This window comes from Delphinapterus leucas, chromosome 19 (assembly GCF_059928025.1).
Source record: "Delphinapterus leucas isolate spDelLeu-1000000601 "Yukka" chromosome 19, BTC_Dleu_Yukka2, whole genome shotgun sequence".
In the NCBI taxonomy this organism is placed as follows: domain Eukaryota; kingdom Metazoa; phylum Chordata; class Mammalia; order Artiodactyla; family Monodontidae; genus Delphinapterus; species Delphinapterus leucas.
In genome coordinates, this window is record NC_143147.1 from 40,013,702 (window position 1) to 40,576,928 (window position 563,227).

The following is a 563,227-nucleotide window of genomic DNA, read 5'->3' on the forward strand; positions in this document are numbered from 1 at the left end:
CAGTAGTTGTGGTGCATGAGCCCAGTTGCTCCATGGCATGTGGTATCTTCCCAGATCAGGGATCAAACCCATGTCCCCTGCATTGGCAGGCAGACTCTTAACCACTGCAACACGATGGAAGTCCCAGCCTGTATACTTTTAATTGCTTTAATTTACTGGCTGGGATTTCCAGTATGATGTTGAATAGAAGCAGTGAGAGTAGGCATCCTTGCTTTTTTCAATTCTCACAGCTTCTTACACATGAGTACTATAGATTGAGTGCTTATAAACAACAGAAATTTATTTCTTACAGTTCTTGGACTCCTGGGAGTCCAAGATTATGGTGCCAGCAGATTCAGTGTCTGGTGAAGTCCACTTCCTGGTTCGTAGATGACCATCTTCTCACTGTGTCCTTACATGGTGGAAGTAGGGTAGAGAACTCTCCAGGGTCCCTTTTATAAGGGCACTAATCCCATTCATGAGTGCTCCACTCTCATGACCTAATTACTTTCCAAAAGTCCTACCTTTTAATACCATCACATTGGGTTTAGAATTTCAACATAATAATTTTGGGGAAGTCAAAGTCCATTGCAGAGTGCTTTCCTCAGTCCCTTAATTGATGTTTTGGCTGAGATTGGAATAGTAGATTGTAAATAATTTCCCCCAAATGTTAAAGGCATTTCTTGATTTTCCTCTAGCATTCAGTTTGCTCTTGAGAAGTCTGAAGCTGTTCTGCTTCTTGTTCTTTTGTGGGTGGCCTGTTCCTTACCTCTGGAGGCTTTTAGGACTTCCTTTTTGTCCTTAGTGTTTTGAAATTTTACAATGAAGTGTTTGATATTGGTTTTATTTCTTCTGCTATATTTGGTGGACTGTTTTAATATTTGGAAATTTCTTGTATTATTGCTTTGACATTTTTCACTTCTGTAATTGCCATTCTTTTGGGAATTCCTAGTGAATTAATTTCTAAGCCTCTTATGTTTTCTCTCCAGTTGTTTACCACTTCTTAATTTTTTATTCTACAGTGAAAAGTAATTTAAACTTTATCATCTAATCCCTCTTTTGAAGTTTTTACATTTGTAAATACATTTGAATTTCTGAGAGTTATTTCTTGCTTTCTATTTTTTCCTATTCTCATTTTATAGATATTATATCTCCTTGCCTCTCTCCAAAGATACTAATTATATGAACTAGAGACTTTTTTTAAAGGTTTCTTATGTTCCCTGCATCATTTTTGTTTTTGTCCCATTAATTTTTCTATTTATTTTGTTTTCACTCTTTCATGAAGAGACTTCCCATTAATTTTTCCACTCTTTTATCGAAGACTTTCTTAAATGCCAGTTGATCCTTGATTGTCTATATCCATTTAAGAGTAAGGCACTAAAATGTTGATTGGAACCTCTGTGTATAGGCAGGGCTTTTATACTTATATATTTTACTTTAGGGAATCAGGTGGCCAAATCAATACTTCACAGGAGGACTTCCAAGTGCCAGAATGTTAAGGCCAATTTTTCTGAGGTTGTTGTTTCTCCAAAGAAAAATGTTGGTTTCTTGCCTTTACATTAGATGCTAAAATTTTACACTGGGTTAAGGAAAGAGATGAAACTAAGTCCTCTTTTAGTCAGGGAAGTTCCCACCTACATCCTCTCATTTATATTGCCTACATTTGAGTTTGTGACCCCTGATATTATAAGAATTCTTTTGTACAAGATGGACTTCGTGTCATTCTCAAGATTCTCTTGCTTTTGGCCCGTCATGTTCATTCTTGTTGTGAGGTACTTTACAACAACATGACAGACACTACAAATTGCCTACCCAGCACTTCCATTCCAAATCCCTCTCTCTTGCCTGCCTCCTACCAAAGCAGCTAAAAAAGCCAGGTATTTATGTCCCCAAACCACTTGGTAGCTAGGAGTAGTCATGTGATCAATTTAGTATTGGCCAATAAGACATAGGGGTGTTCACTGGGGATTTCTGGGGAAAGATTTATCTTCCATGATTAAAGGCAAGAGATTCAGAGAGAGAAAGATCTTGTCCCACTCCCCTTTCCTCACCTCCAGCTTTTGAATGAGATTGTTTGGAAACATGTATGATGATTGAAGCTATGAAGTCCACTAGATTCATGAGGGAGAGGACAAAGGCACCACAGACTCACTGAATTAGGGTCTTGATATCACTGAGCCATGGGTCCCTGTTGGCTCGTCGGCTTTCACACTCTGATTTTTCTTAATTACCTATTTATCCTCCTCCTTCTTTCCTTAGCTCCCATCTCCTTTTCCCTTTCTCCTTTAGCTCTTCACCCTTCTCACATCTTTAAGAGTTTTGAAGCTGGGATGGGCTGAGTCACAGACACAGGAAAAGTTATAGGCCCTCAACTGCTTTCACCAAGTCTTTTCTGAAACAGGATGGGGTATGAATAAACAAAGGAGCTGCACCCACTATGTCCATCCTCTCAACTCTCCCCTCTCTCCTCCTCCCTGCTGCCAGAGAGACCCTCGTCTGTAGGTCATTCTTCTGTATGACGTCCTCCACTGGCTTCTCATGTCCCACAGGATAAAATCTAAACTCATTAACCTGGTCCCTCAAAGCTCTCCAGAGTCTGGCCCCTGCCTCCTTTCTACACACATCTTCTACCACGTCTCACGTGCTCCAGCCTTGCTGAGACTCAGGGGGTTCCTGGAGTGTATGCTGTGCCATTACGTCTCTGGACCTCTGTTCTCCCTGCCAGAGACACACTTCTGCCTACATGGATAAACTTCCCCTATATTTAAATGTCTCCTCCTCTGGGAAGGCTTCCTCTCTCTCCCAGGCATGGTTAGCTGCTCAGCCATTTAGCCTGTGAGCATTCCCCTAGTAGAACTATTTCCTCTCTGAGGTGCATTTATATATTTCTGGATCTGTTTTCCCCATCAGCCTGTGAGTTCCTTGAGAGCAGAATGTATGTCTTATTTTTGTATCCTCAGCATCGAGCATAGAGGTTTACCCAGAGCTACCTCACACTGCTTTTCAACTCTTCAAGAAATTTAATTTCAAATTATTAATACCTAACTTAACAAAAGTTTGCTGAGTGTCTATAATAGACCAGGCATGATTATGCCAAAACAATAAATCACATGGTAATCAATTTGTAAAATAGAAAAAGGAAGAGGATAAACCATCCATAACCCCACATCCCTTAACACATTTGTTGTTAAGATCTGGGTATTTACTACAAATATTTTAGAACAAAACTTTTAAAGTGGTTCCAGTGAGCCTTATTAGCTGCAGTGGCCGTGGCTCTCTGCCCGCTGTTTCCATTAAAATTTTACGGGCCCCAGGAGAGGTGGACAAGCCAGCTTAGACCTCCCTTGGGTTCTGACCTTCCTCTGGGGTACAGTAGTGAGTCAGTTTCCAGTGGGGATTGTCAATGAAGTTAATAACCTCTCATCTGAATGCTATTTTCTGTCTTCCATGTTCTAACAGCAGCATCAGCTCATTTGTTCTCATCTGTAATCCTAATCTAGCCTGTTGTGCAGCTGAGGAATGGAGACACTCAGTAAGGGGTGATGGAAAGAGTATTGATGTGACAGTCCTGTGTGTAAGACCCAGCTATGCCATTAGCCAATCATGTGACTTGGAGTAGGTTATATCATGTTTCTAGGCCTCAGTTTCTGCATATGTGAAAGTAGAAAGTTGAATTAGATGACCTCTTAAGGCTTTATAGAACTTCAAAATTCCATGACTTTATGTCCTGTTCAAGGTTACATGGCTTGTTTGTGGAAGAACCATGGCAAGAATCCAGGTTTTTTGGCTCCTGGTCCAACGCTTATTTGATCACACCACAAAAAATCTGAGTTCTTCCATGAGAATTTCCTCCAGAATGACTGGATGCTGTGGCTTTTACCTCTTTCTTCCCTGTCCATCACTGGGATAGAAGGACTTGGCTGGAGGGGAGGAAAAGGGAGGGGCTGGGTGGGATGGGAGGGTGGGTTAAAAAAAAGAACAGAGCTGTAACACTTTGCACTTAAATCTGGGCTGTAAGGAAGCATGATCCAGGGTGTAAGTGGTGGAAATCTTGGGAAGAAAGTGGTCAAATCATTTTGGGGGGAAAGGAATGAAACTCGGTCATTGAGTAAGGCAGATTTTAAAGAGTGAGATAAGAATAAGTCTGATTTCATGAACAGAGACAATCTCTGAAAGATAATGTATGGCGAGGAGACAGGAGAGGCACCTGTCCAAGGGCAGATGGAAAAGTTTTGTGAATCTGTAAAATAGCCTCAAGGTTAAAGCAGGAATGAGCTAAGCCTTTGGATAAAGAAAACGAATCCAGGGCAATTGCCCAGGGAAGCTGAGAAACCTCAGAGCTCTTTAGCTCCTGTTAACTTCCATTTTTTCCAGCAATGGGTGACATTTAAAGCAGAAAAGGGAAGGGAACACACACACACACACACACACACACACACACACAAGGAAATGAGACCCTGGAGTGGTGGGAAGGTGGTGAGTCTAGATCATCAGGTCCAGATACATCATCTCCAAGGTGAACTCTGACCACGTGTGAACTCAACCATGACTGATCTTTTGTCTCTCTGTTGTCAGACTGGATAATTTGTATTGCTCTATCTTCAAGTTCACTGACTCTTCTCTCTGTCATCTCCATTAAGTGCTTTCAGAGAATTTTTTTTCCATTGTTGTATTTTTTCAGTTCTAATATTTCCATTTGATTCTTTTTACAACTTTCATTTGTTTGCTGAGAGCTGCTATCTTTCCATGTATTTCAAGGGTTCAGTTTTATTGCAGGAAGCATGGTAACAATAGCTACTTTAAAGTCTTTGATAATTTCAACATTGGCTTCATGTTAGAGTTGATGTTTGTTCGTTGTCTTTTCCTTGTAAGTTATTGAAGTTGTCCTTTTTTTTCTTTTAAAGTTGAAAATTTTGGATTGCATCCTGGAAATATTATTTTGTAAGACTTTGAGTCCTGCCAGCATCCTCTGGAGAACGTTTATTTTGTTTTTTGTCTGTTTTAGCTGTCAGTTAACCCTGTAAGTCTTGACCTGTCAGCTGTGAGGTGTGGTTCCAAGGTCAGTGGCTTTTCAAAGCCTTTGCAGTGCTATTCAGTCGACGCCAGGTGGGTGCCACCTAGTGGCCAGTCTGGGACTTGGCTAGTGGTCTACACTCTACTTCAGTTCTCAAAGCCTTTGCTGTGCTGCTTCAAGTCAGTTCCACCCATGCACAGACTTAAGGATTTCTTTCTCTCTGTGATTTATGCCTCCTAGGACCTAGGGGCCCTTTTTCCCAGTGTTCTGACTACAAAGTCAGGGTTTTAGCCTCCCTGTGTTGTCATCAACTTCCCATGACTGTGTTTGCCTTGGGGCAAAGTGGTGAAACTAAAGAGAGAAAAAATACGAGGATTCCCCTCACTGTATTTGGACTCCAGGAGCCTGTTTAGCCAGGTCCTCTGGCAAAAGAGGATTTTTGTTCAGAATTTTAAGTGCTTGTGCAGCAGGTGCAGGATTGTCACTCCATGACCGGGCTTTAGTTGGGATAGGACCAGGAGAAGAGAAAGAAAGGGAAAAAATGGGTATTTCCCCACATATTCTCAGCCCTGCAGGGACCCCCTTTCACAGTCTTCTGGCCACAAAGAGAAGGCTTTTCTTGGACTTTTTTGTCCATGTCGATGTTTATACTTCTGGGGCTCTAGAGTCTAAGCAATAGCTATGGAAGGAAAAAATAATCAGGGAGCCAACAACTACGTTGGTTATTCTTCAAGGTTTGACGTCCCTCCCCAGACTGCCTGCTGCTGTTCTCTTCTCAGAGCCCTCAGATTTCAGTTTTTATTTGCAATGAATGGGAAAATTTGGATAAGCCTTAGAATTCCTAGGTTATAGTTTTGACTCATGTGATGGAAATGTCTTTCTGCTGTGATCTCATTGTTCTTGAGCTATTATTGTACTCTGCAGTCTTTCATTTCTTATAACAACTTTGTATTGGATTTTCCCCTGATATTTTTCTGTGGCTCATTTTTGTGTGAAAGTAGTTTTGCTGAACTTTTAGAAGGGAACACGATTCATGCATTCCCCTCTTCTGTTCTTTTCATGTAGTATTCAAAAAAAATGTGGTTTCTTGCTTTTCTGGGTTTAGTAATTCTGTTAGAGCTAGCTCTATCCCCCTCCCCCCTCCCCCAGTTCTGTCTGTACTTTCTATTTTCTTTGTCTCTGTTGTTCCATCTGGATCGGCTTTGATCCCACTCCCAACAGCTTCTCTTCCATGTGGGATGTGTGCTGGAAGGAGGCTCTGGCTTGTCGGTTCTGACAGTTTCTGTGACTGAGACCATTCTATCCCTTGGCTTGTGACTCTAGGCTTTTGCATTCACTACCCACTGATCTTAGTTTCAGCTGCTATTTTCGAATTGGTCTGCCGTACTTTCCAGAGAATACCTCTTGGCTATTTTTCATTTTCATTCTTTTCAGGTCCATTAGGTACCTCATTGCTTTCCTCTGCTTCCTCCTTCACAGATGCTGATACCGTGCGTGGAGTTTCTTCATTCACTTATTGGAGTCCATGGGATACTTCGTTATCTAGTTTTACTGTAAATGTTGCCTGTGGATGTTTACTTTGCTATCTAATGCTCTGCTGTGTTTTTTTCCTAACTCTTTTATTTTAGAGATTTTGGAATAGAAGTTGAGAAAACTTAAATGACATTCCAAAGAACATACAGTTGATTTGTAGTCGAGCTGACGGTAGTGCACATGCCCTCTGAATCCTGGTCCAGTGTTGTTTTTGTTTTGTTTTGCTTTTTTGTTAATTGAAATTAATGTAGATTGACATGCAGTTGTTGTAAAAAATAATAAAGAGAAATCTCTTTTACATTTTGTACAATTTCCTCCAATGGTAATCTTTTGTAAAATTATAGTGTAAGATCACCCCCATGATATTGCTGCTCTGCTGTTTTAGTATGGGGATTCTGGGAAAATTAAAAACAGTGCTGCTGCTACCACTGCTTCTTCCTCAAAATCATCCCACAGAAATGTGATGCAGATGGATCAACAATGAAACAAATCCTAATAAAGTTATAGACGTTCAAAGGTAATGACAGACTTTTATGATACATAGGAGAAAGAATCAAGCCATCTGTAAGCAAAAAAATCAGGCTGGCTTAGGCTTTTCCAGAGCAATACTTAATTTTATGAGACAATGAGGCAATGTCTATGTGGTCCTAAGGAAAAGAGAGTCTGATGCTACACTCATATCCAGATACACCATCATTCAAATATAAAGGAAACAAATGTTTTTATTTTATTGATTGATTGATGGATTTCAGGTATTTTCTTTTTAAAAATTATTTATTTATTTATTTATTGAGGTATAGTTGATGTACAACGTCATATAAGTTTCAGGTGTACAACATAGTGATGTTATAGACCACAAAGAAGTGGAAGTAGAAGTGGAAGAGAATAATAGGAAGTAATCTTAGCATACTAGTTTCTTTTTCATTGTTTAAAGCTGATAAATCAAGTAATGGACATATGAGTTTAATTTACATTTGATAAAGAATGAATAGTAACACTACACCAACTAAGAAAGATAGTATATACAACTAAAATTGAGAAATAAAACAGAAGGGGGAAAGGGACCTGGGAGAGGGGGATATATCAATTTCCTTATATTTTAATATGAATAGTCAATAGATATTGTCTAAAGTTGGTAAGAATTTTATATGTGTGTGTATTTATTTGTATATAAATAGATAACAAATAAAAAGAAAAACATATCATAAAAATAAAATACAAAAGAGTCATTAAAAATAGAGAATTTATCATTAAATAAAATGATATAAGCAAATATGGAGGAGTGGCCAAGATGGCAGATTAGGAAGACCCTGAGCTCACCTCCTCCCATGGGCACACCAAAATTACAACTATTTACAGAGCAACTACCAATGAGAAAGACTGGAAGACTAGCAGAAAAGATCTGCAACTAAAGATATAAAGAAGGAACCACAATGAGATGGATAGGAGGGTCGGAGATGCAGTATTGTCAAGACTCATACCCCCAGGTGGGTGAGGATAGTTTCAATTGTAGAAATTCTCCCCAAGGAGTGAGGGGTCCAAGCCCCACACTGGGATCCCCAGCCCAGGGCTCCTGCACTGGAAAGACAAACCCCCAGAGCTGGAATCCCCTAGACCCCAGCCCTCAGCCCCAATACGCTGGCAAGCACCAGCTCCAGGACCACTACAGCCCCACGGCCTGTATGTCAGGACACAGCCCATGCACCATCAGGCCAGCACCAGCCCTGGGACCCCCTGGGCCCTGACCCTTCCCACCAGTAGGCCGACATACCAATTCCAGAATCCTCAGTGTCCTGCAGCTAGAGACCTCAGGACCCAGCACCACCCACCACTGAGTCTGCTAGTCCTGGGACCCCCTGGGCCTTGAATCCCCCACCAGTGGGCTAACACTAGCCCTGGGACCCCACCCAACTAGCCCTGCCTACCAGCAGTCTGACACCAGCTCTGAGAAACTTTGGACCCCTCAGCCAGCCACCCTGGGATCCAGCCCCACTCACCATCAGGCTGACACCAGCTTTGGGACACCCTGGACCCTGCAGCCAGACATGTCAGGAACTGGCCCCACTCACCAGGTTGACACTAAATCTGGTACCCCTGGCCCTGCAACCACCCACTCTGGAATTTGACTCTGCCCACCAGTCAGCCAGCTCTAGCCCAGGGACCCCCCACACATACCACCACCAAAGCTCCACAGCCAGCTCCTTTGTGATACAGTCCCACCCATCAGGGGCTGTCAGCCTCCACACAAAGCATGGCCTGGCAACCAACTGGATGGGGGTCAACCATTCCTACTAGACCACCCACAATAGTCAGCCCACCATAACAGAAAGACCCACACAGCACACAGAGCATATAGTTCTGGTGACCAGAGAGGAATGAGCTGCTGAGACACATAGGACTTCTCTTGCAAAAGCCCACCTCTCCAAGACTGGGAAATTTAACGAACTTACCAAATACATAGAAATAAAAACAGTGAATAGGGCAAAATGAGGCAACAGAGGAATATGTTTCAAACAAAAGAACAAGATAAAACCCCAGAAGAACTAAGGGAAGTGGAGATAACCAGTCTACCTGATGAAGAGTTCAAGGTAATGATCATAAACATGCTCAAAGAACTCAGGAGAAGAATAGACAAACACAGTGAGAGGTCCAACAAAGAGTTAGAAAATATAAAGAAGAACCTAATAGAGATGAAGAATACAATAACTGATATAAAAAATACACCAGAAGGAATAAACAGTAGATTAGATGATACATAATAATGGATCAGCAAGCTGGAAGACAGAGTACTGGAAATCACTGAAGCTGAACAGCAAAAAGAAAAAAAGAATGAAAAGAAATTAGGACAGTTTAAGAGACCTCAGGGACAACATCAAACATACTAACGTTTGCATTGTAGGGGTTCCAGAGGGAGAAGAAAGGGGCAGAGAACATATTTGAAGACATAATAACTGAAAACTTCCTTTCCATAATAGTTGAAACCTTCCCTAAGACATCTAGGTCCAGGAAGCACAGAGAGTCCCAAACAGGATCAACCCCAAAAGGGCCACACTAAGACACATTGTAATTAAAATGGCAAAAATTAAACATAAAGAGAGAATATTAAAAGCAGCAACAAGTTATATACAAGGGAACTCTCATAAGGCTATCAGCTGACTTTTCAGCAGAAACTTTGCAGGCCAGAAGTGGGTGGCCCAATATATTTAAAGTGATAAAAGGGGGGGGGGAATCTATGACCAAGAATATGCTAACCAGTAAGAATTTCATTCAGATTTGATGGAGATATCAAAAGTTTTACAGACAAGTAAAAGCTAAAAGAGCTCAGCACCACTGCCAGCTTAATAAGAAATGTAAAGTTCAACATCCATTTGTTATTGAAAACTCTCAACACAGTGAGTATAGAGGGAACATACCTTGACACAGTAAAGACCATATATGACAAGCCCACAGCTAACATCATTCTCAACAGTGAAAAGCTGAAAGCATTTTCTCTAAGATCAAGAACAAGACAAGGATGCCCACTTTCACCACTTTTATTCAACATAGTAGTGGAAGTCCTAGCCATAGCTATCAGACAAGAAAGAGAAATAAAAGGAATCCAAACTGGATAAGAAAAAGTAAACCTGTCACTGTTTGCAGATGACATATGCAGAAAATCCTAAACATACCATTAAAAACTACTAGAATTCATCAATGAATTCAGTAAAGTTACAGGATACAAAATTAATATACAGAAATCTGTTGCATTTCTATACAATAACAAAAACTATCAATAGAGAAATTAAGAAAACAATCCCACTTATAATTACATCGAAAAGAATAAAATACCCAGGAATGAATCTAACCAAAGAGGTAAAAGACTTGAACTCAGAAAACTATGAGACATTGATGAAAGAAATTGAAGACAACACAAACAAGGTGAAAGATATACCATGCTCACGGATTGGAAAAATTAATATTGTTAAAGCAACCCTACTACCCAAGGCAATCCACAGATTCAATGCAAGCCCTATCAAAATACCAATGGCATTTTTCACAGAACTAAAACAAACAAATCTAAAATTTGTATGGAAACACAAAAGACCCCAAATAGCCAAAACAATCTTGAGAAAGAAGAACAAAGCTGGAGGTATCATGCTTCCTGATTTCAAACTATATTACAAAGCTATAATAATCAAAATGTATGGTACTGGCTCAAAAACAGACAGAGCAATGGAATAGAATAGACAGCCCAGATTTAAACCCACACTTATATGGTCAATCAGTCTACAATGAAGTAGGCAAGAATATATCGTGGGGAAATTACAGCCTCTTCAATAAACGGGGTTGGGAAAACAGTACAGCTATGTACAAAAGAATCAAACTGGACTACTCTTCCATACCATGAACAAAAAAAAACTACAAATGGATTAAAGACTTAAATATAAGACATGAAACCATAAAACTCCTCAAATAAAACATAGGCAGTATGCTATTTAAAGTGTTGAAAGAAAAAAACTTATCAACCAAGAATTTTATTTCTCAAAAATGAAGAAATAATTAAGACATTATCAGGTCAGCAAAGCTGAGGGAGTTCATTGCTCATAGACCTGCCCTACAAGAAATGCTAAATGGAGCTGAAACAAAAGGTCACCAGGTAACTTAAAGCCATATGAAGAAATAAAGATCACTGGAAAAGGTAACTACATAGGTAAATGTAAAATTAGTATCATTATATTTTGGTGTGTAAATTCTCTTTTTGTTTCCTATATGGTTTAGAAGACACATACATAAAGTAATAATTATGAATCCATGTTAACAGGCACACATGCATAAAGAAGTAATTTGTGGGACTTCCCTGGTGGCCCAGTGGTTAAGAATCTGCCTTCCAATGCAGGGGACATGGGTTCAATCCCTGGTCAGGAAACTAAGATCCCACATGCTGCAGGGCAACTAAGCCCACGTGCCACAACGACACAGCCCGCACACTCTGGAGCCCGTGCATCACAATCAGAGAGCCTGTACTCGGCAACTACTGAGCCCATGCGCCCTGGAGCCCATGAACCACAACAAGAGAGAAGCCCGCACACTGCAACGAAAGATCCCACATGCTGCAGTGAAGATCCCATGTGCCACAACTAAGACCCGACGCAGCCAAATAAATTAATTAATTAAAAATAAATAAAATAAAATACAACCAGAATAGAAGACTACTGTTAAAAAAAAAGTAATTTGTGAAAATAACAACATAAATGTGGGGAGGAAGGAGTGGGATAGGAGCAGTCTTAATGTATGCTATTCAACTAGATTCAAACTTGATTGCTATAAATTTAGGATGTTAACTGTAATCCTCAAGGTAACCATTAAGAAAAATCTTAAGTATATACAGAAAAGGAAATAAAGAGGGAATTAAAATGGTACACTTGAAAAAAATTCAATCAAACATAAAAGATGGCAGTATTGGAGGAAGTGAGGAACAGAAACAATGTAAGACATGTAGAAAACAAAAGCAGAAATAAGTATTTCATTATCAGTAATCACTTTAAATATAAAAGGATTGTACTCACCAATTAAAAGAGATTGGAAATTTTTTGAAAATCGGGCAGCTAGTGATCGTTGGTCCTGGCACCCCTAAAAAAAAAAAAAAAAAAGAAAGAGATTGGAAGAATGGAAAAACAATATGATCAAACTATGTGCTGTGCATTAGTCTGTTTGGGCTGCTATAACAAAATACCATAAACTGGGTAGCCTAATAGCCACAAATATTTATTTGTCATAGTTCTCGAGGCTGGGAAGTCTAAGATCAACATGCTGGCATATTAGGTGTCTGGTCCTACTTCCTGATTTGTAGACAGCAGCTTTTCACTGTGTCCTTACATGGAGGAAGGGGTGAGAGAGCTCCCTTGAGCTTTTTTCATAGGGGCAGAGCCCTCATGACTTAATCACCTCCAAAGGCCTCACATCCTAATACCATCACATTAGGGGTTAGGTTTCAACATATGAATGGGGGAACACAAACATTCAGACCATAGCATCCTGCTTACAATAGGCTCACTTTAGAACCAAAGACAAAAACAGATTGAAAGTGAAAGGATGGGAAAAGATATTCCATGCAAATAGTAACCAAAAGAGAGCTATTTACTATTCCATGCAAATAGTAACCAATAAGGAAATAAGGGGCTAATAATATTATAAACCAACTAGACTTAAAACACATACAGAACACCCAAGAATGGCAAAGTATACATTTTTTCTCTAATGCACATGGAGAATTTCTTTGGATAGACTATATGTTAGGCCACAAAACAATTACCAATAAATTTAAAAAGCTTGATCTTCTCTGACTACAATAGAATGAAGCTAGAAATCTATAACAAAAGGAAAACTGGAAAATTTGCAAATATGTGGAAACTAAACCACACATTCTTTTTTTTTTTTTTAAACATCTTTATTGGGGTATAATTGCTTTACAATGGTGTGTTAGTTTCTGCTTTATAACAAAGTGAATCAGTTATACATATACATATGTTCCCATATGTCTTCCCTCTTGCGTCTCCCTCCCTCCCACCCTCCCTATCCCACCCCTGCAGGCTGTCACAAAGCACCGAGCCAATATCCCTGTGCCATGTGGCTGCTTCCCACTAGCTATTTACCTTACGTTTGTTAGTGTGTATATGTCCATGACTCTCTCTCGCCCTGTCAAAGCTCACCCTTCCCCCTCCCCATATCCTCAAGTCCATTCTCCAGTAGGTCTGCGTCTTTATTCCTGTCTTACCCCTAGGTTCTTCATGACATTTTTTTTCCTTAAATTCCATATATATGTGTTAGCATACGGTATTTATCTTTTTCTTTCTGACTTACTTCACTCTGTATGACAGACTCTAGGTCTATCCACCTCATTACAAATAGCTCAATTTTGTTTCTTTTTATGGCTGAGTAATATTCCATTGTATATATGTGCCACATCTTCTTTATCCATTCATCCGATGATGGGCACTTAGGTTGTTTCCATCTCCGTGCTATTGTAAATAGAGCTGCAATGAACATTTTGGTACATGACTCTTTTTGAATTTTGGTTTTCTCAGGGTATATGCCCAGTAGTGGGATTGCTGGGTCATATGGTAGTTCTATTTGTAGTTTTTTAAGGAACCTCCATACTGTTCTCCATAGTGGCGGAACCAATTCACATTCCCACCAGCAGTGCAAGAGTGTTCCCTTTTCTCCACACCCTCTCCAGCATTTATTGTTTCTAGATTTTTTGATGATGGCCATTCTGACTGGTGTGAGATGATATCTCATTGTAGTGTTGATTTGCATTTCTCTAATGATTAATGATGTTGAGCATTCTTTCATGTGTTTGTTGGCAGTCTGTATATCTTCTTTGGAGAAATGTCTATTTAGGTCTTCTGCCCATTTTTGGATTGGGTTGTTTGTTTTTTTGTTATTGAGCTGCATGAGCTGCTTGTAAATTTTGGAGATTAATCCTTTGTCAGTTGCTTCATTTGCAAATATTTTCTCCCATTCTGAGGGTTGTCTTTTGGTCTTGTTTATGGTTTCCTTTGCTGTGCAAAAGCTTTGAAGATTCATTAGGTCCCATTTGTTTATTTTTTAAACCACACATTCTTAAACAACAAATGAATCAAAGAGGAAATCACTTGGGAAATTAGAAAATACTTTGAGATAAGTGAAAGCAAAAGCATAACAACCAAAACTTATGGGGTGCATTGAAAGCAGTAATTATAGGGAAGTTTATTGCTCTAAATATCTACATTAAAAAAGAAGAAAGGTCTCAAATCAACAATCTAACTTTACCCTGTAAGGAACTACAAAAAGAAGAAAAACTAAGTCCAAAGCCAGCAGAAAAAAGGAAATAATATAGATTAGAGCAGAAATAAATGAAATAGAGAGTAGAAAAACAATAGAAAGAATCAACAAAACCAAAAATTGATTCTTTGAAAAATGAACAGGGACTTAATGGTGGTACAGTGGTTAAGAATCTGCCTGCTAATGCAGGGGACACAGGTTCAAGCCCTGGTCTGGGAAGATCCCACATGCTGTGGAGCAACTAAGCCTGTATGCCACAACTACTGAGCCTGCGCTCTAGAGCCTGCGAGGCACAACTACTGAAGCCTGCACACCTAGAGTCTGTGCTCCGCAGCAAAGACAAGCCATCGCAATGGAAGCCCGTGCACCACAACGAAGAGTAGCCCCAGCTCACTGCAACTAGAGAAATCCCGCTTGCAGCAACAAAGACCCAACACAAACAAAAATAAATAAATAAATTTATTAAAAAAATATATTTAGAATGTTTTCAAGATAATAGAGATTTAAAGCTTCAGCAGACTGAGGAATTTGTACAAATTCAACATAGTACCTTCTTTAAAAAAAAAAAGAAAAGAAAAATGAGCAAAATTTACAAGGCTTTAACAAAACTGACTAAGAAAAAAAGAAGACACAAAATCAGAAACGAAAGTGGGAAGGTTACAACCACCGTATAGAAATGAAAAGGGTTATAATGGAATAATGCAAGCAATTACATACCAACAAATTAGATAATCTAGATTAAATGGACAAATTCCTAGGAAAACACAAATTACCAAAGAAATTACTCAAGAAGTAATAGAAAATCTCAACAGACCTATAGCAAGTAAAAATTGTATTTAGAAGCCTCCCAACAAAGAAAAGTCAGGACCAAATGGCTTTGCTGGTGAGTTCTATCATTTAAAGGAGAAGTAATGCAATACTACTCAAATGTTCCCAAGAAATAGAAGCAAAGGGAACACTTTCTAACACATTCTACAAGGTCGACATTACCCTGATACCGAAGTCAAACAAAGATACCACAAGGAAAGAAAACTATAGACCAATATTCCTTATAAATATAGATGCAAAAATCAATAAAATACTAGCAAACCAAATCCAAAGGCACATTAAAAGGATTATACACCATGACCAAGTAGGATTTATCCCATAAATGCAAATATGATTCAACATAAGAAAAAAATCATCAATATAATACAACATATTAATAAAACAAAGGTACAACTCACATAATCATCTCAATAGATGCAGAAGGAGCATTTGAAAAAATTCAACAGTTTCATGATAAATACACTCAGCAAATTAGGAAAACAAGGGGGAAATTTATGAAAAACCCACAGCTGGCGTCATACTCAATGGTGAAAAACTGAAAATGTTCCCCCACTAAGACCAAGAAAAAGAAGACCACTTTCCCCACTGCTATTCAATATTATATTGGAAGTTCTGGCCATAGCATTTAGGTAAGAAAAAAAATAACAGGCATCTACATCAGACAGGAAGAAGTAAAAGAAGTAGTATTTCTATCTTCAGATGACATGATTGTATATATACAGAAAATCCCATAGAATCCACAAAACATTGTTAGAGCTAATGAACAAATTTGGCAAAGCAGGGTCCAAGATCAACATACAAATGTAGGTTGTGCTTCTATAAACTGGTAAACAATCAAAAAAAGAAGTTAAGAAAACAATTCCATTTACAATAGCATCCAAAAGAATAAAATACCTAGGAAAAAGTTAACCAAAAAGATGAAAGACTTAAGTACTGAAAACTACAAAACATTGCTGAAAGAAATTAATGAAGACCTGGGCTTCTCTGGCGGCTCAGTGGTTAAGGATCCACCAGCCAATGCAGGGGACATGGGTTTGAGCCCTGGTCCAGGAAGATCTCACATGCCGCGAAGTAACTAAGCCCATGCACCACAACTACTGAGCCTGTGCCCTAGAGCCTGCGAGGCACAACTGCTGAGCCCATGCCCCACAGCTATTGAAGCCCACGCACCTAGAGCCCATGCTCTGAAACAAAGAGAAGCCACCACAATGAGAAGCCCACGCACCACAACGAAGAGTAGCCCTCGCTCACCGCAACTAGAGAAAGCCCACGTTCAGCAACGAAGACCCAAAGCAGCCAAAAATAAAATAAATAAATTTTTTTTAAAAAGAAATTAATGAAGACCTAAATAAATGAAAGGACATCCTGTGTTCATAGATTGGAAGGCTTTAATGTTGTTAAGATGGCAATACTCCCCAAAGTGATCTATAGATTCAGTACAATCCCTATCAAAATTTCAAATATCTTTTTTGCAGAAGTGGAATTGTCAATCCTCAAATTCATATGCAATTACAAGGGGTCCCAAACAGCCAAAACAACTTTGAAAAGGAAAAACAAAGTTGGAGGACTCACACTTCCTAATTCCAAAACTTACTATAAAGCTACAGTTAATCGAAACAGTGTTGTGTCAGAATAAGGATAAACTTATAGACCAGTGGAATAGAATTGAGTGTCCAGAAGTTAACCAAAGGCATCTATGGTCAATTGATTTGTTTCATAATGGTGCCAAAACCATTCAATGGAGAAAGAATAGCCTCTTCAAAAAATGGGACAACTGGATAACCACATGCAAAACAATAAAGTTGGGCCCCTACTTCACTCTCTATATAAAAATGAATTCCACATGAATCAACTACCTAAATATAAGAGCTAAAAAACTGTATAACTCTTAAAAGAAGTAAATCTTCCTGACCTCAAATTTGGCAACAGAGTTTTAAAAGTTGACACCAAAAGCATGAGCAAAAAATGAAAAAATAAATATATTAGACTTCATAAAAATAAAAAACTTTTGTGCATCAAAGCACTTATCAAGAATGCGAAGAGACAACCTACAGAGTGGGAGACAATATCTGTAAATCACACATCTTATAAGAGTTTAATATCCAGAATTTGAAAAGAACTCAAAAACAAAAAGACATCTCAATTTAAAAATGGACAAAGGACTTGAATAGACTTTTCTCCCAAGAAGATATACAAATGGCCAACAATGAAAAGATGTTCAGTACCACTGATCATTAAGGAAATGCAAATCAAAACCACAATGAGACACCATTTTACTCCCACAAAGGTGGCTAAAGTAAAAAGACAGATTATAAGTGTTGACAATGATATGGAGAAATCATCACTGCTCATACAGTACCGGTGGGAATATAAAATGGTGCAACCACTGGAAAACAAACTGGCAGTTCTTTAAAAGGTTAAACATAGAGTTACCGTGAGCCAGTACTTCTACTCCTGGGTATATACCCAAGATAAGTGAAAACATATGTCCGTACAAAAACTTGTGTACAGATGTTATAGCAGCATTATTCATAATAGCCCAAAAGGAGAAACAACCCAAATGTCCAAGGACTGATTACTGGATAAACAAAAGTGGTATCCATGCAATAGAATATTATTTGGTCATAAAAAGGAATGAAGTACATGCTACAATATGGATGAAACTTGAAATCATTATGCTAAGTGAAAGAAGCAAGACATAAAAGACAACATATCATATGATTCCATTTATATGAAATGTCCAGAGTAGGTAAATCCATAGGAACAAAAAGTAGATTAGTGGTTGCCCAGGACCGAGGAGAGAACAGAATGGGTAGTGACTGCTAAAGCGTACGAAGTTTCTTTTTGGAGTGATGAAAATATTTTGGAGTCAATGGTGATGGTTACACAAGTTTGTGAATATACTAAATGATGAATTTTATGGTATGTGAATTCTATCTTGAGAGTAAACTTAGTTGATTTATATTGAGAAATTCACTCTGGCTGAAAGGACAGCAGATCAGAGGCTGGGGTGAGAGATACCTAAACCGTTGTACATGTGAAAAATGCTTCAGAGTTTACTCTCTAGAGGGTGTGACCTGGACCAGGTCCTAGGACCTAGCTCACTTTTTCACTGACTGGTGGTAGGAGAGGGTGGAGGCCTTGCACTGCCCATGGTGCTGACCTCAGGGAATTTGGCTCTTGTAAAACTCCCTGGGACTTTATTTCCTTTAAGCACTCTTATCCTTCTTCGTCTTGGTCCTATGATCAGAGCCCCTGAAGTATTTTGTCCCAAGACAGTTTCTCAATGATAATGTACATCTGATGTAATAGTTCACATACTTTTTAATAACTCCCATTGCTCTCGCCCTCAGCAGCCTGAGCCCAGCTATATTTCATGAATTAAGCTTGAGTTTTGTCCCCCGAGGAATGTCCCTCCGCTTAAGACCAATCCTATATGTGTTCCTGGTCTGAGAGAGGCCAAGAGAAAAATGGAGCTGCAGGAGAAGGCTGGCCTGGATGATGGGAAGCTCTAAGTCCCCTTGGCCTCTTTGGGCTGGAGGTTGGTGATGGCTCCGGGGTCCTTCCCATGGACAAATCAGCCTTGAGAAGGTTCTTGCCAAAGCCCATTGTAACACAAGCGTGGGGTGGAGGGAAGCTATGGGGAAGTCTTTGGGCAGAATGCTGGGGAATGGGATTTGAGGAACAGTTGATTTTATGTGGAGCTAAGACTTTTGTCTGTACTGGTGTATGTGTTGGGTGGAATTTAGGACAGAGTGGGAGGGAGAGCAGTATATAGATGTGAACGGTTTCTCCTTCACCTCCCACACATGTACTACAGCTTCTTCCCACACCTAAGAGAAAACAAACCAGGGCTTTCTCTCTCCCTTCCCGCCCTCTAATGTTTCCCTTTTAATCCTCTTTTCTCCCTCTTCCTCCTGCTTGCTGCCTCTCCCACTCACTTCAGGTTTTTATTCCTTCTCTGTTGCTATTCCTCCATGTTTTCCTTCCTCTTAAATCTTGTGTTTAATAAAAACTCTTAATGTTTGCAAGATGACCACAGAGTAGATTCACCCCCATTTTTGGAACCACTTATATCTCCTCTCCTCCTCTCTCTTTGTCCTGTGTAAACTAATTTCCTGAGAGCAAGACAGATGGGAGACAGGACTGAGTAATAACAGAAAAGGGTCTGGAATCCTTGCCTTACCCCACACATGTCCATGCCCCTCCTTCATGTTTCTTTATTTTCTTTCCCATCTAGAATCCCTCTAAATCTATTCTCTAGACATGTAGGTGAAACAATCATTTCCAAAGATTATTTATGAGTCTGTAGAAAGAATTCTGGCCATGCTAAGATGATGCTTCTAGGATTGTAAACCTGGTGTTGCTGGGAACTAGGATGCCTGGATGCCCTTCCAGGTCCCTTAAACTGAACCCCTCTGTTCAGTGGCTACTCTCTCTCCTCACCTCTCACAGAGGTCTGCCCATCTCTCCACCCACTATCAAGCAATCAAGCATTCTTTTTTTTTTTCGGTACGCGGACCTCTCACTGCCGCGGCCTCTCATGTTGCGGAGCACAGGCTCCGGACGTGCAGGTTCAGCGGCCATGGCTCACGGGCCCAGCCGCTCCGCGGCATGTGGCATCTTCCCGGACCGGGGCACGAACCCGTGTCCCCTGCATCGGCAGGCGGACTCTCAACCACTGCGCCACCAGGGAAACCCTATTTAACCCTTTTAAGTCTCAGTTTACTTATCTGTAAAATGGGGATAATTAATAGTACTTAAGCATGAGAATAATATATGAGAATTAAACAGGATAATGCTCAGCACAGTGCCTAGCACATAATAAACACACAGTAAATGTTAACAATCATTACCACTACTGCTACAATGAATGTTTACTACTTCTACTACTATTAAGTGGCAGGTGGGTCTGGAAAGAAAGGTAGGAGCCGGTTTGTGTGGAAGCCCCTGAAAATCCATCTGAAAACCCTGAATATTTTCCTGTAGACAATGAAGAACCATGGGAATTTTTTGAAAAAACTTTGAAGGAGAGGGAAAATATCTTTTAGGAAGTTGACTTATGTATAACGTTGCACAGGGTGCATCTCTGACTGATAAAAGCATATAAAAGCGTGTAATTGTCAACGTAATAGGGGTAAAGAAAAAAAATAGAGATAATCAAGCTATGCTGTTGGCATTTTAGGAATCAATGATCAGGTGGGAGAGTTGAGAATGAAGGGTTAGTCGTCAGGGGCTTTCTCAGAGAGGCCAAACCATGCTACTGAAGCTGCTGCCTACCCAGTCTGACCTTGACACCATGTGGAGGAGCGAAGACACAAAGCCAGACTGAAGCGTATTACCCTTTGTAGGGGTTGCCCTGACAACGCCCCAGAAGTGCTGTCCCGCTCTTGCCTGTCTCAGGGCTTCCTGCCCTACTGTGCTAGGATAAACCCATTTTAACCCTGTTTCATCACATCACTTCCCTCCAAAAGTCTTGCGGGGGTCTCAAAGGCCCATGGGGATGCTTTTCCAATGGTACTATTCAGAGAGTAGATGCAGCCTGAATAAACAATAAAGGGCATCTTCCCGCAACATCATTTTTACACAAATATTTGAGGATAAATGTGAGTTTTAGATGAGATAAACGTGGTAATATTTTGAGTACTGTAATAGCTCACAGATAATTTTAGAGAGAATTGTTTTATATTTGTCTACAGAAGTTGATAGAAATCTTTTTACATATATTCATTCAGTTCCCTTGGAAAAAGAACTTCAGTGCCTTTGCTGCCGCCCTTCCCATACTTCAGGTGGGGACCTTTCTATGTTCTATTATCTTCGCAGGGTGGGGCCTCAGGGCAAAATTTCCCGAACAATTAGAGAAAACAATTCTGGAAAAGTGTAATCTGAGGCAATAGCTTTTAACACCAAAGAACTCAGCTTAAGTGGATGTCTTCTAGAACTTTCACTTACTGAACTAAAGAAACATGTTTCTTCCTTGTCATATATATTTTCCATATCAATGACCAAACTTTAATGAAATAACATTTACACTTCACCAGCATTATTTCTAGGTCAATTCAGTGATGATTCAACAAAATGAACAGCTCATTTAAAAGGATGCATAGTATTACTATAAAGAAGTACGTAATATTGAAGAACATTCACTTTTTAATCACGTGAATATAAACCTTACCACGTGTGAGTTTGGTAATGCCCACTATGTCCCTACTCTCTCTGATAGAAATCTCTCAAATATAAAATGTGAAGAGTCCCTACTTCCCTGTGTCATTATAAAGACAAAATAAGATCACATCTGCAAAGCCCTTGACAAAATTGGACATGTTATGAAAACTCAATAAATGGAAACTCTTAATTATTGTAGACTCTTCTATTTCTTCTATTGTTAGATTTTAGATTATTTCCTATTTTTTCTAGAAATAACAGTGAACTATACAGCTATTTTCATAAGTGTTTGTTTACATTTTATAGTATATTTACAGGCTCAAGTTCCTGAAGTCACAATACATATTTTTAAAACTCAGACATAGGCTAATAAGTTGCATTCTAGATAAAGTATATTAATTTATACTTTTGCCGCCAGGGTGTGAGAAGGCCTATCTCAATAATCCTTTACAAGTGGATTTTTTAAAGCTGATTTGAATTTAAATTTCTTTGATTACTAGAGAATATGCATCATTTATTTTTAATGTATCAGTCAATGATACTTCACCTTTTGTTTTTGTCCTTTTTCTCATAGAGTGTTATTTACAAATACATATTTTTAAATGTTCTTGACAATTGTGATTTCCAGTTTGTATTTATTAATTGAATATCATTTACTGGTTACATGGGGGTTTTCTTGTCTTTTCGGATGTCTGAGGTCTTCTGTCAGCGTTCAATAGCTGTTGTGTGTGAATCGTTCCACTTGTAGATGTATTTTCAATGTTTTTGTGGGAGAAGGTGAACTCCACATTCTACTCCTCTGCCATATTGATCCCCCTCCCTCCCCTATCCTATATTCTCTTTAACACCTTGGTCTTACAAAGTTTTATAAGCCACAATACTTAAATTTTAAGCCTCCCAAAGATTGTCTAGAGATATGTGTTTAATAGAAAATTCACATAAGTTTTAAAATATAAACCATGAAGTGCCCATCATCGGATGAATGGATAAAGAAGATGTGGCACATATATACAATGGAATATTACTCAGCCATAAAAAGAAACGAAATTGAGCTATTTGTAATGAGGTGGATGGACCTAGAGTCTGTCATACAGAGTGAAGTGAGTCAGAAAGAAAAAGACAAATACCGTATGCTAACACATATATATGGAATTTAAGAAGAAGAAAAAATGTCATGAAGAACCCAGGGGTAAGACAGGAATAAAGACACAGACCTACTGGAGAACGGACTTGAGGATATGGGGAGGGGGAAGGGTGAGGTGTGACAGGGCGAGAGAGAGTCATGGACATATACACACTAACAAACGTAAGGTAGGTAGCTAGTGGGAAGCAGCCGCATGGCACAGGGATATCGGCTTGGTGCTTTGTGACCGCCTGGAGGGGTGGGATAGGGAGGGTGGGAGGGAGGGAGATGCAAGAGGGAAGAGATATGGGAACATATGTATATGTATAACTGATTCACTTTGTTATAAAGCAGAAACTAACACACCATGGTAAAGCAATTATACCCCAATAAAGATGTTAAAAAACAAAACAAAACAAAACATGAGAGTTCAAGGAGATTTTGCGTTTGTCCTGGGCTGCTTTGAGTTACCCCTGCAGATGGTCCCATGGCAACAAATGCCATTCAAGAAGTATTTATGTGGAAAAGTTTCAGAAGCGCTAACCATCCCAGCTTCGCTACAGCCGAAATCCTCTGCTTGGTTTCCTTCGCATTTGCCTCTGAATTTGTACATGACAGTTTCTTCCAATACACATCTCTCTTTCTTCAGCAATGAACCATAGGCAGCCCCTCAAACGTTCGCTGAAAAGAAGTCTCTATTTGTTTATGTAAAATCATTAACCTCTATACCCTCTCAAGATTGATGCACCTAGGTTGATGATGTTTGTGGTCATAGGTACTTGGTGACATGTGTATTCATCCATTGATGGGTTCATCTCTATCTGTAGAGCCTGTGGTTCACAGGCACAGCAAGTGTGAGTCAGACATGAAGCCCATGGACAAGGACGGCATGGTACAAAGGGAAAAAGACCCATAAATGCCTGTAATACGATGTAGGGTATGGTTAGGGAGATAAGTCTGTGAAAGCCTTGAAAATGTATTTATCTCCATGGAAGGCTCTTCTAAGCTCCATTTGGGAATGGTACTCAACCAAGACTTTGATTAACTCAATCCTGACTCTCCAAAGGAGAACGATTAAATTTTTATGGTTTTTGTTTTGAATGGTTTCTCTTCTAGGCATGTGGGGAAGATCCCATGGAACGACAGAACATCACACAGGTGTCAGAGTTTGTCCTCTTGGGGTTCTCACAGACCAAGGAGTTCCAGAAATTCCTGTTTGTGGTATTCCCATTTGTCTATGTCACCACCATTGTGGGAACCCTCCTTATCATGGTCACAGTGACTTTTGAGTCTTGGCTCCACACACCCATGTATTTTCTGCTCTGAAATCAGTCTGTCATAGACATCTGCTCTTCTACAGTCACTTCCCCAGAGATGCTGGTGGACTTCTTACATGAGACCAAGATCATCTCCTACCAGGGCTGCATGGCCCAGATCTTCTTCTTCCACTTTCTGGGGGGTGGGACTGTCTTCTTCCTCGCAGTATTGGCCTATGACCGCTACATAGCCATCTCCCGGCCCCTCCACTATGTCTCCATCATGAACACTCAAATGTGTGTAGGGCTGGTGGTGACTGCTTGGGTAGGGGGCTTTCTCCACTCCATTTTCCAGCTGGTTCTGATGCTCCCATTGCCTTTTTGTGGCCCCAACATCCTGGATAACTTCTACTGTGACGTTCCACAAGTGCTAAGACTTGCCTGCACGGACACCTCCCTCCTGGAGGTCTGTATGATCTCCAACAGTGGGATGTTGGTCCTCATCTGGTTCCTTTCCTTCTGCTCTCTTACACTGTCATCCTGATGATGCTGAGGTCCACTCAGGGCAGGCGAGAAGGAAGGCAGCTTCCACCTGCACCACCCACATCATCGTCATGTCTATGGTCTTCATTCCCTGTATCTATATCTATGCCTGGCCCTTCACCTCCTTCCCCATGGACAAGGCTGTGCCCATCAGCCAAGCTGTCATGATCCCCATGCTCAACCCCATCATCTAAACCCTGAGGAACCAGGAGATGCAGGCGGCTGTGAAGAGATTAGGCAAGTGCCTAGTGATTTTCAGCAGGGAGTGAACTTAAAATAGGTTGACTTTAAACGACAAATCTTCTCTCTGAACTTTTGTTTTCCCATGTGAGAAGTGGAGGAAAGTCTTTATGGAGTGTAGCCATTGAGATTAAACTAATATTTCTATGAACCTACTCCTGTGGCAGGTATTGTGTTAGGCACTTTCGCACTTTTATCTCATTCTCACAAAACTGACAGTGGATATGTTCTTATTATATTAAACAGTTTTACAAACGAGAAAACTCAGAGAGAAGTGACCTGCTCAATGATGAACAGCAAAGGAGGGGCAGAGCTTGGCCATGAGATTGTTCCTCTGACTCCAAGTTTTGAGGCAGGAGATATGGGTGGGGTTTGAAACTCCGGCTCTCCCACAATCACAAGGGGAAACTTAGAGAGTTCCTTATCTATGGATGAATATCTGTGATGAATGCTCAACACTTTCATCTTTTTTTTTTTTGTAGCCTCCATTAGGATTTTATTAAGAGATTTTGGCTTTACAATACTAGATAAAGATCAAGGAGTTCCAGAAATTCCTGTTTGTGGTATTCCTACAGCCAAACATAATATCCATTGCCATAAAATACTCAGTTAAAAAGACACAACTTCTTTATAGAAAACCTGTTCAAGTGTTCCAACTTTAATAATCCTATCAACTCTTGCATTTTAATGTTCTGTCAATTGAATTGCAGCCTAACACTTTCATCTCAGCTTTGGAGCAATCACATTCTTTCCTGCTCCCCGCCTCTCTGCCTCCTTCACTGCGGTATTTGGGAAGTGTTCTCACTTTTAACATTTTTCTAAATATTTCCCATGAAAGTATTTTCCCTTTGGATTTATTCCTTTTCTAGAAAAATTCCTTGGATAATCTGAAAAGTATCCTACTTTCCCAGCCTAATCTTTACATCATTTGGATGATATGGCTGAGAAGAAGATGCTATTAGTATGGTTGGGGAACCAAGGTCAGAGGGCAGGGCCATGTCTATTAGTGGTCCAGATTTGAGGCATGGGTTCAGTCCAAAGCTGTCACCTCATGGGTTTTTGCCTTTCTCTTTGACTTTCTGCCCTGGGATGAGGGCTTCTTGAGGGCAAGGGTGTGTTTTATTCATCTTTATATCCTCCCAGCACCTTGAACAGTATTTTATACAGAGAGGCATTTCTGCTTTTTCTTGCACCGTATTCTTTCCCTGTCAAGTTCAGATCTACTTTTTATTTCTCTCTCTGTAACTTATATTTCTTTACTCCATCTCCTTTGAGGTATGCTTCCTTTATAAAAGTCTTGGGCAATGTATAATGTTGGTCCAAAGTTAAGAAGATAATACAGAAGCTTTTTTGTTCCCGCTTCCCTCCCAACAACCATCCCATCCAGGAAAGCCATCGTGGCAGCTCTGATTTTATCCTTTCTCCACCTCTACCTCCCTGCCCCATTTCGCACATTCCTCCCCATTCACAGTGGGTGGGTCTTTGGAGATGAGGGGAGAGAAAATGGATTTAGTGTCATGTTAGATCTGAGTGGTCCCTCAGAACAGTGTTTTCCCCTTTCACACTAGAGTTCTTTAAATATCTGATGAAAATTTTCTCATACTCTAATTTATCTCTTCTCCAGATGCAGCACCTGCATTCCTTCAATTGTTCCCATTGTGACAAGTTTCCTGATTCCACCGTCCTGGCCATCTCCTCTGTATTTACTGTCATATGACAACATCCCTCTTAAAATGTGATGCTCACCATATGACACACAGCTGCACGGGGGATGTGAGCTCTTTTGAAAACTGTGATGGTCCTCTTTGAAATATATATCCATAAGGATGCTTTTGGTTGCAAGTAGCAGCATAACCAAATCACAGTGGCTTAAAGAATGAGGAAATCACCTCACTTAAAAAGACTAGAGGATAGGCAATTCCAGAGTTGGTTAATTCAGCAGCTCCAACAATTTAGGGCTCTGGGTTGGCTGCTCTGTAACTCCCTGTCTTTCCCCTCATGATGGCAATATGGCTGCCAACACTCCAGTCATCATATCTTTTTTTTTTGCGGTACGTGGGCCTCTCACTGCTGTGGCCTCTCCCGTTGCGGAGTACAGGCTCCAGACACGCAGGCTTAGTGGCCATGGCTCACGGGCCCAGCCGCTCCACGGCATGTGGGATCTTCCCAGACCGGGGCACGAACCTGTGTCCCCTGCATTGGCAGGCGGACTCTCAACCACTGCGCCACCAGGGAAGCCCCATCATATCTTTATATCCAAATAATTCAGCAAGAAGGAAGAGGAGACGTATTCATGTGCCTTTTTTTTTTCCTGGGGAGAAAATTTTCATAGAATCATTCCAGCAGAATTCTCCTATGACCCATTGGCCAGAAACTGGGTCATATATTCACCCCAGTCTACAAAGGGGAATGGAAAATGCATGCCTGGCTGTTTCAGCCAGAAAGAAGGGGATTGGAAATGGCAATCAACAGTGTCTGCCACATAGGTATAAGCCCCTGGTAGCAGAATGGTAGAGACATGATTGGCCTGAGTCGGAAATCTTGACAATGAGCAAAGTTTGTCATAGACAGGTACATAAAATCAAATGCCTAGAGAAGCTGACAGGTAACATGAATAAGTTAGGTGGGCCCAGTGAAGACTAAGGTGAACTAGAGAGTACATATCCAGGCCAGAGGGGAAACAGCACTCCACTGCTCTTCCCCACCCTCATGCAGAGCTCCAATACCTAAGTCCTTACAGAATAATCAGAAGGATTTTATTTAGAGATACTAAACAGCCCTAGATGAACAGTCCAGGTCATTTTCCCAAATTGGCATTTAGGGATCTTCTGACAAAACAACTGACCTGATCGTCCTAAACAGAAGCCTCAATGAATACAGCTATATCCATGAGACTTTATACATTTAAGACATCTCTCATGGAAGCTATGCTGTGTTTATGACATGAATTTGACTCAACCCCAAATTTATTAACCCTATAAAGGTTTTACAGGAAAAATTAAAAATAAATTGTTCATATGTGGCTTAAATTAAGAACGTTCCCTAGGGGGCTTCCCTTCCCTGGTGGCGCAGTGGTTGAGAGTCCGCCTGCCGATGCAGGGGACACGGGTTCGTGCCCCGGTCTGGGAAGATCCCAGATGCCGCGGAGCGGCTAGGCCCGTGAGCCATGGCCGCTGAGTCTACGCGTCCGGAGCCTGTGCTCCGCAACGGGAGAGGCCACAACAGTGAGAGGCCCACGTACCACAAAAAAAAAAAGAATGTTCCCTATGCTTTGATGCTGTCTTGAAGAGTATAGTGGGACAATAGCAGTCTTTGAAGCCATGGGACTCATATCCCAGCTCTTCCTCCTCTTGGTTGTGTTCTTTTTGGAGTTCATTGAACCTCAACCTTTTTAGCTGTAAAATTTACATAATATTCACCTCACAGTGTGGTGTGGATCAATGAGGTAAATGTAAAACACCCAGCACAGCACTTAGCACATAGTAGGTGTTCAATTAATGTTAGTTTCTTCACATTTTACCATTTTTTAAAATTCCATCAATATTTTAAAATTAAGCATCTGTTAATTAGGATCTGAACAATCAGGTCAAGTAATGCTCTTCAGTTATTTTGTTGATATGATTAGTGAAAGCAGCTCTCTTAAAAGTTGTTGAAGGGGGACTTCCCTGGTGGTCCAGTGGTTAAGACTCCTGCTCCCAATGCAGGGGGCCGGGGTTCAATCCCTGGTCAGGGAACTAGATCCCTCATGCTGCAACTAAAAGAGCCCGCATGCTGCAACTAAAAAGATCCCACATGCTGCAGTGAAGATCTCGCATGTGGCAACGAAGTTTCCGCGTGCTGCAACTAAGACCTGGCGCAGCCAAATGAATAAAAATAAATAGATATTTTTTAAAAAGTTGTTGAGGGAAGGCTGTAAGTCATTCCAGTAATAGTAGATTAATTATGGTCCAGAGAATACTTCAATTCTTCTCAGGCTCATTAATCTCTTGATCTTGCCATTCCACCTGTACTTATAATCAAGCTTGGGGATGATTTAAGTGTAAGGAGAGAAAGACCTCAATAAGCCTTGCCTATGAAACTTACGGCACATATGATCCATTAAAAGTGGTGTATCAGTTAGGGTTTCACCAGAGAAACAGGACCAGTATGATATGGAAATGTTGGGGAGAAGAAGTTTTCCTCTACCCTTGCAGGTTCTTCTCACTGGTCTAAGAATGAAATTGACATGAGACAGATTAACAAGAGAAAATCAGAGTTTAAGAACATGTATACATGGGAAAGACCCAGGCAAACTGAGTAACTCACCACAATGGCTGGAACTTTCACCTTAAATACCATCTTCAGCTAAAGACAAAGGTATTTGAGGTAGGTGTGTGGAACTGCAAAAGAGGAAGAAAATTGGCATGGAGATGGAAAAGCAAATGTTTGGTAAATTAATGCCTGCTGGGCCATGTAGAGACAATAGAACACAGAGTGGACACCATCTAGGCCCTGTCCCCCTACACATACACACCTAGCCCACATTCTTTGCAGGTGTCTCTGGTGATAGCTCCATTCTGGGAACAGTTTATCTATCTAAATTCTTTTTACAGCTAGAGGGGAAGGTCAAAGTTTCTTCCTGAGTCTTTTGGGCCTTGATTGTTTTCACCTCAAAATAATCCACATGTCAAGAAGACAGAGAGATAGAGAGAGAGAGATTTTTTGTAAGGAGTTCTTTTTCGGATTGTGAGACTGGCTAGGTAAGTGTGAAATCTGTAGGGCAGGCCAACAGGAAGGGCAGGCTAGAACTCTTAGGCATGAAACTGCAGTCCAGAATTTCGCCTTCTTCAAGGAAACTTCAGTTCTGCTCTTAAGCCCTTTTAACTTATTGAGTAGGGGCACATTCAGATTAGCTAGGATAATCTCCTTTACTTAAAATTTTTACTTATAAAAAAAAAAAATAGGACTTCCCTGGTGGTGCAGTGGTTGAGAATCCACCTGCCAATGCAGGGGACACATGTTTGATCCCTGGTCTGGGAAGATCCCACATGCCATGGAGCACCTAAGCCCGTGCGCCACAACTACTGAGTTTGCACTCTAGAGCCCATGAGCCACAACTACTGAGCCTGCATGCCACAACCACTGAAGCCTGCACGCCTAGAGCCCATGCAACAAGAGAAGCCACCGCGATGAGAAGCCTGCACACCACAATGAAGAGTACCCCCCACCCACCGCAACTAGAGAAAGCCCATGCACAGCAATGAAGACCCAACACAGCCAAAAATAAATAAATAAAATTTAAAAATAAATAAATAAAAAATAAAACTAACTGATTATAGAATCAATTGCATCTACAAAATACCTTCTCAGCAACACCTAGATTAATGTTTGCATAACTGAGAACTATAGACTAGTCAAGTTATCACATAAAACCGACCATCACAAGGGGGGAATTATTAATCATCAGTGATGCTGAGCTCCCTCAATGAGGATGTAAACGAAGTTCATTTTATACGTATCCTGCATCCATTTAACAACTTGAAGCTAAGTCTGAAACATATGTATTTTCTTAGATGTATGGTACATAGAGAAATCGTTTTCTCAGCTCAGTGTCCATGACTGGGTCTTTAGAATAATTCCTCCATTCTGGCCATTCTGGGCTTTTGAAATCATTATGTTGATTAGTGGATGCAGTGAGCAAATGAGGTCTGGTGGACAGTTTACAGACTCAAATGTGCCCTGACAGGGGAATATATAAACTGGAACATATCAGGTTTCTTTTATTGAAAGGTAAATCAAAAAAAAATCACCCATATTATAGTCAGTGAGATGGACAAGTCCTGTCCCCTTACCCAGAATCAATCCAGGGTACTTTTTCAAGTGATTCAATTCTAAAGTATTCTAAAGCTCTAAATAAGTAGTTTTCCCCCCATAGCTAACATACTCAATAGTGAAAAGCTGAAAGCATGTCCTCTAAGATCAGGAACAAGACAAGGATATCCACTCTCACCTCTTTCATTCAGCATAATTTTGCAAGTCCTAGCCACAGCAGTCAGACAAGAAAAAGAAATAAAAGGAATCCAAATTGGAAAGGAAGGAGTGAAAGTGTCACTCTTTGCAGATGACGTGATGCTGTACATAGAAAATCCTAAAGACACCACCAGAAAACCCTCAGAGCTCATCGATGAATTTGGTAAAATTGAAGCATACAAAATTAATATACAGAAATCTCTTGCATTTCTTTAAACTAACAACAAACTATCAGAAAGAGAAATTAAGAAAACAATCCCATTTAACTATCACATGTACCTGGAAAACTGTAAGACACTGATGAAAGAAATTGAAGATGACAGAAACAGATGGAAAGATATTCCATGTTCTTAGACTGGAAGAATCAATATTGTTAAAATGACCATACTACCTAAGGCAATCTATAGACTCTGACAATGCCTATCAAAATACCAATGGCATATTTCACTGAACTAGAACAAATAATTTAAAAATTTGCATGGAAACACAAAAAACCCCAAATAGCCAAAACAATTTTGAGGAAGAAGAATGGAACTGGAAGAATCATGCTCCCTGACTTCAGACTACACTATGAAACTACAGTAATCAAAACAGTATGGCACTGGCATGAAAACAAACACATAAATCGATGGAACAGAATAGAGAGCCCAGAAATAAACTCATGCACTTACGGTCAATTAATCTACAACAAAGGAAGCAAGAATATACAATGGAGAAAAGACAGTCTCTTCAATAAGTGGTGCTGGGAAAACTGGACAGCTATATGAAATTAGAACATTCTCTAACACCACATTCAAAAGTAAACTCAAAATGGCTTATAGACTTAAATGTACAACTAAATATTATAAAACTCCTAGAGGAAACATAGAACACTCTTTGACATAAATTGCCACAATATATATATTTTTGGATCTGTTTCCTAAAGTAAAGGAAACAAAAGCAAAAATAAACAAATGGGCCCTAATTAAATTTAACAATTTTTGCATAGCAAAGGAAACCATCAACAAAATGAAGACAATCTAGTGAATGAGAGGAAATATTTGCAAATTATAGGACCAATAAGGGATTTAGATCCAACATATGTAAACAGTTCATACAACTAAACATCAAAAAAACAAAACACCCAATTTAAAAAATGGGCAGAAGAATTGAATAGACATTTTTCCAGAAGAAACACAGATAGTCAACAGGCACATGAAAAGATGCCCTGCACTGCTAATCATCAGGGAAATTCAAATGAAAACCACAATGAGATATCACCTCACACCTGTCAGAATGGCTATCATCAAAAAGAACACAAATAACTAATGTTGGCGAGGATGTGGAGAAAAGGGAACTTGTACACTCTTGGTGGGAATGTAGACTGGTGCAGCCACTGTGAAAAACAGTATAGACGTTTCTGAAAAAATTAAAAATAGAACTACCATATGACCCAGCAATTCCACTTCTCAGTGTATACCCCCCAAAACCAAAAATACTAATGTGAAAGATACATGCACCCCAATGTTCATAGCAGCATTATGTACAATTGCAAAGATATGGAAACAACCAAAGTGTCCATCAACAGATGAATGGATAAAGAAGATGATGTGGGATATATATATATATATATGTACCAATGTATACATATATACAGTGGAATACTACTCAGCCATAAAAAAGAATGAAAATCTGCCATTTGCAGCAACATGAATGGACTTGGAGAGCATCCTGCTAAATGAGATAACTCAAACAGAGAAAGACAAATATCATATGATATCAGTTATATGTGGAATCTAAAAAATACAACAAACTTGTGAAAAAACAAAAAAGAAGCAGACTCACAGTTATAGAGTACAAATTAGCAGTTACCAATGGGAAGAGGCAAGGGAGAGGGGTAATATAAGGATAGGGTATTTAAGAGGTACAAACTATTAGGTATAATAGTTATACCTAATATAAATATATATTTTTTAGATATAAAATAAGGTACAAGGGGGGCAGAGTCAAGGTGGCAGAGTAGGAGTATGTGGAGTTTGTGTATCCTCACAAGTAGGGAACCTAACATATGCTAGTGGGGGCCCTCAACACCAAGGGGACAGGAGGAACCCCTGAGCTACTGAGTAGGACATGGGGTGGGGAACAAGAGGGGAAGAGAAGTGAAGGCAGGATGGGACTGGTGCCCCTGAGGGGCAGCTGGGGGAGGGGAGGAGTTCCCACATCTGGAGAGGCCCACTCACCACGAGGGGATCAACGGGGATGGGGAGAGACCCTCGGGAGTTTGGAGGATTGGAGGGGAATGCAGCTAGTGTTTTCCCTGCCCACTCGGGCCCTGGGGAGCCTGCTGGGGTTTTGGGTCTGGCCCTTCACCCTCTGAGGCCCCCTCTAGCCGTGTGGGTCCTGGTGGTGTGGGAGTAGAGGCGAATGGGGAGGGAACCCCAGGGATTGGAGGATGGGGGTGGGGAAGTGTGGCTACTGTTTTCCTCACCGACTCAGGCTCTGGTGAGCCTGCTGAGGTCCCAGGCCTGATCCTCCGCATTCCTAGGCTGGAGGCACTCTGGGGCCCTCTCTGGCCGGTTAAGCCTAAGCCTCACTCTGCCAGCTCTCCAGGGCCTTTTCCAGTCCTGTGGGTCCTGAGCCTAGACCCCATCACTGCCTAAACCATGCCCCCCCACAGCCAAGGCCTTTTTCTGGCCCTTTTTTTTTTTTTTTTTTTTTTTGCTATTGTAGCTCTGTTTTACCTTCCAGTTGTTGTTTCATTTATATTTTTATTTTTTCTAATATATTTTTTAGTTTTCTAATATTATTTTTAATTTTTGTTATTGTCTCCTCCTTTTATTTTTTTTGCCATGCATTGTGGCTTGCAGGATCTTGGTTCACAAGCAGGGGGTTGGGCCTGAGCTCCTGTGGTGGGAACACCAAGTCCAAATCACTGGACTAACAGAGAACCTCAGACCCCAGGGAATATTAATTGGAGTGAGGTCTCCCAGAGGTCCTCATCTTGTCACCAAGACCCGGCTCTACCCAACTGCCTGAAAGCTCCAGTGCTGGAAGCCTCAGGCCAAACAACCAGTAAGACAGGAACACAGTTCCAACCATCAAAAAAAATGAGGTGACAAAAAATATGTTACAGATGAAGGAACAGGGTAAAAACCTACAAGACTAAATAAATGAAGATGAAATAGGCAACCTACCTGAAAAAGAATTCAGAGTAATGAAAGTAAAGATGATTCAAAATCTCAGAACTAGATTAGAGGCACAGATTGAGAAAATACAAGAAATGTTAACAAAGATCTAGAAGAACTAAAGAACAAACAACAGAGATGAACAACACAATAACTAAAATGACAAATACAGTAGAAGGAATCAATAGCAGAATAACTGAGGCAGAAGAATGAATAAGTGAGCTGGAAGATAGAAAGGTGGAAATAACTGCCAAGGAGCAGAATAAAAAAAAAGAATGAAAAGAATTGAGGACAGTCTCAGGGACATCTGGGACACACTAAATGCAACAACATTAGAATTATAGGAAGAAGAAGAGGAAGAGAAAAAGAAAGGGTCTGAGAAAATATTTGAAGAGATTATAGTTGAAAACTTCCCTAACATGGGAAAGGAAATAGCCACCCAAGTCCAGGAAGCACAGAGTCCCATACAGGATAAACTCTAGGAGAAACACACCAAGACACATATTAATCAAACTAACAAAAATTAAATTCAAAGAAAACATATTAAAAGCAGCAAGGAAAAAGCAACAAATAACATACAAAGGAATCTCCACAAGGTTATCAGCTGTTTTATCAGTAGAAATTCTGCAGGCCAGAAGGGAGTGGCAGGTTGTATTTAAAGTGATGAATGGGAAAAAACTTCAACCAAGATTACTCTACCCAGCAAGGATCTCATTCAGATTCAATGGAGAAATCAAAAGTTTTACAGACAAGCAAAAGCTAAGAGAACTCAGCACCACCAAACCAGCTCTCAAACAAATGCTAAAGGAACATCTCTAGGCAGGAAACAAAAGGGAAGAAAAAGACCCACAAAAACAAATCCAGAGCAATTAAGAAAATGGTAATAGGAACATACATATCTATAATTACCTTAAATGTAAATGGATTAAATGCTCCAACCAAAAGACACAGACTGGCTGAATGGATACAAAAACAAGACCTGTATATATGCTGTCTACAAGAAACCCACTTCAGACCTAGGGAAACATACAGACTGAAAGTGAGGGGATGGAAAAAGATATTCCATGCAAATGGAAATCAAAAGGAAGCTGGAGCAGCAATACTCAAATCAGATAAAATAGACTTTAAAATAAAGACTGTTGGACTTCCCTGGTTGTGCAGAGGTTGAGAATCTGCCTGCCAATGCAGGAGACATGGGTTTGATCCCTGGTCTGGGAAGATCTAACATGCTGTGGAGCAACTAAGCCCATGTGCCACAACTACTGAGCCTGCGCTGTAGAGCCCATGAGCCACAACTACTGAGCCCATGTGCCATAACTACTGAAGCCCACACACCTAGAGCCCATGCTCCACAACAAAAGAAGCCACCACAATGAGAAGCCTGCCCGCTGCAACGAAGAGTAGCCCCCACTCACCACAACTAGAGAAAGACGGCGTGCAGCAACAAAGACCCAACACAGCCAAAAATAAATAAATAAATAAAATATAAATAAATAAAGACTGTTACAGAGATAAGGAAGGACACTACATAATGATCACGGGATCCATCCAAGAAGAGATTGAACAATTGTAAACATTTATGCACCCAACATAGGAGCACCTCAATCTATAAGGCAAATGCTAACACCCATAAAAGGGGAAATCAACCATAACACAATAATAGTGGGGGACTAACTCCCCACTTACTTACACCAATGGACAGATCATCCAGACAGAAATAAATAAGGAAACACAAGCTTTTTAATTAATTAATTTACTTTTGGCTACTTTGGGTCTTCGTTGCTGCACACGGGCTTTCTCTAGTTGCAGCAAGCAGGGGCTACTCTTTGTTGCAGTGCGTGGGCATCTCATTGCTGTGGCTTCTCTTATTGCAGAGCATGGGCTGTAGGCCTGCGGGCTTCAGTAGTTGTGACAAGTGGGCTCAGTGATTGTGGCTCACAGGCTTTAGAGCACAGGCTCATTAGCTGTGGCACATGGGTTTAGTTGCTCCATAGCTTGTAGGATCTTCCCAGACCAGGGCTCAAACCCGTGTCCCCTGCATTGGCAGGTGGATGCTTAACCACTGCACCACCAGGGAAGTCCCAGGAAACACAAGCTTTACGTGACACAATAGACCAGATAGATTTACTGGATACTTATAAGACATTTCACTGGAAAGCATCTGAATACACTTCCTTCTCAAGTGCACATGAAACATTCTCCAGGATAGATCACACTTTGGGTCACAAATCAACCCTCGGAAAATTTAAGAAAATTGAAATCATATCAAGCATCTTTTCTGACCACAACACTATGAGATTAGAAATCAATTACAGGAAAAAGAACTGTAAAAACACAAACACGGGAACCTAAACAGTGCACTGCTAAATAACCAGGAGATCACTGAAGATATCAGAAAGGAAATAAAAAAATACCTAGAAACAAATGACAACAAAAACACGATGACCCAAAACCTATGGGATGCAGCAAAATCAGTTCTAAAAGGGAAGTTCATAGCAATTCAATATCACCTCAAGAAACAAGAAAAATCTCAAATAAAACATCTAAACTTACACCTAAAGCAACTAGAGAAAGAAGAACAAAGAAAACCCAAAGTCAGTAGAAGGAAAGAAATCATTAAGGTCAGAGCAGAAATAAATGAAATAGAAACAAAGAAAACAATAGCAAAGATCAGTAAAACTAAAGTTGGTTATTTGAGAAGATAAACAAAATTGATAAGCCTTTAGCCAGATTCCAAGAAAAGAAGGGAGAGAACTCAAATCAATAAAATTGGAAATGAAAAAGGAGAAATTACAACTGACGCTGCAGAAATATAAAAGATCATAAGAGACTACCAAAAGCAACTATATGCCAATAAAATGGACAACCTCAGAGAAATGGACAAATTCTTGGAAAGGTACAATTTTCCAAACTGAACCAGGAAGAATTAGAAAATATAAACAGACCAATCACAAGTAATGAAATTGAAACTGTAATTAAAAATCTTCCAACAAACAAGAGCCCAGGACCAGATGGCTTCACAGGTGAGTTCTATCAAACATTTAGAGAAGAGCTAACAGCTATCCTTCTCAAACTCTTCCAAAAAATTTCAGAGGGAGGATCACTGCTAAATTTATTCTACAAGGCCACCATCACCCCGATACCAAAACCGGACAAAGATATCACAAAAAAAGAAAATTACAGACCAATATCACTGATGAACATGGATGCAAAAATCCTCAACAAAATACTAGCAAACAGAATCCAACAACACATTAAAAGGATCATACACCATGATCAAGTGGGATTTATCCCAGGAATGCAAGGATTTTTCAACATATGCAAAACAATCAATGTGATACACCCTATTAACATATTAAAGAATAAAAACCATATGATCATCTCAAAAGACGCAGAAAAAGCTTTTGACAAAAGTTAACACCAATTTGTGATAAAAGCTCTCCAGAAAATGGGCATAGAGGGAACCTACCTCAACATAATAAAGGCCATATACAACAAACCCACAGCAATGGTGAAATGGTGAAAAACTGAAAGCATTTCCTCTAATATCAGGAAAAATACAGGGATGTCCACTCTCGCCACTCTCATTCGACATAGTTTTGGAAGTCCTAGCCATCTCTAAGACTTCTTTTCAGAGAAGAGAAAGAAATAAAAGGAATACAAATTGGAAAAGAAGAAGTAAAACTGTCACTGTTCACACATGACATGATACTATACATACAAAATCCTAAAGATGCCACCAGAAAACTACTAGAGCTTATCAATGAATTTGGTAAAGTTGCAGGATACAAAATTAATGCACAGAAATCTCTTGTGTTACTATACACTAACAACAAAGATCAGAAAGCAAAATTAAGGAAACAATCCCATTTACCATTGCAACAAAAACAATAAAATACCTAGGAATAAACCTACCTAAGGAGACAAAAGACCTGTGTGCAGAAAACTATAAGACACTGATGAAAGAAATTAAAGATGATACAAACAGATGGAGAGATATACCATGTTCTTGGATTGGAAGAATCAATGTTGTGAAAATGGTTATACTACCCAAAGCAACCTACAGATTCAATGCAATCCCTATCAAACTACCAATGGCATTTCTTACAGAACTAGAACAAAAAATCTTAAAATTTGTATGGAGACACAAAAGACCCCGAATAGCCAAAGCAGTCTTGAGGGAAAAAAACCGAGCTGGAGGAATCAGACTCCCCAACTTCAAACTCTACTACAGTGCTACAGTAAACAAGACAGTATGGTACTGGTGCAAAAACAGAAATATAGATCAATGGAACAGGATAGAAAGCCCAGAGGTAAACCCACGAACCTATGGTCAACTAATCTATGACAAAGGAGGCAAGGATATACAATGGAGAAAAGACAGTTAATTCAATAAGTGGTGCTGGGAAAGCTGGACAGCTACATGTAAAAGAATGAAATTAGAACACTCCCTAACAACATACACAATAATAATCTCAAAATGGATTATACATTGGTACAGATGAACCTATTTCCAGGGCAGGAATAGAGTCACAGACGTAGAGAATGGACTTGTGGACACAGTGGGGGAAGGGGAATGTGGGACGAATTGGGAGATTAGGATTGACATATATACACTACCATGTGTAAAATAGATAGCTAGTGAGAAACTGTTACAAAGCATAAGAAGCTCAGCTCGGGGCTCTGTGATGACCTACATGGGTGGGATGAGGGATTGGGTGGGAGGGAGGTCCAACAGGGAAGGGATATATGTATACATATAGCTGATTCATTTCATTGTACAGCAGAAACTAATACAACATTGTAAAGCAATTGTACTCCAATAAAAAAATGAAATAAAATAAGCTACAAGGATATACCGTACAACACAGGGAATATAGCCAATATTTTATAATAACTATAAATGGAGTACAACCTTTAAAAATTGTACACCTGTAACTTATATAATATAGTACAGCAACTATACGTCAATTTTTTAAAAATAACTTTAAAAAATCTGTATCTCTTGTATGTGGAAGAGCTTCACATTATATTCTTATCTGCCGCAGGAAGATACTTTATTTTGCCAAGTATAAACATTTGCAATGAAAGAATTCAGACCAATCTGGAAATCCTATGCAGATCAGACAGCTCCGTGTAAGAAGGCAGACAGTTTTTACAGCACATCAAGGTTACAATGCCAATTAATTCCAGTCTTGCGCAATTCCTCATAATAGGATATACATGGGTTTCCTGTACCAATCCTTGTGTTAGAGGTGGTAAGAATTCACATGTAAAGAATGTTGGCATTTTACAGATGATGTAGTAGACTTAGGACAGGTGGTTAATCAATATTGGGACTTTGGTTGGCAAAATAAAGGACAAGGTTTACAGGGCAGTAAGTTTCCACTGTAGTCTACAAATATTTTCTCACTTATGAATTTCCCTAAGTGAAGATCAATTAGGCTTAAAAGTAGACGAAAGGACAAGAGAAGAAGGAGGAGAAGAAGAAGGAAAGAAATCAAGCCAGTTATCTGGACGATTCCAGGAGAGAGAGAATAGTCCCTGTGCTGATGAGCAAGACTGTGATGCTCAGAGTGTGGTCCCCAGGACAGGGGCATCAGTATCATCTGAGAACTTGTTACAAATGAAAATTCTTGGCCTTACCATTGACCAAATGAATGAGAAGGGCTGGGGCTGGGGCACACTAATTTGTCTTTTAACAAGTTCTCCAGGTGATTGTCTCAAGGGTAAGAATCACTGGTCTAAGAAATGGGTTCTTCCCAAACTCCCAGAGAGTCTGTTTCTTTAGAAGAGACTCTTGTCCTATTAGATCTTGGTCTGAGAATTCTACATTCTACAATCTATAAAATTGTATTGTCCTTGGTCCTTTTGGCCCCCAAGGAATAACTCTTAATAATTATGTGTTTTTGAGACATTTTGAAACTTTTTTAACAACTTCCATTGCTCCCTTGCCCCCAGTGGTAATCAACCCAGCCCTACTTCCTGAGCTGAGTCCAGTAAGTTCTCCCCAGAGATATATCCTATTCCCCAAGGGTCACACCCATTGTTGTATAGGTGATGTATGGGCAGTGGCTGGGAAGCTAAAGCTGCAGAAAAGGATTTCCAAGAAGATGGAAGACCTGAAGGCTCTCTCCCATTCTGGGCTGAAGAAAGGTGAGAGACCAGGGTTTCCTCACCTATAGATAGAGCAGCTGTAAGAAGCATCCAGAAACACTTACTGGAGGTGGAGAGAATAAACAAGTGACATAGGCTTGACAGTAGTAATTCTTACATGTGAGGAGAGCCTCAGAAAGTAATGCATGGAAAACAAGGTGTTGAAAACAGATTCCTCAAGTTGCATGTGCAAAACCAGGTTTTTTACAACCAAGTGAAAGCTTGGTTCTGTGATTTAGAGGGAGGACGCTAAGAGTAAAGGATAAGGGAATACAACACAAAATTCTCCACATGGACCACATAATTACCTATTAATACATTATGTTAGCAAACATTTTTTGAGCAACTGCTAAATCAGACTTAGTATAGGTGCTGGGGTTACTGAGTTGTTGAATTAAAAATCTAGTTAAAAGGGACAATAGAAAAAATGATAAATACTATAACAGAGGTACTTATAAAACATTATTGGAACCCAGAGAAATGAGGGATTAATTCTGCATGAGAGAAATGGAGAAGGAGTCACAGAGAAGGTGGTATCTGAGGACTTCTAGGTTGAGAAGGTAGTAGAAGGTACTTCAGGAAACAGAATTCATTCCCAAAGCTAGAGAAATAACCAAGCATATGGCAAATGTGAGAGGCTATGAATTCCTTGAACAGAAATCAGTTCCTGGATAACAGGGATACTGATTAGAAAGGTAGATGGAGTCTACATTTTAAAGTTTGGTATGACATACTGAGAGGGAGTTGCACATATGTAAGTATGTTTTTCAACCCTGAATTAATCTACAAAGCATGTTAGGCAGCTTCTAAGAGTTTGAGTTTTAAGCTGTGGGCCCTTGATAGTCATTAAAAGATTATAATGAGGGAGGAAGACGATCAGATATGTTTAGAAAGGTCTCTCTGACAGTGATATAGAAGATGGACTGGCGTGAAAGCAGATGGAAGAAGAAGGATGCTATTAAAATGACCTCCGCTGGACAATAAATTGCAGGAGGGAGGTGGGGGGGGAGTGAGACAAAGCAGGGGAGTGTGGGGGCCACTTAACCCTCACCTGTCACTTCTGTCTCTCACCCTCCGTGTCCTTCACCTTTGTTTCCATTCCCCTCCCCACCCCTCCACCTCTCCCTTCCCCTTCCTCCCTTTCTCTTAATCTGCCCTCCTTATTCCTTTGTCTATTTTATTTCTCTTATTTCAACATCTTCCTTTCTCTTCTGTCCTTCTATTCAGTAACATCTTCTAAAATTCTTGTTCCGTTCAGAAGAGCTCTTCCAGTCCCCTTCATACAATAGCCATCACCCATTTCTTAATCCAGAGAATCTCTCTCCCCCTTCTTTTGTCTCAGCACTCACACCATATATCCCATGACCTCATCCAGTAAGGGGCCACCTACATCAATGAGGGAGGCACTTCCTATAGCTGTTCACCCACCCAGCAGTCAACACCACATGTTTTTGAGTATTGACTGTCAGCAAAGATGGGCACTGCAGGGCAGAAATAAATTATAAGATGCATAATTATACCTCTGGGAGCTTAGAGTTGAATTATGGAGGGAAAACCTAGAAATGTTAATGAACCATGAAAAGTTCATTAACATTATGATATGTTCATTGTTGCATGAAAAATGATTGGTACAAAAAAGTATTAGAGACTGGAAAAGGGAGTGTATCTTTAGAGCAGGAGACTACACAGAGGACAGTGATTACCATTTATTATTCCAGACACTGTTCTAGGATCCTTATGTGTTATTTAATTCCCTAGGTAATTTCTATAAAGGAAACATTCTTCTTAGAGATGTGGAAACTGAGACCCAGATTAAGTAACTTACTCAAGGTCAAATTTCAAGGAAATGGAAGCTCTGAAATTTGACTCTCGTTTGTTGGATTCTAAGTTGTCTCCCCCATCACTATATTACACTGAATCATCGAAAGGCAGGCTGTATGTGTCTCTGGATGGCTTTAAGATATCGCTTGAATGTGTATTCCAGCACTGACTAGTGAAATCTCCAAAGACAAGGCCATTTAATCAGCACCTGGTATTATGATTTTCACATGAAGATGTCCATCATCTGGACTTGGACAATTGCTTTGAGCCACTGAGCACTAGAAGGGCACATAGTAACTTCATGCCTCTCTGTCTATGGTGTGTTTTCTTTAGGTGTATGGAGAAGACATCATGAAATCAGGGAGCCTCACATGGGTATCAGAATTTGTCCTCCTGCGGCTCTCCCAGACTCAGGAGCTCCAGTTCTTCTTGTTTCTGATGTTCCTATTTGTCTATACCACCACTCTCATGGGAAACCTCCTCATCATGGTCACGGTGACCTCTGATTCCTGGCTCCAGACTCCCATGTATATTCTGTTCCAAAACCTGGCTATCTTAGACCTCTGTTTCTCCTCAGTCACTGCCCCAAAGATGCTTGTGGACTTCCTCACTGAGAAGAAGACCATCTCCTACCAGGGCTGCATGGCCCAGGTCTTCTTGTTCCACTTTCTGGGAGGTGCCATGATCTTCTTCCTCTCAGTGACAGCCTATGACTACCTTGCTGCCATCTCCCGGCCCCTCTACTATGTCACCATCATGAACACTCAGCTCTGTGTGGGGCTGGTGGTGACAGCCTGGATGGTAGGTTTTGTTCATTCCACTTCCCAACTGGCTCTGATGCTTCCACTGCCTTTCTGTAGCCCCAACATCTTAGGTAACTTCTACTGTGATGTTCCACAAGTACTGAGACTTGCCTGCACAGACACTTCTGTCTTAGAGTTCCTCATGATCAGCAGCAGTGAGATGCTTGACGTCATCTTGTTCCTCCTCCTCCCGATCTCCTACTCAGTCTTCCTGGTGATGCTGAGGTCCCACTCAGGGAAGGTAAGGAGGAAGGCAGCTTCTACCTGCACCACCCACATCATCGTCGTGCCTATGGTCTTCATTCAAAGCATTTACCTCTATGCCTGGCCCTTCACCTCCTTCTCCATGGACAAGGCTGTATCCTTCAGCCACAGGGTCATGACCCCCACGGTAAACCGCATGATCTACACCCTGAGGAACCAGGAGATGCAGGCAGCTGTGAAGAGATTAAGGAGGCACTGGGTGGTTTGTAAAAGGGAGTGACAGTGGGTCACTTTTCTTTGGCTTCGTTTTCCATTTATAAGGTGGATATACCCGTGGATGTGTTGTGAGGGTCATCATAGAAGTGAGTAAATATTGAAACTAAACAACTTACTCAGATTTTTAGAAAAAAGGAAAATATCCTTTTTTTGTGGTGGATGAATTGAACACTCCTAGGACAAGATGTGTTGTCATGGAAACATTCTGGAAAGCCACACTCTCCTTTCTGCCTTCTTGGTGGACAGTTTCCTCTTAAAATGTCAACATTTTCCCAGAAGAGCAGTTCTGTTTTCTGTATTTTGACCTGTTTTCCCAGTACCCCATTTTGGTGTGAATCTGGATTGTTGGAAACTGCACAGAATTCAGAGTATTAATCCTTAAATTAGAGACCCTAACCCAACACTTACCAAACAGATGATCTTGAATGAGACACCTGGCCTCTCTTGAACTCGTAACTTCTTCCTCAACAAACTTGCTGAACTTAGTATCTGACCCCAAGCCTCCCAGGCTTATTATAAAAGTCAAACCCCCAAAATTGTAAGAAAACATCGAGTGAACCATATAATTATATTTTATTTTCAAATTGGAAATTATCATGAATATTCAGATTTTTTTGCTGTACATTTTAATACAGTATAATAATTATTACAAGCAAAAGATTACGTGTAAAATGCATGTAAGCTATAAAACACTATATTGTATGGACACTCATGTACAGACTACTCAGTTCAAGAACCATATGGCACCAATAGCTTATACCTGCCTGTAGGTACTCTCCATCACATCACTGCTCCCCGGATGAAACTATATTGTTGAATTTTGTGTTTATCATTTCATTGCTTAAAGAAATAATTTCATCACATTTTTACATAATCAGTGTATTGTTTTGTTTTGCTTTTTTTGAACTTGATAAACATATCAGACTGTACTTAATATTCTGAGGGTGTTTTTCACTCAACATTATGTTTCTAAACACCCATATTGCTCTGTTTGACTGTGGTTCATTCATTTGCGCTGCTATATTATATTCCGTTGTGAGAATAAGTTATTGGGCTTGTTCCCAGATTTTGCTCTAGCAAACAGTGCTCTTTTGAATATTTTTCTGCTTGTCTCCAGTTGTTATATTGAGGAGCTATGGGTCATTACCTTGAAGTGGAATTGCTGAGTCATGAGATCTTCAAAGACTTACCTTTACGAAATCGTGCCAAATTGTTTTCCAAAGTTGTAACACATTACATGTTCATCAGCAGAGTTGAAGTGTTCCTATTGATTCACATCCTCCTAACAGTTGATATTGTCAGACGTCTTCATTTTTGCCAGTGTATGGGTAAACAATGATATTTCACTGTAGCCAATTTGCATTCCTCTAACATTTCTTTCCATATTTTTTACTGCATTCAGGTTTCCCATGAATGCCTTTTGTTCACTTTTCTACTGACTTTTTCTAGTTAATGTAGGAGTTCTTATATAATTTGCTGATCTATTGTCAGCTATATTTATTACAATACCTTCTCCTAGTTTGTGGTTTGTCTTCTTTATTTTTGGTGTTAGTGTTCATGTAGTCAGGTATACCAATCTTTTATTTTGGTATTACCTCTTATTGAGATCTAATTTTTAAAAATTGCTTCTTATCCAGAGGACAAAAAGATATTCTGCTACATATAATGGTTCTTTTTTTAAATATAAAGTTTGTTTATTTATTTATTTTTATTTGGGCTGCGTGGGGTCTTCGTTGCTGTGTGTGGGCTTTCTCTGGTTGCGGCGAGAGGGGGCTACTCTTCGTTGCGGTTCACGGGCTTCTCAGTTCAGTGGCTTCTCTTATTGCAGAGCACGGGCTCTAGGCACGCGGGCTTCAGTAGTTGTGGCATGTGGGCTCAGTAGTTGTGGCACGCGGGCTCTAGAGCGCAGGCTCAGTAGTTGTGGCGCACGGGCTTAGTTGCTCTGCGGCACGTGGGATCTTCCTGGGCCAGGGCTCGAACCCGTGTCCCCTGCGTTGGTAGGCAGATTCTTAACCACTGCGCCACCAGGGAAGCCACATATAATAGTTCTTCTATTTTAACTTTTTTAAAAATTTAACTTTAAACACCTTTTTAACTTTTTGAAAAATCTCAAACTTACACTAAAGTTGCAAGTATAGTATAAAGGACTTCTTTTTCCCCTGACGGTTTGAGGAAACCGGGTAAGTTGCCAACCTGATGCCCACCTTAATATTTGTGTGTATTTTCTACAAAGACATTCCCTCCAATACTGCCATACAGTCACTAAAATTGATACACATCAATACATTGTTAGAATCAAATCTTTAGCCTCTACTCAAGTTTTGCCATATGTCCCAAGAAAGTCTCATAGAAAGAGAATCTGCTTCAAAAACATGTGTTGTGGGTCTTCCCTGGTGGTCCAGTGGTTAAGACTTCGCCTTCCAATGCAGGGGGTGCCAGTTTGATCCCTGGATGGGGAGCTAAGATCCCACATGCCTCGTGGCCGAAAAAAAAAACAAACACCCAAACATAAAACAGAAGCAATATTGTAACAAATTCAATGATGATCCACATCAAAAAAATCTTAAACAAACAAAAAGACCATGTGCTGCATTTAGTTGTCATGTGTCTTTAGGCTCTTTTGATCTGGAAGAGTTCCTCCTTGATTTTGATTATCTTGGAACTTTAAAAAATTATTGGCCAATTATTTTGTAGAATGTCCTTCAGTTTGGATTTGTCAGATGTTTCATGATGATTAGACTCAGGTGATGCATCTTTGTCAGTTTGCCAGGAATATCGCAGAAGTCATGCTGTGTTCTTATTACAACCTATGAGGGATGAGTGATTTTGCTTTGTCTCTTTACTAGTGTCCCATCACTCTTTTTTTTTGTTGTCCCATCACTTTGATTACTTGACTAAGAATTGTTCATTAGGCTTCTCACCTAAGTTATTCATTTTCCCTTGGAAATTAGTAAATAGTTTGTGGAAAGGTACTTTGAGACTATGTCAATATCTGGTTTCTTATCAAACTTCCAATTTATTTATTTATTTATTATCTGTGTGAACTTGTATTTTCCTTTTTTTATTCATTAAGTTATAATCCATTATTATCATTATTTACTTTGATGCTCAATTTACCCCAGATTTGGCCAGTCATAGTCTCTTCAGGCTGGCTTCTATGTTCTTTTTTTTTTTTTTTAATATTTATTTGGCTGCATCATTGTGGCACGTGGGCTCTAGAGCACGCAGGCTTAGCTGCGGCACGCATATGGGATCTTAGTTCCCCGACCAGGGATTGAACCTGTATCCCCTCGAAGGCGGATTCCTAACCACTGGACCACCAGGGAAGTCCCATATGTTCTTTCTATTCTTTGAGCACTTCCTTTCTTACTGGCCCAATGAAACGCCCCATGCTTATCTTGTACTTTCTGTGCTCCAGCTCTGGAATCAACTATTTCAGTAAACAGTCCTGCTTCCTTTGAGTGGAGAATGGCATTTAGAAGGCAAATTTGGGTGCTGGGTGTGCTCATTGTTTCATATATATATATTTCTCCTTTTCCAATCCAGCATCACAGAACTTAGAACTTATTCTGTTTTTCCCTTTCCACACTTATAACTATTTTCTCTGCTGAGGAATCTGGCTCTCATAATCCTTTATATAAATATACGAAATTCGCTTCACATGAAATTAACTTTTTCAAGCGTACAATTTAGTGGCATTTAGTATTTTCACAGTGCTGTGCAGCCATCACCTCTGTCTTGTTCCAAAACATTTCATCCCCCCGAAAGGATTTCCCATACCAGCTAAGCAGTCATTCCCCATTCTCTCCCCTCTCCTCAGCTCCTGGAAACCACTAATCCGCTTTATGGACTTACCTATTATGGACAGTTCATAAAGTAGAATGATAAAATGTTTGTGTCTGGCCTCTTGCACTTAGCACAATGTTAATAAGGTTAGTTTACACTGTAGTAGGTATTAATACTTCATTCTTCTTTGGCCATGACGCATGGCTTGAGGGATCTTAGTTCCCCCATCAAGGATTGAATCTGCGCCCTCAGCAGTGAAAGCATGGAGTCCCAACCACTGGACCGCAAGGGAATTCCCTGTACTCCGTTCTTTTTTATGGCTGAATACTATTCCATTGTCTGGATACAGCACATTTTGTTTACCCATTCATCTGTTGAATGACATTTTAGTTGTTTACATCTTTTGCCTATTGTGTGTAGTGCTGCTGTTAACCTTTGTTTGTAAGTATTTGTTTGAGTACCTGTTTTCAGGACTTTCAAGTATATACCTAGGAGTAGAATTGCTAGGTCATATGGTTAATTCTATGTGTAACTTGTTGAAGAACTGCCAAAGTGTTTTCCACAACAGCAGTACCCTTTTTTGTTCCCACTAGCAATTATGAGGCTTCTAAATTCCTCACATCTTCTCTAACACTTGTAATTTTCTACTGTTACTATTATTATTACCATCCTATCATGTATGAAGTGGTATCTCATTATGATTTTGATTTTCATTTCCCTAATTACTAATGGTGCTTAGCATCTTTTCATGTTGAGTATTTTTTCTTATTGGACATTTGTATATCTTCTTTGCAGAAATGTATATTCAAATCCATTGCCTATTTTTTTTAAATTGGGTTGTCTTTTTTGTTGTCAAGTTGTAGAAGTTCATTACATATTCTGGGTAATAGATCCTTGTCAAATTTTGATTTGCAAATATTTTCTCCCATTCTTTGGAAGAAATCTTTTACTTTTTTCATAAGGGTCTTTGATGCACAAATTTTTAAATTAGGATGAAGTCCAATTTATCATTATTTCTTTTGTTGCTTGTGTTCTTGTTATCATACCTAAGTATGCCTTGCCAAATCCAAGTTCATAAAGATTTACCTCTATGTTTGCTTCTAAGATTCTTATAGTTTTGTCTCTTACATTTAGGACTTTGATCCATTTTGAGTTAATTTTTTGTAGATGGTATGAGGTAGCGGTCCAACTTTATTCTTTTGCATGTGGATATCCAGTTGTCCCAGCAGAATTAATGAAGAGACAATTCTTTCCCCATTGAATAATCTTAGCACTCTCCGTGAAAATCAATTGACCATAAAAATATGGTTTATTTCTGGACTCTCAATTCTATTCTCAATACTATTCTGTGTAGGGATGGGCCCTTGGAGTTCCCTACTCTGCCATTTTCTCTGACATCACTCTATCCTTAATTTATTAACTTGCTTCATTCATCCCCCTGTATACAACCATCTCCCATAGCAGTTCTGTCCATGTTTCCACTCTCTCCCCTGATGCTTTCCTCACTCCAGTTGGGCTTTGGTATCACACAGCAGACCAGTCCCCTGCTCAGACACTTTCCTTACCCTACTCATGCTCCAACACCCCCATCAGAACATCCCCCACGTGGAAACCCTCCTCACCCTGCTTGGGCTCTGACGCCTGACATCAGGGTGCACCTCTGCATAGATACCCTTCTCACCCATTTGCAGTTTTGCTCCCCACACTGAGTCATCCCACTATGGGAATATTCTTCTCACTGTGCTTTAACGTTCACAGTTAGTGGCTCCCAAAAGGGATATCCAGGCTCTGACAACCCATGCTGGGCCCCATCCTGTGAAAACTCTATTCAAACTATGTTTTTATTCTACACTAGGAGGATTTTCTCAACTCTACCTTCCAATCTCTCTATTAAAGTTTTCATTTCTGTCAACATATTTTAATATCCAAGAACACTTTTTTGTTCTATGATTTTTAATATCATCTTGTTCTTATTTATGGATTCTATGTCTTCTTGTTTCTCTGAAAGGATGTTAATTATATAAACTTTTCTTCTAGTTCCTCTGTCATCTCTGTTTGCGTCTCATTTATTTTTCTATTTATTTTTTTTCCCTTTTGTATTAGTGGTCTTCCTGTTGATCCTTGGCTATCTACATTTAAGAGTAAGGGAGGAGGGTGGGAGGGAGGGAGACGCAAGAGGGAAGAGATATGGGAACATATGTATATGTATAACTGATTCACTTTGTTATAAAGCAGAAACTAACACAGCATTGTAAAGCAATTATACCCCAATAAAGATGTTAAAAAAAAAAGAAATACAACTATTGAAACGAAGAAGAACAGAATTAAACATAAAAAAAAGGGCAAGGGAATAAAATATGAATTCGTACCTCTATGTATTAAACTTTACCTTAGGGGTTCTGGTGGAAATCAGCTCTTTACTGGAGGACACCCAAGTACCAATACATGGAGATCTATTTTTCAGGAGTTGTTGTTTCTGCAAAGAAAAATCTTGATTTCCTGTCTTTGGCTAAGATGCTCAAGTTTTGTCCTGGGGTGAGGAGCGCGATGATCCTCAGTACCTCTTAGACAGAAAATTACCGCTGACCTCCTTTTCTTATTTGAGTTTGTGACCTCACATTTGAGTTCATGACCTCACATTTGAGTTCATGACCTCTGCTGTTAGAAGAGATATCCTACATACAACAGAATTTGCATCCCTGTCAGTATTCTCTTGCCTCTGGTCCATCATGTTCATCCCCGTTTCCAGGTGCTTTATAAGAAGCTAGCCTTGTTCTTGGGTGTCTACCCAAAGCCATTGCCAACCACCTCCCCCTTGCTTTTCCCCTATCATAAGTGTTCACCTTCCCAGAACACTTAGAAGCCAGGAGCGCTCATGTGTTCATGTGATCCGGTTCATGTGATCACAACAAACAGTGTGTTAGCCTAGGAGATTCTGGGGAAGATTTCTCCTCCAGGAGTAGAGGCAAGAGATGCAGGAGGAGAAAGAAAATGCCCTCCACCCGTTTCCTCCCCACCAACCTTTGAATGGGATGTGTGAGGACTTACACCATAAGGAAGCATGGAGGCCATCTCGGCTCATGAGGGCACCACAAGGGCACCACAGACTCACTGAATCAGGGTCTTGATATCACTGAGCCATGGGTCCTTGTTGGCTCGTCGGCTTTCACACTCTGAATTTTCTTAATTACCTATTTATCCTCCTCCTTCTGTTCTTAGCTCCCATCTCCTTTTCCCTTTCTCCTCTAGCTCTTCACCCTCCTCACATCTTTAATGATTTTGAAGCTGGGATGGGCTGGGTAACGAACACAGAACACTTATAAGCCCCTAACTGCCCTCATGAAGTCTCTTCTGAAACAGGATGGGGTATGAATAAACAGAGGAGCTGCACCGCTATGTTCATCCTCTCAACTCTCCCATCTCTCCTCCTCCCTGCTGCCAGAGAGGCCCGCATCTGTAAGGTCATTCTTCTGCATAACGTCCTCCACCGGCTTCTCACCTCCCTCAAGGTAAAACTTAAGTGTATGAGCCTGGTCTCTTAACACTATTCACAGTGATTCCTGCCTCCTCTCTACCCTAATGTCCCTTCACTTCCCCTGTGCTCCAACCTTGTCAAGGCCCTGAGGGTTCTTGGAGTGTATGCTGTGCCAGTTCATCCCTGGACCTCTGGTCTTCCTGTCAGAAACACACTTTCCCTCCTTTGTCTGCCTAACACATTTGAACTTTACCTCTGTTTAAATGTCATGTCCTCTCCAAAGTCTTCCTTCTCTTCCAACCATGGTTAGCTGCTCAGCCTTTTAACCCTTGGCCATTCTGCTAGTAGAGGTATCTTCTCTCTGAAGTGCCTTTATGTGTTCCTGGGTCTGTTTTTCGCATCAACCTGTGAGTTCCTTGAGAGGAGAATGGATTTCTTATTTTTGTGTCCGCAACATTGTGCATTGAGGTGTACCCAACCTGCCTTTTACTGCTCTCCTATTCTTAAAAAAGGATAACTTTCAGTTATGCTAACAAATAGACTGCCAAATATTTCCCAGCAAAGATGGGTTTATTCAGGATCAGCAGAAAATTGCAATTCAGGGTCTGCACCCATAGTGAGCCACGTGCAAGTCCCCAGTGGGAAGGGAACTTCTTTCTTTAGAGAGAAAAAAGAAGGTGGCAGGCTGTAGTAAAAAAAGAGCCCATGGCTTTTCTTTGGCTGAGTCCTTGCCAGGAAAGAAGTAGAGTCTTTCATTTTCCTGTCGGGCTCTGCTATTGTCACAAGGTTTGAGAGCTCCCCCTTCTGGTCTCTCAACTCTATTTAATTGAAGCTTCTGTTTATTAATTTGTACACATTTATTGAATGTTCACAACGGCCCAAGTACAATAACTCCAAAACAATAAGCCACTTTGCAATCAATTTCTAAAACAGATAACTCGTCCACAATCATGCTCTGAGGAATCAACTTTGGGGTTGAAATGTGTTTACAAACATTTATGTGACTTGAGAGGAGAAATATATAAAGTAGAAGATATAATGGCTTTCTTATTGAAAACCAAGTCAGAATTATAATTAATTAGTCCAGGTAATTTAATTAGTTATTGTTAATAATGTTACAGTTAGTGACATCTGACAGTCAAGGAGATTGATAAGACCTAGTCCCTTCCCCAGCCTCAACCCAGGCTATTTTAACGAGTGGTTGGTTTTTAAGTGGAATAAAGCTCTAAATATTGGGAAGAATTCATGTTTTTTCAATCTATATCTCTTGTATTTGGACAAAACCAGAGCTTCAGATAGTGTTTTTCTATGTTCTTGCTAAGTATAAATATTTGTACCAAAACAACTCAGATCATCCTGGAAATCTCATGTAGAAAGGAAAGCTACTGTACACCAAGATTAGAAATTCCAATTCTGGTTCATCATAATAAGAAAATATATGCACTTCCTGTACTAGTCCTTGTATGAAAGGAAGGATCTTACTGAGTAATAATTCATATATAAAGGGTACTAGAATGTTATAGATGGTGCAATAGAATTGGATATGGATGGGGAATCAACCTTGGGATCCAGCTGACAAAATAAAAGACAGATTTATAGGTTTTGTTTCCAATGTAGTATACAAATATTTTCCCACCTATAATGTTGTCCAAGTCAAGGTCAATTAATTCTTTTTAAAAAAGTAAACTATTAAGCCAGTTGCCTTGATGATGCTGTGAGAAAGAACTGTTCATTCTGCTGACAAGAGCAGTGAAACTCAAAGTCAGTGGTTCTCAAACTGTGGCCCTAGATAAGCAGCATCAGCATCACCTGAAAACTTGTTAGAAATGTGAATTCTCAGGCTGCACCCAAACCTACTAAATGAAAAATTCTGCGTGGGAGTGTCTGAGTTTTAACATTCCCTCCAGGTGATTCTAATGCATGTTTAAGTGTGTGAACCACTGGTCTATGAAATGGGTCCTTCCAAAAATCCCAGAAATTTTGAGAGTTTCTGGCCTTTCTAATCTTGATTTCCTAATCTTACATGTCATGAATCTCTACAATTTTCATTGTCATTGGTGGGTTTTTGTTTTGTTGTTTTTTGTGGGTTTTTAAAAAAAATTTTGTTTGTTTGCTTGCTTTTTGCCCTCAAGGCAGACCTTTCAAATAGTAAGTGTTATTTTTTGTTGCTGTGTTGTTTTGTTTTTGGAGTTTTCATATAGAATTATTTTATTTGCACTTAAGCAGATGCATTAACAGAAGGTAGTTTGGTTATAGTCTCCATGTGTTAAATTATTTGCTCATGCGTTAATTCAGTTAATATTCATTAAGCTTCCAATATGTTCCAGGTATTCTTTTTTTGGGGGGAAGGGAGTTTGCAATTTTTTTAATTTTATTTTTTATACAATTTTTAAAGGTTACACTCCCTTTACAATTATTACAAAATATTGGCTATATTCCTCGTGTTGTACAATACATCCCTGTATCCTATCTTACATCCAATAGTTTGTACCTCCCACTCCCCATCTCTATACCACCCCTCACCCCCCTTCTCACTGATAACCACTAGTTTGTTCTCTATGTCTGTGAGTCTGCTTCTTTTTTTGCTTTATTCACTAATTTGTTATACTTTTTTAGATTGCAGATATAAGTGATATCATATAGCATTTGTCTTTCTCTGTCTGACTTATTTCACTCAGCGTAATGCCCTCGAAGTCCATCCATGTTACTGCAAATGGTAAAATTTCATCCTTTTTTATGGCTGATATCTATATACTGCATCTTTATCCATTCATCTGTTGATGGGCACTTAGGTTGCTTTCATGCTTTGACAATTGTAAATAATGCTGCTAGGAACATTGGGGTGCATGTATTTTTTTCAAATTAGTGCTTTTGTTTTTTCCGGATATACACCTAAGGGTGGAATTTCTTGGTCACATGGTAGTTCTGTTCTTAGTTTTTTGAGAAACCCACATACTGTTTTCCACGTGGCTGCACCAATTTACACAAATATATAGACATTATGTTTATATACTTAACAACTTATTATTTTTATTACATATATTTTCTGTTTTATATATGTATATTATCACATGCATATGCAAACATTGTAGTTCATTAATTCTCTTCATCTAATGTCTAATCCACCTGTTTAATTTTTAATCATATTTTTAATTGAATAGGTCATATTTGGTTATTCTGCAAATCTAATATTTTCTGAAATTATGTTGGTCTTCCTGTATTTTTCAATACCACTTTAAGTCTGTAAACATTTTACACATTAAAAACGTTTTATATAGTGGAAAAAAAAAGAAAGAAAAGGAATCCAAATTGGAAAAGAAGAAGTAAAGCTGTCACTGTTTGCAGATGACATGATACTATGCATAGAGAATCCTAAAGATGCTACCAGAAAACTACTAGAGCTAATCAATGAATTTGGTAAAGTAGCAGGATACAAAATTAATACACAGAAATCACTTGCAGTCCTATACACTAATGATGAAAAATCTGAAAGTGAAATTAAGAAAACACTCCCATTTACCACTGCAACAAAAAAAATAAAATATCTAGGAATAAACCTACCAAAGGAGACAAAAGACCTATATGCAGAAAATTATAAGACACTGATGAAAGAAATTAAAGATGATACAAATAGATGGAGAGATATACCATGTTCTTGGATTTGAAGAACCAACATTGTGAAAATGACTATACTACCCAAAGCAATCTACAGATTCAGTGCAACCCCTATCAAACTACCAATGGCATTTTTCACAAAACTAGAACAAAAAATTTCACAATTTGTATGGAAACACAAAAGACCCGAATAGCCAAAGCAATCTTGAGAAACAAAAACGGAGCTGGAGGAATCAGGCTCCCTGACTTCAGGCTATACTACAAAGCTACAGTAATCAAGACAGTATGGTACTGGCACAAAAACAGAAGTATAGATCAGTGGAACAGGATAGAAAGCCCAGAGATAAACCCACGCAATATGGTCACCTTATCTTTGATAAAGGAGGCAAGAATATACAGTGGAGAAAAGACAACCTCTTCAATAAGTGGTACTTGGAAAACTGGCCAGCTACATGTAAAAGAATGAAATTAAAACACTCCCTAACACCATACACAAAAATAAACTCAAAATGGATTAAAGACCTATATGTAAGGCCAGACACCATCAAACTCTTAGAGGAAAACATAGGCAGAACACTCTATGACATAAATCACAGCAAAATCCTTTTTGATCCACCTCCTAGAGAAATGGAAATAAAAACAAAAATAAACAAATGGGACCTAATGAAACTTAAAAGCTTTTGCACAACAAAGGAAACCATAAAAAAGACAAAAAGACAACCCTCAGAATGGAAGAAAATATTTGAAAATGAAGCAACAGACAAAGGATTAATCTCCAAAACGTACAACCAACTCATGCAAGTCAATATCAAAAACACAAACAACCCAATCCAAAAATAGGTAGAAGACCTAAATAGACATTTCTCCAAAGAAGATATACAGATTGCCAACAAACAAATGAAAGAATGCTCAACATCTTTAATCATTAGAGAAATGCAAATCAAAACTACAATGAGATAACATCTCACACCAGTCAGAAGGGCCATCATCAAAAAATCTAGAAACAATAAATGCTGGAGAGGGTGTGGAGAAAAGGGAACTCTCTTGCACTGTTGGTGGGAATGTAAATTGATACAGCCACTATGGAGAACAGTATGGAGGTTCCTTATAAAACTAAAAATAGAACTACCATACGACCCAGCAATCCCACTACGGGGCATATACCCTGAGAAAACCATAATTCAAAAAGAGTCATGTACCACAATGTTCATTGCAGCTCTATTTACAATAACCAGAACATTGAAGCAACCTAAGTGTCCATCGACAGATGAATGGGTAAAGAAGATGTGACACATATATACAACGGAATATTACTCAGCCATGAAAATAAACGAAACTGAGTAATTTGTAGTGAGGTGGATGGACCTAGAGTCTGTCATACAGAGTGAAGTAAGTCAAAAAGAGAAAAACAAATACCGTATGCTAACACATATATATGGAATCTAAAAAAAAAAATGGTCATGAAGAACCTAGGGGAAGACGGGAATAAAGACACAGACCTACTAGAGAATGGACTTGAGGACCCAGGGAGCGGGAAGGGTAAGCTGAGACAAAGTGAGAGCGTGGCATGGACATATATACACTACCAAATGTAAAATAGCTAGTGGGAAGCAGCTGTATAGCACAGGGAGATTAGCTCGGTGCTTTGTGACCACCTAGAGGGGTGGGATAGGGAGGGTGGCAGGGAGGGAGACGTAAGAGGGAAGAGATATGGGGATATGTGTATATGTAGAGCTGATTCACTTTGTTATAAAGCAGAAACTAACACACCATTGTAAAGCAATTATACTCCAATAAAGACGTTAAAAAAAAAATTCAGGGCCATGTCTGCAAGACTGACTACTTACTGCTATCCCCCCACCCACCCCCATTTTCAGACTCAACACTTCTTGCAAACAGGAATGGGAATATCCACTCATTTCCTCATTCATTTATTCATATTTGTAAATATTCCAGCATTCATTTGGGGCTTAATGCATTACTTATCCATAGAAAGTGCTCTATAATGGTTTGTTGATTATCTATCTCTATATATACCCCCGCATTCCCCTTCCTCTTTCCCTCTCTCCCTCCCGACATTGATTTCTGCCAGTTTAGTCTTCCTTACATCCATCTGGGAATTTCCCCCCCAATTCACTGATGTGCCTTGCTTGCTCTTTGCCTGGACTTCCATGCCACACACCCATCATTTCTCTCCTCCACTATCACACTGGGGCTTTGGGGTTAAGCAGAGTTGAAGAGAAGAAATAGGCTATGGTTAGAGTTGCAAGGGGCTGCAAACCCAACAAGTTTAAATAAAAAGAGGGTGTTTATTTTAAGGATATAAAGCTCTTCTTGAAATAAAGTGAAGTTGGGTATTACGGGAATAAGCAACTGTCAGGTCTGACACAGCAGCTGATCCCTCCGTCTCCCCTCCTCCATTCATCAGTCCCTGCCTATGCAGTTGCCTTGTACATGGCTCACATGGGAGCCTCTGCCCCCAAACCTGACCTTTTCATGCTCCTTCCGCAGTCAGCTAGGTCAGTGTCTCTGGATTCAAATTCCAAAGTTCTATGAGAATAATCTGATTGGCCGAGGTTGGACCACATATCCCATGTGGCTGAGGGATGTGCAGGTCGTGTGACGTAAGTGTGGCCATCCAAGCCCACCCCTTCAGCAGGGATTGTGGGTGAGGGTTGTCCCCAGAGAAGGAGCGTGTGGGTGGACAGACTCCCCCCAAACATGTCTGGCATGAAAGGAACAAGTAACACACCTCTTAATTGGCACTATCCAGGAAACTTGTCATTAGTTATGTCTAGACATTCATGTTTTTATTCATTCATTAAGTATTTATTGTGTCTACAATTTACTCCTTCTGTCCTACTTTGTTCTTTTTACCCCTAGGTTCTTGGAAAAGTTCCTGAATTTGTTTTGTCTGAACCAAAGAAAGAAAGGACAGGAGCCTGAGGAAGCAGGGCATTCTGAGAGGACACAGGAGGCTGTGGCAGTGGCTGACCCAGGAGGAGCCATCAGCTATTTCTGAGGGAGCTGGAATAGAGCGAGAGCTAAAAGCAGGAGAAGAGGCAGCTGGGGCACCCAAGGGCAATGATGCCTGCCTGGATCTCCACCTATGGCCGTGTCTCCTACACTGCATTGGCACAGGGACATACCAAGGACAGGGCAGAGGGTGCCTGTACAGGCCATAAGGGTTTTATTTTTCTCTGTTGAGTTTTAAAACAACAGGAGGTGCTTTTATAATTGCTATGCTCACTAAATAATGTCAGTGCTAAAATATTCCTCCCTGCCAGGTGGGTTGCTCCCTACTCTTCATAAACCTGGTACATGTGTGTGTGTGTGTGAGAGAGAGAGAGAAAGAGAGACAGACAGACAGACAGACAGACAGGATTCCGAGAAAGTAGGAGAATTAGAATTAGAGAGGGAAGAGCAGAGGCCTTATGAGGGAGGAGTGTGAGCGGTTGAAAGAGGGGATGACGTGCTCCCTTAGATTCTGCACAGGTGTCAATAAAGCAGCAAGGCTGTGGGGTGGCCGCTGAGGTGAAGGCTTGGGGGAGGGAGGAGGGTAAGCTGCAGCCTGTCTTCCATGACAGAGAATGTGCCCCAGGAGTCCCTGTATAGCTCTCTCAAGAACCTGGACACGGGGCCATGGGCCTTGGGCTAACCCCGCTGTGCGAACAGACAGAGAAGCCACGATGGCCAGGAGGCCTGCTGCTTTGCACTGGGAACTCTCATGGGGAAAGGACATATTGTCTCCCCTTCTCATCCTCCCCACCTCAATACCAGACGGGAGGGGCTGGAAAGAGGAAGGAAGAAGTGTGAGGAGATACACAAGTAACAAATGGACAAATAAATAACTAAGATAATTTCATAGAATGAAAGCTATGAAGGAAATGCAGGGGGTTGTGTGACTGATAGGATGGACAGCGTTGTAAAATGTGGCTGGAGAAGCAATCTCTGAGGAGGGGCTAATTCAGCAAAGACCTGGGCAATGAGAAGGAGACAGTCAGACAAAGATCCAGGTGACGGGCAAGCATTCCAGAAAGAAGAAACAGCATGTGCAGAGGTCCTGGAGGCTAGAATGAACTTTTTGCCCAGAGGAAAAAGAAAAGGGGACAGTGTAATTGGAGTGTTATGAACAAAAGTGATCTTGGTAGGAGGTGAGGTCTGAGGTGTTATGTTAGTTATCTACTACTGCCTAACAAATCAACCTCAAACCTAACAGCTTAAAACAAAGCAATCATGTGTTATCTGTCACAAGTTCTGTGGACCAGGAATTCTGGCAGGGCATGGGGGAGACAGCTCATCCCTGCTTCCAGATGTCTGGAGCCTCAGCTGGAAGACTCAAAGGCCAGGGATGGAATCGTTTGCACTTTCATTCACTTACATCTGGCTGTTGTTGGTATCAACTGGATGCCTAGGTGAGGCTATTGACTAGTTTCTCCATGTGGCCTGGGGTTCCTCACAACATGGTAGTTTCCAAGAACAAGTGCCCTTAGAGAGAGAAGGAGGTGGGAGCTGAATTCTTTCTACATCTAGCCTCAGAAGTCCCATAGCATCACTTCTACCACATTCTATTAGACAGAAGTGAGCATTCAAGGGAGGGGAATTAGACTCCATCTTTTAGATGAGGAGACTCAAAGAACCTGTGGGCATACCTTTAAATTACCACCGATGTTGATAGGAGCCAGATCATGAAAGCGTTTGAATTTTATTCTAACTGCAGTGAAAGTCTTTGGAGGGTTTGGGTGTAGAAGGGAGTAGTGGCATGATATAACTTATAATTTAAAAAGGTCGTGTTGGTTGCTAGGCAGAGAATGGCTACAGAGGTCAAACCTGGTGGAGTGGGTTAAGAACTCGACTTGGATTCAAGTTCAAGTTCCTGCATTAATGAGCTGTTACCTTGGGCAAGTCTCCTAACAGTGGAGGGTAGGAGTACGCTTTTACATTTATATGGATTTACGTAGAGGTTTTTCCTCCCTCAGACCTACAGGGGCATGTCTGTTTCATGCCTCGCCTCTGTTAGATGCCTGTTTTTGTTCACCACCGTAGCCCTAGCACCCAGAGCAGGCCCTGGATTGTAAAGGCTCTCCATAAATTTTTGTTGAAAGTATAACCAAACAAATAATATTGTAAAACCCCGCATTAGTCCTTGAAGACAGTATCCACCAACCCAATAAGCCTTTAGTAACTGGGAGAAGTATCGGGGGAGCACCTGACTCCATCTCTTCTGGGATAATCCTGTACCCATTCTGGATGTGAGGCCTGATTCCATTCAGAACCATTATCACTGCCTAGATAGACACAAAGAGAGCCAAGACCTGCCCTGGCCCCAGAGCCCAGCACAAGTGGCAGACCCGGGATCGCCCACTCTGGCATCCAGTTGTCTTGCATTCATGGGACGACGTGCCTTCCAGGGACGAGGGGGGAGGAGCAGGGCAGAGCCTTATTCCCTCCCGTGAGCATCTCAGAAGACTACTGGGGGCGTAGGACAGCAAGAGGGGCGCGAGAGAGGAACCCTCACTTAGCACAAAGGGCTCTGGCTAGTGGACTTTCTGTCCCTGACACTGGATGCTGGCTCCAGCCACCTCTGGTGCTGCCAAGGGGCTGTGACCACAGACCCGCAGACTCATCACCTCACCAGTGAGAAGCTGAAGAGGCTGTGGCTGGCGGGACGGGGATAAAACCCGCACGATCGTTCAAGTCATTGTTTGCATTTTTGAACCTTCTAAATTGTAAGCGCCCCACGCAAGAGACTATTGCATTCAACAGGGTGTCTAAATTCCTACCGCTTTCAGGCATTCATTCCTTCTGGATGCATTGAGATGCCAGGAGGCAAAAATGGATGCGTGTGGGCTCTTTCTGGTGGAGAAACTGCGCAGCCATCCCTCTCAGGCTCTGGGACCCCGCCCACCCCCCTTGCTCCAGACTGGCTCCCATCCCCGTGCTGCAGCGGCCACCCTAGAGGTGAGGAGCTGAGGAGAGACAATCGGAGCAGCCAGGGTGGCCTGTCAGCCTCTCCTCCAGTCCCACCCGTGGGGCAACCTTCTCAGGCCTGAGGCACCTTCCAGCCTGTGTGTGGAGGCTTCTCTCATCAGGTCACACCCATGCCCTTGGGAGCCTGGGGGAGAAGGAAGCAGCTTGTAGAGTCAGACCCAGGTTGAGATCCCTTCCTGGCTCCAAGATGGTGACACCTTCTTTCCTCTGTACCCCAACAATAAAACTGAGGTCCCGGGCGGCAGCAGCTGCCTTGTAGGGGTGTTGTGAGAACTCAGATGAGTGTAGTAAAGCACAGAGCACAGGCTGGCGAGCAGCAAGGGCTACGGATCCCGCCGAGCCAGCCGCAGTGCCCCCCGCCCCTGCTGGAACCCACACCACCTGGCCTGTTACCCTACAAGCAGCAGTGCCCGGCGGCTCATATGTCCCACTGAGTCCTCTCACTCATGACGTCGCTCAGGCAAAACACAGTCTGCCTGGTGTGCAAGCTCATGGTCCTCCTGCCCTAGCCCCGTGCCTGCCCCTGGGAGTCCCCAGTCTGACGGAGGAGGTGAGGTACAGCTCTCAGGTAAGGCCAAGGCAGGCGGGAGGGGAAGGGATGGCCCTCAGCTGCCCCCACCCCCAGCCTGGACCTGCACATCTCAAGTGCTCACCAGGGACCACCCCTGCCTCCTGAACATCCCTGCCCTTCGCTGATTTTACCAGCTGATCAGAGAGGTCAAGCAGCCGGGGTGGCACTGGGCTCCCAGGCCAGCTGGCCAAAGCCCCATGGTGTTTTTCCTGGCTTCGCAAAAAACAGAACGCTCTGAGCAGCCTCCCTCTGGGAGCCCTCAGCTCCGGTGCACACCCATACACACAGGACTACACGTTCACACACCCTTGGCCTGCCCCGGCCTCTGGCACGGGGTGCAGCCACTGTTGTTTGAGCCAAGCCCCTTAGTCTCCCTGCAGACCTCAGTGTTCTTGTTATGAGAACAGAGCCAAGCGCCCCATTCACAGGCACCCCTGGGAACGGGAGCAGGCCCTGAGCCCTGCTCCACTGCAGCTGTCCCCACGGGGGCCGTTGGAGCTGAGCAGATAAAGAGATCCAATCGGGCCTGTGGCCAGCAGCTCCACCGTGGCTGGCAGACCGTTCTTGTGAAAGCAGTTGCAGAATCTTGAGGTTTCAAGACGGCCAGAGGAGGGCAGGAAGGAAGTTTCTTTGGTATTGGCAGCCAAAAGATGCCAGGGTTGGAAGGCTCCCTCGTGGTCCAGGGTCTGGGCGTCAGCCTGGTAGGGCCAGGCCTGCAACAGTATCCACTGACCCAGGGCTTGCCTGGCCCAGGGACAGCAACACCCCTGACCAGAGGCACAGGTTCTAATAGATGTAGAGGCACAAATCCACCCCGACCCGAGAGCTGTGACAGGCGAGGCCGTAGATGTGTCCATTCCACACATATGTATTAAAGCCCTGCCAGGCAGTGGGTTAGATGCTGAGGCTACAGTGAGCAACAGAGCAGGTGCGTATCTTCTCTGTGTGGCTCTCACAGACCTGCAGGGAGCTGGGGCTTAATAAAATTCAAGCACAGAAATACATGTATAATCACAGCTCTGCTAAAGCTCTAGGAACGCAGCTGCAAGAGTAAGGAACAGGAAGACCTGGCCACCCGAGTCATGGCCAATGGGGCCGGGACAGTAAAAGCTCCGTGTGGATGGGGCCTGGAGGGTCAGCAGGAGTCACCAGGCACAAAGGAGAGGGGCCTTTGTGGTTGAGACCCATCGCACGTGGCGGGAGGCCTGTCTCAGGAGTTGAAGCCAGCGGGGTTAGAGGTCAGAGGAACAGAGAGAGGAGACAGAGCTCTGGAGAAAGGGGGTGGCTCACCCAGTCTGGCTCCTTAGGAGACGCTGCTTGGAGGGCCAAGATGAGTCCCAGAGGGGACGGCATGCTGGGACCAGTGTGCCAAGTCCCCCAGGGAGAGAGCTGGTGGAACACAGTTGAGGAGCTGGTTGGTCAGGGCCCCAGTCCCCAGGTGTTCCCAACCCTTCTTATGGCCCCCTTATTCCTAGTAGCCTCATCTCCTGTCACCCCAGATAGTCTTTTTTTTTTTTTTTTCCAAGTGGTCTTTTTGATGGGTCTCACTACAAAGCTTTTCCTCCTGTGTGGCTCCATCTTGGACTCTTATTTTGCCCATTTCTCTTTCAGAGGAAGAGCTCTCCCACACAACTCCCCAGCTGCTGAGGTCCAGCCAGGCCCCCAGCCTGTAAGGAGCCTGGTTCATCCCCAGCAGTGGGTTCTTGACTCCACCTATAGAGGCAGGAGCTCACGCAGGCCTTGCAGGGAGCTGAGCTTCTCAGACACCCAACCCAGGGGGGCATCCCACCCTGGCCTCCATGCTCAGTGGGCTGCCCGTTCTCACACCCTTCCTGCAGCACCCGCTTCAACCGCCTGCAGCTCCAGCTCCTGGCCTCCTGGCCTTGCACCGGGAATAGTCATGGGGCCCACCTAGTGCCCACCCGAAGGCTCCAAGTCTCCACCATGGTGGCGCTCAACCCCCTGCCCCACTCCACCTACCTGGCCTACTGGGGTCAGGACCCTGGGAGCTCCAAACCATCATCTGGGAAAGGAAGAGGAAATCGCATCTGGTGGGGGAAGGGACGTGTCCTCCTTTGCAGGGTGAAAGAGGGCGCGTGGACTCATGGAGCTAAATCAGGACATGACACGGTTCACTCATGTTCCGCCAACATTTCTGAGCACTGGCCAGGCCCCGTGTGTTGGGTCCACAGGTGCAAACAAGATCGGGTCGGGGGTCCCCGTGGTCAGTCCAGGAGGGGGACATGGTGATAACATGCCTTCAGTACAGCCCATTTTGTGCTGACAGAGCATCAGCATAGGTTGCTCTGCAGACAGAACACAGACCATGTTGAGGGGTGAATGGGAAAGGGATGAGGGAAGGCTTCCTGGACAAAGTGGTGTCTCAGCTGGGCTGTGAAGATGAGTAGACGTGAGTCAGGCAAAGGGAAAGTGTAGGAGGACCCAGAGGCGAGGGAGAACATGGTGCATTCAGAAAGCTTCTGGGAAGTCAAGGCTGGAGTGTGGTGGGCAGTGGGGAGGTGTGCGTGGAGGCTGGAGAGGTCCTATGGGGCCTGGGAGCGTGGAAGGATTGGGGGGTTCCTGGGCTGCTGCTGAAGGGACATTGTGCATAGGCCCTGCGGACCATGGCTGTGCACACTAGGATCCTGGAAGGGCCTGGGCTCATCCCCGGTTCAGCACATGAGCAGCCCCTCCCCCACCACCAGGCACTCAGAGCCCGATGCTCCCCCTCGACCCCCTCCCCAGGGACCCAAACTTGGGATGTGTGTGGAAGGATTTGAAAGCTTCCTGACTTGTCATTTAGTGAGGGCAAGAGGAAGGGGCAAAATGCCAGTACCAAGGCCAGGGCAGAGGACGAGCAGAAGATGGGGCGCATTGTCTGTAGGGAATTTAAAAGTACCAACAGCACGGATGAAGTGTTGGACTGCTTCCTGTGCTCGTCACGTGTCAGCAATTCTGAACAATGTCAGTGATGAAACGCTTCTCCCCAAAGACATCTTTCGTTGGTCTAGATTCTAAACAATTGCTGCAATTACCGTTGCTTTAACAATTCTATATGTAAGCTTCAAATGAATGCATTTTTATTGCTTATCCTTTTTTTTTTTCTTTTTCTGCTGTACGCGGGCCTCTCACTGTTGTGGCCTCTCCCGTTGCAGAGCGGCCATGGCTCACGGGCCCAGCCGTTCCGCGGCATGTGGGATCTTCCCGGACCGGGGCATGAACCTGCGTCCTCTGCATCGGCATGCGGACTCCCAACCACTGCGCCAGCAGGGAAGCCCTATTGCTTATCCTTTAATATGTACTGTGTTCCACGTGGAAGTCAATTTGCAGAATTTCCAGTTATACGGTGGCTCCCTCAGTTACCTGCATTTGCTTCGAGGGTAAGTTCTAAGGGTTCAGAATCATCCGAGCTGGCTCTTGCTATGCTTTGTGCCCCTCATCCCCTGTAGCATCACATATTCTTGCTTTTAAACGGTTGGCTTAACATAAACAGTGTTAACTACTGTGATTGCAAAGAAAGAAGAGACAGAACTTGACTTTCTTCCATTCTGTCACTCTTTGTGACCATTTGGAATGAGAATTTGTGTTTAAGATTTAAAACAGTGAAACAGAGTGCAAATTGTGAAGTATAATATTTTTAAAGTGAAAATTTTAATTATATGTGAATATTTTACTGAATTTGAATATTGTTAACGTTGAGATTTGTTCTTTAAAATTTTTTTGTTTATTTTAAAACTAAAAAAACGCATCAAGAAAACAGAAACTGTAATGATACATTAAGTATTAAACCACCAATATGTAGGTAGTTTTTTCCCTTTATTTAAACACATTCATGTAATTAAAAAGTATTAATCCACTACTCTTTTCCTTTTTATCTTGTAGTATTTTATTTTTATTTCATTACTGGGATGATTATGTCCAAATTTAATAAGTGAGAATTTCCACACATTTCCTTTCTAGCCATTATTATTGCTTTTTTTCATTTAATGAGTGTTACTGAAAATAATTTTGTGGTGGAGAGGAGGAGGTATCAAAAACGAATCTGCTCCCATATCAGATACTCCAGGTCGCCACTGGGCAACACTTAGCCCCGAGGAAAATCTCTCCAGTGAGGTCCCAGTGGGCATTATGAAAAGCCCATGGGGGCTTCTGAGGGACCTGTGGCCCTTGCCCACACTCCTCTCCTGTTGTCTCTGTGTGGTTGACCCTGACCACAGAAAAAAAGCAGATGACACAGCTGACCACTGTGAGACCTGGCGAGGGCCACGCATGTCCAGGCCTGCCCCCCAGGGAAGGTCAAAGCGGGAGAGGGGGTGGATCCTCAAACTGGAGACCCCCAGGAGGGCTTCTCCCTCCATCACTGTCGCTCAACTCAGTTTCCAGTGGCCTGGCTTGGGCAGCCGGCACGCCCACTCCGACGGGAGGGTGCTCGGAGGCCAGGATCTGAACAACCCTGACTTTGGAGGCCTCCCTTCCTTTCTTCCTGCCCTCCTTCTTCCCAGGCACCGGGCCTGGATGCTCTGCAAAGCTCATGCACTCACTGCCCCCCACCCTTCCACCTCATGGTAACTGCTGGAGTAGGCTCAGCAAAGGAAGCAGCAATAGGGCGGAACGACAAGGCTTGTCAGACAAACACCGTCCAGCACCTGCTGCATGCCTGGCCCTGGTAGCGTTTCACCTTTATTCCATAACAGCTCTGCAAGGTAAACAGAGAAAGGCCTTCTGTTAGACAGTGAGGAGGCAGGCTCTGAAGCTGAGCAGCTGAGCCCGGTGAATGACGGTGCTGGGATCTGGACCCAGGCCAGGTCTGTATCACCTCTCTGTACTGCTCTCAACAAGCTCCTGGGTGCTAAGTGCTGTGGCTCCCAGAGGGAGCCTTCCTGCAGCATCAGCAGAAGCCTGGGAGCAGACAAGAAGGTCAAGGTGGTTGCAGAAGAGGGGCAGGGTCCCTTGCCTGAACACTGCCTGCCTGTCCAGCCCTGCAGCCCCGGGAACCCGCCCTCCATAGACTGGTTGTGCAGGGTTTCTTGGCGGGTCCTTCCTATCTGCTTTCCTCCATCACCACCTGGAGCGGTCAGCACGCCAAAACCCCCCAGAGATGGGCCAACATGGCAGGGATGGGCCTAGAGCCAGGGTTCTGTCTCAAGCTTGTCCCAGGGACCATCGCAGCCCGCAGCTGCGGCAAAACCCGTGCACACCTCACTACTGCTGAAGAATGAGAGTCCTCTCGGGGGGAGAGCAGAGCTCAGTCTGAGTCCTCTCCGGGGGGGGGGGCCCTGGAAGGAGAGCGACCTCGGTTCCATACGCCCTGCCCCAGCTTCCAATCTCCTGGGCGCATATGGGATCCTGAGGGCAGGGGAGGCGAGCACATTTGGGGAGCACTCCACATCTTTTGCAATCTCTCTCCTTCCTGAGGGTCACTGTCCCACTCTCACAGGCCTGGAAGCTGAGGTCCAGGGAGCGGTGCGGTCTACCCCGGTCACATGGCGGGTCAGCAGCAAGGAACTCGGTAGGCTTGCTGCAACTGCACGGTGACGGTCCGTCCTGACCCTATGCAGGAGAGGGGCCCCCGCTGAAGACAAGGAGATAAGATCAGCTGGCCCAGGCCCTCAACTGGGGCTTGTGAAAGGGGTTGCTGAAGGGGCTGTTTCGAGAGCAACCGGCGGGCCGGTGCTGCTGCTGTGGGAAGAGGCTGCGGAGGGCGCGGCGACTGCGTTAAGCGGGGCGGGGCTCGGAGGGCAGGAGGCGGGGACACCCAGCAGGCACAGCGACTGCTCCGAGGAAGGGATGGACACGTCCACCTGAAGAAGGGGCGAGCGCAGGCAGGCTGCAGGGTGCAGCGAGGGTGACTCTGGGGCTGAGCGCTGTCCAGGCAGACCAGGATGGGGTCGGAGCAAAGGATGAGCTTGGCTCATCCAGTGGCAGAAACCAGGAGGAAAGGCCAAGGGGTGTGAAGGCCTGGGCCCTGGAGGGAGCGCCGACTGGGGGCGTTCTACCCTTCAGATGCAGAAATGGAGGTCCAGCCAAGGTGGTGCAGGCCGAGTGGGGTCCAAACCCAGGTGGGTCGGAGCCCACCGCCTCCCCTAAGGAAGCCACTGCTGACCAAGGCCATAGAAAGTCAGAATTTACACCCAGCATGTGGTGCAGACCTGCTACTGACATGCACTGAAGAAGCACGCAGAGAAGCGCTAAGCCCGAGGCAGGTCCTCAGCTTGCACGGAATCCTGCTGCCATCGCTCCGTGGGGTGCTTCCCGGTGACTTCGCACTGTGTCCCCCAGATGGCCCATAAGGCAGCACCTTAATTTTCACTGCTAGGCCCTGCTTCCACCATCACCTCACCTTCCCCTGCATCTTGGAGACAGCTGGAGCAAGGGGGAGGGACCGAATCATTGACCCCACATCATTCATCCCCTCAATCAACTTACTGAGCACCTACTGAATACTAGGCCTTGTGCTGGGGGCTGGGGAGATATGACAGTAAGGCAGACCCGGCTTCTGCCCTGTTGGAGGAGGAGAGGGACCTTTCCTATTATTTAGCCCAAGTCCCATTTTAGGAATGTGGAGACTGAGGCTCAGAGAGGGGAAGTGACTTGCCCAAGACCATACAAATAGTTAGGGGCAGGACCAGACGCAGCGCTCTTCTGAGGCACACCCAGCAAATATTCACTGAGTGACATCTGTGTTCTAGGCACTGCTCTGGGCCCTGGGAGAAATATATCAGTGAACTCGATAACAAAGAGGCTGGGGATGGAGTGAGCAGATGAAAGAACATCTCCATGTTGGTGAGGGGTAAAGTGGGGTGTTTCAGTGTCACAACTGCCCCCAAAACGAGAGGGAAGTCCCAGAGCTCCACCTCAAGAGGCTGGGCTTCTGAGGCCCAGAGCTCCCCTCCCTCCCCCAGGACAGGCTATAAAAGTCCCTTCCCAGCTACTTCCACAGAAGAGCAGGAGGAGGTGAGAGGTGTGATCGCTTACCCCCCTGTGGCTGGGGTCTCACTGCAGAGATGAAGTTGCTCCTGGCGCTGGTTGGGCTCCTAGACACCCTCATCCTGGCCCGGCTCTCTGAGGGCACCACTCCAGGTAATAGCCCCTTGGACAGCCAAGGAGGAGGGCAATGGAGGGGGAAGCACTTGGGTCTGAGGGACCTGTGGCTGCCCTGGACCCTAAGCCTCCTTCCCTCCGAACAGCCTCCCCTAGGGTAGTGGAGACCTCAGTCCTCCAGAGCTGCATAACAGAGGCCAGGTTGCTAGTGGATGCTGCCTACAATCAGACTGAGAGGAGGTGGGCCTGGGCCTGGGTCTGGGGACTGCATGGGCCTGGAAGGGTTGACGATGGGGGATGGATGGACTCCAGCCAAGGTCATCTCACCCATCACCTGCCCCTGGGCACCTTGGGACAGTGCCATGTCGGTAGAGAGTCTCCCTTCTATCCATCCTTCTGTCTGTTTACACCGTGCTGACTGTCCCCTGCCCAGGTTAGGGCTCTGCTGGGTGTGTCTGCTTCCTCTCTCCAGCCCTCCCTTCTCCTCTTCTGGGCAGCATCAAGCAGCGCCTTCACAGTGGCTTGGCCAGCCCCATGGACCTCCTGTCCTACTTCAAACAACCAACAGCGGCCACCAGGAGAGTCATTCAGGCCGCTGATTATATGCATGTGGCCTTGGGACTGCTGGAAGAGAAGTTACAACTCCAGGGGTCCAGATCCTTCAATGTCACTGGTACTGCAGAGTGGAAGGAAGCCAGGAGGGGGTTGCAGGGTGCACGCCTTGGGGTGTTGGGAGGGGAGAGGGGAAAGGGATGGGAGGTACAGAACAGACCAGCTCTAGAAGAAGCTAGAGCCCTGCCCACTGTCCCACCCGCAGATGTGCTAACGAAATCCCAAATGTGGCTGCTGTCCCAGGCCAGTGGCTGTGCACCCCAGGATGAAGCCGAGAAGTGCAGTAACAAGTACCGAACCATCACTGGGAGATGCAACAACAAGTGGGTGCTGGGGCAGCACCTAACCTGGTGGGGCCCAGTTCCCTCCTCTCCTCCCCAACCCTGCTAACCCCAGCCCACCCACCACTGCAGGAGGAGACCACAGCTGGGGGCCTCCAACCAGCCCCTGGCGCGCTGGCTGCCAGCCGAGTATGAGGACAGGCTGTCGCTCCCCTTCGGCTGGACCCGCGGCAAGAGGCGCAATGGCTTCCTCCTCCCCCTTGTGAGTCAGGGCTGAGGGGCTGGAGGACGTTCCATCTCTTCTTTTTTTTTTTTTTTTTTTATATTCAATGTCTTTTTTTTTTAAACATCTTTATTGGAGTATAATTGCTTTACAATGGTGTGTTAGTTTCTGCTTTATAACAAAGTGAATCAGTTATACATATACATATGTTCCCATATGTCTTCCCTCTTGAGTCTCCCTCCCTCCCACTCTCCCTATCCCACCCCTCCAGGCTGTCACAAAGCACCGAGCTAATATCCCTGTGCCTTGCGGCTGCTTCCCCCTAGCTATCTACCTTACTACGTTTGTTCGTGTGTATATGTCCATGACTCTCTCTCGCTCTCTCACAGCTCACCCTTCCCCCTCCCCATATCCTCAAGTCCGTTCTCCAGTAGGTCTGCGTCTTTATTCCTGTCTACCCCTAGGTTCTTCATGACATTTTTTTTCCCTTAAATTCCATATATATGTGTTAGCATACGGTATTTGTCTTTTTCTTTCTGACTTACTTCACTCTGTATGACAGACTCTAGGTCTATCCATCTCATTACAAATAGCTCAATTTCATTTCTTTTTAAGGCTGAGTAATATTCCATTGTATATATGTGCCACATCTTCTTTATCCATTCATCCGATGATGGGCCGTTCCATCTCTTCTAAACGTGGGGAGTAAAAGCACAGCCCGGAGTCGGACAGGGCTCGAACCAGGCTGTCCCACAGGTTGGCTGATGACTCTGGGCAAGGACTCCAGCTGAATCAGTTTCCTTGGCCGTAAAACCCACTTAATATCGCTGTTGTGACTATTAAATAAAGTCCTTGATATAAACATCCCTGTAGGATGTGATCTATTAATGCTAGCCATTACACTATTGTTTTTTTCTGAAAGAATTCATGTCAAAGTGCCTTGCTAAATATAAGAAGCAATACAACTTAATGTAGTTCTAGCTATTGACCTAAACTATTTCACATTTAACAATTTATCAATCTTCCATTCATATGCCAAAATAACAATCTGTCATCTACCCATCTATCAACATCTATTTATCAATTTTTCTTCCGTTGATCTTTCCATCTATCCAATTCTCTATTTATTATCCATAGCCTAGCAACCGATCCTTGCATCTATCAATCAGTTCTACCATCTAATTATCCATTAGTCTATAAATTGATCTATCAGTTTCATCTATTTATCTCTCTGGAGAAGCTGGTGGGGTCTGAGCCAGCCAACCTGGCCCGTCCCCTTCCTGGAATTACTCCTGGAGTCCTCAGGAGCTGGGCTGGAGAGCATCCTTGTAGGAATGACAGCCACATAGGAAGTGGGACAAAGCAGGAGAGGGGAGGGGAGGGCAGGGGAGGAGGAGGAACTGTGTTAACTCCAGCAGGGGCAACCTGCCACCCCCTGAGTCCTGGGTTGGCTCGGACACCCTGCAGAGTCAGCGCCCCACGCTGATCTATCTCCCCACCAGGTCCGAGCCGTCTCCAACCAGATCGTGCGCTTCCCCAGCAGGAGGCTAACCACCGACCGGGGCCGGTCCCTCATGTTCATGCAGTGGGGCCAGTTCATTGACCACGACTTGGACTTCGTCCCTGAGTCCGCAGCCAGAGTGGCCTTCACTGTGGGCATCGACTGTGAGAGGACCTGTGCCCAGCTGCCCCCCTGCTTCCCCATCAAGGTACTTAACCCCGACTCCCAGGCTCCTGATGTGGCCTCCACCTCTGGCCGAGAGCTGGGGCTGGGCATCTGGTACCTAGTGCACCTGCCTTAAGGAGCTGCCTGTGACTCTGGAGTATCAGACAGAGACAAGATGCACAGTCCGGCACAGACGCCTGGTTCTGTGTGTGTTTGGGGTGGGGGTGGGGGGCAACCTGCCAGGAAGTCCCGGTGCTGGCCTCACAGAAGGGGAAGAAGTTGAGACTAGCCTTGACCCCTGGGTCCCTTTCCAACAAGGGAAGCCTTTAGGGTCTCTTAGCTCTTGCCCTTCTCTCCCTCCTGGGGTGGTCTGAGGGCCCTGCAGTTCTCACCATTTCCTGGGATCGGGCTGTGAGCACGGTGCTATCCTTCAGCTGAGAGGCAAGGATGGTGAGGGACACTAGGGAAGAAAAGACGGGCTCCAGGGAGCACAGCCTCTTCTGGGGACAGAGGGGACCCTCTGTGCGCGCGCGCGCACACACACACACACACACACACACACACACACACACACACATACATATTCACTCGCCCCTACTGGGTAGGGCAATGTTCTCGCGACATGACATGTGAGGGCCCCTGGCTGGCTCCTTCCTCAAGCTCCTCTGGGGAACTGTCCCTTATCTTCCTATTATACCTTTAGCTCTTGACTTTTTTTTATTTATTTAATTTTTAACATCTTTATTGGCGTATAATTGCTTTACAATGGTGTGCTAGCTTCTGCTGTATAACAAAGTGAATCAGCTATACGTATACATATATCCCCATATCTCCTCCCTCTTGCGTCTCCCTCCCACCCTCCCTATCTCACCCCTCTAGGTGGCCACAAAGCACCGAGCTGATCTCCCTGTGCTATGTAGCTGCTTCCCACTAGCTATCTATTTTACATTTGGTAGTGTATGTATGTCCATGCCACTCTCTCACTTCGTCCCAGCTTACCCTTCCCCCTCCCCGTGTCCTCAAGTCCATTCTCTACATCTGCTTCTTTATTCCTGCCCTGCCGTTAAGTTCCTCAGAGCCTTTTTTTTTTTTTAGATTCCATATATATGTGTTAGCATAGGTATTTGTTTCTCTCTTTCTGACTTACTTCACTCTGTATGACAGACTCTAGGTCCATCCACCTCACTACAAATAACTCAATTTCGTTTCCTTTTATGGCTGAATAATATTCCATTGTACATATGTGTCACATCTTCTTTATCCATTCATCTGTCGATGGACACTTAGGTTGCTTCCCTGTCCCGGCTATTGTAAATAGAGCTGCAATGAACATTGTGGTACATGACTCCTTTTGAATTATGGTTTTCTCAGGGTATATGCCTGTAGGGGCATTGTTGGGTTATACGGTAGTGCTGTTTTTAGTTTTTTAAGGAACCTCCATACCGTTCTCCATAGTGGCTGTATCAGTTTACATTCCCACCAACAGTGCAAGAGGGTTCCCTTTTCTCCACACCCTCTCCAGCATTTATTGTTTGTAGATTCTTTTGATGATGGCCATTTTGACTATTTCCTTACCCATATTAGGGAAGTTTTCAACTATAATCTCTTCAAATACTTTCTCAGTCCCTTTTTTTCCCTCTTCTTCTTCTGGGACCCCTATAATTCGAATGTTGGCGTGTTTAATGTTGTCCCAGAGGTCTCTGAGATTGTCCTCAATTCTTCATTCTTTTTTCTTTATTCTGCTCTGTGGTAGTTATTTCCATTATCTTATCTTCCAGGTCACTTATCCATTCTTCTCCCTCAGTTATTCTGCTATTGATCCCTTCTAGAGAATTTTTAATTTCATTTATCATGTTGTTCATCATTGTTTGGTTGCGCTTTAGTTCTTCTAGGTCCTTGTTAAACGTTTCTTGTATTTTCTCCATTCTATTTCCAAGCTTTTGCATCATCTTTACTATCATTACTCTGAATTCTTTTTCAGGTAGACTGCCTATTTCCTCTTCATTGTTTGGTCTGGTGGGTTTTTGCCCTGCTCCTTCATCTGCTGTGTGTTTCTCTGTCTTCTCATTTTGCTTCACTTACAGTGTTTGGGGCCTTCTTTTTGCAGGCTGTGGGTTCGTAGTTCCCGTTGTTTATGGTGTCTGTCCCCAGTGGCTAAGGTTGGTTCAGTGGGTTGTGTAGGCTTCCTGGTGGAGGGGACTAGTGCCTGTGTTCTGGTAGATGAGGCTGGATCTTGTCTTTCTGGTGGGCAGGACCACATCCAGTGGTGTGTTTTGGAGTGTCTGTGACCTAATTAAGATTTTAGGCAGCCTCTCTGCTAATGGGTGGGGTTGTGTTCCTGTCTTGCTACTTGTTTGGCATAGGGTGTCCAGCACTGTAGCTTGCCTGTCGTTGAGTGGAGCTGGGTCTTAGCGTTGAGATGAGATCTCTGGGAGAGGTTTCGCCGTTTGATATTACATGGAGCTGGGAGGTCTCTGGTGGACCAGTGTCCTGAACTCGGCTCTCCCACCTCAGAGGCACAGGCCTGACACCCAGCCAGAGCACCAAGACCCTGTCAGCCACACGGCTCAGAGCTAAAGGGAGAAAAAAAGAAAGAAAGAGAGAGAGAAAGAAAATAAAGTTGTTAAAATAAAAAATTTATTAAAAATTAAAAAGATTCTTAAGCAATAGAAAAAAAGAAAGAAAGAAGAGAACAACAAACCAAAAAACAAATCCACCAATGATAACAAGCACTTAAAACTATAGTAGAAACAACAACAGGGCTTCCCTGGTGGCGCAGTGGTTGAAAGTCCGCCTGCCGATGCAGGGGATACGGGTTCGTGCCCCAGTCCGGGAAGATCCCACGTGCCGCGGAGCGGCTGGGCCCGTGAGCCATGGCCACTGAGCCTGCGCATCCGGAGCCTGTGCTCCGCAGCGGGAGAGGCCACAGCAGTGAGAGTCCCGCGTACCGCAAAACAACAACCACAACAACAAAAACAGACAGAACCCTAGGACAAATGGTAAAAGCAAAGCTATACAGACAAACTCACACAAAGAAGCATACACATACACACTCACAAATAGAGAAAAAGGAAAAAAATATATATATCTATATATAAAAAAAGGAAGAGAGCAACTAAATCAATAAACAAATCTACCAATGATAATAAACTCTAAATACTAAAGTAAGATAAACATAAAACCAGAAATAAATTAGATGCAAATAGCAAACCCCAAGTCTACAGTTGCTCCCAAAGCCCACCTCCTCAATTTGGGATGATTCGTTGTCTATTCAGGTGTTCCACAGAGGCAAGGTACATCAAGTTGATTGTGGAGATTTAATCCGCTGCTCCCGAGGCTGCTGGGAGAAATTTCCCTTTCTCTTCTTTGGTCGAACAGCTCCCGGGGTTCAGGTTTGGATTTGGCCCCGCCTCTGCGTGTAGGTCGCCTGAGGGCATCTGTTCCCGCTCAGACAGGACGGGGTTAAAGGAGCCGCTGATTGGGGGCTCTGGCTCACTCAGGGGTAGGGAGGGGCACGAAGTGCGGGGCGAGCCTGCGGCGGCAGAGGCCGGTGTGACATTGCACCCGCCTGAGGCGCGCCGTGCGTTCTCCCGGGGAAGTTGTCCCTGGATCCCGGGACCCTGGCAGTGGCGGGCTGCACAGGCTCCCCGGAAGGAGGGTGTGGATAGTGACCTGTGCTCGCACACAGGCTTCTTGGTGGCGGCAGCAGGAGCCTTAGCGTCTCATGCCCGTCTCTGGGGTCCTTGCCGATAGCCACGGCTCGCGCCCTTCTCTGGAGCTCCTTTAAGCAGCGCTCTTAATCCCCTCTCCTCGCGCACCAGGAAACAGAGGCAAGAAAAAGTCTCTTGCCTCTTCGGCAGGTCCAGACTTTTTCCTGGACTCCCTCCCGGCTAGCCGTGGTGCACTACCCCCCTGCAGGCTGTGTTCACGCCACCAACCCCAGTCCTCTCCCGGCGCTCCGACCGAAGCCCGAGCCTCAGCTCCCAGCCCCGCCCGCCCCGTCGGGTGAGCCGACAAGCCTCTCGGGCTGGTGAGTGCTGGTCGGCACTGATCCTCCGTGCGGGAATCTCTCCGCTTTGCCCTCCGCACCCCTTTTGCTGTGCTCTCCTCCGTGGCTCCAAAGCTTCCCCCTCCGCCACCCGCAGTCTCTGCCCTCAAAGGGACTTCCTAGTGTGTGGAAACCTTTCCTCCTTCACGGCTCCCTCCCACTGGTGCGGGTCCCGTCCCTATTCTTTTGTCTGTTTTTTCTTTTTTCTTTTGCCCTACCTAGGTACGTAGGGAGTTTCTTGCCTTTTGGGAGGTCTGAGGTCTTCTGCTAGCATTCAGTAGGTGTTCTATAGGAGTTGTTCCATGCGTAGATGTATTTCTGATGTATTTGTGGGAAGGTGATCTCCATGTCTTACTCCTCCACCATCTTGAAGGTCTCCCTAGCTCTTGACTTTTAAGCCAAGCATAGCAAATGCCACCTCAATTTAGAGTTACATTACTCGATGAGCAGGTCTGTTTTCACGGAATTGCCAGCTTCCTGCAACCTGTCCTGGGTTTCCTCGACCTTCACCGTCTCCAAGGCACCAGCACAGAAAGGGGCTTAGGAAATGTCTGTTGAATTGAATGGAATGAAAGGAGCACAAGCCTCATGTCAGGAGAACTAGGTTCTAATCCCTCCTCCCCCGCTAACGAGTTGTCACTTCCCCTCTCTGAGCCTCAGTTTCCCCACCTGTAAAATGAGGATCTAAGGCCTCGTCCTTTTTTTTTTTTTTTGCGGTACCCGGGCCTCTCACTGTTGTGGCCTCTCCCGTTGCGGAGCACAGGCTCCGGACGCGTAGACTCAGCGGCCATGGCTCACGGGCCCAGCAGCTCCGCGGCATGTGGGATCCTCCCAGACTGGGGCACGAACCCGTGTCCCCTGCATCGGCAGGCGGACTCTCAACCACTGCGCCACCAGGGAAGCCCCAGACCTTGTCCATTTCTAACCTTTCATGCCTCTATGACACAACGTGCTAAGGGTGCTCAGATGACCTGGTGAGCAGCGTGAGTCTGGATGAGTCAAGGAGGGCTTCCTGGAAAAAGGGAGTTTTGAGCAAGGTTTTGAAGCAGGTGGGGGATGACCAGGAGGAGTGAGCTTGCTCGGGAGGGGCCCCAGTGTCACTGGCTCCTCTTCCACCTCAGATCCCGCCCAATGACCCCCGCATCATGAACCAGCGTGACTGCATCCCCTTCTTCCGCTCGGCACCCTCGTGCCCCCAAAACAAGGACAAAGTCCGCAACCAGATCAACGCGCTCACCTCCTTCTTGGACGCCAGCATGGTGTACGGCAGCGACGACACCTTGGCCATGAAGCTGCGCAACCTGACCAACCAGCTGGGGCTGATGGCCGTCAACACCCGCTTCCATGACAACGGCCGGGCCCTGCTGCCCTTTGACAACAAGCACGATGACCCCTGCCTCCTCACCAACCGCACCGCGAACATCCCCTGCTTCCTGGCAGGTCAGACTGGGGGGACGGAAGGACGAAACAGCCAGTCCCTGGGTTCCGGGCTGGGAAAGCCTCGTGGGACTCGATGGGGGTGCATGGCTTCAGACCTCAATATTAGGCACACAGATCTGTGCATAGTCATCCCAGAATCAGTAAGTTGGAAGGAGTCCCTTTGTGAACCCGGTGTGTGGCCGGAGATCACCACTTGACTCTCTTCGGTGATAAGGGGCTCACCCCCTCTGCTGTTCATCTGGTGCGGCGCTGACTGCAGAAAGCCCCTCCCCCCCCATTTTGATCCAATGCCCATCTGTTGCTCTTCATCATGCTTCTAGAACCTCGGAGAAAAAGCTCTATCTTTCACACAGTAATAGCCTCTTTAATAACCTGAAAGTAGCTTTCACTTTCGCCTTTTTTTTCTCCTCTGGGCTAAATTCCCTTAGAATCTTCAGTTTCCCCCCTGCTCTTGCCAGACACTGTCACCTGGTACCTTCTTCTGGAGGCATAATCTGAACTCTCCTAGGGGTCTTTGCCCCTGCCCCCCTTGCTGGTTATCATAATGATGGTCATTGCTTCTGGTTACTTAATATATTTAAATGTGCCATGTCTAATCCTTACAGCAGCCCTGAAAGGAGAGCATTATTAGCACCCTCGTTTTGCAGATGAGACACTCATCAGGGAAGATAACTAACGTGCTCCAGAGCAGAGTGTCAGACGGCAGAGTCCACAGTGAGGACTTAAGTCAGTGTAGTGGCCAGGTCTGGGCTCTTTCCACTCTGCTCCACCACCTCCTTTGCAGGGAGTCAGCTCCAGCCCCTTTTCTAAGGATTGTATGTTTCTTTGCTCCTGGCAAGAGCGGCATGCGCCTTCACCAGAGGTTTACTTAAGAGTAGATTGAATAAGACCACATTACAAGGGCTTAGTTCAAAGCCAGCAAATGACTGTGTGTAAGGCCACCTTCAGGAACGTACTTTCCTTCCCGGCCTCTAGGAGAAGGTTGGCTACAGAAACAGGCTCTGCCCAACCTTCCTTCTTTCTCCTTCCATGGGGCTCCCTGGGGAGAGCAGCATGACACCAAGCCCAAGCTGGGGAGAGGTCCATCCCCCGGGAAAGAACGTGCAGAAGGATACAACCCACAGGACAGGTTCCTAGAGTCACCCAGGACCCTCCACCAGCTGTGGATCTGGTAATCCTGCAGAGCAGAATCATTAGGCAAAAGGGTTCTGCCCAAGACCAGCAGCTGCCCTGTTCCACCTCACGCAAACTCATTCCAGTAACTTAGGGACTCGAGACTCCACTGTCCTCCCACTCCTGGCCCATTGTGTTTGTCAGTGGAGCCTCACAGCACAGCTGAGGAGATGGAGGTCCAGTGAGGGCCAGGAGTTTGGCCCAGGTCACAAAATCCCACCACCTCTTTCTAGTCCCCAGAGCCCTGTCTGCCTTAGCAGAAAGACATTGCTCTGGGAAGGACTATGGTGACTCTGAACTTGGGGTTTTCAAGGTGACAGCCGATCAACTGAAACCCCGAAACTGGCAGCCATGCACACCCTCTTTGTGCGAGAGCACAACCGGCTGGCAACTGAGCTGAGACACCTGAATCCTCGGTGGACCAGTGACAAGCTGTACCAGGAGGCTCGGAAGATCGTGGGGGCCATGGTCCAGGTAGGGGGCCCTAGGTCTCAGCATCCCTTAGAAGGCAATCTGGCGTGAGAAGCCATCCTGGGGGATGTGCCTCAAGTCAGCTAGGTCTGGGTGATTGGGAGTGTTCCTGAGATCTGACCTGTATCCCCAATACTGCCGCTAGCTCTCTCTGTGGCCCCGTTCATGTCACCCAGCCTCTCTGGGCCTCAGTATCTCCATCAGACAATGGGAGATTAACATCACCACATTTGACATACTGCCAATAAAGAATCAATATGTCTGAGCAGCCCTTCGAAAAGCAAAAGGTCTGTCCAAAGGCAGGGGAGTGGGGTGGGTGGCCACAAAGGTAACGTTCCTCCTCCATCTTTTCTTCCAGATCATCACCTACCGGGACTTTCTGCCCTTGGTTCTGGGCAAGGCCAGGGCCAGGAAAACCCTGGGGCCCTACCAGGGGTACTACCCCAATGTAGACCCCCGTGTGGCCAACGTCTTCACGCTGGCCTTCCGCTTCGGCCACACCATGATCCAGCCCTTCATGTTCCGCCTGGACAGCCAGTACCAGGCCTCAGGACCCCACTCGCGGGTCCCACTCAGCTCCGCCTTCTTCGCCAGCTGGCGAATCGTGCAGGAAGGTGACCAGGTTTTCCAGAGGCAGACAGGGCGAGGGGGTGGGGCCCAGTTTAGTGCCAGAGGCCAGGCTACTGCTAATCATCTCCCCAAGCGAGTGAAAACAAGGCAGGTGCCACCAAGACCCTCAGTCACGGGCCTCCCATCCCCTCCGGGATTAGAGGATTTCTAAAAGGGGAGGAGACTGGTGGTTGTGGTCCTGAAAGGAGCTTGCCTTCCACTCCTTCTCAGAGAAGTGGGGGTGATTGCTTTTCTTGCCGGCTCCAGCTCCCTTCATGTCCACCCAGGCCACCGTTTCTGGATACAAACATTATAGAATGTAAGTGACTGGCTTGTCCAGCTCTGAGCTAGCTTGGCATCATGTGATGACCCTAGGGGCTTCCAAAAGGCTGGTCCAATCTGTGTTGCTCATATTCCCCGCCACCAGGTGGCATCGACCCCATCCTCCGAGGCCTCATGGCCACCCCTGCCAAGCTGAACCGTCAAAATTCCATGTTAGTGGATGAGCTCCGAGACCGGCTGTTTCAGCAAGTGAGAAGGATCGGGCTGGACCTGGCAGCTCTCAACATGCAACGCAGCCGGGACCACGGCCTCCCAGGTGAGGGGGCTGCCCGCCCCTTCCCAGGCTTCCCCAGAGCAGGGTTGCTGGTGATGGTTGGTTGGGGAGAGGGTTCAGAGAAGACCCTTGGCGCCTCCTTTCTGACTGGGACTGTCTACAGGATGCGCTGAGGCTGATGCAACAAAGCATCCCTGAGACCTCCTTGTTGCTGTTCTGCCATGTCTTCTCCATCCTCCATAGGGTCTCTAGCTTCAGGGTCACAACAGGACCAGGACTTGGACGCAGGAGCTGAACAAAGGAGATCAGGACTTTCCAAGTAGAGAAAAACAGTGGCTTTAAAAAGCAAGGAAGGGCTTCCCTGGTGGCGCAGTGGTTGAGAGTCCGCCTGCCGATGCAGGGGACACGGGTTTGTGCCCCGGTCCAGGAAGATCCCACGTGCCGCGGAGCGGCTGGGCCCGTGAGCCATGGCCGCTGAGCCTGTGCGTCGGAGCCTGTGCTCCGCAACGGGAGAGGCCACAGCAGTGAGAGGCCCTCGTACCGCAAAAAAAAAAAAAAAGGGAGAGAAGAGCTGCTCCATGCCCCACCACCCTGGCAAGATCCAGGGAGGCAGTTCCAGGGATATAGAAACTGGCTCTTGGCTCTAATTGGGCAAAGAGCCTGAGAGGCAGGGAACAGGTGGAGTAAAAGTAAGACTGCCTTGGTTGTTTGGTGAGGCCACAGAAAGACTTCATCTCAGGAAATAAGAAAAATTAGGCACTTTGCTAGGATGTTTAATGGATATTAACTCTTTTAGTCCTCCCAATGACCTTGAAAAGCAGCTGTGACAGACATTTTTATAAATGAGAAAATAAACTCAGAGACATCTAGTAATTGGCCCAAGCCCACATAACTAGGAAGTAGTAAAATTCGAATCAGTTCCAAAATTTCTCCTTTCATCCCCCTGTTCAATCCCTGATGTTAGGGGAAGGCTTTGGCCACAGCCTCACTCATCTCTCCCTCTCCCCATCTCCTACTTCCCTGTCTAAACACAACCCGAAGCCCCATCTGCCTCTGCTAATTTCTGGCCGTGAATAATAAAGAGTGGGCAGTTTCTACTGCACCTAACAGCCCCCGGCTAGCACACAGCAGGCGCTCAAGGACCTGAGTATCTTTCCTTCACTACGCTTGGGTGCTCCTGACAGCTAGTGTTGTGGGCGCCCCCTGCTGGAGGTCTGATATTGCTAGCTGCCCAAGCTGCCACACAGTGAGTTTCTGTACCCTCTAAACTGTCCCAGAAATAGTGTACTGATCGCAGCTCTTGCAGTCTCCTCCAATCCCTTCCCAAATTTGGAATTGGAAGGCCTGGTCTGAACTCCACTTAATGGTGGGGTGACCTTGGAAAAGTCACAGTTGCTCAAGCTCAGCGAATATCCATTGATAACATTGGGATTACAAAGTACCTCACAAAAACGTGAGGATCCTGAGAGATAGCCACACAGCAGTGCTCAGTAATGGTGAAACATTATATGGTTTTCCTTTGTTCAGCTTGGGGGACGGTGTTTGGGAGTTGTAGTTCAATGGACAACATTGGGCTGGTGTTTCTTTGAGTCATGGCAAAGCTATCTTCCTCCTATCTTAATGGTCCCCATCATATCATGTGACTTGTCCTGGTGTGGGATCCTGATGGCTGAGAAATCAGTATGGTCTTTGTTAGTTTATGAGGCGAAAAAAAATTTTTAATTCTAGTTAAAATTTTTAAATTATATTGAGATATAATTAACATATCACAAAATTCACCAATGTAAAGCATATAATTCAATGATTTTAGTATATTTAGAGTTCTGCATCATATCTAATATCAGAACATTTTCATTACTCACAAAAGAAACCTAGTAATAATAGTCACTCCCTACCCCCATTCCAGCCCCTGACCATTACCAATCTTCTATCTCTACATATTTGCCTATTCTAGACCTTTCATATAAATGGAATCATATAGCATGTGGTCCTCTTCTGAGTAGATAAATTTTATCCATGTTCTTCATTTCTTGGTTCATTCACTCATTTATTCATTCGGGCATTCTACAAACCTGAGAGTCTTTTCTGTTCTAGGTAATGTCTTACTTGTGCCCGATTAATGCCAAGATAATATCATTGTGATTGTGAGTGTTGGGTTACGACAGCTTCTTACATTAGGACACACTCCTCAGCGTGTGCACAAAGCATGGTTGTCTGCTCGCACTGCAAATTAAGAGGGCAGTGGTTTGGTCTTTGGAAGGTTCAAGGCCTCTTCTGCCAGCAGGGATTCCCTTCTGCCCAATATTGCCTGACCACAGAGCTCCCTCAGGAGAAATCGCAGCGAGCAGAAGCTAATGGGAATCCGCAGGGGTAAGACTAAACTGCTCCTGTCCTCTTTCCCTACAGGGTACAATGCTTGGAGGCGCTTCTGCGGGCTCTCCCAGCCCCGGAATCTGGCACAGCTTAGCCAGGTTCTGAAAAACCAGGGTTTGGCAAGGAAGTTCCTGAATCTCTATGGAACACCTGACAACATTGACATCTGGGTTGGGGCCATCGCAGAGCCTCTTTTGCCAGGGGCCCGAGTGGGGCCTCTTCTGGCTTGTCTTTTTGAGAACCAGTTCAGAAGAGCCCGAAATGGAGACAGGTAAGTGCCCCTACCCTAAAGGGACCAGCCCCAGGGGCAGGGCAGAAAAGCACTAGAATTTCAAGACTCAGCAATGAGAGAAAGTACTCTTTTTAGCTTCATCTCTTCCAAGTACACAGGATCTGAGACCAGGAGCTCCTCCCTGGAGAGCTTGGTAAGAGGCAGAGAGAGCACTTGCCTGAGTTGGAGGCACCTTTAACTCAGGAGAGAGACTTCTCAGCCTCACTGTTCCAGGCTTAAGGATCCCAGAAAACATGGGCACAAAAGCTAAATCTGGTTTCCCTCCAATAAGCTTGTGGTTTAAGACTTGACTTCTTATTTGGATTTGGCATTTACCTGGGTTCAAATCCAGTCCTGGCTACGTAAATTACTGTGCAATTAATACTGGGCAACTTACTAGACTTCTGAACTTGTTTCTTCCTTTATAAAATGGGAATCATACCTATTTTCCAGGGATTTTGGAGAATTGAATGAAATAACGTATGTAAAGTACCTCACACACAGCAGGTGCTCATTCCTGTTCATCCCTGCCAAACTTCACCCACATCTCTCCGCTGTCTTGGTAGGTTCTGGTGGCAGAAACAGGGTGTTTTCACCAAGAGACAGCGCAGGGCCCTGAGCCACATTTCCTTGTCTCGAATTGTGTGTGACAACACTGGTATCACCACCGTTCCGAGGGACATCTTCAGGGCCAGCATCGATCCCTGGGGCTTTGTGCCCTGCACCTGCATCCCCAGCCTGAACCTGTCAGCCTGGAGGGGCAGATGAGGCTTCTGCAGGTAAGGGGGGCCTCCTCCAACAGCCCTGGGCTGGGTCAGGCCCTCACACCCTTCCCTGGACAGGACAGCTGAGTCCTCGCAGGCCCCTAAGCAGAAACAACAGAACTTGTCTCTAGCAACAGATCACACTTTCACAGTGGCTTCCCAGTGTGCTAGCCTCTGGGTTGATAGTTAACCCCAGGGCCCAGGACTTTGAGGGGCAATTAGGAAGTATCCAACTAGCCTCAGCTTGGTCATCAACACCCTAAGAACAGCTCAATCTCTGGACATCCAGCAAGTTCCTCACTTGCCCACTTGTGCTGCTTCCGCAGGAGTCCATCCCAAGCCTCTGACCTTGGAGACCTTGGAGACAAGGAAACCTGGGGAAGACCACAAGGCTACCTCCTCCCCTGGAGCAACTGCTTCCTGCTGATGCTTTTGCTGGCTATAGCTCAGAGCTGGTTCTCTGGCTGGGAGTGACGGCCAGGGTTCCCAGCAGCAGTGAACCCTCCTGCCATGCGAGCCTCTTATGTAATAGGTCACACGTCAGCTCCAGGTGCAAGGGCTCGTGAGCCAAGCAAGGGGGTCCTGAGGCCCAGGCAAGAAGAGTCATCTTCATCTCCAGCCACTCTCATCTATTTCCCACCCTGTCCCTGACCCCTGCCTATGACTGGGAGGCCACAGAGTCCCAGCCTCCAGCCACCCCATGGTCTTTCTCTGGAGCCTGCAGGCTGCACAGCACCCTCTGCTTCTACCAATAAAGCACCCCTGAGGGCAGAAGCTGGTTTCTGCATTGGGCTCAGGGGGGGCAGGGGCTGGACCTCAGTCCCATGCTTTGCTCCAGATGTTTAAGAGGAGTGCTGCTAAGACACAGCTGGCACTAACCTTAAAGCCTCCCCTGGGGGCTGAGTTTAGAGCATCGAAAGAAACACTGTGGAGTAGGAAAAGCCAGGAAAGGGCAGCAGCGTTAGGGGCCCCAACATTAAGGAGAATAGCTTGGCCGTGAAAGCGACCCAAGCAGAAAACCAGCCGACAGAACGTCAGTCAGTATAAAAAGTTTTTATGTACAAAAAACACAATAAAAGATGACAGCTAGCTAGCAGAAAGGACTGGGCATTGCCTTCAGCCTTCATTTACTATAGAAACAAGCCCCCAGCAGGAAGGGTAGGCTACCCTGGGAAGAGGAGGCTGGGTTCCCGGGCCAGGAGTGTAAGATCTCTCTCGCCTTCTTTCTCGGGCCTCCATGTGTAAAGCAGGTGTGGAGCAGGTGGTACTGCTGCCCTCTGCCACTGAGACCATGAGACAGGCCAGAAAGGAGGCTGTGTCGAGGACAGAACTAACTTTGGGCTTCCCCCCAAAACTGGTCTCAAACCAAAAAGCCTGTCTTGTTGCGAAGGTCACTTGCAGTGGCTGACATATGAAGACAGGGACCGTATGGGGGCCACAGGGTCTTTGGCTTTGTTGCCACCCAGCAGCTGAAGACCAGGCAGGGGTCCAGCCCAGGATTCTCAGCTCTTCCGGTTCTCAGCAGGTCAGTGGGGTCTCTAATCAGAAAGACGAAGAGGGCCCAGGCCTTGGATATCACCCGTCTTGCCCTCGTGCACGGCGGGCCAGGACTGCAGTGAGCTAGGAGACTGTGGTTCCCGAGGGGCTCGCGAGGTCCTGGGGAAGGCTTTCTCGGGCCTCCTGCATGCGGCGCCGGGCTCGACGGAAGGCTTCTGTGAGGGAAGCAGACACAGGAGTCAGCTGCCACGGTGTGGGGGAAATGGGGCACACGGGGATGCTGGAGGGGGGTGTAGCTGGAATTGGGTGGGGGGAAGCCTACCTAGCACGTTGTGAATGGAACTTTGCTGGCTGAATCCCTCCAGACGGTCCAACACGCTCCTCATCCTCTTCCGGAGAGAACTTGACTCCATGAAGGCCCTGCAGGGGAGCCCGCCACATGGCCATGGCTGCTCCTGCAGCCCTCAGGGTCAGAAGCCCCGAGGCGGAGGGCGATGGCCACTCACCTGGACTGCTGCAGGCAATGCAGGCGGAAGGTGACACTGCCTGTGGTCTCTGTGCGGAGTCCAAAGCGGCTCAGGCGCTCCCCCTGCGGCACCCGGTTAGCGTCAGGTTTCTGTTGGCTCCTAGAGCCCAGGCCCCACAGTGGCCTTACTCCCATTCTTATTCCCATTCTTGGGGAGAACAGTTCTGCTGGGGAAACCTCATGCCAACACCCAGATTCCACCGCCTCCCAGCTGCAAATCAAGGAACACTCCAACCTCGTTGGAGAATCAGCGGTCTTATAAGCTGCGTGCCAATCCTCTGATTCCTGAGGACTCAGGGATGGGCTGGGAGGAGGGGCCAGTTATTCCGACAGGGACCAGGGGAAACCTCTAAGTGTACTATTTTCCAGAGCTCTCCTAGGATAGCAGTGATGTTTGTACCTGGTGCAAGATGTGGCCGAGACAGGAGGGAAGGGACTAAGCAATAATGAAGCAATGAACAATTAAGAGTCCTTAACCCAGATTCCACCTTACTCCAGAAGAGATAGGGACATAAGTTCCCAGCATGAAGTCTCCCCAAAGACAAAAGTCACCTTGAAGGTTCCCGGTATCCGCACGTAGGAGAGGTCCTCCAGTTCCAGAGAGCCACCAATGAAAAACCTCCTGAGCTCAGCCACCGGGCCCAGCTCCAGGGGCCTCCATGTAGGGACTGTCAGGGTGTGTGAGCCTGTGCAGGAAGAGGAGAACGGGGCCGGAAATGGCACGTGGTCCCTTGCTGCCTTCCCGGCAATGACACGGGCCTCGCCACCACCAAAACACCTGGTCTGGTAATGGCCTGACCTCTGGTGAAGGTCATCAGAGTGGTTTAGGGTACCCACTTGAAAATCAATCAGATGGAAATTCAGATCTCAGCTCTGCCAGTTATTACCTGGGCACCAGGACAAGTTTCTCAACCTCTCTGAACCCCATTCTCCTCATCTAATAACAACACCTATGCCTCACAGAGTGGTGGGGAGAATTAAATGAGAAGCACTTAGCACACTGCCTGGCGCACAATAGAAGACAGCGGCTATTATTTCAAAAGGAACGCTGATCCACTCAATACACATCCACCGAGAGCCCATCTTGCCACGTGGCTGCTCCCTCAAGGCCACGAGTCAGATCAGAGGAGCCGGATGCAGAGCCCAGAGCTGCTCAGCTTCCCAGTTAGCTGTCATTTCACCCAGTTGTCTCTAACAGAGGGGAAAAATTTCCTCAAAAGGAGCAAGGAAATCTTGCAAGTTAAGTGCTTCTAATTCCCAATCATCCCTACTCCTCACAGGAAGTGGTCGAATCTTCTGAAGTGTTAGCCTTGTTTCTAGGAGCTAGGGCACATGGGCCACATGAAGGGCAGGGATGAGCGGTCACCTGGGGTGGCAGGCAGCACCACAGCCCCGTAGCCTTCCACGCGATACCTCTGCCAGAAGTCCAGCGAGAGGACCTCGCAGTAGAGCACAGGCCATGCCGGGAGAGCACCTGCAGCAAGGGGGAGAAGCGACCAGGTCATGGGAGGCCTCCACCAGGAGAGGGCCTGTCTGAGGGGCCCCAAGGCCGAGCACCTGCCAGGCCACTCACCGGCAGATTCATCCTCGTGGAGGAAGGAGACCTCAAACGTGAACGGGTAGGAGAAGTAAGCCACATTATCCTAAAAAAGAGGAATGTTATTTTATACTCAGTGTCATGGGGTGGACGAGGGCTCACTTGGAATTTGTTTTCCCTGTAGCCAATGACAAGGTCACCATCCCAAGGGAAAAAGAAAAACTATCACCCCAGGTAGGAAATAAAAGGCTGAGAGGTGAAGGGACACCCAAACCCGAGCTGCTACCACTCTCAAAAAGGCAGAGAGAACCCTTGGACCAGGCATCCCTGCAGAGCCCACAGCGAAGGGCCGGACCCAGCTCTGGAATCTTCCCCAGGCCGCGAGCGTGATAATCTTCAGATGCCTTCCCCCGAGCAGTACTGTTCCCTTCTAGGTGCCCCCTCTCGCTGCCCTACCATTCCCAGGGACTTGGTGGCACAGGTCTGTGTTATTCCTGAGAGCTGCTGGAATGCTGGGCTTGACCAGCCTGAAAACCAAAGACCACATATAGTAAGTCAACAGGGAGGAAGGCAAGCAGTTGAGAAAAAGACAAAGTTCCCTTCTCCATTCACTCACTCATTCATGAAATCAATCATTCATTTCACATTCACTGTGTGTCTGCTATGTGCTATGACCGATCACTGGGGACATCTTGGTGACCAGATAAAAAAGCTTCCTGTCTCTCATGGGACTACCATTCCAGTTGGGGTTGGAGGGGGGAACAGACAACAAACCAACCAACAAAAAGACTATCAAGTAGTAATAAATGCTAAAGTAAAAATAAAACAGGGTGAAGGGACTGAGTGGCTTGAGGCTCATTTAGACGGGGTGGTGAGGGAACACCACTCAGAGGTGACACTTAGGCTGAGACCTAAACTAAAGCAGAACCAGTCGTGCAAAGATTGGACACAAAAGCTTTCAGACAAAGGAAATGGCCCTGAAAAGGCCCTAAGGTGGGAATGAACTTGGCCTGCTCAAGAACAGAAATTACAACTGCAATGCTGTAAGGGAGGGATAGGCAGGGGCCAGCTCGTTCAGAGAATGGAGTTTGGATTTGGCTCTAAGTGGGAAGGGAAGCTGTTGGGGCTTTAAGTTCAAAAGAGACACAACTGGTTTACATTTTAAAGGCTCAGTTAGGCTGTGGTGTACGTGGCAAATGAAACATAAGAGGGAGCAAGACAGGAAGTGAGAGGATAAATTAGAAACCTAATGCTTTGGCCTAAGCAAGAGATGATGGTGGCTTGGCCCAGGGTCCTCGAGAGAATAGAGGATTCAAGGCATCTTCTGGAGGCAGAACTGCCAAGGACTCCTGATAGAATGAATGGCGGTAGGGAGCTAGAGAAAGTGAGGAGTCAAGGATGTCTCTTAGGTTTCTGGTATCAGAAACTAAGTAGATGACATTGCCATTCAGCTAAGATGGGCAAGACCATGAGGGCAGGTGTGAGGCAAGAGGGGGAATCAAGAAGCTTTTGGTCATGTTAAACAGGAACGACAAAGAGGTAAGTGGACATGACTCTGGAGTTCAGGGGAGAGGCTAAGGCTAGAGAGGGACATCTGGGAGTCTGAGACATACAAACAGTACTGAAGCCACAGGATGTATGAGGCCACCTAGAAAGACCGTGGAGAGAGAGTAACAGAAGGCCAGGCCCAGCCTTGGATACTCTAACAGTTTTAGATCAACAGAAGATGAGGGAACGGCCAAGAAGGCCGCTGAGCCCCCAATGAGAGAGACGAGAGGAGCACAGAGCCAGAAGCCAAGAGGAGAGTCTCAGTGAGGAAAGTGAGCTGTGGTGAATGCTTCTGAGAGGCCAAATAGGGTGAAGGCAGAGATGTCACCACAGGATTTCACATCTTGGAAGTGATCTATGACCTTGAAAAGAATAGTACCAATTTCAGTGGAGGAGTGGGGAAGGAAGTCTGACCGAATGCCTCTGGAAAACTGTCAGAATGGGTAAAAAGAGAGACTTATGAATATTACTTACTAGTAGTTGGCAATTCCACGAAGAAGTGGACGTAAAGATTGTCAAACTCATAGCCTTGGGCTGAAACTAAGAAAACAGGAAACTGTTTCAGCTTATCCTCCTATCACCCTTAACACCCGCCCCAGTCCTAAAGGGCCTACCCACGTGTGGAAGCGAGTCCCTCAAGGGCCAGGAACTCCCTGTGCTTCCAGGAAAGACACATGCCTGAGCCTCCCCGAGTGCTGCGGACAGCCCAAGGGCTCTACTAGGGCGGGGAGGATTACTCCACAGCTAAATCTGGCACTTGCCAAGCATCAAGGGACTTCTGTCTGGTAAGACACTTACCTACCTCTCCATTTACAAAGAGCCGGAGGGCACCTGGTACCGTCTGAGGTAGAGAGAAGTGGGGACAGATCAGGAGGTCTGAGGGAAGCGACACCTCTCCTCCAGCCTGCCCGTAAATCCCCAGAGGACCTGACGCTGGACGCCAGATCCAGGTGTGTGACTAATCCCGCTTCCTCCCCACCCGCCACTTCTCCATAAATCTGTTTCCTTCATTTCTAAAAGTGTGTAATGTAATGGAAAAAGCACCTAATTTAAATGGTGGGGAAGGCAACAAAGTGTGGGGTATTTACAAGAATGGCCAAGAGAAGCACCCACAGCTGCCTGCTGCCGTATGGCGAGAGGCTAGAGACCCCTGCTCCCTCTAGAGGGAGGTCAAGAGACTAGGCAGTTTCCTTTTTAAATTATTTGTGTATCTATCTTATCTCACTTTTTAACACCGAAAATCTGTTGCTAATACAACACAAAAATAGTGAAAGTTAATTTTTTAGAGAGAGAGAGGGAGACCACCAGGTAACTCTCTCCTTGTTTCCAGATCTAGAAATGGAACTCCTGGAATAAGAGAGGACAAAGAATAGGACCACAGGATTACGGACTTAAACTCTTGTTTTAAGAGCCAAACTATTTGACAAACAGAAATGACACCCCTCCCTCTCTATGGGGCATTAGGAAAAATATCTACATGAAGAGTAAGGAAGACACTTTTCATCTTTACATTTATTTAAAAAATTAATTACAAAGTAATACATGAATGCATTCCCGCTGATAAAAATTCAAAACCACCTAAGTTTAGAGGATAAAAAGTAAACATTCCTGACATGTCCCTCTCACCACCCAATAGCCATCTACCATTTCCCAATCCCACCCCCTCCCCAGAGAAAGCCACCCATAGGGTGTGTGCCCTTTGAGACCTTTTCCTATGCATTAACAGTTCTATATCAATATGCAATGCTTCTAAAACATAACAAGGACTATACTCTAAATGTTGTTTTTTACTTTTTTCCACTGAAGAGTATGTCTTTGGGACCCTGAAGAGAGAACTGTCACTGAGCCGCAGTCAGAACGCTCTGGCTACAGAAACCCAGCTGGCGGAGCTGCAGGAAACCCAGCTACTCACCGTCTCAAAGTCAGTGCCCACGAGGCTGTTGAGATACTCCTTGTGCCGGCCATAGAGCTGAGGAAACAAACCACACTGAAACTCAAGGTGCGACCCCAGCCAGACCAGGGTTCAGATCTGCATGGGAGGGAGAAAAGCAGCAGGAGTGGGAAGTGCCACAGAAAGCTGGAGGCCTAAGCATCCCAGACACTGACATCTGACAGTGAAACACAGAGGCTCTGGAGTCCACTGGTCTGGGACCAACCTGGCTCTCGCACTTACGTGACCTCGGGCAGACTGCTTAGCTTCTTGATCTCCATTTCCTCATTTATAAAGTGGTAATAATAAAAATATTCACCTCAAAGGCTTGTGGTACAGTCTAAATGAAATAAAGTATGTGAAGGGCCTAGCACAGAGCATGGTAAATGCTCAAATAAATGGCCATTATTGTGATGATCTTATAATAGGATCGAAACCTTATATCTGACATGTCAGCAGTGCTTCCCAAGTCAGGCGAGGCCTCTAAGAGCAAGGCCTTGCAGCTGCTGACCCAACCTCGGCCGCGGCCTCGGCTCCCAGCTCTCTGGTTCCCGGACTGAACCAGCACTTACATCCCTGAGCGCACGCTGCTCCCGCTCTTCCTCCTCAGGCTGTGCAAGGGAGGACACGCTGTCAATCGTATACTTCCACAGCTCCTGCTTCTCCCCGTCTGTCTCGATTCTGTAAGGTTAAAGCCACAAAGGGACTAACTCAGCAAACAGGAGGTGGGGCCCTCGAGACCCAGCCCAGAGAGGAGCCGATTTACAGTTCTGTTATTCTAAGACGTAAGATGAGGAACAGTCAAGCCAGAGGAGAAGACCTGGCTAGTTCATCTCTCCCAGTTTTGATTAGTCCCTACACGCAGCAGCACAGAGAATTATTTTCACCTAACTATACTGATGAAGGTATCACTTTCAAATCCAGGTAGGTGCATATTTTCTGAGAAAAGGATGCCCAGTGTCCTAAGGGTCTATGACCTTGAACAGAATATGAAGCACTGGCTGGGAATTTAAAAGTTAGAACACATGAAGGGCTTTCAGAGAATCTCCTCAACTTGGGGCAAGAAGTGAAGCCAAGGAAAGCAATGCCAGTCTCCGCCATCCCTTTCTTCCTCTTCTCACCTGTAGGGTCCTCTGGAGCCAGTGAAGTCAGGTTTTACTGTGATCACACCATTACTGTCCACCTTCAGAGTACAGAGGACATGTTCATACTTCTTATAGCCAAGCCTAGAAACCAGGGAATTAACACCAGGGTTCAAGACTGCTGCCCCACCTCCAGGGAAAGAGGAAGAGGTGTTCAGGACACATCAGGGGAGAGGACAGAGGCTGGAGTGAGAATTGTCATGGTAAAATACTCTCTTCCAAAGAAAAAGTAGAAGGAAAAAATCCCTCCCTCCCATATACCTGGGAGGACTATAACAGGAGAGTGATGGTTAGTGACAGGAGAAGAGAATGAAGGTCTGAGCTGGGCAGTAAGAAGCTTCACTCACTTTCCATAGGGGCCCAGGTCTGCCATGATGTACATTGTCTGAAGAGGGGTGTTGATGACATGGCTGTTCCGGATGAATTCTTCTGAGGGTTCCCAGGTGACGATTCGTGACTTAAGGATGCCACCCTCCCTGGGAGACACCACAGGAAGGGTCACTTCCCTGGCACCCCCCGAACAGCCTGAAGGAGGAGCTCAGGGGAGCACACGAAGGTGGAGGCCCGCTGCAGGATGGGACGCTCGAGTTGGTGGGCATACGGGGAACACAGGCATGGACGGACCACAGAGGCCGCCACGGCCCCGTACACACTTGCACTCACATCCCTCGCCTGTCCTGCCGTCGCCGCCTGACATTTGCCATTCGCTCGACCAAGAATGACGGCATTTCGCTGGCTGCGGTGGTCATTCTCTGACAGTGCTGGGAAAACAGAGCAGCCCAGTGTAAGCCTGCTCAGGGCCGTGCGGGACCAAGGACCTGGAGGGAAGTCTTCCTTCTGAAACTTCACACAGAACCTGAACCTCAGCGCACGGCCACCTCACGACCACGCTGACGGCGGGCACAGTGGCACAAACAGCACAAGGAAGAGCCCAACCAAGCCTTGGTTTGCCCGAAGGCTGCAGCAGCACATTAGCCTTGAGAAATGAGTTTATTTAGGCCCATCTTCAAATGAGCCTGCAATCTCTAAACACACACCGACAAAAGGTTTGGTGAGTCTGCCCGGTAGACGTTGACATCACTAGGTGGTGGGAAGATGTGAAGTGTAACACAAGTATGCTGTGGAAAACCCTCCCATGGGTAACTGAACACTATCTGTAATTTTCTTTTGTTTACCAAAACAGACAACCCAAATTTTATATGCTACCAACCCACAGCTTTCCTGATATAAGCATCAACCTTTCAAAAGCATTCACTTAACGCCTGGCTCCTTGCAGAGATCTACAAGGTCATAGACAAAAATCAGATAATATAGGCACTCCCCTCCCTCAAGGAGTTTAAAATCTCACTAAGATGGCAGGATATGCAGAAGAAAATGTAAAAACAAGTCCATGAGGGTATAGCTGTCATGGGCAAATTGAGGATATAAGCCATTCCCCACGCAGTACTGAATCCTTCTGCAGACCCATATATTCAGTTTTGGCTGAATCCGTGATGAATTTTATCTAGATGGCTCTAGACTCCATCCACCTGTCTGATCTCATGATGCACGGAGGAAGCCAAACCCAGTGGCTGCCTCTCCCAGTCTGTAGGCTGCAAGCCTATGATTAGAGACACTGCCGGCTCCCCCAGGCCCTCCAGCAGATGGAGCCGGGAGCAGCAGCCTCACCACCCGCAGACTGTGCCCACCTACTCCAGCTTGGCTGCCAGAAGGTCTGTATCCCCTTAAGAGGCTTCCGAGTTAACATACAGAGAGGCCAGAAAGCTAGGGGAGACGAAGGTGAAGGGAGCTACGGTGCTTGGGGAAGAATGCTACCTCCTCCAAATTGGTGTATCTATCAGAGTCAGTGTAGGTAAAGATTCGTCGGTTCTTCCTGCCATCCAGATCCTCCAGCTTCAGAATCTCTTGGCGGTACTGATGATCCAAAGGGCTCTGACAGGCTGCTTCATTTTGGTACAGATCTACTTCGAACTGAGGTCACAAAGAAACAAAGTTCTACTGAGAATATGTCAAATTTTGCTCCCATAACAGTTTGGTCAAATTAGTTCTATAGAGCTGATGCAACTTGACATGTTCTCATAGCCAACTGTCGTTTATCTAAACTAATGGAGGACAGGAGAGCCAACGAACGTTAGAGCTAAAAGGAACCACAGTGATAGTCTAATTCAATTCTGCTATTACAGAACTGACATACCAAAACAGTAATTCCGCTGTTTTGGTATGTGGCCCAGAGATGAAAAGTGTCTTACCCAGGATTATAAAACTGGGTAGTGGCAGGCACTATATTCCATTGACCCCATAAGCACAACAGTGGAAAGTATAAACTGTTATAAGCTTTCTGGAAATCAGTTTAGCAATATGTATCAAGAAACCTTCCCTGTGACTAGTCAGGTGGAGGTGGACCAGGGGGAGGCAGACTGAGCAGACAAGGGACACTGGCTCACCTGGCTGAAGAGCTTCTCTTGCCACCCAATCACGACCTCCTCCTCTTCATCTACCTCCGGGCGGTGTCCACCTCCAAAGACAACAGAGTGAGTCAAATGTTTGAGCCAAACTAGCACCACTTCTCACTCTGTGGTTCGTTATAACCAAAGTCCCTGCTCTTATATTTGCCACAAAATCAGTTGGAGTTCACTGATCTATGAAGCACTCACTCTAGACTTACTCTATAGAGGCTGTGGATATGTGTAGAAGCCAAGATTAGGACCCAAGAAGTCTTAATCACTGCTCTGATTTGAATAAAAGGAAGTCATGCCTTCCAGGAATTATTTGATCTAATTCAGTGTCAAGAGCTGAAATTTGTTAGATATAGGCTGAATAGCTCTTCCTCAATCCCAACGGCCTACATTTGCTAGACAGGAACTGTGGCATTTTTATCTTCACTATTCCTGAAGCCATATATCTAGAATCACAAACACTATAACCTTAAGAGACCAAGTATCAGGAGAGAAAAGGAAAGACATACAACTGATTTTTTTTTTAAAGAACCAAATCTAATACACACACTCCTAGCTGAGTGTGCCTTTTCCAAAGACACATGCTTCACAACCTGCCAGCTCACACTCTTGCCCAGGAATATTTTTGAACAGAAACAACAAAAGCAGAGAGACCAGTGACCTAACGCAAACACACTGTCCTCTCTTCCTCACTCTTCTGGCTTCCCAGATAAGGAAAACTGCTAGAACACAGACGGTGTTAATATGTACATTTTCCAAGCAGACCCCAATTTTTAAGCTGTTTTAGAAAGTGTTTAGTTGTATGTTTCAAGCTTGGAGTGATACTTTCTCTTAGGAAAAAAATGCCACAAATGGTATCTAGGTTGACAGGCAAATTTACAACGTATCTAAAGTATGGTATTTGCTATTTCCCTATATTTGACCACAATTCGGATCTGCATCTTGACGGCAGGAATCAAGCCTTATTCAATTTTACACAACATAATGTAGTAGTTAAAATTGCCCGGGATCAAATCCTGGCTTCAACATTTACCGGCCCTGTGACCTTGGACAATAAACCCATCCTCTCTATACCTTGTCTCAGACTATAGACCTGGGTCTACTCTGTCTTAAGAGGTAACCTCCGCCCTAGGCCCTTCCCCAGATCCCCAAGCGGCCACATCACCACCATTCACCCACTGGTGGATGGGTGAGGCCTAAAAGTGGCCAAGTCTATGAGGTCCTTCCCGGGCTGGGCAGCAGGCTGGTGGTGGAGGTAGCTGCTTGATGTGATTCTTTGCAGGTGGACTCTGCCAGGAATAGAGAAGCCCAAAATACTCGTTACAAAACACTCAACCAGGAGATGAACGCAGAGCAAAGATGGGGAAACAAAATCAGAAGAGGGTACGGCTACCAAGAATGCGGCGGGGTGTAGGCGACAGAGGGGATGTGAGTGGGGCACGGGGACCTAAGGAGAAGACGATGGGAGAGTGTACTGGAGACACAGGGCCTCGAGAAACTTGGGAGGGGCAGGGTCCTGAAAGGGTGGGTCTGGAAGTTGTGAGTGAAGAGGGTGCCGGGTAGTGAGGGAGACGCGGGGAGACGAGGTGACAGCGGTCAGGACTGCAAACCCAAGTGAGGGTCCCAGCAAACAAGAAGTGAAGTTCAGGCTCTAATTATCTGACAGCATAAAAGCACGGGGCTCTGGGGTGATGCGACTACCGGAGGCGGAGGTTGCGCACGGGGTCCCAAGAGCGATACACGGCCTCTCCGGTGTCAGTGCTCCAGACGGTCTCCGCCATGACAGCTGCGCTGCGCGCGGCTGTGCCGGAAAGCGCGCCGCCCCAGTTCCCCTGGCAACGGAAACGCTGGGTTAGGGAGGCGGGAACCCGGTTCCCTACGCGGCGCGGCAGAGCCCCGCCCGTTGCAGGCGCAGGCCAGTTGGTGCCAGCGCACGCTTCGGCTGGGGCTCGTGCGGGCTTGCCGCTGATCCTGAGTGGGAACGAAGCTCGCTCACACCCAAGGCCAGACTTGATGCACTTTACAAATGAGGAAACTAAAGCAGCGCTATAGGCCCCTTTTATACAGATTCAGACAGAAATGGTGATGGACACCAAACCCAAGCGTCCTGAGTTCTCAACTACTACTTTTTCCACCACACGACACAGCCTTCCACTGAATCCTGGGAAACTTTGGCCTCCTAATCGGTGGAGGTGACTCACAGAATGCACCCATTCTTCCCAAAGGAGTCAGGGGAGGTGATGACGGTTACCCAGACATGAAAATATATTCTTGGAAGAAGACAAAAAAGTGTCAAGATTTATTAATCCTTGTGTTGGCATTCACTGAACCGAGAAAGAAGAAACAAGGAAGCTAACAGTAAGGAAGGAAAAGATGTCATTATTGCACTGGGTTTTCCCCTGCGTGTGTTATTTCCGGATTCTTAAGCCACCTTAGATACCTCACTGGCCTTGGGAAAAGTCAACAAAATGCCATTATGAAGACGTGCTTCACTGGACTGCCAAAGGCAGGACACACCATAACCTTGAGTCTAGCTCCCTGACACCTTGGGGATGGCAACAATTTTCAGCCTTTGACATTTGCTGCTTCCTCAACAGAGTAGGCAATTGTCCCCTGAACTCAAGAATCTCATGCCAGTTTCATTATATGGCATTGGGAGCCCTAAGCAACAAAGCTGCTGTTGTGTAACACTAAGGACTCACCGTAACAATAGCCCTATTTATTTAAGAACTGATACAGCCTGGGTGCTTTGTTTGTATTGTCCCCAATCCTCCTAGAAACCCCTTAAGTAGGTATTTGTTATTCTCATTTAATCAATGAAGTTATTGAAGGCCAGAGCTTGAAGGTTGAGCTCTAGTAAGTGGTGAAGGAGCTGAGGCAGCCCAGGTCTGTCTTTTGAAGCCTGAACACCTTCCACTCTGCTTCACGACCTCTCACCTACCAATTTATTCTATAAGAGCACACAGTTGCCAATCTGGGAAATAATTATTTCAACAGGTGAAAACATGGAGGCAGAATATTAGCTTTTAAGAGAAAAGCCACTCTAATTTTTTCTTTTAAAGTTGTGAATAGGCAACACTGTGCCACATGAACAGCAAATGATAAAGGTGGAGCCTGTACCAACAGTTTAGTTTTATACCAAATCAAACTTATAGCAAAGTCAATCTGACATAGACAAAGTAGGTACTGTACCACATGGTTTGGAAATATAAGTTATTTGTCTAACCATAGTTGAATTATTTTTATACAGGTAAACTAGATTTTTATTCTCCTTATTTACTGGTATAAGTCAGGATTCTTAAAATTGGGATCCATGAGGAGAGTTCAAGGGGTCTATTGACTCTTTCCCTTACCAGTAGGGGGTACCAGTATGAGATTAAGAGATACAAAGTACTATGTATAAAATAAATAAGCAGCAGAGATATACTTTACAGCACAGGGAAATATAGCCATTATTTTGTAATAACTTTAACTGGAGTATCTATAAAAAATATTGAATCCCTATGTTGTGCACCTGAACTAATATGTTCTAAATCAACTCTACGTCAATTAAAAAAAAAACCTCCCTAGACTTTTGTGGGGGCCATTTTCTGGAAAGAGTCCATGGCTTTTATCAGATTCTGGAAGGAGTTTGTACCCTGATATCAAGAGTAGCCTGATCCCCACTACATTTATATACTGACATCTTCTTAAACATCAAAAGTTTGGATTATATAGCATAAAGGCCAAAATCCCTTGTACCACCCCCAGCAACCCTTCCTCCCCCATCCCCAGTCAGGAAGGTTCAGAGTTGACATTTAATGTGTTCTCCCTAAAATAGAACCATTATTTGGAGGTTTTTTGTTTTTTTGGCTAGAAAACACTTACACAAACCATCACAAAGGGTAGATATTGCCTCCATTTCACGTATTTATAAACCAAGACATTAATTGTACTGCTCAGTCTTATGACCAAGAAGTATAGAGCCTGGACTTACGTTCAGGATGTTTTGACTCAAACCTATGGACTCTCCTTTGAACTGTGCTGCCTCCTTACATCTACTCCCACCCCCAACCCCAATTTTTTCTTTCTTAAACCAGCCACATCTGAGCTATATCATAACAGTCCAATCGCTCTCTCTTTCCCCTCTCCAATTGGTACTTTATAACTTACTTGGGCTCTCCCCACTACAAGACTTTAGGAAAGCAGTTCTTCAAAAATTCTTCTGGGTCCCACAGTGCCTATGCTTTATGCCTAATTACTATGCCTTGAACTCACCTTGGTCCAGAGAAGAGATCCTACTGAAATGGAACAATCTTATGAGGAGTAACAGACTTGACTCTTGCTTTTCTCTTTCTCCCTGACTTTGAAGATGGAGGAAGGGGCCATAAACACACCATAGAGCAGAAATTGTCAGATTGGATAAAAAGCAAGATCCAACTATATGCTGTCCACAAGAAGCTCACTTTAAATATAAAGACATTGATACTTTAAAAGTTAAAAAAATGGAATGAAATCTTGCCATTTGTGACAACAGGATGGATACAGAGGGTATTTTGCTAAGTGAAAAAAGTCAGAGAAAGAAAATTACTTCATGATTTCATTTATATGTGGAATCTAAAAAATAAAACAAGTGAACAAACAATGAAACAGAGATATAGATACAGAGAACAAATAGGAGGTTGCCAGAGGGGAGGGAGGTGGGGAGAGGAAAGAAATAGATGAGGGAGATTAAGAAGTACAAACTTCTAGTTGCAAAATAAATGTCATGGGTATGAAATGTACTTTGTGGAGAATATAGTAAATAATTTTGTAATATCCTTGTATGGTGACAGATCAAAACTAGACTTACCATGGTGATCATTTTGAAATGTATAGAAATATCACATCACTATGTTGTATAACATAATGTTGTAGGTCAGTTATACTCCAAAAACAAACAAACTCATAGAAGAAAGATCAGATTTGTGGTTACAAGATGTGGGGGGTGGGGGGAGAGGGAATTGGATGAAGACAGTCAAAAGGTGCAAATTTCCAGTTATAATAAAAATAAGTACTAGGTATGTAAGGTACAACATGATAAATATAATTAACACTGCTGTATGTTACACGTGAAAGTTGTTAAGAAGGTAAATCCTAAGCAACCTCATCGCAAGGAAAAATATTTTTTTCTATTTCTTTAATTTTGTATGTGTATTTTTGTATTCTGTAATTTTGTATGAGATTATGGATGTCTACTAAACTTATTGTGATAATCATTTCATGACATATGTAAGTCAAATCATTATGCTATACACTTTAAATTTACACAGTGCTGTATGTCAATTATATCTCAATAAAACTGGAAGAAAACAAAAGTAGAAAAAGAAAGAGCAGGAAAAGAAAAAAAATGTTTTTAAAAGTTAAAGGACGGAAAAAGATATACCAAACAAACACTAATCAAAAGAAAGCTAGAGTGGCTATATTAATAACAGACAAAATAGACTTCAAAACAAGGGATATTATCAAGAATAAAGAGGTATATTTTGTAATGATAAATGCATCGATTCATCAAGAGGACATAAGAAACCTAAATATTTATGCAGTTAATAACAGAACTTCAAAATACATGAAGCAAAAATCGGTAGAAATGAAAGAAACCCACAATTATAGTTGGAGATATCAACATTTTTTTCTTTTTGTTTGTAATACAAGCATTTATTTATTTTCTTTTTTAAAAACAATATACAATATTATATTGATTTCAGGTGTACAGCATAGTGACTCAATATTTTTATAGATTATACACCATACAAAGTTATTACAATATTATTGACCATACTACTTGTGCTGGACATTTATCCCTATGACTTTTATTTTTTAAGTGGTAGTTTGTACCTCTTAATCCCCTTCACCTATTTTGCCCATCCCTGCACGCTCCTCCCTTCTGGCAGCCACAAGTTTGTTCTCTGTATCTGTGAGTCTGTTTCTGTTTTTTTCTGTTTTATTATACTTTTTTCTTTTTTAGGTCCCACATATAAGTGAAAGTGTTCAGTATTTGACTTTCTCTAACTTATTTCACTTAGCATAATACCCTGTAAGCCCATGCATGCTGTTGCATATGGCAAGATTTCATTCTTTTTATGGCTAATATTCCATTGTGTATAATATTCCACATCTTCTTTATCCATTCATCTATCAATGAACTCTTAGGCTGCTTCCATACCTTGGCTACTGTAAACAATGCTGCAATGAATATTGCAGTGCATATATCTTTTTGAATTAGTGTTTTCATTTTCTTCAGATAAATACCCAGGAGTGGAATTGCTGAATCATATGGTAGTTCTATATATAAGTTTTTGAGGACCCTCCATATTGTTTTCCACACAGCTATACCAATTTACATTCCCACCAAAAGTGCATTAGGGTTCCCTTTTTACCACATCCTCACCAACACTTGTTATTTGTTCTCTTTTTGATAATAGCCATTCTGAAAGGTGTGAGGTGATGTTTCATTGTGGTTTTGATTTGCATTTCCCTGATGATTAGTGATGTGAAGTATCTTTTTTTGTGTGTGTGTGGTACGCGGGCCTCTCACTGTTGTGGCCTCTCCCGTTGCGGAGCACAGGCTCCGGACGCGCAGGCCCAGCGGCCATGGCTCACAGGCCCAGCCACTCCGCGGCATGTGGGATCTTCCCGGACCTGGGCACGAACCCGTATCCCCTGCATCGGCAGGCGGACTCTCAACCACTGCGGCACCAGGGAAGCCCTGTTAAGTATCTTTTCATGTGTCTGTTGACCATCTGCATGTTTTCCTTGGAAAACTGCCAATTCAGGTCCTTTGCCCACTTTTAAATCAGATTTTTTTTTATATATTGAGTTGTATGAATTCTTTATATATTTTGGATATTTACTGTTAACCTCTTTTTAGACATATCATTTGCAAATATATTCTCCCATTCGATATGCTGTCTTTTCATTTTGTTGATGATTTCTTTCACTGTGCAAAAGGTTTTCAGTTCGATGTGGTCTCATTTGTTTATTTTTACTTTTGTTGCCCTGGCCTGAGGAATCAGATCCAAAAAAATATTGTTAAGACCAATGTCAAAGAATGTACTGCCTATGTTTTCATGGGAGTTTTATGGTTTCAGGTCTTATATTTATGTCTTTAATCCATTTTGAGCTTATTTTTGTATATGGTGTGAGAAAATGGTCTAGTTTCATTCTTTTACATGTAGCTGTTCAGTTTTCCCAACACCACTTATTGGAGAGACTATCTTTTCCCCATTGATTGATTTGTGGATATTGAACCATCCTATTGTCCCTGGAATAAATCTCACTTGATCATGATGTATGGTTCTTTTAATGTATCATTGAATTTGGTTTGCTAATACTTTGTTGAGAATTTTTGTGACTATGGTCATCAGGGATATTGGCCCATAATTTTTTTTTTTGGTGGTGTCTTTGGTTTTGATATCAGTGTAATGCTGGCTTCATAGAATGCATTTGAAAGCATTCCCTCTTCTTGGAAGATTATATGTTTCCAGAAATGTATCCATTTCTTCTAGGTTGCCCAGTTTGTTGGCATATAGTTATTCATAATATTGTCTTATGATTGCTTGTATTTCTGTGTTATTGATTATAACTTCTTTTTCTTCATTTCTGATTTTACTTGGGCTCTCTATTTTTCTCAATGAGTCTGGCTAAAGTTTATCAATTTTGTTTATCTTTTCAAAAAAGAGCTCTTAGATTTGCTGAATTTTTCTATTGTTTTGTTTTTTCAGTCTCTTTCATTTCTTTCTGCTCTGATCTCTATTATTTCTTTCATTCTACTAACTTCGAGCTTTGTTTGTTCTTTTTCTAATTCCTTTAGGTATAAAGTTGGGTTCTTTATTTGAGATTTTTCTTGTTTCTTGAGGTAGGCCTGAATTGCTATGAACTTCCCTCTTAGAACTGCTTTTGCTGTGTCCCATAGATTTTGGAAAGTTGTGTTTCTATTTTCATTCATCTTACAGAATTTTTAAAATTTCATCTTTAATTTCTTCAGTGATCCATTGGCTTTTTAGTAGCATGTGGTTTAGTTTCCATGTGTCTGTATTTTTTCCAGTTTTCTTCCTGTAACTGATTTCTAGTTTCGTACCATTGTGGTTGGAAAATATGACTGATACGATTCCAATCTTCTTAAATATATTGAGACTTGTTTTGTGACCTAGCACGTGATCTGTCCTGGAGAATGTTTCACATGCACTTGAAAAGAATGTGTAGTCTGCTCTTTGTGGATGGAATGTTCTATCAATGTCTATTAAGTCCACCTGGTTTAATTTATTGTTTAAGGCCAATGTTTCTTTTTAATTTTATTTATTTATTTATTTATTTATGACTGTGTTGGGTCTTTGTTGCTGTGTGCAGGCTTTCTCTTCTTGTGGTGAGTGGGGACTACTCTTCATTGCGGTGTGCAGGCTTCTCATTGCAGTGGCTTCTCTTGTTGCAGAGCACAGGCTCTAGGCTTGCGGGCTTCAGTAGTTGTGGCACACAGGCTCACTAGTTGTGGCTCCCGGGCTTAGTTGCTCCATGGCATGTGGGATCTTCCCTGACCAGGAATCCAACCCACGTCCCCTGCATTGGCAGGCAGATTCTTAACCACTGTGCCACCAGGGAAGTCCCAAGGCCAATGTTTCTTTATTGATTTTCTGTCTGCATGATACATCCATTGATGTAAATAGGGCATTAAAGTTCTCTATTATTATTGTATTACTGTCAACGTCTCCCTTTATACCTGTTAATATTTGCTTAATATATTTAGATGCCCCTATGTGTATATGTTTACAAATGTTATATCCTCTTCTTCTATTGACACCTTATTCAGTATGTAATGCACCTCTTTGTATTTTCTTATAGTCTTTGTTTTAAAGTTTACTTTGTCTGATATGAATATTGCTACCCCAGGTTTTTTGGGGTTTTTTTTCATTTCTATTTGCATGGAACGTCTTTTTCCCATCCCTTCTCTTTCAGTCTGTGTGTGTCTTTAGCTCTGAAGTGAGTCTCTTATAGGCAGCATATAGATGGGTCTTGCTTTTTTTTTTTTTTATCCATTCAGCCACTCTGTCTTTTGATTGGGGTATTTAGTCCATTTACGCTTAGAGTGATTATTGATAAGTATGTACTTATTGCTATTTTGTTACTTGCTTTCTGGTTGTTTTTGTAGTTCTCTGTTTTTTTCTTCTTTTAGTCTCTTCTCTTGTGATTTGATGATTTTTTTTTTTTTTAGTGTTATGTTCAGGCTCCTTTCTCTTTGTTGTTGTTGGGGTTTCTTTGGCATTTATTGAAAGTTTTTGGTTTCTGGTTACCATGAGTTTCATGTATATTGACTTCTACATGTATCTGTTTTAGTTGATAGTTGTTTAAATTTGAACACATTTTAAAAGATCTATATTTTTTATTCCACCCTCTACGTTTTATGTTTTGATGTCATATTTTACATTTTTTGTGTATCCCTTAACTACTTATTGTAGTAATAGTTGATTTTATGACTTTTGTGTTTTAATCTTCATCCTAGGTTTTTAGGTGGTTAATCCACTGCCTTTATATATATTTCCCTTTACCAGTGAGATTTTTTTTTCTTCGTGTATTTTCTTATTTCTTGTTATTGTCTTTTCTTTTTCACTTAAAGAAGACACTTTAACATTTCTTTTAAGGCCAGTTTGGTAGATGAACTCTTTAGTTTTTGCTTGTCTGGAAAACTACCTCTCCTTCAATTCTGAATGATAACCTTGCTGTGTAGAGTACCCTTGGTTGTAGGTTTTTTCCTTTCAGCACTTTAAATATATCATGCCACTCCCTTCTGACCTGCAAACTTTTCACTGAAAAATCAGTTGATACCCTTAAGAGGGTTCCCTTGAATGTGACTCTTTTTCTCTTTCTGCGTTTAAAATTCTCTCTTTATCTTTAACTTTTGGTATTGTAATTATGATATGTCTTGGTGTGTATCTCTTTGGGCTCATCTTGTGTGAGACTCTCTATGATTACTGGAAATAATTATCTGTTTCCAAGTTAAGGAAATTTACAGCCATTATTTCATCAAATACATTTCCTGCCCCCTTCTCTCTCTCGCTCCTCTCCTTTTGGTACTGCTATAATGTAGTGTTAATTTGCTTGATGTCCCTTAAGGTATCCTTATTAAAAAAAAAACACATTTGTTTATTTATTTACACTGTTCTGATCAGGTAATTTCCACTATTCTGTCTTCCAGGGTCCTTATGCATTCTTCTGTATCACCTAATCTGCTGTTGATTCCCTCTAGTGTATTTTTCATTCCAGTTACTGTATTCTTCACCTCTGACTCGGTTCTTTTTTATATTTTCTAATTCTTTGTTGAAGTTCTCACTGTGTTCCTCTGTTCTTTTCTTGAGTTCAGTGGGCATTTTTATGACCATTGCTTTGAACTCTTTATCAGGTAAACTACTTACCTCTATTTATTAGGGTTTTTTCCTGGGGTTTTATCTTGTCTTTCCATTTAGAACATATATCTCTGTCTTCTCATTTTGTTTAACTTTCTGTGTTTTTATCTCTATGAATTAGGTGAAACAGTTACCTCTACCAGTCTTGAAGGCATGTCTTTGTGTAGGAGCATCCCTTTGCAGACTGTGTGTGACTGGTGGCTTTGGTGGGAGGGCTGAAACTAAAGCAGGTATGGGCCAGGCCTTTCTCTGGGGTGTGCTGGAAGCTGCAACTTGGCAGGGGGCAGAGGGCAGGAGGCTGGGGCTAGAGCCCTGCACAGGCTGGGCTTCTCCTGGTGCATGCCAGGGGCCACTGCCTTGACAGTTGAGGTGGAGATGTTGGAGCTGGAGCCCAGTGCAGGCTGCAGGAGAAGCTGGTGTATTCTTGACAGGCCAGCAGAGAACCAGGTGCTTTTCAATCTGCTGCCTCTGTACTGGGACTTGGATTGAGTGAGTTTATATATGATCCCTTTAAAAGTGGAGTCTTGGTTTCCTACAGCCCTCCAGCTCTCCTGGTCATAAGTTCCACTTGTTTTCAAAACCAGTTCAGGGGGCTCATTTTCCTGGTGCCAGTCCCTATGGCTGGGGTTCCTGAGTGAGGCTCGAACCCCTCACTCCTTGGGGAGGATCTCTGAGTTTGTGATATCCCCTTCTGCTTTTGGGTTGCCTGGTGTGGGTGTGGGCCCTGACTAGATTGTGTCTCTGTCCCTCTTACCCATTTTGATGTGCTTTTTTTCTCTTTATATCCTTAATTGTAGAAGTGCTGTCCTGTTAGTCTTGAGGTCATTCTCAAAGAGAGTTGTTCTACATGTAGTTGTAGTTTTGGTGTGACTGTGGGAGGAGGTGGGCTCCAGCTCTTCCTACTCTGCCATCTTGATCCCTCTTTCTCAACACTTTTTCTTAGTACATGATGAAACACATGGACAGAAAATCAGTAAGTATATAGAGTTGAACAACATTATCAACAAATTTGACCAAATTGACATTTGTAGAATGTCAACAGACATTCTCTACAGCAGAAAGCATATTCTTTATAAGTGCACAAGGACTACTAAGATAGACAATTTCTGGGCTATAAAACAAATTCTAATAAACTTAAAAGGACTGAAATCATATGAAATAAATTCCCAGAACACAACAGAATTAAACTAGAAATCAAAAACAGAAAGGTGTCTGGAAAATTCCCAAGTATTTGGTTTATAACAACATACTTCTAAATAATCCATTTTTCAAGAGAGAAATCATAATGGAAATTAGAAAAGAAAACATGATATATCAAAATGTTGGTATGCAGCTAAAGCAGTGCTTAGAGGGAAATTTATAGCATGAAGTGCTTCTGTAAGAAAAAAAAAGCTCTCAAATCAGTTATCTAAATTTCAATTTTAATAAACTATGAGGAGAAAATCAAAACTAAGTAAGAAGTAGGGAGAAAATAATAAACATAAGAGCATAAATTTATGAAATACAATTTAAAAACATAAAAACCAGGACTTCCCTGGTGGTCCAGTGGTTAGGACTCTGTGCTTCCACTGCAGGGGGGCACAGGTTCAATCCCTGGTTAGGGAACCGGGATCCTGCATGCCATGTGGCACGGCCAAAAAAAACCCAAAGACAAAAACATAAAAAAAATTTCTAAAAAAGCCACTTCTGGAGTGGTGAAGGAAGGGCCTTTAAAAATTCACTCTTCCATAAAGCAATGAGAACCCTGGCAAAAATTATCAAACTCAACTTTTTCAAAACTCTACAAATCCTTGAAACAATCCAAGGAACATCTATCGAATAAAGAGAGCCAAATTTCAGTAAGAATAGTGAGCTTTGTGGCATTTTAGCTGTCCTATTCCTTCTCTCCTCTCCCCAGCATAAACTCATTGTGACTAGCCTTTTCCCCTGAGGGTAATGTCAAAAGGAATGAGTGGCAATTGTTTAATATTGCAGCTGCTTCAGGTGATGATAATACCTGAGATAAACAAGAAACTATCAAAAAAAAAACTTGAAAAACTGGGGAATGATAAGTTCATGGGAGTTTTCAAAAGCTCTAATATATTCTTGGGAATCTAGGTCATGCACATGTGCAGGGAGGTGTGTTTGCCCAGGAAAGATATGAGATGACTGAATCTCTCATCTCTGGCTGATCTTGAGGCTCTGACAATCATGATGTGAAGGCTAAGGCAGAGTTATAAAGTGTCTGCCAAAGAATTAACAGTGTACCTCAACATGTTCAGAGAGCCTTAGATAAAGGCTGAGAGACTTATTGGTTTAGGGGATTTAAGGAAATCTCTATCCAGTCATTAGCTGACCAACAAGTTAACCAACTAAGCAAACTTCAGTTGGCACACATGACAAAGAATACAGACTTTACAGAATTAGTTCAGAAAAGTCATTAAACAAATAAGCAGCAGCATCACCACCAACAAAGAGCAACAAGAAGCCCTGGAAAGGAGGGAGGGAGTTGCCACTTTATATTATTTTAAATGTCCAGTTTTCAACTAAAACTTACAAGACAAGGAAAGTATTGTCCCTACACAGGAAGAAAAGCAGTCCATAGAAATAGTCTCTGAGAGAGCACAGATAGTTGGAATATTTATGTGCATCTAGTAATTTTTATATAAATATGTCCAAAGAACTCAAAGAAACCATATCTAAAGAACTAAAAGATCATATGAGAATGATGTTGCACCAAGTATAGAATATCAGTAAAGAAATATAACTTATTTTTTAACAAGAAACAAATATAAATTCTGGAGTTGGAAAGATTAATAAATGAAATGAAAAATTCACTAGAGAGGCTCAACAGCACATGAACACTGGCAGAAGAAAAAATCAGTAAACTTGAAGACAGTCTGATTTAAATAATTCATTCTGAGGAACAGAGAGAAAAATAGATTGAACAAAAATGAACAGAGCCTCACAGACCTATAGGACACAATCAATTATACCAACAATTAAATAAGGGGAATCCCAAAAGGAGGGGAGAGAGAGAAAGGATTAGAAAAAATATTTGAAGAAATAATGGCTGAAATTTTCCCAAATTTGATGTAAAAACTATTATTCTACATTCCCAAAGAGCTTAATGAACTCCAAGTAGTATAAACTCAAATGAGAATCTGGAAAGCAGCATAAGAGAAACAATTTTCATGTACAAGGAATTCTCAATAAGATTAACAGCTGATTTCTCATCAGAAAATATGGAGACTAGAAGGCAGTAGTATGACATATTTCAGGTGCTGAAAGAAAAAGATTGTCAATCAAAACTTCTATACCAGCAAAACCATCCTTTAAAAATGACAGATAGGGCTTCCCTGGTGGCGCAGTGGTTGAGAGTCGGCCTGCCGATGCAGGGGACGCGGGTTCATCCAGGAAGATCCCACATGCCGCGAGGCAGCTGGGCCCGTGAGCCATGGCCGCCGAGCCTGTGCGTCCAGAGCCTGTGCTCCGCAACCGGAGAGGCCCCAACAGTGAGAGGTCCGCGTACCACAAAAAAAAAAAAAAAAAAAGACAGATAAATTAAGGCATATTCCAAAAAAACCCAAAAACTGAGAGAATATGTCACTAGCAGATCTTCCTTAAAAGGGAGACCTTCAGGTTGAAAGAAAAGGACACAAGACTGTAACTCAAAGTCACATGAAAATAAAGAACACCAGTAAAGGTAACCACATAGACAAATATAAGAAAGCGTAATTTTTTGTAAGTCTTTTTTTCTCATTTATGATTTAAATGACAATTGTTAAAAGTGAGAATTTAAAACTGTGTTAATGATCTTATAATAACTAAAGATGCAATTTATATGACTAATAGTATAAAAGAGGGGGCAGAGAAAAGAGCTATATAGGAGCCAGTCTCTTCAAATTAAGCTGGAATTAATATGAACTAGATTAATTTAAGTTGTTAATTGTTAAGATTTTAATATGTTAATTATAATCCTTAGGGCAACCACTAAGAAAATAACTCGAAAGAAAAAAAGAAAGAAAGAGAGAGAGAGAGAAAGAAAGAAAGGGAAATGATAAGGGTACATTAGAAAATATCTAACATAAAATAAGGCTGTAATAGAGGAACAGAAAACAAAATGACAGAATACATATAGAAAACAAATAGCAAAATGGCATATGTACATTCTACGTTGTCTGTAGCTATATTAAATGTGAATGGATTAAAAACACTGATCAAAGGGCAGAGACTGGCATAATGGTTTGGAAATATATGATCCAATCGTATGCTATCAATAATAGAGTCTTTAGATTCAAAGACGCAAATAGTTTGAAAGTAAGTTGATAGGAGAAGATATACCATGCAAGCAGTAACAAAAAGAGAGCTAGAATGGTTGGACTAATAATATTAGGCAAAGTAAACTTTAAGACAAACATTGTTATAGAGACAAAGGACATTTTACAATGATAAAAGTGTCACTCCATCGGGGCTTCCCTGGTGGCACAGTGGTTGGGAGTCTGCCTGCCGATGCAGGGGACACGGGTTCGTGCCCCGGTCCTGGAAGATCCCACATGCCGTGGAGCAGCTAGGCCCGTGAGCCATGGCCGCTGAGCCTGCGCATCTGGAGCCTGTGGTCCGCCACAGGAGAGGCCACAACAGTGAGAGACCTGTGTACCGCAAAAAAAAAAAGTGTCACTCCATCAAGCAGACATAACAATTCCTAAATTCAAGAATAAAGTAAGGAACATTACTACTGACCTTACAGAAATAAAAAGGATAATAAGGGAGTGCTATGAAAAATTATATGTCTGTAAATTAAACAGTTTCAATGAAATGGACAAATTCCTAGAAAAACAAAAACTAAATCTTACTAAAGGATAAATAAAAAATCTAAGAAGAGCTATATCAGACTGAATTGTTAATAAAAAAATTCTTCCCTAACACACAATCCAACTTAAAAATGGGCAGGAGATTTGAATAGACATTTCTAGAGAAGACATACAGAGGCCAACAGGTACATGATGCTCAATGTCAGTTATTATCAGGGAAATGTAAATCAAAATCACAATGAGATATCACCTCATACCTGTTAGAATGACTTCTACAAAGCCTTCTTAAATACAACGCCAAAAATACAAGCAACTAAAGAAAAAGTAAGTTGGATGCCATCAAAATTCAAAACTTCTGCACTTCAAAGGACAATATCAAGAAAGTGAAAATACAACTTACAAAATGAGAGAACATATTTTCAAACCATATATCTGACAAGAGACCTGTATCTGGAATATACACATAACTCCTACAAATCATATGTATTAAAAGATACACAACTCAAGTAAACAAATGGGCAAAGATCTGAGTATACATTCCTCCATAGAAGATATACAAACGGCCAATGAGCACATGGAAAGATGTTCAACATCATTGATCAAAAAAGAAGTGCAAATCAAAACCACAAAGTGCAAATTTCACCCCACTAAGATGGTTATAATAAAAAGACAGATAATAAAAGGTGTTGGCAACAATATGAAGAAATTGGGACACTCATACACTGCTGGTGGGAATATAAAATGGTGCAGCTGCTTTTGAAAGCTGCAGTGGAATTTCCTCAACATGTTAAACATAAAGATACCATATGATGCAGAACTTTCACTCTTCGGTATTTACATGGAGAATTGAAAACATATATCCACATAAAAACAGCTAGCTTCATACTTGGTGATAAAATATTGAACACTTTCCCAAAGATTGGAAATCAAGAAGAATATTTGCTATCACAACTTCTATTTAACTTTATACTTGAAGGTCTGTCCAGTGAAATAAGGCAAAAAAATGAAAATGAAAAGCATAATTTGATAGGAAGAAGTAAAACTATCCTTATCTAGAAATAAAAGCAAAAATAACAAATTGAACCTAATCAAACTTTTAAGTTTTGCACAGCAAGCGAAACCATAAAGAAAATGAAAAGACAACCTACAGACTGGGAGAAAATATTTGCAAATGATGTGACCGACAAGGACTTAATTTCCAAAATATACAAAGAGCCCATATAACTAAATATCAAAACAGCAAACAATGCAATAAAAAAATGGGCAGAAAACCTAAATAGACATTTCTCCAGAGAAGGCATACGGATGGCCAATAGGTCCATAAAAAGATGCTCAACATCGCTAATTATTAGAGAAATGCAAATCAAAACTACAATGAAGTATCACCTCACACCAGTCAGGATGGCCATTATTTAAAAATCCACAAATAACAAATGCTGGCGAGAGTGTGGGGAAAAGGCAACCCTCCTACACTGTTGGTGGGAACGTAAATTGGTGCAACCATATGGAAAAGAGGATGGAAGTTCCTTTAAAAGTTAAAAAATAGAGTTACCATATGATCCAGCACTCCAACTCCTGGGTATATATCCAGAAAAAATGAAAACTCTAATTCAAAAAGATACATGCACTCCAATGTTCACAGCAGCACTATTTACAATAGCCAAGACATGGAAGCAGCCTAAATGTCCAAAACAGATTAATGGATAAAGAATACATTTTTTATATATATATATATACACATATATATATAAAACATATATAAATGTTAGATAGATAGATAGATAGATAGATAGATAAACAGGGACTCATGAAATTACAAGTAGGAGTACAAAATGGTACAGCTGCTTTGGAAAAATGGACACTTATAAAAGCAAAACATTTACACACACACATAAAGAACCAGACTGGGAAAAAAATGTATTTGTAAAACACATATCTGATAAAAGTATTTGCAAAACACAGGACTTATATCCAGAAAAACAAAGAAATTTTACAACTCAGTAATCATCAAACAACCTTACCTTTTTTAAACATCTTTATTGGAGTATAACTGCTTTAAAATGGTGTATTAGTTACCTCCCTATCCCACCCCTCTAGGTGGACACAAAGCACCGAGCTGATCTCCCTGTGCTATGCGGCTGCTTCCCACTAGCTATCTATTTTACATTTGGTAGTGTATATACGTGCATGCCACTCCCTCACTTTGTCCCAGCTTACCCTTCCCCCTCCCCTTGTCCTCAAGTCCATTCTCTATGTCTGCGTCTTTATTCCTGTCCTGCCCCTAGGTTCTTCAGAACCTTTTTTTTTTTTTTAGGTTCCATATATATGTGTTGGCATATGGTATTTGTTTCTCTCTTTCTGACTTACTTCACTCTGTATGACAGACTCTAGGTCCATCCACCTCACTACAAGTAACTCAATTTGTTTCTTTTCATGGTTGAGTAATATTCCATTGTATATATGTGCCACATCTTCTTTATCCATTCATCTGTGGATGGACACTTAGGTTGCTTCCATGTCCTGGCTATTGTAAACAGAGTTGCAGTGAACATTGTGGTACATGACTCTTTTTGAATTATGGTTTTCTCAGGGTAAATGCCCAGTAGTGGGATTGCTGGGTCATATGGTAGTTCTATTTTTAGTTTTTAAGGAACCTCCATACTGTTCTCCATAGTGGCTGTATCAATTTACATTCCCACCAACAGTGCAAGAGGGTTCCCTTTTCTCCACACCCTCTCCAGCATTTATTGTTTCTAGATTTTTTGATGATGGCCATTCTGACTTGTGTGAGATGATACCTCATTGTAGTTTTGATTTGCATTTCTCTAATGATTAGTGATGTTGAGCATTCTTTCATGTGTTTGTTGGCAATCTGTATATCTTCTTTAGAGAAATGTCTGTTTAGGTCTTCTGTCCATTTTTGGATTGGGTTGTGTGTTTTTTTGATATTGAGCTGCTTGTAAATTTTGGAGATTAATGCTTTGTCAGTTGCTTCATTTGCAAATACGTTCTCCCATTCTGAGGGTTGTCTTTTCGTCTTGTTTATGGTTTCCTTTGCTGTGTAAAAGCTTTTAAGTTCCATTAGGTCCCATTTGTTTATTTTTGTTTTTATTTCCATTTCTCTAGGAGGTGGGTCAAAAAGGATATTGCTGTGATTTATGTCATAGAGTGTTCTGCCTATGTTCTCCTCTAAGAGTTTTATAATGTCAGGCCTTACATATAGGTCTTTAATCCATTTTGAGTTTATTTTTGTGTATGGTGTTAGGGAGTGTTCTAATTTCATCTTTGGCATGTAGCTGGCCAGTTTTCCCAGCACCACTTATTGAAGAGACTGTCTTTTCTCCATTGTGTATTCTTGCTTCCTTTATCAAAGATAAGGTGACCATATGTGCATGGGTTTACCTCTGGGCTTTCTATCCTATTCCATTGATCTATATTTCTGTTTTTGTGCCAGTACCATACTGTCTTGATTATTGTAGCTTTCTAGTATAGCCTGAAGTCAGGGAGCCTGATTTCTCCAGCTCCATTTTTCTTTCTCAAGATTGCTTTGGCTATTGGGGGCTTTTGTGTTTCCATACAAATTGTGAAATTTGGAGTTCTAGTTCTGTGAAAAATGCCATTGGTAGTTTGATAGGAATTGCATTGAATCTGTAGATTGCTTTGGATAGTATAGTCATTTTCACAATGTTGGTTCTTCCAATCCAAAAACATGGTATATCTCTCCACTTGTTTGTATCATCTTTAATTTCTTTCATCAATGTCTTATACTTTTCTGCATACAGGTCTTTTGTCTCCTTAGGTAGGTTTATTCCTAGGTATTTTATTCTTTTTGTTGCAGTAGTAAATAGGAGTGTTTTCTTAATTTCTCTTTCAGATTTTTCATCATTAGTGTATAGGACTGCAAGTGATTTCTGTGTATTAATTTTGTATCCTGCTACTTTACCAAATTCATTGATTAGCTCTAGTAGTTTTCTGGTAGCATCTTTAGGATTCTTTATGTATACTATCATGTCACCTGCAAACAGTGACAGTTTTCCTTCTTCTTTTCCAATTTGGATTCCTTTTCTTTCTTTTTCGTCTCTGATTGTTGTGGCTAAAACTTCCAAACCTATGTTGAATAATAGTGGTGAGAGTGGGAAACCTTGTCTTGTTCCTGATCTTAGTGGACATGGTTTCAGTTTTTCACCATTGAGAATGATGTTGGCTGTGGGTTTGTCATGTATGGCCTTTTTAATGTTGAGGTAAGTTCCCTCTAGCCTACTTTCTGGAGGATTTTTATCATAAATGGGTGTTGAATTTTGTCGAAAGCTTTCTCTGCATCTATTGAGATGATCATATGGTTTTTCTCCTTCAGTTTGTTAATATGGTGCATCACACTGATTGATTTGCGTATATCGAAGAATCCTTGCATTCCTGGGATAAACCCCTTCATCCTTTTAATGTGCTGTTGGATTCTGTTTGCTAGTATTTTGTTGAGGATTCTTGCATCTATGTTCATCAGTGATATTGGCCTGTAGTTTTCTTTTTCTGTGACATCTTTGTCTGGTTTTGGTATCACGGTGCCGGTGACCTCGTAGAATGAGTTTGGGACTGTTCCTCCCTCTGCTATATTTTGGAAGAGTTTGAGAAGGATAGGTGTTAGCTCTTCTCTAAAGTTTGATAGAATTCGCCTGTGAAACCATCTGGTCCTGGGCTTTGGTTTGTTGGAAGATTTTTAATCACAGTTTCAATTTCAGTGCTTGTGATTGGTCTGTTTATATTTTCTATTTCAGTCTCGGAAGGTTGTGTATTTCTAAGAATTTGTCCATTTCTTCCAGGTTGTCCAATTTATTGGCATATAGTTGCTTGTAATCTCTCATGATCCTTTGTATTTCTGCAGTGTCAGTTGTTACTTCTCCTTTTTCATTTCTAATTCTATTGATCTGAGTCTTCTCCCTTTTTTTCTTGATGAGTCTGGCTAATGGTTTAACAATTTTGTTTATCTTCTCAAAGAATCAGCTTTTAGTTTTATTGATCTTTGCTATCGTTTCCTTCATTTCTTTTTCATTTATTTCTGATCTGATCTTTATGATTTCTTTCCTTCTACTAACTTTGGGGTTTTTTTGTTCTTCTTTCTCTAATTGCTTTAGGTGTAAGGTTAGGTTGTTTATTTGAGATGTTTCTTGTTTCTTGAGGTAGGATTATATTGCTATAAACTTCCCTCTTAGAACTGTTCTTGCTGCATCCCATAGGTTTTGGGTCATTGTGTCTTCATTGTCACTTGTTTCTAGGTATTTTTTGATTTCCTCTTTGATTTCTTCAGTGATCTCTTGGTTATTTAGTAGTGTATTGCTTAGCCTCCATGCGTTTGTATTTTTTACAGATTTTTTCCTGTAATTGATATCTAGTCTCATAGCGTTGTGGTCACAAAAGATACTTGATACGATTTCAATTTTCTTAAATTTACCAAGGCTTGACTTGTGACCCAAGATATGATCTATCCTGGAGAATGTTCCATGTGCACTTGAGAAGAAAGTGTAATCTGCTGTTTTTCGATGGAATGTCCTATAAATATCAATTAAGTCCATCTTGTTGAATGTATCATTTAAAGCTTGTGTTTCCTTATTTATTTTCATGTTGGATGATCTGTCCATTGGTGAAAGCGGGGTGTTAAATTCCCCTACTATGATTGTGTTACTGTCGATTTCCCCTTTTATGGCTGTTAGCATTTGCCTTATTGAGGTGCTCCTATGTTGGGTGCATAAATATTTACAATTGTTATACTTCTTCTTGGATTGACCCCTTGATCATTATGTAGTGTCCTTCTTTGTCTCTTGTAATAGTCTTTATTTTAAAGTCTATTTTGTCTGATATGAGAATTGCTACTCCAGCTTTCTTTTGATTTCCATTTGCATGGAATATCTTTTTCCATCCCCCCTACTTTCTGTCTGTATGTGTCCCTAGGTCTGAAGTGGGTCTCTTGTAGGCAGCATATATATGGGTTTGTTTTTGTATCCACTCAGCCCGTCTATGTCTTTTGGTTGGAGCATTTAATCCATTTACATTTAAGGTAGTTATCAATATGTATGTTCCTATTACCATTTTCTTAATTGTTTTGGGTTTGTTATTGTAATCTTTTCCTTCTCTTGTGTTTCCTGCCTAGAGAAGTTCCTTTAGCATTTGTCGTAAAGCTGGTTTGGTGGTGCTGAATTCTCTTGGCTTTTGCTTGTCTGTAAAGGTTTTAATTTCCCCATCGAATCTGAATGAGATCCTTGCTGGGCAGAGTAATCTTGGTTGTAGGTTTTTCCCTTTCATCACTTTAAATATGTCCTGCCACTCCCTTCTAGGTTGCAGAGTTTCTGCTGAAAGGTCAGCTGTTAACCTTATGGGGAGTCCCTTGTATTTTATTTGTTGCTTTTCCCTTGCCGCTCTTAATATTTTTTCTTTGTGTTTAATTTTTGATAGTTTGATTAGTATGTGTCTTGGCGTGTTTCTCCTTGGATTTATCCTGTATGGGACTCTCTGCACTTCCTGGACTTGACTGACTATTTCCTTACCCATATCAGGGAAGTTTTCAGCCATAATATCTTCAAATACTTTCTCAGTCCCTTTTTTTCCCTCTTCTTCTTGTGGGACCCCTATAATTCGAATGTTGGTGCATTTAATGTTGTCCCAGAGCTCTCTGAGATTGTCCTCAACTCGTTTCATTCTTTTTTCTTTATTCTGCTCGGTGGTAGTTATTTCCACTATTTTATCTTCAGGGTCACTTATCCGTTCTTCCGCCTCAGTTATTCTGCTATTGATTCCTTCTAGAGAATTTTTAATTTCATTTATCGTGTTGTTCATCATTGTTTGGTTGCTCTTTAGTTCTTCTGTGTCCCTGTTAAACGTTTCTTGTATTTTCTCCATTCTATTTCCAAGATTTTGGATCACCTTTCCTATCATTATTCTGAATTCTTTTTCAGATAGACTGCCTATTTCCTCTTCATTTGTTTGGTCTGGTGGGTTTTTACCTTGCTCCTTCATCTGCTGTGTATTTCTCTGTCTTCTCATTTTGCTTAACTTACTGTGTTTGGGGTCTCCTTTTTGCAGGCTGTGGGTTCGTAGTTCCCATTGTTTTTGGTGTCTGCTCTCAGTGGGTAAGGTGGTTCAGTGCATTGTGTAGGCTTCCTGGTAGAGGGGACTAGTGCCTGTGTTCTGGTGGATGAGGCTGGATCTTGTCTTTCTGGTGGGCAGGACCACGTCCTGTGGTGTGTTTTGCGGTGTCTGTGAACTTATTATGATTTTAGGCAGCCTCTCTGCTAATGGGTGGGGTTGTGTTCCTGTCTTGCTACTTGTTTGGCATAGGGTGTCTAGCACTGTAGCTTGCCTGTCCTTGAGTGGAGGTGGGTCTTAGCGTTGAGATGGAGATCTCTGGGAGAGCTTTCACCGTTTGATCTTACGTGGGCCCGGGAGACCTCTGGTCGACCAATGTCCTGAACTCGGCTCTCCCACCTCAGAGGCTCAGGCTTGACACCCGGCCAGAGCACCAAGACCAGAATGCAGACTATGACAAAGGAATCTAACTGTGTTACAAGTAATTTACATAACCACACTGAAGGGATTGAGAAAGTAAGGAGCCAACCGAAATAACTCTGGAAAGCAGTGTTTTGATGGAAACTGAAAGCTAAAGACAAAAAGAACTGTCCACAAACACTGTACTCTGGTTGGTAAATTCATTTCTCAGAGGGGTATGGATTAGCAATTCTGAAACTACTTTATATGTATACTAAGGTTGAAGAAATAAGTAATCATACTGTAGAGAACAAGAGCAATGTTTCTCACTGTCTGAGAAAGAAGTTACAAAAAGGAAAGGAGGTAAAGGTGAGAATGAACGCTGTGGTGCTGGATCAGAGTTGGAGTTAATGATAAAACTCCTGGGTGTCTTTTAAAATATGTATAAAGACAGAGTCAGACATGAATAGAGGTATGTAAGTATGTGTGTATGTATGCATGAGTACTATCCATACATACATTTCCCAGCTCTGTCCACTGAGAGAGTCCAGAAGCAGTCACTCTCCAGGAGAAATGAGCATTCCCAGTACCCAGACGTGGTTTGTAAATATCATCCTTCATTATAAGGGATCAGGCTCCTTGAGGAATTGTTTTATTTCCTGGAAGAAACAGAATGGAGCCTCTTAGAAACAGCTGGGCTAGCTAGCCAAGGGCAGTCCTGAGACGGGTGCACCTATGAGCTGTTAACAGTCAAGATGCTCAGCAGCCCATCAAGGGGGCCTGGGCAGGGCACCAACAGCATCTGCGGCAAGTGTCCTTTGCAGAGGTGATCCCAGGAAGTACTTGTATAACAGCGTTATTTACAGGCCAGCTTACTCAGGGCACAACGAGCATAAGCATCCTCACCTTTCCCCAGCCCCTTCCAGGCAGTATGTCAATAGGCAGAACAGGTGGGACCACATGGGTAGTGCCACATGAACATTACCAGAATCAGTAGGAGAATAAAACAGGTCAGCAGTACCCAGAAACTCAGCCTCTGAAGCGGTTGATTTGTATGTCCTAACCAGATCTCAAATGCCTTTTCTCAAGAAACATACTCAGCTTTTGATAAATAATTGCTTTTATCTTGGGCAGCCCCATTTTCCCTACAATGTGTCCCAACAAGTTAGCCCAGGTCTTCAGTGACACCTCAAGACTTGGAGCAGTAGGAGTGTTCTGAATGGTAGGACTCTGATGACATTGGCTCCTATGGTCCCTCCTCCTCCAAGAAGAGGTTTCAATTTTTGGAAACACGGAGACTTTAAAATTTACCTTCCATGCTCCTCCCTTTCTTGGTATTCTCCTGGAAATAAGAAGAAATTTATCTCTTCAATAAATTCTAATGCCAGCACTTTCTGCCAACTACAAGACTCTTTCAAGTTTAATCTCATTAAAGTCCATTGACTTTCCCCAAATCAGCAATGACCTTTTGAAAGTCTATATCTATATCTACACAATAATTATGAATCAAGTTTTTGGCTATCGCCTCAAAAGAATCATTTGGCTACGGCTACTAGGGTTGAAATTAAGGGGCATAGAAAGTATTTTGAGTAAGGATTCTCAGCAATCCTGTCTGAGCTCCTACCCTACTAAGATATGGTAGTTATGAGTTTGCTCCACAATTTATTGATTAATTCACTTAGTTCAACAAATATTTATTGCTGGTCTTCTGTGTGGGGGCCACTGTGTAAGTCCCGCAGATATGTGATATATACTAAACATTCTCTGACCTCATGAAATTTACATTCTAGGTAGATAGATAGACAGTAAACAAATAAAAAAGTAAAACATGGTACAATATTTGGTGGTCAGTTCCATGAAGAAAAATAAAACAAGGAAGGATAATAAGAATTGTGGGAGGAGAAGAGTTTGAATTTTTTTTAAGGGAAATCAGGAAACACTCAATGAGATTTTGCCAAATTTAAGTAAACACCTGAAGATGATGGGGAAACAAGGCATGTGGAGATCTGGAGAGTGAGCATTCCAGGCAGAGGATTCAGCCATTACAAAGCAGGGTCGTGGGGCATGGGTGTATGTTATATTTATTCTCACTGTATTATAATTTATGTGAATAATTATAGTAATAGATATTGCTAAATTAAAACTAACTCCAAGCTTCCACTCAGCAAAGCTGATGAGATGTCCAGTGTCAGTCATTATTGAGCATCCTTCCCACTCCTTAGACTCAGGGAAGAGTCCCTGTGCCCTGGAAAGGGGCCTCCAGTCCACTGCGGTCATTGCTAGAATGGTCATGGCCTGAGCTCACTGCAGAGTAAGCTGCTTTCTGCTCATGACGTCCATCTTCCTCATGACCAGCTTGGCCCCCCAACTGTAGCCTCAGGGATCAGTCCCCGATACGCATGTGCCACCCCATCAGAGGTCCTGCCCCATCTAGGAATGCTACATGGGAGGTGAAGTTCCCTGCTTCTTGGACCTACATCTCGGAGCAATCCCTCCATCAACACAGGCTTCAGGAATCAAACTACTAGCCTCCAGTCTTAAGCCCTGGGGATGTGTTGTATACGAAATAGTCTCTGACCTCATGAAATTTACTTTTTTTTCCTGTGTAAAAATGTTTATTTGTACTAATGCTTAGAATATACGAACTGAAAAAAGAAAGACACCTCAACTCCAAAGGGACAGTGAATTAGGGCCTGCCTGCAGCCAAGAGGGAGCACACTCCAGGGTGTCCTGGTATGGACTGTCCACCCTACTACTTAGTGTCACCAGGCAGAAAGGTGAAGAATCAGCATGTGAAGATCTTACCAGCTGCTAGCAAGTGTTGAAGGAACGAAAGGGAAGCCAGGATACACAGAGCAGGAGGCCAAGGCTCCCAAATCAGTTCAGGGCAGGAGCTGAATGTCCAGGTCCAAGAAGAAGAGAAGGGGATTTTGAAGGTACACTTCCATTCCTCACCCCCCAATACCTCAACGGAGCTCCCCAGCCCCTGTGAGCTAGGTTTGTTTGTCAGTTATGCTGTTGGTGGTGGTGGTAGGCTGGTTGGCTTGTTGGTTGGTTGGTTGGTTTATTATTTCTTGGTTGTTTAAAGCAAAGGCTTATTAATTTCCTGGGAGGCAAGGAAAATCCAGCCCTCCAGGACACAAAGCTTTTAACTGCTCTCTTGAGGGAGGGTGGAGGGAAAAGTATTTTTATCCTTTCAACAAAAGAAAATGAGCTAAGATCTCAATCAGGTTAATCTACCACATAAACATCTCTGGAGTCTTCTCCAGGCTCTCCATCTCCAGGACCACCAGTCACTACCTAGTTCCAGGTTACTGTTATTTCTTACCTAAATGATTGCAACAGGTTCCCTCCTGATCTCTCTGTCTCCATTCTTGTCCCCTCTAACTGTTCTCCATACTGATACCAAAGTGACCTTTCTAAGGCAATAATCTGATGAGGCTTAAAATTTCTTTGCCAGTTAAGAGCTGAGAAAAGATTCACCAGGATTTCTGGGAAAACTCTTCTTTCTCTTCTGTGAGATTCTCTGCCTTCCTACGAAGGTGGTTGTGTGCCATTTTGCCTCCAAAGCAGGTTGGAGGAGGCTTGGCAGGGAGAACTGCAGGGTAAAGAAATCCAGAACCACTGAATTAAATCAACCCTGAAGTCTGCCCCATCTCTGGACTTCTTGTTAGCGTTTTCTTTTTGTTTCTAATATTTCAGATGATCAAAAATATGGAACAGAGATTGCACAACAATGTGAATATACTTAATAGTGAACTCCACACTTAAAATGGTTAAGGTGTTACATTTTATGTTGTGTATTTTACCAGAATTTTTTTAAAAATTACAAAAATGACAACAAAAATATGGAGAAATAGTATAATGACCACCTACATTGTATATTTGGATATTACAGTATCCAACTTGAAAATTTCCCTATTAGTTAAGCCAATTCGAGCTGAGTCCAGCAGCAGAAGCCAAAAAAGAAACTTTCCATTACTGCCCCCTCCTCTCCCAGCCTGTGAAATGCAACCCAGCAAGGACAACATGGGCCTTAGTTTTAGCTTCTGGCCTCCTCAGTGACTAGAGACTCAGAAGAGGCTGAGAGCAGACAGCGTGATGTCTCAAGAACAAGTTCATGCAGAAGTAGCTGCTCACCTCCCATGACTAAGAATTCATCTCCATACTCATCTCTTACCTGTGATCCATGCTTTCCATGTCTGCATACAGGACCTCAAGTGGCCCTGACAGAGCCCTGTGATACAGGCTGGTGATATTGTTCCCATTGGCCAGAAAAGGAAGCCGAGGCTCAGAGACTGAGTGACTGTCTGGGGTCACACAGCGACCGAGCAGGGTTATCAGGACACAGGGAGATGATCTGACCCCACTCCAAGCTCACTCTCCACAACTCATGCCGCCCAAGCTGGCTGGACACCTCCTGGGGGAGAAGGAGTAACCCAGAGAACACAGGGCGCTGGCTAGACATGGCTTATATTCCTTGGGATGTCTGTTTTAGCTTGATGTTAAGTAAATTTAAAATTTTTATTTAGTAAAACACACACAGATGAGATCTGGAGTAGAACACGAAAGTGTGACTTGTTAAGTTAAAATGTGAGATCTCGAACTTTTAGTTGATAATAACGTAACAATATTGGTTCATTAATTGTGACAAACGTACCACAGTGATGTAAGATGGTAACAATAGGGAAAACTGGGGCTGGGTATATGAGAATTCTCTGTACTATCTTAGTAATAATACTGTGAATCTAAAATTGTTCTAAAAGGACTTCCCTGGTGGCTCAGTGTTTAAGAATCTGCCTACCAATGCAGGGACATGGGTTCGATCTCTGGTCCAGGAAGATCCCACATGCCGCGGAGCAACTAAGCCCGTGCACCACAGCTACTGAGCCTGCGCTCTAGAGTCCGCGTGCTGCAACTACTGGAGCCCACGCGCCTAGAGCCCGAGCTCCAAAACAAGAGAAGCCACTGCAGTGAGAAGCCTGCGCACCGCAACGAAGACTATCCCCCGCTCACTGCAGCTACAGAAAGCCCGCGCGCAGCGGTGAAATAAATAAATAAAAATTTTAAAAAATAAAGCTGTTCTAAAATAAAAATTTTATTTTTAAAAATGTGATTATTTTTTTTAATTTTATTTTTATTTTTATTTATTTATTTTATTTTTATTTTTAAAAATGTGATTATTTTTAAAAATCAAAGAAGTTGTAGAATCTCAGTCTCCTCCAGGAATACCTGGTCACACTCCTCTTTCGTTGAAGGTATATCAGCAGCCATGTTTAAAAAGCATTGCCAGGAACCCTCCTACACTGTTGGTGGGAATGTAAATTGGTGCAGCCACTATGGAGAACAGTATGGAGGTTCCTTAAGAAACTAAAAATAGAGCTAACATATGATCCTATAATCCCACTCCTGGGCACATATCTGGAGAAAAACATGGTTCAAAAGGGTACATGCATCCCAGTGTTCACTGCAGTGCTGTTTACAATAGCCAAGACATGGAAGCAACCTAAATGTTTATCAACAGATGAATGGATAAAGAAGATGTGGTACACATATATAAAGGAATATTACTCAGTCATTAAAAAGAATGAAATAATGTCATTTGGAGCAACATGGATGGACTTGGAGATTATCACACTAAGTGAAGTAAGTCAGACAGAGAAATACCATATGACATCGCTTATATGCAGAATCTTTAAAAAATGATACAAATGAACTTATTTACAAAACAGAAACAGATCACAGACTTAGAGAACTTATGGTTACTGGGGGGAAGGGTGGGGGGATAGACTGGGAGTTTGGGACTGGCACATACACACTGCTATATTTAAAATAGATAACCAACAAGGACCCACTGTATACCACAGGGACCTCTGCTGAATACTCTGTAATAACCTAAATGGGAAAAGCGTTTGAAAAACAATGGATACACGTACATGTATAACTGAATCACTTTGCTGTACACCTGAAACTAACACAACATTGTTAACCAACTCTACTCCAATATAAAATAAAGAAAATTTTAATAAATAAATAAAGAGTATTGCCCATGCCCTGTTGTTCGCAGAGTAAAAGGACATTCTACAGCATCTTGAAAACCCTGCATTTCTTCAGAGAAGGACAAGAAAGTAGGACAGTAAGGGCTCGTACACTCTCCTCCCCAGGCCTCTGCCCCCTTCTTAGCGCTATGAGAAGAGTGAGAGGCAAAAAATCACTTAGCCCTTCCCAGGAGAGCAGAAGGGATTCTCTTACATCAAGCACGCTCCAGCACCTCACCCCATTCCAGCCTCCACCACAATCTTCCAGAGATAATTATATTTGCACAGCCCCAAATTATCTGGGTGGAGCCCCAAGAAGAAGTAGCAAGGTCTCAGCCATTTACGGTAAGTCCCAGAGCCTGCACACCCTGGCACCTAGTGGGCACCATTCACTAGTTCCAGGGCTAGTCCGCAGGGGAGGGGCGTGCCTTCTCAGGAATGTCCATGCAGAATTCCAGCCTCCATCTGGCAAAGAGACCTAAGGATGGAACTTCACAAGACTAGGGCATGTGGGTTCTGTTGCTTCTGAGAGATTCTTCCGCCATCTGGAAAATAAGCATTGAAGTTCCACCTTCAGGTTGGAAAAGGGGCTGTAGCTGCGGTCTTCACCCAACTGTAAAAGGACCAAGATCCAGATGTTCCTCACAATCTCCTGGCTCTCTCTGCATTTGTGCAGCTTAAGATGGGCAGTTGGGCTCTAAGTTGGGGAAAACGAAAGAGAAGAGAAAAATTCAGAAATTATACCCTCTAGTTACACTTTGAATAGCCACCGTGTTTTAGTTAAGCCAGAAGTGATTTCCAGAAACAGCTTTAGGACCAACAGCCAAGACCTTGGACTTGAATGACTGAGTTAAGGCAAGGTCATTTCCCCCCCCCCCCGATATCATCATCTTTATCAATCAAACAAATATCATTGATTGCCCAATACAATCTGGAGCTCTTAAGGAATTTATGATCTAATTTGGGTATCAGGAAAGATGCATAAAGAGATAATAAATAGGAAAAGCAAAGGAGAGAAAAAGAGAAGCAACATCCGATGCTCCCTAGAGGTTGGCAGACAGGGAAGTCTCCGTGGACAAGAGAGGGCTTGAGATACTGGTCAGACAAGAAGGGAGAGAGCCAGCCAGACATGGAGGACAGCAGTGGGAAAGGCACAGAAGCAGGACAGTGCCTGGCATGTTAGGGAAAAAAAAGAGTAGGTTAATTTGGCTGGAATAAAGAGATTGGGTAGAGGAGTGATGTCTGAGGGGCTGGGAGAGATGGGAGGGTAGGCAGGCTAGAACTTTGGCTAAAACTTGAGACATTGTCCTCTGGGTAGTAGGGAGCTCAGGAGTGAAAACCTTGGTATAGAGGAGGAAGGGGTGGAGCGGACTGGTGACAGGGAGACCAGTGAGAAGGATATGATCTTGGAGTAAAACTGAGGTGAGTCAGAGCAGAACCAGAATGTGGGGAAGGCAAGGAAGCGACCAATGCAAGTGACTGATGAAGAGCAAATGGGTAGGAATCAGTGACTGAGATGGGAGATGGGAGGAAGGCAGAGGAAGAGAAAAGAAAGAAGAGCAGAAGTACTTGGGATGACTCCCTGGTTTCCACACTTGAGTGACCGAGGGAATGATCACATTCCCAGCAGAATTTTTCTTCCCGTTTCTCAACAAGATTCCTCTCGTTCTTTTATTCTGGTTGTCCCTCAGAACTAAAGGAAACTCCATCCTAGCTGGTCCTAACAGAGAATAACATAGGATTCTGATGTCCTTTTTGTATAAAGAGAACCTGAGGATATGTGACTCGTACAAGGTTGAACAGGTAGGGCAGAAGCAGACAGGTACTAGGAGCTCCTAGATCTGATGATTCACAGGAGAATCTTAAACACCAGAGCCTCGGAGAACCACCACGATTATTTAGTGGACCCACTTCTCTTTACAGACAAGTTGAGGTCTGCAAATGAAGAATGACCTCCCCAAAGTCACACAGCCAGTAGATAGCAAGGTAAGCCTAGAACCTGGCTTCCTGAATCTTAATCCAGAGTTCCTTGCATTTCCACTTGTTGCTTAGTGTTTTATCTCTGTGTGTGTCTGTCTGTCTGTGGTGTGCACGTGCTTGCTGAGTGACAGGGGGTATTTTATTGGAATGATATTTTCTCTGTGGATTTACCACAAAACATACCTCACCTGACTTCTCACGTAATAACAATAACAATTCAAGATTGGCTTTTGTTTAAAAGCCTGAGTTTGTGACTTATATGAGAGTTGGTTTCTCTTCCCATCTCTACCCCAACCATCTCTGGATCTATTTTAGGTCAAATTGTCTCAGCTGAGCTCTAAGATCTGTCTGTCACCTTTCCCAGTTCTGTCCCTACACAATTCTGCCAAGGCATGGAACAGATATGACATCTTTTTCATTTGAAGCCAACTTTATCAAAATACACCATTTGTAAGCTAATTGGGAAGAAGGAGGATTGGGGGTAAGAAAAGGAAAAAAACAAGAACACATACATAATACCAGGTGCTCACTGAACATCTAAGAGGGAGATAAAAGAAAGGAAGGAGAGATGGAACACTGATGGAAAATAGGAGAATGGCCTTGACCAAAAAGGATTTTAGATTAATGGAGAGAAGGAAGAGCATTCTGCCCACTCCAGCAGAGAGGTTCTTGGTAATTCCCTCTGCCAACCCCACCAGAGTGGTCCCTGGAGGAACCCTGAACAAGACCCAGACCTTCCACTCCCAACATTCTGTGGCTAATTGGAAAAACTCATTGATACTTGGTTTACCAGTCAGAACCCCGATGTTATGCCAATCTCAGAAGCCACCAAGTATCCAATGAATCCTCCCACTAAAAAATACTTACAGGAGGCAGAAGGCCTCTTCTTGCCCGCTGAGGAAGACACACAAACCATCCCAGACACTTTTCTCTTCCTCCCGAAGGGGGCTGCCTGGTAATGTTCCCATCCCTCCCAAGGCCCTGTGCTGTCAGGGACACCATTCAGAGAAACTTTGTTATCTCCACACCTGTCCCAAGGCCAGGATGGCTGACGCCAGAGCACCTGGGTTCCTTCCTTCTCTGGGGTGAACAGCGGATGTGTCCCAAAGAGGGTAAACATTGACATGTGGAGCCATGCTGGGGTCAAGAGGTCTGTTTGTTTGGTGTTCTGAGAACCAACAAGAGGAAATGCATTTTAGCCAGCAAAGAAAAAAATTAGCGTGTCCAGCTGTGAATGACAGCCAAGCCAGCGGAAGGTGGGCGAAAACAGACAGCTAAGAGAGGGACTGGCTGGGCTTCCAAGAAGATATCACCTGAAACGGTGGAGATGGCCGGAAGGCCAGGGCCCAGTGCGAGAGCTACGGCCACCTCATACACAGTGGTCACTTTGTCACTCATTGACCGTGAATGTCCCTTGATCAGCACGCAGAATTGTACTTCCAGAAGTAAAGGAGGAAAGCCAACCATGTCTGAGGCCAGCCTTGCTTATAAACTGTGAATTCTTGGAAAGTGTATGTGTGTGTGTGCATGTGTGTGTGCACACGTGTTCTACCATGTGCCAGTGGCAAACTTCATCTTCATTGGGTATTTCCTGCTGCCGCTATTACTAAAATATCTTGGACTCTCTGTGCTGATATATGAGAAGCTGTTGGCCTTTTTAGCTTTCTACTGGGCTACCTGTCTTCCAGTCTCCATTTCTCGGGCCAGTTCCCTCATAGGGAGACATCTAACTGCGCTAAACAGATTTAACTAAACTGAGATAAGTCCGTGAATCCATGTCATCACACATCAGCAAAGCTCTGAAAATACAAGTATTCAGAAAAAACTAGGTCAAGATCCACCTAAAGACACAGCTTCATTAACTCGTAAAGCACAAAACCCAGAGGTGAGAGCCTTGAGAATCATGCTCCAACGTTCAAGGAGTGTTCAGACAAAGAAAACCTTGGCTGACAAGCAGAAATGTCTTTCAAAGAAAACAAGAAAAGCCTGATGTCTTTCACTTACCTTTCCTGGACAGCTGCCTGCTTTTGAGATGCCCAGCTCATTTGCCTGGATTCATCACAAGAGAAGCAGATTCTAACTACCTTCCATCAGCCAGAGAAAAGGAATACTATATTTTGGAAGGTAAATTCAGGGGGCTGGTTTTGGGATGATGAAGTTCTGACAGTCCCCCGGAGTATTTTCAACCCAAAGTATAATTTTATAAAGAGGCTTATGTTTTAATTTGCCTGTCTGTAAAATACACTCTCATGAAATGTCATTTTCTTTAAATCTTCTTATTTCCTTCCTGTATGGATCTAATGAACTTGATGGTATATAACATTATACTTGGGCTTTAAGTCAATAAGTTCCTGTATAGTGGTGGGGTTTTTTTTGATGGCTCACCCTATAGAAGGTATGAAGTCGTAGAATCCTAGTAATCAAAGCCAACCATTGGCTTTGCAACTAGAGTATACGAGGAAACAGAAGGTAGAGTGACTTGTCCAGAGCCACACAGTGACAGAGGCAGGGATCTAACCTACCCCTTGACAAAAAGTCCAGGGCTCTTCTCACTTCCCTGGTGGCCAAAAAGGGGTAGTATTTTGAAATGTTGACCTTCCCAGAAGGGAACTCTTGAAAACTATTGCAAATCCCAAAGATGAATCTAGTGGCTTCCACAGTGATTGGGTGAAAGGTAAGAGAGGGATCAAAGGGCACTGAATAAACAAATGGGGAAGAAAGCCATTTAATTGTTCCTAATTTTAAGAGCAATTCAGATCCCATTAAGGGCATAAAAGGGGCAAGCCGGCTCAAAGATTGGAGGTTTGCCTTCCATGACTGCAGCAAGACCACATAGTTCACCTGAAAAATAGGAAGAAGAGGATGCGCTTCATCCAGGACCAGCGATAGTGCATCAACCAATTTCTGCCTTTTGACAGTTTCCTCGAGCATCTGCCCAGAGTCACAGGGTATTTCCTGCTGAACCTGAGATCCGCCTCCAAGCCACATCAGCCCCTCATAATCTTTCTTTCTGGGCCTTTCCCTGAAATTAATTCCTGATAGACGGTATAAAAGACCAGTTCCTCCAAGAAGAGAAACTCCCCTGGCTGCCACAGGAGGCCAAGGCACTTGGCAGGTAAGACTCATTAAGTGGAATCTGCAAAGTTGATGATGAAATTTCCTAAAGGCTTCTCAGAAAGCTTGGTACTGCCTTTGGACTTGTCTTCTTCAGGCATTTTCTGGTGCCAGATTTGGCTGCCAACCTGGCAGGTCATCCCTGTTTGGGAGAGTGTGATCGAATCCATAAGGGACAATGTGATTGAATCCATAAGGGAGAATGTGATTGAATCCATTGTGGGGCAAAGAGGCTTTTCTGAGTCTGAACACCGAGCCATAGAATCATAAACTCTTAGGGCTGGAAGGTACCATATTCCTCTCATCCATCCTGTTTAGGAACTAAGGTCTAAGATATATCATGTGTCCAGGTCGCACAGAAAGTTGGGGGGAAATAGTAACAGAATGATGCTTCATGTGGGGTTCTTGAGACCGATGCAATTATGATATGAACGCTAATGAAAATTCACTCTAGTGAAAATTTTGCAGTGTTTAAGGGGTCCCCTAAGCCAGGGATCTCAGATCTTCAACCTGTTTCTAGTGTCTCATGCTATTTACAGCAGACCTGAACATCTAGTTAGCCCTGAATGTCTAGTCCCAGGTGTCTCCAATGTCCTGTGGACACTATGTTCTCAATCAGATTTATGAATTGCATCAATATTTAAATGGGTTTCATCTTGGGAAAATTGAGTGATTGAATCATATTGTTTTTTTATGAAACTGCATATCCCAAACCCTGTGGCTAAGGGGGATTTTTTCTGCTGTAGAGAGCTTGATAAGAGCTTGTCTCTTCTCTATTTTCCTCTTGATACTGGAACTGCTCAAAAGATCAAATAGAACATTCTTGGGGGTGATGGTGAGTTCATTGGTTTTCTTTCCGGCTCATCCCACTACCCTCAACAGAGCGTTCACCATTCATGGAAAAGAATCCTACTGATGCCTTCCCTTCTCAGGCCTTCCTGCAGCCCCCTTGGTGACTTCTCAGCAAGTATGAGAGCCGGACTCTGGGAGATCGTGGTACTCAGTGTGGTCTGTAGACCTGCAGCATCAGCGTCACCTGGAACTTGTTGGAAGTGCAGGCTCTCAGGTCCCTCCTATAACCTTCCAAGTTAGAATCTGCATTTAACAAGGTCCCCCGGTGATTAGTAGCCACACTAAGGTGGGAGAAGCCTGTTAAGGGACCATCACCACCCTCTCCCTCTGCACCATCTGGATGTTGAACTTCGCTACCGTGGGAGTTTCATTCATTCAGCACGTACCCAACACCTATTATGTATCAACACTAGGCTTGGGCAGTGGAAAAAGCAAAAATAGGACGTAGCTCTTGAGAAGCTTATGATCTGACGGGGAAACGGACATGAAAACAGTGATACGAGATGTGAATAAAGTACTGTGGGAAGAGAGAAAAAAGAATGACCTAATTTTGCCTAGATCTGGTACACTTCACAGAGAAGGTGGCATTTGGCCTGGGTTTTAAAGAACGAATAGGAGTTCACGGGACCAAGAGGGCATTGCATAGGAGAGTATGAGTAAGAGGCAGGGGATTGTGGACCAGACTGGCATTTGAGAGGCAGAGGCTGTGGTTCTGTCTCCAGATAACGCTTCATGTCTCAGGGAAGGCTCCAAGCTTTGATGCAAACCAAAGGGCTTGGGAAAGGGTTTCTGCACTGAGCATGATGATAAGATTGTGGGTAAATATCCCAACATCCCAGAAGCCTCTTGGCTCCGGCTGCAGCTAGGGTTCCTCCAGGATCTTTCTGAACACCCCTTTCCCAACAGCATGACCTCGTGTTTGCTTTTCTCTGCTTTCTGTCCCACATGCTTCCTTCACACCCACCAGGAAAGATGGCCAAGACAAGGAAAATACTTTAGCTTTTGCCTTGAGGTTCCCTCCCACCACTTTTCAGTGATGGGGAGTATTAAAGAGGTTCCAAGGAAAGGAGAGGAGAAATGAGTATCTAAGGACTTTTTCCTGTTCAGATTTCTCAACTTTTATTTCTCCGGCTATGATATTTTTCGTCCTCAATCTATTTCAGATGATGCCTATTTTCATAGACTAACCTTTCACTTTTTGTTTTTGATTTATCACGAAACACACTAGTCATTGAAAGAATAACATAATGAATACTTGTGTGCCCATCAGCTCTCTTAAAAATCAATGATATGGTGGTTGTCAGGGGCCGGGCGGAGGGAGGAAGGGGGAGTTGGTTGTTTAGTGGGTAGAGAGTTTCAGTTTTGCAAGATGAAATAGTTCTAAAGATCTGTTGTACGTCAATGTGAATGTACTTATCACTACTGTACTGTCTGGTTAAAATGGTTAAGGTAGTAAATTTTGTCCTGTGCGTTTTTACCACAACTTAAAATAATATCAGTGATGCTTTTTACTCCAAAACCATCGTATTTGTTTGCTTAAAAGGGCAGATTGCTGCTGGCTCAGTGGTCTCCTCGAAGCACAAATAGGAGGGCTACGCGGGGCCATAGAGGTGTAAGGACAGGAGCCCACTGAGGGGTCAAGCTGTTTTCCTCTTGGGGAAAAATAAGTGCCAGGGAGAATCTTGGCCAGAGAGGTATTTATTCGCACCTTGGTTTGTTTGTTTTTTCTACAGTTAGCTTACAAGAAGTACATTCAACAAGATAAAAATGATTAGGGGGATCATCAAAGGTCAGAGGAAAAGATTGGGGGAGTGCAAGGGAAGCTGAAATTACCTGTCCAGATACACAGTTGTCCTTTTCTGGAGAGTATCTGGAAGACCTCCTGGGTGGTCTCTTGGGCAAAACTCTAGAACCACGATTTCTCTTAGGGAGCTTTGAGTAGAGACAGAGGGGGCAGCCAATCTGAGGACGTTTCTGGGGTCCAACCAGTGAATGCACACTATGGGGAGAGCCTGTGCCCTCTCGTGAAGAACATGGTCTAGACGCACGATCCTTCCATCCGTACAGCATGGGTGCCTCCTGGGCTGGAACTAGAATCTCCTCAAAAGACATTTTGGGGTCTATCCCACCAATCCTAGTGAACGCTCTGAGCCCCAAAGCCCCTCGTCAGCAAAGTTGCACAATTTTGATCTGATGATTTAGGTTCAGAGTTAAAGCTCATGATGAAGGCGTTGATCCAAGAGCAGGGATCTCTTCAGGCAACCTGGAACACAGCTGCGAGCTCTGGAGAGCTCTGAGCTTTGCCACAATTTTCATTCGTGTTTTCCCATCATGTCAACTCTTTGAGGGAGGGTGGAGTTCCTTGCCAGTTCCCATAGGAGGAACTGAGTGTCTGCTTCTCAGGCACACGCCCCTGGTGCTGGGCCAGAGGAGGATGGCAATACATCCTGAGGGGAAAAGAGGAAGAGGAACTCCAAAGTTGTGTTTTGGGTTTGGTAAGAGCATTTGTCACCGGTGACAAGACAGGTACAGGAAGTTGGGTCACGGGGTGTCAGGGCAGAATCAGACATCCTGGATCACTTGGTCCAACCCTCTCACTCAATCAGGCCGGGGGCCCAGAGATGTCAAGTAACCTGCTCAATGTCACAGAGCTAGTTAGAGCAAATGCATAACTACAACTCAGGACCTTCTGACCACAAAGCCTGTGTTCTTTCCCTTCCACCACTGCCTCTTTCCATCTCCCAGGACCTACCATGGGCCTGCACATATGGTAGATGCCTAGTTAGTTACTGTGGTTTCCCCTCTTCTGTTCTAATGTTAGGGTGTCTCATGTTCTCTGGGCTTTCTCTGCTTTACCACCCCCTTTCTGTGAGTCTGTAAGTCCTACCCATGGGGACTCTACAAGGCTCACATCCTGATCCTGGTCTCATTTCAGCGATGAGGGTCCTCTTCCATCTCCCAGTCCTTTTGGCTTCCCTGAGCTTGTTCCAGGTTGCAGAATCTGACACAAATGGTAAGTACCACCTTGTATTGTGTTTCCTGGGGCTGCTGTAACGAAGGACCACAAACTGGGCGGCTTAAGACAACAGAAATTTATCCTCCTACAGTTCAGGAGGCTGGAATTCCTAAATCAAGGTATTAGCTGGGTCATGCTCCTCTGAAGGCTCTAGGGGAGAATCATTCCTTGCCCCTTCCAGCCTCTGGTAGCTCCCAGCAATCCTTGGCTTATATGTGCCTCACGCCAATCTCTGCCTCCATCTTCACATGGCCTTCTTCTCTGTGGTGTCCTCTGTGTGTCCTCTCCTCTTGTTATAAGACCACAAGTCATTGGATTTAGAGTCCACTCTAGTCCTGTACCTGTATGGCTTCTTCCTAATTAGCTACATCTGCAAAGACCCTATTTCCAAATAAGGTCACATTCTCAGGTGCTAGTTGGACAAGTTTTTCGGAGGGACACTATTTAAGCCACTACACTCCCCTTGTTCAAAGACTGCATCCTCATCCCCCCACCATTCCAGACCCCGATTCGAGTAAAACAAGGAACCCCACCTCTACTCTACACCCTCCCCTTCCCTACCTCAGGGTCCTTGTGATCAGCTAAGCCTTTTGAGGGACTTGTTTTCAGATCCACCTCACCAAGAACCAAAAAAATCCCCACAGCCCAGAGCCAAGAGCCAACGTGAGTGGTCTCACGCCTTCTTAATCCCATCACTGGGTCCAGTCGGGCCTCTGTATCCACAGGTTCTGCACCAGCAGATTCAACAAGCAGTGGATTGAAAATATTTTTTTTAAAAGATTCCAGAAAGCTCCCAGGCTCCCAAAAAAAACCCACTCTGGTAACTATTTATATGACATTTACATTGCATTAAGTATTGTAAGTAATCTAGAGGTGACTCAAAGTATACAGGAAGATGCGCATAGGTTATATACAAATACTATGCCCTTTTACATAAGGGACTCGAGCATCCTGGGGGGTCCTGGAACCAATCCCCTGTGGATACTGAGGGACGAATGTATTCTACTGGACTCCTAAAGAGTGATATTGGCACCTTACTGAGGATCAGAGAGCATTCTTCCCATTCTGGGCTTTTCCTCCTGTCGAATGTTTCCTAACCTTGGTCTTCTGCCTGCTCAGGTTTGAGTGGTGAGGATAATGGTGGAGAAAGAGGGAGACAGAGAAAAGGGCTTCTCCAAAGGGTGGTGTCTGATACCCTGCTCCTTGCTTCTCCCCCTCCAAGAGCAGGCCACCCGCACCTTCACCATCTCTGATGCTGTGAGTCAGGTCAAGATCCAGGTCAACAAGGCCTTCCTGGACTCCCGGACCAGGTAGGTGAGACACACATACCACATGCTTCTCTTCCTAGGCTGACAAGTGCATCTAGGCCAGTCCTGACAAGCCAATGAGCCAAAGCAATTTTACAACCTGCCCTTCCACTCCCAGCCCCTGCCCACCTGCGAGTATGGGGCAAGTATGAGTAAAAGCCAACAATTCCTAAAATCCTCAGCCTCTAAGTTACCTTGAAGGGGATGTCTCATCTGATCCTATAAGCACTTTCTTCCACGTGGCTAAGTGATTCCTTAGGTCATGCATTGCAGGCTCTCAGAAAGCCTGTCCCTAGAAGTTCTCCATTCATTCAACATGTCTTAGGTCAGGTCCCCTTGAGGCAGAATCTGAGACCTGGACTCACATGTGGGTGGCTTACTGGGGAGTGCTCTCACGAAAGCTGTAGCGGAGTGAGGGAGTGAGGCCAGATAGGTAAAAAGAAGGGGTTAAGCAGGGATGTGGTTTAAGGTCTAGCCCCAGCTGACCCCACAGGGAGATCCAGAGTGTAGGCTGCACCTCAGAGCCTATCCTACCCCAAGCAAGAGAGCAGACCTTTCACCTGCCAAAAGGGTCCTTGATGTCAGCCAGACGTGCTGCAAGCTTGGCACTGGGGTGGGGGGGCCGTGGTGTAGCACACTGTGTGACTCCCAGGCACCTCCAGCCAGGAAGCCACCCTGACTCAGAAGCAATTGCTCAGGACAGTTACGGGGGTGAGCCATCAGCGGCTAGGGGAGGGGCACGCCAAAGCTATAAATGGGCCCAAATGAACTTGAGAAACGTGCAGGACACCAGCAGAGTCAGCCACCTCCCAACCATGTGTAAGGCCTGGGTTTCCTGAAATAAGCAATGCAGACTGGGTCCCTGCCCTCGGGAAGCCCATGCTGGAGCTAGAGAGGCAGAAAAACAAGAGTAACCACTTTACTGAGCAGAAAACAACCTTACTCGTTCCTCTTGCTGTCCCTTTACTGGACTTGGGGTTTCATTCCTCACTGGCCCTTGCATAAACTCTCAAGAGGTCCCATAACTTTTTTGCTGACTTTTAGATGACAAGATGTGCTCTGATCACTTCTAGTCCTTTCAGGAACTCAAATGTCAGCAGAAGAAGACAAAGCACAGAGCCTCTCACTTTCCTCCCCTCGGAGCTGCTTTAGGCTTTCATAGTGAGAGAAGGGCGCATGGTCCGCCCGTCCCTCTTTCTCGAGCTTTTCCTCATCCCCCAGCCCAGGATTGTCCCTCTTAGGGGTCAAGCTGGGGGAGGTAGGAGAGGTACAGGATGGCAAAGTCTAAGTCGCCTGGACAGCTTAGAGCCTGGGTGTTAGGGGTTGGGTCAGAAGCTCCTTCCCTCCTTGGGCGCTTTTCGGCTCTCAGAGATTCTGCTGCCAGCTCTCTGGCCCAGAGAAGTTCTGACCAGTAGCTCACAGCTCCACCCCTCAGCCCTGGAGCTTGCGGCTCCCTCCCTCACCCCTCCTCACACCATCTTGGGCCAGGTCCCCTTTAAAGATGCCGCAGAAGACTAAAAGTTTTGCCCTGCTGCTGGAGGACGTGCCGATTTGGGGCCGAGGGCTGCCCTGTCTGGCTTACTCTGCTGTTAGGTGCACAGCACGAGCCACGTCTGCTTTTCTTGTTCTCTTTAGGCTCTTTGGGCAGGGGTCAACCACCAGCCATAGCTCCAGGACACGCAGCAGGGCCCTCCTCTCAAGGCCCTTGTCACTAGACTGAGTGCCAAGAAGAAGCCCCACAGTGACAGGAGGGAACTACCTGGTATTTCAGCAACTACCTCCAGACGAACATTCTCTCCCCCTCCTTAATGTCAATCCTTTTATAGCCCAAGGTCGGGGTAGAATAAAAGCCTCACAATTGGTTTTCATCACCTCCTCTGCAAGTCGTGCTGCACAGGACGACCCAGCCGTGCCTTGGAACTCATCCCCACCGATTAGTTCTTGGATTTAGGGGTCTCATGGAGACACAAAGAATCACATTTAAACATCTTGTTCACAAGCACACACACAATCCAGTGACTCACAGTCTGTGATAAGGAAAATGAAGGAAATAAACAGGGCAGTGGCTGCTACTCTAGGCGCGGGGAGCAGGGGAGCAGGGAAGCCTGACGGAGGATGAGAAGGAGCCAGCCATGTAGAAAGCCAGGGTCTGGGAGCAGCAAAGGCAAAGGTCCTGAGGCAGGAAAGAGCTTAGGGTGCTCAGGAAACAGAAAGAAGGCCCACGCTGGTGGTGGCAGTAGGAAAAGAGGACACACAGGTGGAGCCTGAGGGCCAGATAGTCAGAGGCACAGCAGTGGCTGACAGTGGCTGGGGGAGAAGGGGAGGGATTGGGCTGGCTGTTCATGGGTGTGGGGTCTCCTTGGAGGGTGATGAAAATGTTTGGGAACTAGATAGAGGCAAAGATCCCACAACGTCACGAGCACGTACACAGTAAGCCTGTGGATTCATGCACGTCACAGGGAGAGCCAAGAAAGTGCTTCAGGAAGAGTGTCCTGGTCTGCTTTTCATTCGAAAAAGCACCTTCCTGCAGCCAGATGGAGAACGGATGGGAGAAGGACAGGAGAGGAGGCATGAGTCCCATTAGGAGTCTACTGTGGCCATCCAGATGGGAGAGGTTGGGGGCTAGGACAAGGGGGTAGGCCTGGAGATGGAAACAGAGTTCTTCCAAGGCCCTGCTTGCGTCTGTGGAGCCCGGCCCTGAGGCAGATCAGGAGGTAAGTCCCTGGCGAGTCAAGGTCAGGCAGGAGACCGCGCATAACGCTAGCCAGGGGAGAAAGGCAGGAACAGGGAGGGGCTTGCATGGGACCTTTGGGTGGAGCCCTGGGAGGCCCAGCAGCACACCTTCTCTCTTGGGTGGGGGGGCCCTTTGGGACCCATGATGATGGTGATGGCGCTGATGCTAACACGTGTGAGTGTTTCCTCTGTGCCAGAGACAGCTCTCAGCACTTCCCACGCCTTTCCCCCCCAAATCCTAGAAAGTGCTAAATCCAACTATGTGAAGTAGCTGTTTTTGAAGGTCAAAATGATCAAATAACGTGATTGCGACCATTATCCTCATTTTATGGGTAAGGAAATTGGGTACAGAGATGTTGAGTAACTTGCTCAAAGGCACACAGCTACTAAATGGCCGCAGGAGTCAAACCCAGCCAGCGTGTTCCAGAGGCCCTGATGTAAGTAACACAGTGAGTCCTAGCTCACTCAGAGGTCATGTCTGTAAACCAATCCTGGGGGAACCAGGGTTCAAACTCTAGGTCAGTGCTGTCCAATACAGGAGCCACTGACTACATGTGGCTGCGGAGCCCTTGAAATGTGGCTAGTGACACTGAGGAACTGAATTTTTAATTGTATTTAATTTGAATGCATTTCCATTTAAACAGCCACATGTGGCTAGCGGTTACCATATTGGACATGCCATGCAGCAGTCTGGGCCACTGGGCCATGATGTCTCTTGTAACAGCAACAAAAGGCAGTCTGGCTTATCTTCTTGGGTCCTTTCTTACCGAGGTTGGGGGGAGGTTGGAAGGGGTCAGGCCTGGTGATTACAGCTCAGTCATCACCCATTGTCACCCCTCAGGTTGAGCACCAGGCCCCCTCATGCTTGAAGTAGAATCGATAACCTGATCCACAGGGACAGGCCAGGAGTTACAGCCTGTGACGCATATCCCCAAAGCAGGGTTGCCTTTGTGAGAATTTGAGCCACTTCCAAAATTTCAGTCTTAGAGCCGTAAAGATCATCTCATAGGACCCCTCATCTCACACACAAGAAACTGAGGCACAGGAAGGGGGAGAGGGTTCTCATGCAGGGACTTTTCTGACACCACCTTGCCCTTGGTCACCAACTTCTTAGTAGTAGAAAGGTTTGGGGCTTCTCTTTTTTATAGATAGGTAATTAAGACAAAGCCCGAACATCTGGCCCAAGAAATGGTCAACAAGAGGCTAGATGCTACAGCCACAACTAAACAAACTCCACACTAACTCTAGGGCCAGATAGGAGGAAGGATGCTTTCATGGGCAGAACTGGGGCCCATAGGCATGTTATTTCCAGAATTCTCGGTGCACGAGGCCAGCTCCACGGTCAGGGGTTCCTCGGTCTGAATCGGTACATCCTGGGACTTAGGTGTTCTTAGGTTCCCCAACTGATTCGGAAGCAGCCAGCACAGCTGCAACCCTCTGACTCTAATTCAGGAAGTGCTCATGTCCATCTGTCTGCCTTCCTTGAGAACCAGACTTAACGAAGCTTAAAGACACACTGTAGCTTCCTCCTGCCAGAGGAGATTTCCCAGAGGAGATTTTCCAGAGGCATCAGAGGAGAGCTAAGAAAAGATCCTGAGAGCACAGAAGTGGGGGGTCTCCTGCATGCTGCCCACACCCCCGCAGCTCTGCTGTACACACACAGCACCTCACACCCCTGCTACAGGGTCGGAGCCGAGGGCCCGGTCATGACTCCCCCGTTGCTCTCCGTTGTAGGCTGAAGACGGCCATGAGCTCTGAGGCACCCACCACCCGACAGCTCTCCAAATACCTCAAGCACGCCAAGGGCTGGACCCGCATGGCCATCCGCCACGGGCAGGTGTGGGAGGAGTCCTTAAAGAGACTGAGGCAGAAAGTGACCCTGACCAACGTCACAGGTACAGAAAACCCACCAGCCCTCTGATGGCAGGAAGGGGTCATCTCTCCACAGGAGAGAACACAAGCCACCAAAAGTCGCAGCTCCTACTGGGAGCCACGTCCTCTCTCTCCATCAGAATCATGGACTGCAGAGCAAGGAGGGGCTGGGCGGACAGCCAGGCCAATGCTCCTTTTGCAGAGAAAGGAACTTGGGCCCGGCAAGGTCACACTGCCAACTCCAAATGAGGGGACATTTGTGCCTTTTGTTATAACACCATCTGTAAGGCCTCTGTCCAGAGGAAGGACTAAAGTTAATAAACACAGGCTCCCTGTCCCAAACCACCGTGTCACCACTTCCGCCTGTGGACGGGACATTTCAGCCACCTGTGTCAGGGGGGATTTACTGGGATTACGTCACAGGTGATGAGCTGTCTCTCCTGTTCTGGGTACCGTGGAGCTGAAACAATGAGCCGATGGATTGATCGTGACCTCCTCCACCCCTCCACTCCACCCCCTACCAAATGTCACTGTTCACGGTGGGTCACGGAGGAAGGGGATTGGTCCTGACAGGAGGAAGAGGCTGCAGGTTCTCCCTGGGAAAACATCAAGTGGGGGAAGATACCTGGCCTAGGACTCGGGCAAATTCCAAAGTTCCAAAAGGAGGGAACCAGGACAAGGTAGGGAGAAGTAGGGAGCACTTTGGACTCTGAGACTCAAAAGGTGCTGGGGCTTGAACCTCAGCCCCTGCCAACTTCCGCAGGTGAGCCCCCGAAGAAGGCCCCCAGAGCCGGATTCCCTTCAGGCTGCTTTAGGACGTTGGCAGCTCTTTCCATTCTGTGCCCACGTGGAGGTCTCTGATGCCTAAGGCTCCCCGCTCTGTTACTCCCGCCGAGATCACAGCGCCCCTCACGTAAAAATGCCCTGTCTCTTCCCAACATCTTTCCTATCTAGATTCCTGCGTGCTTGGGACCTTAGGCGTCAGTGGAGCTTTAGAAGAAAAGCAATCTTCTCAAACTAACTCATACTAACATGTACCTAACCTCTCAAGGGTATTGTTCTAAAAGAAAGATCTGTTGATTCAAAGGGTCTGATAGACAAAGAACTACTAACAATTCTGGAGACCGTTACTATCTGTGTGGCCTTGGGCAAGTCTCGTAAAATGAGAATTTAAAATCTTACCTTAATGAGTTGTCAGGATTCAATGAGAAACCCCCTGAGAAATGCTTACTTAGAACGTAAAATGTATTCCCCAAAAAATCAAGTTCAAAAAATGAACCTCCCCTCAGGGCCTCAGAATGGAGAAAGGACTCAGCCCTTTTGGCATCCCTTCTCTTTCAGACCTTAGCCTGGACTTCACTGCACTCTCTCAGGAGGTGGGCTGTGGTGCCCCAGTTCCTTTGGTGAAATGTGATGGGAGCAGCCCTTACCGCACCATCACGGGAGACTGTAATAACAGGTGAGTGGCCAGTAGGTGGGTTCAGGAGGCAGGTTCTCCCAATCACCACAGCCAACCCATCTGTCCAGCCCACCTGCCCTGCTCAGCCCAGCCAGGGGCTTTGTCACTTGGGCATTACAGGCTTAACTCCCACCGCCTTACCCTCCTGGACTAGCGTCCCACGGGAATCTGTTCTGTTGGAACCCCGCTAACTTCCCCACCTTCTAAAGAGACCACTGTATCCCACTGGAAGGAGCACCTTTCCCCAGGGCAGAGGAGCCCCGCGCCTTCGGAGGTGGCAGTAGTTCCGACACCCCACATTTGAGAGGCCCCTCCTCCGCGTCCTTCCCCAGGGGATCCCCGTGGGGTTTGCGGAGAAGCGGACCCCGGAGCGAACCCGCCGCCTAGGCTGAGGGCCGGTCTTGCTGTTCCAGGAAGAACCCCGCGCTGGGCGCGTCCAACAGGGCGCTGGCGCGCTGGCTGCCGGCGGAGTACGAGGACGGGCTCTCCCTGCCCTTCGGCTGGACGCCGACGAAGAAGCGGAACGGCTTCCCTGTCCCGCTGGTGAGGGCGGACACGGGGTGGGGGCGAGCCCTGAGCAGGCGGGTGAAAGATGGGAGTCAGAGGGGAAAGGATGCCCTCCCACAAACACACAAGGAAAGGAGGAAGAAATAGGTGGGAGGACAGACGCGCGGTAGAACCGCATCCGGAGAGATGGAGATTTGGACTTCCTCCCTGGTGGTGTTCCGGAAAATGCCACTAGAGAGCAGCAGAGTCCGGGTCCCGGAGCCCAGCCACGTGATGGTCACGTCCCAGCTGCCGTCAGGCCAAGTATCCTGGGGTCTCCCAGGCAGATGGCTTCCCTGCCCCATCCTGTTCGCGCTTGCCCTGCCCCAGCCCCTGGAGTGCATCAGCTGGTGCTTGCCGGGACGTCCTATCTGTTGGCCTCATCTGAGTTGGCGGGCCCTCCCCAGAGCCCCTCTTCTAGTCCCAGACACCTGGCACCTCCGTGGCACTTCAGGGACAGCCTGTCTTTGTGTTCCCTCTCTGAGTGGAAAGAGCACTGGCCTTGAAGCCAGCACATCATACAGACCTGGCCCTTTGTAGCGGCAGGACCTTGGTGAGTTGACCTCACCTGTCTAGTCCTCAGTCTCCTCATCTACAAAATGGGGGTAATGCCACGTACCTCACAAGCTTGTCATGGGGATGAAGTGCACCCGTTACATCACAGGTACTCTATAAACTGCAGTTGAATCTGAATCCTCAAAGCACCTTTTCCTCCCTGTCCTTCTCTCTCCACCTGTAGGCCCGTGAGGTATCCAACAAGATTGTAGGCTACCTAAATGAAGAGGGTGTTCTGGACCAAAACAGGTCCCTGCTCTTGATGCAGTGGGGTCAAATTGTGGACCACGACCTGGATTTTGCCCCCGACACGGAACTGGGGAGCAGCGAGTACTCCAAAGTACAGTGTGATGAGCACTGTATCCAGGGAGACAACTGTTTCCCCATCATGGTAGGCCCTGCAGCTGCGGGTCCCTGGCAAACCCCTTGCCTCCCTGATGTGGCAGACATTCCCAGCCTGTCAGCCAGGACCTCCTGGAGATCTTGAATGTTGATTTGACAGCTTCCCAAGCCTCACGCGTCTATTCATTCACTCGCCCATTCATTTAGCAAATGGACATTAATCATCTATTCTGTGCCGGGCAGTGCACTGAACACTTAGAATTCAAAGGTGAACAAGACACTGTCCTTTCCGTCAAGGACAAAGGGCCTGTGTGGGAAATGGACAAGCAATCACTAATGGCAAAATTGGGAAGCTCTGGGGAGTGTTGTCTTCATCCCTGGCCCAGCAGCATTGATGTCACCTGGGGTCTTATTAGAAATGTAAAATCTCAAACCTCATCCCAGACATCGGGAAGCAGAATCTACATTTTATTGGAATCCCCAGGAGATTCATTTTATAGACAGTGAAATTTGTGGAATGCTACCGTAAGTCATTTCAGAGTCGGGAAGGCTACTCCCAGAATGGATGAGTCAGGATGAGTGGCAGGCATTTGTGGGAATTTCCAGCAGGAAGGGAAAGGAACTTGCAGTGGTGCACCTTTCTTCTTATTCATGATTTTACAGTTAGAGAATGATTTATTAACTCAAACAAATCGGGGCTATGTGTTGTGGTGTAAAGAACATAAGCTGTGAAGTAAGGTCAGCCTAGAACTGAATCCCACGTCTTTCCCTTTCAGTTTGTAAGATCTTGGGCAAATTACCTAACCTTTCTGAGCCTCCGTTTTCTCACGTGTAAAATGGGACAGAATGGTCTACCTCACAGGGTTTTATGAGGACCAAAGTGAGATAAAGTATGCCTAATGCCAAGCACATGGTAGGGCCAGAATAAATCAATGGTAGCTGTTGTTAATTATTAACAAACCCTTTCCTGCCTCACGTCCTGCTTCCTTGTGCCGGGATCTCAGGACTCTCTCTCAACCAAAAATTTGGAGGTTTTGCTATGAAAGATTGAATGATTCCCCCTCAGCCCTTTTAGTCAGCAGATGTAGTGACCTTCAGGGAGTTGGGGGCCCAGGATTTATAGCATCAGCAGGAGGCATCTGGAGCCATTGTCTGGTGCCAGGGTCCCAGGAGGGCACCATCAGCATCTTTGCCAGCTGCATCCAGACCTACCCTGGGGAGAGGTTGCCAGCTGTACCACCTCTGCCCAGTCACCCACCCCGATCTCTCTGCAGTTCCCGTGCAACGACCCCAAGGTGAAGACTCAAGGAAAATGCATGCCTTTCTTCCGGGCCGGGTTTGTCTGCCCCACTCCACCTTACCAGTCATTGGCCCGAGAGCAGATCAATGCTCTGACCTCCTTCCTGGATGCCAGTTTAGTGTACAGCCCTGAGCCGAGCCTGGCCAGCCGCCTCCGGGATCTCAGCAGCCCACTGGGCCTCATGGCCATCAACCAGGAGGCCCAGGACCACGGGCTGGCCTACCCGCCCTTTGACAACAAGAAGCCGAGCCCCTGTGAGTTCATCAACACCACTGCCCACGTGCCCTGCTTCCTGACAGGTGAGTCTAGGCTGGCAACAGAGGGGCCAAAGGACAAGGGGATTATCCTGGGGCCTGAGAGCAGAGGAAGGCCAGAAGAGCTTCTCGAGGCCACTGGGCGGCTTCCAGGGAGGCTTTACCATGGCTTCTTCTCATTGTCTCCTGGAAAAACACACACCAAGACACCATTGCCGTGGGCAGTGGTCCAGGACTGGCAGAAGGGCGCAGATGAATACAGAATGTAAGAACATGTGTTCACTGTATAAAAAAAAAAAATAATAAGGAAGTCCAGTAAAGCACAAAGAAACTAAGAAAATCCCCAAAATCCCACCACTCACGCCTATGTTTCCAGTTTTTTTCTATCATAGATCTAGTTCTACCTTGTTTTACACAATTGGGGTCATACTAGAAGTAATTCTCTGTCTTCTCATTGTCTGATATCTTCTCTTAATGTATCACATCTTTAAATATTCATCTACATCATGATCTTTAATGGCTGCCTGGTACTCCATGACATATATGTATCATAATGTATTTTATCAGCCTTACTTGGAGACATTTGTGTCATTTCTAGTTTTTCTGTGATTTTTGTTTGTTCGTTTTTGTTAAGGTCTTGAGCATCCTTGTTGATGAATTCTTGTGCTCATTTTGTTTTTGTTTTTTTGCTGTATGCAGGCCTCTCACTGCTGTGGCCTCTCCCATTGCGGAGCACAGGCTCCGGACGCACAGGCTCAGTGGCCATGGCTCACGGGCCCAGCCGCTCCGCGGCATGTGGGATCCTCCCGGACCAGGGCACGAACCCATGTCCCCTCCATCGGCAGGCGGACTCTCAACCACTGCGCCACCAGGGAAGCCCTTGTGCTCATTTTTAATAATTTTACTAAGATAACTTCCTAGAGGAGGACGTTCTAGATTAAGAGGAATATATATTTTTAAGGCTTTCCATAAACTTGGCACAAAGTCCCCACTCCATGTATCCTGTACGCAGCCAAAGCCCTCCAGCTCTCCTCATTCCGGGGGCTCATGCCCTCCTGGCGTTCTCTGCCTGGGGCTTCTGGAGGCCTTCTCTCTTCCAAAAACCCACTCTCCCAGGACAAGCCCCCAGCCCACCCAGACATGGCAGAAGACCCAGATCTCTTGGTAGAGCTCTTGGATTCTGTGTCCATACACATCTCGCATCAGTCCAGACACAAAACTAAGCCCTTCCTGTTTTCCATTAAAATATCCAGTAAGACCAAGTATTCATGAATTTAATAGACTTTCCTGAAGATTAGAGGACACAGGGAGAAGTCCCCTTATGAAACAGCTGGTCTTTTACCATCTATACGACCCTCTCTTCCCAGTAGTCCCCATCTCTAGATTCTTCTCCCTTATTACACAGAGGAATTCAACCCTACCCAATCTCTTACCCTCAAACTTGCACTCCTAAAACCATCCAAATTGCTCCGCACAATAAAAAGCCCCTCGTTTATTTGTAGGTCCCGTCTTAGAAGGCAGTTGGGATTTAATTAGCAAAATTTTACTTTTTAACGTCACCTGTATGTAGTCTTTCTTTACCACAGTCTTGTGGGTTCGACCTTATTATCCCCATTTTCACAGACATGAAGACTGAGGCTTAGAAATGTTAAGTAACTTGTCCAAAGTCACAGAACTAAAAAGTGTGTGTGGAGAGCTGGGATTCAAATCTATGAATCGCAACCCCGATCTCTTTCCACCTTAAACTAACTGGAAGGAGGGGCTTTGGAGAGCTTCCCTCTGGGACACCACATTTATTCTTTGTGCAGGTTACTGGGTTCTGGGGCTGCTCAGGGGGGACCCACCCTTCTGCCTTCTGGGCTTTCAGGAGATCCCCGAGCCTCAGAGCAGATCCTACTGGCCGTTTCCCACACCCTCCTTCTCCGAGAGCACAACCGGCTGGCCAGAGAACTAAAGAGACTCAACCCTCGTTGGGATGGAGAGAAGCTCTACCAGGAAGCCCGGAAAATCCTAGGAGCCTTCATACAGGTAAGAGGCTCAGGAGAACTGCGTCACGTGCCAGCCTCGCTTCTGCTCCTGGCTCTGCCCTCTGCCCACGGCCACGCGTCCAGTGACCTCCTCGGCTTTCCACACCTCCATTTCCCCCTTCCTCTTCTCTGCTGCATCTTTCCCACTGTCTCATTCTTTTAAACCCTCCCTTTTGTTTCTTCAGGTTCTCGGCCCCAAAATGAATCCCTGGATTCAGGGTGTTGGAGAGTCATTCATATGTCATTTACTCAGTATGCCCACCCAGGGGCCATCACTGGGACCACGGGCTCCATCACTCCTGGGACTGTTACATCACAGTTATTTTGATTGTTTTGATTGGATTATCTTCTAAAATTTTCCACACCTAAGCCACATGTCACAGGCATAGTCAATTGCTATTGTTGATTGACTGATTGACTAACTAGAAGAGACTTAGAAAAGTTGATATGTTGATATTAACCATACACCTATTTTTTAAACATTTTATTTAAAAATAATTGTAGATGCTCAGGAAGTTGTATCAAAAAGAAAAAAAAGCACATGCACCTCGTCTCCCCCAGTGCTAACAGTTTGCATAACTATGGTACAATATCAAAAGCCTGAAGTTAACATAGATACGAACCATAAAGTTTATTCAGATTTCACCAGTTATAAGTGCAGTCAATTCATGTGGGGGGTGTGTGTGTGTGTGTGTGTGTGTGTGTGTGTAGCTCCATGTAAGTGTATCACATATGTAGTTTCAGGTAACCACCACCACAATAACGACACTTACCTCTACCATCACCACAGACTCCCTTGTGCTACCTTTTTATAGCCACATCCACCCTCCCCATTCCCACATCCCTAACCCCCGGCAACCACTAATCTGTTCTCCATCTGTACATTTATGTTATTTCATGAGTATTATATAAATGAAATCATGCAGTATGTATTCTTTTGAGACTGGCTTTTTACTTTCAGCATAATTTCCTTGAGGTTCATCCAACTTGTTACGTACATCAATTGTTCATTTCTTTTTGTTGTTGAGTAGTATTCTAAGTTTTGTTTAACCATTCACCTATTGAATGACATTTGCATAGCTTCCAATTTGGGGCTATTATGAATAAAGCTGCTATGAACATTCATGGATAAGTTTCTGCATGAAAATAGGTTTTTATTTCTCTGGGATATATGCCCAAGAGTGCAATTGCTGGGTTATACGCTAAGTCCATTTTTAGTTTTCAAAGGAACTGCCAAAGTATTTTTCAGAGTGGCTGTACTGTTTTTTACATTCCCACCAGCAATGTATGAATGATCCAGTTTCTCTGCATTCTGGTCATTATTTGGTGTCATCTCTTTTTTTTTTTTTACCCTTTCTGATAGGTATGTAGTGATATTGCATTGTGGTTTTACTTTGCTTTATCTGAGGGCTGATCATATTGAACTTCTTTTCATGTGCTTTTTTGCCATCTGGATATTCCCTTCAATAAGACATCTGTTCATATATTTTGCCCGTTTTCAAAATGGATTTTGTCTTTTTGTTGAGTTTTGAGAGTTCTTTATATATTCTAGATATGACTCCTTTGTCAGGTATGTGACTGTAAAATTTTTCTCCCAGTCTGTACTTTGTCTTTTCATTTTCTTAACAGGGTCTTTTGCAGAGTAAGAGTGTTTAATTTTGATGAGGCCAAATTTATCAGTTTTTTCCTTTCATAGATTGTGTTTTGGTGTCAAGTTTCAATTCTTTCCCTAGTCTTAGGTCCCAGAGATTTTTCTCCTGGTTTTATGTTTCTAGACATTTTATAGTTTTATCTTTTACATTTAAGTCCATGATCCATTTGAGGTTAATTTTTGTATAAAGCATAAGGTTTAGGTCAGGGTTCATTTGGGGTGGGGGGTATGGTTGTCTAATTGCTCCAGCACCACTTACTGAAAGGCTATCTTTCTCCTTTTGAACTGCTTTTGCTGCATTGTCAAAAATTATTTGGGCATTATGTGGCAGCCTGGATGGGAGGGAAGTCCGGGGAAGAATGGATACATGTATATGTATGGCTGAGTCGCTTTGCTGTGCACCTGAAACTATCACAACATTGTTAACCGGCTATACTCCAATATAAAATAAAAAGTGTAAAAAAAACTTATTTGGGCATATTTATGTCAATCTATTTCTATGTTGTCCATTATAGTCCACTAATCTACGTGTCTAGTCCTACACCAGTACCACAGTGTTTAATAACTGTAGCTATAAAATAAGACAACATTAAGAAGAATGACTCCTCACTTTATTCTTTTTAAAAATTAGTTTGGCTATTGTAGGGTCTTTACCTTTCCATATATATTTTAAAACATGCTGATCTATGTCTACAAAGAAATCTTGCTGAGATTTTGATAAGAATTGTATTAAAACTATAGATCAATTTAGGGACAATTGACATCTTTACAATGTTGAGTTTTCCACTATATAAACATAGTATGTCTCTCCAAGTATTTAGATTTTCTTTGATTTATTTCATCAGCGTTTTATAATTTTAATCACACAGATCCTATACATGCTTATTACATTTATACCTGAGTATTTCATTTCCTTTGGAGGAACTGTAAGTGGTATTACATCTCTTATTTCAGTTTCCACTTATTCATTATCAGTGTATAAAAATACAATTGATTTTTATGTGTCGAGTCTGTATCCTATGACCTTGTTGAATGCAATTAGTTCCAGGAGTTCTGTAGATTCCTTGGGATTTTCTCCATAGATAGTCATGTCACCTACAAATAATGACAGTTATATTCCTTCTTTTCTAATTTGTATGTTTTTCATTTCTTTTTCTTGCCTTATTACAGTGGCTGCAACTTCCAGTACTATACTGAATAAGAGTGATGAGAGCAGACATTCTTGTCTTCCCAATAGTAAAAGAAAAGCATTCAAGGTTACACCATTAACTATAGTTAGTTGTGATTTTTTTTTGGTAAATGCTCTATATGAAGTTGAGGATGTTCTGCTCTATTCCTAGCGTACTGAGAGTTTTTATCATGAATAGATGTGGAATTTTGTCAAATGGTTTTTCTGCATTGATTTAGATAATCATATGACTTTTCTTCTTTAGTTTATTCTGCTTGCTTTAGGTTTACTTTGCTCTTCCTGCTAGTTTATTGAGGTAGGAGATTAGATTATTGATTTGAGAGCTTTCTTCTTTTCTAACATAAGTATTACAAGTGATATAAATTTCCCTCTTAGCACTGTTAGTTGTATCCCACAAATATTGATATGTTATATTTTCATTTTAATTCACTGTGTATGTTTTGTTGTTGTTGTTTCTTTGTTTCAGACTTTCTCTTTGACCTGTGGGTTATTGAGAAGTATATTGTTTTATTTCCAAGTGTTTAGAGATTTTTCTGCTGCCTTTCTGTTACTGATTTCTAATTTGATTCCATCATGGTCAGAGAATATACTCTTATGATCTCAATTCTTCCAAATTTGTTAAGGTTTATTTTATAACCCTGGTATTGTTATCTTGTTGAATGTTCCATAGGTCCTTAGAAAGTATTTGTATTCTGCTGTTGATGGGTGTAGTGTTACCCAGTACATCATTCTTCTTTCCTTTCTGGAGGTCACACGTCTTTCCCCTGTGCGTGTGTCTCTCATCTTATCAGGACACTAGTCTTTTTGGATTAGGGCTCCACCCTTATGACATCACTTAACCTTAATTACCTCTTTACAGGCCCTATCTTCAAATACAATCAAATGAGAGGGTTAGAGCTTCAACATATGGATTTGCATCCATAATAAGGCTTCTTGGACTACAAGAAAAAGAAACCCATGCAAGCTAGTTCAGATGTTCAGTACAGGTTCACCCTACACATGTATCAACTGGAAGCTAGTAAGGGTTTCTCCCGGAACCCCCAGGCAGGGAGTGTAGTTGGGCCTCAACTAGGGTGAGAGCCAGAGACTGGAAACCATCTGGAATTAGGGCAGTTACTCTCACTCTGTCTCTCCCTCCTCTCTGCTCCTCTCTTCACTTCTCCACTCTCTTTCTCTGCAGATGGGTTTTCTCTGCTTTTCTGCACATGATAGAAAATGACAACCCATATCACCCCATCTGTCCCCTCAGATAGAGCACCGCCAGAAATAGCTTGAATAGCTATTTCTATTCAAGCTATAATTTCTTGAAGAGCTGCATCTGATATCTAAGTTCCTGAGAGAGAGAATCTGACTAACCAGATTAGTCTGGTGCCACAGCTGGGCCCGTCCACTGTGGCCAGAGGTAGGGCTTCTCACACCCTTTTCTCACGACTTGTTTCTCCTTCCAGATTATCACCTTTAGGGACTACCTACCCATTGTGCTAGGTGATGAGATGCAAAAGTGGATCCCTCCATACCAAGGCTATAACAAATCTGTGGATCCCCGAATTTCCAATGTCTTCACCTTCGCCTTCCGCTTTGGCCACTTAGAGGTCCCCTCCACTGTGTTCCGCCTGGATGAGAATTATCAGCCATGGGGTCCGGAAGCAGAGCTCCCCCTGCATACCCTCTTCTTCAACACCTGGAGGATAGTCAAAGATGGTATGTCCTTTCAGGGAAGCACTGTCACTAGGCTGTCTCACTCTGTAGCCTGCTTCTAGGGAAACCTGGCTTGGAAGTCAGACTCCACGCACTTCCTGTGTGACCCTAGGCAAGTGAATTCACCTCACAGAGCCTCAGTTTCCTCATTTGTAAAATGGGGACAGTAATAATACCTATCTCATAGGATATTAAAAAAATAGAAATATATGTTTAAAGTGCCCTACAATGGTTCCTGACACACAGGATGTGGTTATTATTCTTTCTTTCTTCTGCTGGCCTTTAAGATGCTGAGTTTTCCCTGTTCTCTTTCCATGCCTCAGGTTTCTCTGATCCCTGCAGAAATAATTCCTAGGTCTAGTAAAAAAAAAAAAAAATTGCTCTTTTCTGCTCTCCTCTACGGCTTTCCACCTACATTAAGTGCCAAAGGTTGAAGCCAGCTCCCCTTTATCCTGAGGTGGGCTGTGTTGAAACTGGCTTTACTTAAGGCTTGACAAGTCAGGGCATTTTCCAGAGATTTCTGACATCTCTTCCCAAGCTGCACAGTTCATTGGGGGAACATATGGAGGAGAAGGAGCCAGCTCTCTGAACTGGAGCTTGAAAGAAACCCTAAGCTTATGCTCATGCCATCACCCCAGGATGGCAGGTGGTCTGGACTGACCCCCAGCCCCCAGCATACCCTGTGGGCTGCATTGGGCTCTTCTCTCCCCACTTCCAGCCCGAGAGGTGCAGTTGGCCCTTCTTTCACCTGAGAAAGAGAAAATGTCTGGTGGAGGGAGGAGCCAGCGGTGGAAGATGTCCCCAGCTGCCCCCATCCCCAACATGGCCTCTGGGTCTCCCTTGCAGGTGGAATTGACCCTCTGGTGCGGGGCCTGCTGGCCAAGAAGTCCAAATCGATGAATCAGAATAAAATGATGACGAGTGAGCTGCGCAACAAGCTTTTCCAACCCACTCACGTGATCCACGGCTTTGACCTGGCTGCCATCAACATACAGCGTTGCCGGGACCATGGGATGCCTGGTGAGTGGGCCTAGGGTCCTGCCAGGCCTGGGGAACTTTTAGCTACTTTCTGGGGTTCCAAGGGACTCTCGTCTGTAGCCCTGAGGAGGTGATCACTTCTAAAACAGAAGGCAGAGATGCCCTTTTTTTTTTTTTTGACTGCGCCACGCAGCATGTGGGATCTTAGTTCCCCAACCAGGGATAGAACCCATGCCCCCTGCAGTGGAAGCACAGAGTCTTAACCACTGGACCTCCACGGAAGTCCAGAGATGCCCGTTTTTAAAACTCACTTTGCTCATCTGTGAAATGGAATCTTCCATTCTCCTTAATGCAGAGACCAGAGAACACATCTGGTACTTTCTTTGAGCTCCTCAAATGAAAGGAATCAACAACTGATTTGTAAAACCAGTTTAAAAGTCCAGAAAATATTAAGAAAAGGATAACAGAGGGAAAACAACGACTATCGGATCTTCCTAAATGTAGTACTTAAGAGCCAGACTGCCTGGGTTCAAATTCCAGCTATGCCCTTTCTACTTATGTGACCTCAGGCAAGTTACTTGACATCTCTGTTCTTCAATTTACGTTTGTGTACGGTGCTTAGAATAGTTCCTGGACCCATAGTAAGCACCATATAACCTACTAGCCCCCTCGAAGCTCAAGTGCCACAGTATAAAACAATGGCTCACCGACTCCCCTATCCCAAGGGCTGTGAACACAGACTTTCTGGGGCTGATGGAGCTGGAATGGGCAGTTCTGCAAGGGGGATGAGACAGCTCCAGCCTCTCTGCCCTAGGGTACAACTCCTGGAGAGGCTTCTGTGGCCTCTCACAGCCCCAAACACTGAAGCAGCTGCACGCCGTGCTGAAGAACAAGGTGCTGGCTGAGAAGTTACTGGTTCTCTACGGGACCCCTGACAACATTGACATCTGGATAGGGGCCATCGCTGAGCCCCTGGTAGAGAGGGGCCAGGTGGGGCATCTCCTGGCCTGCCTCCTGGGAAGGCAGTTCCAGCAGATCCGTGATGGAGACAGGCAAGTGAGACCTCACGGGGGAGGGCACGGAGGGCATCCCTTCTCGGAGGTGGGCCATGGGCGTCCTACAGGAGGACTGACGCCAGACCTTGGCATGTTCCGGTGACCTCCTTCCTTCCCCTCTGGCAGACTGGGGAGGGTCCAACGGCTGGGCTGTATGGAGAGACCCTGCTTCTGTCTCTGCAGGTTCTGGTGGGAGAACCCTGGGGTCTTCACTGAGGAGCAGCGGAACTCTCTGCAGAAAATGTCCTTGTCACGCCTTGTCTGTGACAACACCCACGTCACCAAGGTCCCGCTGCACCCCTTCCAAGCCAACAACTACCCCCAAGGCTTTGTGGATTGCTCATCCATCGATAAGCTGGACCTCTTACCGTGGGCCTCTAAGGAGAATTAGGGGCCTGGACTCCACGGCCTCCCAAACTGTGCAGTAAAGCTCCCCTTGGTCCACGATGCCACTTCAAGCAAGCACAGTGACCCGGTCCCTTAGAGCTCCATACCTAATCCCAGCCCTTCCTTCCAGCCGGGTCTCTCTACACTCCCTGGATGCACACCTCGCTCAAGCCCGAAGCCAGCCCCCTCGGCCTCTCCAGCTCTTCCTCTTGAATCCATCCTCTCTGCCTGCGGAAACCCACCTTCCTGTCAAGACTCCGAGATACCCTCTGAGATACCTTCCAGTCTAGCTTGCCAGATGTCACCCATCCTCTCCCCTGAACAAGTCAAGGCCTTTACACCCTTATCTCTCCTCCCCGTGATTGTAAACTCCCCCGTGATTATAAACTCCCCAAGATTGTAAACTCCTTGAGCCGGGGACTTCAGCCCACTTCCAAGTGTGTTCCGTGGCCCCCAGCACGGTGCTCAGCATACAGGAAGTGCCCAGTAAACATCTGGTGATTGACTACGGGTGCTGGCAATGGCCTTGTTCCCCTCCCAAGGCAGGCCTTGGAATCACTGCCAAATGAGTAACTGGATGTTTACAGTTCAGACATGTCTCACCACCAACAGGTCGTGTGCACGAGTCTATGGGCTGAGAGGGCACGGTCTGGTGGGATTTCAAAGTGCTCTCAAAGAAAAAGAGGAGGCAAGGGGCTCCTGGGAAAAGAAGCCATGGCTGTGGGGTGGCAAGAGAGCCCTCAGTGCCACGGGGTCAAAGAGGGAGGAAATCCAAGCCTGGATTCCCCCAGAGCTAAAGTTAATTTCCCTTCCAGGGGCCCTTCAGGGAAATACCCTCTTCTTCTAGGCCAGTCCTTGGAGCCTGCGAGGCCTTTGACGGGCAGCTCCAGAACATTGCTAGCACTGCCGCCCAATACATATTCATGAGTTGTTTTAAAACGACCTTCCTGGGTAAGGTCAGCCCAGCCGGGGCCTCCAGATCCCCTGACTGGTGGGGCAGGGGTGGGAGGCACTTAGCCATCCTGTGGGAAAAGCCCAGGAGCCACAAGGCCTGGGCTGCAGCCCTGACTCTGGCACCCTCTTCTCTGAGGCCTCAGATGAGGCCCTTAACCTCACTGAAACACCCCTCTCGTCATCAGTGAAATGGAGCTGAGTAGTATTTATCCTGCTAGGGTGAAGTGCCGGGGGCTCCTATGGGCATGGGAGCCCCAGCATCCTGCATACTTTCAGGCTGTAGCTGTGGGTGCCCCTCCCCAAATGTGGGAAGAAGGGAGGGAACAGGGAGGGAATCTACCAATCAGAGGGATTAAGTTCCAGGCAAGTTTATTAGGGAAGTATGCGCCTTCCCCTCCCTCAGCCCAGCCTGCTGTCCCAGTCTGGGAACCTGGCCCCGTGAAGGCAGGAGTGAGGAGGAGTCTACTGTCCTAGGGCCTCCGAACCACTGTGCCAGCTGCAGGGATGCAGGATCCAGAGATGCCTTGTTGTCTGGGGAGGGAACTACCTTCCCATCACCCCTCTGCTCTTCCTCTCCTGCAGTAAAAGAGTGTGTCCCCTCTATTTCCCGGCCTGACACAGAATGAGCACGTAGCAAATACTTCCCAGAGCAGTGCACGAACAGAAGGGCTTGGGGACCACAATCCCCGTTCCCCGGGGAAGGTGAGCGAAGAGGGTCTGCTTGGTTTGGCCTGGCCCCTAGGCTTCTAAGAACTGACTGCCTTCCACGTATGAATCGGCCAAAGGAGGACTCCTGGATGTCCTGACCCCCAGTTCAGAAAGGGCCCTGAAGCACTGACCCCCCTGGTTCAAGTTCAGAGCCCAGAACAAGCCTCATGCTGAGGGTCCAGCCCCACTGCAGACACAGCAAAGATCCCCATCAGTGATGTTTTATTATCATAATCATCAGGTACAAACAAACGGTACAAAGGGCCAGTGGGCCCCAGTCCCTCTCCAGGCGGGCTCCTGTGACAAAGCAAGGGAAGAGAGTAAGGAAGACAAAGGGCAGCCAGGGACTGAGCCTGGCTCGCACGGGCCCATAACTCAACCACCACCCACAGCCCCACTGCTACTAGCCACTCCTCTGGGGTCGCTGGTTCACCTCTGCTACCCGGACCCTCTCAAGGTATAAGCTCTGTGAGGGCAGAAATGGTGTCTGACTTTTTCTGTATGTTTCCCATGCCTAGCACAGTGCCTGGCAGGTAGTAAGTGCTCAATAAACCGAGTACTAGAGAATGCAAATGGACCTTCTAAGGAGCCGTGATAGCTGTTATTTACAGAGAAGAAAATTCAGGCTTAGCAAAGGTTGAGGAACTTGTTCAAGGTCACATAGCTGGTGAGCTGCAGAGGCAGGATTTGAACCCAACGCACACAAAATACTACCCATGTTCACACACACACACAAAATGCAATTTATATTCATTGCGCACGTACACACACACACACACACACACACACACACATACACATGAATGAATGTCTAGTCATTGGTTTTTCTGGCTGGCACCCAGAACAGGGATGGGCCCACCTAAGGAAGGGAGATCTCTGTGGTTCCAATTGGCCAGCCCAGGTATGCCCAACCTTCACCTCACCACTGCACCCCCCTTACCCAGCCTCTAGTCCCTGTCCCTCCAGGAACCCAAGTCCAACGCAGGGAGTGCACTGCAGTTGACAAAGTCCCGAGGGAACGTGTTGGACTCGAAGATGTTGTTCTTAGACACGACGGTGATGCCTGTGTTGTCACAGATGATGCGGGGCAAGGAGATCTTGGCCAGGGCCTGCTGTTGCTGCGGGCTGAACACGCCCTTGTTCTGCCACCAAAACCTGCACGGGAACACCGCTGGCCATCGTGCCTGGGCCGGGAGGGCATCCACTGGCTGGAGATGCTCCCGGATGACAGAGGACCACGGCAGACACCGGCCCCACAGCACGGGGGAGCTCCAGGCCCTCAGGCAGCCCAGGGCGGTTCAAACAAATAGAGCCCCACTCACAGCTGCCCAGTTGCCTCCCCCGCCCACGCCCCAGCAGCCTCCGGGCACCGCTGATGACAGACTGGGAGCCAGGCCCCCACTCATTCACAGTGTAGCCAGGGCTACATCCACGTGGGGAGAAAGGCCCTTGGGGGTGGCTTATAATTTGTCCACCTGGAGTGGGACACCTTTTAAAAATGATCCCAAAGGCGCGATTCAGGCTAGGGTAGAACTGGGTGTGATAGATGTCAGGACCCCAGGAGCAGCCGTGGGAAAGCGAGGATGGGACCTTTCAACAGAGATCGGCGGTGCCGTGGCGGCAGCCCGGGACCCGGAGAAGAAGTGACTACGAGTGGCATTTTCTCTCTTCCCTCCTTTACAACCAGGGGTCCAGGTCCCTCCTTGCTGCGCCCCCAACAGATTCAGGGCGCATTAGGGATGACCCTGAGGCTCCCCAGAATGCACTCCTTCTAGCAGGAGGAAGCTGGGGCCCCCGAGGGTCAGGGACAGGCCCACCGCCACGCAGCGGGCCTGAGGCCCTCGGCCTCCGTCCTCACCGATCGCCATCGCGGAGCTTCCTGAACTGGGTCCCGATGAGGCAGGCGAGCAGCAGGCCCACGCGGCCTTTGCTGTTCAGGGGCTCGGCCACGCCACCCATCCAGATGTCGATGTTGTTGGGCGTGCCGTACTGGGCCATCAGCTTCCTCGCCAGGTCCAGGTTCTTCAGGACCGTGCCCAGCTCGCCCACCGTGCTGGGCTGCGGAAGCCCGCAGAAGCGCCTCCAGGCATTGTACCCTGTATGGGGGGAGGGGAGAGACGCCCGTGGGTGGGTCCCAGAAAGGCCACCTTCCCAACACAGCGAGGCCACGTACTGAGGTACCTGAGGGAGGGGAGGACACAGAGGGGCTGCTACCAGGCTATAAACCCCACAGGGAACCCTCCGGCCTCTCCAGGGGCCTGGGGACAGCTGGGTCTCTCCAGGAGCCTCTCTTTCTCCCCTTGTCCTCCCACCCTAGGGTAAATCCTAAATTGCCATAACTCCTGCTGGCATCTCCCGGCCCCCTGTGGAGATCTCAGACCCGTGATGGGTGCAGTGTGTCTAGAAGGATCGGCCACACCAGCTGTCCTATGACACAGGCACGGGCGTGGCGTGAGGCTGATCTGGGCTCCAATTCCAGCTCTGTCATGGACGCGGCTGGAGAACCTGGGCAGATTCTGAATTTCTCCAAGCCTCGGTTTCCTCATCAGTAAAATGGAGGTGATAATAATCTCTTCCCCTCAGAATTCACGTAAAATGAAGCAAAGTGAAATGAGATGGAGACAGATTTTGAGACTGTGGGCGGGGGCTTGTGGTTATTACGATGATGCTCTAAGTTGGAGGGTTACAGCAACACAAAGGAGGTGGGAGGTGCTGGAAATGGGGCAGATGGGCCCAGGGAGAAGTAGGAGCCTGACCTCAGACCGCATCCTAAGAGCAACGTTCTGGGGGTTCGGGGGAGCCCTGGGCAGCTGGGGGCACCGGAGAGCGCAGGCCCTGGAGTGGGAGGTGGGGAGGGGCGGGGCCCTCACCTGGGAGGCCGTGGTCCCGGCTGCGCTGCATGTTTAGAGCGGGCAGGTCCAGCCCGATCCTCATGACCTGCTCAAACAACCGCTCCCGGATCTCATCCACCGCGATTTGGTTCTGCAGATTCAGCTTCGCAGGCGTGGCCATGAGGCCCCGGAGGATGGGGTCAATGCCACCTGGGGCGAGAGGAGCAAGGTTGGGGGAAGGATCTGGCTCGGTATCAGAGCTCAGGCCGGAGTCAGGTAGAACCGGGGGGATTGCAGAAGCGGGCTTGGCATGTGCGGCTTCTGGTGCCAAGGTGTCCCCAGCGGGCAGGTCCTCACTGAGGCTTTGAGGTCTCGGGGGGGTTAATGCCATTCAGACTGGCAAGGCTCAGGTGCTCCCAGCCCCTGGCCTCCCGGGTCACTGAGGATTATTCAGTACAACACACAGGAAGGAGCCAGCTCCTTACAAGCCATCTCCACCAGAGTTCACCAGAGTCAAGTGAACTCTGCTTGAAAGTCAGAGGCTGGAAAGTCAGATCAGATCCCCAAAGATGGAAGGAAAGAGGATTTGGTCCACCCTAGCTCCCTGTGACGAAGCCCACCCCCATCCCACCCTCGGCTGCCAGCTAACTCACTCCTGGCTTAGGTCCCGCTCACCTTCCAGCACAACCCTCCAGCTGGCAAAAAAGACCTTGCTGAGCGGAACACGAGGGTTGGGCTGCATAGGCTGGTACTGATCGTTCAGGCGGAACATGAAGGGCTGGATGAGGGTGTGGCCATAGCGGAAGGCGTTGGTAAAGACGTTGGCGATGCGCGGGTCCACCGAGTCATTGTAGGAGCGGTACTCGGGCAGGTACTTCCTCATGGCCACCGGCCCCAGCACCAGGGGCAAGTAATCTCGGTAAGTGATGATCTAAAGAAAAGTCACGCAGAGCAGCCTCTCCACTCATCCCGCCCAGCAGATTCTTCACCTGCTCCTGACTCAGGGGATCCCTCCCTCGTATAAGGCCAGAGATTTGCCTCCCACAGCACTGGAGCTGAGTCTCACAGAGTGGCACCGAATGGCATAAACAGAGCTCTAGTGCTTGCCAGCTGTGTGCCCTTGGGCCAGTTATTAACCTCTCTGAGCCCCAGTTCCTCAAATGTAAATTACGGGTAATTATGCTGCTCTCTGCCCTAAAGTATTACATAACAAAAGGGCTTTGTTAGTCCTTGCAGTAGCTCCCTTGCCCTTGTTACCCATGGTCCCATTTCTCCTACAAACTTATTAGCTCCTGGAGGGCAAGGGTTGTATCTCATTTCTCTTGAAATTACTCAGTGCCCAGCAAGTGCCTGGCTCACAGTAGGGTTCAATATATTGCCTGTAGGAGGAGGGGAAGCAAAATGGAAAAGGGCCACCCTAGATGCTTTCTCCCAGTGAAAAGAAAAGAGATGGAACAGTCCCACTCTAGATTCTAGACTCTGGAATTTCCTCTGCGGTTTAAATGAATCTCACTTTCTTAGTGCAAATTGAAAACTCACCCTCAGCTCCAGCAACTCTCTCTCCTCCAGGGTCAAGGAGTATTAACAAGGGGTGTGCATGTGCATGTGCGTGTGCGTGTGTGTGTGTGTGTGTGTGTGCGTGCGTGTGTGTTTATGTCTTGGGGAGACAATGGGGATGCTGGAGCATCAAAAGTTGGGAGAAGGGAAATCCCCTGGAGGTCCAGTGGTTAGGACTCTCTGCTTCCACTGCAGGGGGCACGAGTTCAATCCCTGGTCGGGGAACTAAGATTCCACAAGCCATGTAGTGCGGCCAATAAATAAATAAATAAAGCATTTAAACATTTCAAAAAAAGTTCAGAGAACACCCCCCATGGATAAGCGAGGATAAGGAGAGCAGGTGACCTGTGATAGAGCTATAAAGAAGAGAGAGTGTGCAAAGGAGCCAAGGGTGATGATGAGATGAAGGAAAGGAGAAGCATTTACTGAACAGCTACTGTGTGCCAGGCACTTTAGAACCACCTGTTTAAACCTCCCAGTACCATTCCTGGTGGACAGGAAAGTATCAGTAGAAAGGTCAGCAAGCCTGGGAAAGAGGCGTTGGAAGGCAAGTGACCCTTGTCAGGTGCTTAGTATCTGCCAGGTGTTTTCATATGTGTCCTTTAATCCTTACAGTATCATGGATGAAGAAACTGAAGCTCATGAGGGTTAATTTGCACTGATAAGATGTGGCAAAGGCATGTCTGGATCCCAAGTCTGCCGACCCCTGGCATCACTGACGCGCAGGACCGCCTACCTGGACCATGGCTCCCACGATCTTTCGGGCTTCCTGATAGAGCTTCTCTCCATTCCAGCAGGGGTTCAGGCGCTTGAGCTCTGTGGCCAGCCGGTTGTGCTCCCGCAGAAAGAGTGTGTGCATGGAGGTGAGCTCAGGCATCTCACTTGAGCGGGTGTCCCCTTGCGGAAGCAAGAGCTACTGTCATTCCTAAGACCTCCCTCCCAGAAAGGACTTGCTCCACTGAAACCCTCTCCCAAGCCAAGGCCTCAAATGCCCCTTACCCAGCCCTCCTCTCCACCCATCTTTCCACGCCATGCTCAGTTTACACCTCCTCTAGGAAGCCTGCCTTGATGCCCTGGTCCACCATAATAGCTCTTCCTCTCTTTAGTGGCACTGCTGGTCAGAGATGCTTATTCACTAAGCACCAGATCTGACACAAGACTTGCCACCTTCCCACACCTGAGACTGGTAGCACCTTGAGGACAAGGACCACGGCTTGTGCCTTTTTGTATCTGACCCTCCCACCCAATGTATACACAGACACATGGGGTTTAACACAGTGCCTGGTACAAAATAGGAGATCCATGAATACAGCTAGGTTGACTTATTCTCTTGATTCAGGGAAGGCCAAAAAGTAGCATGCACGTTGGCTCTCCCTATTTTCCCGTCCATGTGAGACACAGTGAATGATCACAGCCCTCTCTCCTGCTAAAATTGGACGCAACCTCAGAATCCTTCTTAACACAGGACCCTAGAAAGCCAGTACCATCTGTTCAGAACTGCCATCCGCACCTTACTGCATGCTAATTGTGCAGCCTGCTCAGGGCAGGGAGCCAGGGTACAGGATGTTTGAAGTCCACCCCTGAGACTGTGCAAAAGAACGAAGTGTGACCCTCTGATCCCTCAAGTCCTCCCCTAAACCTGCTCTGGAAGTACCAGAGGGTTAGGGCCAAGCCCATTTCTGCAGGACACTGGGTTCAGTCCTCCACAGCTCTAAAGTTTGTTGAGAAGGATATTCTCTGAGAGCAGCTTTTCCTTCCCACAACCTGACAGAGGTCATGACCATCCAGGCTGGGAACATGTGGCTCAACACCATGAGGAGGCCAAGGAGTGCTGCTCTTCCCCCACTAGCCCAGAAAAGCCCACACTGGTGCTGACCTTGATTCTCCTCCCCAGGGCCCACCCATCAGGAGCCACCAGGAGGTGAGGTTGGGAGGCCAGAGAGAAAGGCCTCAGACCCACTGTTGGGTTTAAAGGTAAAAGCGTAAAATTTCTGGGCACTACCACCATCATTGCCCCAACCATATCCCCAGAAATGCCAGTTGTTTAAATCGAAAATCCCACCCTCTCTTATTACAGGGAATCAAGGTGGATAGGTGGTGATGTGCTGGAGCAGCTCTGTCCAATAGAACATGAAGATGGAAATGTTCTACATTTGAGCTGTCCTATATGGAAGCCACTAGCCTACGAGGCTGTTGAGCATTTGAAATGTAGCTAGCGCTGTGGAGGAATCTTGTTTTTAATTTAAGTTCATTTAAATTAACTTACACGTAAATGAAAATAGCCATGTGTGGCCAGTGGCTACCACATTGGATACTGTGATTCTAGAGGGTGAGGGTACCATGTTGCTCTCTGTCCCTTCAGTTCCCTGTTCCTGGAGGACTCAACTTTCCTCTCTCCCAGAGTCCAGAGGGAAAGAGAACAACAGAGAAAGGGTTGAACAGATGGACAGAGGCTCGCTCCTTGGCCATCCCTGAGTCTCCTTCTTAGGTTTGGGGTTATTGTTTTTGTTGGTTTGGGGTTTTGTTTCTGTTTCGCCTCTCTGGCTCCATCCAACTTGTTACCAAGGCAACTGGATTAGCATCATGAAGTTGATGAGGACAGTCTCTCTAAATGCAAACCCACAAGGGGTTCTCAAACAGGCCCGCTGTGGCTCTGGTAGGGGGCACCCCTGCGTCAGCCCAGGTCCCTGCCCAAGACTGACCTGCCAGGAAGCAGGGGATGTTCGCGGTGCGGTTGGTGAGGAGGCAGGGGTCATCGTGCAGGTTGTCAAAGGGCAGCAGGGCCCGGCCGTTGTCATGGAAGCGGGTGTTGACGGCCAGCAGCCCCAGCTGGTTGGTCAGGTTGCGCAGCTTCATGGCCAAGGGGTCCTCACTGCCATACACCATGCTGGCGTCCACGAAGGAGGTGAGCGCGTTGATCTGGTTGCGGACGGTGATGTTGCTCCCTTTGCAGGCCGGGCTGGAGCGGAAGAAAGGGATGCAGTCGCGTTGGTTCTTGATGCGGGGGTCATCGGGTGGGATCTGCGGCACAGAGAGAGGCCCGGCGGGCTCGCCGAGGACAGGGACAGAGATCAGGAGCGGCTTTCCCCCACCCACCCTCCTGAAGGCCTTAATTCCCACCTCGGAAGCAGCCTAGAGCCCAGGACCAGAGGGGGCAACCCAGATACTAAAACGGAGCTCCTCGGCCCCCTCGGCCGGCAGGAAGGCGTCTCAAGGCCCCCAGGGGATCAGCCTGAGGTTCCACCAGCAGAGCGCCTCCGAGCTGGAGGGGTGACGAGTAGGATGCTGGCGTGGGGGATGTGGGGCCCCTGAAGGGGGTGTGGCCAGTCCTCTGACCCCTCCCCCCAAACCTCCTTTCTCTCCTCTTTTCTGTCTCTGCTCCTCCCTCCTCTGTTCTCTAGATCTGGTCTCTACACTCTCCGGGGGCCTCCTCTTCCTTTCCCCTTCCTCTCTCTCACTCTGGCCCCTGTGTCTCTCTCCCTTTGGCCCCTGTGTCTCTCTCTCCCTCTCTCTCGGATCCTCCTTCCTTCTTTCTCCCCTCGTCTACCTACTCTGCACGTGCCTCGACCAACCAGCCCACTCTCAGCCCTGCTCCAACCCCAAATCCCAGCCTCTGTGTGATGTGGGCTTGGGGAGAGGGAGCCCGTGAGTGGGGAGGGAGGAGGACTGAGCCCCCGGCACCTGCACACAGAGGTTTGAGGGACGGTGGGAAGGTCCCTAGCCCAGAGTGGCGGGGGATGGGGGCTCAGGGCCAGCTTTGCTGGGAGCCAGGGAAGGAAGGCTGGGCACGGAGGGAGGTGTTCCCTTCCGGGAACGCTGCCCCTCCCGCGACCCGGCAGGCTGGCCGGTGGGGCAGGGAGGGAGTACCTTGAGCGGGAAGCAGGGAGGCTGCTGCAGGCAGCTGGTCTCGCAGTCGATGCCAGTGAGGAAGGAGACACGGGCGGCTGGCTCGGGGGTGAAGTCGAGGTCGTGGTCGAGCAGCTGGCCCCACTGCATGAACATGAGCGAGCGCTCCTGGTCCGGGGTCAGGTTCTCCGTGGGGAAGCGCACGATGTCGTTCGAGACGGCGCGAGCCTGCGGGACACGGGGAGTCAGGGGCCCTGGCCTCGGCTGGGCCTCTCCCACTCCGCGGGCCTGGGCTCACCAGGGGCACCGGGAAGCCGTTGCGCTTGACCCCGGGCGTCCAGCCGAAGGGCAGGGAGAAGCCGTCCTCGTACTCCGCCGGCAGCCAGCGCGCAAAGGCGCGGTTGGAGGCCCCTAGCGTGGGGCTGCGCCTGCAGAGGTGGGGGAACAGGGCGCTGACGCCATGTGGTCGGGACCACCCCCCTCTAGCCACCACCCGCCCGCCGAGGGGAGGTCCCCAGCGGCCGCACCTGTTGTTGCACTGCCCGGTGATGGTTCGGTACTGGTCCTCCTCTGGGCACCTCACCCCCAGGTCCTGGTAGGCGCAGCCGCTAGTCTTGGACAGCAGATTCAGCTGGGCAGGTGTCAGCACGTCTGCGGGGCCGGGAAAGTAGGGGGCGAGTGGGAGCTGAGATTCTATTTTCTATCCTCTGCTGGGGAGCCTCGGTTGGGGGGTGTGGTCTGAGGACATGGAGGGGACGCTAGGATGCCTGCTGAGACTCCCTGGAAAGAGGGGTTGGGGGAACCACTGGGATTGAGCGAGGGTCTGGGGATGTAGAGGGAATGGTACCTGTGACATTGAAGCGGCCTGGCCACAGGGGCCGCAGCTTCCTCTCCAGCAGGCCTAGGGCCACGTGCAGGTAGTCAGCAGCCCTCACAGCTGTCCTGGTGGCTGCCACTGGCTGCTTGAAGTAGGACAGGAGTTCCATGGGGCTGGCTGAGCCACTGTGAAGACGCTGCTTGATGCTGCTTGGGGGAGGGAGGAGTGAGGGCCAGAGAAGGGAGGCAGAGACACTCAGCACAGCCCCAGCCCAGGGTTCTGGACACAGAGGACAGTGTAGACAGACCCACAGTTAGGAAGCAGGTTTCTCTTTTTAAACGAGGTTTGGACCTGGGTCCCCAGAGCCCAGGCCACGGGAGGCATGGTTTGGAAAATGTTCTCGCACCCAGAGATAAAAAGACTGACAGGGCTTCCCTGGTGGCGCAGTTGTTGAGAGTCCGCCTGCCGATGCAGGGGACACGGGTTCGTGCCCCGGTCCGGGAAGATCCCACATGCCGCGGAGCGGCTGGGCCTGTGAGCCATGGCCGCTGAGCCTGCGCGTCCAGAGCCTGTGCTCCGCAACGGGAGAGGCCACAACAGTGAGAGGCCCGCGTACCGCAAAAAAAAAAAAAAAAAAAGACTGACAGACAGAGGGCCCCACGCCCAGCCACAAATTCCCCACTGCCTGTTCCTTCTCTGAAAGGCCTGGGACAGCCTTGCCCAGAACCACGCCGTTCCCCGGCGCCCCACCTTTCCCGCCGCTCCTTGTAGGCTTTGTCCACTAGCCGCTTGGCCTCCTCCATGCAGGTCAGCACCACCGAGGTCTCCACTTCCCCCAGGACAGCTGCCCAGAACAGGGGTCACGAGGTAAGGAATGGGCCCAAAGCCCCCATCAGGCCCTAGAGCCCGGGTGGCTTACACTGAGGAAAGGCATCCCGGGGACTCAGAACCTCCCCCAGCACACCACCTTTTCCCTTCCTTCTGAACTGTTACCTGGAGCGGCACCCTCAGAAGGCTGGGGCACGGCTAGAATGACCAGGAGTCCTGCTAGGCCCAGGGGCAGCTTCATCTCTGCAGCAAGACCCCAAGCCCAGTAAGCGTCCAAAGCCCACAGGGCATTTAGGGAGAAGAGAGCCCCATGTCCCTCTCCTCCCAGGCCCCTCACTCCCACCTTTACCCCCCAGTGCCCCCTCAGTGGGTTCTGCCAACAGACGGAGTCCAGGACCCTGCCTCCAAAGTTCCCGTGCTCCAGCTGACATTGACATCACCTCTTAGCTAAATCTGGGCTTTTATGTCCTCCAAGCTGGGGGAGGGGCAGGGCAGATGAGGCCCGCCCCTGGAGACTGAACTCTCTCTCCTCCCCACCTGGGCCCGGGGTGCTTAGAAAGAGTTCTCTGATATGGGTGACACGGGCAGGAGAGGAGGGACCAGAACTGTCTCCAGCCTTTGAACTTAGCACCCCCAGAGTTTCTCAGCTCCCCGTTGTGTGTCTAGACCAGTGCTGTCCCCAGGGGGCGCAGACAACTAACCACACCCCCTCCAAAATTCTGGTTCAACTGAGTATCCAAGGTTCCTTTGAAAGGGACAAAAGTTAGGAACTGACAACCTAAGGAATTATGGGAAACAGAAGGTGAAGGAGAGACCTGGAGTGATGATGGCCCGATCTGCCTCTGGACACCTTGCCCCACCCCCAACAGTAACCTGACCCCTGTGGCCAACGTTGATGGGCAGCCCTCCATTCTTGGAGAAGGCTAAAGGGACAGGAAATCTGGCTGGGGACCGTTGGGCTTCACAGGAAAGAAGACCCTGGGGGCCATGGGCTGAGGACCAAGGTTAACTTCCTCTATCCCTCTCTTCATCCCCTTTCCTCTTGGCTTTTGGTAGGGGGCTGTCTCCAACATCCCCACCATCTGCCCCCAGATTTCAGGAACCAGGAGAGAAGCGAGCTGGTTGTGGTTAGTGGTCAGTTGGGTGACACAGCCCAGTGCCTCCCAGGGACAAGATCATTGTCGTTAGGATTTGCATTAAACTTTTGAAATAGAAGAGGGAGAAGCCCTGGGGAAGACTGGCAAAGGGATTGCCATTCCGCAGCAGGAAATGTACCCTACGACTAATGACTGTGTCTGTCCACCTCCCTGTGCCCTCGTCAGGCTGGGCACGTGCCAGCCGTGGCCCCCATGTCCTGTTTGGTCTACCCACACCTCCTACCTTCAGATACCCTCCTGCATTCACTCTCGCCTTCTGTGCCCAGACCACATCTTGGCCAAGGAACAAGGGACAGAGACATCTTCCCAATGTGCCCAGTGATCCTGTCATCTGCCAGGAAGCAGAGTCCAGGGGCCCATGAGAGAGGAGGGCATTCTTCCAGCCTTGTTCTGCCAGGTACTTGCTATGGGTGAACTTGGACGAATGGCTCTTTGTGAATCAGGTTCTAGAATTTTATACGCTTTTGAAAATACTTTTTTTTTCATCCTGTAAGTAACATATATTTCCATACATGAAATGTTATAGAATAAGTAAATAAAATATTTACAATCAGGTGAGGTTATGTGTAATTTTTTTTCTCTCCAGGTTTGCCATCTTTCACATAAATAAGAAGCAGGAAGGAAAATAATTTCCCATAATCCCACCACTCACCAATAACCCGATTTCATAATTTTATATCCTATATGTAGATATAATATGTATTTTAAACAGTGATAAGAACATACTTTAGGGGAGTTCCCTGGCAGTCCAATGGTTAGGACTTGGCGCTTTCATGCCATGGCCTGGGTTCAATCCCTGGTCAGGGAACTAAGATCCCACAAGCCACGTGGTGAGGCCAAAAATATATATTATTTTTAATATTTACTATTACTTTAAATCTTATTTTACAATCTACTTTTTAAATTTATTTATTTATTTATTTTTGGCTGTGTTGGGTCTTCGTTGCTGTGCGCAGGCTTTCCCTAGTTGTGGCAAGCGGGGGCTACTCTCCGTTGCGGAGCACGGGCTCTAGGCGTGCGTGCTTTGGTAGTTGTGGCTCGCGGGCCCTAGAGTGCAGGCTCAGTAGTTGTGACACAAGGACTTAGTTGCTCCGCAGCATGTGGGATCTTCCCAGACCAGGGCTCGAACCCGTGTCCCCTGCATTGGCAGCCGGATTCTTAACCACTGTGCCACCAGGGAAGCCCCTACAATTTACAATCTTTTAATACTTAATTTAGCCTGGACATCTCTCTGTCAATAAAAAGAGATTTATTTCATTTCTATGTCTGCGTAATATTTGGTATGAAATACTATGTTTTATTCACTAATCCTCTCTTGTTAGATACTTGGGTCATTTCCTATTTTCACTGTTATAAGCAGTGCTAGGGTCATTATCCGTGGAGTTAAATCTCTAGTCGCATCTTCAGTCATTTCCTTGGGTAAAAAGTCCTAGAAGTAAAATTGCTGCATATTTGGGTATCCACGTTTATAAGGCTTTCACCCTCCCATCAGCCATGCGTGGGAGCACCTGTTCCCCATCGCCCTCATCAACTCTGACAATTAGTGTTCCTTTACTCTTTTAAGGGAATTGTCAGAGCCCAAGAGGTAAGAGACATTTAATACAAGTTCCCCATAGCACAGATGAGAAAGATGGAGGTCTGGGAAGGAAATAACTTTGCCTAGGGCAGCAGTGTGGCACAGCTCAGAAAACTCTAGTTGTCAGGTCTCTTGACTTACAAATGAGTGCTGTTTACCCAGTGGCCTCTGCAGGTTTATTGCTGACCTTTCACTCAGGCATTTACTCAATGAGTAGGTACTGAGCCCCCGCACATGACAGGTACTGTGCTGGCCGTTGGGCAAAGGCCCTTTCCTCCGTGAGCACAGGGGGATGCAGACCGATGGCAGCCCAACAGCCTTGTGCAGGGTTCTTAAGGAGCATCAAAGAAGGCCTTTTTTGAGGAATTGGTGCTTGAGACTGTCTTGAAGAATGTTTATAAGTTGGACACGGGGAGGAAGAGCATTCTGGACCCAGAGGATGACACAGCAAAAGCCTTGACACAGGTGGGCTTTGTCCAGACAGTTCCAACATGAGGGACAGGGTGGGGCAAGATGAGGCTGATAACATAGGCAGAGGCCCAGGACACAACGCTCTTGCTGACCTCCTGAGAAGTTCTTGTCCTGAAGGCTCCAGGGAGCCATGAAGGCCCTGAAGTGCATGGTCAGAGTTCATTTTAGAAAGCTCACTTGGGCTGCCAAGTGGAAGGTGCACTGAGGGGACAGGCCAAGTGCCATGCAGGAGACGTTGCAGCGATTCATGGGCGTCAAGAGACCTGCCCCGATTTCTCACAGGTGGTGTTGAGGCAATGAATGAAAAACTAAAGCCTTTTCAAAGGATGACGTTAAAATGCCCTTCACTCTCTATCCATGTGGAGGGGGTAGAATTCTCAAGATTTATAATCCCCAAACCACCTGCCTTTGGCTCAGGGCAGGGGCTGTGGGTCTCCACTTGTGTGCAGAGGTTTGAGATGCTCTGTGATGATGTGAGATGCTCTTTATGATGTTTCCAACCAATTAATAATGGCCCAGGTGGGACCACTGTAAGGCTGCCCAGTCTGTATCTCTGTTGATCCCTCATCTAGGACCTATTTGTCTGGCTCAGGTGTAATTGAGGCTCAGAGGGCTTCTCAGCACGCAGAATAACCAGAAGGAGAATGTCTGCCAGAGGAGATATTTCAGACAAGCCTTGTCCCACAACTTACCCGCTAGCTCCCTATCCTGGGGGTGGCCTCTGGAGGGCACTGCTGAGACTGCTACACCTCATGACTATAGTCCTTTGAGGGAGCCCCTCCACCCACCCACACCTACTGCCCTCCTTCTCTCCATTTGCCTTCCCAAACACCCCCACTCCTAGGGTGAAATCCAACTGTCTATGGGGTAACGGGCTCTCTCTGCTACTGCTTGCAAAACAGCTTGTTCTTTCTTAACGCTGTTTAGGAAACAGTTCAGTTGGGATTACAGCCAGATTTCCTGTGTGTGTGTGTGTGTGTGTGTGTGTGTGTGTGTGTGTGTGTGGTTGGAGGGAAGGGGGCTTATGGAAGCTGGGGAGGGGATGGGGGCAGTGACTCCTCAAACACCCCAATTGCACCCAGTCCAAAGTCCTTGTTTTCTCTCTCTTTAAAGTTTTAAAAGTTAATTTAGAATTAGGCAGGTAATTAATACCTGGATATCTTTTGAATAAAATTAAAATATTACAGGTCAGTTTCAAGCTCCCTCTAGATTAGGTTATTACACCATTTCCAATTACAGTCCCTTTCCCCCAATCCTGAGACATAAACACTTTTGTCATTTTTGTATTTGTCCTTCCAAACCTTTTTACTTAACTTTCATTTATACATATGGATCTGTGGGAAATATTCTTCTATATTTTTCCATAAATGAGGTCACATTATACACATAGCTCAGCAGCGTGCTTCTCTCACTCAATAATACCTCTCGCAGATCTGTTATCGTGTGCTGCTTAGAGAACTATCTCACTTTTTTAACTGTTACCCGGTATTCTTCAGATGAGGCATACCCCCACTATGCCACCCTTCCTCTACTGATGGAAGTCGACATTTTTCCATTTTTCACTATTAAAAACAATGCAGCAAGAGCCTCCTTGTTCACACACACGTGTTCTCCTGGGTAAAGATTGAGAAGTCGCTCATAGGTTTTGTGCATTTTAAATTTTTAACAGATATCACCAAACTGTCCTCCAAATGGTAAAATTCTCATAGGCAAAGATTAGAATCACATTATTGGTTCAATTTTTATTTATTTGATTAAGAGTGAGATTGTGCATCATTGTATGCATATTATCTCCTCTGTAAATTTCCTGTGCTTGGTTTTGTCCAGTTTCCTATTGATTATCACTCTTTTTATTGAAGTGCAAAAGTTATTGTATGTTCTGGATGAACAGTCATCTGTCATGTATGTTGCTAATATTTTTTTCCAGTCTTGTCACTTTTCATTTATGTTTTTTATAGGGTCTTCATTTTGAGGTGGTGAAATTTATCAATCTTTTCCTCTTTGGATCTTCCTTTTCAGACTTGTTTAAGAGGATCTTCCCTTTTTCAAAAATCATATGTATATTCTTCTAAAACCTTAATACTTTGATTTTTCACATTTAGATCACCATTTGGAATTTGTGTGTGTGAACATTGTAAGAAACCAAGCTACCTTCATTTCTTTCCAAATGGAAAACCAGTTGTCCCAGTGCCTTTAACTGAATAATCTGTCATTTCTCCACTGAGCTGAGATGCTACTTTTATCTCTCACCATAAATGTGTGTGTGTGTTTCTAGATTATTCTATTCTACTGATCTACTAGTCTAGCTGTCAATTCCGATGTCGATACCTAAATGTTGCAGTTGCCACAACTTTCTAATATGTTTTGATTTCTCGTGAGATAAATTCTCCTTCCTCATTCTTCTTTTTCAAAAGAATCTTCAACATTCTAACATATTTTCTCTCTCTTGTGAATTTTTGAGTGTCTAGTTCCATGAGAAATCCAGTTGAGATTTTTATTGATATTGTATTCAATTTATACACAAATTTGGTGACAATTGGCACCTTATGATATTAAATCTTCCTATCCATGCACATTCATCCATTCAACATGTATTTACTGAGCACCTCTGTGCCACCACTGTTCTTGGCACTGGGGATATAGCAATTAACAAATTACTTGGTCTCACGGAGCTTACATTCTTGAGTAATACAATATACCATTTTATTTGTCTACTTTTATAGTCTTCATTGAAGTGTTATGGTTTTACCCTCTTGTTAGGTTTATTCCTAAGTACTCTCTTTTTGGAAAATGTATATACATTTAGCCTTTGAGTTTCTCCACAGAACTTGTAAAATCTTATAAACCTTCTCTTTCCCTTAAAAGCTTTCAAGGTAAGGATTTTTTTAAATTAATTATTTATTTGTTTTTTGGCTGCGTTGGGTCTGTGTTGCTCCGTGCAGCTTTCTCTAGTTGTGGCGAGTGGGGGCTACTCTTCGTTGAGATGCACGGGCTTCTCACTGTGGTGGCTTCTCTTGTTGCAGAGCATGGGCTCTAGGCGTGCAGGCTTCAGTAGTTGTGGCACTCAGGCTCAGTAGTTGTGGCTCGCGGGCTCTAGAGCACAGGCTTCAGTAGTTGTGGCACTCGGGCTCAGTAGCTGTGGCTCGCGGGCTCTAGAGTGCAGGCTCAGTAGTTATGGTGCATGGGCTTAGTTGCTCCGCGGCATGTGGGATCTTCCCGGACCAGGGCTTGAACACGTGTCCCTTGCATTAGCAGGCGGATTCTTAACCAGTGCGCCACCAGGGAAGCCCCAAGGTAAGTATTTTTAAAGAAAAAAATTTAGTATGCTTCTTTTGGTTCTCTTTAGGAAGTAAATTCATAGAGCAGAAAAGCGTTGGACATTTTTAACCCTCCATTCTAGAGAGGTTGCACTTCCTATTTACTGAACAAGATTAAAACATTTTAAAGAGTGAACATTCAAGCTTTTGTTAGTTTCAAATAATGGTTCCCAAATTTGTTTAGGGTAGTATTGTAAAGGTAAAGACAGTTAAGTTACATGACTGTGCAAATGTTTAACGGTTATTCAGTTAACCCCCTTTATACTTGTGGTTATTGGTGGTGGGGGTGGGATGGGTGGTAAGCTTCCATGAGTCAAAGTTCTACAAAATAACACTAAAATTAAGAAGCAATGAAACTCAAAGTAAAAGAATTCAACAGCATCTTTATCCATCGGACAGACTAGTTAAAGTTTAAAAGGGCTGATAAAGCCAGTGCCAGTCAGCATGTGAAAAGATACGTGTAGATTGGCTCCATGCCATGGAATGGCAATTTGGCAATGTCAGTTAAAATCCAAAATGTACACTTGCTCTGACTCAGCAGTTCTACTTCCAGGAAGGAATTTATCCTTCAGATGCATTCTTAGGAAAACAGAAAGCACAAGGGTCTTCATTTCAGCCTCATTTGCAACAACCAAAAGAGTAGAAACAAGTCAAATGTCCATCAAAAACTTTTTGCCATACTGTGGTATATCCACATAATGGTGTTTTATGCAGGCTTTAAGACTAAGGAGGGAGGTCTATATGTAGCAATGAAGAAAAATACGTAGCTGAAGGAAAAGGGCTAGTTACAAAACATTATATACATCATAATGCAATTCGCACAAAGCACACATGCCACGCACACGCACACATGTATTTTAAATATACATAGAACATTCTAGAAGCAGATGCAGAAGCCTATTAACAGTGGTTACCTTTGGGGAATGGAATGGAAAAGGCTGAGGAGGTGGAGGCTTTACTGTAAAATCAATGCCCCTCTGTTTGAGAGTTTTACCAGGAAAATATAATAATTTTTTCACAAAAGAATTAATAATCTCTCCCTCCACTTCAACCCCCCCGCAAAGTAGCAAACTTTGATTTGATTTACATAATCTGAGGGTTTGGATTACTTTTATTTCGATTTCTAAATATGAGGTCAAACATTACCAAAGATTGAAATGATGACCTTGAAACACCTGGCATTCAGGATTAAGTGCTTCCCCTGTGGGAGACTTCAGTAGTGTGACCGTTAATTTGGCTAAATATAGAATTCAAGTCCAAATTTCTTTCTTTTCGGCACTTGGAAGATATTGCTCTATTATTTTTGTGCATCTAGTATTACAGTTAAATTCTCTGTTACAAGTAGACTTCCAGCTCCTGCAACATGACATTAATCCTGGTTTCAGGCAAAGCAGAATTAACATGGGCTACAGGATCCCATCGGCCAAACTTGACGGTGAAGATGTCACAGAAGTGAGACATAGAAGTGAAATTGTTGGAAAGCAGAAAATAACAAGAGTTGTGGGAAACCCCCAGGGAGACAGAAGGAGCCTGGGACCTGGTAACGGAAAGACAGACTAAGAGGGGATGAGGGCCAGGCATCTCCAGCAGGGCGTGGGGCTAGGGAGAACTTTCTAGTTATGCCGTCCTCTCTACAGGGACTGCAGGCAGGAAAACAGCCCCTCAAGGCCAACAGAAGTTTGCCAGAGTGGTGCTGGACCCTGGCTCGGTTCGGGAGTGGAAGCAACAGGTTCTTTCCTCTGCCCTGAGGACCAGAGTACTATGACCTAAGGGGAAGTTCTTGCCTTGACAGAGGAACATGGAGACTCCCTAATGGGTAAGGACCCACAGTTGAGGGTAGGTAGGAAACAGAGAATGGATGAGTCCAGATTTTAACACTGGAGCCTCTCTACGCTAAGGTATGAGTCTCCCACCATCCCCACCGCCCCCTTATCTTTGCCCTGTGCACACTCCTTAACTCAACAAAAGGGGCACATCCTGGGGAACAGGCTTTCATCCTCCTCCCAGGTCATGACCAAGTAGAATCTACCCCAGGAAAGTAAAGTTGGTTTAATACTCCAAAATCAATCAATGAAATTTGCCATAACTAAGAAAAATGGTATGATCTCTCATTACATGCAGAAAGATCATCTGACAAAATCCAACCTCCATTACTGATTGATTATTTTTTTTAAAAAAACGTGGAGGAAAGGGAACCCTCCAACACTGTTGGAGGGGGGGGATGTAAACTGGTGCAGCCACTACGGAAAACAGTATGGAGGGTCCTTAAAAAACGAAAACTAGGGGCTTCCCTGGTGGCGCGGTGGTTGAGAGTCCGCCTGCCAATGCAGGGGACACGGGTTCGTGTCCCAGTCCGGGAGGATCCCACATGCCGCAGAGCGGCTGGGCCCGTGAGCCATGGCCGCGGAGCCTGCGCGTCCGGAGCCTGTGCTCCTCAACGGGAGAGGCCACAACAGTGAGAGGCCCACGTACCACAAAAAAAAAAAAAAAAAAATGAAAAATAGGGAATTCCCTGGCAGTCCAGTGGTTAGGACTCAGCGCTTTCACTGCCAGAGCCCAGTTCAATCCTGGGTCAGGGAACTAAGATCCCACAAGCCTTGAAGTACAGCCAAAAGCAGCAACAACAGCAACTAAAAATAGAGTTACCATATGACCCAGCAATCCCACTCCTGGGCATACAGCCAGAGAAAACCATAATTCAAAAAGATACATGCAGGGCTTCCCTGGTGGTGCAGTGGTTAAGAATCCGCCTGTCAATGCAGGGGACATGGGTTCGAGCCCTGGTCCTGGAAGATCCCACATGCCGCGGAGCAACTAAGCCCGTGCACCACAACTACTGAGCCTGCGCTCTAGAACCCATGAGCCACAACTACTGAGTCCATGTGCCACAACTACTGAGACTGCGCTCTGGACCCCATGCTCCGCAACAAGAGAAGCCACTGCAGTGAGAAGCCTGCGCACCGCAATAAAGAGTAACCCCCCTCTCTGAGAAAGCCCGTGCACAGCAACGAAGACCCAATGCAGCCAAAAATAAATAAATTAACTAAATAACAAAAAAAGACACATGCACCCCAATGTTCATTGCAGCACTATTTACAATAGACAAGACATGGAAGCAACCTAAATGTCCATCGACAGATGAATGGATAAAGATGTGGTACATATACACCATGGAATATTAGTCATAAAAAAGAATGAAATAGTGCCATTTGCAGCAACATGGATACACCTAGGGATTATCATACCAAGCCTGAAGTAAGTCAGGCAGAGGAAGACACATATCATATGGTATCACGTATATGCCGAATCTAAAATCTGATACAAATGACTTTATTTGCAAAACAGAAACAGACCCACAGACATAGAAAACAAACTTATGGTTACCAAAGGGGAAAGGGAAGAGAGGGATAAACTAGGAGTTTGGGATTAACCTATACACACTACTATATATAAAATAGATAACCAACAAGGTCTTACTGTATAGCACAGGGAACTATATTCAATATCTTGTAATAAACCATAATGGAAAAGAATCCAAAAAAGAAGATATATATGTGTGTGTATATATATGTATATATATATGTAACTGAATCACTTGGCCGTACACCTGAAACTATTACAACATTGTAAATCAACTATACTTCAATTAAAAATAAATTAATGCTGATTCTTTTTTAAAATTTATTTATTTTTATTGGAGTATAGTTGATTTACAATGTTGTGTTAGTTTCAGGTGTACAGCAAAGTGATTCAGTTATACGTACATATATAGCTATTTTTTTCAGATTCTTTTCCCTTATAGGTTATTACAAAATGTTGGGTAGAGTTCCCTGTGCTCTACAGTAGGTCGTAGTTGATTATCTATTTTACGTATAGTAGTGTGTATAAGTTAACCCCAAACGCCTAATTTATCTCTCCCTCCCCTTTCCCCTTTGGTAACCATAAGTATGTTTTCTTTCTTTTTTTAAAAAATAAATGTATTTATTTATTTTTGGCTGCGTTGGGTCTTTGTTGCCGCGTGCGGGCTTTCTCTAGCTTCGACGAGCGGGCGCTACTCTTCATTGCGGTGCACAGTCTTCTCACTGCGGTGGCTTCTCTTGTTGCGGAGCGCAGGCTCTAGGCATGCGGGCTTCAGTAGTTGTGGCTCGTGGGCTCTAGAGCGCAGGCTCAGTAGTTGTAGCACGTGGGCTTCGTTGCTCCACGGCATGTGGGATCTTCCCAGATCAGGGCTCGAACTCGCGTCCCCTGCATTGGCAGGAGGATTCTTAACCACTGAGCCACCAGGGAAGTCCCCATAAGTTTGTTTTCTACATCTGTGAGTCTATTTCTGTTTTGCAAATGAAGTCATTTGTATCAGATTTTAGATTCGGCATATAAGTGATACCATATGATATTTGTCTTTGTCTGACTTACTTCAGGCTTAGTATAATAATCTCTAGGTCTATCCATGTTGCTGCAAATGGCATTATTTCATTCTTTTTTATGACTAATATTCCATTGTGTATGTATACCACATCCTCACTCATCTGTCGACGGACATTTAGGTTGCTTCCATGTCTTGGCTATTGTAAATAGTGCTGCTATGAACATTGGGGTGCATGTGTCTTTTTGAATTATGGTTTTCTCTGGATGTATGCCCAGGAGTGGGATTGCTGGATCATATGGTAACTCTGTTTTCGTTTTTTAAGGAACCTCCATACTGTTCTCCATAGTGGCTGCACCAGTTTACATTCCCATCGACAGTGTAGGAAGGTTCCCTTTTCTCCACACCCTCTCCAGCATTTATCATTTGCAGACTTTTTGATACTTCTTTGTAGTTTTGATTTAATGCTGATTCTCTTTAAAACAGAAAAAAAACCTCTCTGCAAATGAGGGATAGAAGAGAACTTCCTCAAACACAGCAAAGGGCGTCTACAAAAAAAGCCCTATCACTGACATCATAAGAGTGAAAGACCGAATGATTTCTCCCTAAGGCCAGGAACAAAGCAAGTATGTCCTTTTCTGTTATTTCTATTAAGCATTGTACTGGAAGTTCTATCGGTGCAGTGAGGCAAGAAAAAGAAATTAAAGGCATCAAAATTTGAAAGGAAGAAGTAAAATTATCTTTGTTCATATACAATATGATCACATACATGGAGAATTCTAAGGAATCCATAAAAAAGCTACTAGAACTAATAAGTGAGTTTAGTAAGGTTGCAGCATACAAGGCCAAAATACAAAACAGTTGTGTTTCTGGGACTTCCCTGATGGCGCAGTGGTTTAGAATCTGCCTGCCAGCGCAGGGGACATGGGTTCGAGCCCGGGCCCAGGAAGATCCCACACGCTCTGATCCAAGCTTCCACTCCCACTGTTCTTATCTAAGGGCAGCCATCCTCACCTTTGCCCCTTGGCCCATGGAGAAAAGGAGAATGTGCAACCATCGGCCTGGTGGTTCCCCACATAGAGCCCCAACCAATCACACTGTCACGGCCCCTGTGGTCCTTCTGCTGTTTCTGCCACCTCTAGGTGTGGAGATCTGTGCAGAATTCTCCCACAGGTGCCCTGCTTTGAGGTTTCTGAGTGTGATCTCCCATCTGTTTTCGGTCCTTTCTGAAATCCTGCTGTTTCTAGTCTATTGGGTGTCCGCCGTCTTCAAATGGAACTATGCATGTTGTTTATTTGCATGTTTGGCTGGGTTTTTTTTTACCTCTATTATTCCTATGAGTTTGGTCCAGGAGAATCAAGATTGCAGTATGTAATCAGTTCAGTCCACCACCTTGAAACAGGTGCCTTCTCTCTTCCTGTCTCCCCACCCCCTTCCCAGGTCACTTTCTTCCTCCAGGACCCTGACCCAACTCCGAACACCTGGTCCTGCAACCCGGCACTCAGGAAGCTGCCAGACCTTCCTAGGAAGAGAATTCCAGAGCTGCTTGGTCTTCTTGGTGTTCATTAGTTTTACCCCAGTCACCGTCAGATGTTAACTTCTGGGCTCTAAAGTGGAGTCCAAAGCCCACCATGACCCGCCCCTCAGGAGTCCTTCATCCCAGGTAGAGCCCAGCATGGGTTTTGTGAAAATAGACTTTATTGTAATAAAATGTCTCTTTAAACAAATGCCCCCACCATTCCACACCCCTGGAGACCAAGGTGGTGGTGGTGGGGGGGGCATTCAGTCCAACAATCAATCTCCCACCACAGCAAAGGAAACATGCAGAGTCGCTCACCCAGCCGGAGGGGGAGGGGGAGGGAGGTGGCTAGGGTAAGGGGGGAGAGCCCCCCACCCCAACCTGAACAGGGAATGTATGAAAATAGCTGCATAAATCTGGCCTCTTCCCCAGGCCCCTGACTCCAACAGGGGCCAGAGGAAAACGATGCAAAAGAGTTGAATCTGATGAGCAAAATAAGGCAAACCCAGCTCCCGCTTTCTGCCCGCTGGCCCGGGGCTCAGGCCAGGAGGGCGGCTGGCAGGAGGGCAGCGCTACGCCCGGGGTCCTTCCCGAGCCTGTGCAGTGGAAGGGAGACGGAGGAAGCTGGGCTGAGGCACTGGGTATGTACATATATACACGGCTCCACCCCCCTGCCCGCCCGGGGGTCGGGGGCTGGGCAGAATCCAGTGCAAACTCTCCTTCAGGGAGGGAAGACTTGAGGTTGGCCAGCGCCTTCGGAGGGAGCAGGGTCCCCGGGCCAGGTGTGTGGAGGCCAAGAAGGGACTCGCATGGCATGCTGGACACCAGGCGGGGGTGGGAGAAGCAGGAGTCATGAGTCCACATTCAGGCCTGGCTCTGTGACCCAGGTGCTCAGGCCCGGTGGCCGACTCGCTTCCGCACGCTGCGGCTCAGGCCGCCCTCCTGTCAGAGGAAGATGCCCATCCAGAGGACGCATCCGCAAGGGCTCATCTAGATCTGACCTTCACCGAGTAGAATTTCCATCCGAGTGCCAGAGCGCTGGCTCGGGAGAACGAGAGTCCAGGGCCTTCCCCAAGCAGCCAGGACAGTGTGCCAGGGCCTCGGGCCTGCAGGACGGGCCGCAGCGTCACTCCTTCTTCCCAGAGCCCAGTTTCCTGAGGAGCTGCTTCCCCTTGCAGAGGAGACCCCACACCTTCTTGCTCGGGCCCTGTGGTGCCCCCCATTCAATCCCGGAGAAGCGGCCAGGACCGGGAGCACAGGGCCAGCCGGGGGGCGCTGGGGGCCCTTGGGTTGAGCTGGCCCAGGGCTAGAATGGGAGAGAAAAGGGGCAACGTCAGGGCCTGACGGCCAACCCACCCACCTCCGTTCTGCCACAACCTCAGGGGCCTGCAGACCCCAGGTCACGGAACCACAGTCGTGAACCAAAACCCACCGCCTGGCTACTGCCCCCCACAGAGCACGGAGAGGCAAACGGGCGCGATGATGCTGCGGGAGCACTGAGCTGGGAGTCGGAAGGGACGGACGTGGAGTCTCATTTCTGCTCTGTTCACTTGGACCTGGGCAAGCCCCTCCCCTTCTCTGGGTTTCTCTGTAGGATGCTGGGCTCAAGAGTCCTTGGACTTGACCCTCGGCTTGGGTGCTCCAAATCCCCCACATCATCCCCTCCCAGCCGAAGGTAGAGCGGTGACAGGGACGCTGGAGGGAGCCATACACTCCAGGAACGATGGTTCCTGCACCAGCGCACAGACGGAAGGAGCAGGCCCGCACAGGCCAGCAGACGCGGTGTCCGAGGGCCTTCAGGGAGTGGAGGAGTGCCCACCCCATGGGGAGGAGACGGAGCCTCTTCCTTGAATAGCCCCTGAGAGGGCTGCAGGGAGCCCGGGGCCAGAGGGGACTCACGGTCGGGCGGCATTCTGCGCCCACCACAGCTCTGGAGGCTGCTGCCCCTCCCTTAGCACGTCTCCCTTGCAGAATCTCCTCCTTGCTCCGTTTGCCACTGTAAGTGGCTCCCTCTGCCACAGGCCCACCCAGACTGTGCTGTTAGTGGCCTAAGAACAGCGGCTAGGCAAGCAAGAGAGCCACAAGCAAGGCTCCCCGCTACCCGCCAAATTCCCACATCCACTCTGCGACCTCCTGTGCCTGGTACAGCCCCGTCCGCTCCTGTCAGCCTGTGTGTTCTCCATCCCCTGCCTCCCACTCCCTTCCTCAAACCCCCGCTTCCACCAGCACCTGGCAGTCTGCTGGCAGGTGCTGGGTGCCCAGCCTGGGGCCCGCCCTCACCTAAGACCCTGGTGATGTGGCAGGGCCGCCCACGAAGAGCTCTGCTAGCACCCAGAGGTCGAAGAGTGTCTTGCCAACTAGCCAGGGCTGATGGCTGGCCGGGGTGGGGTGGAGGCGGGTAGGCCCTTCCCACCCCCTCCCAGGGCTCCCAGGAGGGAGGGGTTGCTGGGGAAACAAATGGAGGGAGTCTCTGAGCCCCAGAGATGAATGGTCTGGGGTTATCTACGGACTCCAACTGTTTAAGCCTCCCCTTTTATGCCCCCCAGCGGAGAAAATGGAGAGTTGGACATAAAATCACGCATCTGATTCCCTAATAGGTCCCGATACAGAGGAGACCGTGGTGGGGGAGACTGTTACTCCTGGCGGCGTTAGTGTCATCCCTCTGTCACCAGTAATAACCAAAATATTGTAACACCACAGTCGTATAGTTCATAATACACCGATGAGCCATAGGAAGGCCACACACTATTCTATAAGCCACACGTGCTATAGAATATGGGGACTCCGCTAATATGGGACATTACATCCTAGGGTGACATGTATTCCTGTGGCAGCTGGCATTGCCCAGAGTAAGGCAAGGGGAGGGGCTGATCCTAGGCCCAAATCCGGCTCACGGCAAGAGCGCCGTCCCCTGTTAGCTCAGCTCCCGTGTCTGAGACGAAGGAGTGCCATCTGATTATGGTCACACGAGGAGGAGGGTGACATGGACATAGCGAGTCAGTCCCCACTTACATGTCGCTTTCTCTACATATATCTATCTCCATCTAGCACTGGACTCTTCTCCTCCTCGTTCTCTGAAGAACAGGGAACAAAGAGAGGAGATGGGTTACGGCCAGACCATACGCTCTCCACCCGGTCACCAGGTCGCCCAGGTCACCAGGTCTTAGGGGCAGGTGCTGCTTGGCATAGCCCCTGCCTTTGGAACGATTGCACATGGAGACCCAGGGCTTTCCGGTTGGCGCCTGGCCTCCTCACCCTCTCCCCGCCCCATGAACCTGGAGCTTAATTGTACTCCACCCACCCAGGAAGCTGGGCCTTGCTGGGCATCTGGCTTTAAAAGGCACCTGGGAGACAGAGAGATGCAGCAGTGGGGTGGGGAGGGTCCCTGTACCAGGGGCTATGACAGCTAGAGGTGTGGGAGGCTTAGGGTCCTTTTCCATAGGGCCCCTCACCTGCACTGGCCGGGGGTGTGGGCAGGTGGGGATCAAGGTCTCGGCCTCACCCCACTGCACAGAGGGCCACACACTGGGAGGGAGCCACCCCGGCTGGGCTCCCTCTGGCGGTAGCTCGCAGCCTCGCCCTGGGCGCAGTGCGCACCTGGACCACTGCCCGGCTGCGCTCCTCGCACAACGCCATCCTGCCCACCCCTGCCCCCCTCCAACCACACCAGCAGCATAGAGACCCAACTGCTGAGCCAGGAACCCAGGTCCTCACTGACCTGCCCCTCGGCCTGGGGTGTCCCGGGCTCCCTGTCTGAGCCGCCTGCCTCAGGCCCAGGGCCCTCCAAGAAGTTGGATGGAACCAGGCCCCGCTGTCCATTCAGTTCCCCCTGGGGAGGAGATGCTGAGACTAAGACCAGGAGAGGCCTCACCCCCAACCCCTTGACCCTGAAGCCCCCGGGGGACGGGCTGGGGTCAACGTCACTACCATGGGAGGCTACCTGGTCCGTCCCTCCGGGCTTCCATCAGGAACCCTTGCTCATCCCCCTCCCTGGCTCTGGGAGAGCCCTCTTGGGCACATCCCCCCACCCCCATGTTCTCACATAGTAGAAACCATCATCGTCCATGCCCCCGAACACAGTGATGACGTCCCCTGCCCGGAAGGGCAGCTCTGCCTATGGAGAGACCAAGAGGCACGTGTCAAGTCCGGGGAGGACCTGCCACCACCCAGCTTGGCTGGGCTCTATCTGAGGGTCCTCACCTCCACATCCATGTTGGGGGAACTCTCCCGGGGGTTGTAGTCAAATGCAGCCACCATGGAGCGGGGAGCTTTCAGGCCAGTAGAGGAGACCGGCTGGGGGGCGCCTGGAGGAGGAGGGGGAGAAGACTCAGGACTCTCTCTAGACCCTCCCCCACCCCCCTACTATCCTTGGCACTGGAGGCCTGCTGACCCCTATTCACCACCTGCCCGCTAGTTGTAGCCCCTGGGGAGAGGTCGGAGGGGCTGCCCCGCCCCGTCTCTCTCCCCAGTCTCCACTGCACAGGGATGGCCCCTCACCTGCACAGGGCTGGGCAGGGCCTTCCGACTCAGCTGCGGAGAGAATATGACTGTGAGCCCCGCCCCTCACATCCCTCTTCTTTGGGGGCGGGGGAGGGGGGGTGCTGGTGCAGGGCAGGCAGGATGCTCAGCCGCACACAAGGGATGCAGGAGAAGGACGCCCGGAGAGCACATCGGCCCAGCCCTTTGGTTTTCGTAGCAAACTAAGGCCCAGAAAGGGTAAGGGACTCGCTCCAGCTGGCAGAGAATTTATAGTCGGGTGCTTTCTGGAACAGAGGTCCCAGCAAACCACTCCCCATCTCCATTAGAATGAAGCTGCCCACTGGAGGGGTGGCTGGGGATGAAGGTCTGGCCCGATTCCCTGAACCTGCTCAAGACCTCCCATGTGTCTCCCCAGGGAGCCACGTAGTGTCCCCACCCTCCCGTCCTCACAGGCCCCCGAGGGAGAAGGGGGTCTCACCCACCTTTCTTGGAGCGGCGGGGCTTGGGGGGAGGCCCAGCTGTGCGAGCTGTGGAGTAGACAAAGGGACCGTTCCCTGGCCCAGAAAGGCAAGCAGATGTCAGAGAGAAGCCGAGGCGAGGGAGGGAGATGGTCAGTGGCTTCAATCTTCTCTCGGGGCTGTACCAGGGCTCCTGCACTAGAGCGTCTATGGGCATTCCTCTCTCATCCCCCACCTCCCGGATCCAAAATACAGGGCCCGTCCCCTCGGCAGTGAACCCCCATTCCAGGCGGCAAGTCTCTGAGGGCCCCAGTGGCTCTGCCAGACCCTGGGCCAAGCAGGCACCTCGGCCACTCCAGACATACAAACTGCTCTGGGCGGGGGCGGTGTTGGAGTTGGCACCGTGGTGGCAGGAAGTGGGTGGGGGACAGGAGCAGGTCATACCTGAACCCTCAACGAGAACATCTGGGGACAAATAGCCCCGCTGGAGCAGCTGCTGTCTCCCTGCAGGACTGTCCGCAGTCACCTCGGACACCATGTTGCACGGGATGTAGCCCATCCGGCCCCCGCCTTCACCCCGATAGAAGCCATCGGCATCCTTGTCCCCAAACACCTGGACGCGAAGAAGACCCGTTGTGTCAGGAGGCCAGTTCAGCTTGCTCCCTGCACCCGGGGCCCCGAGCTCACAGCACCACGCTTGGGGCTGCAGAGGAGTGCTCTACCTTTTGTGGAACAGGAGATGGGGGAAATAGCCAAGAACACGGATCAGAGGGATGACAGAAAATAGCCCTTTCCGTGTGGTCGTCACCCATTATCTGCCCATCCATCCCCCCAGTCCAGCCCAGACTAGATCCCCCTGACCCCAGAGCAACAGCCGAAAGCCTTCAACAAATACTTGGAGGCACAATAAAAGTTACAATGCTATCAGCAGCAGTTATCACATTGTGTTATGCGCCAGGCAGTTTCAGGGCTCTACGGGTGCTGAATCATTTCATCCTCAAACAACCCTGCGAGGTAGACACTCAACATTATCCCCATTTCACCAATGAGGCCCAGAGGAGCTAGCTAATCTCCTCAACGTTTCACAGCTAGATGTGGCAGAATCAGGACCCAACCCCACATCACCTGGCTCTAGAAGCTGTGTTCTCACCCACGCGTGGCTATCGTACCCCCAGTGCAGGAAAGGAGGGAGGAAGGAGGACCAGACGGTGAGTCAGTCACCTTCAGGATCTGGCCCTCCTGGAAGGGGAGCTCCTCTTCCCCGGCATCAGGGTTGGGAGACATCGACACGGGGTCATAGTCAAACAGAGCCACAAAGACCCTGACAGGTAGGTCCTGGTAAGCCAGTGCTTCTTCTGGAGGGCTCCTCGGAGGGGCTGTTGGGGAGAGCGGTGGCAATAAGCTCTGGCCAGGGGGGCAGGAAAGCCCCCTCAGCCTGGCCCAGCCCCCCACAGGTGCTCACCCAGCTCCGCGGAGCCTGGCCTGGGGGCCCGGCCCCCTCTCCGCTGGGGGCCCCTCCGCCCAGAGCCGTCCTGCCCTCTGGGCTCCCCAGTCTCTGTTGCCTGCAAAGAGAGGGCAACAGACGGCAGAAGTGACACACCGCCCCTCTGATGGGCACCTCAGCAGGGGCGGGACCCCGCAAGCGCTCCCCCAGCTCTGCCCCGTCAGCGAAAGCGGCACAGCAGAGCAGGGACACACGTTCCTCTCCTGGAGCCGTGGCCCAACCTCACCGGAGGCATCAGACACCCCCACGTGGGGAGGAAGGGCAGGAGGGGAGGCCCAGCCCTGGCCACCTTAGTGGATGAGTGCGGTTGAGGGGCTAAGGTTAGGTCTGAGAGTTGGCCGAGGAGCGTGGGAGAGGAGTGCCTCTTCTCGGTGTCAGGGTTGGGTGATGCCGGACATCACAGTCAGTGTCCTGAAGATGTAACTAGCTAGGCAGAGGAAAGGGCCCCCGGCCCGAAGGCAGGGGGCCGGCGGGCGGCAACTGGCGACGTACGGCCACAGAATACTGTGCATCCCAGTTCCGACTGGCAGAAGCAGCAAAGCAGTGGAATGTGGGTGGGAAGAGGCAGGTGAGCGAGCCCGGAGGCCCGGCCCCACCTCTGCTGATGGAGACTGCAGCGTGGAATGGGAGCGGCCGGTGGGCAGCAAGCAGGGCCACCAGGCGGCAGCAGGCAGGGGGCTGCCCAGGGAGGGGGGAGGGCACGGACCCGGGAGGGTGACTCCTTGGCTCTGCCAGTGGCACTGCGGCCTCTCCGCTCTGGCTCCCCTTTCTCCCAGGCCGGGAGGCGTGGGTAGGGGTTGGGGCCTGAATTGGCCTTCGGAGGCCCCCTGGGCCTTCCCGTGGGTGCTGCACCCCACGCCTCCCCATCTCCGAGGTAGCAGGAGCTGGTGACGCTGATGCCCCCGCCGCCCGTCTCTTGCTCATCCTCAGAATCATATTCGATGCTGATTTCCAAGCACTTGGGGGAGAGGCAGCTGGCCAGGCCCGATTCTGGGGCTGGGCCACGGGGGCACCTCCTCGAAGGGGCCGGCCGCCCTCTCCCACCAGCCTCCGGTCCAGCCCTGGTGCCCTCGCCCACGGGGGGGCTGCCCCTCTCCCGGGCGGGGCCTGGTCGTCCAGAGGCCTGGGACCCGCCGTTGCTGAGAAGTCGGCTGCAGTGTTCACGGGGATCTGGGGACCGCCTGCGGCTGGGGGGCTTCTCGGGGGAGCCACTTCCTTTTCTCCAGCTGCTTCCACCAACTAGTCCAGGCATGTCCTCCAGGCGGTCCCCAGCCCTGGAGGGCTCGGGAGACAAAGGACATAGGCCAGGTCCTCGGGGCCGACCGCTGTCACAGCCCAGCCCCAGGAATGCAGGCTCAGGCGGGTCAGGGTCCCGGGAAGAAGAGCCTGCCGCCGGCCTCCTCTCGTCCTCTTCGTCCTCTTCGTCCTCTTCTTCCTCCTCCTCAGGGATGCTAAAGAGCTTCTTGCTGCAGAACTGCTGGAGGGGCAGCTCCAGGATCTGCTCCAAGATCTCCTCGTCGCTGTCAGTCTCACAGAAGGGGTCGGGCTGGGGCTGGGGGGAGGGGAGGAGGGCGGCAGGGGAGAGAGGTCCGTGGGAAAAGGACAGAGTTGTGACCTTTCCCCTCAGATGAGGGCAGGGGTTTCAGGTAACCCATAGCCCCCTCTCAGCTTCCTCCAAGAGGAAAGACCAGAGAGAGAGGCTGGCCCAAAGCCACACAGCATGTCCAGGGCAGAGCCAGAGGAAGAATTAGGGCGCACACCCAAGAACGGGCTGCCCAGATGCTGGGATCCCGAGGGGCAGAAGTGTCAGGGAACAGGCCATGTCTGTAACAGCAGGGAGGCCTCCCGTCCCCTCCTTGGAAGCTCCCAGCACGAGCTCTCAGATGGCCAGGGCGCTTGCGTCTGGTGGGTTTAGTGGGGAGAAGTTACAGAAAAGAGTGCCTCGTTCTCCCCTTTCTTTCCAGGAGGGCAGAAGCCAAGCCTGAGCCACTTCCTATCTGCTGCTCAGGACAGGGCCCAGGCCACACACCTAGAATGTTGCTGGCACTCGGTGGCATTGGAGCCGCTGCTGACACGTGGGGCAGAGGCCCCCAGAACCCGAGGTCTAGGGCCCACCAGTCCCTCCTCACCCCGTTACCTTGGCCCCATTGTCCCTGAGGCTGTTGCCAGCACCCTGCTTCGGGAAGGAGCAAGTCCTGACACCCAGCTCCTCTGCCTCTGCCTCCTCCTCCTCTTGGATGTCTGACAGATCTGAGTTGCGGCCATGGTCCACAAGGGCGCTCCCCAGACGGACCCCAAGCTCGGCCGTGTCCTCTCTCTGCAAGAGGCCAGACAAAGGAGGAGAACAGGGAGGTGAGGGAGGGCGCTTTGGCAGGGTCGGCCCCAGCCAGAATGAAAGGGGTCCCTTGGCAGAGGGAGACAGGGTCATGCCCCAAACGGGGGGTACGCAGAGCAGGGGGTGGGGAAGAAGAAGGATGGCAGCCAAAATGGAAAGAAACCTGGAAGACAAAGTGACAAAGAGCTGGTCAGACATACAGCACGGACCAGAGCCAGAGCAGAGCAGAGCACAAGCAGAGAGGACAGCCGGATCTGGGCTGGCAGAGGGCAGGGAGGGGGGCCTCGATTCCTTGAGGTGGCCCAGTGTCCCCAAACCCGTACCTCAGCCCTGGGCCGCAGCCCAGGCCCTGTGTCTCCTGCACGGCAGGCCTCAGCACAGGGCAGCCTCTGGGCCAGCGCTCCCTGGGTGGAGCCAGGGGCCGGGCAGGCCTCTCCCGCAGTCCACTCAGCCTTCTCCTCGGCCAGGGAGGAAGCTGCAGGGCCAGGAACTCGCTCTCCCAAGGTTGGCTCACTGGCCTTCCTGTCTCCTGGGGCCCCCAGCTCAGCTGCCCCAGCCTCCTCCTGGAATGGCAGGCACTGAGGAAGGGCCCAAGCGCCAGACCCTTCTCCCAGTCTCTACCTGCTCCCCTTCTCCCCAGCAGGGTACCTGAGAGCCAGGCACTGGGGGCTCCTCTGAGGATCCTTTTGGTGTCTCTCCGGGACAGCTTGCTGGGGAGCCCCCGGGGGGCTCTCGAGTTCCACGGGGCTTGGGGCACGGGAGGGGAGAGCTGGGGTCTCCAGGCCCCGGGGAGGCTGGAGCAAGGGGCGGTCTGGCCTCCGAGCCCAGTCGTGGGGAGGGGCAGGAGACCCTGGCTGGCGAGGAGGCCTCAGCCAGGGCAGGGGCGACGGGAGCCGGGATGGAGTCGGCCGACTCGCCGTGGGGCGACATGGTGCGCACGGCCACCGCGCGGCACGCCTGCAGCAGCTGCAGTTGCGACAACTCCACCAGCACGCTGCCTGCCGTGGGGGAGGCCACCTCCATGATCTGCAGGGCGGAAGGAGCACAGGAAAGGGCGGCTGAGGTGGCCAGGTGTGAGGACTCCGCGACCACCGCCGCGACTAGCATCATGCCAGGCACGGCGCCCTTGGCGTGCCACGTCTCATCTAAGCCTCCCGGCCACGTGGTTTCAGTGGTGGAATCCCAGTCACCTGCTACCAGAGCCCACGCTCTTAACCAATCTGCTACTTAGTGCCCAAATGCCAGGGCCAGGCAGCCTCTGTGCCAGGCTGGGGAGACTAGGCCTCTGAGCATGGCGAGGAGAGACCCACATCTCGACCCCAGGGTACAGGTGGGCAGTCCCCGGGCCATACCTTCTGCCCATCAGCATAAATGGCATAGCCTGTGACCCGGACGCCGTTGGAGGTGCCAGCAGCATCAATTGTTACCGGGAGCCAGCTGATGGTCAAGATTCCAGGGGAGGGCCCTGGCTCAACCTGCACATCCAGGGGGGCATCAGGGGGGCCTAGGGGGAGGGGGCACAAGACCCAATAATGCAGCCAGACAGAACAGCCCACTTTGCCATTTCTCTAAAAACGCAAGTAGCAACAGTCTCCCGTTCGGACCCATCCGTGGCCTGACCTCCCAGGTGTTAAAGACACCAGGTGCCCAAGCCCACCTACCTGCTGGGAGTGTGGTGAACTGCAGGGTGGCAGCCCGTTGCTCTGGCCTCTCCAAGCCTGGTTCCCAGGACCCTCGAGGTGGGAGCTGAGCCTCCACTCGGGCCTGATAGAGTGTACCAGGCCGCAGGTGGCAGAAGGTGGCCCAGTAGGTGCTAGGGCAGGCAGAGGGGCACTCTTCCCCATTGAGGTAGATGGCATGGGCCAAGTTGCTATTGCCGGGCGCCCAGGTGATCTCAGCGGACGTGGCTGTCAGTCGATGGACCCGCAGCTGGCTAGGTGCCACCCCGGCCCCGGCCCCTAGCACCAAGCAACAGCGCAGAGGGTCAGAGCCGCCCCAGCTGGTCAGGGCCTGAACAGAGACACGGAGGGGCCCGGTCTGCAGGTCCAGATTCTCAAGCACAGCCGTGGGGGGCGCCCTGGGCCCCAGGGCCTGCCGCAGCTCCCCATTCACACAGACATGGTAGCCACGCAGCTCCACGCATTCAGGAGGCGGCTCCCAGGCCAGCACCACGCTGTGGGCCAGCTGCTTGAGGACAGCCAGACAGCGGGGGTGAGGCGCGGCAGGGGGCTCACCCAGGCCCTCGGACGAGGGGCTCAGCCTGAGCTCGTCCCCTGCAGCCTCTTCCTCTGTTCTGGGCTGGCTGCGTCCCCCACTGCTCTGGCCTCCGCTACTGCTGCCGCCCGCGCCGCCACTCAGGAAACTGAGTTCAGGGCCTGAACTGTGGGACAGATCAGCCAGCTCTGGAGGCAGGGAGGTCAGGAGGTCGTCGTCGGACACACGCTCTACAAAATTGGAAGGGACCAGGCCCCTTCGGCCATCCATGAGCTCCCCTGGTGGCGGGAGGGCAGGGGAGGGGAAGACAGAGAGGAGGTAGAGAAAAAGCAGTCCAGTAAATGCATTTTAGCAATGGTTAGTGGGTGGTCTTAAGCATCTGATTCAGATCAACATTTACCTGTCACCGCTTTTTAAAAGACAGGAGCAGTCAAGATCTGGGTTGGGGTGTTCCTGTTAATTCTCAGTGGTGTGATAACAGTATTGTAGTTATATAGGACAGACATCTTACATTTTACCGTGCATATGAATCACCCGGAGATTTGTTAAAATACAGATTCTAACTCAGCTGGGTCTGGGTGGGGCTGAGATTTTGCATTTCTAACGAGCTCCCAGGTGATGCTGCAAGGATGCAGAAGGATGTCCTTAGAAGGAGATGCATGTTGAAGAATGTCTGGGTAAAATGCCATCTGTCTACAGCTTGCTTTTCAATCATCTTTTTAACCTACATACGGAAAAGGCAATTACGGCAAAATGTTAACAAGCTGAATCTAGGTGGTGGGTACACAGGCATTCACTGTACTATTTAACTTTTCCATATGTTTGAAAACTGTCGTTTTACACAGGCCTGAGGAGTGAGGGAGGGGGTGCCCCTCAACTTCCCTGTGTGGGAAACAGACATCCTCAAAGGGAGAGGGACGCCCATCTGGTCAGAGTAAGGGAAGACACAAAAGACATACCTGCCAGAGAAAAGAATCCCCTGTGGGTTCTAGAAGGGGTTGAGACCCACAGCAGACCTGGGTGCAGGAGTATGACTGGCAGTCAGTTCAGACAGCGATGGAAGGTAAGCTCTGTTACCCTGTGCCAGTTGCCCTGAACACTTGGCAATAGAGTATTATAAAGCATTTGTTTTTTGTTTGTGGGACATCAGAAAAACAAGAAATTGGACACCCAGTCTGTCACGTCACAGCTAATTTGGGAAAAGGAGAAAGGTTCCTGGGGAACAGATGAGCTGGTGGCTGGTGTGCCTTATTGGGAGAAAGGAGGAGCGAGGGCCAGGGTTTGGGGGGTGTAGGCAGGCCTGAGCTGCAGGAAGGCGCGTAAGTTCCCCAACACCCTCTCTCTCTACTTATGCTAGGAGGGAAAAACAAAAAGTAAGAAACTTGAAGAAGAAACAAAAGGGACTTTCAATAAATTAGATAACGTGAGCACTGTAGTGGGTTGAAAGGTGGTCTCCCCAAAATATGTCCACATCCTAAACCCTGGATCCTATGAATATGACCATATTTGGGAAGAGTCTCTTTGCAAATGCAATTAAGTTAAGGAGCTTGAGATGAGATCATCCCGGACTATCTGGGTGGGTCCTAAATCCAATGACAACTGTCCTTATAAGAGACACATAGGGAGAGACACTGAGAAAAGAGGAGGAAATGTGACCACAGATGCAGAGACTGGAGCGATGTGGCCACAAGCAAGGAACACCTGGACCCACCAGAAACTGAAAGAGACAAGGAACAGACTCTCCCCTAGAGCCTCCAGGGGGGAGTGTGGCCCTGCCAACAACTTGATTTCACACTTCTGGCCTCCAGAACTGTGAGAGAACACATTTCTGTTGTTTTAAGCCACCCAGTTGGTGGAAATTTGTTACAGAAGCCCTAGGAAATTAATATAAGCACTAACACTATGGGGCGTGAGATTAACGGTAGGAACCAACTAAGCAGATCCACAGCCCTGAAAGGCTGGTGCTGGAGCCTGGGCCAGAGTCAGTCTTGTGCTCCTGAAGCCTGAGCCACTGAGAGCAGCCCAGGTGGGACCAGACACAGATGAAGCAGTCACTTAGCCGAAGTATGAGGAGGAATAGGGTATCCTACACCCAGTTGTCTACGGGCCTTTCAATCTATCCCAAACTGCATAGTTCAAATTCTAGTAATTAGTTAATATTTATGTTTTAGCTGCCCCCCTCCAAACAACGGTGTTGGTGTTTTTATTTTTTTTTAATTAAAAAAAGCGTTTTCCCGGGAGCTATTTAATCCTGCTCTCCATTATCCATCCTTATAGAGAATTTAGCTGTGTACCATCATTCCCAGCACCTACTCAAACAGCAGGCGTGGGGCCCAAGAAGGAGAGGCTGAGCAGGCTCTGAAAGCTTTGCGTGTTACAGGCCCAGACCTAACCGCTTTCCTAAATCCCCACGGCTGCAGCTCTCACCCTGCCCTGTGCAGCCGCATCCCAGTCTCCGTACAGTGCCATCCTCCCTACTGCAGAAGGATGCAGCCTGGTGCCTGGCCAGGGCCACCGTGTGGAGTCTCCCAGGCTATTTCTTCTGCAGGCCCCGCCCTGTTGCCCAGTCTCAGTAATGGGGCATCTGCCGCGGTTGCCCCATCCCACGGACACTGTAGAACTGCCCTGAAGCTCACGCCCTGCCTGGGCCCTGACAACTGCTAACCGCTTGTTAGCACCCTTTCCTGGGCTCTGGATCCTGATTCCTCCTCCCCACACTGCTTGGGGCACAGCATCAGATCTATGCCCCATGCCTGGCCTCGAGGTCACTAGTGCTAAGCACTGCCATGCCCTGTCTGCCAGCACAAGAATGAACTTAGCCGAAATTCCCTGTGGCATTCTGTCCGCCACCTGGACCGTCGTAGGCCCTGTCTTGCTCTGGGCAGGTCTGGAGTCAGACCAGCTGCTCCCACGGCCCTTCCTTTCCCTTTCCCTTTCCTTTCCCTTTCCTTTCCCTTTCCCCGCGAGCTGCCGGGTCTCTGGGTGCCTTTCAGCTGAGCCTGAGAAGTTACAGTGGGCTGAGAGGATACAGATGGGTGGAGGTCTTCGGGAAGAGGAGCTTAAAAGCAGGTGAATGGACAGAATGACCCCACTACCTTCCTACCTTCAAAGAAGCCATCCTCGTCCATGTTGCCATAGATGTAGATGTACTCGCCAGCGGTAAGCGGAAGCTCTGCCTCTGGGTTCTCATTGGGGCCCTCGAAGGGGTTGTAGCTGTTGGGGGAGGTGCAGAGGAGGAGGCGGAGGACAGCGACTGACGTTCTGTCTCCGTGTCCTGTGTCCTCTCCCCCAGTGCACTCGGCCTCTACGGAGACTTGGTTGTCCCCCTTTAACCACGTGGAGCACCCACTGCACCCAACGAGGCTAAGAGGACATGTCCCGCTGGGGTCCCTGCCCCACCCCCGCTGTCTCCAGAGGCCTCGCTCTTCACCGCCCCCCCCCTTACAGCCCAAGTGCTGGGGAAATGGGGAGCAGGGGTGAGGGCCCACCTGTAGCGAGCGAGGAAGACCTGGATCCTGGCTCCTCCCCGGCTGCCCTCCGGGGCTGCTGGCGGCAGGGAGACGCTGTCTGCCTCCAGCTCCTCCACCTCGCTGGCTGTGTCCACCTGCGGACACGCAGAAAGGGCCAGTCCCCTCCAGGAGCCAGGGGCCAAAGGCAAAGCAGGCAGAGGAGGACCCACCGTTTTGAGAAGAGAAACTGAGCAGATGCTGGGCAAGGCCGGCAGCGATGGGCCCCGATGTTTTCTAACTCAGCACCTGAGCCGGCAGGGCCTGGTGGAGTCCAGATGCCCTGGCTCAAGGGACGAGGGCGGGGGAGGTAAACTGGATCCCTCCCTGAGCCCCGGCCTCTTTTCTGTACCAGCCCAGTAAATAAGACCACTTTCCCCATCGGAAAGGGGGCCAGCCACACCGGTGGGGGAGGGGCTGGGGAGGGTGTCCCATGACAGTCTGTCTCCTTAAGGTAAAAACGCCGCCAAGCACTCCGATGGTGAAGAGCTGGAGGCCAGGAGGCAGAAGGAGCTGAGAAGGCCCCATGACGAGGGTACTGGGAGCGGAAACCGGGGCATCCAAAGCCAGCACCACCACTCCATTCCACAAGGGGGCAGTAGAGGCCGCGGCTGGGTTCTAGCCCCTGAAACCACCCGGGACGGCAGGGCTGCTCCTGACCACCCTCCCGGCCCACACACCTTCTGGGGTTTGGAAGGTAGAGAGAGGGATGAGGTGATCAGAGCGGTTGTGAGTGATACCAAAGAATTTGGTAGTGGTAACAGCGGCCACACGTTAAGCGTCTACGGTGTGCCCGGCACTGAGGGAGGTACCACCCTTGTATTTTTTCACGTAATCCTCACAGCAGCCTCACGAGGCAGGGTTATTAGTTCCAAATCCAGACAAGGAAACCGAAGCCCAGAAAGAGGCAGCGACTTGCCTAAGACAAAGCTGGGACCTGAATCCCGGAACCTGCGCTCCTCCACAAAGGACCGCCTGCTTCTGCCACAGACACTCAGGACCAGCCTCATTAGGTGGATCCTGGCGCCGAAGTGCCTGCCTCCATCCAGCCCAGGACTCTAGGGCCTCTCTGGGCCCCAGAAGGGTGGGGCTGGGCGGCCCCAAGGGAGGGCTTGCAGGAGGGTGGGATGGGCCCCACCTGAGCTCCCCGCCCACCAGGAGGAATCCACGGACCCCTCCCTCCCGGGTCCTGGCTCCACTTGGGACCCCACACAGGCCAGCGGCCACCCAACTCCTGGGTCACCTCCCCACCCCCTTTCCCCACGGCAGAGCCAGACCCCAGGCCCTGCCCCATCACTGACCTCGGGCGTAGGGCATGACTTGGGGCTGTTGTGGATGGACTCGGAGCGAGAGGAGTTGGACAGAGACTCTGCCTTCTTGGCCGTCCTTCGGGGGCCCCCAGCAAGGGTGGTAGGGGCAGGCTCGGAAGACTTTGGGGTGCAGCGCCCTGGGGAGCCTGGCGGGAGGTCAAGGTCTAAAGAAAAGATGACATGTAGCCTTGGGGTCTGTGGCCTGAGGAGCGACCAGGGACCAAGGGTCCTCTTGGATCTAGGGCTCAGGCCCTCCACGGCCAAGTTTCCTTACAAGAAGGGAAATACTGGGTGGGGGGGGGAACTTACTAAGTGGAGGTAGAGGTGATTTACATATATTATCTCATAGGCTCCTCAGAGCAGCTTGATGAGGTGCACTGGGTGCTCCTGTCTTACAGCTCAGAACTCACGGCCCACAGAGAGTTAGCAGCACCGTGAACCGTTAAGTGAGTGGAGCTGGGACCACGAGATCCGACTGAAGCCCGGCTGGCTCTTCATATATGCTGGGCTCTTCCCAGCAGCCCATACTGCCTGCTACTGCCTCCTAGTGCCCACCTCCCAGCCATGGCCACAGAGATCTTGTTGAAGGGGGAGGAGCAGCAGGCCGAGATGCTCCCCGCGGGCTTGTTTTTTCCCCATTGGAGCCTGGTTCAAGCCAGACCTGGCTCTAACTTGCTGTGTGATTTTGGGTGAGTTGCTAGCCTTCTCTGACGCTGAGTTCTGCTCTATACAAAAAACCCCAGACCTGGGGATTCCAGGCTAATGTCACTGGGGTCTACCTTACCTTTGGGGCCAGACCCCCGGCAGGGCTGGGGGGTGGAGCAGCAGGGGGGTGGCGGGCGGTCCCCAAGGGTACTGTAGCCCAGGGCGGAGGTGAGCAGATCCAAGGGGCCCGGGTGCAGGCGGAAGGCCTGGAGCTCCTGCGCCAGGAGGCTGAAGCGCTCAGTCTGGCTGCGGCACTGCTCCTCCAGCTCTCGAACCCGGACCTGGGCCAAGACCCACGATAAGCCACAAGACCCACCAAAGCTGGCAGACCCAAGCTGTGCCATCTCCACACAGCCCCGCACTAGGCTTCACATCACATCTGCCCAGCCCCTAGGCCTGGGCACCAGCCCTCAGCCTGGCTGCCCCACTGCCCCGAATACTGTGCAGCTGAGGGTAAGACCGGGAGCTGTGGGCCAGCCTCACTCCCAGCCCTGCCTCTTGCAGCGAGGCCTCGTGCCCCAGGCAGCGGCACTTCCTGCTTGCGGCCGCTTTCTAGGCCAAAAGGGGTCGCCCTACCCCCATCACCACCACAGTATCACTTCAGCAGTTTTCTCAGCTCCGTGGCTTGTCACCCTGCCACAGTCAGTGACCCAAATCCCTGCCCTCAGAGAAGTCCCCGGAGAGATCCCACACGGGAGCCAGGGGCATCTTTGTGACAGGAATGAGCCAATTCCCAGGAATTTTTCTCAGGGATCAGGAGAGTCCCCGTCAAGGAGATCATGGGTTACACTGGCAAGGAACTTCCTCAAGGTCTCAGCGGCTAGGTTTTAGAGGAGGGCAGGGCCTGTGTCTGCCAAGCACAGTGGCAGATCTGGGACGAGGGGGTGGCCCACATGTCCTGTGAGAATCCCAGCCCACCTACGGAGTCTCAGGTCTGCTACCAGTCGCACCCCCGTCGTTGGACATGAGGGTTGGAACCACTTAGACCTAAGAGAGGAAACGCAGCTCGGCCAGCCTGGAGTGGTGTTGGGGAGGCCCCCCGCAGGGAGGTGGGGAATCAGGAGGACGTACCTGCATGGAATCCAGGGTAGACTGTGGCAGGAGAGGAAAGCACAGAGGAAAGGTTAGAACCCTTACCCTGTAGGTCATTGCCCAGAGAGGGAGGGAAGCAAAGAGGGACCCTAGCGGACCCCGCCCAGTCAGCTCCCTAGACTGACCAAGCAATTGCTAAATGGAAGGATATTGCAGGGCCAAAGGGGGAGGGGATCCCCCCAGGCCCCAGAGCACTTAGCGGCCCTTCCTGGGAGCCCGCTCCCCACACACTCACGCCACCCATTCCAGCGCTCTCTGAACCTCTCCAGCCAAGCGGGCAGAGCTAATGGCCGCCCCCAGGGACCCACCTCCAGCAGCTGCACGGCCCCTTCGTGCTCCCTCTGGGCTTCTGCCTGGGCCTACAGGTGGGAGGAGGCAAAACGATAGAGGAGAAGGATAAGGAATGGGGGTGGGATAGAGTGTGATGGAAGGGAGGAGGGTAGGGAGGGTGAAGGGAGAGAAGAAAGGGGAGGAGGCGAGAGGATGGGGGAGGGAGAGGGAAGCAGGCTGGGAAGGGGCTGAGGGTTCCTCCCTCTGACTCCCACCCGGAATGGAGTCAGAAGGCAACAGGGTCGAGAGGGGCCTCAGACTGCTTCTCTCTTCCCAGGACCTCCTGCCTCAGGGTTTCCCTCCTGTCTCTCTTGAAGCTCTTCCTCAGCCTCTCCTGCCGGCTCATCTTCTACCCCTCCGGAGTGTTAGGGCGCCGCAGGGCACAGTGCTGGGCCTGCTTTTACTCTCTCCCAAAGGGTCCCCTCTAGTCACCCGACTAGACACACTGAATACTGCAAAACCTGTCTCCAAGACCCGCGTCCCCAGGACTCGAGACTCATAAACCCAGCTGTCTACGGACATCTCCACTTGAGTGTTTGACACACAACCCAAAGTTGGCCAAAACAGAACTCAGGATTCCCTACCTCTCAAATCTGAGGCCCTTCATCCCTCACTCCTGGAGAGTGAAAAGCCTCACCCTCCATTTCGTCAGCAAATGGGTGAAGAACGGGCACTCAACTGGAATCCCACGGTGAATCCTGTCAGTTCTATGCCCAAGTAATATTTCAAGCCTATCCACTTCTTTCCATCTGTGTTGCCTACACCCTAATCCACACAGCCCTCATCTCCCGCCTGGACCCCTGCAGCCACCCGACACCTGACCACCCTGCTTCCGTGCCCGCTCCCGCGTCCATCCTCCGCAGTGCGGCCAGCGCGATCTTCTAAAACGATGAATCAGATCATGCCACTCCCCTGCTCAGGACCTTTCAACAGCTTCTAACTACTCAGAGAGCGAAACATCCAAACCCTTCCCGTGACCTTTGAGGCCTGATGTGACCTGGCTCTTGCCCACTCCGGCTGTTCTGTCCATCCTACTACATTCTAGCCGCACTGGTCTGCACCCCCGATCTCCTTCCTGCCGCAGGGCTTTGGCACTTCTAGTCCCCTTCCCTGGAGTGCTCATCCTCTGGCTCCTTCCGGCCCCTGAGGTGTTAGAGGCCTTCCTTGCAGAGCTCTCTAAAGAGGCCACTCCCCCCACCCCAGCCACTCTGTGTCACATCACCCTGGTCACTTCCCCCACCTCGCTTGTCCATGACCGGGGTCATCTCACTCCTGGATCTGTTTACTCGCTGATCCGTCAGGGACCTGACCTTTGCCCCCTCCCGGTCCCTCCAGCGCCCGGCACAGTGCCTGGCACACAATGGGTTCTCAGTAAATACCCACTGGATGAGTGACGGTAAAGCTGGGGGTCTGGCAACCTACCACCCTTCCCCCACTCCGACCCCCCCAACCCTGCGCCCACCTGCTGCAGCCTCCGGACCTCCTCCTGCTTCTCCTGCAGGCAAAGCCGAGCCTGCTCATGCTCCACCTCCAGCTGCTGCCTCCGCTGGGCCACCTCCCGCATGTGCTGAAACGCAAGAGCCCGCGTCAAGGCCCAAGCCCTGCTCTACTGTTCCTATAGAAGATCGAAGATGAGGGTGCCTCAGACACCGTGTGTTCCAGATACTCTCTGTCGAAAAGGAAACTGAGGCTAGAGAAGGGAAGGGCCAGCGGCACCAGGACTCGGTCTACTCCCCAGTGCCCCACAGAGTGCCACTGTCCCACTTTCTCCCTGTGCCAGGGACCGATGCCCCCCTCCCCACCCACCTCCCCAAAAAAGGCCCCTCACCTTCAGCACCTGCTCCAGGCTCTCCAGCTTGCTCTGCAGGCCCCGGCTCTTGAGAAGGGCCGAGTCCCTCTCCTGCGTCACTCCCAGGAGCTGGCCCCTCAGCTCCACGTTCTCCCATTCCACCTGGAGAGCGGGCAGCACCAGGGAGTGCAGGGTGTGAGCCTCAACCCCCCAGCATGCTCACCAGGGGTAAGAGTATGCTTCCTACTCTAGCCCAGTCCGGGGCGGTGGGTGGAGGAGACAGCCCTTTGCCTGGAGGCTGGGGGCCTAGCAGGACCTGGGCAGAACTGCTACCTGCTCCTTCTCCGTGGCTCTCCCACTGAGCCGAGAGTTCTCCTCCACGAGGCGGGCATTCTCACTCTGGACTTCCCTCAGCTGCAGTTCCTGCGAGACCAGAGGACCTCTGGGGAGGGTCCCAGCGCCCACCTTCCTCCTCTCCCCACACAGAGGACACTGCTCTCCCCCACCTGGAACCTGCATCAGCCAGGAAAGGGGAGCCCCGCAGATGTGGGGGGGAAAGCACATTCTCTGGGCAGGAGGGAAGGAAGCAGAGCTGAGGGGAGCCCACCACCTGGCTGGCCAGAGGGAAGGGCGGAGCTGGCCCCCCGGGAGGCCCTCCCGGCTGGGCGCTCACCAGCTCCTCACATCGCCTCTGCTTTTTCCGGGCTTCCTGCTCCAGGCTCTCGCATTTCTTCCGCTTCTTGCTGAGCTCTGATTCCTGTGAGGTCAGAATGGAGCTCCTCATGTGGGAAGGCAGATCCACCCAGAATGGGTCTCCTCCAGCCCTCGACCTGGGACTTACCAGCTGCTGTACCCTCTGCCATTTCTCTGGCTCCCCTAGGACCACGGGTGGGTTTTCCACATCCTCCTGGGGCGTGGCCTGGAAATGGCCAGGGGCAGAGGGCTGGCACCTGAGAAGAGGGCCGCGGGGCAGCCTACCCCCAGCCCCGCCTGTCTGAGGGAGGTTCCCACCCCATCTCACGGTCAGCAAAGAGATCCCTGCCCGGGAAGTAGGGGTGCTGTCTGCCCCCCCACCACATCCCCTCATCTCCAGCTGATGTGGAAGAGCAGAGGCTGCACCCCTGTGTCCTCCAGACACAGTGCTTTGAGATCCTGAGACCCGTGCGTGCCCTGGGAGATGGGTCCCTTATCCAGGCCAAAGCTTTCCCTTTTTAGCTTCCGGCCCTGCTCTGCACTCAATAACTGTCCTGGGTGCCCTTCAGCGACTGGCAGAGAACTAGGAGGCTGCCTGGGCCCCCAGGGATGTGGTGTCCCCAGAGCTAAGGGTTATGGATCCACAGAATCTGGGCTTGGCCCAGAGCCTGCAGACCTGGCCAGACCCTCCTCGCAGCTTCCACCAAGCCCACCCTATTGCACGTCCCAGTTATCCGTGCAAACTCCGGAGGACAGGTCTTGATGGGCGATGCATCTTCCTCTCTGGGCCAGGCAGAGGGGCAAAATCTGAGCAAGAAGCATCCCACGCCCTGAGGCCTTGGTCGTCAGGAGGTCCCTTCTCCCTCCCCTCTTCCCGGAAGGAGGCGGACCTAAGTGCAGCCCAGTACAGAGGATGGAGAGGAGCCAGACCTCTAAGTCCTGGGGGTCCGGAGCGGGGCCCCTAGCCCTCGGACCAGGGGCCACCTCAGCCCGGCGCCCAGTGAGGGTCGCCCGTACCTGGAGCTGGGGACGGACACACTGCCGCCCCCGAGTAGCCGGGCCCGGCCTGACGGACCAGGCGGGCGCTGAAGGGGGCGTCCCCGCGCTGCGGCGGCTGCGGCGGGAGGCGGCGGCGCGGGCTGGGCCCCGGGTGGCTGCCAGGGCAACCGGGGATTTGCAGCCGGGCCGTACCACTGGCGGCACGGCAGGGGCGGCGGGGCGGGCCGCGGGCCTCAGGCCTGCGGAGGGCGGACCCCGAGCCCCCGGGGGCGGGCGCGGCGCAGGTACGAGCCTCGGGAGGCCGGGCAGGACCCTGCTCCCAGCTGGGGACAGTCCCCCAAGCCCTTGCAGTGCGCACGCCACCACCGCGTCGTCGGGGCCCTGAGCGCGGTGCAGGCGGAGATCCCCCGAGCCGCTCCCACCCCCATCTCCGCACACCCACACACCTGCCCATGCGCCGACGCTCACCTCTCCCGGGGCCCCGGGGGCGGGCGCCCCTGCTCTGGCCGGGGCGGCCAGGCCTGGGGGCCGAGGCGGCGGGGGCGGCTCCCTCTGGTTGCGCAAGGCGATCTGCCTCTGCAGCCGCAGCACCTCCCGCTGGGACTCCCGCAGCAGCCGGTCGAAGTCCCGCACGTGGAGCCACTGGGGGCCCTCCTGGAGTCGCGGGACAAGGAAGGGAGTCGGGCCTAACCCCTGCCCGCCCCACGCCATGCCCAGCAGAGCCCGCCCTCCGCCTGACTGGAGGGGCTCCGGGGCGGGAGAAGGTACACATCCTCCCATGCATACATGCCTGGTCATAGATGCATGCTTAGAGAGCCACATGCTTCCGCTAGCCCGTGTGCAAATATTCCCAGGAACTCGTTTACTGGGCACTCACGGCGTACCCGGCACTGTGCTAAATGCCTTGAGAACATCTCTTCACACCAGTGTGAGATATGTGTGGATTCATACAGTCAGACCCACTGGCATGAAGCCTGAAGCCCGGAGCACAGAAATTCCCGGGTCTGGGACTCATGGCTCCACCCCCTTCGGTTCAAGCTCCTTCTCTCCCCGCTGCCACCTGGGCCGTTGCCAGGGGAACCTGCTCCCCAGCAGCCTCCACCTTCTCGCTTTATTTGCATCTCATTAACATCTCAGTCCACATCCCACACTGCCGAGCAGGCGGCCCTGTGTAGGGCTGAGCTGGAAGGGGTGACCAGGGCCTCCTCGCACCTTGCCAGCCAGGGTGAGCCTGGCCTGCAGCTCACTGCACTCCCGCTGCAAGGCAGCAATCTGCTTGTCCTTGGCCAGCAGGGCACTGGCTGTCTCACTGAGGTCCCGGGCTCGCTGGCGGGCCAGGGCCTTCCGGCACAACTCCAAGCTGGCCCCTGGACTGGGCATGGGAGCGCTCACCTGGCCAGAGGAGGGGCAAGGCTGACGGTCATCTGAGGGCTGGGGCAGTCCCCCAGTCCTCAGCCCCTCTCACAGGAGGGGCTAGGATGATAACCTAGAAGTGTGGCCTCCTGCTTCTACCCTGGGTCTGGATCTACCCTGGATCTACCCTCAGGAGACCAACAGCCTCCCTTTGACCCAATCCCTGCAATCCTCAAGCAGGAGTGAAAGGGTTAACTGCACATCCTAGTTTAGGCCCAAAGGATGCTGCTAATTGAGGGCTGCCACTGTGATGGGTTTTCATCCCTGCCCCCAGCAGATCTGCACCCAGAGATGAGCTCAGCGGGAGGCTGCAGCCAGCACCAGCACGTGGTAATCCAGAATCCTGCTCCCTGCCTGCTCAGGAACTCCCCGCCCAGCCCTTCCCTCCCTCCTGTAGCTCCAGAAACCCTCAGCCTCCTAGCCTGGCTGGCATTTGCCCTTCCTACACCTCAGCCCCTGGGTTCCTGCTTTCCGAGGTGCTAAGAGTCCGTGACTCCCAAGCCTCACGCCCTCCGGCCCAGCCCTGGCGCCCCTCTTCCCTGGTCGCCAAGCCTCCATCCAGTGGCTTCCCAGCCTCACCACCCGCAGGTTGGTCTCCTGCAGCTTCCGGGCTCTCTCCTCCAGGCGCTTGGCAATGACCGCCAGCTCTGCGTTCTTCCGCTTCAGTCTCCGCACCTTCTCTTCCGTCTCGGGGAAGCTGCTCTTCCTCTGACAAGGGGTCAGCCAGAATTGGGGCATGTGGGGAGCACCCCCCAGACCCAATCCTAAACAGCCCGGGACTTGGGCTAGAGTCCTGGGCTCACAGTGGGGTCCTTGGCAACTCTAGGTAGGGGTTCACCCTCTCCGGGTCCTGGGGTCATGTCAGCTCCATGGAGCTCCCACTTGGAGCGATGCTCATGGGATGAGAAGGACGCCGAGGCAGAGGCCCGGGGTGTCTGAGTCTGCCTCCCCCCAGCGCCAACCAGGACCCAGGACTCGCTTTCCAAGCCTCACCAGCATCTGGTTCTCCTCCTTAAGGATGGCACAGCGCTGCTGCAGCTCCCCCACGGCCCTCAGCAGCTCCAGATTGGGCCTGTCCCCAAAGCCCATTTTCAGCTTGCCCTGGCATGGGAAAGGACAGGGCACAGCGACTCAGGAACCCACCCTACCTGTGGAAATCAGAGCCCTCCATAGGGAAGCATTCCCCGTCCACAGACCAAGGAGACATGGAGACGAGAAGGTTCTCCCACACAGTTCAGGCCTTCGGAGGGAGCACAGGAGACCCAGGAGAAGGGGTTGTTTAGTCCTGCCTGCCGACACTAGCGTCCCCCAACCCTGGGACCCTGTCTGCTAGTCCTCAACTCTTCCCATCCCTGCCCATCTTCCCCTCTTGGGAAATGCCAGCTTGAGCTCCCATCCCCACTCCTCCAGGCTCCTCAGGGCCCCTGAGTCCCCCAAAGTCCTGGTCCCTCCATATTCTACAGGAGACTGCTCGTACCAACCCCAAAACTTGTCCTCCCTGGCTCAGCCCAGCACTGAGCCCCCTCCCCTGAATCTGCTTCCTCTGGACTCTGATTCCATCACACACCTCCACATGCCCCCAGTATCCTCCAGCCCCCAAGGACAGAGACTTGCAGAGGAGATGGACAGACATAGATAGACAGACAGTCAGAGACAGACTCACAGATGGAGGGGGAAGGGGGAGGGCCAGAGGCAGACAGAGAAGGCAGAGTCAGAAGGACAGACAGATGGCAAAAAACGGAGCCAGTGAGATTCCTGACCAAAGAAGGGAGGACAGACAGTCACAGAGACGAACCCACAGACAGAGATGGGCCCGGAGAAGAGAGGTGGGCAGTGAAGTTACGTGTCATGCCCAGGCTGGAGGGCATGGTGAGATCCCCGACCTCACAGACCCCAACCGTCCACAGCGCCCTTACCTTAGAGAAAGCCTCCACCTCCTTGCCCTCCAGCCTCTGGCAGCTGAGTCCAGAGCTCAGTGCTCCCGGCCCGGGGCTGGGCAGCCCAGTTTCCGTTCTTTCAGGCTGGATGCCCCCCACAGACCCGGGGCTTCGGGCTCCCTCGGGCTCGGAGCTCTCCTCAGGCCTCAGTTCTCCAACACGCAGAGCTGCCGGAGTATCGGCAATGCTTGGGGATGTACCTCCAGGTTCGCCCCCCTGGCCTGGAGTCCAGCTCTGCCAGGCGGGCAATGCCCACAGCTCCATGTTTCCGGGGTCCCCCGGCCGGGGAAGGGGTGTCAGTTGCTCCATGGTTCTGCCAAGGGTCCCCAGGACCCGGGCGGGGGGACATCACCCAGCCAGGTGGAGGGGCTGGTGAGAGTCACGCCAGGCCAGACCCTTTCCTCTCTGAGCTCTTGGCTTCACCGAAGCTCCATCCAAGGTTGACTGAGTTCTTCCTCACCCACAAAGGAGGCTGCAGGAGTCGGGGCTGCCAGAGCTGAGCTGGGGGTATGCGAGGTGTGTTTGTTCGTGGCTGTGTGTGCGTGCGAGTGTGTGGAGGAGCAAGGGTGTCCCCGTGTGGGTGGGGAGGATGTGCAGAGGCCACCGACAGCAGTGCCCGGGTGAGGGTGTGCGTGTGTCTCCAGGTCTGCCTGTGCCGGTCAGCGCTGCTGTGTGTGTTTGGAGGATGGGTTCCCCCACTTGTGCGTGCCAGGGGGTAGTGGTTCTGTGTGACACTGTCTGTGCCTGTTTCAGAGTTACCAGTTGTTTCTGTGAGTGTGGCTGTCTGTATTGCAGGGCTGTGGCAGTGTGTGAGGCTGTCACCGGTTGTGTCTGAGTGTCTCAGTGCTGTGCTGCTGTGTGCATCGCTGTCATGGTGTGTCCGTCAGCGGCTGTGAGTCTGACCATCCATCACGATCCCTCAGCCTGGCTAGGGTCCACAGGAGCTGCTGGGCTGATCCCCAAAGGTCTGCTGTGGTCCTTTATCTCCTTCTCTCTCCGCTGCTGCCCGCCAGCTTGCTAGGCGGCTGGGCTGGTCTTAAGGAGGCCTGGGTCGGTGGGCTGCTTGCCTCATAGTCTCTGTCCCTGCTGGCCTCGGCTCTGGGGACTGGAAGGGTCCCCTACAGTCCCGGAGCCCCGAAATGGTGGGCGCCGAGGAGGGCTGAGCCTCAGAATAAGGGGGTGAGCAAGGGAGAGCCAGCTCTCCCCTCCCCCCTCCCCTCCTGCCCACCAATAGGAAGTCGGCTGCTGGTTTCCATGGTGATGGCGCTGGACTGGTGGGCTGGACCGGCAGGCAGTGTCGGGACAGAGGGAAGAGCAGGTTCCTTACAGGATCTCGGCCCAGTGCCCCCAACATGTGACCTCCCACCCCTCCCACACACACACCCACATTTTCCAGGGTACAGAGACAGGGGGGCTGCAGACAGTTCTCCCCACATCAGTCCCAGCCCAAGCCAGGTAGAGACAGAGACAGGAGTTGGTATGACAGATAGACAAGGGATCCAGCCATGGAGAATGGCAGAAATAGAAAAGATGGGATTTGAGATGAAACAAAGAGAGAGACAGGGAAATCAAGGTAATGACAACAAGAAGACAGAAGCAAAGAGACAGAGGTGGAAATAGGCTGAGGGAATTGCTTTCGCTTGCTCCTGGCAGGTTGCATTTTGGGGGCAACCTGGCCGTCTCGGGCCAGCAGGGAAGGCCACGCGGCCTGTTGGGCTGGCTTAGCCCCAGACTGTCAGGAAGCTCATCTTCTGTCTAGTCTTGGGCCTTTTTGCTATGGGAAAATGGCATTTGGGGACAAGGATGTGGAACTCCCAGACCCGTAAGCCACCCTCTATATGGGGAAAGAGGCCTAGGTGGAGTCCCCAGAGACACGGATGTCGGCAAGGGCCTGAGAGGCCTCTGAACCTGAGACTCAAGCCAGTCTGGCCTAAGGTCGGGGGCCCCCGTGTGGTGCCCCTGTGGAATAGCACCAGCCGCACTGAGCCACAGAGCCGCTGACGGTGGGCTCCACCCAGGCCAGAGCTGATGGAACTGTTGCGGGGCAGGGGGGCGGGGCATGAGAAAGAGGTGACCCCCTCACTTCCCTAAATCAGTGCACAGATCAATATGTGCACCGCTGCACGATGTGTGTCGCTGATGTTTATGTCAGGGTGCATGTGTGTCTATAGTACACATATACAGGATAGACATAAATTTGTCTCTATATATGTGGGGGGACACTATTATTCTATATACATACACAGATATATGTATGTACGCATGTATGCTATTATATGTCTATGGTCTCATTGGGTATATAGGTATGCATGTTTCTGTGTATGTGCCATTGTGTATATATCACTTGCCACAGTGTCATGCGCTGGGATGTATATGTGAGGCTATGATTGTGTGAGTGTATAAATTACAACACGTATGTCATGATAAATGTATATGGATGACATTACACAATATATAATGGCACACTCTCATACAGGCATGAGAATATGTAATGACATAAATGACATGGTTTTATTGATATCTATATATCTAGATATATATATAACCATGCCTCTATTGTATATTTATCATGTATGAACATGTCACTATATGCGTATGTGTACGGAACCAATGTGTTTATTATGTGAATGTCACCATGTGTGTATTCGTATGCTCTTTTATCTGTGACACACATATGTGTTTATATCACTGCATGTGTGTGTACTACTGAAGATGTACGTGTCCTGAGTGTGGGTATATCCTGGGTATCACTGTGTGACATGCTGGCCATGTCACGTGTATATATACCACTGTAAATGTGTGTGTGTGTGTGTGTGTGTGTGTGTGTTTTCTCTTGGCCGCACCACGCAGCCTGTGGGATCTTAGTTCTCTGACTGGGGATCAAACCCGGGCCCCCGGCAGTGGAAGCGCAGAGTCCTAACCAACGGACCGCCAGGGAAGTCCCTATACATGTGTTGATAGCTTATGTGTATGGGGCCCTCTGTGTGAATGCACTCACGTGCTGGCGTATGCCTTGCGCATTAGCATCTGCGCCCTTGTCTACATATACGATGCTTTTTGTGCGAGCCACGGTGAGTTTGTGCCCAATTCTTATACTAACAGGACCCCCTAGGGATAGGGAGGGTGGGCGGGAGACACAGGAGGGAGGAGATGTGGGGATGTATGTATACGTATAGCTGATTCACTTTGTTATACAGCAGAAACTAACACACCATTGTAAAGCAATTACACTCCAATAAAGATGTTTAAAAAAAAAAAACAGGACTTCCCTGGTGGCACAGTGCTTGGGAGTCTGCCTGCCAATGCAGGGGACACGGGTTCGAGCCCTGGTCCGGAAGGATCCCACATGCCTTGGAGCAACTGGGCCCGTGCGCCATAACTACTGAGCCTGCGCTCTAGAGCCCGCTAACCACAACTACTGAACCCATGTGCCACAACTACTGAAGGCCCTGTGCCTGGAGCCCGTGCTCTGCAACAAGAGAAGCCATCGCAATGCGAAGCCTGAGCACCGCAGCGAAGAGTGGCCCCCACTTGCCGCAGCTAGAGAGACTCCGCGTGCCGCAATGGAGACCCAATGCAGCCATAAATAAATGAATTTAAAAAAAAAAAAAAAAAACAGGACCCCCTAGACTTTCTAAGATTAGAACTTAGAGGTAGGCAGCCTTCAGTTTCAGGGTGTGAAAAGCAGGGGGAGGGCAGGGTAGGGCCAGAGCTAGGGTAAAAGGCAGGAGGGCCCCTCACAGCCCTGCCCCTCAAAGTCCTGCCCACTTTCCTCGGTTTGCAGGGAGGTCCTCGGCCCAGGCATGCCCTTCCTCCTCAGGGTGAGGCCCGACCAGGCCCAGAGCCCCCTTCTGGTCTCATAGGCAGAGGCAAACCCATTTCTCTCAGGAGAGAGAGTGGTTTCCGCACCCCCCAGCCCTTCTGTGTGCCCACCGCATCCATGTGCCTGCTAAGCCCCTTCATCCCACCCCCAACTCCAGCAACAGAGTCTCAGACAAAGCAGCAGCAGAGTCCATTCTTTATTAGTGTTGGGGTCCCAGGCACGCCCCCCTCCCCTCCATCTCCCCTCCCTTCCCGCCTCTTCCTCATCCTGGCATCTGTCCTCTGGTGGCTGGGCCTGCACGTCCATTCTTTATTAGTGTTGGGGTCCCAGGCACGCCCCCCTCCCCTCCATCTCCCCTCCCTTCCCGCCTCTTCCTCATCCTGGCATCTGTCCTCTGGTGGCTGGGCCTGCACGTCCATTCTTTATTAGTGTTGGGGTCCCAGGCACGCCCCCCTCCCCTCCATCTCCCCTCCCTTCCCGCCTCTTCCTCATCCTGGCATCTGTCCTCTGGTGGCTGGGCCTGCACGTCCATTCTTTATTAGTGTTGGGGTCCCAGGCACGCCCCCCCTCCCCTCCATCTCCCCTCCCTTCCCGCCTCTTCCTCATCCTGGCATCTGTCCTCTGGTGGCTGGGCCTGCACTGGGGCCTCTCCCCAGCTGTAGCAGGTCCAGGCGTCCACCCTGCCAGCCCTCGGGGCAGCCGAGGAGCTGACGCGGCATTTCCCGGGTTGGCCGGACCCAGGAGGGGCAGGCCACGGGGGGCAGCGGCGACCTTCCAGGGGTCTGGGCAGGGTGGGGAGGGCAGCTGAGGGGCTCACCTGTCACACGCGGTCCCGAACGCGGAGGAACTCGGTGGCGGGCGGCGGCGGCGCGGTCTCTGAAGCCCACAGTACACTCATCCATAAAGTAGGAAACACTACACCCTCCAGCGCTGTTAGTAGTGCTTTCTACTTTATGGGTGGCTGCACTGTCTGTCTGTCCGTCGGCAGGTACTCTTCGGGCCGCCCGCTCCTCCTCCTGACTCCTGCTTCGAGGGCCCACAGCCCTCCCTGTGGCTCCCTGAGACCCCTGCGCCCTGCCCGTGGCCCCGAGGGCCCGCCCTGGGCCCCGTGGGCGGTGACTCAGCATGGCGCCAGACCGGCCTCCTCTCCCTCCCTCCCCCCACTTCCTCTTTGGTTCCCTCTTCCCTCCCCTACCCCCCCCCGGGCTCCACCCCATCCCCCCACTTTCGGGGACGATCAGGTAGAGACCACGGCTATTCTGGAGGCCTCACCCTAGTGCCCAGTTCTGACCCCCCGGGTGACCCCTTCCAGATATACCCACCCTGCCCTCCAGAGTCAGACCCCAGGCCTGGGGCCCCAGCCTCCTCCGCAGCCCAGGGCCCGACTCCCTCACCCCCCACCCCGGGGTCTCCCCAGCCAGGAGCCCAAGGCTCTCCTGACAGAGATGGAGACCACGTTGAGTGGAGGGAGGTGCTTAGCACCTCTCACTGACAGCGAGTCCCACTGTTCAGCCTTTGCCCGCCCTCTGCCATGCCCACCCTACTCTCCGGCCCTTGTGCCTTGAAACCTTGGACCCCTCTTTCTTCACTGGGGGCCAGGAGCCCTTTGACCCTCCTTGTCCAGAGGGAAGTCAAGGCCCGGCATCCTGAAGGACTGGCCCAGCACAGACGCCATCGAGGCGAGGGCTCCTGCACCTCTTTGCCTAGAGCTCTGCTAATAAGCCTTGGCGCGCAAGCTTCCGAAGCCCCTCCCGAGCACATCTCCACCCAGGGCCTGCGGCCCCAGCCCCTCATCGGCCCTTGAGACCCAGAGTCAAGGAGCCCTGGCTGGGGCTGAAGTGAAGGTTCAGATCCTTACCTGATGCTGCTGGGCTGAAGGGAGCAAGCCCTGTGCCGCAGGCTCCCAAGTGGGGTTCCCTTCAAGGCGGGCAGGGCTTATAACCCCGAGGCCACGTGGGTCAGATCTCAGGGCGCCCAACGGTCCTGGAGCCCGCCTCCACACCACGGTGCCGATTAGCCGCCCCTCCCCTCCCTGGGGAGGACAGACCGACAGGAAACCAGAGACAGGCTGGGAATTGGCGGGAGGGGGGCTGAAGAGATGTCGCACACACCCTGAGCAGGTGGCTTCCGGGACCCCAGGCCTGCCCTTCCCCCATGGCACCAGCTCCAGGGATAGTTTAGGAGTCTGGGACTGCCACAGGGGTGACCCCAGGAGGTAAGGGCTCCCTGCCAGGCCCTTCGGTGAGGACCCAAGACAGAGGCCTGAATTCCAGCACAAGAAAAGAACCCTCTCTCGGAGCCCTACCCCGCTGACCCCAGCCCAGGAGACTCCCTTCCCCTCGGGCAGCAGTGGCATTCAGACCGGGCTGTGGCTCCTCTAAATGTGCTGCCCAGGAAGGCCACAGAGGTGCAAATGTTTGACGGGGCTCTGGGCCTGCACATCACAGTACCCTCCAGGCAGTCAGTTGTCCTCAGCACCCGGCAAAGCCATCCCTCCGCCCAGCACCACCCGCAGGAGACCAGGCCTGAGCTCTCAGCACAGTCGGGGTCACACTTGGGCCCGGTGGGCCTGTTGGCACTAGACCCGGTGTTCATGCTTCCCTCAGGGCCTGTAGGGATAAGGGGGCAGGGCAGAGCAGTGGTGAGATCTAGGGTCTCGGGCAGGGCCTGGGTGCCATGGGGCTTGGAGGACTGGAGGGAAGGAGGCTCCGAGGAGGGGCTCTAAGCAGCTACCGGATGTGGGCACGGGGCCCGCCCACCTGCATGCCGCCCCCGCTTTCCCCATGGGGAAGGCAGGAAGCTGCCCATCCCGGGGCCCCTGGCTGGGGGGGCGGGAAACAGGGTGTGGGGCTGGGTGTGGGGCTGGGGTGAACTGGGTCCGGGTCACACATTTTCCCCAAGGCTCTCCAAGCCCCTCAGTGGGCTTGACTCTGGAATCAAGACGAATGGATTGAGCCAGGGGTAAGGAGGTGGGGAAGCGGCGAGGAGTGGACGAGAATCACCCAGTGACTCCTTCCCAGAAGGCCACGGGCATCTTCTCTGGGTCCCCCATTCCGGGTCAGGCCCACAGACACTGTGGGACCTCTCAGATTCAGAGGCCCAGAAGAGGATTGGCATCCGGGGGGAAGCAGCAGGGAGGAAAATTGCTCTGCATCCTTTCCTTCACGACCAGCAACCCTCAACCTGGAAAATTGCTACCCATCTCCCGGCCCCTAAATGGGACAGAGAACAGGGAACAGGGTCCTCCGCCTGCAGGGTCTGAAGAGACAGTGCTGAGGCAGGCGAGCTGGCCAGAAATGGGACAGTGCTCCTTTAACAGACCACTGCTCCAGACCCTGGGTGCAGGGGAAGTGGCTGCCCTAGGCGATAAGAGGATAAGGATATCAAAGTCGTGCAGTAACCTGGGTTCCTGGACCCTCACCCTTCAGGGCCCCTCCTCCGTGAGCATCTTGCCCTCCTCCCCACCCTGACCTTCTGTCTAAAGCACCATTAGAGTCATCACCACAGATGTGTTTTTTCCCAGGAAACTAGAGTCACAGGCTGGGAGCCAGGGGGCCTGGCTTTGGGGCCCAGCTCTGCCACAGGCTCCCTCAGCTTGTGACCTGCGGCAAGTCAGACCTGAGCTTCCTTCCGAGAGACACACTTGTCCCTCAGCAGTCCCCAGCCCCAACCGGGCCTCTGTCCTGTCCTGAGCAGGGTGGGGCCGTCCATGAGGCCTGCTCCTCTGTGACATCAGGGACTGCTTTCCTCTGTTTGTCCTCAATGCCCTAGGCCAAGACCGACACTGATTTTTTTTTTCCCCCCTAGGAGAGAGATTGAGGCCCAGCCTCCCCATCCACAGAGCTTCCAGGGTCAGGCGGTTTCTGGAAGGGCTAGGGCTTTCACTCGTTCCACCCTGACGCTGGGGTTGAGGAAGGGTGGAACTGGGGCGGGGACCGGGGGCCGGGGGGAGGGGAGCGGGTCAGGGCCTCCGTAGCCTGGAGTTCTCCCCCAGCCCTGGTGGGCCTCAAACCAAGAGAACAGGGACACCAGAAACAAAATCAAGGATGAGGAAGGGGCAGGGTCTGAGATAAGGACACAGAGACAGTAAGAACCACCAGGTGAGTGGGACAGGAGCACTGGACTCGAAGCCCTGCTCGGGGCTGCGTGACCCATAGGTGTGGCCTGAAGGACTGAGCAACAGGGACCTGAGGGACGAGCAGTGGATGCCTGTGCGTGGGCGTGCCCACACACACACGTGCATACGCACAGACACACATACACAGACACACGCACACGCACACACGTGCATACACACATACATACACACAGACGCACAGACGCAGAGACACACATGCACGCACACATGTGCATACACACACATACACGCATGCACACATGTGCATAGACACAGGCACACACAGAGATACACAGGCACACACAGAGATACACAGGCGCACATGCATACACACAGATACACATGCACGCACACATACACACGGATACACGGACACACGCGCGCGCACACGTGCATACACACAGACGCGCATACACAGAGACACACACATGCGCGCACACATGTGCATACACACAGGTACAGACATACACGCATGCACACACGTACATACACACATGCACACACAGAGATACACATACACACAGGCACACACACGCACACACGTGCATACACACACAGACACACACGCACGCACACACACGTGCATACACACAGACCCACACATACAGATACACATACATACACACATGCACACACACACACACACACACACACACACGCAGCTTGAGGAGCCCAGAGGACCCACAGTCCCCATTCTAGAGAGGCACAGCAGGCCCAGAACCACACGCACACACTGGGGGTGGCGCCCCAGCTCAGGCCTACAGGTGCGCTTTGAGGGAGGCCCGCTTCACATTCCTGGACACCCCCGCCTCTTCCCCGGAAATGCCCGGGAAGGCTCGCCTGGGAATCTGAGGCCCGAGCTTGGGAGGTGACTGGGGGGAGGTGGGCGTGGCTTCATAACACAGGCACCTCTGGGAGAGACACGGCTCCCACTCCTGCTTCCAGAGGTGCCCAGGATGAGAGAAACTAAACCTTGACGATGGCCGGTCACTGAGCGAGGAGGTGCCTGAGACAGGAGGCCTCTCTTTGTGGAGGAGAGAGGAGTTCAAGTCTATTCTTCAATAGACAGGTCTTGGTGGCAGGTCTGGGCTCAGCCAGGCACTCACTGGGCAGCCTGGGCTCACCTGGACTCTGCTAGAACGTGTCCTCCGTGGTCCTTTCCAGTTCTGACACTCCTCGTACCTGCTCAGAGATAGCCAAAGGGGAGAAGGGGTAGGGGCCATGCTAAGAAGGAGTAGCGGTGGGGCAGCTGGCATCAGAAACAAAGTGGGACCAGAGCAGGGGCCTGAGGCTGCTGGGCCTGGGCTTGGCCTCTGGGAGGGCTCCGGGCTCCTAATCCCCAGCCCCAGCCCACCTCACTGACCTTGGGGACAGCCACCTTTGTGTGCCAAGCTGGGGCTGTGGGCAGGTAAAGGTGAACCTGAGGAGAAAAGGACACAGCCCTGTCTTCAGGGCCCCCCAGTCTGATAGGCAAGACACAGATCCATGTGCAGGGCATGGGAGCTTCATTGGTTGGTGTGAGTGAGCAGCGCGTACCTAAAGCAGGTGCAAGGCTTCAGGCCTAATGGGGGCGGGGGTTCTTACTTGAGCGAGCCCTGAATCAGACAGGTGATGCAGAACATCCACGCATACTGGATGCCTACGCCTCCACGCATACTGACAGCTCACAAAACTGTAGCAATAAGGGTACAGCAGTCCTGGGTGGGGTTGAGGAGCCTATGGGGCTAGACTAACAGATGCTGTAGTGGCGGCCTCAGAGTCACAGGGGCCCATCAGAGGGGGCTTCCTGGAGTATGAATGGAAGAGGGTTTGGAAGGAGAGGAAATAATGAGGGCAGAAGCTGACCGGGCAAGGAGGAGAAACAGGGAGCAAACGGTCTTTTGACGGCCTAACACCTGCAAGGGAGAGCAGGCCCAGAGGGGGGAGAAAGGCGAGGGTCTTGTCTCCACAGGAAGGTGGAGAAGAAAACGAAGCCTCCCCTCCAGCTGCACAGGCCTGGGGCCCGTACTCGGCAGGCAGGCGAAGATGGCAGCCCAGATAACCTGCGGGGTGTGGAGACAACAAGAGAGAAGCCGCAGGGCCCACCGCGCGCACAAACAGGAAGTCAGAGGCAGAGCGGCCCGCCCTGCAGCGAGCAAGGCTGGGGGACGGGTCTGGTCACAAAGGAGGGAAATTGAGCCCCCAGCACTGCACATCGGGGCTGAGGACAATGCGAGTCGATAGCCCCAAACGTTAGGACCTTTGGCCTCCCTCCCTGGGAGGGGGGGCCACCAAGGGAAGCAGGTGCTGAGAAATGGAAGCACCTCAAGAACCTAAGACAGCCCGTGTCCCTGGCAGAGGTCATGTTGGCACCAAGGAAGGCCTCTGCCTCATCCCAGAGCCTGGGGCTGGTTGCGGGGTGGGCCCCAGGAGTGCTGAGAGGCCTCCAGACAAGGAGGGTGGGTACGCTCTGCCCTCAGTCCTGCCTGCACTGCCCAGACATGCTCCAAGTTGAACCTCATGCTCTCCTGTGCTACCCTGGCAAGAGGCAGCTGCAGCGCACCCTGGGAGGCCAGCTCTGCTCTGGGACGGGGTCTGGTTCAGCTCTCTGGATCATAGTATCCAAGGCCTTTTAAGCAGTAAGATCAGGCAGCAAACTGACCTGAGTCAGGAAGCTGAGCTGCAAGACCAGAGAGAGGCAGCAGGCAGCCTGAGGTCACAAAGCAAGTCAGGGCCAGGTTCAGGGTTTTGTCCACAGCATCTAGAGAGAGGCAGGGTGGGCTGCGTAGGAAAGGGGGTGTGGGTGTGAGGAAGAAGACCACCCCGACCACTGCTGTGGGAGTGGCCATGAAACCAGAGGCGTCCTCAATTGGGATCTCCTAGGGACACAGGGAGGAAATGAGAGAAAACTCCCTCTTGGCTCCCTCCACACAAAGGTACAAATTTGCCTGGTTTAAGTTGCAGAGCTGCACCTGCTCCAGTTTTAACTGCTACAAATAAACTCCGTGTGTGTCTGTGTGTGTGTGTGTGTGTGTGTGTGTGTGTGTGTGTGTGTGTGTCCCATCCCTGCCTGGAACCCACTATGATCTCTCATCAGCCTAACTACCTGCCCCCAACATCAGGACCACGGAACAGAGGGCAGAACTAGGAGGTAGGAGACGGGGAGTCCAGTCCCCACCCTATGGCTATTTACAGTGTAACTTTGGATCTGCTCCCCCAGCCCCCAGCCCTTACTTCATCTATAAAACTGAAGAGGAGTTTGACCAAAGGACCTCTTTGTAGTCAGGAAGTCCCCAAGAGCAAGGGGCCCCAAGGACCTTGGAGGAGGAAGCAGCAAGGCCTATGTTCCAAGACCTTCCCATGGATTTCCCCAGCAGGCTCAAGGGCAGACCTCCCATAGCTCAGAGAAGGCAGGTGGCTGGGAAGAGATCTCGAGTAGAATCTGCCCCCCATCTTGGCTGGGGACAGGGACAAAGGGCTGGGGGATGCCTCTGTCTATCTGCCAGCATCCTGCTGCATCCTGCCTTCACAGCAGTCCTCACGTCCCAGGGGCAGCTGGAAAAGCAGAAGGTGAGGGGTGGAAAGAACAGAGAGCACCGTGAGGACTGCTCCGTGAGCTGTTTCTTTATTCACCTCCACGTTCTACATGCTGAGCTAGGGTGGGGTGGGGTGGGGAAGGACAGAAGCCAAGGCGTCTAGAGGACTTTATAAAACCTCATTTGATCATCATGCTGACCCAGTGATGTAAATGATGGTATCCCCATCTCAGAGATGAGGAAACGGAAACTCAGTGAGGTTAAGTTTCACCCTCCTGAAAATCAGCCAGCAGCCTGCAACCCATTTCTGTTTCCCTAAGGGACTCAGTCCAGAGTCCCCCAGAGGACCAGGCCTGGCAGACCTCATTGTGGATACTCAACAGACAGTGGAGATGCAGCCTTGTCTGCTCGCAAGCCCAGCTGGAGAAGGGGGTTGGAAAAAGCAGCAGGAGGAGCTCAGGGCAGACTTCCCAGGCCCCAGGCTTGTGGGTGGGGGCAGCAGAGGGGTCTAAATGGGTAACCAAGTGGTCTGCAGAACCCAGCAGTGAAGGGCCACCCCAGCTCCTTCCCTCGGAGCCCATTAAGGCAGTCAGGTGGGGGAGGGGGCCACGAAGGCTGGGGGTCACTTGTGCAGCAGCCCCAGCAGCTCCCAGCACTGGAGCCGTTAAAAAGTGACTCAACCAGAAAGTGTGTTTGAAGCGACGCCCGCCAGGGCCCCATAGGCAAACCTCAAAAAGACGAAGTGAGAGAGACAAGCCTGCCCGGGCTGGGCTGGGGGTGGAGGCGGCCTGGAGCGGCCTGGCCAAATAAGGGCAAATGCTCCCGGGCCGGCCAATGGGGCGCGGGCAGCTGCGTCCTGGGGCTGCGGCTGGGGGGTTGGTGCTGGTGAGAGTCCTGGGGCAAAACGGGAGAGGGGACGGGGCCAGAGGCCCAGGTCCTCCAGGAAGGGTCCAAGGGTGAGTGAGCACGAGGAGTTGCTGAGGCCTTCCTCCCCAAAGACCTTAGCACTGCAGATGGCAGACCCGACCCCCAAGAGCCCCACCTGCAGGCGGGGGTCAAGGGGGAAAAAGGAAGAACTAGCCCTCACCCCTGCCCCAGTTATGGGCCCTGGATCCCCAGCTGCCACAGCGGAACCGAAGGGACACCATAAGGGACAGCTGGGCCGAAACACCAGTCCGGACTTGCCTGGCTGCTGACCTTGGGCAAATGATGTAACTGAAACTCAGTTTTCTCATCTGTGAAAGGGAAATAATGCCCCACAGGATGGCACTGAGGATCAAATGCAATAATGGAGGTGGCCAGTTTTTGAACCTGGTAATTGTCATACTGATATAACAAATTATTATTGTGGAAGCACTAGCCCAAGGGCAGCTTCTCGCTCTACTCTTGCCTCCCAGTGGCTGTGAAAGATCCCTTTGCAGGGACACCACGTGGTTCCCAGTTCTGGCCTCTGGTAGGGGGAGGAGCGGTGCGGAGGCCAGAGGGGTCCTTCCAGTCTAAGCTTAGTCCCTCCTGCTGCAGAAGCAACAGACACGCTTTCCTCAGACTCAGTCATGGAAACGTGACGCAAAGCGCCCACCTCAACCTCCCCCATCTCCTCATCTTCCCGCCTGGCTCCACGGAGCTCCAGACCCCACCCCATCTCCCTGCTCCCCAGAGGTGCAGGGCTGAGGAAGTGAGTCTACTCGGCTGCCCAGAGAAAGTGCCAGTGCCCCGACGGGGCGGGGGGGGGGACAGCTGCTGGCTTCTCCCAGGGCCTGTGATCACTCCCTTGCCTCAGGCCTCCCCAGCGCCTGCTGGGCCCACAAGCCCCAAAGGAAGGCTGGGCCTTGGCTGCCACCCTCTTCCTCTCCGTGCAGTTCTTCTCTCTCCCAAGCATGGATTTGCATTTTCCCCTCTACCCTCTGCCACTCGAGCCCCCAGGGACCAGGTGACAGTTAAACCCCCTCTTCCGGCTAGTGGCCCAGAGCACTCACTTCCTTCCAGGTATTTTCCGGGCTTGGGGGAGGGGTTGAAAGGGAGGCAGTTGCTGGGTTTGGGGAAGAAGGAATGAGGGCTCCATTTTGGATGGAAGCTGGGGTCTCCCCACCCTGGCGTCTGAAGCTGTTCCTTATCTTCCCCCAAGTTCTCTCTGGAGCACGAGACTCAGTGTGGAGGAGGGAGAGAGCACAGGCAGGAAGCAGTACAGGGTCTTGAAGCGGGGCCTTCCGGCTCCCTGACTTCTAAGAGGCACAAGCCTCCCTCTGCTGTGGGACGGACCCCTGGGCCTCAAGTCCTCTGTCCGTGACCCCGTAATGCCTGCCCTCCACTCTGGGGGGAGTGTTGAGACTAGGAATGCCGAGGTCTAGAGGGGAGACGTTTTCTATCATATTCTCAGAGGATCTGGCATCTAGGAGCCCGCAGCCCAGGGCAAAGTTTTCTCTGCACTCAGTTCCTGCTTCCTGGGGTCTAAAAGCAAAGAGAAACACAGCATCTGTAGGCAAAAGGCGCTGAGCCAGGCAGTGGAGGACATACAAGGTAGCAGTGACCCCCTCTTGAGGGCAGGCTGACCCTTGACTCTGGGGCTCAGTTTTCTCACCCATCAAGTGAGGGGCTGGCCTGAGTCCTGACTCTCCCAGCCCTTGCATTCTCTGCAGGGTCTGCCTTCACGCTTTCCTCTGCCCCGACACTCCAGACCTCCCCCTCCCAATGGTGAAGGCCTCTGAGCCCCAAGGCCCAGGCAGACAGCCATGTGCTTTCTTCCTCAGTCCAAGACTTACTGGCTCGCCCAACAGCAGTTTTTACCAGCATGGCTAATCTCCTGGTTCAGACAAGACTGGAGGGGAGACAGCCACACATGAGCAGCAGAAGTGACAGCTGACAGGCGGACGTGAACCTAAGACGTAGAGAAATAATTAGTCCCAGAACCATTTCACCACATGATACAAAAATGGAGGTTTTATAACAATGACTTTAAGCCAAGTAGAGGTTAAATCACATTCACAATCTCACAGCCAAATAGAAAGGAAGTATATATTTAAAAAATAAACAAAACTTAGGTCATAAAAATGAAAGAACAGAAAGAGAGAGAGATTAAGATAAAAAGCCATGGTGCTTGAAGAAAAATGTTTCCGTTTTGATATATTTGCGAATGATAGATACATTTGAACATCTATTGCCCAAGAAGGCTAGAGTGATGACGTTCTTACCTAGAACTTATCTAGAGGGGGACAACTTTGAAAGACAGTCTCTTAGATAGACTTAGTAGTTTACAGCTCTCAAATTGCTTTCACCTAAATGACTGTATTTGATTCTCAAAACTACCCTAAGACGAGAACTGCCAACTGCATTTTTAAGCGAACTTTTCATTTCAGGTATAATGGACAAATAGAAAAGGGAACAAATCACGAGTGTATAACTCAGTAAATCTCCAGAAAGTGAATCGACCTATGTAACTAGCATCCAGATCTAAAGCAGACCATAACCAGGGGCCCCTCATGCCCTTCTCCACCCCACCTTTCACAAGGAAACACTATCCTGTCAACTAACACCAGAGTTTTGTCAACTGCATTGTTTTTGAAGAGGAAACTTCTTTTAGAGGAGTAAAGTGACTTAGAAAAGTCAGGGCTAGTGGGTGGTGGAAGCAGCAGGGCTGAGAGGCAGGGACACTGCCCCTAGTTCCAGTGGAGTGTGAAGGGGCCATAACTGGGCTGCAGGTGGAGGAAGGTGGCGAGTAGCAAAAAAGCAGGAGAGGTTGGAGAGACCTGGCACAGGCCAGCAGATACCCAAGAGCTGATGGAATGGAACAGAAGATGCAGCCAGGCAGGAATTGGAGGACTGGACCAGTTTCCCGATGCTCTGCACAGGGATCCTTGAGTAAATCCCGAGTATCTCCTCTCTGGCCATTTCCCCACACTGCCTCCCCCTCTCTGGCTAGTTTTGGACTTGAGGCCTAGCGATTGTAGGTGGTGGGAGTAGGGGGGTCAGGGCAGTTCAGCGTGCAGGCAACATGCAGCTTGCTGGTACTGTGGAAAAATCATGAAGGGAGCAAAGCTGCTGCGTTTGGGGAGAACTATGTCAGAACGCAGCCCTAAACCGGGGGTGGGCAAGGCGTTTCTTGAGCTAAGCCTCCACTACTTGATCATGGCCAAGTCGCTTTAACTCTTTGAGCCTCACCCTCTGCATCATTACCTAAGGATGTTAACTTTGGCACAGGCGTTTTGGGGGATCAAATAAGATAATGGATGTTGAAAACCCCCTTGTCGACTTGTAAAATGCTATTTAAATGAAAGGCTTTACGGATACCAAACATGAATCAGACTTCCAGACAGAGTGAGATGTTATTAGTCTGTTCTTAAACATTTTCTACCTGTCTCTTTTACACACACACACACACACACACACACACACACACACCCCGCAGGTGTCAGGGAGGGGACTTGAGAATTAATAGCAGGTTATAGACAGGCTGGCACTATGAAGGTAATGGCCATGCCAGAGGAGTGAGGCCTCAGTCCCTAAACCTGAAGAGCCCAGCCTGAGTTTAGGCCCTCACCAGCCCGTCCCATTACTCTTGAGAAAACCGCTCCCTCCAAGACCAGAATGTTCTGACCCTTGTTCTATCAGCTACCAACCCCTGCTTTGGGCTGGAGGCTGCACGCACTGCCGGCTAGCCCCTCCATTCTGGGGAGACCCTAACCCCACGGCCTGTGGTGGGTAGCGGGTGAAGAATGAGGAACAGGCAGGCAAGGGGAAGGCAGCCGGGCCACTACTGTTTCTGACTTGGGTCCGTCCTTGTTGCCCTGGGGAGGAGCCCTGCCTTGGTCAAGAAGAGAAGCCAGGCTACTAAGCGGGAGACTGAGAGCTTCGGGCAGATGCGGGGCCTCAGCAGTCAGAATGGGGCTGAGACTTCGACGGGCTCCCAGACGGGGCGCAGCCCTCACGCACGGGGATGCCGGCGTCCGAAACCTCCCCTCGCCCACAGCACTGCTCACTCGCGGGGAGTGAGCCACCGGTCCGCGCTTCAGCTTCTTTGGGTTCCCGACAGGGGACAGGACTCCGGCACCTCGGCGCCCGTCTGGACCGCCGAGAGAAAGCACGAGAGCGAAGTCAGACGCAGCCCCCGGCAGAAGCGGCGGGGCGCACGGAGTCTGAGATCCGGGTACTGCGGCCGGCCGCCCTCCCCCACAGCCGCCAGAGCCTGTCTCTCGCTTCCGGCGAGGCTGACAGTTGGGGCGCCGCCGGGTGTGGGGCCGAGGCGGCGGGAGTGTGGTTATCTGCGCACAGCTCCTCTTGCCCCCGCCCCGCCCCCCGCAACTGTTTCCATTCTCTCCGAGCAGCCACGTCCGGGTCAGACACGCAGGACGGCGGCTGGGGATTTCCAAGGGACTTTCTGAGAAAGCCAGTGAAAGTTGGGTGTCGGCTGCGTGGCCCCGGCACTCTTGCTAACTAACACCCACGTCTTCCCTCCAGGACGTAAACTCTAGCCTGGTGGGGTTGTTTCCCAAGGCTTCTTTCAGACTGAAACTGAACGACAGAAACCGCCACCCCTGGAGCTCAGCGTGCTGGGCTGGGAAAGTCCTGGAAAAGCTCAGGCGGGATTGAGGTTAACAGACCGCTCCCCGAGCTTGAAGGCATCAGAGAACGGTTCTGGTTTGACAGGACCCGTGAGTGGTGACATGAGCGCCTGGGCCAGTCCCAGCCTCCTCCCCTGGGCCTGGGAGTGTCACCGGAGAGGCAGCATCTCTCCCTCCTTCCCACACCGTCCAGGTCACACTGACTCACTAGCAACACCAGGCGGCTAAGACGCCAAGCCCCAGCGCAGGCACCCCTACCCCGAGTCAGAGCTCCGCCCGCGCCCGTTCCAGGCACTTCCCCCACTATTTGGGTGAATTGTGTACATGCTGCATATACTAAAGAATGACTGAAAAAGGAGAGCAAATGAGTTTTACCTTTTATAAAACTTAAGTTACAGAATTTTCACATTGCTTTATTTTTATAATCACAAAAATCCTGAGGTAAATAGGATGTAATCACTTTTGTTTTGCAGATGGGAAACAAGAAAGTTAGGGAAATAAAAATGAGGACACTTAATATGATTTTCTGTGGAAATTTAAGTAAACGAGAATTTATGGTAAATATTTAATTCCAAAACAAATAACTCACCTTGGCCAATACCATGACATCACTCAAGGCCCTCTTACTAGGCCAGAGAGACAAGGAGAGGCATGAACTAGCCAGACCAAGACCCAGCAGCAACCGGAGGGTCTCCAGTTAAGGGAACTCAGGAAAGTAGGGGGGGGGGTCATGGGCGTCACTGGTGGGCCTAAGGTATAGGTAGGACAGAAAAAAGAAGAAAACAAAGAAGGAAAGAAAGGTTTTAAACATGGTCAAGGGCAAGTAATACAAAGAAGCCTCAGGATTTCTTCAAGGGACACCTGTTGTGCCAGGTCTAGAGGGCAGAAGGCTGCAACCACCAGACACCAGGACTACCAGGCTGACGGGGTTGCCTAGACTCAGGACAGCAGACCTCTGAGACCCAGGGAAGCTCACTAGAAAGGCTACAATCCCGGAGGCTCAGAGACAGATAACGAGGAGCAGAAGGGCCTCTGCTGCTCTGGGAAGATGCTTACTGGGCAACGAGTTCTTACCGTGCCCAGTTAAGACAAAGGAAGAGGGAGGCAAGGCATCTGTTATGGGCTTAAGGGCATTCCTAGGGGTTCACGTTTTCTGGCATCTGACCTAGAGTCCTGCCCATGCGCAAGGGCGCAGCCCCAGGCTGTGCACAGGAAAGGCCAGCATCCTACTCCCCGCTGAAGTCAGTCTCCGCTCATCCACCAACCCAAACCACTCCCACCCCACAGCAGCCCAGAGAAGGTAAAATGGCCCAGGGACACGTGATGCTCTCTCAACAGTCTGCTGAATCTCAGAATCGGAGGGCGGCACGTATTTGAAGTTCTGCCCATTTAGTTTCACAACAAAAAGTAAGCAGAGGCAGAGACGAGGAGCAAAGACGCTGGCGGCCGTGCATCTTGCTAGGTCTTTATGGCTGTGTCTCTGGATTTGTAGGCCACTCCTCGACTCTTCAGCTCCCGCACGATTCCTGCAGCAGGAAGAGAAACAGCTCTGTAAGGGAAGAAGACTCCAGAAGATAAGAAAGGTCCCTCGGGTACCACTTGGTGAGGGGAAGGGGTGGCGTGCTCTAAGCAAACTGGAGTTCCTAGACTGCTCATCAACCGAACTGCATGGTCGGCTTGTCACCCTTGAAGATCCAGGCAAGTGCTTGGCAATGACTTGGTAAGAATGAGAAGAAAAAGAGAGACACATTGTAGTCATCAAAAGCAAGGGTTCTGGGGCTTCCCTGGTGGCGCAGTGGTTGAGAGTCCGCCTGCCGATGCAGGGGACACAGGTTCGTGCCCTGGTCCGGGAAGATCCCACATGCCGCGGAGCGGCTGGGCCCGTGAGCCATGGCCGCTGAGCCTGCGCGTCCGGAGCCTGTGCTCCGCAACGGGAGAGGCCACAGCAGCGAGAGGCCCGCGTACCGCAAAAAAAAAAAAAAAAAAAAAAGCAAGGGTTCTGGAGCCAGGATGCCTGGGTCCCCAAATTCTGGCTCGTTACTTACTAGCTGGGTGACCTTGGACAAGTTATTTAGCCTCTCTGAGATTTGCTTTCCCTCACAGAGTTGTGAGGACTGGCATTAATTCACATAAGAAACTTCCATAGAGCTTGACACAGTAAATGAACATTGGCCGTTACTATGATTATTATTACCTTGGGGCAGGCGACCAGTAACTGACACTGCATATACACCTGGCTTAAAGTTACCTGAAAGAGAAGAAAAGACACTGCAGTTTAACAGTGAGTTACAACTAAAGACCAAATGGAAGCTTAAGCTAAAAATGAAAGAAATGCCGCCAACTCCCAGAGAAGAGCAATCACTTCTTTTGGCTCTACGTGTCAAATGACAGGACACAGGACACTCTCCTTGGCTTTCCTCCAACCCCATCGTTCTCACTCTGGGGCCACCTACCCGCTGACTGAAGACTCCCCCACCCGCACCCTGGCCCTGACAACACAACCAGGCCAGGATAAAGAGAAAGGGAGACACTTACTGACTCGCTGCCACTTGGAGACCCAGCTGTCCTCTGGACTCATCATTGCAATGATTCTAGAAAAGGGGAAAGAAACAGAGAGTCAGCCTGAGTTGCCTCTACTAGAGAACAGAGACCAAGGGAACTGCCCGCCCCACGCCCCGCCCCTCTACTCTGTTCCCAGCCAGCACAACAGTTCTGGGAGAGGAAACCTAGGAAAAAGCCAAGTATTGAGTTTCTACCAGAAAGCAGGGGAAACGAAGTTCTAGTGCTGGGAAGGGACTGACTCAGAGCTAGTACTGACAAAGGGCCTTTGCACTTATGTCCCTGGCCCACCAATCACAGGTCAGTCATCATCCCCCAAAGACTGTCTCGCCATGCTCAAAAGCATCCTTGGCCTACCGATTCCCTGGGAAATGGGACAGCTTTTGAGGTAGATGGCATTACTGATTACAACCAACACAACCACTGAGGGCTGGAGCCTAGTGCAAAGGGGAGGGTGAGTCAAAACAATGGGTCCTCTTACTAGAAACAAGTTAGACTTAAGCAAGCTCTGCCTTTAATGAGCGGTACAGCCTGACACACGTATGGAGACCTCCCTCAGAATTTCATCAGTAAGATGAAACTGGAAGGTTGAGCTAATACATGAAAAACCCTAGCACAGAGTAGGTGCTAAGTAAACATTAGCTCTCCTTTATTATCCTAATCATTCTTCTCAGGGTAGCTCTAATCCCAGAGCACAGGCAACAGAGGCTACAAGGGCCAGAAGCCTGCTACTGAGCATGACAGGTAAGCTTCAGGTGCTTTCAGAAGCTACAGAGGTCACTATACCCCAATTTCAAAACAAAAAACAAAAAAGAAGAAGCTACAGAGGTCACTTTTGTCATTCCCCTATTCGATCAAATACTTACTGATTGCCTCCTGTGACAGATCTGTACCAGGCACTGGTATTTGTTGACTGCCTCCTCGGTATCCATTCCCCCTTCTCTTGGTAGCAATCCTGGATTCTTATTTGGGAAGCCTCCCTCCCCATCCAAATCCTACATTCTCAGCTATATGCTTTGAGTGGAACTGACCCCACCTCCAGGGGTGGCAGGTAGGGTAATACTTGCCCTGGCCCGGCAGACCAGTCTGGGGTAGGCACGTATGCAGGCTGTTCTTCTGACCAAAAGTATATTCTCCTCTGTCCTTCACAATCTATCCTTCCAGCCTTACAGTGTCTGTTATCCAACCTTATGATTTAACCTAAACAGAATTCCCACCATTCTCCAAACATACCCTGGTTTTCCGACCCCATACCTTTGCTCAGGTCAGTCCCTTTGTTTAGAATGCTTTTTCTACCTTTCTCTCATCTCAACCTCCTCAAAAATCCTGTACTTCTTTCCTTAATTAAGAGCCTGACTCATATGCTATCTCCTCCACTTCTGGCTGAGTTCATCAAGCCCTCCTCTGATCTCCTTTAGCCTTTGATATACTCACTCTTCAAATCCTAATATGCACCAGAATACATAAATAACTCCTACAACTCAACAACAAAAAACAAAAAACCTCATTCAAAAATGGGCAAAAAACTCTACTTGCTCAGTTCTCATCAACTCAACTCTTAAGGAACTCGAAAACAATGACAGCTTAACCTGGACACGTGCACCTATTATGCCCAGACTCTGATAAATGGTCATAACCTTTTGTTTTTTAATTGAACACAGCATGCTTCAGAACTCTCTGACAATCCTTTAGTAAGACACTAACAATATCAGAGTTGTCACTTAATGTAAAACCCAGAACCGTAGCCCAAAGATGGGAGTCCTCAGACACTTCTTGCTTAGAAGCTGTAGTTATTTCCAAGTTTTTATAGCTGAATTATATTTGAAGAGACTTTTTTCCAAAGAAGATATACAAATGGCCAATAAGACATGAAAAGATGCTCAACATCACTAATCATTAAGGAAATGCAAATCAAAACCATAAGATACCACTTCACACCCAACAGGGCAGCTATTATCAAAAACAAAACAAAAAACAGAAAGTAACAAGTGCTGACAAGGATGTGGCAAAACTGGAACCCTTGTACTCTGCTGGTGGGAATGTAAAATGCTGCTGCTATAGAAAACAGTATCGCAGTTCCTCAAAATGTTAAACAGAGAATAATCCAGCAACTCCACTTCTGGATATATACCCCAAAGAAGTGAAAGCAGGGACCTGAACAGGTATTTGTAAAGCCATGCTCATGGTAGCATTATTCCTAACAGCCAAAAGGTAGAAGCAATCCACGTGTCCATCAATAGGTGCACAGATAAATAAAATTTGGTATATACATAAAATGGGATATTATTAAGCTTAAAAAGGAAATTCTGACACATGCTATAATATGGATAAACCTTGAAGACATTATGCTACGTGAAATGAACCAATCACAAAAGGACAAATATTGTAAGATTCCAGTTACAGGAAGTACCCAGACTAATCAAATTCACAGGGAAAGTAAAATGGTAGTTGCCAGGGGCTGCAGGGAGGAGGAAATGAGAAGATGAAAAATGTTCTGGAGGGGGCTTCCCTGGTGGCGCAGTGGTTGAGAGTCCGCCTGCCGATGCAGGGGACACGGGTTCATGCCCCGGTCCGGGAAGATCCCACATGCCGCGGAGCGGCTGGGCCCGTGAACCATGGCCACTGAGCCTGCGTGTCCGGAGCCTGTGCTCCGCGATGGGAGAGGCCACAACAGTGAGAGGCCCGTGTACTGAAAAAAAAAAAAGAAAAATGTTCTGGAGGGACTTCCCTGGCGGTCCAGTGGTTAACACTCCATGCTACCAATGCAGGGGGGGCGAGTTTGATCCCTAGCGGGGGAACTAAGATCCCACATGCCGTGTGGCAAAAAAAAAAAAAAAAAGTTCTGGAGATAGATGGTGGTAATAGTTGCATAAAAATATGAATATATTTAATGCCGTTGAATGAATTCTACACTTAAAAATGGCAAAAAGTTTTTATGTATATTTTACCAGATTTTAAACAAAAAAACCAAAACCGTAACATGCAAAACTTTACACTGTGTCTCTCTTACTTGTAAGTATCTCATTGTGTAACTCTTGCCATCTCTCACAGCAGCCACAGATGGGAGTCCATTCATTTGTTAGCACTGGATGGTAACAGTGCTAACAAATGAAAGAACTGGAGTATCTGAGTTTGCACATGAATGTGTACATATGTACGAAGTAAAGGTTCCATGACAACATCTGTTTTGCTCAATCCTTTACTCTTCCTTAAAGGCAAACAAAGGAGGAATGAAGTTGGCCCACCTTGAAGGAACTTTAGCATGCACTGGTTTGGGCCCAGTTTGCATGTAGACCCTTAATTGGCCTAGAAACCAAAAGAAACTTAACCCCCAAAGAATACTGCCCTCTGGCTCCTCCCTTGGGGAAGGAAAATTGAGACCTAGCCACTCACACTTCTCTCATTCCCCTTCCCCGCACTGGGCAATCTCACCAAGGGAAAACTTTTCTCTTAGGGCCTCTTAGAGGTATCTAAAAGCATCAGCTTTGGGGCCAAAATTTACCCTTCATTTTCAAAAAGGATCTTCATACATTCAACAAATGTGTATTAAGTATCCATCACCTTCCAGGCCCTATGCCAGGTCATGGTGCATGACATAAACAGCCCCTATCAGCAATGAGCTAACAGTCTAGTGAAGACCTGTCCAGTGGAAACATAATGAAAGCCATGCAAGTCATTTTTAAAATTTTCTGTAGCCATGGTAAAGGAGTAAAGACAAAAGGTGAAATTAACTTCAATAATATATTTCACTTAACCCAACATATTCAAAGTATTATTATTATGGCATGTGATTAAAACAAGAAAAATCAAGATATTTTACATTCTTTTTCCTTGTGCTGAGTCTTTGAAATCCAGTGTACACATTACAGGTAAAGCATATCTCAATTTGGACTAGCAACATTTCAGGTACTCAATGCCACACATGGCTAGTGGCTACTGTACTGGACAGCACAGGACTAGTGTGTCTCAAAATAACTTTGAGACCAACTAGGATTAGGGTCTCAAGAGTCTGTCACATTTACTTGGTGGGATGCGGGTAATGTAAAAGAATGAATGCAGCAATCTAAAGGGCTTACCCATCAAAGGAAGAGCTGGTGCAGTCATATACCATCTCTCGGTTACCCTTCATCTGAAGGTATGCATCACAATTGTCACAGCCATCATATTCAAACTGGTCTATAGTCTGGGAGGGGAAAAAAAGGAGAGAGGTGAGCACAAACACGGCGAAAAGAAAAAACAGCTTTCCCCATACTTTCACCTGGTCAAGTACAAGGCTCCCTATGTTAGTTCTGTCTCATCAGGTCCCCCACCCACCATTCCTACAGCCCCTTTCCTAAGTTCCACTCTCACAATCCTTCTTCTCTTGTTCCCAACTGCGTTTTACCTATTCCTTTCCCTGAATCTCCGTGGGGTCAGGCACCTTCTCCGACTACTCCCTCAGCTGCAGATCCCCACCTTCCTCCAACTCCTAATGTCCTTCGGCTCCAACAGAAGTTCACTGAACGTCTGTAAAGGATCAGGCCTGTGCTGAGAGCTGAAGTTGCAAAGGCATGTGAGAACGTCCATGCCCACGGCTGCAAGATTTGCCTGCGTTCCTACCGACTTAAACGATGGCCTCCTGCTGCTTCCCACGTCCCCGTGCCACCCCCTCGGTCCTGGACCTGACTTCTCTCTTCACTGTTCCTGTAGCCCTGTTCCACCCACTTTCCCCCAGCTTGGTCCCCCATCGCCCGTACAACCAGGTTCCCCACGGACACCTTGACCAGCGAACACAGCAAACAAGCCCGCAGATGCCGCAGGTCTTTCGGCACCGTCTCCAGGGCCATCTTCTCCCACGGAAGATCAGCGAAGGAAGGAGCCACAACCTTCCCTCGCAGGAAGTAAATAGCAAACTACCCAGAATGCCCGCACTTCCGGTTTCCAAGACTTCCTCTTCCGGCGTGGGAGGCCGCCGGCCCCGCCCCTCCACCCGCCTTAGGAGATGGTTTCTCCCGCCAGGAGGCGGGGCCGGCCGGGAGTCACCTGGGCCGGCGCGCACCCCCGCCACCTGGGCCGGCGCGAGGGCGAGGCCTGGCAGCCGTTGGGCCTGTGGGCGGGGCCCGTGGGGGAGGTGCGGCGCGGTTGGCGCCTGCGCGCGCGCCGCGACCCGGGCGGAATCCCGGCGCTCGGACCATTTGATCTAGGCCGCTGGCACCGGGCCGCCGGTCCCCTGGAGGATCCTGGATGACAGCGGAGATTCTTTTCTGTCTTCCCGTCTTAAAAGCGCAGGGCCAGCGAATCCACTGCCTCCCTGTGGATTATCTCTGCAGAGACGAGAAGAAATCTAGGGACCGCCCCCCTCCTTCCTAACAGGGAGGGAGCGTGATTGGGTTTCCATTTGCGTCCACAGAAACGGTGGCCGGTGAGCAGACGGCCGAAAAAAATGCATATTTAATTATTTCTAACAGCTCTTTATGTACGTTTCCACGTTCCAGCTGATAATTTACGCTTTGTGCAGCTTTTAGCATTTAGATACAGTTCCTTTACTTAAGATCATCTGTGGGAGATTTGTGTCCTTTTTTTTTTTTTTTTAAATTTCACCCTATGGGGGCTTCCCTGGTGGCGCGGTGGTTGAGAGTCCGCCTGCCGATGCAGGGGACACGGGTTCGTGCCCCGGTCCGGGAGGATCCCACATGCCGCGGAGCGGCTGGGCCCGTGAGCCATGGCCGCTGAGCCTGTGCGTCCGGAGCCTATGCTCCGCAACGGGAGGGGCCACAGCGGTGAGAGGCCCGCGTACAGCAAAAAAAAAAAAAAAATTCACCCTATGAGATGCTAAATGCCTTTCTCTCTGGTTCAGAACTGGGCGCCAGACAACGACCGCCTTTAACATACCTTTCCTGGAGAAGCAGAAGGGGAAAATGTGCTTTGTGAGGAGGAGAGCAAAGGCCTCTCCAGGCCCTGTGGAATTCTTCATACCTGCAATAGCACCACCTCTGTTGATCCTCACAGTAGTCCCGTGCGTAGGCAGAGGACAGTCATTTGTGTTTATCTGAATTGGAGCTTTGGGATATAAATAGTTTCAGGCCCTGCTGCTCTATCTTCCCAACCAGGCCTCCTAAATTGAAACTGAGCTTCTTCAAGACCGGTCTGCTCCTGGTGCCCGTCCCATGTCGTGCTCAGATGGGCTCTGTGACTGGGGTTAGGATGTTCTCTATCACTGCATACATTCTACCTTGGAACACGTTCACTCTTGTCTCATGGGAGCTCTCCAACAACTCCGTGAAGTGGGCCCATTTCATGGGTGGGAAAAGGCACCAGGGTATTTGAGTATTTGTGTACCAGGGTCACAAAGTCACTGAAGCATTATAGAGTGTGAAGTAAACAGTACAATAATAGTACAGATAACACACTGAACCACAGTGAGAATCCAGTCATGCTTTCTCTTTCCCCGATCTCACTAAACCACGCTTTTAGGGGCTTACAAGCCAAGCCCACCACTCTACTCTGTCCTTTCATAAATGAGAGCCTAGCCTCTGCTATCAGGAATAATTTGTCTTTGCCCACGTAGAAGACAAAGTTGTTACCCTGAGTGACAGTCATGACAGAAGAAAACGACGAGACCAGATGGAATTTATGGATAAATATATTAGCAAATAAATACATTTCTCAACATAGTGCCTGATTCAAGCGTCTTTCTGTCTGTTCAGATATAAATACCCACGTGGGTGCCTAGGTGCTAGTTCCCCACTGACTTAGAGGGAAGAAGATTCCCAGGTGGGGTCCTGTGCCCACTTTGCTCCCACATTCACATTCCAAACGGGATAATGCCTGAGGGGCCAGCAATGGTCCAACTTCCCTGGGGTGCATGTCACCCTGAGGAGGCCCCTCAGCCCTTGCCCACTCGATACCAGCTGCCCAGGCCAGGCTTCCTGCTGCAACTCCACTCCTTCCTGTGTGTCTCTGGCCTGCATGGCTTATACTGGGAAGCCGGGCCTCTGGGCCGTCTAATCCCAAGGGCCCCATATTACCTCTCCTTTGTTCTCCAGTTCCCTATCCCTGGTCTGAGAGAAAACGCCCAGAGAAAACTTCCTTGTTCAGCTGTAATTTTGCCTTTTCTACCTTCATTCCTTCCTTCTTCTTCCTAAATAAAGTCCAGCAGAAATCCTCTTCTCTCCGCCTACTTTGGGACTTTGAGATAGGAGGTCCCCAAGGAAGAGCTATTCCCTTCCCACTACCCTCACCCCTACCCCCAGGGGAACTGAGGCTGCTGGAGTGACAAGGGAGTTTGACGATCAGAGGCTTTCGACCCAGTTTCTTCAAGGTGCTGTACCACATCAGGGACAGAACTGCACACCCTGGCTTCCCCTCTGACTTAATATAGTGGATGTGACAAGTGCGGACAAGGAGGGACAAACATCCTCCCTTGTGCACCAGGGGAGGCCCTGCCTGGTGAAGCTGCAAAGCCCCCCTTTTCAGGGCTCATGGCTCACCTATGCTCCTGATCTTTTTGCAAAGAAGGAGAATGATAAGAACCAGGGTTGCCACTGATGCAGCAGCCTTACCAAGGAGGAGCCAAAGCCGGTGTGCAGGACTCTCCCAAGGAAGGGGGTGAGAAGGGTCATGCATTCAGCTGGACCCGTTTGCTGGTATGAACATGAGGCTTGGAATGAGGGAGACCTGCTGGGGCTGGGGAAGGAGCACCACCTTTATAACACCTATCTACCTATACCTAGCTTCCTGCTCTCAGAAAGTCCCAGCCTGCAGGGGAGCCGACCCACACAGGTGGCAGCTGGTTGCCTGGCTGGACACAGACTTGCTGCATTGCAGGTGCTTCTGCAGACAAGGTCTGGAGCCGGGAGCGGGAGACAACACCTCCTGCCGCCCACCATCACACTCCTGCCAGTGGTTCCAGGAAGGATGGCAAAGAAGAGGGGTGTTTTCTGAGGTCCTTTCTTTTCTCAGGAGGGCCCTGAGTCATCTGGCGAGCACTCTTGGTTGGAGCTCGGCCTGAACATCTCACACGGCCTGTTCACACAGCTCCTCGAGCTCCTCCTCTTCTGAGCCTGCATTTAGAGAGAGAGGAGGAAAGAGGTCACTGAGGGTCAGGCCAGTCTTCTGCTTGTTCCACCGGCAAGAGAGGATGGCTGGGAGGGAACTACAGAGAGGCAGGAGCAGGGAATGGGTCCAGAAGGGTGATCAGATTGAAAGCTGAGAGTGGCCCCCGTTGGGACACAGGGGAGAGAAAAATGAATCTAGAGAAAGAGATACATAGATAGCAACCAGTGTGTTACCCATACTTACTATTCATTCATTCGCCCAGTAAATATTTATTATGCACTTGTGGATCTGGCCTGCTACCATGTGCCAAACAGAAGACCAAGAAGACTAAGCAGGGACCTGACAACCTTGTAGGAGAAAAGGTGTGCACGTAAGTGGCAATTATGCCAATGGGGGCAGGACTGGGGTCGTAAGAGATGAATCACGGAAGGAGAAAGGTCATGTCCAAGTGGAGCATCAAGGAGGGCTTCCTGAAAGTGGGGATAAATGCACTGGTCCTGCAGGAATAGGGAAGAATTAGATTTATGGGAACAGGAAGACAGCAGAATATTCTGGGCTGCAGAACCTGCAGGAAGTGTTTGCCTAGTTTGGCTAAAGCTTGGAGCAGGGGAAGGGAAGGGGAAGAGTGGAAAATAAGGTTGGGAAGGAAGATGGGGGCTAGCTGGTACTAGGGCCTTGAAGGCGAAACCAGGTTGGATTTTTCTTTACTCTGAACAAAACAGAACATCTGAAGATTTCTAGAGAGTTTGTTTGAGGAGGATGACCCTGGCAACAGAATGGAGGGTAGGTGAGCAGGATCACACTGTTGCGTGGCCCTACAGGACACGACACTGATGTGCAGGGCCCGGCCTTCACGGCCCTGTGAGAGGGAAGGGAGGAGCCCGGGGGCTCCCGCCCCGACCTCTAGGCTGCACCTAAGACAAGGACAGGCGCCAGCAGTACTGGAGGAGAATATGGTAAAGCTAGCAGAGACATGGTTAACAGAACCTGGCGTGGATTAGATCTGAAGAGCAGGGGAAAGGGAGGCACTGAAACCAGTTACGAGTTTGAGAGAGAGAGGGGAGGTAGTGGTCTGGCACTGGCAGCACTGAAAGTATACACATGACAGGATTCAAAAGGAACCATCAAACACATGGCCAAATCTGCATTACATGGCCCTATGAAAGCAACTGTTTTCTGTACTATAACAGCTTGCATGCCTATCTCTCCACAGACCTGGGTCTCCTGGTTGACAAGTTCCACGTCCTCAGAGCCTGGAACCTAGCACATAGCAAGCATACAAGGCAGAAAGAAAAATGGAAGGAAGAAATGAATGGATGGATGATAGCGGCTCTCAGGTCCTGCCTGTAGGATTCCTAGACCCCAAAGTCTTATATTTCAGGACCTTTGAGGGCAGAGGGGTCCTCCTAGTGATGGCTGTAGGCAAAGAGCTGTGTCATCCACACAATGGGAAAAGATGGGGGAGAGTAGGGGTTGGGGGATCCGGAAGAGGAAGAGCAGGATTTGAGCAAATAAATACCCAGCTAAAGTCAAGGATTTACATTATCACCATTGGCTGCAATACAGTAATAGGGACGCACTGAGTCCCCAAGAAAATGAAGTCAGTCTTATTAACAAAGATGCATGGAAGGGAAAGCCCTAGTAGTTCTTTTACCCAGGGGAAAGGAGAAAACCACAGGGCTGCTAGGAACCACCTGTGATCGCTCTCCTTTTTTTTTTTTTTTTTTTTTTTTGCATCATTCACATAGCTCTTCTCATATAACCCAGAATTATGGTTATCTGTAGTTATTTCTCCTGTAAGATCTCATATGGCCTGGGATTACGGTTTTCAGTAACTATTTGTCCGTGCTCTCCTCAAGAGCAAGGAACAGTTCTTGGCCTTCTTTGTATTTACAGCTAATACTGAGCTATAGGCTCAGCTGTACCAATTTTTAAAATACTGAAACACTCACGATTGAGCTGCTGCCCCAAGCCACCCCAAGTACTTTCTGCTGTCTCAGCCACACTGGTACCTCACCGGAGACCTCCCTAGGATCTGGCAACTAAAGGATTAACACCTGGCAGAGCCAGCATCCCACGCTATGCCAGTTGTCCACTATTTTGAATGTCACCCCTGTTGGACCCTTCTCAGCTTCCATCAACCCTCTGGATGACTTGACCCGTTCTGCCATACCCAACTCTAGTCTCCTGTCCCCGCCAGACCCATTTCCCCTGAAAACTCACCAGGCTGGGCTGGCAGCACCTGGCAGTGTGGGTAAGGGCATGGCCTACCCTCTGGGGCGCCAGAACTCCATTCGGAAGGCCCCTCCCCAGATGGGTATGGTCCTAGGGGCTGGCGTGTAGTCAGACACAACCACACCGGCTGTGAACTTGGGTAAGTAGGGCCTGGGGTTTCTGGTAGCAGCCTCCTGTCCAGGCCCGGAGGTCCGAAGATCAATGGGTGGGCCTCTGGGGACCAAGGATATGCCAGGCTGGGGCCATAATGGGGAAGAATCTGGCACACTCGGTGTGCGGCCAAGTCCTGGGGTCGAGAGGCTGGGGAGGGCTCTGAGGGACTCCCCCGCCGTTTCCTCTGTGTGTGTCGCACAGGGAGGCTGGATTTCTGCACGTGGAAGAGGCTGCTGGGACCAGGGCTGGGGCTGGAGGCGTCCGCTGGCCCAGGGGCTGGCTCGGTGAGGGCCCTGGACCGTTGCGGGCTGGGGAGCTGTCCTGACGGGGCTGCTGGGCTGGAGCTGGCTGCTTGCGGATCGGGTGAAGGCAGCTCTGGCTGGAGTTGTGTCCAAGGAATGGCAGGCCTGGACTGCGGGACTCCAGTTTCTGGGCCAGACTTCCTGCCGTGCCACTGGAAACGCCTTTTGTAGTGGTGGTGCCGGTGGCGGTGGTAGTGGACATGGCTGGAAACCTGGGTTTCCCCTGTGGGCACCACCGAGTCCAAAGAACGGGGCCGAGAGGTCATGCTAGGCTGCGCCTCCTCCCGCCGGCGCTCGCCTTCGGGGCTGCAGTACACCAGGGGGTCAAAGTCACTGCTCAGGGAGCTGTGGAAGGTAGAACTGCTGCCGTGGATGCCCTGCAGGCTGACGTCCGTGCAGTTGACCACTGAGTCACTCGAAGAGCCGTGACAGGGCCCTGAACTGGAGTCACTGGCTGGCCCGTCTGCCAGGTAGCCGCTGCGCTCTGTGCAGTAGCTTTCTCCAGACCCGCTGCTGTCGTGAGGCCTGGCCCGGCGTGGGGGCATGGGGCAGGTGGCAGGGTGCTGCAAAGTGCACCGCAGGTGGCTCAGCCCCCAGCCCTGCGCGGAGGGGCTCTGGGCCACTGCCAGGCGCTGTGGTTCGCCTGGAGCCCGGGGATGTGCGCCTCTGGGGAGGCGGTGGTGCCGAGGGCCCACGCCTGGCTCCTGGGATGGTAGGAAGGGACCAGGCCGTGTGGGCCGAGCCGCTGCGCTCCGGGAAGGGCCCGACAGGTAGGCAGCAGGCAGGTGGTAGTGGGCATGGCCGGGATGCTGGCGAATGAGGTGGAGTCTTCGGCCTGGTTCTTGGTAAGATCTAGACGGTCCCAGGGACTGAGAAAGGCAATCTCCCTCTGGAAGAGAGAACCAAGAGCACAAGTGTTTGACTCCACAAACGGAAGGAGGGTACATTCAGAAAAGCGTGGCTGTAACGTACTTATTGAGCCTGCATCGCCCGCAAGCTCCATCAGAGTTTGGACGACCAAGGACACTCCTAACCTGCCTGTGCCCGGGGATGCCCTTGCTCCCTCCAGTCAGTTGTCTCCTTGGGAGTTCCACTGTGCATGGCAAGCCCTGCTCCTCCCATCAGCCCTTTGGGGACTTGCACCCAGGGCCACTGCTAGCCCACACTGCACCTTTGGGTGAATTAGAAAAAGGCTCTCTTTCCTCAAGATACTTCACTTTCATCTTTTAGAAGATTGTCATAATATCCTGGTTTTGTTCGAACAGGATACTTTATTGCCAGAAAAGTAGAATAATAAATATACAAATCTTGGACTTCCCAGGTGGCACAGTGGTTGAGAATCCGCCTGACAATGCGGGGGACACGGGTTCGAGCCCTGGTCTGGGAAGATCCCATATACCTTAGGGAGCAACTAAGCCCGTGCACCACAACTACTGAGCCTGTGCTCTAGAGCCCGGGAGCCACAACTACTGAGCCCACGTGCCACAACTACTGAAGCCCGTGCACCTAGAGCCTGTGCTCCGCAACAAGAGAAGCCACCGCAATGAGAAGCCCACGCACCGCAACAAGAAGCCCGCGCACCGCAATGAAGAGTAGCTCCCACTCACCACAACTACAGAAAAGCCCGCGCACAGCAACGAAGACCCAACGCAGCAAAAAATAAATAAACAAACAAATCAGTCAGATTTAAAATCAACAAAGTTGTCATGAAAATACATCATAAAGATGACTGCAGTGGAATGGCCGCCTCCTCAGATGAGGCCCCTTCGAGCAGTGCACAGCTTAAAGAACAACTGAGGCAGTCCTGCCTTCTCCTCAGCTTCAAGGCAAAACACTTGCCCAGAGGGAAGCCCCTTCTAGACCCATCTGCCTGCGCACAGGGGAGTCCTTGGCCCACCTCCTACCTACGATGTTGAACATGCAGAGGGGGCAAGTGCGATGCTGATGCAGCCAGGGGTCCACACAGGTACGATGGAACTCATGGAGGCAGGAAATGACCCGTAGCTCCTGGAGAAAACAAGGGGTCTGAACCAGAGTTGTCTGTAGCTACAGTCGTGGCCAGGAAGCAGGGCATTCCCGACTCCCTCTGGCCTCTCCTTACTGCCGCCATCTGCTTTCAAAGACCTCACGGTAGGACAGAAATGGTATGGGCTTTGATATCAAGTAGACCTGGTTTTTGCCACTTAGCTGCACGGCCTTGGGCAAGTTTCTTAACAGACAGTTTTCTGCTGTAAAATGAGGCTAAAAAACTAATCTACCCCCACCCCTCACTGTCACGAGGCTAAAACGAGACGATGCCTCTAAAGCATCCACTGCAGAGCCTGCCACGTGGTACACACTCAACCAACAGTAGTTCTCTTTCCCTGGAAAGCCAGGAAAATAACCAAACCTCAGGGCTGTCTGTGCAGGATACACAGGACATAGATGCAGCTCGAGCACTCACACCAGCCTTAAGTGCTTCCTCCCCCAAGCTCCAGCCTCCCTCCCCAGCCTGGTCACGGAGGTGAACCACGGCCCTGCCTTACCTGGCCCTCCGAGAACTCCTCCAGGCAGATGGCACACACAGGGGCTGAACTGCAGCTGCTACCTGAGTCTGGCCACTCGGCCCGGGCCCTCCTGCAGCCGGGCTGGTACCTCCTGGTGGCCAGCTGGCTGATGGCCCAGGCTGTTCGCTGCTGAAGGGGATCCTGGGAAGAGGGGTGGGGCCAGAATGGGGCAAGGGCTCCTCTTCCCTCAGCCCTGGACTCCAGCTTGTACTCGGTTCCCAGCCACGCAGTTACATCCCGGTGTAACTTGACCACTCCGAGGCGTTACACTTGACCACTCCGAGGCGTTTGTATCCTCGGAGTTCCTACGTGGCTCTGCCAAGCAGGCTAAGCGCCCCCATCCCATTCCCCACTCATACTATTGATTTTCCTTCCCTCGATGACCCATGAGAGCAACTTTTTATCCAACTGCCTGCTTGACATCTCAACTTGGATATCTAACAGGTACGTCAAACTTGACAGGCCCCACGCTGAACTCCTAATCCCATGAACCGCCCAACCACACACCTGTCCTCCCGCAGTCTTCCCCACCTCAGTAAAGGGAACTCCATTCTTTTCATTGCTCAGGCCAAAAATCTTGTTGCCATTCTTGACCATTCTCTTGCACTCCATGATCAGTCCATTAGAAGCCTGTCAGCTTTGCCTTCAAAGTGTATGGAGAGTCTAACTAATCCTCGCCACTTTCACTGCTACCTCCCTAATCCAAGCTACTACTACTGTCCCCTGGATTCCTGTAATAGCCTCGGAGCTGGTTTCTCACCACAGATCAGGTGAGGTCAGATCATGGCTCTCCTTCCGCTCAAAACCCTCCCATGAGTGAAAAAAAAATCCTGACAACGGCCTTAACAGTCCAATACCACTGGGCCCCATTAACTCTGTCTCCACCTGCTGCTCTGCCCTCTCACTCACTGGATTCCAGCCACAGGACCGTCTTGCTGTTCCTCAGACATAGCGGGCACACTTCTGCCTCAAGGCCTTGGCACTTCCTGTTTTCTCGCCTCAATCACTTTCTCCCCAGGTATCTGCACAGATCACCCCCTCACCTGTTGAGGGTCTTACCTGTAATGTCATCCTCTCAATGAGGCCTTCCCTGGCCTTGCTTTTAAAAATTAACCCTGTCCCCTTTCCATTCCCTCCCCTTTTCTATTTTATTTTTCTCCCTGGCACACACCACCGTCTAAATTATTGTGTATTTTTCTTATTTATTTACTTACATTTTACTTATTTATTTACTCATTCATTTTACCTAGAATGAAAGTTCCCCGAGGGGAGGAATCTTTTGTCTTTTTGTTCACTGCACTATCCCCAACACCTGGAACAGTGTCTGGCACAGAACAGGCACTCACTCTATTTGTTGAATGAATGAACAAATGAGGACTCTTGTGGAGAGAGGCTGCTGGAAATCAACAAAGTCATTTGCCGGGGGATTTAGGTGTAAACTGTTTCACGGGCGTAAGGGCACCTTCTTTGCTCACTTTGCCCTTCCTGCTCCCCACCTTCCCCCACACGTGTACTCGCCCACCTCCACCAGGGAGCCCACCCGCCTCACCGGTCTGCTGTGACGGGGGCGGCACCGGATGCGCAGCACCGAGGCCAGGATGACCACAAAGATGGTGCCCACCACCGTCAGGAGGATCCACACGTCATAATCTGGCTGGGGGAGTGAGCAGAGAGGGAAAGGGTCACGCTTCTGGAAGGAGCCCAGGAGACACACAGAGGAGCCCAGGAGACACACAGAGAACTGGAGGGCCCCTTGAGTCTTCCAGCAGAGGGGATGAGGTTGCAGGTGGGCTTAGATGGTCCCTCTCTGCCCACGGGCACTCCTCCAAACGTCTGCTGTGAGAGGTACTATCTCGAGACCCATGTGCTTGGGAAAAAGGGGACAGGGACCCCTCTACAAGGTGGAAGCTACCCAGTGAGCATCTGGCCGAGCTTCCCAGTCGATGGAGAAATACCAGCCAGGATTCAGGGGGCCTGGGGACGAGGGTTTCATTCTGGCTCTGCTACTCTGTGCCATGAAACCACGATGCTGAAAAACAACTTTAGAGCTCAGCTGACCCAATCTGTTCATTCTGCAGATGAAGCTCAGAGAGGGGAAGAAACTTGCCTAGAGGTGCACAGCTGGTGGACAGAGTTGCGCTAGAGGGTTTCCAAGGTCTCTTTAGCTCCAGGAGTCTAAGGGCTTTTGGTGAGAGTCACCGCAGGAAAAAGTGCGGGTGACAGCAGGTGCTGGGGCCGGGGCTGGAGACCTGGCGTGCTTACCAACATCGGGTGCTCCTTCAGCTCAATCCTCACGTGGGCCTTTCGGTTCTTGTACACAAACTCCATCAGCTTCTCGGCATCATTACCCCAGATCAACACCACTGGCCACGTCAGCCCCAGGGGCTGCTGCAGCTGCAGGAGGGAAAGTGCCCACAAGGGTGGCTGTGTCCTGACTTCTTCCCCGGCACATTTCTCTTCCTTCGTCCAGCCCCCTCCTCAAACACCCCACGTCCCAGGTACCTGTTCAGCAGCAGCTCGATCCTCCGTGATGTCAAAGAGGACGGCGCTGGCTCCCCGCTCCCCCGCCATCCGGGCCTGCAGAGACACAGAGCAGAGGTCCCGCAGGGGTCAGACACACAGCCCATCCACGCCCCGGCCTCGCCCCCTCACGTGCCTTCCTAGGATTTTGCACACACCACACCTCTGTACCCTCCCACATATAACACATGCAAGGGGTCGGTGGGGTTAGGATCCCCTGCCCCGCCCCAAGCTCACCCAGGTCCACTGCCTTCCAGGACAACATTCAGTCCTTCCTTTCGTAATGGAACAAACCCCTAACAGGGTTTAGTAGGTGCCAGGGACTGGACTAGGATCTAGGCCTAAGGACAAATAAGACACAGCCCCTGCCGTCAGGGTGCCTCCAGTCCGCCTTCACGAAGAAGTGTGAGAACCGAGAGCAGGGAGCGACCAGCAGCCCCCAGGGCTTGGGGGGGGTGTGGTGACCAGTCCCCAGTACAGAGAGGTGGACAGCTCCTTCAGAACAGAACTGGGCTTTCCAGGGTCCAGCCCTGCCTGACAAGAGGAGCCTGCAGAGCATCCCGTCCCCCACCTCAGGCCAAGTTCCTGGATCCTGGGACACTGCTCTTACCCAAGGCGGCTATGACAGCCCCAGGCTCAGCCCACCTCACGGCTCTCTCTCCCTGCCACACTCTAGTCTGCAACTCTTTCTCTGGCTCCTATTCAAGGACTAACTGGAGTCCCTGTCTGGTGCTTTATCCCTTCACCCCCTCCCTGAGGGTGGCAGTAGAGACTCGGGTTGGGAGGGACCCGAGGGGCTGTTCCCACAAGGACACAAGTGTGCGCACGTGCCACGTGCACATGCACATACGTGCTCGCCAAGGCTCTGAGAGGATCTAGCCAACCAGGCAAAGCAGAGGGCAGAGCCAGAAAGAGACACAAAGCAGGAATCTGGGGGCTCTGGGTGTGGGTAAGACCAGGGAGATAAGAGCTGAGGGGGCGGTGGAGGCACGAGGGCAAAGGACCGACAGACAGACCCTGCCCCAGGCCTCACTGTCGCCTCTCTCCCCGGCGCCAGCGCTCTCTAGCGCTCCTCCCTAGGGCAGAGGCTCACCTTGCGAAGGCATCAGGCTGGGACCTCAGGCCCCTGGGGCCTGCTGATCCTTTCGGGCCTTCCTGCAGGCACTGAAGGAGTTAACCCTCCCGCAAGTAGTGCCGTCAGGAAGCGGAGCCAGTGCTGGGGCTTACACTCCAGCGCTTTGATCTCTGCTTCCCTTCCCGGTGAGAGCCTGTTGGGGCAGGTCTCCTGCCAGGCAGGCCAGGGGAGCGGCTGGGCTCCCGCTCCCTGCTCCCTGCTCCCCAGGTGGCCGCAGAGGCCAGAGGGCCCCTCAGAACAGGCAGCCTGCAGCCAGGAGAGCCCCGGGAGGGTGGTGGAGACGCTCAAGTGGGGCCTTTTCGGCCAGGAGGGTACCTTCCCTCTTCCCTCCCTCCTTCCCTGAGGAGCTGGGCTAGGCCCTCTCTCTACCAGCACCCAGGCCCAGCCCAGGCCCAGGCTCGCCAGGCTAATTGACTGGAAATTCACAGGACTGGAGAATGGAACTGCTGAAGAAATGGAGAGGCCACAGCCTCCATCCTCCTCTAGCCTGCTTATTCCCAGGAAGTCTCCCCCACTGAGGCAACCCCAGGCAAAAAGAAGCTGTCCAGTCTTCAGAGCCCTCCAAACCAGGGCATGGGAGCAGCCCTAGGGGAAAAGGAGAAGGACTACTGCTAATCTCATAGTCCATGACTTAACCAAGGGGTGGGGAGGTCACCCGAGTAGTCACAGAACTGAGACTCCTGGATCCGCAGTGCTCTAGGGCCTCATGTTTCTCATCCCCAGAATGAGACCGTGAGCCCAGCCCAGCCTGGAACAGCAGGAGGGAAGGGCAGAGACTTCCTTCTCTGGAGATGTTCTTACTTCCCTACCCCTCTCCTTTTGAAGGGTTGGGGTAGGAACGGTGGAAAGTAATTACCCTGACGTTCAAACACCCCAGCCGATTACAGCCCATAATTACAAAGTTGTAAAAGTGATCAAAGAGAGAGGGTTGGCCAACAGGGGAAACAAACAGGGCTTTCAGACAGTGGGTGCCTGTGTTCAGAGTTCTAGGACTCAAAAAGCAAGATTTGGGGCCAGATGGCAGCCCACTCAGGGGCTACCCATGCTGCCCTGCAGTCCACCCGCACCCAAGCAAAAGGGAGGGAGGGAGAGAGAGAAGCACTTCTTCCAGACCAGAACCTGGAAGACAGAGAGGACGGGCAGGCCCTCCAGTCAGGAAGAGTGGGCTTTAGAAAAACAACCCAGAGACCTCTTTGGGAGCTGCAAAGATTCAGCCAGCCCTCTAAGAGCAGCGCGCAGGCTGCCCGTGGCCTTTAGCAGTGGAAGCCAATACGTTCCAGGACTTCTGCACTTCTACGCTCTGCACTTCCCTGCACCTTAGATTTTCCTCTCCAGACACAGTGACAGTCACTGTGTATCTCCTCCTCATCAAAGATTGACTGAGCACCCACTGTGCTCAGGGCACCAAGCCAGGGAAGGCCAAGCCCTCCAGAACAACTCATAATCTAGCTGTGGAGACAAAGCATATACGTACGATTATAATGCTGATAACAACATTCTAGAGTACAAATGAATGAAACAGACCAGTCATTTCCAAACCCTTTTTTTCACTGCAGAAAGCCCTTCCCTCCATTGTGCCCCCCACAATACACACACACACACACACACACACACACACACACACACACACATACACACACACACACACACACACACAGACTGACACAAATCGTCAATACAAAACATATAAAAGCGAGCTGAGGTTGAGGGTGGGATTAGGGGTAAGAAGGACCCTTGGCTTCCCCCCAACCCCAGCCCCTGCCAAGGCACCTCCATGAAACCTGGTGTGAAAAGCATGTCCAGAGACCCTGGCAGCATGCCAGGAGGCAAGGATTTCTGCTCCCAGTAGCCCAGCTGGGCTGAGCCAGTTAGGAAAGATTCAATACAAGAGGTGGGATTCACCTAGGCTTGAAAGCAAGGGGAGGAGGAAGTAGAGGGGATATAACCGTTATTGAGACCCACTCTGCCCAGACTGTTTAGGTCTGAGTACTAAATCTGCCATCAACCATTAGCTGTGAGACTTCGGGCAAGTCACTTAACTGCTCCGCGCCACAGTTCTCCTTTCTGTAAACGAGGGCTAATAACAGGACCTACTTCACAGGGCTGCTCTGAGGGCTATATAGGTTACTCCATGTAAAGCCTTATAATGTGCGCCTGGCACATAGTAAGTATTCCTTAAGTATTTATTCACTTATTTGTATCTGTCATTAAGCCGCTCTTAGGTATTAGTTATCATCATATCAGCTATCGCCATGTGCTTTGCGTACATGATTTCATTTACTCCTCACAACAACTCCATAAGACAGGCATCAGCTCCACTTTTGAATTGAGGCAAAAACAGAGGCTCAGAGAGGCTGAACAACTTGCCCAGGGTCACACAGCTGATAAGCAGTGGAGGCAGAATTCCCACCCAGGACTTCAGCCTTCCAAGTACCTGGTTAGCAGGGAGTGTTCTCTGTGGTAAGAAAGGCAGGCCTTGCACCCAACTTTTTTGCCTCCAAGAGCCAGCTCCTTCCACCAGGCAAAAGGCCACTGCTCCAGCCCATGCATGAGGGGCTCAGGGCCTGGGGAATCACAAGGATGGCTGTGGAGTTGCTAATAAAGAAACAGAAACCAGTCTGGGTGGCTGGGTAGGGGGAGGAAGGTGGTATGCTGACAAGAATGAGAGTCCAGAAGAACTACAGTGAGGGTCAGAGATCAAAAGAGGGAACCATGACAGAAGAAGGCCAACCTTGTTAACTATGAAAGCATAGGATGGCAATGCCAATGACAAGGGCAGCAGTGACAGCTGCAGTCATTTACTGAGTGATTGCTGTGCGCTTGGCGTCTGTACTGTCTCCTCAACTCCTCATAACGACTATAAGATATGAGCCCTGTTATTGTTCCCCTTTTACAGATGGGGAAACAGAGGCTCAGAGAGCTGAGCTAAAATGTCCAGGTCACACTGAGGCGCAGTGGAGAAGCCAGGCTCCAGACCTGGGGCTGTCTGGCTCAAGAGCCCCAGTTCCGGGGATGGGGACACCACCACTGACACTAATTGATTTGCCAGAGCAGAGCTGACTGAGGTCAGTGGTTTTTGAATTTCCTCACCAAAGACCCACCTTTCCCCTGTGCCTCCCACAAGCCCTATATTTAAATATGTTTTACCAAACTAACTGCATTTATTATGCACAATTCATTTTCCTATGAGATAACTTGTATTAACACATTGAACTGATAGAATTCAGCCGAAAGCAAAAAAAAATGAAGAGTTCAGTTAAGCCTGTGGCAAGTCTAAAATATTGGAAGTAGCCCAAAGATCTACATTACTACCTTCACAGTCCTCCTCTGGGCCAGGGGATCCCAGGTAGGAGCTACTTGGTCAGGTCAAAGGATGAGAGAGCCGAGGGATGCCTTGGACCTGACCCGCGAGAGAGCTCGGGGCCAGAGCAGTTCCGCAGAGTGATGCGGGGAGAAGACGGGCGAGGGGAAGCGGGGTGAGTGTGGTGCAGGGGGCGGGGGGCGGGGGTGGGCACGGGAAGCTCAGGCAGTGACCTCAGAAAGAAAAAAGGTCACAGGCCAGCAGCCAAGGTGCTTCCTCTGAACTCCTGACGGGTTTTTGACTTTGTGTTTCCTTTAGCTCAGGGACTATTTGGGCACTTGACGTACACTCTTTTCATCCTCACAATGATCACTGGGGTAGGAAATAAAAGTCCCGTCTTATGGTAGTGGAAACAAAGGCCCAACAAGGTTAATTAAGTACCTCAAAGAGCACTGACCACATGTTCCTTGTCACCCAGTGTCTGTTCACATGGCTCATCTCTCCTACAGGAGAGTGGTCCTCTAGGGGCGAGAAGAAAACCTCCCATGTGGACACATCCCGGCGGGTTGCCGGGTGCCCACACGCACGTGAAATCACGCGCTGCTTCAGAGGGGCAGCGGAGCCCTCAGAACTCGCCCTCCTCCCTCTGCCTGTCTCCCTCCCCTCTCTCTAACTCATACTTACCTACCTAACCCTGGGCACTCATCTGCCAAATGAATAAATGAAGGACAAATGTGCCCCGAGGAAGTGTGGGGCTGCCGGTTTGCGATCTCGGAGGAAGAGTGTTTTAATGGCCTCTGTTTCCACTCTTCCTGCATGGTGCTCAGTGAATATTTCTGAGAGATGGAAAAGCCCTCCAGCTGACCCCCTCTTTGCTCTGATGCTAGGCAGGGGAAGGGGTGTAGGAATGTCCAGGTGATTGGGGAAGAGCTAGGATGGGGCGCATGCTCTAGATGACAGCCAAAACGTTCTGCTGGCACATGGCCGGTGGGGAGAGGACAGTGGCCTGAATTTCCACGTCTCTCAGACCAGTCATGGGTTATAAAAACCTGAACTGAGCACATCACTCTCAGGAAACAAGCAGACAAAGAGCACAGGACCTCTCACAGCCCAGAGCTGGGCGCGCAGGGGTTCAGGGTGTGCGGGGCTCAAGTGCGAATCTACCTTGCTGGCCAGTGACAGGCAGGGGCGGGGGGCCCGCTGGGGGCTCTCCAGCTTGACAATGCTGATGAATCCAGGCTCCAGATTGTCGTCGTCACTGGCGTTGCACAGGTACAGGGGGTGGGACTGCAGAGAGAGAGGGAGAGACAGGTTAGGGGGCTCTAGGGAGCAGAAGCCACAGCTGGGAGAGCCACGCACGTCCCCACTGGTCTCACAGGTACCTGGCGGGTCTCCTGCTGCCACGAAAGAGGGGGCCTTCTTATCAGATGGCCTCATGGTAAGCCAGGAGCCACCAGCTGTCATTTCAGGGGTGCCAGGGCCAAGGACACATGGAGGTGGGGGCAGATGGGAGCAAGGGGTGTGTAAACGAAGAGCCTGCTACAAAGCCGTTCCAACAATCCTCAAGCCCTGCTTTTCCAAACTGGTCAGCTGCAAAGGGCTCTTCTCCTGGCCCCAGCCTCTCTCACCTCCTAATTCTACTCCAGAAATCCCAGGCTGCGAGCCTATATCAGTGGCTTCAGAATCCTGCTTCCCTCCTTGCTCCCCCAGGGCGCTGCTGGGTGCTGCTGGAGCCTCCTGTCTCCTCGGCAGCTGTTGCCATGGAGATTCCCATCTCTCCTGTGGCTTGGGTCTTCTCACCTGGTGCCATCTTGCTCCTCTCAACATCCCCCTTTGCTTATCCTGGGATTAAGCAGGGTGCTGATAGGGAGGAGAACTATTTTGGGATGAGGCTTGGCTAAGAGTTAAGCCTTGAGTAGCACAATTCCTAGGAGTTTGTCCTGTCCTCAGCAATGATGCGGCCTGCTCAGCCCTCCTGCTCTGAGGGTATGGCAGGTCCAGTCCGAGACCCTGAGCCTCTAGCCCGGCTGGTGCTGAGCAACGACTAAGGGGAAGTGGGCCTTATACATGCTAACAGAGACCAGAGGGCCCCTCATCAAAGGGATGAGACTGCCCTTCTATACACACTCTTCTCCTTCAGGGTGATTCTAATACTCCCTTGAATCTAATTTTCCTAGAGTACTGTGACAAAGGATAATCCTATGGGCCAGGGGTTCCCACATGGTGGAAACCCAGTGTATTCTGGCAAGAAAGGGAACTTCCTACTAGGGAGCTGCCCACGATTCCCTGGCTACTGCTGTTAGACTAAAGGACTTCCAGAAAGAACCATCAGAGGAACCAGAGAGAATTTTGAATTTACGAAGATGTTTACGAACATGATAATGTCAATGATGGACTTAAAAGCACAGTCAGGGCTTCCCTGGTGGCGCAGTGGTTAAGAATCCGCCTGCCGGGACTTCCCTGGTGGCGCGGTGGTTGAGAATCCGCCTGCCAATGCAGGGGACACGGGTTTGAGCCCTGGTCCGGGAGGATCCCACATGCCACGGAGCAACTGAGCCCGTGCTCCACAACTACTGAAGCCCGCGTGCCTCAACTACTGAGGCCTGCACGCCTGGAGCCCGTGCTCCGCAACGGGAGGGGCCACCGCAATGAGAAGCCCGCGTGCACCACAACGCTCCCTGCAACTAGAGAAAGCCTGTGCACAGCAACGAAGACCCGACACGGCCAAATAAATAAATAAATAAATTTATAAAAAAAAAAAAAAAGAATCCGCCTGCCAACGCAGGGGACACGGGTTCGAGCCCTGGTCCAGGAAGATCCCACATGCCGTGGAGCAACTAAGCCCATGCGCCACAACTACTGAGCGTGCGCTCTAGAGCCCGCGAGCCACAACTACTGAAGCCCTCGCGCCTAGAGCCCGTGCTCCGCAACAAAAGGAGCCACCACAATGAGAAGCCCACGCACCGCAACAAGAAGCCCGCACACCACAACGAAGAGTAGCCCCCGCTCTCTGCAACTAGAGAAAGCCCGCGCACAGCAACGAAGACCCAACACAGCCAAAAAAATAAAATAAAATAAATAAAAGCACGGTCACTTTTTGAAAGCACTTTCAGGCTATTTCCTCTCACTGTATCACTGCAGTCCCTTGAACATAGTAGGTTCTCAATACATATGCACTACCTCACTTTGAACTGTATCCTTGTGAATAGAAATCTTTGGGCAGGGGGTGGTGAGATGGGAGGGGTGTCCATTCTTGCTCCCAGAAATTAAGGACTATTAGTCTGGTGGTGATCGAGGTTTAGTGTGGGAGAAAGGTTATATATCCCCCTAACCCCCAGAAATGGGCTGGGGCATGAGGTTGGGGGCTCTAGTGAAGCTGTAGCCCCCATCTCAACAAGCTCCATTAGTCTGTCCGTCTGCCCATTCATTTCTTCATTCTACCAACACTGAAGGCCCTCTTGGTGCCAGGCACTGTTCAATGAAACGAGGAGTCAACAATGAATAAGACAGGCTCCTTGCCTTTAAAGCTCAGAAGACAAGCGGGCAAACACTGTGTATTGTGATGTTACAATGCAGGTTCATTCAAGGGCCTGGGGGAGGGCCTGAGGAGGGGGACCAACAATCCCATGCCGGAGGGCAGAGTGACCTCAGTGCTTCCTTGGGGACTAAATAGGTATGTGTTCACCCAGTGGACCCACAACCAGGGGGGAGGGTACGCTCCTGGCAGAGGAAGCGGCCTGCGCTGAGGGTTGGGAGGGGCAGTTAGGTCCGGCATGAAAGGTCGGCAAGAGCAGGGACCACAGATCTGTGTTTGAGAAGGATCTCCCTGGTGACTGCAGAGGACAGGCCGGTGTGGTGAGAAGTCAGGAGTCAGCTGCTCCAGCAGAACAAAAGATGTGAGACCTCCCTTCAGGAGCAGCCACAGAAGTCCACTGCTGTGCGTGCTCCCACACCCTACCCATGGTCCAGCTTTCTCAAGATAACTCCAAGATGCCTCTCACTAACCAGAGGGTCAATGGAGACAGGGGAAAGTCACTGTGGAGAAGAGTAGTCTTTAGAGAAGGATTTTCAAATACTTCACCACCACGCTGCCCCCAGGCCTTTGCAGGGGAACCAACGTGTACCGTACTGTAGTGCCGCGTGGTAGGATGCTGAGATAGAGGGGAAAAAACGTGGTGCAGTCACCAGACTTCCGTGGTCCTGAGCTAACTACTATGGAAGAAGGAAGAGGAGGAAATGAGCCATTAGTAAATGCCTTTGGCATGCCAGAGCCTGTAGATGTTATCTCATTATGAGGTAGGTGTGCTCGTCCCCACTTAAAGAAGGGCAAGAAGCTTGAGGCTCAGAGAAATTAAGGTCACACAAGATTAGAACCCAGCTCTGACTCCACCCTCTGGAGTTATGCAACTCCAAATGAAACACATAGCAAACCCACCACTGTCCATGCTAATGCTGCTGCTGCTGCTGAGAGATATGTACATTTATTGAGTAAATATGGTGGGCCAGTGAGTGTTCGAAGCGCTTTTGCGTATTACCTCTTTTTATCCTCATAACAACCCTATAATTGTCTCCATTTTAAAAAAGAGGAGGGCTTCCCTGGTGGCGCAGTGGCTGAGAGTCCGCCTGCCGATGCAGGGGACGCGGGTTCGTGCCCCCCGGTCCGGGAGGATCCCACATGCCGCAGAGCGGCTGGGCCCGTGAGCCATGGCCGCTGAGCCTGCGCGTCCGGAGCCTGTGCTCCGCAACGGGAGAGGCCACAACAGTGAGAGGCCCGCGTACCCCCCCTCCAAAAAAAAAAGAGGAAACTGAGGCACTGAACAGTTAAGTAACATGCCCAGGATTACACAGCTGAGAGCAGAAGATCAGAGGAAATGGAAAGAAGTAGGATAAAATAAAAAAAAATAAAAATTAAGAACAATCTCCATTTGACTTTGAAAACATGATACCTTCCCCCAATTCATAACCAAGAAAATTTGTCTTCCTAATTATACATTCCTAAAGCATACAGGCCCAAACACAAGTCCCCGAAATATTGGTGGTAACTTCCAGGAATGTCTTAGGCCCTCTTCTCTTTTCACTTTCCATGGTCCCCCGGGTGACCCCAGCCAATCCCATGGCTTTGGTTTCCATGTAGAGGTGGTTAATTATATATGTGCAGCCCAGACCTCTCTTGAGTTCCAGACCCCAGGAGGGGCCTGGATGTTTCTGCCTGAAGAACCTTAAATGAGACACCTCAAACTCAGCATGTTCAAAATTGAACTAATCATTGTATCCCTCAAAACTGTTCCTCCAGTGTTCCCTGTTTGAGGGACCTGAACCACCATCCACCTGTTACCCAAGTCAGATGTTATCTTCCTCCTCTCCTCTGATCTCCTTCACGCCCTACCGCTACCGCCAACAACCAATCACCAAATTCTAACAATTCTATCTCCTAAACATTTCTCTGCCATTCCCACCACGGCTACTCTGACACGGGTCACCATCATTGCTATCCCAATTTACTGAAATAACCGCTTAACTAGGGTCAACCCACTCCCCAGCCTCCCCCGGCCCCCAGTTCCCTACACTGAAGCCAGAGTGGTCTAAGATGCTAATTTGGGCATGTCACTCCGAAGCACTGAAAAGGCTCCTCAGAGCTCTTAGAGTGAAGTCTGCACTTTTAAACACCGCTTAAAAGACCCTGCCTGCTCCGGTGCCATCATGGCCCGCCTCACGGCTTACCATCCCTGTCAATACCTCTTCCCCCGGCAACCCACGCTCCAGAAAGACCTTGTTTCATGTCCCCAAACACTCTGGTGCTTGCTGCTCTGTCAGGGTGGGTTGGAGGCCCTCACCTGGGCCACCCTTAGTACACTGTATTTCCCCAGTCCTATACTCACCCCAGCGTGTTTCAGTTGTCTGTGTACATCCCTCCCTCTCTCCCCCAGCTTTGACAGACCTCCACTGCCCCTCCAGTGCCTGCTACACAGGTTTTAAAATTAAATATTGAATGTCTACAACCAAATACCTATAAAGACAGCACAACGCACACCAAATCCTGACAACCGTGGCTTTGGGAGAGGAATTACAGAGGAAATGGTGAAGAGACTTTGGTGTTTTGCTTTGAGTACTTCGATCATAGGCTAATATGTGGAGATATTAACTTGAGTTTCATTTTGTGCTGTTGTGGAAGACTAAAAACGAATGACAGCTATTTATACGTTGTTCCTGTCTTTTCCCTCCTCCCGTTCCAAGAAGAGAGGCTCGCCTTCTATTTCCTTGCCTCAGGGGCATTGGCCAAAAGCAATTGTTGCTAAAGACCTATCTTCCTGACTTTCCATGAAAGACTGAACTCATTGAGGAAATGTGAGTGTCCTGAAAGCAGAAAGGAGAGGCGGCTTGGGGGTGGGGGTGGGGGTGGGGAGCGGCACAGGTGGTCAGAGTCCCTGGAATCTTGAGCGTGGCGGGGAGGAGCCTGGAGATGTGCCAAGTTGTGGGAAGCTACAGCCTGTGCCCCAAAAGGGGTGGACCCCAGGAGGCTGGACCCTAGCGAAGATGCTGTGCCTACCTGGATTGTGCTAGGACAATGGGCATATTTGTGGAGACCAGAGTGAACAAGTATCATAGATGTCCCTTAGCTATTTCGGTTTGGCTGCTCTATGAGGGGAGTTCCCATGAAAACAAATTTCCATTGACCTAGTGGGATAGGACCTTGAAGTCAGGTTTAATTCAATTAAAAAAATAATAAAGTACCATGGTATTTCTTGTACAGTCATATTTGTGGCATGAAAATCATGCTCACTGTACTTCAGTCTGGTTTCTTTTACAATGAGAGCTTCTCAAGTACATATTCTCAGATTAAAAGCAAAAGCCAAGAAAAGGCCATTGAACCAGGGTGCTGTTCATTACCTAGCAAGGCAGTGTTAGTCTCCCTGGGGTGTAACACAGGGGCTGTCTTTGCCCCCTCCTCCAGGGAATTTTCAGCTGGGAAGAGGGCTCCTGAGAAGAAAACAGATCTAAATGCATCTGCCTCCTTGGGATGCAAGGTGCCCTAATAACAAAGATGCAAACGTGATTTCTACATCGGCCACCCGTCCTCTCAGTGACACTAGGAGAGGGCCAAGAGAGAGGGGCTTGCAGGATTCGGGGTGGGTGTGGCTGGGGAGCGTTCCTGGAAAGTTGGTGAGCTTAAGGATTGGTTATTTGTATATTCCTGAAAGGCCAGGAGATGCGACACCCCGTTCCAGACGCTGCTATGAGAAGCAGATTAAGAGGACTGGCTCACAGTGTCCAGGCCACTCTGGCTGAGAACTCCGCTTTGCACACACATGTTAAACAGCTATGTAAAGATGTAGGTCTTTAGTGGTGTGTGTTGTATTTCATGCTCTTGTGTGTGTTCTCTCTGTCTCTGTCCTCCTCCTTAAACTTATTTGTTCTGATTTTTCCCTTCCCTCCCCAAACAGACCTTACGTACATTTTCTGACTCCATCATTTACCTGTGTGACCTGGGGCAGGTTGTTACTTAGCTTTTCTGAGCCTCATACTCCTCATCTTCAGAATGGGATAAAAAAAAATGCCTCCTGATTATCATGAAGACCGGATATAATGGCCATAAGCGCCTAGCCCAGAGCCCGACACTCAGTAGGTACTCGTTAAAATGGTAGTTGTTTTTATTATTGCATCTGCAATGGTAAAATCCCTCCTTATTCCTGGAAGGGACAAAGCCCTTTCTGACTACTTCTCCCTTGGCAGTCGTCACAGCGCCTCTGAATGCCAGTGTTCCACAAGGCACAGTCTGGGACAGCTCATTATCCACGGTCACTTCCCTCCTGGGCTCAGCCCTCCAAACCCCACTGAACAAGCTCTTCCAGTTCTCAGCCTGCCTCCTTCCCATGAAGGAGGCCATGTGATCTCATTACCTCCTCACAAAGGGCATTCCAGGGCTCAACTGAGCCCCGAACTTAACGCTGGTCTTATTTTATCCGTGGCATCTCCTCCTCTTGGGGTGTGTGCATTTGCAAGCAATTCTTTACTGTCTCCCGTTTCCCAGCCCAGCTCTGCCGCAGTAATCTCTCACTTCTCTGATTCCACTTACAGACCTTCACCCAGGCCTTGGACAGGTAACTTTACTGCCTGCTACAATTTTGCTTTTGTAATCAGGAACATTGGCCAGGCATCAAAGGCACCTTCTGCCCATTTCCTCTTTTCAGATTTTATAATCATCCTGTCCTGTGCAACCTCCATTACCTGAACTTCGAACTGCCTGACTTTTATCTCAGGCGGCAGGACACAGCCGCTGCATCAAGTCAAGCTCCTGTAGCTGGGGGGTTGGGAAAAGCAGACAGGCCTGGAGTTGCTGCTTCTGGCTCCCAGTACCGGAACAGTCTCTGAGGTCCAGTTCGGTCATCTTGCCCTTTAGTTAAAGAGGTCGATGCTCACATCTACAGGTTGATCCTAATGGCAATTGTTTAGGCTTTGGAAGCTTCTAGACCTCATTCCCATCCATACGTTAGCCTGCATCTCCACCTCTTTGGGATGGCTGAGTTTCTTAATCAATTAAGTTGGGAGGCTGGGGAATTGTCAAGAGAAGTTTCCCTTTATCGATTTTGTTAAAATGCTTTTACAAGGAAAATGTATTCCTGCTTAACTGTGTAATTTTTTTAAGGTACAAAAGAAAATAATGTTGGTGGGGTGAGAGAAGCATAACCCTGATGGAAAGGGACTAGCAAGAGAGAGGATGGATGACAGAGGCCTCCAGTATTTCTAACCTGATCCGGAAAAGCTTCCTGGGGGCAGGGGCACTGGTGAGCAAGAGGGCTGTTAACAGAAGGCCTGAAAGGACCCGCCAGCTTCCAACAGAAGGCAGGGCAACCGTCTGCGTGGAGGAGCTGAGCCCACCAAGGGTCCCGTCAGGGGGCTTTGCATGTTGTAGGCCCTTAGTATTTGGTGAAAGAATGAATAAGACTCAACTTGCATCCAATTGTCATACAGTTTATAAAAGAGATGTGAATTGCTAACAGCTGAGCCTGGTCCAGACCTGTAAGGGACCTTTAAAACTTGCTTTACACAGATGAGGAATGCGAGCCTCACCTTACAGACGGCCCATGGTTACATACGGAGGCGCTCAAAGGAAGCTGAGTCCTCCTAAATTCAATCCCAGCTCCCTGACTACTCCACCACGCCACCTCCAGGTCTGCGCGTCGGGAAGTATTCCGTGCGGTACAGCAAACACCAGCCGAGTACTACAATGCCTGATCAGAAGGCTTCAGGGGGGCCTACGTTTCTAGAATTTTCAAACTTGAATCAGTCTTAGCAACAAGACAGGAGCCAAGTCTGTCTGCTCCTTCTCCCTCTGGGCCTAGGCTCTCTCTGCCCAGCATCCTCAGCTTCCTTCCTCTCCCCTAGGGCTTATCTCATCTCTTCTAGCCACAGCAAGGCAGCCAGACCCAGACACTGCTCAGAGGTGCTTTCCCAGTGAATAGTCCGTGTTTGTCTAGGATAAGAAAGGTGTGTCCTAAAATTAGAGGTCACAGAAGCTCAGACCCAGATAATGGACATTCAGCTAGACTGCCATCTCCCTCACTGTCTCCCCCCCACATTAGAGCCTCCATTCTTCAAGTTAAAAATTCACCTCTGCTTGTCTCAGATCGTGTCCAGGCTCCGTGATGGAACTGGGCCTCTTTACCCTACGATGGCCCCGTGGTGGGGCTTTCCTGACCGCACACTCTGCCTGCGGTCTTTGTAAGGGTGGGTCACAGGGTCATAAGCAGAGCCACAAGCAGGAAGAAGAAAGGGCGGAGAAAGAAGAGAAAGCTAACCATCTGAGCTGTTTTTGAAATAAATTGATGTCAGAGAAGAAACCTTATTTGGCAGTAACCAGAGAGAGAGAAGGAGAAAGATGACAACTACCCAAGAGGTGGACCTTTTGTCCACTATCTTCCCATATAGAAACAGGTTTTGTCCTGACTCAGTCCAGAATGACCTCTAGTTACAGGGGCACCAAGAAGCTACTCATGAAGTTAGGAGCAAAGGAGAGGGAGAAGCCCATCAAATACCATTTTAGTTACGTCAGCACACTTTGGAAGGAAGGCTGTGAAACAGAATGCCAAGGCTCTGAGGCCCACAAACATCAAGACCTTAGAAGACACGCCAGTCATGTGGTTTGGACTCTTTCCCTCCACCAGGTGAGGCATTTACCTTGCCTCAAACTGCTAGGAATCCTACCAAGAGGTCCTGAAATGTCAGTTGAGTTCTGCACTCCGTTAGTGACCACTGTCGTGAGAGATTCTGACGCCCGCCCTGACCTCCATCCTACTGGGGGCACCACTTTTGAGGCCCCTCATTTAGCCGGGTCTCGTTCAAAGAGGCCCCTGCAGAAAGGCTGAGGTCTTCACACAGGTGGCAGCATCGCGAGGGCTAATTCCTGCCCCTCACACTTCCAGGGTAAGGGTCTAAGGAGGCTTTGGACAGGGCCCTTCCCAGGCACGGCCTTCACTCTTACCACAGTGAGAGAGTTCACTGAACTCTCACATTTAACCCAATGTGCTGTTTGCAAACAGCCTTGACACAGTTTGCTTTATTATTTTGTTATTCTTGTTCTAGCCAAACTCATGGCAGAGATGGTAGGAATTTAGAAACCTGCTGGAAGCAGGGACTGTTTGTTTTTAAGTAATTATTTAGGTTCAGATTTTAATGCTGAAAAGGCCAAAGACTAAAACCAGACAGTCCTTGTGAAAAAGACCAAAGAAATGAAACTTGAGGAAATCAGATTATTCATTTAAATATGCCAGAGGTGTACCAGGGCTATCAGCAGAGCTACTCAAGCGTTGCTAAGTTTGGTGATTTCAGTGCAAGAGTGTGAAATGGCTACATGAACCTGGTTGTTCCACACACACATTCCATGTCTTTCTGGCCTAGTCTCCTGCTCAGAGGTTGTAGGGATTTCAAGTTGCCCTGCAAACTCTGCTCCATACTGCTGTCTTCCACGACTGGCTTAGAAGCCCTTGGAGGGCAGATACTGTATCCAAATGGGCCAGCGCAACCAAATCGATGCCCAGGTTTTAACTGTCCCATTGTGAGTGGGGATGGGGTGAAGCTATAGAGTTTGCTTGGCTGATCACAATCCCCAGCTCCTGGGCAGTAACATACTATTCCATTTACATTGCAAAGTGGAAAAAAATATGGAGCGTGGGCCTGTGCTTCAATACAGAAACGACGGAGGAAATACAGGGATAGCTGCACTTAGAAATTACATCAGGAGGAGGAGGACAAAATGCTTCAAGCCACAGCCAACACAGATGCCCAGAGTGTCTCCTCAAAAGCCACTGGGGTTTGAGATCAGGCCAAGGAGGCTTCTGTTCAGAAGAGGCAACTGTCAGGGGAGGCTTGTGCTGGAGACAGCCCAAGGGCTCCAGCCTGACTGCTGACAGCCCTTTGACCACAGGTCTGAACCCCTGTCCATGGGGTGGCCCTGGGGAAGAGGCCTGCTTTGGGGGGGCTGTTTAATGATTTGCCAGCAAAGAACAAGGCAAACAGACTGCTGGCAGCTGCCTGGATGCAACAGGAGAGTAGATTTTTATTCCCACCCATGGTGCAGCCTTCTAGGCAGGGGATAAAAGAAAAAGTAAGAGTTAGTGTTGTGAGAACCTAGGAGGTACTACCATTTTGGGCTCAGCATTTCGCTGGGTCTCTATGGATGGTGCCTGGATATCTTGGCATTTGTGCCATTGCTATTTCCATCCTCTGAATACTTTAGTAATTCCTAATAGCAGCAACTCTTGAGCTCCTAGGAACTAAAAAGTAAGACATCGAAGTGGCCTCCTATGGCAGAGTTCTAGGCATTAAAGAGAATGAGACCAGAAAAACACTGCCTTTGCTCTTAAGAAATCTTTTACAGGAAGTGTATAAGATGGGAAGCTAGTTTGGTGCGCTGCTATATTCCTTTTACTTTCTCTTCCTATGAACCTTTCCCCTATCTCCTTGGCTCTACAGAGAGAAAAGTGGCACCTCCCCTTCCCCTGTGAGCCAGAGACTCCAAGATCTAAGTCCTACAGCTCCCCACCCCTTTTTGCCCTTGACCTCCCAGCCCAGCCCAAACTGGGTCCTTCTCTAATCCTCTCACCAGCCTTCAGTCCCCCAAATTAAATGCTTTCCCCCATATAGTCTCCTAAAGTGATATATTCAAAAGCCTTAAATGACACTTACCTTTTACAGTTAGTTGTTTCAGTGTTCCACTGTGACCCACTCTCTTACCCATTTCCTTCAGGAGAACGCCTGGTTCTCAATAGATGTTCAACAAAACACTAGTCCTTTCCTCCTTCCTGTAAAGTAGATCCTGAGCTCCTTCAAGTCAGGGACTAGGTATTATTCATCCCTTAGTACATGGTAGATGTTAAGAAAAATATGCATGTTGAATTATCTGTTTTAATAAACAGATCTGAGATAAATAAGTTTGGTGGTTGCCTTGTTATTTGATCAGGATATGAATATTTTCAGATTTCTGCTTTCTCTTCAGAAACCTGTATATTCCCTATAAGTTTTAAAGTCAGCTTTATAGTATTTGACCTCTTAGCAAGGGAGAGGTCTCTTCCTTCCCTTTTACATGATGTCTAAATCTTCTCCACAACCCTGAACAAATCTCACTTATTTTAGGAGGAACTTCCTACTTAATAGCCCATCCCCAGATACTCTTATTTATTGTCTTTCCTCAGTATCAATGTGCAAAGTCGAGCATAATCCTTAACACATTTCCCTGCCAAAAAAAAAAAAAAAAGGGAATAGCTCCTGCTCTCAAGAGACTAGAATCTAACAGTAGATCTATAGCCATGCATACACCCGCTCACGTAAAACATGTAAAACAGTCCTAAGACCATCTGTGAAACAAGACATGCGGAATGCAAACTCACAGAGCACAGCACATACATACTAGGAGAACATGGAATGAACGGGTAGACTAACTTACTCTTGCTATGTCGCTTTGGAAGTGCTCTCTTGTCACTTTGGGTCCTTTAGTCTATCTCCTAGATCCGATGGGGAGCTCCTTCAGGGCAGGAGCCATTTAGATACTATTAAAACAATTTTATTTATTTATCATCCCTATAGAATTGACCCAAAGAAAGTCTTGCTCCCCACTGGCTTTAGGCCATAGTGTCGGCTGAGTGTCTCAGGTGAACTTCAGTCCCTACCAAGATGTTATGAGGACTTGGACCAGTGATCTGCACGGAACAATTCAGAGCTGATTTACTCCCAACAGTATTCCATGCTTTTTCTGAGTGCGTTCTTTTAACTTACCTTTAGTGGAATGAGCGATGAATTATATTTCTTTTCTCCATTCTTTATACCCTAAGAAGTTGATGTGTCTGAAGCCCAGAATTTAAAGACTTCAGTTGAGGGGCCATTTGACGTCATCCCCTTGCCTTTGTTTCAGGTTTCCGGCAGCTTGATCAGCTCGCCAGCCTACCCTGCCCTGAGTAGGATGTAGGGAGGCTACCTCACGCCAAATATGACTGTATGCTCAAATATTCCAAACATCCCTTGACTTGTTCTTTGTGAACTATGAGTTCTTTGTTACTTCCTAATTGCCCAAACCCCTTTATTTTTCTTGCTAAGCGCAGATGGTAAGAGATACCAAAAGATAATCAAAGTGCTGATAAATGGAAGAGGAATCTTCTCAGTTACCAAGTTAGTTCTGCTGAATAGAAGTTCCTGTTTGCATTTGTCAGGAGATTCAGGGAGGTGCCATCATCAGACTTAGTGGGTGAGGGAAGTACTTAGAGAGTTAGGGAGGGGAGCCAAATTCCTGGGTTGAGAGTTCACAGGGCAATGAGGATCGATAGCAGCGCTCTGTGATTGGTACACTGTTATCAAGGTACAAAGCGACACTACCCTTTGTCCTTTTTATTTTTACTCTGCTAATGGAACCCTTCACCCTAAATTAAGACTATTATTCAGCTTTGATGTTGCAGTTTGTATTAGCAAAGTGCTTTATAATCCTTCATTAGCTATTTTATTCTCCTTTATTAGTACTACCCATATCACAAATTAGGTTGAAGAAACAACACAATGCACATTGGGCTTGCAACCAGGAATCCTGAATTCTGGGCGTGGATTTCGGGTACTAAATATAATGAAAGGAGACTGGATGGATCACAGGAGGAATCACAGAGTCAAAGAACAGAAGCACCAAAATTACAAGAGCCTCCTTGGGAACTAAACCTCCAATGATTTAGCGCAAGACTTGAAATTTTTTACTTTATTTTGCTAGCACAAAAATTGAGAGCTTTCACTAGCTTAAATTAAAAATGTGACCACCAAACACATTTTTAATAGACAGTTCTCTTGATTTCCTGATTTCCTCCATAACAGAGTTAAAAGTAGGGGAAAAAAAAAAAGGACATATCTGAACTTAACGGTGCCAGCTGTTTCCTAAGAAAAGGGACTGAGGATAAAGGAAGACAAATATTCCTAAATTCCTTCTGATTTGTTGAATACCCATTCTTGACACCCTCCTCACCTGCGGTTCATGACATAATGCTACTTCTCTGACTGTCCCTTATCTGTTGCCTCTTTCTTTTTCTTCTCTTCTTCCTCTCATTTAAATAGAAAGACATATTCTCTGATTTCTATTATTTCTCTCTGGTATTCTTATCACCCCAATATCTTTGATGATAATTCCCAAATTTGTCTCCAAAGTCAAATTCTCCTGCACTTCAAAAGGCCTATTGGACATTATTTCTTTGTCATCTTACTGGTACCTCAAACTCAAATATTGCAAACCTACAGACCATCTTCGCCCTCTACTCTACCCTAAACCAATAAGCCCTCTTACCTTACCCTTTTTGTTAATGGGGACATCATTTTCCTAAAGATCTAGCCTGAGCATCTCAGCGTCATTATGATTCCTCCTCCCCATATCCGATCACTTAAACTCCTATTTGGAAACCAACCTTCTCTATGTCTCTGGAGTCTGAACAATTACAACAGGCTTCTAACTAGTCTCCAGTCTCTCACTATTCTAAATCTCTGTATATCTCTGCAAGAACAATCTCCTAAAGATAGCACTGTCCTGTTCAAATACCATAATGACTCTCCACTGCCTTCTGAATTAAACTCAGACTCAGCCTATCAAATCAGGGCTTTAGAATCAGACAACTTGGTTTCACATTTCAACTCTTGTCACGTACAAGATGTGTGTGACTTTGAAGGGTGGCCTAACCTCTTGAGTCTTGGTTTCCTTATGGGTAAAAAAATGAGCGTACCACCATCCACCCAAGAAAATCATTCTACAGATTAAATGAAATAAATGCAATTAAAGTACCAGCCATTCCGGCACATAGTAGGCACTCAAAAAGTACTAATTCCTTTCTCTTCTCCTCTCCCTTTTCAGCTTTATCTCCATTTCCCTCCTAAATGTACTATACTACTTGTCCAACCAAATTGTATTACTCACTATTCTCTTGGAATGCCTCTTAACTCCTATCCTGTCACTTTAAAACATCCTACTTATCTTTCAAGGACAAGCTTATATGCCACCTCTTTCATGAAGAATCTCTTCTTCAACTGAAATGTCCCAATCAACTTGTTTGTGTTTATTGTAAGGCACTTTTCATCTTCTGCTTTACATTCTCATCTACTACATTGAGGTCAAGGGGTTTCTTTATATCCCACGTAACCCAGTGCCCTAACATAACAGGCAATCAATAAATGTGTATTGAATTATTACTTGAGCTTGAGCTTTTGGTCTCCCGAGACTCCATTCATTTGTGATTCATACTTCACACTGAGAACTCTTTAGAAACAATCTCTGGCGGGATATCAGAATTCCAAACAACTTTAACAGAGAAGCTGAGTCAGTCTAGGATTAAGTTCAGCCCTAGTTCAGCCAACAGGAATTGTCTGGACCCTGTTCCTGCTTGAGATATCATAATTTGGCAACCTGTGTGAGCCATAGGGGCTCATTTGAATACATTTAAATGAAAACATACATTTGTCTTAGGAAGAGGCAAGCAAAAATGTGTGATACCTATAAAAAGCAAACACTGTTAGGTTGACAATGACAGTCGCTCCACTGGTATAGAAAGGAGTCCCAAAGAGCCATTTGGCTTCATAGGTTTCGAATGTGGCTCGGCTAAGAGATAACTATACCTTACTCTGGCTTTCATCCAGTCCATTTCCTCTTGGCTCAGTTAGTAAATAGGTAATTCTAAAACATCAGCCACCATGGGGTGGCTGGAACATAAGGTGGCTTCATGGTGCCATATAATGTGGCACCAAGTTTCTGAATCACTAACCACAGGTGCATCAGCTCTTCCCCTCACCGCCCCCTCCCCCCATAAAAAAACCACCTTATCTGATATTGCTGTTGACACAGTGACTACACTGAGGTCCTGGGCACTTTCCTTTGCTTCTTCTTAGTGTCTGTTCGGGTGGGTACCTCTGGGCAGATGCCTATAAATGAGTTCTTACACTGCAGGGGTCATCGGGCACCCAGTCATCGGGCCACGCTTTTGCTTTTAAGTAGGCTTACCTCAGAAAGTAGCAGCATATCTAATTGCTAAGCCCACACCTACCCGAAACGCTTCAGACGCTGAACTCCCTTCCTAGCCAAATACCTAACTAGCGGAGTTGCTGTCTGTCACTAAGTTTATTCTTAGCCTGGACATTATCAAGCCTGTTTCTGGAGCCATCTTTCTCCCTAAAATATAGCAACTGCTACAATTCCCCCCCAAAACCCTTTATAACAGGGAAGATCAATAGCTCCCCAATGTTCCTTGTCAAGATCTAGAGAGTCACGTGATGTCACTATTGAGTAGGAGGCTAGATGGGGACTCAAGGAGATTTTCCCCATGGGCACTTCAGAATGGGCCTGAAATACGGCCCCTTAGTTGGCAAGTATTTGTAAACACCTATCTCCCTCCCAAAATTGTGTTAGGTCCTTCCCAAGAGTCACAGTTTTCTTGGGGAGATAATACACACATATACACAAACTAAATGGTGGTACAAAATGATTTATCATCAAGTGTCACATGGTGTGGTACAGCCAATAGGTCCTGTGGGCTTTGCGGAAGAGACAGATCTTAAGCCAGCCCCTCGAATAGGAGAAAAATAACTACATAAGTAAAATAAGCAGGATTCTGGTCCACTGGCATCTGTCAAATGGATTTGGGGAACTTCCCAGCTACAGCCTTGAGAAAAAAACAAGGGTCCAAGTGAGAGGAAAAGTAGGGTTCTTGACCAGTTTTTCTCAAGTCTTCAAGGTACATGACTTGTATGACTAAAAAACAGGTCTGCAGAGATGGCTTGGATAGCTGAGGCAGGGTGTCCTTGTGAAGGCCACTGAATGACAAGACAGGAGTTAGACCTTTTTGGCCATCTGTGAAAAAGGAATCATCCTAAACTCTGAAGCAAGGGGAGCTCATGATCAAAACAGTATTCTAAGCAGAACAATATAGTATCAGAGTAAAAACTACAGTGGAATGAAAGGAAAACTGGGGGTAGGGAAACCAAGACGAGAGCTGTTCCAGTAACCTATTACTGGCGTGATGAGAGTGTGCGCTCTGGTGCTAACAGTTAAAAGGCAAAGGGATGAATCGCAGAAATTATGAAGGAGGTGTTGAGAGTACTTGCTGACAGATTGAACTATAGAGATGAAGGGGTTCAAGTTTCTAAACCTGGAGAACTGGGGGGAAATGTCGCATCAACCAAAAGAGGAATATAGGAAAGAGACGTTAATTTTGAGCAGGGAAAATTTAATTCAGTCTTGGGAAGGCAGAATTCGAGATGAACATGTAAATCCTATAGGCAATTTGAAATGAGAATTGGAGTTTGAGTCAAAAGACAGGGCTGGAGCTACAGATTTGCCAAACACTGTTTATATCTTCAGATATAGTACTATTGACGTAACACATTAAATGTTAAGTTTAACGCACGAAAATACTTAAGGTTAAAATGGCTGCATAAATGAATCCTATTAAAAGTAGCGTTTGTGGCTGTTGGTTCACTTGAGCAGGTCCCACTACAATAAATCCAGAAGAGAAGGTGCTGTGCAGGCTCCTACGCTAGAGTGAAACTCGAATCACTTAGCTTCTAAAATGATCTAATGTACAGCCTAAGGGGTTCTGTAGTTCAGGGAAGTGGAAGGAAGAAAAATGAGAGCTCCTAAAGGCAAGGCAACCTTGGAATCTTCCCTTTGAGGATGACACAGAAACTAATCAAAAGCATTGGTTTTATTCTCCTTATGTCATATTATTAGTTCTGTAGCCCAGCTAATAGGTTTTCCAAAAGCGAGCTCCCACCTGCTACCTGCTACCTGCTGCTTAAAAGAGTTGGTAAGCCATTTGCCAGGTGCCTGTAGGTAGATGACCTAGTCTTCTGGCCACTTAATCTCTGCAAGTAGGACAAAACCTCTTGTACCTAACTGTCCACTTTCAGACAGTAAAGCCTCAGTCACTTCAACACAAGTTGGATACTCTGGCCCTGTGAAGATGGTCGGTACCTGTTAAAGTCATCATGGTTATAAAGTAGGCAGTAACCTCAAGCACTGGATCTCAGAATGTGGTCCCAAAGACCCAGCAACATCAACATCACCTGGGAATTTGTTAAAAATGTAAATATTCAGGGCTCACCTCAGTCACACTGTATGAGAAACTCTGGGGACAGGGCCCAGCAATCTGTGTCTTAGGAAGCTTTCTAAAACTGATTCTGATACACATTAAAATTTGTGAACCACTGATCTAGAGGGACCAAAATAATGGTAGGCAGCTTCCTTACTAACAGGTACAAGGAAAGGAATGAGGGTGGGGAGCCAGAATTTAAGACTGATCATTTCCCAAAAGACAGGCTGTATTCAGGTGGAAGAGCAGGGCTTCCTCTATTATTCTCCATCATATTAAACCTGTAAACGACCTCAAAATGAACCAAGGCATTGAATTGAGTGGATCAGATAGCAGGCCTCAAAGCTTCCTTGTATAAGTACCTTATAAATTCTGCACTTCTACAGTCCTGTTGTATAAATGTGATTTAACACATCCTTTCAAATAACCACTATGTTTACCATGAACAAATAACAATGCTGAGCAATTGGTAAAAAAACACTTGATTTTGCTTGCTCTCGTGCCTCTCTTCTTCTAAAGGATTTCATTTCTTGGGGCTTCCCTGGTGGCGCAGTGGTTGAGAATCTGCCTGCTAATGCAGGGGACACGGGTGCGAGCCCTGGTCTGGGAAGATCCCACATGCCTGCCGTGGAGCAACTAGGCCCGTGAGCCACAACTACTGAGCCTGCGCTTCTGGAGCCTGTGCTCCACAACAAGAGAGGCCGCGATAGTGAGAGGCCCACGCACCGCGATGAAGAGTGGCCCCCGCTTGCCGCAACTAGAGAAAGCCCTCGCGCAGACACGAAGACCCAACACAGCAAAAATAAAATAAATAAACTAAAGGATTTCAGTTCTTTCTTTAAGACTGAGCTGCTTTTTTCTATGAAGTATGGAAAGTACTGTCATCCTAGGTAAAAGAAAGGATCTACTGGAGTTCATCCTCAGCAGACTGGTAAATCAGAAGCAGAACACAGGATGGAGTTCAAGCTTGCACATCCTCAAGCCACGCCTTCTTTTTTATTTTACCCATGCTCTTTCAAAGCTACATTCAGAATCAGCACAGAAAACCTGGATAGTAGGACAGAGGCAAACCCCAAATCCAAAATATGAAAAGGGGGTGAAAAGGTGACCCAGGAAGCTGAGCAAAACGGAAAATGAAACAAAGAAAATAAGAGGCATGAGGTCAGAGCTTTCTAATAAGTCATGAGGACCCCAGTCAAGTTAATTATATAAGACAGCTCCCTCCCACCCCTCAAAACCCCTTTCTTTTCCTGGAAGAATGTCTTACGGCTCTATCATTTTCCTTCAGTTGAAGGAAGTGGGGCAAGTGTTAAGATACTGCTTTGTAGAGGAAAAGAATCTAGCTGCTTTATACTTAGGATTCTGGTGTAAGGGGCATAACCTGGGGCTTTGATGCTCACCTTGATTATGGTGAGTATAGGATTTTATTTCACTTGTTTATTTAAAACTACAGCCTAATCTAAATTTTGCTCCAGTGCTATGTGGAACAAACCACTTCAGCAACAGTAGCCTTAAAACTAATCTGAACGACTAAAAACATATTCATCAATAAAGGGTCCTCTGCAATTAAGATGCTTAGAATAAGTTGTGCTTGGTTTTCCTGCACCATCTTCTGGTAATTCTAAAAGAGACTTACTGATTTCATTCACCAAACACCTACAACACTCAGTATGTGCCTAGCAAAATTAGCAATTCAATGAAAAAGGCAAAAGACAATGGATGAGAAACATGAAGGAAAAGAGGTCAATTTTTTTAAAGTTACTGAAAAAAGTTTTCTCACAGAATTGGAAAGGAGCTTCCCTGATCAGCCTTGTCCACACCGCTGTGACCTCCAGTAGTAACTCAGTGTACACCATATTTGGCACTTATAAATGCTCCTGGTGGTACTTATCTCCAGTATATGCCTGGTATTATCTTAAAAGTCTCAATTAGTAAGTACCTTGAGGGCAGGAATGTTTGTAATCTTCACGTTCCTTCGGGCTCAGCATTGTGTCTTGCACTTCGGGTCTAGTAATACGGAAAAACTTTAAAGCTGGTTGGAGGCATGAGGTACCCTGAGGACCAATCTTAAAAATCAATTTGGAGTAAAGGGACAACAAAAAGGTGAATGGTTAGGTTGTAAAGCTTTCAAAACATGAATGTGGGTAGGAAAATTGAGCTGAAAAATGAAATTTCCGATCCCAGGTGATATAATTCCTTCCCCACTACTTGTTCCTGGTCAAGGTTTCTTGGGTTTTCTTCTCTTCTTTTTTTTTTTTTTCCTTCCAGCATCTTCCAGGTGCAGAACAAAAGGAAATGAATGATTTAGTTATTGCTCCAATGCTGAAAGTTTGAAAGGCAGTCATTGGAGCAGGTTCCACTGTCCATCCCGATGTGGCTTAGGCCTTGGTGGCTGTGCACAGAGCACCGTGGCTCCAGTGGCCCCACTGGGGGCCAGTGCTGGACGCCTGGCTGCTAAGCAAGAGAGATGAAAGGCTTCTTCTAATATAATAACTGACGGCCTCTCAGTGCCGTTTGAACTGTTTACAGACTGAGTTAACGATTACAGGCAATGTGTGTCTTGGCTAGGTGCCCGAATTTGTTACCCACCCATCAGATATTATCAAAGAGCCCTTCCATGCCTGGTTGGAGTCCTTCCAGATCACCTCACAGAGATGCCGACACAAAAGCAGGAGTGTTCAGAATGTGCTCTCTCTCCTGAGGCCAGAGCAAGAAAGTTAAGAGTATCAGACATGAATTAGGTGCTGAGGGGGCTGAGTTTCCAGGAGTGCTCAGGACTGGGAAAGGGTCAAGGTCAGCTCTGGGGCCAGGAGAAACAGATTCTTTTCTAAGCAGCTTAGGAGGTGTACAGCTGACAGCTAGAGGATAATGGCGTAGGGAAACAAGGCCTTGAGACGAAGCAGAAATCTGCACTACCACACGATACAGAAGCCTCAAAGACAGAAGATCTGTAAGGCTGGATTTATTATTATGGGGTAGCACACAGAGGAGGGAGGACAGTATATTGTTCTTTTCTGAGAGCAATGTACAACTTGAAAAAGAACATCGCCTAGAGACTAAGATAAAATGAGAGACTTCAAAAATGATAGCAAATAAAGTTAGGGGGAGCTAAGGGTGACCCTCTTTATTAGGGTGACTCCCAAGAGACTGGCGTCTGTTTGAACATTATCAAAATGTTTTTCACACAAGTACGTATGAGTTTCAATATGAGTATTAATCATGAAATACAACGGGAAACCAGCTAGCTTATGACAGAGAAATAGACTTAACACCAATAATGCCAGAAAAGCTTTTTAGGGTCAGCATATATTAAAGAGCACTCAAACCAGGGAACATTGAGTCTAATTATTATTTAATTATATGTTAACTTATGCACTCCAAAGGAAGCGAGTAGAAGTCTTGACTACTTCTTTTCTTTTGTTATAAATAAATTTATTTATTTTTGGCTGTGTTGGGTCTTCATTGCTGTGTGCGGGCTTTCTCTAGTTGTGGTGCATGGGCTTCTCATTGCAGTGGCTTCTCTTGTTGCGGAGCACAGGCTCTAGGCGCATGGGCTTCAGTAGTCGTGGCACGTGGGCTCAGTAGTTGTGGCGCACGGGCTTAGTTGCTCCGCAGCATGTGGGATCTTCCCGGACCAGGGCCTGAACCCATGTCCCCTGCATTGGCAGGCGGATTCTTAACCACTGCGCCACCAGGGAAGTCCCTATTTCTTTATTAAGTACCTGTTGGCCTCTGAATACACTTGAAAGTAGAATAAATGGCAACTAAGACCTAGAAGTCTAAAGCCAATATATGATAGTTGCCCATTCACCCCAAAACTATTATCATTACTACAACTCTCTCAAAGAGGAATACCTGTCTTCAAAATCTAAGGAGGGTTATATGGTTTTTTATTTCCATACATGGTCTGACACTGAGGGAACAGACATCATAAAACTTATCACAAAATGCTCTCACAAGAAAATTTGGGGACAGTGGATGCAATTCGTGCTCTTTTATCCATGTATAATATTATAACAATATTATATACGCATATATATATACACGTATATATATGAAATCATTATTACATTGTGTTTCCTTGAATTCCTTTGCTGCTTCTGTTGGCTATGGCTGTTTTCTTCTCCTGTCCTAACTTGCTGGTAATGTTGCTATTATGGAGCAACGAGTGACCCACCCTGTGTAGTGGAGGACAGGTCTTCATGTTCAAAGACTATTCTTCAGACTACCTACCTTGAGGTGGAGATAAACTTGACATTACTATTTTGATTATAGTGTAGGTCAGGAAACTGACTGATTTGATTTTTGAGATTCATTGTAATGTTTTACATTTTCTACAAGACCACAACCCATGTGCATTTACTGGCACCATGCCTTGAATAGAAACACAGTTGGATATTGTTGGGTTGCTCCTACCTACTGGGGGCACCCTTCTCTCCTAGGGAAAGATTAGAGTTCATTTTGACTTTTAAAATACAAATCGAAATCTTGGTTGCACTGAAATTGTAGAAAGATTATGAGTCAGTGGTAACCTTGAGAGGTAACACTACAAAAGTAAATCCTCTCAATTGATGGTGAATTTTATAAAGAAACTCCAGACAATCCCTTAGAATCTAGCCCCAAACACTTCTAGAAAAATAGCTTCAAGAGGAAAGAAAATATGTCTCTAGCCTCTCTGTATTGATGGTTATCAAAGACTTGACATCAGCTAGAATGAAGAAAAATAATGCATTGGATATTATACAAATGGAGAGAAATCATTTACAAAGTTATTAGAGAAACAGAAGAAATCAAGTGAGCAAGAACTTAGAGTTCTTTGGCAGTTTTGAAATATGCAGAACACGACAGTTCAACAATCCTTCTCACACAGCGTGGGTGAAAGTCTACCTAGGGTGTTTACTATCCCCTGCTTAGAGCCCTTGCTTTATAAAGGAGATTAATACACAAGAAGTTCAAAGCAGCCAACAAAAGGAAAGAAGGACTTGAGGAGATGATTCACAGTGGAAGGGCAAGGGCCACCTAGATGAATACCTTAGAGGATAACAGCAGGAAGGCTATAGTGCAACAGTTACCTCTCCAGGAACTGGGCTGCTCCAGATGCATTGGCTCCATGGAACCCCAGAGCTGCATCTTTGAACTTTAGGACTCTCTGAGGAAATGGCCCCCTTTCATCTTCCCAATTCCTCCCCCCTTCAGGGTTTTGAAAATCTATGGAGGCTCAATGGTTCAGCTACTTTACAGATATTCCACCTTATCTAGAGAGCTGAAACTCTACCACAGGGTTCTCCAAAGTGGGGTATGGTGAGCTGAGCAGGCAAGTATATCAAGAGGAAAACAATGTTCCTTATCAGGTTTCCATATAGTGGTTTGTTTGGACAGACTGACAATATATGGAAAACAGATAAGAAACACTGATTTCCTTCTTCACGGAGAATACTACTACTACCTCTCTGCCTCAGTACCTAGTAAAACTAGCAAATATTAAACAGGAACTGAAATTCCTTTGGGGAAAAATATCAAGTAATGGCTCTGAGGGAACCAAATAGTCTGTCATGGCATGACCTACCTATCCAAAGATTATGGAAAGGGTATTGTCAATGTGAGGCAACGCGTGATGGTAAGTTCCCTAGCTTTAAACATACACATGACTCAATTATTTCAGAGGTCTGGATCCATGGTAAGATGCATCCAAACCTACTATCATAGCAATAGCTATGAAATTATTCCTTCTTTCGAGGGATAGTTTTTTACAGTGTATACTTGAACTCCTATAGATAGTCACAGTTCCCTGATAAGTACATCGACCATGGCAATGAAATCAGAAAGCTATAAAACACAGAAATCTGAGAAACATCCTTTTACAAGGAAGATCATGTAACTTAGTCTCTCACCATAAAGACCAAGTGTTAAACTCCAAAAAAAAGGAAAAAAAAAGATGAGTGGTTTTGCAGCTTGAGAAAGAAAAGAAATGTGGTTTCTCTAGCTAAAAGTTTTCTAGATGATGCGGGAACTGCTGCTTAGAAACTACTTTCTAAACAAACTGCAAAAGGATGACTATAGACATTCCATCAACATATTACAATAAAATCCTCTAGGAAGCTGCCTTGCCATTAAGGATAGAGAAAACCGCAGGTGCTGTGATTTCAGTTCTTCTCTTTCATTTTCTGTATTTTGTAATTTTCTCTAAAAACTAAGCTTTCATTTGATAGGCAGGGAAAAAGGATCATTTTCTGATGGGAAGACACAGCTGTCAGCCCGTAATCCGGCATGCAGTTGCCTGTTAATGCAGCCTGCAGAAAACAGATGAACAATGGCAGCAACACACCAACTTGTTCAACAAAATGATGGCTATTTGATGGCATTCACTGAACACATACAGTGAACCTCGTGCAGTACATGACATAGAAGGGAACAGACAGACCTGGTCATCAAAATCCCAACTGAATAAGACCAACGTAATATGGAGGATACAAAAGTGGTAACCTTTCATAGTGAGAAGAGGCATTTTATCTGACAGTGGGCACAGATTTTTTTGGTGGTCCCAAAATGAAAATGAGAGAAAGAAAACAGAAGGACCATCATGTAGGTTAAATTCTTAAGGAGAGAGACAGCCAACACAACTGAGGTGAGATGAGTGAGCAGAACAGAACAGAGAGCTCAGCTCCAACATGCTAAATCTGAGACAAGTCTGAAACAGAAAGACAGTTTGTGAAGAGATCACAAATAGTAATTGTTTCCTGCTAAGTGATATTAACTAAAATTATAAGTGAAAGAGGAAGCTCCAGGGAAGAGAATACAGAGGGGGGACTGTCCTAAAGTTATCCATTTTGCATGTGACCATCCTCTCAATAGGCAAAATTTCAAAGGCCAGATAATTAATTTGGCTTAAGGGTCTCCAAAGGCAGCTGTTTTCAGAGATTGATCCAAGGTTTGCTTAAAGGAAGTAGTTTCCCCTAAAGGACTGAAAATGAGTGTTTATGTGTATATCATACAAACATATACATTACCATAGTACTTTCAGGGTGGTTGCTTTTGCATAAAGCTAAACATGATGTTAATGTCAAATAATTTTCTATTCGTGGTTAACAGGATATATACCACCCTCATCTTCAATTTCTGTTGCGTTCCTTTGGTTCTGATGGAAAATTTCAATTTGTTTTCCTACTTTACATTTATTTGGTGACATCTAAGCTGAGAAATAAAAAACTCTGTGCGCCTAAGTAGAGATGCTGAAATTGGGGTAGGAACTGAAAAAAACAAACTCAGTTGAAAGACTAGAGGGGAAAAATACATGTGTGTATGAGCAAATGTGACTGTAGGATAAGCATTTAAAATCTAAAACAAATAAACAATTCATTAACTAGAGTTATGAAGAATGTGCCCACTTTTTTTTTTTTTTTTTTACAAAACAACACAGTAACCCCACAAACTAAAAAAAAAAAAAAAAAAAAGCAGCAGCATTAAAAAAAAAAAAAAAAGAGTGATAATTCTACTCAATTCTCAAATAGAACTGCCAGTCAGAGGACAGGATATTCTGATTAGCACAAGTTCTTGAGTATAGAAGGCACAAAATAAAACTTGGTGATTTATTCAGACTTCCAAAGACCAGAAGGAAGTCCTTTTAAATTCAATCTGTACTACTGAAACCCTTTCTAAAATATATTGGTACTGGGAATTCTCTGGTGGTCCAGTGGTTAGGACTCGGTGCTTTCACAGCCAGGGCCCGGGTTCAATCCCTGGTTGGGGAACTAAGAACCTTCAGGCCTAAGTGCAAATAAGTAAAATGTATTGGTACACACTATCACTTAAATACATTATACTGAACATAATCTAGCCTTTATTTAGTATCTTTGGTATCTTGTAACACTACAAGGATATCATTATGGTCATTTTTAGCATGAAATAATTTACATTCTGACATACAAGAAGCTGGAACTTATCGTGTCGTCCCTAGGAAGTACTTATATTATTTCCAGAAGTTCTTACAGTATTTGTTTTTTAGATCCTTTATATCTGCTTCATTCTTTCAATTTATCTCTAATTCATAAGCACAGTACAGAAAAAAAATCCTAGTTAATTTGGTATTTATTCTATCTAATGAAAAATTTCCTTTAAAACTCTGGTTCCAAGGTAGGGAATAGAATTGGAAAAAAAAAATCAAATGATCAGATACTAAATTAAGTTTGCCACCAACATTGCCAAACTTGAACAACAGGTATCCAAAGATAGAAACCTTAACTGTTCATTTTAAACACATTTTCAGGCATTCCACCCATAAAAAATGGAGGCTAGCAGTCATTCATTCTTAACACCATATTGCTTAGGATCTCAAGACTTTGTCCAACAGCCTCAATAAATGTATAAAGATATCAAGAGGTAAAGGTCAAAAAAGGAACTAAGAACATCAAACAAGACCGCTGGAAGTGGCCCAAAACATCACATGCTGGGCTTTCCTTTTTAATGATAATGACAGTGATACTGAATGTTTATCCATGTCTTTATTTCAAAGCGCTTCAAATGCTTTGCAGACATCTCTCACTAATCTTTATTAGGCCTTGAGAAGAAAACAGTTTTCCCCAAGAAGTACCTTCAGAGAAGAAGGATGTTTCCCAAAACCAATAGAAGGGAAAACATTTGCCTCTCTCCATCTTCCCCCATGCGCACTTGCCTCCTGACTCCCACTATGTCCCACTGTGATTGAAATGGATTATAATACCATGCAAGCGTTGAAAGGATAATAATGGTAATTGAGTTTGTTTCTAAAAGAGTTATAAGCTATGTGTGTTTAATCATAACAGGGAACAGGTAAGTAGAAAAGATGAGAAAACCCATAATTACCTTTATCCCACTATTTACCTTTTTTTGGGGGGAGGCTTCAAATTGGTAAAGTTACAGTATGGAATACAGATAATCCACACAGCATAATATTAGTCCCTGAGACGACTCAATGATGATCTTTACCTGCAAATGATTCCCAGGCCACAGATATTTGATGGGTGCTATGACTGAAACTACTTATTCTCATTTTGATCTAATACTTCTCAGATGGGGAACTGGGAGTCTCGGGGACTTGTGGGATAATCTCCAAGCAGGCTACAGAACCTCATCTGCTGAGCTTCAAAGAACAACATGTTGAGACCAGCACAATACAAGTATAATGAACTGCGTGAATTAGTCGCCTTGATAATCCCAAGCTCCTTCCCTTCTAGCCCTTGGAAAATTGCTGCAAAGCTGGACAGCTGAAGCTTCAGCATTCTGAGCAATTGTTTCAGGGTAGCAGCCATTAAAAAACACTCCAAAATATCAAAAAATGAAAATGTAAAAGTGATGTGTAACATGGCTCTAGGGTCCCTCTGACTCTGAAAAGTAGAAAGTAGCTGTTTTGCGTTGTGTTGGTGATTATTACCTCATTGACCATGGAAGGAAGGTAATAGCCTTACCAATGTGCAAAGGTCCAGGGAGGGCAAGTGATTCACCACAGCACAAACAAGGCAGTTACAGAACTTAAGTTCCCACCCTAGAACCTCTACACTATTAGTCATTCTCTAAGTCACCAAGGCTACCTGTTATTACATTATGGTTAATTTAATCAGCTTTTTGGCCCACAAAATTTTTAATCTAAAGCTTTGTCTTCTTAGCTACATAAAAAAACAAATAGTTTTGCTTAGTCACTTTAGGATAATGCCAAATTGAATTCAAACAGGTTAACTGAGCCTAAATCAACAACCCTCAAACTTAATAATATTTCTTACAGTAATTAGGTGAATAAGAAAGAGCTTGGGACTTCCCTGGTGGTACAGTGGTTAAGAATCTGCCTGCCACTGGAGGGGACACAGGTTCGAGCCCTGGTCTGGGAAGATTCCACATGTCGCAGAGCAACTAAGCCCGTGTGCCACAACTACTGAGCCCAGGCTCTAGAGCCAGCGAGCCACAACTACTGAGCCCATGCGCCTAGAGCCCATGCTCCGCAACAAGAGAAGCCACCACAATGAGAAGTCGGCGCACTGAAACGAAGAGTAGTCCCCGCTCGCCACAACTAGAGAAAGCCCGTACGCAGCAACGAAGATCCAAAACAGCCATAAACAAACAAACAAACAAATAAATAAATAAAAAGGAAAGCGCTTAAGGGACTTCCCTGGCGGTCCAGTGGTTTAGACTTCGCCTTCCAATGCAGGGGTGCGGGTTTTATCCCTGGTCGGGGATCTAAGATCCCACATGCCTCGTGGCCGAAATACCAAAACATAAAACAAATTCAATAAAGACTTTAAAAGTGGTCCACATCAAAAAAAAAAAATCTTCAAAAAAAAAAAAAGAAAGAGCTCAAGTCTAATTACTATTAATAACAATACTACCTTACATTTGCAATTTTCAAAGACAGTTCTCATACATTATTTCATTTCAGGTAGGCAGACTATTTATTACTATTATCCCCATTTTACTTATGAGGACACAGACTCGAAGAGGTTAAGCAATTTTCCTTAAGGTCACAAAGCTAAGAAGGATCAGAGCTGAGACTGAAACACAGGACTACTGAGAGCTCTTTTCACTGTAGGATGCTGCCACTCATTTTAGAATGCATTTTGTGCCTTATTATCATATCATCATATGTGGATACTGTACAGAGAGCACTATTTGGCGGGCATATTATCTTCAATTACCTGACTGGTGATAAAAATTATGAGCTTAGGCCAGAAGGCCTCCAGCTATATATAAAGTTAGAAGATAATGAAGTAACTCTACCCTAAGGGAACCCAAGAAACACTCTGATCATTCAAAAGGAGAAAAGTCCTCATCAAGGGAGTTAGACTGCTTCCACAACAGCTGCCTAAACAGAGAGCATTCAACTGGCAGCCCATAGGGTAACTTACATTTCTGGGAAAAGGAAAAAGAAGGAGGAACGATGGTGGCTTCTCACTCCTGGAAACGTTGCCCGGTGTTCTGACTTCAGAGATATGTTCCTGATCTCCTTTAGGTAGATCATACTCTCCTTCATGCATACTAGGTGCATAACTGCACAGGACAATTTCCAAATAATAAAATACCAAATGATTCATCATCATTAACAAAATCTTGAAAACCAGGTGGACCAGAAAGTTTCACCTCCTCCATTTGATAAACAGTAAAATAATCATTGAATGCGATGCAAAAGACTACCTTTGAAGTCAATGGGGGGGTTTCCCTGGCGGCACAGTGGTTAAGAATCCGCCTGCCAATGCAGGGGACACGGGTTCGAGCCCTGGCCTGGGAAGATCTCACATGTCGCAGAGCAACTAAGCCCGTGTGCCACAGCTACTGAGCCTGTGCTCTAGGGCCCGCGAGCCACAACTACTGAGCCTGCATGCCACAACTACTGAAGCCCGTGCACCTAGAGCCCGCGCTCTGCAAGAAGAGAAGCCACCGCAATGAGAAGTCCGTGCACCGCAACGAAGAGTAGGCCCCGCTCGCCGCAACTAGAGAAAGCCTGCGTGCAGCAACAAAGACCCAAGGCAGCCAAAAATAAATAAATACATTTATAAATTTATAAATTAAAAAAAAAAAAGTCAACGGGGGAACTAGTACTAGTACCGAACTAGTACTGAATTGGGACATCCAAGTCCCAATTTGGGTTGTATGCACCCCTGTTCGGGTGCCAACTACTATAGTTTCAGGGTAGAGGTTGGCAACAGGAGAAAATCAGATCTTCTGGCAGCACTTACAAGGCAGGTGCAGTCATAAAGAACTTGACTTTGGATTCCATTGTCTCTGCCAGGACAGGTGGTTTGGTAGAAGTATGGAATCCTGCCAGACAGGCTCCAATTCAAAATTCCCTTTAGAAAGCAAAACAATAAAAATGGAAGCAAAACGCCAAATCCTGTTCCATACCTTGAAGATTGTTATTGCTTGAAAAACTAGGGCATTTTCTATAATAACGTTAATTTGGTTCAAGAATACACCAACTCAGGAGAAAGGAGATGACTAGAATGAAAGGCCAGTTTCAGGTTGTGCTCTTCCCTTATAGTTCAAGTCCCTATTTATTCCCGTATATAAGTTAAAGGGACACGCTTACATTTCAGTGAATTTTCTCCATATACTCTTAGTGTTTAAAAAACCTGAAAATTACAATCTCATATTTGCATAGGAGTAGCACAGGCAAGTTAGTACTACTGAGTGGAATAAAAAACTTTGGCAAATCCTGCCTACCCCACACAATCCTGACTGACGTTCCTAGTACTATAAACAAGTGCACTTAAAGTTTCGTGAGCATCATCAGTTGATGAGTCCATCAAAGAGACTGTATTTGTCTAAAAAAAACTACAGCATGTTAGTTCAGAACACAGTAAAATATAAAGGATTGTTTCTGGTGGCAAGGACAGAGAACTGACATTTTTACCAGGTTTGTCTTCAGGACGAGCCTTTGTGATTGACGATGTAGGCTCCTAACCGCAAGGACACCACAAGAAGGCTACGAGGAAGAGTACTCAGAGAATCCTTGCGGGGGCACTATTGAAACTGTGAGCATTTTTGGCGTTCCTGGAATTGTACTTCCAACCACTACTTTGTGGTTGCTATGAAGGGATAGAAAGAGACTGGAAGTCTTCTAGAGCACATACTCTTTTCTGTTCATAACCACAGAGCCAAGATCAAAATAACAAGAATGTTCGTTGCCCAGGGCATAATTCTGCCTAAATCTGCCCTATCCATCACTTTATTTTTCCTAATTCTTGTTCTTGCTGTTGTTAATCTGCCCTAGGAAGGAAAGTTAGATGATGTATAAATGGATTCCAGAGAAACTTGAAAAAATTCGTAGATTCAGAGAAGGATATTTAAGAAGGAGCCATAATCTGAGAACAAGGCCCTATAAATGTCCCGAAGTGCAAGAACCAAAATATCAAGTGAATCGTTGTTCTTACCCAGAAAATAATTTTTTAAAGTTACAGTCTTAATTCTCCCTAACTGATAAATTCTTCCTATTCGGGCCCCAGAGGTAAGACTATGAAGCTGGTACTTAACATGGTTGTGCTTTTTTACGCCTGACTCAACCAAACAGTTTAAATCCAGAAGTAAGTTCCTCCTTCATTTACCTGCCAAGACCTGAGTTCAGGCCCTCAGGCTGCTGAGGGTTTCCTTTGTGGGAGAAAATGACACCAACAGCACCTCGGAGACAGTAGGGAATGTAGGGAATGTGACTCTCAACGTTGGTTATATATTATCAACTGCCCTGGGAGAAGCCCCAAATTCCCAAGAGTTGAAGTATTGAAGGCTAAAAAAAAGAGGTTTTTTGTTTGTTTCAATAGATTTTGATGTTCCCTAATATCAGGTTTTAAAAGGGTAGGTGGATTACGGGTACCTCTTCCCTTGGTAAGAACCTCAAGAACCAAACATAACAGGAGTTAAGTCCAGATAGAGCTGCTCAACTCATTTGTATCTTACGGGGGTATATGCAACCAAGGAAAAATAGAGACTTAGTTATATTAGGCTCTCTCCCAGCTCTGAAATGAGTATATTCTTTGGGGGACTTGCTAATGTTGCAAGTTTGCATTCAAAATAAATTCTAGGCACTCACATAATCCCCCAGTCTCCTCCAAACTTTCTTTGATGTCCAACAACTAAGGACAAGGATCTTTGATTATAAAACAATTTCTTTGGTTGGAAGAAAATTCTTTGCAGGGCGTGAACAGCAGGAGAAAGAAAAGATTTTTCTGAAGTGCAAACTAGTTGGAAACCCCCTGGGGAAAGAATCTGATTCCCAGTCTTTGAGAGGAATGGGCCTGCCTGTACAAGCTGCCTCTGCTGCAGGCCTCTAAGAAGGCGCTTTTGTGTCTACTGTATGGCCCTCAGCAACAGCACGGCAGCCCTTCTCTTTTTTTTTTGCCAGCGGAAGTTTTCCAGCTATGGGGATACACAATGCAGAAAGTCACGGTTTAATAACAAGGCACAGTTACTAATCAGATGGCCCCATTTCCACTCCTCCCAGATGCCTCCAGACGCTTACTTAACCGAAGCTCCAACCCTCAACTCCACACATGAACACCTATCAGCTTTTCTGAAATCTTATTTCTAATGTAACTATTCAACTTATTTCTAATAATTCAACTTTACAAATGATTTTAGGATCAGATTCATCCTCCTCCTTCTACTACTACAGCTCTAGGTTACCTCTGGCTTCTTCAAGCCTATTCAAAGGTTCAGATTCACTTAGAGGTAGGTTCGTGATTGAAGTCAGTGTGGTCTGGTCACTGGGACAGCCTTGATGAAGGATTTAGAATAAGGGTCCTCAATCTACTACACATATTTTAAAATATAAAACTCCAGAGAAAAAGTCCTTTTTGTGTGTGTTAACCGAATGTAAACATAGTATAGGACCAAAGGACTAGAAGTGCAACTGAGTCTGGTGCTTAGTTTTCCTACTAATTTGTTGTGTGACTTTAAGGAATTTGGTCAGATTTTTTGTACCACCTACCAAATCAACTTTATCTCAGGGAAAAGAAATAAATAAGCAAGTTACACGTCCCTTTTGTAAAATAAGTCTATTTCTGAAATAAGTATAACCTCTAAATGTCTACAGCTGGAAAGGAACTTAAAGATCATTTACTTACCCCACCAACCCTACCCCAACAGATGAAAGGTTAAGTGACTTGCTTTTACCTTTTAAATGGTCACGAGGCACCTATGGACTTTTCATATATCCAAAGGGAGACAACTAAATTTCAAATAATGTCCAATGACAATAAAAATATATGACGTATACCATACAGTTTACTAACTTCACAGCAGGTAATAATCTAATGTTTCTGTCATAGCAGACAGGTATATTTTTCTTGAGTTGGTCTCTATAGCCCTCATGTTATACATAACCAACCCAAGAGAATGGGAATAACAGATAATAATGACTAAAGTCAATAGTAATGATAAAAATCTTGGTACTGAAATAAGTTTTTTAAATAGAGATGATATTCAAATACTTTTCACCTTCTGCATAGTCCTAGTGTTTACGTCTTCCTTTATGCAGTTTACAAAGAATTAAAACGAGCCAGTTAGATTATCAATTCAAACAGAACTCCCAATGTGTTCAATTCTGTTTAAAGCTAAATTTTCTGTCTTAATTTTACTGCAACTTAACAGGAACTTCTCGTACATTTTAGAAAGTCAGTTTGCAATTTGAAAAGAAAGCCATGGTGCTTAGTTATCTGCTTCTACAGAAAATGCTACTGAGGAGTATTATACATATAGGGATATTTTTACAGGCACTATTATAACCTATACATAACTGATAGAAGTGAAAATTAGAAGGTATGCCTGTTTGGGGTGCAGTTGTCCTCTAGATTTAAGCTCCTTGAAGTTGCCTGGGTTAAAATTTTACAGTTTTTGTTTATTTTTTCTTCAGTCATAGGGGATCTTGAGACAGAATCACATCACCACAGTCATTTGAATGACTCCTGAGAAAATGAAAATTGGCACGCTAATGCATTTATGCGTGCACTTCTTGTTTGGCATTCATCACATACTTATTTCCGCTGTCGAAGGTATAACTCCTCAGTTGGGCTAGGCTAGGGTGCTGTTCTCTGTATTCCCACAGGACCTGCCACAGCGTTTGGTACACAGTAGGAGACCCACAGTATAAGACATGGAGAGACTCCAGTGCACCCCCAATCTTGGTAAGTTTCCTGGCCTAGACTTTATAAAGAGCCTCTGTTGCTTTGGGGAGACGATCCAGGACAAAAGGCCACCTGGTGCAGTGAGTCTATGGCGTAAATGACTTTATGCATATGCACCATGTAAAGTAATGCTGAATTGCAGCAAGGTGTTTTTTTGTTTGTTCCTTTGTTTTAAAGTATGCCTTCTAGTTGACTAGGGATCAAAGAGGAAAGAGACCCTACGGCACTCCATATCTTCTTAATGGAATGTTCAGGGGGGAAATCTCTGCCAACATCTTCTTTTTAATCTTCCTGCAATGACCCAAAAAAGTTTAAAATAAATAAATAAGGTTTGCTAAAAATGCTGGCCAGTAAGATACGGTAGTAGATTGGCAGTTCTTTGACTGGCAAACCACTAATCTCTCTGGGTTTACTTCTTCATCTGTAAAATGAAATGATTGGATTAGGTGTTTTTCCTAGCTTGAAACTTGATGATTACATTTTACAAACGGAATAGCCTGTGCCTCTGCCCTCCCACCCAAAACTGTATTTTACCCCAGGTATGGAAAACTGAAGAGGACCTAATTCCAGTAAAAGGACAACAAAGTCCTTCACAAAATTAAAAAGAACTTGGCCACAAGATTCTTAAAGTCAGATAACCAATATGATTCTAAGTAGAAGATATAAAAGTGAAAGAACATGAAACTTGAACCATGTAAAAGATTTCTTTTTGAAGAGTGGATAATTCATAAGACTGTAGAAAATAGTTTAGGTGATAAAAGAATGGAAATCTGTAATCATTTTTTAGGAAATAGCAAGATCAGTAGGCATAAAACATAAGGCCTTCAGTCTCATCCAAGTTATTCTACAGAAATAACAATAGCAACAGTGTTTCTCAATGATCATAAACTTATATACGCACAATAGTACCCTTTTGATACAATAGCATGCACAAAATTGATAGGTACATGATAACTGACTATGCTACTTAAAATCACAGTAGTATATGGTTGATTTCCATCATAACAGAAGTACTCTAAATTTTTTGAAAACGAACAGGGGTCTTGAAGATAGATAGGCTGCCATCTTGAACAAGGACCACTGCTTTAGATTTAGGGATCAGAGTATCTAAATAATCTAATTATTATCCAGGAAAAATGTGACACATTGTGTTTACAATTTTAAAAACCCTAATTTAAATCACTTTGATTAACTTTGGTGTTTTTGAATATGCAATTTAAACACAGACCCTAATATATTAAAAAGTATCAAACAAAACAAAATGAACCGTCATGTTTAAAACCCAGATAAAAATAAGAGTATGTAAAGTAGCTTATCTGTTATTTAAAAACAAACAAGCAAGAAACAATAAACTTTTTAAAAGAGATTCAAAGTTTTCCATTATAGCAAACAGAAGCTGAAGGGCCCAAGGATTCCTACACCTTAGGAAAAGCAATGGAGTCTAAAGGACAGAAGACAAACTGATGGTAAGTAACCAAAGTTAGCTCATTTTACAGCCTCTGTTCTCTGACTTCAGTAACCAAATAAACACATAAAGCCACAATTGTTCTACTTATGTCAAAACAAATTAGGAAAATATCTTTTATTCTTGTGGGCCTTTCAGTGAAACCACCATGAAGAAGGGCTGTAAGCATTTCTTGAGTTGATGCAGTTTTACCTAATATTTGGAGAGCACAATCCCTTTACTACACTACATATGAGCAGATCTTTGTCAGATACCAATTTTTATATCCAAGGTCATCTTAGGTCAGGCTAACCTTCTTATAATTGCACTGTAATATTGTTGTCTGTTTGACTTCTAGTAATGTACACAAATACTTTTTAAATTAAGTAAACTGAGGGGAAATTAGTTTTGAGAATTTGGTTTCATTTCTTGAAATAATTGGGATTATTCTAGGATAACAGCTCTTAATCTGGAGTCCTTAGATTACTACATGTGTCTCAGAGATTCTCTCAACTCACTGAGATTTTATGCAAAACTGTACATTAAGTACATATGGTCAATAACGTTCAGCACATTCTCAAAGGGGCCAGTGACCCCCATTCCCACCCCACCAAATAGTTTAGGGGGAAAAAGAACGGAAAAAAAAAAAAAGATTGAAAACCACTGTGTTAGGGTATCTCAAAATTAGAATTGGGAATCACAGGCCTAAGGACTAAGAAGGTGAGGTCCTTTGGATACATGCTAATATCTTATAATCACAGATTTTAAATCCGTACTCCAATCCATTTTTCTTGGAAAATCAGAATTTTCTTTGTTTTGTTTTTTTAACATCTTTATGGAGTATAATTGCTTTACAATGGTGTGTTAGTTTCTGTTGTATAACAAAGTGAATCAGCATATACATATATCCCCATATCTCCTCCCTCTTGCGTCTCCCTCGCACCCTCCCTATCCCACCCCTCTAGGTGGACACAAAGCACCAAGCTGATGTCCCTGTGCTATGCGGCTGCTTCCCACTAGCTATCTGTTTTATATTTGGTAGTGTATATATGTCAGTGCCACTCTCTCACTTCATCCCAGCTTACCCTTCCCCATCCCTGTGTCCTCAGGTCCATTCTCTACATCTACGTCTTTAGAATTTTCTAAAAAGTAGGGGTTGGGCTAGTTATTAAACTAAATAAGTGCTGGGTAAAGGAGCTCCTCAAACATACTGATTATAGCCGTATTTACAATTTGAAAATGACAATCAAGGAGACACTATGCTGTCAGTAAGTCAGAGAAATAAAGGAATACAGCATGCTCTATCAAACCCAAAGCACTCAAAATAATTGACTTCACAATATACTTTTAAAAATGTGATGAGATATAAATAAATCTGCTTCATCCTAGAGTTACGTCCAACCTATCACAGCCACTCAGCACCACCATAATGTTCCTTATATTCATTCTATAAATATTTACTGAGTACCTACTGTGTCAAAGGCACTATCTAAGTAATACTAAAGCCCTAGTCCCAAAAAGCTCTGAACTAAAGAGACAAAATCCCTGCTTTCACAGAGCTCATAGTCTACTGAGGGGAGGCAGACAACTATAAAACTATGTCACATGCCAGTAAGTTTGTAAAGAAAAATAAAGCAGGGAAGGAGAATATGAGCCCTAGGGGGAATAGGAAGAGTCCTTCGGAATTGGATGGTCTAGGAAGGCCTCACTGAGAAGGTATATCTGACACGGGGTTGACATTTGAGACTGAGAGAAGAAAATACCCAGGTTGTAAGTGGGACTAGTAAGTGGAAAGGCCCTGAGGTGGCAACAGTCTTGATTTAACTGAAGGACAACAAGGTCAGGGTGACTGGAGTAGAGTGAGCGCGGAGGAGGTAAAAGGTGCAGGTGCCAGGCCAGATCCTGAAGGGCCTTATCGGTCACTGTAAAGACTCTGGCTTGTTCTCTAACAATTCTCAAAAGAACAATTAATGCAGGTCAGAGAGTTAACTCAGAGGGCTTTTTGAGACATTTGCAAGCTGGCAAACCGCTTCACCAATAGCTTTTAAACTGAATTGTCAAACTGAGCAACATCGGTCCAAATAGAGGATATCTCAGCCATGGACAATATTTTAGCTTTTGAGGATTTCCCTGAGAAACCCACATCCTTGGATACCTGATAGACTAGTGGATTACTAGTCTATCTCCTGCAAAGCACCCTGGGTCCATCTCCATGCAACTTTCTTCTAAGATAATTAACTTGCTTTCTCTCTCCCATTAAGCTTCCTTTTCTATAAAATGGAGTAAGTTATCACCTGTATTTGGTTTGCAAGTATTTGTGAATCATTTCAAGCTTCTTGGAAGAAAACTGCAGCATAAATTCGATGGAACATCATCATCACACCCTCCTCTGACAATAGCCTGCTACCGATTCTGGTTCCTGACAGGACATTTATAATCGTACACTGCTCATTTATAACATCTTTTTTCCTCTACTGTACTTAGTAATTTGAAGGGAGTAAAAGGAGGGAAAAAAAAGCACACGAAAGTTCCAATAAACACTTTCCAGTCAATGAAATGTAAAGCCTTTTTATTAAAAACAAAAACAAAACCTTGAGCCCCAGGGATATCTTTAAAACTGTATAAAAAGCTAACTATGGCTAATTTGTAGATAAAGAAAATTACAACACACACACACACACACACACACAGAGTTTACCACAAAAACCAAGGAAATGCATACCCCTAGAATCAGCTCAAAGGACACTAAATAGCCTGATAGGGGCAATAACCAAGGGCACAGCTCATTCATTACCTCCTATTAACCACAGAGATTAATGAATTTGAACTTACAACAATTTTGCTGGATTTCCACATGAAGTACGGAACTATTATATATACAAATTTGTCTGATAGGTACTTTTATATAAATGAGATATCTCCTTAACTTGAAAAGTTATCATTAAAAATATTCTGCAGCTTCCTTCTCTCTTCTGGGTGCCATGCTTCTAACAACAAAGCCATATCAAGAGGCTCTGAGCTGGGATCATAGAAGGCAAGCACCTAAGATTGCTTGTGTGCACAGAGGATTTACATCTGATGGCGTACTTCTGACTACATTCCAAAGTCAATTATAAATTAACTGAATTTTCTGCACCGCCATTAACATAAATAACCAAGAGTTGACTGTCTCTTGAACATTTATACTTCTTTTAAAGGCTGGCCTCAAAGCAAAATCACAAAATCTTTGAAATCTCTGCTTCCAAGGAATTCTAACAGTTAGATGCATACTATGACAGTTAGATGCATACTATTTCAAAGTTTATTATTTCAGGTTCCCATATAAGATAACTTACCACAGACTGTTATAAAATGAAAAGAAAGGTAATGAAAGTTGTTCCACTCAAAGGGAAATACTAAGTAAATAAACATTCTGATGTGTAAGTATCTTTGTAAATGTGTAAATGAAACACAAATGAGAGAAACAGAAGAAATACAGAGATTGTTAGAAGTTAGCAGGATATTATATAGTTTGGATCAATTGCAGAGAATAGTAGTCATCAGTTTCATTCCTTTCTATTCTGGAAATAAATTCATCATTTAGACAAAGCCTACACTGGTGTTTTGTTCATCTTTGGCATTCGTAGATGTACAGAATTTTATTTTTTTAAAGTCTTTATTGAATTTATTACAATATTGCTTCTATGTTTTGGTTTTTTTCGCCGTGAGGCATGTGGGATCTTAGCTAGCTCCCTGACCAGGGATCAAACCCACACCAACTGCATTGGAAGGTGAAGTCTTAACCACTGGACCACCAGGGAAGTCCCTGTACAGAATTTGAGAGTTAGAAAAGCATGAGCTCTGGGGTTCAAGTTCCAGCTATGCCCCCTGCTATTAGATCTTAGCAAATAGCTTTGAGCCTCACTTTGAGCCTCAGTTTCTTTACCTATAATATGTAAAAATGAAAGTACTGTATGATATCACTTGTATGTGGAATCTAAAAAATACAACCAACTAGTGAATATAACAAAAAAAAAAGAAGCAGACTCACAGATATAGAGAACAAACTAGTGGCTACCAGTGGGGAGAGGGAAGGGGGGAGGGGCAGACTAGGGGTAGGGGATTAAGAGGTACAAACTGCTATGTATTATAAAATAAGCAACAAGGATATATTGTACAACACAGGGAATATAGCCAATATTTTATAATAACTATAAATGGAGTATAACCTTCAAAAATTGTGAATCACTATATTGTATACCTGTAACTTATATAATATTGTACATTAACTATACTTCAATTAAAAAACATCTGCCCTAATCTCAAAAAAAAAAAAAAGTACTGTATTTCTCTCATGAAGGTATTACAAGGATTCAATGAGTTAATACATGTGAAGTGCATAGCACAAGTTCAGTTTTACAGATGGGAAATCTAAAGCCTAGAAAGGTAAAAGACTATTTTGTCCCAAATCACCCAACTACTTAGTGGCAGAGTCAAAGCTAAAAGTCAAGTCCCTTTAGTCACAGTTTAGGCACTTTGTCAACTACAGTTTGCTATAAAGCATTGTCTCTCTGGCTTTGGCTAACACTTTACTTATAAAGTTTTCTCTTCCTCCCCAAATAATTCACTTCAGGCCCTGACTACAAATAAAGTGAAAATGGAAAGATGGGATAACTATGTGTTGACTAATAGGTAAAATGAAGGGGCAAAAGCAGAGACATTGTGCAAGGGGGAATTTGCCCAGGAGGTGTTCACTGCTACTGGCCAAATGCTGCACTACCACAGCTCCCATTGTAGGTCTGAAGCCTCAGGGCAGCACATTCTAATCTTGATCATAACTTTAACCTGGAGTCTAAGAAAATCCAGGACAACCAGCTGAGCAGGAAGAGTGTGATAGTTAAAGAATCGGTGACCTCTCCTGCGCTACACAAAGATCCTCTTGCTCTTTTGCTTTGAGAAGAAGGAAGATTAATTTGAGTTGTCCCTCTAAGAAACACTTATTAATAAAGAACAAGAATTGAGAAAGAAAATAGGACTGTAATCATTTTTACAGTGGTAAAATGGTAGCAACATTATCACTCAGAAATAATATAAACAAATGTTGATAAGAGGTAAACAAACCAGAAAACTGGACAATGAGACAATGCATAAGCTCCAGCTCATTTTCCTTCTACAATGGTATAAACCAGGAGAAGAAGAATTAGTCAAATGAACAGTCAAAGTGGTAAGAATAATAGTAAAATCACTATCATTCAGTCCTCTTTATCAGTCACTGCCAAGTAATGAGGAGATCCTTGAAAGTTTCCTTGACATGGATTTTTTTGTGTGTGTCTCCCACATTCTCTCTTTTTTTTTCTTATTGAGATATAATTGACATATAACACTGTATTGGTTTTAGGTGTATAACATGATTTGATATATGTATACACTATATATATAGTGAAATGATCACCACAATAAGCTTAGTTAACATCCATCATGACTCATAATTACAAAAAAAATTTTTTTGGACATGGATTTTTGAGGGCTAGTTAGGGAAATACTGAGGCAGAATAGTGGTGGAAGGTTATCCTAAATATAAAAACTCAATGGGAAACAAAGATTTAAAAAGTAGAGAGAAATCAGAGGAGAGGGAGAGACAGGATTTTGGCAAATGTAGGGGAAACCTAAGAAGTAGACACTTTAAAGACAATGACAAAGGCGCACAGGGATTTGAAATGATATGGTCGTGCAAAGAAGCAGCTCTTGGGCAAAACAGAAAGGAAAGCAATATAATTTGGTCAGGACTAAGATGCGGAGTTTTGAAATGGAAAAGAGAAGACTTGAGAAATGAAAGGAATACAGCCAAGGCAACATTTCCTCTTCTATTTTGACTTTCTCCTAGTACTTTAAAGAGAATATTATAATTTAAGACTCTGAACATATCTTGTACAATGGATATAACTGTTGGTAAGGAGAAACCTAAGTACAAAGAGTGAGGAATAAGAATCAGGACAAAAATTCACCACGGGCTGGCCTTGTATATACAGCCATCAGATGAAGCTGAGACAAGCAAAATTATTTTAGAGACAGTTCTACGGTCTATTTTATTATTAAGCAAATTGGGGGCACACTGTCATGGGATGTTTCTCTTTGTCTAAGGAAAATTAAAATTGTAATACAAATGAAAGTCCAGTTAATTTGGTCCTTATGAAAAAGTACATACCCTGAAATAGTTGAGCAAAATGTAAAGAAATGTCAGATTTCCTGAAACTCTCTGGAAGTTCCAGAAACCACAACAAGGTCATGATGATTTTTGTGAATCACTGTTCTCATAACTTTGCGTCTCCCAGTGCATAGCAAGCCCGATTTTACAAAGACCTGGCTGCATCTTTGAAGATAGTCAAACTTAACGGCAACTAGAATAATTCATAGGTAGAAGGACACACAGAATTATCCAAAGTTCTGCAAAGCCAACAGAGAAGATTGCCTTTAGATCTGTGACACCAGGGGACAGACATCCATCAAGAAAGCTAAAGTGCAGCAAAGCACAGCTCTAGGACATCTAAACAGAACTTCAGTTGAGCGGAAGGCTTGGTTAACCACAGTTGAGTAAACCTGTGTTGCAAGTGTAATCTGATAAGGAACAAACAGCATGGATTCTAGAAGCGTAAACCATGTGTCCCTAACATGCTAGACTTCTTTGAAAGAGTTAATCAAATAGCGGATAAAAATGAACTGAGGCATATCATCCAAAAGTTTTTTTGTTTTTAAATAGTCTCTCGTAAGAGGTTATTAAGAAAATTTAGTAATTACTGTAGATTAAAAATTGATTAATAGAAAATAAACCAGGACCAATACTGAAGGTCTCCAGAGACTAATACTAGGCTGGTGTACAAATTTATTAATGACCTAGAAGAAGCTTGTATGGAGAGAAAAGGTGAAGACAGACTGAAAATTGCCAATGATGCAAACTATCTATTGGAAAGCCTGGAGAGGCCTTGCTAAATAATAGATACAGTGAAATTCTCTCTTCACAAAGTAAAGAATCAGTACTTAAAGTACACTGATAGATTCAAAGTTAATAGGTTAAAAAAAAAAAAAAAAAAAAAAAAAGGATTAAGCAACACTTACCAGAGTGAGAAAAAGGGCAAAATAAGAGAAGATAGGATACGGACTGGCAAGGTAATAAATGGCAGAGAATACCAGCTAGTACCTCTCATATACCTTTTCCTTTACGAATACACAGAAACTTTATGTGCAGCTTTATGATAATAGAAGGCAAAACATTTAAAATAAAAGACACTATTTTAAGCGGCATATAATGAACCCATTGAATATGCTGCCACAGGACATTAATAAGACACAAAACTTAGTATGGTTCCCAAAGACCTCAGAGCCTCCAGAATATGGTTCTATAGTAAAATTACTTAGGGCAAAAAATTGCAATGGAGCACATACCTCATGCCTCAAGGTATTAACTAGGCAAGGTCAGGATGGAAGTTTCCTTTCCAATTGTTGTATTCAAAATGATTTATGGTTTCAACTTTTAAATATTCCTAATTTTCAGATTAAGTGAATAGACTCTTATCCAAAAATTCTTACACTATTTTTTCCAGATATATTCTTTTTGCCTGTTTATTTTTCTAAATAGCACAGCCTTCCTTTTCACCCAATTCTTCTTCCACTTCACTTATCCCAGCTTCAAAATATTGCCTAAGAAGTGATCATGAAGAGCCAATAAGTCATATATGTAAAAATCCGTGTTTGGCAAAGAGAGTTCTATAATTTGCTAAATTTTCTCATCTTTTTCCTCTCAGTGGACAAAAATTTAAATTCATACAATATTTTGGTTCTGTTCATGTTACAAAATAAAAATCTGAGCTTAGATGCTGAGATGAATGATATTTAACATTTTTCACCTGTGACTAAGAGCTACAGCAAGAAATGTCCTTTTATAAAATGAATTTTAATCAATAAGCAACATAATTTTATAGAGTAAGATACTAGAATGCCACATGAAAAAGGCAGAGCCCTCAAGGCTCTATCTTCACCATGGGGAATGAGCAATTCATCTATAAAATGCTATGGCTTCAGTCAGTTCATACACTAAACACATAAAGAGTAGGCTATGAATGAGTTATAGGCAAAATTCACAACCTGAAAGCCTAAGAAACTGTGTCTGAAAAACTTTGTGGGTCAATAAAAAACATGTTAAATTTAAAATTTTTGGAAGTAATAAAATTATGTGTAGACAAGGCCAAAGTGATCAGGAGGCAAGTTTATACCTTGTGTCCATTTTGTAATCCAGTCCTCTCCATTTTGGGCTTAGCAATAGGGTGCCACACGTGGTATAAGGCCAGCCGTGGCATTCAAGCTTGACTGAATTTTAAAAGTGACACACTGATCAAATCTGCTCCAAGGACATTCTAGAATTTCAGGGTGCTACTGACCATTAAAATCAACCTCCTCGGTGCTCACTTCAAATCTAAACATGACGTAAAGTACAATCCTCAGGTTAATTAAATACAAGCCCATATATAAAAAAATAGTGTCCAAAATATATCACTTGCAAAGAAAGGACTTATTATGTAATGCAGTGTAGTACGAGAGTTAAAAATAAGCAGATGGATGATCTTATAAAATACAGGATTTATATGTTTCTTCTCGAGTATAAAATAAGAATTTGCTTTAGAAGGCCAATAAGGTAATATACTTAAAAAGATGAAACACAGAGAGCTAAGCAGCAGAGCCCTTGTATGGAATTTGGTTTGGCAGACAAAAGAAGAAAGGCATATTTCAAACAGATGGAAAGTGAAAAATAATAAAGTCATCCTTACCTGCATTAATTTTCCTTCTGCTGGAGTTATTTCAGCAACACCAGCAAACACACCTTCCAAAGTGAGATTCAGTTTTCCTGTGGGGTCCATTTTCAAGGGGATCACTCTGATAATAGCTTTCTGCTCAGCTGATCTTTCAGACTCCACTGCTGCTGCCAGTACCAGTCCTGTGCGTCCAAAGCCTGCCTGCAGGGTAGCCATCAGCAGCCAGGGCCAGAGGGCAGCCAGCTGTAGCTGGTGGCCACCACTCATGCTACCAGCTGCAGCAATGCACTTCGGCCATACATACTGCTTCCACTAGCTAATACCAAACACAGGTTCCTAGATCCAGACAAACGGAGGAAAAGAAACTTATGCTTCAGCTTCAGAAAGCCGAGCCGTAGTTCTGGTCCTTCCTTTCTCTAAAGTATATTCCCAAGAACAGGTGGTATTCCTGATCTGGCAGGGAAGAAGGTATTTTCAGCCTACTTCTGCTTCAGGTATGTCATTTTCTCCCATCTTCACTATGATTAGTAAAGATATCGCCGCTTCTCTTTGGAATTTTCAATTTTGCTTGAGGTTGAATGTCACATCCTGAATTTTAATTATGTCAGATCACTTGGTGCTGGTCTTCCATATGCATCAAGTTCTCGAGCCACTAAACCCAATGTTAATGAACAAAACAAGGCAAAGTAAATGACTAAGGCCATGCATCAAAGGTGAGAGTGAAAAACTCCAGCTCAGAAAACGAAGAGATGGTCCTTTAAAGCCACAAAATTTGTCAACGGTAAAAGACTAAAGATCACAGGAGAATTTTTTCTTAAAAAATGGGGAAGGAGAGGAAACACTATTTCAGGCCACACCTTGAGAGATGTCCAAAGATGCTACAACATGTATTCATAAAAGTTTCAACATTAAACTGTATTTCATTGTAGCCAAAGTTCCAGGCCCATTGAACTTACAACACTTTTCATGAACTTAAATATACTATGGTTTTTAGATTTTCTACCTAGATTTGCCTGTAAACTAGGTGCTAATTTATATGTCTTCACATAGTCACAGGATAAACCTGAGCATCACAAGCTTTTCCAACTTTCATAATTAGAAGAATATTTGAAAAGGTTGGCTTTCCAATTATTTTTCCCAGTTGACATTCGTATTTCTATCTTTATTTTCCCTTCTCTCTTAGGGATCCCAGCTTTTATGCTCCTGCTTGAGAATGCCAAGCACTTTGATTTCCCATGAGATGCTTTTGGAAACTACTTTATTATCCAGATCTTATAATCTGTAATTTTCTAGGTTCATAAGTAAAACAAAGGACTATTCCTAACACGTTTTCAAATTCCTTGAGGGGGTGGGGAATAAAAGGGGGAGTAAGGAGGTGATTAGTCTACAGGCTCTAAGTAGAAAACCCTGAAAAAGTAAAAATAAACCTGAGTAGAGTAGATCTGTGCTATTTCTAGGCACACTTGAGAATTTGGGTCTTTGTACAAACAACGTCTTATTCTAAGATTTCAAAATGTGCACCCTTAAGTAAATACAAATGCACTTCAACCACAAAGCCCACTGTGTTCAGAGGTCAAGTTAAAAAATCTTATTAAGTCTTCAGAATAAATGCTGAAAAGCCAAGCAATGGAACATGAACCTGTGATATAGATTCTTTTCTTTCGCTGAGGCAGAGGGAGAAAAAAAAAAGAATTTCGAAAGAAATCTGCAAACCTGTTGTGCTGTCAGGCCCACTGGAATCCACGGGGGTGAAACAAATTCAATTATGCTTTTAAAGATCCTGCTCAAAAAAAAAGGTTTCAACTGCTTAACCAAGTACAGCTCATTCTTCCACCTTCTTACTCTGCAACCAAACCAAGTGCCCCACACTGCAGCTAGGTGCCGAGAAATTCCGCAGCCCGAAAGAATAATCCATGCAGGTCAAAGGTAGAAACTTACTCCAAGGTTAGAGCTACTGTCCCCAAGAACTCTAAAAACACTTCTAGAGGATCCAAAACCATTTCTGAAATCTCCTTTCTAACAAAAGTCCTTTTTCTCCCCGAACAGCATATAAAAATGATCAAATCTTGAAAGAGAAAAGAAGCAAAGTAGCAAATACATCAGCAACAATTCACTACCAGGAACACAGAAAATCCCAGAGGGCAATGTCTCTGCATCATGGATAGACTTGGAAAGTTCGGAAGGATTCGAGTGCTTCCCTTCCAGAAAGACAATTCTGGATCAGCTCCCTAGAGGAGGAAGCCTGTGGTTTGTAACTGGTGTTCTAGCTCTGACTCCCTCCCCTGGGACTGCAATCACGCTCTCTACCTGCTGACACAAAGTGAGGGTGGAGCAGCTAGAGGCAACCACCCCCATCCCGCCCCTCCTCCTCCTGGCTGGCTGGGGCCTGGTGCGCGCACACTTCACCAGACACGTTCCTGTGCTGAGAAGAGAGCCTCTCTCGGCTCCTCGACTCCCTCTATTGAGCCACAGCCAAACTGCATCCAATTCAATCTTCAATACCTTTCTCTGGGTAAGCAAGCTACCACATGTAAATCAGGGCCACACAAACAGACATGTAAGCAGCTTCTGCGCCCAAGAGACATAGATGGTGGTATAGGAAATAAAGACAAAAAAAAAAAAAAAAAAAAAAGGAAACGCAGAAGATAAAATAATGGACACAAGGTTTTGCAAATATAAATTCAAAGGCATTTCTGCTCTTTCCAGGTTTTAGTGTCTGTAAATGCCACAAAGCCAGAATAAAGTGATCCTGTGCTATAGTTCTTACTGATTTATTGCTGTCTTAAGTCTGCTACCCTGGCAAGAACTCTGTCCATTTTATGCATAGTTTTTCTTCAGCCCTTACAAATTTAAATTCAGTAGCTCTTTTCTAAACTGTGCCTGTACCAAGCTTTTAGATTAGGTGATGTCAGAGGTCTGGAATCTGTTATTTTCTTCTCACATCCCTGGGAGGTGAAATAATACTATGGATCAGACCTGGGCCTTCAATGTGAGACTGCAAGTAAGTCTATATCATAAATACAAACAAAGGGGTAAAATATATATGCTTAATCAGAATATAGGCGAAAAGAAAACTAATTTTTGGTTAATTACCACACTCATGAACAATAACCCTTCTAGTAGCCCTGTCTTTAGAAATAATGCAGAAGTTTCTAATATATGTTTCTAAAATTTGAATTTTCAAGTCGACCAGATTATATTTGACTGTGCCCAGACATTTTATTTTGACCTGCTGCCAACAGTCTTTCCAAATTGTACAAATGAACAATGATGTGAATATGGTTAACATTGCACTTGAAAATGGTTAAGATTTGTGTTACATGCTTATTGTGGTAAAAATCACATTTTAAATTGTGGTAAAAAACACATAAGAAAATTTTAAACAATTTTTAGTTTGTACAAAAAAATTGTACAAATTGATCACTTGTAAAACGTGGAGAATAATAATTGCATTGTAGCTTTGTTGTAAAGATTAAAGGACATAATGCCTCTGAAGGCAAAAAGTATGAGTGACCTAGTCACCTTGAGAATTTCATCCCTAAAGAGGGTCTACAGTCCAATTTGAAAAGATACATGTACCCCAATGTTCACAGCAGCACTATTTATTTTACGATAGCCAAGACATGAAAGCAACCTAAACGTCCATCGACAGATGAACGGATAAAGAACATGTGGTACATATATACAATTGAATATCACTCAGCCATAAAAAGGAATGGGGGACTTCCCTGGTGGTCCCGTGGTTAAGACTCCACGCTCCCAATGCAAGGGGCCCAGGTTCAATCCCTGGTCAGGGATCTAGATCCCGCATGTTGCAGCTAAGACCTGGCACAGCCAAATAAATAAATAAATATTTTTACAAAATGAAATAGTACAATTTACAGCAACATGGATAGACCTAGAGATTATCATTCTAAGTCAGAGATAGAAAAATATCATATAATATCACTTATACGTGGAATCTAAAATATGACCCAAATGAACTTATTCATGAAACAGAAAGACTCACAGACATCGAAAACAAATTTATGGTTACCAAAGGGGAAAGTGGGTGGCGGAGGAATAAATTAGGAGTATGGGATTAACAGAGACATGCTACTATACGTAAAATAGATAAACAACAAGGACCTACTGCATAGCACAGGGAACTATATTCAGTATCTTGTAATGAACTATAATGGAAAAGAATCTGAAAAAAATATATATGTATATGTATATCTGAATCACTTTGTTGTACACTAAAACTAATACAACATTGTAATTCAACTATACTTCAGTTTAAAAAAATTAATTAAAAGAATTTTAAAGAGGGTTTATGGGGATAGTTTTGGCATTTTAGGCCTAATAACACCTAGAGCAGAGAGAGAAATTCTAAAGTAAATTCTTAATTTAGCACTTTTTCTTTAGTGGTTGGACCTTAAGAACATAATGCAAGTATAGACCTTTCATAGCTCCTTTCCTAAAGAATAGGAGTAGCTCTAATTCTTCTGGAGAGAATTTTTTAAAAGTCTGCTCTGGTTTTACATTTATTTAAAATTATTTATTTATTTATTGGCTGCATCGGGTCTTAGTTGTGGCATGCGGGATCTTTCGTTACAGCATGCAGGCTCTTCTTTGCAGTGCACAGGCTTCTCTCTAGTTGTGGCGCCCGGGCTCCAGAGCGCGTGGGCTCTCTAGTTGTGGTGTGAGCGCTCAGTAGTTGCCACATACAGGCTTAGTTTCCCGGCGGCACGTGGGATCTTAGTTCCCCGACCAGGGATTGAACCGGCGTCCCCTGCATTGCAAGATGGATTCTTTTTTTTCTTTTTAATTAAAGATTTGTTTTTAATTAATTTATTTATTTTTGGCTGCATCAGGTCTTAGTTGCGGCATGCGGGATCTTTGTTGAGGCATGTGGGATCTTCATTGTGGTGCACAGGCTTCTCTCTAGTTGTGGCACACAGGCTTCTCTCTAGTCGTGGCACACAGGTTCCAGGGTACATGGGCTCTGTAGTTGTGGCGCTCAGGTTCCAGAGTGCGTGGGCTCTGTAGTTTGCGGCAGGCGGGCTCTAGTTGAGGTGCGCGAGCTCAGTAGTGTGGCACACGGGCTTAGTTGCCCCGCGGCATGTGAGATCTTAGTTCCCTGACCAGGGATCGAACCCATGTCCCCTGCATTACAAGGCGGATTCTTTACCACTGGACCACCAGGGAAGTCCCAGCAAGACGGACTCTTAACCACTGGACCACCAGGGAAGTCCCTGGTTTTACATTTTTATTTTATGTATGCCATGTAAAAGTATAGCATAAAATGTGTAAAATACACATTATTATATATCTGATATATGTTAAAATATCTTTAGTGTTAAACTAAACAAAAAGTAAGCTACTAATTGACTTTGCCTCACCTATTACTGCTTGAAACTTGCAAAGGAATTAAGACACACAAACCTGAGACTTAATACAGATACTTAGTTGAAAGGAAAAGAATATAGATGTGGTTGCCCTCTCTTGAGGAAACTCTGAGATCTGAGCATGACGATAATAGGTACCTTGAGTCTGGGTACCTTGAGCTACTCAGGATCAAACCAAACAGCTCTATATAGCTTAGTTCACTGATATATTGTGTTTATTTAAACAGTATTGACAAGAAAGTCACCAGAATTAATAAGCTAGAGAAATTATTCTCTGGCTTCAAAGTTTTGGCGTTATCCCTCAGAGATTGACAGATCACAACTACCATAGAGATGTCACAAAGATGCCATCACTATGGTAATGAATCGCCCATCTCACTGACACCTACTACCTAACTTTACACAAGACAGATCACACTTCAGGATCTACTTTCACAACTGCATTGACTAAAGTTACTGAAGACCTTGATCCTTTTCCAAAAACCTAGGTTTCTATAAACATGTCCAAGAATTGTCCTTATCCTTAATGGCATTTTAAGGATTCAATCTCTATTCAAGTGTAAATGAAAAAAACTCAGGATTTTTTTTTTAAAGTCAGATTCTTTGGAAAACAGAGCACATTTTCTTCTGAACTTTACTATTATGATTAATAGTTATAATGACTGAGGTTTCTATTGACCACCAAACAGTAAAAACAAGCAAGACAACAAGTCTAGTTGAAACACTTTATTGTTGACTGACTGAAATTTATCATGCTTAAGGTGCTGAAATACTGAGGCACTAGTCAGGAGCCTTGTTAGCATGTGTCAGACCCTACTGACTAATTCACACAAAGATTTTATTTTATCTTTTGCCACTTTGTGCAAGACAGTAATGATAGCTTTGGCTGATAGGTAGCAGGCATGTGAGTATAGCAGTAGATCCAGCTCCTTGGTCTGTTGTATTCATATATAAAAAGAGGTTTGGAAAGCTGATAAAGGTAAAACAATTGAAACCAAATCCATGCCAAGGTTCCTGCTTGACACATGTTCCTCAAAAGATATTATCTCTTTCAACATATACAAAGCCAAGAAAGGCATATTTAAGGGAAGGAATGAATATCACCTACATAGTATATCAGCTTTTCAACCTGACAGAGAAAAGGCAAAGTTCCTTCATATAGAAACTGGGTCTCCTCTTCACATACTCTGCCAAAATACACAGTCTGACCAAAAGATGTAGGAGTCTTGATAATCTGTTCCTCTTTTAAACCTTGCTAATAAAGATGAATAAATGTTCATCACATGGACATCGTCTAGTCTAATCAGATGGACCAAACAGGTCACTTTTCAGAACCTATTTTCATATCTAAACTGAGTCACTGCAGACCAATATAGAGCTCATCCTTTTCCAGAAAACTACTATCTCTGTAATACTTCTGGGGAAGTACATCATTGGGAAGGCACAATGCAAGTTAAGAAATGAATTGCTACGTCCACCGTGGCTTGAATAGTACTTATGTCATATCACTAAGGGCCTTTCCTTTTTCACTAGTTTCATATTCCTAGGCTTTCCTTTTGTTTCTGCAGTGCTTATTAGGAAAACTGAGGCAGAATCTAATAAGAAAGTTCTAGTCAATTTAAAAGACTTTAAATCAGAAATCTTCTGCTGTCATTGGATTAGCAAGTGAGGGATCAACCACAGAAAGTGGACATCCAATATACCTCTCCTAAAAACCAGTCCCATAATCCTACTATTTGAACTTAGGATCCTAAACAGGGGATAAGATTAAAATGTTATAGTCTATCCCACTACCCAAACTTCTCTCAGAGGCTTAAACCATACATAAACTGTTAAAAACATCAGAGGCGTAGCTTCTGTGAGGCGACTACTGATCAGCTTCTCCCCAAATCCGCACACTATCTTTTACAGACGAGGATTTATACTTACTGAATGTAAAAATCTAAAATAAGAAAACACTGTGCTAAATCTCTTAATGGTTTTGTTCACACGCTGTACATTCCCGTTTCAAAATTAAAATATTATATATGCATCCTTTATCCTTCTACCCCTCAATATTAATAAAAATATAAAGCCTTAAAACTTAAAAATCTACCAGCATTTATAAATACAATTATATTCAACAAGCTAAATACTTTTCTTTAGAAGATATATTAAATAAGTGATATATTAACAAAACCTTCTTACCATTTATGATAATGTATCATTACAATTAAAGAAAGATATGAAAATAGAAGAACGCTCCCGTAAATATAAAAGAATCAGGGGCTGTTAAGTGTGATGGATGGTCCAAGTCCGGACGCCTTGCTTTTGAAACAGAATGCTGGGTTAGGAAGTAAGAGCATCTCCTGGTTAATCACTTGGAAAATTAACTCTTTCCCAGGGTTTCTCCCTGGAATTCCTGACCCATTTAGACCTGCGATCTTGGTTACCTCACAGGCCTTTGTTTCTCACACAATTTTCTCTAAAAGGATCACACTGCAACTTGAAACAGATAGACTGAACTCCCCACCGGAGTTGTGCTGACTACTTTTGAGAGTGGCAAGACGACAAACCAGCACACCCACACAGATTATTCTCCGGTACCATAGATGCAGCTGTTTTTAGAGGCTTTTTGACTGTAACAGAAGACCAGGAACTTTCATTTGAAAGGAATCTGGGCAGCAAAAAAAAAAAAGACTGCTAGATGTTTGGCAGTTTGTCAAGGTAAACCATCTGAACCGAACAGCTGTAGTAAATACCAAATTCCCAATTCTCAATTAACAAAATTCTCAATTAACAAAACAAAAATACTTTTTTTCCTTAAAGAACTGAAAGAGCCCCAACAGTGTGTCATGTGCAAGGCTAGTCTGCCTCCAGCTACAGCCAGTGCACAATGTCACGTTTGTCATCCATTCTCACTCTTTTAATTCTTCCTCCTGTGGAAAGTGCTCCTGCTTGCAGGCCACATCCACCAGCAGATGAAGATCTAGAAAGAAAAAAGATTGGTTTACTCACTCGTAGCTTCCCGAGCTGGAGAGTTCAATAGACAAGTCTTTAGACAAGAAGAACGAGTTGCTCTGTTTCACCTGTAGAATGGGCTCTAAAATCACATTACCTCATCAGATTCTCAGTTTGGGGGGCATTCCCGTACCTCTAAAGCACACAGTTGCAGCCCAGTTGTTAACCCAAAGAGACGAACAAAGTTTAAAGTTTCTCTCCTTTTAGTGATGTAGATAAGCCTCTTTTCAACTGACTTTTATTATAAGTGAAAAATTAAGGAAAAGTGCCAAAAAGATCAAAGTGAAATAAACACACACAAATGAAAATTCATTTCTTCGATGCTATAAAAATAGATAGGTGGGTTTTGGGAATATGAAAACGTAATGCCTTCAGAAATACAATGTTAAAATAAGTAATCACTACCTTTCCAAAGTTGATTGCCTCCAAAAAATTTCCACTTACTGACTAACACAGCTGATTCTCTTATAAAAAGGTCTACCTGAATTGTCTGTTAAAAATAAAGTATACCCTTCAAGGAGGCCAAGAAACAAAGAGTGGTCATTAAGACTGGAAAGAAGTAAAAAAGTGAGCTCTCAGTTCAGGCACTAGGTTCTTTAACATAAAAAGCTAAGACCATGTACAGAAATAGAGTTAAGTGTTGTATGAAAGGAGAGAGAAGGTTAGCACTCCCCTTGACAAGGAAGGAAAAGACCTTCGGGCCTGACAACACGCATATGGTTAAGGCACTGCCACCTACTTCATGGCATCTAATCACTGTTTTTAGCAACCTAAGTGTCCATCGACAGATGAATGGGTAAAGAAGATGTGGCACATATATACAACGGACTATTACTCAGCCATAAAAAGAAACGAAATTGAGTTATTTGCCGTGAGGTGGATGGACCTAGAGTCTGTCATACAGAGTGAAGTAAGTCAGAAAGAGAAAAACAAATACCGTATGCTAACAAATATATATGGAATCTTAAGAAAAACAAAAAATGGTCATGAAGAACCTAGGGGCAAGACGGGAATAAAGACGCAGACCTACTAGGGAATGGACTTGAGGATAATGGGGAGGGGGAAGGATAAGATGGGACAAAGTGAGAGAGTGCCACGGACATATATACACTACCAAATGTAAAACAGATAGCTAGCGGGAAGCAGCCGCATAGCACCCGGAGATCAGCTCGGTGCTTTGTGACCACCTAGAGGGGTCGGATAGGGAGGGTGGGAGGGAGGGAGACGCAAGAGGGAAGAGATATGGGGATATATGTATATGTATAACTGATTCACTTAGTTATAAAGCAGAAACTGACACACCATTGTAAAGCAATTATACTCCAATAAAGATGTTAAAAAAAAAAAAGATGTGGCACATATATACAACGGAATATTACTCAGCCATAAAAAAAACCGAAATTGAGTTATTTGCAGTGAGGTGGATGGACCTACAGTCTGTCATACAGAGTGAAGTCAGTCAGAAAAAGAAAAACAAATACCGTATGCTAACACATATATATGGAATCTTAAAAAATATATATATATAGGTTCTGAAGAACCTAGGGGCAGGACAGGAATAAAGACCCAGATGTAGAGAATGGACATGAGGACACGGGGATGGGGAAGGGTAAGCTGGGACAAAGTGAGGGAGTGGCACTGACACATATACACTACCAAATGTAAAACAGATAGCTAGTGGGAAGCAGCCGCATAGCACAGGGAGATCAGCTCGGTACTTTGTGACCGCCTAGAGGGGTGGGATAGGGAGGGTGGGAGGGGAGGAGATACGGGGATATAGGTATATGTATAGCTGATTCACTTCGTTATAAAGCAGAAACTAACCCACCATTGTAAAGCAATTATACTCCAATAAAGATGTTTAAAAAAGAAAAGAAATAGAGTTAAATGGCCTATCTGAATAACATAGTCCGAAATGAAGGAATCCTAATGTGGCTTCTAGATTCAGTCTAATTAGTTTGCAATTTCTAGAGCAACATGACCAGGGAGCCTTTTTTAGGTTGATTTTTAGGCTTACAATTTTGTCCTAGTAGCATTTTGGAGTTAAACTAAATTATACAGAATGAGTCCTTTATTTCCTACTAGACATACAGAGACTTTTGTTACTATATTTGTAGAACACAACCTTTGTAGGATTGATCAACAGCCTGGGCAAGACAGCAGATACAATAAAATAATTCTACCATCTAGAGGGCATTTGGAACAGTATCTAATTTTTTCCATATTTTGTGAAAGGAAGACCAATCACCAGGAGAAGGTACTAGCTCATCCGGTGAACAACACTACAACCTATCCATAAAGAACAAGCAATTTCAGAATTCCCTGGCAGGCCAGTGGTTAGGGCTCCAAGCTTCCACTGCAGGGGGAAGGGGTCAGCCCCTGGTTGGGGAACTAAGATCCTGCATGCCATGCTGTGAGGCCAAAAAAATTAAAAACAAACAAACAAACAAAAAACAAGCATCTATCCAGATAAGCATCTTGTAGAGGGAGAACAGACATCAGTTCATCACTTAAAAGTGGCTTCTTGTGCATCCATGATCATGGCAGCATTATTTACAATAGCCAAAAAGTGAAAGCAATCCAAGTGTCCATCGATGGATGAATGGAAAAACAAAATGTGGTAGCTACATACAAGGGAATATTATTTAGCGTTAAAAAGGAAGGAAATTCTGACAAATGCTACAACATGAGTGAGCCTTGAAGATATCACGCTAATTGAAATACGTTAGTCACAAAAGGATAAATACTGTATGATTCTACTCATATGAGGTAGCTAGGGTGGTCAAATTCATAGAGACAGAAAGTAGAATGATGGTTGCCAGGGGCTGCAGGGAAGGACGGAATGGATATGGAGTTTCAGTTTGGGAAGATGAGAAAAGTTCTGGAGATGGAAGGTGGTGGTGGTAGTACATAACGTGAATGTACTTAATGCCACCGAACTGTACACTTAAAAAAGGTTAAAAAGGTAAATTTTATGTTATGTATATTTTACCACAAAAATGGCTTCTTTACAGTCTAAAGAACAGTGACAATGATTACAGCAATATCTTAATTTGTATAACATCTTTTTTTCAAGTAACTAAAATGCATTATTAGAAGGTCATCTAATTAATCCTGAGGAGTGAAGAGGTGACAGAAAGAACCTCTACACTATATGGCTAATAAGCAAAGCCAATGGTTTCTAAATCTTGCTGCACATTGGAATCACCTGGGGAGCTTTAAAAAAATACTGAGATCGAGGGCTTCTACCCCCATACATGCTGATTTAATTGGTATAGAGTACAGCCTAGGCATCAGGATTTTTAAAAGCTGACCAAAGGATACAGAATGAGTAATACCTAATTATGATCATTCTCTAAACACTTCAACTCCATATCAGAATAAGAAGGAAAGGCCATATGGTGACAGAAAATACGAAAATAAGAATTTGGAAAATGAACAGACCCAACTGCAACCCTGCTTTGAAAGCAGAGTAGGAATTCTTGATAATGACAAAGGTAAAGACTATAAAGCACCTGCAGAGCTCTTATGGGGAGGCAGACTGAAGAACAACAACAACAAATCCTCTTTTTTTCAGTGAACAAATGTCATTTATTTAATTGACACTTTATTGTATTGATAGGTTCAAATAATGGACAACAGCACATCACAAATAGGCATGGTTAAAGAAACAATAGTCTGTATGGCTCTGTAATAGTCTCAGGATGAGTTATGTAGTGAGTTATGTATGAGCAACAAATCCTCTTAGCCTTAATGATTGGGCTTTAAAACAGCATTTGTCAGTACTTCCCTGGTGGTCCAGTGGTTAAGACTCTGCGCTCCCAATGCAGGGGGCCTGGGTTCAATCCCTGGTCAGGGAGCTAGATCCCACAGGCTGCAACAAAGATCCTGTGTGCCACAACTAAGAACCAGGGCAGGCAAATAAATAAATATGTTTTTAAAAAAAGCATTTGGCACACAGCTTCTAAGAACAGGCATCTAAACACGATAATTTTATTAAAGTGAGCTTCCTTCATTAACAAAGCTGCCAATCAAGGAATTAAAGTATAGAAACCAATAAAAATGCAAAAAGACAGAGACTAGCCTGATGTTACTAGAGGTTTATAGGACTTCATTCAGAAGAGAACCATGATCCACCAGAGGGCAGACAGCAGAAGCAAGAAGAACTACAATCCTGCAGCCTGCGGAATGAAAGCCACAACCACAGAAAGATAGACAAAATGAAAAAGCAGAAGACTACATCCCGGATGAAGGAACAAGATAAAATCCCAGAAAAACAACTAAGTGAAGTGGAGAGAGGCAACCTTCCAGAAAAAGAACTCAGAATAATGATAGTGAAGATGATCCAGGACCTCGGAAAAAGAATGGAAGCAAAGATCGAGAAGATGCAAGAAATGTTTAACAAAGACCTAGAAGAATTAAAGAGCAAACACCTAGAAGAATTAAAGAACAAACAAACAGAGATGAATTATACAATAATTGAAATGAAAAATACACTAGAAGGAATCAATAGCAGAATAACTGAGGCAGAAGAACGGATAAGTGACCTGGAAGACAGAACGGTGGAAATCACTGCTGCAGAACAGAATAAAGAAAAAGGAATGAAAAGAAACAAAGACAGCCTAAGAGACCTCAGGGACAACATTAAACGCACCAACATTCACATTATAGGGGTCCCAGAAGGAGAAGAGAGAGAGAGAAAGGACCCAAGAAAGTATTTGAAGAGATTATCGTTGAAAACTTCCCTAACATGGGAAAGAAAGGAAATAGCCTGCCAAGTCCAGGAAGTGCAGACAGTCGCAGGCAGGATAAACCCAAGGAGAAACACACCGAGACACACAGTAATCAAACAGACAAAAATTAAAGACAAAGAAAAATTATTAAAAGCAACAAGGGAAAAATGACAAATAACATACAAAGTAATCTCCACAAGGTTAACAGTTGATTTCTCAGCAGAAACTCTGCAAGCCAGAAAAGGGAGTGGCATGATACATTGAAAGTGATGAAAGGGAAGAATCTACAACCAAGAATACGCTACCCAGCAAGGATCTCATTCAGATTCAACGGAGAAATCAAAAGCTTTACAAACAAGCAAAAGCTAAGAAAATTCAGCACCACCAAACCAGCTCTACAACGAATGCTAAAGGAAAGTCTCTAAGTGAGAAACACAAGAGAAGAAAAGCACCTACAAAAACAAACCCATAACAATTAAGAAAATGGTAACAGGAACATACACATCAAGAATTACCTTAAACGTGAATGGATTAAATGCTCCAACCAAAAGACACAGGTTCGCTGAATGGATACAAAAACAAGACCCATATATATGCTGTCTACAAGAGACCCACTTCAGACCTAGGGACACATACAGACTGAAAGTGAGGGGATGGAAAAAGATATTCCTTGAAAATGGAAATCAAAAGAAAGCTGGAGTAGCAATACTCATATCAGATAAAACAGACTTTAAAATAAATAATGTTACAAGAGACAAGGAAGGACACTACATAATGATCAAGGGATCAATCCAAGAAGAAGATATAACAATTATAAATATATATGCACCCAACATAGGAGCACCTCAATACATAAGGCAAATGCTAACAGCTATAAAAGAGGAAATCGACAGTAACACAATAATAGCGAGGGACTATAACACCTCACTTACAACAATGGACAGATTATCCAGACAGAAAATTAATAAGGAAACACAAGCTTTAAATGACACAATAGACCAGATAGATTTAATTGATATTTATAGGACATTCCATCCAAAAACAGCAGGTTACACTTTCTTCTCAAATGCACATGGAACATTCTCCAGGATAGATCACATCTTGGGTCACAAATCAAGCCTCAGCAAATTTAAGAAAATTGAAATTGTATCAAGCATCTTTTCTGACCACAATGCTATGAGATTAGAAATAAATTACAGGAAAAAAACGTAAAAAACACAAACACATGGAGGCTAATAAACAATACACTACTAAATAACCAAGAGATCACTGAAGAAATCAAAGAGGAAATCAAAAAATACCTACAGACAAATGACAATGAAAACACGATGATCCAAAACGTATGGGATGCAGCAAAAGCAGTTCTAAGAGGGAAGTTTATAGCAATACAATCCTACCTCAAGAAACAAGAAAAATCTCAAACAACCTAACCTTACACCTAAAGGAACTACAGAGAGAACAAACAAAACCCGAAGTTAGTAGAAGGAAAGAAATCATAAAGATCAGAGCAGAAATAAATGAAATAGAAACAAAGAAAACAATAGCAAAGATCAATCAAACTAAAAGCTAGTTCTTTGAGAAGATAAAAAAAATTGATAAACCATTAGCCAGACTCATCAAGAAAAAGAGGGAGAGGACTCAAATCAATAAAATTAGAAATGAAAAAGGAGAAGTTACAACAGACACCGCAGAAATACAAAGTATCCTAAGAGACAAGCAACTCTATGCCAATAAAATGGACAACCTGGAAGAAATGGACAAATTCTTAGAAAGGTAAACCTTCCAAGACTGAACCAGGAAGAAATAGAAAATGTAAACAGACCAATTTCAAGCACTGAAATTGAGATTCTGATTTAAAATCTTCCAACAAACAATAGTCCAGGACCAGATGGTTTCACAGGTGAATTCTACCAAACATTTAGAGAAGAGCTAACAACCACCCTTCTCAAACTCTTCCAAAACATTCCAGAGGAAAGAACACTCCCAAATTCATTCTATAAGGCCACCATCACCCTGATACCAAAACCAGGCAAAGATGCTACAAAAAAAGAAAATTACAGACCAATATCACTGATGAATATAGATGCAAAAATCCTCAACAAAACACTAGCAAACAGAATCCAACAACACATTAATAGGATCATACACCATGATCAAGTGGGATTTATCCCAGGGACGTAAGGATTCTACAATATATGCAAATCAATCAATGTGATACACCGTATTAACAAATTGAAGGATAAAAACCATATGATCACCTCAATAGATGCAGAAAGAGCTTTTGACAAAATTCAAAACCGATTTATGGTAACAACTCTCCAGAAAGTAGGCATAGAGGGAACCTCCCTCAACATAATAAAGGCCATATACGAGAAACCCACAGCAAACATCATTCTCAATGATGAAAAACTGAAAGCGTTTACTCTAAGATTAGGAACAAGACCAGGATGTCCACTCTTGCCACTATTATTCAACATAGTTTTGGAAGTCTTAGCCATGGCAGTCAGAGCAGAAAAAGAAATAAAAGGAATACAAATTGGAAAAGAAGAAGTAAAACTGTCACTGTTTGCAGATGACATGATACTACACATGGAAAATCCTAAAAATGCTACCAGAAAACTACTAGAGCTAATCAATGAATTTGGTAAAGTTGCAAGATACAAAATTAATGCACAGAAATCTCTTGCATTCCTATACACTAACAATGAAAGATCAGGAAAAGAAACTAAGGAAACAATACCATTCACCATTGCAACAAAAAGAATAAAATACCTAGGAATAGACCTACCTAAGGAGACAAAAGACCTGTACTCAGAAAACTGTAAGACACTGATGAAAGAAATCAAAGATGACACAAACAGATGGAGAGATATACCATGCGCTTGGACTGGAAGAATCAATATTGTGAAAATGACTATACTACCCAAAGCAATCTACAGATTCAATGCAATTCCTATCAAACTACCAATGGCATTTTTCACAGAACTAGAACAAAAAATTTCACAATTTGTATGGAGACACAAAAGACCCCAAATAGCCAAAGCAACCTTGAGGGAAAAACACGGAGCTGGAGGAATCAGACTCCCTGACTTCAGACTATACTACAAAGCTACAGTAATCAAGACAATATGGTACTGGCACAAAAACAGAAATATAGATCAATGGAACAGGATGGAAAGCCCAGAGATAAACCCACACACCTATGGTCAACCAACCTCTGACAAAGGAGTCAAGGATATACAATGGAGAAAAGACAGTCTCTTCAATAACTGGTGCTGGGAAAACTGGATGGCTACATGTAAAAGAATGAAATTAGAACACTCCCTATCACCATACCCAAAAATAAACTCAAAATGGATCAAAGACCTAAAGGTAAGACCGGACACTATAAAACTCTTAGAAGAAAACATAGGAAGAACACTCTCTGACATAAATCACAGCGAGATCTTTTTTGACCCACCTCCTAGAGTAATGGAAATAAAAACAAAAATAAACAAATGGGACCTAATGGAACTTAAAAACTTTTGCACAGCAAGGGAAACTATAAACAAAACAAAAAGACAAGTCTCAGAATGGGAGAAAATATTTGCAAACGAAGCAACGGACAAAGGATTAATCTCCAAAATATATAAACAGCTCATGCAGCTCAATATCAAAAAAACAAACAACCCAATCAGAAAATGGACTGAAGACCTAAACAGACATTTCTCCAAAGAAGACATACAGATGGCCAAGAAGCACATGAAAAGCTGCTCAACATCACTAATTATTAGAGAAATGCAAATCAAAACTACAGTGAGGTATCACCTCACACCAGTTAGAATGGGCATCATCAGAAAATCTACAAACAAATGCTGGCGAGGGTGTGAAGAAAAGGGAACCCTCTTGCACTGTTGGTGGGAATGTAAATTGATACAGCCACTATGGAGAACAGTATGGAGGTTCCTTAAAAAACTAAAAATAGAATTACCGTATAACCCAGCAATCCCACTACTGGGCATATACCCAGAGAACACCATAATTCAAAAAGACACATGCACCCCAATGTTCACTGCAGCACTATTTACAATAGCCAGGTCATGGCAGCAACCTAAATGTCCATCGGCCGACGAATGGATAAAGCAGAGGTGGTACATATACACAATGGAATATTACTCAGCCATAAAAAGGAACGAAACTGGGTCATTTGTAGAGATGTGGATGGATCTAGAGATGTCATACAGAGTGAAGTAAGTCAGAAAGAGAAAAACAAATATTGTATATTAACGCACATATGTGGAGTCTAGAAAAATGGTACAGATGAACCGGTTTGCTAGTCAGAAACAAGAGACACAGATGTAGATAACAAATGTATGGACACCAAGGGGGGGAAGTTGGCGGGTGTGGAAGAATTGGGAGATTGGGATTGCCATATATACACTAATATGTATAAAATAGCTAGCTAATAAGAACCTGCTGTATAGCACAGGGAACTCCACTTTGTTGTACGGTAGAAACTAACACAACATTGTAAAACAACTACACCCCAATAAAAAAGTAAAATAAAATACATAGAGAGAGGAAAAAAAAAAAGAAGAGAAACTTGTATACTCCTCAGAGAAGATAAGTGTTTGAGAATCACAGTGGCTGAGTTGATTTGAGAGCTGAAAGGCCTCCAGGGACAGGAGCATTGCATCTACTCATTTGGGATTTTTTTTTTTTTTTTTTTTTTTTTGGCCGCACCACACAGCTTGTGGGATTTTAGTTCCCCGCCCAGGGATCGAACCCAGGCCCTTGGCAATGAGAGCACGGAGACCTAAGCACTGGATGGCCAGGAAATTCCCTGGGAATGTTAACTCCTACTAAGAACACTCTCTAGGATTTGGAGGCTATTACCTTAACGAAATCTCATCCATAATACAATAGCTACAAAATGAGAAGTCCTGTCTTCAGGAATGGACTGAACTTTGCTCTTAAACATTCAGTTTCCCTTAACTATAAAGTAACCCATCAGAACATAAGAGAGTGTAGCCTGCACAATAAGACTGATATCTGGGTGTTATGAGGGTGATTAATATCTGGCTGATATTACCCTATCTTGGTTTAGGGTAATATCATTGTAGAAATTGGAGCAGCATTATTGAGTCTAATTTTCTGCACCTCTTGATGTTTTTTTATCCAAAAGGTATTTTCTTAAGTCAACACGTGTTCAAAAGGCCTACACACAACATGCAGTGACTGTGATTAACAACCTCCTTCTAACAAAACGCACATCTATTGAAATCAGTACAATCTGGATACCTAACCAACTTGAAGTCTCCTACTTGAAAAAAAATTCAAAGGAAGCTTAAAGTGTAAGAAGATGCCCTAGGGAAGACAAATTTTCAAAATAATTCAGTTACAGAAGGGCACTGATAAGTTCTGGGATACAGGAAACCCCTGTTCAATGGGATACTGAGCAACATAATGACATTCCAACAGTTAATGGTGGAATCATAGTACTTCAGAATTTGGGGCCAAAGGAGTCTGTAGAGGTGATTTCAAGAAATTCTCTTATTTTTACCATAAATAATGGGAGAGCTGGAACTTTATTGAGGGGACGTACTGCTAATGATAGCGACAGTTGAAATTTAAGTGATACTTTAGAAATTTTACATTTAGTTCCTACCTTTAATACTTTAAAATTGGATTTAGTATACATCATCTACAAGAACTAAACTGAATACTAGTTCATTTTGAGTCCTCCCACAAGTATCTACTGACTCTTTTTTTTGTGTGTGTGCTGAAACCCGGGAACAAACCAGGGACCCCTCCTGACTCTTAATGGCTTCTCTGGCCATCAATGATCAGGACTGTGAAAAATTAGAAGCTAAGACTGAGGACTTTCTAGTACAGGGTGTAACAGACTGCATGTTTATATCTCGTCAAAATTCATGTATTAAAACCTAACCCCCAATGTGATGGTGTTAGAAAGTGGGACTCTGGGGAGGTGATTAGGTCCTGAGGGTGGAGCTCTTAATGAATGAAATTAGTGTCCTAATAATAGAGACCCCAGAGAGCTCCTCTGTCCCTTCTGCCATGTGAGGACACAGCAAGAAGACGGCAGTCTATGAGCCAGGAAACTGGCTCTCACCAGACACTGAATCTGTTGGCACCTTGATCCTGGATTTCCCAGCCTCCAGAACTGTGAGAAAAAATTCTGTTATTTATAAGCCACCCAGTCGATGGTATTTTTGTCATAGCAGCAGAATGAGGTAAGACACAGAGTAGGCAAACTTTTTCTGTAAGGAGCCAGATAGCAAACACTTTAGGCTTTATGGGCCACATGGCCTCTGCTGTAACGACTCAACTCTGCTGATGCAGTACGGAACCACAGATAATATGTAAATGTATGGTACGGTTGTGTGTTCCACTTCAACTTTATTTATGGATACTGACATCTGAATCACTTTCATGTGTCATGAAATATTCTTCTTTTGATCCCCCCCCTTCAACCACTTAAAATGTAAAAAATTTTACTTAGCTTAGCTACATGCTTAGCTTGCAGGCCATATAAAAACAACCAGTGAGTTAGATTTGGCCCATAGGCCATAGTTTACCAGCTCCTGCTCTAATAGCACACACCACAGCTTTAACCAAGAGAAATTTAACCAAAGTAGGAGAATATTTCATCAAATCGAATATTATTATACAGTTGTCCAAGAAATTATATTTTCTCCAAAGAAGATCTACAAATGTCCAACAAGCACATGAAAAGATGCTTCACATCATTAGTCATGAGGGAAATGCAATTAAACCCACAGTAAGATAGATACCACTTCACACCTACTTAGCATGACTACAGTGATAATAGAAAGCGGAAAATAACAAGTGCTAGGGAGGATGTGGAGAAATGGGGACTCTTGTACACTGCTGGTGGGAATGTAAAACGGTTCAGCCATTATGGAAAATAGCTTGGCAGCTCCTCAACAGTTAAACATAGAATTACCAAATGATCCAGCAATTCCACTCCTAGGTATATCCCCAAAAGAATTGATATCAGATACTCAAATACACGTACAATGTTTATAGCAGCACTATTCACAATAGCCAAAAGGTAGAAACAGCCCAAATGCCCATCAGCAGATGAGTGGATAAAAAATTGTCATATATACATACAACATAATACTATTTAGCCATAAGGAGGAATGAAGTTCTGATATACATGTTACCTTGTGGATGAACTTTGAAAACATCATGCCAAGTGAAATAAAACAGACACCAAAAGGTCACACATTGTATGATTTCATTTATACAAAATAACCAGAATAGGTAAAATCCATAGAGACAGAACACAGGCTGGTGGTTGCCAAGGGCTTGGGAGAGGACGGAACGAAGAGCAACTGCTTCATGAATATGGGGTTTTCTTCTGGAGTGATGCAAATGTTCTGGAACTAGATAGTTGCACAACATTGTGAATGGCCTGAGTCCCATGGAACTTTTCACTTCAAAGTGGTTAATTTTCTGTTATGTGAATCTCCCCTAAAAATGTATACTTTCCTATCAGTTTGAAATGATGGGACAAAAAGAAGGGGGAAGCAGAAGATGGCCATAAAAATAAAACTCATAACCAAATATATCTCAGTTTTCAACGTCAGGGCACAGTAACGAGATATAGGATGGTTATCTTTAGTAAGACATATGCAGTTCTTAGTTACAGCAGAATACAACTGGACAGGACACTACTTTTGTATCCCTAGTGTACCTAGCACTGTACCAACCCCAGGGTAGTTGTTAATAAGCACTCACTAAAAGCAACCTATGGGTTGAATTTGACTCCCCAGGTGTTCAAAACTTATCTTTCATTGGCTAATGAAAGATTGTTCATTGAGACAGAAAGTAAAATAGGCTTTCCAGGGTCTGGGGGGAGGAGAGGAATTGGAATTGTTTAGTGAGTACAGAGTTTCAGTTTTGCAAGATGAAAAGAGTTCTGGAGATGGATGGTGGTGATGGTAGCAGAACAATGTGAATGTACTTAGTGCCACTGAACTATACACTTAAAAATGGTTAAGATGGTAAACTTTATGTTATGTGTATTTTACCACAATTTTAAGATTGCTTTTTTCCAAGGATCTTTTTAAAAAAGTATATTAGTAAGATAACAGTGTATAAACATTGAGTGCCACAGGTAATACTCCAGGTGCTGGAGATACAGCAATGAACAAAACAAAATCCTTGCCCCTATGGAACTAACCTTCTAGAGGGGGAGAAAAATAATAAATATAAAATTTCAAGTAGTGATGAACATTATAGAAGAAAACCAAGGAAAAAGAACAGGGACTGAAGGAGGGCAGGACATGGAGAATAGGGTGCTATTACAGACAGTAGGATCAGGAAGGTTCCTATAATGAGCTGGCATTTGAGTAGAGAACTGAATGAAATGAAGGAGCAAGCCATGTGAATACCTGGGTGAAGAACATTTCGGGCAGAGGGAACAGCAAGTGTGAAGGCAGGACCATGCTTGGTGCGTTCAAACAATAGTGAAGGGGCTGCTATGGCTGGAATAGATGAGAGAGATAGAAGGTGGCAGGAGATAAAGTCAGAGCAGTTACCAGGAGCCAAATCATAGTAAGGATTTTTAGATTTTATTCTAAATGTGATGGAAAGCCACTGGAAAAATTTAAACAGGGAAATAATTTTAAAGTATCACTCTGATTGCTGTGTGGAGAAAAAACTGTAGGGGCACACAGTGGAAGCAGAAAGATCTAGGCAAGAGATGTAGTGTCTTGGACCATGGTGATAGCATGTAAAGGTGATAAGAAATGGTCAGATTCTGGATCTACACTGAGATAGAACTGACAGAATTTACTGACGGGTTGGATGTGGGATGAGAGAGAAGAGAGTCAAGGAAGATTCCAAGACTTTTGGTTGGCTAGAGGTGACTAGAAGTATTATTTCCTGAAATAAGTAAAACTGGGGAAAGGGTGGCATTATAATGCATTTGGGACACTACTGGACATCCAAACAAAGAAGTGGCAAGGGGAAAAAGGTATGCACACCTGGAGTTCAGAGAAGATAGAGGCTTAGATATAAATTTAGGAGTCATCACCATTTAGACAATAAAAGCAGTGAGACTTGTTGATATAACCTAGGAAATGAATAGAGAAGGAAAGGGGTCCAAGAATTGCGCTCTGGGACTCATCAACATTTAGAAGTCAGGGAAGATAAAGAAGATTCAGTAAAAGAAACTACGGAGTGGCCAGTGAGGTTGAAGGAAAACCAGGAAAGGGTGATGTTCCAGAAGCCAAGTGAAGAAAGTATTTCAGGAAGGTTGAGGTTCAAATGCTGCTGAGGTACAGTCAAGTGGGACTGAGAATGGACCACAGGATTTGGCAACATGGCAGTAATTGGAAACCTTGACAAGAGCAGTAATTGGAAACCTTGACATGAACAGTTTCAGCTGAGTAGCCGGAATGAAAACCTGATTGGAAAACCTGGTTGAGATAAGGATAGGCTTTCAAAGAGCTTTTCTCTAAGGGGAAGAGAAAAACGGAGGAGTAGCTGGATGAAAATATGAATGAAGGGGAGGTGAGAGGAATTTCTTTTAACATAGAGCCTATGATGGCATGTTTGTATGCTGATGGGAATTATCTAACATAAAAGGTAAGATGTAATTATTGAAGAGTAAGGGGGGATAACTGTTCAGGGCTAAGTCTGTGAGTACACAAAAGGGGACTGTGTACACATATGGGAGGACTGGCTTTCTTCCATTATAATAGGAAGAAAGGCAGAGTGTAGAGTTACACAAGTGGTAGACTGATAAATTTGTTGGTGGAAAGATATGAAAGTTCTCTTCTAGCTGCTTCTATTTTCTCTGTAAGAAACAAGGCCATAGCTGAGAATGAAAAGAGAGGAGTTGTGTTGGAAGTTGGAGCAGAGAGAAGATATGATAAAGTGTGGCTTTGGAAAATGGGGAGTGCACTGACTAGGGAAATATTATAGAACTGCTGGCAGCACTAAGAGCCCACATGAATTTAAAGTGAGACCAGTCATTTGAAAAGCATTTGACAGTAATAAACATCAAAATAGTAAGTATTATGAAAATAATAATTTTGCTAAAATTCTGTGGCTACCATGTACTTACTATATGCCAGGCACCATACTAAGCCAGTTACATGTTTTATATAAACATATGTTTTATTATTATCTTCATTTTACAGATGAAGAAACTGAGGCTCAGTGAAGTTAAGTAAATAGCAGAATCCAGATTTTAATTTAGTTTTTTCTAATACCAGAAGCTTTCTTCCTATTGACTGTGCTGTACAGCCTCTAATAGATAGTATATAAATTTTATACTGACTTTGGTTAAAATCTTTTAATGTCACAGGACCTTATATGTAGCCATGTTTTCATAGATCAACTGTTTGTTAGGCTAAGTTCTATGAAGGAAGAATATAATTTGCAACTTCATGAATTGTATTTCTCCTTACTCTTTCATTACAAAAGCTAACTTTTTAGCAAACAGGTTCTAGTTTAAGCATAAGTTATTTGCTCCCTGCCGCTAATAAAATGAAAATGTGATTCGATGTCATAATAATGCCAACATTTCACAACTCCTCTCTTTCACAGCAGGAAGCCAAGGTCAATTAAGACTCACCTGCCAACACCACTGACCAAAGGATAAGGCTTAATTATAAAAAAAAAAAGGAAGAGTTAAAAAAGATAATTAATGTGCTAACTACTTTATCAGTTACACTTAAAACCATAAGAGAGGATTTTTTTTTTTTTTTTGCGGTACACGGGCCTCTAGCTGTAGTGGCCTCTCTCCCGTTGCGGAGCACAGGCTCCGGACGCGCAGGCTCAGCGGCCATGGCTCACGGGCCCAGTCGCTCCGCGGCATGTGGGATCTTCCCGGACCGGGGCACGAACCCGTGTCCCCTCCATCGGCAGGCGGACTCTCATGCACTGCGCCACCAGGGAAGCCCAAGAGAGGAAATTATTTTAACAGCAGGCACCAGAGTTCCTCTTGGGGACGTAACCGTCTGTTGAGGAATATATCTTGACAGGTTGTTTTGGTCGGGCAAGATAAGGTCTCAAGGCCTCATCAGGAAACAGAAGAAATTCCTAACGTTCTCTGCCTAAGACACAAAATTCAGGGCCTGATTAAAGAACATGAAAAACAAAAAAAAGATATCAGAGAAGAGAAGGTATGGTGCTAGTACAAGGAAAGAGGACAACATGACAGGAGGCCACATTGACTACTGACAAGGAAAGGTGAGAAAGCGGTAAACTGACTGAAGGCCCTTTAAAAAGAACAATGGCTAACATTCCATTTTTAATTATTTGCAATATTTTAAATGCAAACACTTTCCACCTCACCAAATCTTCAGAAAAGTGTGCTACACATACAAATACCTAATGTAAATGCTCAGGGGAGGGGAGAAATCAAAGTAAGGGGGCTGAGGTCTGCATCTGGTCTGGCAAGGAGCAGACAGAACACCTACAGGAGGTGAGAAATGGATGAATCTAGAATTAAGCAAAAGCAGAAACTCAAAAATAAAAGCCACTGTAAGCCCTAGAAATTCTCAGAAATCTTAGAAAAGCATTTTTGGTGTGGGATAAGGTTAGCTTGAGTCAATCATATCTAAATCTCAAAAGTCAGGTTAATATCTGGGATATAAATGTTTTTCAAAACATTAAATTGCTCATTCCTATTATTTTGAAGCTTTTATATTCATACTATAGAAACTCTTTACAGTATTTAAACTATTTAAAAATTTTTTTCAATTTTAAAAATCTAGACAAATACAAAAAGGGAGATTTCCCCATAATCCCACCGTTGTGTACACTCAAACACAAATTAAGAAGCAAAAAAAAATACCTCTCTACACCTCCAATTCTACTTGCCCGGAGGTGACCACTGTTATATGTATCAGTTTTATTTACTTCCAGACTTTTTTCTATAATTTTACAGTATATATATATTTTTTGTCCTAGAAAGGGGGTTGTACTAGACACAGTATGCTGCAACTTGCTTCATTCACTTAACATATTATGGACACTTTCTATCTTTCCAAGTAACAACATATCAAGCTACTTTATTTTGTTAAATGGTTGCACAGTGTTTCATTACATGAACTTATCATAGTTTGTCTAATACTCCACTGTCAGGCATTTATGTTTTTTTTCCAAATGCTTGCTATTATAAATAACACACTGAACTCTGTAGGAGACATTCCTGGGAATGGGATTCCTGAGTCAAAGCATATAAGCATTTTAGTTATTTACAGATCATGCCAAATTGCCCTCCAATTGGCTCTACAAATTTACATTCCAATTACAGTGTATAGGAGGTTCCTTTTTCCCTACGCCTTTATCAACCTGGATATTATCAATAATTTAAGTTTTGTCAGATTGGCAAAAAAAATTTTTTTTTGGTTGATTTATAACTTGCATTTCTCTGATTACTGATTTATCTGAGTGGTTCAACACCTTTCTATACACTTATTGGTCATGTGTATTTCTTCAATTGAACTACACATTAATATTATTTTATTTCTTTTTATTGGATTGCTTTATTTCTTAATGATTTGTAGAAGCTTTTATGTATTATGAATACAATGCTTTATATTTTGTGTTGTAAATATTTTCTCTTAGTCCATGTAACAGAGACTGCTAGTTGTCTCCTAATATTTATTCTTCTTTTAAATCATGGTATTGTTTACACAGGCAAATGGACACAGCTACAGACCACATTTCCAAGCTCCCCTGCAGCCTGTTAGTGTGACTAAGTTCTAGTCAAACTGATGTGAGCATAAGCAGTGATTATGCTCATAAAAGGAAGGGATATTTATAGCACCCTGCTGGCTGACATGAGGATAGAGTGGTGGGCCATCTTTTACCATGTAACCCCTGAGGGCTAGCAGAGAAAAGCAAAGCTGCCACATCAGCTCTGGACTGTTATCATGAGGAAAAAATAAACTTCTAAATTGTTTAAGACACTGGTTTTTATGTTTTGTTTTTTACAGTAGCCTAACTTATACGTGGACTAATATGGAATTTGGAATCTATAAGTGAGGTGCTACTGTAATTCAAATTAAAATATGTGGTACCGGCTTAGCAGTCAGACAGCAGGTGGTTAAGACACATCAGGCTAGAACGTTGGTGACCTTTGAAATCTATTTCAAAACATTTGGTAAAATCGTTGCCTGTGATACCCTGGAAAGCAGACCACATGCCAAGCAAGCATGTAACCATACAGGGAAAGGCTGACAAAATTCACAATGTGTTGGCTGTTTTCTTGACAATTCAGCAAAGCCCTAAAATAAGAGATGAACTCAGGCTAGAGGTAGCCAGTGTGCAAGCAGAGACGGAAGGGAATATTCCTCTGTCTGTGGTTGAAAACCAACTGACTAGCGTTCAGTAATTTGGGGTGTGCATCGAAGTACTTTACTATCCCAACTTGAAACAGTAGTAAGAGGTACCTCTAATGAGGGCCTCAAGCTTTTCTCAAGTATCTCTGATAGACTATGGCAAAGGTGAGATTAAGGGTGTTATCTTCCCAATCAAACCCTCTTTTTCAGATGATCTCAATATAGGTGCCATTAGGTTGAGAGAAGAGGATGGACAAAGTTTAACTTGATTTTATATATTTAACTTAATTTTTAAGAAACTGCCAAACTGTTTCCAGAAGTGGTTATACTATTTTAAGTTCCCACTAGTGGTGTAGGAGAGTTCCAGTGCCCTATCAACACCTGGTATGGTCATGGTTTTTTTCCTTTTTTAAAAATTTTAGCCATTCTAATTGGTGTGTAGTGATATCTCATTGCAGTTTTAACCTGACTTCTCTGATGATTAAACATCTACTCATGTGCTTACTGGCCATTTGTGTATCTTTTGTGAAATGTCTGTTCATATTGTACCCCATTTTTGAACCGCACTGTAAGAGTTTTTATATTCTAGATATGTCTTTGTTTTGATATTTTGATTTTAATATTGCTGTCAATATTTTTTCCTACGCTTTGGCTTGCCTTTTCATTTTCTGAATGATATCTATCGAAGAGCAGAAGTTTTAAATTTTGATGAAATCCAATTTATCATTTTTTTCTTTATTGATCATACTTTTTGTGTTCTAAGAAATCTTTGCCTGAAGTAGCAAAGTTTGTCTCTTATTTTTTTTTCAAAAAGTTTTATAGTTTTAGGTTTTATATTTAGGTCTGTGATTCATTTTCAGTTAATTTTTTTTCCATTTTTTAGTTAATTTTTATGTATGGTACAAGGTATGGGTCCATTTTTTTTTAAATTTTAGAATTTCATTTATTTTTTTATACAGCAGGTTCTTATTAGTTATCCATTTTATACATATCAGTGTATAAATGTCAATCCCAATCGCCCAGTTCATCCCCCACCCCTCGCCCCCCCTTGGTGTCCATACGTTTGTTCTCTACATCTGTGTCTCTATTTCTGCCCTGCAAACCGGTTCATATGTACCATTTTTCTAGGTTCCACATATACGTGTTAATATACGATATTTGTCTTTCTCTTTCTGATTTACTTCACTCTGTATGATAGTCTCTAGATCCATCCACGTCTCTGCAAATGACCCAATTTCCTTCCTTTTTATGGTTGAGTAATACTCCACTGTATATATTTACCACATCTTCTTTATCCATTCGTCTGTCGATGGGCATTTAGGTTGCTTCCATGACCTGGCTATTGTAAATAGTGCTGCAGTGAACATTGGGGTGCATGTGTCTTTTTGAATTATGGTGTTCTCTGGGTATATGCCCAGTAGTAGGATTGCTGGGTTATACGGTAATTCTATTTTTAGTTTTTTAAGGAACCTCCATACTGTTCTCCATAGTGGCTGTATCAATTTACATTCCCACCAACAGTGCAAGAGGGTTCCCTTTTCTTCACACCCTCGCCAGCACTTGTTTGTAGATTTTCTGATGATGCCCATTCTAACTGGTGTGAGGTGATGCCTCACTGTAGTTTTGATTTGCATTTCTCTAATAATTAGTGATGTTGAGCAGCTTTTCATGTGCTTCTTGGCCATCTGTATGTCTTCTTTGGAGAAATGTCTATTTAGGTCTTCTGCCCATTTTCTGATTGGGTTGTTTGTTTTTTTAATATCGAGCTGCATGAGCTGTTTATATATTCTGGAGATTAATCCTTTGTCCGCTGATTCATTTGTAAATATTTTCTCCCATTCTGAGGGCTGTCTTTTCGTCTTGTTTGTAGTTTCCTTTGTTTTGCAAAAGATTTTAAGTTTCATTAGGTCCCATTTGTTTATTTTTGTTTTTATTTCCATTACTCTAGGAAGTGGATCAAAAAAAGATCTTGCTGTGATTTATGTCAGAGAGTGTTCTTCCTATGTTTTCCTCTAAGAGTTTTACAGTGTCCGGTCTTACCTTTAGGTCTCTAGTCCATTTTGAGTTTAGTTTTGTGTATGGTGTTAGGGAATGTTCTAATTTCATTCTTTTACAGTAGCCATCCAGTTTTCCCAGCACCAGTTATTGAAGAGACTGTCTTTTCTCCATTGTATATCCTTGACTCCTTTGTCATAGATTAGTTGTCCATAGATGCGAGGGTTTATCTTTGGGCTTTCTATCCTGTTCCATTGATCTATATTTTTGTTTTTGTGCCAGTGCCATATTGTCTTGATTACTGTAGCTTTGTAGTATAGTCTGAAGTCAGGGAGTCTGATTCCTCCAGCTCCGTGTTTTTCCCTCAAGGTTGCTTTGGCTATTTGGGGTCTTTTGTGTCTCCATACAAATTGTGAAATTTTTTGTTCTAGTTCTGTGAAAAATGCCATTGGTAGTTTGATAGGGATTGCATTGAATCTGTAGATTGCCTTGGGTGATATAGTCATTTTCACAATATTGATTCTTCCAATCCAAGAACATGGTATATCTCTCCATCTGTTTGTATCATCCTTAATTGCTTTCATCAGTGTCTTATAGTTTTCTGCATACAGGTCTTTTATCTCCCTAGGTAGGTTTACTCCTAGGTACTTTATTCATTTTGTTGCAATGGTAAATGCGAATGTTTCCTTAATTTCTCTTTCAGATTTTTCATCATTAGTGTATAGGAATGCAAGAGATTTCTGTGCATTAATTTTGTATCCTGCAACTTTACGAAATTCATTGATTAGCTCTAGTAGTTTTCTGGTGGCATCGTTAGGATTCTCTATGTATAGTATTATGTCATCTGCAAACAGTGACAGTTTTACTTCTTCTTTTCCAATTTGTATTCCTTTTATTTTTTTCTTCTGATTGCCACGGCTAGGACTTCCAAAACTATGTTGAATAACAGGGGCAAGAGTGGACATCCTCGTCTTCTTCCTGATCTTAGAGGAAATGCTTTCAGATTTTCACCATTGAGAATGATGTTTGCTGTGGGTTTCTCGTATATGGCCTTTATTATGTTGAGGTAGGTTCCCTCTGTGCCCACCTTCTAGAGAGTTGTTATCGTAAATGGGTGTTGAATTTTGTCAAAAGATCATCATTTCTTTTCATTCATTTTTTTTCTTTATTCTGTTCCGTGGCAGTGAATTCCAACATTGTGTCTCCCAGGTCACTTATCTGTTCTTCTGCCTCAGTTATTCTGCTATTGATTCCTTCTATTGTACTTTTCATTTCAGTTATCGTATTGTTCATCTCCGTTTGTTTGTTCTTTCATTCTTCTAGGTCTTTAACATTTCTTGCATCTTCTCGATCTTTGCCTCCATTCTTCCGAGGTCCTGGATCATCTTCACTATCATTATTCTGAATTGTTTTTCTGGAAGGTTGCCTATCTCCACTTCATTTAGTTGTTTTTCTGGGGTTTTATCTTGTTCCTTCATCTGGCACATAGCCCTCTGTCTTTTCATCTTGTCTATCTTTCTGTGAATGTGGTTTTTGTTCCACAGGCTGCAGGATTGTAATTCTTCTTGCTTCTGCTGTCTGCCCTCTGATGGATAAGGCTATCTAAGAGGCCTGGGCAAGATTCCTGATGGGAGGGACTGGTGGTGGGCAGAGCTCAGTAAAACTTTAATCCGCTTGTCTGCTGATGGGTGGGGCTGGGTTCCCTCCCTGTTGGCTGTTTGGCCTGAGGCGACCCAACACTGGAGCCTACCTGGCTCTTTGGTGGGGCTAATGGCAGACTCTGGTAGGGCTCATGCCAAGGAGTACTTCCCAGAACTTCTGCTGCCAGTGTCCTTGTCCTCACATTGCGCCACAGCCACCCCCCGCGTCTGCAGGAGACCCTCCAACACTAGCAGGTAGGTCTGGTTCAGTCTCCTATGGGGGTCACTGCTCCTTCCCCTGGGTCCTGATGCACATACTACCTTGTGTGTGCCCTCCAAGAATGGAGTCTCTGTTTCCCCCAGTTCTGTCGAAGTCCTGCAATCAAATCCTGCTAGCCTTCAAAGTCTGATTCTCTAGGAATTCCTCCTCCCATTGCCAGACCCCCAGGTTGGGAAGCCTGACGTGGGGTCAGAACCTTCACTCCAGTGGGTGGACTTCTGTGGTATAAGTGTTCTCCAGTCTGTGAGTCACCCACCCAGAAGTTATGGGATTTGATTTTACTGTGATTGCGCCCCTCCTACCGTCTCACTGTGGCTTCTCCTTTGTCTTTGCATGTGGGGTATCTTTTTTGGTGAGTTCCAACGTCTTCCTGTCGATGACTGTTCAGCAGTTAGTTGTGATTCCGCTGCTCTTGCAAGAAGGAGTGAGCACAAATCCTTCTACTCTGCCATCTTGCTCCTTCGGGCTGAGGTATGGGTCAATGTTAATTTTTGTTGAAAACACTTTCCTTTCTCCATTGCACTGCCTTAGCACCTTTGTTGAAAATCAATTGACCACATATGTGCGGATCTATTTCTGGACTCTCTATTTTGTTTCATTCATCTATAGGTCCCTCTTTTCACCAATATCAAACGATTTTGATTATTTTAGCTTTATGGTAAGTCTTGAAATCTGGTAAAGTCTCCTCCAATTTTTTATTTTTAAAAATTGCTTTGGTTAATCTCTGTCCTTTGCATTTTCTTTTAAATTTTAGAATCAGCTTGTCATTAAAGAAAAAAACGTCTACTAGAATTTTGATTAGGATTGCATTGAATTTATAGATCAACTTGGGGAGAACTGTCACTTTAACAATATTGGGTATTCTTATCCATGAACATGGCACATCTTTCCATTTATTTGTCTTCTTTAATTTCTTTCAGCAAAATTTGTAGTTTTCAGCGTAGAGGCCTTAGACATATTTTGTTCGACTTATTCCTAGGTATCTTATGATTTTGGGCCTCCCATAAATGTTTGATTTTTTTTTAAATTTCATTTTCCAATTGTGTGCTTTCCAATCTTTAGGCCTTTTACTTCTTTTTCTTGCCTATTGCAATGGCTAGGTCCACCAGTACAATACTGAATACAAGTGGTAAAGTGGGCATCCTTGCCTTGTTCCCAATCTCTGGAGTAAACAGTTTAGTCTTTCACTATTAATCATGATCCTCACTATACATATTTTATAGATATTCTTTATCAGTTTGAGAAATGTTCTACTATTCCTGCTTTGCTGAGAGTTTTTATTACGAATGAGTGCTGAAGTCTGTCAAGTGCTCTCCTTGAATCTATTGAAATCATCATAGTTTTTTCTCCTTTACTCTGTTAATATGGTGAATAACATTAGCATTTGAAATTCAATCAAGCCTTGCATTCTTGAGACAAACTCTACTTTGTCTATCAGCCTTTTTACATATTGTTGCATTCAATTAACTTATATTTTGTTAATTATTTTTGCATCTACATTCATGAGGATTATTAGTCTGTAGTTTTCTTTCTTCTTTTGAGGAAAATGTTTGATAACCAACTTCTTTAATCTATATAGGGCTATTCATTGGTTCTTCTTGTGTGAATTTTGACAAGGTGTACTTTTTAAGAACTGGCTATTCCATTTATGTGGTTGTGTTCATTAACATAAGACTGTTCATAGTATTCTCTTAGTATCCTTTTACTATTCACAGATTCTGAGGTGTTAATCTCTTTTCATTCTTGGTAGTTATGATTTGTGTTCTCTTTTTCCTGATCAGTGTAGTTAGGAGTTTGTCAATTTTGTTGATCTTTTCAAAAAGACTATTTGTTAGTCTTCTCAATTGTCTGTTTTCTATATCATTGATTTCTATTTTTATTTTTAGTATTTACTTTGGGTTTACTTTCCTCTTCTTTTTCTAGTTTCGTATGGTAAAACCTCAGGTCATTGATTTTAGATCTTACTTCTTTTCTAATATTAGCATTTAAAGCTACACATTTCATTCTAACACTGCTTTAGCTGCATCCCACAAACTGTGATGTTGTATTTTCATTGTCAAAATATTTTCTAATTTTCCTTGTGATTTTGTCTTTGATTCACAAACTATTTAAAAGTATGTCACTTTATTTCCAGGTATTTGAGGTTCTCCTAATTACTCTGTTACTGATTTCTAACTTAATCCTGTTATATTCAGAGAGTACACTTTGTATGACTTCAGTTCTTTTAAATGTACTGAGACTTGTTTTATGGCCCAATGAATGACCTATCCTGGTAAATGTACTATATGCACTTGAGAACAATGTATATTCTGCAGTTGTTGGATGCTCAGTGTACTATAAATGCCAATTAGATCAAGGTGTTTATGTTGTTCAGATCTTCTATGTCTTTACCGATATTTTGTCTAGTTCTATCAATTGCTTAGACAGAAGTATTAAAATATCCTAGTACATTGAGGAATTGTGTCTCCCCCTTTAATTTTTGTCAATTTTTGCTTCATGTATTTTGAAACTCTATTACTACAAAAAACACATTTACAGTTGATACACCTCCCTGATGAATTGTTCATTATGAAGTGGCCCTCTTTATAACACTCTTTGTCTTAAAGTCTATTATTTCTGATATTTAAAAATAACCATACCAGCCTTCTCATCCTTCCTGTTTGCATGTTGTATCTTTTTCTATACACTTACCTTCAACCTACATGTCTCCTGTAGCCAGCCTATAGTAGGAGTTTGCCCTTTTATGTACTCTAGCAATCTCTGTCTTTGAGATTTTAAGACCATTTACATATAATAGTTGTATTGGCTAAATTTGGGTCAACCATTTTATTATTTGTTTTCTCTGTCTTCCTTATTTTTAATTCCTTGCTTCCTCCTTTCCTGCCTTTTTTTTGGATTATTTCTATACCAATTTTGGTGATTACCCTAGAAGCTACAGTATGTCTCCTTGTTTCCTGCTGCCTGAAGACCACCCTGTAGAATTTCCTTTACTGTTTATCTTCTGTGGCACATGCTCTCTATTTTGTGTTTATCTGAGAATGTCTTCATTTTTGCCATCATTATTGAAGGATCTTTTGGCTGGGTAGAGATTTCCAGGACTGCAGATTTCTTTTAATATATTAAAAATATGATTCTACTCCTTTCTGGCTTCCACTGTTGCTTTTCAGAAATAAACTGTTAGTCTAACTCAGGGGTTGGTAAATTATGACCTTTGGGTCAAATTGGGCCCAGCAACTGTTTCTGTAAATAGTTTTACTGAAGCATAGCCACAAACATTCATTTATGTATTATCTATGACTGCTTTTGTGCTACAATGGCAGAATTGATTGGTTAAACAGAGATTATATGGTACTGGCATAACGACAGAAAAATAGACCAGTGGACTGGAATAAAGAAACCAGAAATAAACCCTCACATATATGGTCAGATGACTTTCAACAAGGATGCCAAGGCCACTCAGTGGGGAAAGGTCTCTTCAACAAATGGTGCTAGGAAAACTGGATGTCCACATGCAAAAGAATAAAGTTGGACCCTTATCTTACACTGTCTACAAATATTAACTCAAAATGGACTAAAGACCTAAAACTATAAAACTCCTGAAAGAAAACATAGTGGAAAAACTTCATGACACTGGACTTGGCAATGCTTTCTTGGATACAACACCAAAAGCACAGGCAACAAAAGGAAAAGTAGACAAATGGGACTACATAAAACTTAAAACTTTTGTGCATCAAAGGACACAGTCAACAGAAGGACTGTGAGTAGAATATTAGCTAAATTAATGTGATCTTGAACAAGTTACTTATCCTCTCCAAGATTAAGTTTCCTGATCTTTAAGACGATAATACCAGTTTCATCAAGTTTGCTGTATGTCATAAAAGTGAGTGTGTAGTAAATATTCGTCACTGTCCTTTTCTAAATTGCCTTCAAAGTCTATGCCATTGCTTTGAACATCTTCAGTGGTAAGAAATCTTAATCTTTGATCGTAGATTGGATCATATACTCAACTAAAAGCAACTGTGCAAGCTAAGTTTAACAAATAAAATAAGTGATCAAGATAGCTTTTAGTCTAAAAGGCATTTTGCAGAAAGAACCCAATGAGTCTAAACAACATCTCGATCATATTACTATTAGTTTACTTTTTGGAGAAATTCTCACAGAAGTTCCCAAGATTTTTCCAATTTTTATAGGTTAAAATGATTGCTTAACCTGATTCATTAATTCACTGAATTGCATGCCTCTGACATGCATATAATTTGAGAATATTCAAGTTGTCCACTGAAGACTTTGATGACTTGGTTTTGGATCATACAAGAAACATGTTTTATTGGATGTCACCATTTTCTTAAAAAAATGATTCTTTCCAATTTCCCTAGAAAGAGTAGCAGCAACTGTACTAAAACAATCACTCGGGCTCCTACAAACCACAAGAAAAATCCCATTGATACAGAGTCATACTTTAGAGTATCTTTATAATATGCTCAGGATAACGTCTTTAATGTCCATCTACTTTTTTCCTGCCACAGTTTAAGCATATTCCCTCTTGTACTATACTCTGCTAATAAGAGAACAAGTACTTCCGTAATTACAAAGTCTTTGGCATCTGAAGCAGTTATTGAATCACCCTTCATCCTTGCATTCTCCAAGTTAAATAATCCAAATTCCTTTGCTTTTACTTACCATGTTCTCTTTTCAAAAGCTCATATTCTTACATGCAATACTGGAATATAACTTTTACGTACTTTAAAAGGATGATTAAGAAAAAATAAAAGAGTTTAAATTGCAGTTGTATGAAACAGCAATGTGATTAGTATATTACAATTACGAATAATAAATGAAGACCAGAGAAGCTATCACTCATATATTAATTCTACACTATGATTCTACTGCTAACATTCTAGAGCACAATAATCCTTACCAGGGGACTTTCCTTGCTGTGAGTTGCTTCGCTCTCTGTATCCGGCTGGAGTGGATAAACCTGTGTCTTCACTAGGCTTGCTAGCAGGCCCCATTTCTGAAATAAGGAATCCCATCTGTTCTGAAGGCAAGATATTCTCAGGTGTTTTCATCTGGCATTTTATACTGGCATCCACCTAAAATATTAAACCCACTCATTATTCCAAATTTTCCCCAAATATCTACTAAAAGCTAAGATATTTTATCAGAGGAGTTCTACTATAGAAACATGATCCAACAAATAAGACTGTAAGGCTTTTCATCCTTAAGAATGATACCACCCAGGCTTCCCTGGTGGCGCAGTGGTTGAGAGTCTGCCTGCCGATACAGGAGACGCAGGTTCGTGCCCCGGTCCGGGAGGATCCCACATGCCGCGGAGCGGCTGGGCCCGTGAGCCATGGCCGCTGAGCCTGTGCGTCCGGAGCCTGTGCTCCACAGCAGTGAGAGGCCCGCCATTTTCTTACCGCCAAAAAAAAAAAAAAAAAAGAATGATACCACCCGATTTTGTTAAGCTAATCTGAATATTCGGTAGTAAGATGTATATTTCCCCATACACAAACTACTGAAATGTCTATGGAGCTAAAATATTTACTTATGATCAGAGGAAGATTCACCATGAAGTTTCTTTTCTCTTTTTTGGTAAAATTCACATCACACAAATTCACAATTGGTTAATACCACTATCTTTTCCCACTCTGACATCCTTTCCATCTGATTGCCTGCCCCTCTTGGTGATACTGGAATGGCCATAGGCATGATCCTGTTGGATGATGTCAGAGGGGTTATAAACACTTTCTTCTATTAATTTTGTATTCTTTGGCTTAATGAGGACCTCAAATTTGTGTAAGCTTCACTCCCTATAAAATCTAGATCTGCTCTGCTTATGACATATGAATTTCTCTCTTGGAGTTCCTATGTTTTCTTTGGAATATCAAATCCCTTTGTCAAGCTGACCAACTTCTCAAATGCTCTATTTGTTTATGAATTTATTTTAAAATAAAACAATATAATGAAGTAGAGCTAGGAGTTCAAAATATAGCTTTCAAAAGCTGTGATATCCAAATTAAAAAAAAAATAACTGTGGGAATGCAATTTTAAGGTACGAAATCTAATCTTTTGGATGTGACTACGAAGGAATAAAGGCAAATTTCATGTTCTTTTCACAGGCATATTTGAAACATAATGGGACTATCTTTGGTCTATTGAATTTATAATATTAATACATAGTATACCGGGTCTCAACAGTTGGGCTCAAGAAGGACAATGAGTTGATAAAAACCATAAGATAGGGCTTCCCTGGTGGTGCAGTGGTTAAGAATCCGCCTGCCAATGCAGAGGACCGGGTTCGAGCCCTGGTCCAGGAAGATTCCACATGCCGCGGAGCAACTAAGCCCGTGTACCACAACTACTGAGCCTGCGCTCTAGAGCCCGCGAGCCACAACTACTGAAGCCCGCACACCTAGAGCCGGTGCTCCACAACAAGAGAAGCCACTGCAATGAGAAGCCCACGCACCACAACGAAGAGTATCCCTCACTTGCCGCAACTAGAGAAAGCCCATGCGCAGCAACGAAGACCCAACACAGCCAAAAATAAATTAAATAAATAAATAAACCCCAAAACGCCATAAGACATTTGGATCTAAAGTTAGAGCTAGAAAAGAATGCATTTTAAAAACTGCCAGAAATTCCCTGGTGGTCCATTGGTTAGGACTCTGCGCTCTCACTGCCGAGGGCCTGGGTTCAACCCCCGGTCAGGAAACTAAAATCCCACAAACCGTGCGGTGCGGCCACAACCCGCCCCCCCATACACACACGCAAACTGCCAAAAAGTTATCTTGGGAATTTCTAACAATGAAGACATTTTCAGTTCCATTAAAGAAAAAAAATCCAAAATGAAATACATATGTATCAGGCTAAGATCAAGAAAAAAAATTAAGTAGGAAAAAAATAATCACAAAAGTGATTTTAATTTGGATGTACTTTTATTTTTTAGAATCAAAGTTTATTCATTTCCTGGTCATAAGCTAGCAGCAATAAAGGAATTAGTCTCTACCTTCAGAATATATCTCTCAAACTAGAGTCAGAATTCTGCTTTAGGAATGAGAATATTAGTAGGGAAATTCAAACACAGTATGCTGTCAAGTCAAGTTAGAATTCTATAGGGACTTCCCTGGTGGCCCAGTGGTAAAGAATCCACCTTACAATGCAGGGGATGCGAGTTCAATCCCTGGTCAGGGAACTAAGATCCCACATGCCATGGGGCAACTAAACCCTCACGCCACAACTACTGAGCCCGCGCGCCTCAACGAGAGAGCCGGCGTGCCACAAACTACAAAGCCCACACGCCTTGGAGCCTGCACACCACAACTAGAGAGAGAAAACCTGCACGCCACAACGAAAGATCCCCCATGCCTCAACGAAAGATCCCACATGCCTCAACGAAGATCCCGCCTGCTGCAACTAAGACCCGACACAGCCAAAAATAAATTAAGCAAATAAATAAATCTTTAAAAAAAATTTGGAATTCAATGATGCTGTAAGAAAGTATGAAAACACCTCCAACCATCTCCTTACCTCCATGCTACAAATGGCCAGGAAAGTCCTGATATTATCTATGAGATAAACCATCCCTTCTGAGGAGTGGAATTTAATCAGCCAGGCACACCTAGTCCATCCAAACTAAGGTAGGAAGCAAAACTCAAGGGATGCTTTTAACATGCAAATCAGTCATACCACAATGCTCATTCAGACTGCCTCTCTAGAGGCTGACTTCAGACCACAACGTAGTGAGAGGATGCCTGAGGGTTAAGGTTACTTCTTTCTGAATCTTTTGTGCAGAACCACTGGGAGACGATCCTTCTGAAGAGCAAAATGAACTGGTATTAAACCCAAATAAAACCTGGACAAAGTCTCCACTAGAACAGTCTTCAGCAAGAAGCACTAGGTACCTCTGAGCTCTATTAGGATTTTTTCTTTGCCTCTTACCTCATGTGTGCTGAACGGTAGCCCTTCCTGCACAAATACTACTGAAGACGGAGATGGATTATGACTTAGCTGCTCCTTCGGTTTGACATGAGCTTGCTGGCTGGCTGCAGACTCCTGCATTGTAGTGCTTTCAACAGCCTGAGCTGTGTGGATGGTATAGTTGTACTCAGGTGACTGTGGTAGAGAGCAGGTAATTGCTTGTTCTGTTCCAGCCACAAAAGACGTAATATCTGAGCCTACAGCAGTAAGTGGCTCCAGCTGGCTAGCCTGACTTGTGGAAGATGGATTGCTCTTGTTTGAATTAGCTAGGATATGTTGGCCTCTGTTAGACTGAGATGTTGAGCACTGATTCTCAACAGGCTCCACCTTTACCATCTCCAATTTAGGGGAGGAATGCAACTCATCTACTATCTGAAAAACAGCCTCTAGGTTTAATTCTGACTTTTTATTTTCATCAGTAGCACTGCAAGGCCAATCAGAAGGCAGAAATTCAACTGGATAGGAGGATTGCACTGGAGGATTCTGGGAAAAGAGAAAATAGGACTGTTTGGATAGAAAACCAAATATGAGATTAAGGAGGAAAGCAATAACATTTAGGCTGATGAACGCGAAATATAAACAAATTAAACTTAAAGCTCACTAAGAAAACTTGAATGCCAATCAACTTTCCAGCAGTAGTAGCTTCAACTCTATTGTTAACACTTACACAGGAACTATTATATGTCAACCACTATATTAAGTTTAATACTGGAATGGACCAATAATTCTCAGGGTTAAAGTACACAAAATCAAAAAAGTCATAGTACCCAAAAACCTATTTGTTGATAAAATGTCTATAAACCAAACTCTTCCATAAAGGCTGACAGACAAAAACATCACTTGTATCTGTAATATACTGTTTTAGGAGTGTAGTAAGGAAATGTCAAACACAGGACGCTCACAAGTCCACCAATGCTTCTATAGATTCGGGGGGAGGTACTGATATTCTGTTCCAAATGATCTGGGAAAAAATGTATGGAATATCAAATGTCCTTTGGTCCTGAGATTATTTATTTTAATAATAAAACAATAGATTAAAATAGCTGTCACTTTTAGACTGATATCTTCAAGATGTATTCTCTTATGCACAGTACTTTGCATAGAGCAGGCATTCAATAAATGTTTGCTGAATGTCTCAGGTTATAAACATAAGATATGGAAGAGTTACTATTAAATAAAACATGTAGTGAGTCAATATTGCCAAACACATTGACAATGATTGCGTCAATGGTTTGAAGGCCATAATGCCAAATAATGTAAATCCAAATGGTTTAAGCATCAAGCTACTTTACTATAGCTGATAGCCCCACTTATTGAGATCTCACTATGTGCCAAGCACATACAAAGTGCTTTACATACATTATTTCATTTAATCCTCACAAGAGGTCTATGAAATGTGATCATCTCTATTTCCAAAGGATGGAACTGAAGTTCAGAGAAACTTCATAATTTATACAAAGTCACAAAGAAGTAACTGACAGAGTCAGGTTTCAAACCTAGGTGTGCCTGACTCCAGAGTTCTTGCTCTTAACCACTGCAATATACTGACCATTCATGCACACTCATATCTGCAGGCCAACAAAACTAACTGCATTTATTTCCAGAATGTTATCTGAAATACTTCCCTTTTTTCCATTTAAAAATTTTATGTCTACTTATCTCTATTTTCCTACAGTGAACATGTATTTGTCTTTGTAGTAAGCAAAGGTCTTCAAAGATGTTTTAAATGATTTATTTAAAACATAAATATAATCAAGATATAACACCAACAGAGTATCTCCAGTATGATCCAGGGGAGAGAATGCCTGGATCTACAGACAAGAGCATCTAATTTGTGAGAGAGATATGTCCTTCCAGTGAAGATGAATCGGCTAGACTAACTTGCTTGATGACAGCTGCCATTAAAAATGTCCAGCTGGGCTTCCCTGGTGGCGCAGTTGTTGGGAGTCCGCCTGCCGATGCAGGGGACGCGGGTTCGTGCCCCGGTCCGGGAGGATCCCGCGTGCCGCGGAGCGGCTGGGCCCGTGAGCCATGGCCGCTGGGCCTGCGCGTCTGGAGCCTGTGCTCCGCGGCGGGAGAGGCCACAACAGTGAGAGGCCCGCATACCGCAAAAAAAAAAATGTCCAGCTACGTCTCCTTGATCTGATTCTATACTCCTCAAAAAAAGAAAAGAAAGAAAAGACAAAAAAGAAAAAAGGAATGTTCTTTTGAGTACTGGAATGTCAATAGTAAGGTATTCTGTAAAGAACAGAAGCTATCATGACTACATGATATCAAAGGAAAACAATTCCAATCTTTAAGCAACTATAGCATAAAAATACAAACATGGGATTTAATCTTATCCTAGAAGTAGTAGTCTACAACATTTAAATCAAAGCAATTGCTTCCTAACAAATATGAGAAAACATTGAAGTGCAGTGTTTACAACATGGGGGCTTTCTCACTTTTGACATCATTTTCCTTTCTCCTTTAAAAAAAAAAGTAATTGTACCATCTTGGAAGGATCTGTCATTTGGTGATTTATATACTTTTAGAGTTTATCTGGTATTCATTTTACCATGGTAATCAATTTTACCATTGTTGACAGTTAGTTGAACAACATTGTTCCAACTAACTGTCAGCAATGATGAAAATGTTCTCTATCTGTACTATAAAATTTGGTAACCACTAGCCAAACGAAACTATTAAGCACCTGAAATGTGGCTAGTGTGACTGAGGAATGATTTTTTTTTTTTTAACATCTTTATTGGAGTATAATTGGTTACAATGGTGTGTTAGTTTCTGCTTCATAACAAAGTGAATCAGCTCTACATATACATATATCCCCATATCTCCTCCCTCTTGCGTCTCCCTCCCTCCCACCCTCCCTACTGAGGAATGATTTTTAAATTTTATTTAACTTTAATTCATTTAAATTTAAATAGCTACATGTGGCTAGTGCCTAAGAGTAGGCCAAGAAGATAGTGTAGGCCTAGAAGAATCCTCAGACAACATTTACATCAACTCTTTTCTTTTTTAGAATTGAGAAAAACTAAGGCCATAATCCACAGCTTACCTCTGGCTACTCATTAAGATAAAATTACACTTTGGAATTCTGCAAGGCCAATCGTATTGTACCTGACGCAGGGTATGTCCATTGTTCCCAGCATCTTACCTGGAAGTAGTTGCAGTGTGCATAGGAAGGGGCAGTGGGAGTCACACAACTACTGAGCGCGTCCATGTGGGTAGGAGAGCAGCACTGCAGCACAGCTGGAACAAATCCAAACACAGGAAAGCTGTCAACCCAAATAAACCTCTACAGCATTCAAGGCACTCCTCTCTTTCAACTTGGAACAAAAAATTCCAAGTGCAATTGTGGGTGCAATAAAATGTATTTAGTCCAATTAGGTGCCCTTATTTGTTGAAAACAAATGGTAATAAGGCAATTTTAAAAGTCATTTAAAAGGGTCATGTCTACTTTTATAAATGATTTCTTTAGCACCTAAACATTTTGTTGCCCTTCTAACCAAACATTTATTCTTACTGAAAGTAGTCATTTCCTTTTACTGAAGATATCAGAACATATTCAGAATTCTAAAATAATTATTTCAATCATTTTAATAGTAACAAACATTTGGAGGAAGATTTTTAAGGATAAAATAATTATAAGTACACTCCAAACACTCCTACTGTTATACAATGCATCCAGTGGAATCTATGAAAAAAATGTTTTAACAATTTAGACAAGTGGTTAGGAATTCAGATGCTAGAGACAGACTGCCTGGCTTTGGAGCCCAGCTCCAAAATTTTAATAGCTGTATAAACTTGAGCAACGTTAATCCCTCTGGGCCTTAGTTTCTGCATTCTGTTAGAATAGGGATAATAATAGTACCTACCTAACATGTTTGTTGTGAGGAGTGAATGAGTTAATATGCACAAAGCACTAAGAACAGTACTGGCATACAGTAAGCAATCAATAAGTAAATAGCTAACAATGCTATTATTTTAGCTAAGGAAATACATTTTCCAAACTTTCTCTTTATAGTTAGGATACCATGAAAAGACTGAACTCTTTCTACTGGTAGAGTCATACCTACAGATGTAGCCTTAAATTAGGTTGAGTCTCCTCTTTTCCAGGGAGAGGCCCTCCAGAACGACTGAGAATCAGTTATAACATCACATCTTTGGATTAAACAGAGGATGACATTTGTTGAACACCTACCATATTCCAGGCACAGTCCTAGGTCCTTTACATATATGGCCTCATTTAATCCAAACAACAATTGAATGAGGTATTAACATTACTTTACAAAAATAAGGAAACTAAAGCTCAGGGATGTTAAAAAATGTGCCGAAAGTCATAACGCCGGTAGTGACAGAGGCAAACTCCAAAGTACACACTCTTTAATATATCATAATACTTCCCTAATCTTTTCTTCTTCCTAAATGTAATATTTTAATTTTACTAGAACTCCACTTGCTGAATATTTTTAAGGTATCCTTTTTATAAGGTGGCAACTTTCTCTTTTTTGGTCCATGTTTTTCATATTTTGAGTATGCTAATAATATTACTAAATAATCTTATTCGGTAAACTTTGAAGTGAATTAGCCTAAGGATTGTAAAAATTCATTAAAATGCTTCCCTATTTCTCCATTACTGACTACTGAATTTTTAAACGTCAGAAGTTCATAAAGGTATACAAGAAATAAATATTTTATTTTATCATGTGCATTTTAAGGCATTACATTTTGCACACAGAAGTAAAAAATTAAAATAATGGATAGAATTCTAGTTCAATTACAAACATGAGGGTTGATGTTTTCTGAATTACATAATTTTAACAAGTCCAGTGGTTAAAAAAGCCAGATATTACTAGAATGGTCACATAAAATTCAAGCTGTTGTCATTTCCAATATCCTTGGAGATTATTCAAATACACAATTAAAATGTTTTGGATTTGAACTTGGTTTCCCATAATATTTAAAGGCACAAATATCCTGGGACATAAGTTAAATCCAAAAAGCAAAACAGCAAGGAGGGGTCTGCGGGGTTCGCCAAAACTGAAAAAAACTGGGATCTTTAGTTTTAACAGCTAAGGAAAACTTAGCCCCCTAGTGGCAGTAAAGGACTCAGTCAGGGGCTGCAGGTTTTCACCCATCAGGGCACCATAAAAGTGTTTTGTTACAAGTAAATCAGTGAACGGTATTAGCTTTATTTTTCTGATATTGCTATGATCTGACCCCATTGTTTACACATTTTGAATAGCTGTTAAAGTGTACTTTAAAATAAATTTCTTGGAGAAATAGAATATATAACAGAGAATATATTAATAGATAGTTGATAGCTGATTTGGAATCTAAGGAAACAGCAAAATAGTGAATATCCTTTAAAGTGTCCAGTTACAAATGGAAAGTAGAAAGGTACCTGCATGAAGAAAGGGAGGACTTGAACAGATAATCCAAAAAGATTCCTCAATGGCTATTTCCTTACCAGTGCAGTGCTACTTCGTATAATCAACAAAATAGAACAAAACAAAGTATTAATAAGTTTACTGAATATGAAAACCTAGCTATAAAACTGCAACTGTGTGCTTAATACATGACAAATTCATTTAGCATGTATTATGAAAGCACTGTGAAAGCACTAACATTTATAAAACTGAGTTTATCGCTATGTCCTAAGACACGTTCATCTGCATAAAGATCTTCCAGTATTTTCCTGAAGGCAGTGTTCACTTAAGGCATTAAATTGCATATAGAATATAAAACTGGAAATAATGAACAATTTCTATTCCATATATAAATATCAGAGTTGATGACATTTAAAAAAACAATGCTAGGGCTTCCCTGGTGGCGCAGTGGTTGAGAGTCCGCCTGCCGATGCAGGGGACACAGGTTCGCGCCCCGGTCCGGGAAGATCCCACATGCCGCGGAGCGGCTGGGCCCGTGAGCCATGGCCGCTGAGCCTGGGCGTCCGGAGCCTGTGCTCCACAACGGGAGAGGCCACAACAGTGAGATGCCCGTGTACCGCAAAAGAAACAAAAAAACAATTCTAGTAATAAAATAAAGCCAGGATTACTAAAAATTTATCTAAAGGTAAAAATTTTCACATCCACTATAGGTTAGGAAAAGAGGTTCATATACTTTATCCTATGGAGGTAATTCAAATCTATAATTAAAATGTTTTGGACGTGAATCTACTCTCAAATAGTACAGTGTCAACAGTAAGGAAATACCCAATATAAATACTCAAAAGGAAAAACATCCTAATAAATAGTAAATTTAATTTCAAGATAAGTTACTACAGCAACTAGAACCCCAACATCTCATCTACAATGAGGTAAAGATATGGTTTTCTAGGGACTTCCCTGGTGGCACAGTGGTTAAGAATCTGCCTGCCAATGCAGGGGACACGGGCTCGAGCCCTGGTCCAAGAAGATCCCGCATGCCGCGGAGCAACTAAGCCCGTGTGCCACAACTACTGAGCCTGCGTGACACAGCTACTGAAGCCCACACGCCTAGAGCCCTGTGCTCCACAACAAGAGAAGCCACCGCAATGAGAAGCCCGCGCACTGCGACGAAGAGTAGCCCCCACTCGCCACAACTAGAGAAAACCCGCGCACCGCAGCCAAATAAATAAATTAAGTTAATTTGAAAAGAAATGGTGTTCCAGCCTATACCCAAAAGAAGTGAAAGCAGAACAGATTATTGTACAACCAAGTTCATAGCAGCATTATTCACAGTAGCCAAAGGTGGAAGCAACCCAGTGTCTATCAACAGGTGAACGGATAAACAAAATGTGGTCCATACATATGGAAATTAAAAAGGAAGGAGGGACTTCCCTGTTGTCACAGTGGTTAAGAATCCACCTGCCAATGCAGGGGACAGGGGTTCGAGCCCTGGTCCAGGAAGATCCCACATGCCACACAGCAACTAAGCCCGTGAGCCATAACTACTGAGCCTGCGCTCTAGAGCCCGCGAGCCACAACTACCAAGCCCATGTGCCACAACTACTGAAGCCCGCGTGCCTGGAGCCTGTGCTCCGCAACGAAGAGTAGCCCCCACTCACCGCAACCAGAGAAAGCCCACACACAGCAACGAAGAACCAATGCAGCAGGGAGGGAGATACAAGAGGGAAGAGATACGGGGACATATGTATATGTATAACTGATTCATTTTGTTATAAAGCAGAAACTAACACACCATTGTAAAGCAATTATACTCCAATAAAGATGTTAAAAAAAAAGAACCAATGTAGCCAAAAATAAATAAATTTATAAAAAATAAAAAGGAAGGAAATGTTGACTCATGCCACAGTATCAATGACTCTTGAAATAAGTGAAATAAGCCAATCACAAAAGGACAAATACATGTCTGCTCTTATACGAAGTCCCTAGAGTTATCAAATTCTTCAAGACAGAAAGTAGAATGGTGGTTGCCAAAAGATGGCGAGAGGGGAATGTGAAGTTAGTGTTTAATGGATACAGATTTCAGCTGGGGGAAGACGAAGACGTTCTGGAAATGGATGGTGGTGATGCTAGTACAATAATGTGAACGTATTTAATGCCACAGAGCTGTACACTTAAAAATGGTTAAAATGGTAAATTCTATGTTACATATATTTTACCTCAATAAAGAGAAAGGAAAATATAATTGTGCTTTTGCTTAGTTTCTTCTGGCAGCTAAAGAAAACCTCCTGGTGTATCTACGCCAAGTCCCTCTTTCCATAAGAACAAAATCGGGCCTTTTCGGAGAAACTGACAATACAGGCTACCTGAGCATCAGAAAGCTCCTATAACTTGAGATTCCATACTTGTTTCTGTACATTATGTAGGATTAGAAGCCTAAAGATCAAATCTTTAAAATTTACTGTACTTTAAAACAATAATAAGCAACCTTCTTTGCCCAAGAGTCAATTCAGAAAAAATTTTTAATAATGATACAAAATATGTTTTTCAATAAACATATGTACCTTCAGGGGAAGGCTGTGTTCTTACAAATCACTTTAGTTAGACTTTAAAGTATTAATATCTAGGCTCATTTTAAATACAGTTTTTAAAATGTTGTCCTTTGTATGTAAATAGTGTTTTAAGTTTTATAGTCTATTCACATACATTAATTCATTTAATCCCCGACCCAAAATATTATTGCCACTTTATAGAAAGGGAAACTGAGGCTGAGTGACATGAAATAATCCACAGAATGTCACAATGTCCATCAGATGATTGACTGCAAAGCTGAGACTAGAATTATTTCATTCATTCAATAAATTATTTACTAAGGGCCCATTATGGCCAAGCACTATGGTAGGTGCAGGGGGATACAAAAATGAATTAGACACAGCCCCACTCCTCAGAGGCCCCCAAACTGGACCCCTGACTCCAGCAGCTGGAGTATGTTCTCTCTGCTTGAGCAGGGTGAGTCAATAGCCCAGGGCCAGTCCCACTGTCACCGGCAGCACAGAAGGGGAGGTCCCCCCACCAAACTCTGTCATCTACCCTATCTGGAAGTAACTAACTCTGGGGAAGAGATATATCAGGAAAGAGTCTCTCGCAAAAGAAAAACAAAACAAAAGTCCCTCTTTGTATGACAGGCAGGCAGGCAGCAGAGCACAGTGACCAAAATAATGAACCCTTGAGTCAGTTTGCCCGGATTTGTTCCCCAGCCCTGCTTGTGCCTGGCTGTGCTTCCGTTTCTAATCCATAAAATGAGGATAACTACATTCCCTATCTTATAAGGTTGTTGTGAGGATTAAATTAATTAATATTTGGAAAGTGCTCAGAATAGTACCTGGTCACAGTGATTGTTATACAAGTATTTGTTAATTAAAATATGAGATAAAAGGCAGCTACAAATTGCTGATCACTGCTGTGAGCTTAAAACTTAACGCAGAAAAAAAAAGTTGATTTTGAGTCAATTCAGCATTACAACATGAGTCAAAGGACAACAATTCCTCAATACAGGACTCTATATATAAATATGAATATATTAATATTCTTATGTATGTTCAAATATATAGAGAATGAGTAAAATAAAAAGGTCTAAAATGAAGTTTTTCATAAAAAAGGGACATTAAATTATAGCAGCACACTGTGAAAATAGCATTAGAGGAAAAAAACTGAATTCAAGATAAGGTAAGACTAAAAAGAGTCAAATAGCACTGGATCTACAACATTTTGTCTTTGAAGAAGTGATAAGACTGGAAAAAATATAAACGATCTAGGCAAAGAAAACAGATGCTTCAGGACTTCCTTGGTGGTCCAGTGGTAAAGAATCTGCCTTCCATACCGGGGAGCAATTAAGCCTGCGTGCCACAACTAGAGAGAGAAAACCTGTACGCCACAACTAGAGAGAAGCCCGTGCGCCAAAATGAAGAGCCCGCACCACAATGAAGACCCCGCGTGCCACAACTAAGACCCTACGCAGCCCCCAAAAATTAAATAAATAAATAAAAAAGAAGACAGATGCTTCAAGAGAGGAATGACAAATGTAAGAAATAATTCAGGTGAGTCAATTTAGGAGTCAGTCTGATAGCAGTTTTTTAGTCTCAATGTTTCGCTTTACTAGAGAAATTAATAATTTATGAAATATTACAAAATTCAAAATTTACTGGTTATACCATTTGAAGACCAGATCCAAGTTTATCTTCAATATAACTAAGGGTTTTTTTTTTGTTTCTTTGGGGGTTTTTTTGCGGCACGTGGGCCTCTCACCGCTGTGGCCTCTCCCCGCTGTGGCCTCTCCCGCCGCGGAGCACAGGCCCTGGACGCGCAGGCCCAGCGGCCATGGCTCACGGGCCCAGCCGCTCCGCGGCATGTGAGGTCCTCCCGGACCGGGGCACGAACTCGCGTCCCCTGCATCGGCAGGCGGACTCCTAACCACTGCGCCACCAGGGAAGCCCTATAACTAAGTTTTAAATGAAGTTGAGTATTGTTTTTTACTAAAATTTGATCCAAACCTCAAGTCATATAGTTCACTTTGAAAGGATACAAGTATGACCATTATTCCAAAATTAGTTACTTTATTAGGATTTGGAGAGCTGGATTTGGGAGTGATTATCATCCTGCCTCTGAGAATAGTATTTTACTTAACTCTGGGAAAGTCATTTGTAAAACCCTTCATAAACAGGTACTCACTAAATATTGGTTAAATTGCTCACTACTTTTTGCTTCCTTCACCTAAAATTTGGAGGAATTAAGTACTTGTACAGTATTTCTTTAGCACTTTCTTTTCCATAGCAGGTCTTTTGTATTTAACAATACAACTTTTTATTTTTTTATTTATATAGTACTTCAGAATGTTCAAAGCAATTCTGCCTACATTGTATCATAGAACTACTCTATATATTTGAAGTCATCATGAAATCATGAGATTTCTTTTTCTCGTAACCTCAGAACCTTCATAGTCATTTCAATTATCCACCTCAAAGAAGACAAAACAAAAAATTCACATAACCCCAGATTCGACTTCATATTCACTCTACATTATCAAAACATCAGCAGCACTTAGTTGTTCTTTGAATGTGTCTCTTCCCTAGTCCTTACCTTGGACTCTTGGAGACGATTTCCAGTGTAATTATCAAATCAATAAATTTATTTATAAATGTAAATCCAAGCTAACATAAAATATTTTAAAATAACATATGTCCTTAAATCACAATAATTTAACAAACAGTATTCCCATAGTGAGGAATAATATTAACTATCTGTAGTGTTTTCTAGCAAATACTATATAACTAGTTCTCATAAAATTTAGAACTAGGAGTTTCCAAGAGGATTGTTTGGAACTTGGAATACATTTTCCCGTAGAAACATCATCATATAGGCTAGTCTGGCTCCTAAGCCAGCCTCTAACCATCTATACCTTAACAGAAGGACCAACAGTAATATAGAACCTAACCACTATGTCTAATATGTCCATAGGAAAATTTCTCCAAAATTCCAAATTAGAAGGCCAAGAACATTTCTACATCCCTCTGTTGCAGTCCTTCTAAATTTCAACTCCCCAGAAACTTTTTGAGTCTTTAGTCTTTAGTAGTGTGAGAAGGGGGGTTTGGAGGGAAGTTCGGAAAAGAAACAGAAACAGTTATTGGTAAAAGGAGGGGAAGTAGGGGTATTGTCCAGTTGACAGGCTGTAGAACATAAAGCAAGTGTAAGAAAGGCACAGACTGGCTCTCTGTGTGTATGTGTGTATATATATGTGTGTATATATATATATGTATATATATATATATTCTATGCATATATGGAAGGCAGCCAAAATTATAATTTAGATAGAAATGCCTAATTTGTTTGTTAAAATATTGGATTAAACTCCTCAATAAAAATCTGATACTATTTGTTGCTATACATAAGATATACAACTTATAACATGAAATTAGTCATCTTCTGTTTTTAAAGATCACCCAGATATTTTTGTTCTTCAAAGAAGTAGCTGAAAATCTGGGAAACTAGGCCTCAACTTCTTTTTATATAATAAGGTAAAAAAATTTTTTTAAATCCCTAATAGGTAAATGATTAGAAGTGCTATATCATCTTACTCCATATAATTCCTTCCCCTTTTCCTTCTCAACTCCATCCTCCAAAACAGTAGCAGCTCCAAAAATCTATACAACCCAATCTAATTTAAACTCTGGTTTTATTATTTTAATATTATTAAACTTAAGTGCTTTGAGAAAATAAAGCAATCCCTTTTACTGGCCATATTTAGGTAAACCGCAATGAGCCAATAATAAAACAATATGTTGGATGCTACCAGCTAGAAAATAGTGAGTATTATTACAAATGGAACAGTTCCCAAATTTACAACTTTTAAAAGGCAACAAATTATTTACCCCCTTATCTAATTCACATGGCTTCCACTTATTTTAGCTTTTGATTTCGTCCTGCCTGGGAAAAATGGTCTAACAAAATACCTCTAGAAATTGCTTCCAGATGTACTTAATTAATATGCCTAGAACCTTAATTCATAGGGCAAAGGATTGCCCCCTTTCTTCTCTTCCCAGTCTTTTCTGAAAGCCTTGACCCTTGACTTGTTTCTATTGCCCCATTTCATCATTCTGGGTAAACACTACATGAAAACACACATCACCTCTATGGCGCTTCTGCAAAACAATGAAATTGTTTTGAATTAAATGGTAATGCTATCATTTTGCAAAAATGTACCCCCCTCCAAAAAAAAGACACTCCCTAGCCCCAAGAAGCTAAATAGAGGGTCACTATCTTAAGGATTCCCAATGAGTGGCTTGAGATCTACTAGCAGGCCTTCCATGCCCTTGGCTGGGCTCTGGGTCAGTTGTCATTGTCAGGCTCTTCTCTCTGCTAGTCCCAGTTCTTCACTGGCTGGGATTAACACTGCAGGGACTGCACTGCCAAACCACACTATCACATTTTTACTACAAGAATATAATTTAGTCTTAAGAGATGGTGAGTTGCTCTTTTATTAAACTTCGTTACTGAGATACTAACATGATTTCGTTATGAGGTAGTCTCACCTACATAACTAAAAAGTAAACAATGTAATATGTATATAAGCAGGTTTTCTAAAAAAAAAAGAAACCCACAAAAAACAAAAAACTACTACACCAGGAACAGGAGTTATACCAAGGTCTGATGTACTAAGTCTTAATTTTATTAGTAGGACATATTTTGAGGATACAACAGTTTCATTAAAACCTACACCTTTACGCACGAACAGAACTTTCACAACTTTTAAGAATCAATGAAATTTTACATTATTGCTAAATAATGTGTACTCATGAGAAATCTTTGACATTTCTTAAGTGCATATTCCTATTTTTGTTTAGGCATAAAGAAACACATTAAAAAAATATAAATTCTCATTAAAAGTACCTTAAGAGAAGCCACTGAACTTGAATTTCTCATACCTGTTGGATAGTAGGCTTGGGAGTACTGCGCTGACGGTGTGTAGTTACTATATTTCTGGGAGGAGCTGATCATTGTTTGAGGACCTTGTTGAACATGTACGGATGTGGCACTGGGCTGCAGGGTATATGTAACCTCAGTTGGAAACCTCTGTAGTACAGGAAATGGAACCCCTTTATCTGAAAAAGTGAGAGACGTTTCCACTTGTCCTGGGTGCATTCCAAGAGAGTTCTGCCATGTTCTAGGAGGAATCGGGGTCCGATCTAAACCTTTCAGAGGGAAAGGACCGTGGTTGTGGGATGAAGCTGATACGTAGGAGTAAGGAGACAAACTATCTCGCCGGAACGACCGGTGGAATTGTCCTACAGCCACTGGTCCTGCATAAAAGAGGAGGAGCACATTTACTAATCTTACATTACACCACCAGACGTAGTAAACCAAAAGTCACAAAATATGCGCTTCTCTTCACTTGTGGCTATGTTGAGGTCTCAGCCACTTTTAACACAACAGAAATTTATTGGTAAAATCAAGTTGTTCAGAATCCAGAATATGAGATTACACATATAATGCTGAAAAAATAATCAAATAACTTTTGTCTGGTTCTCAATATGACTGTCATGAGAGACAAAGTAGCCAAACTCTAACATTAAATCAAATGTTAAATGTCATCTTACCTTTCACCTCAACTGACTGACCCAGATTTTTCCAATCTGTAAACTACTTCCTAGAAGTTTTAGAAATTCCAGTCTTTCAAATCATTTAGGAACCTTAATAATAGGCACAAAAGTAAGCCCTCAACCATATACATAAAAGATATAAGTGTGGAAGAAATAAAAATTATAACACACACCAAAAAGTAATTTAATGTTCTTTGCTCCCTTTCAATTTTTTCAAATTTTAATAAAAATCTTTGCAGAAAAGTCAAGCTTGAAAACTCTGGCTTGTTCACTCCTTAACTCAATCAATAATTTTCCATAGTCTTTTTTTCTTCAGAGTATCTCTAGTCGAGTCCCTTCCTAGATATCAATGGCTCTCAAACACTGATTTACATTTGAATCACCTGGAGAGTTTGTTGAAAATCCACACACTCAGGCCAAGAGATTCCAGTATTTGCTTTTTCTTACCTAGCAAAGTAGAAAGGAATTAAAAAGTGGAGATGAGGAAGAGAGAAAAAGGCCAATACTATGTAATGCGGAAAAGGAAAATATAAATGTTGCAAGCTGAACTTATTTTAAAGACTGTGGTTCCTGAACATATAGCTAGCCTAATTTACTCTTAGGAAGGGCTTTACGCACTAAATTATTTAGTTCACAAGGTTTTTTCAATTTGTTTTATTAAACTAATCCATAAAACAGAAGGAAATCTAATTTATGTGCTACTCATCCGCTAGAGATGGCACTCAGGTACCTACTCTTCCAAATATTTAAACTGTAAAACCATTCTACATGTTACACTTCCTTTGTTCTAGTATTTCTACAGTGTTTAATTTCCTCTAAAGAATAAAGCATTAGGGAGCGCTCTTAACCACTTCTGGTTTGCCGCTGCCTGATTCAAATTGATTTTGGCTCAAATAAACTCTTAAAATAAAATTTAAAAAGAATAAAGCATTAATGCCAAAAATAAACAAATATATGCATACATATATGTAAACAATTCTGGAACCTGGAAATCAAGAGCTCTAAATCTAATGTGGAAAAAAAAAAATCTTAACTCAGATGATTAAATGTATTTAAATGATACACCTCTTAAAAACTACTTTTCCTTTTTTCCTTTAAAATACAAAAGTAGTTTTTATGCTACTTGACTAGCAATTCCACATGTATACACACTTTGAACTACCACTGAGAATTCTTTGTTCTAAGACCTAAAGAAACATTTTTTTGCTCTTCACAAACAGGTGTTTCTGAGGTCCCAAACTACCCACCACTTGATTTTTTCTTGGATGCTAAAACTTCATGTTGCTACAGTGTGCCCTTCTTTACTCTCTTTAGGGTTAAGTTGTTGATGAATTTTCAGACTGTCAATAACTTAAGCAGATAATTAACGAATGCTCTACCTTGATTTCTCAAATTCTGGTTTAGATCTGAATTAAAATATAATTCTGGTTTAGATCTGAATTAAAATATAATTCTACTTCTACTACAATAAATTCTGAGTGATGGCCAAATATTTATATTCTTTAGATGCTGCTAACATAAGGACATGGTTAGGATTAGAAGGACATTCCTTTCAATTTGTTTTTTAAAAATAAAGAACTAAAACATGCTCAGCTCTTATTTATTCTTCTGTTAAGGGTTCTATTCTGACCAACTTTATAGAACATCACCTACATGTCTTCAGAACATCTAAGACATATTTGGTAAAGATTAAATCCAGAATCCTGGAACTGTAAGGCAGGCTGAATTTCTGTTCTTAAATTTTCTATTGCGTCTATAAAAGTGAATCTGAGCTAATCAATCCCCAGGAAAGAATTTGCCTCCTTCCCAACACTTGCCTCTTGAGAGCTTGTTATCCCCAGGCAAAAACAGATTATCTAGTGCTCAGACTTGCTGCTTAGTTCAGAAAACTTTAACAAGTAGTGTAAAATAAACTGCCACTAAAAACAAAATAACAAGAGTGGGCAAACAAAACAGGGAAAAACATGTGATCCTCGCGTTTCTTATCAAGTACATTCTCAAAAGGACAGCTGGCTCAGTGGATCTAGGTAAGACAACTAGGTCCGAAAACAGAGGACTCTACTGTAAAAGAGAAGTATTTAAACCAGAAGCTGCAGTGGAACACAGAAAACAGAAAGGAAACTGGGAAGGAGCAGTGTAGTCAGGCATATAACCAAGGCAAGAATCAAGCAGAATAAAAATTAGGTGAGGCAAAATAGAAGAGCCAAGGACTTAGAACACGGAATTAAAGCAAAACAAAGTCGGGCCGGTATTCTTGAACTTAAAATTACATTCCACCCAAACCAGTAACACAGTTCCCTAGTGAACCAAGCCTGTGGTGTAGACAATCCACACCTGACACAGCTTCTGCACACACCAACAGGGAGAATGGTAAAAAAAAACAGGAAATGCATGAAAACTACAATAATTTAGGTATATATGGATTGATGTATTATCTATACTGAAAAAGTATGAATTAAATTTATGTTTGTCAACAAATAATCTTTAAAATGCTGACCAACTGAACTGTAAGTGAAGAAAATCAGATCCTATGTAGTCCCTGTATTTCTTCAACTAAAATGAACTCTATCCTTAGAATACAACTGGGTTTAAGATAGGGGAGAGAAAAAGAAAATCAGAGAGGAGTTGGCTTGTATGTATGTATGTTTCTTTCTTTCTTCCTTTGAAGTGGTTATCCTATTTTTCCCACGGACACATTTTCAGTCTTTTCTCCTTATGCCCACCAGACACACAACCTGAAAAACAAATATCCATGTCAGAGATTCTACCAAATGAATGCCAAGGTATTGTCTCCACTGCCTTTTCCCATTCAATTCCCCGCCAAACTCAATGACCATTATATGGAAGTAAGCGGCTTAATATTCCTTTAGAACATTCCTACGCCACTGCTGTTTTTCCAACTGGTTACTAGAACTCTAACCTAATCTCTTATCTACTAAACTCCACAGATACACAACCTAATCCCTTATCTTCTAAATTCCAAATGAACATTGCTTCATTCATAACCCTGGGCCTAGGTTAAACTGAACATAGTGTTACTTTTATTCGTATATCTAAAGTTTTTCCATAACTGAGAAGTAACCCAGACACTTCTGTGGTGTGCTCCAAGGACAAAGAACAAGATAAACTCAAAGGGTCAATACTGCCACAACAAAGAGTTACAGAACTCCTATCACTCTGTCACAATGTGACCACTGCGATGTCCCAGAGCCCTCCCAAGCAGCATGCCCTGTCCCTTTCCCATCCCATTTAAGGAAAGACATTAGCCCCATTTTTCTCTCGCTCAGCACACTGAAAGCATAGGTGCTCTGCCCAGTCAGCAGATGACTTGCAGGTTCCCTGGCTATAAAAACAGACAAGCAACCCATGCTCATCGTCGACTCTCCCTGGCTACCAGGAAGTCGGCCCACTGTTCTTGCAGCGACCCTTCTCTTTAATAAACTCTACCTTCCTTAACATTCTGCCTTGTGTCTGCAAATTCTTTTCCAACCCGCGCTCGGACCACAACAACTCTTATGTTAAATCCATGTTAACATGATGAAAATGTCTCTATTACTCTTTTAGTTGAAGGTAAAGAATGAATTCTCGTTATTATATTCTGTTGCTTTCTTGGTATGCTGCTTCATATCACGGACTCTTTAAGCAACGAAAGGGAATACTGCCACCCTCACCTTCCTGGAAGAGGGGGAAGGGCATCAGAAACCAAGTTTATAAAATAAATTTCTATCAGAGAGTTTTTGAACTTTGAGTAAATACAAACTTATACATAGAAAATTTTTTCAAAACTGAAAGACTGAAGGCAACAGTGAAAAATTCAAAGGCTGCAAATGTGAGCTTTCTAAAATCCTGTTTAACTAGAACTTGACAGCTGCAAAGAAAACCATTTGTGCCTTACATTTGTCTAACCATAACACCTAAATAAGCATCAGGTCTAATCAGCTATAATGAAAGAACTGTTTGGCCAATTCATTCTACACAGGAACAGTATCTGGTAAACAACAAAATATATTATTATATTTTTGCTTTTAAGATAGATAAACGCCTATTGTTCTACACCTTACTCCAGAACCTACAATATGATTGTTGTCAGAACACGTCTCCCAAGATTTCTTAGATATGTCATTGGGTGGAAGATGAACAAACTTCCATTCGAGGCACCTTGTTCACTTTCCCTTGGTTGGCATAAATGTTCTAAGTTCTCTTGGCTGTGACTGTTCCCTCCCACCTTGACCTTTGCCATATCCTCACCCTGTATAGGAACTCTGTTCTGCTTCCCATCAGAACAGAGGAGCCCCTTCTGTGTTTCTTCCTGAACCAGGGCTCCAACAAAGGCCTACTTATTTGAGGTGTTCGCCTTGGAGAGACGGCGTCTCGAGAAGGTAAATGGCTATACAGGTTTGGAGCCCAAAGGGTTCCGGGAGGACTAGAAAGCAAGCCTAACGCAGAGGTTCCTGTGGTCGCTAGTGGACACAGAAGGGCCTCAATGTTCACGGAGGACTCAGCGCAGAGGCGGTGCCGGCGGGGAGGGGCGCCGGCACGGGTGAGGGCGGTGCAGGTGCCGCGGCCAATTCCGGGCAAGCACCGCGGGAAGCGGCTCCCGGGGGCATTCCCGACACAGCAAAGGAGAGGATGCGGAAATGCCCTCGGAAGTGGCGGTTGCCCCCTGACGGCAGTGCGCCCGGCGCGGGGCAAGACTCACCGTGCGACTCGGGCTGGGACCCCGCGGGTGGCGGCGGCGGCTCCTGATGTGGCAGCGGGGAGGTGGCGGCCGAGGCCGAGGCCGAGGCGGAGGCCGAGGCGGAGGATGAGGCCGAGGCCGAGGCCGAGGCCGAGGCCGACGTGATGAGGAGCCTCTGGAAGCGGTTGGGCGGCCGGCAGGGCACCTCCAGGCCGGCCGCCAGTTTGGCCTTGTTGGCGCTGGTGAGCCTCTTGAGGTGCACGAGCAGGTGCGGCTGGTCGCGGCGGAAGTGTGGGCTGTGAAAGTGGTGGAGGGGCCCGTCGCCCGCCGGCCCGCCGCCCCCAGGCCCCGGCTCGGGCCCCGCCGCGCCCGGCCCGCCCAGCACCACCTTGCGGAAGCCGTAGAGGTTGAGCTGGCGGATGAAGCTGGTGAAGTTAGTGGTTTTGAAGAGCTCGGGCTCGGCTCTGGCGCCCCGGACGCCGCCGCTGCAGCCGCCGGCCCCCGCCACGGGCGGGCTGAGCAGCTCGGCCTCGAAGAGCGGCTGGTCGATGAGCAGCCCCTCGCCGCGGCCGTCCCAGCGGATCGAGCGGTACCGGGGGCTGTTCACCAGCCGCCACAGTTTGGCGGGGAAGTTGTTGGGGTTGATGGGGGTGGAGAGCAGCGCCTCCTCCATCGCCCCGCCCGGGCCCTGGGCCTCGCCCCGCCGAGCCTGGCTCTCACACCCCGTTCTCGATCCCCCCCAACCCGGGCCTTCGCTTCTCCCTGCCCCCTCCTGCCAGCGCCAGGCCGCCGCCGCCAACCCGGGGACCGTTGGTGCGCGAGCCCCCGCGGCGCCCGCTGGCACAGCCAATGGGGCCTCGAGTTCCCGCTGCGCGGCCGGACGCACCGCGATCGATCCACCCCCTGAGCCCCAGCGGCCGGGCCACGTGCAGTGGCGGGAAGTCGCGCTTTCTCAGCGTCCTAAACCCGCCGGAAGGGCTGGGAACCGCCGCCCGCCAGGTGGTGTTACGTCCTGCAAAGAGATCGGCCCGGTTAACCCCTGTGGAATGCTGAGACCCATATTTCCCTGAGGCCGGCGGAGCTGTGGGACTTTAGAATTAAGCAAGTGAGCAGTGGGGCAGTACAAAATCGGACGTTTCTCGACAGAAAAGGGCACAACTCTATAACCTTAGTCCTAACAGTTGAATTGCTTGTCTCTCCAACTAAAAATGGTGATGGTGGTATAGTATCCTGAGTACACAAATTCACCTTTTAGAGAGTAGCATTTTACATGTTATGAAATATACTCTTTTCAGCCAATATTTTTCCCAAGACCGTTTACCCAAAGTGGAAAGAAAACGGAAGAAGCCTGTGAGGAGGGAAGCAGGAAGCAGGGAGACAGGTACAATCCCGTGTGCCTGATCAACCAGCTGGTGAAATTTTAGATATTAAAGAGAAATAAACCTCACATGAGACTGTAGGATCCATAAGCATAACTCCCCTATCTGATCAATAACTAAGCTTGTGCTGATACAAAGAGAGGGCCATTTAAAAAATGGAAATGGTTGGGAGGAAGGGGTATAATGTTTCAGTCCTTTCTCATGGTCAAAGAAAAAATGAGTATTAAGTTTTCTTAGAAACTGAAAATGAAGAAAAAGACCCAACAAAGCAGCACTAATATAGAGATTTTATTTAAATCGTATCGAGTTTTTACAGCACATTGCATGTTTGTCACAACGCAACTGCACAGTTTGGATTTTTGGCCACATCATGTCACTTACACCCACAAGAGCTCTGCAAGGAGTATTTGATGAATACATCTGAGCTGAGAGCCCAGAGTCTCTCTCCAAGGCCATGCAGTATGTTCACTGATGGGACAGCCCCTCAAAACAGCCACACAAAGTAGACAGATACAGTCTCCTCAAACGTTGCCAATCGAAGTGCAGTGAAAGTCAAGTTAATTAAAAAGCCACTCACAACTGGCAGTAAATTTTAATGACTGAGAAAATGCTTAGAAGAATTTTATGTATCAAGACAAGGAATAGTTTGTTATTTTTTCAATGATCTCAGGAATTTCCCGGACACAAAATCTCCATTATTCAACTCCATTTAAACGAAAAAAGTTCCGCTAGACTGACCTAGATACGCCAAAACTTTTTAGGTTACATCCATGGCAAGTATAAAAGCACAGATGCTTCGCAGTAGGGCTGAAGAAAAGGTCAGGACAAATAACAGTTCTTGTTCTAAATGCAGATCCTAGTTATTTTCGAATGAAAAATTTTTTTCTAGGAAGAAGCATGAACAAGTAGCAGTTAGACGGCTACCATAATTTTAAAACAGGCTAAGCCTAAGGGTAATTTACCTTCCATACACCAACGAATTAAGTAAAATATATAAGGAAATCCTAGTGGTTTCATTATAGGTCAAGGAGACTGTATCTGTCCCAACCACAGTACATGGCTATATCACTGTATCTTTTGGTTAAGTGCCACTGGTACATATTAAGATGGAAAAACAAAAACAAAAACAAAAAAAAACCCTTTGGTCCAAATGGACGCATTTTCTCTCCCAATTTTGGTATCGAGGCTTTATTCTCTTCTGTTTGGGTTCCATTGTTAAGTGCACAGAAATAGACAGCAGCATTTGTACTGAAACCCTCACATACCAAACAGCGTATTCTAGGAGGTAAAAACCAAACACTAGATTCTACCCTCAAGGTGTCAAGTGTTCAGGATAAGAAGCAGTGTGACCCAGAGGAGGCAGCAGCCAAGGGAAAGAGGACACGTGGGAAGAGGGCAATGGAACAACAACCAAAATAAACAGTGTTTTATTTTCATGCCAGGAGAGGATCAAGGTGTAGCTCCTGTGTTAGCACCAGGACAACTAGGAAAAGTCAGGCGCAAAGGGTAGGGCACAATCAGCAAATATTTCACAAGGATAATTTCTGCGTTTCCCTTCTCATTCTTCACAGTGCATACCTCGAGAGCTGCCACTGAGTAACAAAGACTCCTGCCTTCACAGCTCAAAGTAACTGATTTCTGCCAGGACTGAACATCAGCAGAGTCTTCCTCTGCTCCCAAAAAGGTCTCACTCCCTAAAACTGTCCCCCTAAACTGAATATTCACTGATGCTGGCTGATGAGCCAAGTGAAAAATACAGCAAAACCTCCACTTGCTGAACCAGTCTTTAAACCAAACTCCACAGAAAGACAGAGCTAATGCAACTAGAGGGAGTGCCTCTAAGGACTGAGCCTTCATGCACAGACACAGAGCACAGAGGTACAGGGTATAGTTCATTTCAAATAGGATAGGAATTCCTATCTTATATACTATAATCTGCCTTTTTCAAGGTGGAGGAGAGATGGATCTGGTTATCATTTGGAGTTTGGTTATACATATGCCTTTCTATTGCTGTTTGGGGCACACATCACCAGGCAGTATCTATGAAATCATCATCTTGTGACCCCAGGAGAAAGAAACTGGAGCCACCAACTCAACGTTAAGCTTCCAGACTCTGGGTCTGGATCAGGACCATTACCCCAAGGTAAGGGTCTCACCAGTAGAGGACCTCCTGCCAAATTGGAATTCCTCTGCTCCAGTCTCATGGTACCAAGGAGGATTTCTCAAGACTGTATCTTTGAGCTCTGTGATTTCATGAGCCACACCAAGGAACCTTCAAAACTACACCTGAAGCAGATCCTCCCTTCAAACCTGCTAAAACTGGACAGGTCTTCTCCTCTGGCATTCAACTGGAAGCTGTAGCAATGGGTTTCTTCAGATGTTGGCTCATGAGTTCTCTGGCCCGAGATACTTGGATATGTTCGTAACATGAGTTACAGACGAGAACTGGATCATAGAGTTGTTGATCAGGAATGGGCAACTTCAGGTGGCAGCAGCCAGCACAAAATACATTCCCGCAATTTCTGCCAAAGCACAAAGAGGGGAGAGTTCATCAGAAATGCCGATATACTGGGAACGAATGATACTCTAAAAGGCCTTACATGAGTAAAGAAAAAGTTGGGAGAAAACAAAAATAGTTCCTATTAAGATATCTCCATTTTCAGGTTAATTCAGTTTAGTTCATAACTATGTCCCTCAGTAGGCTTTACAAGCCATACTGAATCATAGGCAACATATTACCTGCAATGGTGTCTGCGTTTGGCCAACCAGAATTCACAGTCACAATTATAGCAATGTGATGCCATATGGTCTGGAACCCAGCGAGTCACCTAACAGAAGGCAAAAGGAAAAATCCCAGGTCCTTGTCAACAGAGTGGAAAAGCAACACTGCAACAAGGAAAGCATCCCAGAAGAAAATGACAAGGCCTAGGCAGCTACTACTGCCCTACAGAGAGACTCACCTGGGGAAGAACAGGTCAGTCATCTCTGAGAAGTATGAGAACTCACTGGCTTGCAAAAGGACCTGCCACATATTTGCCTGGACATACCTCAGTCTCTTTCTTATCAACAGGTTCCCAGCTTGCTTCTGAAAGGCAGTCTTCACTGTGATCAGAACCAAAATCTTCCGTATCACTGCCATCTGACTCCTTCAAACACGTCTAAAGGAAAAGCAAAGGCATCACCACCATCATCTTCATCATCACTAACATTCGTTGTTTACTGTGCATCAGGCACTGTTTCTAAGTGCATCACATGCGTGAACTTATTTAACTCCTCACAACAATCTTGTGATGTATGCTATTATTTTCCTCATTTTACAAATAAGGAAACGAAGCCATAGAGAGAGTTAAGAGCTAATAGGTAGTAAACGTGGGATTTGGACCTAGCGTCTGGCTTCAGACCCATGCTCTTTTTTTTTGTTTGTTTTTTTGCGGTACGCGGGCCTATCACTGTTGTGGCCTCTCCCATTGCGGAGCACAGTCTCCGGACGCGCAGGCTCAGCAGCCATGGCCCACGGGCCCAGCCGCTCCACGGCATGTGGGATCTTCCCAGAGCAGGGCACGAACCCGTGCCCTGCTCAACCACTGCGCCACCTGGGAAGCCCCCAGACCCATGCTCTTAACCAATATGCTCCATCACAGTATGGAAAGAGTATTTCTCCTGTTACATTCTAAATCAGGAGTTCGCAAACTACAGCCCACAGGCCAATTTGGCCCACTGCCTGTTTTTGTAAGTCAAGTTGGAAGACAGCCACGCTCAATTCATTTACACATGGTCATTATGGCTGCTTCTGTGTAAGACAGAAGAGCCTAGTAGCTGCAAAAGAGACTATATGTCTCACAAAGCCTGAAGTGTTTACTGTCTGGCTCTTTACCAAACAAATTTGCTGACTCCTGTTCTAAACCATCACCCTGAATAGTAAGAAGTTGTTAGCCCTGACCATCCCACCAGCAGAGGAGTGGGCAGCAGGCAAGGGGGAATGTCCTAGAGCTGGCTTCTGGAAGCTCCCCGAGGACTGCTGTGCCAGAACCCAGTGAAGCCTGGATAGTCCTCATCATCTCTCACCTGGCTTATTCCAAAACATCCTAACCAGCCTCCGCACCTGGGCTTCATCTGCTCGGCGCGCTGTTGCTAGGGTAGTAGCACTCTTTAGTACTCAATTGTTTTTTTTTTGGCCGTGCCAGTCGGAGTCCCTCTAGGGTAGTACTCTTAAATGCAAATCTGATCACGTGACTCACTAGCCAAAACTTTTATTGCCTTGAGGGTAGAATCCACACAACACAGGCACTCAGGCTGACCTTTCTAATCCCTTTCCACTTCCCAAGGTCACCTCCCGCCACACTACCAACTCCCTCCCTCACAGTCCCAGCACGAGTGTGCACGCATGCACACACGCGTGTGTGAACGCACACACACCCCTTTATTCAAGCCATACCGCTGGAGTACCTATTGCCTCCATGCTTCTGCAAATGGTATTTCTTTTTCACTCTCTACATGGCTAAAAGCGACATTCTTCAGCACTCGGCTCAAGCATTAGCTTCTCAGGAGAGACTTCCCCGAAATTTGACTCCACCCAGGCCCCCAACACCTGATGCTTCCCTCAACACTTAAGAACAGCATTCTAACTGTCTACTTGTCTCTCCCAGTAGACTGTGAGCTCCTTGCGAGCAGGGACTATGTCTTTCATCCTACAGCCCAACCCCCTAACTCTGGCACACAGCAAGTACCCAATGAATGGATATGGAATGGGTGAAAGGCTGGACGGATGGACAGAATGAGTGGCTGCGTGGCAGTAGGCGAGTACTTACAAAATCATCCTCGTAGTCCATGGGGGGCTCTGCTGGAGGGGCGCAGCAGTGGCGGATATCCAGCCTCATCTGAAGCTCACGCACCTGTCGACGTAGCTGTTCCACCTCTTGCTTGTACCCCGCTTCAATCTGCCGTAATCTATGCTGGATCACATCCGTGGGAAAGGGGAGTCCATCGTCATCCAGGTAGAGAGGAGGCACTGGAGAAGGGCAGCTTAGGGGAACAGGCTTCGTGCCGGAGACCTGCTTTGGGTGACCAGACAACCACACCTGGTTGTTTTTTCCTCCTGGACCAGTACAGTGTCCATTGGAATGAGTAGAACAGACCGGTGACCTCACCCCTTCTCTCTGAGTCCACTGTCCCCCGAAGCAAGACCCTGTTGCCCGCATCTGCTTACTGCTCGACCTCTTGCTACAACAGCCATAGGAAAGCAGCCGCCGAGGGGTGGTCTCCCCACTCGGGAATGAAGTCACCATCCCTTGGAAGCTGTCCCAGTTGGACCCTAAGAAAGAGAACTCACTGATCTGGCTCTGAGAAATTGGCTTTCGGGCCAATTCCAATGGCACCTTTCCAAAGCGAGGGTTTTCCAATAACTGCCCATTCCTATTATTCCCTCTTTTGCCCATGTCTTCTTCCCCCTGAATCAGGTCTGGCACAGAACCGGGCTGTTCCTGGTGGGAGACACTTGCCACAGACCCTGGAGGGTCTCGGTTGAGACAGTCGGTGCTTGGGTCTGGAGGAATTTGGCAGGCAGCACTCAGCGGGTTGCGAAGGATGCCCAGACCGTGAGTTGCAGCACCTCTGGAGGGCACACCTAGCACAGAGTCTAGCTGGGCCTGCTCGGGGGCACCTGTGAGGGAGTCCTGGGAAGACTCAGGAAAATCACAAATTCCATCACGCTTGTTGGAAACAACTTTAGAGAGTGCTCGGACAGCTGCTTTTTCAGGACGATGTTCAGGTGGCTCCTCTGTGCCATCTAAAGTCCTACCCAGCTCATCCTGGGCAGGAGGGTCTGGAGCTGGTGCCTTAGTCTCTTCTAGGACTTTGAACTCAGGATCAGAGGTGCTGCTCTTCATTTCCTGGGGCACTGCAGCATTAAGCAGCCTGTAACTTGGAGAAGAGCTTCTGTGACTCTTGAAAGGTTTATTGCTCAAGTAGTCTTTCTGGCTGCCGGGCAGAGACGGAGGAAGAGCCATTTCTCCTACAGTCTGCTGAACACCTCCTAGCCCAGATTCCACGAAGGTTGCCTCTGATCCCTCAGGATTGCCATGCCAGGGCTCCAGGCCTGCTCTGGCCTCCTGACAGCGGTTATTCAGGTTGGGGTCACTGGATGTGCGCGTCAGGGGGCTGCTTGTGTCACAGGCAGAAAGAAGATCATCCATAGATCTCGTTTTAGGTAATCTGGAATGACAACACACCACCTCCAGGTCAGGAACTGAGCTACCTCCCATATACAGGAATTGGGTCATCAAAGCAATCAAAGCCAGAGTTCACAAGAAATAACAACATTTAAGATTACAGATGACCAATGTTCACTGCAAAAAGTCTGCTCTGCAAAGAGTGGAGGACATGAACTCCGGAACCCAGGCTCTGTCCTCAGCTTTCATCAGTCTCACCCCACACAGTCTCCCTGGCAATCTCAACCACTCCCGTGGCTTCAACTGCCTTCTAAGCTGATGCCTTCCCAATCTACCCTTCAGGCCAGGACTACATCTCGGCCTCACACCTAATGTCCAACCGCCTCTATCACACATGGCAAGACAGAAAGAAGATGGGTTCTGGAGCTTGACGATGCTGGCTCTGACACTGATTAGCTATGTGACTACAAGTAAGCTATTTAACCTCTCAGATACTTGGTTTCTCTCCTCCATAAAATGACAATAAATTACCTTGCAGAGATGCTACGAGGATTCAAAATATAGGCAACCAACCGCAAACTAATTAAGACTACCCTCACAGGACTTCCCCAGTGGCCCAGTGGTTAAGACTCCGCGCTTCCATTGCAGGGGGCCCAAGTTCGATCTCTGGTTGGGGAACTAAGATCCCACCCACATGCCGCAGGGTGCGGCCAAAATAAATAAATAAATACATAAAGGCTACACTCACGACTCCTCATTTTTACAGCTTTCCTTATTATAAATTATCCCTCCATCACAGGAGTAACCAGCACAGCTTTTTACAACCACTTAGTGGCAGAGTGCTCCTATGAGTCCCAAGTCAGCACGGAAACTTCCCCTAGTGTACAGCACGCAAAGTTCTAGAGGCATTCTGGCACACCAAAGGGGTAACAGACATTTTCAAGAATGACTGCCCTAATTTTTAAAGTTCTAAAGTCCTTGGAGCAACAAAACTTGAGGGAAATTTGCCAGGAAACAGTGGAGACTTCGCTGGACTCCTATTTTCAGATGCCTCAGTCAGCCCAGCCCACACTGAAAAATCCCTCAAAGGTGCAGTTACAACAGAGCTAGCTGATTTTTTTTAAGTGTTTGGTTTTTGAAACTTACTAATACTTCTTTAAAAGTATTCTTGTGTTTGATTTTACTTTCGTGATCAATGTGTGTTTGTGTGGTAACAAATTCCAGGAAGGCAATGACAACAGTTACAATTACAGTCTCTGGAGTCCCACAGCCAGAGCTTGAATCTCACAGCTTGGCAACTTGTTAATTTTTTTCTTTCTTTTTTTTTACTTTTTATTATGGAAACTTTCAAACATACAAAGGAAGTAGAGAGAAGAGTGTGAAGAAATCCAATGTACTCTTTATCCGGATTCACCAATAGCAACAGCCTGCAGTCCCCCACAGCTGACTCCTATGTGGACCGAAGGTCTAATTAATAATGCTGGTAGAGACAATAATGCCTGAGGAGTTTGGAACCATGAGAGAGCTCATCCAGCTAATGTGGTCAGGGAAGGCTACACAGACAGGGGAGGATCTGAGCTGGGGAGAGAAGAATGGGTTCTTGCACTTTAATGGAAGAAGAGGAAAGAGAGCAGGACGTTTCTGATCTAGGGAAAGGTAGAACCGAAGGTGAGTCAGGTCAGCTGTTAGAGAAACCATTTCCTTTAAAACCCTTATACAACTACTCCTCTAAATCCAACCCTATCTCGAACTGCCTGCAGCATACCTCCTGTGTGCTGTCAAAATATTTCAGTCCCAACCTGCCGGTATCTCCTCCTTCTCCCTGAACTGACACATCTTCTCAACTTTTCAGTGTCTATAGGTGGTACTAATATCCTCCTCCTGGTTTCTAAGCTCAGAGACTTGGGACCTTTTTTTTTTTTTTTTTTGCGGTACGCGGGCCTCTCACTGTTGTGGCCTCTCCCGTTGCGGAGCACAGGCTCGGGACGCGCAGGCTCAGCGGCCATGGCTCACGGGCCCAGCCGCTCCGCGGCACGTGGGATCTTCCCGGACCGGGGCACGAACCCGTGTCCCCTGCATCGGCAGGCGGACTCTCAACCACTGCGCCACCGGGGAAGCCCTGGGACCTGTCTTTGACTGGCCTCTTTACTCTTCACTTCCACCCTTCAATGTTCAGGCAACTCCACAGAGTGCTAATGACTTCTCAACAACGTCTGAATTTAACCCTTTCTCTTTTCCAAGGACTCTTCCTTTCATATCTGAATTACAACAGTGCTGGCTGGTCTCTGTGCCTCCAACTACATTGCTCACTGATTAATTCTTGAAAAATCCCATTGTTACCAGGTCACAATGACTTACTATTGACAACTGAATCAAAATAAACTCCTCAGGGGCTTCTCTGGTGGCGCAGTGGTTAAGAATCCGCCTGCTAATGCACGGGACACAGCTTCGAGCCCTGGTCCAGGAAGATCCCACATGCCACGGAGCAACTAAGCCCGTATGCCACAACTACTGAGCCTGCGCTCTAGAGCCCACGAGCCACAACTACTGAGCCCGTACGCCACAACTACTGAAACCCACGTGCCTAGAGCCCGTGCTCCTCAACAAGAGAAGCCACCGCAACGAGAAGCCCGCGCACCACAACAAAGAATAGCCCCCGCTCACCACAACTAGAGAAAGCCCACGCACAGTAACAAAGACCCAATGAAGCCAAAAATAAATAAATAAAATAAATTTATAAAAAAACAAAATTAACTCCTCAGTATAAAAGCCCTCAATGAACTATCCTGTTTATTTCTTTCTATTCCTCAAAATACCTCTTCCCAAACCCTGCCAGCTCCAGAGAGGTGGTTCTTCTTTTTAAAAAAATTAGAAACTCTCTCATGCTTCTAATTCTTTTGGACCCCTCTCCACTAACCTTGTTACCAAGCTCATAACTCCCATTATTCCATTCATTTGTTTGTTCATTTAAGCATTTACTAAATCACCTATTATGTGCCAGGCCCTGAGCCAGGCACTAGGGACACTAAAAAGCCATGGTTCCTGCCTGGTCTTCCACGAAAACCTCTCTGAGTAAACAGTCACCCTATGACCCCTTTCTTACTTCTCATTTCTCTAGTACCTTTGAACAAGACACATTCTTATTCACTTAGATGCTAACTTAGAATTGTTCTCTAATTGTCCTATGCCTGATCTTACAGCTTTTTAAAGGTATCTTATAGGATCAATATCTTCTATGTCTTTGGTACAGCCCATAAAACCTAGTACAGTACTAGGCAACTTGTAGGTATTTAAGAGACATTTATTGGTTTGAAAAGTTAGATATTGATTTAAGGCCATGGTTGTTAAATGGGTCACAGAACTTATTAAGAATCTGATAAAAAGTTATGGCCCCTCTCCCTAGAAAAGCAAACTTATGAACCTATACCCAAATTCTGCATAGTTTGTGGAAAGAGAAAAATCACAGAACTCCTGAAGCCTATCCATAGGCCCCTGACAACGGACACAGCTCCAAAGACCCTAAAACTAGTAACTTGGGGGTTGGGGGTTTTTGTTTTCCTTTATAATATTCAACCAATTATGTAAGTTATATTTTAATTTTAAAAGCCTTCCACCAGTAAACAAAGATCAAAGTTAGAAATGCACATATGCTTTGAACCCAGCATTTTCATTTCTAAGAATTTATCTGGCAGAAACACTAGCACAAAAGCAAAGGTATACATATACGGTAACACTACTGAACTGTATACTTAAAAATGGTTTAGGGGACTTCCCTGGTGGCGCAGTGGTTAAGAATTCACCTGCCAATGCAGGGGACACGGGTTCAATCCCTGATCCAGGAAGATCCCACATGCTGCAGAGCAACTGAGCCCATGCGAAACAACTACTGAGCCCACGCGCCACAACTACTGAAGCCTGCACACCTAGAGCCCCGTGCTCCACAACAAGAGAAGCCACCGCAATGAGAAGCCCTCACACCGCAACGAAGAGTAGCCCCCGCTCGCCGCAACTAGAGAAAGCCCACATGCAGCAATGAAGACCCAACACAGCCGAAAATTTTTTTAAAAAAATGGTTTTGATGGTAAATATTGTATGTATTTTACAAAAAAAAATTTTTAAGATATACATATAAGGGTGTTAACTAAAACACCCCTTATAATGATTAAAAAATGGGATAAACCTAAATGACCAATTGAAAACTGGTTTTATAAATTTTGATGCACTCTAATTTTGGACTACTATGCAGCCGCTAAAAACAACACAGCAGCTTTCTGTGCGCTGTCATGGGTGACATCCTGACACACAGTGGGGAAAACAATTTGCAGAACGGTACACAAAATATGATTGGTTTTGGATTTAAAAAATGTTTCTACACGAGATTGTGAGAGTGGCTGTATCAGTGTAGAGATCAACATCTGGAAGTGCACGCACCAAAGCGCCAGCTGTGGACACCTGTGGGGACAGGGAACAGGGAGGCAGGACTGCCATTCTCTACTGTTATATTGCTGGGCTCTTTTTAAAAACAAAGAACAGATATTACTCTTATAACTTAACCAATCTCCATGCTACTTCCCCCCAAATATTCAGCCAGAATATAACTTTAATTTTTACGTCTCCCTTTAAATTCTGAGGGAGTAATGTGAAGGCTGTTCTCCTTCTGGGAACCCATTTCTCTGGAAGCTAATGCTGGACATAGCAAAGGTTATTACTAAGATAGCAAGGTTCCCACGCCAGTGAACATCAATCAAGACCATTCCCACAAGTCTTCCTGAAATAGTCCTTTCTGTTCTGTTCTCCTCTCCCCTGGGTCTGTCACAAAGGGTAATAGCAGCTTGGAAAAAAGGTAACCACTCTTATCTTAAGGACGGACCTTGGGAACATACAGAGTGCCCTCCAAGCTAACTGCGAGTCTTGGGCCAAGTTTGGCCTTCAACTGGCTCAAGAGGTTGCTTTAAAATATCTCATAAAAGGAAAAGAACAGCATTTAGGCAAGACACAAAGCAGTTGCTGCCTCCCTAGGGGAGAGAGGAGAGAGCAAAAAGCGCTCTTCTTACCTGTCCAGAGAGCGGCCAGAGAACTCCTGGCTCTGAGCCACCGGGGAAAGGTAGAGGTCCATGCTCTCCTCCCCGAGTGTGCATGGAGATGACGCTGGCAAGTAAACAGCTGTCCAGAGGTGCAGCGCCCGGACGTGACACACGGGGTGCAGGACCTAGGGAAGCAGCCCCGTACGTGGGTTCTGTGAGATGTTTCGGGGCCCCCTTCCCTCCTAAGCCTCTGGGCCCGAGTCCTTCCCGCTGACTCGGCCTTTTCTCCCTGTAGGTCCCCAAGACGCACCTACGGGATAAGGGTGCGGACTTACCATTTCTGAGCCTGATGTGTAGAGGAAGTTGTGGAAGTTCTTGTTGCCAGCTCGCAAAAGGGCCCACACAGAGCAGGTCCGCTTGTAGATGTTGCGCTTCTCTCGCTCACAGGGGTTGTTGGCCAGGAACGTGCCGTAGAGACAGGAGTACGTGTGCTGCACCAGCTTTACCTAGACGGCCAAGACAGCTTGCACCAGACCTGGGCTGCCAGCCCCCACCCTGGCCTCAGGCTCACGGACTTACCAGGCTCATGGACTTACCAGGAACGCTTCATTAAACTCAAACAGGCAGGGAAACTGCTTGAGCAACTGGTGAACAGAATCGAGCCACTGGAGGAACACAGGGCACTGCTCGTTCTGGTCCTCTGCGTTCTCCTGGTGGCCGCAGCGGTCTCCAAACTTGTGCCCAAAATCCAGCCAGTCAGATTCTACTAGCACTTGGAAACCCTGCAACAAAGAGGAGGTTCAAGTGTAGGGCCTCTCTGGGAAGGCTACTGTGCTCCTTCCAGGGATGCCCGAAGCAGGGGGCTGGCAGCTTCAGAGAAGAACACGCCCAAACCTAGAAGAGGACTTAAAGCCACCAGCGTCCTCTATGGAAAGATCCCCCAAACGGATCCAGAGGGCCTAGTACCTTCCCCAAACGCCCCCTTTCCCTCTGCTCTTTCCCACCCAACCCCTCCAAATACCTCCAACGTCCTGTAATACGGGTCCAGTAGTATCTTGGCCAGGGCTACGATCTGCGGCGTCCGATCCCAGCCATCCGAGCAGTGCACCAGCACAGGCCGGCCCTCCCGGTCTACTGTGTTAGCCACGAGCACAGCTGCCTTCAGCATCACCGACAGGTGCTGCAGCCATTTGGTGCTCTCCAGAGCCGACAACCAGCTACAAGAGAGCAGAGGTCACATCTGTCACTAAGGGCGCCGAGGCTACAACAGTCTCTCCGCCATCCACGGCCAGCCACACCTTAACAAAGTCCCCAGTGAGAGCTGAAGCTAAGAGGCCCAGCCCATGGCCTTTCTGCCAAGAGGTGTCTAGCAAGAAGGTAGGGAAAATGGGACCTGGGGTGGACAAGACACTCTTTGGATCAACAGAGGAACTTGGGAGCATCACACGCACATCAGAAGCCACTCTCTCTCCTCAGTTCTCTGCGTCCTTGAGGACAACTCATCAAAACAAAAGGAACCCAGTGTCCTGTGGCCGTTCCAAAGCGTTGGCTGAGAAGTGGAAGAAGTGTTCTTGGAACTAGCCCATTGCACCTAGGCCCTCGGGTTTCCTGTGTCTCACACTCCCCAACTCCCCACCAGACCTTCCAAGCACGAGAAGTGCTGGGTAAGGGATGAAACTGGAGGGTGGATGGAATCAGAACAGGGAACACCTACTTGCTGGGATCGGGCATCTGGCTACACACAGCACGGAGGTACTGGAAGCTGTTCCGGATGGCATGGATGTTGGCCATTCCCATGAACACGACCTCACAGTTGGGGTAGTACTCTGCACACATAAGAGGAGAGTGGAGCATAAGAGCGTGTTCTGGAAACAGGCATCCAGGACGAGAGCAGTCCAGTGGGCAAAGCTTCCCTGCAGGGCAGAGCACTCCAGGACGGGGACTCAATACACTCTGGAAATCTCAATACCCTTTTACCTCCGGATGCTCAAGGGCCATATGCTAATAGTGATGACGATAACATCAATGACAATGCTGCTGGAGGACTACTAGTAATGACGATATATAGTAAATCCTCAACAAACAGTAGCTGCTCTGTGCCAGTAACTTTATATATGTAACCTCTCTATCGTCCAACAACTTTGCAAGGCATGTTTCAGCTGCACTTTACAGATGAGAAAGTCAAACTCAGACAGATGAAGCAATTTAAGCATAGTCCCAGCCATTGAGTGGCAGAGTCCTGATCCCAGGCCAGGTTTGTTTGGCTCTTTCCACCACACAAGCTGTCCCCAAAGCCACCAGAGCACAGGCTGGCTGCAGTCACTGAGGTAACAGCAATACCTTCACATTCACAACCTCCACCCTTGGCCCGGTTGGCCACCGCTGCCGTGTAGGATCGGGCGTCCAGAATCAGCAGCTTCTGGGGGGCAGCTGTGCTCTCCACTCCAGAGCATGCAGTCAGGGAGGAATCTAAACACACACACAGCAGGGAGAGGACCCTGGGTCGGCCATCTGCCCAGGCGCACCCCACCCTGGGGCACTCCCTTTGATGAGACCCCCTCACACCCCATCACCTTTTCGTCCCCACCAAAAGACAGGGACGCAGACACCTTGTGTGTTGTCGTCTTCTTCCCACCCTCTCACTTGGAGCCCAGGAGGCCAAGGTGGGAGCCTAGCCCCCAGGGGGCCGACACCACCCACACCTTACCGAAGTCAGCGTCACACGCCTCGCCGGCATCACTACCCCCGGTGCTGGCAGTGCCCCCAGTGGCCCTTGTCCCCGCGTCCAGGGCGCAGGCTTTAGCAATGGACGTGACTAAGTGCTCGTCATCGGCGTTGCGCCAGCCCCACCAGCTGACCTCGGGCTGGCTGCAGCGGGCGATGGCAGCCCCGCTGCGCAGGTGCCTGACAAGACAGAAGAAACCGTCAGGCCCTTGGCGTCCACAGCCCCCAGAGGCCTACTGCTGAGACCCCAGGGGGCCAGGCCAAGATCTCCAGAGCCAACAGGGGCCACCAGGTCATCCAGGCTATGGCAATAGCAACCAAAAGCCCTTAACATCTCGAGACGGCTTTACAGTTTACAAAGCACTGTCACACATGTTTCTCAAATGGGCTGTGTATTCCCAAGGTGACCTTGACTCATCAAATCTGCACAGCACCTGCTCCAGGTACAGACACCCAGCAGGAGAACAAGCCTGGGCCCAGAGCGTGAACAACTCCAAACCTCATGGCTACTACCTGCCTCACAAATGTTTTTTGTAAAGAACCAGGCAATAAATTTTCATCTTTGGGAGTCACAGCCAGTCTCTGTCGCACATTCTTCTCTCTGTGTTTTCTTTTTTTAAATAACCTTTTAAAAATGTAAAAACCGGGACTTCCCTGGTGGCGCAGTGGTTAAGAATCCGCCTGTCAATGCAGGGGACACAGGTTCGAGCCCTGGTCTGGGAAGATCCCACATGCCACAGAGCAACTAAGCCCGTGCGCCACAACTACTGAGCCTGCGCTCTAGAGCCCACGAGCCACAACTACTGAAGCCAGCGCACCTAGAGCCCATGCTCTGCAACAAGAGAAGCCACGACAATGAGAAGCCCGTGCACCGCAACGAAGAGTAGCCCCCGCTCGCCACAACTAGAGAAAGCCTGTGCGCAGCAACGAAGACCCAATGCAGCCAAAAATAAATAATTTTTTAAAAAAATGTAAAAACCATTCACAGCTCACAGGCTATACACAGAACAGGATACAGGCTGGATTTGGTTCACAGGCCATGGTTTGCCAACCCCTGTTCTAAAGCAATGTTTCACACACACACACACACACACACACACACACACACACGCACGCAGGTCCTAAAAAGAAAGAAAGAAAAAAGAGAGAGAGAGAGAGAGAAAGAAAGGAAGGAAGGGAGGGAGGGAGGGAGGAAGGAAGAAAGGAAGAAAGAAAAATGTGTAAACTCCCCAAAAGCCTCATCCTCAGGAGAAAGAAAACTGAAGCAGTTTTTCTTTTAAAATTATTTCATAGCCACTTCCCGGAAGAGTGTCAATTCCCAGTCAACCACACTGCCGCAGACCTCCACTTCTGACTCTCCTCACTGCCCGAAAAGCATCCCCCCACTTCCCCGGCCCCCACCGCCTCACCTATACACAACCACAGGGACCCGCTTCCAGGAGCGGAAGGAAGCCACGTTCTGCAGCTCTTTATCTGTGATCCACACGGGAACCAGCAGCTTCTGGGGGTAACTGGGGCACAATCTGAGAAGAGACCAGATGGGGTCATGGAGCTTGATTAAAGACCTGTGATCACAAGATCCCCAGGGATGGCCCTGTGGGCAGAGGGACCAGGAGCCCTCCTCCCCTCACAGAGCCAGGAGCTGTGCCCACCGTGCTTTATCCACACGGGGAGGAAGTCTGGGTCTGGACAGGTGTTCTGGTTCCCCACCCAAGACCCTCTCACTTGTAGTTGCTGTTGATATGCGAGACTCTCCAGACGTTCTGCAGGTCAAAGCCCATCCTCGCAAGCTCGGCCTCCTGCCGACATCGTATGTGCTCTCCTGCAACACAGCCCCCGTGCCTGTCAGCATCCAAGAGCACGGGGTCCAGGGCGGAGGAGGGGTGAGAAGCAAGAGACAAAAAGAAGTCTCCTAAAGAGAGCAGCCTGGCCTCACCTGGCTGACACAGGTGGGTGTGCTGGTCCTCCTCAGTCAGCCCCAGGCACCAGGCATGGTAGGCAAAGGCAAACAGGTCCTCAGGCTTCGCAGGTCTCGCCGTGGCCCGACTTAGCCGCGAGAGCCACTCTTGGCACTGCTTGAAAGTGGAGAAGTGGCACCTGCCAGGCAAGAAGCCACGAAGTGAGGCAAGAGGTGAGTGAACTCTGGGGCCATAAGGGTCAAAGACCCAGCCACAAAAAGGCTGTGGGGAGGGGAGACTGCAAAGCAGGAGGTAAGGCATGGGGACCCTGGGGAGGACCAGGGAGACTGGGCAACACCCAAGGGACATTGTCTTGCTGTGACAATTCTCTTCCCAAGAACTCTTGTCCTTGAGATGTAAGGATCCCCTCTAATGGGGCCCGACCATTTCTTGTATCAAATCTGAATGCTATCAAATCTGGCCCTGAATGTCTGCTACCCCTTGTGTCTTCTCCCATGACTCTCCAGCACAAACCTTCTGTTTCAGGGAGGAAGTCCTACCCATGTCATTCCTGTCTCCTTGGTTTTTCACTTCTGCTTAATAATGTCTCCTCTCAGCCTAGCCGTGTCCTACTGATACTCTGAAGAAAGTTGCAGTCCCACCTCTTCCTTGAGGCCTTCCGAGCCTAACCCACTCCACAGACCCCTTCCTCCGTTATTCTTAGTATGCTGGGAGTATTAAACAGTAAGTTTTCCCAGAGCATATTGCCACAGGTTAAGTCTTCCTTTAGCAACTAGACTTTAATCTCCTTGAAGGGAAGGGCAATGCGGATTCCTGTTCTTAATGCCTACAGACCCGAGTACATGGCAGGCTCTAAACTGGGCATCTTTTTTTTTTAAATTAATTTTTATTGGCATATAGTTGATTTACAACATTGTGTTAGTTTCACGTGTACAGAAAAGTGAATCAGTTATACATATACATATATCCACTTCTTTTTTAGATTCTATTCCCATATAGGTCATTACAGAATATTGAGTAGAGTTCCCTATGCTATACAGTAGGTTCTTATTAGTCTGGGCATCCTTTTAATAATCCTTGGAGTGATTCCTCTTTCTCTCATATCCAGTCTGTCAGCAAATCCTATCATCTCTACCTTCAAATATCTGACCACTTCTCACCATTTTGATTGCTACCAACCTGGACCAGCCACCATGATTTCTCACCTGGGTAACTGTAATAGCTTCTTAATTAGTCTCCAGTTTCTGCCCTAGCTTTTGTCCCCAACCTTCTTCCATCTTTTCTCAATACAGCAGCCAGAGTGATTCTATAACAGACCACGTCACTCCTTTGCTCAAAACCCTCCAGTGGTTTTCTCACTTCCCTCAAAGTAAAAGCCAGTCATTATGACAGCCTGACATAACCCTCTTACCTCTCAGATCTTGTATCCCACTATCCTGACCCACTTGCCCTCCACTCCAGCCACACTAGCCTCCTTGCCATTCTTCCATTGTGCCAGGCTCATACCCACCTCAGGGCCTTTGCATGCACTGTCCCCTGTCTGCCACACTCTTCCCCCAAATACCCACATGGTCACTTTCTTCAAGTCTTGACTCAAATGTCACCTTTTCAGTGCAGGCTTCTCTGATCACTTTGTTTAAACCTACAACCTTCACCCCCATAGCACTCCGTATCCCCTTTCCCTGCTTTACTTTTTAACTTTACATTACCATGATTTAACATATTTTACTTACTATTTACCACTCCTATCTCCCCACTGGAATATAAGCTCCACGAGGGCAGAAAATTGTGTGTTTGTTCCCTGCTGTATCCCCAGTGCTTAGAACAGTCTGGCATAGAGTAGAGTGCTCGATAAATACATGTTAAATGAATAAATAAATGAACCAACAACAATGTGAGTGCTCTGCACCAGACATCACCCTATGTGCTCTCAGATGCATCTTCTCATTTAATCCTTATGAAAACTCCGTGAGCATTATCCCCATTTCTTTAGGTCAAGACACTGTGGATCAGAAAATTGACCCCCCAACCCAGACAAGGTTTTCACTGTTTCTTCCAAATGGGGAAAGGGAGGCAGTATTTTTCCTTTCTTGCTCCAGAGAAACCCTGCAGCAGAGAGGTCTGGACAAGACTAGGGCCAGAGGACCTGAGCGAGGCTCCGTCGTTCTCACCTCACCACTTTGGAGTCCTTGCAGGCGATGTGCAACTGGAACATATCACGGCTCTCCACGCTGTCAATCATCCGGAGGGGGACCTGGAGGGGAAATGCAGACTGGCGCTCATATCCCCCCACTCCACATCACTCCTCATCCCCGCCCCCGCCCAGATGCTGGTGTATCAATAGAAGGAAGGAAACCAACATTTACTGTGGGCCTCCTAGGTGCCTGGTAACGGTGCTGGGTCCTCTACATATGTGACCCCAATTAATAATCACAAGAAACCACAAGGCAGGTGTTTTCACACCATATTATTAAGGAGGAAATTGCACCTCAGCTGGGTGATTGACCAAGGTCACACAGTTGGTAAGTGGCACTCTTCCAACAAAGCCACTGTGCCCCTAGAAGGGCCATCAACAGAGTGAGGGAAAGACAGAGAGGGGAAGGGAAAATTAAGTGAGAGAGACAGAAAGATAGGCCTGCCATTAGAGGAAGGACAATAAGAAAAAGAAGGGAACCCCAACTCTTTGGAAACATGATCAAGTAGAGCATTGGAGCAATCCCACCTTGAATTTCACAGGGATTCTGGCTTGGGTGTGGGAGAACAAGACAGAAACTCACGTTGATAACAGAATCCTTGAACTTGATATGCAGCCGGTAGTTGGAGATGGCAATGAGGGCATCGGCTGCACGGCCCAGGAACTCCACTCCCTCACCCTGCAGCACTGTGAAGGGCACCTGCCGAGGGGCAGAGGGGCCCTCAGTCCAGAAGTCAGTCACCTCTCCATCCCCTCTCCAACCCCTGATCTGTAGGATCTCCTCTGGAAAAGCTGGGCCAAGGCAGAACAAAAGTTCTCTCCATGGTAAGAGCACCAGACAACAGCTATACAGGAAAGCTGCCTTTCCTTCCCTGGGGCCAAAGTCTCCATAATGCACATACAGACAGGCTCCCCTCCCTCCAGAGACCAAGGAGCAGGAAGCCAGAGCTCCCACACTAGATCCCCTTGGAGATATTTGGGTTGCGGGAGGGAAGGGAGGGTGTTTTTTAACCAGGCAGGGAGCTCTACCCACCCTGGGCCCCCAACTCTTCCTTACCTGCAGATTCTCCTCCTCTTTCACTAGTTCCTTGGGGGGGAACAGATCCTTGGCTTGGATGTACTCCAGGCTGGGGGGCCCCTCCTCACCCTGTGGGGAAGGCCTCAGCCCTAAGTCACCAGGCTCCGCCTGGCCCATTAGGCCTCATTCTGCTCCCCTCCCCTCAATAAACCCACATACACCCAATACACACTTATAAAGGTTCTGGTCACCAGAGAATGGAAGAGAGACCTGGTTTGGTGGGAGGGGTGAAGTGGAGGGGGAACTCAATCCTCTTAAGCCTAAGAGAAGAGTAAGGTCCACAGAGTAACTGGGAATCTGCACTCCTCAAAGAGGGAATCTCCTGTAGAGCCTAATTTCCCAAATGAAGGAGAGAAAGTGAAGGAAGAGAAAGGCGAATGTAAGGGTAAGACAGAAGTGGGAATGGGAAGTGCTGCCCTGAGAAACAGGAACCAGGTGTGCGGTTGGTCACAGAGACAGGAGGGGACTTAGGCCCCTGAGGCCACTCCACTGAGGCTTCAATCTGGTGGGTGAAGGAGACAAAGAGGAGTGGGTCATGGGATTCAGTCCCAAGCCTCTAGAGGGCCTTCACGGATGCTTTTAAAAAGAGGATGTGCTTTGGAGCTGAGCTTCTCTTCCAGTTAGGCCCGCACTGCTAACAAGCTCCTGCCACCTGCCAAGCAACCTGCCCTGACTGCTGATCTGAGGGGAACTCCTGAGGAATACCCACAGCAAGCAGAAGTAACTCCTTTCCCAGCCACCAGGGAGGGAGGGGAGAAGAGGGGATCCACGTGCCTGGGAAGAACCAGGGGACCCAGGACAGCCAGGGGAGAGAGAGAGAGGAGGTCTGGCAGATACTGGGGGGGTGGGGGGGTGGGAAGGGGATAGATAGGGATATCTGAGAGGACAGATGGGGGAAGCTGGGAAGGAGCATTAAACCAGAGGGGGAGGGGGGGTGGCCTGGGAATGATGCAGAGGTACGGAGGCCTGCAGAGGCAGAGAGGCAGGGAAGATGGAGAAGAGAGGCTGGCTGGGGGACAGTCAAGGAGAAAAGACAGGCGTGTCAGGTGAGGGATGGAGTGGTGGAAGGGGGAGGGACTGGAGCCAGGGAGACAGCTCAGACATCCTGTGCTCCCCGACCAGCCCCCTAACATCCCAGAGGGCCTACTAGCCACATCCCACATCCCCAAGCAAGGATGCAGCGGGTGGGCCCAAGATGGAGAGGCGGAGGTAAAGGGATGTACCCCTGCAGGGCGGGGCCTGAAGATCTGCAGTCAAGGGCAGCGGCTTCAGGGCTAAAATGATGGGTCACAGAATTCCAATCCTCGGCCTTCGACAATCCCCGGCACCCGAAGATTAAAGCAAGTCCAAGAAAGAAAAGGGACTATGTCCCTTCCCCTGCCAGGGCCCTTGGTAAGGGGGATGGGCTGAAATTCGGGATCTCAAGGGCCGGCCCTGGGAAGGGCGGCGGGTGCAGCCAGCGTCGGGGTCCCCGGCCCGCCGCAGGCGGGGCCGGCACTTACGAAGCAGCTGAGCATGGAGCAGGAGACGCGGGCGGTCAGGCTCATGGTCGCGGGCGGTCTGGGCCAGCGCACATGTCCCCGGAGCCGCTGCGCTGCCCGCCAGTCTCGGGCGTCCGCCGCATCCCGGCTGCGGGGCCGGCCAGGTGCAGCCGCTGCGGCCAGGAGGCGAGCGCGGGCGGCGGTGCTCGGCGCGCGCCTCTCCCCTCCTCTCCACAATGGAGCGAGCCCAGCTCCGCCCAGGCGAGGGGAGCTCCCCGACCTTGCCGCGCCGGGAAGGCGGGGGCGGGGCGGGTCCCCGGGCCCCTCCCACAGCCCCCTACTCCTCCCTCCCCACCACCCCTCCGCGGCGTGGGAGCGCGTCCTCGGCGGGCTCCTAGGGGCTCCCAGGAGTCTGGGCTGCGGGACTGCCCCGCCCCCCCCACGGCGTGGGAGGGGGCGGCAGGACCGCCTACATCTTTTCATTTCCCATCTTCCCACGTGAGCCACCCCACACCACTGTTTCAGACGTCTGTCCCCACGCCCTCCCCTCCTCTTTGAGTCCCCCCAGTGCCTGCTCGGATTCCCAGGATGAGGCTCACCTCCCTCCACCCGAGGCCCTTTCTAGTTTCTAGGCTTCCTCCTTTCCCTCCAAAACCACCACTCACCATTCCCCAGTCCATCAGTGTCCTCCAGTCCCCTGACCTCACTAATCCCACTCCCTTTTTGCCCCTTAGAATGGACACTGGTCTAGTGCCAGTTTGGTCATTACACACTCCTGAGAGGGAAATTCTCTGGGTTTTTTATTCCAAGGTCCCTGCCCAGCCCTACTTCTTCAGCTCCTCCTCTCCCCTTGTTTCACATCCTGTGTCTTCTGGGTAAGAAAGTCCTTCTTGGAGAAAGAATTTCTTAGGCTGGGAAAGAGAAGTGCGGGAACTATGGACCGCAGAAGCTATGCAAAAACAAAACTCATGGAGGAGGGAGGGAGTTGGGTAGAGGGCCAGAGAATAAGGGGCAGTGATAAGAGGCTCAAAATGTCACCAAGAGTCACAGAAGGAACCGTTTGGAACCCCACACTCCCTGTCCCTGGTAACTTTCAGAAACCAGGGCTTTTGTTTCGGTTTTGGTCTTGGGGGAAGGGAGGAATAGGAGAAAAACCTGACATTTTATTAAGCGCCTACTATGAGCCGGACATGTTTCAAACATTATCTCACTAAAACCATTCAACTCCCAAAGAAATTAGACTTCAGGCTTACAGAGAAAGTATGCAATTCACCTAAAGTACTTAAGTGGTGGTGCTAGAATTCAAAATTAGACCAGGCTGACTTTTCAGTGTATCACAGAAGAGAAAAAGGAAAGGGGCTATCAGTTGGTGGGGGTCAGGACCAGCGGGCTTTCTGAGAAGAGACCAGAACAATACTGCACACCCCACACACCCATGTGTCTGTGGAGGAAAAGAGCGAGTCCTCTCACCAACTGAATGCCTTGACCTGTCCCTAAGCACAGGGGACACGTGAAAGAAATAAAGAGATACAGCCAGAGCAAGGACCTGGTCTGGACCCAGGCTTGTAGCTCCCCACTCCCTTCTCATCTCACTGCTTCTTCCCAGCTCTCAGGGGTTAAGGGGTTCCCTGAACTTGGGGTGAAAGAAGGGCAGTTACAGTTAGTGGAAATTTTACGGGATCATTATAACACACACACACACACACACACACACACATACACATACACACACACACCGCCCCCAGTGATATTCTGGGCACCTTGAGGGTGCTCTCCTGCTATATATTCAGTCAGCTGTTGCCTAAAGTAGTTTAACAGACAGCAGGACCTTGGAGGTAGAGAAGCCCCACAGTTTTAGTGGAGTCGCTCCTGATACAGCACCCACAATATTCAAGGGACCCAGTAGGAAGTACAAGGATCTTGATATAAAGGAGCCCTTGCTTTTCAGACCAGAACAGAGAGCTTCACCCAGGGACCAGGAGAGGCAAGAGAAGGGCCATTATGAAGAGCTAAGGGAGCCAGTGGTAGTGTGGGGAAAGCATGGCATAGCACATACAGAAAAAGACGTCTAGAGGCTTCCCGTCCCCGTGCTGTATGTCGGCTGATGTTTTGTAACCTAAGGAAGCCCTAATTTATCTCCAGGGCAGATGAACCTGCTTAGTTGCTGAACAGAGTAGCCTGGAGCTCAAGGTCCAGGAGGGGCGGGCAGCTTCATGGAGAAAGACACAAGGATTACAGAAAACACAGTGGTCTGAGGAAAGCGTACTCACCATTCTACCGTGGTGAGGGTCCTGGCTACCTGCTTCTCACTGTAGAGCCCGAGAAACATAAGCATAAAGAGCAACATTAACATCACCATAGAATCAACAAATGCCACACATCTACTCCTGAACTTCCCCACAACTCTTATTTGCCTTCCTCGCAGAGCATCCAGCCTCTCCACAAGTCACCATGCTAGACAGAGGCAATGGGAGCTACGTGAGGAGAAGGCAACAAGCGACTCTGCAGGGCATGAAGGCAGCCATCAAGTTCTGGAGCAGGACTCAAGAGTCCTGATTCCCAGTCCCAGAAAGAGAAGTAAAACACTCCAAACCCTGTTCTTTGTGGGAGAGCAAAAGAACTGCCAACTCTGAAGAGAGAGAGGCTGCCCAACCAGGGCTCACTTCTGGCCCTGGTGGGAACGTGAATCCACAAGAGCGCTCTGCCAGCCTCTGAGTCTGGGAGTAGCACCCACCTGACCTGTTTGCTGGGGGCAGAGTCCAGAGCAGAGGACAAGAGGGAGGGGACCACAACCTATGATCAGACAGCAGCAGGGCTGGACATGCCTTGCTGAGTGTACTTGACACCAAGTGGGGTGCAGGTTAGTGGGAGGAGGCCACACAACGGGGACAGAATCAGGCCAGTGCAGGCCTCAGAGTCAGTACCTGTCAAATGGGCCCAAGCAACAGAAATGTCAGGATGGGCCTCCTTGGCCCACTTAGGGAACCACTTAGGGAACCAGGCCCAGGTTTCACTGACATTTTTCTTTATGCCTGCTATCCGAGCTCAGGGACAGTCCAGCAGTGCCCCGCAGAAGGCTGTGGGGATAAAAGTCTCCATCTGTGGCCCTACCTGCCTCCGTAATCACAGCCCACCCTCCCCATGGGGGAGCCAGCAAGCTGCAAGCCAGAGGTGCTGCCTCACCGCCCACTGGCAAGCAGCCTCAGGGAAACGGAGAGAGGGAGAGACGAGGACAGGCCTGGGAGGCCCAGGGTTCCCAGACCTAGGTGATCTGGCCACGGGGGGGGGGGGGGGGGCGGGTCAGGCTGACAGGGGAGCCCAGGTACCCAGGTTCTAGGGGCGGAGCCTAAAGACTCGGAGGCGGAGCCCCGAATGACAGAAGGCGGGGCTCACGAAAGCCGGTGGGGCCGGGGCGGGGCCGGGCAAGACGCGGTCGTTGTGGCTCCAAAACTGGCAGTGCACGGGGCACGGTGACTCACCCAGGTGGCGTCCGCCCGACCCTCCGAGGCCGCGCTCTCACTACTTCCGTCTCCCGCAGCTGCGGAGGCCGCGCAGCTTCGACCCCACCACGGTGCCCCTCTCCCCAGCCAATCCTATCTCTGGCCTGTGCCCACCCTGGCCAATAGCCACACCAAGTCCCGCCCTGCCCCCCACCACGCAGCCGCCGCCCTCACTCTTCACGCCGCTCATTGGTCAAGTTGGGCAGACGCCCTCCCAGCCTTTAGCCTATCGGGTGCCGGAAGACGAGACTGTACCTGGAGGGAGGAGGCGCGGCGCGGGAGAGGAGACGCGACCAATGGGAAATCACAGCGCGTCCCTGCGGTAGCCAATGGGAGAACAGTAAAAGGGGGGCCGCTGGCTAAGGCGCCAGGGGCCGGAAGTGGGGGCGGTCTGTCGCCTACTGGTAGCGCAATTGAAGGCGGGGCCTTGTAGGGACAGAGGCCTTACAGCCACTTCCGGTGACCACCCCGCCCCCGGGTTACTTCTCAAGTAGATCTCGGGTGGCACCTTAGTTTATTCATTTTCCGTTTTGGTTTCGCCGCGGTCATCCGTCCCAAAGCTGGAAGGGAGAGAAAGACCCGGAACGCTAAGAGAGGAGGGAGGGCTGGGCCTGAGGCTCCGTCTGGGTCTTCGACTGGCGCGGGGTGGGGGAGGGTTTCCCTTCTTCCGCACCTTGACGTGTTCCTCCAACCTTCACTTTTCATCCGCGAACCGACCCTGCTCTCCGTGACCTGAGTGAACGGTGCCTTCAGTTTTGAGAAGACCTCTCACCTGAGAAATAGGGCTGAGACTGCCACGAGCTAGCTGCGACCTTCTGGTCTGTAAAGGGTGTGGGGAATAGGACTCTCCCGAAGATCTAGCTCTTCGCTCCTCCCTTCCTCTCTCCCACGGGGAGCCAGAGCAGGCAGCAGGGCGGTGGGTGGCCGCTGGAGGTCGCCGTAGCCCCGAGATACCACCAACCCGACAGAAATGGAGAACAGTTGATTCAGATTCTCAACCGATAGCTTCAGTTCAGGAGTGGGCCTGAATGCCTTAATAGCAGGCCCCAGGGCCATTATGTCCTCACATGTCTCTTTCTTATAGGACACTGGGACTTTTACTACATTTAGTAAATTCCAGGAAAACTGGAACCTTACCTGTGTTCAGTGCTTTAACTCCAAGGTTTAAAACAGTGTTTGTTGGGACGTCCCCGGTGGTGCAGTGGTTAAGAATCTGCCTGCCAATGCAGGGGACACGGTTCGAGCCCTGGTCTGGGAAGATCCCACATGCCGCGGAGCAGCCCAGCCTGTGCACCACAACTACTGGGCCTGCGCTCTAGAGCCTGCAAGCCACGACCACTGAGCCCCCGTGCCACAACTACTGAAGCCCGCGCGCCTAGAGCCTGTGCTCCGCAACAAGAGAAGCCACTGCAATGAGAAGCCCACGCACCGCAATGAAGAGCAGCCCCCTCTTGCTTCAACTAGAGAAAGCCCGCCCGCAGCAACGAAGACCCAACGCAGCCAAAAGTAAAATTAAATAATTAAATAATATAAAAATTTAAAAAGAAATAAAACAGTGTCTGCAAACTAGAAGATGCTTAATAAATATTTGTTAAATGAATTCTTCCAGGACGATGATTGTACTCTATCCATTCCCAGCACTTCCTATAGTGTTTGGTGATTACAGGGGTTTCAGCATTTGTTCAGTGCTCTGTCACAGGCTTCCTAGAGTACAGAGCTTAATTCGTACTACATATCCCTTTTCCCAAATCAGGGGAAATACGAAGGCTGCACGCAATTAATACGATGTTTTCTCGGGGGAGATATCAAAACCTAAACTTCTATGGGGTTGTCAGTACCGTATGTGGTAAAGATGAGAGGGGCTCCATATAACAGAGGCACGAGAGATACAGTCAGGAGGATGGACAGGCCAGGCTGGATTCTGGGCACGGACTGAACCCTGTCATGAGAGGGGAAAGTTTTCCCCACTCTCCCTTCCCTACTAAAAGTCAGAAGCCAGCACCCTCCTCCAGCAACCTTTCAAAACGGGGTCCTAGGATCTTCTCGGTTTCCCTGAGATGGTAAAGATACAGACAGTGGGCTTCGCTGGTGGCACAGTGGTTAAGAATCTGCCTGCCAATGCAGGGGACACGGGTTCGAGTCCTGGTCCGGGAAGATCCCACATGCCGTGAAGCAACCAGGCCAGTGCGCCACAACTACTGAGCCTGCGCTTTAGAGCCCACGAGCCACAACTACTGAGCCCCCATGCCACAACTACTGAAGCCCACGTGCCTAGAGCCTGTGCTCCACAACAAGAGAAGCCACTGCAATGAGAAGCCCGTGCACCGCAACGAAGGGTAGCCCCCACTCGCCGCAACTAGAGAAAGCCCGCGCACAGCAACGAAGACCCAACGCAGCCAAAAATAAATAAAATAAATAAATTTATAAAGATACAGACAGTGACACCAGAAGCCACCTACAGATTTGTCAAACTTTATTTCCTGTGAGTCTCTGGGGAGGCAGCTGGGATGTAAGGCGAAGTGGCAGTAGCTGCAGGGGCCTGAGCAGAGCTGGTGCTGGGAGGGGCCGGCATAGGCAGGACGAAGAGGCGGCGTTTAAATATTCAAGGCTGAAAGCCAGCTAATGGGTCTCCTTCATCTGTCTTTGGATTTTGTGCAGCATCTCCTGCATCCGTCGCAGCTGGAACAGGCACATGAATCAAAGTGGGGCCTTTCAGAGAGTCCTATAGATTTAGAGAAGTGCCCCCAACCTCTAATCCCTTCAGCCAGGGCCTTGGTAGCCCTGAGGTGTGATGGAGTCTCTGGGTGGAACCGCTAAGCCACCAATCCAGGATCCAGATATGTACCAGGGCCAGGGATATTCCTATTCCCAAACCAAGAGATACTGAGGGTTGTGGTTAAGCAGGGGTCCTCTCAGGCCGGCAACCCCTATTGCCCCACCCAACTCTCACCTCCTCATCTTTCTCTCGGATCAGCCTCTCGGTTTCTGGATCTGTCACTGGTGGGACAGCAGGAATGGGGAAGTCGGTACCACTCTCTCGAGTCAGTTTGCTGAGGGGGAGGGGAAAGGGGGGTTGGTAAGGCTAGGGAGACCCCAGCACCCGCTTGGATTGAGCCCAGAGCCTATAGAACAAAGGAAGGGCTTTGTCTCACCCAAGGCTGTGTCCCAAACCCCACCCCTGCCAGCTCTGTCCTGGCCTTTGGCCATACTTGCGATTCCGTTCTTTCACCACCAGGCGGGTCATGCTCTGGATGCACTGTGCCCGGTAGTTCTCATAATGTGTCTCCCGGGTCACGTCCTTCAGGTCCTGCATGTGAGTACGCACCAGCATTGTCCGCAGCTTCACAAAGTCGCAGTGCCCTGGGTTTTCCACTGCACAGCAAGGCTAGGGGTCAGCCAGGCGCATGGGTAGAGGAGAACCATTGAGGGCAAGGAGATACCCTGGTCACAAGCTCAGTGCTTTACCTTCCACAATGCCCCAGGGGTAAAGCCGGCCCCGAACTCGCCGCCCTCTGGCCTCTACCACAGTGTTGCTGCCAATTACAGCAAATGGGATGCTTTCCTGGAAGAAGTTAGGGGTGTCTGTCAACACCGCCATTCTCACCTGTTCCTTTCCACCTTTATCTTCATCTTCTCTGGTTCATGCTAGGAAACCAGGGTCCTCTTCCACCCCAATAGCCCACCCTTATATAGAATTCTACTTCTCTTTTCTGCCCAGAAGAAACAAGATGGGAAAGGGATGCCCTGGGGTGGCCCCACCTTTAGGGCTTGGTCCTGTAATTTGAAGTCCTCATCCTCGTCAGAGTCACAGTCTGGGAACTGGTAGACCTTGATTCCAAAGTGCTCAATCTCCTCCCGGATCTGGCAAACACATGAGGGGCCCATAGTTCTGGGGACCCCATCCTTTCCAGAAGCCCACCTGCTCCCCTCCCCCACCAGCTTCCCTCACTTTGCGTTTCTTGCGCTCCACTTCTGGAGGTGTCAGTGTGTCCGCCTTTGCCAAGATAGGCACGATGTTGACCCGCTGATGCAGGGCCTTCATAAATTCAACATCCAATGGCCGGAGCCTGGGGAACAGGAAACCGTGACCACCTGCTAGTGGCAGCCCTGCCCCTGGTGCTCTTGGCCTGTTCCCTTGGCAACACCCGGTGGTGTCAGGAGCCTCAGGCTCAGACCATACCCGTGGCCGAAGGGCGAGATGAAGTACAGGCAGCAGTGCACCCTGTTGTCTTGGATGTTCTTGCGGTTCAGGCCACTCTCATCTCGGAAATACTGCTCAAACTGCTGGTCGATGTATTCTGCCACAGGCTTCCAGCTGGGGCAGGGACAGACAAGCAGAGAAACTGGAAGTGAGGGCTGCCTAGTGAGCTCTGGGCCTGCAAGGAGCCCACGCCCCGAGCAGTCTTTTCAAGACTTTGCTATTCCCCGACTTGCTTTATTACATCATCAGGGAGGTACCTGGGTGGGTCAGGGGTGCATCTCAAACATCCTGACAGAAAATCAGACTAAGCACACAGACAGAGGTCAATAAATACTAGCTTGGTGAAAGGAAAAGAGCCCAGGTGACCAAACAAAGCAATAAGACTAGCAAGGTGCCGGCAGGTGAAAACCAACTGGAGGCCAGGGCAGCCCTAAGTCAGGTTCACAGTTCAGCCTCAGAGCCTTTGTTCGTGTGGTTCCATCCTCTCCTCCACCTCTCCAAGCCCACTCCATCCTTCAAAGCCATATCCAAGAACCATCTCTCCCATGAAGGGTCCTGTGACTATAGCAATGCACACTGCTCCCCCCTTCCCGTCACCACACACAGAGGTTTTATATATATATATATATATATATATATATATATATATATATATATATATATATATATATTCAACAACCTCAATTTTCAAGTCTCTTGCTCTTCTGTTATTGAGTTTCATCCTCACTGATAGGTGCCCTGATGGGTGGGCATTATGAACACCATTATTCTCATTTTATACGTGAAGAAGCTAAATCCAGAGCTGCGAAGAGACTTAATCCAGATCACTTTAGCTAGCAAATTCTCTACCCACTCAGGCTCCTGGCCTTCTCACTCCTAGTTCAGTGTGTTTGCCACCACAATGCCCAACCCACTTACTAAGCTAAGTTTTTACCTGATTGACACACGTTAGAGACCTGCTGCGCCCCCCACTCCCCCACTCCCATTGCCACTAGACTGTAAGCCTCCCAGTGACAAGGATTATTTACACTTGTTCTGCATCCCTTAAAATGTCCAGCACAGGCTGGACACCTCATCTGCTGCTTCACTAAATGAGAACACGTGGTGGTGCCCTGCAAACTGTGAGGTGCCAGGCAGGTGAAATTATTATTATTATGGAAGGCAAGAGGAGGTAAGTAGACTGATTGAAGGAGGGAATGATACTTGCTAAAGTAGGAGGCAGGTGCTGGTTGGGGCTCGAGTTTCAGGGCGAGCCCAGTTTGCTGAGACGTAGTCCCCGATCCGGAAGGGTGGTGATGACTGGAGACCACCTCAATCCAGCAGGACTATTTACAGAGACCATGCACCATGTACCAGCACAGTGTGTGGCAAGAATATAAGAAGCGGCCCTCCCCTCAAGGCTTAGATCATGAAGTTGAAGATGAACCAATGTGCTGAGCCGAAAGTCACATGTTGTGATGATCAAGTACAAATGGAGGGGATAGTGGTTCAGAGCACAGAAAGGTCCGTAAGGGTCTGATCAGTCTGTGAGGCAATTATCCAGGGTCAGCTTCCTGGGCGTGTGACCCGTGCAGTCATACCGGGGCCCTGCGCTCAGAGAGGCCCACGTTTGGTTTATTCTCTGCTGTGGCCATGCTGAAATTCTTAATCATTTTGAACAGGGGACCCCACACTTTTATGTTTCACTGATCCTGAAATTATCATCTTAATATTCATGAGTATAATGTACACAGCCCTGTAAAAACTGTATGCTTTTTTTTGGTTGTTGTTGTTTTTGCGGTACGCGGGCCTCTCACTGCTGTGGCCTCTCCCGTTGCGGAGCACAGGCTCCAGACGCGCAGGCTCTGGACGCGCAGGCTCAGCGGCCATGGCTCACGGGCCCAGCCGCTCCGCGGCATGTGGGATCTTCCCAGACCGGGGCGCGAACCTGTGTCCCCTGCATCGGCAGGCGGGCTCTCAACCACTGCACCACCAGGGAATCCCAAAGCTGTATGTTTTTAATGCATATTCACATGCATCTTTCTGGGTTGGTTTTCAGATCAACTGGGTGAGGTGGTAAGGCCAGCACTTTTCAGTTGAATAAATGGGAATGTGGTCATTTGCTCAAGATCACGCAGTTCCTAAATGCTGCATCAAGATCTGAACTCTCAGTCTAGGTGTCTCAGCACCACCCTGCCTAACTCCCTCATCAAAGGCATCACCATTTCTCCTGTCCTTATCACCCATTCTCCTCCTCATCTACTCAGGTCTGTCTGACTGACCATTTCCTAAGCATCCTTCTAGTTCCTGAAAAAAATGTCAGGGATGATTGCGGTGGGGCTGGTAAGCCACCTTTTATTTTGGCAGGTGGCCTAGAGGGTCCCGGGAGTTTAAACAAAGTTCCACCCACGCTCTCCCTTTGCCTCTTATTTCTCCCCTCACCTCTCCCTCCACGCACTCTCACGTCTTTAATAACTTGCTTGTAACACCTAAAATGTTGCTGGTGAAAGGAATGGAAGGAGGGAGGGTGACAACTACTGACCACCTACTATGTGTCAGGCACTGTGCTACACGTTTTCACATGTGTTTGCTTTCTTGAGGCTCTTCTTTCCTATCTGTGTCCTCAACCCCATTCTAGAATTGTGGGTCAAATCAACGGAACATTAGAGATTATCTGTTCCAAGGCCTTCCCTCTCACTTTACAGAGGAGACAGCTGTCCGGTAAAGGGCAGTGGCACGCTCGAGGGCACAAACCCCTTCTTCTTGACAATTGTGGGTGTGTCTGAGCCTATGTGCGCCCCTGTGTGTGTGTACGGAGTTGGTGGGGGTCAGGGCAGGGGCTGCGCTTGGTCAGACATACCACTCTGTGTTGTTGACCGCATCCCCAAAACCCGGTGTGTCCACAATGGTGAGCCGCAGCTTCACACCCTTCTCTTCTATGTCCACTGCATGTTTAGTGATCTCCACTGTTTGCATGATCCGCTCTGGAGAAGGGGGAAACTGAGGCCAGGGCAAGGGCAAGGACCTGCCCAGTCAGGACACACCACCCACCCCAGCCAGTGCTGCCCAGACTGCCTCACCCACACTGCCCCCCTTCCCGCCCCCGGGGGCTGCCTGGGGGCCTGTTCTCTGGGAACCAGCAAGGAGCACATTTCCCAACACAGGAAATGCCGGTGGCTGTTGGCTCTGGCCCCAGCCTCTTCTCTGCTCCCGGCTCTTTTCTCGGATTCCTGGAATCCTTTGGGGGTCAGAGACTCACTCCAAGAGCAGGACTCTGGTCCCTGCCCTGCTTCGGCACCCAAATCTTTAGGGAGCTGGCTGGTGGGCTTCCAGGCCAAATAGGCCTACAGAGAGATGCCAGCAGTCTCTCTAGGAAGCCATGGCTTCCTGCGTGCTGGGGAAGGTCCCATCCCTCAGAGCCTGCAGTCAGTTCGATTTCCCAAGTCAGCTCTGCCTGCCTGTCTCCATGCTCCTCTCCTTTCCTCACCTTCAGCACTGAGGAGTTTCCGGTCCCGGTACAGATCAGTGAGGAAGAGACTATTGACGAGAGTGGATTTCCCCAGACCAGACTCTCCTGACAGGGGAGAGAGGACACAGGCACCAAATCAGATCTGTAACCAAGAGGCAACCCCGCCGGACCAAGGTGGCGGGGTTGCGGGGGCAGCCGCTCTCTCATCTAATTGGGAAGAGACTAAACTACAGCAGAGCTGGAAGAGCTCGTCCAGCCTTCTCATTTGGATGAGGCCCAGAGAGGATAAGAGATTGCCCAAGGTCACACAGAGAAAGGCAACTACTAGAAAGCTGAGGGTTAAATATTCTTTGTACCTTGTCACCACCCCCTCTCCTGCAACATATACATACTTTTGGCCACCTGCGTCTCCCAGCTATTTTGCAAAAAGGCACAGCCCCTGGCTTTCTCCTGCCCTACCCATGCCCACTCCCCACATATAGACCATCCCCACTTGAGACACCTCTTGCCCAGCCCTGCCCTGCCCCACCCCTGCTCTACCTGCCACCATGAGGGTAAAGTCAAAGCCTTTCTTCACGGACTTTCGGTGGACTTGATTGGGAAGGGTCGCAAAGCCCACATACTCCTTGTCATCCTAGTGGACGAGAAGGCAGAGTGCATCAGGGTATAGGCAGAAGAACCCCAGGACCCAACGCCAGCCTTAAGGAGCAGAGCCAGCCTCCTTTGAGGCCCCACCTGGGGCTACCAGCTGGGCTCCCGTCCCTGCTGGTATTGTCAGTTTCCAACATACCTGGGGGGTGACACCACAGAGTTGGGGCCAACACAGGACAGAGAGGGGCTCCAGCTCAGCACGCACATGCGTGCGCACGCACACACACACACACGTGCACGTACACACACGCTCGGGCTCCCTCTCCTCCCTCCCTGGGTCCTCCTGCACCAGCCCACTGAAAGGCAAAGGCAGGGCTGGAGGCTCTACCTCAGAGGAGTCATAGGGATCGAGCTTGCCCCACGGGCTGCGGGGCCGGGCTGAGGGGCTGAGAGGGGCTGAGGCAGAGATGTACTGCTGGCTGTCAGAGGGCTGGGGCCACGAAGGGGGTCTGAACTCCAGGTCATCCTGGCAGAGGTCCGAGGCCTGGGGCCTCGGCTCCAGGATTTGGGGCCTGGACACCCAGGTCTTGGCCTCTGGTTGGTGGTAGGTCTCGCTTCCTGGGAAATCCTTCACGAACTTGTTCAGCTCTGCATCATCCACATCCTCCAGAAAGCGCTTGATCTGAGGGTTCGGGGTGGGGGCGGCAGGCGGGCAGGTGGCAGGAAGGGAAGAATGAAGGAGGAAGACAGGAGAAGGCGAGAGGGAGAAAGGAAAGCACTTATGGTTACAAGGGAAAGAAACTGCACAGGCGGCCAAGCCAGAGGAAGCGCTCACCATCCCTCCCGCCACTGCTCACATGCCTCCCTGGTGCAAGGGTCCAAGACGTCAGGAAAGGCCCTGGGGTCCAGCAGCAGCCCTGGGCAGCCCCCAGAGCCCTTGCAAACTGCTCCAGTTTGGGAACTGAGTAGCTCCAGCCCCAATGGTCCCTCTCAGCAGGGTGCTTGTTGAGGCTGCCCTTCCAAGCCAGGAACAGGGACTGCCCCAAAGGCCAGGAAGTCAGGCTGAATGAGCGGGAGCAGACAGAGGCATCAGAGCCGAGAGGAGACTGTGGCTCAGGACTCAAGGAGAGTGCAGACAGCCAGAATGGGGTAGGGGCAGGAAGGAGCGAGGGAGGGAAGAAGGGAGCTCCCAGCCCCAGGCAAATCAAGAGTCAGCAGGGGTTTCTTCGCCTCCTGTCACTGCAGGTGCTGAGCTCTGGGACTGAGGTGCGGACTCTACTGGAGGTGCTCACTCCCCAGGACTCACTGCCCAGAACTCAGTACAGCTGACCTGACCCCCCTTACTCCAGACACTGAGCCACACAGAGCCTGAGCCTGGGCCCCAGGAGCGAAGGGGAAACCTGCCAGTGGATGCTGAGTGTGGGTGAAGGGGAGCTGGGAGGGACCAGGTGAGGGAGGACGGCAGGACACTTCTGACAGCCCCCAACTGTGAGGGATGTATAGGGGGAAGCACCCGCAGCTGCCCCTTGCCCCCTGTGCCCAGAGATAGGCTTTGGCCTGCAGTGCGGGAGGGGGCCTGGTCTCAACTGTGAACCGCACGGGTGGTAGGCAGCGAGGGGCTGGCTCCTCTGTGGAGACCTGCTCCACTCCATCTCCAGCTGGGAAGGCAGGCCACTGCCCCCCCACTACTCTGACCCTCAGCTCCAGACCCTAAAGCTTCCTCTCTCTCCTTTGGGGCCGGCCCCCTTTGCAGAGTGCCTGGCGGTGCTGGGCTCAGCTCGGCCGCACAAAACCCACGTGCCTCCCCCAGACAACGGACAAGGGCCGGCTTCACAGGCTGACTCACCCTCTGGGAATCAGCCAAGCCAGTGGGGGCTACCCCAGACCACTGTGGAGTCCCAGCCAGGGTGAGGGGAGATAACATGGCCGTGGTCTTCCTGCAGGCCCCCGTTTTACAAAGGGAAGAACTGAGGGATGCAGTCACGCTGCCAGGTTTATGCAGAGGGAAGGGACTAGAGGGGGAGGCTAGAGGGGAAAGTCCCCTAGGAGCTACTTCCAGGCTGTCGCCTCTCAAGTCCCCATACCTGCTTATAGCCGTAGTCTCCAGGGCTTGCCTAGACAGGAAAAGGGGCCTTTTAGACGGAAACTGGAAACAGCAGGTAGGGGCCAAGTGGCCAGAAGAGACAGTGCTGAGGCAAGCCTGACCCAACAGGCTTTTTCTTACCCACAGTATTTGTGGGGACCGGTGGGGTGACCGTACATCCCAGTTTATGTTTGTTGTTCTGGCATAACTGCCCCTTTTCACTCTGCAAAGTGTCCCAGCTTGGACGATTAATTATATGGCAACAGAGAAGGGATGGGGCTGGGGGTGGCAGCTGAAGAGTCTGGGGAATTCGGGGAAATCCTGCCCCTCTGCACAACCCCACAGTGACGCAGCAGTCGGTCTGGGGGTCAGGCTGAGGGTGGGAGAGAGAGGACTGCACTCCGCCTGGTTTCCCCAGGGGCACTGAGCAGCGGGGCTGCAAGGAAGGGAGAAAGGAAGGCACTGATGGAGACCCCCAGCCCTTGCAATCTTCAGGTAGAGTCTCACCAGGAACCCAGTGCCACTCTCCATGCCAGGGGGCTGCTCATTAGCACGGAGGGGCCCACAGGGGCTCTAGACAAGGAGTTAGGACACGAGGGGCCTCACCTCCTGTCTGTCCTTCCCTGCCCCCGGCTCCGCCAGTGACCAAATCATTTTCTGACTTTGAGCCCCAATCCCAGACAATGCAGGGGGAAGACAGGGCAGGTCCACCCATCTCCCAGAGCAGCACCTTACCCCAGCTTCTGTTCTGTCCTCAGGGACAGAACTGCCTTGCCATCCCAGTGAACGGTCCATGTCCCACGCTTCAGACTCCCTGTCAGCAAGCTCTAGGTCTAATTTTATCTCCCAAGAAAAGTTCCTCACACACAGAAACAGCCTGGTCTTGATGCTCTTGTTGGAATCCAGCGTCCTGACTTGCTCCTTTCCCTTTCTCTCTGACCCCCCTGTGTCTGTCAGGGGCCAAAAAAGCCTGTGGAATGTCCTTCCCCAACCCCTCCTCCTCCCTTCCCGTGGCTCCCACCCTCCAAGGACAGCTCAGCTGCAGCAGGATCACTCGTTTTTTCTGCAGTCCCCTCCTCCTCTGATTGGCTGCTCCGTGATGCCTGCCCGCTGCCTACCCCGATGGGCACAGCACCAGCCTCCCAAGTCTGTCTGCAACACAGGCTCTTGATCCACTTGGCCTCTCCTGTAACCCCCAAGGACACTGAGGCCTGTCAGAGGGTTGAGACCTGTCCCCAAGGTGACCTGGTCCATCAGTACGTGGGGCAGCTACCCAGGAGACTCCAGTCCCAAAGGATTCCAATCTCTTTCACCTTAACTTCAAGCAGTGCTGAAGTAGTGTGGGGTGTCCTATAATCCCCTGGGTGTATGTTCTCTTAGGAATGGCTCCACTTTTCTTCCCAGTGTCCCTCTGTGTTCTCTCAGTGGAGAACCGCACTGCCTTCAGAAATCCGCCCCTAGATTTCCCTGCAGAGAGTCCCAGCCACAGAGAGGCCTTTGCTGCAGGGACTCCTTCCATCCTAGGACACCTGACCTCTGACTCATGGGGACCTGTATCACTTTCATCACCCCATCACTTTCAGAGAGTCAGCAGGGGAGCCGCTAACACTTGGTCTCTGAGGGGCATGAGTTCAGGTCAAGGAGAGGCTGGGATCCCAGAGGCTTCAAAGCTGCCGATTAGGTGGGAGACAAACTTAGGGACCTAACTGGGAGTGTGAAGATGGAGCACTTGACTAGGAGTCAGGAGGCCAGTGTTTCTGGTTTGGCTAGAAATACCCTTTGTGATTTTGAATAGTGTCTTAATTTCAGGGCCTTAATGTCCAATCGTGAATGGCCCTTCCTTGCCTCCCAGGAAGGCTGGGGGAAGAAAGCACTCCCAGATGGCAGATGCCTCAAGCTGCTTTGAACCTGGGGAGAGAAGGTACATCTCAGGTCACGGGATGGTTATTAATGTTAGCCAAGCCCTCCTTTTTGCATGCCAGTTAAAAACGCCTGGGGCTCCTGCGCTGGGGAGCTCTCCCCACTGACCTCCGAAGCAGCTGGGTGCCTGATCTCCTTTCACAAAGTGACCCTCATAGAGAAGGCTGGCTTGACATGAACCCAGTCACCTTAGGGACTGGGCTGGCTTGAGGCAGGGGCCTGAGGCTGAGGACTCTGGTGGTGACAGGGTGCCTTTAAATGCAGACGAACAGGGTGGCCTCAGCCAAGTTGAAGCACCGAGACCTCAGCTGAACTGAACTTAGTGTGTGGCAGAAAAAGCCCCTCTCGGCCCCTGCACTAGGGACACTTGGCACTAAGAACAATCAGTGCTCCCCCAGGCTTCCATCCCTGGTACAATCAGTCTGTCCGTCCCCATGTGAGGAGAAGAATGGGGGTAGGGATAAAGGCAGGCACCACTTGGCCTCTCCCAGGAAACCCCCCTTTGGGGAAGGTCACAGTGTCACCAAGACTTCCTGGCCAAGACTTGGGCCTCGGCCTGGACACAGCTTGAGAGAGAAGAGCCCAAAAGGCTGGCCTTTCTAGACCTGGAAGCTTCTGATTCCACAGGGCCCGGGGAGTTCCTTTCTGGAGGCTGCCCTCAGCCAACATCCTGCCCCACAGGCTGGTCACGGGTCTCCTCCTGCTGTAAACAGCCTGTACGTCCCAATGCAGAGGGCGAGGGCTAGGGGGCTGCCAGGCTGGGAGGAGAAGCTGGCACAGGGCCTGGAGCATAATGTGCTTGTTGTGGCAGGCTCTGGCAATGATGGCAGGAAAAGAGCTTGCACCCTCACGGCCAAACATCAAAACTTCCAACCTGGGGGGTCTTCAGGGTGGTTGGCTGGGGTTACTGTTTCTCCTCCCACCACAGGCAGGTGGCAGGAATGAGTTCCCTCCACCCTCCATCACTGCAGAGGGACCTGGTTTGGGGGGAGGGGGGAGGATGCAGCAGGAGGAAGATTCCCCATGGTTCCTGTCTCAGAGGCAGAGGGATATAGCTGATCCCACGGGGTACGATGGTGGCTGGGCCTCCCTCTCTCTGAGGTCCCTGGGCAGATGGTGCTGTGGGAAGGGAGGGCCCAAGCGTCTCACCATCCCTCTTGGCGAGGCAGGCAGTGTTTGCGGGCCTCCTGTGTGTGTTTTCCAAGGAAGTTGGTGCTGGTCCCTGAGCCTAGGGTAAGGTGGGCGAGGAAGAGTCACCCAGGTAACAGCTGACCCAGGCAAGGGTGGGGACCCTCACCTCCGCCCCTGCCTGACTCACTCACCCCAGCCCACCAGCGCGTCTCGGCCGGCGCCCCTCCCCACCCAGCACGGACCCACCCCTCCGTCTAAGAACGGGGCAGCACCCCGGTGGCCGGGGCCCACACCGTGTCTGCTCGCATCAGAAGAAGAAACTTGGGAGCAGCGACGCAGCGCCGTCCGCCAGCCTGCCTGTGCCCGCGGCAGGCGACAGCGCCTCCCGCCCCGCACAGCCTGGACTGCGGCGCCGCGGGTCTCGACGAAGCCGCCCGGGAGCGGCGGGCCCTGCGCGCCCGGCCCCGCCCCGCGCCCGCCAGCCTTACCATGGCTGCAGCCCGGGCCGGGCCGGCTCCGCCTGGACAGCGCCCGAGCGACCCGCGGCCGGAGCTGCGTGCCGACCTCACCACACCGCCTGCCCCCGCCGGCCGCCCAGAGAGCGGACCGGCCGGGGGCGGGGCCCGGCGGCGGGGCCCGGCGGCGGGGGGCGGGGCGGGGCGGCCCCGGGGCGGGGCCTGCACCTCCGCGGCGCGGGGAGCCGGCGCAGGCTGGGCAAGGGGTGGCCGGCCCGCCGTGGGGCTTTGCAGCTCTCGACCCCCGGAGACAGGGTGCAGAGAGGCGTTCGGGACAGGGCTTCTCTGGTCACTTGGCTCTTCCTCACTCAGCCCCTAAAGAGTGGCCTGCCCAGGCAGCGCAGCACCGTGGGGGTTGAGCCAGTCCCCAAAGAAAAAGGAAGGGCCCACCTGGTATCCCCAGGAGAAGAAACCTTTGGAAGGAGAGGGGGGTTTGCCTCACAGGTTGGGGAGAAACGATCAGTTACCCCGGAGAGTCCACAAGGTTTGTGGGAATTGAACCCAGCTGATGTCCAAGTTACTGATTGTCCATACCGTCTGTACACCTCCTAAGGTGGAATGTCAGACAATCTCCACCTCCAGCCAAGCTGTGAGGAAGAGACAGGAGGTTCCCTTCGTGCAAGACCCTACATTAAAGATTAAAGAGGATTTGCTGCATAAGTTATCCCGGGATCATCTGTTGGAAGAATGGAAGGGAGAGGCTGAGTGGCCTTTCCGGGGAAGTGAAGCCTTGCCTGTGGCCGTGGAAGGTGGTGAGGGCCTCAGGAGAGGCCATGCTGGGCAAGCAGGTGAGATGCTGTGGGAACAGAATCCCCAGCAGCTTTAGAGGCATTAGAGGCTCAGAAGGGTCAGCAGCAGCTAGGAGAGCATAGATGCTTAGGGGGTGGGGAGTTGGTGGGGATTTCCTGAGCTAATACAGGTCTGAGCTGGTCAGTCTTCTGTGGAAGTTTCCAGCAGCATGCCCCTCCCTGACTTCCAAGAGTCCTCTTCCAGGGCAGACTGACTGGCTTGAATACCCTTTAGACAAAACTGAGGCCACAGGCATGGCCCCCTCCCTCTATTGGTAGAAGTGCTAGAGGCCTGCCTACACTATTTCAGTGTGATCCGTGACCCAGTGGTCTTGGTTGGGATCTGTCAAAACTCAGCAGAGAGAGGGAGGGGGCCTGGGTACCACAGGTGAGATCAGGTTCAGAAAACATGGGGCTGCTATTGAATATTTGGCAATGGTGGGCTGGAGGATAGAAGGGGTGTCATTGCTTAAAGAAGTGCAGGGAGCCCGGGTCCGATCCCTGGTTGGGGAACTAGATCCCGCATGCATGCTGCAACTAAGAGTTCGCATGCCGCAACTAAGAAGCCCACATGCTGCAACTAAGAAATCCACATGCCGCAACCAAGATCCTGCGTGCCACAACTAAGACCCAGTGCAGCCAAAATAAATAACAAATAAATAAATTTTAAAAAAAAAGAATACCTCTTGGATGCTTCAGTCTGCAAGGCCTGGACTGTGAGTGCTGGGCCCAAGGGAGAAAGCCTATGTCAAGGAAGACAGGCCCTATCACAAAGGCTTATTTTCCACAATCATAATGTCCCTCCTTCCCCCAGTTCTGGCTGCTGCTCAAGTGTAGACACAAACACATCTCAGCTAGCAGCTCATCGTCAGCTGCAGCTGGAATCCCAGCTCTGCTCCGGCACCTGCTGCCCAGAACCCAGAGAGCCCTGTGTTTCCTAAGGCATGTTGGTGCCAGCTTGCTTTGAAGGAAGTGAGGCCCCAAAAGAGGAAGGGACCATGGAACTCAGGGTCTTGATGGTCACAGGCCCAACATGAAGCATGGGCTGGGCAAAATAAAAGCCTAAGGTAGACTCTGGGTCACTCTACCTATACAGCCCCGCATGCTAGCCCTGTAGCAATTCAGGGATCTCCGTGAGAACTTGGCCCGGGAGTAAGTCCCCATGCCAGCTCTGGCAATTATCTCACTGCCTGAAAGTCCCTTCCCCTCCCTGTGCTTCTGTTTCCCCCGTTGAGAGAGAGGATTGTTCTACCCTCAACTCCAGCTCTCATGTTCTATATTGGGACAGGTAGAGTCTGACACTTGGTCAGAAGCAGGGCTGAGATATAGCAGCCCTTGTGTGAGTCACTGATCACTGTGTGCTCTGTGCCACCTCCAGCCAGCAGGTTGTCTGGCCAACCTTGCCTCAGTGCCCCTCAGCTCTTGGAGCTCTGGTTCTGTCTTGAAATTCAACATCCCAGGAGTTCCCTGGTGGCCTAGTAGTTAGGATTCCACGCTTTCACTGCTGGGGCCTGGGTTCAGTCCCTGGTTGGGGAACTGAGATCTTGCAAGCCATGCAGGCAGAAAAGGAAGGAAGGAAGGAAGGAAGGAAGAAAAATTCAACATCCCACCAGGCATTGATGTCCTTGACTAGGGTACAATTTCTGGGGTACTGCTGGGGTCGGGTATTCAAGCCAAGCATCTGGAGAGTCGACACATACCTTGCACAGAGGGTGATTCTTCTGGGAAACTCATATCAGCAACCACGGCCCCAGTCTGCTGTCCTGGGCCCCCTCTACTTAGATCAGGCTAATATGGTCTTTACGGAAAACCTCCTGGCCCCCCCTCCACTGGATCTTTCCTGCCCGTGCATGGGTGAAGGGTATATGGCACAGTGATGGCAAACAAGGATGCTGCACTTGGGCCAAGCCAGGGCCCAGGTTCAAAGTCAAGAATAAAGAGTAATTACCACCGGAAATCAGGATTTCAGATCTGCCTGACTAGCAAAGGCCACATTTGCCTCTCGGTAGCAGTTTCCCTTAAGTGGTGCAAGAGCTAATAGTACCCCTGCCCCAGAGGTGTTGAGTCAGTGATGATACAGTCAGAGAGCCCTGGTGGAGCCAAACGTCTATCTATCACTGGCTTGTGTCTTTCAAGGAAACCTTAGCCAGTCTGTCCAGCAAGGTCTGTGCAGAGGCAAGAAACGAAAATGCCCTAAGCCTCACTCCTTCCCTTATTGCTCCCCAGTGCCCCATGATTCTGGGGCAGGCACGAGATGTGGGCGGCAAGGTCAGGGAACACAGTGTTTCCTGGCACCTGCTGAACGGCCGCAGCAAGGGACAGTTCCAGAGCCAGCAGGGTGATAGAAGCCAGCCAGAGGGCCCTTCCAACATCCTCTCTGTGGCAGGACAGGGCACAGGAGGTTCAGGGATAGAAGGGACTTACACACCTCCTAATACCACTACCCCCTGCGTGTCTGACTCCCTTCAAGTCCCCCTCCCTTGACCTTCCAGCCTCTGCTCGAATATCTTCCATGGCCAAAAATTCATTGGCTCTAACAGCTGCCCTTCAATCTTTGGGTGGTGAGTTACCACCACCTGAGCCAAAGTCTGTCTCCCCCTGGTGTTGACTCTCCAAGTGCCTCCATGCTGGAAGCTTTGCTGACTCGTTGCCCTGGACTTTGTTTGTCCTTTGATATTCACTTCCTTTCAAGTGATCCATCTGTATACTTTTCTCTCCAAATTAACCACAAGCCCCTCAAGGATGGGGAGTATGTTTTCTATTTTAACCTCTACTCACTTCAACTCAGTGAATATGTCATGCGATGTCTGCCTGGGTGATCAGGCCTCTGCCCCCAAGAGATGTCTGATCGATATGGATTGACCAAGAGGAATCATTGCTCAGTTTCCACTCTGATTTTGGAGTACAGACAAGCCTTGAGGCTATGGGCTTTGCTGACCCATAACCTGCCCTTCATTCTGGCTGTTTACCAGCTCACGCTGACCTCCCAGCCTCTCAGTTCAAAGGCAGGGACCCAGATGTTACCCCCACTACAACCTTTCCTCTCACAATTCTTGATATCTAACGGTGCTACTGAAATATCAGGAAGTTATCTGCCAGGAATATGTGACTACAGAAAAAGAGTTTATACACCACACATGAACCCCTGGGGCAAGATGCTCCCTAGAGCGCTCCAGGCACTGATGAGCAAGCCCTGGGCCTCGGTGTCTTCATCTGTGAAATAGGGAGAAAAAGTCTACCTCGTAGGTTTGCTGTGAAGATTCACTAAGGCAATACACTTAGCGCAGGTATAATCACTAAAATGAATGGCAGATATTATCTCAGCTAACACCGAAATGATCAACACCAAACTAGCAACTGTCAACTGTGACTATTTTAAATGCCTTCCCTCCGAAGAATGAGCATGTGCATGTGTAATGGGTGTAGAGGGATGGGAGAGAAGCCTTAGTCTAAAGTGACATTGGAATGACCATGCTGTCACCAACTGTGGAGTCAGCTTCTTCAGCTAGACACCACTCTATCTCTAGAAAACAGGTCTTGGTCTCAGACTTATTGAACCCAATTCCCCAACACAGCCACTGTTGAGAGCCCTGGAGCTAGATGACTTTGCCGGTGGTAGGTGTGCCAAGGAAATGACTGGCTGACCCAGTCCTCCCATCTATAGTGTCAGGGTCTGAGCTTCCGTCAGGAGCTGCCTTGCATTCTGTCCTCCTCCAGGCCTGCATTCAGCCCCCAAGGTGCAGCTGTCTCTTGCTTCTGCCCTCGTGGCAGCTGGGCCAAAGGCAGCTGAGCAGAGGAGGGTGAAGGGACACGATCATTTCTGTCACTCAGGACAGCCTTCCTCTGGCTGAGCAGCTGTCAGATGGCTCCTGCATTACAGATTTTCCTTCTCATCTGAGTATGCACCTGCCCTCTGAAGCCAAGCTGCCTAGTCTACTCAGGCCCACTGTCTCTCTTCTTACCTGAAAAACCCACCACTTTAAACAGCACCAAACTACTCTGATAGAAATGTGTAATGTTGGAGATGGGTTCCAGGCAGGGAACCCAGTAGCGTCTGGAAATACACTAGAAAGTCCAAAATGGATGTGGCTGATTCTTCCCTATGCGTGCTCATGCTGGGCAGAACAAAAAAACGAAGGGATTCTGCCATCAAGCTCGGGAAGAAGGCATAGCATTTTCCTGCCCTCATTGTACGGACAGAGGGAGTAATCTGCCCAGGTCTCCCGGTGGAGGTAGGACATTACCCCCCTGCCCTGTGCTTCCAGAGGCTCTTGCTGAGGCATACCACACCATCTGTCCTAGGGTGACCAACTGTCCCGGTTTGCTCAGGACTCACGGAGTTCCCAGGATGCAAGACTTTCAATGTTAAAGTCAGGAGCACCCGGGGCAAACCCTGATGAGTTGGTCAACCTAGCCTGTGCCCAAAATAGCAAGTCTGGGCCTGAGGTCTCCAGCCTCCCATCCTGCTCTGGGCTTGACTGCCCATGATAGCTGCAGTGAACAAGGTACCATCTGACAGGAAAAGCAGCGGGGTAGCGAGGGTCAGGCTGCTATGAAAAGCCTCCCAAGGTGCCCTGCCCCATTTTCAGCAGCTCTGCTCCATCCTTTCAACAACCCCCTTCCCTTTCAACTATGAGCTTCTGTACAAAGCAAGAGAAAATGAGGGGGTAGGAAAATGATTCTGGGGTTCCCTCCAGACAGCCCATATCCTAGGATTCTGTTAACATCCCCAGGAATGCGGAGCCTCCCTGTGCTGCTCCTAGGCTCTGTGTTCTTCCTTGCCAGGTTAGTCTACCTGAGCAAAACTTCCCTGTGACTCAGGAGCCAAGAGGAGGCTGGCCGTCCCATCCCCCAGGGACAAATGACATGTCACCCTTAAGATACTGAAGTGTGCCTTAGGTATCACTGAAACAGCCTCCTCTTGTTCCTGGCCTGTTTTCCAGAGTTGATTCCTTGCATAATTGATAGAGCAGGGAGTAAACCACCTTGTCCCCTGACAGCACATCTAAGGGTGAGTAGGTTAGGTGCCTTGAGGACACAGGATCTTGGGACCAGGGCAGCCCCTCCCAACAAGAGCTGCTTTATTCCAGGGAACTCCCCAGGGTTGTGTGAGAAGACAGCCCCCGCTGACCGCAGAGGGCACCCTCAGGACCTTCCTATTGAGCTTCTGCTAGTTCTGGTACCAAAAAAAAACCCACCAGGAATGTTTCCCTCAGTCCAGCATAACCTCCTCCGGGAAGACTCCAGTCCCTAATGTCCCAAACCAAGGATGAGAAGCATCTGTCTACCCTGCTCCTTAGACAAAAAGGTCTTGAGGGGCCGCCTGGGAGGAGGCTGAATCATGCTCCGTCCCCAGCTGTGGACCCAGAAGGGCTTGTGAAGCTCAGCAACAAAGAGGCTGCCATCCACGAGCCAAGGCGCCATGGCTGGGCCACCAGAGAATTCCTGCCGGGAATGGAATCTGGACCAGACTCCACAGTCAACCATTCCTAGATGAGAGGAACCAGAGGCCTTGGACACCAGCACCACAGAGTCTTCATCCTGGGACTGCCTGTGGGCCATGCAGCCCAGGGATCAGTCTGAGGAAGGCCTAGCTCTTGCACACCCTGTGAGGAGAGTACCGGGCCCACCTCCATGCCACCCACTTCCAGAGATCCAGAGAAGGCCAGTAGGCCCCGCTGCCTGGGAGTCTTCTCTTCCCAGCTTCTGGGGAGCAGCTCTGCTGCTGAACAGGCTGGAGAGCTGCAATTATCGAGACAGGACAAGAGCTATTTTGAGAAGGAGCCGTCCTGCTGCCAAGGCTTTTGACTTCCTAAACTAAAACAAGATGCATAAAGAAAGAGGGCAAGCTGGAGGAAAACAGGGAGGAACTTGCTCTGTCAAAAGCATCATATCCTGAATGAGGGGAAATACTAATCCCTTCCCAAAGGTATAGGTTTGCATCAAGGGGTGAACAAGAGGCTGGCTGTTAAGATATCCCGCCCCCCCCCGCCCCCGGCTTTGGGAAGGAGTGGGTAACCTGACCGCCTCCCCGCAAAGTCCCTGCTGACTCCCTCTCTCCTAAGACCCTCCAACAGCACTTATTCAGTCTGTTGCATTCATTTGAACATTTGAGCACGGACTATTTCATATTGTTGTTTAAATGTTTCCTGCCCATGTGTCTTATCTCCCCATCCAAATGGTAAGTTTCTCAAGGCCAAAGAATGTGTGTGCTGTGAGGCTTCAATGGTTTCCTCAATAGTGCCTAGCAGAGTGCTAAGCATCTGAATAAAAACTGTTTATGGAAGGAAGGGAGAAAAGGAGGAAGGAAGGAAGAGAGAAAGGCAGGAGGGAGAGAAGGATTTACTGTCTTGCATGGAGATAATCTCTAAAAGTAGCTGCTCCCACCCACAGCTGAGCCCAGGGCCCAGGGCTAGATAAGCAGCCATGGCAGAGGGGGTGGCAGCCGCATTTCTGGCACATCCCCTGCAGCTGTTCTGGCTGTTGTCCCCTGCCACACGCACATCTCATTTGTCTTTTGCACCTGTAGTCAACTGTCCATCCTGGGCTAGTCCATTAGAGGCCATGTTGGACTTTGGGTAAGGGAGAGATATGGCAAGACAAAGAACAAAGGCAAAAGAGCTTGGACTATCTTATCAAACATGGACCAAGAAGAATGAAAGTACTTATAGGAACAATGCACCGTGAAATCAGGACACACTTTGCCAAATTCAGGACACAGGGCTGCCGAGAGCAGAGTTCACCTTGTGCCTTTCCAAGTTGAGGACTCAAATAGTGTGTAACCCAGAAAAATGTCCCCTTTCTGGAGTGCCCTAGGCTGGAGAGGGGAGAGCCAAGCGGGGATGGATCCAGCCTATGGCTTCCCAGACAGCCTTCCCACAGAGCACTTGGCAGGATTCATCATTTGCCAAAAGGTCTCTACTCCTTCTCTCCAGCGTTGCAACTAGCTCTGGTACCTTCGTGTAAATGCCCCTCTGGGGAGATGCAGCCCCACAGGTGCACAGCTTGGCAAGTGGAACACAGGCTAGATTTCAGCCCCTGCTTCTCTGCCAGGTGCCCTTGTGCAGTGAACAACCTGCCCAACCATAGGGAGCACCTCTGTCTGTCTCCTTTCACATCTGCTTCCATTAAAGGGTAAGAGAGGCACTTGGATAAGGGGGAGCATGGAAAGACGGGAAGTAACTTCCCAGGGGCGTTCTTACCTCCTCATCTGTCATAATGGAGAGAGTAGAAGCCAGGCATTCCCAGGGGGTCAGCAAATGGAACTCAGAGAGTGCCAACAGGAAGGGAAAAAGAGAATTTTACTGAAGATGTCCAGTGGACTTGGGCACAACCTGGCCCAAATCCCTTCCTAGTCCAAAGTGGCCCAAATAACAACGGCTAGCATTTACTGTGTGCTCACTGTTGCCAGGCGCCACGCTAAGTGCTTTACGTGTAATAGCTTGGTGAGTCCTTGCAGGAACCTTAAGAGGAAGCCATTGTTCCTAATAACAGATGGGGAAACTAATGATTGGAGAGGTAAAATAACTTACCCGAGGTCACAGTCAGAAAACAGTGGACACAGGGCTCAAACCCAATAATATAACTCCAGAGTCCTTATTCTAAAAACCTCTCCTTTATGGATCTTTGCTCCCTCTGAGGGGCAGGACTGCTGGTGGGGACTGGACTGCATCCCCAGGGCTCTCTCCTCTCTAGGAACGTCCTCATCTAGAGCCCTGGCCTCTCTTGTGCTCATAGGGCTGGAGGATGTTTTGGTCCCTAGCGCTTGAAGCAGGAATTCCTTGCCACTAAGATGCTCTGTATTAGGACTGGTTCCCACCTTCCCTCCTATCAGAGAGGTCAAGAGCACAAAGTGAGTGTGGGGGGAGGGGGGTCAGACCCTGGGGATTCTCCAGTTGGCTGGCTGCAGGACCCACTGATATCCTCACCTAGACATCCCTGGAGAGCCTGCCAGGGCAGCAGCCAATAAGTACCTCCCAGATCGTGAGATGGGGGCTTGAAGAGGGTTCTGAGGAAGCAGAGACACACGTGGGGATACCCCCTCACCCTGAGTAAGTTTGGAGTTAGCCCTGAGTGAGACCATGAAGCAGGTCACTTGTGTTAACGGGGCTTTTGTTGTTTGCTTTTTATCACATGGTAGGTAAAGACCAGCTAATCTGAAAGGCCATGGGCTTAAATCGTTCTCCATTCCAAAAGTGACTCCTTCCCATTAAAAGGAGACTCTTGAGAATGAAAAAAGTTTCCAAGTCCCAAAGGAATGACTCTAATGGTAGAATTTTAGGCAAGATGAGAAGTTCCTCTGCCCCTTCAAGTCAAAATCCCAGCATGTGCCATCCTAACAGATCTAGCTCTGTGGATACAGAGGCCACCCTCCCAACTGTCCTCTTGCCTCCCAGCCCCCAAGAGTGGACCCACAGGAGGGAAAAGCACAGACCTTTTAGCCACCAGATGACACGATTGTACATTTCCTCAGAGACATCTGAAAGTAACAGAGATTGTTGCTCTTTTTTTCTGTGGGATACACGCCCCCTCCCCTCACTGCTTAACATCTCCCTTTCTAGCTCCACATTTCTCCACACAAAGGTGCCCTCAGCCCTTGATGTCTCCAAGAAGCTCCTCCAGCCTGAGACTAAACATCACATTCCCACCCTCCCTCTCCCTTTTTCCCCACCCTCTCTTTGTGCCACTGTTAATGCCTCTCCCCCCTTGGAAGTCTAAGTCCCAGCTCATTTATGGCCCACTTTGTTGCCAGAATATTTACCTGAGGACCCTATTCTCTTTACCAGCTCAGTTCTTTATCTCCACTCTCGAGAAGTAGCTTCCCACCCTGCAAACCACTCTCTACTACCTTCCATCGAAAGGCTAAGCAGCGTTGCCTGGAAGAGTCAATGCCTGACTCTGGCCCAAGCATCGTCATCGATGTCATTAGCTTGGAGCTCAGAGAAGCTGGTGGGGAAGGAATGGAGCAATGGGCTCAAGGAGGGGTCTAACTTTGGCTCTGAAAGGAGGGCAGCTCTGAGGCCCAGAATGCAGAGGGGGAACTTCTTGCCAACCCCAGCATCCCACCTCACTAAATTGGGGCTGCACCTGGGTAGTCTGCTTCTTCACATACCCAAGAAGAAAGCACTAAACCTTTGAATGGGTTGTTTGGAGGTGTGCTTGCGGACCTGTGGCACTTCCCTCAGCGGTTCTGGGCTTGGAGACTCCTTTGGTGATGGTGGTGGTGATGGACTTGGCTTCCCTCTCTGGAACATGAGATCCTCACAGAAAGGGCTTGATTCCATTTCAAAAAAGGACATTGAAGGGTCTACAGGAGAAGGGGACTTAGGCTCGGAATCAAGTGTTATTGGCCGGCTTTGGGGCATTTCAACTTCAGGGTTGAGTAAGGCCCACCAGGATGAGTCTGGCCCATATCTCGGTAAGGACCGAGGGGGTAAGGGCCGAGGGGTCAGTTCCAGTTCTGCATGGACAGAGGGCTTTGGATGCCTAAGTGTGGGTCCTGAGGATACATAAGTACTTTGTGAGGGTCTTGTGGTATGCTGCTTATAGATGGGCTCTGGAGTGACAAACGTGGAAGATTTGCAGGGGCTCTCAGACACGGGTCGAGATGTCACACGGGAAGCTGACTGTCCCCCGGGGGAGATGGTGACCTTGTGGCCACCCTCACTGTCTCCTCGGATTGAGGACTTCACATTGGGCTCCACTTCTGTTGATATTAAGACCTTTGGGAAGGACTTGGTTTCAGTGTAGACAGAATGCTTGCGGATAGACTCAGGCTCTGGGAGCATAGAAACTTTGCGTCCACCATCCAAATCTTTAAGGAAGGAGAGTCTGAGGGATGATTCCAAGTTCATACTTCTATGCAAGGCCTTAGGGTCCGTGTAAATTGAGTTTTGACAGCCCATTTCAGGTTCTTGGCCAGGGATCCGTCTCTGGGTCGGTCGAGAGTCTGTACAGATGCGGCTGCCGCTGCGTTCTGGGCTAGAGGGTCTCCTTGGAGATCTGATATTAGCAGCAGTCAAACTCTTTCGAGTGGGTTCAGTTTGGACGGCTTCATCCTTTGGATAAACCAAAGGCCTATGGGGAACTCTGACCCCTTGTGGGTACTGGACCTTGGAGGGTGGGTCTTCTTCTAAGATTGTGAAGTTGTCCTTCTGGTCGACAAAACTCAACCGGCGAGAGGATTTGGCATCTGGAATTAATGAGTAGCGATTATTGATATCACGCCCTGGTTTGCTCTCACCCCCTCTTCTAGCTGCTTGCTCTCTGGACTTACTAGCGTTCTGCTGCATCTGGACGGCATGGCGGTATGCTTCAGATTTTGATCGGGTCTCGGTTCGACAGCTGGGTGCTCCGGAGAGGCCTGGCCCTGAGTGCGGGGTGATAGATCGAGGGTACTCTGATGCTAAGTGGGGAATGGTGGAATGCCCAGCTTCTGATCTTCGGTGGGCTGAAGGGATCATGGAGGCCGTGCCTCTCCGCTGGCTTGAGGCAAGATCGTATTCGTGTCCTCGCTGAGGGGTTGTGTTAGTAACCTCGGCCCCTTTCTGTGCTGAAACTGCTACCTTGGACCCACCTTTATTTGTCTTGACCATAGGATAGATTGTGCCTCTGTGGGTAGAGCCCATATTTTAACGGCTGGCTTGTATTCAGGGTCCTAATGAAGCCTGAATATTTACCCTCAGTTTTAAAACCTGCTGTTCTTGCACTCCCACAAAGGTGGCTGTTGCTCTCCAAGTGTCTCCAACAGTCCCCTTAGCTACCTGCCTGGTGATGTCATAAAGGAGGGAGCCTCCCATGAAATATTCTGGCATACAGCCACAATTCTTCAGATACTCTTACGTAGTAACTGCAAGGAAACTGTGGATTTGTCTTTGGAGCTGACACCACCAAAGCTTTGACCAAGTTCTCAGCAAAACAAGGATTTCCTGGTGTGTATAACGAAGGCTGTAGATCCTCCCTTACTCTCCCCAGGTTCTAGGAATTCCCAGAGACTCATCCAGAGAGAAGGAATCAGCCTGAATATGCTACTGAGGCAAGGCTACTCAAATCAATCACACTGTGTTAGCCCCAGTTTTAATAAGGTGCAAGGTACAAAATTGTCCCAATCTGGTTTGGAACTGCACTATGTATAAGTCAAAAAAATAGAACTCCAGCTTTTTACAGGTTTCATGGGTGATTTGGTTGGTCCTGGGGTGAAAATCCAGGTTGCTCAAATCATAAATTCTCACACATTCTTGGCCCAGGAGTGAGTGTAGGATTGTAGAAGGGATTTGGAGTCAGTCATTGGTTTCAATCACAAATGGCTACTTGTGTACCTTGGACAAGTTACTTGACTTGCTTGAGACTTGGTTTCTTCATCTGGAAACCATTGCCTGGTAGGTGCATGTCCCACAATAAATGTTAGTGTCCTTTCTCATGATTCCCTCCTCTCAGCTATCACGATCAGCTGGACTCCAGTTCTTTCTTGATTTGAAGAGTGACTTTCCAACTTGGATGACCATTTTGGATAAGAGAGAGACACTGTCATCTTTCTCTGCCTTTCACACACTGGTTCTCTCAGTCTCTGACACAGACCCTACCATATCCAGCATTTCACAGTTGACTCTGAAGGGTCATGGCAGTTATGGGATGTTCAGAATCACTGCTTCTGGATCTTTATATTCAGACTTGATTAGAGACATAAAGTTAAAATTTTTAAAAATCCACTTTTTTTTTTTGGACACAATGTGCAGCTTGCGGGATCTTAGTTCCCCGACCAGGGATTGAACCCAGGCACCGGCAGTGAACGCACCAAGTCCTAATCACTGGACCACCAGGGAATTCCCGGAAAACCCACATTTTTATGTATCAGGAATCTCAATAGATTGAGAAACTATGAGTTACTGACACAGGGCCTATTTAGCCTTCTCTCGCTCCCGAGTCCCAGGTCCTTCTCTCACTTCTGCTCCCTGATTCCCACCTGTACCCCAGACTCAGGGAAGAGCAGCAATGTTTTGTAGTACATAGTTTTCACAGTGCAAGTGTTTCACCTTCTTGGTTAATTCCTAAGTATTTTATTCTCTTTGATGCTATTATAAACGGAATTGTTTTTATAATTTCCCTTTCAGATGGTTCATTGTTCACATATGGAAATGCAACATATTTTGGTATGTTGCCTTTGTATCCTGCTACTTAGCTGAATTCATTGATTAGTTCTAATTTTTTTGTGTGTGGACTCTTTAGGGTTTTCCACATACAAGCTCATACCATCTGCAGAGATAATTTTACTTCTTCCTTTCTAATTTGTATGCCTTTTCTTTTTCTTGCCCAATTGCTCTGGCTAGAACTTCAAGAATTATGTTGAATAGAAGTGGTGAAAGCAAGAATCCTTCTTTTCTTCCTAATCTTTGAGGAAAAGCTTTCAGTCTTTCCATACCATGGAGTATGATGTTTGCCATGGGCTTTCAAATCTAGCTATTATATTGAGGTAATTTCCTTCTATTCCTAGTTTGTTGAATGTTTTTATCATGAAGGCTGTTGAATTTTCTCAAATGCTTTTTCTGCATCAATTGAGATGGTCATGTGGTTTTTTTCTTTCATTATATTGATACGGCATATTACATTGATTGATTTTTGTATATTGAAACATCCTTGCATTCCAGGAATAAATCCCAGTTGGTCATGGTGTATAATCTTTTCAATATGCTGCTGAATCCTGTCTGCTAGTATTTTGTTGAGGATTTTTCCACCAATGTTCATAAAGGATATTGGTTTGTATTTTTTTCTCGTAGTGTCTTTGTCTGGCTTTGGTATCAGGGTAAAACTGGCCTCAGAATGAGTTAGGAAATGCTCCCTACTCTTTAGTTTTTTAGAAAAGTTTGAGGATTTGGTATTAGTTCTTCTTTAATTTTTTTTTAATATATATTTATTTATTTGGCTGTGCCAGGTCTTAGGTGCAGCATGCAGGATCTTCGTTGCAGCATGTGGGCTCCTTTAGTAGCAGCATGCAGGATCTAGTTCTGCAACCAGGGACCGAACCCAGGCCCTCTGCAACGAGAGTGTGGAGTCTTAGCCACTGGACCACCAGGGAAGTCCCTCTTCTTTAAATTTTTGGTAGGCAGTCCAGTGGTTAAGATTTCACACTCCCAATGCAGGGGTCATGGGTTCGATCCCTCGTTGAGGAACTAAGATCCCGCATGCTGCACGACATGGCCACAAAAAAAATAATAAAATAAAATACAAAAAAATTTTTTTGGTAGAATTCACCAGTGAAGCCATCAGGCCCAGGACTTTTTTTTTTTTTTTTTAACATTTACTTTTTTTTTAAAATTTATTTTCTTAATTTTTTTGGCTGTGTCGGGTCTTAGTTGCAGCATGTGGGATCTTCGTTGAGGCATGCGGAATCTTCCGTTGCGACACATGGGCTTCTCTCTAGTTGCGGTGTGCAGGTTTTCTCTCTCTAGTCATTGCACACAGGCTCCGGGGCTCATGGGCTCTGTAGTTTGTGGCACGCAGGTTCTCTCATTGAGGTGCGCAAGCTCAGTAGTTGTAGCGCACGGGCTTAGTTTCTCCGTGGCATGTTGGATCTTAGTTCCCCTACCAGGGATTGAACCGGCATCCTCTGCATTGGAAGGTGAATTCTTTACCACTGGACCACCAGGGAAGTCCCCAGGACTTTTCTTTGTTGAAAAATTTTTCAATACTGATTCAATCTCCTTACTAACTGTAGGTCTACTCAGATTTTCTATTTCTTTGTGATCTAGTCTTGGTAGGTTTTCTGTTTCTAAGAATTTGTCCATTCATCTAGGTTGTACAAAATTTTCTTTGTTGCATATAATTGTTCATACTATTCTCTTATAATCCTTTTTATTTCTGTAGAATCAATAGTAATATTCTCACTTTAATTTCTGATTTTAGCAATTTGAGACTTCTTTTTCTTAGTCCATCTAGCTAAAGGTTTGTCAATTTTGTTGATCTTTTTGAAGAACCAACTTTTGGTTTCACTGGTGTTCTGTATTGTTTTCTATTCTCTATTTCATGTATCTTTGTTCTAATCTTTATTTCCTTTATTCTGCTAGCTTTGGGTTTAGTTTGTTTTCTTTTCCTAGTTCCTTAAGTTATAAAGTTACATAGTTAACTTGAGATCCTTATTTTTTAATAATAAATATTTATAGCTATAATTTTCCCACTTAGTACAGTTTTTGCTGTGCCGCGTGTTGGTATGTTGTGTTTTTGTTTTAATTCATCTCATAGCATTTTCTAATTTCTTGTGATTTCTTCTTTGATCCATTGGTTGTTTAAAAGTGTGTTAATTTCCACGATTTTTTGAATTTTCCAGTTTCCCTTTTTTGTTTGTTTGTTTGTTTTTTGTTTTGCAGTACGCGGGCCTCTCACCGCTGTGGCCTCTCCCGTCGCGGAGCACAGACTCCGGAAGCACAGGCTCAGCAGCCATGGCTCACGGGCCCAGCCTCTCCGCGGCATGCGGGATCCTCCCAGACCGGGGCACGAACCCGCGTCCCCTGCATCGGCAGGCGGACTCTCAACCACTGCGCCACCAGGGAAGCCCCCAGTTTCCCTTTTGTTATTGATTTCTAACTTCCTCCTGATGTGGTCAAAGAAGAGACTGCGTATATCTATCTTTTAAATGTTATTGAGATTTAATTTGTGGCCTAACATATGATCTATCCTGGAAAATGTCCCACGGGTACTTAAGAAGAATGTGTATTCTGTTATTGTTGTTGGGTAGAGTGTTTTGTATATGTCTATAAATCTACTTGGCTCGTTGTGTTGTTTAAGTCCTCTGTTTCCTTACTAATCTTCCGTCTGGTTGTTCTATCCGTTACCGTGAGTGGGTTTTTGAAGTCTCCAATTATTATTATAGAATTGTCTATTTCTCCCTGAAGTTCTATCAGTTTTTGCTTTATATATTTTGACAGTCTATCATTAGGCACATAAATATTTATCATTATTTTGTCTTCTTTCTGCATTGAACCTTTTATTAATATATAATGTCCTTCTTTGTCCCCTGTAAACTTTGATATAGTCAATTGATAGTATAGCCACGCCGGCTCTCTTTTGGTTACTATTTGCATGGAATACCGTTTACCATCCTTTCACTTTCAACCTGTTTGTGTCTTTGGATCTCAAGTGAGTCTCCTGTAGACAACATAGAGTTGGATCATGTATTTTTTTTTAACATCTTTATTGGAGTATAATTGCTTTACAGTGGTGTGTTAGTTTCTGCTTTATAACAAAGTGAATCAGCCACACATATACATACATCCCCATATCTCCTCCCTCTTGCATCTCCCTCCCACCCTCCCTTATCCCACCCCTCTAGGTGGTCACTAAGCACCCAGCTGATCTCCCTGTGCTACGCGGCTGCTTCGGACTAGCTATCGGTTTTACATTTGGTAGTGTATATATGTCCATGCCACTCTCTCACTTTGTCCCAGCTTACCCTTCCCCCTCCCCGTGTCCTCAAATCCATTCTCTAGTAGGTCTGTGTCTTTATTCCTGTCCTGCCCCTAGGTTCTTCATGACCTTTTTTTTTTTTTTAGATTCCATATATATGTGTTAGCATACGGTATTTGTTTTTCTCTTCTGACTTACTTCACTCTGTATGACAGACTCTAAGTCCATCCACACCTCACTACAAATAACTCAATTTCATTTCTTTTTATGGCTGAGTAATATTCCATTGTATATATGTGCCACATCTTCTTTATCCATTCATCTGTTGATGGACACTTAGGTTGCTTCCATGTCCTGGCTATTGTAAATAGTGCTGCAATGAACATTGTGGTACATGACTCTTTTTGAATTATGGTTTTCTCAGGGTACATGCCCAGTAGTGGGATTGCTGGGTCGTATGGTAGTTCTATTTTTAGTTTTTTAAGGAACCTCCATACTGTTCTCCATAGTGGCTGTACCAATTTACATTCCCACCAACAGTGCAAGAGGGCTCCCTTTTCTCCACAGCCTCTCCAGCATTTATTGTTTGTAGATTTTTTGATGATGGCCGTTCTGACTGGTGTGAGATGATATCTCATTGTAGTTTTGATTTGCATTTCTCTAATGATTAGTGACGTTGAGCATCCTTTCATGTGTTTGTTGGCAATCTGTATCTCTTCTTTGGAGAAATATCTATTTAGGTCTTCTTCCCATTTTTGGATTGGGTTGTTTGTTTTTTTGATATTGAGCTGCATGAGCTGCTTGTAAATTTTGGAGATTAATCCTGTCAGTTGCTTCATTTGCAAATATTTTCTCCCATTCTGAGGGTTGTCTTTTTGTCTTGCTTATGGTTTCCTTTGCTGTGCAAAAGCTTTTAAGTTTCGTTAGGTCCCATTTGTTTATTTTTGTTTTTATTTCCATTTCTCTAGGAGGTGGGTCAAAAAGGATCTTGCTGTGATTTATGTCACAGAGTGTTCTGCCTATGTTTTCCTCTAGGATCATGTGTTTTTATCCATTCTGTCAATCTCTGTCTTTTGATTGGAGAGCTTGATTCAATTACATTTGAAATAATTCCTGATAAGGAGGGTCTTATTTCTGTCATTATGCTATTTGTTTTCTGTACACCTTATAGCTTTTTGTCCCAAATTTCCTGCATTATTGTCTTTTGTGTTTAGTTGATTTTCTGTAGTGAAATGTTTAAATTCCTTTCTCTTTTCCTTTTGTGTATTTTCTATAACTATTTCCTTTGTGGTAATCATGGGGATTACATTTAGCATCCTAAAGTTGTAACACTCTAAGTTGAATTTATACCAGTTTAACTTCAATGACATACTAAAACTCTGCTCCTTTACATCTCCATCCCCACTCCTTTCAGTTGTTGATGACACAAAATTATAAATAATTTATTTTAAAAAATTAAAAAATTTTAAACTAATTTTTAGTTTAAAAGCCAAAAAAAAACCTAATAATTCTTTTAAATGCATTAGTCCCTCAAATTATGTAGAAAGCAAGATATGGAGTTAACAAACCATAGTTACAGTAATACTAGCATTTACACTAATAACTGCTCTTTTTTCCCTTAAACGTATTAGTCTCTTAAATTATGTAGAAAACAAAAAGTGCATTTACAAACCACTGTTACAATAATACTAGCTTTTATAATTACGCATGCATTTACCTTTATTGAGATCTCTATTCCTCCATGTGTCTTTGAGTTACTGTCTAGTATCATTTCGTTTCACCTTGCAGGACTCCCTTAATCATTTCTTACAGGGCAGGTCTGGTGCTTATAAATTCTCAGCTTTTGTTTATCTGGGAATATATTAATTTCTCCCTCACTTTTGAAGGACAGTTTTATCATATATAGAATTCCTGGTTGACAGTTTTACTCTTCTAGCAATTTGAATATACCGCCCACTGTCTTCTGACCTTAAAATTTTCTGATGAGAAATTATCTTCTGATAATCTTATTGAGGATTCCTTTATATGACTATTTGTCTCTCTCTTACTGCTTTCAAGATTTTCTCTTTGAGAACAAACGTATGGACACCAAAGGGGGGGAAGCAGCGGGGGGTGGGGTGGTGGTGGTGTGATGAATTCGGAGATTGGGATTGACATGTATACACTGATGTGTATAAAATGGATGACTAATAAGAACCTGTTGTATAAAAAAATAAATAAAATTTATAAAAATATATTTTCTCTTTGCATTTGTCTCTTTAAAGTTTGATTAAATGAGTCTCAGTGTGGGACTCTTTGAGCTCACCTTATTTGGAGTTGGTTGAGATTCTTGGATGTTTATATTCATGTATTTAATCAAATTTGGGGAGTTTTCGGCCATTATTTCTTCAAATATTCTCTCTCCCCCTTTTTCTCTCTCTTCTCCTTCTAGAACTCCCACTATGCATATGTTGGTCTGCTTGATGGTGTCCTATAGGTCCCTTAGGCTCTGTTCACTTTTCTTCAATCTTTTTTCTTTCTGTTCCTCAGACTTGATAATTTCATTGCCCTAGCTTCAAGTTTCCAGATTCCTTCTTCTGCCTGCTCAAATCTGCCTTTGACTCCCTTTAGTGAATTTTTCATTTCAGATATTATACTTTTCAGCTCCAGAATTTCTTTTTGGTTTCTTTTTAAGTTTTCTATCTCTTTACTGATATATCACTTTTTTTTACACATGATTTTCATGACTTTCTCTACGTCTTCCTTTAGTTCTCTGAGCATCTTCAAAAGTTGTTTTAAAGTCTTTGTCTAGTATATCTGCCATCAGGTATTTTTCAGTGACAATTTCTGTTGATTTATTTCTTTCCTTTGAATGGGTCATCTTTTTAATTTTTTTTTGTATGCTTTGTGATTTTTTTGTTGAACTGGACATTTGAATCTAATAATGTTATAACCCTGGAAATCACTTTTTAGCAGGGTCTATAATCCCCCTGCTCAACCTCCAGCCTTCTATCACCCTCCCCACAACTTACTTTGCTCAACCACACTGACCTTTTGCTGCTCCAGTGTGGCGCTTCCTGTGGGGTCTTTGCAGTTGCTTTTCTCCTTGCTGGAATGCTCATCCACCAGAGTCACAAAAACTGGCAACTTCTTTTCATTCCAGTAGAAGCTCAAAGGTCACTTCTTCAGAGCAGCCTTCCCTTGAATATCTTTTCTAATGTTAAGTGTCCCCCTGTGGAATCGTTATCACTAACTTATTTATCTTCTTCATAGCACTTATTACTACTAAAACTATCTATTTATTCATTTAATGGCTGTAGACTCAAGAAGAGGAGGATTTCTGCTTTGTTCACTATTTCTCCAGCACCTAGAGTGGTGCCTGGCACAGAGAAGTCATTCAAAAAACATTTGTTGAATGTGGGACTGGATGCAGTAGGCCACTTGAGGAGGCTGTTGCAGTAGCCCGAGAGTTACTAGTGGTCAGATGAGGGTAGCAGCAGCAGAGACACAAAGAAGTGGGTATAAGGGACATGTGTTTTGGAGGTTGGAACAAAGAAGTCTTTTTTCTTTTCCAATTTTTTTAAATTGAAGTACAGTTGATTTACAATGTTGTGGCAATCTCTGCTGTACAGCAAAGTGACTCAGTTATACACACACAGACATATATATATATACACATATATATACATACATATAGTTTGCATATATATATACACACACACACCCCACACACACATATATATAGTTCACATCTACCAACCCGAAACTCCCAGTCCATCCCTCTCTCTTGGCAACCACAAGTCTGTTCTCTATGTCTATGAGTCTGTTTCTGTTTTGTGGATAGGTTCATTTGTGTCATATTTTAGATTCCACATATAAGTGATATCATACGGTATTTGTCTTTTTTTTTTTTTTTTTTTTGGCTGCACTGGGTCTTTAATGCTACACACGGGCTTTCTCTTCGTGGCGAGTGGGGGCTACTCTTCGTTGCGGTGAGCAGGCTTCTCATTGTGGTGCCTTCTCGTTGTGGAGCACAGGCTCTAGGCGAGCAGGCTTCAGTAGGTGCAGAATGCGGGCTCAGGAGTTGTGGCACGTGGGCCCTAGAGCACGCGGTCTTCAGTAGTTGTGGTGCGTGGGCTCAGTAGTTGTAGTGCACGGGCTTAGCTGCTCCGTGGCATGTGGGATCTTCCGAGACCAGGGATCGAACCCATGTCCCCAGCATTGGCAGGCGGATTCTTAACTGCTGCACCACCAGGGAAGTCCCTGTCTTTCTCTTTCTGACTTACTTCACTCAGTATAATCTCTGGCTGCATCCATGTGGTGGCAAATGGCATTTTTTTCTGTTTTATGGATGAGTAATATTCCATTGTGTATATGTACCACATCTTCTTTATCCATTCATCTGTTGATAGACATTTAGGTTGTTTCCATGTCTTGGCTATTGTGAATAGGGCTGCTGTGAACACTGGGGTGCATGTATCTTTTTGAATTAGAGTTCTGTCCAGGTATATTCCCAGGAGTGAGACTGCTGGATCATATGGTAATTCTATTTTTAGTTTTCTGAGGAACCTCCATACTGTTTTCCATAGTGGCTTTACCAACTTACATTCTCACCAACAGTGTAGGAGGGATCCCTTTTCTCCACATCCTCTCCAGAATTGAAACAAGTAAGTCTTAACACATTACTGACCAGGGGATTTTTGCAGAAACTAATGCTTGGGGCCATAATATGCCTCGGGTCAAAAATGTGTTAATGATTGATATTTTGATGTAAGGAGTGAAGGAATGGGAGGAGTCAAGAATGACTCCTGGGTTTCTGGTTTGAGTGGCTGAGTGAACAGTAATACTATTAGTTGGAAGGAGAATTCTGAAGACGAAGAAGGTTTGTGATTAAGACCATGGGTTCAGTTCTGGGTATTACCAGTAAGACACCTGAAAGAAACCCAAGTGGAGACACTGAATACATGGGTAGCTATATGGGCTCAGAGAACAGGTCTGGTCGTAAACTTGCAATACAAATCTGGAAGTTGTCAGCATATAGAAGCTAAGTGAAGCAACGGGTGTGAGCAAAGTCTCTTAGGAGGAAAGCTTGAAATAAGGAAAGGTAGAGGTGAAAGGAATGTAAAAAAACAATCCCTTTTAAAATCACATCAAAAAAAAGAAAGAAACCTTAGGAATAAACCTGACCAAGGAGGTGAAAGACATATATGCTGAGAACTATAAAACATTAATAAAGGAAACTAAAGATGATTCAAAGAAATGGAAAGGTATCCCATGCTCCTGGATTGGAAGAATTAATATTGTTAAAATGGCCATACCACCCAAAGCAATCTACAGGTTTAATGTGATCCCTATCAAATTACCCATGACATGTTTCACAGAACTAGAACAAATAATCCTAAAATTCATATGGAACCATAAAAGACCCATAATTGCCAAAGCAATCCTGAGGAAAAAGAACAAAGCAGGAGGCATAACCCTCCCAGACATCAGACAGTACTACAAAGCTACAGTAATCAAAGCAGACTGGTGTTGGCACAAAAACATCGACATATGGATCAATGGAACAGAATAGAGAGCCCCAAAACAAACCCACACACCTATGGCCAATTAATCTTCGACAAAGGAGGCAAGAATATACAATGGGAGAAAAGACAGTCTCTTCAGCAAGTGGTGGTGGGAAAGTTGGACAGCCGCATGTAAATCAATGAAGTTAGGACACTCCTTCACACCATATACAAAAATAAACTCAAAATGGGCCTACAGACTTAAATATAAGACATGACACCATAAAACTCCTAAAAGAGAACACAGGCAAAACATTCTCTGACAAAAATAAAATAGTACCAATGTTTTCTTAGGTCAGTCTCCCAAGGCAACAGAAATAAAAGAAAAAATAAGCAAATGGGACCTAATCAAACTTACAAGCTTTTGTACAGCAAAGGAAACCATAAACAAAATGAAAAGCCAACTTAAAGACTGGGAGAAAATATTTGTAAATGATGTGACCAACAAGGGCTTAATTTCCAAAATATACAAACAGCTCATACAACTCAATAACAAAAAAACAAACAACCTAATTGAAAAATGGGCAGAAGACCTAAACAGACATTTCTCCAAAGAAGACATACAGAGTGCCAACAGGCATGTGAAAAGATGCTCAACATTGCTAATTATTAGAGAAATGCAAATCAAAACTACAATGAGGTAGCACCTCACATTGGTCAAAATGGCCATCATTAAAAAGTCTACAAATAGCAAATATTGGAGAGGGTGTGGAGAAAAGGGAACCCTCGTACACTGTTGGTGGGAATGTAAATTGGTGCAGCCAGTATGGAGAACAGTACGGAAGTTCCTTAAAAAACTAAAAATAGAGTTGTCATATGATCCAGAAATCCCACCCCTGGGCATATATCCAGACAAAACTATAATTTAAAAGATACATGCACCCCTATGTTCAAAGCAGCACTATTCAGAATAGCCAAAACATGGAAACAACCTAAATGTCTCAACAGATGAATGGATTAAGAAGATGTGGTACATATATACAATGGAATACTACTCAGCCATAAAAGTGAAAGAAAGAAAGAAGGCCATTTGCAGCAACATGGAGGGACCTAGACATTATCATACTAAGTGAAGTAAGTCAGACAGAGAAAGACAAATACCATATGATATCGCTTATATGTGGAATCTAGAATATGACACAAATGAACTTATCTACAAAACAGAAACAGATTCACAGGTATTGATAACAGACTTGTTGTTACCAAGAGGGAGGGGGGTGGGGAAGGGATGGATTGGGAGTTTGGGATTAGCAGATACAAACTACTATATATAAAATAGATAAACAATAAGGTCCTACTGTATAGCACAGGGAATTATATTCAATATCCTGTGATAAAACATAATGAAAAAGAATAAAGAAAAGGATGTATGTATATGTATAACTGAATTATTTTGCTGTTCAGCAGAAATTAACACAACACTGTAACTCAGCTATACTCTAATAAAATAAATTTTAAAAAGAAAAGGTAAAGGCAGAACCCCAAAGGAGGCTGAGATGGAATAACCAGAGAAATAGAAGGAAAACCAGATTGTAACATAAGGGAGCCAAGGGAACAGTCTGAGAGAGCAAACTGGACAACGAGGCCAGAAGAGTGTCCCTGGGATTTAGGAATATGGAGGTCATTGGTAACGTTAGGATTGCCTGAGAATGGAAGGAGCAGAGTTCAGATTATAGTGGGTTGAAGAGTGAGGCGGAGGTGAGGCACTAAAGACAGCAGGTGTAGACAACTCTTTTAAGAACTCTAACTGCAGTGGGAGGAAAGAGATGGGGCAGTGGCTGGAAAGGGACGTGGGATCCAGGGAATACTTTTTTTTTTTTTTTTTTGGCCGCACCACACGGCATGAGGGACCCTAGTTCCCTGACCAGGGGTCGAACCAGTGCCCCCAGCAATGGAAGCACAGAGTCTTAACCGCTGGACTGCCAGGAAAATCCAGGGAATACTTTTTAACAATGGGAAAAATCCAAGTGCGTCAAGTGATGAAAAGAAGCTAATAAAGAAGGGGTTGGAGATACTAAGAAGGGAGATAATAACCTGAGAAGGATAACTCTGAGCGGACAGAAGATGAGACTGGCCTTGGATGGGAAGAGAGACACTTCCTTCAGTGTAACGTGGAGGAAAGTATCAATAGAAAGAATACATGTAGAAAAGGTCCACCTCTAGTTTAGGGCAGACTGATTTACCTACAACTGTTCTAGTCACAGAGACAGATGTGACTACTTGTTAGTAGTGTCGGTGGTGGGAAGCTGATTTGTTCCCATCTGACGGCTAATTTCTCTGTAAAGTTGGAGGTAAGTCATCTGTTAAATGTTGATGGGAAGTGAAGAATAAAAGTTTGAAATAACAGCTGCTGAAGAGTAGGAAAAGCAGCATACTAAAGAAATACAGTGAGAGTGCCATGTGCAGGAAAAGCACCAAGTATATAAAGTACCTGGCACATAACAGGTGCTCCATAACCAGTAAACAATATCTATCAACATTACTATTGTTAACATTGGCCAATATTACATAGTCACTGGCCAGACAGAAGAGTCTACTCTGTAGACAAAGGATTACAAACCACAGCAGTGCGAGTCTGTAGCCTTTATGAATACTAATAGATCATACTGTAATTTCATATCTTACCATTTATCATGATATGTCTGCTATTAGCTCTTACATTTTTATGTATGTTGGTTTTGTCTCACCATATAAAGTTTTTTGAGAGGAAGTACTGCATGTTACTAAGTCTCTGTATCCCTCAAAGTTTCGTATTATTTGTAAAGTAATTTGTCATGGGTTTCCTCTGGTTACAATGGCAAGCCACTGTTTCCTTGCTTTAAAATGGTCAAATAAACTTGTACCTTCCTGTTTTATTTGTGCAGGGTAAAATTTTGGGGAGCTAAGAACTGTATGAATATGACCGTCCACAATAGGAACTATCCGGTTTTCACAAACAAAAGACCTACTACTTACAGATAAAATGTTAGCTGGCTAGCACTGCACAAGAGGCTAAGTTAGAGAAAATATTGTGACCTTTCTTTCCATAGTTTCATTCTTCTAAGACACTAAGGATGTGAGGTGTAAACTGAAATATACAGAGATGATGTTTGTTCACCTTAAAGAGTTCAAAATATTTTGGGCTTTTATTCCTACCTACACTTTTATCATGTAAGTCAATTGTAGCTGGAACGGGAATATGGCAATCCCGGTGAGGAGGAGGGCAATATTTCTGTAATAAAACATGGATGACTGGTGCCAGTTTGTACGATGGGTGGTAGCAGTAGTTATTTACTTGTCAAACTTTATAACAGAATTCAAAACTTCTTTGGGTGGCAGGTCCTCTCCCAACAACTAAAACACAGAAATATATCTTACAGCTGAAACCTAACTGATATTAAAAGGAAACATTTTATTATATAACAGGAGTTGAAGTGTTTGAAAATTTATATTGAAAAACCAAACACCATTCTGGACACAATGAGAAAGCTTTACAATCAAAACTACCGTTTACTTTTCAGAAATCTGACTGAAAACAAATGGTTAAACGTGCTGCAAACAAACGAGTCGTTCTGTCTATTGTGGCGGCTAAACAAAGTGTGAGCAATGGAACCACTGCCCTAATGGTGACTGAAGCAGACGAGGGAAGAAGGGAGCTCATGAGCAGGATACTCAAACGCAGGCCAGGAGTCCATCTATGGTCCACTTCCAGTCAGTCTGACAGGTCACTCTGATCCAGCACGATTATCCTGAACAAAAAAGGGAGTTTCGAGTTGGTGTGATGTTTCTTAAAGACACAAACAACAGCCTCTTTTTATTCAACTGAATTCAAAGGAAAGAAACTTTGATCTTTATAATCAAGCGAGATTATGATAAGTTAGTGTATCGTGGAAATGTGAAGCATTTCGAGAGCAGCATCTTCTGTGCTCCCTCCATCTAAAACCGTTCTTGTGGGACCTCCCTGGTGGCGCAGTGGTTAAGAATCTGCCTGCCAATGCAGGGAACACGGGTCCGATCCCTGGTCTGGGAAGACCCCACATGCCGCGGAGCAATTAAGTCCATGCGCCACAACCACTGAGCCTGCGTGCCACAACTACTGAGCACACGCGCCACAACTACTGAAGCCCACGCACTCTGGGGCCTGTGTGCTGTAACTACTGAGCCCGCGTGCTGCAACTGCTGAAGCCCACGTGCCTAGAGCCCGTGCTCCGCAAGAGAAGCCACCACAATGAGAAGCCCGCTCACCGCAATGAAGAGTAGGCCCCGCTCGCTGCAACTAGAGAAAGCCCACGTGCAGCAACAAAGACCCAAGACAGCCAAAAAAAAAAAAACACACTCCTTGTGCTGTCTACCAATTATGTAATCAAAGTTGGCATTAATTTCCCCTTGTATTTTAATTAACTATAAACATTAGCATTTTTAAAACTGAGTAACTCTGAATTCAAGTCTTTGTCATTAATGTTTATTTAGATACTGGTACATGTTTAAAGTCTGTTCATGTTGTCTATAAACAGTGGACTTTGACTTACAAACATCTGACATCTCATTACCTGGATGGTTCGGACCAACCCAGTCGCTTCCAAAAACAGGGTTTTAGTTCCTCTTGATAGGAGGAAGAAAAAACAACTTGATTACTTTCTGGGTCAAAGGGTGAGAGCATTCAGAAGTCACATTAGTACTCTCTCTAGTTTAGGGTGGACTGTTTTCTCTCCATCAATTGTTTTCTTCTACAGAGATAGAATCTTTCTAAAAACACAGATACTGGGCTTCCACTCCTAACATCCTGCAGCTCCCTGTCATAGCAATGGACACAAATGATGCTAATTTCACAAAGTCCCTGCATTATGTTCTCGGTGAATTCAGTGCTAGCTGAACGCTCACACACTCTGGGCCTTGTGCCAGTCAGGGTCCTGGAGGAAACAGAATGCACCCCCGGGCCCTTTAATGAAGTGACTACTTACAGAGGTGTTGTCAGAATTAAGGGAGCAAACAAGGTATGGCAAAGCATCCAGCAACTAGCAGCAGTGGGAAGCCATTATCACCCCTAAGTCTGAAGAGACTGGGGTTGCGGGGGAGAGGCGGGGCAGAACAGTTACTGGAACCCAGTGAGAGCTAGAACTGGGAAGGATGGGCGGCACTATAGAAGCTGTGCTTGTTGAGGGACATCACTTCCACACAGAGATGAGGTGCTGAGGTAGGCAGTAAGGCAAGTAATATCCCAATTATCTGATCTTCTGCTGGGGTCTCCCATTGGCCAACAGGAAGCCGGCTGGCCAGGAAGCCCAGCAGATTCAGTTCACAAGGGTCAGCATCCTGCGGCACAAAGCAGGGCAGAAAAAGGAGAAGAATGAGAATGGACTGGGGAAGGGATAAAAGGGATACCAGATGATCTGAAAGAGTTAATGATGCTAACTTCCTGAGTAGGAGGAACTTAAATATAGGAGGGCATCATTTGTGAATGGCGCCTTAAAGCTCTATCAAAACAGTTTTGAAATTAAGGTTTGTACTTTTCACATTACTTGTAGACTCCACTTAAATTCCACAATTTATGATTTCTTATCTTTTGAAGACACATTAGAAGGAAAACGTCTTTCCAGACAATATGAGCCTGGCTGAAGGCTTGCTTTAGAAATAGAATTGGCTGTTGTTACTGTTTTGTGATAAAGACATAATTGGCATTTAACAGAAAACCTGGGCTGAACTACAGGGGAAAAGTGTAGGAGGATTATGTATAGCATCTGGGAAACATTTCTAAATAACTTTGATGCTCATGGAAGCCCAAGGACTCCAGGCTACATTGTAAACGAACATCCAATTCATACCTTCTTCAGAAGTCCCTAAAAAGCTTTCTGATTTCCTTCTCTCTGGCGTGATGCTTTCTTCCCCTTTTCTCTTCTTTTCACCAACTTCTTGATCTTTGGTATTTGTCTCCCTTCAATGACAATGATTTTGGTCATTAAACCATATGCACAATGGCCAGGGGAACAGGACTGCGCTCCCAAGGAAATATAATAATAACTAGAGCTGACTGTGCGTTCCCTGTGGAACAGTTCAAGTGCTGCAATGTATATTAACTCATTTAATTCTCATCACAACTATATAAGGTAGTTAAGTGATGAGAAAACTGAGGCACAAAGAAGTTAAATTAATGCCCAGTAAGTCCTAGGGCTGGGATGAACCCAGGAAGTCTGACTCAGACGCTGCTCTCAACCACCAGGCTGTATTGTCCCAAAGGAAAAAAGCATTTCACTTATGTTGTAATTGGTGTCCTTTTTACAACCACATGTATTTTTATTACCTTATCTTCATTTCCTAAAACTCTCAATATCTAACTGCAGTATCTAACAATTGAAGACCACCTTTGTCAAACCAGTAAGCAGAAACCAACTCCCCACTCAACTATAAGCTCCCTAAGGGCAGAGACAGCCTATCCCTCTGCATCTCTAACCCCCAGCACAGTGCTCGGCTCACTGACAGTGCCCAACTGATGATGGATGAATCAAACGGACATGGTTTAGGGATTTTTCTTCTGTTTTCATCTGGTGGATATTCAAAATAAAATATGCAAAGTGAGAGAGAAAATAAAGCCAGCTACGGTGAGAAGGATTTTTTTTCCTCCTAACCTCTCATCACTAATAGAATCACAGGCTCTAAAGTTGGAGGAGGTTATCTATTACCTCCGTCCAAATGCCCTGGACCAGAGAGTCATGCAGCCTACGCTCGGGTGGGAGGAGCTGCTGTTAAAGTTAGTATAGAGGCAGCTGTTTCTCTATCAGATTGCTGTGGCCATTAGAAAGCTTGTGCTTTACTGAATAAAAATCTCTTACTCTGCAGTTTCTGGTGAGTGGTTCTGTCCTCTGGGGCAGAAGAGAGTAAGCTGACTCTCTTCACTTTACAATATTTCAGGTATTTGGGGGCAGCTATCAAATTCTCTACTCCATTTGCTCTTCTCAGACTGAGCCTTCCCAGCTCCTTCAGCTGTTCTCACATGACAAGGTTTCCAGACTTCTAGCTGTTCTGTGGCCACCCTCTTCTATTTGTTGACTGTTAAAATGTGACACCCCAAAGGAGCCCCACATGAGTTCTAGAAGTCCTCTAGCTAGCCTAAGACATCACCTTGACCTGGGCTGTACATTTCTGTCTGTTCAGCATCAGTGCTGCACTGACCTTTTCAGCAACTGCATCAAGCTGAGGTCTCATGGAGTCGCTGTCCATGTCTTCTTCAGGGGGAATTTCTTGAATTCTTACCACATCTCAAAATGCATGCTAAATGCTGGGCGTATAAAAATAAGACGTACTTCCCACCTTCAATGAAATTACAGTTGAGTAGGAGCTTCCGATCAAAAAATGCTCCATTAGGTCAGATCTCTCACATTCTATACTTTTGGATCTAAATGCTCACTTTTATCTTTCAGGGAAATCTAACATTTCCACCTGTCAAGACCATTTTGAAGCCACAGTTTATCTGCCCATCACATTAGCATTTATCCTTAGATTTGTGTTATCTAAAAATTTGATAAGCATGCCTTTTCTGATTTAATTCGAATGACCGATGAAAATGTTGAAGGTGACAGGGCCTAGACACAGCAATCTTAGAGGCCTGCTTCTATACTAATATCAGTCTGCTAGTCAGTATCTTGAGCACCGTGGGTGGCTGGAGGAAGAGGGGGGAGACAGAAGGCGGGGCTGGCTTATCTAGAGCAATGTAACGCCATCACCAAACATTCCTTCTCCGAGGAGTCCATGTACTTCCTAAAAAACTAAAATCTATCTTTTTCAAAAAACTGAACTAAAATCTAGTCCCCCTTCCTGAAAAAAGAAAAAGAAAATGATCCCCTGATGGAGAACAATAACCTTGCCGAGCACTTGGGGAGACCCTGTAGCTCCGTGCTGTCCTCAGGCGACTGCAGCCACCTTTCCAGGTCCTCATCAAGCGTAGAGTGGGCTCTGTGCAGGGGCAAGTGAAGAGAATTGAGACAGCAGTCACTCCCCTTCTCCCCTGACAAGGAGGCATAGCACTCTAGGGCGGGAAAGGACCTTCAAACTCCTGCTTTCACTATACCCATGAGAAAATGAGAGCTCGGTGGGACTGTACCTGGAGTTGTAGTGGTCACTTAGATCCGATTTAAATGTGCACCAGAACCCTCCTTTAGCCTCTTGACAAAAAAGCCCAAAGTGTGATATTAGACTCTGTCTCAATTCTAGATCATTACATCAATTTCCACCTGAGGCTAGAAATGCACACTCATTCCCACAAGTTTTTCAGATTAAGAACTGCCTCTGAGGCTACTGGATGCAGAGAATGTGTTTCCAGAAGGCCTGAAAAGTCCCAACCATCTGAAAAAATATCTTCCACTCTGGCTTGGTGCCAAGGACTGAGATGACTGAGCATCTGTGGGCATCCACCTGTGTCTAGCATAGCCAGCCCTTCTGAAAAAGGAAGAGACAATGATAATAGTAGCTAACTTTTGATAATGCGCAAAGCACTTCATATTTGTATAACCAAATGTAATTTGGCCTTCTTGAGCTACTCTTCTTTTGCCTTAAATAATGGCTAGATATTTACCGAAGGTGTTTGGGGGAGATGGAATGAATGGAGTTACATCGTACATTATAGACAAAAGGTTTATAAAACTTTTAAAAGTTTACCTTCCTCCCCCTTTGCCTCTTTGTCTTCTCTGTCTCACCCCCACACACACAAAAAAAAACCTCTCCCCACTTCCTCTCAGGTCCCAGGGCTCTAGTCTCCTCACTTCCTGTCCAGGTCTCTCTCTTTTCCTTCCTTGTGGAGAATAGTTTAGCCCTTGAAGAGTGTGACAGAAACTGGATTCACTACCCAAAAGTTATTCATAACACTCTCCTCCTTTACCTTCCTCTTCTACAGCAGCTGAAAGCTAAAAACTCAATTTCCAGTCTCCCTGGCAACCAAGGGTGGCCATGCGCCACATCTGGCCAAGGAGATATAAGTAGGCATCTGCTGAGAAGGGCTTCTAGGAAAGCTTTTGCTTTCCAGATAGAAAGACATAAAGTTGGCTAGACTATTCCTTTGCCCCACCCTCTTATTTCTGCCTGGAGTATGGATAGCAGCCACCTTGTCCAGGAGTTGACAAGCCTGAAAACAAAGGCCAACATGCTATGTCTGGCAGAGCAGAAAGCTCAGAAGAGCCTAAGTCCCTGGTAGCATCATTGAGCTGCTATGCCAGCCATGCCCTGCCAACCTCCGGGCTTCATGTCATGTGAGACAAACTCATTTAAACACGATGGTGGGGTTTTCTAACGTTTGCAGCTGAAAGTATTCTGCAGGGCTTCCCCAAGGATTTGCTGGTCCAGGATGGGGATGAAGCAAGTGGTGTAAGTGTAGATCCATAGCCTCTCTTTCTTTAAAACGTAAATATTTTGTTCATCATGGATTTTTTTTTTGCATTAGTATTGATTTTTAAAAATATGGCATCAAAATAGTACTTTTCTTGACTTCTGAGTTTTTTGGTGCCTCCTTCAATTTTGTGCCCAAGGAGTGTGTTGCACTCACCTCCCTCCAGTCCTGGCCCTGAATAACTGTTCGGACAAAGCAAGAAATGTTAGGAGGCAAAGGAGGTGATCTGAAGTGGTTTACCTTACAACACAGGTCAAAGGAGAGCTCCAAGTCAAGAATGGAATTGGGTTTCTTGAGGCAAACTTGTGTTTTCAGACTGAATTGTCTGGATGGTTGCCTCCATCTTCTCTTATTTGGCTAGAAAGATCTAAAAATTCTCTTTAAAATGCTTTGAAAGAAACTGAAACCGATGTTTCCCTCACAAAATGAAGTAAAAACAACAAACAACAACTTTACAAGAAAAAAATAAATAATCCTATTAAAAAATGGGCAAAGGACTAGGATATTTCTCCAAAGAAGATATATAAATGGCCTTCTGCATATGAAAAGATGCCCAACATTGCTAATCATTAGGGAAATGCAAATCAAAACCACAATGAGATATCACCTCGCACCTATTAGGATGCTACTATCAAAAAAACAGAAACACCACCACCCTGGTGGTCCAGTGGTTAAAACTCCGCGCTTCCACTGCAGGGGGCACGGGTTCAATCCCTGGTCGGGGAACTAAGATCCCGCGTGCCGCTTGGCACAGCCAAAAAAAAACAAAACAAAACAGAAAATAACAAGTATTGGCAAGGATCTGGAGAAAGTGGAAGCCTTGTACACTGTTTGTGGGAATGTAAAATGGTGCAGCTGCTGTGGAAAACAGGATGGCATTTCCTCAAAAAAATAAAAATAGATTTACCATATGATCCAGCAATACCACTTCTGGGTACATATCCAAAAGAGATCAAAGCAGGGTGTGTTGAAGAGCTATTTGCACACTCACACTCAGAGCAGCATTACAGTAGTCAAAAGGTGGAAGCAACCCAGTGTCCACTAACAGATGAATGGATAAACCAAATGTGATACACACACACACAATGGAATTCAGCCTTAAGAAGAAAGGAAATTCTGATGCATGCTACATGGATGAACCCTGAAGACTTTATGCTGAGTGAAATAAGCCAGTGACAAAACAACACCGGAGGGAGATGCAAGAGGGAGGGGATATGGTGATATATGTATACGTATAGCTGATACACTTTGTTATACAGCAGAAACTAACACACCATTGTAAAGCAATTATACTCCAATAAAGATGTTCAAAAAAAAAAAAGAATAGTGAAACTCAGGGAAACAGAGAGTAGAACTGTGGTTGCTGGGGACTGAGGGGAGGGGGAAATGGGGAGTTGTTGTTTAATGGGTATAGAGTTTCAGTTTTGCAAGATGAAAAAGTTCTGGAGATCAGTTGCACAGCAATGTGAATATGCGTAGCACTACTGAAATGTACACTTAAAAAATTTGTGTTATATGTATTTTATAACAATTAAGGACTTTTAAAAAAAAAACAAAAAAAACCTTTTAGGAATAGGGGCTATAAGGATAGTATGACAAAAGACCATTATTTCCTTATTTGTCAATATCAGAAGAAAAACTAATATAAACTAACACTATAGTTTTTTCAAACACTTTAAAAAAAAAAATCCAGCTTTTTCTGTTACCTCTCTGTATCCTCTTCTAGATCCTGAGTTTCTTTGGTCCAAAGCATACTGCTGTCTTCTTTATTACTGTTAGTTTCTTGTTCTTCTAAATGCCTTTGATCTAAAAACAGTTGAAAGACTTGACTTTAGAACAAAAAAAATTTTGAGAAAACCTGCCTTAAAATGGAGTGCAGGACTTCCCTGGTGGCACAGTGGTTAAGAATCTGCCTGTCAATGCAGGGGACATGGGTTCAATCCCTGGTCCGGGAAGATCCCACATGCCGCGGAGCAACTAGATCTGTGCGCCACAACTACTGAGCCTGTGGTCTAAAGCCCGCAAGCCACAACTAATGAGCCCACGTGCCGCAACTACTAAAGCCCGTGCGCCTAGAGCCTGTGCTCTGCAACAAGAGAAGCCACCGCAGTGAGAAGCCCGCACATCACAATGAAGAGTAGCCCCGCGCTCGCCGCTACTAGAGAGAGCCCGTGTGCAGCAGCGGAGACCCAACGCAGCCAAAAAAAAAAAAAAAATGGAGTGCAAAAAATTAAGGCTAATCAGTGGACCCTGAAGTGTGCAATGCACGGGTCCCCCTCTTCCCACAAGAGCAGGGGGCCAGGTGGCAATCTGCAGGGCGCCTGAAGCCACAGCAGCTGCTTCTGAGGTCTGGGGAGCTCTCTGCCAGGCGAAACGGCAGGAAGCCTTGCCTGTGCCAAGGCTCGAGAGAGACAGAGGGAAGAAATGGCACATAAAAGAGGAGGCAGGAGTCCCTGAAAACAAATTGTACAGATTTATTCTGGGGGGCCACCCTCTTCCCACTTGTTAGGTGTTTCCAGATTGGAGCCAGGGAAGGAATTTGGGTGGGGAAGGGTAGTGCCCTTTAATGTATGCCAGGCATTTTACATATGCTATCTCATTTCATCCTGCCAGCAGTCCTATGAAGGGCAGGAGACTAACATTTGTTAAGTGTCTTACAACGTACCAGGCACTATGCATGAACATCATTAGGTAGGAGTTATCATTCTCATTTTACAGATGAGGACAACTGAAGCCCAGAGACATTCAACAGCCTGTCATACCAAAGTAAGCAATGGAGTCAGAAATGAGGTGGAGTGTGCCTGACCTCAAGGTCCACACTCACCCAAATGTACCACGGTGCTTCCAAGGACAGTTACAGCAAAATCTGATGAGAAAGAACTGGGGATTTGGCTTACCACTTGCAGCGATGCCCAGATGACTTGCTGTGTTCTCATCCAACACTGTGGATGAGGCCTGCTGCCGCTTCAGGTGCTCTGTCACAACATAGAGCAGAAAGCAACTTATTTCTTCTTTTGCATGTCACATTATCCTCTAGGGCAGTGGTTCTCAAACAGTACTCCTCAGACCAGCAGCCTCAGTATAACCTGAGAACTTGTTAGGTATGCAAATTCTCAGGCCACATCTCAGGCTTACTGAATCAGAAAGTCTGGGGGTGGGGATGGTGTAGCAAGCCCTCCAGGTGCTTCTGATGCCTGATGAAGTTTGAGAACCACTGCCTTAGGCATCCAATCCCATGTAACACTAAAAATAAAAGTAAAAATAATCATGATGATAGGTAACACTTGCAGAGCTCTAAGTGGCAGGTCCTATTTCTAATTTGCATACATTAATTCAAGATTAATATTCACAATTAATCTTCACAATACCCTATGAGATTGATCACATTATTGTTATTCTTGTTTAACAGATGAGGAAATTAAGGTAAAGAAAGGTTAAGGAGGGACTTCCCTGGCTGGTGGTCCAGCGGGTAAGACTCCACGCTCCCAGTGCAGGGGGCCTGGGTTCAATCCCTGGTCAGTAGAACTAGATCCTGCGTGCATGCCGCAGCAAAGATCCCGCGTGCCACAATGAAGACCCAGGGCAGCCAAGATAAATATTTTTTTTAAAAAAAGGAAGGCTAAGGAACTTGCCTAGAATCACACAGATACTAAGAGGTGTAACTGGAATTTGAATTCAGGCAGTCTAGCTCTAAGGCTTATGCTCTTAATCTCTTCTTTATATACTCTCTCAAAAAGTTGGTAAATTCATAGTAGTCCAAATCTTTCCCTATCTCTATTGGCCTAAAGTACACATTTTTGATCTGGTCTGTAGAGAGACAAAAGGCAAAGAATAAAATTTCCAGCTCCTAACGAATTGATCATTAGACTAAGACAAGCGTCTGCTAAACTCAGTGCACTGCTTCACGTGTGTCAGGCGCTCAGTTTCCTCAAAGTGCTCCCCAGAGCCCATCAGAGAGACAGCTGGGAGGCAGCACAGACGGGACCCCTGGGCTCACCGGCACGGCCCTGTTGTGTGCAGGCACAGGTCTTGCCCTTCTAGCAGGTCAGGAAGCAAGCCCTCCCTGGCAGCCCCTGGGCATCAAGGGGCCGCATAAGGTCATTTAATATAATCTGAAATTTTAAAATCCATTTTTATCTTTGTTAGAGGTAGTCCCTTGTTGATCTTACAAGATTCTAAAGGACCCTCCCCTTTAGGCCCTGGACGGAAGCCTGGAGGTGTGGATGTGTGCCCTTCAAAAGAGTAGGTGTCAGCTCCAGGTCACTCCCCAAAGCTCTCCTGAGAGGAAACAACGAGAGTGATGATAAACAATAATCAGGTAGGCACACCCGTTATTAGGAGAAACTACTCAGGTGCCCTCTGCCCTTTATCTTTCTGGAAAATTACTGACCCATCTCAAAGTACAAGACATCGCCTAGAAACCTGGCCCAGATAATTCCCATAAGCAAAATGAGGAAGAGTTTCTGCAGAGCACACTGGGGTACAGCAGTGCCAAGAGGCCGGCTGCAGAAGCCTGGTGACAGCTGCTGAGATGGGGGGTGGGGATCCACATTGTGACTGCAGAGAGAGGAGAGCAGGATCCAGAGGAAAAGTATCGCTAAGGTCTAACTGCAAAGGAGCCTACAAGTACTTGTCCTAAGCCGTGACCAAAAATCAGACGGCACTGAGAATCTACCTGAGCGGGACACGAGGGGCTGACCTCTACTCTCACAAGCAGTAGTTCCATGAGTATGTGAAGGAGAGCAACTGGAGGGGAGGAATTTGCAGGGACCCCTTAGGGGGTTCCAGGGGAGGCAGGCTGGTGCCGGGGTGGGAGCCCTAAGAGCCAACAACCCTGTGGCACTGGGCGAGGGGTGTGGTGAGGCAAGAAGGGCCTATGACTACAGAAAAGAAAGAAACCGAGGGAGGCTTTGGCAGCTCTGACCGGCTCTACCCAAGTTTGTAAGGCCAACAAGCCAGGGGCTAGGGGTTGGGTAGCCTAGACCGTATCTGTCCATTGAGTCATTCAACTCCCTCTTCCTGATGAGACACAAAACCTCAGAGACCCTGAAAATCAAGAGATGCCCCTCAGGAAACTCCCTACTGTTCCCATACCAAGGACTGTACCATCAGAGGTCTGATGAGATGTGCCCTCTGAGAGTGAGGGGCTGGTCAGCCAGGCTGTCACGCAGAGGGCAGTCAGTCCACCTGCCCCAAATGTTTCTATCACCATGCTCCGTTTACTTTCAGCATCAGCTCAGCTGGGCAGGCCAGCTGATCAGCTGCAACTAAAATTGAGCGGGTATCCCTCAGTCTCTGCCTGAAATGGAAAATTCTGGTCTCATTAGGTCTTGTGCCACCGACTTCCCTGCCCTCAGGAAAGGGATTCATCCACAATGCCAATACCTTTAATATCTCCTGCTAATGGCAAAACAGAAAGCATGGGGTGTTTTGGCCTGAGTTGCCAGACTTCAGTATGGCTGAAGTATGGCTAGTTTGGTTCAAAAAGGAGCTAAGAATTCTTTTAATAAAACAAGTTCATCATAATAAACCACTTGAATGTTGTTATTTCCTCTTAGAATCATTACCGTAGGCCCTTTAAGTAACAAAATGACAACAGACACAGACCAATTATCCTGGCCAGGCTTCAGTAGTAGTCTGAGGCCCATTTTATTGGAAAACTGTCTCTTCCAGAATTCTGTACATTCAATCAACCTTTATAGGGCCTTCGGTACTAGTGCTCTCACCTGAGACAAAGAACCATATGTGGTCAGTGACCATAAGAAGCAGGGCCATGGAGTGTATTCTGTATTGAGCATGCCTTACCAATTTCGTCAAGCAGCTCCTGAGATGGTGGTGGTAGCTCATCAATGTGATGTTGCGAGATGGTTTCTACTAGTTCTTAAAAAAGATAAAGGAGAAAGTGACTTACTGCCTTCCTAGACCTGAACTAGGTTTTCGAGGCTTCGACGTGGATTTGACTTAGGATTTCTCAATGATGAAACAAGCTAAGATGGGGAGAAAACCTCTTATATTAACGGTCCTAATTGAGACTTTGTATGTGAAAGGCTTTACTCTCCCTTTTACTCTAAACCCTTTCCTACATCACACCTCACCTCAGTACCACTTGATCTGTGCCCCTCCCCAAGGATATTTGAGGGAGGTGAGGTATAAATTCTTACTAAGAGGCTGGGGTTCCAATTTGGACCAAGACTGCTGGAGGGATATAGAAGCTCTAGACCCGTCAAAATGAAAAAAAGTGGGAGGCCTTTCTCTATAGATTATCAGGCCAGGGGATATGGGAGACCATACTTTGGGCCTTCACGTAAGGGCTCAATTATAACATTAACCAAAACCCCTCAGCGTAGTTCACAACATCTCTATCCCCCTGAGGGAAATTCTAAGAGTTGTACCAAAGACACAAGACAATAAGATTAATGGAGCAAAGGCAATTACACCTCAAGAGCTGTTAACGCTCTCATACCCTCTGATCTGGAAATTGTCTTCTAAGACTCTATCCTAAGGAAAAGATCAGAGGTTCAGATAAAGATTTCTGTACAAAGAGCAGAAGTTGGAAAACAACATAAATCTTCAACATAAGGGCGTGGTTAAGCAACATAAGCAGAATGGGCTACTATGCAGCCATCACATATATTTATGAATAATTTTTACTGACAAGTAGAAATCCTAAAATATATCATTAAAGGAAAAGAAGCAGGCCAGAGCTGATACACTATATGATCTCAACTATGCTAAGAAAAAGAATATATATATATATATATATACATACAGCCCCCAAATATATATATATATATATATATATATATATATATATATATACCAAAATACTACAAGAGGTTAAAAAATGATGGTAGAGGGACTTCCCTGGCAGTCCAGTGGTTAAGACTTCGCCTCCTAATGCAGGGGGTGCAGGTGTAATCCCTGGTTGGGGAGCTAAGATCCCACATGCCTCGTGGCCAAAAAACCAAAACATAAAACAGAAGCCATATTGTAACAAATTCAATAAAGACTTTAAAAATGGTCCACATCAAAAAAAACTTAAAAAAAAATAATGGTAGAATGGTCGTGGTTTTCTCTTTTAAGCTCATCTGTATTCTCTAAGTTTTCTATAATGAGTATGTTTTACTTTTATAGTCAGGGGAAATTAGCATTTTTGTTTGAATCTGCTATAGCCATCAAAGAAGAGATGAAGTCTCCCTTAAACTGGTTTACTATTATGAACTTGTATTTTAATATTAAACACAGGGTACCTTTTGGCAGGCTCCTCCTCTGAGTGGCACGGGATGATGTGTCAGGTGCCTTGGCAATGCTGGAGGAACCAGCCCCAGTAAATTCAGGCAATCTTTTCTACAAGTAAGACATAAACATGGTAACTGACACGTGTATTAAGCTAAAGAGGCCCGTTAAGCTCAGTCATTTCCAAGATTAATCTTGTGTATCACTGATGGAAGAAGCTACTTGTTTTGTTGACTGAGTCAAACATTCAAACGTTATCTCCTCTCGGAAGCCTTCCCACCCCCCTTTGCCTCCACGGCGCTCAGTTTCTACCTCTGTGTTACATCCTGCCAGTCTTTCTCAACAGGCAGTGAGCTCCTTCAGGGCGTGGACTTTCCTAGTCACTAGGCCTAGAAAAGGGCCTGGCATAGTGCCTGGCACTTAGAACCTGCCCCATTAACAGTCTGTTGAACAAGAGCATAAAATTCTTTATTTCCCTACTTCAGAGTGAGACCTTTTGTGAGTCAAATGCCCAGAGAAGATGACAGTCGATTTTTCACTGAGGGCCAAACAAGTAATCAATCTGCCTACAGAAAGGTCAGTCAACAGGTTTTTAATGAGCAGAACCAAGTAAGGAACTTTCAGTTTTCTTGAAGAGACTACACATATGAAGTATGAGGGAGAGAGAGAAAGGAAACCAACAAACCAACAGCACGGGGAGGGGGAGGAAGCAAGGAGAAGGTACCATTAAGTGTTTTTACTGCAGATTATTGGTTCAGGAGTGCAGAAAAGGTAGAGATCAATCGAAACTCTCAGAGAACTAACCAGAGGAGGCGTCAAGAAGGAAGCAGAACTCGAGCCTCCTCTTAGTACGTAAGGTATGGTTAGGTAGAAAGAACAATGCAGCTGAACAATGCATCATAAGCTATCGCAGCGGACGGCTCTTTCGAGAAATCGACAAACATTACCTCTGGGGGAAAAAAAAGGGCACAAAAACCCAGGATCCATTCTACAATACAGACTCAGAGAGGAGCCCCAGGGAAGCCTGGAGAGGATCCAGCTTATTTCTTGCTTTCTTTGTAAAACAGACACGGACAAATCTTGGCCTTTTGGGTCACTGACGCCTTTGGACTCACTCCAAGAGTGTGCAGCGCAGGGTCAGTATACTTACGAGATTAGTCAGTCTTGAAGGAAGAGTTTCAGAGGAAGTAAGAAGGGAATCTAGGCTCTTTGCTTTCTCTCGGACAGTTGTAAATTTATCAGACGAAGTTTGAATAGATTCTTGACTGTTCCAGAATGAGGTAGACCCTGTTTTAACCTGAAACGTGATACTTTCAAGACAGTCCTTATACTGACTAGAAGCTGAAGAAATTGACCCTGTTGTAGAAAAGAGGGCAGTTAGTGTCTGAATCCTTTACATTATTTAAAAACAACAAAAAGAAGCCCCCACAAAACTCTATAACTGGAAGAGGGATTTTCCAAATTGTCAATAACTGAAATAATCACTGATCACTGATGACAGTCTCTAAACTTGGGAGAGACTAAAGGGAGATTATTTGAACCACAAATAAACTGGAAAATAGGACACTAGAGAGAGCATATTTGACGCTGGCTGTATGCAGTTGCAGGAGCCAGAGCTATGTATGTTTAAGCACAAGGTGCTGTTTTAAGTTACAAACTCTAGAGAATCCAATGTATCTGCACTAAATTCAACAGTGCTTCAAGTACAAAGTAGGCTCTGCATTTGCATGTCTCTATTGCTAGAGTTTAAAAATCTCCTTATAGCTGGTTAATCACCACCACCACAGCTACCTGGCCTCCCATGGGATTATCCCCTTCAGCTCTGACCCTAAAGAAACCCCTCTGTACTGTGAGAAAACACTGTGGGTCTGCTCCTGCAGCCCGGCTTCCCATAGCCAGGCGAGGCAGGGGCTGTTAGCCCCTTTCCCAGAACATCCCCCTGCTAGTCATTACCTGGGCTGAGCGGAGTGCTGACACTAGTAGGTGCGTGGTTTATTTTGGGTGTTTTGCATGAGACTTCCTTAAAAGCACCGTCTTGTTCATAGGAGATACTAGACAGGTCTTGAATGTCTGTCAGTGATCTAAAGAATTAAAAGCACAGAGTAATTGGGAGGTGTTTACAGAAATCAAACACTATATTCCTAAGAGGTACTTTTTAAAGATGCTCTTCACAAAAATCTTTATTTGGCAAGTGGCCAAAATCAGAGAATATCTTAGAATATCCATAAGATATCTATAAGATATGTAAGATATCTTAAAGAGAATATTAGAGAATATCTTAAAAAGAGATACTAACTTTAAACATATCTCAGCGGCTAAAAATAAATTCCATAGGTGAAAGTCTATTTATGTGGCAAACAGATTTAATCTACCTCAAGTATAAACTTCTGTTCTTCTTATCACTGTGTTTCCTTGATTAAGATGCTGTTAATTTAGATCACTCATCACAACAGTTTTTTGGTGAAAGAAGAAACAGGCTCACATTAAATGTATACATAAAAATGGGAAGAACACAGACTCCTACAAACAAGGAAATACTCTTCCCCTAAAACCAAGACTTTGCACAGAATCCTTAGGCAACTTTTGGTGGCCATACATGTCTTTCTCTTTCATTTCCTTTGGTGACTCCTTTAATGTCTCCTCTTGTTCGTCTTCAATACTGTAAGAGAGAAAGTGAGAAAACTATGTAAATCCCCTGTCAGCAGAGTGCAATATCGTGGTACAAGGCACCAGTTACTGGCCCAGTGTGAGAGGCAGCTGGAAGGGCACTAAGCTCAAAGTGGAAAGTGAGGGTTCTGATCCTAGCTCTGCTACTGACCAGCCACATGTTCTCAGGGATGTCTGGGCCTCTGTTTCCTCTTCAGAGGCTGAATAAATACTCTCTAAGGGTCAGCCCATCTGAAATCAGCCAACGATGCTACTGGCTGAGCAAGCTCCTGAGGAAATCAACAGAGCATGGGAACTTTGCTGTGGATGGATGATGGAGCAAAGGGCACAGCCATGGGGCCTTACCAACTGTGAAACAGCTTCTTGGCATGGAGTATCAGGGGAGGCCAAGAGAGGCTTGTGCCAAAAAAATGGCCAGAGAAGAATTCTGAAGACAAACTTGACCTGCTTCTACTTTAACCAATATTTAAGATTCATCTTCAATATTCAAACACAAACTATAAGCCAGATCCCATGCTAAATCCTTCCAAATGTTTCCCCATTTTTAATCTTTGCACAATCCTGTGAGACCAATGGTATAAAGGAAAGAGCATGGATTTTGGATTGAGTTGTGACTATTAATTCTGTTCACTAAGTATTTGTTTCTCCTGCTGAGCACAATGTAGGACAGTACTTTCTGGCCCTCCTAATTTACATAAATGGCCATATGACTTGTTTTAACCAGTGAAATGCAAGTGAAAGTGATGTGATTCACTGTGGGGCAGAAACTTTAAAAGCCTGGTGCACAATTCACCGTGTTCCCTTTTTTCCTGCCTCAGTAAGAAAGGAAGCACAAAGACGGCGTCTCCCTCACTGTGGACTCTGACGGAAGGCAGAGTAGCACAGGACACTCCTGGTGATGGACGAGGAGCACGAGCACAAAATAAGTTTTTGTTGCTTTAAGCCACTAAAATCTGGGGGTTGTGTGTTACACAACATAATCTAGCCTATCCTAATGATATAGCTACTTACTAACTGTACAACCTAAGGAAAAAACCCTCTGCTCTCTGTATTGGCAAAATGAGAGGGTTGTTATATGAGTTAAATTTGACAGAACAGAGTACCTGGCATATTGTCACTACTTAGGAAATACTAGCTATCATTATTATAGATAAAGGAAATTGAGGTCCAGAAAAGAGAAAGTAAATTGAATGCTATTGTACCAGGCACTTCATCTCTGTTATTCGTTTTTGAATTAATCTTTTTATTTTGAAATAACTGTATGTATATTCACATGCAGTTCTTTTTCTTTTTTTTTTTTTAATTTATGGCTGTGTTGGGTCTTTGTTGCTGCGCGCTGGCTTTCTCTAGTCGCAGCGAGCGGGGGCTACTCTTCCTTGCGGTACACGGGCTTCTCATTGCGGTGGCTTCTCTTGTTGAGGAGCATGGGCTCTAGAGCGCAGGCTCAGTAGTTGTGGCACATGGGCCTAGTTGCTCCGTGGCATGTGGGATCTTCCCAGACCAGGGCTCGAACCCGTGTCCCCTGCATTGGCAGGCGGATTCTTAACCGCTGCACCACCAGGGAAGTCCACATGCAGTTTTAAGAAATACACTTTACCCAGCTTCCCTCAATGGTGACATCTTGCAAATCTATTGAGCAATATCATAACCAAGATATCAACATTGATACAGTCAAGATACAGAACATTTCCACCACAAGGACCCCTCACGTTGCCCTTTTATAGCCATGTCCATTTCCCCCCCACTCCCATCTCTTTCTTAACCCCTAGAAACCACTCATTTATTCTTTATTTCTACAATTTTATCATTTCAAGAATGTTATAAATGTAGAATCACATAGTAAATAACTTTGCAGGGGTTGCTTTTTCCACTCAGCATAATTCTCTGGAGACTTATCCCGGTTGCTGCATGTACCAATAGTTCATGCTTTTTTATTGCTGAGGAGCATTCCATGGTATGGATGTAACACAGTCTATTAAACCATTCACTTGTTAGATAACATCTGGGTTTCCAGATTTTGGCTATTATGAATAAAGTTTCCATAAACATTCATGTATGTGTTGGGTTTTTAAAATATTTATTTATTTGTTTTTTGGCTGCATAGGGTCTTAGTTGCAGCATGCAGGCTCTTCATTGCAGTGTGCGGGCTTCTCTCTAGTTGTGGCATGCGGTTTTTCTCTCTCCAGTCGTGGTGCGCAGGCTCCAGAGCGTATGGGCTCTAGTTTGCAGCACGCGGGCTCTCTCGTTGAGGTGCACAAGCTCAGTCATTGTGGCACGTGGGCTTAGTTGCCCCGCCGCATGTGGGATCTTAGTTCCCCGACCAGGTATGGAACCCACGTTCCCTGCGTTGGAAGGCGGATTCTTTACCACTGGACCACCAGGGAAGTCCCATGTATGTGTTTTCATGTAAACATAATTCTTCATTTCTCTGGGTAAATGCCCAGAAGTCATATTATTACTTTTAATCTCTATGTCAACATTCCCAGTAAGAATTCTTTTCTTTTTTGAATTTAGGATCTTCCATTTATTCAATAGAATTGAAAATATATTATTTAAGAGAGGTGAAAAAATAAAACTCAATGTTGTCTACAGAAACTTTCCTTAACCAGATGGAATTTCTCTTTCTCATTTGTAAAAGTAAAAAAAAAATAAAGTAGCTTTTTCTTTCAAAAGTAGTATGCACCCATGGTGGAACACTCCAACAGCAAAGAAGGTTATAAGATAAAAAGAAAAACCTCTGAACTCTCTCTCTAGAGTTAACCACTGTATAGACTTCCAGAAGTGTCGACACACTACAAGGATTATAGGTATCTCCCTTCCCTCTCATTTTTACACAGACGGTATTAAATTACATACACTGTTGTGCATTTTTTTCAATTAACAGTATGTCCAGTGATGATTCTTATTGCTATTTTACAAATGGGGAGCTAGAAGAGAGGGGCTGAGAAATTTGACCAAGTTAGAAAAGCAGAGTCAGGATCTGAATACAGATAACAACTCCTTTTCACGACGCCTCACAATTCTGCTGAACAAGTCCTCACAAAGCTAAGCTGCCCGAAGCTTACTGTTATAACATGGTGGCTATTATATTTGAAGAAGAGCAACACGTAAATATGGGGCATTACCATCAATTAACATTACTTCTTTGAGTCTGAAACTCAAAGAATAAAATAATAGCATAGGGGGCTTCCCTGGTGGCGCAGTGGTTGAGAGTCCGCCTGCCGATGCAGGGGACGCGGGTTCGTGCCCCGGTCCGGGATGATCCCACATGCCGCGGAGCGGCTGGGCCCGTGAGCCATGGCCGCTGAGCCTGCGCGTCCGGAGCCTGTGCTCCGCAACGGGAGAGGCCGCAGTAGTGAGAGGCCCGCGTACCGCAAAAAAAGTAAAAATTAAAAAAAAAATAATAGCATATACCTTTGTATAGGTTGGAATTGAGACCTGGTCAAAATTTCAGCATTCTTTCCAAGGTTTTTTCTCATTTGGAACTTTTCTTCACCTGAAAGAATAAAGTACATGCATTTTTTAGTGAATTTTTGCCAACCCAGATGATTACTTTCATTCTCGAGAATTTTCCTTGGTCTGATCCAGAATAAGAAATAATCTACATAAACAGAGTGCTTCCTAGTTGGGTTTGGAGTGAGCACTGTAGAAGAGGTTTTTGCTCTGAAAGTTTATTTCCCTTGCTCAGAGGGGAGAACTATATTCTGACTCTCAGAATACAATCAAGCCATTTACTGGCCTTTCAGTTATAACTGCACAGTTATTTCTGGAGACAAATATTGTTTTGTCTTTTCAGGAAGGCAAACTGACCTGGTTCCTGTCAACAGACACCAGGGGGCGTTGAAACCAAGAACTGTTTGTTCACTAAAGATTCCAAATAGAAAAGACCACGAGGGGACACGGGTTCGAGCCCTGGTCCGGGAAGACCCCACATGCCACAGAGCAACTAAGCCCATGCACCACAACTACTGAGCCCCCGTGCCACAGCTACGGAAGCCCACGCGCCTAGAGCCCGTGCTCCGCAACAAGAGAAGCCACTGCAATGAGAAGCCCGTGCACCGCAAGGAAGAGTAGCCCCTGCTCGCCACAACTAGAGAAAAGCCTGCATGCAGCAACAAAGACCCAATGCAGCCAAAAATAAATAAAATTAAATAACTAAATGAAAATTTTAAGAAAAGACCAATGTTCTGGGCATTCCCAGAACATTAACTGTGTCTCTTGGCCACCAAACATCACTTAAGGAGTGGGGATGGGGTCTCGAGTACTAAGGAGCTAATTCAACTGTCTTCTGTTCTCGTTGGCCTCAAGCATCTGAAGTCACTCCTCCCCAGCTCTCAGTAAGGCCTCTGGACACACGGGGCCAGCATCCATTTTCCTTTCCACCATTACATAGCTCTGGTTTATAGAGAAGAGGACAGACAGACCAGCCTGCCCCGCTGGCAAGTGCTCAAGATCCGCCTGCCATTCTTTAGGTCCAGGAGGTAGTCTGGTAGGCAATGGGAGGCCCACTATAAAAGTGCCACCTTCAGCAGAAGCCAAGCTACTCTGAAACCCCACCAGTGGAGAAGCCTAGGGGTTCTTCTTCTTTCCACCCCTTTTCAAATGCCTAGAAAGCGTAAACACCTGGAAAGCATAAATGAATTCCTAATAAGCACAATTTAGACCTGGAGGGGAACTTAAGAGCTTTTAGAGTGTAACTTTCTCCTTTACTTTACATGGAGGGAAAGTGGGGCCCTCAGGTGGAGTGACATGCCCAAGGTAATGCACAAAAAAAATCAGGGGCAGAACTGGGCTTGGAACCCAGCATGTATGCAACTTTTATCCCTGTTGTATTGCCTGGTATGGAGAGGATATATTGATATATCAGAGCCCTAGTGAAAAAGGGTGAGGAGAAGGGCTAAAAGGAGGAAACAGAGTAGAAATCAGAGGCTTCTACATGTACTTTAGATGTTTGTATCCAACTAGCCCTGGTTTTCTGAACTGCCTGCCCCATAACTTCTCTATCCTACTCAACTCTCTTCCAAACACTAGTGAAGAGGCCATGTACAGGTCAGGCTCACACAGAAAGTGATCATGGGCAGAGGCTCCACAGAAAGAGCTGGGTGGCCAGAGACCCAGGTTTGGGAACTTTAAATACATATTGTCCTGAGAATTTAACTGTTCATCTAAAAGCTTACAGCTTCTTAAAATGCTTGTGCCTGTGACGGGGGCCTGCATCAGGTTAGAGATGGCAGCTGGAGTATGCAGCAGGAGGAAGGGAGTATGGTCGGAACCTAAACCCACCCAGCCCGGGTTCAGACTGTTGAGACACGACCCTGGACCGAGCTACATGGCTTGGTAGGTGGATAACCCTGGTTTTAAAAATGGATGGTTGCATACCTTAAAAGAGCGAAAGTGCACAATTTTTAAAATGCCTGTATCAGAACCTGTGGTTCACTTATATCTTGTCTTGTGTCACACCCCGGCTGCTGATCCAAGGTTAATTTACCATGTAACGGGAAGCAGTTGCTAAGTTATATAGAACCCAAGGCCTCCCAAGGGAAGGATGTTACATTCGCTGTACTGTTGGCTATTATTAATCCTTTGCTAAGATGCCAAGCAACCAAAGGAAAATGATGGTGGAACTCTGCCTTTTGGGGAAGAGAAGGACATGGAAACCTAGTTCTGGTTGTCACTGTGTCAATAACTAGCTGTGTGGCCTAGGTCAATCCCTCAGGTCAGCTCAGCAAAGATAACTGAACACCTGCTATGTGCCACAAAAGAGCCTGAAATCTAGGGAAAGAGACTACAGGGGGAAAATAGAAGAAGAAGCAACTGCTATAACTTATGCTATAAGAATGCAAGGGGAGGTATAAATAACATGATGTATGGATGTCATGAGACTAGTGAGGGGCAGGGGAAATCACTGAGCCTAAGTTTTCTCATCTGTAAAATGAAAGGCCTGGAAGGTTATTTCTAAGGACCTTTCCAGCTCTAAACATGTGTGATCTGACAGAAAGTAAAGATGAGGGACTCTCAAAGGAATCTGCCCTGAGGGCTTATTACCAGAGGCTTGAGGTCGGGCACAAGCATGTTGTATTCCTTCAAAGTCTTCTTCAATGGGACTTGAGGTCTGCAAAAGAATGAAAGAGCAAAGAAAGGAGGGTCACTGGAGGCAGACATATCATCAGAAGGTGGAGAGAGAATTTCTTGATGTTCTTAAACCTTGAAAATCTTCATAAGGTTCCTACATCTTCTATAGAAAAAGAACAAACCTTCATCACAGACATTAAGAACTTATTTGTACTATGTGTTCTTCCTCAACAACAAGCCCTCCCCCACCTCCCATTTTGAGGTGGAATCGGGTGACTTTTCCCTTCATCATCCCCTCCTCACCACAACCTTCCAACAAAGATGTTTTGATTCCTGAGAGCTTTATCAGAAAAGCCAAGGAAGGTAGGAAAAACGGCCCAGGCTGCAAAGCTACTCTATGGGGTGAGAAGTCAGAACACTGGTTCCTTTGAGGGGAGGCAGGGAGTGGGAGGAAACACAAGGAGGTCTTTTGGGGGATCAAGAATGGTCTATTTCTTGATTTGGGTGCTGGCTACATGAGTGTGTTCAGCATGTAAAATTTCATGAGCTGTACACTAAAGATGTGTGTAGTCTTCTCCGTTATACTTTTTATATGCATCTACATGTTACATGTATATACATATGTATGTTACATGTATATACATATGTATGTATATATACTTTATACATTTCTATTAAAGATTTTCTTAATGTCCCAGTCCACCGTAAAACCAAGAATGTTTAAAGGATTAATAATGGAAAATTGCTCTAATTGAGTTTTCAGAAGTGCCAACAAGTGGAAACTACGCTTTTTGATGCATCACTGAATTCTTCTTGTCAGTCAAATGTTGTGACTGACATGTACAATCCTCTCTTTCCTCTACCGTACCTTCCATATTGGTAAAAGAACCTCAAAAAGTGGCAGGTTAGGGGACAGGTGAGGTTAAAATAACGTAAGTAAATAAGAGAATCCAATAAGTTTCATTTTATAAATGAAAATACTCTGTACAAACAGGTTCTTGCAAAAGCTAGGCAGATCCCAGGGAAAGCCCTGTGTACTGGACAGCCTAACATTCACTGCTGACACTGTGACTCTATTCCTGGCTGTCTCACCACTAAATCTGGCCAGGCCAGGGCTAATTCCCTACATCTGCGTTCGCCAGTTCTTCACACAGAGGAATAACAGCAGGCTGCCTTCTTTTCCCTTCAGGAAGGATGTGTGAATTGGGTAACATGAAGGAAAGTGTTTTGAAAAAAGAAGTACAAAGTGCTGTACAAATGCAGGAGCCACAATTTTGGGAGAAATTGCTTATGACCTTCATTATCAAAAATCTTATTTTTCACATGTTTTTTCAAAACACACAAAAACACTGATAAATTGACATTATATACTTTTATGTGTAAGCTATTTTCTTAATAAAAATAATTTTAAGGGAATAAGGCAACAGAAAAGCTGAAGATGTACTTTATCCTGAACTGTAAATTTTTACCTCTAGGGGCTTCCCTGGTGGTACAGTGGTTGAGAATATGCCTGCCAATGCAAGGGACACAAGTTCGAGCCCTGGTCCGGGAAGATCCCACATGCCGTGGAGCAGCTAAGCCCGTGCACCACAACTACTGAGCCTGCGCTCAAGAGCCCGCAAGCCACAACTACTGAAGCCCGTGCGTCTAGAGCCCGTGCTCCACAACAAGAGAAGCCACCGCAATGAGAAGCCCGTGCACCACAATGAAGAGTAGCCCCTGCTCACCTCAACTAGAGAAAGCCCACACACAGCAACGAAGACCCAATGCAGCCAAAAATAAAAAACAAACAAATAAATTTATTAAAAAATTTTTTTTTACCTCTAGAGCCAAGTTTTCTTGAGCAGTTGAGGTGTAAAAATATTCATGGTCTGGAGTTAAAACTTCATCTGTTATGCCTTCAGAAGACTCTGGTGAACAAGTTGCTTGCATGGACTGATCCTATTAATAAGGTAGGAAATCACTTTTAAGTTGGTGTTTATTGTAAACAAATCCCTTTATAGCTGGATGCAGTGTTAATGATGGGGTATCAAAAATTACTCTGTGGTCGGGGTGACACTCTCTGAGACCTTCCTGCCTACTTGCACCTCTGGCCCTCCTTCCCCACTGTGAGCTGTGAACCCCCTGGAGCAAATGTGACAAATGACAGTCCTGAATCTCAACATCCTTACCTGCACAGTGGAAGTGGGGGGAGGCTGGGTGACCTTTTTGCTCTAAAATTCACAGGAAGAAAAAAGTCCCTAGACAACTCAAGCTGGGGACTGAATTTAAACACCCTGATCCTCAAGAGCCTAGATACAGTCCATGTGTTGGCATTGTCCTCCAGGCTGAGGCTGCTCAGAACTGGGACTCCCTCAGGTATTCCCGTTTAAAGGCAAGTGAAGAAGCATGATTTTGGGGCTTCCCTGGTGGTGCAGTGGTTAAGAATCCGCCTGCCAATGCAGGGGACACAGGTTCGAGCCCTGGTCCAGGAAGATCCCACATGCCGCGGAGCAACTAAGCCCGTGTGCCACAACTACTGAGCCTGCACTCTAGAGCCCGTGAGCCACAACTGCTGAGCCTGCATGCCTGGAGCCCGTGCTCCACAACAAGAGAAGCCACCGCAATAAGAAGCCGGCGCACCGCAACGAAGAGTAGCCCCCGCTCTCCGCAACTAGAAAAAGCCCGCGTGCAGCAACAAAGACCCAACACAGCCAAAAATAAATAAATAAAATAAATAAATTTATCAATTAAAAAAGAAGCACGATTTTAAAAATAGCAATGCAATCTCAACAATAAAAATAAAATAAAGTAAGTTATTTCTTCAGCATCTCCACTCTACCCCTTCCTTTTTTGCTCTTTTTCTACATTCAGGCCCTGATCACCACATGGCCAGACAAGTGGCTCCCTTCCTCACCTTCAGTCGTCCTTTTGCAGAGGTTTTGTGGTTTATTTCCTCGGACACTGCTTTTGCCACACTTCCTCCTCTGTGCACTTAGCAGCTGCTTTCCTCAGCCCCTCCTGTCAAACTGAGATTTCTCAGACAAGCTTGGCCTCCCATACCTTCCCCACTTCCCTGACAGAGATGCTTCTCCAGCCAAGCCAGTATGCTGAATGTGGCACATCCTTCCAGCCCTCACATGAGAGAAAGAATAAATTGTCCTGTGAGCGGTTTGTGTGCTATGATTACTACGATAGTATGTTCTTCAAAAGACCTCAAATGTTATCACACCTGGCTTTTTACATTGTTTCATTCTCAGCTGCTGTTTATATTCTTTAAATGATCCTGGGCCCACGTCAATGGTGATTACAAAAATTCTGGTTCCTTGCTCTGGCTGGACTATGGCCCAACTGCATGCCTGAAGAATGCATTAAATCCCTGAAGCAAGGCTGTAACCCCAATGCAAATGCTAGGATATGACTGTATCCCAGAGATCTTGCTGAGGCAGAGGTTTCAGGCATGAACACATTCCTTCCACTGAGTTGAAAGCTGAATTTGGGTCTTAGGTGACATTCCAGGTGAAGGTACTCCCATCGCAACCCTGGCCTTGCTTTTCCTACTTCAATCTGACCTGAGTCACGAGCTTTGGTAACTGACCGTGCTTTAAGAGTTAGTCTTGGGACTTCCCTGGCGGCGCAGTGGTTAAGAATCTGCCTGCCAGTGCAGGGGACATGGGTTCGATCCCTGGTCCAGTAAGATCCCACATGCCGTGGAGCAACTAAGCCCGTGCGCCACAACTACTGAGCCTGTGCTCTAGAGCCCGCGAGCCACAACTACTGAAGCCCTCGTGCCTAGGGCCCATGCTCCACAACAAGAGAAGTCACCGCACTGAGAAGCCCACACACCGAAACGAAGAGTAGCCCCCACTCTCGCCACAACTAGAGAAAGCCTGCGCGCAGCAACGACCCAGCACAGCCAAAAATTAATTAATTAAGAAAAAAAAGAGTTGGTCTTGTCTAGCCAACTTGACAGAAAGCTCAAGGGTCAGAGCTGAATATAACACTTGTCTGTGTTTTCCCCAAGCTCCGATATACACAATGCTTTGAGTTGAACTAACTCAAAAAGTATCAGGCAGGGCTTCCCTCGTGGCGCAGTGGTTGAGAGTCCGCCTGCCGATGCAGGGGACACGGGTTCATGCCCCGGTCCGGGAAGATCCCACATGCCACGGAGCGGCTGGGCCCGTGAGCCATGGCCGCTGAGCCTGCGCGTCCAGAGCCTGTGCTCCGCAACGGGAGAGGCCACAACAGCGAGAGGCTCGCGTACCGCAAAAAAAAAAAAAAAAAGTATCAAGCAGGGAGGAAAGACTTCTTCTTTCATGTCAGAGACATGAGGGCACATGCTCCAGCAAAAAAGAACTACGATAGATATTATTTCAATGTCATAATACATAACAACTCAGTTCTAGTAGGTCTTTGGGTTCAAGTTGGCTCTCCAGGCAGTATGACTTACGCTGTAAGACTTCTCAACAACCACAGGTGCATCCGAATTTTCTTGAAAGACTTCGCCATGCTCTGGCTGCTCATTTTTTCTGGGGGGCAGGTGCCTGGTACCTAATAATTATAACACATTGTCATTTGGTGATATTCAAATGGCATGGAAGGGGCAAAGGGTGGCATGAGAGAAGAGATGTAGGCATATTCTGTACATCTGTACCTGTCATATTCTGCCAAGGGTGGCCAAGGGTGGCCATGTTTCGTATGTCAAATCGAAGTGGAGACTGTTAGGCTAGTCTGGCCCCAGCACGTGGCCCTGGATCAGCCACCCTTTTGCCTACCCATTCAAGAGCGATGCTTGACAAGGAACAGATTTTAAATACCAAAAAAATCCAAACCAATAGATTTTCTACCTAAGATAAATAATAATTTTAGATGTACCTTCCTTTGATTTGCAAACAACTGTGAAACGATATCCCATGCCCTGATTGCAAGCAAATTACCAGGTAGAAATACACACTCTTCAGTTTTCACCTACAAATCTCTAAAAGTGATGACAGTAAATGTCGTTTGTCTCTAAGTTCCTCAGGCGTAGACTCTCTGAGAGCCACTGGAATTTTTCTGTCTTAAAATGCAACGCAAAGAAGGGGGCAGTAGGGAGTGGCCTTCCACCAATGCCCTCAGGTAAAAGGTTCGATTCTTTGTGAGGTTAGACCCAGATCCAGGGTCAGTGCATGGAGATTATTTTACTTCCTTTGGACAAAGGAATCTGCTCCGGTAATAGAAAAACTCATGAATCTCTGGACTTCTCTACCTGTCTGAAGGACAGTGGGATTAGAAGGGTATGCTGCTTTCCCCTGGAATTCAGGATTCCCAGACAGGTAGGAAAGAAGACCAAAGGAAATATTCTAGGAGGTTTACTTATTTTTGAGAGCTGACAACTTGATAGAGCTCACCTACCCTGACTCGTCCAACTGAACTTACCGGTGAAACTTCGAGGCCCTGGCTGTCTGCCATGTTGGTCACTGTTGCGGTCACTGCTGTCTGTTTTGTCACACTTGCCATTTCCTCCTGGCTCATCATTTTTCTTGGGATGCTCTACAGCTTGCTGCCAATCCACGTGCTCAGGGACCCTAATGGGGGGCTGCAGCAGGGGATCAGGCCTGTTTTCAGCCTCATTTTCTAAAGTCACACTACTCTGAGGATGCCAAGGAGGTACTGCCAGCTGCCCAGTAGCTGCTTTCTCTGCCATTTCTTTCACCTCCGCTGGATGTAAGAGAAAGCAGCGTTTAAAAGATCACTGTGAATGCTGGAAACAAAAGCTTTAGATTCTTAAAGAGTTATGTCATATTCTATAGCTCATATTGTCACAATGATTGCGTTTTTGGAATTGCATCATCCTCAGCTTGGCCTGAAGCAGAGGAGAGGAGAGAATTGATGATAGAGTAAGGGAAAGGCAGAATTTCAGTTAGTTACCGTGCTTTCTGCTGAATTAGAGTAAAAAGTAACAGGAAACTTGTAGACGGACCTTTTTGCTGTGAAGATTTTATAAGGAAATGACATCTGAAGCCCCTAGTCTGTAGAGACTAATGGAAGGAATTCCACTGAGTCTGTCTAGCCTTTCTAGACCACGCTGAGCTCATATTTGGGGAGTACGCATGTTTGTGTTCATGTGCGTTTTCACTCCCATTTTCTCTACTTTTGCAGTGTCACTTAGCATTAGTATCAAAAAACGTAGATGCTGTATCCTGTTAAGCTTACAAGATTAGACTGATACAAAAGGATAATGCCCACAAAATATGTGAAAGTGACACTGCAAGCTCTCTACCTTAATAATGTTATATATTAAACATCTATATTGTGTATTTTTACTGCATGTGTTATATAGCATACATACATATATATATATGTATACACATGTAAAATAGAAGAATTTCCTATATAGTATAGAAATGAATAAAGCACTTCTCTTCTGCAGTGTGTAATCAGAAAGGTCTTGCTTTTAAAATGGAACGATCTAAAAAGAAAAGAATATGGGAGAACAATGCAATACAGGCTGTGTACTTACAGATGACAACAAGGTTAGAAAGATACTTTAAATTTCATTTTGTTCAACAGAATCCATGACTTTATACTCACTTTTCCATTTTAAGTGTATCTCTCCAGCATCTTCATTATTTCTTGACTTTGTGTTATAGATTTTAGAAGACACAGATTCCATGCTGATCCTGAATTGCATAGGTTTGGAGGAAGGGAGTGAGTGGACACAAACACATCAGTTTGCTCAAGGTCCTGGCACAACCCCAAGCCCATCAGCCCACCCAGAGGACTGTCCCCTATTACTCTGAGCCGTTCCTGAGATTGCACCGTCTCCAACCCACCACCAGGGAGCACTAGACTTCCCAACGTTCAGCCCACAAGGCTCTACCTGGAAGAGCCTCGGCCAGGGGTGGATGACCTGAGCGGTCCCTGTGGGTGGCCTGGCACAGTGAGGAGTGCACCACTGAGCTGTGTCGTTCTGGTTCGGGCACTGGACTCTCTAGGCCTTCCCTGGCTAAGAAATAAAAGGAGTGGGTTAGAAGATCTCGAGGTAGAAGACCCACAACTGAAACACAGCTGCACCAGACAGAATCCTGGTTACTTGGGCTGTAGCGCAGCCCTGCCACAATGCCACAGAACATAGGTGAAGGTTCAGTAGCTGTTCCTGCCCTTTGATCAGAATCCTCTGGTAATATGCACACCTGCATATCAGTGATAGCACAATAGCTAACATTTGTAAAGATGGTCTTGAGGCACCAGGGGCTCTGAAGAACATTCAGAGATCTTCAGCCTAGTTTCACTGAGTTCGAGACCATGTCCTGCCACTGGCTAGCTGTCTGACTTTGGCAAACTTCAATCTCTCTGGGCCAAGGTTTCCTCGTCTGCAAAACAAGGGAGTTTCTTTTTCCTCTAAATATTCCATGATAATATATACGTTATCACCTATTAAACTAACTCTTTGAAAATGTGTGATCTATGGCATATATGTGAATTCCCTTTTATCCAGAATACCCCACTCTCCCACTGGATCAGAGCGCAGAGACTGTTGAATTGGAAAGGTAACATCTAATCAGTTTCTTTGAAGAGCAATTTGGCAATAGCTATCAAGAATCTTTAAAATGTTCAAACCCTCTGAGCTTGTAACTCTGCTTCTGGGAATCTATCAAGGACATAACCCAAAATGCAAAAAAAAAAATTTACTGACAAGTCACTGTAGCCCTATTCATAACAGGAAAACAACAACAACAAAAAGAATAAAACAACCTAAAATTCAACAATGGGGGAAATTCAACAATTTCAAAGTAAGTTTACAGGATGTTTTTAATAGCAAGGGATAACCATGTTCTAATATAAAGCAAAAACTGAGGATACAAAATTGCCTACATGTATATAATTACAATTTTTTTAAGCATACAGAAAGAGTAGGTGGATTGGTAGCAAAGTGTTAAACTTTTCTTTAGTCAGTTTTTTGTTCTCCCGGGGGAAGAGGGTGGAGCTGGGCAGGCGAAGCCACAACTACAGCTTTTGCTTTGTCATCCAGTGGCTATACTATCACCCTATATGCCTCTGTCAATGATGTGACTGCTAAACTCTCTGATGCCAGTTAGGTGGTTCTTCAGTTAATTTCCTTTGTAAAGGTAAAATACACTAATCTAAAATGTCTGGGCATTTTCCTTGATTCTCCCTTAATGTACATATTTAACCAAAATGAATGGAACAGCAAATTTGTCATTAGTTTTAGTCACCACTGGGGGTAGGAACAAAATTTTCTTTCCTGGAGGACTGACTTCAAGCTGTGGATTAATGTTGCCATTTAACCACAGAAAAGGAAAACTAAATTGATATAATACTCTATCTTGAAAAACATTTATCGCTCCATTAATAATTCCTCCTATGCAGGGACTTCCCTGGTGGTCCGGTGGGTAAGACTCCGTGCTTCCAATGCAGGGGGCCTGGGTTCGATCCCTGATCAGGAACTAGATCCTGCATGCATGCCACAGCTAAGAGTCCACATGCCACAACCAAGAGTTCTCATGCCGCAACTAAGTGTCTGCATTATGCAACTAAGAGTCCGCATGCCGCAACTAAGACCCGATGCAGCCAAAATAAATAAATAAATAAATCATTTAAAAAATAATAATAATTCCTCTTATGCAAAATAAAATTTGTTTTACCTAAGTTCTTAAAAACCCAGCATACGCATACACTCTCCTTCTGGTGATTTGTGCTGAAACCAATTCATTTTGTTGATCTGGCTAAAAATCAGAGGCCGCAAGGTAACAATGATACTGTTCAACCCCCTCCTTCTGTCCCCCAGAGTCAGTGACGCTTATTTTGAACAACACTGGTTTTCACATAGTTTGGTTTCTGTAGCACTGGTGCATGGAATACTTGGCAATTCTTTTTATAAGAAAAACAATCTGGGGACTTCCCTGGTGGTCCAGTGGTTAAGAATCTGTGCTTCCAATGCAGGGGGTGCAAGTTCAGTACCTGGTTGGGGAACTAAGATCCCACATGCTGCGCGGTGCAACCAAAAAAAAAAAAAAAAAACCCCACAATCTGGGCAGTTTCAGAAAGGCAGGATGCTTTACTTTTGACAACTGATGAGTTCTGTGTGGCTAACCTGCCAGCCACTTGATGTCCCCTGCAAGTCTCCATTATACCACTATTCTCACTTACGCAACGGAGAGAACTTGCCAAGGTCCGTTTCTGTGTTACTATGCCTCATCTCTCACAATCTCTTTGTCACTAGACATATGAAGATCATTAAGTGGCCTCAGGGTCACATGGGAGTCTAAAGACATGGTGACACAAAGAACAATACAATGTTAACCCACCTGCTGGTATTTTGGTTCCTGTTTCTTTCCAAACAGTCCTTGGCTCCGTGAGTGGGCTGAAACTGTTCACCTCTGCTCTGTTTTCCAGGACCACAAAGAGATGGCAGCTTAAAAGTCAGTAGACATGCTTCAGTGCTTTGATGAAGGAATTCCTCTTCCCTTCACTCTCACATTCCATATATATATATATATATATATATATATATATATATTTTTTTTTTTTTTTTTTTTTTTTTTTTTGGCTGCGTTGGGTCTTCGTTGCTGTGCGCGGGCTTTCTCTAGTTGCCGTGAGTGGGGGCTACTCTTCGTTGCGGTGCACGGGCTTCTCATTGTGGCGGCTTCTCTTGTTGTGGAGCATGGGCTCTAGGCGCGCGGGCTTCAGTAGTTGTGGCGTGCACGGGCTTAGGTGCTCCGCGGCATGTGGGATCTTCCCGGACCAGGGCTCGAACATGTGTCCCCTGCATTGGCAGGCAGATTCTTAACCACTGCGCCACCAGGGAAGTCCCTTCACATTCTATTTTTAAAGCCATTCTTGCTAAGTGTGTAGAACTAACCAGACCTCTCAAGACAATTTCATTTTGCATGTTTCACATCTAGTAACGCATCTCTTAGCTGGAGGCCTCTACATAGAAATGTTGGCCCCCAGAACTCCAGGCTGAACAGGGCACAAGTGGAGAAGGAGCAGACAAAATAGACATCAAAAATCCCCAAACTTGGACTTCCCTGGTGGCTCAGTGGTTAAGAATCCGCCTGCCAATGCAGGGGACACAGGTTCGAGCCCTGGTCCGGGAGGATCCCACATGCCACGGAGCAGCTAAGCCCGTGCGCCACAACTGCTGAGCCTGCACTCTGGAGCCCAAGTGCCACAACCACTGAGCCCGAGCGCCACAACTACTGAAGCCCGCACACCTAGAGCCTGTGCTCCACAACAAGACACCACAATCAGAAGCCCGCTCACCGCAACTAGAGAAAGCCCGCGCGCAGCAACGAAGACCCAACGCAGCCAAAACTAAAAATAAATAAATACATACATAAATAAATAAATTTATTTTTAAAAATCCCCAAACTTTCCCCTATATTAATTAAGGCAGCAGGTTTTGTGGCAGGAGCCCCAGGCCCTGGGTTCTAGTCTGACCTTTGCTCAGACTAACCTAAGAGAGCCTTATGTTTCAGTTTCCTCATCCATAAAACAGGGACAATAATATCTACCTAAATCCACCAGGGGGATGCTATGAAAATAAAACACAACAACAAAAAAAGGCCACAATACTTCGGAAACAGTAGAAGCAAAATAAATGAAAGTCTATGCCCTTTATCCAAAAGAAAGACTTTGGGATCTGCTTACTCCAATTTTAACAAACTTAGTTAATTATATTTCCTAACCTATTCAGGCAACAAATGTGAGATTTGGGGATGGCAGCAAGATGCCTAAAGGTGAGAAGATACATAAAAATGATCATAATCTCTCTGGAATATGACCTCCAGAGGCTCTTATGTGGCGGCAGCATTGTATCAGGGAACATCACAATAACAGATGCTCAGAAAAATGTCATGGTCACCAAGGAAAGGCCAGTATATATTTAGAATATATCCAAAATAGGTATTTAGAATAATGGGAAGTTTGTAATATTTTCATTCAGTATGATTAAAAATTTGAGAATGGAGAAATTAAAAGAATGAACTTCAATTGTCTGAAAAAATCATTGAGGTGAAAATGCCTTACTCCTGATTATGCTAGAAAACCAGGGTACACTTTTTAAAGAACAATTGAAATACGGTGTAATTGTTTTCCACATAGTCTCATGTACTAGTAGGTGGCTTCCAACAATGACTGTCATCAATTCCTTCCCTCCCTGACATTTGGGAGCTGGAATCTACTTCCCTCCCCTTGAATCTGTGCTGGCTTCATGACTTTGACCAACAGAAAAGCAGCAGAAGTGACACTGTCCTAGTTTTTAAGAGGCCTGCCCGCTTCAGCTTTCACTTGGGAAGCCAGCTGCCATGCTGCAGAGAAGCTTGGGTGAATGAAAAGCCAAGCGCGGAGAGAGGCCCTCTGGGGGAGCCTAAGGCACCAGACAGGTAAGTGAAGCCTTCTTGGACCTTCTTGCCCAGCCCAGCCTCCAGCTGAATGCAGTCGAGGGGGTGATCCCAGCCGCTGCCACATGGAATGGAAGAATCACTCAGTTAAGCCCTGTCTTATTCCTGACCCACAGAATTATGAGAAATAATAAAACATTGTTATTTTAAGTCACTAAGTTTTGGGCTTTTGTTGTTGTTGTCAGACAGCAATAGGTAACCAAAACACAGTATACAATAAAAGTTATTTCTAATGGTTTTCTAGCAAACTCTAACTTCCAATAGAAACAGAAAAATTAAGAATCTAAGTAAATTCTTTGTGCTTCCTCTTTACATAAAAACAAATGCCAAGGCTTTTCCAAATGTTCTAAGTGAGGACTGAAGCCTCACTGAAATTCAGCAAGGAACAGTGAAACAGCACTAGACTGGGAGTCAGAAACCTGCCCCTGACCAGCTGTGGGCCTCGGCAGTAGCGCAGCAAGGCATGGGGGTTAAGTGGGAGTCGTCTGCCCTGTGCAGGCCTAAGCGGGTGCACTGCAGGTGGAGGATTTTAAAACAATAATAAAACTCACCAAAAGCCTGCTTTTTATTACCATGAGCCAGAAACTCTAAATAATTTTAGTAATAAGATCTTCCTTCCAATGGTGCTGACCTCTCCTACTTCACCCCGCTCTCAGCCACACCAGTGGACCTTGGAAAGTTTAAGTCTCTGAGCTTGAGCTTCACACTCCGTAAAAGGATGGGCTCAATCCACCTCTAAAATTCTGATTCAAGAGGCCGCCAGCTCTGCATGTGTGAACTTGTTCAAATTCATTCGTTTAGTCCTTCCCTCAATGACTGTTTATCAAGTACCTTCTACGTGCTAGGCCCCCTTCCTGGTGTGGGGACACAGCATGAGTAAGACCTGTCCTTAAGAAGCTCATGGAGGAACCACTCTTCAACCCATGGTTTCTCACATCCTCTGAGGCATCTTCTTTGACTATCGAGTCCCTCTGTCCCCCACTGGTGCCTGAAATACTCATAGTAGAGCTTGTGGTTCATTCATCATAATATCCCAGGGTCTAATAAATAGCCTCTTGCTCTATAAATGTTTGTTGAATGAGTGAATGAATGAACGAATAAGCAACTTAAAATGGGGATTAATACCTGCCCAAGATACCATATTTGGTGAGCTGAACTATATAAAAGTGTCAATACTTGATTATTTTAACCTATAGAACAACAATTTCACATGGTTCAAACTTCTCTGAATTTACAGAGAAGGACATGGGCTGTGTGCTGGGTTTGGAACAGGAGGTGAAGAGTTATCTATCTTGGGCTTCTCTGGTGGCGCAGTGGTCGGGAGTCCGCCTGCCGATGCAGGGGACACGGGTTCGTGCCCCGGTCTGGGAGGATCCTGCATGCTGCGGAGCGGCTGGGCCCGTGAGCCATGGCCGCTGAGCCTGCACGTCCGGAGCCTGTGCTCCGCGGTGGGAGAGGCTACAATAGTGAGAGGCCCGCGAACCACAAAAAAAAAAAAAAAAAAAAAAAAAAAGAGTTATCTATCTTGGAATTCCAACCTAGAGGCCTTACTTCCCAAAGCCAAGAGGACCCCACGGTGAGTTGGCTGTGCTGACGTCAGTCCTTGCTCGCAGGTTAGGGGCAATGCTGAACCCGGCTCCAGATCCTGCTTATGCTGCCCTGCCCCCACTTCTCAGCCTTACCTGTTGGCCCTTCTCCGACTGATCCCTAGTGCTTTCTTCAGGGACTTGGGGGAAAGGGGTGAAAGGTGTCCAGCCACAGCTGCTTCTTTTCTTGGACCTTTTGCCAAAATGTCCTCCTTGAAAGTCTCTCATTGTTCTTGGAAACTTTGCTAGGGTCGGGCAGTTGCCCTCAGTGTCCGGCTGCAGGTTCCCTAGCAGCTGCATGGCAGGAGGAATATAGCTTGAAGCTGGGGGGCCCAGGGCTGAAGGCCAGTCATAGCCGTTTGCAAACTCTCTTGAGGAAGCCCACAGAGACCTGCCCCCCTGCTCCTTCTGTGTCATCTCAAGCTTATCTATTTTCTGTTGAATACTCCTCAGCAAATTGGCATTCTGGTGCATTAAGGTCTGTGAAATCTTTAGATTCAGCACACACTTACTGATGTACTGCTCGGTCAGGGACCTGTTGCTCACGTTGCCCTTGGCTCCTCTGGCTGGCTCAGGCAGGCTGGGTGAACTCAGTGAACCACTCTGCCAGCCCCAGTCCTCAAAGGAGAGCTCCGTGTCAGCTTCTGAAGAGCTGCTGTCCTCATGGGAAAAACAGCACGCCTCTCTCTCCATCTTTTCCAGCTCTTCTTCCATGGACTTCAGTTCATCTACCTGGTTTTGTCTGGCCCCCTCAACAGATGAACCAGTTCCCGGGGGCTCTTCCTCTTTGTCATCTCCCACGTCCAGGCAGCCTGAGTAGATTTCGTTGATTTCGAAGCTGCAGAGGCTCGCCTGACCTGGGCTGGGGCTCCTGGCCTCTCCCCCCACAGAGCAAGCAGGAGAAGCAGCGTCTTGGTTCTGTGTCTCCTGGGCCTCCAGACTTGGGTCTGGGCCCAGAGGCTCTGGTGCTGCTTTCTCGGTGAGAGTGGGGTGACCCCTTGGTGAATGAAGCTGGCCACCTGCTGAAAAGAGCAGCAACACGCAGTTGATTAAAGTGACTGCAGCAGCTCAGCAGCCTTGGCTTGTTGCTCCAGCAGCATGAGAACACAGAAAAAAGCTTTTCATCTTCCCACTCCCTTTCCAGTTAGGAAGACTACCAGATACACACACAGAGGGTGAGAGTGTATTTCTAACTATTTTGACGTGGGTTGAGATAGAAAATTTGGGGGACTTCTCTGGTGGCGAAGTGGTTAAGACTGGGTGCTCCCAATGCAGGGGGCCCGGGTTCGATCCCTGGTCAGGGAACTAGATCCCACATGCATGCTGCAACGAAGGAGTCCACCTGCCACAACTAAGGAGCCCACCTGCTGCATCTAAGACCCAGTGCAACCAAATAAATATATATATATGTATATGTAAGAGAAAAAAAAAAAGAAAATTTGGGAAGGATCAAACCCGGGAGGAAATGTTCTAAGCTTGAGTTATAGTATGTTCAAAACATGCATAACTTCAGGACAAGCAAATTACAGGCCCCTGAATCTTAGGACTAAATTCATACTTTACACTAAAGGTGTTTGAATATTCATATCAGTTCAAGTTGTGCTCTTTGTGAGCATCTGATAAAAGAAGCTGAGACACTGCCCAAGAATCCACTGCACTGAGAGAGATAATACCTCAAAAATTAACTCCAGGACTGACTACCCACCACCCCTGGTTGATGGTGTACAGCTCGCAGAGAATGGGTCGAAGAAGCCAAAGTAATAAGAGCTTGGAGGGCCATTCTGGAGGCTTCCAGGCCTGTCCAAAGAGTCAGAGAATAGTCACTTGGCTAGAATCCAAAGGCCTATGTTCCAGCTGCGTAATAAACCTGGAACTGTGAGCAAGCCACAACCTCTCTGAACCTTAGTTTTCGCATCTGGAATATGAGGGCATCAAGCCAGGTGATTGCAAGGTCCTTTCCAGCTCAGAGCTCTAAGGTTTCCAGGTATACTAAGAAGCAGTAAGGCTTTAGAAAACAGGTTGGAAGGAAACACCAAAGTGTTAACAAATTACTTCTGATGAACTAAAATGTTAAGTAATCTTCGTTGTATTGTTTAGAATTTTCTATAATGAGCAGATAATAGTTTTAAATTTTAAAATCACCAATTTTATTTGTGAAACAATTAAATACATTCCTAAATCATACTAGAAAGAAACAGGTTGTTACTGCACAGTTCTGGATCCAATCAAGGTGTATATGGAGCCCAAAAAGTTTAACTTAATAATTTTAAGGATCTTGATTTTTCCCTAAGGCACCCATCCTTCCCAGTATAAGTTATGAGTATAGTTTGGAGGAGTTGATTAGTTACAGCTCTCAGAACACATTCATGTCAAAACCTGTGGGTTAAGGCCATACCTGCTTCCTTCAGCTCTTTTATTTGCAATGGATGTTCTGAAGTCACTCCTAAACAGACATTGACATCAGGATGGAGTTCATATCTCTGCACCCTGGGACTCTTGGTTGGCTGAGTTCTCTGGGCTCCAATAAAATCCTGTAACAAGGGAAGTACTGGCAAGGACATATCTGCAATCATCTGAATGTCACCGGTGTTTTAGAAACATATCTAGGTGTCAAACAAACCCCCCGTTACCCCAGTTGGGTAGACTGACTGTAGTCCTGATAAACGAATTAACTGTTAATTACCAATATTTAAAAAGTAATAACAGGGACTTCCCTGGTGGCACAGTGATTAAGAATCTGCCTGCCAATGCAGGGGACACGGGTTCAATCCCTGGTCCAGGAAGATCCCACATGCCGCGGAGCAACTAAGCTCGTGCACCACAACTACTGAGCCTGCGCTCTAGAGCCTGTGAGTCACAACTACTGAGCCCATGTGCCACAACTACTGAAGCCCGTGCCCCTAGAGCCCGTGCTCCCCAACAAGACACCACAATGAGAAGCCTGCTCACCGCAACGAAGGGTAGCCCCCACTCGCCACAACTAGAGAAAGCCCATGTGTAGCAACAAAGACCCAATGCAGCCAAAAATACAAAAAAAAATAATAAAATAAATTTTTAAGAAAAGTAATAACAGTAGCTGTCATTCACTGAGTCGCACTGTGTGCCTACAGGGTGTCCCTTTTATGCACTGACACTCCGCAGCCTCCCCCCACAATTCCCTGCTGCCCTCGCCAAGTTAGGCAGTTAGAATTTTCTTGGGAGCACAGAAAGGGTGTAATGAAATGAAGATTTCCAAAATATCCTACAACTTGGTCTCTAGCTTCTTCTTGGTCTCTAACTCCCTATCCCCTGAGGTAGGTAAGCAGAAATAAACTCCCAACAACTTCACAGCTTACCTTTAAGTCATTTTTCAGAATATACTGGATATCTTGAAGGTTCATAGTTCGGTCTTTCTGCTTGACCTGGATGCCTGACTTAACAATGTCATAGTAAGGTTTCGGAAGCCTGACATCAGCTTCTAAATAATTTCCCAACACTATGGTTTCTTTAATAACTGAGCCATCTAAGTCATCCCAGGGTATGCTGTCTGTTAAGGAAAAAGCCATAGGAAGGAGAGACATTAAGAAATCACATGAAATTGTCTAACCTTTGTCAAGTCACTCAACCTCTTTAAAATTAATTTCTTTCTGTAGAAAAACTACCGGAAGCCCAATAACAAAGGAGAAACCACTTGACCCAAATAACAGGGAAATCCCTGCCACAGAGACAGGAAAAAATAGTGTCAGACTCATGTAGGTATGGACTCTCTGCTGGCAGACCTAGGGACCACAAGGGAATGTTTCCTGGTGTGAAGTAGGCTTGCCCAATACATTCATGTAATGGAAGGTGTGGTTTTTGCCTCTGAGACTGTAAACACTGCTAAATGGGGGCTGATTCTCACCCCCTTAATGAATGTGGCATGTATGCCTTCACCTTAGAGTTCTATATGTTTGGAAGGGTTTCTATGTCTTTTAAGTGACACTGCTTATACATACACTGCATTCTGGGTGTGTTTGATTTCACAGTTTACTTCTCAGAGGCCAGTCCTTTCCCCTCGTTTATAAGTTCTTAACATAGAGAACAGACTTGCGGTTGCCAAAAGGGATGGGGGAAAGGAGTTTGGAGTTGGTAGATGCAAACTATTACATTTAGAATGGATAGACAACAAGGTCCTAATGTATAGCACAGGGAACTATATTCAATATTGAACTACAGGGCTTCCCTGGTGGTGAAGTGATTGAGAGTCTGTCTGCTAATGCAGGGGACACGGGTTCGAGCCCTGGTCTGGGAAGATCCCACATGCCTGCCGTGGAGCAACTAGGCCCGTGAGCCACAACTACTGAAGCTGCGCGTCTGGAGCCTGTGCTCCGCAACAAGAGAGGCCGCGATAGTGAGAGGCCCGCGCGCCGCGACGAAGAGTGGCCCCCACTTGCCATAACTAGAGAAAGCCCTCGCACAGAAATGAAGACCCAACACAGCAAAATAAATTAATTAATAAACTCCTACCCCAAACATCTTCTTTAAAAATATATATATATTGAACTATATTCAATATGGTTTTTCAATATGAGAAACCATAATGGAAAAGAATACAAAAAAAGAATGTCTCTATGTGTGTAACTGAGTCACTTTGCTGTACAGCAGAGATTGCACAACATTGTACATCAACTAGACTTCAATTTAAAAAAAAGTTCTTAAGGGGCACGTCACAGAGACCCTTCCCTAAGCATTGACAGCAATATTCAGTTTAAAAACGCTCCTTGGATTAAATGCATTACCACTGACAGGCTGATAGGTGGGCTTTGCTGAGTCTTAAAGAACAGGTTAAAAGAGAAAGATTTCTGGGAGATCATCTTATACCTTCCATAAACCCAAAGAGGTTTCCTTAAAGAAGTTTTTTTTTGCCTAAAACTAAGTAACTCTTGGGGGAAAAAAAATTCCAACCTAAGAATAGGGACTTTGGTCACCGTCAATGAGCTCTTTGATCTACCTGTTAAAATCTCCTGTATGATCACAGAAAAGCTGTAGACGTCTGACTTCACTGTGGCTGCCTTCTGTAAGATCACCTCCGGGGCGGCCCAGTTGTAAAGCTGGGTGGGGAGGGATACTCGAGTCAGGTCCTTGTGTACACCTCCATCCCGGCTACGGAAGGAAACACAAAGTAGGGCTCGTGTCTTAAAGGATCACTGTGATCACCACGCCGCACATGTGTGAAAACATTTGCCTCTGAAGACTGACAACCTCCTTGAGCTTCCAGAAACCAGCTAGACCCTGAGCTAACCCACACTGCCTGCTATTCCAACGCCTGCAACTCTTTACCGTTCCTACCCGAGCAGGCCCTGCCCTGCCTCCCAGCTCATCTGGCCGCTCTCTCCTGCTCACTCACTCCTCTCAAGTCACAGGGGCCCTCTTTCAGTTTCTTCAGCATGCCAAGTACATCACCACTTCAGGTCTTTGCACCGGTGGCTTCTTCTGCGTGGCATGCTCTGCCCGCAGATCCTAGCACGACTGGCTGCTTCTTGTAATTAAAGTATTAGCTCATAACACATATATGTGGAATCTCAAAAAAAAAAAGGTTCTGAAGAACCTAGGGGCAGGGCAGGAATAAAGATGCAGACGTAGAGAATGGACCTGGGGACACGGGGAGGGGAAAGGGTAAGCTGGGACGAAGTGAGAGAGAGGCATGGACATATATACACTACCAAATGTAAAATAGACAGCTAGTGGGAAGCTGCTGCATAGCACAGGGAGATCAGCTCCATGCTTTGGAGATCAGCTCCATCCCTCCCTAGAGGGGTGGGATAGGGAGGGTGGGAGGGAGACGCAAGAGGGAGGGGATATGGGGATACATGCATACATATAACTGATTCATTTTGTTATACAGCAGAAACTAACACAACAATGTAAAGCAATTATACTCCAATAAAGATGTTAAAAAAAAAAAAGTATTAGCTCAAAAATCACCTCCTCGGAGAGGACTTACCTGACCACCTAATGTAAAGTAGTCCCAATTTATTGGCTTCAGAGGACTTATTATCTGAATTTCTTGTTCATTGATTTATTGTTTATAATCTGTCTCCCCTCCACCAAAGTCAGCTCCACGAGGGTAGGCCACTTATCTGTCTCCTGTATCACCATATCTCTAAACTTATACCAGGGCCTCAATGCTTACCTTTTGATTAAATGAACCTAAGACCCTTTCAAGAACCCCCTCAAGCCCCACCTGCTTTATCAAAGCCTTCTGAGACTCTTCCAGCTCTTCGTGATTGCTTCTTTTCTGAGCTCTGCCCTCTTGGGAATGAGCCCTCTCAGTTTAGCACTCAAAGGTTCACTGATTGGCTTGAATAACTCAACTTCGCAACCAGGCTCTTTGAGAACTAAGTCAGAGTATCCTAAATGTCTTCTGGGCCAAAGAGAGTCCTCAGGGTGATCAGCACTGACTTCTGCCCACAGCTGTCATGAGCATCAAATGAGATCACACGTGTGGGAACACTCGGTGAACCATAAAGCACTAAGCAAGTAAGGAATTAATATGAACATTATGGTAGGCATTTGGTAAAGACTTGGTGACTGCTGGTTGATAATTAAGAATTAAGTTTTTGGGAATTCCCTGGAAGTCCAGTGGTCAGGACTTGGCGCTGTTACTGCTGGGGCCCGGGTTCAGTCTCCCGCGGGGAACTAAGATCCTGCAAGCCGTGCAGCGTGGCCAAAAAAAAAAAATTAAGTTCCTAAAAAGCAAGTAACCAGAAGTTCTTTTTGCTGGCAAAGGAAAGCTTTTAGAGGATGGGATGGACTTCTCAGACTTTGAACAAACTTCCCTAAGTAATATTTCTTCCGGTAGAACTTTTGATAGATGGCAATGAGTTCAGGAAGCCATGAAGCTATAAAAGACTGTATTTTTGTTTTCTTTTCTCTCTTTTTTTAAAAAAAAAGATGGTACATTTAGACTCTTTAGTTGTATTGCTCAATAGGCAAGTGTGGCCTACGTGTCATGTGAACAGCGTGGATACACATGCAAATATTATATTAGTATCACAGGAAAAGCAATGTCGTGTTTTATTGTCAGAGATATATTCTGAGGACCTAGCATACTTGGCTCTTCACCTTGTAGGCTGACTGTCCAAAGGAGACACTTACTGACCCTCTTGGGCCTCTCAGGCTGCCTAAGGCAAGGGACAAGTTATTTACAATCAGGATTTATATCCTTTCTCTTTTACTTCCACTCTTCTGATCCCTCTTCCTTCTCTGTTAATGCTAGTGGGGTGTAGGAAGGGAGTTTCTTTTCTGGCTGTCATTCCATGGTAGTTATTTTTCTGGGCTTCAGCTTTGACATCATTAAAATTACATTTGGCTATGGCTATGTGATACCACTTGCAAGGTCAATTCCAGCTCTAAAGATTCCATTGAGAAGGAGTTGAAGAATAGGAGAAACTGCTGTATCATTTTTACACCAAGAGATGGAGTGCTACCCTTAACGATGACATTCAACAACTGTACCGGCCTGAATAGAGTGCTACCAAATATAAATGTAGAACTGAAAGCTGTTTTGTATTCTTGGGTAATCAACTCACATTATGAGCTGTCAAATGTTGCTGATGGACATTTCTGCCCAAAGTTCCATTCTGAGGTCAACAAGCCCAAAAGAACTCACACTTTCCTACCCATTTACTTCACAGCCCCTCACTTGACCAGTCTGTGGACCCCAGCTTCTCGGTGCATCTCACATCTTTCCCTTCTATTTTGGTTCCTTGGTCACCACCAGGCCCTGCCCTGTGGCCTCCTGGCTGGTTTTTCTACCTTCAACCTCCAATCCATCCTGCCCCTATAAGCCAGGAAACGTCCTCTACCACCTGATTCTAGCCACAGCTGGGTAACCTCAGACCACCTCTTCACCTCTCTGGGCCCCAGTTTCCTCTTCTATAAAAGGACAGCGTTGGGCCTGGCCATCTCCAAAGCTCCGTTTCACTCTAGGATTCACATTTCTACTGGAGAGCTCAAGTCAAAGAAACTGTTATACCCCCATTTCAACAACAGATGGCGCCGCATCACTGGCAAACAGCTTGGGTTCTGTCAGCCTTCTTGAAAAGCCTGTTATCAACAACAAACATGTCCAAATCCCTTAGCTTCTACTGCCCTTGAACACACAGCCAAAGTGGTGAACCCTGTTCTGAATCATTTCAAAGTTTCCCTTCAGCTAGACTCAACCATTCACTTCAAATGCTTCCTGAGCACTTACTGTGTGGCAGGCTTGAGGTGGGTGCTAAAGATGAACAACTCATGGCCCCTGCCCTCTCGGAGCTCGCCATCTGGGGGGGCAGAGACACTCGGCTGCAGGGGAGTGAAATATGCTCAGTGAGGTGGGGACAGGGCTTCAGTATAGGCTTCACGGGGTGTGGTGGGAGACTGTGTCAGAAGTGAGTTTAAAAGGATAAAAGGGAGTGTCAGGTACTCTGGAGGCAAGGAGCAGAGCGCTGGGAAATGGCGTGGACTGAAAGTGTCTTCAGATGGCCAGGCAGAGTGGGAGGGAGGTGATGAGCATGGCACTGTAGGCGGAGCCCGACCTTGGAAGGCTTCTCACCCTGCAAAGTGCCGGGACTTAATCTAGGCCATGGGAGCCACTGGGATTGAGAATGGACCAGATCTGAGACTGAGCCACTCAACTGGCGACAGCTGTTTGGCCTCCACCGGTTCCCACATGGAAAACTGCTCCAGTCACACCCTAACTGTTCCCCTGCTTCTCTCTCGTCCCGTCACAGCCCCTTCTCCACATGGCAGGAGTGAGGGGGTCTGCTTAACCTGTAAATTTCAGCCATGACACCATTCTGCTCAAAAAAAACATTCACAGCATCCCCGTGTTCTTAGGGTTAAATTCAAACTCTTTGCCAAGGTCCATGAGGTCAAGCACAATCTGGTCCCTGCTCCCCTCTCCAGGCAGAGAGACCAAGGGCTCATGCGGTCAAGGAAGTGAATCTTTCCACTTCATTCATTTAAACAACATGCTGAGCTCCCACTGTGTGGAGGCTTATTCTAGGCATCTGAGACATGGCAGCGGATAAAACAGAAATCCCTGCCCTGGTAGAGATTTTCATGTAGTGAGAGAAGTATATTATGAGCATGTGAGCAGCAAAGACCTGCTGAGAGACTCAGAAACAAAGCCTCAGTGATGGTGGTAGGTGAGGACCAGGGTAAGTGGAGGTAAGCAGATCTAAGCCATGGGTCTGCCCATGGCTGAGGCCTCACAGCAGCACAGGAACAACCCTGGGCCTAGGGCTCAGAGCTGTGGACAACAGCAAGGAAGCACAGGGGAGATCCTCTGCTCCCCAGAACCTAGGGGCAGGAGATGGGGGCCAGCCCTCAACTCTCAGGAGGACTCAGACTCCTGCCAAATTGGAAGTGAAGCCCATCCACCAACCCTTGAATAAGGGCATTGTTTTTTGTCACTGCTTCCCTCACAGCACTGATCCCCACCCATCTGGACCAGGACCATAACGCTCACCAGCACCCATCGCCTTCTCGCTCCTTCCAGGATGCACAGCTGTGGTGCATTTCCCAGCCTCCCTGCAAAGAGGTGACTGGGCTCTGGCCAATGTAAAGTGGGAAGCGACGATGCACACGCTGCAGGTAGTCCCTAAGCCCCGCTGCGTCCCTCCAGGCTTGCTCTTGCTCGTTGACCAGCAATGCAGAGGATACAGTGGGGGGACTGAGGCCTGGGGGATGGTGGAGCCACAGCGGGGAGGAACGTGGAACATAGTGAATGCCGCCACCACCCCCTCCCACACACACACACACACACACACACACACACACACACACACACCCCAGAGTGCAATGTGAGAAATACTTTGGTTGTGTGAAGCCACAGAAAATTTTGAAAACTTATACATGCTGGCTAATGTGTACTCATGCTTGTTAAATGTTTATTAAAATGAGAATGTCCTGAGCAGAAATAACTTCCCCAAAGTCCCTCTAACCTTGGCTGACAGGGCAAGGCACTGGGAAACCTCTTCCTCCATGGATAGCCAGCTCAGCCCACCAATGAGGAGTCAAGCCCAGATCAGATTCTCTCTCTATATCAAAGCACCCCCAGGGAGATCCTGTTTGGACGTCATGATTGAGGTGCACCCACCTTTCCATCATGTACTCCAGGTTGGTCAGCCTCGCTTCCCCTGTGGAGACGATGTGGATGGCGTAGGAGCTGAGGGAATGGTGGATAAAGCCCCGAGAATGCAGGTACCTCAGGGCGTCGGAGGTCTGGAGTAGCAGGTGCACGATCACCTCCATGTGCAGTATGGGGAACTGGGCCCGCTGCAAGCAAGAGATCAACCACCAGAACAAGGGGGACTGCGGCCCCTGACACTGTAGAATGCTTTGTAGTTCCCAAAGTCTTTTCAACTGATCTTCACGACAGCCACCTAGTGTGCCCATTTTATAGCTGGGGAACCTAAAGCTCAGGGAAGTTAAGTGATCGGCCTAAGGTCCCACTGACCCAGGGCCCCTGGCTCCAAACCTGGGTTCCTTTCCCTCAGCCAAGCTGCTTGATACCGTGAAAAATGAGGAGAAAAGTCCTCAAAGCCTGGTACACTCCTCCAGAGTGGGCCTGCCACCACCAGCAATGCGCTTGCCCCGCTCCCCATCCCCAGCCAAGCCTGTGCTGCGGGAGAACCTAGACACGTAAAGGACACTCCATCCCCTACCACAGTCAGATGACCTAGAAAGTTCATCCTAGGAGGACAGAAATTCACTCACACCAAAGTACCCAATCATAACAGGTCTCTCCCCAGAGAAGTGGCATTTTAAGTTAACGCCCTCACCCAAGGAGAGGAATGGGAACTAAGACACTAACAGGAGGTGCTCAGGCAGGAGGAATGGCGAGCCATTTCAGGGAAGAGCCCTTCCTGGAGGGTCTCTTCTCACTCCAGCCCAGGGTCTTTAGAACAAAGTCATGGAGAAAGAAAAACAAATCTCTCAGGACCTCTCTGAAGCCACATGTCAGCCCAAAGCATGTTTCCCAGGGAGTCTGTGGGTCAGGGAATATGTCCCCGCCTCCACCAGGAAGTCTGAAAAGGGAGAGGGGACTGATAAAGACTTGCATATAAAGGTCCTGCAGGGCACCAGTGAAAATACCGGGAAGTAAGACCAGAGGCTGTTTGATTATAGTTAGCTAAAAGTGTGGCTATGTGTTTTCTGGGTCTACTGAGCTCTTAGATGTCTGATAAAAAAGCAAGACAAACAGTAATAAAATCACACTAGTTCCAACGTGCTGATCAGCCTTAAATGATGTGTTATATAGCTCCCACAGAGTAAAGAATTAAGAGGTTTCTCAACTCTTCTGCTGGGGGAGAAGGAAGAGCGAGGAAGAGAAGGGAGAGCTGGGGCGGGGGGTGGGGGGGAGCAAGGGAAAAACCCAGGGAAACGGCCATTTACCCGTTCATGGAGGACAGAGAACAGCGTGCCGACGGCGACGCGCTCATACACGAGGCGGGTCTTCTGCAGGCCCTGGGACAGGCACACAGCCATCAGCTGTAGCAGGTGAGGGTGCCGCAACTTGCTGCAGAGGGAAGGAGGCTTCCGATGAGGCGGAGGGAAGAGGACATGATGGAAGATGGGCGCTTTCCTTTCTTCTTGGCACCCTGAACGCACTCCAAACAAATACTATTTGCACAGAATGTTCTTCCAAGAAAGGGGGATGGGGTGGGAGTAGGGGTCTCTGTTGGTGGAACCCTTGACCTTTCACTGATCAGAACCTGAGGGCTTAGGGTCATCAACGACAATGTCACTAAGAGCTACTAAGCAAGGCACTTTACACACATCAACTTGATCCTAACAACCAGTTGCAAGAAAGGTATCATTACAGTTACACTCATTTTAGAGATGAGGAAACCAAGGTCAGGGAGATGTCAGGCCCAAGGTCATAGACCCTCACACCAAAATCCACGCTGCGGGGACTTCCCTGGTGGTCTAGTGCTTAAGAATACACCTTCTAATGCAGGGGACGTGGGTTTGATCCCTGGTCGCAGAACTAAGATCCCACGTGCCACAGGGCAACTGAGCCCACGTGCTGCAACTACTGAGCCCGTGCACCGCAAAGGAAGATCCCTCGTGCTGCAATAAGACCCGACACAGCAATAAATAAATAAATATTAAAAAAAAAAAATCCATGCTGCGTCTATGAGCCCTTCCAGCCTCCTTGAGTCCCTTTAGGATGACTTCTCCAAAAGGAAGGATCTGGCTTTACAGGAGTTGAGTGATTTCCTCAGGAGAGAACTCGATGAGCCAGGGCCTATTCCAAGGCCTCAGCAGCCCTGGTATGAAACCGAGGATGGATTTCCTGCCCCTTTGAAAGACTAACCCCTGAGCCAGAGGAAACTTAAGGTACTGAGACCCATCAGCGTGTCGTCAAAGGAGAGACATGGTTCCTCAGACACGTGGGTCTCCAGCAGAGCCATGCTCTATGAAGACAGTCTTGCACACGCTGACCTGATGGGCACAGGGCCCAAAATAAGGTGGGCCTCAGAGGCTGCAGAAGAGCCCGCCAGGCCTGAAGGCTGCACCTCAGAGACACATGTCATGGGGAGTTGATCAGCTGACTGAACTGAGCCCCTACCACCACCATCCCCACACTCAGGCTATTCATGAGTTCTTCTTCTTTCTTGGCAGCCCTGGGAAGTCAAATCAACCTACAACGAGGAAGTGCTGAGGCTGAGGGGGCTGGTCTCCACCCTCAGGCACAGCCCTGCACAGCCCTGAACTTGGGTCTGAAATGCTCTTGGGTTTTCTTCTCACCTGCTGTGCTCTAGCTCAGCAATTAACAAGTCAGCCAGCCGCCGCCTGCGGCAGTGCGGGTGCGTGGGAAGATGCAGCTCTTTCACTGTGACCCTGCTCCCGTTCCACAGAAGGCTACAAGGGCAGGAGAGAGTGGGAGCAGAAGGGAATGAGCAGCCACTGCTTCAGTGAGGAGCTCTGTAGCCAGAGATCAGAGAAGTAGTGTTTATACAGACTCTGTAAAGCCCCCACCCCGGCACTGCTGGGTCCTCCCTCCTACCACCCCCGGGGGCCTAAAGCACTTCAGGGACTTAGTGCAGGTGGCAGGAAGTCACTGAAGGATTTAAGGGAGGGAGGGACTTGATCAGGTTTGTATTTTAGAAAGACAAGGGTACCAGCAGCATGGGGAATGGGAGGGCAGGGGTGGTCTGGAGAATGAGAGGCCAGTTAGGAGGCTAGCCTGGGGGAGGGACAGTGATGACGTGGGCAAAGGCCACAGCAGTGGACAGAAGAAGAGGGGATGTGACAACAAGTCTGTGGCACGGGCAGGAAAACAAGAAGCATATCTTCAGGGGATACAGAGCCTTGCGGGTCTGTAGAGGCCTTTTTAGAAGGGTGTGACTTCTAAGCAGGGAAGAGGCAGCCAGGTTCAAGGAGGACAAGAGACCTTGGCCAGGACAACTCCTGTGATCCCGCAGTAGGCAGGTCTCTGGGGACTGAGAACATCCCAGGGACTTTCATCACAGCCAAATCCTATTACTGCCGCCTCTGCTGCATTTGGCTGGTGAGAGCCATGCAGGGCTTCAGTACCCTTTGACCTGAGGCCAGACAGTCACCCCTATGCTGCCTCTAATTCTCTAGAGAGTAGAAAGGTTGAAACACTGTCATGAGTAATCTTTCAGAGCGGTTGTTCTCAACAAGGGGCCATTTGGCCTTGTCTGTAGACATTTTGGCTGTCACAATCACAAATGTAGGGGGTTGCGGGGAGGCAAACACAGTTGCTACTGGCATCTAGTGAGTAGAAACCAGGGACACTCCTAAACATCCTACAGTGCACAGGACAGCCCCCAACAATAAAGGATAACAAAAATGTCAATGGTGTCCTGGCTGAGAAATCCTGATCCAGACATCTGCTTTTCAGTGTGTCCTTGTGTTTGGGCAGAAACCCTCCACACACAAGGAAGTCACTAAAGTCCATCCTTCCTGTGGGACTAAGTCTCACCTCCACTGGCCAGCTTCCACTTACTTGGTCATGACCATGTAGGGGCCACTGAAGAAAGAGAAGGTGGGTTCATCGTCAGCTTGAATCACTTCCTTTTCTCCAATTACTGGAAGAGATCCTAGATAAGCCAGCTGCGTGCCCCCTGTGAGGTAAAACTGAAAGCAAAGCACAGCTTCAAATGGTGGGGAAAAACTCCTCCAGAATTTTACCAGCCAGCTAAAAATAGAGAGAGCTGCTATTTATCAATTTGCTGAATACCCCTATGCACCGGACATAATTCTTTTTATTATCTTTAATCTTCCAAGAGGCACTGCAAGGTTGTAATACCCTTTCCCTTTTGCTAGCTAGGAAACCACAGGCTCACGGAAAGAGGTCAGATGCCGGCCTGAAGCACCAGGCCTCAGGCGCCTCTTGAGACACCCACAGAACAGGCCTGGGGCCTTCACTGGGAATTAAAGGATCATTGTCTAAAACTCCCCAAATCTAGCCCAAAGGCATTCAAGAGAACTCTCCAAGGTTTTCATCATTTTTCAGTAAGGACAAGAACACTAAGAGGTGGTACTTGTCCTGCAAGAGCAGTAAAGAACAAAAAAAAAACACTTTGGAGAGGGAGTATTTTAACTTTCCATAGGAAGGAAGGGTTGGACACAGTTGTGGGCCCTGGGGCCAGAGCCAGGGCCGGGCGATTCCCCAGTTAGTCCTGCAAACATTGAGTGTTGGTAGCAACCTCTTACCTTTCCAAAGCCAAAGCTGTAGATATTTTGGGCAGAAATGACTCCAGCTTTAGGCAGTCGGTTAGGAGAGCCATTAGGGCTTCTAGAAATATTTAAAAGAGGAGGAGAAAAGTAAGGATTAACTACCCATATCTAGAGGAACAACGCTGAACCAAGCTGTCAGAATGCGTAGTTGGTTTTGTCTTTACTACTTGACAGTGGAAGTCAGCCTCTGAGAGGGCCGCAGTGATTCCCATTTCCTGGTATTCATGCCCTTGTGTAGCCACACACAGGTCAGAGAGGGCTGGCCTGTTAACCTAATGGAATACTGCAGAAATGATGGAGTGGTGTGAGTTCCAAGGCCAGACCCCCGGGACTTCTGCCCTGATCTCTCTCGCAGCACTTGCTCTAGAGGAGGCCAGTTGCCATGTTGTGAAGACACTCCAGCAGCCTAATGGGGAGGCCCAACACCCAGCACCAATTTGCTAGCCATGCAAGTGAACCACCTTGGAACTGGATCCTCCAGTCCCAGATGACTGCAGCCCAAGCTCCATCTTGACCACATCTTCATGAGAAACCCTGAGCCGGAGCCACCCAACTAAGCCATTCCCATTGGAATGGCTGAGTTGGGTGTAGCCATTCCTGACCTACAGAAATTATGTGAGATACAAATATTTATTGTTGTTTGAAGCCACTAAGTTTGGGATTAGTACAACAGATAACGAACAGAGTTGGTCAAAGTTGGAAAGAATCATAAAGCATACCTTGTCCAACTTTCTCATTTTACAGATGGGAAAAATGGAGCCAGAAAGGGGAAACCTGCTGGCCTGAGGTCACAAAACAGCAGCAGGGACTAGGCTTTGGCCCTTTTAGAAGGAACTTGGTCTGCCAAGATCCTAATGCTGGCAGGAGCGGAGGTGTAAGAGATGGAAGAGCTGAACCAAGCATGGGCTCCAAGGCCAGATGGGGGATTTGGGAGTTTAACCTGATAGCCTTGGGGAAGACCCTGAAAGGGTTTTTAGCAGTGAGTGGCACAATTCGATTTTCATTTTTAAAAGGTCATTCTGGATGCTGAGTAAAGAACCAAGATGGACAAGAGTGGCAGCAAGGAGAGCAGTTAGGAGTAACTGGTCCTCGAGGGAATCGTTAACTCATCTTGCATGAGAAGCATCCAGGTCATGAGAGGAAAACCAGGACTCAGTGTGCACAGAATGAGATGCGGGAGCCTGTGAAGAGTGTGACAAGTCTACTCACCCTGATCACAGAAAAAGATGCTGTCAGAGAAAATCAAAATGGAAAGAATTTTCCACATATAAATCCTAAGTCTTAAAGCCCAGGGAACTTAAAATAACTCTCCTGAGCATGAAGAGAAGCCTGGATGGAGCTCACCTCCTCCAGCTGTGATGGGGACAAGGGGAGGCTGCCCACCCAGGTGGCAGCAAGTCTTACACCAGCTTAAAACAGCCCAAGGAACCTTAAATTAAGCATTTGTGTCTTTTGCAACCTTAGGAGATAAAGGATGCATGTTCCAATAAAGGAACACGTTTTCCATGGTTCCGAGATGACAAAAAAAAAAAAGCTAGCCAGCTGCTCTGCTAAGAAAGTGTTTTCTGCTGGGCAGCCCAGGCCTGAAAAGTTCCTTCCTTCTCTGCTAACCATGGGGTGGTTCCCACTGGAGCCCAGAATTCATTTCCCCCAGACGTTCCTGGAAGCCGGGGGACAACTGAAGGTTTTCATGGCAATATCCTCTCCCTCCAAGCTCACCCCTTTGGGTGGGCCAGTTGCTGGAAGGGACCAATGTGGAGGGGACCGAGGGCTCCCACAAGGAAGGCAGGGGTGATGCAGAACATCCCAGTCTGCTTGAGGCAGCACTCACCCCTGCATGAGGCCCCCAAACCGGGGCAGGCCACAGATGAGCCGCTGAGGGGAGTCAATCTTCTTCAGGAGGTCATAGGAGAAGCCCTGGATGATGGCCTGCATGTGCGCAGCACAGCGCTGCATGAACTCCACCATCTGCAACACACGGCAGAGACAGTCAATGCCCACACAGCTAATGGCCACCCTGGCCTTCAGTGGGATTGGAATGGTCTGAGGGGAGTGCTCTGAGGAGACAGAAGCCCCCCACAGGGAAACCTCTGGAAAGGGAAGGGCCCAAGTGACTTCCTAAAGATACGGAATGAGATGATTCCATTTTCAGGGAGCTCATTTGGCAATAATTACCTCCAAATCCTTCATTCAACGGATGAGGAAACTGAGGCAGGAGGAGTATTTTAACTTTTGTCCAAGGCCCAATAGCTATTGAGCAGGAGAACCAGAGGGAAGGGACTCTGCCCATCTCCCCCTTCCCTCCACGTGCCCTTTACATTTGTTAGATTATTTAGCCCTCATTAAAACACATTATGCCTGCCAGCGAGTGGCTACAGACAAGTTATTTAATGTCAATGCACTTCAGTGTCCCCATCTGTAAAATGGGGACAATAATAGTACCTACCTGAGAGGGCTGTTGTAAAGATTAAATGAGTATTTAATTTAATTCAGAACGTCTGATGCACAAGTGCTAGTTAAGGGTCAGACGAAATCACAGTTGTTCTCCCTCCCCACTGAATGGATGACCAGAAAAGTTCACTAGACTTGCCCAAGGTTTACAGTTGGTTAACTTGCTTCAACCCAGGCCTGTGTGTCCAATGTCAATGGCAAGGCCACTACAAGTCCTGTGCTGTCCCCGGGACCAGCCTCTGCCCCTGGGTGCCCGACTCCCAGCCCTGTGCTCTGCCTTGGGTGTGCCTGCAGAGCGGGCCCACACTTACCGCGGTGCCGCGTTCCTTCCCTGCTGCCAGAGCCCAGGTCTGCGGGTTCTGACCCTTCTCATCATGGAGTCGAAGATCACCCCCTGCATCCAGCAGTTTGCTGAGGATCCACTGATTGCCTGAAAATGCTGCTGCATGGATAGGAGTGCTCCCATCAAAGCAGCGGCTGGAGGTGGGGGAGGGGTACAATGAGTGTCCATGGCAACACTCTTCCCCTTCCATGGGTAACACAGGGCTCCTTTTCTACAAAGGCAACCTTTGGTGATGAGAACTGTAACAACACCATTTGTGAGGCCTAACGACACCTATCTGGGGCCTCACAGAAGCTTTATATACATCCCCCTTTTCCATGTTTACCTCCACCCTTCAAGGCAGTATTATTTCTCAATTTCTAGATGAGGAAACGAAAGGGCAAAGCCAAGATTCACACCCAGGTATGGGTCTGGTTCGAAATCCAGTGTTCTTTCCCCACAGCCCCCTGATACTGGCTGCCCTGAAGCAATTTCTTCACGTCTGTAGCGCCCTGTGGTCAGGCTGGTGAAGCACAGCCTCACCAGAGACCACCTCATGTGAAAATGTCTCTACCTCCCAAGTCCTATGGTGAGGCCCACAGACCCTGGCATCAGCAATCTGGTCAAGGATCTACAGCTCAGAAAAATTTAACCAAAACCAGTAAACTATCTGAGACATGAAGGGACAGCCTTTGTGAGATGTAGAGATGTGATGTGTAGCTGTGGTTTCCTAACCTGGTTGCACGTCAGAATCACCTGCAGAGCTTGCTTGCTCTTCTTTTTTGGCCGCACCCAGCAGCATGCGGGATCTTAGTTCCTTGACCAGGGATCAAACCCCCGCACCCCCTGCAGTTGGGAGTGTGGAGTCTTAACCACTGGACCACCAGGAAAGTCCCAGAGCTTGCTCTCTTTAATTTAAAACGAAACACAAATGGTAGGAGGAAGCAGAAAGGGAAGGAGAAGAAGAAATAAAATGAAAAAGGAGATAATAAAGATAAGAAGAAAGTCTCCCAATTCCAGACCCATACACAGTTCTCTTGCCGAGAGGCAGCTACTGTTACAAGTTTTTATATCCTTCCAGAAATTTTCTATGCATATACAAGTAGGAATAAGAATATGCTATATTAGGAATTCCCTGGCAGTCCAGTGGTTAGGACTCAGTGCTTTCACTGCTGAGGGCCTGAGTTCAATCCCTGGTCGGGGAACTAAGATCACACAAGCCGCATGGTGTGGCCAAAAGAAAAAGAACGTGCTATATTAACTGTTATGCTTTTACATTTTTTCATTTAATAGTATATCTTGGAGGGAATTCCCTGGTGGCGCAGTGGTTAAGAATCCGCCTGCCAATGCAGGGGACACAGGTTCAAGCCCTGGTCCGGGAAGATCCCACATGCTGTGGAGCAACTAGGCCCATGCGCCACAACTACTGAGCCTGCACTCTAAAGCCCGCAAGCCACAACTACTGAACCCATGTGCCACAACTACTGAAGCCCATGCGCCTACAGCCCGTGCTCTGCAACAAGAGAAGCCACAGCAATGAGAAGCCCATGCACTGCAACAAAGAACAGCCCCTGCTCGCCGCAACTAGAGAAAGCCCACGTGCAGCAATGAAGACCCAACATGGCCATAAATAAATAAATAAATAAAATTTTTAAAGTATATGTTGGAGAATTTTCCATATGAGAACATACAAGTCACCCCAATTCTTTTTTAACAGCTGCATAGTATTCCAATGTACAGATTTACCATAATTTACTTAATAAGTCATTGGGATATTTGTCAAATATACAGATTCTCAGACTACACAACAGACTGAATCATAACCTGCAAGCATAGAGCCCAGGAATGTGTACTTTTTACAAGTTCCCCAGCTGACGCCAATGAGGCTGGCCTGTACCCAGGCATCTGGCAACCGCTGGGATATCTCATTGTGAGCTCTCCCTTATTGCTGGGTCTGATAAGCAATCCAGCACACTGCGCTATGGGAAACGTAATATCCTCCCTGCTTTATTTTATTATTTATTTATTTATTTATTTATTTTGCGGTACGCGGACCTCTCACTGTCGTGGCCTCTCCCGTTGCGGAGCACAGGCTCCGGACGCGCAGGCTCAGCGGCCATGGCTCATGGGTCAAGCCGCTCCGCGGCATGTGGGATCTTCCCAGACCGGGGCACGAACCCGTGACCCCTGCATCGGCAGGTGGACTCTCAACCACTGCACCACCAGCGAAGCCCCCTCCTTGCTTTAAAAATAAATTTGTATAATGTTTTACAGCCTTCTAATCATTCTTCCCATAAATAGTAAGAGAGCTGGGTAGGGAGAGAGAAGATATTATTTGTCATTTCTTGTGAATGCTAAGGAAGAAAAAAATAATGTTTTTTATACCCAGCTAACCCTTACAAGGGAATCCAGGTCCAAGTGATATCAAAATGTGTATTTTTTTATTAATTTATCCTAGAGGTTGAAAACTGGAGGCCCACAGAGTGATTTGGCAACCCAGAGGCATGTTTTATTTGGTCCACATAGTGTTTATAAAAAGAATTTAAAGTAATGGACAATACTTAACACTTTGGGGATTTCACAATAAAAACTGGGATTTCCAGCCTCTTGGAAATTTGGAAGATTTGGCCTCCATGGCTTCCTTTTCTGCCCAGCTGCAACAGATGCCCCTTAGACAGAGCCTGTACCCACTGACCCCACTTAGTCCTGCAGGCATCTGACTCTGTGACCTCAATACGCCCAGGCCATCACAGCATTTCCATTGAGCACTTAGGAATACAACTTCCCCCCAGAAATTTCCCTTCCCTTGATGGAACATATTTTTAAAGTACATGAAAGCATTCCTATCACAAAATAAAAAGCTACAGGGTCTGCCTTCTTCCTCTTGATATTGTCCTTTCCCACCTCCCCCTGGCATCATGGGGATTTCTAAAAAGGGAACTTCTTCAGGTGCTGGGCTCCTGGTCTCAAACCCTATCATTAACACAATGCACCATTATGGACCAGCCATTTAAACTTTCTGGAATATTAAAGGTTTGAATGATTTCTTCTTTAAAGAACCTAGCTCTAAACTTCCACAAAACAGATGCAAATGCAGACGACTAGAAAATGCTGCATTTTTGCTGAGGAACTGCAGAGCTAATATGGCCTCTCTGCAAAGCTGTTATCTGCAAACATCAAGTGAGATAGCCCTTTATTTCTGAGTTTTGATATTAAACACTGATACAGTAGAGACAAATATATGCAAATATGCAAGTCCAGAAAAATTCTGGAAGGAAACAAAGCAAAATGTGCACTGTGTTATGTCTGGGTTTCAGAATTCTCATGCTGATTGGTTTTTTCCTTTATACTTCTCCAAGCTTCCAAGGTTTTTCCCACTAAGCAAACAATCTTATAACAACATACAAGCTTTCAACATCAATATTTAAAAAAAAAAAAAATTAAGCGGCCTCCTTCTGTAAGATGGGAAAGCTATTTTATGACTTATGATTGTGTTTATTCTGGCATTCCTGTGAAAATCGGCTGGAATCATATAAACGCTCGAAATCTGTTTCTGGTTCTGTCCAATGGGAACTGTAAAAATACCTGCTGTTCCCTGTCGAAGAGTTGGTTGTAAAGCTTTAGTGAGCTAGTGCCTGGGAAGGCCCTGGAAAAAGCAAAAGTCCTACACAAAGAGAAGAAATGTTCACTTGTCGTTGATTCATTACATTGTGTTGCTGTTCCATATTAAAATTTGGACTCAGATTCTTTTAAACCACAACTACAAAAGTCATCCTGACAAAGTGATGCCAAATATATTAATTGGTGAAGAACTTGGTTGTGGGGTATGTTAAAGTGCAAATCATACAAACTACAAAGCACGGTGGAAATACATAAACAGTACTTGTTAATGACTAAATGAGTAGAAAGGTTCACTTATTTCACAGGGTCTAGTAAAACTGCTTCGAAAACTCCTTATTTACAGTTAAAAGCATGTTTCTGGTAATTTCCTGGTGGTCCAATGGTTAGGCCTCTGTGCTTCCACTGTTGGGGGCCCAGGTTCCACCCCTGGTTGGGGAACTAAAACACTGCAAGTTGCACAACCAAAAAAGTGAAATAAACAAAAGCATGGTTCAACGTTAGGTAATACAAATGTATTTCATTGGCATAAATTAGTGAAGGTTCTTTTAAAATCTTACCAAATTAGTTTCCAAATACCTCAATTCATTTTAAAAACTTATTTTCTAGGTAGTGATGTCATTGTACTTACTGATTTGGATCTGATCCATAATCCACCAGGACATCAACTAATTTTGTAAGGCCTAATAATGCTGCAATAAAAAGCGCTGTCTGGCCCAGGGAGTTAACTGCATCGACATACACGCCTGCAAAGAAAACACCAGGATCAACACAAACACACAACAAAAATTAAGCTTTGTTTTTACAGTACTTTTAATGTATTACTAATGCAATTTCCCTTTTTTTAAGAAAAAGAAAAATGAAAACCTTCAGTAGTCCAAATAACACAGAAGGTCTCATATCAAAAGTAAACCACCATCTTTACTTTAAAGTGCTATATACAGGAAAACGTTGCTAAAACATTTCACCACACGCTGCTACGCGGAAGAAGAAAAGCAGATTTAAATTGCTCTTCCTTTTAAAATTCACCAACAGCCAACAATTTATTTATATCACACACTGCAGGAAAAGCAACCCACAAAAAAAGCCCAACGTCACTACTCCAACCGTTTGCTAAAAGCAAACAAAAAGAACAAACCACAACACTACAATCTCATTACATGCACTGCACAGTTAAAAAAAAAAAAAGAACAAGAAAAACAAAACCCAACTCTCAATTATACCCACTTCAAAAAGCTGAACTCACTCCTGACTAAGCCACCACTACAAACCCGATACAGCAGTAACACCTTAAGCAACATTTAACAGCAATCCCGAAACACGAAAACAAAACAGAAACTTCTCTAACCGACTTACGATACGTAACGCATGCACATATCCTCTGACGCCTCCTGAAACGCCAACCAAAAAATAACCAAAGTCTATTTATAAGACATTAACTCAAAACCGAAACCACTCAGACTGCGTTCATCTCCCTCTCACTCTTCAAAATGAAGAGAAGAACGATCATCAACGGCTAAAGGCAGCTGCAAACACAACACCAAGAGCCAACTTCACGCTCAGGAGAGAACGCTCTATCTCCTCCTCGTGGGTTCGGGTGCTCTACACGTTCAGAGAAACTTCTCTAGTAACGAACTATAGAAATGATCCCTGAAAGTATAGTCTTAACACAACCGCCTCTGTTTTTCCGAGGTGGAGGAAATGCACACATATTTTACTGATGGTTACTTTTTCTTACACTGCTATTCTTTTTGAAATGTACACTGGACTACGTTGTCTGAAGAATCTTTCCACTACCGAAGCCCGACAAAGCATTTTGAACCCTTCTACGTTTCAGAAGACATTTCAAGTTGTCAATTTAATTAACATACGGTTTTTAAACAGCCAATCACACGCCAGTTATTTCCAACCCCGCTCCGTTTCGCGCAGCAGTTCCGCAGCATCAGGATTACGTAAAACGCTTACGACTACAACGTGCGCCGCAGTTTGAGGACTCGCCTCCTTTTAGCCTGGCGTTGGAAGTGAGATGTCTCACGAGAAAAACTTACAAGACAAAGTGGATGCTGAAAGCAAAGACCCGAAGCCAAAAACCTATGACGTTTGCAAAGCACACCATTTATGCTGTGATCAAAATAGCAAACATACAAATATTATTTGGAATTTTTTTCCAAACCAAGGAATATTTATGTAGATAAAAATTGTCTTTAAATAAGCAGGATAATACATCATTACCCTGCTTAAAGCTTTAGTAGCTTCCCAACTCTTGGGCTAAAGATAGAACTTCTCTAAATAGTTTACAGGGACTTCCCTGGGGTCCAGTGGTTAAGACTCCGCTTCCACCGCAGGGGGAGCCGGTTTCATCCCTAGTCAGGGAACTAGGATCCCGCATGCGCCAAGGCAAGGCCAGAAAAGAAATACTTTACAAGGTCCAGCACAGCCTGGCCCACACGCACCTCTCCAGCCTTATTTTGCACCAAATTCCCTCCCCCTCACTTCAGCCATAATGAACCACGTACTGTTTTCCACATACTCATCGTGTTCCTTTGCACAAGCTGTTCTCTCCGCCAGGAACGTTAGAAACGGTGGATATTTCACCTAACTCTGGAATATTCAATAAACCAATACAACATGGTGCCTGGCTTGAAACAGTGAGAAGAAAGTTAAACTTCCCATAAAGCTTGAAAAAAACTGAAAAATGAGAAAACATTCAGTGCTGGAGAAGAGGTGGGAAAACAGACACTCCTAAATGCAGTTGGCAGTGTGAACTGTTACAATGCTTTTGGAAAGCAATGCGGCAGTATCTATCAAAAACCTGAACCAGAAATCCTGCTTTGAATATTAAAAACCCATTATGTAAAGATTCATTACAAAGTATTTTATCAAAGCATTGTTTCTGGTTATACAAAACTGCAAAAAAATAAATCTTAATATCCACCATTAGAGGCACAGCTGAATAAATTATGGTACATACAGATAATAAAATATTAAGCAGTTAATTTAAATGAATTAGATCTCTATCAATTAGAATAGAGATAGACAAGATGTACTATTGAAAGCAAAAATCTAATAAGCAGGCAGGCAACTTTAGGGAGTTCAGTCAATGAGTGGTATTAGCTAAAATGATGGATTTAAAGCATCTAACAGAGTTTAGCAAGTAAAAACTACTCTATAAATATTAAAAATTAAAATCCCAACATTCTTGTAACCACTAATAGGATTTAAGCTTAAAAAATAATCTATTTTGTGCAAGTAATACAGGTGCTTTCAGGAATGCCAAATTCAGTGGCACCCCATGTCTTGCTATGTATAGTACTGTAATCACAAGTGGGGTCCGGCTGCTCGCCGCTCAAAAGCCAATAAAGAGGCAAGCTTGGTGGACAGGTAAGTTTGCTTTATTTTGATGCAGGCAACGGGGTGGGGGGGGGGAGGTGGACTCCTGTCCAAAGGCCGAGACTCCCCCACCCCAACCAGTGGACAAGAGCTTTTACAGAGGGAAAGGACTACATGCAGAACCAGCACAGTCAGCTCTGACAGTCATCTTGAAATTGGTCATGCAGTGGTCTAGCCAGTGCCATCGTGACTGTTTTGGGTACAGTTAATCTTCAGTTCCAGGGTTGGTTTGTTTCCATTTCTTTGCGGCAAATTATCAGAATTGTGGCAGCTTGTGTCACGACTACAGCCTGGTCATCATGTAGTTAACTTCTTCCACCTGGCTGGGGTTTCAGTATCTATAAGACAGCTCACGGGATGTGGCTCAGAATATTATCTATAACCCTCGAGAAGGAACTAAAGGTCCTTCACTTTGATTACTGACTAAACTATTATTGTTTTTTCCTGTTTGACTGCTTTTCTTTGCTTCTGTATTTTATCACTCCTCTCATTAAACTTATTCTTTGGCTAAAGTTTTTCCACAGGCAAAAGGCAGGCTGAGGACATCGGGGGCAAGGTCTATAGGGTCCTGCTCCGTTTCAGTAGAAGCTCTTTAACCTGGGATTTATGGCATCCTATAGTCTGGTTCCAAGCTGCCTTTGTCTTTACTTCCTAAAACATCTCGTACATAACCTATCCTTCAGACACAACACACACACACACACACACATACACACACACACACTAAACTACTTGCCATTTGTAGGCTCCTTTGTTCTTTTGCTCCTGTATAAATTCCCTCTGCTCCATATTTGTTGAATAAACAACCAAATAAATAATTATAAACTTACAGTATCAAATTATCATCTATTTTCTTTTAGCATTAAAAACAACAACAACAAAAAAACAGCACAGAGCCTCTGAATATCTGCTGATATTGCACAGGTTGACTTCTCATGATTTTGTTGTCTTTTCATGTTTCTTGAAATAAATAAGTGAATTTCAAAAAGAACGAGAAAAGCAAGTTGCAGAATGTGTTTAGTATGATACCACTTTCATAAAGGTAGGTTAGCAACTTTAGAATATACGTATATCTTTGATTCCACTGGTTTAAATAACCTCTTTTATTTCTTTATTTACTTTTTATTTTTGGCTGTGTTGGGCCTTCGTTGCTGCATGCAGGCTTTCTCTAGTTGCGGCGAGCGTGCACTACTCTTTGTTGAGGTGTGTGGGCTTCTCAATGCAGTGGCTTCTCTTGTTGTGGAGCACAGGCTCTAGGTGTGCAGGCTTCAGTAGGTGTGGCACGTGGGCTCAGTAGTTGTTGTTCGCGGGCTCTAGAGTGCAGGCTCAGTAGTTGTGGCACACGGCCTTAGTTGCTCCACAGCGTGTGGGATCTTCCTGGACCAGGGCTCAAACCGGTGTCCCCTGCACTGGCAGGTGGATTCTTAACCACTCTGTCACCAGGGAAGCCCCTGTTTATCCTTCTTTCTTCTTTTTTTGGCCGCACTGCACGGCTTGCAGGATGTTAGTTCCCCCACCAGGGATCAAAACCAGGCCCTCGGCAGTGAAAGCACGGAGTCCTAACCACTGGACAACCAGGGAATTCCCTGAATATATGCTGTTTAATAAGGGCAGTTTTCAAAGGCATTACCACCTCCAACACGAAATTAAGCCTGCTTTTACTTAAAGGGAACTATATTACATCATATTCAGTAGAATTAAGAGATTTTGTTGATTTTTCTAGCCCATGGTTCAATGACAAGTGTGATATATTAAGAGACCCAACATAAAACCAGAATAGATTCCTAAAGTAGATGTCAGGAAAAATATCTGATTTATTAGCCTGGAAAAATTTAAAAGGGAGTCTCAAAAATCAGAAGAAAAATGTTTAGATGAAGAAAATGAAAAACAAATCAGCATACTAGACTAACAAGGCGAATTTTAAATTGCATTTAGCTAAACAAGCATCATAAAAGAAGAAATCATAGCACTGAGGGGGAAAAGAACAAACCATCTTAAAACAATTAAGGATATATCACAATTATGTTTAAAGCTACTTTAAATCCATTTCCCTTGTAAACCTTCCTCTCCTATAGCTCACTACAAGATCTGTTTGTCAACCAACAGAGTATGAAGGACCAGACATATATCTATTTCCCTGCAGTATATTCCAGGCCTAATTTACCCAGGAAAAGTAGCAACAGCACAGAAACCCTTCATTCAAAAAGGCAGATGGAGGATACTAACTACTTTAACACCCATTGAAGGGGGGGGGAAAAAAGATTCAATTGCCATAGACTGACAAAATCACCTTTAAGAATAACATGAAGAAGGCTTCCCTGCAGGTGCAGTGGTTAAGAATCCGCCTGCCAATGCAGGGGACACAGGTTCGAGCCCTGGCCCGGGACAATCTCACATGCCAGAGAGCAGCTAAGCCTGTGTGTCACAACTACTGAGCCTGCGCTCTAGAGCCCCTGAGCCAAAACTACTGAGCCCACGTGCTGCAACTACTGAAACCCACGCACGTAGAGCCCGTGCTCCACAACAAGGGAAGCCACTGCAAGGAGAAGCCCGTGCACCGCAGTGAAGAGTAGGCCCCACTTGACACAACTAGAGAAAACCTGCGAACAGCAAAGAAGACCCAACGCAGCCAAAGATAAATTTAGAAAAAAAAAAAAGTTGTGAATAAAGTAACAAAAACTGTAGTTCTGTGGTGTTCTGCTGCTTTGGGGGAGCCGGAGGGATTCCCAAAATGTGGTAATTCTGTACATTTTTACTGAATTTTTTTTAAACTTTAGACTGTTATCACCTTTATTTTTAAACATCAGCACGTCTGTTTAGAGTTTATTTTCATTTTTTGTCTTTTTTGGCCCCGCTGCGCAGCTTTCGGGTTATTAGTTCCCTAACCAGGGACTGAACCGAAGCCCTGGTGGTGAAATCACCGAGTCCTAACCACCAGGGAATTCCCGTAGACTATATTCGTGAAAAAAATCACTTGCCACTTGAATACGAAAGGTTATGCACCCCAACCCCTACAAACAAAAACAATCACTTCAAGGTGGGCTACCCTTTTCTTTGAAAAAAAAAAAGCAACCATTTATACAGGACTTTAACATGTTCCAGATCATGTACTGACCCCTTAACTTGAATCACGCCATTTCATCTTGGAAATAACCCTAATCATCAAAAACTTTTAAAAAGCAAATACAATCAAAAAAATACCCTTTATCAACAAATGATTGGAGAAAAGGGATATGAAATAAACACAAGAGACTTGACTGACAGGGAGCAAAAACGCCTCTGTAGATAGATTTCAATTAAGGGATAAGGGTCTCCCAATGGAAAGGAACTCCCTTCTACAAAACAGAAATACAACGAAGATCCTCTCAAGAACCAGAGAACCGAAAAACAGCATGGACAGCAAGAGAACTTGAACACTAACTGAAAAATCACACGCTAAGCCACCACAAACCGTAGCTACCTACGAAGTATGGCAAGACACAAAAAGTGAAACAAACAGGAAAAAGAAACACTAAAAAAGCCACCCCCACTGTTCTTTAACAAGACACAACTACGAACGAAACCACTCAGACGGCGCCCTCTCCCTCTTTCTCTCCCTAGGGAAGAGAAGAACGATCATCAATGGCTAGTGACAGCTGCAAAGACAACGCCAAGAGCCAGCTTCACGCTCAGGAGAGAACACTGCGTCTCCTCCTCGTGGCTTCGGGTGCTCTACACGTTCAGAGAAACTTCTCTAGTAACGAACTATAGAAATGATCCCTGAAAGTATAGTCTTGACCCTGGCTCGCAAGTCACTGCTGGGTCTGTGGGACCCGCACACTTTACACTGAGGGCGAGATCGTTTCCCCGTTTCTAAGTCTACTGGAAAAAAGAGAAAGAGCTCTTCCAATACAATCTTTCAAATGCTATCACTTACCAACTCATTTTAACATTTTAACTGGAAATGTAATTTAACAAGTTTTAAAACAGCCACACTTAATTAACATAATACTGAATGACAGCCAATGACAACCCGTGTCTTTAAAGCCCAGGAGGCGTTCCCTCCACAGATCTGGTAAAACCACCTCGCCCCTGACAAGCTATAAAGGAAAGGGTGGGCCGTTGCCTTTGCTAGTGAGAACCTAGCTGATTCCATTGAGCAATATATATCTTATAAGTTTCATTCAAGGCTGTCCTACAAGTTTGACTTTCAAACTCTGGTAAGAGGTCACCATGACTGAGGCAGGGGCAGGGGGACTGGGTGGCTGAGAACCAGCGCCGGAAGGCAGAAACTTTTGGCTTTTTACCACATGACCGTACTACCTGTTCACACTTCCTGAGTTTTTAAAAGACACCTGGTTGCTGCATCTGACATCATTTCTTCCCTCCACAAATACCTGAGTGCCAGCTACGACAATACTAGCTACCATTTATCGTGAGCTTGACAGGCACCGGTCATCGTTCTAAGTGCTTTAACTATGAGATCAATACAAGTATATGCCAGTTTTATGGACAGGGGAACTGAGGCACAGAAAGGCTAGGTAACTTGCCTGAGGTCTGTTAAACAGCCGAGCTGGTAGGTGTCACCTTAACCATCATCCCAGTTTTCCATGTTGTAAAATAAAGACACTCTAGGCACTGGGCAAACAGAGGCCCCTACTCACAAAAAGCTTACATTCTAGTGAGGGAGAGAGCTGACAACAAACGCCCAAGAGGATCAGAGGATGAGGCATGCAGAGGATTTTAAGTGTCGAAACAGAGAGGGACTTGGTGGCTACTTTAGATCTGGGTGCTCAGGGAAGGCCTCTCTTTGGAGGTTGCATTTAAGCAGAGAAAACAACGAATGGAAGGCAAAGACCCAAGGAAAGGAACAAGGTTGTGTGTTTCAGCAACTGAAGACAGCTGGAGAACACAGGGTAGGAGGGAGGGGGCAGGTGCAGGCAGGCAGGCAGGCAGGCAGGTATCTGCGGATTTTCTAGGCAAGGCCTGGGGAGCCTGGATTTTAAGTGTGAAGGGAAGCCACTGGGAGGTCTGAAGCTGTGGAGACCACTTCTGAGGCCACTGCCACCGTGTCTGTAGGAGACAGCACGGTGGCTCGCATTTGGGCTCAGCAAGGAAGAAGGAGAAACGTGGGCTGTTCCGGAAGTTGAGTTGACAGGATGGGACTCACTGGTGGACTTGCTGCAGGAGGTGGGGTGGGGTGTCAGGGAAGGAGGTTTCAAAGGCTGACATGTTGGTTTGTGCCTGGAACAACTCAATGGATGGTGCTGCTACAGGGAAGACTAGGAAGAGACAGGAATTTCTCTTCTAAAGGAGGGGCTGCCTCACAATGGCGGAAGGGAGTGCTCAACTACCCTACTTGCTTTAACTGATTTAACCTTTACAGCCACCCCACGTGTTGATGCTATTAGTACTACACCTACCTGCTTTACAGAGGGACAGACTGGGGTCAAGGAACTTCCCATGAACCCACAGCTAATAAATAACAGACCAAGGAGTCAATTCCAGAGCATATACCGCTTCTCTCACAGCTCCCGACCTTTAAAGAGGACCAAGGACTAATTTAGGCTCACAGTGAAAGCTTGGCCACTGCGGATCCAGAAGGAGAAAATCATGGAGGAACTACATGGTGCATGGCTACAGTGGAAGAAAGAGAAATGGACTGCAATCTGGGGATGTACTTCCAAGACCAGGAGCTTCAATAGCAGGGAAGTGGAGTGGGCACACCCTCAGGAGGTGCCTTTTCCTCACCTGCTGCCTAGGGTGATTAGTTAATTCCTTCTTTATTCTCAACTCTCCTACCCCTCCTCACCAGCCTCCCTCAGCAATGATCTTTCCTCATACTTGGCAAAGAACTAGAAGCCCATCAGTTGGAAAAGCCCCCAGTGTGGTCACATTCCATGGAGGAACCCACCTACCTCTGAACTCCCCGTCTTCTCTGGCTGACTCAAAGGCTTCCTGCCTGGGGGGGGCTGCTCACTCCCATAACTCAATTTCTCCTGTTCCACTCAGTCTTTCCAACTGCATTCTCACTCGCTCTCCCATCCTAATTAAACCCTAAGTGCATCCCCCCATCTTACCGCTTCCCCCGGCTGAATGCACACCCACCCCTATGCTCTCCATCACAGCCTGAGTTCTCCTGGGAGCTCTTTCCACCAACTGGCAAGCCTTCACATCCCTCCAGTGATCAATCCACCCCTACCTAGCCAGTTTCTGTTTCCGTTTCCCACACAGGGCCAGTGGATACTTTTCCATCTCCATCTTAATGTCTCATCTGCTCTCCATACACTTCACTGTGTCCCGCTGGGCTTCCATCAGGCACCCTCACGCGGTTTGCTGCCTACCTCTCTGGCTGCTCCTTCTTGGTCTGCTGTGGGAGTTCTAACTCCTTTGCCATACATCCGCTAAAAGTAATAAATCTCTCCTAAACGTGCCCTAAACTGAACTCTACCATCACTGCCCACCCCATTGCACTACCTGATTCAGTTCCTCCTCCATTTCCCCCGTTAACACATGGAACCACCGTCCACCCATCTGTTCAAGTCCCAAGACCCGGCAATTATCCTTGACAGCTCCTCTCGCCCATACCGTCAGTGAACCTGATGAAATAAAATGTTATATTTCAAGGCAGGACTAGAAAAAATTAAACATAAAATTCTCTTTGTGTGTGTGTGTGTGTGTGTGTGTGTGTGTGTGTGTTTGGGCCTCCTCCCTCCTTCCCAGGTGCAGTGTGCATCTGCATTACACATTAATCAGAGCACCTCAAAGATGAGAGTGCCCGCTCAACCGTAAAGATCCATATTTTTTCTTTCTTCTGACACCAGCAATGGGACTTCTTAAAAGAATAGAGTTCTTTCTGAACTCCATAAGGGGTCATGGCGTCTTGCTGCTTACTCTGTACAAGCTCACCTGGACTACCTGTTCCTTGGTGAACTTTATGTAAATTATCAGTATGTCATTTTGAGGTACTACAATTCTCTGTCTGGAAAACGTATATGACTGTGTCTTCGACTTCTAACAGCTTTCTGAAAATCTGCTTCTCGTGTTATAATACTCAGATTGGCTCAAATAAAACTCCCTTTTTTTCCTTCTTGATAGTTAATTGAATTTTCGTCAACAAATCAACCCCCCCAAGTCCTGTCTACTTTACCACTTAAATATCTTTCATGTCTGGTGTTTCTCTATCATTGCTACCATCTTCTCCCAGGTAGATGAATGCAGTAGGTGCCTAACTGGTCCTCACACTTGCCACCTCACCCCTCCCCATAAGTATCATCGCCACATAGCTTTTAGAGTGACCTTAAAGTGCACAGCTGATGTAGTCACTCTCCTTCAATACCTGCCCACTACCCTTAGCTCTCTGTCCACTGTGCTTTGGCCAAACTCCGCCTTCTTCCATTCCTCCTCTGTGCTGAAGTCCTATAAACCCTAGTCCTACATATGTCGTATTTCCTTAGCTTGGACTGAGATACAGAGAAAGAAATCACCATAGAGGCCAAGAAGGGATGTCTGCCTAGCTGTGTTGGGAGAGAGTGACTCGACTGACAGGAAGGAGAGTAGAGAAAGGGGAGGTAATTTTGTTTCAGTGCCCTGGGGCTGCACCTGATGTGTGAAAAAGCTCATGACCTGTAAATCCAATCAGAAAACAAAAACGCCGAACTGCATCTGACAGATTCTTCCTCATTTCACTGAAAAAAATCACAGCTTACACAATAGTCAGGTCAGGATAAAGAACACATCTACTACACAGGTTAAAAAGCGTTGTGCACCTGGAACACGTGAAAAACAAATACAGAAAACGGCCCCCTAGCGGAAACCAATCATCTACATTCTGAGGCAGTAACATAAGAAGAAACCACTGAGATGGTGTTCCCTCCCTCTACTTACTCCTCCAGAGGAAAAGAACAGTCATCAAAGGCAAAAGGCAGTTACAGAAGCAATACCAAGAGCTGGCTTCACACTCAGAGGAGAACCTGCCTCCTCGTGGACTTCGAGGACTCTACACAGGAACCTTGGAACCTCGTCTAGTAACAACCTATAGAAATAACTCCTAAAACCATAATAATGGCTTTAACCCCACAACTCTGCTGGGTCCGTGGCAGCCACATACTTTTTATGGATGGTGACACTTTTCCACATTCCTCTCGTTTCAGAAATATCATATTAAATGATTTTCTTTTCTTTCTTGCTTGCTTTCTTTTCTTCCTTTCTTCCTCTCTCTCTCTCTCTCCTTCCTCTCTTCCTTTCCTTTTTTTTTGGTCACACCGTGCAGCTTACAGAATCTTAGTTCCCTGACCAGGCACTGAACCCGGGCCCTTGGCAGTGAAAGCGCTGAGTCCTAACCACTGGACCATCAGGGAACTCCCAGGAATATCATATAAATGATTTTCAAACTGTTGCTACTGAGCCAAACTTGGGTCTACTTGCCCACACACAGTAAAGCCAATTTACTGACACTTGGCTGTGGTGATAGACAGTGCAGCAGTTTACTGCAGGGCGCCAAGCAAGGAGTTCGGGCCTTTTAAGCACTGGCTACCTGGACTCCTTGCTTGGTTCCCCGCAATAAATGCTGCACTTTCCTTCACCACAAGCTGGTGTCAGTAGATTGGCTTTACTGCAGGCAGGCAAGCGGATCCAAGTTTGGCTCGGTAACAATTTTGGACTCAAGACCTTGGCATTGCCAGCAAGAAGGCCCCATAGGGTCCTGCTCAGTTACACTGTCATTTCATACACAACTTTTTAAAATTCTGAACACTCTTAAGAGGTTTTGTTTGTTTGTTTGTTTTGTTTTTTCCTTTAAGGAACTAAGACTTAGGGATTTCTGTCGAGGTCCAGTGGTTAAGACTCCACACTTCCATTGCAGGGGGCGTGGGTTTGATCCTTGATTCGGGAACTAAGATCCCGCATGCTGCATGGCTTGGCCAAAAAAAAAAAAAAAGGAAAAGGGATACTAAGACTTACAGTTCTTAATTGACCTATTACAGACAGACAGACAGACAATCAGAACCTACTGCCTTTCTGTTTCTAAAAACACTAACAACACTGCCGGGACTAATTTAAGACAAAGGTGTGCTCAGGTGCCTCAGATTAGTTTTCAAATCTTAAATACTACAGGCGGTGTCTGTGGGTGAGATTATTTTATTTTAATAAGATTATTTATTATTTAAATATTACTATATTTAAATAATAATGGTAAATATTAACAAAATTTAAATAATACTTTAATATTTAAATAATAATAAAAGATCTTCTTTTAACCTTTTAAGATCCTAAATTTCGATTTGAGCCTTTTGAGACATTCTGCTGGTTACTCACGTGAGTGTGGATGTGAGAGGTGCATATTGGGCTCACCTGGGTAAGTATTTCTCTCAAAATAATGTACCGGGCCAATCTTAAGTGTGGAACGAAGAGGTGTATTTTGAAGCACTTCTCTTCATTAAAAAAAAATATATATAGGGCTTCCATGGTGGCGCAGTGGTTAAGAATCAGGCGGGCCCGGCTTCAAGCCCTGGCCTGGAAGGATCTCACATGCTGGAGAGCAACTAAGCCCGTGCGCCACAACTACTGAGCATGCGCTCTAGGGCCTGCGAGTCACAACTACTGAAGCCTGCGTGCCTAGAACCCGTGCTCCGCAACAAGAGAAGCCACCGCAGTGAGAAGCCCGCGCACCACAACGAAGAGTAGCCCCCGCTCGCCACAACCAGGGGAAGCCCTTGCTCAGCAACGAAGACCCAACGCAGCCAAAGATGAATTTAAAAAAAAAATTTTTTTTTTAAATAAAGTAACAAAAACTGTAGTTTTGTGGTATTCTGGTGTTTTGGGGGGAGCCGGAGGGATTCCCAAAATGTGGTAATTCTGCACATTTTTACTGAATTTTTTAAAAACTTTTGATTATCACCTTTATTGTTAATCAGCAGGTCTGTTTAAAGTTCACTTTCATTTTTTGTCTGTTTTGGCCCCGCTAGGCAGCTTTCCGGATCTTAGTTCCCTGACCAGGGACTGAACCGGAGCCCTGGCGGTGAAAACACCTAACCACCAGGAAATTCCCGTAGGCTATATTTGTGAAAAAATCACTTGCCACCTGAATATGAAAGGTTATGCACCCCCAACCCCTACCAACAAAAACCATCACTTCACGGTGGGCTACCCTTTTCTTTGAAAAAGAAAAAACTATCATTTCTACAGTACTTTAATACTTCCAGGCCATGTACTAACCCCCGAACTTGGTTCACATCGTTTAATCTTGGAAATAACCCTAAAAGATGGAGGAAACGGAAACTTAAAATGTATCCCCTTGAAGTCTAGAATATTCATCACCAAAAACTTCTAAAAAACAAATACAGTGAAAAAAATACCCTTAATCAACAAATGATTGAAGAAAAGGGATATGAAATAAACACAAGGGACTTGACTGACAAGGAGCAAAACCACCTTCATAGATTACAATTAAGGAATAAGGAACTCCCTCCTACAAGTCAGAAATACAACAAAGATGAACAAGAAACCACAACCGGAGAACCGAGAAACAGCAAGGTGAGCAGTAGAACTTGAACACTAACTGAAATCACACGGTCCACCACGAGCCCTAGCTATTTACAGACTATCGCGAGGCACAAAAGTGAAGCAAACAAGAAAGAGAAACACAAAAAAAAGCCACCCCCACTGTTCTTTAACAAGACACAACTACGAACGAAACCACTCAGACGGCGCCCTCTCCCTCTTTCTCTCCCTAGGGAAGAGAAGAGAAGAACGATCATCAATGGCTAGTGACAGCTGCAAAGACAACGCCAAGAGCCAGCTTCACGCTCAGGAGAGAACACTGCGTCTCCTCCTCGTGGCTTCGGGTGCTCTACACGTTCAGAGAAACTTCTCTAGTAACGAACTATAGAAATGATCCCTGAAAGTATAGTCTTGACCCTGGCTCGCAAGTCACTGCTGGGTCTGTGGGACCCGCACACTTTACACTGAGGGCGAGATCGTTTCCCCGTTTCTAAGTCTACTGGAAAAAAGAGAAAGAGCTCTTCCAATACAATCTTTCAAATGCTATCACTTACCAACTCATTTTAACATTTTAACTGGAAATGTAATTTAACAAGTTTTAAAACAGCCACACTTAATTAACATAATACTGAATGACAGCCAATGACAACCCGTGTCTTTAAAGCCCAGGAGGCGTTCCCTCCACAGATCTGGTAAAACCACCTCGCCCCTGACAAGCTATAAAGGAAAGGGTGGGCCGTTGCCTTTGCTAGTGAGAACCTAGCTGATTCCATTGAGCAATATATATCTTATAAGTTTCATTCAAGGCTGTCCTACAAGTTTGACTTTCAAACTCTGGTAAGAGGTCACCATGACTGAGGCAGGGGCAGGGGGACTGGGTGGCTGAGAACCAGCGCCGGAAGGCAGAAACTTTTGGCTTTTTACCACATGACCGTACTACCTGTTCACACTTCCTGAGTTTTTAAAAGACACCTGGTTGCTGCATCTGACATCATTTCTTCCCTCCACAAATACCTGAGTGCCAGCTACGACAATACTAGCTACCATTTATCGTGAGCTTGACAGGCACCGGTCATCGTTCTAAGTGCTTTAACTATGAGATCAATACAAGTATATGCCAGTTTTATGGACAGGGGAACTGAGGCACAGAAAGGCTAGGTAACTTGCCTGAGGTCTGTTAAACAGCCGAGCTGGTAGGTGTCACCTTAACCATCATCCCAGTTTTCCATGTTGTAAAATAAAGACACTCTAGGCACTGGGCAAACAGAGGCCCCTACTCACAAAAAGCTTACATTCTAGTGAGGGAGAGAGCTGACAACAAACGCCCAAGAGGATCAGAGGATGAGGCATGCAGAGGATTTTAAGTGTCGAAACAGAGAGGGACTTGGTGGCTACTTTAGATCTGGGTGCTCAGGGAAGGCCTCTCTTTGGAGGTTGCATTTAAGCAGAGAAAACAACGAATGGAAGGCAAAGACCCAAGGAAAGGAACAAGGTTGTGTGTTTCAGCAACTGAAGACAGCTGGAGAACACAGGGTAGGAGGGAGGGGGCAGGTGCAGGCAGGCAGGCAGGCAGGTATCTGCGGATTTTCTAGGCAAGGCCTGGGGAGCCTGGATTTTAAGTGTGAAGGGAAGCCACTGGGAGGTCTGAAGCTGTGGAGACCACTTCTGAGGCCACTGCCACCGTGTCTGTAGGAGACAGCACGGTGGCTCGCATTTGGGCTCAGCAAGGAAGAAGGAGAAACGTGGGCTGTTCCGGAAGTTGAGTTGACAGGATGGGACTCACTGGTGGACTTGCTGCAGGAGGTGGGGTGGGGTGTCAGGGAAGGAGGTTTCAAAGGCTGACATGTTGGTTTGTGCCTGGAACAACTCAATGGATGGTGCTGCTACAGGGAAGACTAGGAAGAGACAGGAATTTCTCTTCTAAAGGAGGGGCTGCCTCACAATGGCGGAAGGGAGTGCTCAACTACCCTACTTGCTTTAACGATATTTCTGAAGCTTGAACTTTGAAACCACATGGTGAGTAAGGAAAAAAAGAAACCTAACTTGGTAAGAAACAACCTACATAGCTAAACCGCTATAAGTGTAAAAAAAAAAAAAGCACTCTGATTGTTCTTTAGCGGAACACAATTACAAACAAAACCGCTCAATGAGCGTTCTCTTCTTAAGAACAAGAACGATCATCAACATGTAGTAGTAACTGTAAAAACACCACCAGGGGCCGCCTTCACGCTCAGAATAAAACGCTACATCTCCACGGCTTCGGGTGTTCTAACATGGCCTTCGAACTTTATCTAACAACAAACCACAAAAATTAGCTTTATATCTACAATCTTAATCTGGACATCGATGTCCCTGCTGGGTACGTGGCAGCTGCCCACCTTTTACTGATGGCGACAGTTTTGTCAAGTCCCTCGCCCCCAGAGAAACATTTTTTATCTTATATCCCATAACCACTCCGTGAAAGGGCAAAGTTCAAAACACCATTTTCGCCTGTAAACCTTCCAGAAACACTTCAAAGCAGCAACAGGCCTCATCAACATACGGCTTCCTGGCAGGCAATCACGCGCTGCGCGCATGACTCCTACCCAAGGCTGCTATTACCCAGTCCCCCGGGTCCAGGACGGGTCGCGTCGCCCCTCTGTAGGCTAAGCAAACGAGCTTCCCGCCACCGATTCCTCTGGACTGCCTCTTGCCTGCTGGAGAAATCCGCTGACTTGGAGAGACCAGGTTTCCTTTGCCTTGAAAAAGAGAGTTGGGGGAAGAAGGACAAAAGAGAGGGACACAGAACTAGTGTAATCCCGCATAATAACGAAGGTACCCATGGTGGTTTATGAGTGCCTTCTCCATGATAGGCATTTTAACCCATTGTCTCACTTCATCCTCTAAACAAGTGAAGGAAAAGGGTGTGATTATTTCCCCATTCTCATACATGCTGGCTAGAGCATCCGTCACACAGGTCCTCAAGTGAACCACAGGTAGGTACTAGGTACATCTGGCACTGGATCAAGTCTGGGTTCTTTCTGGAAAGCCAAGGTGTTTCCATCAGGAGCTCTAGTCTCCAATTGAATTCATTTCTCTAAGAAAGCACTAAAGGGAATTCCGTGGTGGTCCAGTGGTTAGGACTCCCTGCTTTCACGGCAGTGGGCTGGGGTTCGATCCCTGGTCGGGGAACTAAGATCCCACGCAGTGGCAAAAAATTTTTTAAAAAAGCACTAAATACACCATCCCTCAAAGTTCAGCCTTGAATGACTGATCTTCCTGGCTTCCAAATCTCAGAGGAAGCCGACCCATTTACTTGTGGCAAAAGTTGGTCCCAGGGATTTCCCTGGTGGCGCAGTGGTTAAGAATCCACCTGCCAATGCAGGGGACATGGGTTCAAGCCCTGGTCCAGGAAGATCCCACATGCCGCGGAGCAACTAAGCCCGTGTGCCACAACTACTGAGCCTGTACACTAGAGCCCATGAGCCACAACTGCTGAGTCCTCATGCCACAACTACTGAAGTCTGCATGCCTAGAGCCTGTGCTCTGCAACAAGAGAAGCTAGCACAAAGAGAAGCCAGCACACCACAACAATGTGTAGCCCCCGCTCGCCACAACTAGAGAAAGCCTGCGCCCAGCAAAGCAACGAAGACCCAACACAGCCAAAAATAAATGACAATAAAATTAAAAAATTTATTAAAAAAAAAAAAAGTTGGTCCCAGCTTCTCCTCAAAGAACACACCTGATGTATGATGGTGGGTAACTGTTTTCATCATTTAACTTCCTGTTGTAAAGATGCTTCTGACATCCTCCAGCATGCCAGAAAGCACAGTACTGCATGGACATGCACGTGGTTTCCTGAATCAACCACATTTTTATTGCATCATAGCGACATGACTAACGTGACTCTCAGGTTCATCTCATCTAACCACTTCTAATAGAATCTCCTTAGAGAGAGCCAAATGCTCTGAATTAAATCCCTTCAGGGAAACAGACAGTGTTGGGGCAAAAAGTTCTGGGACACATCTCCTTGGGGTCAGAGCAGGTTCCTTATGTCTTAAAGAGTTATAAAGTGCCTTCCAGTCACTTTCACCCAAGGGCCCCTTGTCTTTGGTCTGGGCCCTTCCTTATCTAAGACTTTTCCACTCTGTGTTTCTCCACCCTTTCTGTGCATCCCTCACCATCCATGCCATCCCTTGGCCTCCTATGAGCAGATTCTCAGCTCTCGTCACCTTCTCCAGATGCCTTCCCTCACTTTCCCAGCTAACAGTGACCACTAGGTGCTTTGTGTCCCTAATTATCTTTGTAAGTGCCTCTACATAGCTCACTGTGTTATAAATGCATTTATTTTCCCCTACTCAACTGTGAGGTCTTTAAAAGCAGGAACAAGGTCATATTTATCTTTGCATCTGCAGTCCCTTGCCAGCCATAGTAGATGCCCAACAAATGCAGACTAACTGAATGCATGATGAATCAATGTATGTATTGTTCTTTCCCTCAACCTGGTTACTGACAAAACTGTTGGGAACCACCTGGTTTTCCCCTCCTTTTTTCTCTACTCCTGCCCCAACAAGGGCAGCCTGTCTGTAGAAGAGTGAGATTCCTGCCAGCAGGGTTTTCAGCCCTCTTCGCTTGATCATCCTTGGTTTCAAAACATGGATATGCAGACAGATCTCTTCTGGGCTGCTGGCTCATATACCCAGCTTCTATTTGATATTCCACTTAGCTGAATCACAGGTGTCTAACTCAGCTGGTCCAGACTGACTTCCAATAGCTTCTTTCCCAAACCTATTCCTCTTTCTGGCAATGACACCACATTCAACCCAGTTGCTCAAACCAAAAACAAGTCATCCGACTCTTTTCTCCCTCTCCTCACATACCTCAGAGCCTTCCGCAGCCAGGGCAACCATTTAGAAATAGAACTCTACTCTCAGGTATCTGGCACAAGAGCTCCTAAAACCCTTGGAATTTCCTTAGCGTTAGGAGTGATAAGCGTCTCTGATATGCTGATGAGATGACTCTTGGCTGAGGGGCTCTGAGATAGCTTCAGGATGGGCTGGTCACCAGAAAGACCAAGACCAATTCATGATTAGAGGGCTGGGACTTTCAGCTCTGCCACAACCCTCCACCTTGTCCCACCTCCAGCAGGAGAGAGGGGCTGAAGATTGAGATCAATCACCAATGGCCAAATCAATCATGCCTAAATAATGAAACCTCCATAAAAACCCTAACCGATCAGGTTTGGAGAGCTTCCAGGTTGGTAAACCGACTGAAGTGCTGGAAGGGTGGTGTACCCAAAGAGGGCATGGAAGCTCCAAGCACTCACACACACACCATGCCTTGCCCTAAATCTCTTTCATCTGGCTGTTCCTGAATTGTGTTCTTTGTAATAAACCATATCAATAATTACATAAAATGTTAATGGACTAAACCCTCCAGTTAAAAGGCAGAGAGTATCAGAATGGATGTTAAAGCACAAATCCCAACTCTGTGCTCTCTGCAGAAGACATATGTTAACTCTAAAGATATTCCATAAATGGTAAGCATAAGGAGTCTGAAGCGGCTGTATAGCAGAAGAAGTAGACTTCAAGACAACGAGTATTACCAGAGCTAAGAAGGGCCATCTCACAATGATAATAGGGTCGATTCACCAGGAAGCTGTAGCCATCCTAAATACGGAGGCACCTATTACCAAAATCCTTCCAACAGCCCACGAGGCCTGGTGTGGCTTCAGATTACCTTGCCAGCTTCACCTCCATACCACTCTCTCCCACCACTTTGCCTTTTCCTCCAACTCAAGTGATCCACACACTTTTCTTTTCTATCCTCAGGGCCTCTGCATCCCTTTAAACCTCCCTTGCCTCCAACTTTTACCTTTTACTTCTTTCCTGTCAACGTTTCTTCTTTAGGGCCCAAGCCTAAATATCACTTTCTTTAGGAATTTTCCCTTGATTACCTCCCAGATGAGGCTGAGATGTACCTTGTGTGCTTCCTTCGCCTCCTGCCCTTCTCAGGACTTCAATTACCGACTCATGTCTGTTTCTTCTGCTGGATTATACTCTCTGGAAGGTAGGGCTGTACATCTTTCCTTGGCTGCTCTAACCCCGAGGCTCAATTAATATACGTGTAATAAAAAAATGAATGAAGTCTGGTCTGAGGTTCTGGAACTCATCCTTTGGGTTTTAGAACTCATATAATCTGTAGTATCTGGTCTTCTGAGTGGGATGAACTAAGCAGGATGCGATCAGGAAACAAATTCTCCTCTACTACCCTCAAGGACACTCTGTCAGTTAGTTCTCGCTGCCCCTCTCCTGAGAGGCACCTCAGGCAGATTGCATGCTCTTTCAGTCACGCTGAGGCAGTCAAAGCACAGTCTCATTTCAGGTAATAAATTGCCCAGTCCTTCTGAAATCAAAACGTCTTCCTTGCTATTCCACTCCTCTGATCTCAAGGCTGTTTCTGACAACTCCAGAGCTGAAGTAGGGAGAGAACCAATGAGATGACAAGCGGCAAAGGCCTTTGTATTTAGCTGATGCTCTTTGTTGCCTGTGGCTTTGTCCTAATGCCTGCTCTTTTGTGGGAGGGGTTAGTGGGTCCTTCAGGTATCTCCATTCTACTGCACACCGCCCTAATGCAGGCCATTGCCCTCTTCTGCTGACTTCTTTTTTTTTTTTTAATTTTTATTGGAGTATAGTTGATTTACAATGTTGTGTTAGTTTCTGCTGTACAGCAAAGTGAATCAGTTATACACATACATATATCCACTCTTTTTTAGATTCTTTTCCCATATAGGTCATTATAGAGTACTGAGTAGAGTTCCCTATGCTACACAGTAGGTCCTTATTAGTTATCTGTTTTATATATAGTAGTGTGTGTATGTTAATCCCAATCTCCAAATTTATCCCTCCCATCCCCTTTACACACTGATAACCAAAAGTTTGTTTTCTACGTCTGTGACTCTCTTTCTGTTTTGTAAGTTCATTCGTTATCATTTTTTAAGATTCCACATATAAGCGATATCATATGGTATTTGTCTTTCTCTGTCTGACCTACTTCACTTAGTATGATAATCTCTAGGTCCATCCATGTTGATGCAAATGGCATTAATACATTCTTTGTTATGGCTGAGTAATATTCCACCAGTTATAAGTACTACATCTTCTTTATCCATTCATCTGTTGATGGACATTTAGGTTGCTTCCATGTTCTGGCTATTATAAATAGTGCTGCTATGAACACTGGGGTGCATGTATCTTTTTGAATTAGAGTTTTCTCCAGATATATGCCTAAGAGTGGTATATGGTAGTTCTATTTTTAGATTTTTTTTTTTTTTGCGGTACGCGGGCCTCTCACTGTTGTGGCCTCTCCCGTTGCGGATCACAGGCTCCAGACGCGCAGGCTCAACGGCCATGGCTCACGGGCCCAGCCGCTCCGCGGCATGTGGGATCTTCCCGGACCGGGGCACGAACCCATGTCCCCTGCATCGGCAGGCGGACTCTCAACCACTGCGCCACCAGGGAAGCCCTATTTTTAGTTTTTTAAGAAACCTCCATACTGTTCTCCATAATGGTTGTACCAATTTACATTCTCACCAACAGTGTAGAAGGGTTCCGTTTTCTCCACAGCCTCTCCAGCATTTATTGTTTGTAGACTTTTTGATGACAGCCATTCTGACCAGTGTGAGATGATACCTCAGTGTAGTTCTGGTTTTCATTTCTGCTGACTTCTTGCTACATCTCCAGCCTCTCTGTTGGGATTCTTCCTTTCTTCATAGGTGAGGTCCGTTTAGATGGCTCAGCTACCCTGCATAAAGTCCATCTACCCCACAACTGATGAAAGTTTGGCTACTCCAGAAGCTGATCTCTTATGCTCAACCAGCCATCAAGAACTGCTCCAGGTAGGAGGCAGATGGCAGTCCTCCTGACCCCTAAATTCCAGGTAACTTGCCAGGTTCTATTCATGCTACCTTGGTGGCAGCTGGGGTGGGCTGGCATGTTTCTGTTGTTCAGCAGGCTGGGCCATAGGCTCCCAACTCTCCTGCTTGTAGGCATCACAAATCACAATTCTCTCCATGAGGTTCACCTGAATGGCCTCTTACTAGGCTTGAGGCTGGGAAAGAGGGAAAAGCCACAGCATTCTATTCCTGTGAATGCCTTTGAAACAATCTTTCCACTGACACTCCCACCGCTACCCCATCACCTTCTCTTAGATAGGCCTGACGTGGGTGATGGAGTTGAAGGTCCAAGATCATTTTGGCCATCTCCTAAGAAGCCTTGCTTTAGACTGTGGGGGCATTTATCACCCCTTGTTCTTCACTCTGAGGATTTAGACGAAATTTCCAGGCACAGATAAAGTCCTGCTTCATATCCAGTTATACCTGTCAACCTCATCCCCTGCTCTAGTTTAATGTCAAAAATTTGAAGATGCATTAAGTCAGAGAAAGACAAGTATTGTATGATATCACTTATATGTGGAAGCTAAAAATAAAACAAACTAGTGAATCTGACAAAGAAGACTCACAGATATAGAGAACAAACTAGTCCTTACCAGTGGGGAGAAGGAGGTGGGGAGGAGCAGAACAGGGGTAGGGGATTAAGAGGTACAAACTACAATGTATAAAATAAGTAAGCTACAAGGGTATATCGTACAACACAGAGAATATAGCCAATAGCTTATGATAACTATAAATGGAGTATAACTTTTAAAAATTGTGAATCACTATGTTGTAACCTGAAACTTATATAATATTGTATATTAACTGTACCTCAAAAAAAAGAGTTTTAAAAAAAAGAATTTGAAGATGCAGAACATTCAGGAGATGTCTAGGAGATAAAAAATGTCCTAGAACTCTGCTTCTGATACTGGAGGATGTGGATAGACAGACACTAGAAGTCATAGCATACCTATCTTGAACATCAATTTTTATATTAAAACATGAATGTGTTATGAGGTAAAGTGCAAAATCTTTGAGGGGGTAGAAAACAGAAACTTTCAAATAAATTGAGTTCACCATCAGCCACTTCATCTATAGATTCTAGGGGTGGTACATGGAAATCCTTGAGATCTTTTTTTTTTGGCCCACACTGCACAGCATGTGGGATCTTATTCCCCTGACCAGGGATAGAACCTGTGCCCCCTGCATTGGAAGCGTGGAGTCTTAACCATTGGACTGCCAGGGAAGACCCCAGAAGCATCTGAAAAGTTTTTGAGAGAAGTATTTTTGGGGTAGTTGGGTCCTACAAAAACTGGTGTTATGGGACTTCCCTGGTGGTCCAGTGGGTAAGACTCCACGCTCCCAATGCAGGGGCCCGGGTTCAATCTCTGGTCAGGGAACTAGATCCTGCATGCATGCCACAACTAAGAGCCCGCATGCTGCAACTAAGACCCGGCGCAGGCAAAATAAATAAATAAATAAACATTAAAAACAAAACAAAACTGGTGTTACCTTTCTGGAAGTCCTCAGGAATACTGTTGAGGCAAATAGAGAAACACTGTAGAAAAATTAGGTCACTCTGACTGTTCCACAAACCAGCTGAGAGAAGCCTTATAAGCCTTCCCTTTAATACTAAGGAGGAAGAGGGGGAATCTCACAGGTCTTCTGGTTATTTTAGAAAAAGCAGGTCTGGATCTCTAGATCAGGGGCAAATACCAGCAGAGGTTTTGTTTGTGTGCGTTTTTTTGTGTTTGTTTGTTCTTTCAAAGATTGCCTGAGCTATGTTTCTTATTTCTGTCTGCTCTACAGGCTGAGGTGCCTGTAGCCTACAGCAAAAAACAGAAACAAACCCAAAACGCCCTGAAAACAAAAGTACCAAGTGCCTCTAAGGAGCAAGGAAGAAGAGAGCTGTGAAAACTGGCCTTCTCTCCACCACAGGCCTCAGAAAACTTAGTGGGCAGAGTAGATTTGAAGGAGAAAAGGGAATCAGGCAGAATTCAAGGTGGGTGGCTGGGGCCTGAGGAGAAACCCTTAGGAGCCTAATGGTTGGAAGACTTTATGGTTCCTTAGCACATAACAAAACAAAACAGCCTCCACCAATTTAAGACCTCTACTGAACAATCTGACTGCACTGGTAAAGAACATCTCATCTCTAAATTTAACTTCCAGTTTCCCCAAGAACTCACAGTTTTATGATGTACCTGGTTTTCCTTCTGATGTTATTCAGTGATGTGAATCAAGTCACATCTGCCATTTCAATACGGTGCCTACCTTTCTTAAGAATCTTCTTCACTTTCACATAGTTCCCCTGTTTGACATACTCGTGAAGCTGTGCTTCCAAGGAGTCATTTCTTAACGAACCAAGTTGAACAGGACAGGGGACTGGAGGATGAACGGCCCGAGACATCCTGTTTCAAAAGAAAGCAACATGCTCTAACTGAATCAGAAATGCAAGGAAAAAAATGTCGATTCTTTCACATTTCTTTCACTTCTTGTCCATTTTCATTGATAATGAACAGCATTCGGGGACAATTACTGAAATTCCACAAGATCAGGGACTTCCTTGGTGGTCCAGTGGTTAAGACTCTGCGCTTCCACTGCCAGGGGCCCGGGTCTGATCCCTGGTCAGGGAACTAAGATCCCACATGCCGCGTGGCATGGCCAAAAAATGTAAAAATAAATTCTACAAGATCAAAGTTTATTCTCAATGTTACTGTTGAAATTGAAGAACTCAACATATTTATCATCAATTCCTTGAAGTGAAAAAGTGACGACTACCAAAAATTAAAATCAGAAATACATGTATTTGTTGCGTCATTAAGACAATTAGGAGAGTATTAACTTTGTGGGATTTTTTTGTTTTGTTTTTTGTGGCTTGCGGGATCTTAGTTCCCCAACCAGGGATTGAACCCACACCCTCGGGAGTGAAAGCACGGAGTCCTAACCATTGGACCGCCAGGGAATTCCCGGAGGGTATTAACTTTGAACGGCTAGTATACAAATGCAGTCATTTATGTAAGAAAGTAGATAGTATGTGTGTTGGGTTCCCCGTTCAGACTCTGAAGTTCTCATCCTGGCTCTGTCACCTCCCTAACTGTGTGACCTTGGAGAAATTATATAACTGATGGGCCTCAATTTCCTCATCTATAAATGGGGGTAATAATAACCAGAGAGCTGCTGAGACGTTAAATAAAATCTTAGAACTCTGTAAAGTGCTTAGAACTCTGCCTGGCACCAAGGAGCTCTCAGTAGTTGTTAGCTGCTACTGTGCACACAAGAACCATGCAAAGAAGTTTAAACTTTCCACAGGTGTAGCATCCACACTTGACCAGTGATTGTGGTATACCTACCATGTGTCTCACAGGTGACAGGTACTGTGTAAGTCACCTAAAATAGGATCACTGTCATCACAATGCTTGGTCTAGCAGGGCAGACAAGTGGCACCAGGCTGGTATTCCCCAGACAGTGGATAAGAGAAGGAAGCCCCATTTGCATGAATCAACAAGCATGCATATCAGGGGCATAACTGAGTGTTCCATGGAGAGACACAGAGGGTGGGATATGAGGTGAAGTGAAACAAACACCAGAAAGGTTGACATATTCTGTGGGTCTTCCTCAGCCAAGAGACTTTTAGGTTACTGAGAAGTAACCCCCTCTTAATTTAACTACTGATAAAATGTGGAAATGCTAATAACTTGAGTGTTTTAACTTTATTTTCTCTGTATTTGTTACCAGCCATGTCAGTGCCTATAGCAGCCTAGTAATCACAGCATTGTTAAGCAAAGCACCGTGACTCAGAAAATATTGTTTGGTTTAAGTATGAGCTGAAGCTTTTATAACTTTCCTTCCCCACCTCCATTCCCCACCCTACCCCACCCCACCCACCTTTCTGCCTCCGTACTATTTCCAGGCATTAAGAAAGAGTAGCATATTTCTATTTGATCTACATAGATAAAGTCTTTAAATAGGCGATTAAGTTAAAATGAGGCTGTTAGAATGAGGCCATAATCCAATACAATTGGTGTCCTTATAAGAAGAAGGAGACACCAGGGGCACTTGCACAGAGGAACAACCATGTGACTAGGCAGCAAGAGAGTGGCCATCTGCAAACCAAGGAGAGAAGCTTCAGAAGAACCCGGCCCTATCGGCACCTTGATCTTGGACTTCTAGCCTCCAGAACCTTCAGAAAGTAAATTTCTGTAGTTAGTCCATCCAGGCTGTAGTATTTTGTTATGGCAGTCCTAGCAAACAAATACACTAATAATAGCTAGATATGGCACATGAATATGCATATAGTTTTATTTTAGTTTAGTAAAGGCACGGGTCGTTTTAATAATTATAAAGGAAAAAGTTTAATATTTTAAATAAATATTAAAAAAATAAAAAGTGCTTATCACCAATTGAAATAATCTACTAAAAAAAAAAGTGGAAAATATTCCTGAAAGGGGAGTCTACAGTTACTATCTCCACTTCATTCATCCATTCAGCTGGAATGGTCTGCTAGTGTGTTATTCTCCCCCATACCCCTGACAGTGGGGTGCTGGCCAAAGCCCCCAATATCTTCTTCTTTTTAAAAAAATATTTATTTATTTGGCTGCGTCGGGTCTTAGTTGTGGTGTGAGGGTTATTCGTTGTTCCGTATGGGCTTAGTGGCCCCGCGGCATGTGGGATCTTAGTTCCCCAACCAGGGATCAAACCCACGTCCCCTGCATTGGAAGGAGGACTCTTAACCACTGGACGACCAGGGAAGTCCCCCAATATCTTCTTACACCTGGACAAACCCAATGTGCATTTTCAGGCTCTGTCACACTGGAATGTTCGCCTGTATGTAACACTGCCTTTATTCCTTCTTTATTTTATTGTGGTAAAAATATACACAGCATTGGGCTTCCCTGGTGGCGCAGTGGTTGGGAGTCCGCCTGCCGAGGCAGGGGACACGGGTTCGTGCCCCGGTCCGGGAAGATCCCACATGCTGCGGAGTGGCTGGGCCCGTGAGCCATGGCCGCTGAGCCTGCGCGTCTGGAGCCTGTGCTCCGCAACGGGAGAGACCACAACAGTGAGAGGCCCGCGTACGGAAAAAAAAAAAAAAATATATATATATACACACACACACACACACACACACACATATAGTATTTACCACTTTAAACAAATTTAAAGTGTTCAGTGGCATAAATATATTCACACTGTCGTACTACAATCACTACCATCCATCTCTCCATACCCCATTAGATACTAACTCTGCATTTTCTCCCTCTCTCAGGCCCTGGCAACCACCAATTTACTTTGTGTCTATGAATTTGACTACACTTGGTGCTTCACGTAAGTGGAAACACTTATTTGTCCTTTTGTGACCCACGTATTTCACTATGTCCTCAAGATTCATCTATGTTGTAGCATATTTCAGAATATCCTTCCTTTTTTAAGGCTGAATAATTTCCCACTATGTATATACACCCCATTTTGTTTATCCATTAATCCATTGATGGACACGGGTTGATTCCACCTTTGGCTATTGTGAATAATGCTGCTATGAATATGAGTGTTCCAATATCTCTTTAAATCCCTGTTTTCAATTATTTAGGGTATATACCCAGAAGTAGAATTGTTGGATTAATTTTTTCAGGAATGGCCATACTGTTGAGAAATGGAATACTGCCTGCCATATCAGTAAACAAAGGATGTCACAGTCGTGATTGCAGCCGCCGCCGACGGTGAGCTAGTGAGCCCTGAGGGAACTCAGGAAAGAAGAGAATACCTGCCACCTAGCAGCCATCAGACTGCAGTCACTCCCTAAGGTGAACCCTGAGGAAACTCAGGATATGAAAACACAGGATACTGGCCCCAGATAGCTGAGGTGCACATCAGAGGAATGATTTCGGTGAGCCCAGACTCTTGCATCTTCCCATAGACAGAAAAGCACTAAATTCCTTACCTTAAGATATCTGGTTTTCTTTAATTAACAACAATCTTCTGACATTCAGACTATCTACCCTCTGTTGCAAAACTCCTATATATCCTGGCTGGCCCCCTCACTTCCTCGGAGCAGTTCTCTCAGGGTTACTTGAGATGCTGCCTCCCAAGCTCTAAGTCCTAAAAATCCTCGCCAAATAAAACATAAACTCTCAAGTTCCGGGTAGGTTGTGAATAAAGTTTTAGTCGACACTGTTTGCTATAGTGGCTGGACCATTTACATTATCACCAGCACTGAAAAAGTGTCCCAATTTTTCCAGATTTTCACCAATACTTGTTTTATTATTTAGTAATAGTCATTTTTATGTTTTTCAACCTTTTAAAACTTTTTATTTAATTGCATTTACACCAATACATGATGACTACATTTTGACATAAAATGTTTAAAATAATACAGGTAAATTTAAAACCGCAGACCCGCTTCAGTTTCATACGTTTTTTACTTTTTTTTCCTAAAGCTGGAGAACATGCACATTGCTGAGAACTTGCCTTTCGACTGGACTAATCATTTACATGCTAACAACCACTCCCTGAATGTTTTTAGTCTTACTCCCTTCTTTCTTCTTCAGTCATCCTACTCTTTAAAAATGCCGTCTGTAGAGTACATAGTGAGGTAACTCACTCTAAATTCCCCCTACAAACACATCTCACTGCCGTAAATTTGATCGTTTTCCCCTCGATGGAACACCAGCATTCTGCAAGAACGATAAACGCTGAATTAACAAACATCATCGCACAACTTGAAATCAAAATCGAAATTTTAAAGTCCTTTGTTCTACGACATACATACAACTCTCAGCTCTCACAGTTGTCCCAGAAAACTCTAGATATTCCTTAGAGAAATCGCTCTGAATACAACAAAACCATGAAAACCACCCCAAAACTACATCCTAACAAAACAAGAAAATTAAACGCAGTTATCACGCTTTACTAAAATAGTTAAACAATAACACCGAAATTTCTACTTTTAAACTAAGCTTATCAGGGGAAAGCGCGAACGCAGTCCCCCACTACCACAAATTATGCACTCGAGTTTCCCACATTTGGGGAAATCGCAGGGGTCAGCACATCCGGAGTGCAATGGATAAGCCTCGCCCTGGGAAAACCACCTTCGTGATCATGGTATCTCCCCTGCCAGGTAAGTATGAGTTGCTTTACCTGCCTGGCACCTCACCCTCAGATACGAAACACTTGACACTTACGGTCACTCACTTCACGCAAGCTCTAGACCCTCACTTACGAATAAAAACTTCTCCAAACTATAAAAATCCTGACAAAAACATTTCGTATACCGGAACACTTGCAAAATAATAATAAATGTATGTACAATGTGAGCAAGACCAGCGGACACTGCGCTCATTTACATACTCCAAGCACTTTTAATGACGTCATTCTTCTGCGCGGGACAAACCTATCCCGGGTTTTGTTGATGTGGTAGGCTAAATAATGAAAGACCCTCCGTCCGCCCTGTCTACATCCTAGTCCCCGCAACCTGTAAATATTACTTCCTTTTGTATCACAACAAGCTTTACAGATGTGATTAAAGCTTTGAAATTAGGTGGGGCAACAGCATAGCGAATTACCTAGAGACCACCAATGTAATCAGAAACCCTTACACAGAAGACACAGATATCAACAGAAGGTGCTAGGCAGCGGGCTTTCAAAAACAGCAGAAAAAAGCCGCAAACGGACTTGCCGCCAAAAAACAAGGTAATCACCTCTTAAATCTTGAACATCTAAAGTAAAAGAACTTCGACTGTTTTAAGTCTCTAAAGCTGACAGTAACTCACTGCACACACAACGCGACGAACTCTCATCAAACAAAGAAACTTAGGTTTAAAAATACCTTAAAAAGGAAATAAAAACAACTGATGTACGGTTACGCTCAGAAAACCAAAAACATTAAAATTCTTATTATGGCAAACCTAACCTAAAAGAAAAAAACTAAAAGCAACGACAAAAACCGCTGACTCACGAACGACATAACGAAAGACAAGTCCTTTCTTTCAACATTTCGTATCAGGGGAGAGCGCGAACGCAGTCCCCCACTACCACAAATTATGCAGTCGAGTTTCCCACATTTGGGGAAATCGCAGGGGTCAGCACATCCGGAGTGCAATGGATAAGCCTCGCCCTGGGAAAACCACCTTCGTGATCATGGTATCTCCCCTGCCAGGTAAGTATGAATCGTAGCCCCTCCCTGGCACCTCACCCTCGAACTCAGCACACAATATACTTATGGTCAATTATATTCCAAGTTCTTTAGGCCTTTGGTTGGAAACTGCAGGATTATTCATATGACACTGACCAGGATACATCCTTTGAACGTTCAGCGGAAATTCTGCCCAGCGAAGAATGAAATCGAACCAGCAGGCGGCGCGCCCCTCATCTACATATCCCCGCCTCTTGTCACTCAACGTCACTGCTTTTGGAGAAGCGGTCAGTTCGCTCTAGCTATGCCTCGTGCCGACCCCAAAGACGATCATCGACAAGTGTAGCTGAAAAGATTGTTCAATTCCTTGTCTTGGCAGGCATACGCAAAAACTACGGCGTAGATTTGTCACACGTCCTAGTACTGCGCCGCAGGGGCGGGCAGGGCAGTTGCGGGCGGCCGGGGGCGCGCGGCCCTCACAGGAAGAGGGCCGCACTGTCGGTTCTGCGAGCCTGACTCGCTGCTCCACTATGGGACTAAGTCATACCCTCAAGTCTCTCTCACCCTCCATTTCCCAAAAGTGTAAAGTGGGAATACTACTGCCTGCCTACTTCACAAGATTTCTGTGGGAGCTGAACAGGAGAACGCGGGTCAAACGCAGCCTCGAGCCCCTCACCCGACCCAGGCCATTCCGCTCCCGGACAGGTGTCCGTGCGGTTGGGGACGCAAATCCGACTTCAGCAAGATTCAAACCTCTGCATGCTCGGCTCAAAGATAAGCAGCACCTGGCCTGGATTTGGTAACAAAGCGAGCGCTCCTCTGTTCTTTTTGGACAGTGAAAATACATGACACACTGTTTTCCTTTCTGCCCTTGCTGGCTAGGCTCTCTGGGCAAAACAACTCTGCATCAACTAGGGCGTCAAGGACTTGGTGGTGTGCGGGAGGCAAAACTTTACCTCTCCTCTGTTAGGGTCTCCGGCCCAGCCTGAAAATTACACTGGCATAGACGGTCTACCAGGATAAAAGCATACACATTTATTTAACAGAAGTGTACAGGAGCCCTCATAAGGAAATGAAGGCCCAAAGAAGTGGAAAACTAAATGTTTTTATATTAAGTTGAACAAAGAGTGACAACTGTGGAAAAGTAACTAACATATATGGGGAGGCTAAAGGAAGATAATTATTTTAACAAGACCTGTTTGTACAGAAATCTCGGCTTTGTCCCCCTTCTCTGGCAATGTTTCTTTCCCCTGGGTTAGGGAAAACATCTTTCAGTTGGGAGTTTTACCTCCTGCTTCTAGGAAGACAAAAGGAGGTCAGACCACTCTTCTTACATACTTGCTGTTTTTCAGTGCTTTTAGCTCAAAATAATCCTTATGCCAAAGTGACACATTTTGGGGTGGCATATTTTTGCAACCCTTTGGTAGTTATTTCCCTTAGTCCATATGATTTTTTAAGTGCTTTGTTTTGCATTTTAGATGGCATTTTTAATTATTACCATAGCGATGAAATTTTCCTTGCAGGTAATTAGGAAAAGACAGAAAAGTGTTTTTTAAATATTAAAATTAACCACATTCCCACTACAAAATTACTACTGTTAACACTTTGATATTATATATGGTAACTCCAATTCTCTACGCATATATATTTTTAATACAATTATACTTCACACGATGTTTTGTAACATTTTACATTCATTTTGTTATATGTTGTCATAATTTATATCAATGTTCTATCACTTCCAGTTTATTGCCATATATATATATAAAACATTGAACAGCCTTGTAGATATATCTTTGTGAATAATTAATGATGATTTCTTAGGGTAATTTCTAGTAGTTTTCTCTGTTATTTTAATATTTTAGTCATCTTAAGAAATGCCTTAAATTATTTGAGGGAGGAGAGGTGACATATGATATTTTTAAACTCTAAAAACTACTTTTCCCTGCTTCCTTTCATCTTTCAAAGTCCAGATCTCTTTCTAATTTCAGGGTTCATAGTTAATTATAAAAAGAACTTCAAGTTTGTTAAGAAGGAGAGGAAAGCCTAAATTGCAGTAACACTGCATGCAAAAAAGGCAGCATATGAAATAGAATATATACTACGATTAAAACTGTTTCTAAAAAGGCAAAATTTAAGACACTTAAAGAAAATACATCAAAATGCAAAGTAACATAATCATATCAGTGTCAATACAGAAGAATGGACTAATGTATTTTCCCCTACATATTCTGTAACATGACTATAATATTACTTCTAATGAAAAAATAATTTAACACTAATTATATACATCTACTGGCCAAAATATGTTCATACATTTTGACCCAGGAATGTCATTTAATTTAACTATAGAAAGTAATTCTGGAGAAAGACTATGCCCTATGCATAGGGTGTTCACTATAGAATTACAAAAAAATCAAAATCACCCCAAAACCCTAGAATCAAAGCAAGAGGGAAAGGGAGTATTAAGCAAACAATAATAATATAATAACGATTAACAACGTGAAAGACATTTTTATTATTTAAGGTTAAGAGGGAAAAAGGATATGAAATGGTATGTATACCATGACGGGAATTTTGTAAAAATGTATATCCTTAAGGAAAATTACTGGAAAGAAATGCACTGAAATGATATCAATATTACTGGTTGTGAGATACAGGTTACAGACTTTCAATGATATTGTTAGACTGTTTTGTTTTGTTTTTTTCATAAAGAGAAGACCAAGTCCTGGTGGAACCATTACAAGAAATAGCTGGCACAGTATTTAGTTTTGCACACAGGCTTTAGCATCAGATAGACTTAGATTCAAATTGTGATTTTTACCATATTTTAGGTATCTGTGCTTGATTTTGTCCTCTAGGAACAATGATAATTATTAGTAATAATTATGGTGAATATATATGTATATATATATATATACATACACATACACATACATACATACATATATTTATACACAGAATAAAACAACTCAGTGACCAACTAACTCAAAGGCCCCAAATAAGCCGAGGTGGAGAGGCACGGACCCTCCCTCAGCACAGTAGGTATTTGGAGAGTTCCCACCTACCTGGGGAGTGGTGGCGCCAGCACACTTACCAACCTCTCTCAGATCATGGCTTCCCCTGCCAACTAAGATTTCTGTCCCAACAGACATGGCCCTCACTCTGTGAGTCTCACCTCATCTCTGAATTTCCACCCATCTCTTAGCTTCGTCAGAGTCAAGGAAAGGCTGATGTTCAGAAATATCATGAGCGTGGCAGTAATTTTTAAAAGCTGACTTTTGTTATATAAGTTTACAGAGCAGGTTCAACTGTCAAGAAGTCCATGGTGCCAACACACTGAATCTAAATGTGTACTACCAGGAAAGCTTGAGCAATTCTACACTCTACACAGACACCCTGCATTTCAGGGAGCTGAACCCATTCACTTATGCACACTGGCCCCGGTTTTGCATTTCCATCCACAGGGTTCTGCAATATAAACCACAGTTACTCTACTTAGACATTTACTAGATACTCTCATCCACAAAGTGTGATCCAGCCCATCTCTGTTGTACGATATAATTTCATTATTGAACTACCTTTCTAATTTCATTCTAGGCAGTTGGTTTGCTGTTTCCATGGTATCCATGAATGCCACAGCACTGAGTCCTCTAGGACTATCTGTGTCCCACACAGACATGATTTCACAGATATTCTAAAGCTCTTTTTGCTATGCTGAGGGAACTATTTCTTTCTTTTTAAAATTTTTATTGGCGTGCAGTTGATTTACAAGGTTGTGTTAGTTTCAGGTGTACAGCAAAGTGAATCAGTTATACATATACATATATCCACTCTTTTTTAGATTCTTTTTCCATATAGGCCATTAGTGAGTATTGAGTAGAGTTCCCTGTGCTATACAGTCGGTCCATATGGGAACTATATTTCTGATAACCACATTGCCTACTCCAGTATTTTCAACATTCACAAATTGTCCTTGAGTTTCTGTGAGTGCTACTAATGATGGAAAAAACAAAAACAAAAACCTGTTCTCAAGTTGTTACTCGTGTAAGTAGTAACTTACAGCCACTTAAACTTAAGGTGCCAGCAACTAGCCTAGGCACTGGCGATACTAAGAGTAATAATGCAGAGAGAGATTCTGCCTGTAATAAATAAGATCACAACCTGTAGGGGAAACAGACCTGCCAGAATTATAGGAAAAGAGTAATGAGCACTAATAAAAGGGTTAAGGACCACATTATGACTCTGAAGGATCCTACACACTTTTGCCTTTGTGGACCCTTCCTCCGCGAAATACATATAAAAAGATGACATTATTATATACAACATTTTCTTCCACCTAAAAATTCATCTTTTTTTCTTCTGATTTTAAAAGAAGTGCTTTATGCAGCACTGTGCCTACAGTACCTAGTAATGTTTAAGTCCTTTCTGGTTCAGTGGTGGTTTGGGTGGATCCCAGGCAGCTTCGCAGACAGAGAGCTGAATGTCGAAGTATGCATTTTCAAGATTGATGAGGGGGACTTCCCTGGTGGCACAGTGGTTAAGAAACCGCCTGCCAATGCAGGGCACACGGGTTCGAGCCCTGGTCCGGGAAGATCCCACACACCGCTAGGCCCGTCTGCCCCAACTACTGAGCCTGCACGCCACAATTACTGAAGCCCGCGTGCGTACAGCCCGTGCTCTGCAACAAGAGAAGCCACCGCAATGAGAAGCCCGCGCACTGCAACAAAGATAGCCCCTGCTCGCCACAACCAGAGAAAGCCTGTGCGCAGCAACGAAGATGCAACACAGCCAATAAATAAATAAATAAAAACAGTGAATTGATTTAAAAAAAAAAAAGATTGATGAGGGAAGACAGGGCATTCCAGGAAGAAGGAGCATGTTATAGAAGTAACACAGCCAGACCTCCTGGAGACTTTTTCAAAATAAGGGAGAAATGATGTCCAATAGAATATAACGTGAACAACATGTAATTTTAAGCTTTGGTAGCCATATATAAAAGGGTAAAAGAAACCACCTGAAAATAGTTTTAATAACCTGCTTTACTTATTCCAATATATCCAAAATGGTTATCACTGCAAAATTTAGCCAGCCTAAAAAAAATTGAGATATAGTAACACTCCTTTTTTACATAACTAAAAATGTTCAAAACCCTTCAGGTAAACCTGCCCTTACGGCAGGTCAACTCAGATCCTAAACGTCAGACCGCTGAAGTTAAACACAATCCTACCAGGAAAAACCCTATACCTGGCAAAAGAATGTTTCATGGTGGCTTAGCATTTAAGATCTTTATTTCACTCCGTCTCTGTATCATATTCACCACCACCCACTACGTCATGTGATAAACCCTTCAGTATTAGATTAAAATGAGCTACTAGACCCTTAGAAAAGAGTCTTGAATGACATCTGTCTTTAAGATACAAAGAGAACAGGGAAAAGCATGAACGCAGTTCCCCACTACCACAAATTATGCAGTCGAGTTTCGCACATTTGGGGAAATCACAGGGGTCAGCACATCCGGAGTGCAACTGAGGCAGGAGATAGATGGGCTCCCGGCTAGACATTTACAACTGGTCTCCTGTTCACACTTCCTGAAGAAGTGGGTGAGAAGAAGATGGGCTCCAGGCCAGACATTCATTACCAGCACCCCCATCTACACTTCCTGAAGCAAGAGACAAACGGGCTCTATGACTATATATTTATGACCTGACTCCTGTCTGTATTTCTAGATCTGCACTTCGATACAAAAACCAGCAACAGAAATAGGGTAAATAACAGGACATTGGACATTTTTATGGAAGGGACAGAGTGGAACTAAACCCTATTAAAAGATCAAGAGGTCATACATTTCCCATCCTTAGGGCAAGGAAAACATTGCACATGTGCAGAAAGGCTCCTTGGGGGTCAAAAAGGAGGGGGCACCACCGCATAATATGTGATGCTAAGGCTGTCCCATAGGCCTCTGGGCTGGAATCCATCTTGGAAAAAAGTTCAGCACGTGTGTTGGGGCGGCTCCTAGGACAGGTCAGGTGTGGAAAAAGAAACCAGATGATTGGCCAAAGGTAAACAAAGACCCGGAAGACCTGCCCTATATAAATGACCTAACCGCCTCTTTACTGCACTCCTCCTCATCAGGGAGGACGCCCACACCCTTCCTCTCTGGGTGTGCATCTCTGCCCTGCTTCTTTTTTTTTTTTTTTCCCTGCTTCTGTCTTAACTAAACAAACTGTTTCTCTGTGTGCTCTCCCACTTGTAGTTGTGCTATGTCTCTAATAATAAACTTGGTACCTGTTTTTACAGTTTTTGCCTCCGTGAGAAATGCATTTTTCACTGGGGGCAAGGGCCAGGGGGTGCAGTGGCTAAGATTCCTGGTTTTCATCCAGGCTACCCAGGTTCAACGCCTGGGCAGGGAATCAAGATCTCGCTTCAGGCCACCACTCACTGCTGCCTCTCCAAGATCACAACGGATAAGCCTCGCCCTGGATAAACCACCTACGTGATCCTGGTATCTCCCCTGCCAGGTCAGTATGAACCGAGGTTGACCCCAGCACTACCCGCGGCTGCGCACACCACCATAAGGCCTGGGTCACTCCTGAAAGGACTCCAATTGGCCTTTATCTTAGCGATCCAAGTAAACAGATTTTCGAACTATCTTAGTACTGGTAATAGATAATCAAGCACGTCTTTCCAGGAAACGCGGTTCCAAATGCCCTGTGTCCTTCATGGACCTACTCCACCTCCCCCTTAGGTCCCGCGCAGCCCGACAGGTCCGAGCCGGCAGCCGCGCCTCCTGTGGGCTGCTTCGGGAGGCCGCTTCCTCCAGCAACCAGCCCGACCAGGATACTTTCCTGACACAAACCCACCCCTCTCCCAACGCTGGCGTAACTGAAGGTCTCCGGATCTCCTTGTGTGGAGTCCCCTGGAGCAAACGGACGCGACAGAGCTTTTTAGTCGCCAGCCGACTTCAGCCGGCGTCCTTGCCTGGATCGCAACGCTCCATACCAGCCCCGCACCATTTCCTCCCGTTCCAAGAGCGGGAGGAGCAGAGCATGAAATCGAGAATATCCTGGCTACGTGCTAGCGGTTGGACTCCAACTCAGTGCTCACACTGCACGATTCGAGATAAGCTTCTAGCCTCTGAATCGGCTGCTCAGTTTGTACAGAATGAGGAGGAACCATCCAGTCAGATCTCCCACTCAGCTCAGCGCCCCCCCCCCCGCCCCCGCCGCCCAGACTTTGTCTCCTGCCCCTGCTCCTGCCCTGTTAACCCACACCCACCCCACCTTCTGAGAATGGACAGTGTCCTCAGCGAACAGACGGGGTCCATTCCTACCTTTCCCTCTGGAGTTTTTCTTTCTCTTGATCTCTGTGAGTTTCTCTTTTTCGCTAAGAGATATATGTGAAAAACCTGTTTTGTTGCTGTTCTATTCTCCCAGCATTTTATGTTCTGAACCAGGATTAAGTTTCTGTTAGCCCCCTGTCTACTTATTGCCAGAGAGGGCCGTCTGACCTCTCAGTTCACTAGGCTCTTCACTCAAGATCCCACTTGACTCACTAGCCCCTCATCCACCTCATCCCCCCCCACCATGCTGCAGCACAGCCACTTGCTCCACCTGGTCCTAGATCCAGGACTCATCCCCTCTACACCCATTCTCCCCAGCGCTGCTGGAGGAAGTTGTGATTCTCCCACTCCAGATTCATGCAAACTGCACCCACATCTTCACTGCTACTTGGCTTTCCTTTTGTACATATCTTTTAAATTCCCTCAACCCTGATGTTTCAAACCTCTACCTAAACCAGTGGTTCTCAGTGACCATGCCACCACTCCCAAGGGGTAGTTTTGAAAATCTGTGGGGACATTTTTGTTTCCTTGTGTTGCCATGCCAAGCATTTACGTATTAAAATATTTTACTATAACATTTTATTTTTATTTCTCCTTTATATTACAGTTAGGACATTTATATCATTTGTGGGGGAAGTATATGTAGTTATATTTTCTAGGAACATCTTGAACATTCGTATTTTCTACGAACATACTATGAATAATAAAGGAAACGTTACTACTCGCCAAAGGGGACCCTAGGTTTGACAGAATTGAGAACCACAACTGTAATCCAATCACACCCATATATCCTCTTTGTAGGAGGGAGAATAATTTAGCTTCTCTTTTATTTCAAAAGTACAAATGAATGCTCTTTCCCATCATCTACTGAATCAATGTCTGGGTATGAGACCTGGGTGTGTGCACGTTTAACATGCTTTCCAGGTAATTCTTACACTGAAGTTTGAGAGCCACTGGGCCCAGCCTCTCTGTTGTGTCAGAGAAAGAGACATCGCCTTTCTTCTTAAGCCTCTCATTCCACATATGCTCCCAATCCCATCCTCTCTGATCTCAGCCCTTTCCATTGCCCTGGGTTTAGCACCTCTCCTTTCAAACATACAAAGGTGTCCCTTTATCCAGAAAAGGACAGACCCCCTACAGTACTATCCTCTTGCTTTCCATAGTCCCCCTACAGTACTATTCTCTTGCTCTCCTTTCTTGGATCTTAGGAGTTAATTCATTGGTTTAACATCACATTTATGGAATAGCTCCTACATGTCAAGACACTATTCTGTGGCTTTACAGATGTTATCTCATTCAATTCTCAACAATTCCTTTTTAGGTTGTGCAAACAAAAGAAGAGCAAAGAGTGTTTTGCTCAACATCGAATTCTGCAAAGATTAACCTGCTGCAGTCACTGACCAACAGTGCACTCTGTGCTTCAGACAGAAGAGATTAAGGCGATGAAAGGATGAAGCACTCCGTGCTCCAGTCTGAGGAAATTAAGACAATAAGAGGATGCTCTGTGCTTTGGACAAACAGGCTCTTAGATAGTTAGATGTATCTCAGGAAGAATTTTAATGAACCCAGCTTCTTGCATCTTCCCATACAGGGAAAAGAACTAAAATCATTAACTTGTGATGTATGTTCTTTGTGACTAGCAGTAATCTTTTACCAAGTTACATACCTGACTGCATGTATTCCCCACCAAAAAAATCATATATAAACTAGCCTCTCCCTCACCTCTTCAGAGCAGTTTCTCAGAGCTACTGAGAGGCTATCTCCTGGGCTATAGTCCTCAGTAAGACCCTGAAGCAAACTTAACTCACAATGTTTACATTGTGCATTTTTCTTTCTATTGGCAGTTGTCACTATTACTATTATTCCCCATTTTAGAGATGAAGAAAATGAGGTACAAGACAGTTAGCTAATTTACCTAAAACCACCCAGTTAGACAGTAGCAGAACTAGTGAGAGTCCATGTTCTTAACCTCTACACTCAGTGGCTTATAGACTGATACACAGTTGACCATTGCTCAACACGGGTTTGAACTGCATGGATTCACTTGTATGTGGATTTTTTCCATAAATAAGTACTACAGGATCCAAGGGTGCAGATACAGAGGAACTGCAGATACAGAGGGCCACCTATAAATTACACACAGATTTTCTACTGCATGGAGGGTTGGTGCCCCTAACCCCCACATTTTTCAAGGGTCAAAGCCTCATTATAGTCAGAGTCTACTAACCTGTAGAGAAAACATCAGGTTAGAAAGACTGGGAGAATTAATCTCCCGAGAGCAAAGCTGGAAAATCCTCCGAAACAATTAAAGTCTCTTTGGCATCCGGGAACCTAAGAGAGCAAAGGATTAGGGCCCTCTCAGTGTGATGTGGTCAAAGAAATAACGGAAGGTGTTCTCAAGCCCTGGAACTATGGGGAGTTTCCGAGATGTACTGATTGTTTAATTTGTAGACTGATTTCTTCTTCAGCTTCAAACTGAGCAACTTGGTCTTCTCCACTCCATTCACTAAAAGTTACTAATGTGGCCAACGCATATTATACTTGTTTTCTTGCCATTTCCCCCTACTGCATCAAAAGCAGAAAATGAGTGCATGTTTTCAAAGCTCACTAATGACTACTGACTATGAAAGTGCTCACCTCTGCTCTCTCTCCAGCTTTTTTCGGGGGGTTCCTTTTCCTCTCTTGTTCTCTAATTGAGGCAATTCTGCAAAGCCCAGTCCTTGACTGCTGTATTTTTCAGCTTGCATGCTCTTTCCTCAAAAATTGATCCCACCTTCCTGATGCCAAATATGAAGTGAATTCAACTATTCAACTAGGCCCATTCTATAGCTTGCTTCCAAGTCTTCATCTCATACCTTTATGTCTCAACCCCAGCGGAAATTTATAAATAATACTCATATCCTGGGCTGCTGATTAACTGAATGGCCTGTCATCTCTCCAATATAAACAGCCAGTAGTAGACTCCAGACAAATGTGAGTTACTGGTAACTAAATACTGCTGGGAGTGGGAATGGCAGAGCATCTTCTGGACTAGACTTTCGGTAGACCACAACAAAAAGAGAGCCTCTGCTACCACAAACTATAATTGGAAGAGTCAGGGGGTGAGCTGCAAACTGGGAAACCAATTCTGTGATCTCTTCACAGCCACAGCTGCATGATCTGGGCTTTTACTACGTAACCTCCTCAGTAATCACCATACATTGCCTATACTTTCCCCTCCATCCCCGTTTACTCCTCACTTCCCAAAATACCTGTTGTTGGATTTACTTCTCCTCCAAGTAGCACAACCCCTTTAATATAGTAGCACGTTTGATTTTTAAAGTAGAGACGTCATCCTAAAAGTAAAGGCTTTTAACTCACACAGCCTTTCATTTACATAATTACATCACAAGCTCCCAGCTGACACACAGTTCCCCCCAACCTCAAATTTAAAAGATAGGAAAACAAAAAAGCCAAACAAAAAAATATGTTTTGGGAAAGAAGTTCTGATTTTAAAAGTAACCATTCAGCCTTTGGGAAAACTGAAGAGTACAAAGGAAAAAAATCACGGCAAATTCTACGTTTTATGGTGTTAAGTCTACCCGCCAGCTCCCCACCGTGGTTTGTTCGTTTATTGCCATTTCCACCCCCCCTCCTTTTTTTTTTTTTCCGGTACGCGGGCCTCTCACTGTTGTGGCCTCTCCCGTTGCGGAGCACAGGCTCAGCGGCCATGGCTCACGGGCCCAGCCGCTCCGCGGCATGTGGGATCTTCCCGAACCGGTGCACGAACCCGCGTCCCCTGCATCGGCAGGCAGACTCCCAATCACCTTTTTTCCCCTTTTTTTAAAAAAAAAATTATTGAAATATAGTTGATTTACAGTGTGGTGTTAAATCTTGAAGGCTTTAAAAATTAATAGTCATAAATGTCTATAGACACAAACATATTTTTAACTTTAAAGAAAATAATGAGGGACTTCCCTGGTGGTCCAGGGGCTAAGACTGCACTCTCCCAATTCAAGGGGCCCAGGTTCGATCCCTGGTCAGGGAACTAGATCCCACACGCCGAAACTAAGAGTTCGCATGCCACAACTAAAGATCTCGCACGCCGCAACTAAAAAAAAAGATTCCCCATGCTGCAACTAAGACCTGGCGCAGGCAAATAAATAAATATTTAAAAAAAAAAAAGAGGGCTTCCCTGGTGGCGCAGGGGTTGAGAGTCCGCCTGCCGATTCAGGAGACACGGGTTCGTGCCCTGGTCCGGGAAGATCCCACATGCCGCGGAGCGACTGGGCCCGTGAGCCATGGCCGCTGAACCTGCACGTCCGGAGCCTGTGCTCCGCAATGGGAGAGGCCACAACAGTGAGAGGCCCGTGTAACGCAAAAAAAAAAGAAAAGAAAAGAAAAGAAAAGAGGGCTTCCCTGGTGGCGCAGTGGTTGAGAGTTCGCCTGCCGATGCAGGGGACACGGGTTCGTGCCCCGGCCCGGGAAGATCCCACATGCCGCGGAGCGGCTGGGCCCGTGAGCCATGGCCGCTAAGCCTGCGCGTCCCGAGCCTGTGCTCCGCAACGGGAGAGGCCACAACAGTGAGAGGACCGCGTACCGCAAAAAAAAAAAAAAAAAAAAAAAAAAAAGATAGTAGTAGTTGCAAAAGACCACATGTTATATGGTTCTATTTATATGAAACAGGCAAATACATAGAGATAGAAAGCTGATTAGTGGGTTGGAGAAGATGGTGGAGCAGAATTTGGGAGGTGACTGCTCTTTTTAGGGTGATGAAAATGTTCTAAGATTTATTGTGGTGATGACTGCAAAACTCTGTGAACATACTAAAAAACACTGAAGGAAGGAAGATGGAAAATAAATACAGCTTTGGAAAAGCAAATTATCAGGGAAAGCATGAATGCAGTTCCCTGCCACATAAATCATATTGCTCCCTACATTTGAAGAAGTCAGGGGTCACCACTATCTAGTAATGAGAACTAGCAGAGTCTTACCATTTACCTGATAGAGGAGGGTCATTTCCCTGTCCCTCACTTCTCCTGGTCTTCACCCTTCTACTCACACTCTAGCGGTCCTTTGCCCCCAAAGTGCCAACTGGTTTTTCTCCACTTCAGTTAAAGGAATCTAACTCAATAAAACATAGCATAGACTGTATTCCAGAAACCTACATGTTGAGGAATAAGAGAGAGCCTTCAGGTCTTACAAAAGTAGGATGAGTTTATTCTCAAATTGCACTACTCCAATGATGACACTGCCCACAGGTCCCAAAGAGCTGGCCCATGCAGGGAACCTACATGTGTGGAAAAATAGAGGACTGATTATATGGAGGAGAGGCTGGTTTCTATTCATATGTGTATACCATAATCTACCTTCCCAGTGAGTGCTATTCCCTTCCAGCTTTTCAGGTTGTCTTTTGCTCCCAAAATTTTGGAGTTTCTCTATAGGAAGCCTCAGAATATTTAGTCTTTTTGCCTTTAATAGTAACACCTCAGCTTTATAACTCATAAGACTGGGCTCCAGGCAATCTGGCTCTTTCTGTTTTTAAAAAAATTAATTTATTTATTGGCTGTGTTGGGTCTTCACAGCTGCATGCGGGCTTTCTCTAGTTGAGGTGAGCGGGGGCTGCTCTTTGCTGAGGTGCGCAGGCTTCTCACTGCAGTGGCTTCTCTTGCTGTGGAGCACGAGCTCTAGGCGCACGAGCTTCAGTAGTTGTGGCTCGTGGGCTTCAGTTGTTGTGGCTCGCGGGCTCTAGAGCACAGTCTCAGTAGTTGTGGCACAAGGGCTTAGTTGCTCTGTGGCACGTGGGATCTTCCTGGAGCAGGGCACAAACCTGTGTCCCCTGCATTGGCAGGCAGATTCTTAACAACTGGGCCACCAGGGAAGCCCCAATCTGGCTCTTTCTAAAAAATCAAACCACCCTTTAAATGGGTGAACTGTATGGAATTGTATGGTATGTGAATTATACCTCAGTAAAGCTGTTTTCCCCCAGAATAAACTTAGACAGATAGATAGATAGATAGATATCTACTTTCAAGGGACAAAGATGACGAAAACTGAAGATGTCCAAATCTTTCTATTACAGTCTATTGTGCCATATAATGTTCTCCCCACCTCCCATCCCCAAACAGTGCCCTAATTGTGACAAGAACTATGTTCCATGAGTGTCTACATTCCCCTCACGTGGCATGAAGCTCTGCACATAGTAAGTACCCCACGTATGTTGGCTGAGTTGAATGAAGTGGGTATCAAACTCAGGAGGCACTTTTGGAAACTTTCTTAACTTGCTATGAGCAGTGGTTGTAGGACTGAAATTCATGCACTGCCCTCTGAAATGACTACGCTTTTAAATTGAAGTATAGTTGCTTTACAATATTACATTAATTTCAGGTGTACAGCACAGTGATTCAATATTTTTATAGATTATACTCCATTTAAGGTTATTAAAAAATAGTGGCTATATTCCCCCTGTGCCATACAATTTATCCTTGTTGCTTATTTATTTTATACATAGTAGTTTGTATCTCTTAATCCCCTACCCCTATCTTGCTCCTCCCTCCTTCCCTCTCCCACTGGTAATCACTAGTTTGTTCTCTACATCTGTGAGTTTGCTTCTTTTTTGTTATATTCACTAGTTTGTTGTATTTTTTAGATTTCACATGTAAATGATAACACAGAGTATTTGTCTTTTTTTTTTTTTTTTTTTTTTTTGCGGTACGCGGGCCTCTCACTGTTGTGGCCTCTACCATTGCGGAGCACAGGCTCAGCGGCCATGGCTCACGGGCCCAGCCGCTCTGCGGCATGTGGGATCTTCCCGGACCAGGGCACGAACCCGTGTCCCCTGCATCGGCAGGCGGACTCCCAACCACTGCACCACCAGGGAAGCCCTAGGAAACATAATTTTAAATTTCTGCATGACAGTCCATCTTATGACTGGATTGTAATTCATATAATCATTCCCCTTATTACTGGACATTTAGGTTGGTTCAATTTTTCACTACTGTAAATAATTCTGGGCTCTGGATAGAGATGGTACATTGAACATCTATAAATTTCACTCCCTTCCAAAACCCCACAAAAACTTCGGAAAAGAAATTTTTAAAAGGCAACAACTTTCAAGGATGGAGAGGACAGAAAGGACATGAGCAACATATTTTTGACAGTTATAAATGAGAAATGACTGAACTAGACCAGGGACCCCCAAATCTTAAGCCAGTTCTGGGGAAAGCTGAAAACTAACCCAACTGACACTGCAGAGTGCTCAAAAAACTCCAGATTTAACAGTGCCAGAACCTCTAGAACCAGGTGAAATGAGAGAATACTAAGAAACCAGGCTGATGGAAAGCTGTCTCAGAAGAGATGCCCAAACCCCTCTCTCCCCATGCTGCTGGATAACCGGCCCACCCTGGCACTATCTAGAGTGGTGAGAAAGACAGGAAGGTACAACTGAGGTCCTCTGGAGAAGACCTGAAGCTCAGGTAAAAGTTTAAACAGTTACTGAAAAGAGGATGTACATATGCATTCCAAAGGCTAAATGCTGAGACCTCCTCCCTCTCATCCTCCATTTGGTTTCCAGAACACTGGCAACCAAGCCTTTACCTTCCAGGATACTGAAAGATTCCTCTGAGTAATGTGAACACCCTAGAACGAAGTCCCAAAGATGTTGACATGGGCTTCCTCTACAAAGGTGTAGGGAGATCATTGCAGGGAAGCAGAAAGACTGTACAGCCTCACCTTGGCCAGCTCCCTAATTGTTAACATGAGGAGACAATCATAATAGCAGCTCAACCAAACAACCAAAAGAAGACAATATGGAGGAGACAGATGATGCAAAAGGAAGAAAACTAAAAAAGAAAATAAAACACAATCATTAAAATCTTCAGAGATATAAGAAGATTTTGCATCTGAAAAATAAGTACAAGAAGAATACAAGCAGAAACTAAGAACAACAAAAAAAGAGGTCTTAAAGATATGATTGTAGAAATAAAAAACGGAATACATGGGTTCAGCAAAAAAGATGAATAGATGGAAAATAGATTTTTTTTCCTAATTAGAGGACCATTGTAGGAGTTCTAATAACCAAATATGGAGAGTTCTAGAAAAATTAAAAACAAAGGGGAGGGGACTTCCCTGGTGGCACAGTGGTTACGAATCCGCCTGCCAGTGCAGGAGATTTGGGTTTGAGCCCTGGTCTGGGAAAATCCCACATGCTGTGGAACAACTAAGCCCATGTGCCACAACTACTGAGGCTGCGCTCTAGAACCCGCGAGCCACAACTACTGAGCCTGCATGCCACAACTACTGAAGCCCACGCACCTAGAGCCTGTGCTCCGCAATGAGAAGCCACTGCAATGAGAAGCCTGCACACCGCAACGAAGAGTACCCCCCACTTGCCGCAACTAGAGAAAGCCCGTGCACAGCAATGAAGACCCAATGCAGCCAAAAATAAATAAATAAATTAATTAAATTAAATAACTATGATAAAAACCAACGGGAGGAAATCACCAATGAAATAATTCAAGACAATTTCTCAACATGGAAGACGTTCTGGTCGAAAGGGTCCTCATCAAGTGCCCCATACAATGAATGGCTATAAGATACACATCATTAGGAAATTACAAAAAATGAAAATAAAGAGATAATTCTTCAACTTTTCTGAAAATGAAAAGATCAGTCACATATGTCATGTAAACAGTATAAGGAATTAGAAAGTCTTCTCAGTAGCTTCTAGAGGCTATAAGTCAAAAAAGTGATGTCTTTGAAATCATGAAGAAAAATTTAACTCCAGCCTAGAATCTGATACCCACTTAAACTATTACACCTATGCAGCAATCTGAAAGAACAACGGGTTTAGGTAGAAGAAAAATAGAAGTAGATAGATCTCCAGAAGAAAAAAAAAACCCTGCATTTAAACTAATAAGACTAACTGATATGATTTACCCTATGGAAAAACCAGAGGCTACTGGAAAGTGTGGGAAGAATTAGGAATAGGTAAAAGAAAAGTAACCAAATGAAAAAAGGTAAAATTAAACAGAGGGGGAGAATTCCCTGGTGGTCCAGTGGTTAGGATTCCATGCTTCCACTGCAGGGGGCACAGGTTCAATCCCTGGTGGGGGAATTAAGATCCCGCATGCTGCACTGCATGGCCAAAAAAAAAAAAAAAAAAAAACCACCAAAAGGGGAAAAAAACTAACCAGAGGAAAAATAAAATTAAAGGAAACAATGACATTCAATGACAATGCTCTGCTGTGAATAATGTTTGCCTAAGAATAATATGAACACTGAATACTGATTTAACCAAGTGATTTAACCAAATGGTTTTTAAACTAAATTAGGAAAAATAGAGAAGAAATGGTGGTGCAAGAGAGCTAAATCTTCATTTACATTATCAAAAATAGGCAATGTCAAAAATGGATGCATTAAAGGATAATATTTTAGATATTATTTAAATATCTAATTAGATATTATCTAAATATCTAGATATTTCTGGTTTAGAAACACAGAGGTTCATAAATTTCAGAAGAATCAAATTTTAGTTGTTTTTAGAGTGGAAAGTGTCTCCCTCTGAAGGGGACCTGCAGAACAGGAAGAAGTAGGCAAAGAACTTAGTTTAGAAACGTAAAAGGACTATTTGATTTTCTAAATGAAGTACATGTGTTATTTGGATACAAATTTTAAAAACATGCTGCAAAATATCTGTACTTTGTGTCTCTCATGTTCAGTTTTAAACAAAGGCCCCAGAACAGCACTCAGGTAACTATCTTTATCAGGTGAGTACTTAAACTCAGAAGCCAATTGAGGGATATTTTTATATTGCTGAGGGTCAGGAAGTGGCCAAGTACAGATGGACAAGGATTTGTTCTAAAAGAGAAGCAACAGGAACTGCTTTTACAAGACAGGTGAACATGAGTGTGAAGATCACTAGACATCCTCAGAATAGCTAGATCTGGAAACTAGGAAGAACCAGAACATACCATACCCTGAAACTGAAACCCAAGCAATCAGCAGCACAAACAGGAATAGCAGTTGTTAGCAAATATACTCTAGTTTACAGCAATCGATTCTCAAAGACACTAGTAGGGGGCCTTTAAAAATACCCACATCCAATCCAGATGAAGCATTCAGTATATAATAAATGAGAGACGAACCTACTAAAACGGTTCAAAAGTCCCAAATTCAGGTACTGCAAAGAAAAATAGCTACTTAAGAGAAAAACATCCTGGTTATTTCAACACCCTCAAGAACCTAGTTTTCAAAATGAAACTAAACCAATCAGAAACGGAAAAACTCATACAAACTTTCCCTCAGAACACTACCCCTAACGTGCCAGAAACTCCCCAACAAACAGAAAAGGAACGTACGATATGAAACTTCCTTTAACAAACAAAAGAACCAGGGGAGAGCGCGAACGCAGTCCCCCACTACCACAAATTATGCAGTCGAGTTTCCCACATTTGGGGAAATCGCAGGGGTCAGCACATCCGGAGTGCAATGGATAAGCCTCGCCCTGGGAAAACCACCTTCATGATCATGGTGTCTCCCCTGCCAGGTAAGTATGAGTTGCTAGTATTCGCTGGTACCTCACCCTCAGATTCAAATCACTCTAAAGATAGGGTCACTTTTCTCATGCATTTTACAACCCAACCCCCACTGCTGGAATACAGTTTCCAAACCTTAATTACCATGCAGCAATATTTTGTATATCTAGATATTGCCAAATCTTAGGAAATACAATGCCTAGTGTAAGAATTACCGGCAGTCACTGCTCTTATCTACATGTTCCACACCCCTTTTGCTGATCTCATTCACAGTGTCCTTTTCCTGGTATAGTTAGTGGAATGAAAAAGGCAAAGACGCTCTACGGATATAAAGGTAACAAATTCGTTCCTTCCTTCAAGGGCTTGGAGCTAATGACGTCGCTATGATTCTGGCGCAGTTCAGCAAGCCGATATTCACGTAACAGAAAGAGCAAGTCTGAAAAGATGAAATTTGGCAAAAGTACATTAAAAAATTCAGTCCAGGAAGTGCTAAAAATAGGCTGTCAGTTCAAAGCTTCAAGCAAAAGTACAAAATATGCTCTTTCAAATATGCCGCATATGATCACCCTCACTTGCAAGAGCAGTTACACAAACACTAATTCTAAACCAAGTAAGTGGAAAACTCACAAAACGCTCCCTCCTACAGCAGGTATTTGGATAAGCCGTAGGGGGTCTGTTCAGCTGGAGTGTGATGACCCTCACCGTTGGAAATCACTTTTGTGATCCAGAGTGTCTCCTCTCCTAAGCAAGACTAAGTTGTGTTTCGATTTATCCTTAAACCCTGTTGTGCCCAACATTACAAGCACAGGGTCATTCGTTTGCTTTTTCATGGGTGTCTGAAATCCAAAACAAGACTACTGAAGAATCAATCTATCCTACAAGAAACTCTGGGGACTTCCCTGGCTGCACAGTGGTTGGGAACCCGCCCGCCAATGCAGGGGACAAGGGTTTGATCCCTGGTCCAGGAAGATCCCACATGCTGCGAAGCAACTAAGCCCGTGCACAACTACTGAGCCTGTGCTCTAGAGCCCCTGAGCCACAACTACTGAGCCCACGTGCCACAACTGCTGAGCCCGCAGCCACAACTACTGAAGCCTGCACACCTAGAGCCCGTGCTCCGCAACAAGAGAAGCCACCACAGTGAGAAGCACGTGCACCGCAATGAAGAGTAGCTCCTGCTCGCCGCAACTAGAGAAAGCCCACACACAGCAACGAAGACCCAACGCAGCCAAAAATAAATTAATAAAATAAATTAAAAAAAAAAAAGAAACTCCTGGGCCTTCCTACACTATATTAGCCGCTTCAAAAAGAGCAAATCCCGTCTCAGGTAGTGGTTAATGTATCACATATTCCATGTCCACATAATATTATCATTCTTCTTAATCCTCTCCTTCCTTCGTCAGTGTATATTAGAATTGGAGTTTCCAAGTTTAACTGTTCTTCAGTTGTCTCTCCAAAATCACACTAGAACCACCCTACTTCCCAAGTCTTTTTATCTTACAGAAGGACTCTTCTGGTATTCTCTCCTCCACCAAAATAAATTAACCAGAGTTTTATATCTTTTTTTTTTTTTTCCACCTGCGCCACACAGCTTTTGCAGGATCTTAGTTCCTCCACCAGGGGTGGATCCTGGGCCCACCGCAGTGAAAGCACTGGGTCCTAACCACTGGACCACCAGGGAATTCCTAAGTTTTGTGTCTTTAAAACAGAAAGAAATAACACTATTTGTAAAAATTATCTTATTAAAAACCAGCAAGCAATAACTGAGAACACAGAGGTATCTGAGATGGAGAGAAAAAAATACTGGGGTGGGTGGAAGAAGGAGGTCATGATGTGAACTGCAGCTATTCCTGAAGTCTGTCTACCAGTTTGATTTTTATAAACTCTCCTCCAAAGAAAGAAGTATTATGTAACATATATACTCATATACACACATACATAAACATACATGCATATGTAATCTAGAAACAAAACATCTGCATTTTGTTTTGTGAAATAGAAGACATCTTGAACTCTGGTTGGGAACCACACACATAAGGAAAAAAGTGGTACCTATGAAGTAGACTACTGTTATCACCAAACAACTCTTAAATTCAAAATGCCATTTTCAGAAGATCTGTGAGTAGCAGTGCTTTCTTTTTATTTATTTATTTATAAAGTATAGTTGATTTACAATATTGTGTTAGTTTTGGGTGTAGAACAAAGTGATTCAGTTTATATATATATATATACACACACACACATATATATATTCTAGATTCTTTTCCACCATACGTTATTACAAGATATTGAATTTAGTTCCCTGTGTTATACAGTAAGTCTTTATTGCTTATCTATTTTATGTATAGTAGTTTGTATCTGTTAATCCCATATTACTTATTTTTCCCTCCCCCTGCCTCCTTTCCCCTTTGGTAACCATAAGTTTGTTTTCTATGACTGTGAGTCTGTTTGTTTTTTACATAGATTCATTTGTATTATTTTTTAGATTCTGTATTGTGATATCATATTGTATTTGTCTTTCTCTGTCTGACTTACTTCACATAGTATGATATTCTCTAGGTCCATCCATGTTGTTGCAAAAGGCAATAATTTCATTCTTTTTTATGGTTGAGTAATATTCCGTTATATATATACATACATACACACACACACACACACACACACACACACACATATACACACACTGACCACATCTTAAACCAGTCATCTGTTGATGGGCACTTGGGTTGTTTCCATGTCTTTGCTATTGTAATAGTGCTAGCAGTGCTATTTTATTTTACTTTACATTTCATTTCATTTTATTTTTTGGCTGCTCGGCTTGTGGGATGTTACTTCCCTGACCATGGAACAAACCCAAGCCCTTGGTGCAGTGAAAGTAACCACTGGACCACCAGGGAATTCCCTAGCAGCACTTTCTTAAACAAATAACAGAGTCCTTCACAAGGCTAGTTTCAATATTTCTTGAGAACTTCATTGTTACTGACCTAGTTATCAAAATGTCTGTCCAAGACAGTCTGCCTTAGGGCAAAAGGTGACTGTCCATTCTCTTGTAGCTCAAGCACATTAAAACATTAATGCTACAATCCTCACAGAAGCCCTGCAGAGCTTAACATCCTTTGAGGAGAGCCACAACATTTCTTTGATTAAGAAAAATATAAGGAAATACATGAGTTTATGTTAAATACTAACATAAGTTAGCATAGAAAAAGTAGAGAAGCTTCTTAGTTCATTTTACAAAGGTTGCAAAACTCTGCTGCCAGAAATAGTATTATAGATGTAATCATCTCACAGATTAATCTCACTTATGAACAAAAATGCAAATCTCTTAACTAAGCCTATAAAATCTTTATGACCCGAATCTAACAGAATATTAAAAGAACATACACAATAACTAAATAGGTTTTATACCAGGAATATAGGACCTACGTACATAAAAGTATATGATAGGGACTTCCCCAGGTGGTCCAGTGGTCAAGAATCCGAGCTTCCACTGCAGCAGTTCGGGTTCGGGGAACTCAGATCCCTCATACTTTGCAGCGCAGCCAAAAAAAAAAAAAAAGTATATGATAAAGGTAGCATTTCATATAGGTAGGGGAAAAGATCAATTACCTAATAAAGAATACTTAGAAAATTGGCTCACCACTGGAAAGAAGGAAAAAAAAATGCTTCCTTCCTTCCTCCTACTTTACATTTTAAAAAATCAGATAGATTAAAATATTCAAATTAAATCATAAACCATATGTAGAAAAAATACAGATGATTATGCTTATAATAATTTTGAAGAAAAGAAAGACTTTTTTTTTTGGCTGCGCCTAACGGCTTGCAGGATCTTAGTTCCCTGCACCCCCTGCAGTGGAGCCCAGAGTCCTAACCACTGGACCACCAGGGAATTCCCAAGAAAAGAAAGACTTTCTAAGCATGTTACCAAAGTAAGAATTAAATGTAAGTTTGCATATACATAACCTCAATAAAATAGAAAACTTCATAAAGTTTAAATACACATGACAGAGTGGGAAAGATATTTGCAGTATACAGATTAGGTAAATAGCCTATATGATACAATATGCATATGAGAGAGAGTTGGTAGCATATGGATTTTGGTTTTTCGTGTTTTTTTCTTTTTGGCTGTGTTGGGTCTTTGTTGCTGCACGCGGGCTTTCCTCTGGTTGCGGCAAGTGGGGGCTACTCTTCGTTGTGGTGCGCGGGCTTATCATGCAGTGGCTTCTCTTGTTGTGGAGCATGGGCTCTAGGCACGCGGGCTTCAGTAGTTGTGGCGCATGGGCTCAGTAGTTGTGGGTCGCGGGCTCTAGAGTGCAGGCTCAGTAGTTGTGGCACACGGGCTTCGTTGCTCTGTGGCATGTGGGATCTTCCCGGCCCAGGGCTCGAACCCGTGTCCCCTGCCTTGGCAGGTGGATTCTTAACCACTGCACCACCAGGGAAGCCCTTTTGTGTTTTTTTTTAAATTTATTTTTGGCTGCATCAGGTCTTCATTGCTGTGCATGGGCTTTCTCTAGTTGTGGCGAGCAGGGGCTACTCTTCATTGTGGTGTGAGGGCTTCTCATTGCGGTGGCTTCTCTTGTTGCAGAGGGCAGGCTCTAGGTGTACAGGCTTCAGTAGTTGTGGCACAAGGGCTCAGTAGTTGTGGCACATGGGCTCTAGAGCACAGGCTCAGTAGTTGTGGTGCAAGGGCTTAGTTGCTCCGCGGCATGTGGGATCTTCCTGGACCAGGGCTCGAACCCGTGTCCCCTGCCTCGACAGGCAGATTCTTAACCACTGCTCCACCACAGAAGTCCCTGGATTTCGGGTTTTAACATCAGACAAAACTGAGCAGAATGCTTGGCCTTTCATAATAAACATTAGTTATTGTTTCTAATAATAAAAACATAGACCTATTACAAATACATATTTTAATTAAAAGTAGCCTAGTTAGAGACGTCCCTGGTGGTCCACTGAATTACCAGGGAATTCCCAAAGATGGTAAATTTTATGTTTTGTGTATCTTGCTACTATTAAAAATTAAAAGTGGGCAAATGATATAATGAGACAGTTACAATGATAAAATACACTTGGCTAATAAAATTATTATATGAAAAGATTTTTAACCTCTCTTAGTCATAAAAGATAATAACCATTTAAAGTCAATTATACCTCAATTAAAACAATCACCATTTAAAGACTGCTAAAGGCCAGTGCTAGGGTGGAGGCAGGAAAACCAGCCCTCATACACTGTTAGTAGGAGTGTAAGTAGTGCAAACATTTGGCAATGAGATTCAAAATGGGGAATTCCTTGGCGGTCCAGTGGTTAGGACTTAACGCTTTCACAGCCGTGGCCCAGGGTTCAATCCCTGGTCAGGGACCCAAGATCCTGCAAGCCATGCAGCCTAGCCAAAAAAAAAAGATTCAAAATGAAAATGTGCATACTTTTTGACCTAGGAATTCTACTACCAGAAATGTATTGAGAGAGAGACAGAGAGAGAGCACGCACTTGAGAGTAACCACAAGGGCACACGTGGGCATCCTCGAAAAAGCGAGCTCCAGAGCACACAGTACCTCATCACAGCAAAAAACTGGAAATAATTCAACTGTCTTTATAGGCTACTGATTAGAAAGATGGGCCTTAGGACTGAATAATATCCAGCCATTAAACTTTATTTTAAAATAGTTTTTAATCATATGGAGAAAGTTTTTGACAAAATATTAAGTGAAAAACAAGATATATACATTTCTTCACAATTTGATCACAACTATCATAACTCAAATAAATGCATTATATGAAGTTATAAGAAGATTAAAATAAACCAAAATGTTAACACTATTATCTCTGAGTGAAACTGAGTCCCCTTAAAACTGAGTTCCTCTGCTGAGTTTATGATTAACCTCTCAATTCAGAACTTTATTCCCTTTCTTGTCCTGCACCTGTTTCCCCTCAAGACTGTGGGGTAGCAAAGAAAAGGGGGAGATTGTAACTGAGCAGGACCCTATGAGGCCTTCCCAGGACAGAACCCCTGTCCCCATGTCCTCTGCCTGCCTTTTGTTTGTAGAAAAACTTTAGCCTCCTAGGCCGTCCAAGAGTTCCAAAGAGTGAATTTAATCAGAGAAGTGAGAAAATGCAGAAACAAAAGAAAACAATCAAGCAAAACAAAATAATAATAGTTAATAGCCATTAAACAAAGTCGAGGAAGTTTAGCTCCTCCTTAAGGGCTATAGATAATATTCTGAGCCACATTCTTGGGCTGTTTTGCAGATACAGAAACCCCCACCAGGTGAAAGAAGTTAACTGCATGCTGACCACAAGTACATTGACCCCAGACAGGCTGGAACCAGAATGCTGATGATGTTGACTCCCAATGACCTCAGCACCAACCAATCAGAAGAATGTCCATGAGCTGATCAAGCACCCCACAACCGTCTCTCTCATCCTGTCTTTAAGCCATTGGGGAGGTTGGGTCTTTTGATCATTAGCTGCCCATAGTCCTTGCTTGGCTTTACAATAAATGCTGTACTTTCCTTCACCACAACCCAGTGCCAGTAGATTGGCTTTACTGTGCATGGTGAGTCGACCCAAGTTTGGTTCAGTAACATGAACTGAAGAAAAGATCTATGAACATGGAAGCACCCTAAATGTCCATTGACAGATGAATGGATAAAGAAGATCTGGTATATATCTATACACACACACACACACACACACACACACATATACACAATGACATATTATTCAGCCATAAAAAAGAATGAAATAATGCCATTTCCATGGATGGACCTAGGAATTATCATACTGAGTGAAGTAAGTCAGATAAAGACAAATATCATATGACATCACTTATATGTGGAATCTAAAAAATATGATACAAATGAACTTATTTACAAAACAGAAACAGACTCACAGACATAGAAAACAAATTTATGGTTACCAAAGGGAAAAGGGCAGGGGGTTAAATTAGGAACTTGGGATTAACAGATAAACACTACTATAAATAAAATAAACAACAAGGACCTATTGTAGAGCACAGGGAAGTATATTCAATATCTTGTAATAGTGTATAATGAAAAGAATCTGAAAAATATATATATATGTATAACTGAATCACTTTGCTCTATACCTAAAACACTGTAAATCAATTATACTTCAATTAAAAAAATTTTAAATAACAAAATAAAATAAAAAAGTCTATAAATCAGTTTTATATTCTTTATATTTTTGGTATTTTATTTGTTTTCTACTTCCTACACGTATATATTTCCCACCTATTTAAGAGTACAAAACAAAAAAAAATGAGAGAGGTCAATCACCTAATCATCCATTCTTTTAACAAATATATACTGAGCACCTCCTATAAGCCATACACTGGGCTAGGGGCTCTAGGAAAACGAGTAAAATCCACATGGTCCCTGTTCTACTGAATCTTTCATTCTAGTTGGGTAGATATATGCTAACTAACTGATCACACAAAGACATCTGGTGTTATGAGAGCCTTAAAGGGAAGATCTGACCTAGTTTCAAGGGGGCTTGTTGGAGGTAGAGGTTCAGAGTCAGAGAAGAGGTCAATGAATGCTGAGATTTGAAGGATAAATAAATAGTAGTTAATTGGGTGAAGCAGAGAGGCATGTTGTGGCACACACATGGAATTAAGACCAGAGTGGCTGGAGTGTAAAGAGTAAAGGTTAGACAGGACTTCCCTGGTGGTCCAGTGGGTGAGATTCCACGCTCCCAATGCAGGGGGCCCAGGTTCGATTCCTGGTCGGGGAACTAGATCCTGCATGCATGCCGCAACTAAGAAGACTGCACGCTGCAACTAAGACCCGGGGCAGCCAAAATAAATAAATAAGTAAATAAATAAATAAATAGATAGATAAAAAAAAAAGAGTAAAGGGGAGAGAGGGAAAGGATGCAACTAAAGAGGTAAACAGGAGCCAGAACATGCAAGACTTTTTGTAAGTCTTACTAAGAAATTTGGTCTTTATCCCAAGAGCAAAATAGGGAGTTACAGGAAATGAAATATACTCTAGAAAGGACCCTGTCTGCAGCATGGGAGAACAGACTAGAGGGAAGGGGAAGACAAGATGCAGAGAGACCTGCTAAAAGGCTCTTGCAGCACCTATAAGAGAAATGGTGGGGACTTCCCTGGAGGTCTAGTGGTTAGACTTCACCTTCTAATGCAGGGGGGGTGGGTTTGATCCCTGACCCCTGGTCGGGGAACTAAGATCCCACATGCCTCGCAGCCAAAAAACCAAAACATAAAACAGAAGCCGTACTGTAACAAATTCAATAAAGAATTTGAAAATGGTCCACATAAAAAAAATCTTCAAAAAACAGAAAAGAGAGAAATGGTGACAGCTTGGCCTAGAAAAAGAGACATGGACATGATTGAGATATTTTAGAGAGAAAATTGATAAGGTTTGCGGTTATACTGAACATGGAGACTTAAAGGGAAGGAGGTGTGGAAGATTCCTAGGTTTCTGGTTTGTGCAGATGGAAGGATGGATATTCAGTTCACGGAGGCAGGGAATGCAGGAGGAGGACAAAAAGATTTTGGGATGGGCTGAAGATAATGAGTTAGGTTTAAGATAGGCTAAGTTGGAGATTTAGCACTATGCTGTATGCAATTAGATATTTGCATCTGGAGGTCAGAGAACAGGTTAGAGCTAGAAAAATAAATTTACAAATTATTGGCGTATAGTCACTGAACTGTGAATGTGAATAAGAGAGGCAGAGAGAGAATGAAAGAACTAGAAAGGAGAAGAGACAACAGAACTGGATAGTCAGTGAAAGGTCAGCTATGGGGCCTTACAGTAACATTTCATGCCCTGGTTATGGAGGATAAAATTGTAAGGGAGTCAGAAAAGCCAGATGCCTAGGAATGAAATCAGAGATGTGGCATCACAGAAGTCAAGTGAGAACGATGTCTAAGAGTTTGGGGACAACAAATATTTTGAGCTCCCATTATGTACAAGGCCTTGTGAAATTGATATTGCTATTCCAAATATACATGTTTGAGGCCTTAAGCTTTATCACAACCATCTCTAAAGCTAAACCTTGATTCAGAGTTTTTTTCTTAGTCCAAACAGCACTCATTTATCTTTCCCATTCTCAAATTCACTTGAACACGCAAGGTCACCAGTTTTAAAAGTTCTATGTTCTTATGCTAAAAGAAAATAAACTTCTCAGCTATAACAGAAATATTCACATTATTCCTCTCCCACAGCTCTAGAAAATAGCCCACTCAGCATGAAAATGTGTCCTTATTTGAATACTTAATTATAGCTATTATCGGTAACTCACGCCTACCCTTAGTATTGTATCTAGATTACAACACAAGTCAGAAAGGCAACACACCTCAATAATAATCCTGATTGATTAACGCTCCATGAGGGCATAGATTCTTTTGTTAGTCCTGTCACCCTGCACAAAACTAGTGGTTAAATATTTAATGTTGCTTAAGTGATCCAATCTTCAATGTGCTAGTTTTAAATTGGGACCTGGGTAAACTGTTCACAGGATTACTATAAGGATCAAGTCAAATAAATAAAATACGTAAAAGCACTTTTCTTTGGCACTTTACAACTGTAGGCATTGTTTTTCTTTTAAAGGCTCATAGCATTGGCACTCTGAGCTAGGTGTTCAATAAGGCTTTATTCGACTGAATATACATATTATAATATTTTTAAGTGGAGAAAAAACTTAAGATTTATTATGTACCTTTTCTGTGCTAAACACTTCATATTTGTTCATTTAATCTTTCTTACAACCCCTAATGGAAGAAATATTATTATCTTCCATTTGCAGGCGAGGAAACTGAGTAACTTGCTGAAAGTTTCACAGTTGGTTATTTCCCAAGATGTGATACAAACCCAAATTTGTATGACTCCAAAGCTCATGCTTGTTTCCCCATAACAGTACTTCTCAAAATCAAGTAACCCTAAATTGCAAAGGAAAATAATAACATACTCGCAGGAAAATCTGGGAGACTACTGAAATATCCAGTTTAAACTGGATCTTTCTTCAAACTGTTATGTTTATCTTAAAATTTATACTTGCATTTTACTCTACAATATATTAATGCTTGTTTAATAGAAAATGTTTAAAATGGCTCACCACTTAACTCATTCAATTCTTCCCTCTCTAAAGAAATATTTGAGAAAACCTGACAGTATAGGAAGGTGCACCTTCCGTAAAAGTCCCACAGCATTATTTCCTGGCGCCTGACCTCATAAAACTGGATCCCAGTTTGAAAGCCTGACTATAGAGCAAACTGCATTAAAGATATCTTAAGAATGATGATGAAAACAATAATTATTATAGCAACTCAAGGGTCAGGATATTAATGATGCGTAACAGTATAACTACAGATAGAGTCGACTAGTTTAACTCCCCACTGCTAATGAAACAAAATTCTAACACGAAGGATTCCACTGCGTTTCACTGAACGACCTGAAGAGCTATCCCTGAGTATGTTAACACCATCTCTTCTTCACCCAGGACACTGGTTACTTAATAAGTATAAGCATGAATTCTCCCAGGGGAAAACATTTATGTAATGTTCCCTGTATGTCCAGATGTGTAACACACTAGAAGATAAACAACGTACAGAGTGGCAAATAAACCACATTTTGACTAGTCCTACCAGACTTTTCCTGCCCTATCAAATGGGGGACACATACTTCTAGAATTTTCCCCCCACCCCCACTCCAAGAGCTACCTCACAATTTGGAGGTAGCTCAGGGAAGAAAAAAGTGTACTAGGTTTTAACTTTGGTTTCAAAAAAACTGCTCTGAGATTCCATGTCCTTATGCTCCTTGCAGCATGGCTGTGAGCATTGTAAATGTGTAGGATTTGCTAAAGCGGTCAGCACATTTCCTTCCTTAGAGCTTATGTACTTAAAGGGCCCTCATTTGCAATATTTAGGGAGTTCCTTTAAGCTAGGAAGAAAGGTCAAGGCTAAGAATCGTCGCCTAAAGGAACGGAATGAGTTTTTCCCTTAAATTATTCTCTCCTGGGCAAGAAAAGACTTCGCAAGCCACCTTCCAAACCGCCTCTCAATTCCCCCCCAAATTCTCTATTTTAGAAGTGGTTCCTTGCCAACTCAGTACCAGAATAGGAGCTCTGGCGTAGCCCAACTCCTCCCGCTCAAGGACCGGAGGAGCCCACGCCCAGCCCACTATGGGGACTATACTTGCTTACTTATCCAGCTACTTCTAGGCAGGCCGTGAAGAACTAACGGTCTCAAACCATCACGCTCCAGACTCGACTCGCACGCGGCAAGACGTAGTCGGCTGCGGGGATTCAGCGCCGACCGCGCCCAGCGGCTCTGGGGGGCTGTCCCACAATTCCTCGCGAGAGCGAGGGCGGGAAAGGTGAGGGGGCCTAGCAAGGGGACATCCGGCAAGAAGACCCAAGACCCTGGAACCCTATTACGAGGATGGAGAGTATTCTTTATACGACTGTTCCGTACCCCAAACCGGTAACATGCCAGTGTCTGTGCGTATCTTAGCTCCCATTCGGGGAGATCATTCCTACTAACAACCCTGAGGCCTCCACCCAACAGGTCAGGGTGGAGGTGAGGAAATGTGGTAAGACACACTGGGCCTGACTTTGCATCCTGCGGTCTCCATCCATCTTTTTATTGTCAGGATGTACGTTTGATATGCAAACTGTAAATGGGATTTGGAAAATTCACGATGGAAACGGGGCAACGTATGTAAGAGTGACCAGACTTCCGCACAGCCGCAAAGCCGCAAAGCCCCAAAGCCCAAGGCCGCGTGCAGCCACGCCGCGGACCCCACCCTTCCGCCTTACGTCTGACGTCACGTGGCGTGGCGGGTGCGCGTGCGCGGGCTTGGCCGCTTCTGCGTCTGCGCAACTGCGAGCGTAGGTGTTCGGCTTTGAAATGCAGCGGGATTTAGTGAGTTTGCCCCTATCCCCAGCGGTGAGGGTGAAGCTGGTGTCTGCAGGTTTCCAGACTGCTGAGGAACTACTAGAGGTGAAACCCTCCGAGCTCAGCAAAGGTAACGGACTCCCATTACAAGCTGAGGCACTCTGGCCGCTGTCGGAGCCGCCTCCATCCCCGTTCTCGGCCAGATTCTGCCGCCGCCCACCGCCGCGTTTACACCGTGAAATAGCTCCTTGACTCCACTTAAGTGTGGTTTGAATGGTTAGAACTGTGGTCTTGGAAACATTCACCAGTTGCTTTCTCTGCCAGTGGCTGCTGAAGCCTCTGAGGATTATCTCATTTATACTCAAAAGAACCCTTTTAACGTGGACTATTATGTTCAGTATATAGATGAAGGAACTGATGCTTGGGAGGCTAAGTAACTTTTCATTATGAGTGGGCTAGGAAGTTGTGGAGGCAGAATTGAAATCCAGACAGGCTAATTTTCGCTGTTACAAAATCCAAGGGGCAGGGATTAAATTTAAGAAATGCACTGTTCGTGATAGGATGAGGTAAATTAAGAGTGACAAAGGGAGTAGAATCCCCAGAACCTGGAGAAAGCAGTAGAAAGAAGACATCGCTTCTCTTAATGTAATTCACTGAAAAAAAACCCAAAACTCACATTCCAGAACACTGTAGATTATATGTTGGTGGGAGCCACTTCCTTCTGAGGCCCACAAAAATGAAGCTCTCTGCAGTCACTCTCACTGTGCACATTACACTACAGTATGCCCAGAACTGTGTTATTAAGATAGAACAGAATTTTAAGTCATTTCCCTTAACGATTGAAAATAAGGTTTCAACTCTCCACTCAAGAACAAATGTTGTAAAGCCAATGTTAACTATTTGTCTTAAGTTTTATGCCAAAGACTGTATCCCCCAAAGTTTGATGGGCTCATTTTCTTTCAACAGGTTGGTTTTACAAAAAAGAAATGAGAGAATCTGAATGATAATAGTAGCTAACAATTATTAAGCATTTTGGATGGGCTTAGTGTTCTACCAAGGCTTTTATGTGTGTTGTTTCATTCCCATTTTGTAGAAGAAAAGTCTGAGGCATAAAGAAGTAACTTGCCCATGCATAGTAACTACATAGTAAGTGGTGCGGTCAGGAATGAGAAACCTAAGTAATCAGACGAGTTAAGGCTCTTAAATTGGATGGAATTTTCATTTCCTTAGCACCATTAATGTTTTTTGTTAGCACCAAATTTATAGTTCATATCCTTACCCAATCAAGCACTGATATATCAAACTCATAAGTGATATCCTCTCCATTATTTCTTCCATAAGCAGCTTGTTTTGTAATTTCCATTTTACTTCTTAGGCCATGTTGTCAGGAATGAAATTGTATAGTTGAGGAAGCATAAGTGTATTGTTTAAGCTATTGGTGCATCAAATAATTTTTCTTATTAAATAGTTTGCAGTGATCCATGAACTTTTCATTCCAATGTTTTCATGAATAATACATGCACATGCACTTCTTAAATCTGCATCTTGTTTTAGGCAGTTAAAAAGGCCATTTTTCATTCTTTCCTAAAAAATAATTTGTATACCTTAGGAGAGCAAGTTTATTATGGCTTCATAAGACCAAAAGAGATAGTAAAAGACCAAAGAGATAGTAAAAGGACCAAAAGGAAAAAAAAAAGGACATTTTCATTTCTACCTTCTGAGATAGATACTCTTGTAGATACTCAGAAATGCTTTAGAGGCTTAGTTTTCTCAATTCTGTTTCTGAGGTAATAGATAAATCTTTTAAGTATGTGAAGACTAAGAAAATATAGATAAATGCCTTTATTAACTTGAAAAATTAAATAGTTAATCGAATGTTACATTTTTATGTTTCTGTACTCTTGGCATCATTCTTGTTATTTAAAAATTAAAATTAATTAAGACAACTCAATAACATATGACTTTTAAATTTCTAAAATCAGATGTTTTTGTTTCTGTTTCTTACTTTCAGAAGTTGGGATATCTAAAGAGGAAGCCTTAGAAACGCTGCAAATTATAAGAAGAGAATGTCTCACAAATAAAACAAGTTATTCTGGTACAGCTGAGTCAGGCAAGAAGTGCACAGCGCTGGAACTTCTTGAGCAGGAGCATACCCAGAGTTTCATAATTACCTTCTGTTCAGCACTAGATAATATTCTTGGAGGTGGCGTACCCTTAACCAAAACAACAGAAATTTGTGGTGCACCAGGTGTTGGAAAAACACAATTATGGTAAAATAAAATTTTCTCCTCTTACATTTATGTAAGTAACAGAGTATTGTGTTGTGGGCATACAGTTAGGAGACCAAAAAAGGCATGTATGTGCTCTTAATTTTGTGTGTCTGTATGTGTGCATCAAACAAATCAACATTTGCCTTACTTCAGCACCCCATCTTGATAAATTGATACAATTATTTTGATACTCAAAAGTGTTTCTTTTGCAACAGTATAGTGTGGTCAGTGGGGTCAATAAGCAGTCTTCTACTTTATTATAGAATTAATTCCTGAGAATATATTTGAAAGCCAAATGTTTGAAAGTAGATTTTTGTATAATAAAGGGTTCCATTCCCAGAAGCCTAAAAGCCACTAAAGAGTCCTTAATTGTGGTTTTATAGTCACACCCTCCCCCTAATCCATTCATCAATTGATTCACATATGTTTGGAGCCGTGGAGAGTCAACCATCTCTGTTACTTTGCAGAGTATATTTATACCTATAAAATATTTAGTGGTATCTAATGGGTTGTGATTTGGAGTTTGAAAAACACTGCCTTAGGTGATCATGATAATGATTTGGTCATTTCAGTTCTTTCTCTTGACAGTATGCAGTTGGCAGTAGATGTGCAGATACCAGAATGTTTTGGAGGAGTAGAAGGTGAAGCAGTTTTTATTGATACAGAGGGGAGTTTTATGGTTGATAGAGTGGTAGACCTTGCTAATGCCTGCATTCAGCACCTGCAGCTTATAGCAGGAACACATATGGGAGAAGGTAAGTTGGCAAGTGCTCTTTTTTCTGTATAATAAAAGTAATTTTCATTTGTATCCATCTCAAGCAAGAGACCATTTGGAACGTGAAGCTTAATGACCGTGTACTAGTATTAAACTCTCATACTTCTCTTACAAATTGAGAAATGCCACACCTGGGCTGGCCTTTTTGTCCCCTTTGATGGCCCTCACTTTTTACTGCAGGAGCTCTGGGACAAACCTGTATTTCAATGTATGACTTCAAATCATCATGCTCTGGCCTGCCAGGTGTTAGCTAATGTTACTGGACACCTTACTGTAAGTATTAAATGTTGTGTCAATGCATTCAGTGTATATTGACTTTCATACTGGTTTTTCCAAAAACCAAGGGTGGCCTTGAAAAATCATGTCTGGAAATGGTTGGAAAATTAGGCTGATTGACCTTATGTGGCTCTGAGTAGTATGTAATTGACTTCACAACTATCTTAATTGTATTGTTAAAAGTGTTGGGAAGTTTTTCTGCACTTATTATGTGGAAATAAAGTGTTAGATTAAAAAAGTTTTTTTTAAGGTAATTTGTTTTCTAGTTCTTGTCCTTCAGTTACTCATAAAATTAAATGGTTTCTGGTTTGACTGTTTTCTTTTGCTTTTCTTTTGCTTTATTGTATTTTATTTTTTGGATGTGCATTTTTTCTAGAAATGTTAAAAAACATAATGCTTTTCCTAAGATGTTTGTATTCCCTTTAAATGAATATAATCAGCTGAATATTTTTATTTTCATTGTAGTACTAGGTGTCCTTTTTAACCAATGACCAGTATATCTATTGAAAGTCTTGTAAGCTATCCATGTCACAGGTGTAATTTGTAATAGTGTCTTAAGATCTTGTAAATATTGTGGATGTAGCACTGAAATATAGTTTTTAATGAGTGGTGTGTGATTAAGCTGTTTTGTTTTGGTTAAAAATGAACTGGTTAAATGTATATTTGTAATAGGAAATATTTTCTGAAATTTAATTTCTTGGCTTTTCTTTCAGCATTAAAACTTAAGTACATTTTTAAATGCAATGATTTTTAACTTGTTTCTCTCTGAAATATGTCCAGAACCAATCTGGTTATTTTTAAAAAAACAAATCTAAGGAGAGAATTTTATTTTATATAATTGTTTCTACTTAAATACCAAATTATACTGTGGCATTTAAGGGAAGAATATGCTGCTTTTCAACATTTTTCCTTTTAACTTTTAATTTGGAGTCTTATGAAAAAAACAAGAAAGAAGTTCCATTGTGTTACTTCTATTCAATGGAAGCCAATAACTAGAAATATGAAAAGATAGACATTAAAACTCTAGTTGTGTATGTGTCTAAATTTCTAGTCTAGTATGTAAGGAAACAGTGGAAAAGGTGAAAATAAGAGGTCAGGAATTATGAAATGATAGTTTGTGAAATGACAGGTAAAACTATTTTAAAATTGTTTTGTTGTTTATTTCAGAGCACCCAAAAGCTTTGCAGGATTTCACTCTTGAAAATATTCTTTCCCATATTTATTATTTTCGTTGTCGTGACTACACAGAGCTACTGGCACAAGTTTATCTGCTTCCAGACTTCCTTTCAGAACACTCAAAGGTATGGCTCAATGTTTATCAGGTTGAGGAGGCTCTCTTTTATTCCTAATTAGTTGATTGTTTTTATCATGAAAGGTGTTGGGTTTTGTCACATGCTTTTTCGGAATCAACTGAGACGATTATGTGGCTTTTTTCACCCATCATTCTATTAATCTGGTGTGTTTCATTGATTGATTTTCATATTAAACCACCTTTGCATTCCTAGGATAAATCCCGCTTGATCATGATATATAATCCTTTTAATATACTACAAGATTCAGTTTCCTAGTATTTTATTGAGGATTTTTGCATCTGTAATTGGTCTGTGGTTTTCTTTGCTGGTGATGTCTTTGTCTGGCTTTGGTATCAGTGTAATATTGGCTTCATAAAATGAGTTAGGAAGTTCCCTTCTCTACTTTTCAGAATACTTTGAGAAGAATTGGTGTAAATTCTTTAAACATTTTATAGAATTCACTGGTGAAGCCATCTGGTCCTGATTTTTTCTTTGTTGAAAGGCTTTCTCTTGTTATAAATCTATTCAGATTTTCTATGTCTTCAGTCAGTTTTGGTAGTTTGTGTCTTTCAATGAGTTGGTCCATTTCATCTAGGTTATCTGATTTTTTGGCATACAAATGTTCATTATATTCTCTTTGTTTTTTATTTCTATAAGATTAGTAGTAATGTCCTTACTTTCATTCCTGACTGGAGTGATTTGCACCTTCTCTCTTTTTCTTAGTCACTTTAGTTAAAGGCTTGTCAATTTTGTTGATCTTTTCAAAGAATCAACTTTTTTTCTTTTTCTTTTTTTTAAAAATCTCTCTCTTTTTTAAAAAACTAATTAATTAATTCATTTTATTTTTGGCTGCGTTGGGTCCCTCATAGCCACGCGCGGGCTTTCTCTAGTTGTGGCGAGCAGGGGCTACTCTTCGTTGCAGTGCATGGGCTTCTCATTGCGCTGGCTCCTCTTGCTGCGGAGCACGGGCTCTGGGCACGTGGGCTTCAGTAGTTGTGGCATGCAGGCTCAGTAGTTGTGGCGCACAGGCTTAGTTGCTCCACGGCATGTGGGATCTTCCCAGACTAGGGCTTGAACCTGTGTCCCCTGAACTGGCAGTCAGATTCTTAACCACTGCACCACCAGGGAAGTCCCTCAAAGAATCAACTTTTGATTTCAGTGATTTTTCCAATTGTTTGTCTCTTGTCTATTTTGATTATTTCCACTTTAATTTTCATTACTTTCTTCTACTTTATTTGGGATTAGTTTGCTCTTCTTTTTCTGGTTCTTTTAAGTAGAATTTTAGGATATTGGTTTGAGATCTTTATTTCTTTTTTAAAAAACATTTATTTATTTATTTGCTGCACCATGTGGCTTATGGAATCTTAGTTCCCCAACCAGGGATTGAATCCAGGCCCTTGGCAATGAGAGTGTGCAGTCCTAACTGCTGGACTGCCAGGAAATTCCCTTTTTTTTTAAATATAGTTGTTTAGAGCTGTACATTTTCCTCTGAGCACTGCTTTTACTGTATCCCATAAATTTTGGTATATTATTTTTTAATATTCATTTATCTTTAAGTACATTCTAATTTCCATTTTGAGTTCTTTGACTCTTTGTTTATTTAAGAGTGTGTTGGGCTTCCCTGATGGCGCAGTTGTTGAGAGTCCGCCTGCCGATGCAGGGGACATGGGTTCGTGCCCCGGTCCGGGAAGATCCCACATGCCGCGGAGCAGCTGGGCCCATGAGCCATGGCTTCTGAGCCTGCGCGTCCAGAGCCTGTGCTCCGCAACGGGAGAGGCCACAACAGTAAGAGGCCCGCGTACCGCAAAAAAAAAAAAAAAAAAAGAGTGTGTTGTTTGATTTCCACATACTTGTGAATTTTTCAAATGTCCTTTTGTTGGTTTCTAATTTTATTCCATTCTGGTCAGAGAAGATACCAATGATTCCATCTTTATAAATTTGAGACTTATTTTGTGACCTAACATCTGGTCTATGCAGGAGGACGTTCCATGTGCACTTGAGAAGAATGTGTAGTCTGCTGTTGAGTGGAGTGTTGTATGTATAGATCTGCTAATTCTAGTTGATTTATAGTGTTGTTAAGTCTTTTCTTTCCTTGTTTATCTTTTGTCCAGTTATATCCATCATTGAATATGAGCTGTTTGAAATTGCCAGTTATTACTGTAGAACTGTCTTGTTTCTTTCTTTGATTTAAAAAAAAATTTATTTTTAAAAATTATTAATTAATTAATTTTTGGCTGCATTGGGTCTCCTTTGCTGCACGCGGGCCTTCTCTAGTTGCAGCAAGTGGGGGCTACTCTTCATTGAGGTGCGTGGGCTTCTTATTGCGGTGGCTTCTCTTGTTGAGGAGCACAGGCTCTAGGCACGTGGGCTTCAGTAGTTTTTGCTCGCGGGCTCTAGAGCTCAGGCTCAGTAGATGTGATGCACAGGCTTAGTTGCTCCAAGGCATGTGGGATCTTCCCTGACCAGAGCTCGAACCCATGTCTCCAGCATTGGCAGGTGGATTCTTAACCACTATGCCACCAGGGAAGTCCTCTTTCTTTAATTTTATCAGTTTTTGCTTTATATATTTTAGGGCTTTGTTGTTAGGTCTCTATATATTTATAATTGTTATATCTTCTTTTTGTTTTTTTTGGCTTTCGGGATCTTAGTTCCCTGACCAGGAATTGAACCCAGGCCATGGCAGTGAAAACACCAAGTCCTAACCACCGCACCGCCAGGGAATTCCCTATGATTGTTACATCTTCTTAATGGACTGACCCTTTTGTTATTATACAGTGTCCTTCTTTGTCTCTTGTAACAGTATTTGTCTTAAAGTCTCTTTTGTCTGGCCACTCCAGCTCTCTTTGGTTACTGTTTGCAGGGAATATCTTTTTCCATCCTTTCACACCTAACTTATATGTATCTTTGGACTTAAAGTGAGTTTCTTGTAGAAAGCCTACAGTTGGGTTATTTTTTAAATCCATTCTGCCAATCTCTGCCTTTTAATTGGAGAGTTTAATTCATTTACGTTTAACATGCTTGCTCATAGGGAGGTACTTCTGCCATTCTGCTGTTTTTTTTTTTTCTATATGTCTTATACCTTATTTCTCAATTTCTCCATTACTGCCTTCTTTTTTTTATTAGACAGTTATTTTCTAGTATACGATTTTGATTCCCTTGTTTCTTTTACTATATATTTTTTAGTTATTAGTTGCAAAATTGCTGGATCATATGGTAATTCTATGTTTAACTTTTTGAGGCCTTGCAAAACTGTTTTTCACAGTTGCTGAACCATTTTACATTCCCACCACCAATGCAGTGGTAAATGGGATTGTTTCCTTAATTTCTCTTTCTGATCTTTTGTTGTTAGTGTATAGAAATGCAACAGATTTCTGTTTATTAATTTTGTATCCTGCAACTTTACCAAATTCATTGATGAGCTCTAGTTACCATTTATTTCTGGTTATAAATTATTTTCTGGGGAATTCCCTGGTGGTCCAGTAGTTAGGGCTCTGTGCTTTCACTGCCAAGGGCCTGAGTTTGATCCCTGGTCAGGGAACTAAAACCCCACAAGCCATGCGGTGTGGCTATAAATAAATAAATAAATTTCTGTATTTTCCTCAAAATATGGACCATAAGGTTGACTATTACAGAATTTTCTTGCATTTTGTTTACATCAGGATTTTTCCCTAAGAGGTTTTCATCGATTTGAACTTTGCTAAACTTATTTATCCATATCTGACCTATGCCATTATTTGGCAAAATTAAGCTACCAATAAGCACTTGATGGCTGTCCAATTCAGCAAAGAAGTTGCTCCCCTCACTGAGGAACAGGTACTGTTTTAACATAAATGCTGGTTGATATTTTTGCTTACATTAACAAGCATGATGAAAGTGAAACAACAGAGGTGTATTTTTTTGCTGAATTGATTAGCTTCCTGTGTTACTGTTGTTGAGGAATTTGATGAATTTTTACCATTTCTGTTTTTCCTTTTTTTCTTCCCCAACCTCCTAATTTATCTCTCTCCTCCCACCTTTCCCCTTTGGTAGCCATAAGTTTGTTTTCTAAGTCTGTGAGTCTGTTTCTGTTTTGTAAATACGTTTGTATCATTTTTTAGATTTCACATATAAGTGATACCATATGATATTTGTCTGTCTGGCTTACTTAGTATGGTAATCTTTAGGTCTATTCATGTTGCTGCAAATGGCATTATTTGATTCTTTTTTATGGCTGAGTAATATTCCATTGTATATATGTACCACATCTTCTTTATCCATTCATCTGTTGATGGATATTTAGGTCGCTTCCATGTCTTGGTTATTGTAAATACTGCTCCAATGAACATTTGGTGCATGTAAATATCTTTTCGAATTTTGGTTTTCTCCAGATTTATGCCCAGGAGTGCAATTGCTGGATCATATGGTAGCTCTATTTTTAGTTTTTTGAGGAACCTCCATATTGTTCTCCATAGTGCCTGTAACAATTTACATTCCCACCAACAGTGTAGGAGCGTTCCCTTTTCTCCACACCCTCTCCAGCATTTATTGTTTGTAGATTTTTTCATGATGGCCATTCTGACTGGTGTGAGGTGATACCTCACTGTAGTTTTGATTTGCATTTTTCCAATAATTAGCTATGTTGAGCATCTTTTCATGTGTTTGTTGGCCATCTGTATGTCTTCTTTGGAGAAATGTCTGTTTAGGTCTTCTGCCCATTTTTTGATTGGGTTGTTTGTTTTTTTGATACTGAGCTGCTTGTAAATTGTGGAGATTAATCTCTTGTCTGTTGCTTCATTTGCAAATATTTTCTCCCATACTGAGGGTTGTCTTTTTATCTTGTTTATGGTTTACTTTGCTGTGCAAAAGCTTTCAAGTTTCATTAGGTCCCATTTGTTTATTTTTGTTTTTATTTTCGTTACACTAGGAGGTGGATCAAAGGAGATCTTGCTGTGATTTATGTCATAGAGTGTTCTGCCTATGTTTTCCTCTAAGAGTTTGATAGTGTCTGGCGTTACCTTTAGGTCTTTAATCCATTTTGAGTTTATTTTTGTGTATGGTGTTCATTCTTTTTCATTTAGCTGTCCAGTTTTCCCAGCACCACTTACTGAGGATTTTTCCCTAAGAGGTAAAAAGACCAGAAATCTAGACGACTGGTTGTGACAGGAAGTACGTTCTTAAGTGCTTCTCACAATTTTTATGTTCTTATATTCTTTCTTTATGGGGTCTTTTTTTTTTTTTTTTTTTTTGTGGTACGTGGGCCTCTCACTGTGTTGTCCTCTCCCATTGCGGAGCACAGGCTCTGGATGCGCAGGCTCAGCGGCTATGGCTCACGGGCCCAGCCACTCCGCGGCATGTGGGATCCTCCCGGACCGGGGCACGAACCCATGTCCCCTGCATCAGCAGACGGACCTTCAACCACTGCGCCACCAGGGAAGCCCTATGGGGTCTTTATTGAGCCTTATTTTGTGAAAATGGAAAATATGGTTATTTTGCTGACATTACAGAATTTTGATACATCCTCAGTTTTTTCATTTTTCTACACTGAACAATTTATCTGTGATATGGGAAAGACCTCATATCTCTAATAAACCACTCAGTGTCAGTGAATAGTAAGAAAAGAAGGAATATCAAATGGAGTCATCCCATGGTCCATTTACCCAAAATTTCTTCTTTGTTAGTTGCACAAAGGAAAGAACTGCTGGCAGAAGGGAATTACACTACACAAAATGATTTTGAAACATAAAGAGTTTAAAACTCTCTTGGAGTCCTAATTTTTATTTTAAAAAATTCACTTTGGAGGGAATTCCCTTCCAGTGGTTAGGACTCTGCACTTCCACTGCAGTGGGCATGAGTTTGATCCCTGGTCGAGGGGAGCTAAGTTTCCTACAAGCCACAGGGCACGACCAAAATAAAAATTCACGCTGGTAACTTTTTTTCTTTAAGATTTTTTTTCTTGATGTGGACCATTTTTATTTTATTTTATTTTATTTATTTATTTAAATGGTTCTTTTCTCATTTTTTAAAAGATTTTTATTATTTATGGCTGCGTTGAGTCTTCATTGCTGCATGCGGGCTTTCTCTCGTTGCAGTGAGTGGGGGCTACTGTTCGTTGTGGTGTGTGGGCTTCTTGTTGCGGTGGCTTCTACAGCACAGGCTGTAGATGTGCAGGCTTCAGTAGTTGTGGCAGGTGGGCTCAGTAGTTGTGGCTCTGGGTCTCTAGAGCACAGACTCAGTAGTTGTGGCACACGGGCTTAGTTGCTCCGCGGCATGTGGGATATTCCCGGACCAGGGCTCGAACCCGTGTCCCCTGCATTGGCAGGCGGATTTTTAACCACTGCACCACCAGGGAAGTCCCTGATATGTACCACTTTTAAAGTCTTTATTGAATTTGTTTCATCATTGATTCTGTTTTATATTTTGGTTTTTTGGCCGCGAGGCATGTGGGATCTTAGCTTCCCGACCAGGGATCAAACCTGCACCCCCTGCATTGAAAGGTGAAGTCTTAACTACTGGACTGCAAGGGAAGTCCCATGTTGGTGACTTTTTAATTTCAGCTTTTATGAGTTGAATGACAGTGCTTGATTTTTGGTTTTTGTTTGTTTGACAATGCTTGTTTTATTCTACCCACTCAAACTCTGTACTTCATCGACTTTCTGTTATTCGGTATAATCTGCCTTTTGAGAGACCAAGGAAACTCACCAGAGCATATTCAGGAGCTTGCTCCCTAAGCTTGGAGAAAAGCCATGAGTGTGACAGTTACCACTTAACAGAAGTCCAGATCTTTGTATTTCAGCCACTTTCAGTCAAATCTGTACTGTAGAGAGGAAAACAGCCTATTTCTATTCTTGCATTATAGGTTAGGCCGTATAGCTCCTCTGGTTTGAGCAGAGAGGTCCTTGGATGCCCTAGGTATTTGGGACTCGTTGCAAATACCCTAGGACCAAAACTTGCAATTATATAGTGTTTTCCCGTGGAGTATTTTTCTTCTTTTGATTTGAGTTAATGATCATTCCTAGTTATTGGATTCATTTTCCAAAAGTAGAAGCATATTTCCTCATTTTTTTGTGTAGTTCACAATGCAGTGGATACAGACAGAACACTTTAAAAAAATTTATTGAAGTATTGGTGATTTATAGTGTCTTGTTAATTTCTGCGGTACAGCAAAGTGATGCTTCCCTCCTTCACCCCCCTCCCCCTTGGCAACCACAAGTCTGTTCTTACAGACACAGCACATTTTTAAGGTCAATCTGATTATGACATTTTTTTCCCATCGCTTTATTAAAAGTCTAGACAACCAGCAAAACAAATCAAGTCCTGATCTGTAACTGATTTGCTTGCTGATTTCCATGTAGTAAGTACTGCTATCGGGCTTCCCTGGTGGCGCAGTGGTTGAGAGTCCGCCTGCCGATGCAGGGGACACGGGTTAGTGCCCCGGTCCGGGAAGATCCCACATGCCACGGAGCGGCTGCGCCCGTGAGCCATGGCTGCTGAGCCTGCGCGTCCGGAGCCTGTTGCTCCGCAACGGGAGAGGCCACAACGGTGAGAGGCCCGTGTACTGAAAAAAAAAAAAAAAAAAAATCAAGCTTTTGAAAAAGGGTTTATAATTTAATATTTGAGCGTTTGGTTTTTTTTTTCAACATAAAAAGAACCCTGAAGGTAAAATTGACATTTAGTTGAGAAATTGGTTTTGCTAAGATTTCAAGTGCTTTTCATCAGTACACCTCTGTAAAGACTGGGTGTAGTGGCAAATTGCAAGAAAATTGTAATTGCCCCTTTTTCTTTTGTTGAATTACTTTTTTAAGATGATAAATTATCAAACCAGAGTACATTTTAACTTTTGGTGACTAGTGCAGAAAGCATTGAACAGATGTATACCTGACCAAAATGAAGCCTTTGGAGAGAGTTGGAAATAGAACGCTGGATTTTAAGGTTTTTTGTTTTTTGTTTTCCTGTGATGGACTCTGCTTTTTGGTTGCCATTTATTATTTTATTTTAAATACCAAACCTAATATCATTATCTCTTCTTTATTTAGGTTCGATTAGTGATAGTGGATGGTATTGCTTTTCCTTTTCGTCATGACCTAGATGACCTGTCCCTTCGTACTCGGTTACTAAATGGCCTAGCGCAGCAAATGATCAGCCTTGCAAATAACCACAGATTAGCTGTAAGTATTACTACTAAAGGGAGTTTTATTATAAAGTCAAGATTATATAAAATGTTAAAGTCTAGGGAATTCCCTGGCAGTCTAGTGGTTAGGATTTCATGCTTCCACTGTAGGGGGCACAGTGGTCCCCTGGTCAGGGAACTAAGATCCCGCATGCCACACAGCATGACCAAACCTAAATAAATAAATAAAAGTAAAAAAATAAAATGTTACAGTCTAGAAATAGCAAAAATAGAATTTGCTTGACTAAAAGCAAATAATATAGATATACAGTTCTGAATGTAGTTTTGTTTTGGTTTGGTTTCTATAAAAAATATTAAATCCAGTCATAAGTGTTGTATATCAGTTTTCCTGGCAAATAAAAAGCATAATCAAGATGCCATATTATAAAAATGGACTTTGATAAAGAAATGCCATCTTTGCTAATTGCATTGTTTTCTTTGTAACATACTTGACGTTTTTCAGGTAAGCTCTTCCAACATCCCTATTTTTCTTTTACTCTTGAGTCTTTGATTATTACATAGTGTATAATCACAGACTCGGATAGAAAAATTACATAGTGTAAACAACCTAGATGTTTAGAGGTGGAGCTAACACTTCTAGATTTGTAGTGTGAGGAGAGACATAAGGATAAGTTCAGAAGTAAAGAGATAAAAGGAGTGAGGTAGGGGATTCCCTGGTGGTCCAGTGGTTAGGACTCTGCACTTCCACTGCAGTGGGTGCGAATTCGATCCCTGGTCGGGGAACTGAGATCCTGCGTGCTGTGTGTTTGTGGCCAAAAAAAACCCAAAACAAAAACAAACAAAAAAAAGGAGTGAGGTAAAAACTTTTTTTTATTGCCTGTTTTCACTTCTCTCTTTGCAACCTCATCCTACCACTGACACAAATATACACACTTGTCTGAGAGGGAGATGGGAGAAGATCAAACTGCTTACCTTGATTTTCTTGTCTTCACCACCAATTAGAGTCCTTTGCACAAGGCTGTAATACATCATATGTAAATAACTCCTCAATAAAATAATTTCAAAACATACATTTTTTCTTTTGAGTTTTTAGATTTTTTTTGCCATATGCTGAAAACATAGTGTCCTGTCTTTGAATTATTTCTTGGCATTAATTTGTAATTTAGCATTCTGTTAATATCAGTGAAGAGTCCCCAGTAGGGGGCACTCAAAGCTAATGGGTTGCATAGTTCCTTAGGTTTTTGTTTTTTAACAGAAATAGCTTCATCTTTTCTGATTAAAAAAGTAATCTAGGGAGTTCCCTGGTGGTCTAGTGGTTAGGATTCCAGGCTTTCACTGCCATGGCCTGGGTTCAGTCCCTGATTGGGGAACTGATATCCTGCAAGCTGTGCTGCACGGCTCAGCCAAAAAAAAAAAAAGTAATCTAAATAACAACATGGAATACTATGCAGTGTTTAAGAAGAGTAATGTAAATATACATGCACTAACATGGAAGAAAATATATCCAGATATATGAGTAAGTGAAAAAATTCAACTTACATAATAATATATTTAGTGTGATCCCAATTTTTTTTTTTTTTTTTTTGCGGTATGCGGGCCTCTCACTGTTGTGGCCTCTCCCGTTGTGGAGCACAGGCTCCTGACGCGCAGGCTCAGCGGCCAGGGCTCACGGGCCTAGCCGCTCCACGGCATGTGGGATCTTCCCGGACCGGGGCACAAACCCGTGTCCCCTGCATCGGCAGGCAGACTCTCAACCACTGCGCCACCAGGGAAGCCCTGTGATCCCAATTTTTGAAGAAAACAGAAGTTATATATGTGCATTTATATTTATACATATGAAAAAAAGATCTGAAAGGACCAAAACATTTACAGTAGCTACTTCTAGAGGTAGGACTTTGTGGGTTGAGTGTATACTTTCTCGTCTTAGTTTATAAATTCTTCTTTGTTTGATTTTTAATTTCCCAGTTAGCATCTATAGAAGCATGTATGACCTTTGCTAATAAGTACATTTTACAATTTTAAGTTATATTTGCTTGCTGTAAAAAAAGTTTTAAGCAATCGAAAGTGTAGAAAGTAAGCAATTATATTATCTATTACCCAGAGATGATTATTGTTGAGTTTGTTGTATATATTTTTCCAAACTTATTCTGTGTAAACATATACATATTTTTAAGTGAAATCATATTAAAATCAATCAAGCAAACAGTTGTTTTTTACTTAATATACTATGAACCTCTTCCCATACATACTACTTTATAAATGTACCTTACCTTAACATCTATATAGTATTCTACTGTATGGTTGTGGCATAGTTTTTTAACCACCTCTCTCTCTATTGATTGTCTTTAAAGTTGGCTCCAGTGTTTCACCATGTAAAACACCATGTAAAACACTGGAGTCAACAACTTTATATATGCTTCTTTGTCCGTGTGTCCAGTCATTTCTGAAAGTATTAAGCCAGTGAGATATCCCTATTTTTAAACCTTTTGTAATATATTATCAAATTGCCCTCAGAAAGCATATCCCAAAGTATATTCTCTACAACAATGAATGGGAATCCTTTCTTTTTCTTTTTTTTTTTCAGTTCAGTGGGGAAAAGATAGAATTTTATTTATTTTGTTGATTTGAATAATATAAAGAACTCCCATGTAACCTTTCCCAAGGTTTGCTTTTTCATTCTTTTTCTCTCTCCCCACTCTCTTTCTATACATACACAAACACACACACAGAGTTTATGTATATATTTTTCTGAACACTTTGAAAAGAGTTGCATATATCATATCCTTTTATCTGATAATATTCAGTGTGTATTTCCTAAGAACAAGAAATATTCTCATATGTGTCCACAGTATAGTTATCAAATGTAGGAAATTTAATATTGATACAGCACTTTAGTATATAATCCATATTCCTGTTCTGTCAATTATCCCAATGATGTCCTTTACAGCAAATTTTTCCCATTCTTTTTGCCAACTGGAATCGCATATTGCCTTTAGATGTTGTATCTCTTTAGTTGCCTTTCTTTGTTTTTGTGACATTGCTGTATTGAAGAATAGAAGCCAGTGATTTTAGAGATTATCTCTTTAATTTTGGGTTTCTGTGGGGACTTCCCTGGCCGTCCAGTGGTTAAGACTCCGTGCTCCCAATGCAGGGGCACGGGTTCAATCCCTGGTTGGGGAACTAAGATCCCACATGCCACATGGCTTGGCAAAAAAAAAAAAGTTACAATTTTGGGTTTCTGTGATGTTTCCTCTTGATTAGATTCCAATTATACTTTTTTTCTAAAATAGAAGGTAGACTTTTTTTTGACATATTTTGATTTACAATATTATGTTAATTTCATGTGTATAACATGCATGAGAATTCTTGTTTTCCCACTTCTTTACCAACTTTGAGTCTTTTAAGTCTTTGCAGACTGATACGGAGAGAGTCCTTCTAGAGGTGCATTTATTTGATTATTATCAGAAAAATTAACAGCTCTATTAGATATAATTAACATAGCATAAAATTAACCCTTTTAAATCATAGTTCAGTGCTTTTTAGTATATTTTCAGAGTTGTGCAACCATCACAGCTATCTAATTTTAGAACATTTTCGTCACCCCCAAAAAGAACTCCCTTACCCATTAACCATCATTCCCCATTGCACCCTCCCTTCAGCCACTAACAACCACTAGTCTGCTTTCTGTCTCTATGGATTTGTCTTTTTGGATATTTTATATAAATAGAATCATACAATATGTGGTCTTTTATGTCTGGCTTCTTTTTTTTTTTTTTTTTTTTTTTTTGCTGTATGAGGGCCTCTCACTGTCGTGGTCTCTCTCGTTGCAGAGCACAGGCTCCGGACGCGCAGGCTCAGCGGCCATGGCCCGTGGTCCCAGCTGCTCCGTGGCATGTGGGATCTTCCCAGACCGGGGCATGAACCCGTGTCCCCTGCATCGGCAGGCAGACTCTCAACCACTGCGCCACCAGGGAAGCCCACAGAAGTATTTTTAAAGCAGTGAAGTTTATAATTTTAAAGTGATTATTACTGCACTATTTTTTTTTAATTAATTAATTAATTTATTTTTGGCTGCGTTGGGTCTTCCTTGCTGCGCGCGGACTTTCTCTAGTTGCGTTGCTGTGCGTGGACTTCTCATTGCGGTGGCTTCTCCCGTTGTGGAGCACCAGCTCTAGGCGTGCAGGCTCAGTAGTTGTGGCGCTCGGGGCTAGTTGCTCCGTGGTATGTGGCATCTCCCAGACCAGGGCTCGAACCCTTGTTCCCTGCATTGGCATGCAGATTCTTAACCACTGCGCCACCAGGGAAGTCCCCACTTCACTATTTTAAGACCCATTCTTTTTTAATTTTTTTGGCCGTGCTGCGCAGCTTGCAGGATCTCAATTCCCTGACCAGGGATTGAACCCCAGGCCATGGCAGTGAAAGCCCATAATCCTATCCACTAGTCCACTAGGGAACTCCCAAGACTCATTCTTTAGGAGCTTGGAGTAATCACACAGTAATTTTCATTTATGTCATGGTAAACCCAACATTTTTGCAGAAATACTGTTAATTATAAGTATATGCTAACAATGCAAATTCTTATTTTGGGATGTTGAAAAACTGGTAAGCCAGTATGTCTATTTACAATTTCCTCAAGATGTGTAATGGATAATGTGTAAGATGTGTAATATTCTCTAAGCCAATGCTGTCTGGTAGAGCTTTCTACAAAGAAGAAAATGCTCAGGACTTCCTTGGTGACACAGTAGTTTAGAATCCATCTGCCAATGCAGTGTACACGGGTTTGATCCCTGGCCTGAGAAGATCCCACATGTCATGGAGCAACTAAGCCTGTGCGCCACAACTACTGAGCCTGTGCTCTAGAGCCCACAAGCCACAACTACTGAGCCCACGTGCCGCAACTACTGAAGCCTGCGCGCCTAGAGCCTGTGCTCTGCAACAGGAGAAACCACCGCAATGAGAAGCCCACCTACCGCAATGAGGAGTAGCCCCCACTCGCTGCAACTAGAGAAAGCCTGAGCACAGCAACAAAGACCCAATGCAGCCAAAAAAAGAAAAAAAGATGAAAATGCTCAGTCTGATATAGTAGTTCCATGGGTGTTGAGCACTTGAAATGTGGCTAATGCTGCAGAGGAAGTGAATTTCTAGTTTTAATTAATTTAGTTTTAAAAAGCTGTATGTGGCCCATGGCTGCAGAATTGAATAGTGCACCTTTAACCAAAAAGTGTTGGTGTGAGTAAATATCCCAGTTGCTAAAGATTAAACACTTGATAGTGTGTAAAGAGTATTGTTCAACATGTTGTGGATGCCAGTAAGACATATATTTCAGTGAATTACCAATTTAAATTCCTGCTTAGCTTGTTCTGAGATACCTGGAATAAGGTAACACATGGGAAAACCACTATGGCACTTAAGGGGAGAGGAACTAAGAGGAAGTGCTGTCATCCAGTTTGTGCTTGACTGAGATCTAGATGGATCACAGATTTCTCCTTCGTAGATAAACAGAAACTTTAGGGTGTTGACCACTGTGGTGGGTACAGCCAAACAGCCTTTTCTTTTCAGTTTTCTTAAGAAATAGATGACTTTTTTAGAGTAGGTATCTTTTCTTATTGCTTTTCTTAGAAGTTCTTTATCAGTTTCAGCTTGAACTAGTATCTGTCTTATTTCTGGAGGGAAGATCTGTATTGGAACAATGTTTAAAATAACCATTTCTGGAGAATTTTAGATGAGAAGGTACCAGATAATCTGACTTTTACTATATTAAGGTAGCCTTAAACACTTTCTTTATCTCTACTCTAAAATTACTATCTTTCGGTACTTCCCTGGAGGTCCAGTGGTTAAGACTCCGTGCTTCCACTGCAGGGGGCACGGATTCGATCCCTGGTTGAGGAACTAAGATCCCTCATGCCATGCGGTGCAGCCAAAGAATAAGTATATAAAATAAAATTACTATCTTTCTAAACATGGAATCTTTTCTATAGGCCACTATTTAATCCAAAAGAATTAGCAATATTTTTAGCCTGGAGGGCATCTGTGAGTAAGGCAACAACTATATCTCTATTACCAGCAGACTAGCATAGTCATAATTTTTGGGTCAGTTGATCTGTTACTGGGTTTTATCTTTTCCCAGTTCTTCTACTTATACTGTGCTCTCTTTATGATTTTAGATCTCTTCTCATAATTCTTTGCCTCAGTTTTTTTCTGTAAAATCATAAATGGTAATACTATCTCTCCCCTAAAAGTATAAACATTGAGTTATTTATTAAGGATTTTATATTCCTTTGAGTAAATATATTCTAGAGAGGCAACAGTGGTAAAGAACACAGACTCCCATGTTTCCTGTGCTCCTAGTTATGAAGTTTTTACACATGGTCTCTTTAGACCTTTATGTATTATCTACTATATTTTTTTTCTTCCATTATCACAATAAGAACTTCTTTGTTCTAGTCTGTTAAAAAATGTTTTATATTCAGTAGAATCATGTATTCAGATAATTTTACTCATTTTTATGGGTAATATCTAAAAAATATATGAGAAAAGTTTTCATTACCTACATATATCTTCCTTTAAATTAGATTATATTCAGAATACTAAAATCACGTGACTATTTACTTGCTAAATTTGGGAGGAGACTCACCTAATTTTCTCACGTTTTGTTTTTGTAGGTAATTTTAACCAATCAGATGACAACAAAGATTGATAAAAATCAGGCCTTGCTGGTTCCTGCACTGGGTAGGCAATTAATCAAATAAACATTTTTAGTTAAATACATTTTTTTCTACCTCTTTCATCTGATACTTGTTGAGTACTGTAAGCTCCATGAAAGTAGAGAAGACTGTCTTATTCACTGATAAATCTTAGTGTGGAGCACAGTGCCTTTAGATACTGACTCATCCTTTCAGTTGTTTAACATTTATTGAGCATCTACTCTCTGGCAACTCTTGTGTCAGGTACTTAGCATATAAATATTCATAAGATGACTCCCTCAGAAAGCGCAGTCTTAGGAGGAGTGGTGAATCCATTTAAATACAAATCAAACTGTAATGAATAGGCTTATGACTAACCTTACTCGTGGCTTTGTTAGAACACAGTGCTTCAAGGTTTATTTGTACTAAAATCTTTAAGAATATTCTATCAGAGCTTTTGCTTTTCTTCTGGTGGTCTGAAATACGTTAGTAAGCCTGATGATAAGGAAGATTGACAAATATGTTGACTCGAACTATAAAGTTTTCTAAAAGAAAATAGAGGATAGTGATAATGATCTGCAGCATTGCCACAGATAGGTGAAAATCTATTAATCTCAGGATGTTACCCATGTACCAGGTTTTTTGAAACCAGATATACTTTTGTTATGTTAAATTAAGCAAAGTAAAACTGTATTTGGTCAGAGGCATTCTGAGAGACTTATAACTCAGTCAGTTACCGTGTTCTTTTTGCCTCAGGGGAAAGTTGGGGGCATGCTGCTACAATACGGCTAATCTTTCATTGGGACCAGAAGCGAAGGTCAGTATAGAAATAAGTTAAAAATTCTGAGTATTGGGTTCACTACACTGAACACTTACCAGTTTCTTAGAGCTAGTCCAGTGGATGAGGTCTACAGTGCCCCATGAACTAAAGCTTTTGTTGCCTTCATTACCTAGAGCAAACACAGAAACATGTTGTTATACTGCACATTTAACGACCTAGGAAGTTCTTCGGAATATTGAAATGATGGGGTGCTCCTGAAATGAGTAGGTGGCCAAAGAATGCTACCTTCTAAAGCTCTTTGAAATCAAGTACCATTTATTAACCACGCAGAGGGAGGTAGGTACTCTGTGTTCCTGGAAGGGATTGAAAGAAGAGTAAAATCAGGACAAAAGGAAAACTTTTGAGGTTAGCTTTAGGTTATGTGGAAAATAGGATGGTTTTTCTTAGTTTGTTAATGTATTTCCTGTGTGAAATTGTGTCTGTTTTTGTTTTCTTTTATATTTTCCTGTCCTACTTTTATTATCCAGTTACTTACTTGCCTTTCACAAGTATTGTTCTTTAAAATAAAACTGTGGCAGCATGAAACCTTTGTTTTTAAAGCTGCTGAGCAAGTGAACAAACCACCTTTCATTTTTTTTAAATAGGCAATTGAAAGCCGTGGAGTCTTTTATTCTATACTTCTAGAAATGTTAGATTTATGCCAACATCTCTGCTTTGAAGTTAATTGGTATAACCTAGAGAACTTGGTTTGGAAATACTCCAATAAAATAGGGAAATTGAGACAGCATGTGGGCAAAAATGGAAAAAAGGATTGCTTAAAGACATATTGAGTCTGGTCAGAGATACTATCTATTTCTTTTTCTGCATTTCTTCATTCTTGTACAAAGTGAAAAAAATCAAGCCTGACCAAGTTAGGTTTTACTGACCCTGAGCTCATAGCTGACCCTATTATATTTGTATACATCTTTTATAACTAGTTCATGCAGTTTGTGTCTCTTTTAAAGCTGGCATTTCCAAAGACCTCAGGTAACTTTTTTTCTCCATGATACATAGTGCTTTACATTCAACTCCCGTCCCTCCAATTCTGTAAATAAGTCATTGTGTACTGGATTCACAAAAGCAATTCTTTTCTCAGCAAAAAACCCTATTGTAAAGATTTGGCAGCAGTTCTCCAGATGAGAGTCTTTTGAACATATCGCTTATATTTTCCCAGATTTAGGTTTCTGGAAAGCACATCCCACTATTTAAATGTTATTAGAAGTTCCCCTTGAGCTAGTATACAGTAGTAGTCTTCCACTATTATTCTAGTATTACATACTCACTAATAGAATACATCTAAGAAGTGAGAAAAATGATAGGAGCAGAGAAAGATGTTTCTTTCATCTCTTTATGCATTCGTCAGAAGGAGAAGTTTGCTGCCTTTGTGAAATTCTAGAAGTTAGCATTGGTTAGGCACCCATGAGATCAGAAAACCATGCTTACTTTCTTAAGAGTTAACCATTTTATGACTTCAGCTTCTTACTAATCTTTCCCAAGAAATTAGAGAGTGGCGTAGAACACTGACATTGAAGAGATAGATTTAGGGGAAATGTGCTGTTCTGTGAATTTTTACCTGTATCCCATACTATCATTTTAATAAGTGCTTGCTTGTGCTAGGTATTTAACTGGGCACCTTGTATACAACATTTCATATAATTTCATATAATCCCTTCAATAACTATTTAAAAAAATTAAATATAGTTGATATACACTATTATGGAAGTTACAGGTATACAGTATAGTGATTCACAATTTTTAAAGGTTATGCTCCATTTATAGTTATTATAAAATATTGGCTATATATGCTGTGTTGTACAGTGTATCCTTGTAGCTTATTTTATACATAGTAGTTTGTACCTCTTAATCCCCTACTCCTGTATTGCCCCCTCCTTCTCCCCGCTGGTAACCACTAATTTATTCTCTATATCTGTGAGTCCTTCAATAACTTAGAAAACGCTGTACCGATTATCACTAGCAGTGAGAAGATCAAGGCACAGAAAGATTAAAAAGTAGTAAATAACAGCTACCATTTTTTGAATATTTATTAACTGTTCTTTATTATGCTAAGTGCTCTGTGTATGTATATATATAATTTCATTTTATTTTCCAAATAACTATGAAATAGGTAGTAGTATCCACATTTTTTAGCTGACTTTATAATAGAGTCCATTCCTTTTCTCCTATAATGGCTGTTTCTATAATGTAATTGTATTATTGCATTGATTGCCAGCGAATCTGAAGGTATAGCTCTTATCCTCCTTTTTAGGTAAAAACCTTTTTCTCCAAACTGCTTTTTTTCCTAGGCTGTAGATATATGATAAGTAGTGTACATACTTTATAGAATCAGAATAAGTTGACCTCATTTAATAAAATCAACATAGTTTTGTTCTTCATTGTTTGAAATCTGATATCTTTAAGTTATTAAAGTTGTATGAAATCTTGTATGTGTTTTAAAATTTAGTTTATCTTGAAAGGATGGAAATAGAAACTCATGCTGGGGGAAAATAGTTATAAAAATGAACACTTATAGTTTGAGCAGAAAACTAAAGACCTTGACTAGCCACATTTATATTGAGAATTGAATTTAAGTGTTCCGCCTCATGCCCCAGTCCCCATCTTCACTAGAAACGCCTGATTTTTACCCTTTGATTAATAATGGAATAACATTCCAATAGTTATTAAGAGAAATACTTTTGTCTCTGTCCGGTATGTTGTGTGGGTTTTCCTCCAGTTTGCATATTCATGATAAGATGAGGCCAAGATTGTTCAGAATTATACCACTGTTTGCCAAGGAGATCTGGTGGTAGAGTGGAGTAATACATCAACACCCCCGCGCAGTGTTTCATATGTGTCTCAGTTTTAAAGCACAAATGGTGCTTCTGTCTTGTTTCTTCCTGACCTAAACTATGTAGTTCAGCCATATGTTAAGCTTCATCTCAGCTGGGGCCATGAGCCAAGTGATTCTTTGGTTTAGTTTGTTGTTTAAAAAGATCTCTTGAGGGCTTCCCTGGTGACGCAGTGGTTGAGAGTCCGCCTGCCGATGCAGGGGACACGGGTTCGTGCCCCGGTCCAGGAAGATCCCATATGCCGTGGAGTGGCTGGGCCTGTGGGCCATGGCCGCTGAGCCTGCACATCCGGAGCCTGTGCTCTGCAAGGGGAGAAGCCACAGCAGTGAGAGGCCCGCGTACCACAAAAAAGAAAAAAATCTCTTGAGATGCAGACGTGAAATATAAATTTTATTTTTACCTAGAAATTTGAGGAAGATTTTCAACCTTAATACTTAATGCCCATTTGATGTTAGGATTATTAATAAACATATAAATGCTTCTTAAAATCTTATTTGCTTTTTAATAATTTTCTCAGAAAAGTTGGATGTACTGGGTACCTTTTTGGACATATGGTGATATGAGGTGATTTAGATACTACTTTTTCAGAAGGTTAGCTAATTTTTGTTTCATTGAATCAAAAAGTGTGATTTTTTTTGGGCTTCCCTGGTGGCGCAGTGGTTGAGAGTCCGCCTGCCAATGCAGGGGACACGGGTTCGTGCCCCGGTCTGGGAAGATCCCACATGCCGTGGAGCGGCTGGGCCCGTGAGCCATGGCCGCTGAGCCTGCGCGTCCGGAGCCTGTGCTCCGCAACGGGAGAGGCCACAACAGTGAGAGGCCCGCGTACCGCAAAACAAACAAACAAAAACAAAAGTGTGATTTTTTTTAATAAGATAGATTTAAATACTCCATGCCTCTATTTTTTCTGTTTTATTTTGCGTTAAAGATAGACCATCAGCCCTAAAGCATTGTAAAAGTTGATGATTTCACTCCCTAACACAATTATTCTTATATTACATATTACTTAACAGTTATTTTATTTATGCAGACAGTTGCTATTACAAAGATATGACATTTTGGATTCTTCTATTCTCATCCTGAAAGAACAAACCTAAAAGCTAATGGATGATGGTCTCTGATTGCTTCTCTTTTGAATTATGCCTGAGTAGGGGCCAATTTCAAAATTAAGAGAGTACCATCATAAACCAAGATGTCTTTTTGAATTATTTTTGAAAACAAATCAACATTATATGACACTTAAAGAAATGATCCGTTTAACTCTGAGAGGCTATGATTTTTCTCTAAGTTAGAATCCTTATTTTGTACAGTTATATCAGTTGTTTAAAATTGTGGTAAAGTAGGGAATTCCCTGGCGTCCAGTGGTTAGGACTCTGCACTTCCACTGTAGGGGGGCACAGGTTCGATCCCTGGTCAGGGAACTAAGATCCTGCGTTCTGCGTGCTGCGGCCAAAAAAAAAAATTGTGGTAAAGTATATGTAACATAAAATTTACCATTTTAACCATTTAAGTGTACGATTCTGTGGCATGAAGTACATTCATATTATTTTACAGTCATCACCACCATCCATCTCCAGACCTTTTTCATCTTCCCAAACTGAAACTCCATGCTTATTAAATACTAATTCCCCATCCTCCCCTCCTACCAGCCCCTGGGAACCACCATTCTACCTTCTGTCTCCATGAATTTGACTGCTCTAGGCACCTCGTATAAGCAGAAGCATACAATATTGGTCCTTTTGTGACTGGCTTTATTTGACTTAGCGTAAAGTCTTCAAGGTTCATTGTAGCATATGTCAGAATTCCTTTCCTTTTTAAGACTGAGCAATATTCCATGGTATGTATATACCACCTTTTGTTTATCCATTCATCTGTCAGACACTTGGGTTGCTTCTACCTTTTAGCTATTGTGAATAAATTATATCAGTTTTAAAGTAATTTTTAAAAGACACTTTAAAAGTTTTTGCTTAGGGACTTCCCTGGCAGTCCAGTGATTAAGACCCCATGCTTCCACTGCAGGGGGTGCGGGTTTGATCCCTGGTCAGGGAACTAAGATCCCACATGCCACATGGTGCGGCCAAAAAAAAAAAAATTTTTTTTTTCTTATACAGTTGACCAGTGAACAACAAGGGTTTGAATTGCATGGGTCTACTTATAGGCAGATTTTTTTCAATAAATGTAGTATCTGTATTTTCATTTTACAGATCTTTAAGTGTGGGGAAGAGTTTTTTTGTGTTCAATTAGAGATCAGAGTATGTGGAGTTAAAAGAGCTAGGGTTTGAGTCCTGATTCTATCTAAACTGTTTCAGCTTCCTGCCTTTGGGTGACTCATTTATCAATTCCTTTGTTTTTGAAGCAGAGTATTTGGATTTTGGACTGCGCGGGGTTGGTGCCCCTAACCCCTGCATTGTTCAAGGGTCAACTGTATTTGTTGCTGTTACGGTATTTGAGCATAGTTAATAAGAGTTTAGAATTTTATTTCTCAACTACTTTCAGCTTTCAGTTTTATCTTATTTACTTTGTAGAGTACACAATAAAATCATACCTAAACAGACCTTGTCCTGTCTTGACAGCGATTTTTCTGAACATAAGCATTTTGAAAGAATGTGTTTTCCTAGATTATTTGTATTAGTATAATATGAGTATGTGTTCCTCATTTAAATACCAAGAAATTGTCTTAATACTTCCATTATAACACGTAAAAAAATACACAAGTACTGTAGAAAGTTTGAAAGATGTAGATAACCAAACAAAAAAACAACTTTTACCTTGTAACAACAACTTAACTTTTTGATTGTAGTTTTATATTTCTTTATTTATTTTGGCTGCGCCAGATCTTAGTTGCAACATGCATGCGGGATCTAGTTCCCCGACCGGGGATCGAACCCAGACCCCCTGCATTGGGAGCACGGAGTCTTACCCACTGGACCACCAGGGAAGTCCCTTTGATTGTAGTCTTTTAGTAATTTTTCTATATAATGTATATGTACAAACTTATTCATAAATGTGGGCTCATACAGTATAACTTATACTTCATATATTATTAATATTTTCCAATCTCATTAAATATTTTCTTCCACTTTATTTTCTTAAGTGTAAATAGTATCTTGTCATGTATAAAATAATTTATTTGAATCAGTCATTGGCCTTTTTGGTTGTTTTAAAATTTCAGTTATGTAAACAAATCTATTGTGGGTTTTTTTTTTTTTAATTTATTTTTATTTTTATTTTATTTTTGGCTATGTTGGGTCTTTGTTGCTGCACGCGGGCTTTCCCTAGTTGCGGCGAGCGGGGGCTATTCTTCGTTGCAGTGCGCGGGCTTCTCACTGCGGTGGCTTCTCTTGTTGTGGAGCCCGGGCTCTAGGCGCATGGGCTTCAGTAGTTGTGGCACATGGGCTCTGTAGTTGTGGCTCGCGGCTGTAGGGCACAGGCTCAGTAGTTGTGGCGCATGGGCTTATTTGCTCCGCAGCATGTGGGATCTTCCCAGACCAAGGCTCGAACCCGTGTCCCCTGCATTGGCAGGCGGATCCTTAACCACTGTGCCACTGGGGATGCCCCTATTGTTATTATATGTAATAATTATTACATGTATACATATAGCTCTTGTTTTAAGGGAGTATTTTTGATATTTCTTTGCTTTCTGTGTTCTTAGAGAACAAAATAATAGAATTATAATTAAAAGCTATGAATTTAAATTATGAAATCAGTCTTCTGAACTAATTAATTAAGATCACGTGTTTGTGTATATTTATTCTTTTTCTCTAAGCAGGTTGGCAACATTGTACAAATCACCAAGCCAGAAGGATGCTACAGTACCATTTCAAATCACAGTCAGTATTATTTGATTAGAGTGGGATTTTGGTGTTAGTGGGCAGTAATTATCTCAAGAGAGCATTTACAAATTGCTTCTGTTAACTTCTGTAGGCAGCAAGCATATTTGAGGACAGCTTTTGATGCTTAGAACATTATCCCCAAAATAGTAGTATATGTAAAGAATTCTCTAGTCACAATTAAACTGAGATTTATTCCTAAGAACAGAGGAAATACTTATTTATAGGGGAGTGTGTTCCGTGCCATGTGTAATGTCAGGATATTAGATTTTTAAAGTGAAAGTCGTTAAAGATTTTCAGAAAAGAAAAAAATACCAGCATTACTCATTTTGATAGATCTATCATAGTCATCAAATGTATCCCACTTTTTTCTTTTTTTATTGAAGTATAGTTGATATGTAATATTATGTAAGTTACACGTGTACATTATAGTGATTCACAATTTTTAAAGGTTATACTCCATTTATAGTTATTGTAAAATACTGGCTATATTCCCCATGTTGTACAATAATATCCTTGTAGTTTATTTTATGCATAGTGTTGTAGTTTGTATATCTCAATCCCCTACCTCATTATTGCCCCTCCCCACTTTCCTCTTCCCACTGGTGACCACTAGTTTGTTCTCTGTATCTAAGTCTGCTTCTTTTTTGTTGTATTCACTAGTTTCTTGTTATTTTTTTAGATTCCACATATAAGTGAAATATATCCCACTTTTTTTTTTTTTTTTTTTTGAGGTATGCGGGCCTCTCACTGTTGTGGCCTCTCCGTCTCCGGGGCACAGGCTCCGGACGTGCAGGCTCAGCTGCCATGGTTCAGGGGCCATGACTCATGGGCCCAGCCGCTCCGCAGCATGTGGGATCTTCCCGGACTTGGGCACGAACCCGTGTCCCCTGCATCGGCAGGCGGACTCTCAACCACTGCGCCACCAGGGAAGCCCTATATCCCACTTTAAAGTGTTAATTTTCCAGTAATTTTACATCATAGAAAATAAATTTTTGGCTAAAAATAATGCATATTTATCAATAGTGTTGAATGAGATATATTCTTAGTGTCTCATTTTTTAAGGACAAAAACAGAAATAGAAGGAGATTCTGAAACTGAATTATCTACTTAGTCTTTGCACTGCCCAGGTGCATTTAAAGTATCTAATCGAGACATTTTATTTTAGAGTATGTATTTTTATTGGGGTATAGTTGTTTTACAATGTTGTGTTAGTTTCTATTGTACAGCGAAGTGGAGTTCCCTGTGCTATACAGCAGGTTCTCATTAGTTATCTGTTTTATACGTATTAGTGTATATATGTCAATCCCAATCTCCCAATTCATTAGAGTATTTAATTGTGAAAATATTTCTAAAGTACCTAAGTAATTAGTGCATGTTAATTCCTTTCACCTCTTCTAATAGAGCCACTGTAAAGTTTGTTAGGATTGACTTTTAGAGGATATTTTTATAATGTACTATATTTCTGTGTATGTGTATGTATAAGTAAAAACATACACATACTCTAGATAAAAATTACCCTATTATAGCTCTGGCTATCTTTGAGGTTTATCCTCTTCATTCACAGTGGTTGATAACTTCTATCCCAAGAATAAAGTAGCTCTTTTATCAATTACTTTAAAATATTTGGAAGACCAGTTGTTATTTTAGATGTTCTTACAGCATACTTGTATATTTTTTCATTTTGCAGCCTCAGGGATTTAGAGATGCTGTTGTTGCTACTGCATGTCCATTGCAAACAGAAGGTTCATTGAATATCCGGAAGCGGTCACGGGACTCAGAGGAAGAAAAGGAATCCAAAGACTAGTCTCAGAGTATACATATGTATTGATGCTGTGAGAGATGCAGTGCTTACAAGTAGTAGACTCGTTAGTTTAGAATATAAACACTATGGCGTGAATGAATCCAGTCTATATTAAGTGAATGGTGAATGAATGGATCAGGTCTATATTAAGTGAAAATACTTAACAAATAGGATTCTCTGAAAGAGTTTTTCTAAACTAAGCAGTGTTCTACAGTTGTATTTAACCCTGTTTTCATTTTCAGTAACATTCAGCAGAGGTGATACAGTTATTGTATTTTGCAAATGTGGAAAGCTGATCGCTTGTGACCAATCTGAATTTAATATTCAGACTGTTTTCTCCTCCTTTCTTTGCCAATTGCCTAGACATTTCTAGGAAGAAAAGGTTTTTTTCACATTCCTATTGTGCTCTCCTCTTTAAATGTAGCTTTGATAATTCTTAAAAATGACATGTTTCTATTATGAAGAAAAGCCAGCACCATGAGTCAGCATATCATTACATTCAGTTTATGAGTAGGATACACATTTTGGATGACCAGTCTGATTTTAGTGACCCCAATCCTAAAATCTAAGTCATTTGTTCATTTTTTAATGTTATTTTGTAACATTAAAGGAAGGACTTTAGAGTTGTTATCCCATCTAGAACATTGACTGGAACATATATCTATGTTGTCAAGTTGATAAGCTCACAGTCATTTATTTCTATATTTTTGAAACATGGTGTGATCCAGTTCTAGGTGTATTGACATTTTCCTTTGAATAATCTTAATACTGCTTGAATAAATTAAAAATTTGGATTCTTGAGTGGTTTCAAAATTTAAAAATGTTTTGGTACCTGGTTCTTAGTGCTTCTTAATTCATTTACAAAATTTACTTTGACTCCCAGTGGAAGAAAATTATTTAAGTAATTGAATATTATATACCGTGACAACCATATTTTCCAGACTTCAGTGACAGTTGGTATTTCCTGTCCCAGACTGAACACTAAATTCATAAAATTTAAAAAATGTAATTATTCTGTAATTGATTATACATAGACTAACCATAGTTGGCAAGGACTTTTTAAAGAATGAAAATAGGCACTGCTAACAGTTATACCAGGACATAAATCAGGACTGTCCCAGGCAAATCAGGCTTATGGTCATCCTAATTATGTAAGACTAATTTCAAATGACTACTTTAGTATGGGATAGCTAATTGTAACTATCTTATTTTTGAGCGCTTTAAGACATATATATATATATATTTTTTTTTTTGCGGTACGCGGGCATCTCACTGTTGTGGCCTTTCCCGTTGCAGAGCACAGGCTCCAGACATGCAGGCTCAGCGGCCATGGCTCACGGGCCCAGCCGCTCCGCGGCATGTGGGATCTTCCCGGACCGGGGCATGAACCCGCGTCCCTTGCATCGGCAGGCGGACTGTCAACCACTGCGCCACCAGGGAAGCCCCATTTGTTTTTATTATAATTAATGCAGTCATTATAAAAAATTACCTGTCATTTTAATATTCTGTCTACTCAAATCATAACGTCAAGAGAGTAAGGGGGTTGTTAAGTGATAAATATCAGTGTTACCAGGCATCAGATACTGTTAAGAGGTCATTTTATAAAGCATTATAACACTGTACTTTAAAAGAACTATGAGACCCCAAAATGGATTAAAGACCTAAATGTAAGGCCAGACACTATCAAACTCTTAGAGGGAAACATAGGCAGAACACTCTATGACATACATCACAGCAAGATCCTTTCTGACCCACCTCCTAGAGAAATGGAAATAAAAACAAAAATAAACAAATGGGACCTAATGAACCTTCAAAGCTTTTGCACAGCAAAGGAAACCATAAACAAGACCAAAAGACAACCCTCAGAATGGGAGAAAATATTTGCAAATGAAGCAACTGACAAAGGATTAATCTCCAAAATTTACAAGCAGCTTATGCAGCTCAGTATCAAAAAAACAACCCAATCCAAAAATGGGCAGAAGACCTAAATAGACATTTCTCCAAAGAAGATATACAGATTGCCAACAAACACATGAAAGAATGCTCAACATCATTAATCATTAGAGAAATGCAAATCAAAACTACAATGAGATATCATCTCACACCAGTCAGAATGGCCATCATCAAAAAATCTACAAAGAATGCTGGAGAGGGTGTGGAGAAAAGGGACCCCTCTTGCACTGTTGGTGGCAATGTAAATTGATACAGCCACTATGGAGAACAGTATGGAGATTCCTTAAAAAACTAAAAATAGAACTACCATACGACCCAGCAATCCCACTACTGGGCATATACCCTGAGAAAACCATAATTCAAAAAGAGTCATGTACCAAAATGTTCATTGCAGCTCTATTTACAATAGCCAGGACATGGAAGCAACCTAAGTGTCCATCAACAGATGAATGATTAAAGAAGATGTGGCACATATATACAATGGAATATTACTTAGCCATAAAAGGAAGCGAAACTGAGTTATTTGTAGTGAGGTGGATGGACCTAGAGTCCCATACAGAGTGAAGTAAGTCAGAAATACCGTATGCTAACACATATATATGGAATCTAAGGGGAAAAAGTGGTCACGGAGAACCGAGGGGCAAGACGTGAATAAAGACACAGACCTACTAGAGAATGGACTTGAGCATATGGGGAGGGGGAGGGGTAAGCTGTGACAAAGTGAGAGAGTGGCATGGACATATATACACTACCAAACGTAAAATAGCTAGCTAGTGGGAAGCAGCCGCACAGCACAGAGAGATCAGCTCGGTGCTTTGTGACCACCTAGAGGGGTGGGAGGGAGGGAGACACGAGGGAAGAGATATGGGAACATATGTGTATGTATAACTGATTCACTTTGTTATAAAGCAGAAACCATTGTAAGGCAATTATATTCTACTAAAGATGTTAAAAAAAAATGAGACCCTGAATATTGACAAAGCCAAGTGTATTTCTTTTTGTTTGCAACTCTTTTAAAATAAAATTTTCATACAGCCTTTCAAAGTTGTGCTGCTGAAAAGATATTTTTCTAGTTATAATATACACTTAGTCCGCTTGGGCTGCAGAAACAAAATACCATAGACTTACACAACAGAATTTTCTCATGGTATTTTCTCAGTGTCCCAGTATGGTCTGGTTCTGGTAAGGGCTGTCTTCCTTGCTTGCAGACAGCTGCCTTCTCACTGTTTGCTCACAAGGACTTTCCTAGGTGAATGCGCATAGATAGAGACCGTTCTCTCTTCCTGTCTTATAAGGCCACCAATCCTGTGAGAAATCCACCCTTATAACTTCATTTAACATTAATTACCTCCTAAAAGCCCTATCTCCAAATAGTCACGTTGGAGGTAGGGCTTCAACATATGAATTTTGAGAGGACACATTTCAGTCCATAGCATTCTGCCGCTGGTCCCCGCAAATTCATGTCCTTCTCACATGCAAAATACATTCTATCCCAACAGCCCCCAAAGTCTTAACTCATTCCAGCATCAACTCTAAAGTACAAAGTCTCATTAAAATAACCTCTAAATCAGATACCAGTGAGATTCCAGGTACAGTTCTTTTTTTTTTTTTTTAATATTTATTTATTTTTGGTTGTGCCGGGTCTTAGTTGTGGCATGTGAACTCTTAGTTGCGGCATACGTGTGGGATCTAGTTCCCTGACTAGGGATCGAACCCGGGCCGCCTGCGTTGGGAGTGGGGAAGTCCTCAGGTACAGTTCTTTCTGAGGCAGAATTCTTCTCCAGCTGTGAACCTGTGAAACCTGACAAGTCTTTCCGAAATGCAATGGTAGGATAGACATTCTCATTCTAAAGGAAGAAATCAGAAGGAAAAATGGAGTGATGGGTCCCCAGGAAGTCCAAAACCTAGCCAGGCAAATTCCATTAGATCTTAAGGCTTGACATGAATCTTTTTTGGTTTGATACTCTGCTTTCCAGGCCCACTGGCATGGCATCATCACCCAACAACTCTAGGTGGAGGTTCTGCCCCTGACCTCTGGCAGAGGCCATCTGGCCTGTTGAAAATGAGGTAGTAGCCCTGATGACCTCTGAATGGCCTTCAGGGTCATTTTTCCCTCTTCTTGAAGAATAGCTGATGTTTGCAGCAAAATAGCTCTCCAGTCCTTTCAAATCCAAGAAGTCGGTCAGCCTTCCTTCACTTTGTCCTGTCTCTATCCCCTTCAGTTCAAACTGGTATTGTTTTGGCTCTTATAATACCATAAGCTTTTTATGGAGTGATGATCCAGCCACACCCTTGATGTCCTCTTCAGAACATGCTGTCTAATTTGCAATATAGATAGGCTGAGAATTTTCCAAATTTTTAGGTTCTGGTTCCTTTTTGCTTAACAATTTCTTCATATATATCATTTTGCATTTTACTATAAACAGGAGGAGCCAAGCCACTCCTTCAGTACTTCACTTAGAAACCTCAGCTAAATAGACAGTTTTATTACTTGGAAGCTCTATCTTCCACGGAACACTAAGTTCAGCCAGTTCTTTGCCACTTTATAACAAGGGTCACCTTTTCTCCAGTTTCCAATAACATGTTCCTCATTTCCATTTCAGATCTCACCAGAATCACCTTTAATACCCATATTTCTAGCATGCCACCTCCAAATTCTTCCAGCCTCCACCCATTACTGTTCCAAAGTTTCTTCCACATTTTTAGGTATTCCTTAAAGCAACACCCCGCTTCTCAATACTAAAATCTGTAGTAATAGCTTGTGCTGCCATGGCAAAATCCCATAGATTGGGTGGCTTAAAAGAAGTTTATTTTCTCACAGTTCTAGAGGCTAGAAGTCCAAGATCATGGTGCTAGCAGGTTGTTTCTGGTATAATAGGAGATCTCTTCCATGGCCTCTTCTCACTATGTTCTCACATGATGGTTTAGAGATTGAGAGCATGAGTGAGCAAGCTTTCAGGTGTCTGTTCTTATAAGGGTGCTAATTCTATCATGAGGACCCTGCTCTTCTGACCTCATTTAACCTTAATTACCTCCTAAAAACCCTGTCACCAAGTATAATCACATTGGAGGTTAGAGAATAAGAATAACATAAGAACTTTGGGGAGACAATTCAGTCTGTAACACTATAGGAAACAAAATACACATAAGTATAATTTTTAAAAAAATTATATAGTATTGTAACCTGCTTTTTAAAATCCTTAATATATCCTCATGTATTCCACATAACTAAATTTTTCTTTGACTTTTTTAAAATAAATAAATTTACTTATTTATTTATGGCTGCATTGGGTTTTTGTTGCTCCGTGCAGGCTTTCTCTAGTTGCAGAGAGCGGGGGCTACTCTTCGTTGCGGTGTGCGGGCTTCTCGTTGCGGTGGCTTCTCGTGGAGCATGGGCTCTAGGCGCACGGGCTTCAGTAGTTGTGGTGTACGGGCTCAGTAGTTGTGGCTCATGGGCTCTAGAGCACAGGCTCAGTAGTTGTGGTGCACGGGCTTAGTTGCTCCGCGGCATGTGGGATCTTCCTGGACCAAAGCTCGAACCCATGTCCCCTGCGTTGGCAGGTGGATTCTTAACCACTGCGCCACCAGGGAAGTCCCTCTATGATAGTTTTTAATGGTTGTGCATACTTTTAAAACTTTTTGGAGTTTTAGTTATTACTGTATTTTTAGTGTTATAAACAACACTTCTAATAAGCATGTAAGTTCCTTTTTAAAGAAATCGAAATTATGATTTGTATCATAATGTATGATTTGTATTAATTTCCTCTTGCTGCTTGTAATAAATTACTATAGGTTAGTGGCTTAAAAGAGCACAAGTCTGGGGAGTTCCCTGGCAGGCCAGTGGTTAGGACTTTGAACTCTTACTGCAGAGGGCCCGGGTTTGATCCCTGGTTGGGGAACTAAGATCCCAGAAGCCATGTGATGTGGTGCAGCCAAAAATAAAATAAAACAAGAACGCAAGTCTGAAATCAGTTTCAAAGGGCTAAAATCAAGGTGTCAGCAGGCCTGCATCCTCCTGGAGGGTCTTTGGGAAAATCTGTTTCGTTGCTTTTTCTAGCTTCTAGAAACTGCCTGCATTCCTTGGTTCATAGCCCATCTTCAAAGACTGCAGCGTAGCATCTTCCAGTCTCTCTCTTTCTGTGTTTCCATCACCTTTTTCTCACTCTCCTCCTGCCTCCCCCTTAAAAGGACACTAGTGATTACATTTAGGGCCCAGTCAGATAATCCAGGATAATATCCCCATCTTGAGGTCTTAATTTAATCATATCTGCAAAGTCCCTTTCGCATGTAAATTAGGATTCACAAATTTCGAGGATTAGGATGGAAACGTTTTTGGGAAGCCACTATTCAGCCCCTCAAATCATGTGGCAACATGATTCAAGAAATAATGATCTTTGGGTAATTCATATGTAATTCATATGCACATTAAAGTTTGAAAAGCACTGGGACAGATATTTTACCATTTTTCAACTTTCCATAGATGGTTATTCCCATTTACGAAACAGAAAAAAGAGGATAGTTCCTTAGCTTTTTGAAAGCTTTATTTTTTTAAGGAGTATATTTTTTCTTAATTATAAAATATGTAGTACAGGCATACCTCAGAAATAGTGTGGTTTGGTACAAGGCCACTGCAATAAAGCAAATATTAAAGCAAGTCACACAAACTTTTTTGGTTTCCCAGTACATATAAAAGTTTTGTTTACACCATACTGTAGTTTATTAAGTGTGCAGTAGTAGCATTATGTCTAAAAAAAAGTACATTCCTTAATTAAAAATACTTTATTGCCAAAAAAATACTTTATTGCTAAGAACTGCAAGCTTTCTTTTTTAAAAATGTAGCACTCTTTTTATATATATATATTTTTTAATTTATTTATTTTTGGCTGCGTTGAGTCTTAGTTGCGGCGCACAGGCTCCAGAGCGCATGGGCTCTGTAGTTGCAGCACGCGGGCTTAGTTGCCCTGTGGTACGTGGGATCTTAGTTCCCTGACCAGGGATCAAACCTGCGTCTCCTGCATTGGAAGATGGATTCTTAAACACTGGACCACCAGGGAAGTCCCTAAAAGCTGCAAGCTTTCAACGCGTCATAATCTTCTTGCAAGAGTAACAACAAAGATCGTTGATCACAGATCAACATAACAAATATAACAATAATGAAGTTTGAAATATTGCAAGAATTACTAAAAATGCGACACAGAGACACGAAATGAGCAAATACTGTTGGGAAAATGGCGCAATAAACTTGCTCAGTAAAGGGTTGTCACAAACCTTCAGTTTGTAAAAAATAATATCTGTGAAGCAAAATAAAATGAGATATGCCTGTAATTTTTAAAACATGCAGACACTTTTTAAAAGTAATTCTTCCTTGGTTTTACAAACATTTATTCTTTATTGAAACTGTATTTTTTCCTAAAGTATTATCACTTTTAGCTTCAATTTTGGGGATATGTAACACAAAATATACTTATATAGTGCCTTATGATTTTGAAACGCTTTTACATCATTTAATTTGATCTTTCTAGCAACTCTCTCAGGTAGGTGTGATAGGCTGGCCTGTATGCTTTCATTCTTTTCATCTATCCATCCCTCCATCCCTCCATCAATCCATCCATCCATCTACTGCGTAACACGTATACATTTAACAACAGCTTGTATGAATAAATATTTCAAATAAGATTTAGAACCTTTGGTCATGCATAGGATGGTGTTTCTGAACATTTTTTATTATAAAATAAATATAGGTAATTTAATAGTGGTCTTTTAAATTTTTTTTTTTAAAGATTGGGATAAAATATTACTTAAAATTTGCCATTTTAACCATTTTTAAGTGTGTAATTCAGTGACATTTTTAATTGTTGTAGGACCATCTCCACTATTTTATTTATTTTTTTGGGGGGTGCGTTGGGTCTTCGATGCTGCACGTGGGCTTTTTCTAGTTGCGGCCAGCAGGGGCTACTCTTCGTTGCGATGCGCAGGCTTTTCATTGCAGTGGTTTCTCTTGTTGTGGATCATGGGCTCTAGGCGCGCAGGCTTCAGTAGTTGTGGTGCATGGACTCAGTAGTTGTGGCTCGTGGGCTCTAGAGCACAGGCTCAGTAGTTGTGGCACATGGGCTTAGTTGCTCCGCAGCATGTGGGATCTTCCTGACCAGAGATTGAACCCGTGTCCCCTGCATTGGCAGGCGGATTCTTTACCACTGTGCCACCAGGGAAGTCCCTCCAGTATTTTAAAAACTTTTCATCACCCCAAACAGAGACTCTGTACCCATTAAGCAATAACTCTTCGTTATTTCCTCCACCAGCTCCTGGTAATCTCTACTCTACTTTCTATTTCTATGAATTTGCTTATCATATATATTTCATATAAGTGATAAGACTCATACAATATTTTTCCTTTTGTGTCTGGCTTATTTCGCTTAGCATAATGTTTTCAAGGTTCATCCATGTTGTAGCATGTAGAAGAACTTCAGTCCTTTTTATGCCTATGTAATATTCCATTGTGTGTATATACCACATTTTGCTTATCCATTCATCTGTTGATAGACATTTGGGTTGTTTCTAATACTGTTTTAACATAAATGTATATGAGTAAACTTTTTGTTTCTTGAAACTTTTATTGATTTTTATTTATCAAGTTTGGGACAGTTGATTTGTCTTTGGAATATTTTCAAGCTATTCCTAGTAACTTAAATTTTAACCCTAATAGACTTATTTTCATTTCCCAGATCAGGTATTTTAATTTTCTCTCTAATTACTGTATTTTGTTTTTCTTGTTAATAATGTTCTTACTAAAATGTTTACAACTAGTTACCAGTGATAAAATTAAAATAAAATGTGGTAGAGAGAAGATAGGACTAGAGTCAGAAGACCCGGATCCTAATTCCAGCCGAGACATTAATAAGCCATGTCAATTTAAACACCTTTATTTTCTCATGCCCTTCTCTTATAAAATTTATAAAATAAGATAGGACTAAGAGGAGCTTCAAGATGGCGAAAGAGTAAGACGCAGAGATCACCTTCCTCTCCACAAATACATCAGAAATACATCTACATGTGGAACAGCTCCTACAGAACACTTACTGAACGCTGGCAGAAGACCTCAGACCCCCCAAAAGGCAAGAAACTCCCCAGGTACCTGGGTAGGGCAAAAGAAAAAAGAAAAAACAGACAAAAGAATAGGGACGGGACCTGCACCAGTGGGAGGGAGCTGTGAAGGAGGAAAGGTTTCCACACACTAGGAAGCCCCTTCACGGGCGGAGACTGCGGGTGGCGGAGGGGGGAAGCTTTGGAGCCACGGAGGAGAGCGCAGCAACAGGGGTGCGGAGGGCAAAGTGGAGAGATTCCCGCACAGAGGATCAGTGCCAACCAGCACTCACCAGCCCGAGAGGCTTGTCTGCTCACCCGCCGGGGCGGGCGTGGGTTGGGTGCTGAGGCTCGGGCTTCGGAGGTCGGACCCCAGGGAGAGGAGTGGGGTTGGCTGCGTGAACACAGCCTGAAGGGGGCTAGTGCGCCACAGACAGCCGGGAGGGAGTCCAGGAAAAGTCTGGAACTGCCGAAGAGGCAAGAGACTTTTTCTTGCCTCTTTGTTTCCTGGTGCGCGAGGAGAGGGGATTAAGAACGCCACTTGAAAGGAGCTCCGAGATGGGCGCGAGCTGCGGCTATCAGCGTGGACCCCAGAGACGGGCGTGGGACGCTAAGGCTGCTGCTGCCGCCACCAAGAAGCCTATGTGCAAGCACAGGTCACTATCCACACCGCCCCTCCCGGGAGCCTGTGCAGCCCCGCCACTGCCAGGGTCCCGTGATCCAGGGACAACTTCCCAGGGAGAACGCACGGCGCCTTAGGCTGGTGCAATGTCATGCTGGCCTCTGCCGCCTAGGCTTGCCCCGCACTCTGTACCCCTCCGTCCCCCTGGCCTGAGTGAGCCAGAGCCCCCGAATCAGCTGCTGCTTTAACCCCGTCCTGTCTGAGTGAAGAACAGATGCCCTCAGGCAACCTACACGCAGAGGCGGGGCCAAATCCAAAGCTGAGCCCCAGGAGCTGTGCGAACAAAGAAGAGAAAGGGAAATTTCTCCCAGCAGCCTCAGGAGCAGCGGATTAAATCTCGACAATCAACTTGATGTACCCTGCATCTGTGGAATACCTGAATAGACAACAAATCATCCCAAATTGAGGAGGTGGACTTTGGGAGCAAGGATATATATATATATTTTTTCACTTTTTCTCTTTTTGTGAGTGTGTATGTGTATGCTTCTCTGTGTGATTTTGACTGTATAGCTTTGCTTTTACCATTTGTCCTAAGGTTCTGCCTGTATGTTTTTTTGTTTTGGTTTGGCTTTTTTTTCTTCTTAAAATTTTTTTCTTAATAATTATTTTATTTTATTTTACTTTATCTTCTTTCTTTCTTTCCTTCTATTTTTTTCTCCCTTTTATTCTGAGCCATGTGGATTACAGGCTCTTGGTGCTCTAGTCAGGCGTCAGGACTGTGATTCTGAGGTGGGAGAGCCAAGTTCAGACAGTGGTCCACAAGAGACCTCCCAGCTCCACGTAATATCAAATGGCGAAAATCTCCCAGAGATCTCCATCTCAATGCCAAGACCCAACTTCACTCAATGACCAGTAAGCTGCAGTGCTGGACACCCTATGCCAAACAGCTAGCAAGACAGGAACAGCGTACGAAAAGGAGACCCCAAACACAGTAAGTTAAGCAAAATGAGAAGACAGAAAAACACACAGCAGATGAAGGAGCAAGGTAAAATCCCACCAGACCTAACAAAGGAAGAGGAAATAGGCAGTCTACCTGAAAAAGAATTCAGAATAATGATAGTAAAGATGATCCAAAATCTTGGAAATAGAATAGAGAAAATGCAAGAAACGTTTAACAAGGGCCTAGAAGAACTAAAGCACAAACAAACAGTGATGAAGAACACAATAAGTGAAATTAAAAATGCTCTAGAAGGGATCAATAGCAGAATAACTGAGGCAGCAGAACGGATAAGTGACCTGGAAGATAAAATAATGGAAATAACTACTGCAGAGCAGAATAAAGAAAAAAGAATGAAAAGAATTGAGGACAGTCTCAGAGACCTCTGGGACAACATTAAACACACCAACATTCGAATTATAGGGGTGCCAGAAGAAGAAAAGAAAAAGAAAGGGACTGAGAAAATATTTGAAGAGATTATAGTTGAAAACTTCCCTAATATGGGAAAGGAAATAGTTAATCAAGTCCAGGAAGCAAAGAGAGTCCCATACAGGAAAAATCCAAGGAGAAACACGCCAAGACACATATTAATCAAACTATCAAAAATTAAATACAAATATTAAAAGCAGCAAGGGAAAAACAACAAATAACACACAAGGGAATGCCCATAAGGTTAACAGCTGATCTTTCAGCAGAAATTCAGCAAGCCAGAAGGGAGTGACAGGACATATTTAAAGTGATGAAGGAGAAAAACCTACAACCAAGATTACTCTACCCAGCAAGGATCTCATTCAGATTTGACAGAGAAATTAAAAGCTTTACAGACAAGCAAAAGCTAAGAGAATTCAGCACCACCATGGAGAACAGTATGGAGGTGCCTTAAAAAACTAAAAATAGAACTACCATACGACCCAGTAATTCCACTACTGAGCAAATACCCTGAGAAAACCATAATTCAAAAAGAGTCATGTACCAAAATGTTCATTGCAGCTCTATTTACAATAGGACAGGACATGGAAGCAACCTAAGTGTCCATCAACAGATGAATGGATAAAGAAGATGTGGCACATATATACAATGGAATATTACTCAGCCATAAAAGGAAATGAAATTGAGTTATTTGTAGTGAGGTGGATGGACCTAGAGTCTGTCATTGAGAGTGAAATAAGTCAGAAAGAGAAAAACAAATACCATATGCTAACACGTGTATATGGAATCTAAGAAAACAAAAATAGTCATGGAGAACCTAGGGGCAAGACGGGAATAAAGACACAGATCTACTAGAGAATGGACTTGAGGATATGAGGAGGGGGAAGGGTAAGCTGTGACAAAGTGAGAGAGTGGCATGGACATATATACACTACCAAACATAAAATAGATAGCTAGTGGGAAGCAGCTGCATGGCACAGGGAGATCAGCTCTGTGCTTTGTGACCACCTAGAGGAGTGGGATAGGGAGGATGGGAGGGAGGGAGACACAAGAGGGAAGAGATATGGGAACACATGTATATGTATAACTGATTTACTTTGTTATAAAGCAGAAACTAACACACCATTGTAAAGCAATTATACTCCAATAAAGATGTTAAAAAAAAAAGATAGGACTAAATGATTGCTAAATTCATTGGTCAAAATTTTGTGGTTTCTGGTTTTGCAGAGGCGTTTATTAAATATTCACTTTAAATGAACAATACTGGAAATATGGAAGAGTGACATTTACACATTTTTAATTTTAAAAATCAATAATTCTAGGGTTTCCATTCCAATATATTGCATTTCAATTTTGAGACATGATGTTGAAATGTTCTATTACGTTTTAGAAAAACCCACTGAGTTGCAGGAGAGAGGCTGGCTTAACGTCAGTGCCTAAATTTACTGTTACTGTTAGAATTTACAGAACATTTTGCTCTCTTATAACTGATTTTGGCATAAAACATGTTGACAAGATTTCATGTGTTTTCGACCACAATATATTCCTTTGCCTGTTTTCAGTTTTAGTTCACCACTGACTTAGGCCTTTTTGTGCTTCAGCTATCCATTTGACTCTCATGTATAGTAAGATGTGAGTTTTTAAATACATCGATACTCAGATTGTGATTTTACATATAGCTTATTTTATGAGAATGTAAAAGTTGGGTTCACTCAGAAGAGCTTGAGAAGTTATGGAAATTATGTTCTACCTATTTTCAAAATTTAAAAATTAACACAGATAAGAAAAAGTGAAGTAGCAAAGTAAAGAGAATTTATATTAAGTTATATAAACCAAGGCAAAGAGGAAAACATAATTGATTATATAACTCTTGGTCTAATAATGGGAAACATAATTGCTATCATTAGTTCTTCAAGAGAAAAATGTTTTTCTGGTCTTTGTTTTTTATTTTATTTTTTAATTATTTTTTTTTACTAAGCAATATTTGCACAAGATTTGAAATTCAGTGAAAAGTAAGTCTTCTTTCCTCCCCTGTACCTTAGTCACTCAGTTCATTTTTAGGGGGCAATCATCATTACCAGTTTCTTGTGTGATCTTCTAGAGCTATTCCATGTATCTAAAATATAAATATAATTTTTCTTCAACACCTAAATCTTAACCCAAACTGCACCTTATTTTTGTATTGGTACATATAGAATTTTCTCAGTTAAAAAATTACTGTGTGATATTCCATTGTACAAATATCATTTTATTTAATCATTCTTAAATTGATGGATATTTAGATTAATCAAATTTTTCATGAGGATATAAGGAATTGGTCAGAGTGTATGTGCATTTAGAATTTTGATCGATGTTGCCCACATATCCTCCAGAGATACTACCAATGTATACTTCCACCAATGTTCTTTGAGAGAGGCTGTTTATGCCCTTAATATCATATTTTATCTTTTTTGCAATTTGATAAGTTTATTAAAATGACATCTCATAGTGTGATATTAACATTTTCTTGTTCTTTTCTCTTTTTATAAGTGAGTTTGAATGTTTTTTGATTTGCTTACAAGTTACTCTATTTCCTTTTCTATGAACTGACTGTTCTTATTTTTTGTCCATTTTTTTATAGGGTGGTTGGTCTTTTTAATCTGTGAGAATTCTTTACATATTAAGGAAGGTATTAGGCCTTTGTGATATGGCAGATATTTTCCCCAGTTTTTCTTATTTTTTTGTTTCACAGAAATTAGATGTTTATGTAGTCAGTTTTTCACTTTTGTTTGAGCTGTGTGCCCTATTTAGACCTTCCCATTCTATGATTATTAAATAATCCCATTTTTTCTTAGAGAACTGTAAACAAATGTAATTTTATGTTTAAATCTCTCCATCTGGAATTTATTTGTATGTTAACCATGGCCTTGAGTTTTGAATTTGACAAAGGGCCCCTGAGTAAGGGGTGTCTCAGAAGGCAGTTAGATGAAAAATGCCAATGTATTCTATCTTATATCAGCCAAACTCTAAAGGCAAGTTCTATGTAGGACAATTAGTGAAATATGGTAGTATTATAGCTAATGCATTTTTCTTCATGAATTTTGGGGTTTCTTCATTCATTTATTTAATAAATGTTAAATTTTTTTTTTAATCAGCCAGAATTGGATTCTGTTTGTAGTGACAGAATCCGGTTGAATGTGCACTTTTCTCTCTTAACCTCAAAAGAATTATTCTAGTCCTTATTTCAGTCGTCATGTTAATCCTCTTTTGTGTCCCAAATCAACATATTAAGCTCTATCACCCATGCTCCAAATCCACTGCAATCTGTTTTAAATTAACAATGTCATAGTTTTATCAAATATTTGACATATATAAAACCAAACCCATTTTCCCCCAAATTGGTTTCCTTTTTCTACTTCATTTCTCTTAATGTCAGAACCTTTCTCAAAGACTTACTCTCATAATAACTACATATCTAGTCAGTTGCCAAATTATTAATTCTATAACAGGTACACTCAAGTGTCAGCAAGTTGTACTCTAAGAACTTGGAAATTAGAGAAATAAGTTTTTGTTTTTTGGCTGTGTTGGGTCTTCATTGCTGCACATGGGCTTTCTCTAGTTGCAGCGAGCGGGGGCTACTGTTCATTGTGGTGCGTGGGCTTCTCATTGCAGGGGCTTCTCTTGTTGCAGAGCATGGGCTCTAGGCATGCGGGCTTCAGTAGTTGTGGCACACAGGCTCAGTAGTTGTGGCATACGGGCTTAGTTGCTCTGTGCCATGTGGGCTCTTCCCAGACCAGAGATCAAACCTGTGTCCCCTGCTTTGGCAGGCGGATTCTTAACCACTGCGCCGCCAAGGAAGACCCTAGAGAAATAAGTTTGCTCTCAGAATTAAACTATGGAATCTTCGAGACCCCTTACTAATAGTAGCTAACATTTACTGTATGTTACAGAAATAATAGGAAGGCAGAAAAAGCCAGCTTGGAAATGCATAACCTAGTTAATTAGTTCCAGAGCCCCAGACAGCAGGGACCATAGGAATGGTCTCATGGTAGGAGCCCACTGAGGTGAATGAACTATCACCCTTCTCTATCCTTATTACTTGGTCAGGATTCAAAGTCAGGGGAGAGAATATTCTACTGACCTAACTTAGGTCAGTGTCTGACCCCGGAATGTGGTAGCATCTGGGAGAAAACGTCAGTACAGTTATCTTTGGCTTCTGCAAGAGGAGGCCTACCAAAACTGCATACAGTGTAG

General features: G+C 45.2%; 13 protein-coding genes, 8 non-coding genes and 2 pseudogenes across 81 annotated transcripts; 6 read left to right on the forward strand and 17 right to left on the reverse strand.

Annotated features, from left to right (window-relative positions):
- The first annotated feature begins 23,575 nt into the window (after nucleotides 1-23,575).
- On the forward strand, nucleotides 23,576-25,250 carry LOC111163735 (olfactory receptor 4D1-like; annotated as a pseudogene).
- A 16,452-nt stretch (nucleotides 25,251-41,702) lies between these two features.
- On the forward strand, nucleotides 41,703-43,439 carry LOC111163754 (olfactory receptor 4D2-like). Its single transcript, XM_022552715.2, has one exon. The coding sequence runs from the start codon at nucleotides 41,986-41,988 to the stop codon at nucleotides 42,919-42,921; it is 936 nt and encodes a 311-aa protein (XP_022408423.2). The 5' UTR covers nucleotides 41,703-41,985; the 3' UTR covers nucleotides 42,922-43,439.
- Nucleotides 43,440-67,283: 23,844 nt separating this feature from the next.
- Nucleotides 67,284-82,983, forward strand: EPX (eosinophil peroxidase). Its single transcript, XM_022552591.3, has 13 exons — nucleotides 67,284-67,435; nucleotides 67,543-67,636; nucleotides 67,894-68,069; nucleotides 68,214-68,331; nucleotides 68,422-68,551; nucleotides 70,015-70,221; nucleotides 75,348-75,666; nucleotides 77,153-77,313; nucleotides 77,669-77,924; nucleotides 78,347-78,517; nucleotides 80,882-81,119; nucleotides 81,686-81,898; nucleotides 82,210-82,983. The coding sequence occupies exons 1-12, from the start codon at nucleotides 67,360-67,362 to the stop codon at nucleotides 81,885-81,887; spliced, it is 2,148 nt and encodes a 715-aa protein (XP_022408299.2). The 5' UTR covers nucleotides 67,284-67,359; the 3' UTR covers nucleotides 81,888-81,898; nucleotides 82,210-82,983.
- A 406-nt stretch (nucleotides 82,984-83,389) lies between these two features.
- On the reverse strand, nucleotides 83,390-94,360 carry MKS1 (MKS transition zone complex subunit 1). 3 transcript variants are annotated; one of them, XM_089900883.1, is made up of 19 exons: nucleotides 94,221-94,360; nucleotides 93,699-93,808; nucleotides 92,508-92,578; nucleotides 91,879-92,034; nucleotides 90,727-90,824; nucleotides 90,411-90,539; nucleotides 90,043-90,147; nucleotides 89,494-89,602; nucleotides 89,241-89,261; nucleotides 88,904-88,960; nucleotides 87,790-87,832; nucleotides 87,466-87,531; nucleotides 85,900-85,970; nucleotides 85,480-85,549; nucleotides 85,273-85,380; nucleotides 84,459-84,592; nucleotides 83,887-83,969; nucleotides 83,703-83,800; nucleotides 83,390-83,595 (listed from the first exon to the last, which is right to left on the reverse strand). In XM_089900883.1, the coding sequence occupies exons 1-19, from the start codon at nucleotides 94,298-94,300 to the stop codon at nucleotides 83,504-83,506; spliced, it is 1,701 nt and encodes a 566-aa protein (XP_089757009.1). In that variant the 5' UTR covers nucleotides 94,301-94,360; the 3' UTR covers nucleotides 83,390-83,503. The 3 variants fall into 3 exon arrangements, with proteins under 3 accessions (XP_089757009.1, XP_022408301.2, XP_089757010.1); XM_022552593.2 differs by lacking the exon at nucleotides 89,241-89,261 and having other exon boundaries at nucleotides 94,221-94,359; XM_089900884.1 differs by lacking the exon at nucleotides 93,699-93,808 and having other exon boundaries at nucleotides 94,221-94,291.
- A 31,951-nt stretch (nucleotides 94,361-126,311) lies between these two features.
- LPO (lactoperoxidase) lies at nucleotides 126,312-149,557 on the forward strand. Of its 2 annotated transcripts, XM_022552650.3 has the most exons (13): nucleotides 126,312-126,333; nucleotides 130,120-130,197; nucleotides 131,423-131,510; nucleotides 135,975-136,135; nucleotides 137,454-137,571; nucleotides 137,985-138,114; nucleotides 138,857-139,063; nucleotides 140,289-140,613; nucleotides 142,436-142,596; nucleotides 146,884-147,136; nucleotides 147,980-148,153; nucleotides 148,926-149,163; nucleotides 149,350-149,557. In XM_022552650.3, the coding sequence occupies exons 2-13, from the start codon at nucleotides 130,122-130,124 to the stop codon at nucleotides 149,555-149,557; spliced, it is 2,139 nt and encodes a 712-aa protein (XP_022408358.1). In that variant the 5' UTR covers nucleotides 126,312-126,333; nucleotides 130,120-130,121. The 2 variants fall into 2 exon arrangements, with proteins under 2 accessions (XP_022408358.1, XP_089757011.1); XM_089900885.1 differs by lacking the exon at nucleotides 126,312-126,333 and having other exon boundaries at nucleotides 126,344-130,197.
- A 397-nt stretch (nucleotides 149,558-149,954) lies between these two features.
- Nucleotides 149,955-161,385, reverse strand: MPO (myeloperoxidase). The gene is given in 11 exon segments (XM_089900886.1): nucleotides 149,955-152,370; nucleotides 153,074-153,311; nucleotides 154,086-154,256; nucleotides 154,722-154,977; nucleotides 156,340-156,500; nucleotides 158,306-158,624; nucleotides 159,471-159,677; nucleotides 159,748-160,100; nucleotides 160,297-160,472; nucleotides 161,017-161,110; nucleotides 161,260-161,385. Coding segments are annotated over 11 exon segments (2,292 nt in total). The 5' UTR covers nucleotides 161,336-161,385; the 3' UTR covers nucleotides 149,955-152,129.
- Nucleotides 161,386-171,282: 9,897 nt separating this feature from the next.
- TSPOAP1 (TSPO associated protein 1) lies at nucleotides 171,283-203,266 on the reverse strand. 2 transcript variants are annotated; one of them, XM_022552606.3, is made up of 31 exons: nucleotides 198,241-203,266; nucleotides 197,318-197,425; nucleotides 196,904-197,032; nucleotides 196,124-196,303; nucleotides 195,380-195,565; nucleotides 194,061-194,138; nucleotides 193,893-193,976; nucleotides 193,553-193,642; nucleotides 193,259-193,381; nucleotides 192,893-192,997; nucleotides 191,409-191,459; nucleotides 191,080-191,100; nucleotides 190,088-190,289; nucleotides 189,295-189,467; nucleotides 187,976-188,091; nucleotides 187,591-187,700; nucleotides 183,935-184,765; nucleotides 183,626-183,777; nucleotides 182,922-183,299; nucleotides 182,597-182,836; nucleotides 182,076-182,255; nucleotides 180,645-181,490; nucleotides 179,897-179,996; nucleotides 179,656-179,810; nucleotides 178,879-179,047; nucleotides 178,459-178,530; nucleotides 177,995-178,027; nucleotides 177,698-177,801; nucleotides 177,540-177,611; nucleotides 177,216-177,326; nucleotides 171,283-174,803 (listed from the first exon to the last, which is right to left on the reverse strand). In XM_022552606.3, exons 1-31 carry the CDS (start codon nucleotides 198,568-198,570, stop codon nucleotides 174,624-174,626), a joined length of 5,709 nt encoding a protein of 1,902 aa, XP_022408314.1. In that variant the 5' UTR covers nucleotides 198,571-203,266; the 3' UTR covers nucleotides 171,283-174,623. The 2 variants fall into 2 exon arrangements, with proteins under 2 accessions (XP_022408314.1, XP_089757044.1); XM_089900918.1 differs by lacking the exon at nucleotides 177,995-178,027.
- Nucleotides 203,267-215,658: 12,392 nt separating this feature from the next.
- Nucleotides 215,659-222,728, reverse strand: SUPT4H1 (SPT4 homolog, DSIF elongation factor subunit). Its single transcript, XM_022552637.2, has 5 exons — nucleotides 222,588-222,728; nucleotides 221,907-222,013; nucleotides 217,807-217,862; nucleotides 217,466-217,519; nucleotides 215,659-216,797 (listed from the first exon to the last, which is right to left on the reverse strand). Exons 1-5 carry the CDS (start codon nucleotides 222,654-222,656, stop codon nucleotides 216,730-216,732), a joined length of 354 nt encoding a protein of 117 aa, XP_022408345.1. The 5' UTR covers nucleotides 222,657-222,728; the 3' UTR covers nucleotides 215,659-216,729.
- Nucleotides 222,729-224,434: 1,706 nt separating this feature from the next.
- RNF43 (ring finger protein 43) lies at nucleotides 224,435-284,749 on the reverse strand. The gene is made up of 10 exons (XM_022552508.3): nucleotides 284,225-284,749; nucleotides 282,527-283,163; nucleotides 239,224-239,346; nucleotides 233,606-233,680; nucleotides 233,366-233,497; nucleotides 232,653-232,757; nucleotides 231,083-231,244; nucleotides 230,462-230,564; nucleotides 228,091-229,446; nucleotides 224,435-225,872 (listed from the first exon to the last, which is right to left on the reverse strand). Exons 2-10 carry the CDS (start codon nucleotides 282,776-282,778, stop codon nucleotides 225,826-225,828), a joined length of 2,355 nt encoding a protein of 784 aa, XP_022408216.1. The 5' UTR covers nucleotides 282,779-283,163; nucleotides 284,225-284,749; the 3' UTR covers nucleotides 224,435-225,825.
- Nucleotides 284,750-287,500: 2,751 nt separating this feature from the next.
- On the reverse strand, nucleotides 287,501-339,867 carry HSF5 (heat shock transcription factor 5). The gene is made up of 6 exons (XM_022552486.2): nucleotides 339,100-339,867; nucleotides 333,726-334,100; nucleotides 324,015-324,109; nucleotides 320,822-321,343; nucleotides 317,799-317,973; nucleotides 287,501-290,869 (listed from the first exon to the last, which is right to left on the reverse strand). Exons 1-6 carry the CDS (start codon nucleotides 339,749-339,751, stop codon nucleotides 290,799-290,801), a joined length of 1,890 nt encoding a protein of 629 aa, XP_022408194.1. The 5' UTR covers nucleotides 339,752-339,867; the 3' UTR covers nucleotides 287,501-290,798.
- Nucleotides 291,539-291,666, forward strand: LOC115803558 (U6atac minor spliceosomal RNA). The gene has a single exon (XR_004024295.2). It is a non-coding gene; the product is annotated as a U6atac minor spliceosomal RNA (small nuclear RNA).
- Nucleotides 339,868-340,729: 862 nt separating the features above from the next.
- Nucleotides 340,730-365,475, reverse strand: MTMR4 (myotubularin related protein 4). 5 transcript variants are annotated; one of them, XM_089900913.1, is made up of 20 exons: nucleotides 365,218-365,475; nucleotides 365,053-365,104; nucleotides 361,066-363,353; nucleotides 359,543-359,632; nucleotides 359,069-359,185; nucleotides 358,463-358,545; nucleotides 356,309-356,469; nucleotides 356,098-356,194; nucleotides 355,782-355,895; nucleotides 354,356-354,552; nucleotides 353,989-354,117; nucleotides 353,363-353,474; nucleotides 352,670-352,865; nucleotides 352,245-352,430; nucleotides 351,984-352,154; nucleotides 351,679-351,833; nucleotides 345,266-346,667; nucleotides 343,505-343,615; nucleotides 343,197-343,285; nucleotides 340,730-342,979 (listed from the first exon to the last, which is right to left on the reverse strand). In XM_089900913.1, the coding sequence occupies exons 3-20, from the start codon at nucleotides 361,525-361,527 to the stop codon at nucleotides 342,802-342,804; spliced, it is 4,050 nt and encodes a 1,349-aa protein (XP_089757039.1). In that variant the 5' UTR covers nucleotides 361,528-363,353; nucleotides 365,053-365,104; nucleotides 365,218-365,475; the 3' UTR covers nucleotides 340,730-342,801. The 5 variants fall into 5 exon arrangements, with proteins under 5 accessions (XP_089757039.1, XP_089757038.1, XP_089757040.1 ...); XM_089900912.1 differs by lacking the exons at nucleotides 365,053-365,104; nucleotides 365,218-365,475 and adding an exon at nucleotides 364,800-365,005; XM_089900914.1 differs by lacking the exons at nucleotides 365,053-365,104; nucleotides 365,218-365,475 and adding an exon at nucleotides 364,800-364,824 and having other exon boundaries at nucleotides 363,315-363,353.
- Nucleotides 365,476-366,325: 850 nt separating this feature from the next.
- Nucleotides 366,326-403,419, reverse strand: SEPTIN4 (septin 4). Of its 5 annotated transcripts, XM_030763145.2 has the most exons (14): nucleotides 388,334-403,419; nucleotides 387,656-387,700; nucleotides 386,424-386,431; nucleotides 373,173-373,466; nucleotides 372,734-372,827; nucleotides 372,212-372,298; nucleotides 371,585-371,708; nucleotides 368,725-368,859; nucleotides 368,494-368,611; nucleotides 368,304-368,405; nucleotides 368,010-368,106; nucleotides 367,754-367,916; nucleotides 367,495-367,594; nucleotides 366,326-367,223 (listed from the first exon to the last, which is right to left on the reverse strand). In XM_030763145.2, exons 1-14 carry the CDS (start codon nucleotides 389,847-389,849, stop codon nucleotides 367,164-367,166), a joined length of 2,943 nt encoding a protein of 980 aa, XP_030619005.2. In that variant the 5' UTR covers nucleotides 389,850-403,419; the 3' UTR covers nucleotides 366,326-367,163. The 5 variants fall into 5 exon arrangements, with proteins under 5 accessions (XP_030619005.2, XP_022408197.1, XP_022408202.1 ...); XM_022552489.3 differs by lacking the exons at nucleotides 386,424-386,431; nucleotides 387,656-387,700; nucleotides 388,334-403,419 and adding an exon at nucleotides 375,603-378,371 and having other exon boundaries at nucleotides 366,937-367,223; XM_022552494.2 differs by lacking the exons at nucleotides 373,173-373,466; nucleotides 386,424-386,431; nucleotides 387,656-387,700; nucleotides 388,334-403,419 and adding an exon at nucleotides 378,407-378,527 and having other exon boundaries at nucleotides 366,945-367,223.
- A 115-nt stretch (nucleotides 403,420-403,534) lies between these two features.
- On the reverse strand, nucleotides 403,535-485,208 carry TEX14 (testis expressed 14, intercellular bridge forming factor). Of its 30 annotated transcripts, XM_089900904.1 has the most exons (33): nucleotides 460,932-461,397; nucleotides 460,207-460,321; nucleotides 459,543-459,621; nucleotides 455,947-456,112; nucleotides 455,016-455,152; nucleotides 453,161-453,242; nucleotides 452,451-452,581; nucleotides 451,226-451,339; nucleotides 449,867-449,990; nucleotides 448,569-448,747; nucleotides 443,433-443,584; nucleotides 441,799-441,989; nucleotides 440,859-441,036; nucleotides 438,560-439,485; nucleotides 434,781-434,887; nucleotides 432,332-432,457; nucleotides 432,043-432,131; nucleotides 430,888-431,169; nucleotides 429,920-430,020; nucleotides 427,312-427,431; nucleotides 425,464-425,530; nucleotides 422,833-422,914; nucleotides 419,348-419,410; nucleotides 418,705-418,832; nucleotides 417,902-418,107; nucleotides 416,766-416,862; nucleotides 415,321-415,395; nucleotides 412,413-412,490; nucleotides 411,222-411,321; nucleotides 407,997-408,089; nucleotides 405,965-406,074; nucleotides 404,693-404,744; nucleotides 403,535-403,891 (listed from the first exon to the last, which is right to left on the reverse strand). In XM_089900904.1, exons 5-33 carry the CDS (start codon nucleotides 455,150-455,152, stop codon nucleotides 403,855-403,857), a joined length of 4,227 nt encoding a protein of 1,408 aa, XP_089757030.1. In that variant the 5' UTR covers nucleotides 455,947-456,112; nucleotides 459,543-459,621; nucleotides 460,207-460,321; nucleotides 460,932-461,397; the 3' UTR covers nucleotides 403,535-403,854. The 30 variants fall into 30 exon arrangements, 25 of the variants coding, with proteins under 25 accessions (XP_089757030.1, XP_022408211.1, XP_022408210.1 ...); XM_022552503.2 differs by lacking the exons at nucleotides 459,543-459,621; nucleotides 460,932-461,397 and adding an exon at nucleotides 483,628-485,207 and having other exon boundaries at nucleotides 438,560-439,482; nucleotides 440,859-440,994; XM_022552502.2 differs by lacking the exons at nucleotides 459,543-459,621; nucleotides 460,932-461,397 and adding an exon at nucleotides 483,628-485,207 and having other exon boundaries at nucleotides 440,859-440,994.
- Nucleotides 461,027-461,241, reverse strand: LOC115803547 (small nucleolar RNA U3). Its single transcript, XR_004024285.1, has one exon. It is a non-coding gene; the product is annotated as a small nucleolar RNA U3 (small nucleolar RNA).
- Nucleotides 466,527-466,740, reverse strand: LOC115803561 (small nucleolar RNA U3). The gene has a single exon (XR_004024297.2). It is a non-coding gene; the product is annotated as a small nucleolar RNA U3 (small nucleolar RNA).
- LOC115802478 (small nucleolar RNA U3) lies at nucleotides 470,799-471,008 on the reverse strand. The gene has a single exon (XR_004022949.1). It is a non-coding gene; the product is annotated as a small nucleolar RNA U3 (small nucleolar RNA).
- LOC115802479 (small nucleolar RNA U3) lies at nucleotides 473,639-473,857 on the reverse strand. Its single transcript, XR_016390441.1, has one exon. It is a non-coding gene; the product is annotated as a small nucleolar RNA U3 (small nucleolar RNA).
- Nucleotides 475,583-475,777, reverse strand: LOC115803548 (small nucleolar RNA U3; annotated as a pseudogene).
- Nucleotides 485,209-488,311: 3,103 nt separating the features above from the next.
- LOC115803546 (U1 spliceosomal RNA) lies at nucleotides 488,312-488,475 on the reverse strand. Its single transcript, XR_004024284.2, has one exon. It is a non-coding gene; the product is annotated as a U1 spliceosomal RNA (small nuclear RNA).
- Nucleotides 488,476-489,349: 874 nt separating this feature from the next.
- LOC115803557 (U1 spliceosomal RNA) lies at nucleotides 489,350-489,513 on the reverse strand. The gene has a single exon (XR_004024294.1). It is a non-coding gene; the product is annotated as a U1 spliceosomal RNA (small nuclear RNA).
- Nucleotides 489,514-507,192: 17,679 nt separating this feature from the next.
- Nucleotides 507,193-507,356, reverse strand: LOC115803559 (U1 spliceosomal RNA). Its single transcript, XR_004024296.1, has one exon. It is a non-coding gene; the product is annotated as a U1 spliceosomal RNA (small nuclear RNA).
- Nucleotides 507,357-519,156: 11,800 nt separating this feature from the next.
- RAD51C (RAD51 paralog C) lies at nucleotides 519,157-550,879 on the forward strand. Of its 20 annotated transcripts, none has more exons than XM_089900928.1 (9): nucleotides 519,157-519,343; nucleotides 521,225-521,483; nucleotides 522,072-522,124; nucleotides 523,702-523,835; nucleotides 531,839-531,970; nucleotides 538,596-538,662; nucleotides 539,373-539,433; nucleotides 546,046-546,109; nucleotides 546,844-547,793. In XM_089900928.1, exons 1-9 carry the CDS (start codon nucleotides 519,226-519,228, stop codon nucleotides 547,078-547,080), a joined length of 1,125 nt encoding a protein of 374 aa, XP_089757054.1. In that variant the 5' UTR covers nucleotides 519,157-519,225; the 3' UTR covers nucleotides 547,081-547,793. The 20 variants fall into 20 exon arrangements, with proteins under 20 accessions (XP_089757054.1, XP_089757056.1, XP_089757047.1 ...); XM_089900921.1 differs by having other exon boundaries at nucleotides 519,162-519,343; nucleotides 522,072-522,238; XM_089900923.1 differs by having other exon boundaries at nucleotides 519,163-519,343; nucleotides 522,072-522,238; nucleotides 546,891-547,793.
- The last annotated feature ends 12,348 nt before the right edge of the window (nucleotides 550,880-563,227 follow it).

Bases quoted from the DNA above. Each gene is read 5' to 3' on its own strand.
- LPO (XM_089900885.1), top strand. From the start codon at position 130,074: ATGGGGACTCTACAAGGCTCACATCCTGATCCTGGTCTCATTTCAGCG. The intron at 131,511-135,974 runs GTAGGTGAGACA...TCTCCGTTGTAG, and splicing joins TTCCTGGACTCCCGGACCAG to GCTGAAGACGGCCATGAGCT. The intron at 139,064-140,288 runs GTAGGCCCTGCA...ATCTCTCTGCAG, and splicing joins ACAACTGTTTCCCCATCATG to TTCCCGTGCAACGACCCCAA.
- TSPOAP1 (XM_022552606.3), bottom strand. From the start codon at position 198,570: ATGGAGCAACTGACACCCCTTCCCCGGCCGGGGGACCCCGGAAACATG. The intron at 188,092-189,294 runs GTCAGTGATGGG...GCGTGTCCGCAG, and splicing joins AGTCATGCCCTACGCCCGAG to GTGGACACAGCCAGCGAGGT. The intron at 183,300-183,625 runs GTATGGCCCGGG...TCCGCCCTGCAG, and splicing joins TTTATGCTGATGGGCAGAAG to ATCATGGAGGTGGCCTCCCC.
- SEPTIN4 (XM_030763145.2), bottom strand. From the start codon at position 389,849: ATGGGCTCTACCCACAGAGGCACAATCTATCCTATGGTCAAGACAAAT. The intron at 368,860-371,584 runs GTATGTCTGACC...TCCCTGCCCCAG, and splicing joins GCGGTCAACAACACAGAGTG to CTGGAAGCCTGTGGCAGAAT. The intron at 367,917-368,009 runs GTAAAGCACTGA...CTTGCTGTGCAG, and splicing joins CCCCTGGGGCATTGTGGAAG to TGGAAAACCCAGGGCACTGC.
- SUPT4H1 (XM_022552637.2), bottom strand. From the start codon at position 222,656: ATGGCCCTGGAGACGGTGCCGAAAGACCTGCGGCATCTGCGGGCTTGT. The intron at 217,863-221,906 runs GTAAGCCCTTTA...CCCCTTTTCTAG, and splicing joins ACCAGCTCTTCCTTTGATGG to AATCATTGCAATGATGAGTC. The intron at 217,520-217,806 runs GTAAGTGTCTCC...CTTCTCTTTCAG, and splicing joins CTCCAAGTGGCAGCGAGTCA to GTAACTTTAAGCCAGGTGTA.
- MKS1 (XM_089900883.1), bottom strand. From the start codon at position 94,300: ATGGCGGAGACCGTCTGGAGCACTGACACCGGAGAGGCCGTGTATCGC. The intron at 90,540-90,726 runs GTGAGTGCAAGT...GGTGTCTCCCAG, and splicing joins CGGCAGGACAGGCGAGGGAT to GGAGGGTGGCATCCTTAAGT. The intron at 83,801-83,886 runs GTGAGTGGCCAT...GCTCCCCTGCAG, and splicing joins CATTGCCTGCAGCAGTCCAG to GGCCTTCATGGAGTCAAGTT.
- HSF5 (XM_022552486.2), bottom strand. From the start codon at position 339,751: ATGGAGGAGGCGCTGCTCTCCACCCCCATCAACCCCAACAACTTCCCC. The intron at 321,344-324,014 runs GTAAGATGCTGG...CTCTTTTCCCAG, and splicing joins CACACTGCAACTACTTCCAG to AATCCTCCAGTGCAATCCTC. The intron at 290,870-317,798 runs GTAAGGATTATT...TTTTCTTTCTAG, and splicing joins ACAGCAAGGAAAGTCCCCTG to ATCTTCATCTGCTGGTGGAT.
- RNF43 (XM_022552508.3), bottom strand. From the start codon at position 282,778: ATGAGTGGTGGCCACCAGCTACAGCTGGCTGCCCTCTGGCCCTGGCTG. The intron at 229,447-230,461 runs GTAGGAGGTGGG...TCTCTCTTCCAG, and splicing joins CTGCATGTTCAACATCGTAG to AGGGAGATTGCCTTTCTCAG. The intron at 225,873-228,090 runs GTGAGTTTTCAG...CTCTAAATGCAG, and splicing joins GGTGCTGCCAGCCCAGCCTG to GCTCAGAAGAGGAGGAGCTC.
- TEX14 (XM_089900887.1), bottom strand. From the start codon at position 483,763: ATGTCTCGGGCCGTTCATCCTCCAGTCCCCTGTCCTGTTCAACTTGGT. The intron at 451,340-452,450 runs GTAAGTGGAAGC...CTGCCCTTGTAG, and splicing joins CCCTACATGGTCATGACCAA to CCTTCTGTGGAACGGGAGCA. The intron at 432,458-434,780 runs GTGGGTTAACAT...TTTATTTCTTAG, and splicing joins AGGAACCAAAATACCAGCAG to CCAGGGAAGGCCTAGAGAGT.
- LOC111163754 (XM_022552715.2), top strand. From the start codon at position 41,986: ATGAAATCAGGGAGCCTCACATGGGTATCAGAATTTGTCCTCCTGCGG.
- EPX (XM_022552591.3), top strand. From the start codon at position 67,360: ATGAAGTTGCTCCTGGCGCTGGTTGGGCTCCTAGACACCCTCATCCTG. The intron at 67,637-67,893 runs GTGGGCCTGGGC...TCTTCTGGGCAG, and splicing joins TACAATCAGACTGAGAGGAG to CATCAAGCAGCGCCTTCACA. The intron at 77,314-77,668 runs GTAGGGGGCCCT...CTTTTCTTCCAG, and splicing joins TCGTGGGGGCCATGGTCCAG to ATCATCACCTACCGGGACTT.
- RAD51C (XM_089900921.1), top strand. From the start codon at position 519,226: ATGCAGCGGGATTTAGTGAGTTTGCCCCTATCCCCAGCGGTGAGGGTG. The intron at 519,344-521,224 runs GTAACGGACTCC...TCTTACTTTCAG, and splicing joins ACCCTCCGAGCTCAGCAAAG to AAGTTGGGATATCTAAAGAG. The intron at 539,434-546,045 runs GTCAGTATAGAA...TTTTTCTCTAAG, and splicing joins CATTGGGACCAGAAGCGAAG to CAGGTTGGCAACATTGTACA.
- MTMR4 (XM_089900913.1), bottom strand. From the start codon at position 361,527: ATGAAAAGATGTAGGCGGTCCTGCCGCCCCCTCCCACGCCGTGGGGGG. The intron at 356,195-356,308 runs GTGAGGCCAGGC...GCTGTGTTGCAG, and splicing joins CACCCACCTGTGTCAGCCAG to GAGAGCACATACGATGTCGG. The intron at 353,475-353,988 runs GTATTGCTGTTA...TTATGTGTGCAG, and splicing joins TGGAGGTTGTGAATGTGAAG to AGTACTACCCCAACTGTGAG.